Below are 559,212 nucleotides of genomic sequence, written 5' to 3'. Positions count from 1 at the left end.
GCCTCCTGGATAAATCCCAGCCCACCTTCCCTGCTCACTCACGCTCTGCATCCTCCCCTGATGCCCCAGCCTGGCAGATGAGAGGGAACATCTGTCTTCATTGCCTTTTGGGGCAATCATTGGTGGCTGCAACGTTGGGGCTGTGAGGCAGAGGGTTGCTACGCCATTTCACAAACTCCTCTGGCATTTGTTTCTCTTTCAAAAAGGCTTTTCTTTCCCTTCTTTCTCTGCTCAGTGAGGAAGCAGGTCCTCCTCTGAATCAAAACAAAATAGATACGAAATGCTGTATAGCAAAACACTGTTTGGCCTACAGCTTTAGCTCCTAGGTCTTGCTTTTCAGCAAGCCTGAAGGACAAGCACAATGGAGGTGGAGACTGAGGGATGGAAGAACTGCCAGGACTCATCCTGAGGCTGGGGTCAGAATTGGAGCAGTTGTGGTGGATCCACATGGATGTTAGAAAGAGAGACCACCTACTCCTGGCAGCCCAGCCCTCCCCAGGAGACCATCTGGGACTGGGAAGGGCCAGCTGACCCATGCCTTTCTCCAGGGAGCTCTTCTACGTGCAGGGCCAGCACCCAGGCCCCAAGGGCTCCTGTCGTGGTTTAGCCCTGGTCAACAACCCAGCCCCACGCGGCCGCTTGCTCACTCACCCCGGTGGGACGGGGGAGAGAACCAGGTGAGTAAAAATGAGAAAACTTGTGGGTTGAGATAGAGACAGGTTTAATAGTTCAAGCAAAAGCTGTGCGCACAGAAGCAAAGCACAACAAGGAATTCATACACCCCTTCCCATGGGCAGGCGGGTGCTCAGCCACCTCGAGGAAATCAGGGCTCCATCATGCATAACGGTGACTGGGGAAGACAAACACCATCCCTCCGAATGTCCCCCTCTTCCTTCTTCTTCCCCCAGCTTTATATACTGAGCGTGATGTCATATGGTGTGGGACATCCCTGGGGTCAGTCGGGGTCACTGTTCCGGCCGTGCCCCCTCCCAGCTGCTTGTGCACCCGGCAGAGCACGGGGAGCTGAAAAGACCCTTGACTAGTGCGAGCACTACTTAGCAACAACTAAAACATCTCCGCATTATCAACACTGGTTTTAGCACAAATCCAAAACACAGCCCCATATGAGCTACTATGAAGAAATTTAACTCTATCCCAGCTGAAACCAGGACAGCTCCCAAGGTCGCAAGGGACTGTGCTCCGCTGCAGGCAGCTGGTGGCACTGGCAGGTCCACCCTAGCGCTAGGCAGAGCTAGGTATCGTTACAGGAGCAGAGTCCAGGTCCCAGTGGGGGCTGGGGCCTTCCCGCTCTGGTGCCTGGTGCTGTGTAGAACCGGGGAGTCTCCAGGAGCCAGCGGTCTGCACAAAACCCTCATGTCCCCAGAGCCTGACTCTCAGCCCAGCCCTCATGGGCATCCCCAGGCTTCGGGGATGGATCCATGACACAGGAGCACCTTGCACAGCAGAGGACACCGGATTGTGCACTCCATGGAGGGTGTGCAGCTCCAGCCCACGCTGCTGGCAGGAGCCGCTCGCCTGGGGATGTGCAGGGCTGTCCGGCTCCCTCCCAGCTGGTCGGGAAGTGACGCTGATGACCCGCCGCTGTTCCCGTCTCCTTGGTGACTGCACATGCCAGCATCCCCAGACAAAAGCTCTCCTGGCACATAATGGGAACAGAAGGGAGCACTGGGCAGCAGCATTCAGCCCTTGGGGGATGCTTTCTGAGCCCTCACCCGAGGGTTCCAGGCTCTGCTCTTTCCGAGTCAGGCAGGACTGACAGACACACTCGCAGACAATCCCCATTTAAGATGAGTGTTTCAGGTGTATGTCCACACATGTTGCATGCATTTCCATGGAGATCCTTCTGCGGCGTAGCAGTTCTCGCAAGGCTGCACATGGCCGTGTCTCCCTGCACCGTGGGCTCCTAGCTGTCTTCCTTGCTTTTTTTTTATTTTATTTTTTCCCTCTGCATGTAAATGTAAGATTTAGGGCACTTGGAGGCTGTCAAGAGCAATCCTGGACTCTTCCATCCCAGTACCGACTGCCCAGCCCACTTGTCCATTGCTCTCGGCTGCCTGCTGAAAGTGCGTTGTGCTTTGCATGGCGTTTGTGTGGTTTGCATTTGCTGCATATGCCTGCTACGTGCCTTGCGTATTAATTCACGTGAGCCTCTGACTCATGTCATGTGAGACACATGGCTACATATGTGACAAGGATGTGGCTTGGGGCTTGTCTCACAGCGTTACATAGGCTGAGATCACAGCTCGCCTTCCTGGCGTGTACTGCAAAACAAGAAACCCACGTACCTCTCCAGTGAGGCTGATGGGAGAGGGGATGCGACATAGCAGGGTCTGTTCCTCCTGTGGGGAAACTGAGGCATTCGGGGGGTGTCACTGATTCGTCTGCAGTCACGCCCAGGAGCCTGTAGTGGAAGGAAAACTGGTGCGCCTTTCCTTTTTCTTGCAAAACAGAGAAAACCTCTGGAGGGGAGAGCAGGGCTATGTGGGGCTCTCCCAGACCTGCGTTATCACATCTCCAGTGTTGCTTTTGAGGTTCTACCATCAGCCCAGTTACACGGCTGAGAGGATCCCCAGCACGGCACCCAGTCGCACTGCCCCGGTGCCGCGGGGGACCCTGCATGCACGGGGTGGGGGGGCAAACCCGAGCTCATTGAGCTGCATCCCCCAGGGGGTTAAGGACATGCACTGGGACAGGTGGGACCAAGCCGTGCTCCCACCAGGCTCTCCTGCACCCCCTTCTGCTGCTCCACGCCAGGGCAGAGGCCGGGGACGCTGGTGCCCAGCTGCGGCAGGCGCCGGGCGGCGGGAGGGCGGGAGGCAGAGGGAAGCAGAGCGGAAGGAGCCGAGCGCGACGTCGAGGCGAACTGTGCCTGGAGCTGAACGCTGGCCAGGCTTCCCATCCCCGCACGTCCCCATGGAAACCTCGGCCCCGCTGCCCCGCCTCGCACCCACTCCACGTTGTAGGTCACCGATGGCCGCGCTGGCCCAAGCAGCCTCCCATGGGGCTTGCCATTACCCAGGGCCGGGGCTACAAAAGCTGCAAAGGGGCGAGGGGTTGAGCACTTCCCACCCCCCCAGCCTTCATGCACCCCACACCACAGGGCTAGGGGTGCCCGAGCATCCCCTCCCCTGGCAGCAGGGTGGGGTGCCCCGCCACGGGGTGCTGCAGCAGCACGATCGTACCACCCCACAAGCCGTCTTTCCCCTCCTGCGCTCCCTTCCCAGCACGAGTCCCCTGAATGCTCCATTTGAAGCTAATTCCGGCTGAAATCTGGTTTGCTTTCCAACGTTGCTGCTTTAAATTGGAGAGATTGACCTTGTAGCAGGAGGTGACATGCAGATGCACATCAGCAGCCCGTCAGAGCGGTCGGCGGGGGCTGGGGGGGCTGCAGAGCTGCCTCGGGGACAGGCCAACTATTTTATGAGTAATTTAATATCTGGAACACAGACTTTTCATTCCCAGAGATCTGCTGGGGAAAGAAAGAGCCTTTCTGCAGCCCTGCAAAGGCTGTTCCTCATAAGGAGGCAGAGCAGAAAAAAAAGGGCTGGGACTTAACCCCTTGGTGGCCGGCCCAGCGCAGAGCCTCGGCAGCTCCCAGTCCTTGCAGAGGGGCCAGGAAAAGCAGGAATTCCCTGTGCACCTCAAGGTGGGAGACAAGCCAGTCTGTGTTGCTCCAGGCAAAAGAAACAATTGCTCCTTCCCATTCAAATTCAAATCTAAGCTTGAATGTGGATGGGGAAAACAAACTTATCAGAAGCCCTGAGGTTAAATTTGGGATAGGAGGTGTTGCCTGCACTCCCTTCCCTGTGTCAGGCTGGTTCCTGCTGTACCAAACTCCAGAGTCCCACTGAGGTTGCAACCAGTCCCATCCTCCAGTGGAGCGAGTGCACCCAGGGGATCTGTGCTGGGATCTCCTGCCCTGCTGACGATGAAGCAACGGTGTGTGCCTCAGGGTCCACCTACGCTGAGCTGGCCCTGCTGTGTCCCATCGGTGCCCGCAGCCCTCACAGCAAGCACAGGACAGGGTACTGCCCCAGTCACACCTCTACCCAGGGCATACCAGCATGGTGGCACAGCACTGAACCCATGCAGGGTTTCCCATATGCCTCCTGCTTGGTATTAGTTTTGGGGAAGGGGAGGGAAGGAACAACACTGAAAAAATGCAATGTCTCACTACACAGCCCTGCCCAAGGGCAGAAGGTGGAGAGCAGCCGCCAGCTTGGCACCGGCCACTGTGCCTTGGCACTGGGAGGCTGAAGGGAAGGAAACGCTCACAGGCTGTTCAAGAGGGAGCTGCTGGCAGGGGAAAAGCATCTCTGGGTCTGGGAGCAACGTCATGAGCTCACTGAAGGAAGGGCTGTTAGGCAGGGCTTGCATAGGAGGCTGCACTACGTGGCCTCCAGAAGACCCTGCCGGGCAGCGCGGCTGCGGCTGTGTGGTGTTGCCAGCAAGGACTGAGGTCGGCCAAGGATGGTTTAGGAGGGGCTCTTCCTTGGGTAACAGGTACTGGGGACTGACCAGGCTCAGCGCAAATGGATCAGCTCCTTTGCAAGTGCCACAGTGTTTGCTAGTGACATTAGACTTGAGCATGGGACCGACGTCCCTGGCTCAAACTTATGGCAAACAGCACGACTGTGTTTTGACCTTTCCCGGTCAGCTTCACTTTCCATGAATATTGATAGGCACTTAGCACGCTCCACTGCATCAGATGCTGCCAGAGTCCTGCTTACACATGGACTGGAGCTTTGGCAAAGGGAAACCCCCCAAAATCCCAGCTAGACAATGCAGAGGAAACCACCACTTGATATTCTTGCTGATCCCTGTTGTTGTGTGCCTTGAAATAGGAAGATTTTATTTTAAAGGCCTGACAGCTCTCTATCAGTGCCTGCATTTCAGTAAATTTGCTCCAACTGAGCTTTGGATCAGACCAGTGCCTGGTTGCAGGGACTCCCCAGAAAGTGACCTTAACATTTGCTGGTTTTTTGGTGTCACTGTACACCTTCATCTGGCACGTGACGGGGCAAGGTGAACGGGTGACACAGCTGCGCTCCAGGTGAGCTCACCGAGTCCACGCGGCCTCCAGCATTGACAAACCGAAGCACCCCACACCTCGAAACACTACCTGCCTCAACACCTACCAGAGCATCTGCTGAGCATCTGGAGGCCTCCGTGCAGGCACATCCCAGACCTTGGTGGAGGCCTGACTCCACAGAGAAGGGTCACAGCACCATCTGGTGAAGCTCTAGGGCTTAACCCTCGCTCAGGCACGAGGAGGTACTGCTGCTTCAGTTTCACCTGTGGTGCCATTAATAAAAAAAGAATCAAAAGGGACAGAAGAGGATCAGAACACGCGTGTCAGGGCAGATCTGCAGAGAACACGCAGAGAGCAGGGTGGGTGCGCACGGGTGCATGGTGTAAGGGTGCGCAGACCGGTGTGAGTGGGCACAAAGAGCACAGACAGACAGTGTGCACGGAGCACTGGGACAGCTCTGCCAGGTCCCAGCTGAGAACAAAACCCCCAAATCTATTCAATGGGTGCAGACGTGGTGTGGTTAAAGTTTGGTGGGTGACAGGCGCTCATGGATAAGACGTAAAGAATTAATTAAAGATGCAAATTGGTCCTTTCCCTAAGAGACAGTGAATGTGGAGCTTCCCCTGTCCAGCGTCCTCATCACCAGGCTGTACCAGACCCTGCAACAGGTTTGTCTCCAACTCTCCTGTTAATGGTTGTGTTGTTCCAAGACTGCTTTGTTTTGCATGGAATAATTGATTATCTACCGCAGTGGTGGCTGGGGGAGGTTTGAGAGCAGGGCTGTATCAGTCCTGCCTTTCCTAGGTAACACCAGGCAGGCAACACGTGCCTGGCAGCGCAGCACCTAGCTACCCAGATAGGTTTTGACTTTTCTTGCCGTGGCTCTGAGCGCCGCTGAGGAGCTTGCGGAGAGACTGCTGCCACAGGGCAGCGATCCAGGCCCCTGCTGTGCATGGTGCCGTGGGAGGGGGCATCTCTGCTTTGGCTCTGGCCTCAGTGAGTGCCATAATAACTCAAGAGGAGGAGGTCCTCTCCAGCTGTCCTGCGGTGGAGACCTGGGGCTTTAGGGCTTCCTGCAGGGTCAGAAACACGCTGCCTGCACTGAGCAGCCCTGGAAGAGCTGAAGCATGATGGTGCATGGACCACCACCACCTACCCCAGCCGCTCATGGCCCCTTTGGCCCCCTTTTCTCAGCCATTTTGGATACCTGAAGTGTGTGCTGCTCCATGGCCTGTGCAGTGGCAGCTTCAAGGGAGCAGACAGCTGCCATGCCATGGAGCTAATGCCTGAGGTGGCATTGATGGGTGCTGGCTGAGACCCATGGGAGGAAGCAATACCCTGTGCACCTCTCTTTTCTGGCTGCAAAAACACAGTGAGCTGCGCTCCAGAGACAGCTGGTGCCTGCACTGCCTTCTGACTCCCTCCAGGTACAGCCAAGACCCTGGAAACCCTTTGACTTGTGCTGGTGTTAGGTCAGATATTAATTTTAAAAGTAAAAGCAGCTCCACTTCAGATGGGTCCTGACAAAGACCTTTTCAAAAGTCCATAATTATTATATAAATTACTCGGAAAGGCAGAAAAACATCACCTTGCTGCCCACCCACCAGCATCCCAGATCCCTTCCTGCAAAGCTTCCTCCTGCTCCCTGCCTGTCCTACTGTGTGCGGCTATCCCATGCCAGAGGAACGACTTTGCATTTGTCTCCAATAAGTGTCAGCAGGTTCCTGCCAGCTCGGTTCTCCAGCCTGTCAAGGCTGTTTGAATGTCAGCCCTGTCCTCCTGTGTATCAAGTGCTCCTTGGTTTGGTGTCTCCTGCAGACCTGCTGAGGGTTCAGACTTAGCTGGTGTACACTGCCCTGTTTTGGGGTCATATACCTACTCTTTTCCTCCACCTGCCCGGCTGACCCAATTTTATTTGATATGCTGCATCTCCAGCTGCAAATTAGCATGTACGTTGCAGCTGCATTTTAAAAGCAGCCTAGTGTTCCCGCACAGGGAGAGCTTTGGGACGCAACACCGAACATCTCTGAACATCTCTGCCCCGACCTTCAGATAGGCAGAGCTGGGGACACAGGGTGGCTGCACCCCTGGGGGCAGAAGCCACAGGTTTTGCTGGGAGCAGGACCGAGTGGTAAGGTGGCAAGGACAAAGCATTGAGGCAGGGCTGCAACAGGCGGCACTAGTCCTGCCCGGCGATGAAGCCTCAGATTTCTGCCCGGTCCCTGCAAGCTTTGCCCTCCCGGCCTGTGGGACAAGGATGCTCCTGCTGGCGAGGCGAGGGCTGATCCAGTCTCCAGTGCCATCTGCCGGCAAATCGTCCCGGGCAGACGCTGGAGCCTTCAGCCTGGCCGCACCAGTGCCAGGCAAGGCTGGAAGGCACCTTGCGCTGGGGCAAGGAGACCTGTTCAGCCCAGAGCTGTAGGGCCCTCGACCCACAATCAGGCCCCAGGAGCTCAGTAACGATGCTTCCTAAAAGCCAGCCCGTATCCCACTCACTCCCTCAACACCCTTCATCACCACCCACTTCAGCCAGCCCCTTTCAAATCCCAGAGGCCCACAAAAACTCTCCTACATCCTGAGCACCGTGTACACCCCCATGGCTTCACACCCCACCTCCTACGGCTAAGCTGGGGGCTGTAGAGAAACCCCCAGTCAGGTACAATGCTGGATTGTCACCTGCCCCTAGGACAGGGACAGCCTTGGGGTCCTCAGCTCTAATTCATCTGGGGGGCCTTAGGTCCTCGGATTTTCAGGGGGGTTTGGCTGTGCTGTAGCACTTGCATGTGTTGGTCCTCTGCTGGGGCTTGGGGCTGCTCTGGACCTTGCCCAGCTGCGCTGGCAATAACCATGTGCGCCACACCTCTGCCACGACTGCATCAGGCTCTGGCTTCCCCATGTACATCTGGCTCATCTTGTGACAAGCTTTGATAAGCTTCTTTGGATATTATTGTCACCACCACCCCCAAAAAAAAGTCTAAGAAAGGTTGGTGTCCCCAGATCCTACCAGCCTCAGGGCTCTCTAGTACAGCCCAGCACCACCTCCAGCATCTGCCCATCTACCACCAGTACCTAGTGGCCCCAATTTTCCCACTACAACATGTGTCCTGCTCCTTGCTAAAGACCAGGCTTCCTCTCCATGTTTTCCTAACCCTGGGCTGGGACATTGTCTGGGTGGCTCTGGAAGGAGACACTCAGCATGGGCTGCAGCAGGAACTGCATGGATTGCCTGGCCCTGCTCAGCAGTAGTGGATACTAACGAGCCCCGGCTGCACCCGGGGGTGTGGGAAGCAATGCCCTGCATATCTGAGCATTATTCAGCAGGGGGAAAGAGGCAAATCTTAGGTAGGAAGGAACCACCAGCACAAGGAGCTGTCATTTAATGTGCAAGGCCAGCAGCAATGGGTTTACAGCACCAAATCTGGAGCACAGAGTCATTTCCAGGGGAGTCCTCAGCCCTGCAGGGGCCAGCCAGGAGCAGGGGAAGTGCTGCAGAGAGACGCTGTCGGCGGGTTAAGCATCTGGGAAGATCAGGAAGCCAGAGAAGACGCTGTCAGACCCTTCAATCCCCACCACAGAGTTCTTGTCTGTTGGCTCCAGCCAGACGGTCTCGTCTGCTGCCAGCTTGAGGACCACACCACCCGTGGTGACCTGGTAGCTGTTCTGCACGTAGTCGCAGAATGTCACCACCTTCTCACCCCTGCTGCCACCCCGGCCCTTTTTCATACTGAGACACAGGTTGCTCCTGGAGGTGATGTGGTAGGTGAAGTAGTAGATGCCTGGGATCCGGCAGATGAAGCGGCCATACCGGTTCTCATAGTGGCCCTTCTCGTTGGTGATGATGCGGTCAAAGCGGATGGGCTGATCCCGGCGTGGGTAGATGCTGATGGTCCTGGCAGCGGAGAAGGCGGACTTGAGGGTGGCCTTGTAGTCACCAGAGTCCCCCTGAGGGCCGGGGGGTCCCATGAGACCTGGTAATCCCTTTGAACCAGGGGGACCCCTGGGGCCAATCTTCCCAGGGTGCCCTGGCACTCCTGGGTCTCCCTTCTCCCCCATGTCTCCTTCATACTCCACCTGGCCAGGGGGTCCTAGAAAGTAGGAGGAAGAGTTGTTGCGGTCACAGCCAAGCCCCATGGGACTGCAGAGGTGGCATTGGGAAGGAAACTGCAGTACCTGTGCTGGGGTGCAGGTCAGCAGAGACCCCTGCCCATCTGGCAGGCAATGACACCCCTTGTCCTTGCACACCTTCCCTCCTCAGGTTCCTCAAGGTGCTCCAGTCTGCCCAGCCCCTTCTGTCCCTGAGCATCACCCTCACCTGATAACAGCCCAAAGGTACTGGTGGAAAATGGATTGCCTTCCCAGGACCATGTACCTGGCACTGCCCAATCTGGCACCTGGGCCGAGGCAACCCCCAGTATCAATACAGCCTGGGGGCTGAAGGGATTGAGAGCAGCCCTGCAGAGAAGGACCTGGGGGTACTGGTAGATGAAAAGCTGGGCACGAGGTGACAATGTGTGCGCGCAGCCCGGGAAGCCAAGAGTCCCCTGGGATGCATCTAAAGATGTGCACGGTTTGACGGTTGGACTCAAGGACTTTACAGGTCTTTTCCAACCTTAAGGACGCTAAGTGTGGCCAGCACGTCGAGGGAGGGGATTCTGCCCCTCTATTCCGCTCTGGTGAGACCCCCCTGAAGTGCTGCGTCCTGCTCTGTAGCCCTCGGCACAGGACAGGCATGGACCTGTTGGAGCGGGTCCAGAGGAGGCCACAAAAATGATCCGAGGGCTGGAGCACCTCTCCTCTGAGGACAGGCTCAGAGACCTGGGGTTGTTCAGCCTGGAAAAGAGAAGGCTGCGGGGACACCTTACTGTGGCCTTTCATACTTAACACAGGCTTATACGAAAGATGGGGACAGACTTTTGAGCAAGGCCTGCTGTGACAGGACAAGGGGTGATGGTTTTAAACTAAAGGAGGGTAGATTTACATTAGAGATAAGGAAGAAATTTTTTACAATGAAGGTGGTGAAGCTCTGGCCCAAGTTGCCCAGAGAGTCTGTGGATGCCCCATCCCTGCAAACGTTCAAGGTCAGGTTGGATGAGGCTCTGAGCAACCTGATATAGTTGCAGACATCCCTGCTCATGGCGGGGGGTTGGACTAGACAACCTTTAAAGATCTTTTCCAACCCAAACTATTCTATGATTCTACAATCCTATGATTTTCCTGCTCTCGGTATCTAGAAGATGAAGTTTTCCCCACCTGCAGCCTCCTTCTTACCTTGCTCGCCCTTTAGGCCATTCTCCCCGTCTCTGCCATTTCTGCCAGGCTGCCCTGGTAACCCTGGGATGCCTGGGATGGTGCCATAGGTCTTGCAGAGTGTGGCACTTGCAAGCTGCCCTCCAGCCAGGCAGATCAGCGTTGCCCACATGGTCTGCATCTGCTGGAGCACAGAAGGATGATGAGGGGCTTGAGTTGGCCAGTGGGAGGGATCGAGAGGCACTCTGTGCTGCTCATTAGGATGATGACTGGGTAATATCATCAGGGAGGGAAAACATCCTTCTGCAGAGCCATATCTGCTCACCTGATGGCTTTGGAGGGACCAGCCCCTTTGGGCATGGGAGGGCTTGTCAGTCTCTTCCCACTCTTAAATTACCAGTTTAAAAGTGCCCAGAGCTTCATCCACATGAGTATCTTGGGACAGGTTAGCCTGTCCCAGAGGTCTGATGTCCAGCCAGGCCATGCTGCAGCCACAGGCATGTGCTGCAGGTCCCCACTTCTCCCTCAGAGGAGAAATTCTCCATCCCATATTAGGACCACAACTGTAGGGTAAAGTCCTTCCCCAGGCCAGAGCAGTTTCATTATCTGCAAGGTGGTAGTTCTTGCTTTCCATCAGCATATCTGACGGACAGCTTTAGTCCTTGCAGATGGCAAAGAAATCCCCAAACCTGCCCTCTTAAGTCCTGTGGGTTCCCACTGTGTCCTGCCACATGCCTGTTTTATCCCAGGAGCAATTCTGTAATCTAACCAGCCTTACTGGGGCAGTCATCTGCGCTTCTAGTCCCCAGGGGTTCAGTCTTCCTTCTGCCCTCCCTGCATCCCACAGCCCAGCTCCTGGTGCAGGTCCATGTGGGGTAAGCTCTGGGCATTTGGGGCTGTATGTGGCCATCACATCACCCCAGCCACACTCTCTGGCCTCAGGTGGACTTTCCCAGCACTGAAATTCCAGTGCCAGTAGGAAAAGAGGTTGATGAGTTGGATCCTCCAGCCGCAGCAGCTCCAATTCAGATGTGGCAGGTACAGGGACCAATCCACAGGCTCCCAGCTCAGGCCAGGCAGATGGCAAAATCATCTCAGGGCAGGAGAGCACCCCCAGGGCACCTTTCATACTGATGCTTTGTCCCTGATCACCCCTCTGGGCCTTTGCCATCTCTCCTTTCCATCTTCCCCCTCCCTGAGATGGGGCAGGAGGGGTTGGAGTCCCACCAGGTATCTCCACCATCCCCCAGCCCTGCAGCCCCCTTTCTCTTCTGGTACAGCTAAGTGGCAGTGATGCAGGGGGCGAGAGTCACCCTGGTGCTGCCAGGTTACCTACGTGCTCCTGTCTGAAGGGAGAGCTGGGGCTCAGCCTTGCCAATGGCTTGGTCTTACCTTGAACGCCTCGTTGCACAGACCGGGAGATGGAGCAGGACACACCAGCGCCCTGCTTGGAAATGACCATGGCAGGAAGCAGAAGTTTACTGCAAGGGATATTGTGAAAGGATCTGGGCCACATCCCTTTTTTATCTTTAGCTCCTGTCCTTTCTTCAGCAGCACTTTCATATCCGCCACGAATGCTGCCTGTCAGCTCAGCAGCACATGCGGTCCCCAAACATCACTCTGGGGCCTCTCAGGAATACAGCTCTGGCCCTGGGGAGCACAGAGATGTCAGCTGTGCCCTGAAGGATCCCTGGGTCCTGCTCAGGTGTGCTTCCTATGGGGAACACTGCCGTGAGCTCCAGACAAATTTGGGGTAACCCCCAGGACTACAGAAATGTGCAGGCACTTAGCTAGTATCCCTCATACTTGCCATACATACCCAGCTCTTCTGGGAGGTACTGGCAGGCCCAGAGGATGCTACAGCATCCATCACCTTGAATCTGTCCCCCAGACTCTCCTAAATATTGTGGATAGGAAATGATTTCACCCTGTGCTAAAAGGATTTCCAGTCCTGCTTTTTCACGCTTTGCAGAGGTGAAACACAGGACATACAGGGGAGATGACCTCTTTTTCCACTGTACAATGTGTGTCACCAGGAGGAACCTCCACCGGGTTTTTAGTAGGCTCTGTAGCCTCCACAGCCATAAGCTGCTCTGATCTGGCTCTGGGAAGCCAGTGCTTCCCTTGCCCTGTCCGTGGTAAAGCTGGGACCCTGGGGAGGTCCTACACACCAGAGGCATGGCTATGGGGTCTGATGCACCTGTGGCCCTCTGCAAATGAATTGCATCCACTTGGAGGTGAAGGGGAGTATCAGGGCCCCTGTTTGGAGGAGCCTTGTTACCCCCCTATGTGGGGGCTGTGTGCATGGGCATGGGAACCGTCCCCTTCCTGCAGTCAGCGCAGCTGGGTGTCCTACCCCCCTGAGAAAAGACAGGGTTGTGAATGGTGTGTGATGCTTACTGATGCTGAGCATGGCCGAGCCACCGAGGGCTCGAGGATGTTCTGACACCACACAGACATCCAGATATCGTGCACACACACACCACACCCACCCGGACACAGGCAGGCTCTGTCTGCAGAAAGGCAAGTCATGGAGAAAAAAACCACACTAGGCCAGGCACACTGGGGAAGGCTTTATTGACAGTTTTGACAGCCAGGTGATGGCAAAGGTGCTGTTGCAAGCCTGCTCCAGGACACCTGGCTGTCCCTGGTGCAACCCAGGTGGGAAGGGGAGAGAGGCGGAGAGACTGCAGGCCCTGGCAGCAGAAGGTAATGTGGGGTTATCAGGGTGGATGCACATGGCAGTGCCAGCAGCATCCTGCGGGCTTGGTATCGTCACTCTGGGTGCAGATGCCAGACGTCCCTGTTCCCCCAGTTCAGCAGCTGCTTGCACTCAGTCCCCAGGCTGGGGGTTGGGCCAATAGCTGGGGCTCACCCCCTTGCTGGGGCTTCCCACATAACAGAGAAAGCTGGAGCATCAGCAACAGCCTCACAGTGAGCAGCAGTGTTTCAAGGCAGGGCAGAGAGATCGGCATGCTGGCGTGGGCTCTGGTGGTCCTCTAGTCCGGGAAGAGGAGGAACCCAGAGAAGACGCTGTTAGAGTTGTTGATGCCCACCATGCCATTGTAGTCATTCACTGCCAGCCAGACCTGGTTCCCAGCATGCAGGTGGAGGACGATCCCACCAGAGCTGACCTGCATGGTATTGGTCTGGTGGTCACAGAAGCTAGCCATCTTATTCTCGTCCTTGTACAGGATGACGCAGAGGTTGGCTGTCTGTGAGGAGTGGAAGGTGAAGTAGTATAAGCCAGGGAGCTTGCAGGTGAACTTGCCTGTGGTGGTGTTGTAGTCATGGTTGGTGTTGGTGATGACGTGGTTGAACACTACAGGGACATTCTTCAAGGGGTGCTCTTTGGTCTGCCTCGTCACTGAAAATGCTGACTGGTGCTTCTGCTTGTAGCTGCCTGGCATACCCGGCTGTCCAGCCATGCCCATTATCCCAGGGTCTCCAGTGGGACCAATGAGACCCTTGGGGCCAGTCTTGCCTGGCAAGCCAGGGCTGCCCGGCTCCCCTTTCATGCCCTTGGGTCCTCGTGTTGCAAGAGTAGCCGGGATGCCTGTGGGACAGTGGAGAGTGAAAGAGACAGTGTCAATGGCAGGATGTGGGGAGAGGCTCCTCCAGCCCCTTTCCTCAGGCAGAAGAGGATAGTTGCCTCTCTTCAGCCTCCTCTTGTCCTGCCCTGTCCACAGAGGATGCTCTCTACAACCTGCAAACCAAGGCAGACCAGCCACGGAGGAGTCAAAGTTCCCCCTTCAACAGCCTGCATTGTTCCGCTCCATGCTCACTCACCTGGCTCGCCTTTGGATCCTTTCAGCCCATCCCGGCCATCCTTGCCTGGCACACCTGGCATGCCTGGCAGGCCTGGAGCCCCATAGCAGTTGTGAGGGTCTCCTCCAGTCACAGCAGATCCCAGATTCAGGAGTAGGAGGGCGAGGGCCAGATGGAGTTTCTCCCAGAATCTCTGGCCCATTTTGGTTCTCTGGAGCATAAAAAGGGAAAGAAAGTGCTGGGGTGAAGTGCCACAGCAGGGTGGCTTCCAGGCCATGGGGCAAAGAAGGTACTGTGCTATGAAACTGACTGCACCAGGAGCACCTGGCTGTGATGGCTGTGCCCTCAGTGTCACCCCCATACCAACTGCCAGGCAGTGGGAAGGCGGGTATGTGGAGACAGACCCATGTCTCATCACCCCCAAGGCAGCCCCTGATGGCACAAGGAGGGTTGGACTTTCATTCTAGATGGAGCCATGAGGTCTTGTAGTAGCCATGGCCATCCCCAAGCTCTCCCCGTCCAGTGTCCCTAACTCCCTGCAGATGCGTATGCTGCTGCAGATTGTTGCATGATGCTGCGTTGAGGCTGGAGCTCCCTGGACCCAGCCGATCTCAACCCTCCTCCAGCAGCAGCCTGACTTTCCTGGTTCTGCCTATCAGGATCAAGCCACCCATCAGCTGGGGATTTCTGAGGACAGTGCCTGGCACAGGGGACTCGGTCTTCCCCCAGTAAAGACAAGCGTGCATGCCCCCCCCGTAACATGTGTGCCGCCTGCAGTGCCCCTGTCTCCTTCTTGTCCTCCTCTCACATAGCCCAGCACTGCGCCATGCTGCTGGACCCCCAGTCCCCATGCAGCCCACCCCAAAGAGATAGACCCTGCAGCAACTCTTACCTCTGGTGGGGGGAGCAGGGCACAGGATCCTGCACTGCCTGCTAGCACAGCACAGCGAGGACGACTCTCTGTGGCACCCTCCTGGAGGAAGTCATGGAGTTAGAAAAGGTCCCTTGGGGACCCGGAACCCCCAGCTGGCCCCCAGCTGAGTTTCACATCCTCCTGCCTCATTGCTTCCTCTGAGCAAGCACTTCCCTGGCTGTCCAGCGAGACCTGCACTCGTGCCACCGCAGCAGCAGGGGCTGGAAGGCTAGAGGTGGGAAGAGCAAGAGGTTCGCTAAACCCTCCATCCTCCATCGGGAATATCACTCTGCCAATTGCCTGCCTTTCCCCTACCTTTAACTCATTTCTGAGTAGAAAAGCAGCAAGCAGATGGGGAGCAGACCCTCACACAGCTTTATGGAGGCAGAGCTGTCTTGCAATGATGGCCTGGTGTGAGGTCGTCACCTGCTGAAGGGAGATGCTGCACCTTTAGGCAATGGGACTGAAGGATGTTTCTCCCTGAGGGTTTCTAACCTGCGGGATGGCTGTCCTCTCTGCACCCTGCCCTGTGCTCCACCAGCGCTGCTGGGTGCTGAATGCACTGGGGCCTCACCATCCATGGCTGGGGTGTTGTTCCTCACAGGTGACCTGGCGTCCTCCTCACTGCTCCAGGAATTGAGACATTTGACTGCCCGGCATGTGTGGAGCAGTGCCTCTGAGCAGCAGTCCCGGGGTATGGCACCTGTATGGCTTCCCCGATGCCTTCTGGCTGCCCGATACGTGCCTAGCCTGCCCTGCTTCAGCCTTCGCTGGCTGGGCATGAGCCAGCAGTGCCCGGGTGGCCAAGGAGGCCACCAGCCCCCGGGCTTGTGTCAGCACTGCTGTGGCCAGCAGGAGCCGGGCAGGGATGGGGCCCCTGTGCTCGGCCCTGGGGAGGCCCCACCTCGAGTGCTGGGCTCAGGTTTGGGCCCCTCGGGACAAGAAGGGCCTGGAGGGGCTGGAGCGTGTCCAGAGAAGGGCAGGGGGCTGGGGCAGGGTCTGGAGCACAAGTGTGCTGGGGGGCGGCTGAGGGGGCTGGGGGGGTTTAGCCTGGAGAAGGGGGGGCTGAGGGGAGCCCTTCTCGCTCTCTGCAGCTGCCTGAGAGGGGCTGGAGTGAGGGGGGGGCTGGTCCCTGCTCCCAAGTCACCAGTGACAGGACGAGAGGAAACGGCCTCAAGTTGCACCAGAGGGAGGTTTAAAATGGATGTTAGTAATAATTTATTCACTGCAAGAGCAGTCAGGCCCTGGCACAGGCTGCCCAGAGAGGTGGGGGAGTCACCATCCCTGGGGGAGGTTTCAAAAACTGTGTAGATGTGGCACTTCAGGTCATGGTTTAGGAGGCCTGGGGGTTGACAGTTGGACCTGATGATCCTAGAGGTCTTTTCCAACCTTAATAATTCTATGATTCTATTATTCTACTTCCCACTAGTCTCACCTCAAGCTGAAGAGAGAAAAGCATCACCACACATCCCCACCACCCCATCAGTCACCCTGATGTCCCTGTCCTTCCTTGCTGAATGGGTGGAGGACCACAGCTGCCTTTACCCTTCCTGGGAGAATTTGGGTACCAAGAGAGGCCCACGTGGGTGAGGTGCATGATCTGCTGCCTGTATTTACCCTTGTACAGGGCAGCTAGCTTGGACTTATCAGGAAAAGGACACACATAGGCTAGTCCCAGAGATTTCCCATTCCTGTAAGTGCCAGCTCTGCTGGTATGCTCAGTTGCCTCCTGTCCTGCCATTGCAGCTGGGGTCTGTGCTTGGCCAGGGGCAAACTGGGATCACTCGTGGCCCAGGACATTGGTGGTTTGGGGAAGACGCATGAATACGAAAGAAAACCCAAGTGGCTGTCTTGGATGAAGGGTTTATTTATTCTGATGGGGAGGATGTGAGAGGCAGTAGTGGCCCAGCACCAAAAAGGCATTTGCAATTGTTAGTCTAGCAGAAGCAGCAGCATGCAGTGATTTCCCACTCAGGAATAAAGACCCACAGCTGATGAATGGCTCCAGTGACAAGTGGTCCCCTCCAGTGTGTGGTCTGAGTGCCCAGAAAAAACCAGAAAAGCCCAGTAGAAAGGGCTGCTGGGGCCAGGAATTTTCTGCCTCCAGGATGGAGTGAGCATGCTCAGCACGGAGGTAGCTACTTGCAGGGGTCTCACTGTTGCAGTGGTGACCCACAGCCTGGCCACTTTGTGACATTGGTGGAAGAACAGGACTTGTCTGGTGACTCAATTTGGAGCCGTCCTGGTTCACTGTGGTACTAAACCATCCCACACACTCACACGGAGAAAACGCATGCAGACACAGGCACCACAATGCTGTGGTGCTAAGCAGGTCTGGACTGGCAGTCCCTCAGCCCATCTCTGGGAAGAGCATGAAGCCGCTGAAGACACTGTCTGCCTCGGAGCCACTGTAAATCATGCTGGTCCTGGCAGGGATGGTGGTCACGGAGACCTGGTCACCCACAGCCAGGCTGAGCACGCTGCTGCCCGAGTTCACCTGCAGTATCTCACGGCTGTTGTGGTCGCAGAAGCTGACAATGGGCTCCCTGTTCTTGGTGATGCTCAGGCAGAGGTCCCCTCTGGAGACCACCTGGTAGACGAAGTAGTAGATCCCAGGGACACGGCAAGTAAACTCCCCTGTCTGGGGACTGTAGGAGCTCTCCTCGTTGGTGATGATGTTGTCGAACACCACCGTCCTGCCTATGGATGGTGGGGATCGCCGCGAGGCGGAGAAGGCAGGACGTGGCTGCTCCAGGATATTGCCGGGATTCCCCTTGTACCCTTTTGGCCCTGGCTGGCCTGGGAGCCCGGGGAGGCCAGGCAGCCCGTGGTATCCCTGGTTCCCTGGGATGCCAGGAACCCCCGGCTCACCTGGATCCCCTTTGGGTCCCCGGATGCCTGTCCTCTGTGCTGATTTCCCTGGGGAGAGGTGGTGAGGAGGAGCTGGTCATTCATATCTGGCATCTCTGAAGCTGCTCCCACAGCCCACGATGCTCCTACCAAGAGGCCTGAAGTTCCCAGGCCACCCCCATCACACAGCCTTGGTTCCCCCTTACCTGGCTCTCCCACATCACCCTTCTGCCCTGGCCTCCCATTGAGACCAGGGACTCCTGGGGAACCATCCTTGCCGTCTGGTGCCCGACACACGCCATCCTCCAGCAGGGCCATGCCCAGCACTGCCGCCAGGGTGCCGGTCGCCAGCCAAAGCCCAGGTTGCATCTTGCCTCCCTTCAAGCACAGGGGTGGGGGAATTGGGATGGAGGCAAGCACACAGCAATCACGCAGATGCACCTTGGACACAGACATACAAGTGCTCTCATCAGATGCATGCACAGATCTACCATGCCACCCATGTGTTGTCCAATGCAGATAGCAAGACACCACATGCAATGGTGAAAATAACTTCACAGAAGGATTTTGAGGCTGTTTCATTGCATAAGCTGAAATCATTGATGTTACTGAAAAATTCTGACGTGTGCCCATGGCAGGACTGTGGGATTGGAGAGCCCAGGACGTGGAACATGGCATGAACCCTGTGGTAAGTGTCTTGGGAGTGGGTGGTCATGCATCAGATGAATGCAGAAGATGCTTCTTCCAGTGGTGGGGGAGCAAGCACTGATGCACAGGGCAGTGGTCCCAAGGGACGGGGAGCGCAAGTGAGGAAGGGGAGAAAAGAGACACAACAGAGGAGGGATAAACAGGCAAAAGGGATCTAGGTCTCCAACACACAGAGCTAGGGGAGAGGAGGGAGGTCCTGAGCATGCAGACCTACCCCAAAACCTGGGGTACTCATCCCAGGACAAGCCTGGAGAGCCTAGTGATGTCCACAACCACACACAGCAAGGATGGATTCCTGCAGCCCCCTTCCCACCCCACCCCTGCCCCCCATCATCTTCTCCCCCTTGTCCTACTTTAAACCCCTGAGGAAGGGGGAAGTGAAGAAAGGAGGGGGACAGGGAGCAAGGACTGGAGAGCGGTGGCAAAGAAGGCATGTGTCCCCAGCTATTTGGGGTGACTTACCTCCTTGCTGGGGGTGAAGACAGACCCGTCTGAGCAGCAGCTCTGTTTGCTGGAAGCTCTTCCTTGGGAGCAGGAAGGAAGAGGAGCAGGGTTGGGAGGATGAACTTGCGTGCCCAGTGGTTTGCCTGGTTGGGGAGGAGAAGTGCCAAGTTTTGATTTCTCTGCACGAGCGAGAAACTTGTTCCCCTTTCTGCGCTCAACCCTGGCTGTGCTGGTCAGCAAAATTGCAGGACCATAGGGTTCCCAGCCTGGGGCCCAGCAGCACAGTCCCTGCAGCAGGGACCGGTGGTAACTGGGCACAAAGCAACAGAAAGTTGGCAAGTGCCCAAAGGCATGCCACAGCTCTGTCACTGCGGGAAAGGACAGGTGATATGAGCACTAGGTGGCACAGCCATTCAAGGGATGCTTGGGGGGGGCCCAGGGGTCACCCCGATGGCTTCTGGACTGGGGAATGGGCAGAGCGTGGCTGTCACTGGTACCCAACCTTGTCATTGCTGCTGCTGGGGGCTGAGCCATCCAGATGCTCATCAAGGTGCCACACCCTGACGGAACAGGGATCCAGCAAAGGGACCGTTAGTGTCTGTGTGGCTCAGCAGGGCCTCAAGCATCCTTGAAGAGACATCTCCTTCCCACTGCTCTCACTTCAGTGGTTTAGGAACCTTGTCACTGTAGTAGAGTGGGAGAAGATGGGGTCTCTGGCACCTAGGTTGCTCCTGGTCCCCTTTGAGTAGCTGTGCCTTGCACCTGCCAGATCTGGGCAACCCCAGGAGCTACGCATGGTCTGACCCAGACCTGCAAAACGAAAAAGCCAATGCCCCACACCACCAAGCCCAGGGAAGGTACCCAGGGATATGCATTCAGCTGTACCACAAAAGAGCCCAAAAATGCCACCAGTACTCAGGCCACAATACAGCAGGGAGCAGAGGGATAAGATGTGCCGCGATGAAGGTGAACATCCTTGGGACCCTGGGCACAAGCCAGGCCACCCCGCGGAGGAACACAGCAGGTGGCTAGGAGGGGCTTTCTGGTCCATATCCACCTGGAGCGTCCTTTCAGGAGTCCTGTGGCAGCTACGCTTCCCTTCACGAGAAAGCAGCACTGGGGTGCCCAAAGCAAACACAGCAGCAGCCGGAGCTCAGGGAGGAGGTTCATGGAAAGAGGACAGTGTGCAGGCCTGGGATCAGGGTGGTCCCAAGGCCAAGGGGGCTGGTAAACCCTCTGTTCTCCCCTACCCGCTGCCTCCAGTGCTCCCAGTGTTGCATTGTTTCCAAAAGAGCTGAAAAGGGAGCAACTAGTGTGAAACCACAGATGAACACCAGAGACCCTTGCCAGACACAACTTTGCTCATCTCCATTAATAATTACCTCTGGAGATCTGTCACTGAGCTGATCTTTAATTCATTGAATATATGCACTCTTAATGCAATATAATACACATTTTTAATCAAAATGTCACCCCATAATAAATCAGATGCCCAGAAGAAATAGAATTTTATTCTATCAGCAGAGTTCCTCTATCAACCAGGCCTGTAATCATGTCAAGAAAAGATGACAGGTGAGTTTGAAAAGACCTACCTTCCACAAAATGGTGCTTCTGGGCAGTAATTGTATTTCTGCCCTATTGCCCTTTCTTAATATACAGCCAAAATGAGACCACTCCGTCATTTCATCCAGGATTGATTGATGGCTGTGTCCTGGTGTTCCTGTGTCCTTTGTCCCTGACTGTCCTCTTAATCCCATCTAAATGCTCAATTACAGGGGGCTGGTTACAGGTTTTCAGCACCTCCTGGAAGCTGGTGTTGGTCCAGGAGGCACCTCCTCCAGGTCCTTGAGACTCCTGAGCAGTGCTTAGCCCCACTTGCTTGACTTTCAGTGTTGCTGCATTCAAGCCAAGCCTTCTGCTCCCATCCCTTGAGCACCTCTGAGCCCCCAGCGTGCCCTGGCAGCCCCGAGGGCCAGCCGTGCCCCGGGGGGCACCGAGCCCTGCATCGCAGCCGGGCGAGGGGGGGATTGTCCCGCTCTGCCCCGCGCTGGGGCGGCCTCACCCCGAGCGCTGTGGGCAGCGTTGGGCGCCGCAGGACATTGGGGGTATAAAGCTACTGGAGAGGGTCCCGAGGAGGCCGCGGGGCTGGGGAAGGGTTTAGAGGGGAAACCGTACGAGGAGCGGCTGGAGTCCCTGGGTTTGTTCAGCTGGAGCAGAGGAGGCCGAGGGCAGCCTCATGGCGCTCTGCAGCCCCCTCCCGAGGGCAGGAGGAGGGGCAGGGCTGGTCTCTGCTCTCTGGTGCCCAACGCCAGGTCCCGAGGGAACGGCAGGGAGATGTGCCAGGGGAGGGTTAGGCTGGGCATTAGGGAAAGGTCCTTCCCCCAGAGGGTGGTGGGGCCCTGGCACAGGCTCCCCAGGGAGGCATCACGGCACCAGCCTGGCGATATTCCAGAAGCACTTGGACAAGGCCCTCAGAGACACGGTGTGAATTTGGGGTGTCCTGTGCAGGGACAGGAGCTGGGCTCGGTGGCCCTTGGGGGTCCCTCCCAGCTCAGGGCATTCTGTGACTCCATGATTCTATGATGTCCCCCTCCTGCTCTGCAGCTGGGACACCTGCGGCTCCAGAGGACGGCTGGCTGTGGGGAGCCATGGATGAGCGTTGCACAGCTTCATCCCAGGAGCTTCTGTAGACCACATCTGCCAGCACAAAAATACCTCCATCCTGGCACACCACTTCCCTTCAGGGTGCCCTGGGAGCGGTGGCGGGGTCGGGCGCGGGGCGGCAGCGGGGTGACACGCCACGAGGTGGCAGCGCTGCCTCAGCTATGCCTGGTGTCACCTGCACATCGGGGCCCCCCTTCCTCTTCCAAAAGCAGGGCCGGGGGCGACCCCCTGGGGATCCCCGTGACCCCAGAGGCCACACGGCAGGACGTCCAGCTGCAGAGCAAGCGCAGGGGCTTCTCTGCCTCGGCACCTAGCGATCATACGGCAGGAGCCAGAATAACACAGCTCCTTCCTGCAAACACAGCCCCACTGGGGCCGCAAACACCATCCCCCCAAGCTGGGAATAGTTTGGCACCCCCTGAGACTCGGGGAGACGTGATGTTTCCTCAGTGAGGGCCAAGCCATGGTGGAAGGAGCGAGGGGTTGCAAAGCGCTGGCAGGTCATCCCTGCTGATACACGTCCAGCAGCATCCCACCAGCACCACCACCAGCAGGCTCCAGCACAGAGACTGAGCAAGGGCAATGGAGGGGCCCCCCAGGTGACATGAAATGGGGCCAAGCCCAAGGCAGAGGGAAGGTGAGTGTACGCTGGAGTAGCCAGAGGATGTAGGTGCTCTGCAGCGCCCCAGACAGCACCAAAACCAGCCACAAAGAGGACAGCCCTGGGTCTGGGGGTACCTGGCCACTCTGGTGAGCGTCCACATCATTTAGGGCACCTGTCATGGCCTCCTGGCTCTGCTGCAGACCCAGGACCAGCCTTGCTCCAGATGGATTTTATCCTGAGCAACCCTCCTCCTTTCAGGATGGGCCATGGGGCAGCTCCTTCACCTCCTTGCTGCCCTTACACTTGGTGGTGCCAGGCAAGATAGGTCAGTGACATCCCAACCTGGCACCCTTCACGGAAGAAAAGTGACCCCTGCAAAGCCTTCTCTCTGCATCCCTGGTGCCTGCAGGCACACATGAGCTGCCTGACAGCAGACAACAGGGAGAGACGCTCCCCTGCTGCCCTCCCTGCTGGGGATCCCCTGGGGTGCTGAGGATACATCAGGTAGCTAGCACCTACCTGTCACTGTACAGGAGACAGCGACAAAGGCAGGTGGTGGGACATCAGCAGTACTGGCCCGTACTTCGCTCACTTCTGCTGCCAGTCACCAGCATCCCAGCCTGCCACCCACACCCAGCAGGAGGTCGGGACAGCTCAGGGCATCCGCGCCTCTGCAGTCGCTAATGGCTTAACGATGCCCGGATAACCATGCAAACTGATTTTGCAGCTGTTGAGCCGGCCCGTCCCAAAATGCTCAGCCCGTGCTGCTGACCACCAGAAAGACTTCCTGTGCAATGCAGTGGTGTTTCCCTGAATTCTGAAGTCTCCCGTGCTTCGATCAACGAAACAAGACGCTGGGACAGTTCAGGTGCCCTGGAAGGATTTCCTGAGATGTCAGCTGAAAATCCGTTGCCACACAATGTCGAAACTGTTTTAATTGTTGTCCCAGGGGATGTGTTAAACCTATGACAGATGTTTACACAGAGCAGGTGTGAGGAGCAAAGACAGGTATGGGGTTTAAAAGCCAGGATTTCACGCTCCAGCCCTTGCTTACTGTCTCCTAGCATTGATGCACATCCCTGCGGGTTCATGGAAGAAAGGAGATAGATGAGTGCTGAGAAGCCCTGGGCAATGCTGGGAAAATGTCTCATCCCTTCTCCTCTTGTTCTCTGTTCAGAATGTCAGGACTTGTCATTGTTCAACATCTATTGGTTAATTCGGCTGATTGTTTCCCATTCTTTAATATATCCATTATTTATTTATTTGCTTGTGTAACACGCAGTTCCAGATTGATCATGTTGGCATGTAAATGAGCTGCTCTAGTGCTTGTCACTGAAATTTGTAGATTGGGAGAGTTTGCAATCAAACACAGCCGGAATCTAAATTACAACATTTCAGGCAATAATAGCAGGGAGAAGACAGGAAGGATGTGCCATAAATAAGACGGGATCAGAGCAGGGTGCCCAGAGCTATGCTGACAACACGCCAGGGGCCCCGAGTCATGCCACAGGAGTCCCTGTCAGTGCCAGAGGTGGGCCTGGCAGGGCAGGCGTTACTCTGCGGATGGTTCCCCCAGGGGAGAAGGGCAGAGGAAGCAAAAGGCTTTTGGGGAACGGTAGAATCTGGCCCATAGCCAAGGGCTACTCGCTCTGGTCTCTGAAGAGGGCTGGTTAGCCTAGCAGGGTGAAAAGTGTGCAGACACAGGACGCAATGACCACCTGGCTGCACAAGGACGCACAGGATGCAAGGAGCGTCTGACCTGCGGTGAAAGGACCTCTGGCATCTCACATCCAGTTGCTTGCTCATGGCAGGACTCTTTCCAGGACTAGCTGAAGGTGGCTGTGGCTTTGCCTACCTAAGTCTTGAAACCTCCCAAGGACAGAGATCTCCCATTGCTCTGGGGACCTGTCTCAGGGCAGCACCACACTCAGGTGAAGAAGCATTTCCTAATGTCCATCCTGAATCTCTGCAGGTCCACTGTGTGACCACTGTCCTTTTTACATCATTTGGTACTACTGAGATGTGTTTGGCTCCATCTTCCTTACAATTTCTCCCAAGTAGCTGCTGCTGTGATTAGATCCCACCTCACTCTCCTCTTCACCTGACTAATCACAACCCAGCAGGGCAGCCTCCCCACTGCTGATTGTAAGGATTAATAATTTCCCTTGACCTTGGCCATAATCCCCCAATGTAGCAGTTTATCTTACCTGTGGTTTGCTCACATTCAGCCTGCTGCCTAGCGCTCGCCTCCCCAACCCTTTCCCTCCCCCAGCAGTGAGTCCTCAGCCTCTTCACCCCATGTGCAGAAGGCAGTGCTTCTTGTAAGTCTAGAGGAGAGGGTCCACAGTACCTCCTAAACATCCTCAAGGGTTTAAAAAATGGCTTGAAAACTACAAGGCAGCTGAAAATAAAAAAAGACAAATCCTGGTCCTTCCTTCATTCACTGCTTGGCTTTTTGCTATAGACTCAGGAGACGAGACTGTCAGAGACACCCTGGACGACATGAGATTCCCTTCTAAATCCAAAGTGATGGCCATGCTGGGGGGGGGGGCCCCACAAGGTCTTCCCCTCTGGGCTTTGTGTTCTGACGCCTCAGTACTGGCTATGCAAGGTTTGCACTCTTTGGTGCCATCAGGCCATGGCAAGACCATCACGAATCCCTCCACCAGAGAGGCACGTGCTCATCCCAGTGGATTGGGGACCGCTGTGCACTCACTTGTAGAAATGTTGTGCTCTTCACTGGGCTGAGAGGACCAGCACAGACCCTTCCTGCACCCTGTGCACGGCTAGCTCTGGACAGCTGCCAGAGCATCGCATGCCCTTCCCAGGCTAATCTCCATGCCATGGTCTGGATTCCCTGACATAATGCCTTGAAAATGGAGTGGAAGTTTCCTGCAGGCAAGTGTTAGTGTTAACTGGGTCAGTGGCAGCTGGAGGTCTGTGCCGGCTGGAGACTATTACAACTTACTTCTATTACAACTCACTTTCCACAGTGGCTTCTCTGGGAATTCAGCTTCCCTCTAACTGACCTTGGTTGCTGGATCGATCTGAAGTTGCAAACTCACTTCTCACGTCTGCTCAATTTGTAGGGCAGCTGATTGCTGCTTTGGAGGCTTTGATTGCCTTTGCTTCTGGCTGGCGGGGACCCCGGTGGGTGCCTCGCAGGCATCATTAGCCAACCTCCAGCTTAGTGGGTTTGCCAAGGAATATTCCGGACAAGATGCAGCAATGCCATGCAGAGCCAGGCCTGATGTTTTCAAGGCAGAGAGGTATTAAGCTTGTGGTAGGATGGAGGTCACGATGCCTCCTTGTCCCTCTGGCCCGTGCCTGAGCTCTTCAGCAGCAGAAGTAAGGTTTTGCTTTCGGTAGCTCTCTGGGCTCTGGTTCCCCAGGCAGGCAGCGGGCAGCAGCACTGGTTTCCTCAGCACTTGTGCGGTCCGCACGCCTACGGTCTCTGCTCAGGCACTTCCATTAGCTCTGCAGCTCTACAGCTACCACCTGTAGGCAGATCCCAACCTCTCTACTTCTGCTGTGCTCCCTGTGACTTCACCCTCCTCTTCTCAACCATCTCCACTGCTTTCCAATGAGGACACAACGCCTTCCCAGCTTGGGTGGACATGTTTCCACTTGCAGTGGCACTAACTGCTCAGGATCCCCTCCCACAGGTGCTGCCTGAAGTCCTCTCCCTCCTCTTCACAGCCAGAGGTCAAACCCATGTCCTTGCTGCCAACTCAAAAGCAAATCGATCACTATATAGGAGGCAACTGCAGTCCTCGGCAAGTCTTTGTGTGGGGGGCACTCACACGGCAGCCCCAGCACTGACTCCCTGGCCTGGAAGTTATTCTTCACTTGAACTCTTAATTTCAGAGCTGCACTGAGGGACAGGAAGAGTCCCAGCTTCTAATTAATTATTGAGTTCCCTGTAATTGATGCAATTTACTGCCAATATATCTGTTTTATTGCACTCTGGAGAAGGTCATCCGGTAACACTATTTTCTCAAACATCCTTGTGAGTCACCATAAGCCATGTCCTGAAACTCATCTCCAAACTCCAAATCTGGGGGGAAGTTGGCACTGGGAGGCAGAAGACGACTGTGGCCCTGTGCCCTGTGCCCATCACCAGAGAAGGTCACCCAGGAGGCCCCTGGGGAACCACATGCATGGAAGGTGGCTGCCTCTGGACGGTGGGTCCTGGCCCTCTGCATCTGGGTCTGGTGAGCACAGAAGTCCTAGGATGAGGGTGAGCACAAGTGGAGACACGCAGGACCCTACAGCTGGACTCCATGCGGCATTTCACGTTACACAGACTGGGCATTTTTATTTCCTGTTCAGATTCATCCTGTAATGGGACGTATTTGTTTACATTAGTCTGCATGAGGCGGTTTCAGGAGCCTCAGGATGGGCAGATCAGGCAGTGGGATTTCTAGGGAGCTCTAATCCCTCCAGTAACCTGCAAGCTTTTCAAATTAATTTATTTGGGGAAGCCAAATGGAGCCTTTCATTTGCCACAAGGGTACAAGAATATTAGCAGGTCGTGTCTCCCGTTCTCAGTCCTGAGCTGGACGGATTTACCTAATCCCCTAAAAGCCCGTATTGGTGGGACCATGCATCTGTGTCTCTTCTCAGGTGTCACCTATTGTGCTCTGGTGTAGCATCCCCTGGGTAGGGCCGTATCCTTCCACTCGGAGCCATGCTGACATGCCTTGCTGGGGCTTAAGGGGGGATTTTACTGAGACCTTTAAATTGTCTCACTCACTAATTAATGATGAGGTTTCAATTTTGGAACATGCACTTAGATAAACTGCAAAACTGAATTTCATTAATCTCAATTAATGATTTAAATACTCAGAAGCCTCTGCTAAGGCCCTGTGATTGATGGCAGCTAGCTGGCTGTATCACCTTGCTTTGGTCCCTTGGCATCTTTCACTGTCCAGTGGGGACGTGGGCACTGACCCTCCTTGCTTTTCCTTTGCCTGTTACCTTCAGATCCAGGCTGGTCTCCTTTCTGGAAGGTTTTAGCTAGGTGCTTGATCAGAAAGTAAATGAATGACAATTCATACCTTGTGTTAGACAAGACGTTGTCCCTGAATTTAAACTCTGTGTGTCTCTGTGCGTGCAGCCACAGCAGCGGTGCATGTCAATAGCTAGGGCTGGTGGAAAACAGGCTTTGCAGACCACTGAAGGGAAGATCTGGGCAAAATGGTCAAGAAATTGCACTTCAGGCCCCTGCAAAGCATGGTCCACACCCTTGCAGGGCTTTGACAGCCCATGGGGCGCAACGCGTGTTGCATGTTATGCTATTGAATGTGGCACCAAGAGCATTTCCCAGTGCTGAGATGCTGAGGAAAGACCTTCCACTAGATGCACACGCACAGCTGTGAAATTGCTCATGGAAACATGTATTAAGGGAGTGAAAGGACCCTCCTGCACTGCCAGAAACCTGCTGCTGAGCCTGAATTTGAAGATGGCACCTGCCTGCACCCTGCTCGCATGCTGCATGCTGGAAGGGCTGTCCCCACGGTGGTCCCTGCCACACTCTTGGCTCCCAGAGGGGTGAAGACAGAGGTATCTGTTACGCTTTCAGATGAGAGTATGTGATAAAAGTTCCTCTGCACACCCACAAAGGGGCACAAAGAAAACACGGCAGGAGAGGGAGTCCAAACAGTACCCTGCGCTACTCCCAGGCGCATCACAGGAGAGCCATCAGCCCATTAAAGGCCAGTCTCCACAAACCCAGAGGAGCACAGGGACACAGTGCCAGGTAGGAACCCACATTACAGACTCCCAAGGAACAACCACCTTGTCCGGGGCCCCTTCCAGGGCTGTCCCAGCAGAGTCATCAGCCCCAGTGTCGAGGTGTGAAACCCATCACCGTAAGTCACTGGGAGCAGTTTTTGTACCAAGGGTGTTGCTGCCTAGGGGTGTGAGACCCATCGTGGTACTATGCGGGGGAAGAGCATCTTTTGATTTATTATGGGCAAACTGAGTGCCTGGGGCCAGCTGCTGGAGGGGTCCACATTGCACATATGTGTGTGTATGTATAAATGGAGAATATATTTGTGCTCAGTAGTGGACCTTCATCCTGCTCAGCCAGAGTGGGAGCGGGATGAGGGTGTTGGTGCTGTTGATGTTTGTGTGGGTGCTCTGAGTGTCCGTCTGTGACCTGTGTGGCTGGCAGGTATATAGGTACATAGGTATACAGGTATATATGAAGTACCTGTATGCTTTGCATGTGCGTGCCTGCTGGGGACACACATCTTCAGCCTCACTGGTAGTTGGACCTGGGACAGGGAGCTGCAGCAGCCTCGCCTCCCTCAGCTGTTGGATCCAGCGTGTTTCCCACTAACTATAAATACTAAAAACAACAAAGACATTGGGAATCAGCATAGGAACCACCTGCACTTTTGTCTGCTGTAGTTACAGGGATCCCGCTGCAGACCCTGAGGGCTGTGTCCACTGGATATATAGACAGGGAGAGAAAAACCCCTTTTGGAGAGAAGACCAAGAAACTCAGCCCGTGATGTTGTTCTTCCAGGAGATGAGCATCCTCCTGCTCCTCTGGGATCTCACTAGCTCAGTGCGTGGCACGCAAAGCCTCTTTCAGCATCCCAGTTACTTTGTGGTTTGGATCTGGACGTGAGAGACAGTTGTCTGCAGCCCTGCGGTGATATCCGCTTGACTTTTCCTTGAGACCTGGCTCCTCAACAGCAAAATCATTGTTCCCTCTCTGGCCATACCCTTCTCTCAGAGGAGCATCAGGAAGGGATACTCCCTTTTTTTCAGGTTGTCTCATAAAGATGTGTTTTTTAAGGCCCCACTTCCTCAAGTCATGAGGTTAAGCATAAAACTCAGTTTCCACCTAAAACAAGTATATTTTTGCCCATCTGGTGAAGGAAGAGCCCAAAAACATTACCAAAAGGCTGCTGTCAGTTAAGACATCAAAAGCTGAGCATGACAATCCAAAATGAAGAATGGTTTTAAGCCAGGCCTGATTTGGAGGTCTGGAATAGTTCTGGGGCAGAGCAGGGGGTTCACCATGCACCAGCTTCCCTAGGGTGAATTGCTGGGAGACTTAGGGACATAGACCGTAGATGTGACCTGGGGCGTCAGCATTTCCCCTGTGCCTCTGAGGTCCAGATGTGTGCTGAGCAGCAGCTATGACCTTCTGTATGCCCTACGTGCCTGGGGATGGGGAGCCTTCCCTCATGCTGTGCCTGAGGTCTCAGCGCTGCAGGGCTGACAGCCTGGCCCTTGGGCAGCACTGTATCTTCTCACCCTTTATTAAATATCACACTTTGCTTTGGATGCTGCTTAATTTCTAATTAAACCTGTTTGCCAGTGGTCGTCCCCGAGCCCCCAGGGCTGTACTGCTGAGGGATCCTGTGTTTCTGGCATCTCTGAGGCAGCATTCCTCCTGTGCCTTTCTGTCTGCCTCAGCAGTACTCTCAGCAGAGCTGATTCTGCTACTTTCTCATCCAACTCTGCAGAGTCATTGCAGGGGAGGAACAGATGGGAACCCCCAGCAGGACATCCACCCCAAGGGAGAGCTAGCAGGACTGCAAGCTGGAGACAAGCACGCTGGGACATCCATCTTAACCAGACAGCTCCCTCTTCACGAGTGCTAGTGAAAAATCTGTACCAGTGCACTTCACCAAGCCCTCTGATGGCCCAGCCCTGATGTCTGGACAACCCCAGAGCCCCGCAGGGAGGCTGTGGTCTGCAACTAGTCCTGAATGGTCCTTCATGGGATGAGCCCTGTCAGTGCAAACTCTCATGCCAGTGTCCTAAAACCAGACTCTGGACGGAGGAGGTGTTGCCATCTGGCTGTGCCTAGGGAGTGTTATTTGGATCAGATTGAGATCAGATAAATAATCTGCATGCAAAGTGCTTTGCTGATGCACAGCTGGCTCACATGACAGATACAGGAACCAGGGAGCCAGGGAAGGTTTATTATACCTGGGATTATAGAAGTGTGTGACAATTTACTGTAAGCCGGCCAGAAGTAAGGTATGCTCTGCATGTTGATGAGCCCCCTGCATGAGTGAGCAGCAGCCGCAGCTGAGGAAGGGCACTGCTGGGACTTGCTTTCCTTGTAGACCCCTGGACTTGAAAGCATCAGCAGGCCAGCCTGCGGCCTGGGCTGAGCAGCCAGCGAAGAGCGCGGGATGTCGCTGGAGGATGGGGACGGTGGCTGCACACACCTCCCAGCCTAGATCGGCTGTGCTGGGCATGCCATTTGGAGACGTGGTTGCCATGGCTGTGTCCCCTGTCAGCGCCTGGTGTATGAACACCGAGGCAACTGGCTGCAGGTGCTTTTCTGGCCCTCCCAAACCTCCTCAGCAAGCTGCTGCCTGCTCTCCTCCCTGCCGCCTTTCTCTCTGCAGTAACCCACCTGGCACAGATGCAGATGCATCCTCTGCAATGACAACAGAGAGGGAGGAGAGCCAGCTCCAGCTGGGTGGAGTAGCTGGAAATAGCCTTTTGTGAACCATTTTTAGCAGTTCATTCGGAGTTGTGTTTTGCCAGCAAAACTTCCGCACACTGTTTATCTCTCCTAGCGGAAGGCTGTTATTATCGCAAGCTGAAGCAGCATGGACGCGGTTCCTCAGCAGCACAAAGCCGGTCATGCAGAGGAGAGGCGCGGGCAAGCACAGAGAGCAGCCGCAGAGTGCCATTATTAATTCACGCTCACATTCATTGTAACACCTTGAATCATGGCAAATTTGACTGGTGTTAACCACTCAGTGCAAGCAAGGGGCTTTCCAGGGGAAGACGCTTGTGTGACAGAGCACACTGGCTTTGCAAGTGCAGCTCCAGGCCTGCTCAGCAAAGCAAGAGTGGAGTAGTACTGGTTTGACTGGGTCCTTGGCGGAGATGGTGGCTTTGCTTGTCATCAGCAGCCTTCATGTCCCACCATTCCCAGTTAGTGGGCACAGAGGTGGAGTCACTGCAAACCTGTAGCCAGGGATGGCTAGTGGACATGGGGCTTCACTGAACACCTCAGATCATCTCTTCCAGCCTTTGAGCCTCCCCCAGGTCTCAGTTCAGGGATTGCACCAGCGGCATAGTTTCCTTTTTGGCAAGGAAGGGGTAATTTAGCACACCAATGCACTTCACCCCAGCCCCTCATCCTGCGGAGGCTGCACGGAGATGGGTGCTCCCTAGGTACGGCGATCCCTAGTTTGCCAGGCAGCGCACTCAGGCCGGCGGTTTGTGGGGAAAGATGGCTGAGCCCTGGTCCTGCGCCGCCCCCAGCGCCTTGACTAAGGGATTAAAAGACACCGGCAACTTGAAAAGCAGGGGAAGAGGGAAGACAGTGTTTTTCAAGCCGTTAGTAAACTTTTAAGCTAAACTCCCTGCTCTGGGTCTGGTGGGAGGACTGGGCCGGACAGCCAGGAGGACGAGCTGCCTGCAGAGCGTGGGGATGTGCGTTGCACACGCACACGGCGGGCGCAGCGGGCTCCGTCACACGCAGCACACGTGCGGGGGCCGTGCGGGCACAGGCACACACGGAAGGGACCAAACACACCACCCCCACGCGCGAAGGGGCCGCACACTCCGCGAACACAAGTGCTGTCACCCACCCCGGCGCACGGGCCCCCTTCGGTGCAGGGCACAGCGGGAAGGGCCACGCGTGTGCAGGGAAGCAGGAACCGGGGCTGGGTCTGCGCTGTGCGGGGCACACGGAGGCACACACCTGCGGGATGAATGCCGACACAGCAAGGGCAGTCGCACGCTCCCGTGCGTACCTCCACCACGCGCTTTTCTGCGGGTCTATTTCACTGAGGCTTATAAATCAGAGTATTTTTTTTTTAAATGTTACGCCAGGGAAAAATGCACCCGTGACTGTGGGTGTGTTTGGCGCAGGTATTTCTGCAGCTGACCCACGGCTTGTCTTCCTGCCTTATTTCTGGCTGCTCTGCCAACTGGACAGGCTGAGGAGAATAAGTCTTGGTGGCTGCTGACAAGCCTTGGAAAGAGAATTTAATGGCAGTCCCAGGAGCCGGGCTTCGTGGTGCTGGGAGCGTTTCTCGCCTGATGCTGGGGAGGGATTATGGACCGTAGCAGCAGGGTGTTTATGCCCACCCTCTCCAGGCCAGCCGTGGAGGACATATCCCATGCCCACTTTGGTCTTTTTGCCTGGAGTATGACCCCAACAGCACTGGGGATGGCCTGACCTGGTGTCCCATGTCAGCAGCAACAGCAGCATTGCAAATGGAAAGGGAGCAGTTTCTGGTAGGAGATTTTCCAGCCTGGTTGTGCTCAGCGAGAGGACCAGGACTGGCGGTGTGACCAGAGCTGTCATGGGATGGGCCGGATGCCCCAGCCTGGGGAGGGATGCAGCTTAGGGAGAGGGGAAGAGAAGAAGGAGGGAGTGTGAAGCATCCTGGACTCCCTGAGGAGTTAAACCCGCAGCCCCAAGGACACAGCAGGCTGGGAGCACGCATGAGCCGCATTAAGGGGGTTTCAAAGGCGGGGGCGAGTGTCCCTCAGAAAGGCTCAGATGCCAGGCTGCAGCAGAGCCAGGTGCAAGGAGCTGCTCTGGACCCGGCGCAGGCAGGAGGGGGCAGTAAATCCTTCCGAAAGGACTGGCTGAGCAGAATATTTGCATTGTTTTTCTGGCTTTTTCTGATGTACTAATGAAATGCTTTGAGGTATAGCAGGAGCGAATGCGCTTCCTCAGCACGGCTACTCTGCGCACTGTCTGGTCAAGGAAGCCTGCTCTGCGTGCTTAGTTATTAAGATACGTTATTTACAGGGAGACAGAGAGAAAGCAAGACGTGCAATCAGTAATGATGCTGTAATGCTGCATTTGCTAAGGTGGGCTCATTTCAGAAACATGCATTTTAACAAGGGCAGAGACAAGGTCAAACATCAAAGGCTGAGGAGGGTAGGTCACACTTATCAGACAGGGGCTGCACCCAGGAAAACAGTGCCCTTGAAAGAGGATTGCAGGTCGCAGCAGGCAAAGGTGCCGTTGGCTGTGCCTAACAGGGCAAATGCAGTACTTATGTGAGTGAGAGGTGCCACTGGGGGAGACGACCTCCCTGTCCACGTGTCCAAGCCCTTGCAAAGACATGACGTGGCTGCTGGCTTTCACAGCATCAAGGAGAGGATGTTTATGGTGTGGGAGAGCCAAAGGGGTGCCTATGCCTGGGTGATGTATGCAGATGTGCTGGTAAAGGTCAGGCACGACTCTCTTTGTCAAGGGAAAGCAAAGACAAACCCTCCACGGGGGCAGATGCTTTGCATTGCCTGAAGTGTCACTCACACGCATGGTCCACAGAGGTATGATCTGAGACCCACTGCCCCAGCACAGTCCCACCATCACCATCACTTTGCCCCACAGCACAGCCGGAGCATTTCTGTGTCAGGCAACGCAGACGTTCATCGACAAACGCTGTAGCACAAGGCGGTCAGGAAGAGGCACGAGGGCCAGGAACCTGAATGTGCCCAGGGGAGCTAAACACACAATGCAAATACGGATATAGCTAACTTTAGATACCTTTGCTCGTAGAAACCACTGTGCGCTAGTCACCCACTGCACAGGTGGATGTGCCCTCCTTCTCCTGACCCCACCACTCCTGCTCCAAGACCTGCCACCAAAATGGCTCTGCCTCCTGCTCCGGGTCAAAGCACAGAGTGGACAGGATGGGTGAGGGGGGGTCGAAGAGGCAGGAGCAAGGGCAGGGAATGGGGCCAGGGGACAGCAGCACCTGATGTCCATGGCAGGATAGATGCAGGGATGCAGCGCATGCAGGGAAGGTCCTTCCTAATCCTTTATCTTCCCTGTGTATGTGGAGGCCACGTGCTGTGCAGGGTGGAAGCGAGACCATCTATGTGGCCGTTTGAACATGGAGCCAGCACTGAGCATTGGGATGGCCACACGGGGGGGGATGTGGGTGATGCTGACGAGCAACCGTGAAGCTCTGGCTTGGCTTGAGCATTGGCTTGAGGCACCTGAGGCTGCAGGTTCCTGTTTGTATAGAGGCGCTTCACGGTGGTGGAGTCCCTCCTCTGACACCAAGGATGTCCTGCAGCCCTTTCCTCACGCAGCATCCACGTGTAGGTCGCTCCTCTCTCAGACCTCAGTTTCTCACTGCACGAACTCTGCAGAGGTCCAAGGCCTTGCTGTACAGCAAGGTGGCAGAGCTCCGCTGCTGAACAAGTGCTGGCTTTCATGGCGAGCTAATTCCAGAGTCACTAATTTAATGATGATTAATGACAGGTACACCACCCTTTCCTTCCTCCTTTTATCGATTGGGAAAAAAAAAAGCCGGAGCAGAGCCGGAGATTAATTAATTCTCTCAAGTGGAGGGGAAAATAATCAGACTGAAATCAGATCGAATTTAGGACTCACGGGCGACCAAGAGGATGTGCCGAGTGACATGTAAATGAGAGGTGCCCCAGCCCATGTCAGGTCAGGAGGGACACCGCTGCAGAGCAGATTCCCCAGGAAGGTCTGGCAAAAGCGTTTGCAAATTTAGCAGTCAGGGTTGCAAGGGACTTGGCACCCAGGCTGGACTTACCTGCCTGGGGCACACAGCCAGGCAGGCACAGGACCGGAGCGGGGACCATAGGATTGGTTACATTGGAAAAGACCTTTAAGTTCCTCAGGTCCAACCATTAACCTAGCGCTGCCAATTACACCACTAGAACATGTTGGTGATTTGGTGCAAAGCCTAGCACTATCTCAACCAGGGTGCTCAGGGCTTGCCCTCTGCCCTGCCTCCACCTTGGCTCCAAAGATGTGTTTCTCTTTGCTAAAGAGCGCACTGCAGCAACACCAGAACTGGTTAAGAGCTGCCACAGATAGTTGCATCCTGCAAATCCATATGGCTGTAGGTTGTTTTGTTTGTGTTTTTCGTGTTTGCTTCACCTGGGAATCCCAGTATAGGGCTAATCAAGGCTGTGGGGGTTAATCTGCCAGGTACCTATTTCACCTTGAGAAAATATCTCCTCTCGTCTTTTCCTGCAAAACAGTTCACCAGCAGGGCAGGACTGAGTCTTACAGCTCGCTGAGGCTCAGGGCTCCAGCAATCTCCCAAGTATTTAAGCGTGACTAACTGGCTTGTGCCTACCATACCAGGGATTTAAAACCTGTATCCTATTCAAGTACTGGTCAGGCCCACAACAGCTTAATTTCTAATAGCATGCACACTCAGCCATCAGCAAGTGAGATATTCCAGAGTGCCTTTCCCTTTGCAGTCCAGTGCAGTGCCACCTCCTATTAGGAATGGGACCATGAACCCTAAATCTGTGACCTCAGTGAGCAGTCAGTGATACTGTGTCGAAATCTTGTGACATGATGCTTCAAAATAGAATCTTAAAGAAACAGAACTGTCTTAAATAAATGCATTTTTCATCATGAAGGAGGTTATCGACTGGGTCCATTCTGGGATGTGAGCAATCAATGTGTTCATAAAGAATCAGAGAAAGTCTTCTGGTGACACAGACACCTCCAGTTTGGTCAAGGCTGCGTGGGTCAGCTCAGGTCAGCCTGAGCCAGCAATGCGCCTCTCAGTGATGGGCTCCATCGGAAAAAGCACACCTGGCATGCCAAGGAATGTCGTCATTCCCCCTGCTGAGCACTCAAGAAGCCACAACGAAGCCCTGTGCCCAGTTTTGGCCACCCTACTGCATGTGAGATGCCAAGTCCAATGGAGGCCACCAAGATGGTCAGGAGCTGGAGCACAGGACATACAAAAAGAGGCAAAGAAACTACATCTCTTCAGCCTCAGTAGGGGAGAGGTGGGTGAGATCTAGCTGCAACTTTCACTGCCTTAAGCAGAGATTTTAAAGGAGGCAAAGCCAGCGGTGAAAGAGCAGGAGAACACAAGGACAGCATCCATCTCAATGGGACATAATAAAAAACATCTTCCTTTTGAGTGGTGCAGCCCCAGGATGGGTGCTCAGGGAGCTTGTCATCTGCCCTTGGAGGCCTTCAAAACTCAGCTGGACAAGACCCTGGCAATATGATCTGACTTTGATGCTATCTGTCTGGGAGGCAATAACACTGACCGCCCATCTCCAGTGACTCTTGGAGTTAGCTGTTGGCAGACATAGGTGAGGTTTTACAGAGAACTTCTGGACAACTCCAGCTCTGTGAGGGAGCACAAAGGCGAACACAGTCTTGGGAACTGCTGGAGAGAGAGGCAAGAGCAAACCAGCCACCTGATTACTGCTTCTGCACGATCAGCAGAGACTCATCTACACACTCACTGCGTTAAAGGCCCTGGAGAAAATGGGGTGGGACTTCACTGGCAATCTATGGGGAGACCCTGGGGGCAGGATGGGGAGGGGACACCAGGCCGGTGGGAGACAGGCATGAAGATGAGGAGAGAGGCACAGCATTTTGTAGGTTGATACAGCTGAAAATAGGCCCGAGCCAGAGCCCTTATGTCACATCATCTGGCCTACCGCCCTCAGAGAATCGTGTAATATTTAACAAATCATTTTCCCCTGCATTTCACAGAAAGAGCAGAGAAAGCTCAGCCTCTGAGTCAGATGCTGCTCTCCAGTCGCCAGACTGGCTCTGGAGGATGCTCACAGCTGAGCCACCCAAGGCTCAGGACAGAGGGTTGTCACAGCATCCCTGAGGCGCTCACTGCTAGCACGCTGGCTGCCGACACAGGAGCAGGAATGAGCTTGGAATTACAGTACTTTCTGAGAAGCCTGACCAAAGTTGTGCTGCCTGCTAGGTGACTGCAGCTGTGGTGGTGCAGAGGGTCTCTCAAGGCGATGCAGACTGGTATTTCCCAAGCTGGAATCGGGGCAGGACATGCAGAGGAGGCAGCAGAGTGGAGGGTTGGAATAAGCTGGGCAGATGGAGAGAAGGAAGGGAGGATTATCCTATCCCTGGTCCTTGCCTGACATCCAAGCCTCCTGTCAAGGTCAGTGGAGCTGTGGTGCTGAGGGGCAGAAGTACCAGCCCTCCCGGCTGCCTCCAGCAGCCCTGCCCTGATCGAAGGTAACGCTCATCTTGGCAAGGCTAGCAGCGGAACGAGTCCCTGGGGCTGCTTGAAACCCACCTCTGAGAGCTCGTCTAAACCCAGCCATGACCTGTGAAGCTCTGTGAACTGGCCAGTTCCTCCCCAGCCAGATTGCGCTCCTTCCTCTGCCCACAGCATCTGCGCCTGTGCTGCAGGGCTGCCTCCCAGCCAAGGCCCAGGACAGGAACAGCGATGAGTTGTCCCCCGCACCCGCAGAGCCCGGTGGGGTGCAGGCAGGGCTCAGCACCGCCTTCCAGGCTCCCATCAGGCAGCCCAGATGCTCGCCTCCGAGGGCCTGGTTCCCTGGGGCTGGGCATGAGAGCCTTGGCCCTGCGCAGAAGGAGGATGAGTTTATCATTTATTATTGATTGTCAAGAGTGGGGAGTGCTCTGCACAGCATGGAAGACGCAGGGAGGCACACTGTCTCTCCCAGGGCTTCTGTAGCAGTGCTGCTTTGTGATAAAAGTTTAATAAATTGAAAGACACAGTTTCCATTCCATTGGTAATTAACTTCTGCTGCTGTGTTCCCTCCTAATTGTCTCTATTACTCCACATAAAACTGAGATCAATAGAAACCAAAGTCTGGAGGCTGGAAAAGTCACAATTAATTAATTATCTCTCTCTTGCGTGCATCCTCCATCTGCTGGTAATCAAACAAGACCAGATAGTCCTCGCACAGGTCCTGGGCCCTCCAAGGCTGCTGGCCTCCCATTGCGATTTTGCAGTGGGCTGAGCGGTGTGTCTCAGGGTGGAGAAGGCAAGGGAACAGCCCTGACTGCATGACTGCATCCCTCCCAGGCATTTTGCCTCTCCAGGATGGTCCAGGCTGGATTCCACAGTGGACTGCTTCTTCCAGGGCAGTGGCTGCATGTCCGTCCCTCAGGCGCTGCAGTTTGTGCTGGAACACAAGCCCGAAGAAACAGCTGGAAGACAACAGTGTTGGCACATCTTCTGCCAAGGCCCGGCACTGCCTCTGGGCTGTGACTGTGAACAAAGCTGAGACAGGGAGACAGAGCCAGAAAGCCTCTCTGCACATAGCTTCTGAGATCGTCCATCAGTCTTTACGGTGCTCCATGACACATGGACTAAAACCACCTTGCTGCCAGACCCTGGAGTGAGCTGATATCTGGATTCTCTTTGAAGTCTGGTGTATCTCTCCTACTCCTAATCCTGCTGCATGCAGAAAGTGCTCCCTCTGCGTGCAGGCGGCCCCACGACTGGCACCCGATCAGCTCTCCCAGCCAAAGCTGTGTCTTCTCCGAAATGCCCTGCTATGAGCAAGGCCAGCAGCAAGTCAGAGCTGCAACCTGCGCAGCACTGACCTGGTGGCCAGACTTCTCCTGTGTCCCATGTCTGTTGAAGCTCTCACAGAAAGTAGCCTTGGAGACAGCCTGTCATTGAGAGTGGACAGTTGGTAAAGATTTGTACTAACATATGCCAGTTTTCAGAGAAAAAGAATACCTTCCCCATAAAGAAGTGAACACAACAAACTCCTACAAAAGATCCAAGCCTTGGACAGCATCCCTTGGCATATGGCCAGTCACAAAGAGATGCTGGGTCTTTGTGACTCTTCCCGGATGCCAGGCGATGGGTCCTGCTACCCCACTGACATGCACCCCTTGAAGCCTGGGGTATTTCTTCCCCTCACACATTGTCAGATGCTGTCACGGTTGCAGACATCCAAGCGAACCTGAGCATCTTTCTCCATGCTTTGAATTGCCTGTGGTTCAGGATGTACAGGCAAGCTCTGCGGGAGGGTGATGCATGGTTCCTTACTCTAACATCCCATCTATATTCTCCCTGCAGAAGTGCTAGCTGCAGTTTTGATATAATTTGCTAGGGTGTGGGTGTTGCTAAATTGAGAATTTAAAAAGAAGTGCTCAGGTGTGCTGTGCTGAATTTCAACACATCCCTCCCCTTCCACCGTGTGCAAAGGACCTGCCTCAGCCCTCTCAGGACTGCTCCACCAGAGGCCTTGCAGGAAGGGGCTGGCACAAAGCTGCTTTATATCAGCTCCACAATGCCCTGCCTGGCCCTTCCCCGCACAGCAGCTCCATGCCTGGACCATGCCCTGGGTGAGGAGGAATGTTCAGGGGTTGCCTGGCTTCCAGCAGTCTCCATGGGCACAATCTGTGGTCCTGTCCTGTGCTCGGTGCAGACCTTTTTAGACAAAATGAGTCTTTTAGTCACCCTAATCATGTCTTATTCCCTTGGCAAGGCTCCCCCAGCAGTATCAAGGCGATCCTTATTTTGGTGTCTAATGAAGCCACGGGCTGCAGACAGAAGCTGGCTGGAGTTTCAGCATGCCCAGCAAATTCCTGCAGTTTTCAAGCTTCTTCTATGGCAACTTTCCTATTCTTTAGGCCTTAAACACTTGCAACATCTTGGGCTGCAGAAACTATCCCTAAGGACACTGGCTGCAGCTCCACCCTACGCCATCTCTGGCTGTGTCTTGTCCCATCTTGTTGTCCACCTATTCATCCCTGATTGTTTCATCCAGGTCCCCCAAAGTCATCCTTTTCCCTCAGAGTTTCCTACATCAAAAACTACCCTGTCACAAGAAAAAAATGTACCTGGACCAGGGGATCAAGGGGACACTGGACCGAGTCAAACCCAGCTCCCCACAGTGACAGTAATCACAAATGTTGGCTCCAGAAGCACATTCCCTGCACAGTCACAAGATTTGTAAAACATTAAGGCAAAGACAGGATGTTTTTGCAATGCTAAACAGGTATCAGGGAAAAGAACTGACAGCAGGCAATCTCTCCAGGGAAAATTCCCACTAATCCTAGGAGAAAGTGGACAAAACCTATAGTACAGCAGGAAAATAACCAGCATCTTTGCCTTTCTGGCTGGGGGAGCTTCCTTTCTGACCTCGGTTATGGTGACAGATGTGCCAGGCCTGGCTGTTCTTATCCTGTACGTTATTCCAGCTGTTTCAGTGCTCCTGCAGGGAAAAGAAGCAAGAGGCTGAGTTATGGGGGAAAAAAAATTATTAAGGAGAAAAATGGTTTCTGGCCCTGCAGGTGGTCAGCAGGACCTGACAAAGAGATGCTCTCAGGCAGTGATGGGCCATCCTTTTCAGCCTCTCTGGGGGATGCTGTTATTCTGGTTGCGTGAGTACTCGTGATGCAGACCTGCATTTCCAACACCAGGCTCACTCCTGCCTTGACCCTTTGCTACGGTATTAATCCCCAGCCTCTTTGTCCCCTCTTCCCTGATTGGGAAACCATTCCCCTTTGTGTGTTTGTGAATCTCTTAATTTTCCGTGTCAGCGTGGTCACAGGCAGTGTATGCAGATTGTATGTGCTAACAGAATTGTCACTGATATCGGATAATCCCTTTCCATATTTAAAAGATCGTGATCTTTCTCGACCCTGGTTGCGTCAGGCCAAGGTCCCTGTGCTCCTGCACTCCCCAGATCGCCCCAGCACTGCTGGCAACTGCCGTAGCTGTAGATAATAATGTAAGTGAGATCTTAACACTGCCTTGTATGTCCCTGTCTCTTCTGCAAATGCTCTGTCTGGTGCATTGTGCACCCGCATTAGCCACAGACTATTGGGAATCAAATTAGATTAGAGGAAAAAAGAGATATCAACTACCCTTGATCTCTGAGGTTTGAGACCAATTGTTTGTGACTAAGATCTTCACTAAGCCTGATTTGAGAGGCACATATAATTTGCCTGGAGTGAAACAAATTAATGGAAAAGCCTCTCAAATGAGGTAAATCCATTTTGGGGTCTTGGTCATGCTTGTTAGTCTGTAACTGCCTCTGCTATCTTCCAATATGATAAACCATACTCTTAGGGCAGTACGAGACTACTTTGCAAAAACCTAAAAATCCAGCTAGTGTTTAAATTTTTTTAAAACTTCTGCATTGCCGTCAGCTGTATATTAAGCTGGGGATAACGCTCTTTTAAACGCTGTGCAACAGCACTGCTAGATTTTAAAAGGATATAAGGCTTAAACTGCAAAGAGAACCACTTTCTTAGAAACAAAAAGAAAGTAACGTCCAATTGCAGAAAACAGAAATGTGCCCAGACCCTGGCAAATTCAGTGTCAATCCATAATGAATCAGATCAAATCCTTTTTTAAGAGCAACTTGCTAGTAACTTAAAAGCTAAGAATGCAACTTTTCCCGCACTTCAGGAGGCTGGATCATGAGGAGGTTCATCAGATCATCTCTCATGGGAGACAATGTACTGGAGGAGGACAGGAGGAGCACATAGCTCCACAGGAAAATGAAATTAAATCTTTGCAGTGGCATTGTGCACATCTACCACCAAGGAGGTTCCCACAGCTCAAGGGAACAGACCTGAGAAATTGTCCCAAAGAGAGGTGTCAGAGAAGGTGTCAGAGCAAAGCGAGTGCCTGAAGAGTCGCAAATGGGCAGGACTAGGCAGGACTCAGACAAGGCTTCCAGAAGAATCAGATCAGCTCAGACTCCACTGTGTAACATCAAATAGGTGTGGAAGGTGACAGAGATGACACCAATCCATACAAAAATCTCTGTGGCCATCTGGACAGCATATGGCCAGCGGGTCTGAATGCCACACCAAGAAACTGGGGCAAACTACAGTGAGGAACAGGCTTAATAGACAGCTGGATAAACATACTTCATCAAGAAAGTAGCCTGAGACTTTCTGTAACAGGGAATCAAGTCTCTCAGACCTTGGAGATATCTTTGAAGAGGCCACAAAGGGCATAGAGAAGGACGATATCATCAACATCATGTACTTGGATCTCAGAAGGCTGTGCCTAAGGTCCCTCAGCAAAGGCTCTTATAGATGCTAAGGTGCCATGGTTCAGTCCTGTGGACTGATAACCAGCTTAAAGGAGAGAAAACAAAAGCCAGGAACAGATGTCCAGTTATTGTGGTGGAAGAGTTCATCGTCAGAGGCCCAGGGATTCAGACAGAGTCCGAGGCTTGTTAGCATGGTTGTAACACCCAGAAAAGATGGCGAAAGCTGAGGCGGCAATGCAAACCTATTCAAAATGTTCAGATCCAAAACCGAATGTGAAAAACAGCAAAAAGAGTCAAAATAATGACTGGCATTCCAAGCCCACGCTAAAAGACACAAAGTAATTCAGATAGAAAAGAAACCTAAGCTGTACATGGTAATGGGTTTTAAATTAACAACAGTCACACAGAAAGGATCTTGCAGCTACATGGAGTTCCCTGACAGTACCTTGAAACTATGCCCAGCAGCAAAGAGAAAGGCAAATGTATTAAGCAAAGTATTGATAAAAACACAGAAACTTTGGTACAGCTCCCATGACTTGAACAGCATGGGCAATCCTGGCATTTGCACTCAAAAACCACCTCACAACTAGAAACAGGGTCAAAGGAGAGAGCTGGGAGAGACAGAACAGCTGTACAAAGAGAGGCTGGACACATTAGGGCTGTTCAGCCCGAGAAGGTGAGAGTGAGAGGGATGTGATGGGGATCTGTGCAGTCCTGCCAGCTGTGGGATGCTGAGCAGCTGGGATTTGGAAACGGGAAGGGATGTGTTTCTGGAGGACAGCCCTGTCAGAGGTGGATGGCTGGCTCCAGGTGCCCTTGTCCCGTGGATTGCCGTGCTGCTGTGGGCTACCTGCAGCATGCGCCACCAGCCCTCCTGCCACGCAGAGCCCCGTTGGCTCCATGGCAGTCCCAGGCTTGCTCTCCACTGCTGCCTTGCACAAGATGGTTTGGGTGGGCAGCAGTGGGCTCTCAGATGCCCCACCACGAGTGGGAAAGGGACCAGGACAAAGAGATGCCATAAGCAGGAACAGTCCAGGACAAAACCATCCAGTGAGTTTGCTTGGAATTTTTTTCCCTGAACTCATTTGCTGCTGATAATGAAAATTAGAGAGGGGTTTGTAAATCACTCTCTGATTTCTTCTGCATTTGATTTGATGGAGCATTCCACATCCACACAGCCAGCTTCCACTGCCTCTGAGTATCTTTGGTGGTGCTCTAGCATCAACCTTGGCTGGCAAATATTTTTGCAGGAGCCCACTTGAGAGTGGTCTGATACAAGCTGAGTCGCTGCTGGCACAGGACAACTACTCGAAGGCTGGAAATAGGTCCCTCTAGGGCCTCCTTCAGCATTTGCATCCTGATCTCCCCTTGGCCGGTGCCCGCCCCACTGACACACAAGCACAAATCCTCCAGGGCAGGAGGATGCAGCAGGAGAAGGCATGTCCTCTCCCTGCTGTGCCACCAGACCCTGGGCTGCTCAGGGCAAGGGGCTCCCACACTCAGGCAGCTCCAATTGTTTCAGTATGGTTTGAACAAACCTGCCCCCACCCTGCACCCGTCCCTGGCTCTGTGCAGCCACGTGGGCAGCAGCCCCAGCTAGGAAATGGAAGTCACACATTTAAGACACAGTTGCTGGTGTTATTTTCTTCCCTAACTTGAAAGCTTGCATCTTTTGTGCTTATCGTATCCATCACACCTGCCAGCTGCCCCCCATGACAAGCCAGTCCCCCCCTCTCCTGAATACAACACAGGTGATAGGGATGCTACTGTGGATGGCTGTGCCCGTTAGCCCTGGTTTGCATCATTTGGCACCCTATCGCATCCCCACTGACTTTGCCAGGTACTGGCATCACCTGACCCTCACCTCAACTGAGACTGCACCTTTCCAAGGAAGACAGTGCAGAAATTCACCATTGCAGCCGTTTGCAGGCCTGTTATACCACACCTGTGTCTTCCTTTGCTGGTCCTTTAGCTCTTCTCTCCTGGCAGTTGCACTAATCCCCTCCTGCCCGTCTGCTGCCAGACTCTGATTTCCTCCCTGTTCTGTTCCCTCTTCCCCTGTGGACGCTCCCCTCCTTTTGTCTCGCACCTGAATCACAAACCCCTAATTACTCCCACTGTGCTCCCTGCCTCTGATCTCTCTGTAAAATGCCCTACCGATGTCTTCTTCTCTTTCTTCCTAACATTTTCTCCTTCCCTTCTTACACCTTTCTTCCCCACTGCTCCTGACAAATATTCCCTTCAGACTTTGGAGGTTTCGAAAACTTTGCTTGGCCTTGGGTCTCCTGTCATCATCAGCTCCTGGCTCTGCATACCTCTTTGGGGCCCTCCTCCCTGCCTGTCCCCCGTCAGTGATGGGACTGGTGCTTATTAAAAATGCAGAGTTAGAGCCCTGTCAAGAGCCACTATGTAAAGTCCGGGCCAAACTGTAGGCAGCTGATCTGCTGGCAAATGAACAGGGGATTTTGGAAACAGCAAAGCCCTTTGTTTTCTTTCAATGCCATAAACTGATTCCAGCCGTGGCCTCCTGCATGGTTCTCCCCTCTCCACCACCCAGCCAGCATCTCCTACAGTGCTCGTGGTACTGGTGCGTGGAGTCCTGTAAAGTGGCTACTGACCTGCATGGGGATGCCACAGCATCTCGTGACGACCCTAGCCCATGGGGCTTAGTGCTAGCTTAAAACAGTGATTAATTTCCATAGCTGAAACCCCTCCACATTTCACCTCATTTTGCAAAAAAATGCTGATAAAGCCACAAACCCCACAAGGAAAAGGGTTATCTTGACAGTCAGTCCTATTCACTTTCTTCCTAAGTAAAACCCTCACCGGCCTCTGGCAGGGCAGAGCTGTCCCCTGGCACAACCATTTTCAGCCCAGAAGATGCTGGGGACGTGTCTGTGGGAAGCGGGGGCCTGGTCCCACTGTGCCGCTGGCACGCGATGACATTTCCCCTCGGTGCTGGGCAAGGCCAGAGAGCTACAACTGCACCCAGCCCAGCCCTCCTGCGTTGACAGGGAAGATGAAACCTCTGCATAAAATCCAGGGTTGTTTGTTCACAAATACCATAACAGCCTCCTATTTTGCAAAGGAGCTGAGCAGGGGGTGGGGGTGGGAGTACTTGAAAAGCAAATGAACTTATGTTTTATGCTTTTTAAGATGTCTAACAGAGTACAAAAGTTCATCTTTAATAGGAGGGCAACACAGAGTGCTTAGAGCTGTGGTTTGACACAGATACAGAGCTCAAATGCCTTTGAAGTGTCTTCTGATTCCTCATTCTGCCTGAAGTAACTTTAGATTTATGCAGCAGATGGGAAATAGTCCCTCGTTACGTGGCTCTCTACTCCAGTGCTGACTCCAAGATAAGGCAGCCTCATTGCATCTGCACGCCTTAGAAGAGCTCTTAGACAGTGCTTTAGTCTTTGGGGGCCTGAGTCTGTAGTTTGCATATTTTTTTACTGTTTTTCTCTAAAATTAGTCTTGATAAGTCCAACATGTTGTGAGCATCTTCAAAGGAGAACAAGGGGGAGAAAAGTTTGTCTGTGGAGTAGAGGTGATTCATTTCCATTCGTTTGAAAACAGCTTTGTGTGTTTGGGGGGAAGAGCTCACAGAGAAGCGACAGGGAATGGCCTCGCTGTGACCCCAGCCTCAAACACGGAAGCTTTGAAGAAGTCACTAAAAAAGCTTTCCTGTGACTCTCACAACTGCAAACCACACCCTCAGCCGCACCGAGGTCCCGCCGAGGGGCTGCAAGCGGGGGATGCTCCCAGAGGGGGCTGCAGAGAGAGGCCAGCGTGTGCCGCACATGTCGGCACTGGGCATGGCTCAGGCAACCAGAGATGATGCTTTCAGCTTCGATTAGCCACGTGCCTGGCTGCCAGCAGGCAGAGCTGCCCTGCCTGCACGCAGGGGCTGCTCGCGCGGTACTGTGCACTCAGCAGTGCCCAAATCCATCTTTCTCCTCCCCAGGGGCAGGTGGGGAGAAGCCTGCAAGCATCTACCCTGTGGGCTTGTTTTCTCCACCTGGACTCTGACACAGGGGCTTCAACCCTCCCAGCCCTGCATCTCTTCCTTGCAAGGTGAGATGAAGCCCCTCGCTCCCCACTGCACATTGCACATGCCTGTCTCACCTATTTGAACCCAGGCCCTACAATATTTTCATGCACTGAAGCACTCCTTGCCTCATCCAGCATAGCCAGGACACGTTGATGAGTGGTGGGGGCATGTCCTGGCAACTGGTCCCAGCAAAGCACGAGCCAGCCTGACTGAGGGTGCCCCTCCATAAGGTGCCCACTGCTCCCAGGAACTGTTTGGGCCACTCCTGTGCTTCCCCAGGGCTTGGATCAGATCGTGGCTGATGGTGCTGTATGGGGCAGAGCGATGCTGCCATGCCAGTTGTCACCAGGAAACCTCAAATATCACACCACAAATTAACTGAAGTAATTGAGGTTGTGCAAACACAATTTATCCTAGCAGGACTCGCAGCTGTGACAGAATTGGCTTTGTTTTCAGCTTTGAAGTTTTCCCCACTGACCAGATGCTGAGGGTTGTGTTGTTTACCCTCCTGCAGAAAGGCATTGTTTTACAGACAGATCGGCATTTCTCTTTCTTGCAAGTTTCCCTGGAACACTGGATGCAGGAGCATTGCTCTCTGCAGATCCTGCCCAACACTTCTGAGCCTCCTAGCCCCTCGCCCCTGCAGGCACCCATCCAGGCACGTGAGTCCTGTTCCTTGAGACTGAGCTGCAGGAGGTGCTCGCAGCCTCCCGAGGTCCCGAGGCTCAGTTATGCTGCAGAAGGCAACTGCTGATGTTTGGGAGGAGGCTGCCTGGCACTGCTCCTCTGCGGACATGCTGACCCCTCTCCCGAGCTGCCCTGCAAAAACTCCGGTGTATATGGCATGACGTTGTGCTCAGCTGTGTGCCCTGGGTTGCAGGATGGTCACTTTGCCTTTTCATTGCTGTCCTGTTCCTGCCAGACTGTTCCTGCCTTCTGATTTTGAGCCTCGTGCTGAAGAGCTGCTCAGACCAGGTACCCCACGGGCACCCCTGAAATTGCTTGTGTGAGTGGGGAGAGGATGGGGGGCTCACGTAGTTGAGACTATCCTTCTCTCAATCCATCTTCTGCAGTGTTTATGCCTCACACTTTGTCTCTGATGCTCAGAGCAAGCTGATAGCCACAGTATTAATAACTTGTTTGTACAATAATTGCCGCTTAAGATAAATGATTCATAAAGTCCTACCATAGCCTTGGAAATGGTGTAATCAGGGAAAGCAGCTGGAGGACAGCAGTGGGATACTAATGAGAGACAGCCACGGGGAAGTAAACGTATGAAGACTGGGGAGGAGGGGGATTAATCCAACCCCTGATGCTGGAGAGCATCCCACTTCCAGTGCTCACCCACAGCACAGGGGCAGAGCCCGAGCTGTCCAGCCATGCAGGGCATCAGTCCTGAAATAAGAGGTCTGCAGGAGTCACTATAAAACACGAGGGGCAGGAAGGATACAAGTGCTAGAGCCAGGAGAAAACGTGAGCAGCTCTGAGGTCTCAGGAATAAGGAAGTAGACAGAGGGGACAGGGCTGGGCAGCCAGACCCTGGTAGCAGGAGGCAAGCTGGCGGGTGGGACTTGCAGCATCTGGCATGGAGGATCACCGACCTCCCAGCTCAGCTGAGACCCTGAAGCAGGTAAGGAGGTGGCATGCTGTTGAACGGGCGCTCACAGACCGTCTGCTTCAGCAGCTCTGCATGGCTGTCGCCAGCTTTACAGCTCCAGGTTCAACCCTCTGCATTGACAGAATACCGCAGATGGGGTGGAAGTGCAAAAAGTAATAATAGCCGCGGCTTTCCGGTGACCAGAAAAAAATCTTTGGGAGAGGGAAATTGTCATTCCACATACCAGCACACATACTCCTAGCATGTCTACTAACAGCGTAAGCCATGGTGGATGCCAGGTGAGGAGTGCTCTGCTCCGGCCATGGGAGCAGCGTGAGGACAGGTTACAGGAACAGCCTTCTGGGGTTGTGTTCATCTGGCAGGAGGCAAGACCAGCAAGAGGCTGGGCTTCTGACCTGCCTCTGCTTCACCACCCGCCTCTGAGTGCCCAGGGAAAATGGGCACTCCCGGAGGGTCTTCAAGCACTTTCTTCTGAACACCACCTGAATGAGACCAGCCTCAGGGCAGCACCTGAGAGCAGATGCTGGAAAGAGCTCTGCAGGGCATTGGCATGTGCTGAACATCCCCCATCAGCTCCGACACAAAGAGCACCGTGGAGAGGCAAAGGGCTTCCTCTGCCCAGTGCTTTTCATGTACCTGTTTACTAATAGAGCAGAGGCTGCAGGGAAGAGCAAACCGAGATGTGGAAGTGTTCAGCCTCTCACTGAAATCAAAAGAGCTGAAGCTGGTCACCCTCTGTCTCCCATAAGAACATTAGCAGAAATACTTCCTTTTCTTTACTTTTCACAACAATTTAACAAGGGATGAAGCAGATAAACACTGTCCTCTGCCAGCGCTCCTCTTTCAGCTGCTGGATGTTGATGGAAAGGCAATGCAAAGTTAGTGTCACAGTGCTGTTTTAAGGCAGATTGCTGTCAGATAGCAGAAGTTAACACTTGAGATTACCTGGAAAGAGCAGCTGCAAGGTGAGGCAGAGAATGAAAATGTCAAGGGGTGGGGGGCCACTGCCATCATCTCTGACTCAGGGTCTCTGGGATGCCTATGGAAGAATCCCTGGAGGGTGTGAGTAGGTTGCTGCACCCAAACACTACCAAAAAACCCCTCCAGGCTGGCCCAGTGGCTGGATAAGTGAGGGTGCAAATCAAACACATGTAGGAAGCAGATTGACTGCAACTAATAAGCTCATTGGGACATCCAGATCAGTGACACAGGGTAGCAAACCTGTCCTTCTGCAGCAGAGGTCCTTTCCCAGCTTGTGCTTCTGAAGTGGTGCTCCAAGGGCATGATTTTGAGTTGTATCCCAGCAGGAGACATGCACGTCCCTACAGTACCATCCTCTCATTGCACTGCATCCAGGAAGCTTTCAGACCCCCAAATCTCGGTGCTATGGCCCTTTGCAGAGCGGCTGATATCACCTCCATCCTGAAAAAAGACGTCCTTGAAAGCAGCTGCAGAGACACTCTGGCAGAGCAAGCAGTGTGCTAAACACTGTGTGTTTAGCAGGAGGGCAGTCCTGGGCTGCTGCAGTCTACCAGCCTGGGCTGAGATGCACGCAGAGGGGAGAAGCCAAGGTACCTCTTGATTGCAAAAAAGATCTTGCAAACCTGACCAGGAGCCCGTATGCACTGCAATAATTGAAGTAACTTAAACCCTTTCAGACTGATTCCCATTTTTGAGGGCTCATGCTGTTAGACAAGCATGTGCATGTGAGGTCCAAGGCAGGGGGGAGGCGTGAAAGAAGCATGGGGCGGTGCTCTTGAACTGCCCTGGGACCTGAGCTGGGAGAGACTGAGGTAAAGGCTTTTGGTTTTGGGGTGCTCTGGTCCATGCCCAGCTGAATGTGCTGGCCTCCAAGAACATGACCGCTCACTGCAGGCTGTACACCCCTGCCAACAGCAGCCCTCCATGCCACCAGATGCAGTATTAGGAGAGGATGAGAGGTGGCAGCAGCCCTCACCACTGCCAGCATCCCTGTGGAAAGGCCAGGCAGTGAGATCCCAGAACCTCCCAGCCCTCTCCAGTGTAGGGTGAAGGTGGGAGCCTGCTGGGAGGCAACACACTGCTGGGGGATGCCCGATGCAGGGAGGCACCGGGTCAGCTTCATGTCCCTTTGCCTAATGTATGGTCTCCTTTTGAAGGGTGCTGAACTAAAGGCGCATCCATCACCCTAAGGCAGCTCTGGGCTGCAAGTCCAGGACCTGGCTGAGCCTCTGGGGATCTGGAAAACCAGGTGCCCAGAGAGCCACTAGCATTTGGCCCAAGAAAAAGGGACATCACACCTAGCGCTGGCTCTGCTGATCCCTGGGAACCTTAGGAAAAATGAAGAAAATGGCAGACTAGAGGGAAATTAATAGAGCAGAAAATTTGAAATGATGTGGAAATAATTCCTCCAGCTTAAGGAGAGCTTCTTGTATGCTTAATTTCAGAACACAACTGTTTTCATGTTGCTAAATTACAGTATCAAAGCAAGGGGCCCTGACTGGAGCTTATGGGACATGGGGACATTTCCATGCACATGGCGAGCTCTCCCATCTGGAGCAAGGGAAGGGCTGGGGTGACCTTAGTTTGCCACAGGGTCGGGGCATGGGGTGGTGGTGGCTGTCTTGGAAAATCCAGTGTGCTTCCTGTTGCCTTCATAAAGATTTGCCCCATTACTCTTTCATCCCTAATTTGGGCCTGCCATAAGCAGCTGCAGCGGGGGACAACGATAAGGGGATGGGGTGGCCTGGGAGGTGTCTGCTGGCCCCTTACCCCCCCACTGCCAGACTCTGCTCTCCCCCTTCACAGAGGTTTTTGTCCCCTCTGCTCTGCCAAGCAAAGAGGCTGAGGAACAGCCAGGCTTGGGAGCCAGATGAGCTCGGAGGGATGGAGGGAGCAGTCATGATGGGACAGGAGGGGAGGGACACTCCTGTTTCATGGAAATCTCCTGAATCTGTCTGCTGTGATGGGCCTGGCCCCAGCTGCAGGGATGCTGCTGATGCCCTGACGTTCCTTGGCTGGCACCCAGGAGAGGCGAGGGCTGAGATGGACCCACAAATACATCCCAACACTTGCAGCAATATAAATGCAAACACTGGATCCTGTGAGGCTGAGCCAAAGGAGTGAGCCCTGTGACCCAACTCTGCCCTGTTCCAGGACCTGTAGGGCTGGGGTGAAACTCCCTCCCCGGGCACATTACCCATTCAGGGAGCTGAGGCCTCTTGGGCAGAGGCCACAGAGAGCAGAGTCTGCAGTGGCTCTGGGGAAAAATGTGCATGAAAATCATAGAATCATAGAACGGTTTGGGTTGGAAGGGCCCTTTAGAGGTCATCTAGACCAACCCCCTGCAGTGAGCAGGGACATCTTCAACTAGATCGGGTTGCTCAGAGCCCCGTCCAGCCTGGCCTGGAATGTTTCTAGGGATGGGGCATCCTGCACCCCACCCCAGCCCTGGGACCCCCGTGCCCAGGGCTCAGTGACAGCCCATGGGCATGCTCTGCCGGCAGGTGTCAGGGCAAGACGGCGTAGGGAAGATGATGTCTCAGATGCTGGAAAGCTGTTGGGAAGTCCCCAAGGAGCCCTGGCGAGAGACAAATCAGCTTCTTTCCTGACAAAAGAAGTTTTCAAGGTGTCCTTTAGGCTCCACAGTGCATAGCGAGATTGATCTGTGCTCAGCCCCCCAGAGAAAATCACCGGTCTTTATTTTCTCTTTCCTCACACGTAAATGGGCAGGAGCTGCCCACACCTCCCTGCCAGCCCAGCCGGGAGCAGGCGGCCGCAGGCAGGCGGAGGGGGCAGCCAGGGGCGGCCGGGGGCCGGCGCAGCCCGGAGGAGGGCAGCGATGCCCCGTCCAGCCCTGCCCCGACGCCAGGGCTTGGCTTCACCTTCTCTCCCCGGCAAACATGGCTGGCTACAGAGCGCTGGCATGCAGGGTGTGAGGGGCATGGAGAGGGAGAGGCACAGCCCTGCGACGTGGGCAGAGGAGCAGGGGCGTCCCATCTGGAGACACAGCCCCAAACTACCCCGGGGAGAGCACTGGGAAGAGGGAAAGCAGCCTTTTGTTGTTAAAGCACTGCAGACCTGGCTTTTGCATGCTCTAGTGCAGCCTCTGCCATGCATGCATTACCTGTGTCCCTGATGCACGCTCCCGGTTAGGAAATCAGGGCAGCAGCTCCTCTGCTCCACGGCGCTGGGCATCCTGGCAGCACATACACACAGAAAGCTTTCACATATCACAGGGACGCTGCAAAATGCTGGAAGGACCTCTTTCTGCTGACCTAGACTGCCCCTGGCATCCTTGCTAATCAAGTTGAGTGGAGGTTTCAGCCTTCCTGGGAAATACCCAGGCTTCCCAAGGCTGCATCCACAGCCCAGTTCATCCCTGCCTGCCCCAGTTTCCTCCTTGCTCACTGCTGAGCACCAGCAGTGCCACGTATTCCCCAGCACAAGCAGCTTAACACAAGCTGGGGAAATTTCACTTTTACTACAGCAGATGGAGTCTGAAGCCCGACGTCTGGGAGAAGAGAAGCGTGCCCACCAGCCTCTGCAGCCACAGCCTGCACAGGGCTCGCCAGCCACCCCGCCAGCCCGTGCCAGGGCATCCCCCAGGATCAACATCTCTGCTCTGATAGCCTCGACACGGGCATCCGGAGATCCCCCCCCAACCGTACTCATGCGCACATCAGCTATTTACCCTTTGGTACACAACCAGCATGGGATGGTGTTTCCCCTTTTGTTAGGACATTCCCAGTTCCAAAAAGCCTGGATTTCCCACCTGGACTAGACCCTCTGAGCCACCTCCTGTGCTTGGGTGGCCACAGCTGACATTGCCTCAATGGTGTGTCTGCTGTCTTTCCCTTCCCTTGTAGCATCCAGTGGTGGTTCGCTGGCAGGGTCACTCACTCTGACCCCGAGGGCTCATCTTTCCTGCAGCTTTGAATATCAGACAGATGCATAGAGGAAAAAAATCATATTTAACCCTCTGTGCACGTAAATGGCCTCAAACTGAAGTGCCAGAGCTGGAGAAATGGCCCAGGATTTAGGAACACCTGGAGGTGTTATCAGCCATGCCATGGTAGACACAGGCTCCGGTCACCCCTCAGGCTGGGTGTAGGACAGCGGGTGAGGGACCAGGAGGAGCTGCAGCATAAGCAGACACCTTCCAGGGCAGGACCACTAACCAGTGCAGGAAGGGCCTGGATTTGCACTGCTATGCTTGGCCCACAGGAGTGCCAACTACTTTCAGCTGGAGCTGGGAGAACACTGAGACAGACCTTGCCACAAGAGCCAATAATGATAAATTTAGTTTGGAAAAAAAAAAAATCTGTTAACCGTAAGGGACTGGCAGGGTGGGGTGGCTAACTGCTTGCTATGGCTGGGATGGTCTTCTCGCCGTGAAACTCCCACCAGTGACTCCAGTCCAGTGGATGTTTTAGCGGGAAACCCATCAAGGCTTCACCAGTGGCTTGGGCAGCCAGGCAGCGAGGAGTGGAGGGGCAGAAGGTGGCAGAGCAAAGGGAGAAGAGGCAGGGTGATGAGCCTGCTGACACCGTTCCCCCAGGATCTGATGAGCACAGACCACTCACACTGCCAGAGCAGCACCCAGTGGCTTTGGTGTGATGGCTGGGACAGGAGAAGCCTGGAGAGCTGCAGGGGAGACCACGTGTGTCGGAGAAACCCCTGGCCACTCGCTGTGTTGTGCCAGCAATGGCGTGTAAAGCGCTGTCTGTGCAAGAGGAATCGCGTGTCAAGTGCTCCCCAAGGCCCCAGGGTCGCTGCTCACCACTGCCTGCCTCCACCCCTGCCCTCCCCGCGCAGGGGGCAAAGGCAGAGCAGCGGAAAGCGTCTGGATGCGGCATCCCAGCAGGCAGCCCGCATGCCGGGCAGGGAGGCAGCAAAGGCTGCTGCGGGGAAGAGCTGCATCCACTGGCACAGCCCAGAATCTCACGAAGCATTGATGTGCTCCCAAAAACAGCCGCCCTAGGACAGGGGACGAAGTAGGATCCAGGGTTATGAACTAGGTCAGCTCTTCAGCGGCTGAAGTGCTGAAGTCACTGCATTTAGGCTGCTTTATGGCATCTCAGCTCTTAGCCTGTTGCTACTCCATTTATTTCAGCAGACTCGCTTATAGCTGTCGTGTGTCGGAGGTCGTTCCTGCTCCATCACATTGCCTCCTCTTGGAGTGTGGGCAGAAGAGCATGGAAACCCCTGTGCCCTTGCCTAAGGGGTAGCACGGGGGAGGCACAGAGGACCGGTGTATGCGATCCACCCACGTTAATGGTGCCACTATCATTTCTCAAGCTGCGCCCAGAAGTCACACCATGTGTGGGCAGACAGGAAAATTACCTCTGGAGCTAATTGCTCCATCTCCTGAATTGTCGTTGAGTCTGGGTGAGAACAGAGCTGGAGGTGCATGGCTGTGATTGAAATCCACGCGTAAGAAAGGACAGAGCTTTTCCCAGAGCAAAACAACACCAGAGGGTCTGGACTGGATTGTTCTAGCAGGGAAAGAGCAAAAACACACCCCTGGAGGGTCCAGACTGCCAGGGCTGTCATGAACGAGGCTCAGCCAAAGATTTAGGCTGGAAGATCTCTCTGCAAGTCCAAAGTCCTGTACCCTGCTCCAAGGACAGCTGACTTCAAAGTCAGATCAGGTTGCCTTTGGCCAACTGAGAGCTGAAAGTCTTCACAGATGGAGATTTTTTTGCCCCCCACCAGTACTTGCTGGCACATTTTACACATGCATATGATTAACAGCACAGATGCAATTCAGGGATGCAAAAGGCAGAAGGAAAGTTTTCAGCTGCAAAATGACACAGCCCTTTCCAGATACTCGAGCGTTTAATTCTGTGCAAAGTTCTGGTGCCTTTGATGCCTCCTGTATCCTCTCATGTGGGAAAGAGACAACCAAGTTCCCGCCAAGTATAAGCCATGTATTCATGTGTGTGGATGGAGCCAAAAAGGAATGGCTGTTCTTGCACAAAGAAAGCTGAGGCAAGTTGGGATGCAAAGTTTTAAAGCCAATGGTACATACAGGCTTCAAGGTTACCTTACAAAAACACAGGGACAGAGAGAGACAGATGCACTACAATCTTTGTGGTGTCCCCTTCTCCCTGCCCCACAGAGCAGCTCTGAGGAAGCCAGTTAGTGCTCATGTTGTCCCAGATAACTGAAGAATTTGAACAGTAGGAATGTCCTTGCTAGGTACAATTAGCTGCCTGAAATAACCCAGCTGAATTCTCAGGAGCCAGGCTTATTCTGCAGGCCTGGTCATTAGGAAAATCATCAAGATCTTGCTGAAGAGAGAGCATTTATCAGCCTGTTTGGGAGCCGACCCTGTGTCTCCAGAGCAGAAGCAGAAGCTGCGACCTTCGTGCGGGAGGTACCAGATTGCACACCTTGGTCCGCAGCCTCTGCACTAGGCGGGGTCCAAACACCCCTTCCCCTAGCAGTGCTGCTGCATGTCTGGCCATACCCAGCCCCATCACACCGTGAAAACAATTCTGTCTTTGGCGAAGGAAGCACCGTGGCGAATGCCAGTTTAGGAAGAGGGAGAAAGCCAGATGCTGTCGGCAGCAGCAGCGAGAGCAGGCTGCAGGCAGCGGGGCTTGCTCCGGAGCAGCAGGAGGTGGGGGGGGACAGCAGCAGGCAGGGACAGGGACAGGAGGGAGGGAGTGGATGGTCAGTAGGCAGGCAGTAGCAGCAGGCAGGAGCAGTGGCAGGCAGTGGGAGGTTAATCAGCCGTCTGCTTCCGTGACTGAGCTCGGCGTTTGCAGTAAAGAGCTACGGAGAGGAGAAAGCATCTCGCTCATGAAAGAAACATCAGTGCTAATCGAATCAGGGTCCAGCCCAGCAGCACGCAACAGGCCACAGCGGCTCATTCATATTTCATGCTTTACTCCACTTCAGCAAGATAAAGCCCAGTGCAAAAGGTGGGGGAGCCCTGCCCAGTGTGGGTAGGACCCCAGCACCATGGCAGGAGGCCAGGTGAGAGGGAGCCCAGATAGTGTCTCCTGCATATGGGCTGGGGCCAGGGTGTGGGAGGGTGGCTGGGACCTACCAGTGAGTTAGTGATGTCCCGGGTCTTAGGAGTCAAGTCAGCTCTCACCAGCTTTCAGTTTCTGGCCTCTGCAGGTCCGCAAAGCAAATGGGTAGCATGCAGCTTTGCTCCATCTCTGCCGTGGCTGGTAGAGGCTTTTCGAAGCCCCTGGTTGTGGGGCAGTTGCTCCTCAGTGCTGCTAGTGGTGGGTGGGAGCCCCGTGAAGCCCAAACTGGTCATGGTCAGCAAGATGAGAAGAAGACAGGACCTGGCAGACAGACACTAGGGTCTGATTGACCCCCAAAAACATCTCTTTAGCGGCTTTGCCCTTGCCTGCAAAAGACTCCAAAGACCCTACTGCTGTGGGATGGGGGTGTGGGGTGCAGGTCCCATCAGCAGGCTGCAAAGAGCTACTGCTGGTGTAGGAAAAGCAGGTTGCAGGCAGGCTTCTCAGCCTACGGCAGGAGCTGAACCAAGGTCTCTGCTGCCACAGTGAGGGGCTGTGAGCAGCTGTGTGGGGTACTTTGCTGCAAAGCTCCCAGCAGAGATGGTGGAGGGAGGTGAGCAGGGAAGGGAAGGCTGATGGATACCATGATCACTGCTCATAAGAAAGAAGAGATAAAAACAGGATTAAACAGGCAAGCTGGGGGATAGACAAATGGGCGGGCAGCCAACTCCACTCAGAGCTCTGACAAGAGGGACAATGGGCTAAGAGCGGAAACTCCCATTTTAGCTCCAGAGACGTTACTGGTGCCCATCCCCAGCGTGCCCAGATCCACACACCAGCTGGCAGCAGCTGGTGAGCCTGTCACTGGGGAGAGCTTGCTGCCTTTTGCTTCCCTGGGTCAGGTTTGCATCCCCCAGTACCACTCTCTGCTTTGGCCTTTCCCGTGGCTCACAGACCCGGCATGGAGAAGTAACTGGTTTCAGTGGAGGTATGACTGGCATTGGCTCAGAGCAACCTACAGGTGTCTGCAGGACAGTCCATCCACCCCGCCACACTTCCCTGTCTGCCTTGTTTCCACACCTCCTCTGAGCCCATTGGCTTTGTCAGGAATACAAAAAATAGCAACAGTTCAGAGATTCACATACAGTTTGGTGTCGGCTGATGGGTCCGTCCCTCCACAAAGCACAGCTTGGCCACAAACCGCTTGTCCTGACCCCCCAGGCTGCACTCCTGGAGGGCACGGGCTGCCTGCTGTGGCCAGACCAGTGGTGCAGGCTTCAGGAGCAGAGTGCAGGCTGATGCCGGTGAAAAATCTGGTGGCCCCTGCACCCACCCTGCAGGCAGCAGACACTGCTGGCTCCCTGGGACTGTCTGAACTCCACCCTGCTTTCAGCCAGAAGCCATCTCCTGGACTCGCAAAACTTTCCATCTAAAACTTGTGAGACACTGCAGAGGTGTGGAGGCATTCCCAGGCAGCTCCCCCAGGCCTGCGGTGCTAGGACTGTCAGTGGCAGGGGAGACACCTCCTTCCCAAAGCAGCCCTGTCCTGCCCCAGGAAGATGTGGATGCAGGGATATGGCTAATCCAGGCTCAGGGCTAACCAAGCCGTGCAGAAACAGAGCAACACCACCATGGAGGAGGAGTAAGGGAGGGACTAGTAGCAGCAGCTGCTGAGGCTGGGTCTGGTCAGGGATTGCCATGAGGCTGTGGCACCTCTCACCCTCCTCCCAGGGCTACAGAGGATGCCAAAATGTTCTGGGCTAATGACCAAAAGGGTGAGACACTGACTGCACCCTACAGGCTCCAGGTCTCCTGCAGGGATGTGGTGTAAGGCAGCAGTGTCCTGGCAGCAGGTCCCGCGGTGGGACCTGTGCACAAAGAGGAGTCTGGACCTGGGGACAACATGTCACCTACAGCAGCAAGGGACCCACCTGAGGGCAAACCCAACTTTCTGGAGGTGACCCAGGGCAGGATGTACCTATCTTGGCCCCCACAGGCTACACGTTTGCATCCCTGCTTCTGCCCACAAGGGGAGATACTGAAACCACAAGGTAAGGAAAGGTTTGGGGCAAACAAGCAAAAATGAAAGCAATTTCCTGCACGGAACTTTCAGGTGGAGCCTTGCCTGCTTCCCCTTACCATCAGGTCTATAAACTCATGACATGTGTGCCTTCTACACTCTAGCTCCCAGCACCTACCCAAAACCACAGCCTCAGTGAGAGACAGCCACCTGGCAGAAGCAAGAGCTGTGGGCAATCATCACAAATGCCTCCCATGGGCACTGAACATCCTTAAAAAACTGGGGAATCTCACCCCAGCTGTAATGCTGGCTTTTGAAAACAGGTCCCAGATGCCAATCCCGTGTACCTCAAGCAGCGTGTGTTGTTGAGTCCCTTTCATCAACTACTTTTAAATTCCCCACCTTGCAGCGCACTGGGATTTTAGAGAGGCTTGAAAAGAAAATGTGAATATAGACATGGTAGTAAGCTTGGAAAATCGAGCCAGAACAAGAGGACCCAGGACACTGGAGAGATGCAGCTGGCACAGGCCCACTTGTCTTCCCAGGGGTGTTCCACCAGGCTGGTGGAGACTGGGGGTGGATCAGGTGTGGCTCATCCTGAGCCGCTTCATTTCATCGCTTGCTCATCACGCCCAGCCCTTCTCCTACAGTATAGGCTGAGAGAGTGAAGTCTTTGCCAGTCTGCGCTGGGACCCTGAGATGTAGCAGGACCAGCAGCCTCGGGATGCTCAATGAGAGCAGGGTGGGCAAGGATGGCTCTGCCCTGAGGGCAGGACTGAGTCCGCGTTGCAAAGGAGTAGTGTTGGGGGCTTAGCTGCTGAAATGAGGCTGTGTAAAAGCTGAGGATTTTGTCGGTAGTGGGAGCAGTTCTGGGAGAGGATCAAGTTGAAGGCATTGTTTTGCGAGGGCAGAGAGTTGGCCGTTGCGGCTGTCAGCACCGATGCTGGAGGGCTTATCAAAGCACAGGGATCTCCCCGCAGCCCACCACGAGCATTGCTCAGCCCAGCCACGTCTATCTGTCCACCCCATCGTCCCAGAGGTGGACATCTCTGACAGGCACTCTGCAGAGAGAAAACAAAAACCCAGGCTCCCCCCAGCTCAGTGCCCCTCCTGGCTCCCTGGGATGCATGTGCATGGAATTTCAAAGAGGCTGTGTCTCTGCTTTTCCCAGGAAGGAGCTGTGTTGCCACCCTCTTGCAGACAGCACATCGTCTCCATCACAGCTGTCCTCCTTGGGCACTGTCTTGCTCAAAGGACATAGGCAGGGAGGTGAAACCCAGTGTAACCTGCGGTTATGAACACCACGAGAGCCACTCACCATGGAGGATGCTTCACAACCGTGCCCATTCTATCAGGAGAGCAGGGGACAAGGGTAAAATATGGAAAGCCAGAGCGCATGAGCTACAAGTAGTCTCGGGGGCACTCTCCTTCAGGACGGTGTCTCAAGGCTCATTGCAAGCTTGAAGCAAAGCTTTGCCTACAGGGAGCTGTCATAGGTCCCTCTTTCATGCCTTCTGGACATATGCAGGCAGGAGCTGAGGCTGCCACTGTCTTGTCTGCGGGGGCACTGCTGCCTCACATGCCCTTACTCTGGCTGTCGTCTTTTTCCATAAAGCCCGTGGAAGCGCGGTCTCCTCTGTGCTTGCTGTCCTCTGTCACGTTTGGCTAAAACCCTCCACGGCTCCAGGAGGGGGAGAGAGATGTGGGACAGGTACAGGTGTGACGGGGGGTGGGTTACTGCTTACAACTGCATCACCAAGTCCTTACTGTTAAGAGATGAAAGGTCTGGAAATGTCTAAGAAAGCTGTATCATAACATTTTAGTGCTTTATGTACAGCATTTATTGATGAGATCTGAGATATTTCACTGCCTAAAAAATCCACAGGATCCAGCAGGACTGGTGGGAGGGACCCCTGGGTTGGCTTGTCCAGCACCACGTTCACAGTGGGGCTGTCACCCCTCACAGATCAGGTTGTCCCATAGCACCATGTTCCCCTCAGACTCCTCCAGGGATGTGGCACGTCCTTGCTGTGCATGGCTGGGGTTCTGCCAGCCTCTCCTGATCACAGGACCCTCTGCTGACTACCCCGCCACCAGCACCAGCCACCAGGGCTCTCTGAACCCTGAGAATCCCAGGCCACTTCAAACACAGGTGTCTGGTGGCACCTGCACAGACACAGTGTGGGCAAAGGACCTGAAGGCTGGAGAGGTCAGATCCAAGCTCCTGGCTCAGCTGTGGGAGCAGAACGACAGGACAAGGGAAAACGAGGCAGGGAACAGCACTGCGGAGACTAATGCTTCTCTTCACGCTGGATGTCTCTTGTCCCAGCAAATCATGAGAGAATCTATGCTGGGAACCACAAGGCATGCCTGTGTCTATTCTCTTAAGTATCATAGGGTTGATAAAGAAGTGAACTGAAATCAAAGTGCCTGGAAAAGTGAGGATGCAGGGAGGAAGGTGATAAGAGCAAGGGATGGTTTGGGGTTTGTTTTTGCATTGTGCCCATGGCCAGAGAAGGGGCAACACAGCAGCAAGTCCCATTTTCTTTCCACCTCTCCGAGCAGAGAACCCAAAGGTGCAAATATTTTGCTCTAGATTTTATTTTTTTGTAAAGCTTATACTCAATAAGCCATTCCCTGTCATTATGAAAAGCCCTTTTCCACACCAGGCATGGCTTCCCAGGCCTCTTATCTTAGCTCTCGCCCCACTCAGACCTACCTTGTCTCCCCTGTGCTCTCAGCTCATCCCAGTTCCTCCTCCTGCCTCAGCTCTTCCCAAGTCTCTCAGCCACATCCTAGTTCACCCAAATCTGTCCTAGCTCACGCACCTTTTCCCACCACCCATCCCTCCATTCTTGCTTGAAAAGCCCCATCTCTTGCACAGGATGCTCCTGTGTGACACTAATCCATTGTGGCAAGCCTCAGCGATGGAAGACCATCGATGGAACTGGCAGGACTCATCTCTCCTTTGGAGCATCTGGAGCCAAGGAGGCTGTTGCTCTGCTCCCAAGACCCTTCAGAGCCCAGAGGTTTCGAGTTCCCTAGGTTCACTCCTCCCCACACCCCAGCAGAGAGTCACATCAAAGAGCACGGACTTTTGTTTAGGCCCTGTTTGAAGTTGGATGCTAATTTTTGATATGCATGCAGTGGTGTTTGGCTCATGCTCATTCACAGAATAAATGCTCATTGCATTGCTCTTAAATGATTGGAGACCTCAATTTTTAATCTTTTATTCATAATCTTCTTCCAGCTCAGACACAGAAAAAAACATGTAAATTCGAAACCTGCAAGAATTTAAAATTTCATAAAAGCTGCTGACCCTTTGCTGGCAGCTCTGAATATGACAGAATTAAAGGAATTGTAATGAGGAACCTCATCTTTTGACACCAGGTTTTGAGGAGGCCAGCACCAGGGTTTCATCCCTCTCTGCTGTGGGTCCATGTGGGATGGGGTCTGTCCTGCGGGCATGGAGGTGTAAGCCTGCTGCTCCCGCCTCTCCATCACCCCTGCATCTCTATCACCCCCTACATCTCTATCACCTCCTGCCTCTCCATCACCCCCTGCATCTCTATCACCTCCTGCCTCTCCATCACCCCCTGCCTCTCCATCACCCCTACATCTCTATCACCTCCTGCCTCTCCATCACCCCCTGCATCTCTATCACCTCCTGCCTCTCCATCACCCCCTGCATCTCTATCACCCCCTGCATCTCTATCACCCCCTGCCTCTCCATCACCCCCTGCATCTCTATCACCTCCCACCTCTCCATCACCCCCTGCATCTCTATCACCTCCTCACAACAGAGGGGAAGATGGGAAGGCGGGGAGGAAACGAAACATATGACAAGTAATAGAAATCTATATGAGTGAAGGACTCTGGGGTCAGGAAGATATCAGTGAGTGCCTGGGAATAATTTCACCTTCTTTCAGCACCAGCAAAATGAAAACCTCTAACGTGCCGTGGAGTCTGGATCAACAGGTTTCAACAACTTTACCCTTCTCACAAGTTTCCTATGTCAGATGTAACCTCTTAATCTTCTAACTCAGTAAAAAATTCTTGCTTTTTTGGTTTTTTTGGCTTCCAAGAATAGGCAGCTCGGTGTGTAGAGGACGTGTTGCCAGCTTTGCGCACAGACGTCTTTCTGGCACCTGCAGGTGGTCTGCAATTCCCTTCCGGAAGGACCAGCATAAGCAGGAGATGCAGCAAATGTGCACTGGGATTTCCCAAGATAAAACTGCCAGGAGTTTTCATCCAGGAAATTTGAAAGGCTCTGTGGCTTGTCTGGATATTGTGGATATTTGACTGCCCACTCAGAAAAGCACATGTATTTGTGCCTGGGCTGTTACATGAGGGATCCATAAATGGCCAAGAGTGCAGAAAGCCAAGGATTCTGCTTACGTGCTGCACAGCAAGAACACTGTGCCTATCCCAGGCTACATGGGTGGTGGTAGGGTGGGTCACAGGTCCCCAAGGAGCTGGGATGTGTGTGCCTGGGGCTCCCCTGGTGCTTCCCTCTGACTGAGATGCTTTAGGCTGCATCCCATGGACCGGTGGGACCGCCTTGGGCGCAGGGGTGGGATACATGTCATGTAACTGGACGCTAAGTCAGGCTGATCAGCCCAGGTTCCCTTTCATACCCAATGGAGAGAGGAATGAACCTTCACAAGGCAGGTGATGAAGGGCCATTCATTTCCTCACTCAGTGCAGCAGGTGACTACTTGGAGGGACCTCGTGATCTGAGAGACCTGCGTCTCTGCTCTGAAGCCTGTCCCATGTTCCCATCCCCTGTGGCAGAAATCAGGGTTGCTGCGGTCCTGACTCATCCCTCCCCAAGCCCAGCTCACTTTAGGTGGGCAGACCATGCCCTGACTGCAGGGCAGGCGCTTCTGTCAGCCTCTGTTAATCCTGGGACAAACTGTGCTGCTATCTCACTCCTTGATGGTGGTTTCCCAGACGTGACCTGTGGGATACTGCAAAATCCATGCAGAACTTAACCCATAACCTTTCCAAGGGTTAAAACAGTAGCTGTGGATGATATTTCTGTCTTACATCAGATTACCCTGAGTAATTTGCTAGGACATGATGCTAAACGACTGTGCTAAAAGCACAGAGAGAAGGTGGTTTGGGAATACAGCCTTCCTTGGCAGACTAAGCCAGTATGTGATCAGACAGGAATCGTATCAGTAAATACAAAGCAGAGTTCACCATCTGTTAACACCATCCGTGGAGTGCATCTGACCCCTGCAAACCTACGAAAAGTTGGCACATACTGAGAGTGGGTGCAGAGCTAAGACGGGTGGCTTCGTGCAAGGCTCTGCAGGTGCACTGCAATTCCACACTGCCACCTCCAGGCACACAAAGCTCACAGAGCCTCAGTTGCTAATGACAGCCAAATTTGGCCTGGATGGCTGTAAATTAAATGCTTCAAGGATGACTTATTGGTGGCTTGGGGTAATATTGAGTGTGACTAGAAAAGGAAGGCTGTTTTACTGAGGGAAGACTAGCTCCCAATGGTGCAAGTTAGAATAAAAGATCTTGGAGGACTTTTAAGAAGGTGTGAAAATCCTGATGGCTATTTTGATACATGAAGGGACTTATTTAATGTCATACATAAGCCAGAATTTCCAATTGCTTCTCCTTTTCCTCCTGGAAGAGCTTGATTCTTGACCAGATCCTTTCCCTGGACTGGATCCCCAAGCCCTCCCCACAAGGTTATTAGTCCTGAGCTCGTTCCCACAATCCCTGGCCGCCAGCCTTGGCCAGACTGGACAGTCACTGCTGTGGTGGGGCTCAGCTGTAGCAACATGGAGGTCTGGAAACATGGCTCTGTGTCCTGGAAAGGAGCCCCCGAGGACTGGTCCTTGCCAGGACTGCACTTTCATGGCAATTTCTTCCAGAAGTGGATGAAATGACATGTTGAAAATGACACAAGCCTGTCTCATCCTCCTGGGGGTTGTGAGTGGGGTGATGGCCTGGGCACGGTCCTCACAGTCTTTCACAAGGTGATGCTGCAGTGGCTGTGGAGCAGCTCTGAATACGGGCCCCTACCTGTGCAGAGCGATGCACACCAGCCTGCCTGAGCGTGTCTGCCCCTGCCTGAGCGTGTCTGCCCCTGCCCGTACCTGGGGGAAGGAGTCAGGCGCCAGCATCATCCATCCTTCCATGGACCAAGTGTTTGTTTTGGGCCTAAGAAATATAAGAAAACATGTTTTGCCTAATGTGGATGCTGGCTTTATTCCTAACTGAAATAGATTAGTGAAATGTGGGTCCTCAGTGAGCACTGACGTGTCCCGGCATTCCCAGGCCGTCCCACTGTGCCCAGGGCCAGCGGTGTACCGTGAGCGAGGTGTGACAGGCTTGCTGTGTCTGTCTGCACAATGGGGCCAGGGTCTGAGCAGAACCTGCACAGCTGTATGCGCTCACATGCATGCAGAAGCAGCAGGATGAGGTGACCTTCAGAGATCCCTTCCAACCATATTTCTTGAAGTCTCTGGGAAACTATAAAGGTGGAATATGATGCCTAAGGATATATTTGGGAGTTGGTGGAGAGAGTTCAGTCCAGGACAGGTCAGGAGCAACAGGAGAAGCATCCTGCAGTCGTGATGTGAGTGGTAGGGATGGGAACGGCAAATGGGGGACGTAAAGCAGGGTGCAGAGCACAGGGCTTGAGCTCAGCCCTCAGTGCTGGGGAGGTTGCAGCTTTCCCAGCCTCTGGGCTAGTTCTGGGCACTGGAGAAAACAGTGAAAGGGGAGACAGGGAAGAAGGACCCTCTGGACGGGGCTGGAAGGATAACTTGATAGCACATGGACAGCTGGTGCAAGCAGGGCTGGGTTCCTGGGAGGACAGGGCTGCACAGCACTGTGGGGGAGCCAGGCTGGCTTCTCCCCACAGCAGGGATGCAGAGCCCTCCATCCCTGAAGGACTGCAACGGCTGGGGGCATTGTGTGCAGGCGGTGACATGGATAGAGCCAACCCACCCTGTGCTGTGGTGCCCTTTCGGTTTTATATGGCAAGAAATTCTTTCCTGCAAATGCTGGTGTTGTCTTTGTCCCTGCAGCTCATATGCTGGCAAATCATTCACTGCAGGTCAGCTGGAACCACAGCTACAAGGAGGGTTTTGCACGCCCACCTATGAGATACTTCAGCTCAAAATTCAGGGGAAGAGGATTGAGCTTTTACTGGGGGGGGGGGGGGGGGTTGCCTTTTTTTAACAATTCCTAAATTTCTAGAAGCGGGTAAGCCTGGATCAGGGAAAACCTGCAAGAGACCCCTGAGGGTCAGAGGAGCCTCTGCACACAAGATCTCCCATACTTGCATAATCTCCTGCCCTATAAGCAAGGACTTGGTGTCTTTTGGGTAGGCTTTTCCTAGCCCATAGCGCACACACACACACCCATAGGGAGCATATGAACCATCAGCATCTTGGCCCTTCCCTGCACCCATAGGCCCATCCCACAGGCAATCCTGCTACCCAGAGAATCATCCTTCATGTGTGGGAGGCTTTCTGGAGGGGAGGAGGGAGGTGGCTAGCTGGCTAGCCCGTGCTGGCCCCATGCCTGTGAAGCAGCCATGGAGGCCCCCACACTCTCTGCAAGTGAACAGTTTGCAACACAGAGACAACAACAGGCAAGGAGATGGCCCGTGGGATGAAAGAGTTTTATTGTCCAGGAGGAGGTGCACGCTCTGAACATAAAAAGCAAACCTTGCCCCACCATCCTCGCAGCCGGGAGCAGCCCAATGACCCCACACTGCAGGATCTGACCCGTGAACCTCCTGGAAAGGGGCCATCTGGCAGCTCCCAACTTCAGATCCTGCAGCCCATGTTACTAGGGTTGCCCAGCAAACCCCAAGGACACAGGTCTGTGGCACCGGCCTGACCTCTGCTCTCCCCAGTTTGTCCGCGATGGACTCACCCTCTGGGGAGTCCCAAATGTTGGGAAGAGAGGACATGGCCAGCACCCTCCATCCTGTGCTGCAGGGCTTGGACTGACCTCCGTCATGATGCTGACTGCAGGGTGGGTGTGTGGCAGGCCTGAGTGCAGGACGCAGGGTGCAATAAAAATTAAACAACACATTGCATCTGTCCCCCATTACAAAGAGCTTCCATAGGAAGAAGTAAAGTGCCCGCCACAGTCAGAGAATCCATCAGGATGTAAGTGCCCTGGATGAAAAGCCAAGCCAGCCCCAGACAGGCCAGTTTAGCCAGGATTATTGCAGCTGAGAAATGGCTTTAACCCTCCCCCCACCCCACCTTGTGCCCAAACTGCACTGGGAGGAACAGACCTCAGGCCAGATCCTACCAGTACCTGCATTCAAGTGATTCTGGGTATACCATGCCAGTGCTAAGGACAGGCTGATGTGGGCCAGGCTGGTCCCTGGCAGTCAGTGTGGCTCCCCTCCAGCACATCATCTCCAGCAGCCCCCTCCCCAGACACTCCCCCAGCAGAATTTTTTGCAGTGAGTTCAGCCCCATGACTGAGACTTCTGTGCTTTGAGACCATTTTTGTGTAGTTAACATCATACTTCAGTAAAACAGTTCCCAAACCCATAGAAAATTGTATTTACACCCAAAAGAAACCTTCGCAGCCCACAGGCTGCCCCCCCTCCCTGGCACATCTGCATCTCTGCAGCCAGCTCAGCCTCTCAGACCAGCTCCGCAAGTCTTTGGAGGACACTGCTCCGCACCAGGCAAGCTCACCGAAACAGATGCTCCTGTGGGGGAGAGGAGAGCTGTGGAGGAAAGGCCAATCCCCCTAGTCACTGGGCTCACCAGGTGGGTGGTGCTGAAGACCCTCTTTGCCCAGAACCCCTGTCCCCAGCCATAGGACTGTGTAACTGCAGCTGGAAATATTGCTCAGGACCCCTTCTCTGCAGATGACACAGCAGCCCTGGGCATAAGCAGGTAGCATAGTAATGGGACAGCTCTTGGGTTTCTCTAGGGCAATATAAGAACAAAGAAGAGTTTGGCAAAAGTCTCTCTGTCCCTCCATCATGTGAGATGGAAGCAAACTCCCACTCTCCTCTGCTCTGGTACAGCTTTAGGGGAGGCCAGGATGGTTGTTCTGCTGGGGAGAAACCTGAGCTTGTGTCCCTAGAAAAAGTGCCTGGCCTGCCCTAGGATGCTTGTTCTGGATCTGGAGAGGAGCAGTGCTGGTGGCTTCAAGAGACAGAGAGTCTCTGGCAGCATCCTGGGGCTTCTTGAGGCTCCAGACAGCAGACCCTGGCCACCTCACCTCCATGCTGGGGGACTCTCTTCTGCATGCAGAGCCAGCCGTTTCTGGCACTGCCAGCTTGTACTCTGTCCCCTGCCTTTCTGAGCTTGGTGGGGGTGGACCATGAAGTCACCCGCATGCGAGGTCCAGGCTGGAGTACACTGGAACCGGGAGGTAGTGGGGTGCAGGGTTGTCTCTGCCATGTGGCAGCCTGTGGGGCCCTCCATAGTTCAGAGATCCAACGGACTCCACAGCTGTCAGGTCCAAAGAAGCCGTGTGCTGTGGCAAGCCCAGTCCCACTGCTCCTGGTATTGCTGTTGCACCTGGTACGCCTCCATCTGCAGGTGCATCTGGGGCCATCCCACCGTGTGAAGGGGTTACCACCTGTCCTGCATAGTTGTGTGGGGACCCCAAGTCCCACAGGGACACAGTAGAAGATGGAGAGAGCGTGACTTGTCCCTAGCCCTCTTGGAAGGCTGCTCCCCCCTTCAGCTGGGGGAAGGAGGCAGCAGGACCATCGAGGTATCTGGAAAGCCACGTTTCCACTGATGCTGAAAACAAAGAGATACTGGCAGGGCTCCAGGTCCTGGTCTGGTGCCTGTCTTCCTGCTCACCACCCTGCTGCCCCTTTGCCAGGGTAAGTGTTAAGGAATGCCCAACGCGGGTCTGCAAAGCTGGTGATCAGAGATGCCTCCTGGGGCCATGTGTGTTCAGCAGCTGGGACCGCATGGTCTGGATGCTGTTCAAGATCTTCTTCTGGTGGCCCATCATGGTGATGCCCAGACTCCGAACATCCCTGGAGAACAAGGACACTGTCAGATACGTCATGGGCTGGACCTGTGCTGGGCCCCAGAGAGATGCTGCTCCTCCCCGTGTGCGGGCCCCATGGACCAGCCCAGGATCCCATGCCTGGCTCTTCTCTGCTTGCCCATCAGCACAAGGATGCTGCTGCTGAGGGTACATGGGTGCCCTCCTAGGGACAGAGAGGCTGCCATTCACTTGGGCAGCTGTGATAGCCCCGGGGAGGAGCAGGAGCAGGAGGGAGATCACTCCTGACAGGCTAGTAGGTGACAAGATCGATGCCCTGAAATTGGATTCAGTTTTACTGAGATCATCTCAGACAAGACAGTCAGAAAGATGGATGGATGATGAGCCAGCCCCATTCAAAAGCTTCCCCAATGTACATGAGAAACAAGGATCAGTATCAGCTCAATCCAACAGCAAAGGTCCCAAGTACAGCCCAGACCAATGCACATGACAGCCCTCTGCCTGCATGTCTCTATCTTCCCTTTTACTGGCTCTTCTCTACCTGCTCCACCTGGACCAAGGTGTGCACCATCACATCCTTCCTGAGTCATGGGAAATAGTCTGGCAGCCCCATGCCTTTTGACAGGGAACAAGTCTCCTCAGAGGCTGGAGAAGTTTTTGCCAGCTCTGGAACTATTGCTAACACCAAGGGATGGGGAATGTAAGTCCAGGGTAGGATCAGGTATAGTTGCAGTCCTTTTTTGGTACCACTTGGAGCATCACCCACCTTGGAGAACCCCTAGAGAGGTGGCAGAGCAAGCTCCCTACAGCAGGAGGAGGATGGGTGGTGGGACACATCTTCCTCAGCCCTCCTTAACCCAGCTTTGGTGATTTGGCCAACCTTCCACTCACACTGAGGCCCCAGATGGAGCCTCCCTGCCTCGCTGCACTGAGCAGGGAGCCAGTCCAGTGCACTGGGCTCTCAAGAAGCTCTGAGGTTCCCCCCAGTGCCGTTTGTTTCCCAGTGATCCCAGGGGAGCTGCACAATATAGCCCAGCCACACTCTGGTCCAGACATGGGAAACAAAAGTGAGAGGAGACAGCAACCTCATATCTGACCCTGCTTTGAGCAGGAGGTGGGACTAGATGACCTCCTCAAGTGCCTTACAACCCAAATTATCTATGACCCTATGATGACATTGGAGAGCCACAGCAGAGCACCAGAGGTGACTCAGTACTCACACCCTCTCAGTATGACTCCCACACCTCCTCGCAAAGGTCAGCACAGCCTTGGCCATCATCCCAGGTCGCAACATGAAACTGGTATGGGCCAAACACTGTTTCTTCAGGGGTGTGTTTCTGGCTCAGGGGCCAATTAGGTCGAGCAAGCCAGGGCAGGATGGCCACTGCATGGGACTAGTGGGATGGTGCAGGGCAACCTCACCAGTGCTTTTTTTACTCTGGTACTCACTCGATGTTCATGCGCATCACCATGCCCAGGGAGGAGTAACCTGCCATGGCAAAGTTGTCCCGGTAGTGCCCGAGCCGGATGGAGTCCAGCCAGTCCTCCACTGTCAGGCAGCTGGCCAGGTCGAGGAGTCCCCTATCGAAGGGTGTTTGGGTGAACCTGGGAGCACGACAGAAGGGGTTAGACCAGGAGGCGTTGGTCCTAGGTGACCAGGCTTTGAGGTCCGCCTCAAAGAGCCTGTGACCCTGCAGGTGAGGGCAGGATAGGGAAAGCCCTCACAGGCTGGTAAAGGCAGGCACGCTGCTGCATGGGCGCTGCTGCACACACTTGACCAGACCCTGGCGTGGGCCTGCTACGGTGGGAACAAGGCAGTGAAGTGCAGGATGCTTCCCACTGCCCACCACAACCTGTGCCCATGGGCCCTAGTGTGTCCATGGTCACAGGGGAAGACACTGCTGCTAGGGCTGGACAGAAATAGCCGTTATTTGCCACAACCCACATGCTCTGCCCAGCATCAGCTGCCAGCCCCTGCTCATCGCGGCGGCTCAGGAAGCCCTTACCTGGTCACGGTGGCTGTACACTTCAAGTTGTCAGGGTTGCGGATCAGCTTGTCCAGGATGCCGACAATCTGGGAGAAGCGTGGCCTCTCGCTGCGGTCTTTCTGCCAGCAATTGAGCATGAGCTGGTGCAGGGCTGTGGGGCAGCCCATGGGGGCAGGCAGGCGGTAGCCTTCTTCCACTGAGTTAATGACCTGGAAGGAAGCCACACGCCGAAGTGGAGCTGCACACACACACCCCCATCCCCCCAACTCCCAGCCCCCCAGACAGCAGCACACGGGGAAGATCCCTGGTGCATGAGCTGCTGGGAACATCAGATGGGGAAGCAGGGCAGGTGTTCACAAGATTCATGCTAAATGACAAGCGCAGTGCCAGCGAGCTGTGCGTAGTCTCTGTGGAGAGATGGAAGCAGGCCGGATACCATACACATACAAGAAATCACTGCTGTGACAGCAGGTTTAAGTGGTCCAACAGGCGTAAAATCTTGCAGCTTCCCTCCAGCAGGCAAGCTACGAGAGCTGCGCTCACGTTCAGTTGTTCTAACACCAGGGCTTGCCACCGCTCAGCAAAGCTGGAGGAAACCCTGCCTGAAGGAACTGTGCGGAGGAGGTGGTGTAAGCCACTGCATCCATACCCTGTTCTCACCAAAGACACTTTCTGAAATAATAAAAACACTAGGGAGAGTGGGGACTCTCAGGACTCCCAGAGCAGGGAGAAGGCAGATAGGTTTACAGTCCCAGTAGGTAAAAAAAAGGAGTCCTGTGGTTCTGCAGAATCAAAATATTAATTTTACAGCCCCCTTTTCAAAATTTTGTTCCTAGGTTGTAGTCAAGAATATAACATACATTTTCCTACAATTTTAAGCTATTCTTGAGATAAGAGTGGCTCCACATAACTCTAACAAGCCCAAAGCCTACTGCCAGGTGGTGCAAGCCTAGGGCTCTCAGCAGCCTTGTGTGCAGTGGAAGGGACAGACCCCCAGCGCTGGGTGCAGGAGGGACTGGCAGGCTAATGCAGTGGGGCTGCAGTGATCCTAGGGAAGCCCTGACCCCTTCCAGGGAATGGGAAAGTGGCACAACATGTGCTGATGCTCTCCAGCCAGCAAAAAGGCTTTTGCGGAGCAGCAGGCAGGGATGGGGACACCCACAGTTCACACAGCTAGGCACAGCCAGGAGCCGCGTGCTGCAAAGGGAAAGGCTGCTCAGTGCAATGATGGGCGAAACGCTGATGTCCCCACCGAGGAGACAAGCACGTGGTGCTCAGCCCTGCAGGGATGTGAGGAGAGGCAAGGGCTGCTCTTTGGGGCCCTTTTCCCCAGCCCCTCTGCTAGGCTGGCTTGGGCAAGGGCAGGAGAAGAGGCAGGCTTGCCACCGTGCTGCCTCGTGTCCACTCACATCCCGGTTGGTCATGTTCCAGTACGGGCGCTCGCCGTAAGCCAGCACCTCCCACATGACAATGCCGTAGCTCCACACATCACTGGCTGAGGAGAACTTGCGGTATGCGATGGCCTCCGGAGCCGTCCAGCGAATAGGGATCTTCCCCCCCTGAAAAAGTGAGCAACAGGGGAGGCTCAGAGCATGCAGGGCTCAGGCATCCCTACATCTCTGCAGCTGGGACAGCAGATTAGACAAGAGATATACTGGGATGGCATCTTCTGGAAAGGACTGAGGAGGCAATCTGCACAAGGTAAGCCTAGAGGTGTACCTGAAGGATGACTTCAAGGTATTTCCAGTAGAGCAAGGAGAAAGCTGTGCTGTTGTACAAGGTCTTCTTCATGCACAATGGCCCTCAGCGTTCAAGAGAGAGGAAATCAAAGTGATGAAGTGGAGCCAAGAGCTACCAGAGCACAGAAGCATGGAGCTGACCCTCCTGGGCAGCAGGCAGAGCCTGACTTGAGCAGACAAGGAGAGTGATGGCATGTGCTCCCTGTCCATTACTGCTTTGGCAGGTGAGCACTGAAGAGGAGGACTTCTTGAACTAAAGGACCATGCTGACAAAAATCAGCAACATACGGGCAAACAACACATTTAAACTGGAAATGTGGTTGCCTGCCATCTGAAGAGGAAAGTGGTGGTGTAGGGAACATCAGGTGGGTTCCCCATAGCTGTTGGGGCAGACGTGATGTGCCTAGGAACACCTTTCAGGTATCCCTGTCTAGTGAGAGTTGTCTCCACCCAGCTGAGTCCTGCCTGCTCTGGTGCACTCCTTGATGGGGACCAAAGATGAATGATGCATCCTTGGGGAGAGTCCCTCTGGGGAAGTAATCTCCTGAGCAGGTCAAGGACAACAGAGGAGGAACACAGGATACCATCTTATCACAAGTTTCTGAATGAGAAAGAGTCCTCATTTTCAGGATGCACTGACTGAGACCTCACCAGAGATCTCGTGCTCCTGATCCCGTCACTGCATCCTTGTGCTTCATCTCTATCCAGACTATGCACCCAGTCTTCCTCCAGAGTAACCAGCTCCAGTGGGTTTCGCTGTGCCAGGATGCCTCACTCTGCTGGTGCCATTCCCACTGGCTGCTCCATCCTCCAGTGACCTCCCTGCTTGTATTCATACTGGGGACATGAGACAGTGTCTCTAGAAACTGAGCATGACTGGAAAGGGTCAGCAGGTAGGTCAATACATGAGCTCTGGTCACTCAGGTCACCTCCTTGACCCGGCGTGGTGACAGACATACTGCCTCTGGAAACTTGTTCACGAAGATTAAAAGCACTGGGGAAACCTCAGAGACTGCCTTGGTGGGAGGGTGGCCAGGCTATGTGTGTGTCTGGACAAGGAGATGGGCTACTCTGATACCAGGAAGCCCTAGCTGATCTTGGGCCCCTCCTTACCCTTCCTCTGAGAGTCCCAATGCCAAGATGCAGAAGATGCTGTACTTGAACCAAGCAGCAGGAACCTTCCCCAGAATAAAAGGATCTGGAATGTCAGGTTATTTCTTGAGATACCAAAGGGAGCAGCTGAATGCAAAGACACACACAGGACTCATTCTGGCTCACTTCTCCACTTGGCTGAAGTCAAGCCAAGAGCATGAAGGCCGTGTTCTCCAGGGTGGGCCACTGTGCACTCATCCCTCAGAGCTGCAGCTGCTTTGGGCCATGCTCTGCATTGCCATCAGCTACCCCAAAGTAACCTGAATCTTTTCCTGCTTCTCTAGTCTCCGTCCTTCTGAAAAATGTTGCTCAGACTCTTCAGCTGCAGCTCCAAACTGGCCTCCATCAGGAACTGTCTATCCACCACATTTTCTCAGCCAGAGGTGTGCCTGGGGAGCACACCAACTCCTTTCACGGCCAGAGAAGAGCAAAAAGAGCACATTCCCTCCATGTATTTCATTTTACCTCTGATGGCCTCCAGTGGAGGAGCACATCAAGCTCCAGAGCTGCCAGGTTGGCCAGAAAAATCTAAAAATGGCTTCACAGACAAAAGTGTCCTACATTAAATCAAAATCATGTAGGTTGCAAAGCCAATTCCCACCCTTTCCACACCTCTGAATGAGGCAGAGCCACATGGGAAAACTCGTGCATGGCCACGCTACTGAAGAGTGTACCATAACACCCACCTACTGACCGAGAACTGAAGGAGTGGATGGAGCTACACGGTCTAGGGAAGGAATCCAGTGGGGACATGGGAGTGTCCCTGTGCAGTGGGCCATGCGTGCCCGCAGAAGCGGTTGGCTGGGGAGGATTGATCACCTCCCTGCTCTCCCACCCCACTTCTCTGTTTACGGCACACCAGTTCTGGGATGTCCCTGTGTGAAGGACAATGTATTAAGGCTCAGGAGCTCTTTGGGTTCATGCTCTTGGTCCGGATATCAGCAGTGGGGTGGCTGTCTCCATTCCTTCTCTGCCTGTCTTGACTCGAGAGTGTTTAACTTTTCCATCTGTCAGTGGCCTGGGTTAATCACTGTCAGTAAGGATCAACAGGACTCCGGCGCTAGAAGCCACGCACCGTGGTAGTGTACGCAGCATCAGGGTCATCCTCCAGGATGCGGGAGAGGCCAAAGTCAGACACTTTGCAGACCAGGTTGCTGTTCACCAGGATGTTGCGGGCAGCCAGGTCCCGGTGCACGTAGCCCAGGTCAGACAGATACTTCATGCCCGCGCCAATGCCACGCAACATGCCCACCAGCTGGATGATGGTGAACTGCCCATCGTGTTTCTGGAGAGGAAATAACCCAGAGTTCATTCGTGGTTTTCACCAGCATCCTATTGATACTGCCCTCATTAAAGTGACCCCTTAGTACCTCTCATCTTTGGCTTAGCACCTCCCCTAACCCTGCCTTTCTCTTGGTCCCCCAGCCCACCTCCTGCCAACCCAGCGCCTCTGGCACACCACTCAGGCAGGTGCCCCTGCCTTTGCAGTGCTGCTCCCGGGAGCTGGTCTCTGCTGGAGAGGGGAGGGCCCAGAGCACACTGGGTGCTCATACTGGGTGCACACGGTCTCAGCGGCCGTGAGGCTGAGGGGCAGGAACAGGCCTCTGCTCCTGTCGCTCAGCCCAGGGGGATGTGCAACGAATAAAAATACAAAAGAGGTCCTTACTCTGAGGAAGGTGTCTAGCGAGCCATTCTCCATGTACTCAGTAACAATCATTACCAATTTGCCTGCAGAGACAAGGGAGGTCAAGTTAGCAGAGAAGTCACCTTCCTCCAGGAAGCCCAGTGCCAGGCTTTTACTGGGAGAAACATGAATCCAGGCCAATGGATCTCCTGCAGCCCTGCAGTGTGGTGTCACCCCTGCACCATGCAGGACAGGCACAACAGTAGGGTATCAATAACCCCAACACTCACCCCTCCCTCCAGGTGCTATTGACATGGCTAGGTCATCTTCATTATCCCACTGAGATTTGCATTCCATTAGCATAACACTTTGCATCAGAATGTGCCTTTTTTGAAGGAAGGCTTCAAATTATGATTCAATACAGACGGCCTTTAAAATAAACGCTAATGGGCAGGACGTCTCCTAATCCAATAACCCTGACCTGGGCCGCACTGTGGAGCGAGGAGAGCTGCTGCATGGAAAGTTTGTCCTGTAAGACAAGGCGGGGGATGGGATGGGATGGGATGGGATGGGATGGAGTGGACCCCAGATAAATGGACATCTGACAAGTGAACAATCAGTGCAGCCAAAGATGGAGTGCACCCAAAGTGATCCCTGACCCCCATCTCCCAGGGTGTCCATGGGGAGGTACATCCCAGCTCTGCCCCACCAGAGGGGCCTGACCCCACCAGCCACATACTCCTGGTCACCACCCCCTCCAGGTGGATGACGTTGGGGTGGTCGAACTGCGCCATGATGCTGGCTTCGCTCAGGAAGTCCCTTCTCTGCTTCTCAGTGTAGCCTGCTTTCAGTGCCTTGATGGCCACAGGAATCTCCCTCTTCCCTGGCAGCTTCAGGCGGCCGTAGCACACCTCTCCGGACTCCCCTGAAAGGCAAGTGGAGGTGAGGGCATGGGGAGCTCCTCGGCTTCTTGCATCAACCCACCAGCACCATGGATCACCCGGTCTGCTGGCATGCTCGCAGCGTGCTCCATCCCCTCAGGACTCCGGGGCTCTTTGTGCATCGCTGCCTCTGCTAACAGAAAGGATTGCCCATCGCCGGCTTCCAGTGCCACCTCCGGGAACTGGGCAGAAGTATCAGAACCCACCTCTCTCTGATGCCTTTTACTGAGGGCAATGGGCCAAGAATGATTACAGTGGCACTTGCTTTACTGCTTTCAATTAACAAATTTGGGAGTGTCTTAGAGCAGCAGGGATGTCTCTCAGTAAGGCTTCCTCATACTGCTCTGTTTGGCCCTGCACTGTCCCTCAGCACACAGGGTGAGCCTCCATAAGCCGTTGGGATGCTGCTGGTGAAGCTCCAGCTCTGGCTCTGCCCTGTGCTTCCCTGCAACCCCTGTTCCTAAGCAAAACCCCTTTTGTTCTGAAAATTTACCATTTTGCTTGCAATTTCATTTGCTCTCACCCCAGATGCTTGCTCCAAGGTTTGAAAGCAGGGTGGCCACATTGGAGCACATGAGACAGGCTGAGCCATCTGCTGTGTTAGCCTGAGCCATCAGTGCCACACCAGCTGAACAGCAACCCTCTGCGCTAGGCTGCCTCCAAAGAGTTTATTTCATGCCTGGGGACTCACCAGACCCAATGACCTTCTCTATCTTGATCCGGGATGCCTCAATTTCACGGGTGAACTCGTGCACGGCTTGGCAGGGGTCCTCATACGTGTGGGGGTCCACATAGAACTTTGACTCAGGGAACTTCACTGCCAGGTTTCAAAGGGGAGAGAGGAGATAAGCTCTTTCAGGCAGCCCTGCCAAGAAGTAGGGGGCCCAGCAGCCAGGCAGAGGATGGACCAGGGCAGGACCTCTCAGGCTGACATGCTGAGGAGCCACAGATGTTGCAGCCCCAAGGAAACCCAAGGCACTCTTTGGCATAACAGTGACCTCAGAGCAGTCTAGGACCCGGCTGCCCAGGTCTCCTCCATGTGACTGTCCCCCTGCACTGCTCCCCCACCCCTCGCCTGTGATGAATTTTCTGCTCTTCTGGCCTGCTTCTGTCTGGGATGAATGTGTTGCAGTCCCATCTCACACTGTGCAGCCCTTCAACCCCCAACACCAGGACGCCCCTGGGATCAGAGACCCCACTCGGACACATCCCCAGAAGCAGGCAGTGGTCAAAACCCTTCCCCCTGGAAACCACTGCAGTGCCAAGGGTAACAGTCCACGTCCCTGCCCATCCACAGGGCTGAGGTCCTTCAAATCGCAGGGGCAGCCACAGGGAGGGTCCTACCTTGCCCGTTCTGATAATGCATCTTCTCCTCGTCAGAGTCCTGGAAAGCCTTGCTGTACCCGCAGTGCCTGCCACGGGGACACAAGGGTCAGAAGCCCAGCAGGAGCTGGAGCTAATGCCTGGGCCTCCACCAGCTGCATCCCTGCATCTTGCTAGACTGACACTATGGCCTGGAGCAAGGTACTTTTCAGGTGCTCTCCAAGGCTTGGCAGTGCTAAAAGCTGCAGCCCTTTGTCTCCTCTGGGCAGCGGCAAGTGTGATCCACATGCCTGGATCGGCCATGCTGAGATGCAGCAGCACGTAATCCCTTTTAGACCTTTCTGATGGAGAAGAGCTCTCTCCACTCCTGACCTGCCTCCTAACCCCTCCAGTCAGCCCTCGTACTGGTGGTGGTGCTGGTACTGGTATCGCTATTGATATTCAGCCTGCTGGCATGCGGGAAAGGTCTGGAGATTGGGTCTGCCTCAGGGTGGGTGGAGGTATGGTGACTTCCAAACGAACTCTCTTGGTTGCATATTAACCCCTGTTCTATGGATGCTCTGGACAAACAGAGGATAAAAGCTGCACCCAAGTTCTCCCATCCCTCCTGCTCGATGACAAGCTGCACTGACCTCCAGAAAACACTTACCTCTTCTTGCAGATTAGGGCCACCAGCAATGCTACAAGGCCAGTGATGAGTGTCAGGCAGATCCAGACAATTGTCATCGTGTCGTACCGGAGAGAGACTGGAAGAAGTAGGGTACGAAGGAGGGAGGCTGGGGTGAGGAGCACTCCGCTGTGCTCAGAAACTCACCTACCCCACTGGGGTCATGTTCTTCAAAGAAAAAGCACTGATCCCCACCCAGCCCTACCTCTGGGGCTCTCCCAGTGTACAGGGACACATGGGGAAACCAAGACAGATCTGGGAAAGCCACAGGGATACAGCAAACCAGTGCGGAGGAGTCTGTAGCCTCAGAACCTCACCAGATCTTCCCAGCCCATCATTCCCAGCTACATCATTTCTCCCTTTTCTTTCTAATGTATAAACACACCTCAGGAGGGCAACCTCAAGCAACCACAGGACATGTGCCTCCAGCCTGTTCCCTGCATGGCAGAAGCACAATTGCCATGGAAAGGGACATCACCATCCCCATGCTCCCTGTCCCACGCTTCCCATAACCCACAACTGCACATGCTCACCTGGCTTCCCCGTTTCCACCTCCACAGTCTGACTGAACCTTCCGCAGCCAGCGGAGGTGCGAGCCCGAACCTGGAAAATGTAGCGGGTTGCAGGCTTGAGCCCAGAGATGGTGGCAGTGGTGCCCTTGGATTTCAGAGTCGAATAGCTCTGCATTTCCTTGTCCTGGGGAAAAGCAACACCAAAAACCTTGCTGCATCAGCACAGCAGCCACAAAGTCTTCAAAATGTTGTCTTTTGTGCAAGTCTGGCTGATAGCAGCAATTGCACCAGCAGGATTTAAACTGAGTCGTGCCCCTGTCTAAATCTACCATGCTGGAATGGGTTTTTGGCAGCAAGCTTAGCATTACCTTCTCGTAGTACTTGATCTCATATTCCAGGATGATGCCGTTGGGCTGGTCTGGCTCTTGCCACAGCAAAGTGACGCTGTTCTGGCCCGTGCTCTCCTGGTGGATCACCACTACCTGGGATGGGGCTGGGGATACAGACAGCAGGGTGTTAGGCACCTGCTGGTGGGGGTCCTGCATGGGTGAGGGCAGCAGGACGCAGCAGCAGGGAAGGGTGGAAGTAGACACCCAAATAGGAGCCCTGGTTTAAACCATGTTTCTGTTTTAATTAAAGTCACGTGGAGAAGAGTGATGTGAAGGGGCTGCAAACAGGCTTTTGTTTGCTTCAGTTGCCTCAATCTCTTTCCCATGGAGTGAGCAGGCTCTGAGGAGAGGAAAGAGGAGGGCATTGTCCCAGCACAGGCAGGAGGGACACTGGTGCTTGACTGTGATCTGGAGCCAGAAAGGAGACAGGGCTGGAGGTCATGGAGACCTTGACCCCTCCTGCCCCACCTGGGGAAGGGGCAGAGGGGCAGGGGAAGAGGGAAAAGGGAGATGATAGATGTCCAGAGGGGTGATCAGGGACTGAGCATCAGTCTAAAGGTGCTCTGAGGGTGGTCTCCCTCCCTGAGATACTTGTCATCTGCCTGGGCCTGGACTGGGGGCCTGCAAATCAGTTCTTGTACCTGCCGTGTCTGCACTGGAGCTGCCACAGCTGGAGGAGCCAACTCACTGGCCTCTTTTCCCTCTGGGAAGATTTCCCCTGGAAGGACCCCAGAGAGTGCTGTAGGGTGATGCAATGGCCAGGCGCAGCCACTGAGTCCAACTCATGGGAATGGGCCAGGCACCCCTTATGACCCTAACTGCAGAATTAAAATGGGATGTGGTGGCTCTGGGGAAGTTGGAGCTGCTGTCTGCCATGGCTGCAGTGCAGGGGTGTCACTGGAGCAGCACAGAGACCAGAAGAGGCCACAGGGGCTCCAGCAGCAGTGGGGCACCCAGGGACTGAAAGGCATCAGTTATCTTCAAGCTGGCTCCTCTGAGAAGCAGAAATCCCCCTTGGGACACAGAACCCCAGGGAGCTGGGACAGGGTAGGATGGTGGGAATCAGCTAAACCCCACGGGCATGTGCAATGCCTTGTCTCCAAACAGCCGCAGGGTCTCTGCTGCACCCACTCCTGCCCTGCTCAGCCACCCCAAGAGTGACCAGCACCCAGCATGGGTAAGACACCCCGTGCAGTGTGGCAGGGGTTCCTCAGCCCTCCTGGTGGGCAGGGATGCTCTGTGGTGTACAGCAGCTGGAGCACCGCACAAGTACTGCAGCTAAACTTCAATCACTACCAAATTCCCAACCCCACGGGATTCGCAGCACCTGCTTGGCATCCACTTTCCAGCAGAGGGAAGTTGAAATGGGAATATTCAGCACTTCCTGAGAGCATCCCTCTCTGAGGCACCAGGCTGATGCTGCTCGTGAGCACTTGGAGGGATCTTGCAGAAGCAAGCCGGCAGGACTGAGCCGTCCCCACATGGGCTCAGCGGAGGGCTGAAGAAGTGCTACGGGCAGACGTTAGTACTAAAAGGGCCTTGTTCTTGTGCCAGCCATGAGCTAACCCAGCGAGGCTGCCCAGATTTCTCCTGCTGGCAGCACCACCATGAGAGCAGAAGGGGCTTAGCATCACGGGGAGTTCCCGTGGGCTCATTTCCAACTGGGAGGATTAACAAGAAGGGTCAGTCCCTGCCCTGTCCCATCCACCTGCAACATGCCCCATGGAAGGGGCTTAGCCGAGGCTCTGCTGTGGAGAGACGCTCAGGTGACCCTGGAGCAAGGTCCTGGTCCACCTGGGCTAGAGCATTGCTCAGAAGTATTTCCCAGGGAAAGAACAGTTCACAGCAAGGGATTTGCAAAGAGGAGACATGCATGAGAGACTTTTCCAGCAAATGTTGCTGTCACCTGCCAGGGCCTTGCATTGGTGTGACCTAAGAGCAGAGCATGAGCTGCTGTTTGGCCCTTTGGGAGGGGACAGAAGGCTGGAGGAACAGCCTGAAAGGTGCATACTCCACTTAGTGTTTCTGTCAATAAACAAGTGTTCTCTGTGCACTCTGTCCTCTGCAGAAAAGGAGCCTCCAGCAGCAGCTGCAGGCTAAAGTGGAGGGAAAGGACGAAAAAGGATATCATGAGCCAGAGAAGGGTAAGAGTTCCCTTGGGCAGCAGCTTGCCTCCAGTCTACCCCGGCTCCCTGAACCCACCTCAAGCAGCAGAGAGGATAGGGGTCACATCTCCTGGGGGTCCCATGCCCATCACCAAACAAGCCCCTGGCTGCTAGGGCAGGTTCTGGCTCCTGCAGGTAGTGGCTGGAGCAATGTTGGAGCACCATCAGCATCACGCACACAGGCAAAGCCTGGAGGGGGGTGTCTGCTCCTCCTACCTGCCTGGTTTGTCGTGATGTTGGCCACTGCAGCTCTCCTGGACTCCAGGCTGAGGTCAGACACACCATTGACGGCCTCCACCCAAAAGGAGTAGTTTGTGTGGGCCAGGAGGTTGGTTACTGTCAGCGCTCCCTGCACCAGGCTCATCTGCTGGGGCATGAAGCGGATCCCGCTGCCGCACGCCTCGCACTGGCCAGCATCCCCCACGCAGCGCCTGCAGACCACGTTGTACACGATGTCAGCACGTCCCCCCTTGTCCAGGGGCGGGCCCCACTCCAGTGTCACCGAAGTGCCATTGACACTGGAGATCAGGTTCACAGGAGCAGAGGGGGGCCCTGGAAAAGAATCAGAGGTTCAGGTAGAGCCACAGTGACTGAAGCATGTTGGGACTGGGAGAGCATGGGACCGACAGGAGGGTGCACCTTGGGCACCATGTGCATGTACAAGTGATGCTACAGGGAATACAGAGCCGCCCAGAGGGGTAAATGCTCCAAACAGAAGACAGCAAAGACACAGACAGGCCTTGAGGTGAAATGCCACAAAGGTAAGGTGCTCGGGACCAGGATGCCAAGTGACAGGCAGGGAAGAGCTGATGTTTTTTTTCTTGGGGAAGCAGGAAGAAATGGGGATGTGGGAAGATTTTGGGGGAAGAGCCAAGGTGTCAATAGGCCGGTGGATGGAGAGCAGGACCTGCTCATCTAAAGGGAAGGGTAAACTCATGTTTTCTGAGAAGATTAACAATCTTGAGTGGATATGCCCTAGGGAAACACAGGTCCTATATTGCTGGACTATCTTTCACCCTGGCTCCAGCTAGCAGCCTTTCTGCCCTCCTTGACCAACTGCAGAGAGGAGGAGTCCTCCTGAGATGTTCTTGTCTCCTTTTAATAGCACTGGACCCCTCAAAGCAGCCTGTTGCAGAGAGCTGAGTGGAAACCGTATAACAAGCCTGGTGCCACCATCCACCAACAGCGAGGGAGAGTGCAGCGGCACTTGCACTGCCCCATGGCCTCCCACGGGTCTGAGCACCCTGGGCGCTTCTGCAGAGGAAAGCAGCCAGCAAGTGGCTGGCACACTGGCTGGTGGGTGAGCAGATGAGCTTGCTAGCAGAGCCACAGTCTCGCCGTGTTCCATTGCAGGAGAGAGCCCTGGGAAGGGAGCAGACTCTGGCCAGGGATGTTTGGAGAGCAGCAGGATGAGGATGAGACAGAAGGCAGTGAGGGAGTGCGGCCAAGGGGGTCTCAGCTCATGTGCCAAAGAGATACCCGGGGTTGAAAACCTGCTACAGTGCCTCGGGCAGCATGCACAGAGGCAGGGGTGCACGATGGGCTCAGCCCTGCTGCATCGCAAGCGGGCACCTGGGCAGCTGGGGTACTCACGTGTGCAGGCAGCTGAGGGGGGGTCCTGCACTGCCCTGTAGAAGCTGCTGTCGCAGCGGCACACGTGGGCTGCCCGGCTCTCCGAATGGCTGTGCAAGGGGCACTTTGCACACAGCTGGTCCCCAGGGGCTGACTTGTAAAATCCCAGCTGGCAGGCTGCAGAGGAGGGAACAGGCATAGGTCAGAGGGATGCGCCTGGACAAGGAGCACCCCACGGCTTGGCGAACACTACCCATGCAAAGCTGGACCCCATTCTTATTGCCATCCCAGTGCATGGGAAACCAGCCCTTCTCCACAACATCCGGGTGAGTCCCACCCTCCAGCTGCCCAGCCCAAAATTGGGTTCTGTGAAAACTGCTTTTTTCTCTCCCCCCAGGCTGTACTTACTGCCATCCTGCTACCTGATCCCCACTGTTTCATAAGCAGACTTGCATGCATCTGCTTTTCACGAGCTGCCTGCGAAGCCTGAGGTGCTCTCCTGCTGCCCAGAGCTCTCCCCACAGCAGCCACCCCTCCGGGCCACCACCTGGCCTCGGGGCAGGGAGTGCTGTGAAGATCAAAACAGGCAGCACTGGAAATCACCTTGTAAACTGTTCTAAGAACCGTCATTTATGGGGCAAATCTACAGCACAGTCCTCACTTGACAGCGGTTGCCACACTACTCACGCTGGGTGTGCCCATGTGCCCGAGAGCATCCACGTGAGCGGTTTCAAGAATTAAAAGCTGCACACCTGGGACATAGTGCATATCCCTCTGCAAGCCCCTGGTGTGCTGCTATACAAAGGGACAAATTTTCTTGCACAAAATAAGGGCAAACACTGCCTCTTTTTTCACGTTGCAGTAAACGGGCAGTGTATGCTGCCTGCTCTCTGCAAGGCCAAAGGAGCCAGCCTGAGTTTTTTCTGACGACAGAACCTGCCTTCAGTTGCTCTGCCTTGTCCTGGTGCTGGGGGCTGTGCGGCAGGAGCACACACTCATCCCACGCCACAGGTGTCATCGGTCTGCTCCCTCCTATCCCCCCTTCTCCCAGCAGCCCCTCGGGTGAATTGTCACACAGACAAACAACTCGTCTCTCGTTAGGAAAATCGATTAGCTCAAGAGTGACATGTGGCATGTCAGGTGTCTGTCTGGGGGTGGAAGGATCTGTCCTCTCTTGCAGATTTTGATTCCAAGTAAGGAAAACAGGCTCTGTCTGGGTCCTTGTATTCATCAAGCACTGCTAGGACCAGTGCCAGTGATGCAAGCATTAATCCTGGCTTTGACTCATTTCTGATTCTCCCTTCTGAGGTAGCAATACCTTCATTTTCCCATCTTTACCCCCAGTGGCCACCTCTGCATACTGCCTCAATTTTGGCTTCCAAGCCTGTAGATGGGTTCTGTTTGGGATCCAGCACCCCCAGCGGTCTGGGTCCCTCTGTGCTGGCTGGTTTTTCTGCTTCTAGGTGCTGATTTGTTTTCTAATTAATAACACTCCTTTTCTTGCCACAGATCTCCCTGGACTAATTGCTACCAACATATTTCACATATCACACACTGCACAGTAATACAATGGCCTCTTTATAACTGAGCTACTTCCAGCAATGGCAGCTGAAGGCGGTGCTCCAGCCACACACATCCCTGCTGGCTTGCTGGTCCCTCTTCAGACTCTGTCACCAGCTTCTGTGGCAGTTTTGCACTGAATGTTACTTTAAAGAAAGGGGAGAAATACCACCAGCAGGATGTGCACGTGCTGCACGTGCCAGCGATGTTGGTGTCACAGCTTGGTATAGCACGCTGGAAAAATCAAAGCCCAGAAGCTCCAGAGTTTGTTCCCAAATCCCTGCTCCTCCAGTCCCTGAATAGCAACAGAGCAAGGAGCAGAAATGCCCAAACCTGGGCATGCCAGGGAAGGCATATGTGATTCACAAGGAAATTGCAGCAGCTCGGGACTGGCTTTGCTCCCCTGCGCTCTCAACACCTTTCACTTCCTCAAGGACGTCCGAAGAGGAGAAAAAACAGTGGAGGCAGAGCTGGGAGAGGAGGTTTGCTGTCCGCAGCCAACCACACCAAGGACAGCCCAGGACATTTGCCAAGCTCTGGGGCCGACTGGTCCTCATGATGCCACACACCAAGAGAGCCAGGGACTCTCTGCCTTTACTGAATGCCCTCTGCCTGATGCTGCAACACCCGCTGGTCTGCAACTCCTTGCCTGTGGGTGTAAGAGTGAGATGGGTGGTGTTACATCCTGTCCTCAGGTGGGGACAAATCGTTGGGGTAGCCAACTGGGGAAAAAAACAAACCAAAACTCTAAGAAAGAAAAGTTCCCAGTTCCTCTGTGTGGGAAAGGATGAAGTCACAGCATGAGCACAGCCTACCAGATGGGAACCGAGCAGGGAGGCAGCCCCACAGTCCGTGCTAGCCAGTGTGCACGCCAGGATTCGGTGCCTTCACCTTGTTGCGTGAACACCTCTTTGTATCTGCAAACCACCAGCATCTCTACCCATGCAGAACCATCAAACAGGGACTCTTGATTCCAGAAGCACTGGAGTGGTTCCCCCCACCTATACTTAATCAAGGACAGAGAAATCAGTGCTGTATCAGGTATGGCGAGACAGGCCAGCAGGAAGGATGGGAACTTGTAGCACAGCAGATTTACACCTAGCAATTGTACTCACTTAGCATTTAATGCTGTAAAAAAACCCATTAATTACCTGTAGTAATGATTCACAATTATTTTAGGTGCACTCAGGGGGAAAATTATCCTAAATGACAAATTACAGGTGAATTTGTGCACCAGGGCTGAGCCATTGAGAGCCGCCTCCTGGCACCTGGACAGCGCGAGCACGTGAGGAGGGCTGGAGAGCAACTGGGCCTGGGCCAGGCGCTGCTCTGGATGGGGTCATGCACCTCCGTGTGCCTCAGTGCTTGCTTTAGATGGAAGCAGGACACACGTGCAAAGCCTTTTGCAGACAACAGAGACAGGGCAGCAGCTTGGAACCTGCGTAACATGAAATCCCTACAGTACAGGATGACAGGCATGTCCTGCTCTGGATTGAGCTCTCTCATGCCAGGCCAGTGACATGTGGAAGGCCAGGATCTCCCAGATTAGCCCTGGTAAGAGAAAGCCATCAAAGAAGTGGCCAGTGAGAAAAATTCAGTCAAACACACCAAGTCTAAAAATTTACAGGGATCCACAGCCATGGCTGAAGCACATGCTGAAGCCAACAAAACCTGAAGCCACCCACCAGGGCAGTGCAGAACCATTGTCCTGCTGTCTTCACTGCAACCAGCTACTGCCACCTGCCAGAAATGCCCTCCCAGGAGCCCTGTAGAAGGCGGGGATCTCTTTTTCTTCTTTTTTTTAGCTATTTTATGCAATTGATACCCTTGATCTGTGTCTGAAGTTTTTGGGTCCTGCCTCTTTGTGGACCACCAGAAGTCCTGCTACTGGTGTCCTCCTTCTGTACCCAGTGCCATTCCTCCTGCAAAACGCAGCCAAGGCTGCCTGTCCTTGCAGTTTCATCTCACAGTGTGATTTTGCAGCGCACACGGGCCAGCAGCAGGCCTTTGCCTGCAGCCCAGCTTAAGACTTGCATATCTACACTGGGCTTGCAGCCTAGACACCTGCTGGTCCCAGCATCACAAATGGAGCCCACAAGAACCAACACTAAACCTGTGCTTGGTGGAGCACCTCTCCAGCCCTCTGTCTCATAGGTGGGTCCCCAGTCATCACCCCAGCCTTTTGGGGTCAATACCTCAGGGCTTCCCCTGACCCCCCCCACCCTGCACAGCACACCTTGCCTGTTTTTCCCAGTCCACCAGCCCTACTCTCTCATGCTCGCCTCATCAAGGGGCCCCGGAGCAGCAGGCTTGTCTCAGGAACAGTAAGCATGTGGAGGGCTCTGCCAGCCATCTGTAGTTCGGTCCATTTGTTTCCATCCCTCTCCGTTCTCTGGGGACAGGACAACATCTGCTAATAAGCTGGCAGAGCTCGGGAGATGATAGATGAACCTGTCGAGGATACGCTAGCTGGGAACAAGCCGCTTTTCTCATCCTGAAGCCGCTGTCTGGGACTAGTGCTCTGCAGGTGGCCCTGGCGGGACCACCGAGGGCTATGTCAGTGGGGTGCAAATGCAAACATTGACCCCATGTCACTCCCTCTCAGCTCCATTTTCAGCCCAGGAGGTTTCAGCAGGGCGAGGGCACGGCTGAGAGGGTGCCAATGGGCAGCTCCACGGCCCCAGTGCCACCAACTGCCCCTTTCTCTGACGCTGCAACAAAGCTGGGCATCAGCAAGCACCAGAAGATCAGCCATGTACCTCCCTTTGGCAGTACTGGGAAGAGACAGAGATGGAAATAAGGGTGTCAGAGCCACTGTGACAGCCAGAGACAGGCACCAGTCCCAGACAGGCACCTACAGGCTGTAGGAGCAGCTAGCACAGAAAATCCCATCTCCTTTCAGTTTCAGCATGATGCCTCCAATCTCAGCTCCCACATGACACAGACACTGAAAGAGAATCATGTTATATCACAGTCATGTCTAAAAAGAGGCTTTGCCCCAAACCTTGTGCTTTTGCAAGGCTGTGCTCCCCTTTCCCTGCAATCCCAGGGCAGCCCAGGCTCTGTCTCCAGCTTGGTTGGTGGTCTGGAGGGTGCTTTGGGGGCTGGCTCTCTCAGACGAATTCTTTGTCCCTAGATCATGCACCACCACCCAGCCCTGCCGATGCTCTCTGCATCTTTTGCATGCTGCTTGCCCCTGCACTGTCTCACACCTCCGATCACTGCCTCACCTCTAGCCCTTCACACCACCTTACAGCCCTTCACACAGCCCATTTCCCACCTCACAACCCACCCCAAGTACCACCTTACAACCCGTCACACCACTGCACACCTGAACTTGTCTCATATCACCCATGCTCTACCCCACATCACCTCCCCACTGCTTGGCTCTTCTTCCCACAATTCAACCCGTCTCACACTCCTTTGCACACCCAAGTGTTGCAGAGAGGGGAACGGGGGGACTTTTCATCCAGTAATATTTTGAAAAACTAGCAAAACTCTACGCATCAGGCTGTGAGCGAACAGCACGTGCAGCAAATGCACGGCTTCTTGCTCGACACCCAGATTTTATGGCCACCAGGACAAGTTGTACAAGGAGGGTCCTGCTCTTCCAAGTGGAGTGGCTGCATCCCAGACTGGACACCTGCATGGTGCTGCCATAGAAAAGTCAGCAGTTCTTGCCTCTTGCCTTGAATTCAGTACTGTTGAGAGCACCCCTGACTCTGCCCTGCCCGTCTCCCCCACCCCCTTTTTTCTTTTTTTTTTTAAAAAAAGCAGTAACATCCAAATCCCAGTTTGCTGTGAGTGCTGCTGTGCTGCCTGGTGCAGACCTCCTTCTGCAGGAGCGGAGCTGAGGTGACGTTGTGCAGACTTATGTAGGTGAGACAGCCTGGCCCGCTCTCAGAGAGAGGGCTTTTTTATAAAGCTTGTCTGGGGAAACACTACAGCTTGCAGGAGTTGGGTGGAAACAGGCAGCCTAATGCTAGAATTAGAAAAAAGCTGTTTCTAAAACTCAGTTTTGTCGGAGTGCTTTAGACAGAACTGTCCAAGGCTTCTGAAAAAACCCACAGTTTTCACCAGACAAAAACAAACGCAGAAAGTGCCGTGTTTGGGGAGGAGCGGGGCCGAACGGGAGCTGGAGGTACCCCTGCGTCCCTGCCGCAAGGCTTCTGGGAGCAAAGACACACAAATGAAGAAAGGACATACAAAACACCAAGAACTTAAACGCAGCCCCTGCAGGAACCAGTATGGCACTTCAGAGGGTATGTGAGCCCTCTTACCACATGCATATGGCCAGGGATATATACAGGCACTGAGCTTCAAAACAAGCACTCCAGCAGGAGCAAGTGAAGAGCATCAACGGGGCCCGCACAGCCCTCGCCCCCACACAGCTGAGCACCACCAGCTTTTGGATCCCTTCCTCCTTTATCAGGAATTGCCAGCAGCAGCATCTTTTCTTCAGGAAGGGGAAGAAGTCATCACACAAGAGGCGGTGACATGGGTGGGATCTGGATCTCGTGCCAGGGACAGAACAAATTTTTGCTACAGTCCTGCTGCCCTGTGGGATGAGGAGCATCTTCCCCGTGCAAGGCGATCACACCAAGCCCCCGAATACACTGGTAGCGAATTTAAGGTCCCTGGTCTCCCGTTGCATTACACCATCTCCCATGTAAGTACTGGCACAAAATGTCAGGTCTTTCCTGCAGGCTGCTTGTTTCTAAACTCCCCAGAAACAGCTTCCCAGGCACCTGCACATTGGTAATCCAGAGCAACAACCTGTGTCCGTGACCTGAACCTCGCCAAAGTTATGGAAGAGTTCAAACAAGAAAAACCCAACCACGCTCCAAAACTGGTGAAGATCTTTGAGTACTGCCAGATCCATCCATCACAGTCCAGCTGCTCTTCCACACTTCTTACAGGGACTACAGAGATCTACCGTCAACACCCTGAACTCCAGCCTAGCATCATTCTCACCCTTCATCTGTGACAGCAGCTGAAAATAGAAAACTCGGAGGAAAAGTGGCAAACAATAAAATATTAAGCCAGGGGCAAAACCCATATTCTTCTGTTGGTGGGGGAAAGGGCAGCTCTGCAGGCGTATCTGTCCTTTTAGTTTGTTCCTAACCAGAAATAAAATGGTTTTAGGTGCTGGGTGGGGGGGACGGGACATGACTGCTTTGTTTTATTTTCCTAGTAAATGCAATTGGCCACTTGTTGAGGTTTAGAGGAGGGGGTGAAGGGCCTGGAGATACACGCCCTGCACCTGCCTTCTCCCGCATGCTCACTGAGCTGAATTAGCCATGCACACACAGCCCAGCATACCTGGGACCCAAACAGACTAATTAGCCGCCAGGTCTGGGACTATAGGCTGAAAGCCCTGGTATGAGGCAAATGTGAATCCAAGGATCCCATCCCAGGGCTGGATAACTCTCCAGGGGAAAAAGATTTTCCCTAACATTTGGCCCAAACTTGCAAGCAATTTTTGTCTCTGACACATCGTCTTTGCAGTCCCCATCTAAAGTCTGATTCCTGGATCCTGAACAGTCCTAGCTTATGTGGTTTGGAAAACAAACTGTTGGTTCGGGGTTTTTTTTTAGGCTGTGGGGCTTTGCATGAGATAAAAAGAAGGCAATATAGTCTTACCAGCTGGTGTTGCCTGTATTTTTGTAAAATACAGGCTGACTGGCTTGCAAACCAACAATGGATATCTTGTGAGTCACTAGGTTTCTTTGATTTTCTTTCCTGGCATCACTGAAAGGACATTTGCATAACTCCCATAGCGCATCTTTGAAACTATCCCTGCTCCTGCCCTTGAAAGGTTTATTTCGGTACACTCATGGCAGAAGCCCTCTGTGGTGGGCACCCAGGGCATTGGTGCCATTGCTCTGGGTACGACAGCCTGGTACCCTGCCAGAAGGCACGGGACACTCTGAGCAGGCGTCACTGAGGTGCAACACAGCCCCCAGACCTACGGCTTAGAGCTGGCATGTGTGCACTGGGACGTGCATAGAAAGTCTCCTTGAAATTCACACCAATTTGCAAAGAAATGCAAAACATATTCCAACGTGTTTCTTTGGAGTTGCAGTGACAGGGTATTTTGACATACGTTTATCTCTCGCCTTGATATATGGTACATATGCTTCCAGGCAGGGCCTAAAGGAGGTGGAGCCTGGCCTGGTAAAGGGTGCACTGAAATCCCAGGTTTGCTGATTAAGAGAGGCATGTGTGATCCCCAGGCACATTTCTGGGGCCCCGTAAGCTCAGAGACAGGAAAAAGGGATTATGCTTGGACTCAGCCCAGCAAGACCAGTGTCCTGTTTCCAACCGAGCAGCCTGTATCAGCTGTTTCACTTGGAGACACAAGGAGCTCATGGTTGCTCATGCTGCTCTTACGCAGGTGTGAAAAAAACTTCACCATTAGCAGAAAAAAGGGAGAGAAGCCTGAGGCTTCTCAGAGCATCTCTGATTTAGGCAGGGATAAGGAATTTGGGTAGAGAAGGGAAGGGAGCAAGGCTCTGGCGGGCTCCCTTAACCCACTAGTGTACCTCTCCTTCTCCCTGCATGCTTCTCCATCCCTTCTGCACTCAAGGAAGGGCGCACAGGCTGTGGTCTCCCAGGGGCAAGCAGCATCCCCACCTACAGTGCATGGGCAAAGGGGTCCATCCTCTCGTGCCCAAGCCTGAGGAGAGAGGTCATATGCGTTCACCTTTCCGCCCTTTCCAATATCAGCACCTGGACTACACCGGTTCACAGAGCTTTGCTCCTGTGGCTGCAGGTCATCACCCAGCCCAGCACAGCTGGAGTCTGTCTCTGACCTGGCTTCCCCTGCCAATGGCTTCACCTGTGCCATTTTGTCCCCTGGTGTTTCTAGGGTCCCTGCGTGGCTAGGGTTGTACCCACCAGCATGGTACATGGGTGATGGGGTGCATCTGGATGGGATTTCCCTCCTCTCACACCGTATAGCTCTGCTTCCCCCTTGTCCCACCAGCTGGAAAGTCAGTCTCCACTGACTTTCTCCATAAATGTCCATGGATGCAAAACTGTATTCACAAGCACATAATTACCAAGCTGGGTATTTTCTCGTCTTAATTAGCAATGCCATGGTGCTTTAATTGCTTGTTTAAAATCGCCCATGAGGAAGGTTTAAGGCACATTAAATTTGCTGATTTGGTTCATCGGCATGAATCCCACCAACTGGAAAAAATTAACCAGCTTCCAGATTGCTAACCAGGCTCTCCAGATCCGTCTCCACCAGCCATGTGCCACAGGAGGCACAAGAGAGCCCAGCAGCAGAGGGGTTTGTCCATGAGGGGCCAGCAGTCCTCCTCCTATTCCCACCTCTCCTTCAGTTCGGGAGCTGGAGGAGAAAGGGTCCCAGCAGTGACAGGCCCCCTCTCTTCTTATTGTCCAGAGGACACAGGCCACTTCTTTGGCTTAAGCAGAGTGCGTATAGTCTACCCCAGGGCCAGCTCCTTGTTCAGCCACCCACATCACCCCCGTTTGGTAGCTGTTCTCAGTCAGCCCTGGCAGGCTGCGAACACCAGTCCTCGTGTGCAAATGGGCTGATGGAGCAGCAATTACTTAATTGTTGCTCCCGCATCACTGTTTTCAAGCCAAAGGCAACAGCCAAGCTGAAGCCTCTGAGCACCACAGAGTGAAAGCAGTCAGAGCAACCAGGACACCCAGAGGCTAAGATTTGACAAAACATTTGACAAAACATTTGACAAAAATGCCCAAACAGTGAGTTCCACTCCTGAAACCCACAGATATACCACAAAGATGCTCTTTTGGAACTGCATTTCTGTCAAAGGTTCATCCACCCATTCTGACAGCAGGGAAGGGGGCCTGTCCCTTCTGTTTTACCCTTTTTCATTTGTTTGTTAAAGAAAAATCTTCCTGGGAGATTCTGTGCTCCTGGAGATCTCCGTGGCTGGCAGCTGGCTGGCTGGCTGGGTTTGTGTCAGTTCCTGGAGAGCAGCACCATGATCCATAGCTGTGGCACTGCTACTGAAGGTACAAACTGACCCTCTGTGCATGTGCGACTCATGATCAGATAAACAGATTTTAGCCGAACTTTCCAGCTTTGCTCACTGATAGCTGGTGACAGGCACGGCACAAGGAATAATTCAGATCCACCCCAAAAGGCTGACCCCAGTGCAAGGGCCACAGCCCAAAAGCACTGAGGGCTCAAGAGCCCAGCAGCCATCCCAAAGAGGGGCTGGCCAGGGCTAGTAGGAGGGGTGTGGGTGAAGAGCCACTGTCCTCACCTGCCAGAGCCTCCCCGTCCACCTCTCCATCCACCCACAGGCTGTCACGTGCGTGTCACGGCTCTCAGCGTCACGGCTCCTTGAGGAGGTAGCTGGTGGGTTTCTTCCCTTCCCACCCAGCAGACCCAGGGTTAAAGTGCTCCCTTTTCTCATGTCTGTAATCACACTGACCTTACTGAAATGGGTCTCTATTTGTCCTGTACGGCAGCTGTCATAATAAGGTGAATTATGCTGATTGTCGTCTTATTTGATAAAGTGCTGGGACAGATCCTTTTTACTTGTGCTATTGCTTATTCTGCTATTTAGGCAGAGCGGTTGCTATTTGCTGTGTGTAAGAGTATTAATGTATCTTGCTGTGGACTGATACTTTTCAAGGAGGGAGGAGCAACACATCCAAGGGCGGCTGTGGATGACAAGGGTGAGGGAAGCAAAGAGCTTCAGAGCCTTGAAAACAAAGGGGAAAAGCAAGTGGAGCAGCAGGGCTGGGCTGCCCTGAGAGAGATCCCGGGGGGGTTCATCCATGGGGTGGCTGTGGCAGAAGATGCCACGGGACGGGAAGCTGGAAGTTTTAGGAGAAGGCAGACCCCAGGACACCATTAGGAGCTGTGGCAATTCATGCTCAAACTTGGCTTCTACCTGGTAAGGCCCTGCAGCACCCATGCCCAGCCACAGCTGGAAAACGGGGTCCTGGCCTCTCAAGATTAATCAGGCAGCTGCATGAGGCACAGAGACAGGGGACAAGGGTCTTGTGTGATGTAGGACCGTGACACCTCCGATACCAGAATAGCTGGCATCCTTAGTGTTGTCCTGACCCCGGTGCCCCTGGGCTGAGATCTGCCCCTGATCACATGGAAACTGCCCCTCACATCCTTATGGCAAATGCCAGGACATCACAACCAGAGGAAACGTGCAGATTCTGCTGGGGTAAGTGCAAGGAGTCAGAGATTCCAGCCACCACCCTACTGCCCAAATAAAGAGGCATCCAAGGTGATGGCTGACAGTAAAGGGCATGAGAGGCAGTGAAGTTCCCCAGTTTCCTACGCGTCCTCCACCACGTCCCACCTCACCCCGTCCTTCCCAGCTCTGTGGCACAGCCTGCCTTCTCCTCTGCGGGGCTGGGAACAGCTCTGGCCATGATCTGGTTTCCTGAGCTGTCTTCCATCACTCTGGCAGGTCCTTAGAAAAATGAACGTTAAAGAGAAGGGGGAGAAACCTCCACTGTTCAAACATCTTTAGCTTTGACAAATAAGGTGTCCAGCTGTGAAAGGCGGAAGGAAATTAATTTGGAATCACATTTTAAACATTGCCATAGAGGCAAAGTATCGTGTATCTAATTCCCCCCCCCCCCAAGCAAAAAATGAATTTCCCTGATATTTATAGAAAGATTATTAGGGCCACAAGGAGTGATTTATATCATCTCATCCCTGTGACAGAGAATGAAAAATTGCTGGGGCGACAGCCACTGGAATCCTGCTTTTGTCCGCCTGACAATTAAAACGGCTAATTTCCAACACCGACAGATCCACCGGCGTTATAAATCATTCCAGAAAGGCACTTTTCACCGTGAAAAATGAACTCTGCCCCAATCAAGCACAAGAAGCTTGGATCAGAGATCTGCATGTTTGCTTTCGTGTGTAAATATACGTACTCCTGCTCCACACCCGCCCACAAAAGGAGATGCTAGGAAGGAGTTGCTACCCCTGCTCACTTGATGCTGGGCTACCAGGCTCCCCGTGCTAGGGGCTGGGTAAACGGGAGAGGGAAGGCAGGAGGGTGAGACGACACTGAGGTCAGAGAAAGTCCAGTGACAGTTCTGCCCTGTTTCTGACTCCACAAGCCCTGGCGATCTTCACCAGAGCGCATTACTAGTTGAGCAGCATGGGTCTGAGTCCGTCTGCATGCAGCAGGGCCAGCTTCTGCCTGTGTCCACCCCATCTGGGGGGGCAGGCTGGACCACGCTTCCTCCCGCGCCGTGCCTGTGGGTAGGGGCAATCCCAGACAAGGACAAGAGGGCAGAGAAGGAGCTCTCCCACAGTTTTGCTCTCAGGAGGCAAATGTGTCCAAGGAAACACAGGAAAATGAAGCAGGCTGAGCACAACGCTGACACCAGGGCTTCCCTCAGCCCCAGGCTTCGAGGTGGTGATCTCCTGGGGCAGAGCCTGCCGTGCGGGACCATGGGGGGGACACAGGGAAGGGGTGTTTGGACCTTCTGAACCAAACCTCCAACTTGCAGCTCCTTGCAGTCATGGGGCTGGGACCCAGCCACCAGGCAGCCGATGCCAGTGCCCCCTCCCACGTTAGCACGTGCCTGGCCCCGTGCACACTTAGCATCCATTCTTTAACATGGGAGAAGACGACCCTTTCTGAATTATCAGATCTATCCCAGGATGACTTTCAAATCAGTGGTCGCAGGCTGGAGGAGTTTCAGATAGCAGCATTTATTCTGCCCGTCCTTCCCACTCTGTGTAGCTGGGGACCCGCCGGGGCCGGGGCCGGTCCCAGCGGCACCTGGATCCGTTCCAGTCCAGCATTGGATGTCCTAACCTTGCATCAAGTCTCCCTAAGACAAATGCTCCACTTGATGTTTCCACAAAACTCAAACAAAAGCCCCGCACTCTTATTTGTGCTGTTCCCCTAAACACATCCCATAAAGAATCCAAGCGCAAACAAACCTGTGTGGAGGGCTCTCATGGGGAGCCCCGAGCGCCGCGCTCTGTACACACATCCCCGTGCCTGGTGCACAGCTGCTGCTGGTCACCCCACTTCCTTATCGCAGTTTGTACAGTCGGCAGCCTGATATCTGCCCAGCAGCACGGGGGGCCCTCTCTCCGCAGCCCCGGATGGCCGGGCTCTGCGGCACCCCCGGGGAGGGATGGTGGATGGACGCGATAACTTCCTTTCACAAAAGCTCGGTGTTTGTCTTTTTGCATTCCTTGCTTTCAAACCCCCTGCCAACAGGAAGCAAGCGGTGGGGCGTTTTGGAGAGACCACGTTGTGCTTTGCTGGAGTGCACCAGCAGAGATCTCAGCACTAACCAGAGCTGCTGGGGGCACCAGGCTGGCACCTCTGGACCATGCACTACGTGGTAGGGAAAGATGGAGCCAGGGCGGACTCGTCCCAGCCCCAGCCCCTGTTGCAAAGCCAGTCCCCATCCCAAAGCCATGCCCTGTGCGCCAGGACCTGTCACAGTCAGGCTCAGGGGAGCTCCCAAGAACCTTACCGGTGGCACCAGCGATATATTTCCATGACCATGACATGGCGAGAAAAGGCTTGGGCAGCCTTTGGCCTCCACAAAGGCTGGCTGTCCAAGTATTTGTGAGCAGGATTCTGTCCTTAGCCCTTCCCCAAAGAGGCAAGAGCCCCGTGCAGCCATCCCTCCCCTTGCAGGCACCGCTAGCAAGAAGCAGGGACTCACCCATGCAGGAATCCCGCTGCTCTTCGTAGCCAGCACTGCACACGCACTTCCCAATGGGCACCAACCATTCTCCCTCGGCACTGCAGTACATTTTGGGGGTGTCCCTCTCCTCTGAATGGCCCACACACTCTCCCCGCACTTCCACCAAGGAGGACGAGTCTGCCCCAGTCACAGCCTCAGAGAAGGACGCCAAGTTCCTCACCATTGCCGGGCACTTCTTGTAGTACACCCGCACCGAAACGATGGCGATGCAAGCGCCTATGTCCTGGAAGGCCAAGTAGAAGCCCCTTTTGCTCAGTGGCCCCACACCCCGGACCTCTGTGTTCAGCTTCAGGCGCCTCACCCCCAGGTCCACGTTGGTGAAGCTCTCATCAGCTGCGATGGTGTCAATCTTCAGAAACTGGCTCTCCCGGGTGCTGGTGCCCAGGTCCCGGTCGGACTCCAGGTAGTAAAGGTTGAAAGTCTCCTTGCAGGTGCCCAGCACGCCTGGCATGCTGTTACAGTCCCGCAGGGTGAATTTAATCTCTGCATAGACCCGCCGCGCACCATCCCGTTGAACCCAGTTGGTCCGTAGCCAGTTGTTCTGGTTGGGGGTCATGACATTACAGACCTGATAGGTGTGGATGGGGCTGAAAAATTCATCCATTTCATTGATTGAATCCCACTGCGGGACAGAGAGAGAACAGGTCATTCCAGATGGCCCCAAACACCAGGAGAGCATGGGGCATGCAGGAGCCTGTGCCGTCACCCACCCCTGGATGAACTCCCTCTGCTCCTGCAGCTGCACCTGGATGAGAGATCACTGCTGCCACAGGCCAAAGGAAAATGAGGATAAGCAGACTTTACCCAGCACTAATTTGGGCAGTAACTCTCACAGTCCACCTGATGCAGAGCTGGGTGAAGTGCACCCCTCTTCTCAGATGGGAGTGCTTGCATGAGTCTGATCTGATGGCAGAAACCGATGGCAGTGTGTGTTTGGGAGGGCTCCAAACCCTCCAGACCATGTCTGCAAGTCCCTTTTCTTGGTGCTCAACCTGCCATTCGCAGCAGTAGCAGGAAGGCATCTGTGTGATAGAATGAATGTCCTGAGCTGGAAGGGACCCACAAGGATCACCGAGTCCCAGTCCCGTCCCTGCACAGGACACCCCAAATTCACACCATGTCTCTGAGGGCCTTGTCCAAGTGCTTCTTGAAAATCATCAGGATATTCATGATATCATGATATGATGATCACCTGGGTCTCTTCTGGCTCATGCAATCTCCATGCACAAACTAAACAGGCCACTTTACAGCTGGGGAATGAGTTTCAGGGTGAAAGGGAAGCGTGCAGCAAGAAACAGGCCCACTCCTTCCCAGGCAAGGTGAGGTCGGTGTGGTTCCTTGGTGTGAGCTCACAGTGCTCAGCCCAGCTGAGAGGCTGGACTGGGAGCTGGCTCTGGGAAGCCAAGGACTTACAGCTTGACAGCTCTGGGGTTAAAATTCAGTGTAGCAGTGCCAGCAGGGCGAGCCTGGGGAGAAGATGCTGGGCAAAAGCAGGTTGCATCAAGCAGGATTGCAATGGAGGGGTGGTCTGGGTGAATTCAGAGGGGCAGGACATTTGTATCACCCAAGGGAGGGATGCTAAGGGGTTTTGACTGATGAGAAGTGAGAAGTAATGAAATTTTGGATGCCAATGAGCTTCATAGCTGAGGGACAAGTTGAACTTAGTTGTTGGGGGCTAGAAGACATTTCTGGGCATTCGCTCTTGCCTCACATGTCTCCCTGCCCAGCCTCTCCAAATCCTCCAACCCCTCACTAGGACCCACAGACCTTCCCTTCTCTGGGGGTTTCCCACCACTTCTTCAGCTTCTCCAAACTGTGCCTGGTCCCAGTCACATCCCCCATGGGTGGGTCTGGACCCTTGACTTTTTCTTAGGGAGGAGGATGAGGAGGAGGACTTCAAAAGTTCTGACTTCTCCTTGGACTTAGCAACAGACTTTGAAGATACCTGAGTCCCACCACCATGCCCAAGTCTGGCTGTGAGTGTCAGCCCCAGACACAGCCCTGCAGAAGTTGGGGAAGGTACTGGAACCCTTGCAGCACTTGCTGCTCTGCCTACCAAACCACGCCTCCCCCCAGCCTCAGCAACCCCCTACCTGCACCTTCCTCGGGTTGCCAGCTCTGCCTGCACCGCCAGAGGCAGCTGACAGGGAGCAGCCCCCCACCTTGGCATTGCAGGTGCCCTGCCTGCCTGTGCGCTGCCTGGGGGGGCTGGGGGAGCCAGGCAACGCTCCAGCAGCGGTGCACAGAGCAGGAAAACAAATCTTTTAAGCAGCATTGCAAGTACATTAAAATAAACCTCCGGGCTTGCTCTGGCAGGGCAAAAGTGGGGTTTTCTTATGCGGGTGGTGACCCGTGTTTCATTATAGATGCAAAACCAACAGCAGCCCAGAAAGAAGGAGCCTGACGCTCAGCTCAGGGAGGGTGAGCCTGAAGGCTTCGCCCCAGTGACTGGGCGCTGATGAGGATGCAGACCTGCTGGGAGAGGCACCTGACAACCTCGCTTCGTGGCTGCCAGCACTGCAGGGACGGGACATGGCTAGGGGAGGGCTTCTCACCTCCAGATTCTGAGTTATAGGAAAGAGGTTATCGGTGATACCTGTAGGACATCCTGCTCCCTTCTCCCCTCTCAGATGGGAAAGTCCTTCCTCATTTAACCTCCTCTACCTGCAGCTCCTGGGGAGGAGGTGTTGCGGTGCCTTCTGCTAGTGCTAGGGTGATCAGAGCAGTCATTCCAGAGATGTATATCTTCAAAACTCCCCCGCGTCTTGCATTTAGGAGAAAACTCTCCTTCTCACTCCTAAAGAGCTTAAAGCAACCTGGAAAAGGCAGCAGCTCCATGCGCAAACTTCAACGAAAGCTCATTCAGAGGGGAATATGACAGCAAAGGGTGTGAAAGTCAAGCCACTACCAGGAGAGAAAAATATTACTGGTCTTTTAAAAAAATTGTCTTCTGAATTCCAGAAATGCCCGGGTTCACCCTAGGCCCGAGGATCACTGAAGGCCTGCTCTGAACCTCACCACTCAGGTAGGCAACATGGAAGGAGGTCAGGCTACCTGTGTGCTTTGCTGGAGGGGTGAGCAGCAGCATCCCTCAGCTTCCCCAGCCACAGAGGTGAGCCCACAGAAAGTGCCTCGACACCCAGGACGCGCTCCTGGTGCTTGGCCACGGGGCACAGGGGTGCCTTGAAGTGTGTGCAGCAGCAGGCGTGGCACAGCTCCCTGCACACCCCTGCACCGGGGCCAGCGGGAACCAGCCATCTCCCTGCTCCTGTATCAACGCGTGCACACGCTGCGGTGCTGCGGTGGGTGGGGAAGTTGTTGTCGAAATTAATCGAGCACAAATTAACACAACATCTGTTTCCTGTCTTTTCTCTGCTGAGTTCCCCGGGGGGGAAGTGAAGCAGCGCTGTGCGTGGGAGGAGACACGTGGGGCGAGGGCAGAGCTGAGGGTGGCAGGGATGCTCCCCCAGTACACAGCCAATTCCCCTCTGCAATGCCTGTGGGGCTCAGGCTCTCCAGGAGTGTCTGGCAAGGGAAATATGAGGTTATTGGATGCACCAAAATTCCTTGGCCTCCAGCTAGAGTGGTTCCTTTGGGTCTTCAGACATTCACTTTTCTCCCAAACCTGGCAGAGGAGATGGTGCTCAGGACCATGGTTTCCCCACACCCCTGTGGCACTGCCAGAGCGTGGCAGCATCCTCACTGCTGGCAGAGAGCGGGGAGCTAAATGCCCACCTCCAAGCACCGGCAATGGTTGGCATCAACCACCAGGGAACGTGGAAGGTTTGTGTTTGCAGCACCGTTCTTTCAAACTTGGTGCTGCACTGTCAGCTCTTTCCCAGGGTCGTACGCAGCGCCTTGGGATGCCAGTGTGAGACTGCCCCAAAACACCATGCCTGTACTGCTGGCCTCCGGGGCAAGTGCTCTGCCATCGGTGGGAATGCATGGAGGGAAGGCAGGCCACCTGAACTGAGGGCTCGGATGCTACAGGTGCATCTTCCCAGCGTGCCGCAAGGCAACACAGTCCCACGAGCTCTGCCGGGACCTGCTGGGCATTTGGGATGGAAGGACCACTTTGAGGAATCGCCAGGACTTGAAGGGTTTTTCTGTTTCACCCTAGTTATGGCCAGGGAGAGAAGTCTCTAATGGTGGCCACCATCGGTTCAAGAGCACAGGTACTGTGTATGCACCCAGGCTCCTGGCATCGCCTGATCTCAGCTGAGGGTTTGAAGTGGCTTTTATTAAACAAAGCTCAGCCCGGCCCCCATCATTGCGATAAGATCCCCTAGCGAGACGGAAATGAGGACATCATAATTAACGTGGTGAGCGGACGCGTTGGCAGGAGGGGAGCATGATTGCATCTGTATTCAGGGGCTTGTCTAATAGTTTAAATTAAAGTCAACACCAGTTATAAAAAAATTTGCCAGATTATGAAAGGCGAAAGATGCAAACATCAGATATCTGGGCGGCTGAGCAAGGTCTTAGAAGTCTCCCAGGGCCTGTGTGGTGCAGCAGAGTGGGGAGAAGGAGGAGGAGGAGGAGAAGTGGAGGGGGTGAACACACAAGGAGAGACCACATCCTCCCGGAGCAGCAGCTCAGCCTCCCACCATCCTTGTGGTGCCCACAGAGGGATCCAAGGGTCAAAGTCTCTCCAGCCCTGGGGTGGCTTCCAGGAGAGATGCCAGGTCTGCCTGACATAGCAAAGCTTTTGCTGCCACTGAGACATCCAGCGCTCTCCTTCCTCCTGAGAGCAAGCACTGAGCTACAGCACCTCCCCAGGCACTGCCAGGTCCCTCTGTCACTGGGGGCAGGGAAAGGACATTATTGCAGCTATAAATCATTAGATGGGAGGTGTTAATGGAGATAATCCCCATGAAATCAGTCACTGCTGTGGCTAAGGAGGGATTTGTCAGGCAGTTAACTACCCTGAGCATCACTGCAGGTGATTAACTCCTGGTAGTGGCCAGCATCTGGGGAATTAGCAATAACCCAACATTTACTGAACAAGCACTGGGCAATGAGCTTTCATCTCAATTACTAGTCTAAATCTTTATTTTCCAATATTCCATTCCTACCCATCTTTTTTTTTTCTCAAGGAAGATGAGTTTCCCTGCAGCTGCCCTTGATGGTGTTTCTGGTTCCAGACAGAGGCTCCACATTGGAAGAGAAATCGCAAGAAATGGCACAAAGACATCAAAGCGATGGAGGGCAGAAGACATGGCCTGGGCAGATGGGAGAGCCCCAATATCTTTTGGTGCTCCAAGGAGAAATATATAACCCCGAAGGGGGTTGAAATGGCAAGCACACAGCACAGCTCGGACTGGGGACAGCGTTTTTGGTTTTTGCAGGGCGGACTTGGGGCAAAGGGGGACCCTGCCCTGTAACAGAGCTGGCGTGTCAGACGGGGTTCATCCAAGCCATGAACTGGTTGTTGGCTGCAGGACCAGAGCCAGGCAAAGAGGCCCCTGCTGCGCAGCCTTTGCTCTGCAAATGGTTCAGTCTTGAGGCGTTTGCAGCAGCACTGTAAACCCTGATGCACAAACCCCGCTGAGAGGCTGTCCTACGGGCACAAATGTGTCCCTGTGCTGTCAGCTGGTTGTTTAAGTAAATCTGGTGCCTTTCTGCCAGTTTTCTCTCTAAGCTGCTACAAAATGAGGAGAGAGCACTCTTGGCTAATTGTGCCCAGGGGCCGCAGGATATGTCCCTTTGCCAGGAGCTGAGGGGCAGAGATGGGTAGGTGCAAAGCACCTCTGAAGGTCTTTCCTGGTGCTCCCACCAGCAAAGCCAACATGGAGCTTGCCAGGCATTGGGGCAGCTGCCTGGGTGGTCAGCTCTGGGCTGACCCCAGCCCATGCAGCAAGGAGGATGCGGTGGGGCCAGACCATGGAGGTGCTGGTAGGGGGCAGACAGGGAGGTCATGGGCAGCATGAGGGTCCTTTCTCCAGGACTCAAGGTGCTCCCATTATAATTAGCTTTTGCAAGGCATCATTCAAGCTCCTTAGATACCCTGTGTCTGAACAAAATCATTTCCTGTTTGACTTTGTAAATCAAAGTAGACGATACAATAATTATTAATAATATGTTGACTTATCTCATCAGCGTTTTAATTAGTCAGTAGAAAAGCAATTTGCAAAGGGGCCGATCAGGCTCCCTCTGATCCAGCAGGTCACATGCCAAGCAAGGAGAGGGGAGAGAAGGGCACTGGGGCACTGGGGCATTTTGCTGGGGAGAACTGGGAAACAGGAGGCGCAGAAGGGGAAGGGGCAGCCTCGTTGACTGCACTGATAAGAGTTTAATTTTCAATGCAAAGGGAATTGTTCTGGGGATGGAGCAAGCTGCAAAGCCCCTGGGAGCCCTTTGAAGTTATAATTGAGAGGAGCCGCAGCCCTGTGGGACAGGGCTGCTCCTGCGACCCTCCCGCTTCCTGCACGTGTCTCCGGGGTGGAGGTGAGGGAGGGAACGCAATTGAATCCCTGAGTGGCAATTACAGCCAATTACCCTTCAGTTAATTGTCTGGCAAGAGGAAATGTCAAAACAGGCCATAAATGCCTCCCTGATGGCTTGACACTCCCCAGGGCCTATGGTGCTGCTGACCCCCACTGTGCCCATTCCTCCCAGTCCCCTACTCCTCTGCTCTTGCTGGCCACAGCAAACCCGGAGAGGAAAAAAGAAAAACCTTCCTGTGAGGCAAGTCCACATTGCCCACAGGTGTGATGAAAACATCAGAACTTTGCAAGTAGTACCCCTCCAGTTTTGCACTGCAAATGCTTTGGACTGTTGCCCTGGCTGTGCAGGCAACTCTGGGATCTCCCAGTGCAGACGAGGAAACCTCTGCAACTGCCACCTTTCCTCTGGCATCCTCGGGACAGGACCTGCAGGTGCTGGAAAAGCAAGCCATAGGGAACTAGGGATTGATCTAGCAGGCATAAGTCCCCTTAAGCTCCTCAGGCTGGGGCTCTGTGCTCTGTGTGACGCCAAGACCCAGCCAGAGCTACCCACCTCCCCGCTGTCACCCATGCGGTGGCCCTAGCATCACACAGGGCAGGCGAACAGAGATGTTGGCAAAGCAAAAAGAAGCGTGGCTTCAGCTGGGGATCCAGGGTCAGCAACACTGTCCCTTGGCAGGAGGGTGCTGTGACAGATGTGTCTGTATGTGGAAGGAGCAGAGACACTGCGGGGAAATCCTGCACCCTCCAGCACCCAGAGCACGCTCCAGCCACGGCTCAGTAGGACAGCCAGCAGGCAGCCGGGGAGGATAGCATGGGGGCAGGAGGCACTGCCACTTTTTTTTTCCAGCAGGAGTATCTAAATTAAGGAAATGGCAACAAAAATAAGGCCTCAAATAAAATCTGGCTTCACAGTACACCACCTCCATACTACATCAGCAACGGGGGTCTGTCCAGCCCAGGGCTGCCAGAGTCACAGCACACCACAGTGGGCAGGGACAGTGCCAAGGACACCAGCAGTACCCCTGAGATGGTGACCAGCAAACTCAGTCCCTTTCCCAGAGCAGAGATCATGCTGGGCTTGGAGTCACGTAGACCGAAGATACCAAGCCTGGAAGTCACCCGGCATCTCTCCCACCTGTATCTGAACCCTGCTGTAGGGTTCAGGTTCAGGGTTCAGGAGGCATCTGCTCAGTGCCAAATCATTCGCGCTGAGAGCAGGTATCACAGAGCAGCTCCTCTGAGACACCAGCACCCTATCCCACCTCTTTTCCGGTGATGGCAACTGGATCCAAGTGCAAATTTACTACTCAAAAAGCACCTGGAGCTGAAGGACCAGCAGGAGATAAAGGAAAAAGATGCTCTTTCAGGATGATGCGATGCAATGGCCCATGGAGGAAGAACCACAGTCCAGACAGATATTCAGAGGAGCCATTAAAACATCCAGCTGGAAAAAGATATGCAAAGTTGTTTGTGCAAGAATGTCACATCGAAACCCAAGAACTATCCCTGAAGGTGTTCCAGACAGTTTTCACACAGCTGTATGGTCGTTCTCTTGGTAACAAGGACAAGAGTTGGGCAAAAGCACAGGGTAAGCGAAGACTGATGTTACCCCGTGACTTACCTAGGACTTGTGCGGGGACACAGCAGCAGGCCCAAGAGGTGGCTTTGGCATTAGGTGTTATACAAGTCTTTTTGTTTTTCTTTTTTGGCATCCAGTATTAAGTATTCTTAATAAACATCCCTAATAAGATGGACACTTCAGACATGTATTAGGGTTCTGGAGTTGCTGGGATGCTGGTGAAGGGCTGCTGGGCATCTGCCATAGTGCAAGACAGCAGCACAGTCGTGACTGTCCTTCAAGCCAGCGCCAGCACCTATGTATGTGCATAACACATTACACCTAACAATCCTAATGGGTTGGGACGCAAAATTCATCCTCTGGATTTGCAGATGTGCAATACAGAATGCTGCACCTTAACTAGTCATGGAAGTCCCTGATGTGGTGAGACAGAGGCACCTGTAGGCTCAATCCTTTGTCCGCTTTGGGAGTGCAAAGTCCTGCCCAGTCACGCCCATGTGTCCCCAGGACAGCCAGCCCAGGTGGATCCATCTTCATCAAAGTTACCTAGGCGATGCGATGGATCCCACCTGCATGACTGACAGCTAGCAATGTGACCACATCCCCAGGAGAGCTGGACTCATGGTGGGCGATCCAGAAGAAGGAGGGTCTTGGTCAGCAGTGGAGAGTCTGACTATGGAGGGGAATTGCTTAGGATGTGGCGAAGGGCAGAGCAGTGGAAGTGAACAAAGGAAAACAACCTCACTCCCAGAAACATCCTCCCTCGCAGGGGAGCAGAGGAAGCCCTGGACCCGGATCCCCTGAACGTGCACTGGGTCCCCCAGGATGCCAGGATTTGGCAGCAAGGCGGGGATGAGGGGGCAGCAGCAGGGTGACAGGACAGGGATCCACATGACCAAGGGCAGCCTGTGCGTGACCATGAAGAGGACAACATCTCCTTCATCCAGGCAATGGCAGAAGGGGGTCTGGTGGCTGGAAGGCGAGGCCAGGCACATCCACGTAGCGATGGGCATTTAACAACGACCTGCTAACAACTTCGCCACAGGACCTGGAGGATTTACCACCACTGGCAATTTTGTAGTCAAGTATTCTTTTTTTCTAAAAGCTGGGCTTTTCTGAGATACGAGTGAATTGACAGGTCTGAAGGCCTGTATTTATGCAGGAGATCACATCACATTAGCTCTGTGGTCCCCTATGACCTTGTACCTCTGAATTTATTACATTTCCAGGATAGTCATCATTGCAACAGCTAACTGCTGAAATTAGAGCTGAGTTAATTATTTAATATATTTACTTATATGATAATGTCTGATATAAATCCGATCATTGTTGTTATTATTATGAATTCACAGTTCTGATCAGCCCTGCTCACTTCAGTGCGGGAACTGAAAGTCTCAAGCAACAGATCAATGAAAATTATTAGAGGCCTGGGAAGATTTCTGTAGGAGGTGGAATTGAAAAGATTAGGACCATTTAGTTCAGAGAAGGGATGAAAAAGAATGGACATGAAAAATCAACACAGCAGTGAAAGCCAAGTATGCACCCCAATTTCACACTTTTTGTGCGTGCAGAAAGTCCCACTGTGCCTTGCAGTTGGTCCTGTGTGTACAGGATAGTTTCTGTTCACTAAATGAATGAGATAATCCTTAGAGCCAGGTCACTGCTGCCATCTAAAACTCACAATTTCCAGAAAGCTGCTGCAGCAGGAAAACCTGGGCATGGAAATGCAAGTGAATGGAGCGTGCGGAGAGGATCCAGGCAGTAGAGACGGCAGGCTCACATGGGGTCACCACCCCTACATCCCTCTCAGCCACGCTGCACGGCTGTGTGTTCCCATCCCCATTCCCCGTAAGAGACCATCCACAGGGGATGCTCCCCTGCTCCTCTTACCCAGTTCCCACAACAAACTCCTCTGATCACAGGTGGATGAGAGCTTCCCAGTCATTTTGGGCTGTTCCTCCTGATGCTGCCCCAGTGCAGTGAGGAATGAGATGCTTCTCAAAGTTAGTGCCCATGAGGTGACCCAGCTCTTGCGTTCCCTCAAAGCTCAGGACCTGGTGACAACCTGGTCCCTACCCGGGGACACGGAGAGTTAAATGGCATTTCCAAACTGGCCACATCCCACTGCTACTCTTTCAGGCTGGCATTTTCCCAACAGACATGGTCTCTTTGCCCCATCAGCACTGACCACGGCACCAGCCTGGGGCTGAGATGTCCATCCACCCTGCCCATGGGGATCCGTGGTGACCCATCCCACTGCAGTCCCCCATGTGCCAACAGCCGCTTCATACTCACCCCGTGCGAGGGATAAGTCATCCAGCCCCAGTCCCCCGAGATTGTTGACGTGTCTAGCAAGTTCACTGGAAAACACAGGAGCAAAACACTGCATTAGAAAGCTTTCTCCCTGTCCCCGAGGGGTGAGGAACCGAGCCACCACAAGCAACCCTTCCTTGCACCCCACTCACTTGATTGTCCATGGGGCTGCTGCCAGGGACCTGCGTGGCTGCAGCTGAGGCCAATATGGAGCAAGGGGATGGCAACAAATGGTGCTCTCCAGAGCTGTTGGTTTGGGGTAGAGTTGGGGTGGGGCTGTATCAGTCCTGGATATAGGACTGTGAGCATGTCCTTTTGGAGGAAAGGGGGCTGCAAACAGCAGGTCGGAGGAGATGCAAAGCAAGGGGGACCTGGGGAAACAAACTCCAAGCATCAGGTTGCCCACCAGTCCCACCCTAGGCCAATGCAACCAGAGCATCTTTCCTTGCTTGGACACTTCTCCTACAGAGGCTCTGCCGAGCCCTTTAGGCTCGCGTCCCTCCCAGCATCACCGGTTTGAAATCTGCACTCCAGCAGCCACTGTAATTACGCACCGCAGTGCCCGGCTCCAGCACAAAGTGACCCCCCATAGTCCTGGCTGACACCCCACTGGAGAGGCCAGACTGTAGGGGACAGGATGAGGAGGCCCATCAAAGCCAACCCTTCAAAAGCCCTGCTGCCACCAGGAGCCCGGCTTAATGAGGAGACACGGGCAAATCTGCAAGGAACAGGGAGTAGCTTCTCTAGGGGGAGAGGCGAGGGCGCCTTGGAACGTGCTCAGGAGCCTCCCTGAGCTGCATTGCTGCATTGCTGCATGCACAGGGTGAGCTGCCCCTGAGCGTCATCAGCTGCTCGTCACCCCCACACCCAGGTCCTGCAGCATCAGGCAGAGGAGAGCCTTGCTGCTGCCTGCTAACCCCCTGACTTCCTCAGCACCTGGGGAAGGACCCCAAGCCCCAGCTCCAGGGCACAGATCCAGAGGGATGGAGGCTTTGGAGAGGGTGCCAGCAAGGTGCCCTGACCCTTGGGAGTGAGTGTGGCAGGCACCCACACCAGCACACCCACATCGCATTGCCTCTCATCGGCACCAGGCTGTCTGAGGGACCTCCAGCGCCTCCAGCTTTCCCCGGCGCTCCTTGCCCTGTAGCCACCCAGTAAGGTCAAGCCCACGCTGGACGCTGTGTACATTCTGGCTGCTTTTCCTCACCCTCGAGCAGCATCAGACTGGACCTTGAGGCAACTTGGCGCAGCATCCCTGTTGCAGCACCAGGTCCCAGCTGACCCCTGGAACGATGGAGGTCTCAGCACAAGGCACCGGCTTGTTGCGGCAGATACGGGGCTTGTCGGGACAGTGGCTCCAGCCCCAGCAGAGGCTGGGCTCAGCGTGATGCTGGTCCCAGCAGCCGGAGGGATGGGTGCCACTTTCATTTACTGTTACCAGGCAGGGAAGGATCGGGGGTGGCGAGAGGAGCAGAGACGTGAGCTGGCTGTGAAACGCCCGGACGTCATGCTCCTGACAAAGCAGATTAGGAGCTTTTGAGGCAATTATTAATGTTAGCAGAACAATTTGAAAGAATTTCCAGGGTTTCTTGTGTGACTTCATTGGCCCAACAGCAGGCCCAGCCCCTTCACTCTCCGCACGGCGCTGCTCCCACTGCTAAAGAGGCCCCTTGCCCTCAGCACGGAGTAATTACCTCGGAGATCTCAAATCCATTTTTATTTGTTATTGTTAATCTGAAGATTTTCTGCCTATTTTCCCTGGGTAATTCGCCCAGCAGGAGCCCAGGCTCAGGAGTTTCCCTTCTTACAGTGCGGGAGCACGGTCCCGGTGACTCTCAGCAGGCAGGCTGCAGGGAGGGGACCGCTTTCACAGACCCTCTCTCCCCCCTTCTGTGATCTCTGCACCCTCTTTCCCACGCTGAGGTGCCCAGCAATGGACGTGGCTGCCTCTCACTGCTCTCCAGGCACCACGAGGAGCCCGCATGGACTGGGGTCCGGCTGGAGTATCGCGCCATGGGGAAGGATGCTGAGATCGGAGCAGGCGGTCCCACGGTGGGACACTCCCCGGTCTTGTCTGCACAGTGCTGCAGGGGACCTGAGGCCAGCCTGCTACACCCCATCCCGCCAGGTGAACAACGTGGTTGTCACCCAGCCTCATGTAGATGAAGGAGCCATCTCCTTGCTGGTGCTTCGGTGCACAAATAACTAGACAAGCTTGCATTCTCTGCAACACGCCCGCGGAGCAGATTGCTCGTGCCTCTTTGCAGGAAGAGGGCTAAGTTATTTCTTTTATTCCTTAACAAGCATTTCAGCGAAGTGCATAGGAGTCCTACGCGTTAAGCCCACTGCAGTGAGCATTGCACAAATATAAAGGCATTGTGTGTCCAAGAGCTCTTGCGTTAACTCGTGGTATAGCACACACGTCTATGCATCTGAGCATCCATCTAGCAGCACTATTACATGCTGTGCTCAGATATGGGGAGGCCAATACTCGTGTGAAACCCAGTCGTCCATTGCAGGGAAAGGACACAGACCAACGCCGAGGGGAACCCACCACACCGCGTGTGAAAAGTGCCCCATCCAGCCCCTTGCAGGTGAACGCCCAGCTGCATCGCTTCTCCAGGGACGATGCTCAGAAAGATCCCACCCTTGATGTGAGCGAAACAGCCACAAAGGACCCCTTTCAGCCGAAACTTTTCTCAGGAAACCTGTCGGTTTGGGGGACCTCTCTCCTACAGCTGGGCAATTCTGTTTGATGTTATGGACTGTCTGCACATATCAGTCTCAAACTGCGAGCTCCATTTTGTTTTCCTGAGCACCATTTTGTATTTTCCCTATTCTGTGTCTTGGCCTTGACTCGGCGTATTGAGCCAAAACACCAGGAGGTGTCAGGGGAAATTCTTGCACTGGTGGAAAAGCTGTCAAGCCTGATTGCCCGTTCAAACGGAAGCACCTAGGAGGGAGCAGGTCGCTTCCCCAGTGCCAACTGGGGTCTTGAGCCAGAGTCTCACGCAAGGCAGACCTACTTGCTCCTTCGTAAAGTTGCACCATGTAAAGTTGCATGAATAGTGCACGTTGCAATCTCATATACGCAGATTATTCAGGAGTTGAACACTAGATGTATGTGTATGTATATGTATAGTTTATACATCTTGATTTTTATATCTATATCTATATCTGTACTCGTACACTAAACACTGCTTGAGATAAGTGAGGAAGCTGAGGTAGGGACTAACATTTAAGGGATGTACATTTTGCCTGGGTATCTCTTGTGTTGCATAAAGACTGAGCACTCAGAAACCCTTCCCAATACTTGTGCTGGTGACCGTGGCTCCTTCAGGGATCTATTACACCCCTACAAACAGAGGCACAGGTGCCTTGGGGTCCCACATCCAAGCATCCTGGGCTCGGGAATGGTGCTATGGGAGCCACGGCTGCCCAGCCCAGGGGAGCCTGTGGACCCTCAGCTCACACAGGGGTGCATGGTAGGGTGGCGGGACAATCATGGGGGTGACAAGGTGGGGGATGCGCTGAGACCCAGCCTCTAGAAGAGCAGTGGGGGACCAAAGAGGGCTGTGAGCTCCCTCACTAATTGTTAACCCACTGCGGTCCTCACTCTAATTACTCTGCTGTCTCCCTCCCAGGCAGGGGCTTTGTAGCGCAGGCGTGGGGAGGAAGGGTCAGTGGGAGCAGTTCTGTTCCCTTGGGCTTCAGTTCCTCTCCATCACAACTTCAAAGGCCTCCCAAGATTCACAGCAAGGCTCCCCCTCCATGCAACAACGCCTTTTGCATTGATAATTAAACTCTTATCATCCCGATTAGGCACTCCTGCTCTCCAAAGACTGGCAGGTGCAGCCCCACAGCCCCATGCTGGTCTGAACACCCCATGCCAGCCCCACAGCCTCAGCCCCATTTGGTGGGGGAACAACATGAAGACGTTTATCAGCAGAGGGAAGAGAGCATCGGGCTATGGGAAAGGGGCAGAGAGAGGCTTCCTGAGAGGAAGGGGACAAGAGCCAGCAGCATTAATTTCCCATAATCTCAGGCAGGACTTTGAAGGGGCAGGTGGGGCCAGGGTGGGTCAGCTATTTGTGTCCCACCATTTAGTACAGGGGCATGCTGAATAGCCAGCCGTGACCTTTCCAACTTGGGAGGCAAAGCTGAGCAAGAGACATGTGTCTTACTGGCCTCAGAGGATCACAGGGGGACAGGACGGGATGCTTCGCTTTCAGCTCCCCCCTCCCCAGGACAATATTTATCTTTAAAGAAAGAAAAATAGTAATTTATTCACCAACTGTTGGGGCTTTGAGGTAAAAGCAGCAAGCCTGGGGTGGAGGTCAGCTCTTCCCATCTGGGAGCTGTGAGCAGGGGATGTGCCCCATGGTCCCGGGTCGGCACCGCGGCGGTGGGGTGCCGCACACCAGTGCTCTGCTGCACAATCCGCCAGAGCCAGGCAGGCTTTGTTGAGCAGCTGCCCGTCCCCAAGGCTGCGCGTACTAAGGACACAGTGGGGATGGTGCTTGCATCGGCACCCGCTGGCCTCGGCTGCCCAGAGAGGGAATTTAGGAAAGCATTGCGGGTAGGTATAAAAGATGTCACCAAATCCAGCAGGAACATGGGATTTCTACATTTCTGGATATGCCAGAATTAGATTGAAAAAAAAAAGAAACGTTTTCAAACAATTGCCGTGAAAAAGCAGTGCTGCTTTTTGGACATGCCCTAATTCCCGTTTCAGGATATCTTCTCAGACCTCCGTATTGTGGCTGTGAACTTTCTGTATTTAATTTTATAACGTTTTGTAATGCATCGGGAGCAGTAATGTCCATAAGGACTGCCCAGAGGGTCACCCCTTTTCAGTATGCCAGGAGCTGAAGACACTTTGATGTAGGAAGAAAGCTTGTTTGTTCAATCAGTGCTAACAAAAAGCCGCAGTTCAGGTTTTAAAAATAAAATTATCAACCTGATCCTTCCAGACCCCACATGAGATCATGTAAGATAATGTGCAGCTCAAGAGCATAACCTGTGGTAGGACTGAGGTGTCATGAAATAATGTAAAAATGAAACAAAACAAAACAAAACACCCAGAATAAAGTATTTCCAAGGCTAAAAACCCTGAAATTACAGGGCAGCATTTTTTTTTCCCCAGGAAAAAGAAAAAACACATCAAAAGCCACATAACAAAAAATAAAATAGTTCCCTCTCAGAAATCTAGGTGAGAAAATACAGATGTAATATGTTCGTGTTTCTTACTCAGTTTGCGAATGCTGATGTTTGTGTGTGGTGGGACAGCCGGGGCAAATTGGGCTCACTGGCTTAGGTGGCCCAAATTGAAGCGCGCACGCTACCCACCGCCAGGCGGGGGGCTATAGTCCCGGTGTGCATCCCAGCATCGTGGCACACGCGGGTTTCGGTGCAAACAGTGCATGGGCAGCTGGACATAAGTAACTGACTGGAAATGTTAAAACACACGGCTGTGCCAGGTCTCGAGGACGGGGTGTAGGGGGACAGACCTGAAGCTCAGAGCGAGGGGTGAGCACGCGTTTCCGTGTCCCTGGCCCAGGAGTTTGTGCCGGTGGGGAAGAAGCTATTTTGGGCTCGGGGCAGCTGAGCTCGTTGTAATTCAGGGCAGAAGCCAGAGGAGGAGGTGGGAAGGCTCTGGGGATGGGGGGTGGTGAGAAAGGTCAGGGAGGCAAGAAATTCCATGGAAACATCTGATGCGAGCAGGGGAAGGAGCAGGACCATGGCAAGGCTGGGGAGGGAGCAGGCACTGGGGACCACAGAGGGCAGCTGGAGGGTCCCTGCAGCCCCGGAGGAGGGCTCTGCAGAGCTGGTGTCCCCAGGTCTGTGTGTGGCCATCTGGGAGTCATGAGCATCCTTTCCATCACATTGTCCCCAGACTAAGGGACAGCAAGACAACACGGACCTGTCCATTAGCAGAGAAGAGCCCGCGCCTTGCTCAGCCACCCCTCGGCATCTCATTTGGCTAAAGCCCTGTGAGAGCTAATCCATCCAACACTGTCAAAGGACAGCTTCTTGCATCCCTGACCAGTGTCTCCAAACCCAGAAGCTCAAAGGACAGGTAATGCAATATTGTGACAGTCTTTAAAAATTATACAGGAGAGTTTTCCAACACAAAATACACCTCTGCTGCTCGCGGTAAGCAGAACCTGTGTGGTACAGACTCAGGGAAATGGGAGCCCTCTCCAGAGGGGCTTGTGCCACTGCCCTCACAGCAGTCCTGACTCCCTCTTCCCTTTTCTCACCTTTTGTTAGGTAGAGCAAAATAGACACAAATGTGTTTTCAGCTTTAGCCACTGAACTTTCTGACCTCTGCTGTAGTTTTGGGGAGTCAAAGCTCATGCCGGGCAAGACGCTAATGCCATCCTGGTTGTTATCCCAGAGCATCTCGGTGCTTCCACTCCCCGCCTGTACGCCGCATGCCCACTCAGTTATCTCCTACCTGTTTGGGATTTTGCAGATTTCTCACCCAAACTTGGGAGTCCCTGGTGTCGCTCCCAGCCACTTCCCGTGCCACCCACAGCGACTCAGGTAGGCCTGGCACCGGAGACCTGTGCTCGTAGCAGGGCCCATGAGCCCATCAGCAGGACAAACCCTGTGGCACCAAGAAAAAGACACCCTGCCCTTCCCGCTGACTCCTGCATCCCAGCAGTCCTGGCAAAGATTTGAGTTTTATCGTCTCTGGAAGATTCACTAGAGAAATGTGGATTTTTGCAAATGTGCTCACTTATCTGGATTATCTGAACGGGCTTTGAATGGCAGTTTTTCAGGCTGTCAGATGCTTCTTCCCTAATTTCTCTGAGGATGTCTTTTGCTCTCACACCAGTTGGCCATCCTAAATCATGCTTCGCTGTTTGTACACCAGTGACATTTTTAAAGCAAGTTAATTTCTTTTAAAGGCAATTACTTTGCTCTCTTAAAAATAGCTTTCTAAAACGGAACATTTTCACAGACAAAAATACCAATACTAAAAACGTTTGAGGGGACAGGCTGAATATCTCATGCCACCAGTAATGAAATATCATGAGATTCCTTAAAAATTGTACAGGAGGTACATAACACAAAAGGAATTTCATCCAAGGAAGGATCCGGTGACTCGTGGGCACCCTTGGTGCTGGGATGGAGCCGGTCTCTCCGGCTGCAGCCAGTGCTGTTGCCGCTCGCTTACATGGTTAAGGCATTTTAAATATGAGAAAGTGGAGACAGTGCAGAAGATACCACAGGTGCAACCACGATACCAGGGCCGGAGGAAGAAAAAAATATGAGAAAGGGGAACCTGCAGAGCCCAATCTGCTCGTGCCCACGAGGGGTGCGAGGCACCCGGTTGCGCTCAGTGTACTTTCACAGCAGAAAAATACGGGCTCTTTAATCTAGCAAGAAAAGCCTAACAAGAACAAATGGCTGGAAGGTGAAGCCAGGCAAATTTATATTAGGGAAAAGAGGGGTCCAATTGTTTAAGGCTGAGGTTGATGAGCCATTGGAACGAATTATTAAAGGCAGGGATGGATCTGCCTTTGCCGGTGCGTTCAGGGAAACATTGAACACCTTTCTGGACAGTATCCCTGAGCCAAACGCAGTTCATTAGGCTTCATTTGTGTGGCAGGACCTGATCCATAAAGCAGTTACATCCTTTATGTAGTTATTTATGACCCAAAGTACCGCACATCTACGCGGGCAGGACATGGGGGGGGGGTGTTTCTTGATGAAGGGAAAACAACTGCAAGATCCCACCGGTCACTTTTGAACTACCAGGGCCGAAGGGGTTAATCGTTTCTCTGTGACAGAAGAATAATTTTGAGTGTTGGTCATGCAAACACACTGGGGTTGGGAGAATGAACTATCAAAAACTGTCAGGGTATGAATAGAGTTATCATATGAATGGATTTGCCCCCGGAGATAAAGGCAGGACTGAAGGCTGCCAGCGAGGCGGCGCGCAGGGACATACCAAGCACAGGACCTGACCGAAACAAAGAGCGGAGGTGTCAGGGTGTCTTGGCGAAACCGGCGCTCCCCGAAGTCCTGCCCGCCGGGACCGTGTGCATCCAGCGGGATGCACGGGACAAGCCGCTCTCCCTCCCTCCCTGGCTGACCATCTCTTGGGGCTGGGGTTCATTGCTTTGGGGTTTGGGTGGGTTTTGGGTTTGTTTTTTTTTTCTTTTGAGTAAAATATTTTTCTAATTGTTTCTCAGCAATTGAAAAAATAGGGAATTCCTTCGTCTCTGTAGTAATTCACTGGTTTTCACTTGTATTTAAATTTAGATTCATCAGAACTGCCCATTTATTTTCACTGTAAATAAACCCCTCACAATTTCAGGAAACAAGAAATCAAAGAGCAAGATAAAAAGCTCATAGAGTAGGTGCGTTTTCTGTGTCCTGGTGTTATTTTTCTGCAAATCTGGGGGGTTGATTTTTCCAGAAGTTTTACAAGCTATTAGTACAAGAAGGGTGGAAATGGAGATGAGACCAGAAACATAACCCCATGACCCTACCTAAAATCATGCAAGTATTTGCTTTATTTTGGGAGCAATAAAAAAATCACACACACCCAAAATTTTTTTTTTTTTCAAAACCAGCCCAAATCAACTCCCTGTTTTAAACTAATACGTCTCCACACCCCCCATCACCAAAAGTCTGTACACCTAAAAATCTCGTTTCCTATTCTTACAGCGGCACACGGCATCCTCGCAGCCTTTGTACAACAGAAAAAGCTATTTCCTCTCCCTTTCAGGGCTTTGCTTCTCCTGCAGCCCCGACTTTGGCATTGCTGCGGAAGGGGTAGAAAAGTAGCGCTGAATAAATGCACAGATGAGTTTTTACTTCTTTTTCTGTTTGAGCAGAGGGGCAATTAATGAGATTACATCGAGAGATTAGCGGGGGAGATTGCCACAAACCCTTCCTCGGCCCCCGTTTCGGCAGCACAGCAAGCGGCTGGGTTTTCCTGAGGACCCCGGTGCTCGCCCTCGCCCCATCCCTGTTCCGGGGAGGAACAAAATGTCTCCATCACCAACCCTGTGGTGCGGAGAAAAGGGGAGCATCCCTGTGTCATCAGCTCTGCATCCTCCCCAGCACGCTCCCCGTACATCACCCTATCCCCGTCACCTGCTGTTTGCCTCGGCCATCCCTCTGTGCCCTGAAATGCTGGGGGAGATACCCCCGGGTCCCCCTTCCCTGCTGCACCCTCTCCCCACCAAGGTACCACCCAAGCTCACCCGCGGGCCATGGGCTCCGTGCTGTGATGGGGAGGAAGGTCGCCCACCTCATGGACAGAGGGCAGAGCTGAGCCAAAGGCATCACCTGGGAGGGAGCAGACCCCAGCAGCAGCATTTGAAGTACCATTTTCTGGCAGAAAATACAATTTTATCACCCTCTGCCCAAGCCCCAAATGTGGTAATTTCTGTTCATCTGATTTTCTTTCAATACAACAAAGATATTTCATATTTTATTATTTAATTTCAATTCATGGTGTCGTATAAAATATCCGCTTTAATATTTTTTCTTATGCAACTCGGGTGTAATAGTGTAAATATTTTAGTATATCACACTATCTTAAAGTTATTGAAAATAGCTTTCCTACCTCCCTACTCTAAAGCAATTTAAGAGTTTCAGACAAATTTTTTTAGTGCTCCAAATCAAAATCTTCTACTTCCTGAGAATTTTCACCCATCTAGAAAAATTAAAATCTGAGTTTTGGCTTTCTATGCATTTTGCAATGGCTGCCGGGCTGAAATGTGGGGACTTCCCATAGAAAAGCGGTTCCCTTTTCCTCCCATTTCGAGGGCACCCATTGCACACAAGACTGAAAGGAATAAAAAATATATGCTCAAAACTTCTTGGAACAAATCTTTCAGGAAAGAGAAAGGCACTGGGAGCTCTTTGAAGGGGAAGAAAATGAGACTGAAGCCGTTTCTCCCAGTTAATACACATCTTTATATACCAATTGCCTCCCAATACGCACACACAGAGCGCAGCACACGCCAGCCTTAAATTTGCTTTGCGGCTGTAATTTTCTACCCTGCAGCTCTTAAACAAGTGTTGGGTTTTCAGGGCAGCATGGGCAAAGATGCACAGCGAGAAGCAGGCTGTGGCTGTGGCAGCAGGCAGAGGTCACAGTCAGCAGCAGTGGGCACCGTTTTGCACCACGGCTACACCCTCACACCGTGCCCGCACATGCCACATGCTGTAGAAATGGTGTAGCAAAGGGCAGCACAACCGGAGTGCAGGAGACGCCAGAGCCGTGCTGCACTTTGCGGCATCTCTCCACGTTTCTAGTCCCATACTCATGCCGGGGCGCTCGGCGACCGGCACCGCAGCTGCCCCGGCATGGATGCTGACACCAGCCCGTCCCAGCACCCTGAGCTGCCGGGTGCTGGCAGAGCCTGCAGCCACGTCCCCGGCTCCACTGCCCGTATCGCAGGGCCTGGCTGGTGCTGAGCTGCCCCATGCCACCGCAGAGCAGTAGCCATGGAGGCACAAGCATCCTTGGGGGCAGTGGATGGAGCACCACCAGCTTTCTGCGAGGCCCCTCACTTTGTCCTGATGCCACCCAGTGCCATCTGCCTGATCCAACTCTGATCCATCCCTCTTGGTCTTCCCCAGAGCCTGGCTTATCCCCAGCTGCGCACATCCCCCTGACCAAGGCTGTTATTAAGACGAGCTTTCGTTTCCAAAGAGCGTTGCGGGAAACCCAGGTCTTTCCCAGCCAGGGTCAAGCAGACAGCAGTCCGGGGCCTGCCTGTCTGTAGAGATGCCATAAACCCCACCCCAGCAGCCAGTGATCTCCTCCGCAGAGGAAAGCAAAGAGGCCCCAGCCCATGCCCAGGGTTGGCCAAGTTCAGGCAGGGCTGCAGCGCCGAGAGCCCTGGGCAGCGCAGGCAGCATCCTACAATGCACTCTGCCCAGGGCCTGGGGCATGGGGCAGCTGCTGCTGGGCCATGCTGCTGGCGAGCAAAGGCTGGGCGTGTCGCGGTGCTGGGCTCCCATCCTGCACCCACACAGCCCATCCTCAGCAGGGAAAGCCCAATGAATCCCCCTGCAAGGGCAGGAAAGCCGGTGGGAAAAGGAGCAGGAGGAGTGCCAGGAAGCGGCAGAAAAGACAGTTAGGACCAGCAAACAGCTAGAAATGGGTAATACAGGTAAGGAAGACAGGCTGGGTGGGAGGGGAGGTGCGGGTGGGTATTGGAAGATGGCACTAGGCGCAAGGACCCGGCTCGGCAGCGTGCCACAAAGTGCATGAGGCTTCACCGTGCCACCCTATGGGCCTTGGCATGCTGGAAGGGTGGCAGGGATGCAGGGTGGGAGAAGGGAGGGCTGCCACTGCCACCACCGGGTAGGGACATCGGCACCAGGGCTCACTGCAGAGGGCTGCACCGTGCTGGCCGCGGCTCTCAGGCGTAGCAGAAGGGAGGAAAGATGCTGCTGCCTGTGCCAAGGACACGCTCGGGAGTGGGAACAGCAGATCTCTGGGTGATGAAGATCAGCAGACCTGGGAAGCAGCCGTGCCACCGCTGCCAGTGCAGACGGAGGCAGACGAGCGAGTGGGTGGCAGGCAGCGGGAGCACTGCTGCCAAAGCCGAGAGGGACCCGAGATGCCGGAGCAGGGCTGAATTGCCGCCGAGGGCCGGGGATGAGTGCAGCCGGCAGCAGGGTAGGGTGGCCAGGCGGAGGGAGCAGGCCTAACGTGGCTGACACCGAGATGTCAGGAGAGGGTCCCCAGCTGCATCCCTGCTTTCCACTTCAGAAGTTTCCAGCCCTTTCCCTCGCGACAAGTTTCCCACGAGTGCCTGGCCAGCTCCCCACATCCTCTCCATGCCTTCCCGTGCCCGCCCGCTCCCTCCATCACAGCCCATGCCACCTGGCCAGCCAGCGCGGCCCCGCGCTGCCGCGAGCTCTGGTGATGGGGATCACCATGCCTGAGCTGGTGCCTGCATCCCTGTCCCCTCTGCAGCCATCCTGTACGCTGTAACAGAGCCCTTGCAGGGGAGGCCAGGCAGAGCTGGCAGGTATTGCTGCAGAAATCAAGTCCTCCTGCCCAGCTCTGAAGTTTAGCCTCTGGTGCAAAAGCTCCAGGATCAGCAAACTCAGGCAGGCAGGAACCCGGAGCCGCGCTCCCCTGGGAGGAGGGAGAAGCTAAGCCTGGCAGACCAAGCAAGCCCATGCAGATGGATCCAAACAGCCACAGCAATGCTGCAGGTCCCCCCAACGCTGCCCTGCCACGCTAGGGCCACCCCGGTTCCTACCTTCACTGGTGGTGGCAGAGAGGCAGGCAGCCAAAGCGATGACGATGGAGAGCGAGGATGTCAGATCTCCCTGTGCCCATGCCATGGTCCGGCAGGGCCACCAGGCGTGGGACAGGACCGCCTCGGTCGTCCCAGCACCTCTGCGAGCGAGTGCTGAGCTACGGCACACGCCGGCTAATGCAAAGGCACTTTGCGCACATTGCTCGCATCCACACAGGCGAGCGGCTCGGCAGGGAGGGAGCAGCCTGCCTGTCACCGCTCACAAGCCAATGGGGTGGGTGGGCTCTGCAGCGAGCCCCCCTTCCCGCACCACACGCACACGCCGTACCCAGCCCAAGCATCCGGACAGCGGGCTCCCGCTCCCCCCTGCCCTCCGTCCCCCCGCCCTCCCTCCTGATGCTTGAGCAGGCCCCGCCGCTTCTTGTGCTCCCCGTCCGTGTTCGCTGCTCCCCTCCGGCTGCTGTGAGAGCCAAACTTGCAGCCCAAGCTGTGGTCGAGCGGGGAGCTCTGTGCTCAGCCAGGGTCAGGTGTGAAGGCGACAGGGTTGCCCTTCAGTCCTGGTGTGCGCAGAGAGGAAAACCCCTTGCACATGCTCCCCTTGCATGTCTGGGGAAGACAGGCAGAACCCGCCCCCCCCCCCCCCCCCCCCCAACAATTTTCATGACAAATCGTCCTGGGATAGAGACTTTCCACTTGCCCTTGAGCTGGGCAGCCGGAGCAGGGAACAACACGGCCAGGTCTTTCAACACCCAGCCTGTTTACAGCCACGTTGGCCACCTGAGACAGGGCCAAACCCTTCGAAAGCAGTGTTTGGGAGGGTGCAGCAGCCGTCCCAGGGTGGGCAAGGCCAGGCGCTGTGCAAGGGGGCCCTGCGACAGGGGTCTGGGCTGCCTTGGGAGCACCGAGCTTCCTCCCCACAGCCCTGCCGAGGAAGCCTCTGCATCCCTCCCACTTGGAGCAGTCAAAATTGTCAAGCTGGGTGAGTATCTTGCTCAGCATTAAACACTTGGCATCTGTCAACAGACCCCCTACAGCGGCTGCGACTCTTTCCCTATCTAAATGCTGAACGATCACTAACACCTGCCCGTGGTAACCACAGAGGCTGACTCCTACCTATGCCACGTGCAGTGGGGTTATTCGCTCTTCCACGCACTCATGGTTAGAGGACCAATGTGTGACTGCCGCGCTCCCCTGCCCCCAGCAACTCAACCCAGGAGAAGGCACAGGAGGGAGGACGGGCATCTCTCTCTTGACTGTCAGGATATCCCTTGGATAAAGCTCACCCCAGACTTGCTCAGTGGGCTTGGGGCAGTGGCGGGGAATGTTGCGCGCCCTCCAGCACACCCTGGATCCCAGTGTGTTCCCTGGAGATGCTGGACCGCATGCTGTGGCACCCCATGGCACTGCCAGCAGCTTCCTACGTGCTGGGACAAGAGGGCCCCTCTGCCTGTCTCGCGCACATAGAGGCAACAATTCCCCATTCAGAGCGGATGAGGATTGTTCCTGCAGTGACGCGTCTGCACCACTCATCACCAGGACCTGGGAACAGCCCAGGGTGTCAGGTCCCTCCAGGTTTTTTGCTCTGCCTGCCTGGGAAGCCGTCCATCCGCAGACAGTGCTGGAGAGATCCTGTCATCGGCAGTACTGTGGGATGGGCTTGCAGAGCGGCTCAGGCAGGGATACGGCCATGGCTTGGGGAGGATGCCAGCAGTTCCCAAGGCAGCTGGCAGAGGTTGAGCAGTGCTACCAGGCCGGGGGTGCAGCTGAGCAGCAGCCTTTGCAATGAGCCTTGGAAGGAAGAGGTCAGGGCTGATGATTTCCTGAGCAGCACTGAGCCACCAGGAAGCCCCAGAGCAGCACCGATGCTGTGATGGTTGCACCCCTGCAGCTGGTGGGAGAGCTGATTTTCTGCCAGCTATCACATTGCTACTCCGACCCAGCAATCTCCTTGTGCTGAAAGGTCTTGCCACAGCTCAGTGCTGGAACCCTCAACTCTTTGTCACCCAGTGCCCAAGCAGAGCCAGACATGCCAGAGGGACACCATCCACACTGCCACCATCTCAGTGCCAAGCTCTGGAAATGAACCTCTGGGGAAGCAAAAGCCAGCTGTGGACTTGCAGTACTGAATGATGCGCCCTCCCAGAGTGATGCTCTAACACAGGGAGTTAACCTTGCAGACCTCCAACACCAGCCAGGCACCCACGTGCGCTCTCCAGTCCCCTGGTGCCATCCCAGCTCCACTTGACACAGGAATGCGGGTCCTCTAGGTCTTGCAGAGATGCCCAGGGCTACCAGATATGGCACCTCCCTACAGCTTTTAGCTTTGCCGTGGCCCAAGATCCTAGAGAAGCTGTGGTGGTTGGGCACTGTTACAGAGAGCTTTGAAGTAGCCACAACACTGTGACTCCAGAGTATTGTGCCCCAAATCCCTCCCAGGGAGTGGGAGGGCTCTCCGATACACTGTCAGCTTTGGGGAGAGAGGATGACGTGTACTGGAGTGCCTGCCTGCAGTGGTGGGTGCAGCAGGGTGCTGGGCCTTGGTGGAGGACTGTGCTGCTCAGTGTGAAATGCGTACTGTAACACCGTGCCCGCACACGGAGCACAGAAGGGGTGTGGGGGTAGGGACAGACATCCTGGTTGCACTGGACAGTTGGTTTTCAGGTCAGGATGTGCCTTGTATGCCTAAGTAGTGCACGTGCCTGGGGGCTGGGCACCGTCAGGAGTTTGAGAGCTGGTACAGGATGCAAACACATGTGTCAAGAGCCTGGGACGCTCCTGTCTGGAAATGCAGACCCTTCCCAAACCAGGATCCACATGCAGCCGTGGACACAGTCACAAGGCATCCCAGGAACCCCAAACGGCCCAGGAGCCAGACACCTGGAAGGCATCACACCAGGATCTCCAGCTCTTCTCCCAACCTGCATCCCTCCCCAGGCTCCCAGTCACCTCTCCACAGCCTGAGCTGGATGGGCCATGACACCCACCCGCTGGCTGCCTTCCCCATCTCACTGCGTGCTGCTGCCGTTGCTCCTCGGCGAGTCTCTTGCCATTGCCACGTTCCTCAGACGTGGTCCCGCACCTGGCTGTCACGGAGATGGGGAGGATATTTATAGATGCTGCGGAGAGAGGAAAGCGCAGCTCAGACAGGGAGGATCAGTGAGGGAGGGGAGCCAAGCCTGGCTATACCCCGTCTTAGCATGGCCCAGGTTATTGTGCATTTACCAGGGAGACCACAGCCTCCTTGCTAATTAAACAGCTCAGACCTGAGTGGCTGTTGCCCTTTTCACCCAGCTTTGCACCCAGGGATTGCAAGAGCAAATCTGTGTCTGGGCTAAAGGAGGGCAGCTTTGCCTGCCTCCAGTGTCCCTGCTCCTCCTGGGTCAGGAAAGCATCGGGCAGGCACCTCCGCTCTCCTGTAGCACTTGCAGGGCCAGGCACCTCTGGGCCAGGGTTGGTGCAGGCAGCGTGGTGGCAGAGTCATTAAGGGAATGGCACCAACTCCAGGACCAGTGCCGCTGTATGTTGGACAACCAGCAGAACCAGGACCCCCCGTCCCACCTCTGCAGAGAAGGGGTTGCTCAGGGCAGGGAGCAGAGCCATGCTGCTGGTCTCAGTAACCCTCTGATGCCTGTCCATCTGTCTGTCCCCTAGAGTACATCCCTCTCCCAGAAGGAGGAGTGCTGGGACATGATGGGGCATGGGTGCCCTCTCCCAAGACCAGAGTGCATCCCTGTCCCGCTCACAAGGTGTCTGCAGGAGGAGGAGGAGGATGAGCTGAGCGGGTCCCCAAGCACAGCAATGCTGTCCAGATATCTGGGAGCCTCCTGGCAAAGGTGTGTGGCCCTGTGGGTGCGGGTACAGTAGTCCTGGGTGGCTTTCCCCACACAAACGGCCATGCACAACACCCCCTACCTCTCCTCCTCAGGCAACAAAACCTGAATGTTTTAAAACTGGGACTGGCTAAACAAGTCAGAGTTGTACTTTCCCCCCCTGCCGTGACCCCTTTGCCCTGGCCTCCCCAGCAAAGCCCCGGGGGCAGCGGGACAGGAGGGCGGTGCTGAAGCCATGCAGGTGGTATATCCCCGCTCTGCACTTTCACGTGGCTGTGGCATCCATCAGGACAACTTGCATTTGGTGCTCCTGCCGGCGCTGTTAGCAGTAACTCCCAGTGAACTTCAGCATACCCCACACAACGGTGCATGTGGGAAGACCTTTAAACTAGCATCTACTCTATAAACATGCTGACGTGTTACCTACATCCATCTAACAATTCATCTGGAGCAACACCCGTGCTACATCAGCGTCGCTGTAAGTCCTCGTGCTGTACCAGGGCTGGGTCAGATTGCTTGGCTGCAAGGTCGAGCAGCACAGGGACTGTGTCTCACCTCCTCCCTGACTGATGGGGCAGCCTGCACCAGGCTCTTTTCCCTCCCCAGTGCCCTGGGGTTTTCCCTTTCCTAATGTGTTGTCCTCTTTTTCGGCAAGGTGCCTGCCCTGAGGAGCAGGCGGAGCGGTGCCTTCCCTGCTTGCCCCAACACGCCCCGCGGCTCACCAATATCCCCATCGTTACTTGGCTGTTGAGCCAGCATCTTTGCCGAGGTGCCGCAGCCGAGCGTCCCACCCGGCCCCTCCCCGCAGCTGGGCAGGAGGTGCCGCTTCCCTCCCCGTTACCGCAAGCGGCTGCCCGGTTTCTTCCATTAACACCAGCAGCGAGGATCAGCCCTTGGCATCAGTCGTGACGGGGTATGACTGTGGGAGGCCCTTGGCCAGCTGAGCAATCAGCACCCGATTAATTCAGGTCAAGGCTGGGGAGGCCTGGCATGCCTTTCTTCCTTGTCATTATCGGAAATGCTGTGTATTAATATCCTTTATATTAAAAAAAATAACCTTATCATAATTTTTCCTCATTGAAGGAGATGGTTTGGAATTGGAATTGAGACAAACACAAGCCAGGAGCACCGGCTACAGAAGGGGAGAGTTTAAGAAAGGCCTTTTGGTAATATCCATCGTTCCCTTATCAGTGAGGATATTAAACGTATTGAAATGCTAAGCAGCTCTTTAATGGCTGTCTCTGATTTTCATTAAACAAGCAGGGGATGAGCAGGAGAGAAGGGGATGCAGCACTGTTCTCGCTCTAAGAAATTCTGATTGCTGGATATTAGCGGCATTAATGTTCTTTTATCCAAGAGCACCAGGGTTGTGCTTGCCTTCTTGCCTATTTTCTGTCTTGCTGAAGTGGAACTAAGTCCCTGCTCCCTAAGGTGGGTGCACGGTTGCTACAAAGCTGTTAGGGACCAGGGTTGTATAGAGATGCAAAGCAGGGGCCACTCAGGGAACATTTTTTTTTTGGTACCAGCATCTCCAAGCCGCGCCATGGCCATGCTGCCCAATGAGATATAAGCTCATGCCTTGACAGGGCAGCCTGGTCCTGAGAAGAAGAGGGGATGGGCAGTCAGAAGTTTAGCCCAAGTGAAATCACTGCAATACACCCACAAATATACCTCGGTGCTCTTAATATCTCTCCTTTGCCTTCCAGTTTCTAATCTTGGCATGCACATGGCTCCGTTCTGCACAGTCAGAGGCCAAAGGCTTTGCTGTTATAATCGTATGCCTCCAGGAACTGGGGCTTGAAAGCATATGAAAATAACACAAGCCTACCCATGGTATTGTGAGAGTCAGCAACCATAGAGGAAAGCAGCAGACCCGCCAGCTGAAGTCCTCTCTCCCCACCCAGTGCACATGCATTTGGAAAAGAACGGGACGTGGGGACGGTCCTGGTGCCCTCATGGGAAAGGCTGGTACAAACAAACAGAAATTAGCTGGAGCTAATAAAACAGGGGCTGCCACTAGCCCAGGCAGCGCTGCGTGTATTTAATCCCAGTCTCCTGAGCACAGCAGCTCTGATATTGCCGGAGGGAATGGCTTTGTGGGCTAAGCAGGTGGTTTGAAACGCTTAGACTTCAGGAAAAGACAGAGTCCCTGCAGAACAGCTGAGCCTGCAACCCAGTCCACTACCCCTCCACTGCATGGGACCCTGGCATCATCTTGCTCTGGGGCATCCCTTGCATTTCTTGAACCCAGCTTCTGCTTTCCTTCCGATTTATTCCACACTTCTTTTCTTCGCTCCCTTCTGTCCGTGATCTTTCCTTTCTTGTGCATGGCTTGGTCTCTCCTGTCTCCAGGGCTTTATCCCGCATGGACAGATGAACTGCTTTGTGTCTGCCAGATGGCAGTGGCACCTCAGTCCCAATCCCCTGCCACCCACTGCCGCCTCCTCTGTTTGCACAGCCGGTCACCACTTTGCTCCCTGACACCAGCTTCATCTTTACCCTGCCAGCACCATCAGGGTTCTCCAGTAGCAATGAGTCGAGTGCTGTCCAAGGCACCCAAAAAAACCCTGTTAGTTGTGCCACGGGATACAAATCCTCCACATGCTCAAAGGGGGCACTTCCAAGGTTGTTTCTTCTGGGGGTTCCAAAAGTCAAGCCTGTCTCTGGACACTGTCAATGAGATGGAAAGCAAAGCAGAACAACCCACACCAGCCACCTCCTGGTGCTGCAGCATCCCTTGGAAGCAAGTTACAGCAAGTCTTAACACCCTCTGGCAACCCCAGCCTCTGCCATCCCATGCAAAAGATCTCTGCTTGGCCCCAAACCCCGGCGCTGTTGGCATAGCCACAAGATGGGCAGAAAAGCCCTACAGCCCCATCTCAGGCATCCTTTGCGCTGCCGACAAAATGCACTGATAGTTGCCTGAACCGCCGGCTTTATTTCAAGAGCTTTGTTTCTGCTAGAAGTGGAAATCTCAAAGAGACTTAATTATAGAGCTGGGCAGACACAGGCATAATCCTTTTGAAAGCTTACAATGAGACGCTCTCCAAAATTAATTTTGACGCTGCAAAAATAACCAAACAAAGCTCCATTTAAAATGGGGTGAATGATCAGGGAACAATAGTGGAACAAATGGGAACACCCGCAGCCACTTCAGAGCTCAGCCAGGGTTGCCCCTTTGCAGAGAGGGGCACTGGTTGGGCTCAAGATGCCGGCATATCGGCTCCCTGCCAGCAGGACGTGCATCCTGCTTCCTCGGCTACGCTTTCACAGACCTGGGCTCTGCCTTTTTCATTTACCATCTTAGGAAATTTGGGAACAGGCCACCAGCATCTAAAGGTGGGTCTGGCAATGGCAAAGGGTGGTCCCAAGCCAAGATCTCCTCCAGTTTGGATTGCACATCCCAGGATCCTCAGCTGCAGTTTCAGGTTTAATATTTACTCTCTCTGACGATGAAGTCCAGCTGTATCAGGGACCTTGCCACCAGCTGGGACTACTGATTAACCAGTGTAGGTCTCTGTGTATGCAGTTTGGAGCCTGCCTCCTGCCCAGGAGCTCTGTTCCTTCGTGTGGGATGTTGGATATAGAACCATTTAGGAAGAACTGGAGCTACCCACCCAGCCCTGGCTATTATACAGTTATAAATAAATTGGTTACCTTGGGTAACCTTGTAGAATTGCAGCCTAATTTCTTCAAACATCTGCCTCTTCACCTTATTTCACTGAGATTTAACTCCCTGTGGGGTGTGAGGGGTCAGTGAAAAGCCCTTAATTAGTTCAAGGGTCGGCAGAAGATGAACAAACAAATTGAAATTTTGTAAAGAGTGTGTTTTTAATTGATATTGTTTCAGGAACTAATTAACAGATTCACTTGGAAATTGTCAGGAATATAATCTATGTTTCAAGGGTAGGTGGCGAAGGGTCAGGGCGGACACGTTATGTGTTTCACATGGAAAGAAGGACTCAGATCTGGGAATCAGATGTAGACAAAACCCAGCCTTCGGCCAGGAGCTGAGGCATCACTGCAGGAAGGGCCACAGGTGACCACGCTGCCGCTGCAGCCAGAGGCAGCGGAGAAGCCACATCTCTCTTCCAGAGCCTCGTGCGCTCAGGGTCATCAGGAGGCTGTTTGCTGCTCCCAAAGGTCAGCGCAAGCAAGGAGCCTTTTCACGCAGTCACTGTGCTTTAGAGAAGCCACGGCTGGTAGCATACGGCATCACCGGGTGGCTCTGGCTGCCAACCCGCAGCCTCTTTACAGCTCAGCCAGCCACAGTGTTGCTATATGAACTCACAGCTCCTGGTTTAGATATCTGCTTTGCCTCTGGATAGTCTTCAAGGGCTTGACCAAAATGTGTTATGCTGCTGCCTGCTCATCTGAAGACAGTGGCATCAGCAGGCAGGAGCAAAAGGTCACGTTGCCAGATTCTGGCATCACTTTTCCTCATGCCACGTTTTCAAACATCATGAGATTTACCTAGCCCCCAGCACGGGTGATGTTTACTTGCCCTCTGGTTTGGGGAATTTGGGCTAAATTGAAGCAGCTTCAGAAGGGAGCGTCATCAAACCCTACATTCTACAGGGCCTGAGACAAGCACCCAGGAATTGGCAGGACAGCAGCCCAATGGTCATCTTCCCCTTGCTCCAGCTGACAGCAAGCTCTCTCTAATTTTTAAATACATATAGTCTTTCCCATTTTGTCTTTGGGAACAGTCTCTCCATGAGGCAAAGTGAAAAGAGCCCCATGCTCCAGCTTCCCTATGGGTTGTTCTCTCCAGTACCCCAGGGCATTGCAGCAAAGCCCCTCACCCCTTGCTGGCAGTCCCTGCACGGGCCTTGGTGTGTTGTCTGAGGTCCCCTGGGGCACCAGGCACTGGCAAGGGACCATTCAAGGCCTTGGTCTGCCTGCAAGTCAAGACACTGTCTCCTGCTTGGGCATCTCAGCCCACCAAGGCACCATCCCTAGGACCATATCTTCTTTCCAAACTATCTTTAGGAATATTGCTAGTTGTCCTTCATAACAGTGTGGCCGGGGTCTTGAGGTGCCCTGAGAGAGTATTTAGGCAATAGGCCCCCTTTGAAGGCAGCTCTGCTGCCGGTTGCACTTGTTCTGACCGTGCCGTCATGCCCTGAGTGTCTCTCATCCCAGTCTAGCCACTGAAAGCTTTGCGGTAGACTCCACGCCCCTTTTTCCTCCCACCTGGCCACACAGGAGGACACCCGCCAGCACCTTCCACTCCTTTGGTCCTCCAGTGGCAGCACTCGGGTCTCGGCTCACTTGACTGGGTGAGGGTGCTAGCAGAAACAGGTTCTTATCTGGTCAGTGGCCCACTCAGGTGGTGTCCACAAGTAGCAGAGAGAAGTCTCTTCACCACTGCCCTTTTGGTAAAGATACTTTCTGGCTTGCTCTTAAATATATGTATTCAAAGTAAAGCAAGTTGCCTTGGCCTGAAGATTTAGATTCGATTTGCCTTCTGCTGCAGCACTGTCCTTCACTCCTTTGAAGAAATCATCTGGGCTAATAGCATGGTCACCTTCTTCTTTATCCTTCCCGTGCATCTGCTGGTGCTTGCAGGCTCCTGCATTTGCTGCCTCTCCCCAATAGGCAGGGCGCTCTGCTCTCACCGCTTATCACAGCACATGCAGCATCCAGGTGCTGTGCTGGCTTCATTCCTGCTTTCAGATCTGCTCTCATCTCTGCCGCGGGTCACTCTGGTGGTGTCAAGTGTTTTCAACCGTGTCTATGAAGGCTACGTGCTACTCACCCTTCAAAGTTGTCACTCTGGAAAGGGTGACTTCTGCTGCCTGGCAAATTCTAATTGCAGCCCCTGGAGTTAGCTCTGCAGCCAGACCTCTCTCGCTGCCTCTGTCTCTCTCTCAGTTGCCTGTTCTCCGCTGCAGATCAGTCACTACCTCTTCTGAGATTTCACTTTCTTTCAAACCTCTCTGATTAAACCATGTCTTTTATATGTTCCATTTTTTTCCACAGTGTTCCCACATGCCTTGGATTCCTGTGCCACACTTCCGTAATTAGCTTCCTTGGCCTGAGTCAGCTGAAAGCTACCAGAGAAATCAAATGCTTCAAAACTAGCCAGTGTCAAAAATAAGGCCGCTGCCTTGATGCCTTTCTTTTTACTGCAACCTATTGCTTACAGTGGCAGTGAGAAAAGCTGCTTGAAGTTCCTTCACCATGATCCAGCATCTTCCCATGGACCAGTCTGTGCCCACGCAGCTGTAGGAGCAGGGCAGGAGGAGGAACGCTCCTGTTACACAGCAGTGCAAGCAACCAACAGACTCACCTGTGGGGTGGGACAGAAGCACCACACTCCCTCTTCCCAAGAGGATTAAACCCCCACTTTTTGCCTCTCCAGATTGTGCCCCAGCCTTTGGCAAGAGACGTTTCTCCCAGGGTGTATGGGTGGGCACCCCTTGGTCAGTGCTTCCACACACAGATGTGGGTGCTCAGTACGGAGCCTCCTGCAGCAGAACAACCTCCCACAGGGCTTGGAAAGACAGATTTTGTCCTAGTGAGATCCCTGAGAGGTCAGGCATGGAGACCAAGTTCAAAAGATGGCTCTGGAGTTGGGATCACAATTGAGAGGTGTGCCCCAACCTTAAAGAGGGTGGAAATTTTGACCCCCCAGCTTTTCCCAAGTTCCAGAAGCCTCCAGTCTCTCTCAGCGTTATATCAGGTGGGAGGGTGGATTGCATGACCAAGCTGGTATTGTGGTGCCCAAAACCCCACTAAGACATTGCCTACATGGCTGAAGTGCTTTGAAGTGAAGCGTAACAGGGTCTAACCAGCCAAGTAAAAATCATATCTCCCTGCTTATTTGGGATGTTCAGTCTTTAATGACCAAAGATCCTTATACGATGATCCAGTCTGGGGATTTCCAGACCATTTTTCTCCTCTACTGTATTGGATTTGCTTGGCAAATTTTTTTTTATCAAGGGGCTACACGGGTGGCTTCTGTGAGAGCTGCTAGAAGCTTCCCCTGTGTCCAACAGAATCAACGCCAGCCGGCTCCAAGACGGACCCACTGCTGGCCAAGGCCGAGCCCATCAGCAATGGTGGTAGCGCCCACCTCTGGGATAACATGTTTAAGAAGCGGGGAATAAACTGCACAACAGCAACTGCAGCCGGAGAGAGGAGTGAGAACATGTGAGAGGAACAACCAGGGTCAGCGAAGGAGGGGAGGAGGCGCGCCGGGTTCCAGAGCACAGATTCCCCTGTAGCCCGTGGTGAAGACCATGGTGAGGCAGGCTGTGCCCCTGCAGCCCATGCAGGTTAGTGGTGGAGCAGGTATCCCCCGGCAGCCCATGGAGGACCCCACACCAGAGCAGGTGGATCCCCGAAGGAGGCTGTGACCCCACGGGAAGCCCACACTGGAGCAGGTTTGCTGGCAGGACTTGTGACCCCGTGGGGGACCCATGCTGGAGCAGCCTGTTCCTGAAGGGCTGCACCCCCTGGGAGGGACCCACGCTGGAGCCGTTGGTGAAGAGCTGCAGCCCGCGGAAAGGACTCACGTTGGAGGAGTTCGTGGAGGACTGTTTCCCATGGGAGGGACCCCACACTGGAGCAGGGGAAGAGTGTGAGGAGCCCTCCTCCTGGGAAGGAAAGAAAGGCAGAGACAACGTGTGATGAACTGACCAGAACACCCATCGCCCTGCGCCGCTGGCGGGGAGGAGGTAGAGAAATCAGCAGTGAAGTTAAGCCCAGGAAGAAGGGCAGGGTGCGGGGGAAGGTGTTTTAAGATTTAGGTTTTAGTTCTTATTATCCCACTCCAATTTGATTGGTAATAAATTAAATTAATTTTCCCCAACTTGAGTCTGTTTTGCCTGTGACGGTAATTGCTGAGTGATTTCCCTGTCCTTCTCGACTCACGAGCCTTTCGTTGTACTTTCTCTCCCCTGCCCAGCTGAGGAGGGCGAGTGGTAGAATGGCTTTGGTGGGCACCTAGCGCCCAACCAGGGCCGACACACCGCATCTACCCAGAAGAAAATGCTGCTGCTCCAGAATATTAAAAATAGTGATTGAAGATCTAAGTGCACCAAAGAGGAGGGAACAGGACAGAGACGACACGACTGCCTTTGCACAGCAGATGGAGACCTGGGTCCTGTTCCCTCCTTTGCTTGCAGTTTTACACCCCAAGTCTTGTCTTGCCTAAAAGCCCACCCAGGCAGGTGTCCTGCCCAGGCTAGCATCTCTCAAGTTCTTCCACATGCACAGGCCCCTGTCGACCCTTTCAGCAAGGCCTGACCCATGGCATTGGAAATTCATTTTATATGCTCCCAAAGACTTTACAAGTACTTTACATGCAGCAGAAGAGAGGAGCTGAGGACAGCCCACATCCAGGGGCGGCAGATGTCCTAAAGCCTGGGCTCCAGCCTGGCACAGGGTCTCCCATGCAGGGGACAGCCTCCTGAATGGCCGACAGGAGACAGGTCCTAAATGTACAGCAGGAACATTTCTCCTGTCTAGGTCATTTAGTGAATGTGAATTTCCCATCATCAGGGAAAAGGCTCAGAAATCAAACGGTGAAGTCAAGGACTGGGCCAGGAACGATCTGCATGGGCCTGATGGATCCACTCTTCGTATCTCCTTCCCTCCAGCAGAGCTGATGCCAGTATCCCCCCCGTTCTCATCCTGGGTCAGCATGAAGGTGCTTCAGCGGCTGTTACTGTGCATGGCAACAACAAGAGAAAGCAAACAACTTTAGACTGAAGTCAGAACTGCAATCTGGGATCCGTATGAATATCCCTGTAGCTCTGGGATTATCTCCAGCCTGTCCCACTATGGCACAACTCTGTTGACCTTCCTACAAAGGCATTCCCTGCTCCAACACGAGGAGGGGAGCAAGGACAGGGGCTGCTAGGGCTTTTGGGAGACATCCCACCAGCTTTTCTGAGCTCTCAGGAAAGCAGAGTAGCACCCCCACAGCTCAAAGCACAGCGTTTCCAAAAAGCCGAGGTCCCTGGTGAGCAGAGGTGATGTTGGGAGGAGAAAACAGCACACCAGGCAGGGTCCACTGAGTCGTGCCATGGGTGCTGATCTCAGCTCACAGCATCCCCACGCACCCAGCAAGGCAGGGGGTCAGGGACACAAGCTGGATGCAGACAAGCATTTCAAGCACCACAGTGAGATGCCGTGGCCCCCCCGTGACCCCTTCCCCCGAAACAGACTGTCAGACCTCCACTGGAGAGACTTGTCAAAGGCAGCGGGCTCTGGCAGCAGGTTGGGGCGGCGAAGTCTCCCAGGGGTGGCCTGACAGACAGATGCCGGGGTGGATGTGGGGGGCAGACCTCCTGGGGTGTGTGCCAGTACTGTGCTGGGGCTGTGAGCCTGCCCTTGCCGGCCCCATGGCCAGGCAGTGCCTGCCTGGCACTGTCAGCATCTCAACAAGCTGGAGCATGGGCTGGGGGCAATGCCAGCAGCCCCATCCAGACATGTCTGTACTCACTACAAGGCGAGCTCCATTTGGTCCCGCAGAGGGAATGGGGTGCCCTGTGCAGGGGTGCTGGGCACCTGGGAGGCTCCCAACCCCTTCCGTGGTGTGATGCCAGCTGCACCTGCTTGCCCACTTGCTGTCCTTCACCGCCTCACACGCAGATGCTCAAGGTCCAGCTCATTATCAACCCACCATCGTCTTTGCCCCAGAGCATTGCTGGTTGCCCACCCTGGGGCAGCCCAGGAGCTGGGAGGTCTCCATGGGATGCTTCCTTAAAGATAAAGGTCTGCAGCCCAGGTGAGGGTGTTATGCCTCGTGCTCTTTGCTTCTCCACCCAGCACAGGAGAAGATAATTACAAGTGATAATTTATTCATTATTGGTTAACCCGTTTAGTCTGTCTAAGCCTGCTTCTAATTAGAAAACACGGACCAGGCTGCCTCTCCTAGGTGGTCTCTTTCCCTACAGAGTCTTTTCCATTAGCAATACCCACTGCTAAGCAGAAAGGGAGCCGGCAGGACCACGGCCCTCCCACAGCCCAGCGATGCAGTGCTGATGAGCTGGGGAGGGAGGGGGGGTCTGGCTGACGAAGCCATCAGCAGGGCTGAAGCACTGTCTGCTGTGCCAGAGGGGTGCACGGGAGGTACCGAATTTCATCACAGTGGGATGCGCAGCTGCGTTCGGGTTTGCAAATAGGAGATGCTGAGACAGGCCCGTCGTGCTCGGCGGCTGGTACAAGCATGCCAGGATGATCTGGGTGCTGCGACCAGAGCAGAGCCCAGCATCCCATCTGAAACAGCACCTATCTCCCCCTCCAGGAACAAGGAGCCGCCCTGGAGTGGTGATGCTTGGGAGCAATGCTAGACCCCCTTATCCTCATGCCTCACCCACCCAGACGCAGGATGGCGTTGCAGGGACAAGGAAAGACAGCTTGGTGCAGCTGAGCGGCGAGGGGCAGGGGATGAGGGCAAGCTGACTGAGAGCCTGCCCATGTGCAGGCAGCCCGCAGCCTCGCGTGAGGCCACTGCAGTGCAGCCTGGCCCAGAGCAAGCTGCACACAGCTGCTCCACGACTGCCAGGCCTCCCGCTGGGCACCAATCTTCATCTCTTTGAAATACACATTAAAATACATGAGCCACACTCTCTGGCCAGGGCTCCCAGCACTGGATAATTGCTTCTTAAGTGCTTTCTAAATGCAAACTGCATGTCATTCTTACCACCACTGCCACCTCCCCTGCACCCAGCCTTTGATCTTCTACATGTCATGACAATATTGCAATTACCCCGTCAGTGTCCGGACGTGGAGGCGCTCCCAGCTGGAAAGCACGGGGATGTGCTGGACTGCAGAGTCCTGCCCTCCCAGTCGGTACGTATGAGAGGCCAGCAAGAGCCCTCTGAGCCATGTCCTGGCCCAGCCCCAGCCTGGTGGTGGACCCAGAAAAGCACTTGGGATTCACCAGAGGAGCGCCGGTGCAGGTCTCCTTAGTTAAAGAGATGCTGTGCAGCAGGCTGTGGCTGGCAAGCAAATGGACTGCATCCCCTCTCATCACCTGCTGCATGAAACTTTGTGGGGATGCGTGCTCTCCTCCCCCCTGGCAGGGCATCTGCAAAGTCCATAGTCTTTAAAACTCAACCCCAGCTCTCTGCTCATGTATCCTTTTTTCCAGTAGGCCCAGAGACTTAAATGATGCTGAAGCCCAAAAATCACTCACTTCACCCCAAAATGAATTTCTTTTTGGCTTTTTGATTTGTGGGAAATGCCTGAGGGGAGAAACAAAAAAATAAAAAGAAGAAAAAAAGAAGCCAGTATTACTCTGGATTGTTCCAGGTGTTAATTTAAAAGCACTGTTTTCAGACCCGGCAGTAAAGCTGAACTCTGATCCACCTGCCCCATCCTGGGGAGTCGCAGCTTTGAAGGCAGCAGCACCCAGTGAGGCTTCCCCGCAGCTCAGCCTGAACTCTGCGAGCATCAGTCCTCGGTGCTGATGGGCTGCTGGTGGCAACATGCCCCTGCGATCGTCCGCAGCCGCCCAGCCCTGCTGCCTGTGCCCCAGCTGGGCCATGGGGCAGGGAAGAGGCTTTGCAGTGAGGTGAGACAACAAGGCGGTGTTGTTTAGTGGAGCGTGGCTAGGAAAACCGTAAGGGATACCCTGGGGATGCAGCGAGGAGGAGCAGCCCTCAGGTCCTTTCCGCCCCCACCTGCTCCGTCTGGCCCAAAGGGGTATGGCGAGGCCAGGGCACAGGTGGTCCCCAGCAGGGGACACGAATTGGGATGGAAATGCTCCGCAAAGCACCTCCCTGTGGCGGCGGAGCCTTTTGGAGTGTCACGCCAGCAGCCCCAGGAAAAAAAAAAACTCAAAACGATCCTAACGAAGCTCTGCGGGAGCAACGCACATCACGCACCGCGGCACCCTCCGCAGCGTCACCACCCGCTGCTACTGCCGCTGCGCGTGTCCAGGGGTACGGGGCTGTGGGTCGGCTCCTCCAGCAGCCCGAGACCGGCTTCCAGTGTCCCAGTGGCGCAGCACCCAAGGGAGAGGGTGCAGAGACCGGTAGCTCCCCTCTCCGAAGACAGGGCAGAGCTTCCTGAGACCGGGGAGAGGTGACAGAAGGGACATGTAAAAAGCTGTTACTAGCATTGCTTTCCTTCCCCATTAACCTCGGGGTGGGTAGCTCCCTTCTGGCCACTCCTCTATCCTACAGGGATCCTCTGGACAGCGATGCCCATATCATGCCCTCCTCTGAGCCTCTGGGCAGTGCAGCTCCCCTACAGCCAACTGCCCATCACCCACCACCTTTAATTTGGAGTACCCAGCAATGTCTTAGGCAGTGTTTTCCAGTTTCCAGAGACCCTTGCCCAGTCACACATGCACTGAGTGGTCAGGACTCAGCAGTGAACTGCCTTTGAACTCACCCCAACTTGCATTCACTGCTTTGCGGTGCAACACGGTGAAGTGGGAACGTGCAGCTGGGGTGGCGGCACTCCAGTCCCCGTGGCTGTGTCTACCGTGACTTGGGCATGCAGTCATTTTGGGAGGCATTTGATGTCCCACACTGTCTGAGAGCTGTTGCCAGAGGGAATCCAGGCATTTCATACCTGGCTGACTCATCTGCGATGTGTTAGAGCCTTTGCGTCCACGAGCAGCCACAGCCGCACCCTGCTTGGCACGACACCAGAGGGAAACACCACACTAGTGCGCTGCTGGGGATCACTGCCATTTCAGGGAGCAAACAAAGCAGATCAGAGATTCTTCCTTGCTCGATGCTGGCAGGAAGGTGCAGGGAGATGGAGGCAGATGCAGGCGGCACCAGCAGAAATGAGCTGGTACTTTGCCCTCTGCTTCCTGCTGCCCTGGATCCCACGGACAGGTCACGTGAACTCTGCCAGAAAGCACTTTCTTGCATCCATTTGCAAGAAGGGCCCTTCAGTTCCCCAGGCACCTCTTGCTTTATCGAGGATGACTGGTGGATGCATCTTCCCTGTCCCATTCATTATCATCTCCATCTCACTGTGTTCTCTCTCATTCATCCCCTCTTAAACTAAATAGCTCCTTTCTTCTCTCTTCTCATGTGGAAATCATTCCCCACCCATCATCATTTTCATGATTTCACTTTCTGCCGTATCCTCTGTGATAAGACACTGGGACGTAGCAGTTCCCCATGCATTTCTGGGCACGTGGAACATCTTCCTTCACGCTGGCGTGTCTTGTCTTAATGCATGTGGAAAAACTCATTTCCTCCCTTTTCATGGCAATACCATCCCCTGGTGAGAGCTCATTGCTGCGGTTCCCAGGCCCCGTGTCGATGCCGGGGCATTGGAAACACATTGTGAGAGTCTTGTTTCCAGTTTCAGACGATCCTCTTCTTAGCTGTTGCATTGTCCTCTTTAATTTCCTTCTTTTCACCCTCTCATGCCAGAATAAGAAGATGCGCCACGTGTCTCTCCATGGTTCCCCGTTAATTTGCTCCTGGATATGAAGGCTCAGAGCAGCAGCTCTGAGGCATTTCCTCACGCATGGTGTGGTCGAATCTCAGCCAGCATCATGCTAGCAGCACTTCCTTCACGCCAGGCTCACGCCACGTAGGTCACCCTCTCCATCACACTCAACAGAGCAGTGTTGGGCCCCGTCTCCCTGCAGGGCAGCATCTCTCCCATCCCCGGCCACGGCCAGCCTGACCGCTCGCAGACTCAGCTGCTTGCAGAGCTGAACAAACACTCAGGCTGGCACATTCCAGATAAGGCTATTTTTTATTCTGCAAAACAATGTCACACTCCTTATCTGACACAAATCCGCAGTGTTGCTCCAGTAGTTCTCCAAAGCAGTAATTTAACCCTGGACATGTTGGTGTGAACTTGTGTAATTATATCCGGAGCTGCCTCCAGCTCTGTGAGGCCTGTAGGTGTTACAGGTGCTCTGTCTCAGCAAGGTTAGTGGGATTAGATACATCATCCTCCCATGAGATGGTAGCTCAGTCCTGGAATATAAATCAGCCTCTTCTCTAGGCTGTTATGTCACCTTTTTCACATGACCCCCCCAGAGCATGGTGCAATGCTTTACACCTCGGTTCCCCTGTGGCCAACCAAAGCGTTACCATGTGCAGCTGGTCGTGGGGGTCTTCCAGTCTGTGGCCAAATGATTGCTGAGTGTGGGCTCCAGCTCAGGGCCACGTGTCACACCAAGCCTGACCAGCACCACCAGCAGAGCCTGGAAATGGTGGGGCTCAGAGTGACTCTCCCCACCCACCCCCTTACCACTCAGCAAGATTGAAGAATGAAAGCACAGGATTATAAATATCTAAATACCTGAAGGGTGGGTGTCAGGGGGATGGGGCCGGGCTCTTTCCAGTGGTGCCCAACGCCAGGCCAAGGGGCCACGGGCACAAGCTGGAACACGGGCAGTTCCCCCTGAACATGAGGACAAACCCCTTCCCTGTGCGGGTGCCAGAGCAGGGGCACAGGCTGCCCAGAGAGGCTGTGGGGTCCCTTCCCTGGAGACATTCACCCCCCGCCTGGACGCGGCCCTGTGCCCCTGCTCTGGGGGTGCCTGCTCAAGCTGGGGTGGGACGGGGTGAGCTCCAGAGGGCCCTTCCAGCCCCCACCACTCTGGGATTCTGTGATTCCGCGATTAACCTTTCCCCGCAGAGCGAGGCCAGGTAACAAGAGGGCCACCACGAGCTGACCAAAGCAGAAAGTGACAGCCTTGAGGGAAGTCCAGGGAGATGCTGCTCTGCCCGAACACTCGCTGGGCTCAGGGCAGACCTTACAGCGGGGACCTCATGGCACTTCACAGGTGATTAGTGAGCCTCGTGCGCACCCCGCTTCTCCACACGGTGGAAACAACCTAGACAGCTGCGCTGTTTGTGCCTACCAGTTCCTCCGTGTCTAAGCCTACGAGCCTCACGGGCAAGTGCCCGAGCTGTGCGCAGTGGAGAAGGTGAACAGATTCACACCATGGTTCTTGGGGTGAGTGTAAGGGGCAGCGAGATCTGCAGTAGCGTTGCCCCGCTTGGCCACCCTGCTCGGGGCCGTGGGCAGGGGAGCAGCATGGGGCCGCGCTGGCTCACCCGCATACCCACGGCCGCCCAGGCACTGGCTCCCGGCAGGAGCAGAGCAAGATGTGCCTGGGCTGGGGAAAAGGAAGGGATGACCACGGTCCCGTGTGCAACACTTGCAGACTGATCCCAGGAACCTTCTCAAATCCTGACACATCCCATGGCCACCATCTGGTGGCAGACCTTGCTGCTGGAGAGAAAACCCGCTCATCCCCCAGGCTATGGCAGAGAAATGGGACTTTCCCAGGGTTGAGGACAAAAGGATGATGAGGATCCTGAACATCAGCATTGTGCATAGGGCTGGGGCAAATTTCAGGTCTGATCTCTGCATGTCTAATGGAAAGAGATGCCTCTCCACACAGGCTGTTCCACAGCAGCAGGAACAAACTCAAATGCACGCCGAGGGAGGCACACAGATGCCAACATAATTAGCCACAAAATAGACTTTTCAGTATCACACAATGACAAAGAAAAATAAAAAAGGCCTGCATGCTGATAATTCCTCAGCGAGCCTCGGTGACAAGGAACTGGGACAGACCTGAGCTTCCACTGAGCCAGAGGAAAATGTATTTTTAAAAAGCAGATTATCTGGTTAAACAGAGGGCAGGGGGCTGAGCCGAGAGATAATGGGGGTGTCTGTGACAGCTTTATTAGGAAGTGCCTAATGTCGGAGCGATTTCACGGTGGATCTCAGAGCGGCAGGCTGACTCCGGGAGCTGTGGTCTCCGCCACGGAGCCTCAGCAGCACTGTCAGACTGTCAGATGGGCTTAGACGGCAACTGACCCCGGCTTTTTGCTGCAGGAGACAATGGAAGCAGCAGGAATGCTTTGCAGGGAGTAGCCAGCCCACACGAGCTCCTGGGGTATCTCCTGAGGCGCGGGATGGGCAAGTGCTATATTCATTAGCTGTCCTTAGTAGTAGGATCAGCTTTGCTAGCCTGTGAAGAGGGGCACGCTTGGAAACCTGGGGCAGTGCCATTGTCTCTACCCTCAGTACTGGCAGCCCTGGCCCCAGCAGCTCCTGGGCTCAGCAGGCACAGGGTATAGCCATTCCTTGCCTCACAGCTGCCTTCCAGGATGCTCTCACCTGCCTGCAATCCAGGTCTTTTTTTCAGGGTTTCCTCACTGCTTCTGTGCAATTCCTTGCCGTGTCATCTTCTTACATGGTGCAAAGACCCCTGCAAAGCTGGCAGGACATCCGTGCAGCCCATTCATGCCAAGGATGTTCCCCATCCCATCCCCAGGAATTCTGTATCCAGGTCATGCAGACAGGTACCACCTCCAGCTCTCGGGGTACTGCTGCCCGCTCTGGCAGCATGGCATGCCCCACACGTGCACCTCCTGACTCTGACCCCTGCAGTGCTGGGCTCCCAGAGGTTTGGGGGAGCACAGCTCCGGGCTGCACAGGCAGCGCTTTGCTGGGACACGTGTGTGTGCATGGGGCACGTACTTTCCTCCTCCAGGCTCTTCTGGCAGATCAGGGGCCCAGCCTGGTGTCAACGTAGGGTGGAGCACTAGCAGGATGCTCACCACTAAAAATCCTGAACAGGGAGCATCCCACTCCCAGGGATGAGCTAGCAATGCAGGGTACCACAGAGCATGGATGAAACAAGGTCTTGCCAGTGTGACTCCTGGCCTAGGTCTCTGGGAGCAGCTGTAACTGGGAACAGGGGGCACTCAAACCAGTCTCTAATCCCAGATTTTACATGAGCTGAACAGGTCCTGATCAGCTTGCCTGGGGTTTACCGTGGGATTGACAGCCGCTCCCACGCTGCCCAGATGTCCCGGCCAGCCAGAGCAGCCCCGAGTGGCTCCTGTCATCTGGGCCAGGGCTTCACTGTGAGAGGAGGGCAAGCTCTGATGCTGGAACTGGAGCATAAATGCACCCAGCCATGGCTCTGTCCATGGACATCAGACGGAAGATGTAAATCTGGATCTCCGGGAACAAAAGGCTGCAGCGCCTCTGCCCCCAAAGCTGCCAGCTCAGCATGAGAGGACTCCCCAAGGCGCAGGGGAGGCAGTGATGAAGCTGTCTCCGACAAGAGAAACTAAAGATGTAAGAGGGAGCATGAAATCACGGGTGACAACCATAACGGGGCAGCTCCAGACTTGAGAGGGGGAGCAGGAGCTGTGCTGCATCCACCCAGGAGGCTCTGCCGCCTTTGTAGCGAGCGGTGCGTGCAGTGGTGGGGCAGGACCAACGCATGGGACGGAGGCACTCCCTGCATTGGCCCTGTTGCCTGGTGGTGCTCTGTCCCCGGTCCTTCTCCGGCACCAGGGGACATGTTGCTCCAGTCCTGGCCATGCTGCAGTTTGCAGGCTCCAGCCTCTAGAGTTGGCCATCTGCTGCTGCGGCCCCAAGTGAAATGCACTGAACCACGGAGGGGATCACAGCACCCAGGGTGCTGGACTGTGGCAGGGGCCGTTGTGGACAGGCAAGCTCAAAACCTCCTGCCGTTTTTCTCTGTTGCAAGAGCTCATCTTCCCTGGGCTGCTGGCCTGGGCAGCAAGCTTGGACAGAAAACGCTTGCTAATTTCCCTGTGAAAGCGTTTTCTGTGCCGTTATCAGTTTAACCTGGATTGCCTGAGCCATTACACCGTTTTGTTGAAACCCGGGAGCTGGGAGCTGCCGAGTGTGCTGCCTGCGCTGGCAGGGATGCTGCAGCCCCCGCTACCTCCTCCCACCTCCCAGCTCCACATTTCCCCTTTGTGCACCTCTGCATAAGGGCACCAGAATTTAGCCACCCTCTCTTTCAACTTTTCCCCTCTTTCCTTTCCCCCCTCTGTAACAAATCAGTGAAAAGAGGAAAGAGAAGAGGCTCCAATGACAGATGGAGCTGGCGCTATCATCTCTCTTAACTGTCACCGAGAAAATCACACGGCAGCCACTGAAATTCAAATTAGAGTTTTGCTGAAGCTGCTAAAACTCATCAAAAGATATCTTTGAAGTCCACTGGCAGGCTGGTCATTTCTTTTAAATTAGTCCCTGTTGAAAATGAAATTGCAGGGAGTTGGTGTATTAGCATATTGGAGTGCGAGAGACAGCATAATACTTCCTTTCCAGGGAGCAGAGACAGTTTGCTCCTGCACAAAGCCTGCACTCAAACCGGGCTCTTATTGCATTAGGATAAATGAATGAGTCATTTCAAAGCTCCCCATTAAGGGGGACGGGCTGGCACTCGGAGAGAAGATGGCAAAGACAGGTCAGTGCTGTCCCCGCGTTCGTGCCCTTGGCGCCAACCTCCCAGCTGCAGCATCACAAGCCCATGCAAATGAGGAGCTGCCTCGTTAGCAGAGCCAGCTTGGGGACAGGGGAGAGGGGCCCTCTCCAGCCCCAATCCAGGGACCGGTGGTTCCCTGAGTTGATGTGATGTGCCGCTCATCACGTCACAGCCTGCTGGGGAGGATGCAGAGCCAGGATCACTCCCATGAGAGCAGGTCCGGTACCCTGAATGCTTGCTTTTTACCGTGCTGTGCTTTCTTCCAACACCTTCTGGACAGACTAGAGTTAGCATCCCGCTGCCCCAGAGGTAGCTGAGTCCCATGGAGGGGCCCTGGAGACCCCCAGACTATCCCTGGGAAGCTGCAGCAGAGCCAGCAGGAGCCCAGGACAGACCACCTCTGTTTCATCGGCTGGCACCAGTTTGGAAAAGAGGGCCATTCCCAGTAGTGGTTCCTCCTAACATGAACCCCATGTGCCTTGCATCTCCAAGCTGGGTGCCTTCAGGGATGAACGCAGAGATTCGCAGCCCCCAAGGTCCTCATGAGTGTAGTGGGACTACAGGAAGTGCACCAGGACACTGGAAACTCGTGGCCCTGAGAACAGCTGTAGCATCTCCTATTAATGAATATTTCTCAACAGGGACAAATATCTCAGATTTCCAATTTCTTAATATCTAGCTCCTGTCCAGCCCAACCCAGACATTTGTCCATAAAAAAAGGCCCTTAGGATGAGTACCAACCCTCTTCTCTCATCACACCCTCCTCCCCTCTCCCGAGAGGCTGAGCAAAGCATTGCTGCCTACCCAGGAGGCACCAGCCACCGCTGGCTTTCTGCCCAGCCCTGCTAGCCCAGGGCATCCTGGGCTGCCCTGAATCTCTAAGCAGAGGCTTCCCTGTCAGCCTGAAACCTTGAGATGTCAGCTGCTTTTGGATAGAGCTGTTTCTTTCATTACCAAGCTGATGTGATGGGATTTTGAGTGGCACTAGCTACACTCCTGCGTCTTTACATGTAATGTCTTCAAGCCAAGAGCTATCAGCTGCAGATTTCACACAGCTCTGAGAGGGTTGGGAGCGGGTCAGGAACAGGAAGCGTGGCCAATTCCCCCCTGACCTGCAGGAGAAGACGGAGCAGAACTTGCCCCAGAGGATGTAACCTGTGACGTTTTCCTGGGCTAACGCAAATTGCACCAACACAGACAGAGCCATGAGCTCCTGCCATCGCAAGCACACGCAGCATTTTGAGCAGCGGCTTTCGCGGCAGGTTTTGTTAGAAAGATCGCTGCCGTCCAGGGCTGAACGACTCCTCCAAATTGTTAGCTATTTATTGTGGATTTGCCCTGGATTTCTGCCAAAGGAGCACAAGGAGGCACAGACAACCACACCACAGACAACACACAAACAACTACACCATCCGGGTTCATAGTGAGAAGGTTTTTCTCCGCTCTCTTGGTTAATGCTTGGTGTTTGGCTGCATTTCCCAGCCTTGGTTGGGTCCAGCACCAAAGTGTCTGGGTAAGGCAGGGACTTTCTGGGGTCATGCAGGTTGTGGTGTTTATAGCCCACCACCCCAGTTTCCCAGGGGAGAGTAGCAAGCAAGGAAGCTGGTGCCAGGGTAATGAGCATGTGTTTCTGCTGTGCAACTCAAAATCCACCGGGCAGGAGGAGGGCTTGAAGCAGCAACTGCAGTTTGACAAGGGTCATGAGCCTCTGACTTGGAAGGAGAAGCAGTGTCCAGGGATCACTGGGCACATCTCACCACTGTTGCTTTTGGCAAGCTGGTGGCCAGCTGGTCTGCAGCTGGTGGTATCCCATCCTGATCACCTTGGGCAAGGCGCTGCCTGAGCTGGAGGTTCAAACCTCCACACCTGGTTTTTGGTGTCTCTCCTTGTCGCCTTGCATTCCCCCCAAACCTCTGTCACTTTGGCTGCTAGCAGCCTAGACAGGAAAGCAGTAGAACGGCCAGACAACCATGCCAGAAACAAATTTCTTGCAGCTCTGGGCTGTTAATCACCCTGTCTCTAAGATGATGCCAGAGGATGGGATGCTGTAGGCTGCGATTGCTTTGCTTTTCCTGCGGCAGCTCACTGTCCTTCTGCAGGCACCAGCAGTGCCAGCAGGTGCGTGCCCTGGGCCGACAGCAGCAGCATCTTGTCCCATGGGGACAGACATCTCCATCACTCACCCCACTCACCAAAACCACTGGGCATCAATAACAATAACTGCCATGCGCCCTATTGCTGCCATTGCAACGCTCAGCTCCCGAGACACCGGCTGCAACGGGGGAGGAGGAGGCAGTGCAGGGGCCTCTGTTCCCCTATCAAACACACGGAGGATTGCTCCTTTCATCTGCTCTGTGCAATGAGAGGAGCAGGTGGTGCCTCCTCCCATCCACCCCTGCCCCACCGCCTCCTGCCTTGGCAGACGCAGCCTGGTCCGGCCATCCAGCCAGGGTGTTAATTGGAGAGTGGAGAGGACGGCAGGGAAGGGGAGAGCCCGGGCTCGGCAAAGCACAGCCACCGTCATTAACTTTTCATTGCATCTGCCACTTCCTCTTAGGGAAAAAGGCTTTAAATGTCACCATTTTCTGCTTTAATGACCCAAGAGGCAGCCATGTGCTGAGCAGTCCGTGCATTGCAGTCGCAAGCCTGGGGAGGTTTCCAGATCAGGCCTTGCACGTGGGGTTTGCAAGAACAGCAGGCTGCCACCAGCCAGGGTGTCAGCTTGCCAGATACCCCCTTTCACTGAGCCCAGAGACCCTCACGTATCGTGGGAGTCCCTTTTCCAGAGATTTCCTCAGTGATGTGTCAACCTTGTGAGAAAGACGGGAACATTTCCCTGTGGGATCACAGGACATCAAGAAGTGGGCTGTAGGAAGGAGCAGGGACTGTGCTTCCCAGGCATGGACTTGGTGTCAGTCCAGGGACCAGTGCGATGGCCACAACATCCCACTCATCAGGAAGTGATCTTGAGACTTCTCCATTTAAACGTGCTTGGTTTTACCAGAAAAGATCCCATTGATAAGCTCAAAAATGCAGGAAATTGATCTAAAAACCTCAGTGGGAGACTGCATGAATGGGAAGGGGATTTTACTTAATGCCATTGCCAAGATATCCTCCTCCACTCACACCCAGCACCCACATGAGTGTCCCAGTCGTCTGCCCAGGATCACGTGCTCATGGCAGAGGGGACACGGGGTGTCAGCCAATGACCCTGTCTCCAGCACTAGTGATAACAAACTGGCTCTAAGTCCCTTTGGGAGGCAACGGTGGTTACAGGGTGACGTCTCCCCGCAGGATCTTGCTTACTTCAGCTGTTGCAGATCATGGGCCAGGTTGCTGCCCATTTCTTCCTTTGTGTTTCTTTGTCTGCTTCTTTGTGCCCCCGTTCTGCATGACTGTGGACACAGCCTTCCTTTTGGAGGTCTTTCAGCTAACCTCCTCTGCTGCGGGCTGTTCCCCAGGGCAGGGTAGAAAGGCTGGTTTTGCAGAACAGGTATGGAGGGAGAAGACCAGGCCATGAGCTCTTTACAGCTGGGGGTCTAGTCTGTGCCCTGTGGGGGAGGAAGAACTAGTCCAAATTTTTGCAGGCTTGTGAGGATTTACCATCTGCTGCTCCAGGGGAACCTTCAAACCAACACGCACGACTTAGAAAGAGCATCCCTTCAACATCTTGCTCAAAGAAAGGATTTGCCAGCGAGGCAAACATAGTTTTGTAGTGTTCATTAAAACCTTTATCATCCATTTGGGTTTGGCACCAGCCTTGGTGTCTGGTGGTGGATAACCCAGGGTCCACTGGGGCAGCTTGAGAGGCTGAAACTGGGTGGCTGCACCATGAATGCAGAAATGTAACTAGAAAACAAAGGTCTCTTTGATGCTACCCAAGAACAGAGACACATTCTCTGGAAGGATTAATGGCAAGAGTAGCTCGGTCTGTGCTGGGCAGAGGGAATCACGTGCTCGCCTCTCTCTGCTGGGGGCCTGACATTTTGTCTGCATAGGGACAGGTGGGTCTGGCTTGATGGATGGCCTTGCAGTAAGCTCCCAGGGCTATGTGCCTCTTTGGGCTGGACCCCTGTAATGAAGTCTAACAGCACCACTCAGATCTGCTCTCCTGCTCAGTGTCATGTTAACGAGGGGGGCAGACAAAAAAGAAAACTACATAGATCTTATTTGCCCATTCAAGAGATAAATAAACAACCCACTAACATGAGTGAGCAGAGTTCGGAAAGGCTGGTGCAGAGCCTGACGCCATATAGGCAGGCTGGTGCGGCACATCGCAACTCCTCTCGCAGGCACTGGGTCATCGTTTTCCTCCCAGAAGCAGAAATAAGCTCTGCAGACAGCACGGGCCCAGCAAACATGCCCCAGTCCCCACAAGCACATGAAGGACTGTGAAGGAGTTTTGCTTCTTCAACCAGGAAAGTAGGAATCATCATTTACTTGTCAAAGCACAGACCAGCTCTGAACGAAGAGGTCCTGAGCTTCTCCAATCTGATGGCATCCAAAGGGTCTGGAGACTCCTGAATCTTATTTTTTCTAAAGAGGTATTGTTGCCCAAGACAGCCATTTCATACTAATGTCTTTGAGATTAGCAAATCAGCATTTTCGGGGGGGAGGGGGGTGTGTGTCAAAAAATATCACGGTCCAGCCTCAGTCATCCTCCTGCATCCTTGGTCCCACTGAAGACGTTGGAGCTTATTGAAATCAGCAGGCACAAAGCACGAGCTGGAAGGATCCACACCTCTGCCGCGTGCCCATGGTGAGCTCACCAGAGGTGCTCACCAAGCATCTCCTCATTTCCTGAACCCCTGGACACAATACCATCTTGCCTCCTCCTTCCCCCTCCTGCACCGCTGAGGGTTACCTCAGCCATCCTCGTGGCCTGGCTTTCTGGGGCAGGAGCTGCTGAGCCCTAGCCCTGTCCCTGCTGCACCTGCCGGGGATGGAGACCTTGGTGGCCCCTGATGCAGCCAACATGCGAGCAGACTGCTAATGCCGCAGGCTGTTCACAAGAATACATCCCTCAAGCGGTGACAGGGCCAATCAATACAGTGGCTGCACTTTAGCAATCCCTGGCAGGGAGCAACAGCCCTCCCAGTGCTATCTGCCAGGCAGGCAGGCAGCCACTCGCCTGCAGGATGGATTAGGGGACAGACAGACAACGGGTGGCTCTTCCCCCGCCACTGCCACCCGCACATACAAATTGCAGCTGTGCTGCACGCCCACAGCAGGGCAGCCTGGAAATAGATAGGGACAAGGCACAGGGACCAGGTCACACGTCCCATTCAGGCAGCCCTACGCCCACACGGGTGCGGCTTGGGGATGTGCTGGAGGACAGCACTGGTTTTCACAGAGCCCGCCTGACCCTGAGGCGCCACGGGGCACCGTGTACTCCCTGGACACTGCACAGCACAGTGGGACAACCCACAGCTGCAGCTCTGCTGGGCCAGCAGAGCAGCCCTGGCACATGGCAGAGGGTTCACGGCATGATGAAACAACAGCATCCATCCATGAAAGATGTGTGCAGTCCCATGTCAGCAGGAGGCAGACGAACACCAGGAAGCAGGCTTCATGGTGAGGAGCAAGAAAAGATTTTACCTCCTTTAAATTGGCTTAACCTGTCTTGCTGCAGAGCCCAAACCTGCAAACCCCTTATAACAAACCAAAGCTACAGAGATGCAGCCAGCTGGGCCAGGCATTGCTCCCAGAAAGTCCCGTGTCCGTCCCATTGCGCAATGGATTTGGGTAACTCCAGCGCTCTGGCTGCACCCTGGTTCCTCAAAATGCCCTTTGGGATGGTGCCATCTTTCCACAGCACTCGCTGTTTGTCTGCACGGACCACGTGAATCTCTCCTGCCCCTGGCTGCGCCAGTGCTTGGTACCCAGCTCGTCTCCACCCAAAACCCCTGCATGAGCTGTGCTGTCCAGGGACATGGGTCCTCCCTAGGGTGTGTGACCAGGGCCAGCAGCAGGGTCCCGAGGGGCCACACATGGCCAAGGGGAGCCCAAGCAGCCCAGAAATCCTACTGCTGCCCTGCTCCTGGGGGCCCTGTGGGTCCTCAAAGGGACCAGGGAAGAAAGGAGAGAGGCCCCGCTGCCACCACAGGTCCCGCTGGAGCAAAGGATCAAGGGCTTAACAGAGAGCCCACAGGGCTGGCAGCGTACTCCAACAACTGCTCCTGAAGTGGAGACAAGCCAGGGAAGGCAGCCAAGCCTGTCCCAGGAGAGCCGGTCCCTGCTCAGGAGCAGAAGCGCATCAGAGCCTCTTTGTTGCCTGCTGATGGCAGGGAGCATGACAGCCCCAAGGAGGTGCCACTGCCAGAGCAGAGCTTGCACGGTGGGGCTACATCGGCACAGTGGTGCACGGCCAAGATGACCAGTATGGTCAGGACAGCGGTGGGAGCTGGCAAGGGTGCTGTTTTCACTGGTGCAGCGCTCCCAGGACAAACGTTGCATCACTGAGACAGAGCATCGGGAGGGTGCAGTCTCCAACCAGGTGAAAGCCTCTTCCTCGGTGGGAGAAATGGGGACAAGATGGGATAGAGGGTGAACCAAAGCAACGGGACCAGCATTGGAGACTGGGAGAAGTTTAAATGTTGAACCGCATGTCTGGTCCAAGTCAAATCCCAAACCACACTAATATGTGACAAAAAATACCCTCCTGCCGTTGCTGCTGCTGGGTGCAGGCAGGGAGCAGCAGCAACAGCACAAAGAGGTGCCCAAGGCAGACCCTGCCAAGGTGCAGCCTTCAACCTGATAGAGGCTGCAAATAATGCCTGAGAGCTCGTCTGTTGCTCTTAGCAATGACAAAATTATTATTATTTAGCAAAGACTCCCAGGTTTTCCATGTGCTGCAGGATGGCACAGGCCACCCCAGCGTTCATATAAGGGATCTGTTGCTGCAGACCTGCTTCAGTGGAGAGGTATCATGTTAGATGGGACACCTAAACTGCACTTACATGGAAAAGTCTGAAACAGGCTCCTCCCCAGCATCCCTGAGCAGTCAGAAGGAAAATGTGTTGATTCTGGTGCAATTTCAGAAAACAGTTTAAATGCAACAGAGGTCCCTCGCGCAACCCAAGGCAGAAGAGATGGTTTTGAACACCAGGTTCCCAGGACACCACCTGCTAGAGAAGTAGAGGCATCTTCCAGATCCAGATCGGCGCTTGGCTCCAGGGAAAAGAGCCCTGGGAGCCCTGTCCCATGCTGCTGAACCTCAGCCCCTCTGGGCTGTCTGCGAAAGCTGGGAACAGGGAGAGCAACATGTATTAAGCAGATTAACGTTGTGCCAGAGTAGCAAGGCCACTGAAGCAGCTGCTGTGCTGCAGCTGGAGCAGGGAGCCTGCCCTGAATAAGGTGGCCCTTGCAGGTATCATTTGACTCTTACTAGCTGGGTACCATGTCTCCCCCCATCATTTCAAAGAGACAAAGAGAGGAGACTGTCTCTTCCTCCTGAAAGATAAATACCTCCAGATTGTAGCCACTCGACAGGTCCACTGAAATTCATCAGTTCTGACTTGAAATGAAAGCTGTAATAAATCTCCCTGTTGAATAGGAGATCAAAGGCAGATCATTAGAGCTCTTAGATTACCCAGTGAGAGTGCACTTCCAGCAGCTGCTGTGCTGCTGGTTCCCCTGGTCCAGAACGACCCCTGCAACAGTGTCCTTTCTCTAAAGAAAAGGACGATTTCCCTTGGAAGAGGTCTGGGCTGTGCCCCCTCCTCTGCCCAGATCTTCCCTGCCTGCTCTCGGGCAGCTCGGCATGGCTCGTGGCCATGTCCTTGGCAGCCACGCTGGCACAAGCTGCTGTGCGGCACCAAGGGGGACATTGCTCCACCACAGAAGACAGAGCAGAAGAGCTCCGTGTTGGCCCAGTCCTCAGGGAAAGCTCTTCCTCACATTACAAACTTCCTGCATCTTCTTCCCGGGGAAGGAAAATCCTCCCTAAGCTCTGGGAACTATCCCAGCTCAGTTGCCACCCTTTAAAGACAGCCCTCAAGCTGCAAGGTAGAGCCTGCTTCAGTGGGACCAAGTGTCTGTATCACCCCTGGCTCTGGAGAGATGTGCAAGGACATTGTGCTGATTTTCCACTCCTCTCCATGGTGAGTCTCAGTGAAGGGTTTGCTAACCTGTGCCCACCAGGGATCAGGAGCAGCCCCTATCCAAACCCATTTGTTGGCAGCAGCCTATGATATGGCCACGGCCTTCACGGGTTGCACAGGGAAAGTTATCTCCCTTTCCGAAATCTGTGTGGGCTAACCCCTTCTCCCTGCTTGGCCCATGAGATCCCAAACTCAGCCAGTCCCCTGGGCTTCCTCCTCCCCTCATTTCAGCCTCAGTAGCCATCGTCTCAGTGACACATCCGAGCTGGCATCTGCTTGTGGGTGCAGGGGAAGGTTGCGTAGCAAGAGCAGCAGGTAAAGGAGGCTTCAGATTGCAGGTGGTGACATCCTACAGCCATACAGCTGCTTGTCCACCCCTCCCAGCTCCTTGGTCCTCCCAGGGAAGATCTTCTCCCAGCCTAATGCTGATCTGGTGAGGCGGTAGCGCCTGAGCCAGCTGGACGGATGTTGGAGAGCAGATACACCAGGGTCAACCCTGATTCTCTAAACAGTTTTACTTCTCTAACAGCGTAAGGCAATTTGGTCTTTCCCAATGCCCTGGCCTGTGGACCCAGAGATTTTCAGCAGAACAAGCTGGCAAACATCATCCAACGTCCCTTGCCCAGCACAGCAGGACCCACAGCTTTGCTCTGGGTCTGGGTGCAGCAGAGCCGGGACTGGGCTTGTGGGCTGCCCTGGAGAGCTGAGGGCAGCTGGGAGAGCAGTCCACGCAGAAGCCACACAGAGGAGAGAGGTTTATCTCCATGCAAAACGTGTTGCACTCAACAGAGTGAATTTCATTCCTGGAGTGATTTTTTTTTTTCCACTGAGCCCAGGTTTGCTGAGCTTAGCTCTGAAATGAGGGACCATAAAAAGTCCATTAGCTTCAGAGGAGTTATCGTGAGCACACAGTCCGACCTGTGATCCCTCATTTTACAAAGGGGTAAATGTGGATAGGTGAGAGGTGAAAGGTGCAGTGGCTGTGGAAGTGAGAGACCCTCTGCCATTTTACACACGGGAGGACTTGGCTGTGATGTAAAAATTGGTACTGTTGGTGGAAGAAGGGTCATGTGGGACTTCTTTCACTGTCTGAAATGTATGGTCCTGGCAATAGAGCTTCTCATGTTATAGCTGCCCTTCTGTACTGCAGGATGGGGTATGGGGTGTCTTACACTGAAGGGCGTCCAGAGACACAGGGTACGTGTGCCGGGGTGTCCCCTGATGTGGGGAGCCCTGCAGCTGGGTGCCCTGTGATATACCCACCATCACAAGGTGCCCTCAGATACAGGGTACCCCACAGCGTGGTATGTCCTGAGGATGCAGGTGTTGGACCAGGACACCCAGCACCCTGAGAAGAGGCACTTTGGCTTGATTTTTGCTAGGGACCAGCCTGGCTGGTGAAGTCAAAAGGGAAAAGTCTACAGCTGGGAAGAAAGCAACAAAAAGGTCGCAGCGCTGGGGCTCCGATAATGAAGAAACAAGCCTGCGATCTGTAGCTGAGCTCACAGTTTTGGAAGCCCATCTCCTGGCTTTTGAAGTGCAAACTGGCACAGCCCCCCCTCCACTGACCAGCTCACTGCTGAGAAAAGCCCCCAGCCCTTTGTGTCACCTCCATCACAGGAGGTTTCTCGGACCCCTGAGCAAAGCCCCCGCGGACACTAGTGCAGATGAAGCTGCTGAGCAAGATCAAACATAAACCATTCCCCAGGCTCCCCCCCGCCTCCCCCAGCTGCCCAGATAATCCCCGACTGAAAGGGAACCTGAACCCTGAGTGGTTTTGTGCAACGGGGACGGAGCTGAGCCCCCAAACCCTCTTTGTGCTGGGGTAAGGGTCACGGTGCCCTACATCCCCACGCCGTCCCATCCCGCCGGCACCAGCCGGGAAGATGAGCTCCGGAGCTGTTACCACTCGGAGCTTCAATCTGGCATAAACCAAACTTTTTGTTTAAAGTAGTAGGTTGTGGGGTTTTTTTTTTAGAAAAAAAAAAAGCAGCATATGTCTTTGATCTTGAATAAAGCTTTTATCACAGAGCTTTCAGTCCCGGTGAGCAAAGGGGATTATCTTTCTCTCGCACAAAAGTTCACCTCCCGGTGCAGGTCACGGGAGGAAGATTTCGCTGGAGTGGGAGGCGCTTCCTCCGGGGCATTCACCCCAGGTCCAGCAGGCAGCCGCTCCCAGGGAAATCTTTTGATGAGCTAACCTACTGCCTCGAACCCTTTCAGATGCAAAGGGAAGAGAAAAAAACAAACCCTCCGAAAGAAAGAAGCGGGTGTAAACTCCCTGACAATTGCTGCCAGCCTCATTTAGCAGGAGAGACCTCAGCCCAGCATCCCCCCTGCTACCCCAGCAAACAGCCAGGACTCAAAGAAGTCACCTGAGGCTGTGTCCTGACCCAAACCCCAGCCTGTATGCAGCCAGAGCTTGGCCTGCATTTAGTCTTGCACAGGGTACGGTCTGGACCTGGCCGCTGGCTGTTCCCTTGAAGCTGCTCCCCATACAGGGCAGGCTGGAGCCAGGAGGGTCATCTCTTTCTCCATCAGTAGGTTAATGCAAAAGGTGCTTGCTGTCCACACCACGGGTAGTTGTTCTCATCACCGATGCGCCGGGCAGCCTCCTGCCTTCACCTCCCCTGCCCCTACATCAGGCAGGCAGTGCCATACAACGGGGTTTATCACCAGAGCCTGGAAGCTGCCGCCCGCTCCCAGGGTCCAGCAAGAGGTGGGGCAGGAGGCAGCACCTCCAGTGCTCCGCAGCCTGCCCCAGGAGGACACGGGGGCACGGAGGGCTCCGGAGGTGCAGCGCCCGCCTCCGCTCTCCTGCAACAGCCGTGGCCGCAGCCGGGAGGGAGGAAGGGTGCAGGGGGGTAGTGCCAAGCTCCCTGATCCCGGGACATTAATTGAAGTGACAAATACGCCTTGACATCAATTATGTTGCTTTCCTGTTCATCCAAGAAGTAATTAAGTGAAGCAATTAGGTAAACTTACCAAGTGAGGTTTGCAGCACCCTAAGCAAACAGCTAATTGGGCTGTGAAGGGAGTGGGGATGAAAGGGGACGGGGATGGCACACCCAAAGGGGTCCTGGGGGTCCCCAGCGGCTGAGGCTGCCACAGCCATCAGTTCAAGGGGCAGATCCTATGACAGGAACGTCTGAAGTGAAACATCCCTCCTCTCCCTCGTACCTCTGGAACAGCCTGCGTGTGGGGCAGGTCGCGATCCCGCCCTCGCTGTCCCTCCCGCTTGGCTCAGGATGCGGGCAGGAGGAAAAGGCACAGCCACAGGGGTCTCCTAAGAGCAGAGGTAAGAAATAAAGCAATCGATGGGGAACCCCACCGTGTACAAGAGATTCAGACAAACAGGTTTCAAAGTGTTTGCTGATAATAGCAGGTGAGGCAGAGGATGGAGACGGCTGCTCGGTGATGCTTGATTCCCTGCAGGGACAGCAAAGACACGACTGCGTCTCACTCCCAGCCTCCTACACCAGAGGAGCAAGAGAAAGGTTTGGGACGGTCTGCTGGGCCAGAGGGTCATAGGGCAGTGTCCAACAGGGAGGTGGGACAGCGGCATGGAGAGGCGTGCTGTGCTGGGAGTCCCCCCGGCCCAGAAATGCTCCTGCAAGCCCCCTGATCCCAGGACCTATCACATTAGAAGAGACTTAAAACTCTGCAAAAGCCGCCTGGAGAAGAATGACAGAGGGTCAGAGCAGCCAAGCCACGCGCCAGCCTCCTGTCGTGTGTGGAGATGGATGGGGGGACAAGCCACGCGCCAGCCTCCTGTCGTGTGTGGAGATGGATGCCGTCCCCCAAGGGCCAGCGCCGCCGCCTCGAGCAACAGGTGCTTCCATGACTGCGTTACGGTCACTTTTCAAAGACTTTTGAAGATTTTCTTCTTCACAGTGCATTTAGCCCATTTTCCTATCTTTCAAGCCAATGAAATACTGAATTTTCAGATTTAATTTCCAGATTTAATTTCCAGATTTCAGCACAATCCATGGCATGAGCCGCTTTTAAAGTTTGCTAAGGTACCGAATCAAAATGCAACACTATAAATCATTAATGCACCCCTGTGTCGCAATGAAGCTGGAATATTTTAATCACTGAATAATGAAGTCAATACTCACAAATCTCAGCTGTCATTAAAAGATCCGCATGCCTCTGTGTGCCCAGCAGGAGAGGAAATCTTGTAAGTGGACTGGATTTACCCACTGGAGGTGCAGCCAGGAGTACCGCAGCAGCGGTGGGACATGAAGGGCTAGTTTTTGCAGTTATTTTGTGCTCGGCAGTGAGTCAGCATCCTTTGTGGTACTTCTCTGTAAGCAGTGTGATGGCTAAAAGAAATAAAGTCAGGCTAACCCGCTGCACGGCTCCTGGGCAGGAATAACGGTGACCTGAGCGCATGACAGCTTGGACGAGCAAGGGCTTTTCAAAGTGAACGCTACCAGGTTGCTTGCCTTGGTACCACGAGAGCTTTCTGCAGCCTCTCTGAGGGTAGACTGGAGCTAGCGCAGAGCGGGAACGTCCCGCATACGAGGGCAGACACCATCCTAGAGCTGGAGAGACCCTGGGGACAGCAGCGTGGAGAAAACCAGAAAGGTCAGATCTGGAAGACGGTGAACAGAAGGGAGAAGGGCAAAGTTAAAACAACTCTGCAAATGCTGGGACGTGCCTGCAGGCAGCAAGAGCCGCTGTGTCCCCGGCACAGATGGAGCAGGTGGCGCGGAGCCGCGGCAGCAGCGCCGGGGGGAGGGTGGTCAGCCCTGCCCCCCTGAAAGGGGGACAAGCATCAAGCATTACCGAATAAGATCAGCTTCTGCAAGGAAAGGAAACCCCTGGAAGGACAGCATCAGGCTGGCAAACAGCCACGGCCAGCACGGAGGCTGGACACAGAGAGAGGTGCTGATGTCTCTGCCTGACCCCCTTGGGCGTTCACCATGATGCTCACTTGTGTGGTCCCACTGCTCTTTGGACCTACCTTGTGGTGTCTTTCACTTTGACAACAAGGCCAAGGCCCCAGAACCCCCACACCGGCAGGACGGAGCCGCCATCCAGGCAGATGTCCAGGTACGCATGGGAACTGCAAGGTCACACCAGCATCACTGGGACGAGAGAGCCGTGTAGTCCAGGGACCCAACATTTTGGCACCTCCAGAGGTGGGTCCAAACCACATTCACAGCAATATACAGCTGGTGGGACCTATGGGAAGTAGAAAACGTCAGCAACTTCCCCTTCATTTCTTCACACAGGTAGGAAGAGCTGTAACAGTGCTGTCATGGGGCTGTGGGCACCAAGCTGCCAAATGGTCACCTGAACCACAGGAAACCTCCCTGGCTCTGGAAAAAGCAGATCAAAGTACCCGCACCAATCTTTCTGGATCCACAGCGTAACTGGGAGTCAGATATTCTTCCCCCAGGAGCCAAGTGAGACAAATTGTCCACCTCAAGTTGTGAGGCAAGTTGTCCGGCTCCATCCTGTCTTGGCACTAGGATTGCACTGAAGCCCACACCAAAGGTCTCTCGGGTTTCATCCATTTTTTTTCTCTAGCAGGAAAATGGATACAGCACTCCTGAGTTTGAAGTTTGAAGCCTGATGCTGCTCTGTGCTGCAGTAGGGAAGCCCAGCCAAAGCCACAGACTCAATCCTTGGCAGAAAAATTGGCAAGATCTGCAAAAAAAAAAAAATGCCATCGCAGAATCGCAGAGTAGTTGAGGTTAGGCAGGATCCATGGAGATCATCTAGTTCAACCCGCCCCCCCAGCTCAAATCTGTTCTGTGCCTTTTTCCTCCCAACATCACAAAGCACTTGGAGATGCCATGTCAGTGCAGATGGTTCACGCTGCAGGGTTTAACAGCACGCAGGGGCACAGGAAGATGCTCAGCCAGCATCCTTCTATGGATGACCATCAACAGTGCCCATCAGACACGACTTCTATTTCGCTGTCTCTGAAGTTGTGATTTCACAGGTGGCATATCCTGGAGTAGATATGACCAGAGCTGGTCCCCTGGACATCAGGGGCCTGGAGCAAGTCCTGCCAACCGGCCCCTAAATTCCTTTCAACCTGGACAACGCTCACAGGCTTTGCAGCACTGCTCCAGGGTTTGGCCGATACACACACACATCCACGGCAACGTGGATGACCAAAGCATTTACTTAAAAGCTGAGGGGGCTGCAGTGCTCCGAAGGGATTCCTTTCCCCTTCGGGCTGCTGCAGAAGTGTTTGTGTGGGTGGCAGAGGATTTTCACCTTTGGAGCAGGAGACCAGACCCTCTGCAAAGAGGACCCTGAGCGAGCTGCACCAGCGTGGCAAATCCCGTTTCCTCATCGATTTTCTTGAAGGATGCTCTGGAGGAAGCTGGGTGTAGGTATTCATGTGAGCAAGGGATATTAGAGACTCGTGCAGTGAGATTATAACTGAGAACTGAAGGTCGTTCTCTCCTAAACTCCTCTTTTCAGGCATTAACAACTTTAAAAAAAAAGGAATTCTTTGTGCTGGAGATGGCTCAGGCTTCATCACAGACAAAAGGGTTTTTCTGGGAAAACTGAGACAAAATCTCCATGGATGTGTTCTGCATTATCTGAGCTTAAAAAAAAAAAAAAATAGCGGGGGTAAAGAACTCCCTGGTAATACTGTTTGTCATAATCCTCTTGTTCCATCATCCTGCCCAGCAACAGCCACTGCTCCTCCTCCGAGACGAGGTGCCGATGCAGCCTCGTGCGAGCACCCCGTTCCCCCCGCGCCGATCCTCGCTGGAGCCATCGAGAGCAGAGCGGGTGGGTGGACCAGGGCACCTGTGCCTGCAGCGGGGGGCCCTTCTAGACCATCCCGTGGGCAGGCAGCTGGAGGACTCTGACCCCCCCGCTACCCCCCGCTGCCTCCAGGGGAGTTTCCAGGCTGGTTCCCCCACGCCCAGCACCAACGGGGCTCCGGCGATGCCAGACGAGGCAGGAGGTGCTCGGTCCCAGCAGACAATTCTTTTGGCCCCACTTGCACAGGGCCGGGAGGGGAAACCTGGTTGAGGTCTGCCCCCCACGCAGCCCTGCGTACAGAGCGTGGAGGAAGACCCGCAAAGAGATCCCCGAAGGCAGGGAGGGACACGGCATGGCGGGCAACCCACCGATGAGCAGACACCTGCCCCACACAAACGAGCCCAGAGGATGGGGATGGCTCCCTGCAGTGCAGGGAGGGAGACCCCCCTGGCCCTCATCACAGGGACCTCAAGCCAAACAGCTTCTGCAGGTTAAACTGCCAGGCTCCAGCCCCAAGGGCTTGTTTGGGGTCTCCAGAGCACCAGCAGTGCGGTTTTCCCCCAGCACGCCACCCGCCAGCCCCGCAGCATGGTGCGGTGGGCTCAGGGAGGGCGAAGGACCGAGCCAGCAGACGTGCTCGGGGGGATCAGGGAGCTCTGGAGATGCCAATATCTGAGCCTTAAGGGCCCAGCCAGCATCCCCAAGGGTCAGGCAGGTCCTACAGCCCCTGCTGGAGCCCACCAGCAGCTAAGGGCTCTGTACATCCCCCTAACCTGCAGCCACTGATCCCAGATGCCTTCAGACTCTTTCGGCTTTCCATCATGGGAGACAGCCTGACTGCTTTCACGTTTAAACCAACACCAATTAGTCCCCGCTCAAATTACAGGTCTGAGTAATCTCCCCCCAGCCCAGGGAAGGGGGTTGCTCCTGACAGGAGACCTCTCCCTGTGAGTACCTGCCACGAGCACAGCCAGGAACGGGCTTGTGACACAGAAAAAGGGAATTGTGTTCGATCACTTTGGCAAGGTGAGCTCCCAGCTCCCCAGAAGGGAACGGGGAGCTCGGGGTCGCTGCCGGGGCTCCGGAGCTTTGGCAGGGGGAAGCAGGCAGGCTGCAGAGGCAGGGATGTGGCCATCGGCAGCCGCCAGGCGGTCCCAGGGCTGCATCCAAGGGCACGCAGCTGCACGGGGACGTGGCTGGCACACGGACGAGTGCAGGGACCCTGGTCACCCTGTTGCTCCCAGAGCCACCCCAGATGCTCAAAATAATCTCTCAGGCGTTTGCAATTCTCCGCCAAGTGCTGAATCATCCTTCTGCAATGTTTGCATTAGGTATGCAAGAGCGGTAGAGGCTTTTACAGTGAGGAACGGGAAGCGGGGGGCAGGTACCAACCACAAGCAACAAGAAGTATCGGCCATAAGACCCTCTCCGTGCTACCTGCTCTGCTGGCCCTCCTAAGACTCAGTGGAGGAGGGCAGAGCCTGCCAAAGCTTGGCAGTCACCTGTGCGTATCCCAGACGGACACAGGCAGGGGAGTCTGGACACACAGCAGGGCTCGTGGTTTGGTTTTTTCAGCGTGGAAGTAAGCCACTGAGAACCCCCAGAGTCCTACCTGTCCTCGTCCTCCACTAGAGCTGCAGGCAGACCCAAACCCAACCATGCAAAGCTCCTGGGATCCCATCACCCACCCCAGGGCCCCACCAGCTGCCTCAGCTCCAGGTCAGCTGTACCAGCAATAACCCGAGCTGGCACGTCACATGAACAGCAATGCCTCACCTCAGAAAAAGGAAAGCCCTCTCCTACCACTGGGAAATGGATGAATAGAAGTTTATTTATTTAGACTTTCAATAAAACTTTGACAGTATCCTGCGCTGGGGGATTTAAAATCTTGCAACCTACCCTGGTTACGCACAAGGACACCAGAACTTTTGTGTGTTTAATAGATCTACTGAGATGTGGCAGATAGCAGAGGATTATCTGGGTTAGTCGATGAGAGAGGCTGTAGGGAGCTGCAGAGGGAATTCACTGCTAACAGAGACCAGTTTCGCTGCAAGGGAAATGTAGTGTTGATAAATGGAAGTTCACACACGCCATAGGGATCATCTGACCTACTCCAGCATATCGCCAAATTCACTGTCATCTGTAACCACGCTGGAAAAAGCCCTGCGTGTCACCGGACAGCTCAGTAACAGCAGCTATTAAATGCTCAGAGGCAAAAGACACAACTTAAGGCTTGAAGTGCAATGGGCTAAACAAATACAATATTATTATGGCATTAAGTATCACCTGACAGGGTGGCCCTGCTCTAAACGCTGTCTCAGTTGTAGCCTCCGGGCTGTAACAAGTGAAAGCAACACAAGTTGGATAAAGGGAACCACCCATGTTTGTAATTGCCAAGTGGTCCTTGCAGCCCTCCCACCCGCCTTCCACCCAGCACAGAGCCTTCCCTGCAACTCCTGCCGAAGGCCAGAACAGGAGTTATTTACCAGCAGCTGGAGACTTTTCAGCAGTGCATCCACATGTAGTCTCTACAGACAGCAACGCCCTGCATGTGGCTCAGCTCACAGCAAGTGTACGTCGAGATGCACCATCTCCATGGCATGAGCTTCGGGGAAGACGACAAAGCCCAGGGGAAGGTGGGTGGAGGGCTGGGGTGGGGTGGACCCGCAGGGAAACCTTGTCCAGGCGAGGGACAGCAGAGTGGAGGGATGCGGGTGGATGGCAATGACTGGAGCTCAACCCTTCCCTACTGAAGTGCTGGCCCAGAAAGCCAACACCATGGAGTAGGTGGCATATGGCCTTGGCCTCCTTGGGCAGAGAAAGTCAGATTTGCATGCCAGGGAAAGCCATCATCATGCCCATTAGCAGGTTCAGCACAGCTGGAGGGGCACGGATTATCTCCACAGGCAGTCTGAAACCTGAGGCAGGGCTCTGCTCACCTTAGCACAGCCAAGAGCAGGAGAGCAAACTCCATCTCCAGCAGGAAGCCTCTAGTGGCTAGACGACCTGTGGGCTGAGAAAATTTTGCACGGCACCAACCTCGATCTAATCTATCTGGACAGACCCATTTGTTGGCAGCTAGCTTGTGCTCCAAGCGAAGATGTGCACAACAGACCCCTCCTGGCCAGCTCTCCCCATCTGCAAGCGGCTCTGGGGCAGTGGGAGAAGTTCTGGGAGGCAGAGAACGCAAGCAGACAGCCTGCCCAGACCAGGCTTCCCATATGCTGCAGGGCTCTAAGTATCCCTGATGAAGGAAATATCAGCCAGAAAACTTGACCTTGAGCTCCCCAGGAACAAGACAGGGATCGACTGCTCCCGTTAGAAGTGAAAAGGTCGCTGTCTGGCCTGCCCTCAATGCTGGGCATCTCAAGGGTGTCCAAGCGGGGAAGGGAAATAAGACAAATCCACGCATTTGTGCTCTCCACAGATGGACTCTTGCTAGCGTTGATGACCTTCAGCATTTTGCCTTTGCAAAACGTACGGAGACGGGAGCAAACAGAGTCCGCTGGCGTAGGGGGATGAAGGCTGCCACCAGGTCATTCCTCCGCCACGCCGGGCAATTAGAGCTCCTGCACTCTCGTGCAATAAGGCAGATTTTCCAGCCCTTGACTTGTGCCGGTAGTTGTTGCCTGCACAGCCTTCAGTTTGTCACTTACTTGTCATACGCTGCTGTGTGAGCAGCTGTACGGGAATGACATCTAGTCACAGCAATGCTCAGAGCAGGGGGCAGCAGTAAACACCTCCCAACTCCTGCCAAAGTAGCTACGAAAGCCCCCAAACATCGCTCGCGGCTCCGCGCGCCTCGTTACGGCCAGCAGACCGCAGGATGCTCAGACAGCCTGACCGCAGCCCCCTCCTCTCCCCGCCCAGCCAGCATCGCCTCTTCCAGGTACGCAGCCTGACATTTCGCGACGCTAAGACGCGCACCGCTCGACCGCGCCTGCAGGCCAGGCAATTTGGATCCCCGCTGCTCCTTATTGCTCCTCCAGCCTCTGTCTCGCCTGCGTGTTTTGCTGGCAAGGGCCTTCTGCTTCCTTGCAGGTCACAGAAACAGGTGCTACGGTCTGACCCATGGGTGCTTCCCAGCCCCGCTCCCGGCTGTAGGCGAGCGCTATATATAGCAAGTTAACAGCAGGTGCCACATGGCAACCACGTGTCTCGTATTAAATGGACTAAGAGCTTCACTTTATCAGGTTTGCTTAAATGTGATTAGAAACCTGGGCAGATTTCCTGCCTTGAGCGATCACAAATGGTGCAGGGAAGGCAAAGCGAGAGCTTCTGCTTGCGCTCTTATCGTATGTGAAAGGCCGGCTGGAGACACGATAAAAGGAATTACTGTTTTAATGCAGGAAATTAGGAACCGTGGTGACTTACTGCAACGAGGCGCCATACGGCTGACTGTTCTGGGGGATCAGACGCATTAACCGATGCCGGAGAGGCAGCCAAGCCCCCTCCATCGGGCAGCCTGCTCCTCCCCATTACAAAAGGTTATTGAGCCCATCTCCCAGGGAAGCACCTCGGCTCTCACCGTCTGCAGCACGCCACCGATATTCGGGAGAGGCAATTCCCTCTGGCTGCTGAAGCATCTCGTCTCTGCCCTGCGAAACGCTGCTCGTCCAGCCTTCGCTGAGCACGTTGAAAACGTCGTTTCCTTTTTCCAGTGCTTGAACGTGCTGGGGCCGTGCCCGCAGCCTGCCAGACCGATAACAAAATCTGCCAAGGCATCAGCATCAGCCGGGGCGCTGGGGCTGCCGGGGTCTGCCCGACTCGCACAGAGGGTTTTCAGACTGCTAGTACCTGCTCTCCTCCTCCTCTCCTCCTGGAGAGGCTTCAAACAATGCCTGAGCCCTCACCACATCCACCCCTCGCTCCTGGGCAAGGCAGCATCATCTTTGCACTTAACCACACATGGGCTGAATTTAAAAAGAAAACAAAAAACAAAACGGGAAAAAACAAACAAAACAAACAAACCCCCCAAAACAAACCACACACACAAAAAAACACCCAAAACCAAAAAAACCCAACCAACCATTCCCCAAAACCAAAGCCCACATCACAGAATTTGCATATACTATGTTAAATTAACACCTTGGGGCTGCAAAATTACACTTTGCATTGGGAAGTGCCGAGCGAGGGCTCCTCACAGCTCTTGCTGTAACCAGCGGCACCCCGTCTTTTTCCAAAGGATCCTTCAGTGAACAGGCCAGGCTTAGCCCTGCACCCTAAATGCACCAATTAATGATTTATAGATCAGTTAATGCGTGGAGATACATAGTCCTCCGTGGGACGTTACTCCCCAGGCCTGCCTTACAGGCACTCTGCCCTTTTTCCAAAAGCCTCTGGCACCTGCAACAGGACCCCGTGAAGGGGAGGGCGGTCCCGTGCCCCAGCCCGATCTGCAATAGCCCCTCCGCTCCCTTGCGGAGGATGGCGCCGAGGGGAAGAGGGGCACAGGACCCCACACAACCCAGTGCGTATCCCGCACCGGGGAACAGACCTGCAAAAATCACGTTTTCAGAATTAAGGATTTTTCCCCTTCAAATCAATTGCTTTACACGACAATGTGCGGCTACATCTTTCATTTTCAATGTTTTATTTTTACAGAGGGAAAAAAGAATATGCAGCGTAACAAGAAATCACTAGTGATCAGCTCCTTCAGCGCTGTGCACGCCAGACCAGGATATGCCCGGGAAATGCATCTTCCTTCCGGGTAGGACATAGGTGCTGCTAACACGGCAATTCCCTCTGACGTGCACATTTCACCCACCAAGAAGGAACAGGAACGGGGGGATCTGAGTTATTACCTCCTCATAATGGTACGGGAGATGCTTGACAGGCTGTGTACAGATGCAGAGCTCTCACTGGGTGTATACCGCTGGCAGGACTCTGCTGAGGATACCTCTATGCAGGCTCTTGCAGGGCACGAAGGCAGGAGAGATGGCCCTAAACAGGAGACGTGAGCCTGAACGGCACCTGATGTGTGATCTACACCATCCCCCTTCAGCTGTGACAACACTTGGTCAACAGGGACCAAATGGATCAGAGCCGAAATGCATCATTTGCATGCTCTTCCCTAGCTAAGCTCCCTCTGCCTTATGAGAGGGTTATAAATAGGCAACTTCTCCCCAGATCCTGCTAAACCTTTACTCTGTCTCACGAGTTCTTCAGGAACAGAGGGAGATCAGCTTCATCTAGGGCTCCTGCAGATATTGGCTCCCAAATGAAGGCTAGGACATCTGCAAAGCACCGCCTGGACAATTCATCCCCTACCCCAGAGTGCTCACACAGCCTGAGCAGGATTTCCACAGCTCCCAGCCCCCCCAAAGCCAGAAAAGGGGGAACAGGTTCCATCTCCACCAGCCCGTGGGACCAAATCCACCGCTTACTTCCCAACACATCTGCTCTGAGACCATCAAGATGTACTTGCTTGTTCTGTCACTATCCCTGCGCTCAGCCTAAGCACCATGCACCGCTCCTCTGTGTCCAGGCAGGCGCGGGATGGTCTCCAGCAGTTCCCCCTCTGCCCTCCTCCTGGCCGCGAGGGATCCCAGGCTTTTTTGCTGCTCCACCTCAGTAACGGATGTACTTTACTCTCTCCACAGGTGGCCACAGCCCAGTTTCAGGCTCTTCTTTAAGCGGCGATATCCAGGGTTTGGAGGTGTCCTGTCCAGGGCTTGGAATTGTCCTTCAGCTTGGCAGCGGCTCAAGGGCTCTCCACGCTTGCCAGCCCAGAAGCAAAACCTGGGAAGGCTAAGAGGAGCTTCGGCAAAGCTGCAGAGGCACCTGGCCATTAGCTCTGATCCTCAAGATCTTGAGCACCATCTCCTGGTCATTCCTGGATTCAGTGCCAACTTAACCTCATGCTTCCTCCATTCACCGTCACCACAAAGCCTGGGGGGACAAACTGCATGCAACCGAGGAAGGGGAAGCTGGGAGCGCTTCAGTACGTGCGACACCTCAACAGGATCACACACTTGCTGCCACACACACACAAGAAAAGCCACGCAGAACATTAGCTCCACGAAGCCCCTCTCCTGGGGGCACCCATTGCTGTTCCCTTCTTCTCTCCAGGTTGTGTCAGGAGTGGCACGTCCTGTGCAACCACTTCTGCCTGGTGGCTGCGAGCAGCCAGCACAAGATGCTGCTGGAAACCTCCCATCTGTTCCATCTCCTGCACTCCCGTGGCTCTGGGCAGCATGATAAAGCAGGCACCGCTCACCGCAGGGTCTCAGGCTGCGAGATGCGTCGGGGATCACCGCTCCGCATGTAAATATCGCAGCGGCAGAGTTCAACCCTTTGGCATGAGGGAAAGGAAGATAAATGCTACCAGTCCCCTCGGAGCCACAGGAACCCTGCATCTATCTAACTGCACTTCATAATGGATTCAGCAAACCATTAATTATCAGATTATATTTTAGGAAACCACAGATAAAAAAGCTTTATGAAATTTAGCCTTAAAGGGGCCAGTGTGCTGCAATGAAGCTGTTGTGTCGTGCTGGTACCGGAGAAGCAAACTTTACGTCAGGTATCTGAAGGCAGCGTACAAAGCAGTGCCCCGTGTGCCACGGGGAACGGCTTCGTGCAGTCACAGCAGCAACTGCACGCTCAGACAGAAATACCTTCGTTCGTGCCAATCCACCGATACCAGTACCAAGGGGCCCTGGCATGCAGGCACAGCTCCTTCTCCTTTCTCAGAGGCAGCAGCTTCAGCATGTCCTCGGTGAATTGAGGGGTGGGAGATCTCACGGCTCTTTGCTCATCAAGAGGATGGGGATGCCCAGAACTGCCTGTGACTCTTCTTCGTAGTGGACAGCCACAGCAAAACCATGGATGGGAACAGACCTGTGCTACACAAGGTATTACCTAAACAGCTCCAAAGCCATTTAGCACAACTCCCAAGAAGCCTCTGCTCAAGCAGAGAGGCTCAAATGTCAGCTCTGCGCTGGAGGACTTTTCTAGCTGGCACACCAGGCAGCACAATGGCACAGGGGAGAGCAAGAGAAGAAACAAAGCAGCCCTTACTCACCCTGCAGAGTAGCAGATATCTGCAAGCACATCAGTAATTCAGCCATAAAAATCTCCACCCCAGATTCTCAGGACAGCTTTTCCTTTGGTTTCACACACCCATACCACCCCAGCTCTGCCCTGCACTAGTCTCCAACCCCTCCCACTGTTCACAGCAGAGGATGAACACACGTGAACACACCCAATTCCCATCTTTTCCTCTGCTTCTTTATTTCTCTTGAGCCAGCAGGGATGCGTGGTCCAGCTCACCCGAGCTGGCAGCTGCCGACTGCAGGGAAACTTCCCAGGCCCTTGTGAACACCTACAAACCTCTCCTGTCCTTGGCCACGCCGTGCTTGCTGCATGCCATTTCTTTTGCAGCATGACATACCTGGGTTGCTTTCCCAACAAAAGCCTGAATCTCCCTGCTAGAGCAGCACGATGAGGTACAGCTCCTGAGTCAGTCCAGCGGATACCAGGTGCCACGTGTGGGCTGCTGCTCCCTCTCACTCGGTTTCTTCACAAATCAGAGTGACTTTGTCGTCAAACAAGTCCTCCATGGTCACTGCCACCAGCTCGGAGCCAGCTTGGCTCACCTGGGATTCGGGCAATGTAACAAAGACTTGGGAGCCAGCGAGTTGGGCCTCATCAAAAGATATGATGTGCTCTGCTCCTCCTTGCTCTGATGTCTGAATCACCTGCGTGGAAGATGACCTGAGAGTCAGACACTTACAGCACCACCCTCCCTACAATCACTTTGCTACCCACATCTTTCCCAGCCTCAGCTCTGGTAATAACGTTTAGCTTCATGCCAGAGGTCTGCAGTTACCATGAGCACCAGTGATGTAAAAGAGAAGACAGGAGAGTAATTTAAATATTTCTTTCCACAAAATTGCTGTAATTTATCTCCACAAGCAGTCGTAGACAATAAACACTCTGTGATTATCCACTGGAGGAATGCCAGCCCATGGAATCCTGCACACTGGGCTCCCTCATCCAAGGAGCTGCTCTCCGCTGATGGCTGAGATACTGAAGAGAAAGAGTCTGGGTTCAAGCCTAGCATTTGGCCTCCAACAAAACAGCTATAATCTCATGGGGTATGTCATCTGGGTTTTAATAGCCTCTGAGGAACCAGGCACCTGTGCACCCACTGTCAGTCCCTCTTCCTTGGCTCCTGAAAACCAGGACTGAGCTGCTTCCCCTCCAGCAAGCCCACCTTGCACTAGCACAGAAACCCCAGAGCACTGTGGGCTGGGGGCTTGCATCCTGGACCCCTCTAAGAAGGGGGAATCAGGGAGCAGAAGGGGTGACAGGAGCCACAGGGTGGATTTGGGAAGAATAAGAGGGTTGGAGCAGAAGGATGGATGAACAACCACGGGGCTGCATCACAGAGCAGTGTTTACCTGCACAATCTGGGCCGTGGTGGCTTGGGAGAAGACCACCTTGGGATGCTCAGCACTGTAGTGACCCTCCAGCTCACCCTGGGAAGGGAAGAGCTCCCCACAGAGCTCACAGGTGAAGGTGTTCTCTGTCTGCTTGAAGTGTTCGGTGGTGACATGGTTCTGCAGGGCCCCTGGGAAGCGGAAGGATGCTGAGCAGTACAGGCAGCGAAATGGCTGAGAGCCTGAGGGGAGAAGTACTGCCCTGAGCCTGGGCTGCGGCGGCCAGGGCCAGCCCAAGGGCACAGGGAGCTGCAAACGGCCAGGACGTGCAGGGCTGAAACCCACCAGGGACTCAGGGCACAGCACGTGCCAGTGTCCCTTCTCCCGGCTACACCACTGTCTGTCAGTTTGCGTCTGTTCACGATTGTTTCGGCTCTAGCTCCCTGCAGCACCAGCGTTCAGAAACCAGGTTGGTGTATGACTGTAGCTGCATCTGCCCCTTCTCACAAACATCCCTTCTCCCTGATCCCTTGCACCATCCGGCACTGCTCCTTGCTGGCCTGCCTCGCACCTCCCGATTCAGCTACTGCAAACCCATTATCCACCCCAGGGGCTCTCTCCCCTCAGAGATACGTCCAGGTCTCCTTCCTCACTCTTCAGGCTGCTGTTGGCTGCCCGCTCCAACATCTCCCGATCCATCTCCGCTCCTGCTATGCCATGCACAGCCCTGGGGACCCGCCTTTCGTAGTAGTCTGGTCTGCCAGTTCACTCTGCCCTCACAGCCTTGCTTCGGCCTGCACACTTGCCAAAGGGCCCTGATGTGGTCTCCCCAAGCCCAGGTCCCTCTCTGATTTTTCTGGTGCTAAACTCCCTTTTTCTTCAGTCTCCCACTAATTCTATCCTCCACAAACCCCAACGTTCGGGGTTCAGTTCCTCATTTCTCTGTGCTCACATCTCCTCACCTTCACTTAGCACTCTTCTCTGCTGTAACAAGCAAATCCAGATCCCTCCTTGGCTCCAGTAGCTTAACAAACATGTCCCAGCCTGAACAAAACCAGTGTCTTTCCAGTTCATCCGTATTTTCCGTTTCCTCACACTCTGCTTCCTCACCACATCCATCTTCACTCTCCCACCTACAGCTTAGACATCGCTCACAGAGGAGCGGTCATTGCTCGCAAGGTTAACGTCAACAGCAGCAAATGTAACAGACCTGAGTGCCTGCACTTCACGTGGACCTGCAGGAGCGCCGGCGTGGGGAAGAGCTCCTTGCACGTCTCGCACTCGTGGAACTTCACATCTGCAAACCAAGCCAAGAACAGAAAAGTGAGCGCCCAAGGTCTTCTACAAGAGACCTTCTGGACCAGAGCTCTGTTAATATTTCAGCAACACCACACACATACAGACATGAGGAGCTTCTGGGAGATAAGGCAGGAAAAGGAGAGGCCAAGAGCCAGTGAGCTGCAAGACGCTGAGTGGAGACTTGCCAGAAGAGACTGCTACAGGATACAAAGAATCTACCACGATTTGCAGGTAAACGGGGTGCACAACCCCATCCTATCAGTTATTAGTACGCCTCTCCCAGCAGCCACCCCACGTTTTTGTTTGCTAACAAATGGGCTGTTACCTGTGTGCTCTGCCTTGACGTGCTTTCGGTGAGCAGCAGTGCTGGAGAAGGTTTTGTCACAGGAGCTGCACTGCAGGGAGGAGAACTTGGAGGAGCGGTGATTCTGAGCTGCAAAGACATCAGGGTGGTGGGTCCGGTTGTGATACCATAACCCTGACAACTGCTGCAATGATAAGGACCAAACAGTGGTTAAAGGGCAACCTCCAGCGCACGAGACTGAACTTTGCTGCAGCAGCTCACCTGGTAAGCTTTGTCACAGATGTCACAGCTGAAGGGCTTTCCTCCGACGTGGGTCACCATGTGGCGCTCCAGGAGCGACGGGGCGCTGAAGACTTTAGAGCAGGTAGGGCAGGGGTGGTAGTCCCGGGAGTGGGCTTCATGGACATGCTTGCGGTGCTCCTGCAGGGTGGCAAAGCTCATCCGGCACTTCTTGCAGTCATAGGGATCTTCGATGTCTGCGGCCCAGAAATGCAACAAGAACCACAGGGGACAAAGAAATCAAGGAAAAAAAGAAAACAAGTAAGAGGAGAATTCACAGAGGGAGGAAAGAAAAGGAAAATAAGCTTGTTGCTTCCTAGAAAAAACTAGCACTGGAGTTTTGGCTTTGAGTACCAACGTTGCTGCTCCTGCTCACCTACAGCTTCTGACGGAAGGTTCCCAGCAGCTTGCTGTTTGCTGGAAGCCAGCCCTGCCATTTTCTTTGGGATAACCCTACCCACAGCATCAAATCACTGAAGAGTCTTGCTTTTCTTGGGAGGTAAAAACCCCACCATGAGACCCAGGCAGCTTGCGGGCACCAGTAACACCTGTGCAAGCCTCTGCTGGCACGGATGGGTCTGCCATGACCCCGCAGAAGCTGTGTCTTGCAGGCTCGACTGCCCAAGTCGGGGAGGCAGCTGGCCACACTCACTGTGAAAGGTCCGGAGGTGGATGGAGAGCCCATTGGCCTGGCGAAAGCCCTTCCCACACTCCCGGCAGACGTACGGCTTGTCCCCCGTGTGAGTCCGGACATGGCGCGACAGCTCGATGGACTGGGCAAACACGGCATCGCAGTACTGGCAGGCGTACATCTTCCCTGCAGTGACAGCCAGGGTGAGAGCCTGCACCTGACAGGACAGGAGCTCTCTCTGGACTATGCCTTGTTTCAAAGGGAGATGTGAGAGACTGTAGAGTGGACAGGCTTTCCTGGGGTAGCCAGAGCACCTCAGCACAGGGTCAAAAAAGGTCCTAGAGGTGCTGGAGAAAACCACACCTGCACAAGGAGTATTAAAGTACTAAAGACCTGGAGGTACTACACACTTCTGGAGGGTCTACACGCTGGCGCGTCGTGTTCAAAATTAAGTGCCTGTCTGTGACATGCTCATGCCCTGGTAGTGGAAGGGGCTGGGTGCAGGAGCAGAAGCAGCACTGGCATAAAAATCAATGTGAAATTCAGCCAGAGGGAGATACAGGAGAAAGCAGGTTAACCAGAGGGAGGAGGACACACCGCAGGAGTCCAGATGTGAGGGGACAGAGCTACTCCCCCCCGTAATGGACAGCAAACTGCTAACTGGGCAGCTAATAGGAGAACCTGGAAAAGGGGATGGGGGGAAGGCTGAGTGGGGAACTGCAAGCAAAACCATGTCGGTGAAGGAGATCTGGGAACCGCCTGCTGCCCAGGGCTCCCCCAAAGGATGGGGAAGAGGCCAGGAGGCAGATGGAGGAACAGGGCAGGAAGGGGTGGATGGAGCAAGCCAAGGCCACAGCCAGGCTCCCGCAGGGAAGGCTCACCCTCGGCGTGCTTCTTCTTGGTGTGGTAGGCGAGGGCCGAGGCCTGCATGAAGGTCATCAGGCAGTGCTTGCACATGAAGGGCCGGTCCCCCGTGTGCAGCCGCAGGTGGTTCTTCAGCGTGGAGTTGGCCGCAAACTTGGCCCCGCACTCCTCGCAGGAGAAGGGCTTCTCATCGAAATGCTCCGTCAGCTTGTGGTACTGCATCCCTGGGGAGGCAGGCAGGCCACTGAGGTGGCATTGGTGGTACCCCGTACCAGCCCTGCCCAACCCTGCTGCAGAGGCACCGCTCCACCCAGCCCAGAGGTCCACCAGCCCACCTGCGACACTGGGGGTCCACCAGGATATCGTGAGCTGCCACAGGGAAGGCAAAGAGACTCAACTCCTCTTATTTGTCCTGCTAAACCAGCCGCAGAACTGGAACAGCTTGATTATTTTTGGAAGCTTTTAAATTTGCCAGTAGCCCCACTTTTCCTTGATGAGCCATGTGGAAAACCAATTAGGGAAGAACTAATCAGAAAGCGGTTGTGCTCAGTGGGGCAGGAGAAATGAGCTGAGCCACATTTCCCACACACAACGTTCACAGAGCTCCAGGGAGGAGGAGGAGAACATTTGAGACTAATGCTTTATTATATTGTCCAGACTTCTGTCCAAACACCCCTGCTCCCACTAACCCTACCTGAGGCATGAGCAAACTCTCGGCCACAGATGTCGCATGCCACGGGGAGCCTCTTCTTCTTCTTCTTGGCCATCCCCACCATGCCATGGACCTCCAGCTGATGCTTCTCCAGCTCCTTCTTCGTTGATTTGACCTCGCTGCACTCCTTACACTGGATTTGCTTTCCTCTGGCCACCCGACAACGTTTCATGTGCACTTTCAGGCGGCAGTAAAAGTGGAAGGTCTTGTCGCAGGCTTTGCAGACAAAACTCTTCTTGGTAGCAGTTTTTTCTTGGGGTTCCTTCGGCTCCTTGGCACTGACACCTCCCACCTTGTCCTCATCTTTGTCCAGAGCTTCAACTTGGGATTCACTGTTCACCTTCCACTTCCTGATCCCAGGCTTCTCCCCACTTCCCTCAGTCAAGAGACCTGTGGAAATAGCAATTCCTGCTTCGGTGGTGACCAGCAGGACTGGGCACCAGCCCCTCGGTCTCCCATCTCCTGAACAGGCAGTTGTCCCTGCACAGCAAGGACAGACAAACATCGGACACGCTGGCCCATCCCAACGGTGGCACATGGCTCTGCCGAAAAGCGGCTGTGGCCATGCATGGTACAATGCATTAAAGAGTGGTCCCTGAGTTTCCCCACCCACACATACCAGGGTCTGGATAGGATGGTGAGAGCCAGGGCCAGATTTTCCAAAGAGCTTCCTCCTCAAACAATAACAACTGTTGCTTCCAAGCATCTGCCTCCTGCTCAGACAGGTGAAGTTTGGGCCGTACTTAAATGTTTGAAGATCTGAGCCTCAGGTATGATACTAAGCCTGCCACTGAGAGTGGATATCCAGCCATGAATTACAAGAAATCTCAGGAACGCTTCCCAAACACAAGCTCTTTGAAAGGGAACAGATAATCTTGCTATGATACTTTTGAGTCTTCTGGTTAGGGCCCTGAGGTATTTTAAAGTGCTCATTACATTCACTTCTTACAAAGTCTAATGCTCTTCTGAGTCCCTGTAACACCGTCATCTCAAAAAGCACAAGCTGGAAGATTCACCTAGGATCTCAGTCTACAGAAGAGACCCACAGGGAACGAACGTATGGAAGAAATCAGAATACAAACAGATATATTTGGCTTCTTTGCTATAATGAGAACCATGCAACTGAGTGGCCATGGAAACCAGTGCAGACTTCTCCTTTTGCCAATGCACAGGAAATTCAGCCTGTGCTCACAAAACTTCATTTCTGCCTTCCTCACTATGGGAAGAGCTCAGCAAAGCATCTTCCCTGCACAGCACTACTGCCCCGGATTTCCAGCCACCTAGAAAGCAGATGACATATTCCAAGAGAACTGGAAATCTTGAGATGTCAGGTGCCGATCCACCGACCTGTGAACACATCAAGGGAGAAAAACGGACTGGAAGACTGGTTTCCAGTTTGTCCTGCTCTGTCAGGATGGCACCACACACCTTTCACCTCTTAAGGTCTCTTCCCACGTCCCCACAACCAACACTGTCAGAATTTCTGACCCAAGTGAAGAAGTATCCAGAAACATTGAACGTCAGAAAGAGTCATCTTGCTGGGCAGGGTGAATGTGGATGAAGATGTAAGCGCTAAGGAAACCAGGACTGGAAATGACTAGAAGAAGGGCCATGGCAGCAGGGGTATAAGCTGAGTCAGATGAAGTCAAGAGGAGTTTTGCCATGGACCCCAGTGCACCGAGAGCTGGCTCATGGTCCTCCTGCTCTTATGCCTGTGAAGATGCTGTTCAGGATTACAAACCTTTATCCTAGACAACAGCACAAGACTGCAGTGGTAGGGGGAGCTCTCAACTTCAGTCCACCTTCAGGAGGAAATGCATAAAGGGGCTCCAGGAACAACTGTCCATCCTCAGGGGGATGCTACTACCTCCAGAGAACAGTTTTGAAACAAAGCTGAAGCAGCTCACATGAAATCAATGGCTAGGTACCCACACCCTGCAGTCCTGTGTCAGCGAAATACATACATCCTGGATGGCAGGAGAAACCTTGCCTCATGATGGAATACACCCTCAAAAGGCTTTCAAAGTCTGGCTACCATGAGACAGGAGAACAGGAGACATGCTAAACTGCACTATGCAAAGCTGATGTGACGGTAAGATCAGGTGTCAGGTTGTTGAACTTGCAGGTTTCTTTAACTTCCAGGCTGCTGCCTGAAGAGGAGAGGGGACACGTGGCACTGCTACAGCAGGACAGCAATTCCTTTTTGCTTGGCAGCCAGGGCGTCTCCCAGAACCTCTCCTATGGGTGAAGACAACGTTTTATACCTCATTAGAGCAGTGTCAAGTAACAGGTGTTACCCAGACACCTTCCACCCTAGGAGATGCAGGAAGCTTAGAGGTGAACCCGAGTGCTCTCGTGAGAAACGAGCAGACTGGAGAAGTGATTGCACATCAAGTCTGAGGGGCAGGAGCTTAGCATGCCTTAGCCATGCCCCTGGCTGAGCCTCCTGGGAGCTGACAGAGCCTGAGGGTAAACATACACCAGAAAGGCCCAGACATGAATGCCTGACTGCGGGGTCCTCTGGGACTCTGGTCTTCGCACCACTTTCCAGTCTCTGGTGGCAAAGACATTCAGCACTGGAAGAAAAGCCCTGCTGGTAGTTACGGTGTATTTCATACAGAGTTCTCTTTCTCTTTTGTAAGTGGTCTGCAGAGTCTGTAATCCTGGTGGCTGCTCTGCCCTCCCTGCAATTCATGACAGATATTAGACTCTGGGAGCAGAAGATCTCTTGGTCTATGACCACCCCACCTCTCACTTCTTCAGCTTAAGCTGGAAGAGAATTCCACCTACCCCTTCGCATCTCGAAGGTCACTCCAATAGCTGCTAACACACATGGTGGTTTCTAATGCAGAATCTTCACAGGGGACAATGGCATTTTGCCTGCATACCCTACAGTTTAACAATTCCAGGGGCTGACTCAGGCCTAAGTTAGATGTTATCTGTCTTTTTTAAACACAAGACTATGCAGAGGAAAAGCCTTTTTGCTGGAGCTCTTGACATATTTCTGAGATCTGAAAGTGAGGCATATCTTGACAAACATGATCTCCCAAGAAGTGACTGTACAGAGACCTGGAAAGCAGCTGGCTAAAGCTGAGGTTATGGAGCTGGCTGGAAGAGCCAAACCTCGTCCTTGCAAGCACTAGCTGCCAACAGTGAAAGTGCTCTGACTACAGAAGGGACCCAAGGAGAAGCCAACAGATTTCGCATTGTATCTCCAGCAAAGAAACCAACCCATTACTTTGATGATGCTGAGCGTGGTTGGGGATGGACGCAGTTTCCTCCACAGGGATGCCTGGTGCTTTCCAAGTGTTTCAGCTCACCTAAATTAAGTATCAGAATATTTTTTTCCCCAGTAGAGATGTAGAAACTGTTGCTTTCAAGTGGAAATGCAAACTGTACGCATCTCCATGCAGCACATATGTTGTTCAGAAATGTAAGATCTCCTCTGTTTCAAGAGGAAGCTCACATCCCTCAAACATGAGGCCGGCAGTTATCACTCACATCTCATGCCAAGAGCCACATGGTTATTGATCCATAAAGCCACCTGCAACATACAGGGCTGGTAAGCAGTGATATCAGAGCTGAGGAGACTGGCCTGGAAATTAAGATATGGAAGTGCAGTGTAAAGATCTGTAGAATGCCGCAAAGGAGCTGGTAACTGGCAATCCTCCTCTGAACATTTCATACAGAATATATGTTTTTGCCAAGTGAATACCGTTTTTCCAGGGCTCTTGTTTTTGATGTTGCTTCTTGCTTCATTTTGTCTCGAGCTTGGCTTGAAGCCTTGCAAAGACACTTAGTAACAGCAGTCTGCTCTCTGATATTGGTGCCAGAGAAGCAGGCATCTGCCAGAGCAATCTAGCTGGCTCCCCAGGTCCCTCGCTGGTAAGCGCTGTGAGGTGTCCAGGAGCTAAGGTGGGCTGCACGTTCACAGGCACAGGAAATTTTTGTTGGCTCACTTCTTCCAGAGCCACCAGGGCACCAGCCCTGGCACACCCCACGGTCAGAGAGGGTCAAGGGGAGTGGGGCGAGTGCATGCAGCGTCAGGAGACAGAGAAGGAATGGCAGACAAGAAGGAATCACCTTTTCTCTGGAAACCCTCATCAGAGCCATGACCAGGTGAAAAAGCCAACTGGACTGGTGGCAGATCTTGCCTGAGTTAGAAGAGAGGACCTAGATCTGAGCTGGGCATGAATAGCAGACCTACAATCGAGGACACTAAGGCCACTGAGTCAGGAAGCAGGAACAGAGCGTGTGCGATCATCCTCTGAGCCCTACGGCTACAGCAGTAATCCAGGTCCTCGGCGGCTTCTACACACACACCGCTCCCAGTCACCCAGTCCCATCTGCCGCCCCAACAACACTCCCTCGCTGCACGAGAACAAACCCAGGGTACAGAGTGACAAGGGGCAATGCCATCCTCTGCCCCTTCCCAGCACGCGGGGAACACTGGCTTCGCCTCCCACTGTCAAACACGAAACGATGGCAAGTGCCAATGCCATGAGCTTGTGTTCATTCATAAAGACCAATCATGGCCCTCACCCAATTTTTAGACAAAGCAATTAAACCTTCTACCCCTAAAAAAAAGACAAGACGTTGATAACAAGCTGCTTACTCTAACCCCCTAGCAATATGCTCGTATTTCCACACTGCACCTAAGCTAAGCAGCTCTGGCACCACCAGTAAATAGGGATGGATTGAGCTGAACCAGCACCTGTGCTTGGATAAAAATCACACTGTGTACATCCCAGTGGACTCTGCAGCCCAAAGAATCTGGATGCACTGGGAAACACGATGCTATAAAAAAAGTACGTGAGCAAACAGAATAAGTCAGTCACATTTGCATCCTTTTCAAGAGAATGCAAACCTGCAGTTAGCTTCCTGGCCCTCTGTTATCTTTTTCATTAAAGCACCAAATTCTGTTAAGCATTATTCCTTCAAATGACGGATGCAGAGATACAATTCGGCTCAGCTGGGAAGCATCCCGCAGCTCAGGGCAGGGTCTCACACATGGTTATTGCTATGCATTTGTTTCTGGAATTCACCAAATTGCTATCTGCATATGTTTTGTTCATACCTTTGCCAAGCTACTATCGTATGTAACATCCCGCTACTGCTGCGGAACCTTCCCAGGGGATCATTTGCTCTGTAAAGCATATACATAGCAAGACCAAATTAAGGCACTACAAGAAAATTAACTCAGAGAGTAGTCTGGGACTACAAACTGCACCATGATGGTCATCTTCGCGCAAGACGTGCGCTCCGATGCGACCTTCCTGCAGTCAGCTTGTGAAGTATCCACACATACACGTATAAAGTCAAGGGACTGTAACACAAGTCCAAATTCATACAGATCCAACAGTACAGGAAGAGTCAAAGAAATCCCATAGCTTAAGGATAACAATTCTGAAAAATAAGCTAATCTAGATACAAATTGCATAACTAAGCTGCTTAAATGCATCCAGAGCAAGGGCTGGGGTGGAGAAACGCAAACACAGTTAAGGAGTACCAGCATGGGGTCAGTTACAGTCTCTACAACCCTCGTAACAGACAAAACTTTCATACGGTGCATTTTACCAGCAGGAGAAACGCACGCTCCAGCGCCTGGATCCAGAGGTCACCCCTGCGAATCCTCCTGCAAGTACAACCCCGACATCTGGCCGGGGGTAGTTCTGTGAAATGACCTCAGGCCACCCGGACACCGAGGTCCACTACCAGGCCGCCAAAGACTCCCACAGCTGTGTGTAAAATATCACAGAAGGATGAAAGCCTGTGCTTTTCTTACCCACGTGCCCCAGCTCCTGCATCACTGGCTGCAGGCCCGGGAAGGACTCATGGACATTGCACAGCAGCTGACAGATCTTGATGGCTGCGACAGACTTCTCCTGGGCTGTGCTCAGAGCTGCTTTCAAGGAGGCCTCTGAACTTTCCTTCTGAGCAGAAATACTCAGTAGCTGGAGAGGTAAGAAGAAAACATCACATCACAGAAGTTTTGGGCTGTGAAAGGTCAGGACGGTCTCGGAGTGAGGGCACATTCTCTTTGCTTCACCTCTACTGCTGGGAACCTGCTTTGAGAAACCAGAAAAAAAAAAAAAAATCCCTTTCCCATGTCTTTGCCCCTCCACTGATGTATGTGCATGAGCTGAGAGAATTTCAGGATTAAAAAAAAAGTTACAACAAATTAAATTCAATTCTCAGACTTTGTTTTGGTATGAGCTCTCTTAAAACTACCTTTCCACTGAAAGAGCAGTTCCTCAATGCCTTACAGCATTACAAGCTTACCTAACTCATAAACCTGGGTTTCCTACAGAACTGTCTCTGGGCTTTTCTCTCCCTTCCAAACCCAAACCTGCTTCAGCCAGCCACTGCAAGGAGAACCAAGGCGAGGACCTCTGCGTGCCCACACATACCCCACCCTTTGAGATGTCCAACAGCAGCTAACCAGAGCAGGAATAAGCAACCACAGCCTGCTTAGTGGAAAAGGCCAGCTTGTTACTAACACAGTCGATTTTCCTTGTCAAAGGGAAAACAGGCAAGGCACCCTGGGACACTAGACAGTTCTGGCACCCTTAATGCATTTTCTGGGAGCCTTTCATTCTCATGTGTCCTGGAACAGCCAATTCAAATGTAAAACCACTCCCTGGCAGCTCTGCTTTCTCTATGCCTTCAGCACCCTTGCAGAGCTGAAACAGTTTTGCTGTGTTTGAATACCAACATTTTCACTGAGAATCTCACCGGTAATTTCTTTTACCTAAAAACTGCTGCAGAATTTATATAAAACACCCACCAAACTCTCACTTCAGAGAGGAGCACCTCCACCTTTGGATGGCTTCCCCAACCTAAGTAACATGCCTTGATTTCAGTGCACGTAGGACCTGCCCACCCTGTGAGCCCTGAACCATACCGTCTCCGAGAGCATCCAGCATCCCCTCATACCTCTTTTACTGCTTCTGTGAGTCCTGCCTCCCCCGGAGCCAAGCCCTCCTGGCCCGCTCTCTGCTGGATGGCCTCCGAGATCAGCTTGCTGTGCCGCAGGATGATCTCAATGGCTGTGCTCTTGCTGGTGGCCACTGAAGATGAAAATAAAAAATAAAGGTATTTAAAACACAAACCCTAAGGAGAACCCGAAGGCCTTAACTTCGCTTAGCTTTGTCCAGCCCACTCCTGAAGCTGAGCTGTTAACAGCAGGAGTGACTTCTTTAGGGCATAGGACAGCGAACAACTGCAGGCAAGGTGTGGTTATACTAATTGCAGCACTGACATCCAGCACAAAACCCTAGCAAACCTCACTTCTCACTGCTTGTCCAACTTTGGGTGAGAAAATCAGGTTGTCCAAAGCACACTGCTGAAAGAGACACTGACAACCGCAAAAGGCAGGCATGATTCTCCCAAGACACAGGATTTCTTCTCTCCCCCAACTACAGACATCCCATTCTGCCTCTTGCAGGGAAACAGGCATTTCTAAGCAAAATTTGCCTCATCTAAGGACAGCCACATAAAAAGCAGCGGGATGCATCATGTGCCAGAAGTGCTGGTTTCTCCAGGCTGAGCACAGAGGGGATGGATAAGAGGAGTTTGGATAGAGGCAGCCACACCACAGGCATCTGACTGCAGGCAGGTGAACCCCAGCTTTGTACCCACAAGGCCAACACACAGAGCTGGCCTCTGTACAGCCAACCTCTCCTGCCCCACAAGGCCACCAACCCGAGCGCTCGCATGAGATTTTGGCAACGATTTTGTGGGGAAAAGCAGAGTTCAGGTTTTGAAGTAGAAGAACTCAAAGCCAGAGGCCAAGGCTCTGGGGAGGACACGGTGATGGCTGCACACAGACCTCCAATGAAACCTGTGCTTTCAGTCCAAAGGGCCTCCACCTGGTTATAAGCACAGGATGATGACCAGCTCTCAAAAGGTTTGCTCGTTACAAAACCTGAAGGCACAGAGCCACAAGCAAAGCAGCCACACTAGCGGACAGATGTGCTTTTCTAACCAATCCACTGTTTAACCAACAACATGGGTGTTGAGACTCCTTGGGAGAAAAGAGGTTCTTCCCCGGGGAGAGGGCGAAGAGTTAGAAAGCAGCTCCTGCCAGCAGCGGGAGAAGCTCAGGGAGAGCATGGGGAACACCAAGGCCGTTACCTGCTTGGAAGAAAAACTCTGCTCCAGGCTGTTTCCGGATCTCCTCCATGAGCAGGTTTAGCGGTGCAGGCTCCTGCACAGCCAGCAGCAGCTGCCAAACAGCAGAGACCGACAGAGACTGCTCCTCCAGCGCCGCTGACACAAGGGAGGCGAAACCGCCAGCCTCACGCTTCACAACCTGCTCCATCGCCTTGGAAAGACCCACAGTGAGGCACTAAGAAGGGACCCTGTCACATCTGCCCTGCATCATGCTTAGCCATGACCATTGCTCGCCCCAGACCCAGCCTTCCCCTACTTCTACCCTGCTGAAGACCTGGCTCATGGTGCAACCCAAGCAGTGACTGCTTTGAAGCCCAGACCTTCACCTAAACATGAGCCATTTCCTCGACTCACTCCGAAGTTCAGCATCTCCCAGTGCCCAAATCAGCCACTCTAACTTGCCAGCCTTCAGCTTCATACACGTCACCTGCTTCACTCCCACTATGGGATGCTAAGGAATCATTAAACCGAATACTGCTGGAGGACGGCCCCAAACCAAGCCAGGACAGGTAGTAAATCAAGTCCTCAGGGCTTGACAGGGATCCCAGATGGGGATTAAAGCTCAGCATCTGCTTGCACGTGTCCGTCTCAGCAGGAGCCAGGCTTACCTCTCTCTCAGCAGGAGCCAGGCTCTGTGCAGCAGAGATGCCCTGCAGCAGTGTCTGGGTGTCTGTGAGGAGCTCCACTAAGTCTTCTCGGTATCGTCTCAACAGTTTGGCTCCATAATCCTCTGGGCTCCATTTGGCTGAATGCAAGTGAATGAAAATAAGAACAGCTCAGCTTGCAGCACCTTCCCAAAGGGCTTCAGAGCTAGGGGGGACTGAAAAGGCCAAGGCAGCCAGTTCTCACTGGGTCACTAACACTCAGGACACTTGGATTCACCTTCAAGCAGAGGATGTACATGACAAATCAAAACTTCTCCAAATCAAAGACAACACAGAACACCCTCTGCTCATCTGTGCCTACAGAAACAGATCTCTGGCACCCAGATGCCTCCTAAGCCCCAGTCCTGGTCTAAGCCCAGACGAAGAAAGTCTCAGTTTTCAGCCACATTCAGCAGGTAAACATGGGGCCTTGTCTGTGAAGACACCACCTTGAGACGTTCAGCAGCCTCTTCTGGAATCAAGGAGGCCCCATTCCTGACTCCTAACTGTAGTTTCATTGAAAGAGGTCTGTAAGTGAGAGTCTTTGATCCACTCCACCACGAAGGAGCTCTGCAACACGCTGTCTCAGCAGCATATAACTGCCAAACACACTAACATCTTACAAACACCCAGATGGTCCAAGGAAATCAAGAACTGAGCAGGCTGAGTTGTCTTTGGTGAAAAGGTTAAGGGAACACAAACCAGACTTGCGATTGCAATGCAGTAGTAACCCCCTCTTCTCTCCCTTAGAGCAAAAACCAAATGCAACTTTAACCTCATTCCTTCCTCCTCCCGTATCTAATTCTGAGCTGGGTCTGCTGAGGTGTGCCCTGATGAATCTGAGAAACGATGACCCCGGAGTAACACCGCAACCCTTTAGAGACACCCCAGTATCAGGACACAATGGACTTAAGAAAGAGCATCAGTGTTTATTCAGGATAATGAAGAGTCTTGGACAAAATATACTGTGTACTGAAAGCAATATATGACTGTACTTGCTGCCAGATGAGTTGACAAATAAAACTGGAAATTGCCAAATAGATGAATCCAAAAAAGACTTTTTTCACTGTTGGTGTTATTAAATTGGAGAAGATCAAGAGTTATACTTCTGTAGGAGAAACCAAAACAAAAACTACGGTTCATCCAAGACATCTGTCCGTGTTTTTTGTTTGTATGCTTAGGTCTTTTAACCATTTTCATTCAGTACCAAACAGAACAATCTAGCACAGCACTACCTGGGAGAAAAGCAGCTAAATACACACAGCTTGGTGAAAAGGAAATACACCTCTGGGACCCAGAAGACACCCAGCGTGGGTGAGAAGAGAAAGCTCTCCAGGATGACGGAGGCAGAAACGGCAGGCTGTGGGATTAATCGGTTGAAGATTTCTGAGCTAATATGAAAAACTCCCTGGGCAAAGACTTCTTGGAGACACGCGTCTACTCCCCAGCAACGCTAAGGGAACGTCATCAAGCTCCGCGGGGTTTAGGTATAACTTGGATGTGCTTCACATGGATCAGGGGATGGCTTACAAATAAAAGTATTTTCCCCTTTCTCCCATTGGAATATTTCTGATTTTATTATACATGTGAGCTACGAATGTCCCCCTCAGTTCTGCTGCCAGGTGAGCTCCATAACCAGAGCGTGCCCTGCACCACTGCACAAGACATTCTCCAGTCTGTTAGCAGGGCAGCGCGGGACATCAAAGGCTGCCGTCAGTGGCTCAAATCATTCCCTCCCTCTTCATTTCCACTATAAGAAATATTTGTGCTTCTGTTTGTTCAAGCTGCAATTTGAGGAGATTCAGCTCTATGTAATTAAGGAATGCTCCTCCTTGGAATGGGTATTACCACTGGATAATTAACCATGTTGGGAGTCTGGTGTTTCAAGAAAGCAATCATGCTTAACAAATGACAAAGCAAGCTGCCTGTCGGGAATGTTTGCTACAGAGGAAATTATCAGCATTATGAGCGCAGTTTTGCTTTCTATTAAACATTCATTTACATTTCACTGCATGTTAATTTAGTTTTTAATTTTTAAGTGACTTCAGATCCGGTGAAATTTGCCTCTCTATCCAAATCAGAGGGGTGTGCCTAAACCCCTCAAACTCGGAAGGCTGTCCCACCAGTTGGAAGATGAGGGCTCACAAGTCCCTGAACCACGATAGGCAGGCAATAAAGAATAAAACCCACAAAAACAGAAGGAAGGAGGGGACTAGCTGTCCAAAGTAAGGATGTCTAATGGGACACTAAGTGTGAGACTCCCATCAGTGCACTATGCTCCACAGAGGAGACCGCAAGTCCATGACCGTGACGTGCAGAAACACCACCTGGATTTAGGAGAGGAGCTAAATCAACTAAACCAACCGAATTTTCCTACAATCTCTCAATAACAAGGAATTCACAAAGACAGTAGCCAGGGAAGACATTGCCTGTATTTAATGACCATACATCTATGACTTTGGGGAAGTTCTAGGTATTTGCTTTCAAAGCCAGCAAGTACCACGAGTCAAGTCACCTATAGACCAGCTGTTAAAGACATCTTCACCTATGAAACATTTATTATGTGAAAATCGTTGTATTTATTATGGAGACACATGCTGCTGCTTTTAAGTGACTCAAAACTAAGCAGTAATTTGGCGCTGCAGGGAACAGTTCTCCTGTTTTCCAGATATGACATCATAGTTTCTACCCTATCAGTGTCAAACTCAAGGAAGGAGCCCAACAGGCTTCTGCCTAACACTGCTCATTTCATTGAAAAGAAGGGGCCTTCTTGCTGGAGCGTCCTCCCACCCTAGTGCTCCCAGGCCATTTTTGTTTGTATGAAGTGGCCATCCCATTCCTCTACATGAAAGTAAGATTGTAAGAGCACGCTGAAGTCCAGACAAGCACCCAAAATTCCTGGCAAATCACAGAATCACAGAATGGCAGGGGCTGGAAGGGCCCTCTGGAGCTCACCCCGTCCCACCCCCCGCTGGAGCAGGCACCCCCAGAGCAGGGGCACAGGGCCGCGTCCAGGCGGGGGGTGAATGTCTCCAGGGAAGGGACCCCACAGCCTCTCTGGGCAGCCTGTGCCCCTGCTCTGGCACCCGCACAGGGAAGGGGTTTGTCCTCATGTTCAGGGGGAACTGCCCGTGTTCCAGCTTGTGCCCGTGGCCCCTTGGCCTGGCGTTGGGCACCGCTGAAAAGAGCCCGGCCCCATCCCCCTGACACCCACCCTTCAGATATTTATAGGTATTGATGAGACCCCCCTCAGCCTTCTCTTCTCCAGGCTGAACAAGCCCAGGTCTCTCAGCCTTTCCTCACAAGGGAGATGCTCCAGGCCCCTGAGCATCTCCGTAGCTCTCTGCTGGACTTGCTCAAGCAGTTCCCTGTCCTTCCTGAACTGGGGGGCCCAGAACTGGACGCAGCACCCCAGACGTGGCCTCACTAGGGCAGAGCAGAGGGGGAGGAGAACCTCCCTCGCCCTGCTGCCCACGCTCCTTTCCATGCCCCCCAGGGCACCGCTGGCCCCCTTGGCCCCAAGGGCCCGGTGCTGGCTCAGGGTCCCCTCGCTGCCCCCCAGCACCCCCAGGGCCTCTCAGCAGAGCCGCTCTCCAGCAGGTCCCCCCCAGCCTGTGCTGGTGCGGGGGGCTGTTCCTCCCCAGGGGCAGGACCCTGCACTTGCGGAACTCCCTGGACTGAGCCCCCAGGCTCTGAAGTTTAGTGTACCCATACCTTTGCCATCAGAGACATTCGCTGTTGTCATCAAGTTGTCTAGCAGAAGGTGGAGACCAGGGAATGATGCTTTCACAGCCCCCAGAAGTTTGACCAAACTTTCTGCTTTCAGGGTTTTCTCTTCATCCACCTTCCTGAGCAGATTGTCCATGGCTTCTCTCTGAGAGCTGCTTTCACAGCAATCCAAAACCACCTGCAACACAGAAACAGCCAAGAACCTGTTTGTAAGAGCCTCCTACAGACTCCTGGATAGGAAGAGAGATCAGAGAAACAGTAAGAGTATCACAGTGCACAGTACTGCAATAAATCCATATTCACTGCTTCCACTAATTAGATTAACTGGGAGATGTTACAGGATGCTAGTTACAGGAGCAGCTAAACACGTCCCAGGTATATCTGATGTGTCACCTTGAAAACTACCCTGGTGGGTTCTTCCACCAAGTCTAGCTCTTGGAAGTGGCTGACAAGCGAAAAAAAACCATTTTTTTCAAAGGAAACAACAAGAACAACAACAAAAGAGACTTACAGACAGGATTCAAGAGAATATTTCATTTAGTATTTTTAGCAAATACATTTTAAATTGCCAGTCTCTTTCTCCTTGTCTCCCCCATTTTTCTGCTTGTCATTGAAAGACAGGGATGGAGAGGGGAAAAAAATACTCTTGTTATTTAAATAAGCATCCTATTAATTGAATGATTATTTCTATGACGAGGCCACATGAGACATCCCTTATGTGAGATGCAATCACTGTAGCTTGGAAAAGCTCTAGTATGCCCGTATAATACCTACAAGGCTCCTACAAGGGAAAGCCAGATGACAAATAGAGGTTGGCCTTCTCTCTGCAAACACTGCATTCCTAAGCATTTGAAATGTAGGACTGGCAGAAATTCCGTAGGGCACCAGCCCAGTCCCCGCTGTCATAAGCACTCCACTACACGGTCCCATTAATAAAATTATTAAGCTCTGTCCTAAAACTAGTTACGATTTTGCTCCCTTTCCCCCGGTTGGAGAGCTCTTCTACAGTCTCATTCCCCTGTTGATTCTTCTAATTTTCTGCTTAAATTTATTCATGGCCAGTGTATACCCATTTGTGCATGTGCCAACGTTATCTTTTAGCTTAAAAATCTCTTCTAAACTCTCTGAGGTGTTTACCCTACCCTTTCTCTCCAATTTCTTTATAAGAGCACGATCATATTCCCTCTCAGTCTTCATTTCTCTGTCTAAATAAGCAGCTCCTCTTGTAAAACAGCTTCCCCGCTCCCCTGATCCTACGACTGCAGATCTCTCTCTGCTTCAACACAAATTCATCTTTTTTGAACAAGACTGGAACTGCACAGAGAAATTTCAGACGATGTCTTAACTCTTAGTTCTCGTTGCTGCATCTAAATGCATGCCCTTCGCTTTATACTACCACGTCATTCGATTCTCACTACTTAGTTCTCCAGCGTGTAGTTCTTTTCCCTCTTGCAGATCCTCCTCTGTGCAGACAAAAGATCCCAGTTTTGCTCATCAGCAAGTTTTGCTAAGCATGCTTTGATATTTTTGTGTCAATAATATTAGTGTTAATATTAAGTAAGTGCCAAGAATCCCACTGGTAACCTTGCTCCAACCCACCAGTGCTGCCTTCAGCACAATCTGTAGTCATCTCCCGATAAGATACATCCTTTTTTAATATCACTGCTTCCTCTAGTTTAACAGTTTCCTCACATGAAATTCAAATGCTTTGCTCAAGTCTAGATCGAGGCAGAAAAACCCATTTTTATCTCATCATATAAAGATTCCAGGTCAGGCAGAAACAATTTACTTGAACACCCTTTGCTGCATTTTAATCCCATTTTTTTTTGCTTACAGACAGTGCTTCAGCAACGTGCACCCTCCAGCCTGTCCCAACACACATTCCTGTGCACTCAGAGACGGCTTCCTGCATCACTGCTTCCCTCTCCCGCATGTCTGTCCTGGTCAGCAATTGTAGGGACACTCTCAACCTGAAAAATACAGCAATAAACCTTGCTGTCACTCTCACAGCCACATGTGTCAGCTCCTCCAGTCTGCCGGGGGATGCCCTTTGAGTTGTGGGTTCACTTCAGCTGCAGGAAATTCCTGTTTCCGCGTCTCTCCTGGGCTTGTCCCTAGGCTCAGCCATGAGTTTGAGGGTCATCTCTTCTCATTATTCTTTTCCTTTACTTGATCAGACAAACGTTTGCTGCTTGCCTCAATATAGGCTGTGATGCCCAGCAGCCTGACGTACCACAGGACTCTCTTCATACCTCTGAAGTACCTTGCTTTGCCTGTCGGACATTTCAGCCATTCCTTGCAGGTCTTAATACTCTTCCTCAAGTTATTCATTCACTCAGGTCTGTAACCTGTCATACGAATTCTCTCTCATTCAGGATGCAAACTTCAGACAGTTTTCCTACCTTTAACATAAAAGAAACTAATCCAACAGCTCCTCCCACGCTCTTAGGAGCAGCTGATCTCATTAACTAGTTTCTCTCATTTCTAAAAATCTGTCCTTTTATAGCCAAAACTCTGTTAATGAACCTGTTGACATATCCTCCCATCTAATTCATGCTGAGCTGACTCTGGATCACTCAGTCTGAAGTCCTCTTTTAAGAGAACACAGAAAGGGGTACAAGAGCAGCATCCTTTGGGGGAGCTCAAGCTGTAACCTACCGCTGCTCCCAGGCAAGCGTCGACAGGTGCAGAAGTGATGTCCCTGCAGTGGGAGATGCAGCACTGGCATTTTGAGACTCATTTTGACAACACTGGGTGAGACAGTCGGAAAACATCCCCCCGTTCCGCTTGCAGTGGGACTTCTCCATCCCCCAGCCCGTCCAGATAAGACCGCTCCTGCAACGGCCAGTAACCCTGCCTGTGTGGCTGCTGCTACCTGTCCTAGCTCTGAAGCAGCTTCGTTTGAGCATCAAGCTGTGTAGGCCCTGAAGCTGAAGGGAAGGGAAAGCACATAGCTCACAATAACCAAGACTCTTCTACAAGACAGCCTGGACAGAAGGAAAGGACAGACGTTTCTACCAGCTACTCTGATGCTCCAGAGTACTGTGGACCGGTCGCTCTGAGCTCCACAACGACCTAAGCCACGGGACACCACACGTGAGAGGTTACCTGCCCTCCTTTGTATCCACCAAGTTTATTTCTTTTAAGTGATAATCTGCATCCAAGCCATCGCCCAGAACCTCCACCCTATCGCCCCACATTACACTGATAAACCTCAAAGAAATAGAAACACTAGGTAAAAAGTTCCTCTGAAACACAGGGATTTACAAAGAGGCTTCACAACACATCGCATACGGGTTTTCGAGCAAAGAAAACCAGACTTGCTCCACGCATAGCTCGGACCAGGCACAGAAAGAATCCAGTTACCTAGAAAAAAGGCTGTTACACATAAAACTCGTGCTTGTGTAGCTAATGAGGCAGTGACTGTGAGAAGAAAAAGGAAAGCCTCATCTTTATGAGCCCTCTGAGAACTAGATCCTACCTCTGCCAACCCAGAGCTCTTGTGCGATGCTGGATGAATCAGGTGAGATGAAACCTTCAGAGGTGGCTGCTAATTCCACGTTCATTTTCCCAGTACTGCGCCTGAGATACCAGAAATCTCAACTGCACATATGCCACAGGGCCACTATTTTAATCAATTTAACTTCTGAAATAATGAAGCACTTCTCCACTTGTCTGGAGGCAAAAAAAAAGTTAACAAATAAACCAAGCCTGAAAAACAACAAAAAAAGGGAAGCCTCCCCCAAGGTCCATCTACACTTGGCAATTTCCACCTTATTTTCCTGTGCCACAGCAGGGAAGGAGCAACGCACCCAGCCTCACCGGAGTGCTCCCCAAATACATTTGTTATTTTCTGGGAACCTGGGGGCTAAAACAAAAGCACAAAGGAACCCCATAGAGAAGAGAAGGATTTTGTATTCAGAGCAGGGTTTGGAGGCTCTGCAGCAAATGGAGCATAGAGTGACTGAAGAGGATAACAAGAAATACCAAATAACACTACCCCTTCACCAAACAAGGCAGGAGTCCCATAGTATATGATGATGCAATTAAAGGCTGGATCCTGTGCCCGAGGGGCAGGATTATGACAGCAGAATGGTTTTGGTTTGTGGTTGATTTGTTTGGGTTTTTTTCAACAGGAAGGAAGATAAAAATGGCTGCACTTCATGAAGACAAAAAGAAGAATGCAGGGAAAAAGTGCAGCCTTCAAAAGAAAGGCCGCACTGCAACATGAACAGGCATATATGAAAAATCCTGATCTCCCCACTGCTGATGCAGCTCTCCCGGCTAGGAGTTCAGCTCCAGGCTCCCCTGTGCGGGTCCTTGCTGACAGCCACAACACCCGCAGCAGATGCCGAGTCCCTCGCTGCGTTCGCTTCTCGCTCTCTCCGCTCACATCCCCGTTCCAGGCTCAGCCACGTCACATTCGGAGGGGAGAATTCATCAGCCGCCAGTCCCACCCTAGCCCGTGAGGACAAGGTGTCTGTTGGCAGCACCTCCCCAGGCCCTCCTGCACCGAGCTGCGCCCGTACCGAGGGGTGCTCTGCTTGGTCAGGGGCTGCGTGCAAGTGGGGAAGACACGACTGAGGGACTTTTGAGACGGGCAGAGGTTCTCAGCCCACCTGTCATGGCTCTGGTCAGGCTCACTCAGAAAGCAGACATCATTCATGCCACTGAGCACAACAGTGCTTCCACTAGCTATAATCCTGCGTCAGGGGAACTAACTGATGTGACAAACTAGGACAGGAGGTCTGCAAGCTGTGTACTGAGCGCCGCATGCTGGGGCACACCCTGCGAGTTTCAGCTGCACAGGCAGGGCATAGCCAGCTCCCCCCAAAACACAAAGGAAAGCAGGTTATACAAAATATTTTGTCCTTTTTGGCTTCTGTAAATCAGCATAAATAATGCAATTGCTTACAGGAAAGCAACATTCCTCCCCATCAACTGCTGCATTCAACACATCAAAAACAAAAAACCCAAACAGTGGATGTGATACTCTTGCAGGCAACTGCATATACAAGAGTTAAAGCTGGGAAAATTAGCTGAAAGGTAAACTGATGACCACATACAGAAGGACATAACTGGCAAGCAGGCAGCACAGTGGTTCTGCTGAAACTCCACTACAGAGCCTTCTCCAGGCTCACAGAAAGGCATTTTCAGGGCCTAGGAGGAGTACCAGGCACCTCCTCTGCCCCAGGCTCTGCTTGCAGGGGCAGTCTAACACTGCACCAGGCAGTGTCCATCCCAGACTTGAGGTTGCCTTTGCTGCTGAGCTTTCAGTGTTCCCACAGTTCAGCACAGAAGGACCTGAAACAACACCCACGTGCAGTCTGTGCTGCGCAAAAGGGAGGTGAAATTGCCAGGCGAGGCCAGCACATCACTTGGCAAACCACGCAGTAAGACGTTGCCTTGCAGACACACACACACCCCGCCTCACCCACAGAATTCTCCTTATTTCAGATTTTTTTACCCGCTTCTCCGAGGCAGTCAGGAATCCCTCTTCTGCTGCCTCCAGGAACTCTACAATGGGGCTCAGCTGTGTCACGCTCTGGATCAGCTCCTCCCTGTGTCCCAGCAAGCGAGCGGTCAGCGTCTCTCCCTCGTCTGTGCTCTCTGGGGGGAAAAGGATTCAGAAACACAAGAGAAGAAACAAGTCAGTCTGAAGGAACTGACAGGCTCCTGAAGCGAGTAAGACTCTGTGAAAGATCTAAGTGAATAGCAAAGCTCATCCCAAGCACAGGCAGCAGAGGAAAACCACTTTACTATTCTCTTTAAACTCTATGAAAGGAAAACGTCTCATTTATCTAACAGAGCACAAAGCCATAAAGCAAGCTGGAGGTTAACGCCAGGTTTGCAAGGCCAGTGCTTTGTGACAGACTCAAGTACGAAAGGAGCTTTCAATCCGGAGGCTCAGCTGTGCTCTGACCCATGCTGGCTGCACAGCCATCGATCCAGCCCCCCAGGCAGCGATGGGGAGAGCCCTGCACTGCCCACACCCCACTGCTGTGGGATGGAAAAGCTCCAAGATCTTGGCCAGCACACGACAAATCTCCTGCATCTGCGTAAGGATGTGGGGTTTCTGGAGACCTGCTTTGCCTGTAAGGTTGCCCACTCACTTTGCCAGAGGCAGCACCCACTTCTGTACCTGTTTGCTGCAGGGCTTCTCTGCTGCCGCCTTCCCTCTCACGCAAAGCTGCTCTCAGCTTGGGATTCGCCTCTTGCAACAGCTTCAGTAAAGACAGGAGGGTCTGAGCATCTAGGGTCTGAGCATCCTTCACTTTGCTCAGCAGCTTCTTGAACACCGACTGTTCCCCTGCCTCTGCCAGACAGGCAGCCAGAGCCTACAGCAGGACAGGCAAACACAGAGGTTTTAATAATGGAGTCAACTGCCCTGTATAAATCAACACAAAAAGCAGAATCCTGGGAGTTTTTGTTCAGGGGACAAAAAATTAAACAAAACAAAAAAAAACCACCCCACATAGACACACACCACCGAACTCAAGCTCCAACCTGCGGCCACCAGCGCCGGGAAGGAGGGCAGCAAGCCCTGCCTGACAGCTCTTATCTTTACAGCGAGTCCCACAAACCAGAGCTGGTTCCAGCACCAAACATCTCTTAATTTCTTCCCATTTCTTCCCCCAACAGTCAAATGCCAATAAGTCTAAGAGACCTGACAACACATGGTTTGAACACCGTTACTTTGGAAGCCCAAGGCTAGGCCAGGGGAGACTAGATTTCACTGCAGAACAGGGAGAGGTCACTTGCGCAGAAAGCAGAGAGTATTTCAAGTGGGACTTTCAGGGATCTCCATCCTCGAGTCGCAATGGAGTTGCGCCTCCTAGAGAAGGCTTTGGAGAGGAGTCATGCAAACTCTGAGTGCCATGGGCTCTCAGCACACCTCACAATCACATCCAGGGCTCCAAAATCCACTCCAGCATCCCGAAACAGCAACCAGAGGCAGACATGCCTCCACAGTTATGGAAATAAAAGCAAAAGAAATAAGCTGTAACTCTTGCTCCCATTTCCCCGGAGCCCTTTAATGCTGTAAATATTGCCCCTAAAGACACACACGCTCCCCAGCTCTCCAGGAGAGATGCCAGCCTTTCAGAGCAGGCATCCTTTATTAGAGACTCCAGGGATGCTATAAAAGTACCTTTGAAGTGGAGAGCTTAGCCCAGCTCCAGAGAGAGCGGCCATTTTCTGCCGTCATTGTCATTTTCATTTCTATGATAAAAAGACTGAATGCAACTGCTTGGGGCCACACCAGGGGGATGGGGGACCCGCTTTTCCTAGCGGGTGTAAATGCTCATATATTAGGGCAGTGTGACAGTGCAGTGACCTATTGCAAAGAGTATCCACAGAGGGGAAGCTGCAGGAGTCCCAGCTCTTACCCGCTAACGGCATTTTTCCTGCCGAACAGAGAGACGTGGACATGAAGGGCTCTGTTATAAAGGAAGAAAGGAAATGCCACAGACGTGCTGAAGAACAAGCTTAAAGGTATTTTTTTTAATGCAAACATTAATTTGTAATGAGACTTGATAACCAGATCATATTTGTTCTCAAGGTTTGCATGCCTGGCCCCTTCCAGATCAAAATGATCCTGTAAAACACAACATATCTTGGCTCTCACTGACATAAAGGTACTCAGCACCCTGCGAAATACATGTTTTTACTAATATGGATGAAAAGTAACTTGCATTATTGCAATATTTTTTAAAATTAAATTAAAATCAGCACAGCATTGCTACCCAGAGCTCCAGATAACATCCCTTCCTCAGTGCATGGTTTTGGTTAATGGAAATGAGTTTTTAGAAACTGAAAGACTCTGCTATTTTTAGTCTCTTTCTGGTAGACCTTTCCTTGGACACTTTGCTCAGTGGGAACAACAGCCTTTTAGCACTGTTTTGAAAGAGCACACAGCACATTTTAGACTTACTTTGAAGCACTAACAATTCCCAAAGATCCTGGAAAAAACAGAGAAATACTGATGTTAGCCAGAATCCCAACTTCCACTTAGTCATAATGTGCCCACACGTTACAGCCTGATCCATTAGGCTTTCAGTGCCTGGGACACCTGCAAAACCCTTCATGGCCAAATTGGTGCTAATTAGCGCCCATCCAGCTTCCAGACTGGAGGAAGAGATGAGCTCCCTGAGCAGGGAATCGTGCTCACCAAGATCTGGCTTAAGCTTAAACTGTGCCACCAAATCGGTTCGATGTCCTCTGTGAGGTTGGGTCCCAGTTGAGGGTCTCAGTTCTGGTGGCCACAACACTACTAACTCAGCAGCTCTGTACCGCTATGGTCAAACACCGCAGAACAGCCCTCCCAGTTCATCCCAAACCTCCCCATGTCCATGGCAGCCCCACGGCAAGCTCTGAACAGGAATCTCTGCAGGTAACACCGCAGGAGGTAGGTCTCCTATCTCCATATCACCTCCACAACTTCCATATTTTTCCAGATTTCTTTCCTAACACAATCCACTCCTACACTGCTGTGTTCCTTTGTCCCACCACAGGACCTCCTGCTCTGCCCCATTGCTCTTCATTATCTTCTGCTCCTTCCACTGTCCCCTGCTGCTTTGGCAAGGGAGATGCAGGAGGCTGTTCACGCCTACTTAGCGAGAGCTGAGTTAGCGCTGTGTCCTCCCAGGCAGGCACTAATCTCCCTCCTCACACCAATCCATAACGCTCCCAGGAAGGCAGTGCCTCTGGGACCTCCCCCTCCCCCTCCCACACCATCGTGAGATTAAGCTCTTCTGCACGGGGACAGGGATGCTCGAAGAGCAGCTGGCGGCTGGCCCTGCAAGGAGCAACCCGGAGCCTGGGCTGGTTGAACTCAGCTGGTGGGCCATCCTGGGGGTGTCCTGGGACACGAGGGGGCCTCAGCCAGAAGGTCGGTAATGTTCATCCCACCCGAGAGTGCAATGGGCAATAACGGAGACTGAAGAGGGATGTGGGAGAGAGGGAGGGCAGATCAGTGCGGCCACTAGCCCAGCTGGCCACTAGCCTCTTCCCTGCCGGTGGGCAAGCAGGGTTACGGCTTTTCGTGCCTTATCCACGCGCCTGCTCCCACCATGAGAGCACGTCACAGCAAAAAGCCACTTTAGTGACTGAGTGGTCTCCCTCAATCACCAGCTTTAGAGCAGATGCAAGCACCCACAGGGTGGTGGGGGAGAGGGGTCTGCAAGAGGCAGCTGGGGTTTAGGGTGACGGAAGAAGCTAGCTCCCTTCAGACCCCTCACAAGCCGAGGCACATCCAGTTACAAGACTCTCTGCCAATCATGGTAAATCCTGCACCTGCACCTCAATGCCACCTCCATCCCCCCGCAGAGCTGCAAAGTCCCTGACCGCAGGGGGCTGGGTGCCGCAGGGGAACTGCCAGAGACGGAATCATCAGTCCCCTGTGAATGCAAGCTGCTTTGGGGTTGTTTCACAGGTTAATTTTTGATGTGCATAACGTGAAGAAAATATGAAAAAAGCCATTGGAAACCTGTACAGCCACTGCTCACAGGGCTGGTGGCATGGACAGCACGGGGACTGGCTCCACACATCTGGGCCACAGAGAAGCTCGTAGGCTATGACTGTGCCATGAAGTCTACCAGCTGTCACTGTGCATACAATAATCAGAGGAAAACTAGATTCCCATTTCTGGTTCAGATATCCAAAGTGGTTTGTTTTTTTTCAAGCCTGCATTTGTACGTGACTGAGGGAGAGCCCAGTACCAGGAAAGCTCCGCGGAGAACGCTGACCCCTGCTTGCTCCACACAACAGGAGCAAAAGCTCAGCCCAAACTTCCACACAAGTACAGCAGAACAGGGGGAAAAGCAGTTCTCCAGCTCTGCCACCACAAAATAAAACCCTCACAACCTATCACCCCTAATCAGGATGCAGAGATAATGGGAAACTTCTTTCTTCTGCTGCATCCAGCAATCCCTGCAGCTGCAAAGGATGACAATAATTGGACAGGCCCATAAGCAATGGAAATGATCCACAAGCACAACGACATTTATTCTACGTGGGAGAATCAACGCTCCCCCACTTCATCTGAACCCAGTAGTAGAGGGAACAAATGAGCTGTGTAATAATTTGAATTGAGTTTCTATAAGACATCACAGGAAGATAAGACTTGACACCAGTAAAGCTTTTCTACACTTCCCCAAATTACTGCAATTTCAGTCTTGTTCTCATTTCCAAGCAGGTTTCATCCAGGCCAGAACTAAATTAGATAGGAATAGTTTATGTGAGATACACAGGGAGACTCTAAAACAAAAACAACCCCCAAAATCACAACTCCCTACACAGAAAAGCAACGCACCCTCATTTTTCAGCCCAGGGAGCAGAACACAACAACGAACTTAGAGAGAAGCAACAATTCTCACAAAAGTAAGCCCCGCACCACAACACTTCTTGGGGAAAAACCCCATGGCCTAACAAATCTCCACTGGAGGTAGCAGGAAATAAGGCAGCAACACCAGAGGGGAGAAGGCAGCGACACCACAGGGAACAAGGCACCCATGTAGGGATGAGCTCAGGAGCAAAGGAACAGAAATACGGAAGTTACACCCAAGGCAAAATGCCACTGAAACCAGAGGAGCCTGAACACCAGGACAGGCTCAGTGCCAACAGACAGGCTTGCAAAACCCTCGCGAACACTTGCAAGTCCCCACGCTGCCCAAGCTTTGCTGTCCAAAACACGTCGCTGCTTGCCTAGAGATAAGCCACCCACAAAAGGCTCCTGAGCAGAAGGATGTGCCCGAGGGATGGGAGATCTCCCCTGTGGCAGGGTAAGCACACCCAGCAAGACTGCTTAGTGCAAAGAAACAGCATCTCCTTGGCTTCCAGGCCAACTTTTACTTGCCCCAAGGCATCTAAGAGACTCCAAGCAACTGGCTGGCAAAATAATGCAAAAAAAAGGGGAGGGGAAAAAACCAAAAAGGAGAGTCAGAAAAAAAAATTCATTGACAACTACCACTGGCACAATCTCAGCCCTAATTATGCATCCCGAGCTGGGCTCTTTGCAGGTGAACTTGCACTTTAAGCACGACCTACACACCACTGCATTTCCCCCAGAGAAAACACCGGGCCCTTGTGGGGAGAAGCTACTCACTCTGTTGGAAACAGAACCCAGGCTCGGTGCTGGTGCCCACAGGTCCTGCTTGTCCCAGCGGGGGGCTCAGAGAGGGACAGATCTGGCTGAGCCCTTGCTTACAACAGGCTGCAGCCTGTCCCCCCCCGGGGCTGACACTTTTCATGCTTGTCACAGCTGAGAAGTGATTTTTCAGGAAGGCTTAAAGAAAATCCATTTCTCATTTATTCAGCATTTATTTATAGCTGCAGAAAAATTGTCCAGCTGCTGTTTTGCGGTCAGACACCCAAACTGTCTCTGAGCTCCACCACCTCTCACTTGACTCCTACTGCAACAGCTCATTTGGGAGCACAAAGGGCCGAGCACAGGTCTGCGAACCTCACCCGCTGGGTCTTGGAGGTGCTGAAGAAACATAAAACAGTTACTGCACAGGAATAGAAAACAGGGGTGTTATGCAGAGCAGAAGCAAGGCAGCACACCTGCCTAGGCATTTTGCAAGTGCTGTTCTGCCCTGTGACCGTGGAGGCAGCACAAGCAGGCAAGGGAAGGCACGCCAGCACAGGTGATGCCTGCTGGCATGGGTGCACCGAGCTGCCAAATCGCTTCTGGCGGTGCCCACCCACATCACACAGCACCCTCACCAGCTCTGCTCCAAATGCCAAGGTGCAGAATAGGCAAAACCTTAAACCTGACATATCTTTCTGACCAGGGTGACAAACAAACGTACAAAAATGTAATCCTCTCGGGGCGTCCAGGCATGCTGAGAGCAATGCACACACAGGTGCTTGTCAGCCTGGCCAGGCTCGGGCTCACTGCTACGAATACGAATTAGGACCCACACCTCCTTCCTAAAGCCCCAGAGACGTCAAGTTCAACACCATCAGGAGGGTCAGCAGCTAAGGGAACGCAGGCTTCCTTCCATGAACATTTAAAGGTCCGTCAGAAAAGAAACCTGCACTCCCCAACTCAAGGGAATTCTCCTCCCTGCTGTCATATGGGTTGTTTTCTTTTTCTAATAAATATGTCCCCTTGGGTTTCTAAAGGCAGGACACTGCCACAGCCAAAGCGTCCTGTGTCCTATGGTCATACTGGTACTGGAGGGACCAAGTGACTTGAATCCAGACGGCTTCCCAGCCAGCAAGCACAGAGGAACCGAGAGCGTATCACAGCCCCTGACCTAGGGAATAGCATTTCTCAGCTTCAGACATTCTCATTTTTCCACATACAGAAAAGGAAGGGCAGTTCATGCAGCCTGGTATGAAAAACACTCTATAAGAAACAGCCGGGGTAAGGAGAGCAGGTACAGTCCCACGCACACTCCATAGTGGCCACAGCGTATTTTGCAGACCCTGAGATCGCACAGCAGCGTGCGGACAGCTCAACTGCCCTCCCGGACCCGCCACAAGCATTTCCAAGCTCCGTGCCCTCCTGCACCACTGCTACACCAATACAGACATAACCTGCTGTTTGGCGGCTTTGAGCCGGTACGACAGCTGGTGCCTGGCTACCATTGCTCAGAGCCCAGAGTATCCTTCAGCATTAACCAAGAACCAGACTCAAATATCCCCTCCAACAGTAATGAGCATCATTCATCAGCGACGACTGCTTTTAAAGCAGCACATCGCCAGGAGAAAGCACCGCAGGGCGGCACCTGTAACCGCCCCGTAACACTCCCCACGAGCAGCCTGCCGTATGCAGGGCAGAGCAGATGCTCTGCAGCAAGCCCTCGCCGAGGGCTCGGGAACTCTATTTTGGGCTCTCCTGTGTCAGCTGTTCACAAGTCGATACAGTTCCCGAAGCAAATGCCACGAACAGGAGGAGTGAAATCAGCACTGCAGCTCTCCTACAACACAACAAATACGCGCACGAGCAGCTCGCTCTTACAGACGCTTCTCTCCGGGGTGTGGCTCAGGTGAGCATGTGTTGCCCCTCAAACAACCAGGCGCCAGAGCCCCTGTTTCCCATGAAACAATTTCCTGAGCAGGGCACAAACCATTCTAGCCCTCAGCAGGGTGAAAAAAAAACTTGTATCATTTACCCAAGTAAACACACCTACCTCCTTTTGAGAGACATCAATTTCTCTGCACTCTTCTAGTCTTTTCAGCACAGCTCGGGCATCAGAAAGGGCCTCAGAGAAAACACTTTCATATCGAAGAAAGAAATCCAGTTTACAGCTTTTGCTCTCTGCTGCTGGGTGAGAGAAACAACATAAGTTATTTGCTAATTGAAGGGATTCACATAAAGCATGATGTGATTGAAAGGCATTGGTTTGTAACCAGCACATTCTCTATAATAGGGAAACTGTGACTCACAAATCCCTTCTAAAGATATCATGGAGCCTGGAGGGAAAACCAACAGTTTATTTAACACCAGTTATAAATGGAACATTTATTTTAAACCCAGTACAGCCTCTGTTTTCCTCCCATGCTGAACAGGAGTTTAAAAGATAAGGTAGCATTCGCAGGCAACTCTGTTCACTTACTGTTATACAGATTGCCTTACCGACCTCATGTCCTGTGCTAACGCAGATCCCCCTGTATGTCACATGCAATCACATGCATGGGTAAGAAAAGCTTTGCTCACTACGGCTCCAGTAAAGCTGTGAGAGCGAAGCAACTGCAAAGGCCAAAGGAGAGTATTGCACAGTGCCAAAGGAAGAAAGTCCCTGCACAAAGGGGACACATGTTGGTGCTGATCCCAACCCAGGGCAAACTAAAAAGAAGAAACACAAGCAAAGATCCCCCATAAGATGAAAACTTGAGTCAATGCAGTTGCAAAGAAGAGGCAATGCTGTGCCCAGACCTGTAAAGTCTCACCTAAACCCCTCCCTCCTTTCTCCTGTGAAGGCTCAGCAAGCTCCTCTTCTGCACTGCCACCCTGCTCGGCACGGACAGGCTGGTCAGGACGGGAGCCTGAATCCTCCTGGAGAGATCTGGAGTCGCTTGGTGTTGCATCCTGGTGCACGCAGTTGTGATTCAAGGTAAGTTCCTGGCCAGGAGGAGAAACATCTGCTTCCATTTCTGCTACTACAGGGCCAGGAGAAGAGGAAACTCTCTGAGGGAGGAGGATATCTGGTTTTCCTTCAGTAGGTTTTTCAGTCTGGGGCAGGTTATTAGCTTCAGCGTGGTTTCCAGATGAGTCTGCTGCCTGGCCAGAGACTTCTCTCACTACCTGGTCCTGAGTCGAACAGCTGATGAGGTCCCTGAGGAGGTTTTTGCAACTAACAGCCACATCAAACATCTGCAGGCTATCTGCCATGGAGATTACTTTGGTGAAATTGTGCTTCCCCAGAGGGAGTTTGCCACTGTACATCATCTCCAGCAAGAGCGCAAACTCCTCAGGGGTTACCACAGAAGCATCGATGGAGATGGTGTCTGTGCTGTCCAATAACGATTTAAAAAGCAGGCTGGCAGCAGCCAAAACCACCTTGTGTGCTCTAAAATGCACGTTCCCAATGAAGATGGTGCAATCGCAGAACTGCTGCTCTTTGAAGAGAGTGTACAGCTGCTGCAGCAGCTGCCTGCTGTAGCTGGGAAGCTCCATCACACCAGTGTCTCCTGACCTCCTCTCACCGTTGTCTGCGCGCCGCTTTCACAAAGCCCAGCTGGTGAAAAACACAAAGGATCCTGTTAGCACTTTGCTCAGAGAGTAGCAAGACAGAGTAAGCAAAATTTACTTTTCAGTTTACGCCTTCTGGTAGCTTTCTGTGCCACAGTTCAGTGGTTACAGCAAGACGGAGCCCCCTTCTGAACTCGTACTCCCCAAATTCCGCAACTTACCCCACTAGAGATGAAGAGTAGATAATGTTCAAATATAAATACTTCAGAAAGAGCTTGGAAATGAGTCCTGAGTCCCCGGGGTTATAAAACGGGAGAAGAAACTCCCTGATGTGCCCCTGATAGAGCTCAAGCAGGCATGAATGCTCCTCAGATCATGCACTAACGCTGAATTCAGCAGCTGGTTTCTGAAAGGGCAGGTGAGGAAGCAGTGCAGGAAGATCTGTTCAGATCACCTACCAAACACAGTGTCTGAGGTGTTGGTGTTGATCTGCAAAGCCCTAAGTGCTTTGGGACCAGTTAGCTTTCTCCCCACATCACTGTAAGATCAGCAGGAGCACACAAGCGCAGCAGATGGAGGTCTGCTTGTGGTCCAGGGCCTTCAGCACCTCCCTTCTCAGCACATCGTGGTCATAATTCATCAACTCACAGTCTTTTCCCCCAAGCTGTAATTTCTTGCAGAAGTCCACAGCCCTCATTCCATTTACCAGAGCCTCCCTTTTACTTTTTCCCTGGCCCCGTTGCAGGAGGGAGAAGAGATGGGACATCTACCAACAGAGTTTTTATCTAAGCTAGACAAAATAAAGATATTACTGCCTTGTCTAAGCACTAGGATGCCTAGCACTGGTGCTGGCAATGACGCTGAAACAAAACAGCATGAGCACTAGAGGAAGAGCACCTGGATGGACACGATTTACATGACCTTCAACTCCTTAACACCTTTGCACCCAGCTTCCTACTCTCTTGTACAGAACAGGAGTAATACTGTCTATCATCAGGGCATGAGCTCTAACGCATACACCACCTTGATGCGCTGCCTCGTGCCAAAGCGGGCTCAGAGCAACTCCCAGCTTGCACCAAATTGCAAGTTGCAAGCAGACACAGTGTTCAGGCTGAGCTGGCGTCCTGCTCCCGCAAGGCACCAACCCCTCTGGAGATCGGACTTGGCGGGAAGCAGGACCTCCTGCCCCAGAGACGTCCCTTCATACCAAAGCTAGGGACGGCTGAGCAACTGGTGGATGGGTACCACCCAGGCATGAGATACTCCCCCATGCTTTAAAGATGAAGCACTATGTAACTTGCTTTTCAGTTATCAGGATAAGATCACGGATGATTTTGACATCACCTCAAAGCAGAGGTGTCATGCTCTCCATCTCCTTTGAGGTGAGCACAGGGTAGGTGAGTCCTTCTCTGGAAGACAGGGAAACCTAAGTAGTTGCTGATACCCCACCCTCCTGCTTCCCAGGAGCCAGAGCTTCTTGGGGCTCATCGCTACCAAAGGCTGGCTGCTCTGCAGCTCATCTCTGCTACTGTGCAAGTACCGAATCCACCCCCTCACCCGTGCAAAGGGCCGGCCACCTGCACTTCCAGCCTGTCTAACACGCAGGCTCTGCCATCCTCCCACGCTGCTGTAAAGCACCAGTAACCAAGCTGCCATCAGCGGAGTTGCTGCTGGTCGTGGGAGAATAAAGAGACCCGTTTCTTTTGCCAGGCTCAATGTAACAGCAGTTTTCAGTCCGCCCACTCCTTCCCTGGAGCTGAAGGACTTCCAGTATCTGAGATGAAATTGGGTCTGATGGTTAAATAATAATAGCTGTGGCTTTTCCTACAAAAGGACAAGCAGGAAACATCGATGTCCTGAAAGAGGCATCTGCTCACTTTGCCATGAATAGCCTTCTGCATAAAACCTATCGCTTCCGCCGTGGCGAGCTGGAAGAAGCAGCAGCACCGTCTGCTCCCTCTATTCCTGGCAAGAATATAGAAGATATATTTGCCCATGACAGCTCAAAATAGTGCAGCTCTAGGCAGCACCTCCCTTTCTTCATTACAGCAGCCCAGAACACTGGAAAATATGTCCTGAGCAATTAGATCAGACATATTTGTTTAAATATATTTTATTTCTTTAATTATGGGACCCAAAGACCTAGAACTGCCAAAGAGAACAGACATTTTTTAACAAGGGGTGATGGCCAAGACCATCCTCAAGGCAACTGCCCCCTACTCAAACACGCTTCAGGCTTTCATTCAAAGCTTATGGCCAGAAGGGACCACCACCAGCAATCTGATTTCTCATCTGTCACTGCCTCCTAGATTTCTGGGCTCAGTAACCTGGGTTTGGCTAAAGCTTATCTTCCAGCAAGGTGCCCAGTCATGATAAGAACTGCTTTTTAGGGGGAAAACCCTCCACTACTATAGTTATTCTAACTGTTAAATTACGTGACTTGTTTCTTACCCAAATTTGTCTGGCTTCATTTCCCAGCCATTTTCTAGATGGCTTTTGGGAGATTTGGCTGGGGGACTGGGCTGAACTGGGAATCTCTCTGCAAACAGGTAATTAATACTTCAGCAGCGACAAGTGCTTACAGAGCACAAGCCATCTGCCTGTGCCAGCAGCACTGGTAAGAAAAAGCTTTCTGTTACTTTTTCAGCTTAAAGCTGCTTCTCTGCATCTTCTTTGGAGCCAGGCTCACTGGGGTTTTTTATGAATTTCAAACCTACGGTAAATGAGCTGCTTCTGGGGTGTCTGACATCAGACCACAAGAGCAGTGCCCGACTCCAGAACATCAGCTCACTTGAGTCAGAAGCAGGGACAGAGGTGGCAGAGATATTTGCTCATCTTAGCTGCCCTCCAGGTGGGGTTTGCAAAAGAACAATGAATCTCTTGAGGAACATCAAGAGACATCTTAAACCTCGTCCTGCCAGCTTCCCAGGGAGAACACCAAGGTGCCTCAGGAGTTTTCATTCCACTGACTTCCAGCGAGACTGCAAAGTCAATCAATTGGAGTCACATTTTCAAATGTGCCTAATATTCTTAAGGCTCTACTTGACCACATGTTGATAAATGCCCTCCTGTTTATCCTTAAACAGCAGGTTTCATCTGGGACTGCTCTCAGGACACCCACTTCAGCAAAGATGCCCCCTCTTCTGAACCTCCCAAGTACAGGAGGTCCAGAACGGGTGTGCACCAAACATTACCCTCCACCCTCCAGTTCCAGCTCTTTCTTCCTTTTCCCAGGTATTTCTGTTCTCACATACCTCCACAGTTCAAGGGGATCACGTCTTTTTCTTTAAGCTACATTGGAACAGGAAAAGGATATGTTGAGAGCAACAATGCCTCTTCACAGAGGAGGAAGGAGGAACACCCATCTACATTACTGAAAAGGAGCTTCCAAATTAAATTACTTCTCTTTATTATTCATATAATTACTTCAATCCAGATTCAACAGATTCAAAAGCCATCCACATCGCTAGGTTCATCAAAAGATAATTGAAATTTGGGACTGAGCACTTCAGCAATTAGATGCTACACAGACAGGTGCTCCAAAGACGCACCGGTGAGACCATTCCTCCCTCACAGTTACGAGGCTGCTGCAGTACCTCACATCGTCAGAAAGTCCATCACAACACACAGAAATAATTTTATACGCCAGCCAGCCTCAGCAAAAGGATTCTGCCATAATTAAGGGGTTTTACAGCTGCTGACATTAATAAAGTAATGCCAAAAGCTACCTCCTGCATTGATTAGTAGCATCTCAGTCGCCAGCCTGAAGATGCATTCCATGCCTGAAATTCTTCCTTGGGACACACATGGAGCAGGCTTTTTTTTTTTTTTTAAGATTACAACAACAACAACAAACCCTATTGCTGCACTGTCAAGAAATAAAGCAATCTATCACACTGCTTTTTGAAGGCACAAACCCACAGCCTTGTGTTCCCTCTGCTGCCAGCACAGTGCAGTGCAACGCAATGCACAGGCATAGCAGAGCGTACCAAGACCAACCTGAACACTCGGTGCAAAAGTGCAAAAGTAGAAGAAACCAAATCTGACACAAGCTCTAAAAAGCTGAAACAAAGCAGGCAGAAAAAACATAAAGTGGACAGAAAGACATAAGCAAAATGGAAGAATGCAACTTCTCTGTCCTAAGTCAATGCCACTTGTGTTAATGCTGATCGGAGGGTCTCACAGGAGCAGCCCAACGAGCCTCCCGTTCCCCGCACTCTTGGCTTTCTGCTCACAGGAGCTCCAATCCGAAGCAGTCATTGAAGCAAGCCTTGTCTCAGCCCAGGAAGGCTCCCTGGCCCTGTGCGAGGAGCTCACCCCATCACTACCCCTTGTGCACTTACTCGAAGGCTCGTTTCAAAAGATTCATGTCAATCATGAGATTTCTGATACATGAGATTCACAAGACTCATGTAAATACAGCAGGACAGAAAGCGGAGAGGCACTCTCTCGCTTTCCCTGGCCCTGCAGTCCCTCAGGTACGACAGCAGCCTCCAAGCAATGGGCACGTTCTGCTTTTAGCTCTGAGAAGTTAAGGACAGTGTCAGCCTTGAATCAGGTTCCGAATACTTTTTGTGTGTGTTTACCAGTTTCCTGTTCGATTGTTACTAAGATGATGACCTTACAAAGAGGGTTATTAGAAAGCCAGAAAATCATGTACTGCAATTCAATTTTCTTAGCTCTCCCACGAAAAGTAATTCAGTCTTTGAAGTGTTGAAGGGTCATTACCTGTCTCTGGGGCGCTCCAGAGGGCCAGTGCAGGCAGCTCTCCCAGAGGATAATGTAAAATCCAGTACGAGGAGCCAGGGCACACCAATTTGTTTTTCAATCTATTTTATTTCAGTTCAGAGCATCAGTGCAGACAGATAACAGAGGAAAATAAGCAACACTTTGACTAAATTCAACACTCTGCAGTCTCTAAAGGCAGCGGAATATACCGCTCAAAAACACACAACACTTTGGCTATCTGTCTGCACTGATGCTCTGAGTGAAAATATAACAGATTGAAAAACGAATGGGTATGCTCCAGCTCTTAACAGCAAGTTTTCCATTACTCTTCAAAGCAAGGGCTGTTACCTGTCCCTCCTGGAATAGGGCTGCCCCAACAGGAGAATGAAATCACACAGCGGAAAACCAGCAGAAACCCAAAGCAACAGCAGAAGTTTGCGCCAGTCACTGCTCAGCCATGCCTCACTGTGCCCAAGAACACCGAAAGTGCTAATTGTATTTTGCAGGTTCTCATAACATCCTCAGAAAACAAAGGCTGGCAACTGAACTCCTGCTTGTCAGGTGGGTTTACATCAGAGGAGATGTTGTATCGCGTGTTGTAATTTATTAGTGGCTTTTTTATTAAAAAAAAAAAAAACGAACCACAGTACTTTGACCAGCTTTTGCGATCCACTTTGCTGTCAGCAAAAGTGCAGAAGACATTTGTCCCTGTACCCAAGAGCAGACAGGGCACAATGCACCCATAAGGCGCCTTGATCCAAAGGCCTCTTTAACCATATAGGAAAACAAACAAAAAAAAAAGCTTTAAAATTACACTTCTCAAGCATGGTCAGCCCAAAACAGGGACCAGTTCCCTCAGACTTGTTAGCAAAGAGCATGGAGTTACTTTGAGGTGAACCTATCAAGACAGCAAGCCAGGAGGCGCCTGGACTTCCAACACGGTCACCTCCGGCTTCAGGCCATCAGAGAGGCACCTCCACAGCCCAAGACCCCATTAAGGCAAAAGGACCGACAACACCTCTGCAAAGGTGAGTGCAGCTGCTTTAAAACACAGACAGAGAAGGATGCAGCAATGTAAAAGCCTAACAGCATCCACCAACTCGCTTCCTCCACCACCTGGAAGATTGCTATAATTGCTGAGCTGCATCTCGGCGACAACAGGCAATTTTCAGCACCTTCAAGTAGTATGTCGTGGCAGTTAACTCAAAATATACTTGAGAGATGAAACAAAAGCAAAGGAGCAGGGCACGGAGGCTGGGGTGGTCAGCTGGGAGAGGACCCCCATTCTGGTCCATACCCCAACGGGCTGTTCCTGCATCACCCTGTCCTTGGAGCAGGGCTTGAAACCCAAATTCCTCCTCAAATGCAAGACACTTGGTATCTCTTAACCAAAAACCTGCAGAATCGTAGAATCACAGAATGGGTTGGGTTGGAAGGGACCTTTAGAGGCCATCCAGTCCAACCCCCTGCCCTGAGCAGGGACATCTTCAACTAGATTGGGTTGCTCAGAGCCCCGTCCAGCCTGACCATGGATGTTTCCAGGGATGGGGCATTGACCACCTCTCTGGGCAACCTGGGCCAGAGCTTCACCACCCTCATTGCAAAAAAATATTTTCCTTATATCCAGTCTAAATCTGCCCTCCTTTAGTTTAAAACCATCACCCCTTGTCCTGTCACAACAGGCCTTGCTAACGAGGTCACCCCCATCTTTCCTGTAGTCCCCTGTTAAGCACTGGAAGGCCACAATAATGTCTCCCCGCAGCCTTCTCTTCTCCAGAAGAAGAACATGCTGCCTTATGCTGTATCTTGGCCAATAAAACCAGTGTGCCAGCCTTCCTTTCCACCACAGAAGAAATTACCCGAGAGTCACCTACAGGCCTGTCCCTCTCTGGGGAGGAGGTGAGCTTTATTGACCAGGACCCACCACAGCACATACCCGTAGCGCATCTGACCTGACCTGGGAACAGGCTGCTACAGAAAGGGGCAGCCCTGCTCCTCCCTTCCCCTGCTCCTCTGCAGCAGCTCTGCCCAGCTGGTGATCACACAAGAAACTGCTGATTTCTTTGCTCAATGCAAAAAAACAAGCAAACAAAAAAATCCCCAAACACACCTATTTATTTGTCTCTAGATAGGTCAGTCTTCTAACTGATCACTTCAAGGAACAGACATGATTAGTGGCCCAAAGCGAAGGAGAGAAATCTGTAGCAAAAGGCATGGAGGAGCACGGTAATTCCCTTCCCTGTGTACCTTTAAAATACTTTCTGGGAGGTTCACAGATGCTGCCCAAGCAGGGGACACAGCTCAAAGAGCCCCTAAAGCGCATCTAATGAGAAACCTCTTTGAGGGGTTAGCGGTACCCAGCTGACAGGCTGTGGCTCAAGGTAGAACCAAAATTCTGGCGGAATCATCTTCGCTTTTAAGCGCGGGTTACAAAGGGAAAGACCCCCGCCGTCCTTCCCACCGCAGCGAGGCGGTCGGCCAGCTCCCTTCAGCAGAGGGACACGAGCAGCGCTTCACAGGAGAGGCACCGCAGCCCTTCAACCCTGGGCCACCCGCGGAGCGCCCGTCAAGCACACCTTGACCTGCCACAGCCCTCCCGTGGGGGACCCACCCCCGCCGGGCGGCAGGCAACGGCGGCCACAAGCTCCCTTCAGCCTCCCCGCCGCCTGCAAAGGCTCCGCGGCCGCCGCTCTCGCCCGGCGAGGGCGGCCGAGGCGACCGGCCCCTTCCCGGCGCGGCAGAGCGCGGGCCCAGCCGGGCGCCCGCGGGCTTGGCCCGGAGGTGGGAGCGAGGCCGGGCCCAGCGGGGGAGGCCGGAGGGGGGCACAGCGCAGCGGGGAAGGGGGGGTGCTGCCCGCCGAGCCCCCGGGGCAGCGGAGGGGCCGGGCGGGGCGGGAAGGCCCGGCCACCCCCGCAGCACGGCGCAGCCCCCGGCCCCAGCCCGGCCGGCCGGCGCCAGTGTCGCCATGGTTACCTTTATTGGGAGCGGCGCGGCGGACACGGCGCGCGGCAGCAGCGGCCGCCGTCGCGGGAACAATAAAGCTTCAACAACAGCCGCGGCCGCCCCTCCTCCCCTCCTCCCCTCCCGGCGGCGCTGTGCCGCGCGCCGCCATCTTGAAGCGGCAGACGGGCCGGCTCCCGCCGCACGTGACGGGGGGGAGGCGGTGGCGGTGGGTGCTGCGCATGCGCAGCTCGCTCTGACGCCCTCCCCGACGCAGAGCCCCGCTGAGGGAGCGGGCGGTCGTGGCGGCTGCAGGTCCCGGCGGGGCTCACCCGTGCCCGGCCGCCTCCGGCGCCGCCGGAGCCCCCTCGGCTCATAAAGCACCATTTTCCTGCGGTAGCGCCGGGGCCTGAGCTTGTTTCCCGAGGTTCTGTTCCTATAGCTGGGGTGTTGGTCTGGTGGGTGGCTCTGCTGAGAGGCCCTGGGGGTGCTGGGGGGCAGCGAGGTGACCCTGAGCCAGCACCGGGCCCTTGGGGCCAAGGGGGCCAGCGGTGTCCTGGGGGGCATGAAAAGGAGCGTGGCCAGCAGGGCGAGGGAGGTTCTCCTCCCCCTCTGCTCTGCCCCAGTGAGGCCACGTCTGGGGTGCTGCGTCCAGATCTGGGCCCCCCAGTTCAAGAAGGGCAGGGAGCTGCTTGAGCAAGTCCAGCGGAGAGCTACAGAGATGCTCAGGGGCCTGGAGCATCTCCCTTGTGAGGAAAGGCTGAGAGACCTGGGCTTGTTCAGCCTGGAGAAGAGAAGGCTGAGGGGGGATCTCATCAATACCTATAAATATCTGAAGGGTGGGTGTCAGGAGGATGGGACTGGCCTCTTTTCAGCGGTGCCCAACGCCAGGCCAAGGGGCCACGGGCACAAGCTGGAACACGGGAAGCTCCACCTGAACATGAGGACAAACCCCTTCCCTGTGCGGGTGCCAGAGCAGGGGCACAGGCTGCCCAGAGAGGCTGTGGGGTCCCTTCCCTGGGGACATTCACCCCCCGCCTGGACACGGCCCTGTGCCCCTGCTCTGGGGGTGCCTGCTCCCGCAGGGGTGGGACGGGGTGAGCTCCAGAGGTCCCTTCCAGCCCCTGCCATTCTGGGATCCTGAGGAGGGCAGTGGTGGTGGTGGGCAGCTGGCTGTGAGCAGCCTGCCAGGCTGAGGGGGGGAACCCAGGCAGGACCAACATCCTCTGCTGGATCATCTGCCCTGGGTGAAGGGAAGGGAAGGCTTGGGCCATGTTGGGCCTCCTGGAGACACGTGTTTGTGTGTACTTTGGAGGTGCTGGCTGCAGGAGGGGAGTGGCGCAGAAGGACAGTCCTGGCAGTGGGTCCCAGTCTTCCTTCTGCTCCATCAGCCGCTCACCCGCTCACTAGCCCTTGGCACCAGAGCACAATGCTGGCATGGGTGCCTGCTCCCTCCTGGCAGCCATCTCAGTGCTGTGGTGGTCCCTCACACCTCTCCTGGCAGCTCCAAGGGCGGTCTCACCAGCCAGCCTGCAGCCCAGCTCATGGAGGCCCTGAACCACAGGCTGGGAAGGCCACCTGGGCCACCAGACCTGGAAGGTGATCTGGGGGCGCGACAGGCAATCCCAGCAGAGACAGCCAGGGTGTCCGGCTGGGCCCAGGAAATGCAAGGGGCAAAGGAGCCACCAGATGCTGAGGCCACCGTGCTTTTCAAGGTCCTGCATGCGTATGCCATGGGCTGGGAACTCACTGAGTCTGCGCACTGGCGACCTGCTCTTGGGGCAGGAGTTACGAGACCCCAACTTGTATTTCTGTACAGACGCATGCTGGCATAGCAGGGGCGATCCTTGTTCCTCCCCGAGACCTCGGTGTGTTTATGTTCCCTGTCTTTCTGTCAGTAATCTGACCCAGCCCGTAGCTCAGAGAGGGCCTCTGGGTTCGTTTTATTTCAGTGGGCTCTGAGAGCTTCCAGATGGCCCCAGTAAGTGGGATTGCCCCGGCCATCAAACAGCTAGGCCACCAAGTGTCCCTGCTGGCCTCACTAAATCACGATCGTACCTTGGCCAGCGAAGACGTGATCCCTCTTGCATGTGTTAGTATCCGGTGGGTGTCTTCTGCTTTCTTAGCTGAGCAGTCACACAGTGCCAAAGCGCACACCTAAGAGCCGCTGTTCCCTCTGCCCACAGGGGAAAGTTTTGCCTGGCTCGTGTCATTGTGGAAGCAGAAAGATGTTAGCTGCATTTTGCGTGGAAAAAGAAGAAAAAGTCCCTGGACGGTGGAGGGAGCAGCAGGTTCAGGCATTGCCATTTGTATTCCCAGGCCTGGAAGGGGGCTATCTGCTGCCATCTATTGATGGATTGAGGGGGAGGCCTAATGAGCAGGCTCATTTGCATAAACGAGTGCTAATTTCGGGATAAGTGCATGGAGCTGGGAAGAGTAATATCCTTAACTGTGTAGCTGTGTGAGAGCTGGTAGAGGGCAACAGCAGGGCCTGGGATTGTGGGTCCTGGCAACCATCAAGCCCTCTCTGCGGGGATGCAGAAGAAAGACTGGGGCTGGCATGTGGTCAGGGAGATCAGCTTGCAAACAAATGGGTATTAATTAGAAACCCACAACGTCACGATGAGACCTGCTCTGCCCTGGGGCCTCTGCATTCTGCCAGGGAAATGCCGTTTGGCTGGGATCCTCAGCCGTGCGTGACACAGCCAGCTATTCTGGCCGTTAGAATAGAAGTGGCATCGCAGCAGCAGGTTTCGAGGTCACTTTTGGTGAATGGAAGAAAAGCAGGACAGGCCGTTTTCTTGCGGAGGTGGGGAGAGCAGTTCCCGGGGGACCTGCTCAGGCAATGGTCCTTTGCTGGTCTCCTGCAACTAGTCGTCTCTGTTACAGCTGTTAATTCCCTCTCTGCCAGTTTTCTCATAAGTGCTCCTATTTATGTGCTGAAGAGTTCCCTGTGAAAAAGCACTGGACCCAGATCTGGTTATTTTTATCCCCGCCAGTGATGATCAAAGCCAGTTGATGCTGAAGCCCCGAGAAGTCGCTAGTGTCTGTTGCTCTGTGGCTGCTGACAGCAGATGACCGGAAGATGATGACCAGGCTGCGTCAGATGAAAAACCTGCTCCCCGTCTGCCGCAGGGAGAGGCTGGCACTTGCCAAGGAGCGTCGGTGAGACGAAGGGCAGCAAGCGCTGCCTGCTGCACTGGAGAGACCATGCTCATCCTGTCGGACCTGCACTTGCTGGCAGGGTCGCCTCATGCTGTCCGAGGCAGTGATGAACCACAGCAGAGCAGGAGCTGTGCATCGCAGTAGGTGCCTTCTCCAGAGCAGCAAAACCTTTCATGCAAAGTCTAGGAAGGCAGAGAAGAATCCTAATGTCTCTGGTACCTTGAGAATTGGTCTTTGGGGAAGAAACTTGCAGCTCTGGCACTAAAAGGGGTCTAGTGGGGCATGAGGTTTTGGCTCCACATCTGTGAGCCTGCCTGTGCAGCATCTGCTTTGGCCTTATGTTGTGGTGCTTCCAGTGAGCACCTGGAGCAGGCACCTGTGATTAGAGAGAGGAGAAAGCTGAAAGCCCATCACTGCCAGATCAAGGCAGCGCACCAAAAGGTGACAGAGGGGTGGCTCTTTGCTGAAACTGGAGCTGTTTCCAGGGTGATTCCTGGAGCCAAATTCACTGTGCTTGGCAGTGTCTGTGATTCAAGGTGGACTGATGGGATGATGGCAGCCAGTGAGAGAGCAGTGATGATCTCCTGCCTTGGAGATGATGGACAGTGGTGTATGGAGGCAACAGGACAGCAGCAAGATGAGAAGTGATGGAAGAGAACAACCAACATTGACCTCAAAGAAGCCAGGCAGGCTTTCCTTCAGGGGCTGAAGTTAAGGTGGTCAGAGGGGACAGTCCCACGGTACTCTGCTACAGGGACAAAAACAGATTCAGAGGTTCCTTTCCCCGTCTGCCTGTTTCTGTCCCCTCTGTTGCTTAATGGGTTTTGGGGCCACACAGTGTAAATCAAACCAATGCCATGATCCAGGCTAAGAGCAGCCTTCCCAAATCAGGAAAAGGGTGAGGAAACAGGACAAGAACAGTGTCCCAATACACATTTGTCAATTCCCATACAGTAACACCCTGTTCCTTGGAAATGTCTTCATTCTCGTACAGCAAGTACTGGTGAGTGGAGGTGTCCCATCTGAGTGTTTTCTTTCCCCTACATATAGGACCGTAGGACAAACCCCCACCAGGTGACCCTCCAGGGAACCCGCAGGGGAAGAGCTGAGTGAGGTGAGCTGTTTTTGAGTTCACCATTCTACCAGGGATCACTTGTGTGTCACACAAAGGAGCCCAGATGAGCATGTACAGTGTCTCCAGCTCCCACTGTCTCACTGGGAGCAGGCAGAGGTCCCACAGATCCAAACCGGCCTTAACTCTTGTTCCCTGAAGCAGCCCCTCTAGCTGAGACGCAGCCCGCAGAAGGAGCAAGGACTGCTCTGCCTTCCTGTGTGACGACTGTCTCCGCACAGCTCACAGCAGGGAGTCAGATGGGGTGAAACACGACCTCCTCCCTGAAGCTGGGACACTGAGACTCAGTCCTTTCCTGTCCAGAGGAGGCCACATCTGGAGGGATGGGTCCAGGAGGTCTGGCGAGATCACTCCAGTGGTCAAACCGAACCACACTGTTTTCACAAGCTTTTGATGTGTGGATCTTCTCCAGGCAACACAGACCACGATCTGCTTTGGGTGCACTTGGAGCATCTCTTGGTGACAGCTGGGCTGTCACGTGGCGCAGATCTGCCCACGCAGGGGAACAGAAGTAAGACGGATGCAGCCATTGCGGCTTAGCACAGGCAGGGACAGCACTGAGCCAGGCTCAAGGCCGTACAACCACATCTTTCCCCTCCTCGTTAATAATCTCTCCTCTGCACCGCAGCCTGGGTGGCAGCAAGCTCCATCCCTGGCTTGCGGCGTCTCCTTTGAGCACTTGAGGGCACTGTTGGAGTTTGGAAAGAGGCAGATTACTGGGGTGAAAGATTTGTTTCGTGTCATACCATGCAGGGGCACATCAAGTTTGCAAGGACTCTGGCCTCCACTGGAAACGTTGCTGTTCTCGGGGGTCTCCAACTCTGGCATGAACGCCCCGTCTCAGGCAAAACCTTTTGCAGAAATTATCGAGTGATGGGAGGCTTCTTTTAACCTCCTTTTTCTGTAAGCATTTCTCCCTTCCATCTTTTTAACCCCAAAGCTTCTCTCTTGAGGGTCTGGTTTCCGGGAAAGGGGTGGGCTGCACAGTCACTTCTGGAGGGGAAGCAGTGAGTTGGATCACATGGAAATACATTCCACCTGCACAGATACTATGAATTTCCAAAGTGAGAGTCCAAAGACTTGCAGCCTGTCCATGTGCAAACACAAATCTCATCTCTCCTGGTGTTGGCCTCCAAGGGAGCCAGCAGCGCAGGCTGTGCTCCGGGGTCAATGCTACAACGGCTCAGAAGGACTGCAAACAGCACTCTGCTGGGAAGCTGTGCCAGAATAATTATTTACATGTGCTGGCATAAAGTAATTACTAATGGAGCGGAACACCGTGCACAACCCCTCCAAGCTGTCCCAGAGGAAACACTGGGAGTTACCAAGCAAAGTGTACTCTCCGTGTACCAAACTCCAGATTTCCTCCCACCCCAGTCCTTCCCTCTCCTCCCAGGGGAGCAGCTGTTTCGTGGCAGAAAAGTGTCTGTCCCCCCTGTTGCCCCATCCTCTTGCCTTTGCCAGCACATTCCAGGGTTGTACGCAGAGGCTGTAAATTCCCCCATTATTCCAGCTGAACTGCCCCTGAAACTGAGTCTGCTGAGGTCTTTTAGGGAAGGGGACATTCGCGTATTCACATTAAGAAACAGGGGCTGTAAATGGGTTTGGAGTATTTCACTGCTGTGTTTCTCCAGCCAAGCTGAATTTTCACTTAAGAGGTGGATTGCTGGCACCCAGACTGACTTCCTAATGCCCTCTTGTAGTTTCGGGTTCACCACCTTCCTTGGCTTCTGACTTCATTGCTTTTTCTTGCAATGATTCCCAAGGGGAACCATCTCCTTGGCATTTGGCATTCCTGCTCCTTTCTGCGTAGTATGTGGGGAAAGATATCTTGTGTCCAGGTTCCCACAGGAAGCGGGGCTGTGCTCTGTTGCTGAGTGTGGTGTCCCCATGTCTGAGCAGAACCTGTTGAGACCATCAGGCTTTCCAAAGTGCATCTTCAGTGCATCTTCACCTTCTCCATCAGATTCTGACTTCAGTGGCCTCAAAGTCCAGTTCCTGGGCTCTGTGGTTGCCGTTGCAGCGATTGCATATCTGTGATCCATTACTAAATGTGACCAGGTTTCTTCCAGCCTTTTCACAGACAGGTTGGAGTTTCAGGGGGCTGCAGAGATTCCTTTCAGGATGGGGCACAGCACTTGTCTTCAGCTGTGTATCAATATCTAGCCCTGGCACTACTCCAGGCATGCCTTCATCCTCGACTCAGCGTGCCTAGGCATCTGTCCATGATGTCAGCTCTTCAGTCCCCTGGTATTAGCGCCTGGCCTCTTTTAAGCAAAATCCCACCCTCAATGTGGCCCAGAACTCACCCCTCATCTGCTGGTAGGAGCTGCGGGTATCTGTCATGTTGGTTTTCCGTGATCTCACCAACCTTGCTGTGCGAATATTGTCCTGTCTCGGTACCCACTTCTGTTGGCATCTTTGTTAACATCCCTTGAGCCTCTCCTTCCAGCCGTGCCGGTGCTGTAACAAGCTAAGACTGCAGATCGATCTGCATGTGCGGTGCAAGGTAAGCCTAGCTCAACTTACATGAACTCTTTTTTTTCTCAGAGCTGATCTCCAAAGCTCCCCAGCAGGGGCTTCCTCATGGTGACTGGGGATTGCTCGGTGTATGCACTGCAGTGAGCTGGTGGGTTCATCCCCTTCCAGAGGCCACAGTCAGCAGCTTCTTTTCTGTCTGAGCACAACCTCCTTCCTGTCCGTAGATGCTCTGTTAGCAAAGCAGCAAGCTTCTGGCTTGGTGGGGTCCCTGCTCCTACACCTGCAAGCTGCAGACTGCACTGGGCACTGAGCACACAGCAGTTCCTCCACTGCTGCTCAGAGCCGCGTATTTTTCTGTCCACTCTATTCCCTTGTGTCCATTGTACATTGCTGTCAGCCAACGTGTCTCAAATGCTGGCGGCTGCCACTCGTTATCAATCGTTTCTCATAACTGTTAGTCTTGTGACATTTCTTCCGTGTTAGGTCTGCCTCTCTCAGCATCTCCCCTACATGTTCCGCTTTGCTACCTCTGCAGGCCCATGCTGATGCAGGGCTCCCTGCCCCAGAATCCAGTATATTTCTTCTACCATATCTTGGCTTTAGGTAAAAAACAGTATCTCTGTACTCTGATTTTTCTGGTGACAGCACCCACCAACATCTCTCTCAGCTGTTGTAGTGCTTCAAACACCATTCCTGGGCTGAAGGGTCTGTTCTTCCAGAAATTGTATCCCCATTTAGATAATAAAGGGTTTTCCTTTCATTTTCCTGTCTTTACTCCTGGCGGCCCGCTCTGCACACAGCCTGTTTTTCCTTCCACGCATGTGCACAGCTTTGTCTGCGATCCAGCATCCCCGGTGGTCTGGGTCCCTCCGTGTTGTCCGTTTGCTCCGTTTCTAGGTGCTGATTTTTCTTCCTATTAATCTCACTCCCTCCCTTGCTGCAACTCTCCCTAGACTGACCGCTGCCAACATGTTTCGTGTATCACGTGCTGCGTAGCAACACAAGGAAAGGAAGGGGACTCCATGCCTGTAACCCAGTTCTCTGTAAGAGCTATTTCCAGAGATGGCAGGTGCTGGCGGGGCTCCAGCCATGCGCTCGCCTGCTGACTTAGCCACTCTCCCTCTGAACTGCCACCTGTGGCACATGTCCCTCTGCATGTCCCAACCCATTTCGGGCACAGACCATGTTCCTGCTGGGGCAGAGGCTCCTGCCAGTCCCCTTTTTGGCCCTCAGCAGATGCTGGCTGCTGCACGCCAGTGCCTGCTGCTGGCTGGGAGTGGAAACTGTGCTCGGCTTTCCCACCACCATGCTCTGCTTTCTCTGCTGGAGGAGCAGGGGATGGAGACTTCTGCAGTCCCCTGATGGTGCCAAGGTAGTGCCATGGTTTGGATCACGAGCTCCTTCCCAGGCAGCAGGGTTGAGCTGCAGAACAGAGAAGGGCTTGATCTCCATCACTCAGCCATGCAGGTAGATCCGTGCCCTGCGCACCTGCCTGGGAAGCATCCTGCTCCCAGGCCTCCAGCACCGAGGAGTAACACCCCAGTCACTGCAAAAGGGTCCTGTCCCATGGGATCAGTGAAGGCCAAGCAGGAGAGGCCCTGATAACTGGCATCTAGCAAGGGGGGACCTATCTTTAGCTGATGCAGGCAGAGCAACCAGAAGCCCATATGCCATCCCTCGGACATCCCAGTCCAAATGCCAGGCAGGACCTTTTGGGAAGCAGTGTTACAGAGGAGGCTTTTTTTGATCAGGGAAAATCAGTTTATGGAGTTGCTGGTAATCACCTCTCCATCCTGACGCCACAGTTCCTGCCATCTGCTGACACATTTGTTTGTGCTAAAGTTCTAGCCATAGAGATGACTTGGGGGTTAAATATATCCCCCATTGCTTTCTACAGCAGTCCACAGTCAGCTGGATAGGAACAGTGGAGGGGATGGCAAGGCATGAGAGGAAGGAGAGAAATCATTAAAATCATCTTTGTCACTCAAGAAAGTTGCTGTGTTACTCTGGCTGTGGTGGGAGGGGACCGGCGGACTGCCAGCCAGTCTGCTAGGAAGAGACAGCCATCCTGATCAGAGTTGGGCAAGTACTGTGTTTGCTGGCTGATTTGTGGCCTGGAAAATCGCAATCCAGAAAACACAGTTCACATTGACCCAAAATGGTTATTTCTTTGCAATTTTCCTTATTGGCTCAAACTTTGGTCATGTCCGTGAAAGCTGAGGCACCGACCTCCAGACTCTTCTCCCTGTGGGCAGGACAGGCTCCCGGGCAGAGGAAGGCTGACCTGAATCCTGGGCATGGGAGGATGGGGCAGTCTCCTGTGTCCAGGGGCTGCCCCACACTCCCTCTGCCACCACAGAGGAGCCCCCAGCCCTTTCTGAGGTGGGAAAGCAGTTTACCACTGACCAACGTTATTTAGCAACTTCAACCTGACTGGGCCAGCACTGGCACCGAATTGCCTCAAAAATTCATTATGTTTTCACTTGGGAGGAAAATTCAGTCTCCGTGTGAGCTGCCCCTGCCCAGCAGCCTCCCTGCACAGCCCAGACCTCCTCCTCCATCTGCCCCAGCCCATCCTGCTCCCCTGGGGAACAGCAAAAATGACTGACACTATTAATGCACGTGGACCCAGCTGGGGCTGCAGCAACCCTGCCCGACAGCCCGGTTCCCGTATAAATCACTGGGTCACGGAAGTCGTGGCATTTATAAATATTGATCCTGTCTTTGGGGAAGCTCACCATTTCAGAGAGGGAGGTTTTTCAAAATAGCGTTAAAGAGAGATGCTGGAGTTATTTTTGGCTCTGTCAACAGCACGGATCTGTGTGGCTGCCCTGTGCGTGGGGCTGAGCGCACCAGCCTGGCCCTGCTCCCTGCTCCTGCTCCTCTCTCCTGGGCCTCCGTGCCTCGGGGATATTTATTTTGGGGTGTCTCTGGGCAGGACAGACCTAGAAAAGTTCTGTCTGCAACAGAGCTCTTTGCAAGGGAAGTGTTTCAGCCCTCTCCCCACACACTGGGGACAGGTTGTGCAAAGCCACCCCTCCAGAGCTGGCCCAGGGCAGCAGTAACACTGCACTGGCTGTGTGGTATATTCTGTTCTGATGTGTGGTACCCAGCAAGAGTCACCCTCTGGGAAAAACACCACCGGCACCTCCTCTGTGCCTCCAGGCACCCGCACCATCTGGAAATGGAGAGCAGACTCAGAAGTAGGGTGGCAAAACATTTCCAGGGCCTCGCAAAGCTCCAGAAAGTTTGTTGGTGGGTTATATGACTGAGATAGCATTTCTAATCGGGCCTGTGAATTGACCTCGGGAATTCTTCCGCTCCAGCTGCAAAGGATGAAGAATGGCATGTTCTGGTGGGCTGGGACGCTGCTCTTGCATGTGGAGGGTCACTGGGTGGACACATCTGGGTGGAAACCAGAGACCCCAATCTAGCCTGATCTCCTGGGATGGGGAACCTCCAGAGAAAGAAAGTAGTTCCATCATGAAAAATGGTTTCAAATTCAATTCAACCACACCACCCAGACTCCCCATCCCTGAAGGTGAGTGCTCCAATTTGGAGGTAGAGGCACGTCCTACCATGGTCCTGCCAGGGTGCTGGGCCCTGAGGGTCATGTAATCCCTCAGGAGGCAGTGCTGGACATCTCTGTAGCAACACTTGCTTGAATGTTTGTGTGGATAAGATTTCCCTGGCTGGGACATAGAGCAGATAGGACAGAGGTAACCATAGTGTTTAGCAGAAGCAACTGAACCCATGTTTTTCGATCTGGGTCGCTTGGGCAGGGAGCTGTGAACCAGGAGTCTTCCTCTCTGTAGAAGTTCAGAGACCTTTTGCTGTTTGTTCTGACCTGGTGTCTGTGGACGTTTCTTCCTGAGGCTGACCTCCTACGGGGGAGGACAGGCGTGGGACAACAGAGCAGATGGGGGGTAAGTGTTTGGTCATCCTCCCAGGAGAGCCCCCAGCCTGGCCCCAGGGACAGCACAGAGCTTCTGCATCCTAGTGGGATCTCGGGGGGATTTTGAGCAATAAATTGCAAAGGAGCATAGGCAGGCAGGTGCCGGGGCAGGCAGAGGAGGCTCTGGGGACAGCAAGCATCCCACACATCCCCACCACTTAACTCAAAGCAGCTAGGTATGAGCCAGCCTGCCCTCCCTTCCCAACTCAGTGCTGCTCCAGTGGTGCTGTAGCACGTGCTGGGAGCAAAGCTGGGCTGAGGAGACCCCATTCCTGGGGCAGATCCTCTTTTTGCATCCAAAGGGAAGAGCTGATTCTTGCATCTCTCAGCCAGCACAGGGACCTGTCAGAGGGACACCTGCCTGGAGGATTGTGCGTCTTTGGCGGTGAGAGATCTCTGGTGAGATGGGCTTTGAAGCATAGAGTGCACTGAAAATCCTAAGGCAAGATGAGCCACTCTCACAGGCAGCCAGAGCAACCCATGGCCTGGCACACACTCGTTCTGGTCTCTCCTCTCCTCATGAGCTCTGCGTCTCGTAGCCCTTTTACCACCTGGGCAAGGCTCTGCATCCCTCCCCAAGGAGGGAGGAAAATGGCTCCGTGCAGTTGCTCCCATTCTGGAGGGGAAAGCAGAAAGGCCAGTCTGCAGCACTGGGCAGCGGTAGCCAGGTGGTCCACGTGTGATGCCCATGCCCGGCTAGGAGCAGAGCACACATCGGTCAGGTCCTTGGGTGGCTGCAGGGCTAGAGCCCTGGGCTGAGCCATGCGGCTGCAGATGGGTACAGTCAGGCAGCTCTTGGCCCAGGCAGCCTCCGGGAGGCTAACACTGGAGGCTGGAGTCGGCCTCCTGGGCCCTCCTCCAGCGAGCAGGTAGCAAGTGCGGATGGCTGTGTGCAAGGGCTCTGTTCTGCACATGCTGCAGCCAAACCATGAACCCATTTGTCATTTCTCAGCCACTTTGCTGACTCAGTAAAGCTGCTGCTCTCCTGCCGCAGGGCTGAGAGCCTCACTGCCGCAGGGAGGGAGCCCCATGGGCTGGGGGCACTTAAGGGTTAGCAAAACGGAGTAACTTGGGGCAATGGAAATTCAGCCTTGGGGTGAGTCAGGCGTGTGAGTCAGCAGGTCCCAAAGCACAAGCCGAAGCGTCCAGCCTTGTGCAGGGAGAGGTCAGCGTCCTGCTCGTTCTGCACAGGATCTGCGAGGGGACAGCCGAGCGCAGGCCTGCATCTGCCCAAGGGAGATGCAGAGGTCTCAGAGCAGCGGAGCAGGGCAGAAGGGTACCTCCTCGCCTACCACCCTCTGCTCCCTGGGATCTGTGGCCATGGCAATGGGATTCTGCATGAGTCATGAACCTGGTCAGCAGGACACCTCCTTCCCTGGGAGGAGAGAGCCCCCAAATGCCTGCTTGCCTGCCATGGTTTGGCGTGCAGGAGAAAGCAGCACTTGAGCGGGTGAGTCCCTTCACTGCAGTCCCTGTGCCGTGGTCCCTGCTTTCTGGAGTGGTTCCTCTCTGCTGCTTGCCCACCTGGTTTTCTGCCCCATCCTGCCCCACGGCTTCCTGCACGCACTGTGCTGCTTGCAGCGGACTGGAGCCTGATGGACAGCTGTGTCCCGCCACCAGGATCCTCACTGGAAAGCTGCCACTGTGGACACCAGGCTCAGGAGCCAAGTGCAAGCTCTACCTGGTCGTTCCAAGGGTGGGGACAAACAAGGGTGGGGCCGGGAAGGAGCAGGAGTTGTGGGATGAACATAAAGTTGGGGAGATGCTTAGGCTGATGCTAACTTACCCCATTCCACTGTGCGTGAGGTATATGCTTTTGCAGAAGGTGAAGCGTGGCAGGGAGTTAGATTTTACTCATTCACTCATCAGTAAGCAGTTCAGGAGACCAGAAGTTTTACCAATAAACGTCCATCTTCTCTGTCCCAAAGCCCTTCTGACAGACCAAAGCCTGATGGACCACCACAACCACACAAACTGCGTGCTGTACCAGAGTCCTGTCCTTCAACCCTGAATCTGGAAAAACAACTTCCTTTGACGCAGCTTAACCTTTGCAGTGAGCCTTGAGAAGAAACTCTTAAGTACGGCTGTGCTTCTGCAGAGCAAGACTTGGGATCTCCAGGCAGCTCTGGAAGCAGGGCGAGACACATCGACCGTTCTCCTGCGACTGCTCCAGGACCACATGCAGCCCAGTGTTAAATAAATACATGTTTATGGTAAGCCACCAGGGATATCGGCCTGTGAAATTTCTGACCTCAATTTGAGGTTGTCTTCACAATTTTGCTGTTCCTCAGCCTGAGGTTAAACCACAAGAGCCTTCTCTTTTTGCAGAGCTGAGACAGCAATCCTGAGATTGTCTTTAGCTCTAGGTCACTTATGTTTTAAACTACCAATACAGGTTGCTAGAGCAAGAGCAATATGCTCTAAAGCAACTATAAATCCAAAAGGACTATAGCCAACATCACACACAAGGCATTTGATATTTTTAGGATATGTTTCCAAGCAGCTGAGTGTTCACTCACCTCAGTGATCTTCACATCACCTCAGAGATCCTCCAGATCTTCTCCAGAACTGAATAGTGGAGAGATACAAACCTGGAGGCTTTAACTTTACTGTAAGAAGGGCAATTCAATTAAAAATTAAAACAGGCAAGGGGCTGGAGCAGTTGTCTTGTGAGGAGGCACTGAAAAGGTTGGGATTCATCATTCTGGAGAGGAGAGTGATGTGACTGAAGTTTACAAAATCCCCAAGGTGGTGAATCAGGTGAGCATGAAATCAAATCCCAAGGACAGGAACTAGGGCAGTCAGTGGGACTGGTGGGATATCCTTCTGAAACAGAGAAAAGGAGAGATTTCTTCATGCAGTGAGTAAAGCCTCAGGAATTTACTGCCACAAGAGGCTGTGGAGGGAGATGCTGTTGGCATGGTCAGAAAGGGATTAGACCAGCTGATGGACAGCAAGTCCATGAGGGGTTATCAGAGGGAGCAGGCAGTTACGTGCCTTCTGCGGTGCCAAGCCCAGTGACTATGGATGCTAAAGTATGAGGCGCTTAGGCTGCAGAAGGCTCACCTGAAGCAGCATCTCCTATTGCCCCTGCTAGATGCACACTAGGCAGGCCGTAGCTCTGAGCCAGTAAGGCACCTCTTGTATTCATGTTCCCTCTCCTGTTCCAATTTTCTCCTGCAGGACTTTTGCATCAGTTTGCACTCAGCTAATGGAGCATCTCAGCAATGGGACTGAGGGACGTGTCCATGAGGATAACTCTTGCCATGGGGAGGGCAAGCTGTTATTGATAGGCAGGAAACAGACAGGGAAGTATGTGCTGTGTCCTTGTCCAGGCGTTGAGACCATCCACATCCAGCTACATGTAACACCCTCAGCAGCTAGATCTTACCCGCCCGGCCCTGCGTGCCCCTGGCTCATGCTGGAGCCAGCAGTCTTGCTGTGCCTCTGTGCACTGGACATGCAGCCCAGGGGTGGGCCACAAGCACCTCCTCAAAAAGAAAACGCAGGCAGTGGATAGAGCTGTCCTGGTCCAGGGGCAAGAAGACACATCCTGCCCCAGCATGGGTCCAACAGGAACTTGCCAGTGTCACGCAAATCCTGTACGCCCGTCAGCAGAGGCTGTGTGCCACATACCGTACAGCGACCCATGCAAGCCATTCAGCTGTAGTTCTTTCTCCTCAGGGTCTTTGCAGAAGTAGATAACCCATCTGCTTTTTCCAACATATTTCCCCTAAATTACTGAGAATCCTTTACAAATCAAACCCACCTGAACAAGAGGCACAGTGTGATGGTTCACAATAATGAACCATCTTCCCTGGCAGCTAATACAGAGCTTACTGCAATTGCCCCATTACAACAAAGTGCTTATGAAGGATATGTAGGAAGCAACTAGGGATAGGTAAAATGGGTTGGGCTGCGTTAAGAAGGTGGCTCTGTCTCCATCTCTCACTTCCCAACATATTCCCAGTTTCACAGAGAAGTAATTTAGAAGACCTTAATCCTTCCCAGGGCCCAGAAACTGGTGCAAAAGGATGCAGCTGTGTTTCTTCACATGTGTGTCAGGATCCAGGACTCCTCCCAGCCTTGGTAACATGCTTGGATAAACCTTGTCTGTGGCAATGAGCTGAGCGATACAGTTTAAGCTGAATAGTTTGACCGAAGCATTGACTCTGGCTTCAAGCATGAGGCACATTTCGAAACGCAACTGTCAAGGATGAAAGCTGCAACTGTCCAGCGAGACAAAGGAGAGGGTGAATTTCACTCTCTTCCGAATCCTTCCCAGGGTGATCTCAGTTCCTGCCAGTGACTTCCTCATTCAGGAGCCTCGGTCAAGTAACTTGGACAAACAATATTTAGCCTCAAACTATTTTCAGAGTATTTTTTTTTGCTTATTTATTGTTCATTTGCCCTGATGCCTGGCTGGGCTTCTTGGCCACATGCGACGGCTTCTGTTGATGGATTGGGTGGACCCGAAGCTTTACAAACAGAAAGAAGATGGGTGCCGAACAGCAACTGACAGACAGATGTGTGTTTGTGCTGTCCTCCAGCGGGTGCCAGCATCCACAGTTGCTATTTGCATCAGCCTTCCTCCTGGGCAGTCGACCAGAGGGGTGGCCAGCTTGGCTGCCACGTGGGGAGCCTGCGGTTTAAGTCACGTCAACGTCAGATGCAATCTTCCTGACACGAGGCTTGTCTGAGCCCTTTCACATCAGAGAAAGGACATTTAAGGTGCAAAGACCTACCCACACAAAGCTTCATCTGCCCAACCAGAACACAGGTTACCCTGGCAGTGCTGTGACCTTAGACTCATGAGATGTGGAGGAGGGCCTCCTACCCACAGGGCAAAGCTGGGTTATTTGTATGCTATAATTGTTGTAATATAATCCAGCAGTGCTCTGGGAGCCCCTGTGACATGGCCCAGGAGCGACAGTCTCCCTAATTCAGAAACTGTGTGTTGTTGGGTTACCACAGAAGATGCCTGGGGAAGTGGCGAGTCAGCTAACTCCTCCTGGGCAAAAACAGGCCATAAAGGACTCTTCTGCTGCTCCAGCTGCAGCCCAGCATACTTTTCATCACCACAGCCATGAAAGATATTATATGACGCTGATCCTTCCTAGAGGTAGGAGGGCGATCTCCCAAAATGAGTCTGAGCGTATCTGCTAACCCTCCATACAACTGGGAAGAGGGAGTTGCTAAGCAAAGTGTGTTTGGGAGGGAAGCAGACCTGAGCTGCCCGTTGGCACCTGCATCTACAGGATCCGACACCCCCTCTGCTGACCCTTCAGCAGATGTTGTCAGGAGAAGTTCAGGCATGTGTTTTCCTCATTTCATGTTATCTTTTAGCAAGTCTATTTCCAATTTTGTCCTGAAAAACTTAACCTTTTGCTTTCTTAGAATAAAATCCATTTCTGCTGTTGTTCTAGATCCGCCTCATCAGGGAATTACAGAAACTTCCAAATGGGGCAACAAAATGAGTTTGGGAGTAATGAGACCTGGGAAATGCCTCCCAGCAACGTGCAAGGGGTAGCCTGGGTAAACAAGGTTTATTGCATGCCAAGGAAAAGGGGGAGACCCCCCTTCCAAGGGTCGCCAGCCGGGATCCTCACCAAAAGTGACAATCTGCACGTTCATGCAATTCTGCATGAGATACTGCCCTTGTCAGGTTGGGCTGAGCAGTGCTACTGCCATTTCGTGACAGAGAAGCTGTGAGCTGTGCTGAACGCGGGAAGGAGCAACGGAACTGCCACAGACCCAGCCGCAACGCTCCTGTTTCAGAAAGTTTTCCTCTAGGCAACATCCCAAGAGCTTTCTCGTTATGAAAATATATTTTCAAACTACATTTTTGAAATACCAGTCAGATGCAGAAAGGTATTCATTCACATTTGCCAGGCACAGAACAAGCTCCCAGGAGCATTGCTCTGATAGAAGAAAAGAAAGAATCAACATGGGTGAATGTACCAGAAAAGGGAGGTTCAAAGAGCAGAAGTCTTGCAGTCTCAGGTAGGACTTCACGCGGAGCAAGCACAGCGCTGTGTTCCTCTGCCTTTGCAAACAAGGCAGGTGGGAGCCAAGCCTGGCCCTACCACCATGTCAGCATATGATGAAGATGGAGTATATCTCTCATGCCGCCATGGGTCATTTCAGGTTTTCTTAGCTGAAAATTCACATTTCTAATTTCATCAAGACCAATGTTTGCGTTTCAGTTCACATATTCACAGAAGAGTGGCTGGCCTGTGTTTCAGGCCTGAAGGGATGGAGAGTTTACTACATCTCTGGACTCCTTGTTCTGATGGTCAGTTATTCCCACTGTTTGAAATAGTTACCTTATCTTTAGCTCGACAACCACCAGCTTTGCTTTCCAATCCCTGGATCTTTTTCTGTCTTTGTCTGCCCTCTTAAAGAGCCCTTTGCACTCCAAGTATTCCCCCACATCAGTTCTCACAGACCATGATTAAATAACCTCTTAAAAACTAGATAAACTAAACAGATCATGTTCCATTAGTCTCTCACTGAGAATGATTTCTAGCCCTGGGATAATCTTCTAGTTCTTTCCTGAGTCCTTTCCAAGTTTTCAGTGTCACTCTCAAGCATAGGCCCTAGACCTGAATGTGCCATTTTGGTGATGATGTCACTAAAATCACAAGCAGGAGCAATGCCACCTCCACGATATTCCCTGCTTGCGTATATCAAGATCATATCCAGCCTTGCAGCAGCAGTGGGAGTTTCTGTTCTCTGGGTTTCAGCTGAAGCCTAAACCATCTCTAGAGTCACTGCTCCCCCTGGTCCATCATCGCAGAAGTGGCCAGCACATCTGATATCGAGCGACCATTAAATATTGACTGAAGTGTCCCTGTTTTTCTGTATTCTAGTGCCTATGAACCCCTCATCCTTCCAGCTTAATTTCTTCCTGTGCCACCAAGTATCCATGTTTTTCTTTAGATAAGATTTTATCCCATCCCAGGCAACCATTCTGTGCTGTCATTAATCCCATAAACAAGCTTTTCCCATGAAGTTCTTGGGCTTGCAGCATACCAGTTGCTTCCAACAGGGAAAGAGAATCTTTGCCATCACTTTGCACAGTACAGATCATTCCAGCTGATTTATATAGCATTAAGTCAGGTATTTCTAAAATGAGCATTTTTCAGGAAGCATAACAGGCAGTCCCAAGTTTGCATTCTGGGAAGGGTGTCATGGGGTTGACAGAGACAGTGCATCCCACTCTAAAATGGTATCTGAAATACCGAAAGGACATGCCATTTGGAGGGACCCACCTTTCTTCTCCAGCTGCAGAGAATCCCAGACAGGTCCTTGACTAGGCAGCAAAGTGAGGCGAAGCCAAATGACAATGAGAGTTAAAGTCCCATTTTTCAAATACCCAAGAAAAGTCAATGAAATGAAGCATCCAAATCCCCCAAAATCCTTGCTCCAGCACTCATGCATGTGCCTCATGGACCTCCTCACCCGCCCCCAGGACGGATGGGAGCCAGGGCAGCAGCATCCCCGTACATCCCCCACTCTGCAACACAACGGTGTCTCTGGTGAGCGCTGCCCTTCTTTCCCCACAGCAGATGCTGGGTTTGCGCACCCTCCTCTGGATGCACTCACTGCACGTCACAAGGAGATACTTCCCATCTAGCTGTCAAGGCTCTCCGTTAACAAAGTATTTAAGAGGTTATGGTGCCCCTTAATCATAGAATCATAGAATCATAGAATCGTTAAGGTTAGAAAAGACCCTCAAGATCATTGAGTCCAACCGCTAACCTATCACTGCCAAGTCCACCACTAAACCATATCCTCAAGCACCACATCTACCCTTCTTTTAAATACCTCCAGGGATGAAGACTCAACCACCTCCCTGGGCAGCCTGTTCCAATGTTTGACAGCCCTTTCGGTGAAGAAGTTTTTCCTAATATCCAACCTAAACCTCCCCTGATGCAGCTTGAGGACATTTCCTCTCGTCCTATAGCTTGTTACTAGGGAGAGGAGACCGACCCCTGCCTCGCTACAACCTCCTCTCAGGCAGCTGCAGAGAGCGAGAAGGGCTCCCCTCAGCCTCCTCTTCTCCAGGCTAAACCCCCCCAGCCCCCTCAGCCACCCCCCAGCACACTTGTGCTCCAGACCCTGCCCCAGCCCCGCTGCCCTTCTCTGGACACGCTCCAGCCCCTCCAGGCCCTCCTTGTCCCGAGGGGCCCAAACCTGAGCCCAGCACTCAAGGTGGGGCCTCACCGGGGCCGAGCACAGGGGCCCCATCCCTGCCCGGCCCCTGCTGGCCACACCAGTGCTGACACAAGCCCGGGGGCTGGTGGCCTCCTTGGCCACCCGGGCACTGCTGGCTCATGCCCAGCCGGCTGTCAGCCAGCACCCCCAGGGCCTTCTCCGCCGGGCACTTCCCAGCCCCTCTGCCCCAGGCCTGGGGCGCTGCCTGGGGTTGGTGTGACCCCAGGGCAGGACCCGGCACTGGGCCTTGTTGAATCGCTTATGCTTGGCCTTCGCCGAATGATCCAGCCCGTCCAGGTCCCTCTGCAGCCCCTTCCTGCCCTCCAGCAGATTGACACTCCCACCCAGCTTGATGTCTGCAAACTCACTGAGGGTGCGCTCAATCCCCTCATCCAGATCATCAATGAAGATATTGAACAGGACCAGCCCCAACACTGAGCCCTGGGGAACACCACTCGTGGCCGGCCGCCAACTGGACGTGACTCCATTCACCACCGCTCTCTGGGCTCGGCCGTCCAGCCAGTGTTTAACCCAGCGCAGAGTGCACTTGTCCAAGCCATGAGCAGCCAGCTTCTCCAGGAGAATGCTGTGGGAGACAGTGTCAAAGGCCTTACTAAAGTCCAAGTGGACAACATCCACAGCCTTCCCCTCATCCACTAAGCGGGTCACCTTATCACAGAGGGAGACCAGGTTAGTGAGTCAGGACCTCCCTTTCATAAACCCATGCTGGCTGAGCCCAATCCCCTGGGTGTCCCACATGTGCTGCGTAATGGCATTCAAAATTATCTGCTCCGTGACCTTTCCCGGCACTGAGGTCAGGCTGACAGGCCTGTAGTTCCCTGGATCCTCCTTCTGACCCTTCTTGTAGAGAGGCATCACATTTGCTAGTTTCCAGTTATCTGGGACCTCCCTGGTTGACCAGGACTGCTGAAAAATGATGGAGAGTGTCTTGGCGAGCTCCTCTGCCAGCTCCCTCAGTATCCTCAGGTGGATCCCATCCAGCCCCATGGACTTGTGAGCATCGAGGCGAAGGAGCAGGTCGGTGACTGCCACCTCTTCAACAACCAGGACTTCATTCTGCATGCTATCTCCATCTCCCAGCACAGGGGCCTGACAGCCCTGAGGATGACCAGTCTGACTATTAAAGACTGAGGCAAAGAAGTACCTCAGTACTTCTGAGTACTACCTCAGTACCTAAGTACCTCAGCCTTCTCCTCATCTTTCATGGAAAGTTTACCTTCCGCATCCAATAAAGGAGGGAGGTTCTCCCTGGCCCTCCTTTTGTCACTTTTTGTCACTTAGAAATATCTTTGATGTTAAAAGGTGGACTTCAGTTAAGTACTTTGCAATGGGAGGAGCATGGAAAAGTCAGCTTGATCGTACCTGTTTGGGCTGTGTCGCTGAAGGGCCGGTGTCAAACCCAAAGGCAAAGGCAACCCGGGAGGTTTCAGCAGGGGAGATGGATGGGCTCCAGAGCCACCAGTGTGAGCCCAGAGCCACTCACTGTCTGCCCACACATCCCCCTTGGCAGGTGGCAGGGAGAGGGGTGGGCTGAGGCTGTGCAGACCGTTTTGTAGGTCATCAGCTTGCTTCGTCTCAGCTTTGAACAATGTAGGGTATGCTGTGCCCTGTGTTGCTGCGCTGTGTCCTCTGAGGGACAGCCTGGGCAGGCCGGGAGGGCAGACGCTAGAGGATTTCTGATGGAATAGTTTAAAAAGGGGATTCAAAGGAGGGGGAGAGTGAAGTCAACTGAGAAGAAGCAATATTGCTCCCAGACATTAAGGGTAACGGGATGGGGAACTAGCACGGGCTTGGAGGTCCCCACTCCAGAGCAGACCCAGACCCCCACCCCAGGGGTGAGAGGAGGACCCCAGCAGGGGTCCCACGTGGGTATCAGCCAAGCAGGTGGCAGTCTGCATGCCTCCGGACAGCCTGGACCATGGCAAGAGTTCTGAGGAGCTGAGAATACCTTTGTTTTCAGAGGAACAGCCTTCCTCAGACGGTTCCCTCTGGGGATGAGATGAATCCCTGGATCTCCCCTGTCCCCATTTCAGCAGAGCTGTACTTTGCCCGAGCACCAGGAAGATGCACTCAGCCCCTGCTGCTTGTTTGGCTGCACCAAAATATTGTGCATCTCCCGCTGCCGTCCCTCCGCAGGAAACCAGCGACCGCCAAGAAAAGGCAGTAACTGACTCTGGAGCAGCTGCGTCTCAGATGGCAGAAGCTGGTGAGAGGCTTTTCTAGCTTTTCAGGATGGCTTTTGTATCTGTGTTTCCTCCACTCCTTTGCTAAGCTCCAGTTTCTGAACCAGGGCCTGGTCCTCAGGGCCCATGCCACCCTGCAGCCCCCACGCCAGCACGCATAAGCCCTGCGAGAAGGAGGACCTGGCAAGAGGACTGGGAAATATTGTCACTTCTGCTGAGGTCACTCTGCAGCCCATGTTTTACCCAGAGACCTCAAATGAAGAAAGTGGAAAATAACACTGGAGCAAGTTCAGATGTTATTCTCCAGCCTGTCGTTACCCTGAGTCAGATGGAGACAAGCGAAGAGCCTCTACCCGGGATAGATTGTAATCGGAGCGATGGAAAAGACCATTAGGTCATCTGGGCCATCTGCCCCTGCCAATACACGCCTGTTCCCTGCTTCGTGTTATCTAGTGCTTAGCTTGGAGTGAGTCAAGTGATGCAGCTTCCAGTTTCCCACGGGAGACTTTTCCTAATAAAACTAATAGCTGAGATGGAAACGTTTCCTGATATTCTGCCTAAATATGCTGTTGCTCACATACATCCCATTACTCCTGCTGATCCTCCCATGGGGCCCTCTGAAAGCATGTCTCTCCTTGGTGTTCGTACCCATCACATTCCTGCTGACAGTTACTGTCATATTTTCCCTGGGTTGCCATCTAGACAAGCTACATTTCACAGCACAGTGGTAATGACTCCAGACCCAGGGCTGCAAATAGCTTGCTTTGTCCTTGGAGCCTTTGGACTCCTCCTAAGAAGTCAGATTCCCCAGACATTCTGCAAAGGGGAATATTCTGGAGAGGTTTTAATGTAAAATCAAGCATGGGGTTTAGAGAGATGGGTCCTTGAGTAAAAAGCTTGGTTCCATATTTCTGAAGTTTCTCATGATGATTCTTTATCTTTTGTTCTGATCTAGTTTTCCTTCTTTAAATTTTGATCTCTGATTTCTCCAGGGATCTCCATCCCTTTTCCACATCTAATTAGAGCTTGAAGTCCCAGAAAGACACGTGAAGCCAATTAGGGGAATGATTCAGGCTCCAGGTGACTTAAAGGTTTGCAGTTTGTAAAGAGGCTTGAGCATTTGCTAGCAAGGTGAACGACAGATGGAGAGAAAGCGAGATAGGTGGATATATAGATTGATGCCTTTAGGAGTAAGAGATGTAGCCATGACTTGGAAACTTTCTGAAGAGTTCAGCACATACAGCCTGGCTTCTTTCTCTCACTGGGGATAAGAGGCTTATTAAAATAAGTGATTTTCGGGGTTCTGCAACTGCCCTGGTAGAGCAGCTCTCCAGTGTTGGATGCTGCAAGGGTGGGGAATCCCCTTGGTCCCCAGCAAGAGCCGTATGGGATGTGATCCTTGCTGAACCTGGCTGTTGCTCAGCCCTTACAGCTGAGCCAAGCACCCACCACCCCTCGGGGGGGCCTTCCTCCACGGCATGGCTGGGAGGACATTGGTGAGGTGTATAGAGAGGAAGGACCCGCTCCCTGAGTGAGTTGGGGGGACACATGGGGTGTGCAAAATTGCAGGTTTTTACTCATAACTGAGATCTGGCTTTCAAAGCACTTTGTACCATTAGCTTTTAGTCCCTGAGCTCCAGCTTGCAAAAATCCTGCCATGCCATCTCAGTGCCACCAGCTTGGGGATGCTGCAGTCCCCGAGGGAAGAGTGTCTTGCACAGAGCAGAATGAGCTGCAATCCAAGATGGAGCCCCTGCGTAGGTCAGATAAACAGAGCCGTGCCTGCAACAGGAAATTAATTTAAATTTAGAAGAAATAATTTTTTCCCTTGGTCGAATGAGTTGGGAGATCCTCCTTCTGTTCTTCATTAAGCAACAAAGGGTGAAACCAACAGCAAATTGTGTGCAAACCACCCAACTGCGGCCCTGAACTCCTGAAACATCTTTATTCACTTAATCTGGGATTCAGGAAATTCTCGTCCAAGCCGGTTTTATTGGGTGGTTTGAATTGAGCTCTCAGCCTCCCAATCAGTAACAGATGAACAATTTTGCATAACATTTTTCTCCTGGATTTTTGGCTCTGCTCCGTCCTTCCTAGCGGCTGAGCTGATGAAGCAGGCCTGTTGTTCATCCCTTCGGAGAAGCCAGCCTTGCTCCAGTTCTGGGAACAGCCACAGGCTGCCCTGGGTCCTGATCAAGGCCAAGTCCCACCTTTCTCGGTTTATCTCCATCGGCGGCTCTTCTCCCCATCTCCCTCTTGACTCCTTCCTCCAGCTGCTTCCTGGGCTGGCATCGAGTGCTGCACCCATAAAGATCAGCCAAAGCCAGGTCACAGGTGCTGAAGGGCAGACAGTAGATGCCGATAAACAGCCACGCAGCCTGACTGAGTTGTGTGGACATCTGATGAAACACAAGGGGAGACAGGTCCCAGCTGTGGCTGGAGCTGCGTGGGGAGAAGGGATGTTTTTATGGGCTGACCTGCCCTTCAGCACCTCTCCAGGCAGGTGGCTGCTGGGCTTGTGTTCTTTGTTCACTTGTGAGTATGGCTTTTGTGGCTGGGAGCAGAGCACAGGTGGATTTCTGTGCCATAGGATACCTCTAGAGTCGGTGTCTGTGTTGGCCCATCAGCCAGTGCATGTGAGGGTGCACCTGGCTGTGGGACGCGCTGTGCCTGCGGACCTGCCATGCACACCCGTGTGGACACGTGCCAGAAGCAGCGTGCGTGTGAGTGTGAGCCTGTGTGTGCTTGCAGGCGCGCTCATCGCCATGGCCGAGGTGGTGCCGGTCCGCAGGGGCCCTCCGCCCTACTGGGAACGGTGGCATCTGGACCACTGGGAGAAAGCAAAAGGAGAAGGGTGAGACCCTGGAAAAAAGAGGGGTGTAAAACGCTTGGAGAAATCCCAGCCCTCTGGCAAGGGGCGCTCATGTCTGCACCCCCGTGTCTGTGCACATGTGCGTTACTTGTCAGCATCTGTCTGCCTCCACCCTCGCTGCCTTGGCTGCCCGGAGCTGCCAGGACTCAGCTGAAGGCCAGTCAGGAAATGAAATAGGTGCTACGCACCCCCCTTGTCCCCACCCCGTGGGTGGGCTCCCTCACCTGCCCATCGCCCTCCGCACCCTGCCGACCCTCTGGCAGCAGATTTCGCCGGATGATGTTGCCGCCTTGATGTTTCAGTGCTGCCAGTTCCCAGAATAACCCGGTCCCGGGGCTGGGGAAAAACACTTGCTCAGCCGATGTGTTTGCTCAGACACTTCAGCCCAGGCTTTTATTATTATAATGCCTCTGAGATCTGGGGCTTAGAGCCGGATTTGCTGCCATGTGCCTGACAAAGAGGAGTGACCTCAGCGACACCGGAGAGCAGAGAGCATGTAAAACCTTTCTGGGCTCTGCGTAGGAGTGCCGCTTCCCTTCTTGGCTGCTCTCAGCTCCATCTGCTCTCTCCACACGCGGGTCTCCCTGTTAGTCCCTCTTGGGTGGAGAGAGGACCAGGCAGGAGACGACTGTTCACACAAATGGGCTTAACATTATTTGCAGAGCTCCCAGATCAGCATGCCCTGAATTTTAAGCATGAGGGTGATTTCCCTCACTCTGGTGGGTCTGCAGTTTCTCCTCTCCATCCTTTGGGGGGGCAAGAGAAAGAGCAACCAAGGCATCAGCCCATCTGCATGAACCGCTCACGCCATGCACTGGATCTCCAAGGGTGAAGGAGCTCCCTGCCCCATCTGTCAGCTTGCCTACAGGGACCTGACCCTGATGCTGTCCTTTTCTACCCAGGTTTCTCCTGTGCAGTTTGGTGGTCACCACCTTGCACTGCAGAGTTGGAGCTGAGTCAAATCAACATGTCAAAGATCATATTAGACATTCCTTCACTCACCCCATGAAATATTGGCCATCTTTTCTGCCACATGGAGCAAAGTAAGTTGCAAACCCAATGGGAAAGGCAGGAAAAACAGTCATTAATAACTGTACTTAATTACAACCTAATTTATTGAAAAATGTGTTTGAAAGCAGCTGGCAACAAGTTGAACTATGTGGAAAGTTTGAAGAATACCAGACCAGACATTAATTAGTCAACAGCCTCCAGAAAAGGTCAGGCTCTGGAAATATTTAAAGGTCCCATAATAAAATGAATTTTAATTCCAATGCTGAATGAAAATTTCATTACAAATCCCCAGAAAATAGTCTGCTTCCCCACAGACATGCGGGTTTGAGGGTGACGTGCTCTCCACACACCACAAACTCCTTATGGGATTTCCCAAACCATGCCTTCTCGTTACCTCCTTTTGTTGGAAACTCCACAGAAGCAACTTCGTTTTCATCAAGGGCTAAGCATCATTAGCATGAGACCTCTAACACTAACCTCCCTAAATTACCGACTGGCCTCTGTAATGCAGCATGACCTCTCTAGGAGTTAGTGCCACCAGTAAAATCTGATCTCAACCCCACACTTGTGCACAGAGAGAGACAATCTCTTGGGAAGGCCTGAAGAGATGCTGTGGCCATGAACGGTATGAACAGGGATGTTTTTTGGAAGTGACTGCACATCGTTTGCTACCAGCAGACCAACAGCATCACTGTTATGCTGTTTGTTTAACTGAACTCTGTCTGAAACACCAGGACGCGGATAGACATGGCCCGTGGTTTGAGGCCCTGCAGTTCTGGTGGAAGCGAGGACCTTACCCTTGGCCATATCAGTGATCACGTCCTGGGGGTATGAGTCATTCAGCAAACACAAAAATCCCAAGAAGGAAATGTGCTGATAAACAAAAGCATCTACCAGTAAAGGGTACACTCACCCAAGAGGCATTTGACAGAAAGCCACTATCAGGAGACATTTTCTGTCCCTCTGAGTTTGAAATATTTCCTTGCATCTTCCTAGCTTGTCCTTATCTTGGCCTTCTTCAAGGCCACTCCTTTGCAGGTTCCTGCAGGAAAACCTATGCACAGGAAGGTGTGAGACCCCTGGAAGTGTCATGATATTTATAGTGAGAAGGGGCACATCTGCCAGTCAGTGGAAAACGTCCTTGTGGGAGGAGAACCAGCCCCTGCCACAGACTGTGTCACCGTCACCTTCCCATATAAAGGTACCAGGTACTGTCCAGGTTGTGTGGCATTGCCCCGAAAACATTATTTCAAGATTTGCATGGGAAGAAGAGCATTCCTTGTCCTATGGCATGGAAGCCACGTGCTCAGCCTTCACACCTGGCTGCCCATCGCTTACCCGTTCTGGCTGTTTATTCCTCTCTGCTGCAGTGCGCTGAATGATACGCATCTGGGAAGCGGGACTGCGACAGGCTGGGAGCTCGGTGGCGGATTGTTCGGCATAACCCAGGATTGCTGAACGTGCAATATGTGGATTTTTGACTGAGACCAAGCTGGTATCTCTGAGCTCTGCCCGCTTCCCTGCTGGCTCATCTGCCCGCCCAGCTCTGAGGCAAACACAAGCCCCAGCCCTCGCGCGCTCCTCAGCCACATCCAGAGCAGCTGGCAGGAAGCAGTGGCTTCCAGGTTTGAAGGAAGTTGTGAATAGTTTGGTTTCAGAAATAGCAAACTGTTTGGACTGCAGGTGTTTCCAGAACGAAACATCTCAGTAGCTTTCCTTCTGTGAAAGATTTCATGAAGTCCTTGTGTCAGTCCAATTCAGAATAAGGTATTTTCCTGAGATCTCAAATTGGTTCCAGGGAGAGCACTCCTGCCATGAGATGGCTAAGTACTGCCAGTACCGAAAAGTTGGCAAAGCCTTGGAGGCACATTTGGAGGTCTGACCACCAAAATGTTGCTCTGTTCTCTTTTTCCCCTCCTGGCACTTCTTCCACAATGCAAATGGAGGAGGGAGGCAGGTGCAGTCTAACAGCCCATCACTAATAAGGAGGCAGGAAGCAGCAAAACAAAATTCCCAACTCTTTCCCACAAGTGGCAAAGTTTTCAGTAGAAATTGTGGGGTATCCTTTATAATCCCAACCTTGGACTGTTCTGCTGGAGCTGGGAGAGAAGCTTCTCTCCTCTACTTGCCATTCAAAGGTGCCTGGTCCATCTTGGCAGGATCAGCACAAGGTTGCCAGAGAGGCCAGGCTGCCTCTGCAAATCCAGTCCCAAGGGTTGCAAGGAGCAAACAGAGAGAATGTTTTTGTCCATAACTCACTTTTGGAAGAAGTTTCCTTTCTTTCTGCTCCACATCATCTTAGCCCTCCCCTGTCATCCAGAAGATGGCATAGAAGCTCCTTCTGAGGAGACACCAGGACCAGCTAGGTGGTCAGTGTGCTTGGAAATCCTGCTTCCAGATCAGCTGTCACCTTGTGCCAGATGCATTGGGATTTGCTCACTGATCCATTCTGGGGGCACAAAATGTGTCAGCAAAAGGGAGGTGGAAATGTAAGAGAGAGAAAACATCTGCTGTCAGCCAAGGGTGGGATCTGGGATGGGGGAAAGAGGTGCAGGAAGTGCACAGGGCAAATTCCACAGTAGGAAGAATGGGTTCAAGTCTCTGGTGATCCCAGGCATCAAATGGTGGCACACGTTTTCTCCTGAGATAAGTGCTTGGATCAGACAAAACCAGCGGACTGGCCTCTGGCTGAGTCCTCAAACCAGTCCTAAGATCTAAGGGGCTTCAGCAGAGCAGAACGTAGCATAGTCATGGAGAAACAGGAGTGAAACCTGGCATTTTCTTGAAAGCGAAGGTGACTTAGGAGGAAACATAAAGGGTCTTGCCAGAATTGCTGTGGGCTGTGATCCCTGGGCTCCATCACATTTATGGATAGGCTACATATCACGTGCACCTGAGGAAAAGCCATAGGACTCCGTGCCATAGCTGGAGGCTATAGCGGCATAAAAACCTGCATTCCCCAAGCCAGAGGAGGCCCTCCTTCCTCCCAGCCACCAAAGCTGGAAAAATCAGTGGTGGTTTTATTTTCACAGGAGACTGTGGTACTGGAGCTCACTGGAGCAGAAGAGGGAGAGGACCCCCAAGTCTGATCCTCTCTTGCAGGAGGACGTGCCGTTAGCAGTGACTTTGCAATCCCAGGAACGATATTGCATACCACAAAGCCACCAAGGCACCCCATAGGATGTCCACCCTACAGGGACATGCTGCTTTTCAGGGTACAGGGCATGCAGGGCTCCAGGGCTGAAAGGCGTGGCTGCTGTAACAGCCCACATGGGAAGGTCCAACAAGGAGAGACTCCCTTTAATGAGTTCTTCTTGGAGAGGCCAGGAGACAATGGAGACCAGAAACTGCTTGGAAATGACTTCTCTGTCTTCTCCTGGCCTGACTAGGGGATGGAGGCAGGAATACGGGCTCATGGACAGAGGGACAAAGCATCCTGCCCCTGAATCGTCAGCTATTTTTGTGAGTCTGCCCCTGCCACATGGGCTGAGCCCTGGTAGCCAACAAGCTGCTGCCAGCCACTGTGTTTATGAAGGAACAGTGGAGTATTTTATGACTTGTGTTTGGGTGAGCAGTCCCCAGCAGCCAGCCTGCCCAGCTACGTGAGTCACCACCCTGCCCGAGGGTCCTGCTGGATGCAGGGTAACAAATGGCAAAGATGCCCTGCAGTAGCAGAGCTCGAGAGCTTTTCTTTTTTAAGCTGGCTGGTTGAAGGCTTACTCCGGAGTCCAAAAATGAGAATTGGTGGGAAACACTGCAGGCAGCCAGCAAGGAGCTCTGCAAGACCCCAAACAGCCCAGTCTGCAGAAAGGCATCACTAACCCCAGCTGATATCAGGCAGAAAACTGCCTGGGCCCCACCTTCAGTAGTGGAAAGCAAATCTTCTCTCTGGGAAAGGAGGTAATCTCTGGGCTATGTCAAGGAGCCTAGCCTTGACATCAGCTAGGACAGTCCCAGCACTGCTCTGTCCTGTGGGCTGCTGCCCAGAAAAGCCAGTGTGCCAAGTCTCCACCTCCTTTGCCCAGGGACTTACACATCTGTGGGGCTGCCAAACATCTCCTTCACCTTGACCCTGAAGCCCTCGTTCCCCGCTGGGCAGCAACCGCTATCAGAGCCGGCAGTCTAGCAGAGCTGGGTGAGGAGTAAGTCAAGGGCTTGGAAGATTTTCCTGTGCGTGGTGATTCATGGCTCGCGTTTGTCAGTAGATGGGAGTGTTTGGAGAAGAGCCAAGTCATCATGAAAACATTTACAAATCCCAGACGTTTTGTGGATTTCACCACAAATTATCTTCTGTCCAACACAGCCAACCCACACGTTCATCGACATTTTTGAGCTGTGGTTTATTAATCCTCCATTTCCAGCAATGGTGTGAAGATGGCAATCGTCAGAAAGAGGGGACATTCCATTAGAGTTGTACCAGCTGGGCAGGAGAAGGGTGAGCGGCTGGGAGCCAAATGACTCCTCTCTTCACCATGGCTGCACCACCTTGCCAGCTGTCAAAGAAACATGGATGCAAGCCTTCCCTGGGGGAGAAGACAGAAGAGACTGTGCCAGCTGTTCCTGGGAAGACAAAGGCTTTTACTGAGGGCAATGCCAGCTTTACACAGGCAGAATAAAATTACTATTCTGGTATCCACCACCTTGTGCCTTTTGTCCTGTCTCAGAGTATGAGGAGCTTGTTTGGAAAGGAGAAGTAATGCCACGATTGTCCATCACCACCAGCAGACGCCAGACTGAGCAGCATGCAAAATTTTTTGTGTCCCCCTTGGCTGAGCATGTGCCAGCCACAACCCTCACAAGGCTGCCCAGTGGCAGGGTGTAGGAAAAGGCGAAAAGCTCTCAAAAGTCACGCCTTATTGACACAACCTTCCCTGATCAGAGCAGAGGACAGGAGAAGTCTGGGCTTCCTTCAAAAGACCTGTCTGTGAGCATCTATGGAGATATGCTGTAGAAAAATTAAGTCTGAATGGGGATGTATAGGGGTCAAAGCTCAGGAAGAAATGTCAAAAGGGGATAAAAGAATATTGGGCATTGATGGCACCAAGTTCAGCAGGTGTTTCATATTACAGCACATCTGTGAGTGCTGGACACGCACATTCAGGACAGACCAACTGGGAGAACAAATAGCTGCACAAAACAAAGAAGCATCTAATTAAGGACAGACTATGCCCAAAAAATGGAGCCTAAAGGAGTCTTAGAAAAAATGAGTTGAAAGTGTGTAAATCAGCAGTGTTGCCCATTGACTCACGGGGGTGGACCAGCATGAAAAGAAAGATGAATTCCCAAGTGGTACCAAAAGCTATGTCAGGTATATCCAAAGGCAGTGCATGGTCACCAGCCTGAGAGCCCAGGAGATGTGAGGACTGGCTAGCTGGCAGCTCTTCTCTTCTGTGTCATTGCAAGGAGCTCTGCACAGACCACCTGGAGATGTCTCAGTGCCTGAACACTGGACTCTTTTCCTGGTGCTGTGAGTGTGTGTGTATGAGACAATGAGTGCGTGAAAAGGTTTTTTTTTTTTAATAAAATAACCTTTTCCTTCTAAACCCTCTCTCACAGATTTGGGGAAATATATGGGGAGATCTGGGGAAACATTTGCATGTAGCAGGGGAAAGTCCCAGCTTCCTATTCCAAGAAGAGGTCAGAAACCCATCCTTTCTCATGGCATGTTGGGCTGATCCCTCAGAGAAGCTACAGGCCCCGGTTAACCTGATGTTTTGGGATGTAACTGCATAGATACTTTTCTCCCCGTGCTTTACAGTGCAGGCTTCCCCTCCATCATGAGGTGGAAAGGAAACTTGGCATGCTGGAGATTTCCTTCAGGGCCCCTCTGTTTACAGTGGCTCCCTGGGGCAGGACAGAGCTCGGCTTTCCCGCTCACTGAGCACAGGAAACAGATCCATGGAGGTCATGGAAAGCTGCTTCTACCTGTCTAGCAGAATGAGGGCCTGGGGAGGACCCTCTTTATTCATCAGGCAATGAAGGCAAGAAGTTGGAGCCCTGAGGAGGACTGGCCCTGGAAAGGTTCACCTGGGAGGGACGATCCCATTCAGGCTGATGCTGGGATGCTCCTGGTGTTCAGGGAATGCTCATCTCCACTCTTACCATCCGTGGGTCTCCTGGTTCGTTATTTGTGATTCAGATCTTCCCTTTTGTGATATCCAATGCATATAGCAGCAGGTAGGCTAACGCTGCTGGAGGCTTGCCACCGTGCACCCTTGTGGAGTGGCGTGCGGCTGCCTCCAGCCTTCAGTTTTGGAGCTGAAGTGATATTCGTGACATTGAATTTATCTTTTATTTTAAACAGCTCCTACACCTCACTGGTGTGGGTAGATAGTGAAGTGTGGTAGGGAGAAATGAACTGCCCCCCTCCATGAAAACCCATCGTGACTGGGCAAGATGATCCCCTAGCTCCTAAAGCCAGATGGGACCACACATGGTGGCAGGTGCAAAGCCTGGCCCTTTTCTGGACGTACACAGGTTGGTATTAACTTGCTTTGGCTATCCGCACCCTCCGGACACCCGTCCCCCACTGTCTATGTCGATGCCAGGTTTTACACACGTGGAGTGGAAGTGCTGGCCGGACGCAGCGAGTCGGGGCCAGTGTGCCTCTTCACGCCGTGAATGAGCAGCACATCACACTGCACCTTTTGGTGCCAACCACTTTGAGGAATGGCCATGCAAATCAGTGGCCAAGGTGTCCCAGGTGTTAAACAGCCATTTACCAGGACCAGATCTCAGGGCTCCCACGCCGCAGCTGAGAGCCAAGACCTCTGGACTGCAGCCAGGCTCTCCCCTGCCTGCTCTCTGCCTGTCCTCTGCAAGGACCTTTGTAAGGTCACGTTGATTCCACTAATAAGGCTATGCAAATCACTGGGTTTAAGACCAGAAAAGTAATACGTTACCTAATTCAGCCTCCTAGGTATCTCAAGCCTTTGATATTCACCTTGATTTTTCTGTATTAGGGCTAATAATTTGTCTAAAGCACCTCTTCCAGATATCGGTGTTACTTGATTGCACCAGCACTGCTTCATTAAACAAAAACCTTGCTTCGCTGTTCAGTTGGGGTTTTATGGTGCTGACAGCAAGGCCATTAATAATGTACCCATTTTTCTGATCTGTTTTTTAATACATAATCATTTTCCAGGACTTTCACAACTGTTTTGAGACCTGGCTTCCCATGGGGCAGTGTGGGAAGCTACAGGCAGAAGCAAGTCCCAAAACTGGAAGGAGGAGATGGGACAACCTCATCGAGCCCATCCGAGGCAGGGGAGTGCCAGATCATGGGGGACAGGGCGAGGTGCAAGGTAGCCTGAACCCTCAGGAAAGGGACAGTGTGTCTGCAAGAGAAATTTAAATGATCGTGTTCCCTTAGCAGGAGGCCCAGGATGTTCTTCCTGGATGAAGGACAGAGACTGGATGTTTCTCTGGAGCAGCGCAATCATAGTAAAACGACATAAGAGGTGTTGGCCAAGGAATAAAAACTACTGATCCGGGCTTTAAACTGGCTCTTTGGGGTTAGCGGGAAGGCAGCTTGCTTGCACTGACGGTGGGTTTTCTTCAGCCTTCCTCCAACTGGCCGCTCTTGCAGATGGCGCGGGGCGGGGGGCGGGGGCCATGACACCGCATCTCTGCCTCTCGGCACCCCACCCCGGCACCTGGATGAGCCAAGCCTCCACCTTCCAGTGAGTGAACTCAAAGCAACTTAAAGCTCTGTTATTTCTTTTCTCCCGTTCTCAGAGTCCTTTTGAATATCCCTTCTCTCTGCTCCAGCTCTGCAGGCTCCAGGGATTTGGCTCTGGCAAATAAGCTCAGGCAAGCAGGAGCTGACTGTTACGTGACCCTTCTTGTAATTTGCTGGAAATCTCCTCCATAGGATAAACAGACCAATGTTAACCTTTATATAGTAAATAAAACTCCAGTGAATGTGGCCACTTAGCATGTCTAAAAGCTACATTTTAACTTCTAATATTAACACATTTTTAAGGAAATCTTTCTTTGGCAAAAGCCAAAAAAATATTTGTTTCCTGTTTCAGTAAATAGTCGGCATGGCAGAGCAACTCCATCTGATACCGCCTCCCTGCTCCACGCAGCTGATCCCCCTTTATCCCTGTTTACTGCAGGGATACTATTAAATACCTTCAGCCGCTCCTGCTTGCAGATTTCCAGAGAGACCGTATCCTGTTTATAGCACCTCTGCTCTGGGTGCCTGCATGGGGGAGCTCCACGCAGAAGAGAGAGAAAGAAGAAGGGTCAAGGGAGAGACGCCAAGATGTAGAAGGAAAGGAGGGAGGTGGAGAGATGTCTGCTGCCACCTCTGAGCACCTCACGCTGAGAGCAGCGGCAGCACAGCTAAGTGTCTCCCCCAATGGTCCCGACAGCATCCCCTCCCCAGCAGAAGTGCCTGCTGGTCACGTGGGAGAGCCTGGATCAGGCCTTACAACCTCCAGAGCAACTGGGCTATTGTTGGGGGCTGCATTAGTGATGGAGGGACGTGCCCTAGGCTGTGAGCACTGCAATGCTTTCCATTCACAGTGTCATTTCTGCACTACTCACCAGCTTCCTTGGGCATCAGAAACTCCTGCAGCCTCTGTGAAGCCACTGATAAAACACCTGCTTGAGAGCTTGGAGCCCAGGGCCTTCAGTGCATTACGCAGACAAGCAGGGAAGGCTTTGGACCCTGATTTGTTTTGCTCTTCCCAGCTGTTATGTACAGATGGAGCAAGGCTCTTCCATTTCTTTCTGAAAGCACCGCACCCTCCAGCAGCCTGCACGCAGTGCTGCTGCCAGAGATAGATGGTGGCCATGAGACGTGTGAGCTGTGCTGGGGTACCTGCTTATACACAGTTGTGCAAAATTTGCACACATCTGGGAAAGGTATCCCCTGATACCTACCTGGGACTTCAGTGTTTTACCCCTTCATTAGACCCACATGATGATTTCTTGCTTCCCCTTCAAAGTGTTCAGTTGCTTCTCTGGAAACGTGGACAATAACCTAGAATGGATCTGGGGGTTTTTAAGCCACATGTGCTTTCTGCAAGAGAGTTCATGAGAGCAATAAAAGGCAGAACGATGATTAGGGGAGACAGGAAAGGGTTTGCACATCTTGCTGGGAGCAATCTTGGTTTTGGTTTCTTGGCCAATCTGCCTGAACTGTGACGTTTCACGTCACATCTGACTCGCATTCAGAAGGAATGCGAATGCGCCCAGCACCTCCCTGGTCTCGTAATGGGCTGAGCCTCTTTGGGCAGCGCCTGGGGCTTGTGGGACACCAGACCTGGGGAAGCTGGCTGGCCCTCGTGCTTCAGTGGCAGGGTGACCGCAGGGTCTGAACCAAACCCAGCTGAAGTCAATATGCCACTAACTCAGAGTTTCACAGGACCAGATTCAAGAAGGGGGTTTGCTGCAATGCTCTGCGCTGCACAGCCTGCGCTTTAGGTGTCTGCATCAAGATGAGGATTTGCAGGACTGGGTTCCCTCTGTGATGGACAGGGAAGCTGGGGAGGGGACCCAGGCAGCTTCCCCACATCCAGCACTTCGAGCATTGGGCTAGGAGACCACTGATGAGCAGGAGAGAGGCTCCGAGGCACAGGCAGACAGCAGGCACGGGAGGCCCTGGCTGAAGTCTAGAGGCTTTGGCTCCCAGCTGCAGCACGGGAGCCCTGAGATCTGGTCCTCTCTGCCTAGGTGATTTATGTACACTGCATTTGACAGTCGCTGGATGAAAAGCAGAAATGATGCAGGGTCTCTGAGCTGAGTAGTTTACATCCTGCAGGGTCTGTGTCACACACTGTAGCCTGCATTTTGGCACTGGCGGGTGAGGGAGCTTTTGTGGAACACTTCCAACTTTGGGTCTCCTGGGGAACAGGAAGAGCAAAGAAGATAATATGAAGACTAACAGCCTCGCCAGTGCTTCCCCAGTGGGTACCTCCCTAAATGAGTTACCCTCCATCCATCACAAACCCCGTTTCAGGGCTGGGATTACCCCGCGCCTCCCAGCCAAGCCTGTGTATCATCACGCCCTGTCCGACCCACCAGCGTGGCAGCCTCGGTGTGACCACCCGCTCCATCCCAGCTCAGGGCTTGCTGTGAAGAGCACAAGGACAGGGAAGCACCAGCCGCCCCAGGACAGGAGCCCAGCCATGGGACTGGTCCTAAAACCTTTGCAGTTCAGCCTTGCCATGCCGTTGACCTGAGCAAGGCTTGGAGAGCCATCCTGTCATGAAGTTTGGCAGACCTGGAGCCACGAGCCCAGCTGGCAGCCACCTGCCCCGGGCTGTGTTCTCCACCACCCCGCCCCAGACAAGCGGGTTTTGTTCGGCGTGTGTGCAGGATGTGGCTCGGTGACCCCTCTTGGCGAGAGGCAGCACTCTGTGCCCACTGCTTCCCCGGCAGCAGCCGGGTGCGGGAGGCAGAAAGCCCTCTTTGTGCTGGAGAAGGTGTCAGGTACTCGGCACGCAGGCAGCTGAATTGGGGCTTTTCATCAGGAGAGAGGCTTGCTGGTTGAGGAATGCTGGCTCCCGGCTGGAGCTGGCAGGGACCTGCCTGCGCCAGGCTTGGCGGTCCCGTGATAGAGCCCGCAGCCCGCCCTCCTTGTCCAGGAGCTATTTGGGGGCTGAGGGCAGCAGGAGCAGTGTCCTCTCTGTGGGGACACGGGAATGAAGTCGCTATTTATAAATAAGCGGGTGTGCAGAGAGCCCTCAAGGGCGAGAAATTGCCCTGCTGCTTTGGGAGGCGCGTCCTGATCAGGGCATCTCGGGCAGGACGCTGTGCTCAGACCCCGCAGCCCATGCTGCGCGGGAGGTGGGGACACGTCGGCGATGCAGCATGCCTGCAAACCCTCGACACAAGCCCTGGAGCACCTGGGCAGCTTGAGGGGACAGCCCAGCAAGGCGTGTTTTAGAGGAATAGTGTCTCACCACAACACACACGGGATATTTTCGCAAGGGATGCTTTTAAGACACACATTTCAGCCCAGGCATGCATATAATTGTGCTTGCAAGTTTACTCTGGTTTGAAAAGTTAGTGAATCTGCAGTATTTGGGGGAATATCTGGTGCTTGAAGCCTCATTTTTATGTCTTTAGTTTGGAGTCAAGGAATCCAGAATCCATCTGAGAAAACGGCTTCAAATTCATAATTAAGTTTCTGTGTCCTTGAAAACTGATCGTAATGAGTGTTATCAAAATTGACATTCCTCCCACAAATAACTGCAACCACAGTACGAACGATTTGGGTTCCAGTTCAGGCAGTGGTGACTGATCTGAGCCAGACAGCAACACACAGAGTTACGACTACTGCCTGGGCTGTTTATTTGGGGCTTTTTTTAACAGATATCTTGCCATTTCTGCCCTTACTCCAAAGTCGCACAGAGGTTTTACTTCAAGAAGCTGCCAGTGGTGAGCTATTAACTTCCAGTGATCACAACGCAATTAGCCAGAGTCACTGGGGGAAGTGCTGTCTCCAAAACTGCTGGAGGCTGCTCAATGTTAGAAAGTGGGAACTTACTTCAAAATAAATAAATGAGGAGAGTTCATTTAAAGGGCCCTAAAGGCAAATGCATTTAAGGGCATAGCTTTGATATGGAAGTCGTGTATGTGCCTATCAATGAGGCTTTGAAGGTTGTATATCCTAAGAGGAAAAGCAGAAAGGCCCATGTGGGAAAGAAAATCAACAGCATTTGCTGAAATGGCAGGGTTTCATTGCGTATTTGAGCTGAACAGAGTACTTCAGTAAAAGGAAATCCAGCCTTAGCACAGGCAATAGAAGCAAGCGTAAAGCATGCCAGGGATTACCTAACAAGGGAATTAGGATGGGATTTCATCAGAGTGAATAGCAAAAAAAGTTCTAAAATAAAAAAGGTATAAAAATAAGTGATAAAAAGAGATAAAAATACATAACATCTGACGTTTCAGAGTAGGTGGAAGCCTGGGAGAGAAACAGAGGGTGATGGCAAAAAGTAGCAATGGGGAGCTGAGTGGTTTCTTCAGATCATTCAGGACCACCGAGGGTGCTGGGGAGAAAGCCACCCTTCTAGCTTTTTAGCTTCCTAGAGCTAAGATCTGCTCATTTCAGGTTATAAAAATGAGCAACGATGGTGGTGTCAGAAGAAGATGGTGGAATACATTGACACACTGAAGAGCAGTAAGTCACTGAGCCCTGATGATGCATCTAAGACTTGTGTAGGAACATAAGAATGAAATGACAGAGCTGCTAACACAAATATGCACACAAAGATCTGTGCTCAGCAGCAAACAATAAAAAAAAAAGAACCCAACAGGGAAATGATGGGACACAGCAGGGATGGGAATGGAGGGGAATCTGCAATATATTATAAAGCCATCACATGAGCCAGCGGGGTGTCCTCCTCTGGAGCAGTGCCCTCCCCGTGCTCATGTCATGCCTCATGGGATATGGGGGAGCAGAAGGGCTGGGGGGAGCAGCGGTGGAATCCTGCAGGGGGACCAGGAAGGAGGATGGTTTGATGGGGTGAGCAGGCGAGGAGGAGATACTGGGAGGAGGATACCCACATGACTTGGTATCCTCCATCTCACCCTCTTTTGTTATCCAAAAATGGGGTGGCAGAGAAAGAACTGCAGTGGATGAAAAGGAGACATCTTGCTGTGGGGCTCACTGATGTGCTGTGGTGCAGCAGTCCTTATTTTAGCAGCAATTCGTACAAGATGTACCAGCTAAGAAGGACTTACTTGGACACCCACAGCTTCTCCAGAGGGCTGCCAAGTGCAAGGGAAGGTCATAAACCATCTGACTCCCTTGGGCTGCTGGCAAGGAGGAAGACACCCTCCCACATGTGAACTGCAAGGCTTTGGAGCATCTCTTAAAACAGCACCAAGGGCCAGGTGATGCAGGAGAAGGGGTGCAGGCAGCAGGAGAGTGGGGCCCATGGGGCAGGGTGCTGCAGAAACACTCCCCTCCCAGGGGGCAGAGACGGATGGGAAGGCAACAGGAGAGAGGAGAGGAATTGTCTTTGTTCATAAGTGGTTTTCCTTATGTCCTAGCTGGCTGAAGACCTTTTATAGTCTCATCCAGACCTAGAAGAGCTCATCGTGGTAGTTATCCAGCATCATTGTCCACCTCTCTTGGCCATTTTGTGTCCCCATAGAGAGTGCAGGACTGGACAAAAAAAGGACAGCAGCATGGTTTCCACCTCCCTTGCATGGCGATCTGCCTTTGTCAAGGCAGGAGATGTCCCACCTCACTCTCTGCTTTGGCCTTGGAGGCAGTGCCTGCCCACGGACCAGCCAGCACAGCTTCCCTGGGAGTCAAGGCTCAGCAAAGGAGAGGATCTCCAGGAGATGATGATTCATGGTTGATCACTTTAGCCAGAGCTGGATTGAATCAACTCCTCTCTCCCATGGCTTTGCCAGGTCTCATGGCCCAGGGAGGGGAGGAGAGAGGAGAATAATGAGATTTCCTATCCAGAATCATGGGGGATTTATAGCTGTTGTGATAACCTCGGACGTTAGTAAGGCTCGCACAAGAAACCATGCTGATTTCCAAGTTCCTGATTTACTAAACAACAAAACGAAAAGTCAGCATAAATCACCTCTGCTCACACAAGTGACAGCTGCGGGGTCCCTGGGAGCCTGCCACATGGATGTATGCGGGCTGGTGCCTGGACACCTTGACCCCGGGGTCTCTGAGCTCTGACCAAGCCTGGGCGCTGTACGGCAGTCCTGACAGAGCCACCTCACCCTGCGACGAGATGCAGCGGCAGCTACTTGGAGGGCAGTTACAAAGGCCAAAGAGCCAAACTGATGGGACCGGGGCAATGGTTGCCTACTGGGGCTTCACAGGTCCAGGCAGGACACTGAGGAAACTCTTCTTACCCATGCCTTGGGATAGGACCCCAGAGCGGTGCAGGATGGGGTTTTCCAGGACTCAGCTAGACAAAGCCATGACAACCCCGATCTAGTGCTGGAGATAGTCCTGCTGCTGGTGGAACGTTGGTCTGGAGACCCCCGAGCCCCCTTCCACCAGCCCCGCTGGGATCCTGTGTTTCCAGCAGTACATTCCCCCCAGGCATCCTTGTCCTTATCCAGGACATTTCTGCTTTCTCTTGCACACAGCCCCTTTAGACATCTTTCAGATGCATCTTTTCCAAGAAAATACCCCCCCCTTCCCAAACCAGATGGAAGAGCTCACACCCTTCAGAAGTGACTGTGTTTTCCGGTGCTACTACTGAGTATGAAACAGGAGTTTAAGCAAAATAAAAAAGATTAAAACCTGAAACCTTACGTGGCAACAGGGTATGCTGCAGCATGTCCTGTGGCAGCAGGGGGGCAATGATGCGTGATGCACCAAACCAGTGTCAGTGTCATGAGAAACTGAGTGGCTGTCAGAAGCTGCACTGAATGGGGCAAGAGACTGCTTGCTGTAACTGTGCATTGCAGGATCCCCTTCCAAGCAAAGGTGAGCGGTGGGGCAGATCATCAAAATGGTGCTTGCAAAATGGCAAAGGGAAATAAATGGTGGGTACAGATCTGTAACAACCGTGTTTCCTAGCTTGGCTCACTTTGCTTGTGCCAACAAATTAGCAGATGCTGGTAGTGAAGCAGGTTAAATATCCCCAGGCTTCTGTAAGCCTGGGCATGTATCGCTCTGTGGTACCATAAAAGACAACAGAAGGACCCAAGTGGTTTGAGGAACAGCCCTGAAACTACCCATAAGTTTAGAAGCAAATTAAATTGGTGAGAAGGGAAACAGGCAAGTTGGACACATTCATATGTGGAGAGAGAAGTTACTATCCTGACAAGATAGAGACAACCTGACACACTGCCAGCACCAAATAGGATGGGGAGAGTCGCAGAGCTGAGCGTGCTTAGGACTAAGGGCAGAAAGAAATAATATTAATTTGCAAAATGAAAACACAGAGCAAACCTCTAAAGAAATACAAGCAAGTTTGTTAGGGGCAGAACCAGGTAATCTGCAGCTCAGTGAAGATGCAGAGGCTTGGGCAGAAGAGTAGACAGAAGGTGCTTGGATGCAGTACAATCCACTGACCTCCTGGAGATCCATCACTACTGCAGGGAGGGAGACTGGACATGGCTTTGGGGGAATTTGGTTGCCCGGCCTGTGATTCTGTGAACTCCCCAGCGAGGCCATGTTCCCAGCGTCACCCTCAACCCAGGAAACAACCAAAGACTCTGGACAAAAGACCTGACAAAAGACTTGGTCTGGCCTTTCCTCATCCATCTACCTGCAACCGTTCCTGGAAGAAGACCATTCCCTGGGTTTGTCTGGATCCTTTTTATATACGTGTGATGGGAGACTGACACCTGTAATATGAAAAAATACACTGCACTAAGAGATTAGCCTGACTTTCCTCACTGACCAAACTAGTCTGCAGACTCCAGTATTATATGCTGGATCTGGTCCCATAAACTGCCTTTTAACCTACTGAGACTTTAATAAAATTCAGATATTTCTTCCTTTTTCACAGGTTAGGCTGGAGGGTGCATTGCTCTCTGCTGAGCAGGGCAATGCACACAGCAGAGCGATGACTGCTTTCAGGCTAACAGAGAGGAAAGCATTGTTTCTGGGTAACTGATCGCATCCCGCGTCTCACGCAGTACATGACGCAGCGCCCAGTGCGCAGGCTCCCCAGCAGCCTGCCCGTTTCCACTGGGCGCTGTGCATACGCTGTGTTATCCAAACCACATTCCTGGCCCTTGAGACTCGGGAGCCGTTACGTTACAGACCCTGGTTTATTGGACCAGGGTTACTGGTCATTGATTCCAGAGTTAATCTTACAGAGTCCCCAGCCTTCAAGGTACTGCAGAACTTACCGTGCCAAGATTTATGGGGTAAATCAGTGCCATTCAGTGCCCTAAGGCGTAGGCACTGAGCAGTGGTCTGTGCTTGATGCCACGTGTGCAGGGAGATCTTTTCAGGACTGTCCTACCACTCCTTTCAGGCTGTGAAGCATCCTCTGCTCCTCTGGTGGGCCCCTCACCTGCACTCCATTGGCCCTGGATTCACCTTCATCCCCCCAGACTGGTACCAGTCCAGGAAGAGAGCCCACCCCTGCTGTCATCACGAGAAGAAAATCCCCCAGAGACAGAAAAATGAGCTTCTGCCATTAAATTCTGCCCAGATCATCACTGCCCAGGACACAGAAACACAGAGGTGCTGCAGAGTCCCCCCAGACATCCAGGTCACCTGGGGTCCTGGCTGTGCCTTGCCTGACCTGCCAGGAGCGGATAGGCCGCCCCAAGGTAAGACCCGTCCTCCTGCCTGGAAACTAAAGTCTGGCCAAAGCGATCAAGGTATTTTTGTCTCCCAGACAAACCCTCCTCAGTGACCACGATGGCCCCACCTCTCCTTGCAAAGCCCCGTGGCCAGAAGGGCTTTCCAAGCCTGCACCCTCCTTATCATTCTCTGCCAAACCACTGCAATTTCTGCAATACAAAGATAAACCGCATGTGGGCTGTACAGCGCGGATCACAAATACCTGCTGGCCCCACACATATTGTGCTGTGAGACCAGCACGTTGCTTCATATCAGTTGCCAGGATTTCATGTTCTTCCTCAATCTTCATTGTCACAATTTAGACATTTTGACCGGGCAGGACGCGTTCCCCATGCAGGAGTCCTTGCGCTGACCTTACAAACTAAATGCAAGCAGGGAACGAGGAAGCCAGCGCTGACAAACACAAGATGGGATGAGATCAGATAGCGCAGGGTGACATGGCATGCCATGAAACGGCGTGGCACAGGCAAGAGATGGTCAGGGATGGAGGCCAGATGATGTGCGATGCGAGTGATGTGACCTGTGTGTCCCATCCTCATCTGTGGGACCTTCTTACAGACCTGATGATACTAATGGGAACAAACCTGCATGGGGTGTTCTTCTCTCCCCCCGGTAGGGGAGAAGTGGTTTAATGGGGTTTTGTACCTCACTGCCTGTTTGCTATTATTTTTGAGTCCACATTTTTTGCGCTGAAATACCTCAAGCAGCTAAATACAAATGCTCCTCTAGGTTTCCTCTGCTTGATGCGAGGCTGCTGAGAAATCTCAGATTCTCATTAAGGCTGCCTGATTGTGGGGGGGAAATGGGTGAAAAGAGTCACACAAAACACGCAAAAGCCCTGGAGATGGAGGAGGGCCCAGGCGGGGTCCCCAGCCCCACTGAGAAACCCTTGTTTGGTAATAAAAATATTCTAAGGCATTTAATAAAACTTGACAAATGGCATGAAAGTGTTTCACAGCTCTGGTCATTTTCCCATCTGTGACGACCCGGGAACTAAACAGAGCTGAGTTTGTAAAGGACTGTGGGGGAGCAGCGCTTATTAGATTACAAAGAACATGACTTGTTGTGAGAAAACCCAAAAAGTCATGTTTTTTGTCATGAAAGTCTAGGCTGTGACAAATTCAACGCGTTAATCATGATGGATTTTTACTGGAAATCCGTAATGCAGAGTACGGTCATTAAAGAGCTGGCCTCGTGCCCCGCTCTGGCCCTCCTGCTTTGGCTGTGGTCGAGTAGCAATAAAGCTGAACACTGAGATTATCCTTGCGTGTACCAAGGAGGCAAACTGGTGCGATCATCTCCAAAACAAGGGACTGCTGAATCCTCTCTCCCACAACAGCCTCCCTTGTGCCGAGGGCTGGTGGGACCATTTTCTCTGACCAAATCCGCGTTTCACATCTCTTCCTGCCTGACCCATCTCTTGTTCCTGCAGATAAATCACCCTCTTGTCCTCCTTGGGAAGCACGGCCCGTGATCACAAATGAGCCTTTCTCTGCAGGGCACACTGATGTCAATCTGCAGCTTTTTTTTTTTTTTTCTCCACTTTTTCGATTTTTTACTCTTTCTCCTCCCTTTGGGAAGCTCTTTTTGAACAGGTCCCCTTCTCATTTGGCCCAAAGGTTCCTCCTCTGAACTCGCAACCCTTCGCAGCCCGCAGCGTTGCTTTCCCATCAGATAGCACACCTCATCCTAGGCTGCTTTCTCATTGGGTAGCTGCAAGGATGGCCTGGCTTCTTCAGGGGAAACACAGTTTTAGCTGCTGGTCCCTCCGCTGCCCAGGCAGTGCTTGAGCGGCAGCAACAGCTTCAGAGAGGATGGTCCCATGGGAGGGAGAGGCCAGGGTGATGAGCTGATGTGCTCCAGTACGGGGATGGAGAGTGCCACTGGGGAAAGTGGTGGGAAGAGAGGGTCGGCGGGGAGGAGAGTGAGGGTCTGTGAGGGCTTGGGTGAAAGATGGGATTGTGGGCAGGAGTCTGGACCTTGCTAGAGGAGGACAGAGGAAAAGGGGGAGGGAGTCACACCTAAGAGGAGGAAAAAGAGGTGCCCAGAGCTGGGAAGGGGAGGGAGGGCAGCGAGGAAGGACTGCATCAGCAGACACACGCGTCAAGGGAAGGTTGAAGAAGGCAGCTCAGCTGAGGAAAGCCCCGCCACAGCCCTGCCGGGAAACACGCAAAGCATCTTCCTGTGTTGTTTCACACCCCTGGGCCCTTCTCTGCAACAGTGTTTGTCTCCAAGCTGTGGTGGGGTTAATGCCACTGCAAGGTTCTTGGAGCTGCCCCATCTAGAAGGCGCCATTGTGGTGTGCAGGTCTCAGGGTGGTCCCCAGGGCAGGGGTAGAGAGCTGCCCTGGGCACCCCAAGGGGCACATATGCCCCAGGCTGTGTTCTGCTGGATGTAGGTAAGACCCTTCCCACTCCCTCCAGCTGGGCTCTGGGGTTTCCCAGCACATCCTCCAGCCTTCGTGTCAGCATTTTCCTTGTTTAATCTTCACGGTGGATGCTGCACAGAGAAGGGGAGCAAAGAGCAGCCCGTGCTGGTAGGATGCGACTGGTTTTAAGCTGGCACAGGAGGATGGTCAACCAAGCAAACCTGCAAACCACAGCAGCAGCTTCCTACCCATGGAGCAGTGCCCAGAGCTTCAGGACCCTTCCTGCAGACTCCTGGCATGGAGGACACATCCACAGCCCTTTTCCTGGCAGGAGCATCACAGCATCCCGCTGCCCAACACGGGGGTCCACATGCACCAAAAAAAAGGGCAATGGGAACCCTCCCTCCTTCCCCACAGCTGCCTCCGCTTTCTCTCTGAGCCTCCCCATATTGGCTTTTCTCTCCTGCTCCCTCTCACGCTTGGTGCTCCCTTCCCGCTTATTAACTCTCCAACCTGCCCGAGGAAATGTGCCCCCCACGACAGCTCTGCACAGAGGATTTATGAGCCCAGCTCTCAGGGGAACAAGCCTGGGCATAAATCACAGAATATTTAGGAAAGTGATCTACATTTATTACACTTAATACTATATTTAGCATGTCCAAGAGGACCTTATAAATCAGAGACAGTGCAGAGCGCAGCATGGGGTCCTGGGGGAACCCGTCCACTCAGTGAACGTGCGTGAAGTCTGAAATCAGCAAAAGCAAATTTATGTTTGAATTCTTTGCTAAGTTTATTCCCCTAATTAGGGCTGCATATCATGCTGATGGTTTCCTGAATTGGGCTGGGGATTCGGGGCCTGGGCTCACTGCCTCTCCCACCGGCAGCTTCTCCGCACACACACTGGCTGCAGCGGTCCATCCTCCAGGACCGCGCCGGCAAGTCTTTAAGCATCCGTCACACTGAGGGATGACAGCGCAGGGTGGCCGATCATTAGTCTTCTCATAATCCCAGGTTAATGCAGCTCAACATCAGCCTGCTGCTTCAGGCTCCTAAAAGAGACATAAAGTCATCTTGTATTTCACAGAGAGCCCTGTCTCTGACTCAGCCTGTGTCCTCTCCTGCTTCCTTGGTATTTAACGCTTCATCATCACAGGCCAGATATATGCCTCCCCGCCAACTGTGCTGGACCAACGATTCGCCTTCATCTCCTTTGCAGCCAGGGCTGCAAAACAGGCAGCTCCTGACCTGTTTTCTGGAGCTCAGCACCTCCGCCACAGGTTTGGTGTAGGGCAAGGGGAGGCTTGATAGCCTGATGATGGACTCCAAGGAAAAGGGGGGGATGAAATGAGGACTCTGGTCCATAAAGTCTTGTTGTGCTCCAAAATTGATGTCTCTGATGGCAACAGAGGTCTGTCAGGAAGTGGGGAGACTGGTCCCTTCGGAAGGAAGACAGACCTTCTCCAGCCAGTGCTGAAGCAATCATCCCACCCTGCTTCTGCCCCCGCCTGCATGAAATTCCCAAGCCAGTGGATAAAAATGGCAAAAAATAACACAGAACTTTTTTCCAGCTGAAGGGTCCCTGGAGAAGTGAGTTCTTGAGAGGGCAAAACCCTCGGCCCGTGCCAGACAGGACATGCTGGTCCCACAGCATGCACGGGTGGATGCTTTAGATGGGTGCCTACACAACTCCAGGGATGGTGGTGGCAGCTCGTGGCAGTGGCCAGGTCTCGCCTCCCACCAGCTCTCAGCCAAAGCTGGCAGAGCATCCTCCCCAGAATAACTGAGAGGCACGTGTTGCTAACGGGAGCAGGCGTCTGTCTTCCTGACACAGCATTTAAACCCAGGTGGATGGAGAAAAGCCCTGTGCATTTTTCTCCTGGTGCTGAGAGGTTTATGCAGCAGCTCTGCTGCTGACGCACTGACGGCTGGGCTCCCGGGGGGACTGATGGACCCGCACAGAGGCAGCTTGCCAGGAGGCCCAGGGCGATGCCTGAGCAGAGCAGTTTGAAGCTGGGACTTGATGAGCGGAGAGTATGGTGTGAAGGAGTGGAGCCGTGACCCCGAGGCAGCTGGTCCTTGCCGGCTGGGTGCTGCCTCCCATTGCACTTCACAGGGGATGCTTGTTCCAGCGTGGGGGCTTGAGGGGTGCCCAGCACCACCCTGAGATGGCTGAGCACTCAGGAACAGCCACCCAGACACATTCATGATCCCTCTGGTGACTTGGTATCAGAGGAGACTTCAATACCACCAGGGGAAGGTGTTGCACATCTAAGGGCTGGGCATGGAGACTGCGAATGACCCTCAGCAAGCATCCCCACTGCCAGTGGGTCAGCCCCGGCTCCCAAAGCAGGTGCTTCCAACCTCAGGCACATTAGAGACGCTGTGGCAGCGCCAGCCAATGCACAGGCTCGTGCAGCACTGGGGTCAGCAGAAACATTTCCTCACCTTGCTGAGGTCCTCACACCTCAGCCAGGCGCGCTCACATCAGCAGCCAAAGTCTCGCTCCTTCCCGGAAAGCCCTGCTGCCCGTGGCCAGCCCTGCAGCTCCTGCCCACCCGCCTGCCCAGGAGCTGTGGGACCCCACGGCTGGGTGCGTGTGTGTTGGTTCGTCTGTCTCCTCTCGCAATTTTCCAGGAAAGCCGCCATGATTTACGAGCCGCGGACAGTGCTAGCTGAGTGCTCAGGAGGGCTTGATTACAGTTTCCCAGAGGAAGCTGTCTGTTTGGAGATGGCAAGGTGACAGGGTTTATACAGAACAGCACAATGTGTCTAAGCAAAGCTGTCAGCCGGAGACGGATGAAGTGACAGAGAAAGCCCATTACTTCATTCACACCTCAACAGGCAAACAATAAAACACTTACACACAGCAGCAGCCGCAGGGGGGGAGGGGATCCCCCAGCCCCTGCAAAAATGCAGCAAGCTGCTGCGGAGTCATTTTCTGCTCTTTGGGCTCAGCAGAATGGGGCAAAGGAAGAGACAAAGGGGAGACACAGAATGGAGGGAAGATGCGTCACCTCTTGGAGACAAGCATTTGTCCCCAGGGTGACGTACCACCTTTGCATTGGACCACAGAAAACCCCCGGGGTGTGTGTCCACCTCGGCAGCATCATCGAAAGGCCAGGCCTGACCAAGGGACCCATCCTGGATACCGCACAAGGCATCAAACCCGGGATGCGAGGTCTGCGGGGTAGATGGTGCTCGTGCTCTGGGGGAGCTGGCACGGCACGGAGACTGCGGGCGTGAAAGGACCGGTGCGCTGGGCAGGCATAGCCCAGCCTCTTGGCTCAGCTGGCCAGTTTAGCCTAGGCGACCTGGGAGCAATATGCGGACTTGCACAGAGGCCTCCACCAGCTCTCCATGAAGTCAGAGCTCTTGCGCTCAGCATGCAGCCTCCACAGTGACCCGCTGCCACCAGCCAACCCGCCTGCTCAGGGGAGCTGGTTGGGGCACGGTCAGCAGTTGTCAATGAAGAGCAAATGGTGCAAAAAGACTTGGCAAAATGTGTGTTTTTCTTTCATCAAATCACCTCACACAGACCTGCAGGTCACCAGTCCCAGCATGTGGAGGAAGCTTTTACCCTGCTCGCTCAGGACAGCTACTGCAACAATGAGGGGGGCAGAAACAGCACCCCAGCCTCTGCTCTGCACCTCCTGACGCAGCCGTGGGCAGGAGAAGGTGGAAACGTCTGCTGCAATTTGTGTAATAACCTGTCTGGTTTGTAAGAGCACTTGGAAGAACCCCCGTGTCCCTGAGTAACCAGGGCTGCCCCTGCCCGGAGGATGTCCCACATGGAAACGCCACATGGTGACACCCCAACACATTGCATGCTGGATGGGGAAAAGATGTAATGCTGCTACCTTGGGATGCAACAACATCGCCTCATTATGTTGGTTTTCTGAGACATATACAGGGCTCTGCTTGTTGCTGGATGGCACCAGGGTCTGGTGAGAAGTCGGGCGTTGCTGGGTCGATCACACAAAGCCCGGGATAGGCAGAGACCTCGTGCATGGTGGAATAACAAGATGATAAAATCAGCTCATGCTGGGACATACTCACTGTATGTCCTTGGCTGACACTCAAGTATCTGAAAATAATGACTCAGGATGTGATTCCTGTTAGGAAGCCTATTCTGCTTTCGCTAGCTGCCTCCCAGCCGAGTGGGACCCCAGGAGAAGTTACATCCATCTCTCCCAGGGTTCAGTGGGAGCTGAGCTCTGCGAATGCTCCTGCCTTGAACTCCTTGCCAGGCTAAGCTCTCCTCAAAAGCAGAAAATTAATTGCCTGGCTGGCTTATGGGCTTTTCACAGGAAAGTGAAACCTCTGATGTTCTCACTTGCAGTGTTGGGGATGGAAAGCACCAGCATCAAGGCTTATTTATCGGTATTAGATGCCAACAACAAGCTCACATGCTAGAATTTTCTAGGAAACTTTGTAATGACCAGTCAAGGAGCTTTAAAGTTCAGCCTGCAAAATATGCCATTTGAAGCATAGGCTAGCTATTTTAATGACACAGAGACCCTGGCATTGTCTTGTGGTTGGAAAAGCTATCCTTGCACCAGTTCAACAATCCCCCCTCCCTGTGTGGGAGAAGCTAGCCCAGGAGAAAGAGGTTTTCTTACCTTCCTTTTCTGGAAGAGATTGCTAACCCAATTTTTGTATGCTAGGCAAGAGTGCTGAACATGCTATGGTGGGTGCTGATGATTTGACTCCTATGGATTTTGCTTTTTCCCTGTGTTTTTCTGCCGCTCTGTTACAGCATTACTGGCTGTATATTGCACGCTTGAGCACGAAGCTGCCCACTCTCCTCTGCCACGAGCTGGAGCCACATGAGTTGTTTCTCCTCTTCCACCATCTCCCTGCGGTGAGGAAATACCCAGGAAAGGATGCTTCATCTCCTCCTCTGCACCAGCACTTTGTGGCTTCCTCCTCTTCAGTTTTCTCTGCACTGTTCATTAGCAGGACTGTCCTGGTTTGGATTCAGTGGGCAACGTGACAACCGCAGGTGCCCTTCTCCTGCCCCATGCCTGCATGGCTGAGAGTTGCTTCTTTGCAACCTATTCTGCAGGTCTTTCCAGGGAGGAGAACTGTTCTGGGGGACAAGTCAAATTGCACCTCCCTGGTGCTGCCTGAAGGAGGGGGAGATCGTTGGTGGCAGAGGTAGAGGCAGGCTGGAGAACGCCACGACTGGGGCTGTGATCTGGGAGAAGCTGGGGAAAAAAAGACTTCTGGGAAGAGCAGGGAGCAGAGACACAGCCCATCCTCAGAGATAAAAGAAAGAGAAATGTTTCCTGGGGACCTCAGGGACGCTGCAGAAATCAGTGCAAATGAGAAAGTCAGGTCTGCAAGCCCAGCAGGCAGAGAGAGTGTTGTGTACAGGCTGTGACCCCGCCGACCCACCACACGTAGATTAAATGCGGTACTTTCACATAATTTCTCAGGGAAAGCTGCTTAGCTTCTTAACAGTAATCAGAAGAGGTTTGAAAAAATTCAGGTTCGATTCTTGGTTTTTCAGCTTGCATCAGATTTACTGGCAGAGTCTGCAGCAAGCTTCAGTGCGCAGTAACAGCAAGTGCATCGCTCCGGAATGGCACAGTGTCTTTGTTAATAAACCAAGGTTACTCATCACGCTGAGTCTGGGTGCAGTGTTGAGCCAACAGAAAGCACATTCTCTCCATGCTCTTTCCACTCTCTCTGATGGAGTTTCTTTGGAGAGTTTCACATTAAAAAAAAAAAATGAGAATTTAAAAAAATCATAATTTTTGGAAAAAATCCCAATCAAACTTGGCAGCAGAAAAACAATATTTCATAAAAATGGGATATTTTCAAAGAAGGCTTTTTATTTCCAAGGAAAACAGTGCTTGTTCAGAATAATTGTGTGGGATTACTTCTGACCGCATTAGATCAGGACAGCCCTGCCTGGTGATAGGGGCCAGCACAACCACCCAGCACAGCGCTGCTCCCGCTCCCCGTCACAGAGGGGGCCCGATGTGCGCCTGCACAGGTGCTTTATTAATGAAAAATGTGTTGGAAAATGAAAAATGATCCCTCCTTGTCCCTCCCTCTCCCTGCCAGAAGGCAGCACCTCGCACATACCTTGACATCCGCAATACTGGGGGCATTGTAGTAGATACTCTTCTTGCCCAGTTTCAGTAGGAAATATGGACTTTCCCAATTTACTGCTTATTAAAACCCTGCTTATAGGTATCTTTGCCTGTGCTTTTGGGAAGCCTGGCACCCCTGACAGATGAGCTCAACGGCTGGCCCTTGGATGAGTCGCCAGAGTGTGACTGCTGTGGACAGCTTCGTGTTTTGCAACCCGGCAGCCTGAGCTGCCAAGCAGGATTGTGCAACCTGTGTACAAAACAGCGTCTGTCTGGAGTCCGAGCAGCCTCCTGGCAAGGGGAGCAAACAGCACACTGCTTCTGGGCAAGGGTGAATCACCTACCTTGCTGGGACCGGCCAAACACAAGATGCCTTTGCCTCACACGGATGCTTTAGAGTTCAGGGTGAGAAGGTGATAGCTTTTAACCAGTTATTTCTCTAAAGCAGTGTCATAATTCTTAAAAAGTAATATGGTACAAGCAGAAACTCACAGAGTGGCCACTTTTTGCCGCCTCAGAAACCCTTTACAGAAAAGTCCTTTGGCTGCAGACAGCATTGCTTTGTGGATATGCAAGAAAATTCTCCCGCTGCTACCCTTGGAGGGCTCCTCTACCTGCAAACATTGAAGGAAAACATATGTGGACATGCCCTGGCCAGCAAGGTGATTTTTTCCCACCTTCCCAGCAGGTGTAGCCAGGCCAGCAGTGCTTTGTAGAGTAGCTGTGTGTGACCCAGTGGAAGGGGGTCCCTGAACGAAGCAATGCTGTAGTTTTACAGGAAAAGTGACAGCATTAGAGGAAGATTTCACATCTCTGCCTTTAGCTCACATGCTGGTGGGAGCTAATCCTTTGCCGGCCACTGTGACTTTATTTGCCCCAAAGCGTCATGTTTCTACTGTCTCTCAGTGCAGCATCTTTAGACTGTGGGCACAATGGGTGGCAGTTTGCCTCGTTTCATACTTGTGGCTGGATCTTGGCTCCCCTGCTGGAGAAATATTTCTGGAGAGCTTTCAGAGCTGAAGGGCAAAGTTGCAGCCAGGGTCAGGGCAGAGGTGTGAATCACCCCACACGATCTGAGCCTATACCCCAGGAAAGAGCAACGAAGCTGAGACATGTCCTCTCCTCTGGGGCTGGCATCCCACTGTATCGTCTCCTCTCTCACCTCTTGGTGACACTGTGAGGGAGCTTCTGTTTATCTTGGACCTGAGTATCTGAATATCCGGGGTGCCGTAGGAGAGGTAATATCCCTCTGGCCTCATCTGGCCCTTTGACTGCCCCCGCAAGCCCAGGCTGGGCGCGGGATGTGCAAGCACCATGCACGGCAGTAGAAAATAGTGTTACAAAACTCCCAGCACTGCATTTTGGTGTTGTTCCAGCAGGACATTCAGATAATGGGAAACTGCAGAAATAAATCCGAGTCTTGGCTCTCTGCAGCCTGGGATCTGCCCAGCTGAATCTGAGATGAGCTGGCCTTAGAACACCCACAGTCCAAGGGGATAAGAGGCAGGGGCTATCTGCTGCCTTTCACTGCTCTGCCCCACTTGCCTTCCCAAAAATAATCCCAGATTCTTGAAGATAAAGCCTTCGAAGCTCCCTTGATCTTTTTGGTTTTTACCCTTCTAAATTAACTGTTTTCAGAGATTTCAGCTGTTTCTTTGGCTCTGAAAGTGGTGAAAGAAAGGAAGCAAATGCCAGGCAGCACTTCCAGCCACTGTGAAATACCAGTCTGGGTGCATGCTGTAATTCAGCCCCTTCAAACCCAGCTCTTCCAGCCTCAGTATCCTGCATACACACACTCACCTGCAGCTCCTCTGCCTTGGCCTGACACTCCTCCAGCTGGAGCTGAACGTGGGACGAAGCTTTCTCCTGCAGACCTTCCACCTTGCAGTGATTCACCAGGCAGAACCCAGTGGGAGGTCTCAGCTCTAGGACCAGACTCAGGCACCTGCACGTCCTGTGCATGAAACATGGGGCTTGGCTCAGGTTGGGCAGCACGCTGTGCTGGGACGTGGTAGGAAATGCCGGAGGCAGGATGGTGCTGGAGCTATCTCTCATCTGGTCTCAGCAATGCGCGCCAGACCATGAGGAGGTTGACCAGAGTTGGAGAGAACTTTCTGTGCCTGGCACAGGGACCGGTGCTTTCCCTTTTGATCAGGCAGCACTGCGGTCCTTTGGAGCACCTCTCCAGCACATAGGTTCTCACTTAGGGGTCAGAAGAGCTGCTTGACGTCCCTGAGCAAGGTCTGACATCCTCGTTTTTGCTCCTCTCCAACAAGGAAGCTCCTCAGGGAGCTGTGTAAGCTGTACATGAGGCCCTTCCCAGGAGCTTCCTCCGGTGCCAGTAGAAAACTGGTCTTCTGGTTACAGGCCATCTGCTCTGACCAGTAGTCTCCATGTGCACACTGAGCAGTGCCACCACTGCTCAGTGATGGGGTACGATGGTTTCTGCAGCCTTTGGCCAAGCTGACCTCAGGTGAGACAGAGTCTTGGGGCAACTGCAGGTGTTGAAGCGCTGGGTATCCAAGCAGGGCAGGTGGGGACACCCCAAACACACATCCGCCTCCCCAGGCTTCTGTTGAATCCAACCTTCATGAACACCCAACCACGAAAGGTGCCTGAGGGCAAAGAGCACCCAGGTGTGCTGGCAGTGCCCAGACAAGCGGGGTCTCTTGGGAGGCAAGCAGCCAGTGCTTGAACAGTGTCACTCCACATCCAGAAGAGGCAGCTGGGAGGTAGCGATATATCTGAAAACCTGCTTGTTTAGTTATTTTTAGCTAACTTAGGCCAAAGAGTTTAAATGAAGCTGCAGCCCAGAAATAAGTGCTGTACTTCCCATAAAGATGAAACAGAAAGATGTTTTTAATCAGAAACTACAGAATAAAGATATTTCATGACTAACCTAAGGCTAACAAGCCCATCCATCAAGGCTGGGAGCTAATAACGTTACTGGTGTGGAAATCTCAGAGTGGGACTTGGGGCAGGTCCCAAATGAGTCATCTACCATGAGACAAGATGTTGTCATGTGCTGGGCATCCAAATTGGCACAGAGCAAAGGTGGCCAAGTGCTGCTGGTGTTGATAGGGTCAGATACAGGGAGAACAGGTGTGGGCAGAGAGTGGCAGAAGCTGGAGGGTCCACAGGGCACCAGGAGGACCAGAAGTTTGGCTGAATCTTTCAGGCCAAATTCGGCAGCTCAGGGGAATGTGCTTTTAAATTTGAATGAAGTTGCATCTTACAGGAGGGTGTTGGGGAACAAGGGGTTTCCTTGTGGGGTCATTACGTGACCTTTTCCCAGTTCACAATCTTCAGTGGTGATGGTCACTAGAAAAGCCATGTTGCTGGAGATGATCCTTGGCTACAGCTGCATTTCAGACACCTTCTATGAAACATCTCTGGAAACAAAGAGAACAAAAAAGATTTGGGGAAAGTGTTGGGTGTTTACCTGGGCAAACCACTGCAGAGGCACCCCATCTCCATGCAGAGCAGGCCTGGAAACAGAGCCATTTGAAGCCAGTGCAAAACTCTCCTAACTTGTCCCTGAGCTATGGGGGACAAGTGTAGGATGTTTCTGGGACCAGAAAGTGCAGGTTTTTAGGACAGCTGTGGTGCAGCGTGATGCTGGGTTAGAAGCACCAGGGAATAGAGCCGAACAAGGCACAAATGGCTGCTTTTTGTGGCAGCAGGGCTGGGGACTCCCCAAGGAGCCAACATTCTGCCTGTGAGAATGGGATGAAGGAAGAAGCAAATAAATCCTTTTTTCTCTGGCCAGGTGGTTTCCTTTTGACAAACGATGACTACGGGTCAGGCAGGTCTGGTTTTACAGCCCCCTTGTGCCAGCCTGACATGTCCATAACTCTGCTCTGGCAGATTACAGAAACGATTGCTCATGCTGCAAGGAAAGCCAGAGGCTAATTACAGCGAGGCGTGTAACACGATCCTGGCGTATGGAAGATCTCACCGTGTTAGCTTTCCACGGTCTGCCCAGGGGTGCGTCTCAGTGCCCTCTCTTACATGCACACACTTCCCTTTGGACACCCCAGGCAGCTTTCAGCAAGAAGAGCCGTGGTACTCGCCCGGCATCCCTTGGGCAGCCATTCTGCATCCCGCATCCCTCAGTGCTCACACGTACTTGACAGCGAGACCCTGGGGGATCTGGAAATCGCTGACAACAGACAGGAAAAACTGTCAGGGTGATGGGGGCAAAAGAACTGTGGTGGGAGATGAGCAAGAAGGAGCTGCTTGGACACTTACTCAGTATTGAAGCATCTCTCAGTGGCACCACAATCCTCTCTGATGCATCACAGTGAGGGCCAGAGCAGAGCTCCCCACTCAAAGGTGATCTCTGAAGTGGGGCATGAGGAACTGGTAAAGGATAAAAGGATGAAAAGCAGCTGGGACGTTGCAGATCCCGGCCTGTTAGATGTTAAATGATGGGTGTGCCCATAAATAATGGGCATCCAGACCTGCCACAGCCAGGCTGCTCCAGCCCAACTATCTCCCTCCTCCTCCTCCCTCCTCCTCACCTGCTGTGACCCCAGCCAGCTCTGCTGATCCCTCGGCTGCAGCTGGTACCCTATCCACCTGGAGATCAAGATGACCCATGCAGGGGGGGAGATCCTCCATGTTGGGTATCCCAGATTGTTTCTTGAGATCTGGGAGCTCCCCATGCCAGCAATAAGATCTGAGCTCCAGGTGAGAGGTACAGAGAGACCCATGCCAAAAGAGGGAGGAGACTCCCCACAAAATGCTCTGGAGCCGTGCTCCACAGCAAACCCTGAGCTGAGCTGGGGCAGTTCCCCGGGGAACAGGGCATTCAGCATCTGCAGGGTGTTTCTGGTCCCTCTGTCCAAGGAGAGGCCATCAGAGATGGTCTTCAGAGCCCTGCCCCTAACACGCACTCAGCCAGGCTCTGGCTCTGAAGCAGACTGGCAGGCAGAGAAAAGAGGCTTCTGTGAGAGCAGGGAGAAGACCAGCACCTCCTCACCACCTTGCTGCAGGGGAGCTGGGGGAAGTGGGGCCAGCTCAGAGGCCACAGCATCCCTGGTTGGCGGAGATGGATCCATTCTCCGCCACCACTCAGGAATGTGGCTCGAGGTGGAGCAGCAGGTGCTGGAAGGAGGGTTGCAACCAGTCTCGCCCTCCAAGAAAAATACCAGCCCCGCTCGCTGAGGGGAAGGAGCAGGAGCGGCCTCTGCACAGCCAGATTTATGGGCCCCAGCAGGCTGGAAAAAATCCAGTGAACATTTCAGCAAATCCAGCCTCCGTCAGAAGTTACAGAGTGATAGGTGTAAACCCCCGCCAGACCTGCAGCTGCTGCCCCTCCCGAGCCAGCCCCGGGCAGCCAGTGAAGTCACCCTCGCACCTTGGCCCGTGGGGATGGCGGCTGGGCCAGTGCAGGCAATCATGGGTGCCCCACGGGCACCGCTCCGGCTGTGTTTCTGCAACAGGACAAGCATGGGCAGGAGCTGGGGGCATGCAAGGTACCCCCAGCACCTGGAGGGGCGCTGGGGGCCAACATCACAACTGACTGGATGGGTGTTTTATAGGGATGCATGACCTCAGCCATGAGAAGCATGGGGCTCATTTACCAAAAAAGGAGGAGGAGGGTCCAGGTTGACCCCAGTATCCCCTTCCAGGTGCCAGTTGGGCGACCCTCTCTGGTAGGGTCTTCCAGGGATCACTCCCTGTTTGCAACCGTCTCCTGCCCACAAGGACCATTATCCTGAGCCCTGCGGATGCATGGACAGCTTGCCCCTTCAGGCAGGAGATTGCTGCTCCTTCCAAAGGATTCACAAGCGCATATGGTCACCAAGCCTTGAGCAGATGAGCAAGAGGAGGAAAAACCAAGGTAGGATCCCTTTAAAGTCATTAATATCGCCATTAATGCTGCCTAGTGCTAGGTCTCAGCCCTCACCACCCCACTTGTCCTCATCTGCAGACAGCAGCTCTTTCGGACAAGGCTGTCCTTGAGTTTGGGAAGCACCTGCTGCGCTGAGGGTGATAAAAACATCAGCTTTCTGTGGCTGGGAGGGGCCACCACTTCCCATCCACCCTTTCCCCAGCCCCATTCATCCCCCTCCCACCTCATCCCCAGAGCAACTCCTGCCCCCCCAACATCTCCCTTTTTGGACATGGCGTTTTGCACAGCAAAACCAGCCTTGATCCTGAGATAATAACTCTGTCCCAACATCTGATTGGGAAGCAATGGAAGGGAGACACTCTCTGCCCTTGCACAGACCCAAAACTGGTATCTTTCCACCCACTCTGCTGCAGAGGAAGTGTCTGAAATCCCCCAGAGCCTCAGCAGTATCCAATGAAGGAATAAGCAAGGACCCTTCTGCTAGATGTTTGCTGTCTGAGGCAGATAACAGTCCAGCTGCCTCCCCACCTCCACAGAAACCCGAGCGCCTGTCTGGGGACACAGCTCGGTAGCGAGGAGCCCTCAGTGCGCCCATGCCTGCCATGGGGACAACTTACGGGCCGGTTGTGGAGCCTGGGGCAGTTGCCTGCTGCAGCAAGGGCTCACCAGGAGAGGGACTAAGGCAGGAGGGAGGGTGGCATGGGTCAGCCATGGTGGGGGCATCTTGGTGGGGGGAAGCCAGCCCCACATCCTGCCACCCTGGGCAGCAGAGTGCCAAGGGCAAGGGCAAGGATGCAGAAAAGTGAGCAGGCACAGAAGGCAAAGCATCCCCTTCCCTCTGTGTTGCCATGCCCTAGAAGGACTTGTTTTCTCTTGCTCATCTCCTCAGGACACCACAGTTTTGCCTGTTCTTCCCACAGCCCTCTTCTCCATCCAAAAGGACACAATTTGGGGGTTACTGATAGCCCTTTATCTCCTGAGAGGAGCCAGCGTCTCCCTCCAGCATCCCTGAAGCTGGACAAGCCAAGAAGCTGGGGCTCTGCTACCTTTGGGTCAGGGAACAAGGGCAGAAGCACATGGGCTATGTGCTCAGCATGTAAGGACTATGCCTTACATGCTGAGCTCTTTTATGAGAGTGTGAAGAAGAGGACTCCCTGGCGGTTTCTCTGCATCCCCATGCTTCTCAAGGCCAAACCCCCTGTGCAATACCCCAGGTTGGTACCCAGTCCTGCTCCCTTGCAGAACCCTGCCAGAACCAATGCTCAGTCCTACTGCATCCCATCCTTCCACCTTCGTACCTGGAGCTGTGCAGGACCTGGTGTCACCCCTGGTTCCTGCAGGAGCCATGCAGAGGTGTCTGAGCCTGAGGGCACCATGTCCACGGAGACATTCTGGGCTCCCAGGTGTCCCCCTCCAAGGTGAGGATGCCCCATCCTGCAGCCATTCAAAGCTCCCAGCCACAGTTTCATTGCCGTGCTGTTAGTACGGCAGCTCTCTGACCTGGAGCCCAGGGTGAGACTCAGCACGCCAGTTCAGGGGCTTTTGCAGGTTTTATAGTGCCCTGTATCTTAGCTCCAAAACAGACTGCGCTCAGCTAGGCCAGCCCCTTTGGAAAGGGCTCCTGCTTCAGTTTCCAAGTGCATCCATCCATTTTAGCCAAGTTTCCTAATGAAACAGAGGTCATGGGATAGCACTCTGTGCCTCTGTATATCTCCCTTAGCCCTCTGAAAGCTTGCCCAGCTTCATCTCCAAGCAGTTCTCAGCAATATGATGTTCCTGGCAGATTTTTGGGAGGAGGCTGCAGGATCTAGGACTTCACAGATGCCTGTAGGCTGCATGGGGAAGTTCAGACTTACTAGCCAGCAGAGGATCTCCGTGGAGGCTGTTTCTCCAGGCACAAATAGCCAGGAAACCAGCCACAGCATTTTGCTTTTCCAAAATGGCTTATTCTTCATATAGGTTCCTCCACCCACCCGTGCTCAAGCCCTCCTTGAGCTTCCTGCTGTGGCAGTAGCAGAGATTCAGGAGCCACCAGGAATGGAGATGCTTGTGAAGAACAGCTTCTGTGAAGCATGGCACAGAAGTGCCCTTCCCGCTGTGCAAGACCTGCTCCTGAGACTCATCGAACCCAGAAGCCAGCCCAGCCATGGGTTTTGGAGCCACTTCCACCTTGACTATTCACCCTGGGTGTCTCTTTCCATCCATCTCTCTGCAGCATCCTCCTGTCTGGCTCCACCACCGTCTGTCCCTCTCCTTGGAAAGAAGCACTGGATCAGGAGGTGTGAGCACTCATCTTTGCCCCACGGTCTGAAACTTCTCCTCTGTCCTAGAGCTTTCTTGTGCAACCACCTCCAAGCATGCCCTCCCTTGTGTGAGATGTGACAGAGAGATGTGACACTCACAGGCAGGCCCTGGCATTAACAGAGGTCACCGTGCTGGATTAGCGTCACCAGCTTTCAGACACCACCGTAACACCCAATTCAGCCTCAGGAGAGCCACCCACACAACGGGCTGCCTGGATGAGGTGGAATTGTGCAGGTGGCAGCTAGGAATAGAGACAAGAGGGTCACTCCATCCCAGGGAGGAGGGCAGTTTCCTAGTTGGGTATCGCAGAGAAGATCAATGCTTACCTAGGAAGGCAGACTGCTGTCTGGAGGCATGTGTGCCATAGGCAATTAGCCTGGGGTCGAGCATGAACAAATACTACAATTGTCAAAAAGATATGGTTTTGTACATCCTGAAACTCCTTACAAACACAAGTTGAACATATGTAGTATTTTTCTCCAGGAAAAATATTCCAGAGCAACTAAGCAAGAGGGGAGCATCGTAAAGCTGATGGGAGACTGCGCCCATCTCAATGTCTCCCTGCAGACATCTCCCCTGAGATCAGGAATCCTGGGGGTTTTCCTAAGGGGAACATGAATACCATCGTGCTGTCCCATGCCCAAGGGTCAGTGTTTAGTGGGACTGAGGTGGTGACAGGAGCACTGTGGGGACTTGCTCGTGAAGGGTGGCTGTCAGGCCAAGGTTGCACATTTCAAGATCTAAGCATCACTTAAATGAGTGAAGAAGCCAGATAAAACAGCAAAGCCTTGTTCATTTTTTTTTTAATCTAATTTAAAAGCTCATTACCTTGTGTAAAAAGGGGTTTTGAAGTCTTTGATTTCTCCCCCTGGGCAAACTGTAATCCCTCAGCTAAGTCCTGAGCCCTTTAATTAAGACCTCAGTCATTTAAATTGTTAATGAAGATCCATTGGGGGACCATCATTCTCATTCCTGATTTCATCTTGTGCTCGTTAGAGGCTCCTGATTAAAATTAATCATCTCAGAAGATATTTATAACTCTCTAACTATCCCTAGACCTCATTAGTTCATAGCCACCTGTTTGGAAAGAGATGGGGGGACCTAAAAGGCACCAGCCTGGATCCGGAGCTGGGGTAACACCATGTTGAGTGACAGATGACAATGTCGGCCTCAGTGAGAAGAGCAGCCCCACACAGTACATGAAGGGACACGAGACTGCAAGAGATGCCAGGGGGGTAAGACATGAAGCCAGACTGTTCCCAGCAGGGCAAAAGAAAAGACAGCCAGGCAGCCACCAGACAGATGCATCTAAGAGGAGAGAGACCCCGTCCCACACCAGCATCCTGGAGGGTTGGTGATGTTGAGCCATAGGAAGAGACCACCCCATGACTCCTTCTCTGTATCACTGGCACATGTGGGTCCCACCTGTCTCAACAGCCCACCAGGGACATGGCCAATGCACTCCCCAGGCTCTGGGTCATACAGCCTGGCTGCCCTGCTCCCTCCACAGCCTGCCCAACACTGAACTCCTCTCCTAAACCTCAGTGAAGCTCAACCAGCCTCATGGACCTCACCCCTGGATGGGCCATGGGGTCCTCTTCCCAGCAAAACTCCATAGGGTAAGAGGGAGGAAACCCCAAAGCTTCCAACCCTTCTTCTTCCAACCCATACCTCAGTTTGCCTTACTGTGGGCTTTGCTCACACTATGTCTTCCTTTGTACCCCTGAAAGCTAAGCAGAACGTCTGCCTTTCACACTTCTCCTCCTCCTTTACTGTCACCCACATGCTGCCCTTAATTTTTCCTCTCCCTCGTCCATTCTGTTTCCCGTGGCTCCCTCTTTGCCTATTCCTCACCATCCCTCCAGTCCTGAAGTTTGCCATGACTCTGCTGACCTGCCGCACCAGTGGTTTCTCCCCATGTCCAGCCTATATCTCGGTCAGGGACCCTGGGGCTGGAGACCAAGTGCAGGGATCAGAACCATCACGAGAGGTTTCTCTGGAGTCGTTTGTCCCCCTGACCCAAAAGGAACCCTTTCCTTTGGGATACCCAGTGGTTTTGCTTAGCCTCATATTCTCCTGCTTTGGGTCAGCCTTTAAATAAAAATGCCCTAAGAAAATAGGAAAAGAGTTTTGTTTCAAGGCTGTCTAATGAAATACCCCGGCACTTCTGAAATGAGACATTTTTACCTTGGAAACATCTAGCAGAACTACGCTGACACTTTCACACACATCCAAACGACTGAAACATGAACTTACAGCTCCTTTTGGTCCTGCTGAAACCCCATTTTTGGTGAATTACTACGCGTAAAAGGTTCCAGCTGGCTGTTCCCACTGCAGCCTGAGGCTTCGCTGCCCTGCAGCCCAGCTGAGTTTTGGGACAAGTTGTCCCGGGCCCCTTCCACCTTGCATGTCACCACCAATGCTGAGTGCAATAGCGGTATGCAGCTCATAGCCCTGTTGATGATGTGTGAGGCAGAGGAGAGCCCTCCTTCCTCGCATGGTGGCTGAGCCCAGCCACATTTGTAGCAATCACTGCATCATGAAGCAGGAAAAAAATCCCTGGGTTGCTGTGGACGACGGAGAGGGTGAATAAGAAGGATGATAAATGCACTTTGAATCTCTTTGCCTCTAGACAGACACATTTAAAAGTGACCTGCAAGGGACCTTCCCCTTTTGGTCCCAAATAATAGAAGCTCTGAATGGGATTTAACACTGGGTTTATTCCCCTTCTTCTTTTTTTTGTTCCTATTAGAAATTCAGGTCCTTGTGCGGGCTCCTGAATGAGTGAGTGCAATGAGGATGCAACAGGAGGGAAGAGTGAACACAAGGGAATGAAAAATGCTTTTTAAACACTTTCCAAAGTGCCCAGCTTTTATCCAGCTAGAGTGGGAGAGGACGCTGTTTAACGCAGTTTGCTTTGTGCATGACAGATTTATTTAACTCCAACAATTGTGTCACGGTTCGGAGAAAGGAAGCCATTGTTGAAGTTACAGCTCTCCGTGGCAAGCAATCTCCATGCCCTTGCTGGAGTGAGGCCACTTTGCATGGAAGAATGAACTGCTTATATGGGGTGAGGTGACCCCAGAGCCCGCTGCCCACCAGGAGGGATGATCTGGGATGGTCCATCTTACAGCAGCTTCAAGCCTCAGCTCTGCCCCTGGTAGCCAGGAGGGCATTGCAACTGCATGAGGCCAGCCCAAAAAGCCAGGGGTCTCTTGGGCAATGGAAAGACCCAGGGCCTGGGACAGAAATCCCTAGCTGCTATCAACTTCCCCTGAAATTCCCAAAGGGACAAGTTTATTTTTGAAGTCATCCAGACAGTGTTTGAGCAAATGATGTGTGATGAACCTGTTATTTTGATATCAGAACAAAGGGTGACCTCCCGTCCACCTGGGTTGACCAGAGCTAACCACACTATCTCAACAGGTCTGCAGTGTGGGAAGGGTCTTGGCAAGCTTCATGGGGACAAAGCTGTTACTGGAGTCCAGCTGCCTGGACCCTGGTCCCAGGACTATTTGGGAACAGGGCTATTGCCCTGGGTCCAGGACTCCAGGACAGGGTCCCTGCACATACAGGAATTTTCTGCCTCCTCCAGGTCCATGGAAAGGCATCAGTTTCCAAGGATCACCTTGGTAAATATGCTGGGGAGTCCCTCAGCCTTGCCCTTTGAGCTTCTTTGCTCCACAATAGACAAGGGCGGATGGTTTGGAGAGATACAGAAAAGGGTTGTCAAGGGCCGTACCCTCCAGCTCCTGTCTGCTGCTAGCAACAGGGCTGCTTGTGTCACAGGCAAAGGAGCAATCCTCTGCTAATGGGCACAACACCATGGCAGGTCTCGACCAGCCCTGGCAGAGGACAGAAATCTCACTTAGGTCAAAAAAATTAACATATTTCCACTTTTTGATGCACACACACAAAACAAAAAGCCAGCAAGGCAAGATGATGCTCTCCTTCGACTCTTCCCACACAGGGCAAGATGTGCTGTGGACAAGCCCCAGCCACCCACCGTTGGCCATCCCATCCAGACGCCTGGGCTGCAGCAGTGCACGAGTGTGGAGCAGGGTGGATCCGGCCCCACGCAGCCCAGGGACCCCCACGCAGCCCAGGTGTCCTGGTTGGGACCCCGTGACACCCATGCAGCGTGGGAGCGGACACAGCAAGTCGCTGCCTCCCTCTTGTGGGCAAATTTGGGGAAGGACAAGGGGAGCACCCGAGGAGCCCTGGCAAGGCTGGCACCCACAAAAACACACCCTCCCTCCCCCATTTGCCACAACAAATGGTGAACCCCCGCCAGGCCTGCTGCACTCTCCAGCATCCGGGAAAACAAATGCATCGAGCCCCAGAAGATTCATGTAGCCACACAGACCCTCGTGGTGGGCTCATACAGCCAAACAGTACCCCCCCTTCCCCCCCCCATGCTCGCACAATCAGATCTTGCTCTTCTGTGGGTGCAGATCCTGGACTGAGCCAAATGAGGGAAGCAAAGGATGCACAATGGTGCACGGACCAGTCTTGGGCCATCTGCAACAGGCTGTCTGGCCCTTGGGTTGGAGAAGATCAGGCAGAGCAAGATGGTCAGTGTTGGCCGGGGCACAGGAGATGAAACCAGTCTGTCCACTGCAATAACCAACCCACAGAGCACTTGGGACCAGACAGCAGTGAAAAGCAGAGCAGCATCTCCTCAGGACCTGCTGGCTCTGGGATCTGTGGTTCCCTGTCTGGAAACCCAGGTTGCTCCAAGCCTGGGGAGCTTCCAAGCCTTTGAGAGGGCATCTGGGTCCCAACATGGGACTGAAAAGGAAAAGGGAATGGAGGGCCAAGGGAGCTATTAAAATCCCCTTCATGGGCACAGTGGGTGGCAGGATATTCCCAGCTGCGCCAAGAGACACTGCAATAGCCCCAAGGGATGCTTTAGGAGGCCTGAAGATGAAAAGAAAAAGGCTGAAAAGAAATAGCATGGGGAACTGAGCAAGAATATGCAAACTCAGCTAAGACCTGCAAGGAAATTATAAAGGCCAGGGAAAAACAGAGAAAAATAACACTGCCAAGAGGGCTACTGGGAATAGGAAGGAATTTTGCAAATTGCAGCAAAGGGAAAGCAAATACAGTGTGAGTCAGCCCATTAATAAATGAGAGGGGAACGCAAATTAATGAGAATTCAGAAGCAACTGAGGTACTGACCTGCTTTCAGATTTTCTATTTCGTTCCCAGCACAAAAGGGTTTTGGGAGGTGTTAACCCTTTCCTCTGTACCCTGCAGGACTGGCCGTGATATCGGGCCGTTCAGAAAGGTTGGGATTTCCAAAGGAGCCTATGGCACTACAGTGGCCCCCTTCAGACTCCTTCATGCACTTGTGCAAAGCTTCATCGCAGCTGAATCATGAGTGTCTGTGAACGTCTGTCTCAGCGGCCGTGCGATGCTCCCTGTTGGGCACTCCTCCCCAACAAACCCTCATTCACATGTGACCGGGCTCATATGAGAGCCTGGGGAAGATCTTCTCTCCTACATGCCCCACACCTCTTCTTCATTCTCCCACTCTGCTTATTTTGTCTATAAATCCTATTTGCATTGAAACAGTTTTCACAAGCTTTTTCCCAGCCAACTAGAGCCATGAGTTCGCACGGGGGACCAGCTCCTCTTTCCATTCCGTGTTTTAACCATCTGGAAATGTGGGTCTCAGCCACTATAAACCAGTATAGCTCCCTCATGGTCATGAGAGGGTTCTGTGTTATATCAGCACCCTTTGGCCAAAAGCAGAGGGGGGGTCAAAGCATTTGTTGTTGATAGCACAGGCCAGTGGGATGTCTGCTCCATTTGTCGCTGTCTCTTTGGGAGGTCCCAACACAGCCTCTCTCCTGAGCGGTGGCAGCTTGTTTTATGGATCAGTTCCTATTTGATGATGCATTCATTGATCTTTGCCACCATCAACCTGTGAATTCCTCATTTCCAAACTAATCTGCATCACTCCGGTGTCCACCAGCACCTGCTTCAGTCTGAACCTTCCTCTTCTGCTCTCAGCAGCATTATTCACAGGACAAGGTCCTACTCGGCCAAAGCCGCCTCTGTGTCATGCTGATTTCTGTCCTTCACTTCATAGCAGCCCAAAGACCCTTCACAGCAATCATCCTAACAGGAAACAATGGCTTTCATGCCCTGTTTTTGCAAGGAGAAACTTATTTCCTTCAAAGGGTCCTATTACTATAAGATTAGACAGGAACAAGGGGATGGTAGGTCCCAGATTGGAGGGGAGCTGGATGGGCTTGTTAGAGGCAGAAGAATTAGGGAAGCCTATAGTTAAAGTTGTTATGGCCTCTGACAAACTTTCACTGTCCTGGCTGCAGTTTCCCAGGCTGGATGCCTGTTTACACCAAATAGCTTAAAAGCATTTCAGTTAAACCAGCCCTGCTGTCAGTCAGGGAATGAAAACCTGGCTTTGAAAACCATTTGAGAGCACTGCAAATGATGCAAGAGTCAGAGAGACTGCCAGGGAGGTGTGCCTGGACTTCCATGGTTTTTATTTTTTTTCTTCTTCCTTGACTAAGTCCTTAAATAAATGTCCATTTGTCTCCCAAAATACCTGGAACTTTCAAATGCGTTTTATAGCTCCCTCTCAGATCCTTTCCAAACTGGGATATGGGCAGGCACACTGAGTCCCACCTTCTCTGAGGGCACCTCTTGTCAGGTCCATCTCTACAATCTCTTGACCTGCTGTTGGGGTTGGCTGCCGCTGGCTGAAGCCCTGCTCCAGAGTTTGAGCTTTGAGTAATGACCAAATGTGAAGAAACATGATCCAGGTCTGGATCTAAGGGGGCAGAGAGGTATAAGATGGGGGCATTGGACCCAGCCCTCCTCCACTCTGCACTCAGCTCCAGTCCAAAGTACTCAGGAGGGTGTTATACAAACCCCTCCCCAAGGTTTGGCTGTCCTGGATGTCCTACCTCAGCTCCCCATCAAATCAGCATGGACTATCTTCTCATGCTGTGGACACAACGGCTCCCAGGAGTACTGTTGTCCTTGTTGAGCCCTTCACCTCCTTTCCTTCCTCACTGAGTTTCCACCCAGGCTTCATGCAGATGTGTCTGTGGTGGTGCCGGCAGAGCGATGGATGCAAATATCTGGTCTGGGGGTGTTAAGAGGTCTCCTTGGGGTCAAACTGTCTGAATTTGGGGGTCTTGATGCAGAGGCTGGCTTTTTAGGTCAAGTTTTATCTCAGAAGATGAGCACAGTGAATGTGAGCACCCTCCTGCCTGTGTGTGTGTGTGTGTGTACATATATATCTGTGCATGTCTGTGTGTGTAATGTGTTCCTTAAGAGAGGTTTCAACCTCTCTTCCCTCTAAGCACAGTCCAGCAGCAGAACACGTCGTTCAGAGAGCCTGTGCAGACTCCATCCTTGAAGGGTTTCAAGACCAGATTGGATAATACCCTGACTAAGATGACCTAATCTCATAAGTGATATTGCTTTGAGCAAGACATTGAACCACAGACCTCCTGAGGTCCTTTCCAACTTGAACCATCCTGTGATCCTGTGGTTGTGTGCAGACAGGAATTGCATATAGCATACAGGATTGCATAGAGCAATCTGCCTAACAAATGAGGTGCTTTCCACAAACTTTGCCTTGATTTTACCCTTAGAGCATGACAGCACCAGCAACAATGGCACTCCAGTGTACTCACTGTGTATTTGTGCAAGGTCAAGGGTCTGTGTGCAGCCATGCAGCCCAGTCGCCATGAGTGTCAGATGGAGCTTGTCTGGGCTGTGTGCTTGTATCCTGTATTTTTAACCTGACCTCCTCTTGACCTGAATGTCTGCAGCTACAACTGGAGCCTTAGAGCCAAAAGCCTCCCAGAAGCAGTGGTGGGGTTCCAGTAAGACGCTCCTAATTGTTTCCAAAATGCTATTATAACGTGCACTGTCAGTTCAGAGCCAGTCAGCATGCCTGCCCTGGTGTCAGGCCAAGAGGCAGAGCATGAGGTGCAGACCGTGAATGTAGAGCCTCAGAGGAGCCAGATCTGCTTGGTCCCATTTGGTTCCTTTGGGGTCTGCATAGCACCAGGGAAGCTGTCCCTCCAGCCCCTCTTCCTGTGCGTTTCACAATGTACCCAAATTAAAATTCCCCTGCACTCCCCAAGGATGCATTTGGCCCTCACTCCTGTAGACCCCTTTAGAAAGGTGCCCCAGAGGTGGCTTTTTAAGGAACAAGACCCAGAAACAGAGTTAAGCTACAGAGCAGACAATAGCTTTTCCTTCGCCCACATCACCTCCCACCCCAACCATAGCCAAGCTAGGCACAGAGCACAGTTGGACTTCAAAATAGCATGGAATTGGCTTAAGCCTCTTGCAATCTTGTTTAAATATTACATTTGTTAATTTGGTTTATAGGCCTTCTGCTTTCAGGGTGCTTAAGCTGCTTTCAAAACAGTCTGTCAATTTTTTTCCTCTGCAACTGGGAGAATTAGAAAAGGAGTTTTATTTGAAATGAAAGCTGAGAGGCGTAGGTATTCACAGGACTCCAGCATCTCGGGTTATTAGGGAAACAACTACTGGCTGAAATCATGCGTATTGGCAGCACCACAGCACGCACCAACACCCATGTGTGCTCATGTTCAGGGGTTTCTGGGAGTTCCCAGCTGTATTCTGGCACCTACAGGATTGCCAGTCACAGATGTGAAACAATTCAATAGTCTTTAAAACATCATGCTCCAGAAATCATGAGATTGGCTTAAAAATCATGGTTCTTTAACAGATGCTTTTATTTGTCTCCAGCAGCCAGAGCTTTAAGGAAAATGCTAATTTTAGAGAGACTTGCAATAATATCACCCAGGTTGGCAGTGTTACACCTGATAGAGCTAGGAGTGCAGCCACAGCTTCATTCTTGGGTTTTAACGCTTTTCAGAGCTTTCAGAAAATTTCACTTTTTGGATGAAAACTTCCTGGTTTTTTCATATTTCCATCTGCGTCGTTGATGTTTCTCCTTAATGATAATGCAAAATAGCCCTGGATTAAATTAATTTTCTCCCATTTTCTCCATATTCTTCTCATTTTCTCCCACCAAACAGTGTGATGCTGTTGTCCAACCCAGCTCCACACCCAACCAGCCACCCATGGTGGACAGGAGTCCCCAGCTGAAGGATATCTCAGTGTGGCCAAAGAGATACTCAGCAAAGGCGAGATGTGTCCTGCTCGTCTCTCCTCTGAAACCACACTGGTATGAACAGCACAAGCAGGGAATAAACATAAAACTGCAGCTGAACACCCAGCCCTGCACGAAAATACGCAGGAGGCAGGATGTAACTGAGACCTGGCTCTGCCTCCTCCGTTCCTGCACTGTCACAGGTGGGTCTCACAGCAAGGTCTGGTGTTAAGGCAGCGTTTCCTATTATAAAACACTGTTTTCAGTTACTTACGTTTCACCAGACTTTAACCGCTGGGCTATTTTCCATCTCAGCCAGCTACAGAGCTGCCTGCCTTTATAGTCACTGGAGAGAAATAGGGGCTTCTAGGGGAAAAATCACATCATCCTGAGGCAAGCACTGCAGGTAGGACAAAGTTTCTTGGCATTAACTGTAGAAGGTGCCCACACAACTGTCTCTCCAATAGATATCTGGTGTCTACAGATGATCCAATTAATCCCACCCTCACGTACTCTTTTGGGCTGGGTTGTCTGCAGGGGAAACCTAAGCCAGAAGGGTTGGGCCAAGGAGAAACAGTGTTTGGTCTTTGCTTAAAGAATTTGTCTGTGTGTATGTGAGTGCCTGTGTCCCAGTGTTGCCACAACTTCTGCCAAGTTGTGAGCATCATAAAGATTTCAGTACACACGTAACTAGAGAAGACCCAAGGAGCTGATCTTTCTGATCCTCTTCTACAGTTCATGGTGATTGCAGCTTAGCTAGTGAAGGGCATCTTAGAGCATTTTTGAGCACAGGCACATCCAAGGGTAATAGACACCATACTCAAGAAGAACTCTTCCCAGATTTATGCAAGATCCTCCACTTGCTCCACATAGTCCAGCAATGGAGCAGTAGGTGGGAGAAGGAGCTGATAGAAATGGACCAGAATAAAAAAAGCAATATAAGGTGAGATTCAAGTTAATATAGTTGACACAGCATGGTGATAAAGGCCTATGCTGTCAACACTGGGGTTTGGGACGGGCAGAAAAGTAGCGAAGGATCAGAGGCAGAGGCGACTACAAAAAGGTGAGGTGTCCAGCAGCAAGGCCTGCAGGTGTTCCTGGCTGGTGATGGCAGCTAGAATGAAGCTCAGCTGAAGATGGGCATCCAGTCGGGCATCCAGTAGAAGTCCTAGTGAAATCCTAGTCCTGCTAGATCAGGTCTTAAATCTTAAAGAACCAACACTCAGCACCAGCAAGGCCCACAGTTTCCCTGCAGGTGAAATGCCACAGCGTCAAAGGAAACCCCTGACTGAAGCCAACTGGAGGACACAGGCTCAGACACCTGAGGTAGGTGTTTGTGAGCATGGTTGTGCTGGACAGGAGAGCTCAGCATATTCCTAGACAGAGTCCAAAGCCACCCCAAACTCTACAGCTGTCCTAATGTCTCTGATCTTTCTCGAGATTTGGATGGCAGAGCTGGCACTGAGATCTGTCAGGTGGAGAAGAAGGGAAATAATGGCCAGGACCAGAAAAGATTACTTGGTAAAATGCCTGAATCCACGACAAGTCCCTCCCTGTGCTCCTCCCACCCATCAGGTGCAGGAAAGGGAACAGTGAGGGACAGACCAGGTCGCACTAGCACTGAACGGAGGGGAGACACCAGCAGACATAACCACCACCTGGAGGGGACCATGAAGAAATGGCGCCTGTCAGTTCCAGCCCCAGCTTTCACCAAAGACATCGCTGTTTCAGCCAGGCAGGGTTGCTTAGGTACAAACCCCACCATAAGCTAAAAACAAAAGCAGATGTCTGCGATAAGCACATCCCGCCGCCCACGGGTAAGGTGCTGGCAACGTTAAACTCCCAGTAGCCTGGTGTGAAGATTGGCCAGCGATGGACAAGGGGTGGCAAGGCTTCCTGAGGTCGGGGGTGCAGAGGGCTGGGGCTTGGGCTTGGGAAGGTACCTGCAGAGAGCTCTGTACTTCAGACCAGCGCGGCTAGATGGCACTGTGTACTCTTCCAGGAGTGGCACGTCCAAGCAGAGCTTTCGTGCCCAAGAATTTAATATCCCAAGTGTTTTCGGTCGCTGTTGAACCTCTCCTCTGAGAGGCGGCTTATCTGAGGGATGGCGTGGGCTGTTGGGAGTTTTGTCACAGCCAGGGCACAGGCGACCTTCTCAGGGGGGGAAAAGTCTGGCAGAGTTTTCTGTTTCGGAATAGTCTTAGCAAAGATGAGTGTGCATTTGAAGCAAGAAAAAAAAAAAAACCATCTCCAGCCACCTGCAGACAGCAGAGACAGGACTTCAGGAGTCAGGCTAAGAGTGGGCTCATATTATTGCATCTATGGAGAGCCCTATGTTCATCTCCTGTTACCCATGCCCCCCACCCTGGGAGGAAGATGAATGAGGGACCCCCAAGGGTCCCTTCACAGTGGAGCTCTGGGACAGGGTAGCCCCACGCTGTTATGCCAGTGCTGGTGTGGGAGACGGGGACCTGGATTTGGGGCTGCCAAACCCTGAGAGACCCAACTCAGCTTCCTCTGTCCATCAGCAAAGCTGGACACACACCAGCTCTGCCTGGTGGAGAGCCTGCAAGGAGCCCACCAGGATGTTCTGCAACCCTGGGAGACATCTGGTCACCTAGGCAATGAGCAGAGATCAGAAAAATCAGAAAAGATGAGGGAGTGGATGAAAAGGGTAAGGCAGCAGACAGGAAGGCCATGAAGCCCTGCCACTGCTTTTCAGTGACTCAAGATTTATTTGGGGCCAATCTGGGATGAAAACCCAGAAGCAGCCTTTGCAAAAGGCAAAGCAGTCTGGCCCCTTGCTTCCCTTTTCCCCCAGCTGGTGGGCTCAAGCTGGGAGGCTGGAAGACACCACCACGCCGTGGTCCACCAGCTGGGAGCCCGCCATCCCTCACCCAGCGGGCTGCACGGGAGTCGGAGGAGGTTAACGTCTCGGGAGCCGGGCTCCCATGTTCTCCTCTTGCTACCAGCTGGTCAGGCGGGCTGCCAAGGGTATGCTGGCAGGAAACCGGGCAGTTTTCCATCAGGATTTCATCCACAGCGATGGATCTCTGGGGAATATTTCCATCCTGATGAATCAGCAGTCTCTGGTGGGAGTCGGGCTGCCCACTGGAGGGGTTAATGTCCAGTGATCAGGAAAGGTGCAAGTCCCCACTTCAGGCAGGTGTCTAATCCACCCCCCCAAATCCATCCCCCACCAGAGGCCTCTTCCTAATCTGTTACAGTCCGTGTTTGCCCTGGGGCCGCGGATCTGATATCTCTTCCGAGCGCAGTGTTGGTATTAACTATTATAATTCTGGATATTCTTGTTAGCCATGCAAATGTCCAGCCTGGGCTGGAATCTCACTTAACTTTTCAGCTTCAGCAACATCCTGTGGCAAATTGCTCCGTGCGGAGACACTCCTGTTTATCAGACCCGGGCACCACCTGTTCATCTCGCTGCGTTCCTGCGTTACCCTGCAGGCAGAGCAGAGCCCTCCACCGCCCTCCCTTGCCCCGCTCTGTACTCGACACTGCAAAATTTTGGCTGTGGCCCTTTTTTGCAAAACTCTGTGTTTTTTGGTGGGCTGGAGAAAGCGCAGTGCGATACGGATTGCCTTCCCAACTTGCCCCGGCTGTTTGCTCTGCTGCTTGCAATGCATCTGCTCACAGCAGAGTGGGAAGTGTAGGAAGTGCTTGCATGATGAAGACCCATCCCAAGTGAATAAGGACGGCACGCTGAGCCCCCTTTGGTCAGTGTAGCCCTGGGGTCAAAGGCACCCGTGCAATAGGATGGCAAAAGGTAAACAGTTACCAAAATTTGCCAGAACAGGGGTAAGAAGTGGCTTTCTGCTCCTACACTGTGTGAGGCTCCTATTTATCACGTGGGAAGCAGGTGTAGAGCTCAAATGGAGACCAAATGGCAGTGGGACAGAAAAATGTTAACAAGACAAAAATCAGCAAGTGCTGCGCTGAGCTCTGTAGTGTGATTAATAAAACAAACACATGAAAAAAACCCTCTGTTTCAACACATGGCCAGAAATGCAGAGTGTCGTGCTATCGGGGCTATTCTGCCCTCTGAATACCCGCCTCTCTGTTTGGGTTCACGCTAAAATACTCTAATGTGCTTTCAATTTTTTTTTTTTATTTTTATTTTATTTTTACAAATGCTCAAACTTTCCTGCCACAAATTATTCTTGGCTGTGTTACAAGTAGAACGGCCATGTATAGCCATTTCTTTTAAAAAAAATAATAGAAAGAAAAACGGTTTATGAGATATTTTGGTTGCATGGGTTTTTTCTACCCTAACATGTGGTGAAAGTTCAGGAGTTCTCACCTTTTTCCACCCAAAAGCCCCTCCTGAGCTGAAGCTCAACTTCCAGCAGCTTTGACACGCTCTCACCTTTACAGACCGTGCACTTGGAGAGCACATTACTACAAATAAACCTGGGTCCATATCCCTCTGTGGCCTCTTCTTTCACCCAAAAAAAGCTGTCTAGGACTATTGTAAGGGCAGGCTGGCACTGACAGCCCCAGCCATGAAAAATCATAACTCAAGGCTCTGCAAAATTATGACTTTGACATAAAAACCATGATTATACCAGTAATAAACAATTAAATCTTATTTGTCTTTTGCTCCCAGGTGCTCTCAGGTTGTGGGTTTGAACCATGAAGGCTAGAAACTTCTTGGGCCACAGGCTATGAAAGCAAATTTCCATGCAAGCACACAACACCACTAAGCTGAGAATTGAAGGAAAGCAATGAGCATCATCAAGACTCATAAAGAGCCTTGCTGCAAGAATTGGCACCTCCGGCAGCCCAGCACAAATATCCCCACATCATGGGAGTTCATGGGCAGTTTTAGGATAATTAACCCCCAAGCACATTAAGTCCAAGCAAAACTAATTACGTTCACAGAACAAAAAAGATTGTTTTACAGGCGATGTTGTTCTTTGGCCTGTCTCTTCTGGAAAATGGCAGCAGTTAAATGAAATCAATTTTATTAACTGACAGTGCTGTGAGAGGATTTACGGAAAAGGACTGTTTGATGGTCTTTTAATTACAGACCTGATGTCCATTACCAGAGCTGACAAGTTGCACATGCTGGACAAGAGGGAAGATCATCTCTGAGCTGGAGACCTTTCACAGCCTAGTAGAGATTCAGGTCTGGAAGGGGTTTATTTTGTGCACTTCTTCCTCTAGGGAGTCCTAAATCAAGCTTTTAGCAATATCTATAGGACTCAGTTAAGGGCACAAGCCTGGTGGTATCTCACCTAGAGAGGTGGTTTTCATCCTGTTAGAAGTCATTGTGCTGGGCTGCCCTGGAGAGAAGCGAGAGGCAGACCTCAATCCACACTGCCTGTTTGCAGTCCAGCCTTCCCAGCATCTCTCAGGACTGCCCTGGCACCCGTCATCCCCCACCACACTGAAAGGGAACGCGCAATGGGTAGCCCACAGCAGCCCGTGGTCTTGGGGTGAGGTGCCCCAGAAGCCCTGCCGCCTAGTCCTGCAGGGACAGATTGCCTCGCCAGCCCCGGAGATGGGGAGGTCTCGCCTTGCTGGAGATTGTTTGTGTAAGTCGTGATGGATCGTGCCCCGATGTCGAGAGTCGAGGTGCAGCGGGAGACTGAGAAACGTAACGTTGAAAATGTTTTAAAGCAAAGGGAACATCAAAAGATCTCCAGGAAACAGCAAACACCCAGAGTTCAGCAATCTCTGAAACAGATCCCCTCCTCCCATCTCCATGTCTGGATAAGAGAGACTCCCAAGACAAAGGGCAATCAAGATCAGAGAAGATGGTAAGCTATAAATCAGCCACCTCTCTCTTTTCACTTCCCTCCCTCTGCCCTCCAGGCTCAGGAAACCCCTGGAACCGCAAGACACAAATTCAAACAGCCAGATGACTCCTCCCGTATCCTCCTCGAGGCACTTGCCCCAGCGCAGCCCCCAAGCCTTTCTCCAAATGCCGCCCAGCTCATGGAGATGCTGGGTGGGGAGCGCGAGCCATTCTCTCCAGGGCTGAAGATTTTATCTGAAGTGCCAGATTTAGTCTCTTCCAGAAAAGTCAAATCAGCCATAAAATCCTCAGACTTATTGTCTACCACTGGAACATTTTTCTGTAAATCTGAGAGGTCGAATACAGGGCTAGGAGGCTTCGGCCCCAGCGGAGCTCAGCCCTGTGCACCTACCGAGCAGGCATCAGACCTGGGCACTAGGCACATGTCTTGCAGGGACATTTACACCATGGTCATCAGGAGCTGCTCCCTGGTGTGGGACGGCTGCCTGTCCTCCTGACGGCCAGGCAGGCAGGGGTGAGCCAGCCTTGGGTTTTAATGCTGAGATGCATTTCCCAGGTGGGTGGCTTTGGGGTAGGCGTTCCCAATGGCAGACATGCCAAGCTGGTTTTGATGCCAAGCTGGGCTCCTTCCCCTCCATAGCCAGAGCCTCCTCTGCCTCTGAGCATCCCAGTGCAGTGTGGGGTGCAGTATGGAGATGGCTGAGGAGAAGACATGTCAGGAATAAGATAGAAGCGTGGGGCAGGATTTGCCCTTCAGAAGCGCCCACAGTGAAGTAGCAACACAGGGCGTGCAGCATGTCTCCGGTGTAAGGGGATACAGTCCTCGGTGGGTGCTGGCTCCGGTTCAGGGGGATGTTTTATGAGCACGCATGCATTAGTGCAGTTGCCAGGTTACTGGGCAGACAAACTATGTTCGGCCTTTCTGGGCAAGATCTCATGCCCACGGGGCTGTGGGTCAGGAGGAGAGGTGCCGACAACCCCGGTCTGTGTATCAAGATTTAAGGGGCTTTAGTATGGTCTCAAGGCAGGAACAGGAGCCCAAAGGCAAAAAGAGAAGGAAAAGGAAAGAGGGGGTGCCTGTGGGGAACACTGAGTGGCACCCCCTGTTAGTACCATGCCTGGGGTACTCCTGACCCCAGTTGAGCAGACTGACCCTCCCCAGCTTCATCACCTATCCAGCAAAGACAAACTAAACTACCATGAGGAAAGGATGCATCTCCTTTTTGACACTTGCATGCTGCTTGCACCAGCTGTCCTGTTCACCAGCCTCTCCTCCTTGCTTGTCTTCATCCAGAGGAAAGCAGAAGCTTTGTCATGCTCCATCTCCCCACTTCCACGTGGCACAGGCGGCTCTTGACTTAGACCCTCTTGGCTTTCTGACTCAGAAAGCTCGTATCACCTGCTTGGGTAGGAGCTGGACTTTGTAACCATCTTTACCCGACTAGGCTGGACTAGGCTGCCAGGTCCTACTGGGGAGCTCTATCTCCTAAATTCTATTAATTCCCTCCTTTGATCACCTGCAGCTAATTGCAGGAGAAGGAATAGCCAGGCTGTTAGGGTGTGTGAGTGGAAACCTTGGTGAGGGAATAGCTGCAGATTATACCTAACAAACAGTCCTTGGAGCTTGCCTGGAGCACACTCTCATGGGGAACTTTGTAAAGCAACATGAACCCGTGTGCTCCCAACAGGCCATATTTTGCGTTTGGGGGTTCTCCTTCTGATGCTGGGTCTGCACTCGTAATGTAAATGGCTCGCAAGATGGGCCTAGAGGGTTTTTGGGGCAAGCCAGGTCATTCTAATCGTGCAGCTGTCCCAGTGAGTCGTATGCGGCTGTCCATGTCTCTGCACCGGGTCACGGTGGGTGGGAGGGATTGCTGTTTCTTCCTGTACACAACCCGCCACCATGTCTATAGCAATCCTCAGGCACTGCTCCAAGATCCCCTGCTATGTGGAGAGGTGGATTAGAGACCAGTGGGAGCAGCACTGACCACAGTGAGACCCAGTGCCCAGGGACAGCCAAGCTCCACACGCCTCCCAGTGCCCCTCCCGAGGCTTGAGTGACCAGGGGAATTTGGGGCAAAGTCCAAGCAGGCAGTTGATTGCCTAAAAGGCAAGCAAGGAGCTTGCATCTAGGACAGCTTCCCAGAGAACACTATCTAACCTGCACCGTCCCGCCAAGACATTAACTTAAGACTTCTGGCAAGTCTTTTTTCCAGTGTTTAACACTTGCTTGGTGTCCCTCAATCTGTGAAGCTCTCTGAGCTTCAGAGATCCCCAAAGGCTGACAGTGACCCAAAAGGGGGTGCCTACATTTACCATCTGCAGATCCAGCCTGAAACACTCAGCCTCCAGCTCAGCACGGTGGCAGGGCTACATGATGGGCACTCCAAACCTGGCATGGCTGAGAGGTGGGAAACTCAGACCCAGCTTCCACCATCCTCTCCCAGTCCATCTCCCAAGGTTGCCCCAGCTCTGAGGACATTTGAGGTGCAGGTTGGGAAGAAGGAGGGATCTCCTCATCCCACAGAACCTGGCCTGTGACACTGCCAGGAATGTAGTTCACATCATCCAGCAGAAAAACATGACAGCCTTGTGGTTACAGCCTTCATCTCTAAAAAAGGAGCCGGGATCTGCTGCCTGGCCTGTCTCTTGCAAAACAAGAGAACCCCTAAAGCTTTGCTGTAAACAACCAAAGCTTCATTGCATGGGAAAAGCCAGGAGACACCAAGGGTATCTCCACCACTAGAGACAGCTCCTTAGGAACGGGGTGGGCATGCGTTGGGCCCCGCACACAGCGGCTGGGTAACACTGATGCTGGATTGATGCTGGCAACAGGCACCTACATAAACTCGGCTTGGGAAAGATCACAGCAGGTGAAAGGCTAAAGGCATGACCAAAGGCTCAGCATGAGGCAAAGGGTTTGCATGAGTCCCTTGGCCTGGGACAGTCTGGGAGCTTCTCCTGATGTTGGGAAGGTTTGGAGTGGTGTGCATCCCCTTCCACCCCTTGGGAAAGGCCCAGCAGTGGCAGGTCAATACAGGAGATGGAGCCCTGGCTGCAGCTTAGGGGTGACTGCTGTACCCCCATGGTGAGGACCAGCTCTAGACCCTACTGGGAACATGTCAAGGCAAGTGGAACAAGTGGGTGAGATGGGCTTTTCTCTATGTCCTCCATGGTGTGAGCATACCTGTGAGAATGGGAAAGGAGTGAAGGGCATTGCTGTGGCTCTTCCCTGCCTACCTCAGCTCTGCAGACAGATTGACCAGGGAGCACGGAGGGAGATGGACAAGAGGGAGGTGTTGGGAGAAAGGTGGGGGATGAGTTGGTTTTGAAAGGGACATGGTGGGAGCAATGGCCTGCTGAGCTGGAGTAGGAGCATCAGGATTTAAGGCAGGAAGGGCAGCAGGAGGGCTTCACCCCTGCAGGGAGGGTGGAGTGGGGCGAAACTCACGCTGGGGTGTGCTAGTGGAGAGAGGTTTGGGGTAGGGATGGAAAAGCTGTGGGCAGAAGACATTACATGTGATGGAGTGATTTTGGGGGGATACATAGGGCACAAGTCTGTCCAGGGTCAAGAGGCAGCTGTAGGGTGCCTCATGTGCAGGGGGGAGCAGAGAGGTTTTGGAAGAAGGTGCCTCCCACAGGGGGGAAGGAGAGGGGATTCCAGGGGCTGTGCAGCACTGTGGGTACACGGGGGCAGCTGGAGCAGGGGAGCAAAGCTCCCAGCCGGGCACGCGTGGGGCTGGTGGAGCCCCTGCACGCCTGGCTCCTTGGTGGAGGGGGGGCTGGCTCAGAGGTGTTTCCCGGGCATCAAGCCACCAGGGTCTCCCCCGGGGGCTGTAACTCCAGCTCAGCCCCCGTCCCGCTGTCAGGCCCTATGCCCAGAGCTTGTTATTGCAGGTGCGGGGCTGCCCCCTCCACCCCCCCACTGCTGGCCTGTCCCTGTCCCCTTCACTGCACCCTTTCCCCTCCCCATGCCAGCAACCCCTGCAAGAAGCAGTTTGGGGTGCCTCAGCAGTGCCTGCACCCTGTCCTGCCAGGTCCCCCACTCCTGTCCCTCTGCAAGCCCTCTCCCCACCCCAGCTGGTTTCTGTCCCCCCATCCAGGGCTCGCACCTGCCACCCTGAGTCCATTGTGCAAAGCTGCCAGCATGGGCAGGTCTCCACCCACAGAGCCACCAGCAAAAGCTCAGGTGGCTTCAGCCACTGGGATCACCGCCAGCACCCTGATGTCCTCCTGCGGTCATCCATGAGGTGGGAAGAATTACCCTTTCCTTCTCCACAGCATTCACTCCCACTTGCATTCCCCTCTGCTTTCCACCATGTCCCCAGGCTCTGCAGCCTTCTCCAGTGGCCACCCAGAACCCTCCACACCTCCCCTCGCGCCGTAGGGACCCTCTGCTGCACTTGCGTGCTGCCCAGTGCACCCCTGCCAGGTCCCAGTCACTCCAAGGTGCAGCCAAAGTGGCTCCAAACCTGGGCACCCTCTGGCCATGTTTCACATCGCAGCATCCCCCTGGGTCCATGGAGACCCTGGCGGGGGGCTGTTGAAATTCAGGGGCTCTTGGGCCTCCAGAACACCTCCATCGGCGGCGTGGGGCACTGCAGCTGCACGTGGCGCAGGCAGGGAGCTTGTGATTTTATTCCCTTTGGAACAGAGCCAGGCATTGAGCTGAACACCCCCTCCTGTTAAAAACATCTCTTTGACATCTTTAATGACCTCAGCCTGGGGAGGCAGCAGCTCTGGAGAACAGAGTGCCACCGGTGGGTGCTCAGCATCTCAGCCGAGCAGCGCCTGGTCCTCCCCAGGCTCCCTCATCCCCCTTCCAGCTCTTCTCTGCTGGGCTTTGCTTGTGAAGATAACCAGGGACCGCTTTCGTGCATCAGTGCCACATCTTATCACACGCCAAGTGTCTGCAAAGCCCTCTACCCTGTGTCCTGCTTTTCCCAGGACTGGAGCTCGGTTCCTCCCCTTCACCTTTCTCCTTGGCCTTCTGCACAGCTCCCTCCTCTCGGCTTTGCGGGGGACATGGGAGTGCAGGCGTGGAGGCAATTACAGGCAAAGCCTGGTAAAGCCCTGCGTTCCCATGCCCTGGCCTTGGCCTTGCCTAAACACCTTGAAGCATTCCAGCACTGAGCTCAAAAGGACAAATAGTCCCACGGTGAGTTAAAGGCTTGTGAGCCTGAGTCTCTTCTGCACTACACTGGCAGCTCCTGAGAGTCCCTGCAGGTATTTTAAGTGCAGGGCTCCAAATATTTTGAATACAGGAATAGTGTGAGCAGTTTCAAAATAAATAATGAAAATTAGAAAAAGCCACGCCACCTAGAAAATACAAAAGCAGGACCCCTGCCCATGCATGGAGGCTCCCACCACAGCTTTGAAATAAGGTGACGCTCTGGACATGTCAGGCAGGAGCAGAATGACTCAAAGAGGTTTATGAAGTAGGAAGTTCATAAAGCCCCTAGCAGGGCTTGGTGTCCAGATCCCCCTCAGCTCAGTGGTGAGGAATGGGGTGAAAGCTGGTGAACAAACACATGATGTGGGAGAGGTGGAAGGTGCTGAACGGGCTGCAGAAAGCTGGGGAAGGCAGAGATGTTTGTGTTTGAATTAGTGCCACGATGTGCAAATGCTGGAGGCTGGGGATGCAGAAAGCCAGGAAAGAAAATAGTCATGGTGACCAGGGCCCGTCTTCCCCAGCCACCCCGCCTGGACATCTACACAGTACTGGGGCACCCAGAGGCTTGCCCTGTGCCTCACACCTGGGGGGTCAGCTTCATGGGCAGAGGTCCCCTCCATTGCCCTCCAGCACCCCCTACAAGCTCACAGAGACATTGGGGTGATTTTGGCTGCTGGTGTCACCATCCTGCTCCTTGCAGGGTCCTGTACCAGTTCTGATGTATCTGCAAGCTGCCTATCGCCAGCCAGGAGGTGTCCTGCCATACTCGAGAGAGCTCCATCTCCTCCCAGCCTGCTAGGGGCTCTGGGAGTGGTAGCTCCAGCTTGTGGCACCCACTCCAGCTGGCGGTGACAGCTTGTCCCACTGCACTTACACCTCTTTGGATCACTGTGCTCACCCCAAAGGCAGTGGGTATTGAAGGCTCCCTTCTCCTGTCCCAGCCTCAGTCACCTCCAGAGCACCTGGAGCTTACTTGTAGGTGTCCATCTGTGATGGAGGGGGTCTGTTGTGCTTCTTTGCCCTCATGGTCCTTAAAAAAGGGACAGACAAGAGCAGTGAAGCTCTTCTAAAGGAGGAGAGATTGGTCCTCCCTTGGGGGCAATGGGACACTGTGCTTGGGGAATGAGGCAGAATTGAACGGTGGAGAAAGACATAATCGGGACCACAATATTTCAAGGAAAGGAGACTATGGCCTAGCAAAGGCTGTGAAAATGCTGAGAAAAGGAGGGAACAGACTGACAGCCTGGCCTCAGGGGTGACAACAGAGCCAGACTTCTTAGGGGGACAGAGAGGGATTGCCACAAAGTCACTGAGTACTAAGGGAAGGACAGAGAGGGCAAGGAGAGATGGTTTTACAGACATCATTTAACTTAATGGTCTGCATTTTCTTTCTTTACCTCTTCCAATTTCTGTCCTAAAAATACCTTGTGCTGGAGTTGGAAGACCTGGAGAAGGCCTGGCTTGACAGAAGGCGTCTGGTCAGCATATGGTCCCATCTTTGCAAAGTACTGCTGGCCTTGTGCTCTCTGGAGCTGTTGAAATAACACTCCTGGAACCCCATCAGGCTTATTTCTCCAACCCCTCTTTCACTTTTTACCATCTGATTCATGCCTGGGCAGAGATGTAGGAGAAAGAGCATTTGAGTGTCATCTGAACCTCTTGGTCAAGGCCCAAAATGGAGCACTGACCTTTTGTATGTGAGCTCTGCTGAAAAGCCCTGTGAGCATTTCACAGTGCTCCTGAGGTGCTTCCCATGTCCTGCTCCAGCAGAACTGCTGCATAGCACAGCTCACCATTAACCAGCTCATGGCCAGAGGCAGAAGGTGCCTCAATTTTTTTGGCCAGAAGCAGTGCAATAGCTGCTTAGTATTGTCACGGTGCAATGTCCCAGCACCTGTGCTTGGTGAAGCTGCACTGTGTTCCTGCAGCCAGAGAGCGTGGGGATGGAACCATTCAACTTCACATCTGGGTTTTCATCTTCAGGTGCCCGTCCCTCCTGTCTTCTGGCCAGGGCTACAGTGGCTCAGGACATGGCTTCAGTTACTCATGATGGTTCAGGAGTTTCTCTCTTCTCTCCACCAACAGGTTGCCCTGAGCTCCTTGGTCTTCCTGCAGTGCTGTGGTTCCATCTTCTTCAAAACTGTCCAATATGAACTCAGACCCCCTTCCCCATGAGAGGTTGGCCTCTTTTGCCCACTCCAAAGCTGATGCCTCTGCTTGCTGGCCCCACAGGACCTTGATCCCAGCCTGCTTGGCATGACCTGCTTGCCACAACTGGAGACCTTCCCACGGTTGAGGCCCTGATCCATTTTCCCACCACTTGGGCTGCTTGGAGAAGATGGGCAGATCCTGGTGCCCCCAGCAGAGAACCTGGGTTTTGGTGTAGGTCGTCACTCCATGTAGCCATTATCCCCTTTGCCGCCATATGCAGCTTCATTCACACCAAAGGAGTTTGTCCTTGGAGGATCAGGGACTTTTTGCATCTCGATTTTTTCTCCCCATCCCACGCAATGTCCTGAGCTCCTGTTTTTCTGCCAGACCAAAGCAGACTTTTCCTTCCAGCCTCCCATTGAGCTGTGATTTGGGAAAGGCCTGGCAGGGGAAAGAAGGAAGGAGTTATCCTGCAGAGATACCTTATGCCCTACTCAGACCTCTCATGTCAACTCCTATGCCAGCCACCTCTCTGTGCGTGTTTGGCTGCAGTCTTTCTGCTGTGACTTTTTTGCTCCAGCTGGCACAACCAGACAGCTTCATGCTGGGCTTTCAACATGGGCTGTGCTATCATGGCCTTCATTTGCAGGTAGGTAGCAATCTTCCTCTGGGGTTCATGGTGGAGTTTATTCAGCAGCAGGACTATTTTCTGACATGTTAAAAAATGGCTTCATCTGGAAGCCATCCAAACCAACACCTTGTCATGCAAGGAGCTGTATGAATACAAACACCTCCATGGGGTACATCTACATTTGGGCAGATGAGTCACCACTGGAGGCAGTAGACTATGGATACCAAAGAGTTGGATAAGATCTTTAGAGCAGGGGTGCTGCTTGTGGACACCCCCTCAACAGACTGGCTGATTTAAAAACACTGTTTTGTGGGGAAAAAAAAAAAAAGGGGATTCACTCTGTGGCTCTTTGCCTCTCGCCTTCCTGCCTGGTTTCCCAGTCGTCGTATTTTTTCCAGTCCCTTGTCTGTATGACCTGTTCCATAACAAACTCTAGTCTCGCACCGATAACGTTCAGCTCAAGGCTTTTGGGGCCACAGAGACTGGTCCCAGCAAACCTCCCCTTCACCTCAGTCTTCCTTCCAGCCCTTGGCTGTCCAAGCATCCCTTGCCCTAGTTTGCATTGGGATTTACAGCCCAACTGTTCCCTTCAGCTGACAGCACCTGCGCAGTGAGATGGGACATGTCACTGGCCTCTTATGTGCTGTGTTTTGCATCGACAGAAAAGTTTTGTCCCCAGTCTGCAAACACAGTGAAAAAAATTGCCCATAAGGCATAAGCAACTCAGCTGGTCGGAATAATGTAATTGCAGATGGTGACAGATTTTGAAAGACAAACATCTCCTAGTTGCTTCCGTAAGGATGTCTTCAGCCAAGTCTTGCAGTAACCTCAGTGTCCAACGAGCAGAGACCCCAGCCTCTGCGTGTCTTAGCAAACTCAGATCTTGGGTTTGCAAAACAAGCCCAGTGACTCATCCCAAGAGCTTGCAGAGGGCTCACACATGTGCTATATCAGAAAGAAGCCTCCCAGGTTTGCAAGGAAACATTATCCCATGAGAGGTACTTATATAGAGTGCTTCTGACATGAAGTAGACTCCACCAGGGTGTAATGTGGGGGTTGTGTGGAAGCACAGAATCTCATAGGTCAAGTAAGGCAGTGGCTTTGAGAAGCAAGACAGGTTGCAAGGCTTTGTAGAGGAGACAGTTACCAGAAGCAGGGCTGAATCAGCCCCAGCATTGTCCAGCTCAGGGCAAATGGGCACTTCACCATGGGAGCCTTCTGCTGCTAGCAGCTGTGTGGGAGCAAGGAGAGCTGTGCACAGGCAGCAGGCCCCGTCTCCATGGCACTGAGACATGTCAATATTGGTTTCACCATGATTTGGACCCAGACCCAGAAATCACCAAGGTGCCCATGATGGAGCCAGGCAGAGGTCTGGCAGGCAGCCCTCAGCAAGCTGGGCGGCTGGAAGGGTTCAGGCACGTCTCCTCTGGCCCTCTGCCTGCTTCCCATCAGAAATGCAGAAAACCGAACCCTCTCTTCCAAAACTTCAATTCTGAGGAGTCAGCAAAGGTGTTGGCAGGTTTTGTGACTTGCCTGCAAGTGAATGCTGGTTGATTCTCGCCCTCCTCCAGGAGGTCCAGGCTGACCTTGGGCTCTGCTTTCCCCGTAAGCATGTTAAATCACAGGTACTGGCCCAGTGCCTTATGCCCAGATGAGGGCTGGAGCTTTGCAGCAGAAAGTCTAGGGTTAAAAGCTGTTTCATGCTAATATTGTCCATAAACTCATGTGAGAGATGAAAGCAAGTGCCTCCAGTGACAGGAAGCTGCCTTTATCACCCCGTGCTGATAGTGCAGCAGGAGGCAGCCACTGCCCCTTTGCCAGCCTGGGAAAAGAGGGAATTTCATAGCTCATTGTTTGTGGGAGGCTGTGCTTAGGGGCTGTGCCCTGTGCTGCAGGTCTGAGAGACCACTGACCCAGCGTACAGAGGGTGACAGAGATGGGCTGGAGCCACCTGGGGCTCCACAGCTTCAATAGCATCCTCCATGCAGGTGGTAAGGCCACCACTCTCTTGCTACTGCCACATCTGGGGAGCGGAGGAGGGTGTCTGTGTCATTTAAGCCAGCAGGCAAAGCTGTGCCCACCAGCTCTCTGTGGCTTGTCCACCCTCCTGTCCCACCCACACAGCAAAGCACCGTATGCTTTACCAGGGGAGGAGACCAGCTCTAGCCTTGTGCAAAGGGTGCTCTAGGACAACTGTGCAAAAGGGGCTGGGCATGACATTCAAACCCCCGTGGCCGGGGAAAGCTCGTGTCTGTGCTGACGACACTGTCCCATGGACCTCAGCATCTTCTGCAGGTGCCTGGGCTGTCCTGGTGGAGGAGCACTCTTGACGGTGCTGCTTTCGCCATGGAAGAGCCCTTTCATGCTCTCCATGGGGCAGAACAAGGGAAGGGGCAGAGCATCCCATGTCCCATGTGCATTCCCCTGATGATGGCAGCTGCTCCCCTCATGGGGTGTACCCCAGCACCCTAGCACAAGGTCCTCATGCCAGTGAGTGGCCAGCCCAGTGCCTTGCTTGGCCAGTCACCCCCAAAGTGTTTGGGAGCCTCCAAGCTCATCTTGGAGTGCTGGTGCCCATCCCCAAACTCAGCCGGTTGCAGAGGAGTTTTCATCTGCTTGGGATTTGATATCCAGACTTCCCTGCAGCCACCATGCCCAGAAAGCCCAGCATCTGCTCTCCTCCCCAGCTCTCCCCACACAGGTTCCCACGGTGCATCCAGCCCGGGGCTATCTCCCTGCTTCCAGCGCCATCGCCTGCCACCGCAGCCCGTCCCACCCAGCTCCTCGGCACATCCTGGATGATTAAACCTGGCTGGTGTTGCTGTCTTCCTCCCACACCCATCCCCGGGCATACGCCTTCTGGGGCCAGTGAGGGCAGCCCAGCTCCCAGGGCTCTTGGAAAGGGTCTGTCGTGGGAGATAAGGCGGCCGCGTGCCACTGCGGTGGCAGGGAGGAGCCCTGCCAGACAGAGCTTTATCCCAAACCAAACAGCCTGGCCAGCTCCAGCAGTTATAAACAGATGCTGAGGCAAGGCTCTGGCTCTGGGAGGGTCTGTGAAGGGGAGAGGTTTTGGTATCTGGCTTCCTGGAGAGCCACAGCCCCAGGGAATCTGCTGAGTCTCCAACAGCAACACCCCAAATAGCACCGGGAGGAAGCAGCTGCCCCGGGGAGGCTGCAGGGACAGCACAGGGAGGACAAAGCAGCCAGCTGGATGGTGGGCTCGATGCTCAAACTGACTCAGGGCTCACTGGGCCAGGGTGGACATCACATGCGTCACATGCCCCAGGCGGGGCAAGGGCAAGAAGTGAGACCCCAGCCACATGTCTGCCCCAGCCTTCGGCCTGCTGGTGCTACCCACTTTCCAGCCATTTCCAACACACGTGCAAACCTGGGGTGCAACTGCAGAGCAAGCAGCATCGCAAGGCTCCACACGGGAGACCAGAGGCACGCCAAGAGATGTCCGTGACTCTCCACCACATGAGGGCTGTGCAGAAAAGCCATCCTTTTGCCTTTATTTTGTCCCCTTGCCTTTATTACCTGACAGCACAAGAATTCAAAAAACTCAGGAAATTAAAGTGAGGTCTGCATCACAAAAAGCCTGTGTTGCTCATGAGCCCTTCCTGAGGCTCTCCACTCTGCTGCTCCAGGCACCAGCCTCTGCCACCAGGTTGCTGATGTGGAGGATAATTGAGCAACATTTAATTAAAAGTGAGCCAGGTAGGGGACTTGCAAGGGATTTATGCTGTGGGCTTACACCTCTCCCTCCTTCTTTCTGATACTGGGAAAAAGAGCAGCAGGAATTTGCACTTAATGAAGAGAGTGTTTTTCTCAGTTTTCCCCCTAGAAATATTGGGAAGGTGGAAATGGGGCCACCTGGGTGAGTCAAGCTGACTCAAGGCTTTAAAGAGGAATAAGGGGATGCTGCATGTTGTGTCTTCACAGCTCTGTGACAAGTAGGAAGACTCTGTCCTTCAAGGCTCCCTTTAGTCAAAATATTAATTAGGCCACTGCAGTTCCCAGAAACCTCAGATAAAGCAGTCTGGAAAAGCCCAGTTCCACTACAAGTACCTTAGGTTTCATCCCCTTTGGCTCAGCAGTGTCAGTGCTTCCCTTGTCATCATCTAGTCTCCCAGCCTAAACAAGGACCAGAACGCGAACGCAAGCATCCAGTCAGAGGTGGGGGAACAGAACAAGGGAATGGAGCAGAACAGCAGCTCTCAGACCATCGGCTCCTGTGATAACAGCAGGGCAGGATGGCAGCCAAGGCTGTTTTGTTCCCTTTGCAGGTTGTGTCCCGCTAGCCTTTCACCTAGCTCCCCAGGCCAGGTTCTCCCTCGGCCCTTCCCTGCCAGTGTCACCAAGCGGTACCCAGGAGCCACCAGGCTGGTCCCTCCTGAGGTCTTTCAGTGCAGGGGGCTGTGAGTTTTCCATCTGCATCCATGCCCATATCATTGTCTTTTATCCTGTTGGCAGATGATGTTACAGATTTAACTGTTTTCACTTTGCCATGTTACAGCTCTTTCTGCTTCCCAGGTTTTTTCCTCCACATCATTCCAGCGGGCCCATGCACTACCAGCCTTCTCTTGACTCCTAAAATATGAATTTGCATGCATCATCTGGAGGGGACAAACACTTCTTGGGAGAGCGGCGGTTTGGAAATTGAGCAGGCAAACGTGACCAGGAAATACATGACCAAGGCACACATCCTTGAGGGCAGCCACAAGCCACCATGGGCTTGACTGATGATAAAGGCAGGTTACAATGGTACAGAGGGAGACTCACCTTAGAGAGAGCCCCCAATATCACTGAAAAAAGATCCTATGCGTACCTGCAGAGTGGCTCTGCCACAGGTTTGGGGCTTATGGCCTGGGGCAATGGGAGGGCTGAGGGTCTGTGGGGGTGTACATGATGGGAAGCCCAGCCTCAGGTCACCATCTTTTGCATTTGCGCTAGATTTGAAGGTTTTGTGCAGCATCTTCAGTGCAGCATCACCTTTCCCATTAAGTGGCCCTGCTAAAGCTTTGACATCTCCCTCGCTGCAGAAGACACCTGTTTTGGAGAAGTTGGGTTATATGATTCCCTGTCGCTTTGTGCTCGGCGATTCCCAGTGCTCAGAGATGCCCTTCTTGGCACCTTCCTCGACACAGCAGTGGCCAGGGTGTGTTAGCAGCCAGGTCCTACTAGCTGTGACTCTCTGCCCTCATGAGCGACGTGCTCCCTGCAGCAGAGCACTGGCTGCAACCAGAGCGCTTTGGGAAAACGCCCAGTGCCAGCACATGGACTCAGCGGGTCCCTGCTGAAGCAACTCACATCTCCTCAAACAATTGGTCCAGGTTCTCTGTGGGTTCAGGAAAGCGTTGCTTTTCTGGTTCAGTTCATTTCACAAGTTCGTCTGGGACAAAGGTAGGCTTGGGGTCCTGGTTCAGTAGCCACGCAGGATGGGGGTACCCATTTATGTCTCCCTCTGCCAAGCCTTCCCGGGGGGGCTCAGATACCAGGGCTGGCACCATCCCAGGAGCTCTGTGGTGGGACATAGCTGCTGATCCATCCCTCCACACCTCTCTGCGAGCAGGCTGCACACTCGGCTGCAGCAGCCGACAAGAAGTCGAGCCCTAAAGTTTTAACAAGAGTGCTGGGCTCCATAAGGGGAGCTTTACACTCAGCGCTGGTCAGCCAGCTCTCGCAGCTTTGCATTGGCTTCACACGCTTGCTGGGTAATCAGGCCCTGCTCTCCACAGTTAACAAAAGTGATAAATTATCAGCCAGGCTGCACACACCCGCCCTACCACAGCCCCACGCTGCAGCCTCCCGGCGTTAACCCCAATTAACTCCCCCCGCAGACAGACCACCCCACGGACCTGCCACAAGTGCTCCTGGAGGTAATGGGGCAGTATTTGCCAGCTCCCCCCCACCCCAAACAAGTATCTTTTACCATTACGTGCAAGTGAGGACTGAGAGCTCCCTGCAGCAGGATTTATGGGAGGGCTTTCCAGCTGCAAGGCACTGCGTGACCCCAGCACAAGCACCACAGAACTTCCCCGGACCCAGAGAGTTGCGAGAGGTTCCCAGGGATCCCGGTCCCAGCCCAGCCTGCCCTAACCTTGGCACCAGCTTTGCTCCCACTGTCCTCAGCTAATCTTGCACAAGGTAGCAAGTGCCTTGTGGTGCTCCAGCATCCCCGAGCCCCGCAACACCCTCTTTTCTCTTGCAAAAGCATCCACACCTGAGGTTCGCTTTGGAGGGCCCCCCCAGATCCCCGCTGTCACAGTGGGGAGCTGCAGGGTGCCATGGGTGGGAGCACTGGTGGAGGTCCCTTTGCTCCCACAGGGCCCCGGGGATCCGGAGGAGCCCAAGCCTGATCAGCGGGTGTCAGTTTGTGTCCTTGGGGCTCTGGTGGGGAAGGGATCAGCTGCAGTAATTGAGGCGGGAGGAATGAGAGGTATGCTACGAAAAGGCGGGTGGGGGGCGCTGGGGGCCGCGCTGGGATCAGCCCATCCCGGAGCCCACAGTGATTTCCCAAATGCACCCTCCTTCCAAGCTGACCCTGAGCCTCGCAGACCCCAGGAAAAGCCTCCCAAGAACAACCAACCCTTTGAGAAACCTAAACCACTTTCTCCAACACCTCTGAACTCTGTCAGGAACATCCTTCGTCAGAAAGCTGCAAGTGCCAAGCGGTTTCCCCTCGAGGGCAAATCTCCCTCGTGCTGTCAGGAGCAAAGCCGCCCGGGTTCACATTGCTGCTTAAGGTGAATACGTGGTGTGTTTTACCAACTAATTGTGAAATTGCAGGCTGCTCCAGAGGCAAAGGAGAAGCATTTTATTGTGAGCAGAAGAATTAATCATACCTGAGGCAGTACAGATGTCAGCAAAAAACAATGCAGAAAGGATTTCTCAGGAAGATTGCTTGACATGAATAGGAAGGGTTTTTTCAGGTCTTTTTAGATATGAATGAAAGATTCTCGATGGCTGTTGTGACCCCTGGTTTTACCCTTGCTTTCTAGATCTAAAAGAGGGATGTGTGTGCCAAAACTGCAAAACCATAAAGGGAAGCAATGTTTTATTCAACAAATGGAAACTCCCCAGATTGAGGCGTCTGCTGTAGCACTAATTCATGACGTGTCCTGTATAGTTTATGGCAGAGATTAAACAACACAAAGGATAAAACATTTCAAAAATGGCATTTAACTAGGAAAACAAGAACAGACTAGACTCCAGCCCTTCACTTGTGCAATGCTGAGCTGTTGAGATCTCAGCCCCAGCATTCAGGTCCTGCTCAAGGAAATTCTTCTGGCTGCTGTTTGCATATGTGCAACACAGCGTTTCGTCACACCTTTTTGTTTGTTATGGAGCAAATCCCCTAGGTAACATGGCCACCTCCTTTTCCTCCCTTCCTTTGTGCATTTTTCTCTGCCTGGGACTCCTTACCCTGATCCCAAGGGACATGCTTTGCCATGGCTGATTCCCATTTGGAGGCTATATATGTGTGTACTGAGGAATGCAAGAAGAGAGGAACTTGGTCTTCAGGTTCACTGCAGCCTTTCCCTATATTTTACAAGGATATCGGTTATGGTCAGCCAAGCTCTGCTGGGCACAGACTTATATCCTGACTGACTGAGCTCAGCCCCATCAGCCAGGGCCACTCTGTACGGCAGAGGAGGCAGTGGCAGGGCTGAGTTGTAGCACTGGGGAAGCAGCATCTTCCTCCAGCCAGGGAGGGAAAGAAGAAATGGTGATAAGTGCAAGAATCAAGGTTAAAAAACAAAGAAGAAAATCTGAAGTGTCTTGTGTGAAACCAAGCTATGTGCATGGAACGTGAGGAGAAAAAGGGAGAGGATGCAGGCAATACTGAGTGGGGCGTATTTGGTGGCAGATTCCCAAAATTTGCTATCAAACCTCTCCTCCCAGTTCCATTTAGGCTCAGGTGTCCATGAACCTGGAGCTGAGAACAACAGGAGTCCCTATGGTCCTCATGCCTTCCTCAGCCATACCTTCCTCACCCAAGCCCCTGCATATGTGTCCAACCTCGAGGCCTGCCTGTGGCCTTAGCACCATGTGACCCTGCACGTAGACTTGACCTCAGCAAATAAAAGGCAATAACAAAGTGAGGAGGGTGGGAAGCATAACCAAAAGCAATGGCAGGACATGGTAGGGACACAAGACTTCTCCAGAGAGGTGCCCTGACCAGCAGGTGAGGAGGGTGAACGTTGCATGGTGACCATGTAGCATTTCCTCCTCCAAGTTTTCTTATTGAGCATTGCTTTTGCTTTTTAGGAGGCTCTGCCCATGCTCTGTGGGGTTGGGATAGCGGTGCCAGTCAGTCCAAACTACAGAGGAGGCATGAACATGAGAGGTCTGGTCCTTCCCTCTTTACTATCCTTATTTGTCACATCTGGATGACGTGGGGCATGACACAAGTTCACGGTGATGTCGTTTACCTGCACGTGCTCCCATACCAGCACCGATGACATCAGTATTGGGGTTTGCACAGGGGACCCACTACTAGGAAATGACTTCTCTTTAAACACGAGGAAAGCTCAGTTCAGCCTTTGTAGCTTCTAGTCCAACGAGCCTGTAATATTCACAGGAATGAGACTCAGATTTCTAATTATTGGCTGAGTAATTTGTAGCTTCATATATTTTAAGGCCAGAAGGGACCATCATCTAGTCTGGCCTCCTTAAATGGAAAGCTCCATAACCAACAACCAATTCCCTGAGCTTTGTTACAGAAATGAGCTCAGGAGTCCTGCCGTCTCGTCTCCGGCTCTAACCACTAGACCCCGCCATGACAAACACAGCTGCTCAGATCTGCCTCCAGCTCCAAAGGGAAGTTTAAGAGTTCCTCCTGAATAGGTAATAAATTAAATACCAATGTCCACGGTGATGGGGAAGGGTGACTGGCTGCGCACGCTGGCTCGGCCTGCCCAGTGGGGATCTTGGGTCCTGAGCGCCTTGCCCAGGAACAAGCACCAGCAAGGACGTGCAGCCAGCCAGCAGGATGGGATGGAGGGAGTTACTCTGCAGTGATGTGGTTTCCCCTGTGAGTAAGTTATTTTGGGGAAGGGAGAGGGAACCACTAACACTTGCCTGGTCACACCCTGGCCGGTGCATCTCCCCCCACTCTGCTCCTGCTAGCCCTGGGCACACAGCCGGGATCATCTCAAGTACTGGTAACCAGAGACCGGGTGGGGTTGCACGGTGGCTCTGGCAGGCTTTGTCCCCGCCCAGGCTCTTTAGATCGAATGGCACTGGGAACAATATGGTGGCTGCTCTCCTTTCTGCCGTGTGTCAGAGGCAGGTGTGGAAAAACCACCCAGCACCTCTCAGCATGGGCTGCACTAACCACCTCCCTCCGCAGGGTGGGGAAGGCGGCCTCTGACTGCTGCCACCGAACCCCAGGAGGGCAGCCCGGCCCCTTGGGGATCCATAGGAAACCACCTGGCTCCAGCATGGCACGGTGCAGAGGGCAGGAAGATCTCCCCAAACTAAGATATTGCCTGAACAAGGGCCGGGACCTGTCAGAGATGAGCCTTGCCCTGTTGCACCTCACCTGGCTCCATGCTGGGACCCCCTAGGCAGCAGGTGCTCAAAGACCACATTGGACATGAGAACAAGAGGAGCCCTGGGATGGGAGAAGAGTTGGTGCAGGTTCTCAGGGGCAAGGGCGGGCAGGATTTGGAGATCACCCACCTGAACAACATGCAGCGGGAGGGCAGCCCCATACCCACATCGCTAAGGTGCTCCAGAAGCCACCAGCCAAGGGCAGAAGCTCATGCTCACATTGGGGAGGGAAAGCTTGAGGGACAGGACACTAGCCTTCTTATTAGACTGGTGGTCACACCTTCTTCCAGGTGTCCTCTCTGATGACTACAGCAATCTGCTTTTTCAGAGGCACCAGTGGCTCAGGGGAGCACCTCAGGGCCTTCTCTGTTTCCCATTCAGGCCCTCCCTTTGCAGGATGAAATAAGTGTCACTGTAGTGACTTATGGCCACCAGTAGCAACCATAGATATGAGCAGATGGATGGGATGGGGTGAGATGGGGCACACACAGCTTCATGAAAACTGAAGGCCACCCACTGCATGACCAGTTTATGGAGGAAGAAGCAGGAAGGAGGGGCTCCAAGTCCTTGGTTGAGACACTAACCACAGCCTGTGTCTGCAACATGACCACTGGAAAGAGGCAGGGAAGAAACAAGCCAGCAAAACCAGAAGTTTGGACATGTTCCCCGGAGGCAGCCATAAATATTATCAGCAGAAGAGCACTCATCCCATCAATCAGCAAGGCTTTGCCAAGCACCATGGGCACTTCCCACACATAAGCTTGGACTGCGCTGGCTGTGACACCCCTATGAGTCACTGCCCTGGGGTCTACCTGGTGGGATGAGTTGGCTGCTGGTCACACTGCAGCACAAGCTGCTTGCTTGCGTTGTCAGGGCTACCACCCATCCTTCCCCGCTGCCATGGCGTTTGTGGTGATAACAGAGGCAGCTCAAGACTTCTTCCTGCAGGCAAGAGGCAATTTGGTGGTGGTGGAGGAACAGGCTCTGGGACGAAGGATTGGTGGGTTAGAGGTGTGGCAGAGAAAGCATGGTTTTGGGGAACTCTGCTTACCCACGCCTTTAATTGGACCAGCCATCACTCCGTGCACCCTTGGATGTGCCCATCACCATTCTGGGTGCCAGGCACGGAGACATGGCGTGCCAGATGCGTTGCCATGAAGGTGCAGTGAGAGACCCACTCCTCATCCCATACCTTTTGCTGCTCAGGATGACTCAGCTCCTTCCACAGCAGCCCGAACATGCAGACTCCTGTGGTGTGCAGAGTCCTGCAAAACCCAGCCCAGGACCCAGTAAGGGTCCCAGTAAGGACTCAGTAAGAAGCATCCCCATGGACAGGGTTTCAGTATGGAGATGAGAGATACAGGCAGACAGGGCTTTCTCCCATTCTGGCCCCTCTTGGAGGCTGACAGAGCGCATTACAAGGGCTGGAGGGTCTGTAGCAGCCTGGGCACCCCTTATCCCCTCACCCATGCAGCAACAGGCAGTGGCAGGGGCCTGGCATCCATGCAAGGTGTAAAGTCCTGCCATTCTCTGCAGCACTGCACGAAAGTCTGGGGGCGGGGGCGGTTAGTGGTCTGGGGGTGGGGGGGGCCGTTAGTGTATGCGGGGGAGCAGGACAGCAGATGTAAGCCTCCCTCTGCATGCTCTCCAATACCTGAGCAACCCATCCTACCTCCATTGTTTGTGGTTCACAAAGCCCTGCTTGGACCAGGTGTCCCAGGGGAATATGCAGTGCAAGATGAGGGCTGCAATGGAGATGGATAGACAGAGGTATGGAAAAAGCCCAGCTTTCTGCAGGCCCTGCTGAATGGACTGCGACTCCTATCCCAGGGCAGCCTTTGCTAGTGTGAAGTGTGGTCCTAACTTGGTCCTGTCATGCACTGTCTCATCAGCCTTTACGCTCAGTTGCTGCTTTTCTGTAGCAGGGAACATCAACAAGATGTGTAAACAAGGCTGGCAAACAAGGCTGGACTTTGAGAGCATCTTGTCACAGCATCACTTTGCATCAGCATCCTCACTGAGCCTAGCTCTCCTCACATGAGTCTTTGGGTAAACTCAGCCAGATGACCTCTCTCTGTATGAGGAGAAGAAGTATGTTAATCCAAGACCCTTGTCCACGGTGTTGAGCCCAGGAACACAAAACAAGCTGGAGAAAATGGTGGAGAGAGGAGCCCAGAGAGCTTTGCAACCTGCCTAGCATGAACCATGGCTGGACCTTCTCTGGTGAGGTATGATGAACATTACCCAAAGTGCATGCTTCTCCCCTATGACTATGCAGAGACCTCAGTCCCAACCAGGGTTTGCAGCCCAGCATGAGCAGGACGAGCAGTGTGGTGAGGACAGTTGGTCTCGCCTGTCCTGGGAGCCCAGGATGGTGGGGAAGGAGCAGCCTCCTCCACCCTGAGCTCACACAAAGGGTAGGCAGTTGCCTAATTGCCTACCCATGGGAAAGAGGAGTCTTGCACTCTGGGGCTGGGCAGTCTCAGGCGGCCGAGTGACTTATTGCAGGCTCCTGGGGTGATAAATTGTGGCTAATTGTGGGCAGGTGACAAAGGCAGACTAAGGGAAAGGGAGTGGGGACATTCACTACCCCGGCAGCTGCTGCCCAGCCCTACCCCCTCCTTTCACTGCTCCTTTCAGGCCATTTGAATTGTGCAAATGAAGCTCTTCCCAAAACCTGCCGAACCTCCCTCTCAGGGCTCCTCTCCCACTCCTGCCCCCTCCCTTCCCACTCCCTCCCTTGCTGCTTGCTCTCACTCCTTTCCCTAGGGTGGGAGGTCCTGGAGGGGGGCAGCCCTGGCAGCCATGAGCTCATGCCATGGGACAGCCCTTATGATGCTACGGCATGGCACTCTGGAGGATGTTTCTCCATCCTGCAGAGACCCACGTGCCTTCTCCAGGTCCTGCTCCCAGCCCTGACGGAGGGGGCTCACCTGGGCAGAAAGAGCGGTACCATGTTCTGGCTATCTTCAACACCACACCAAAGGAAGCACCAGGTGATGCAACCCTGAGGTGGCTCCAATTTGGACCTCGATGAAAGGAGAAGGCCGCTTTGACCCACACCTTTGATCTCAGGTCACAGTGGGGCTAAGTTGAAAACAGAGCCTGTGAGGGAAGGATCCAAGGGTTCAGTTTGAGGAGATGGGCTTTGTCCAGCAAGTGCTGAAAGGCCAGGAGGCAGCAGGTGCCCACCAGTCCATGTTGGCCCTACAGGGATGACCTGGGCTGCCTGTCCTTATCCCATACTTCTGGTAGGTCTTTCCTCCTTGCTCCATGCACGTGCCCTGGTAAGTTAGGACAACAGGCACTAACGGGGGAAACACCAGCAGCAAAGAGTTTTCACTGCATTGCCAAGCCCTGGTTTTCCAGAGATCTCTGTGGGAAGAGTCAGATCAGGGCTTACCACCACCTGGAGGAAAGCATCCCACAGGTGGGACAGGGAGAGGCTGGATAATACACAGGCCAGCATCAAGCAAGATCCCTGTCCCAGCTGAGCCCACTGTAAGAGCCCAGTGATCCTGCAAGGTCTGCAGTCCCGGACACATCTGTGACTGGTTCTTGGAACAGGTTGTATGGGTCAACCAGGGCAGGCACGCCATACCCAACCTGCTCCAGGATGTTTTTGTGAGGGGTGTCCTCAATTTCTCTGTGCTGTGTTTGAAGACAATATTCTGCATTTCTCCACTTCTCACCTCCCCTTGGACAGCCTCACTCACACCCGCCTGCTTCTTCACAGCTTGTCAGAAGATGATACCCACACTGGAAAGGCAGTTTAAAATCAAGTCTTAGCAGGCAGCTGAAAATTAGCAAGTGATATGCTATGCAAAAGAGCTAGAATTAACTCTTTCCTTCACTCTACAGGGGCTGCTCCCCTCCATACACCCACCATCCACCCTAAGCCACTGACCATTTGAACTCAGTCAGAAGTCTGATAGCAATTAGTTAGAGAGAGGCAGCTGGCAAACATCAGCTACTTGTAACTGTGCATTAACTGGATTTATCACATGCTTGGAAATTATGAGTATTTGTCTGTAAATTCACCATTTCCATTTCTCTCAGCCACGAATCCCCAAAAGTTAAAAGCCTGTATCTAAGTATGTCCCTCAGCTCCCTTTATACATGGCAGTGACCTCTTTTAAGTATCTGTCTTGGGATGAGCTGGATCACTCTTTGGAGGGCTATATTCCTTACCACTGACTTACAGAAGTCTGTGGTGAAGACCTCGGGTCACCAAACTGTCCCACGAAAAGCACATGCTCACTGGATGATGGAGCTTTTCCTCAAGGCTTTCCCAAGAAGATTTCAGCATTTAGCAGGTGCTTGCCTGGAGCTGGATATCAACACATTTCTGGGAGATCAGAGGTGCATCCAGGTTTAACCCAGCACATTGACCCCTGGGGTACACCACTAGTTACTGGCTTCCAACTAGACTTTGTTCCACTGATCACCAGCCATGGGCCTGGCCGTTCAGCCAGTTTTCAGTCCACCTGTCTGCTCACCCAGCCCATACATACACAGCTTGCCTATGAGGATCTAATGGGAGACAGTCAAAGGCCTCACTGAAGTCCAGGCAGACAATGTCCACTGCTCTCCCCTCATCTGTCAGGCCAGTCTTTTCATTGTAGAAGTTTATAATGTTGATCAAGGATGGCTTGACCAAGGGGAAGCCATGCTGACCACTCCTGATGATTTTCTTTCTATCATGTACCTGACCTGTGTCCTTTGTAACCTCAGCCTTTTCCATGTCCTTTGTAACCAGGTCCCCCGTCTTGTAGAGCAACGAACCCACATTACATGGTCTTCCTTCTGTTGCTTATGTACTTATAGAAGACCATCTTCTTGTCTTTGACATCCCCAGACAGACTCAATTCCATTTGGGCTTTAGCTTTCCTATCTTCAACCCTGGACGCTCAGACAATACTTCTGTATTCCTTGCAGTTATCCATCTTTACTTCTGCCCTCTGCATGCTTCTTTTTATGTTTGAGTTTGGCTAGGAGCTCTTTCTTTATCCATGCAGACCTCCTGGCATTTTTGCCTGACTTAGTGTTTGTTGAGATGGAAGTCTTCTGAGCTTGCAAAAGAAATTCAAAGAAACTTCATCAGTTATACTTACTAGTCCTGTGTCACTATATATTCAGTACACTTTCCTTCCAAGGCTGGATGTGATTGAATCAAGCAAACACAAGATTTAAGCCTACCCAAGCTAACATGATAGCAGGTAAGAATACATCCCCACAACACAATACATGGCAACAGGAGCTGAGCTGTCTTCACATGCAGCTCAATCCCTTCCAGCAGAAAGCTTCCCACATAAAGGTGTCTCTGTGCACCACTCAAACGCTGCAGGGGCAACTGCAGTAGAAGGTAAGACATTTGTGTGATCAAAAGTTATTGCTGCTGGGCTCTGTGGCAACCAGCCTATTTCAGGAGTGAAAGAAAAATGAACTCAAATGAAATGGATGAGCTTATAGGTGAGCTCTGCCCAAGTCTGCACAGTTGACTTGGGGTATCTCCAATAGTCTTGGAACTGTTAGGCTCATGACTGATGCATGACCTCAGCAGCACATCTGCAAGGTTCTCAAGGACATTGTGGTCCCGGAATAATTTGCTGAGTCTGTCAGGGAGCCCCCTGACTTTGTGTCCGTATGATCATGCAGCAATGTTGCCTGTGGGCATGCTTGTCTGCCCAGACATCTCAGAGCTCACCGGGAATAATATGAGTGTTATTCCAAGGCAGAAACCCAATGTATGCTCATACAGTTTCAACCTGCTGAAGCCTCATTAAAATTTATTACCAGTTCAGATTTTATCAGGTACCAATCTTCTGAGAAGCGTCTGATCTCCCTGCTTGCTAAAACTCATTTTGAATTTTGAAGGACTTACTCACCACCTCCACACCCAGGTAAGGACCTTGTCCGAGTGGGACTGATGAAGCAGGTCAGCAATAGCTGTCTGAGGAGCATGCCATGTACATCCTAATGATGGAGACTGACCAGCAGTCCTCAGAAGCAGTCAGAGGTCCAACCAACACAGAAACTCAATTAAATGTGTCCAGGAAATGGCTTTACCCACATCTCGTCCAGACCCTCTGCTCAGAGAAATGGGTTCATTAAGGAAAGGCCCATCTGAAGCTGTTTGGCAGCCCAGGCAAGTTGGTATTAACTCATTGCCTTACATCACTTGTGTTTAGTTTCAGCCCAAGCAGGTGCCTCCACACTCCCATTCCAGTAAAGCCACAGCAGCTTTGCCACCCATCCCACACAGCTGCAGTCCCCGCTTGGGCCAGCAAAGTCCCGCTCTGAGAGACCACAGTGTCCCCGTGGCACTGCCCTGTCCCTAGGCTGGCGTGGGAGGAGGGTCTTGCTGGCCCAAGGCACTGATGCTCCAAGTGCACTCTGGGCAAATTAGATCTTTATAGGACACCTGCCCTCGTCCTGGGAAGCCAAACCAGGCGGTCTGAGCTCAGAGGGTGCACAACAAGTGCAGGGCTGTCGAGGCGGATGCTGTCAGCCTTGTCCCACGCTAGCTTGCAGAGGTCCCGTATACACCCCGCAACCAACGAGCAGAAAGTGCTGCTGACAGAGACGTGAGTGAGGAGGCTCCAAGCAATGTTTAATGCCAGAGCTCACCCTCATGTCCGCCCTGATTCCCACTGTCCCTGCCAGGATCCTCCTGGGGCTGGCATTACCTGCAGTGCTCTCCCCCGGCTAGAGCTGACCCCTGGGGCTGCGGTTTGAGTTATCATGCTGCACTTCTGCACTGCCAGCTGCCGCTGACCCGCTGGCAGGAGCTGATCTGGTCTGGAAGGACAGGGTGCGGAAGACCATGGTTCGACTGGAGAGCATGTGTCAGCCTTTTCCCCAAGCCCTGTATGGGGGTTGTCCCACCACTGCATTTCTCGCCTCACTGTGTAGACCTGATACCTCTGCTTCCCTTGGTCCGCCCTCCCTAGGACACCTGCAAGACCAGGAGCTGGGAGCTAATAGTCAGAAAGCCATGTTGGCCACTGGCAGAGTCTGCACTGATGTGTTCAGATGACAAACTCAATTTTGGGCTGTTTTGCAGTAGGAGGAGAAGAAAAGGAGAAAGGGAACGGAAAAGGGAAAGGGAAAGGGAAAATGAAGGAGAAAGAGGAAAGGAGAGGTCTCAGCATCGCTGTCCTCAGTACCAAGCCCTGAGCATCCTGTAACTGCTGCCTGGGCCAGGGAAGACTTGCATTACAACATGTCATGGACTTAATTAAACCTCTGCAATTTCCGGGGCAGCAGGGCAGCTCTTCCCTGGGGGCACGTCTGCCTCCCTTGCTCCACAGATCTGCTCTCTGAGGCAGGCCCCACGGTTGCCACACTTAACCACCATCCTGTTACGGAAATTCTAGTGGTTTCCCGTGGTCTGGTCCCTGCACCCTGCAGAAAGTACGGACAGATGGAGCCCAATCCCCCAGCACAGCTCTACCTGCAGGGTGGTGGGTAACCACCCCGGCCTCTCATGCACAGAGCACATTTTCACCTCCAGGGATGGAAAGTGCCATGCACCAGGAAAAGAGACACATCAGATCCCTTCCCTCTTCCAAATCTTTCCTTGCTGCCTCTGGTCTCCGGTGACTGCCTGTAGAGCTGTAGATGGCCAGACATCCTCCCTCCCATTGCCACAGTGCTCCAGTCCTCAAACCTGTGAGCTGCCCCCTCCTTCAATAGCTCATTTCCCTATTTAACTACCTGCATTGCTACCCTGAGTTTGTGGGGATTCAGCAAAAGTCCTTCCAGGGGGCTTGGGAACAACGGATATTGCCCCCCTTGGCTGGATGTGCTCTCCACAGCCCCACGCTGGGGTCACAGCGGCTGCTGCAAGCAGCCCGCCAGCACCAGGACTGCAAGAGCATCCGAACCCCGGCTCTCATGTGGGCTCGCCAGCACCCGGCACCACTTGGTGGATGTTTGTCTGTCTGCCTCTCTCCTTTGAAAGGAGTTTCCATAGGAACAGGCAGGACAGCAGCCCGCTGCAGTGTGGTTCTGGTGCATTACCCAGCGTGAAAGCACACAGCTGCACGGCATTGTCCGGCAGCTGTTCCCACATCCCCTCAGCACTCTCTCAGCAGTGCCATCGGAGCACTGCGAGGCCTCTCGGCCACAGGGATGGCAGGACAGCGGCTCTGTCACCCAGGCACTGGGACCTAGCCAGGGCTGGGGATGTGCTTCCTTGTGGGGTCTGTTCCCTCTCTTTCACCTGCAGCATCAGAATGTTTCCCAGTGGTGCAATAGGTGACATGGTAGAAACCTGCCCCATGTGCTGTGCTTCCACCCTGCTGCCCTGTTCAGGTCCCAGGCAGGACAGGCACGAACTCTTCACCCCAGCTAGTCCCCCGCCGTGCACCTCAAAGGCATCCCAGACGCTCTGGGTGAGGGTGCAAGGAGTGTGGCCATGCTCACCATCCCCTCCTGCTTGCAGAGATGGGGAGATGGGTCACCAGGACCCATCTGCGTGTGTGGCATCAGCCCAGCGTTGCAGCCATTCAGCATGGGGTTGGCAGCGCACAGTAGCACAAGTGGCTGTGCGGGGGGCCGGGAGCGGGCGGGATCTGGCCGGAGGATGAGGCGCAGTGCATCTCCCAGACTGACGCTGCCAGCAGAGCTGCTGTTGAGGTCCAGCCAAAACCTAAGGCCGCCTTCCCCAGCTGGGAGCCGTGCAGCTCCCCTTCCTCCCTCCCGCCGTGTCCCCGAACACCCGGCTGCAGCTGCCTCTCCCGACACTGAAGGGCGCTCTCTGAAGCCCCGGCTGGAGCAGTGCCACTGGGAGGATGACGAAAGGGCTCGGAAGCCCCCAGCCAGCTCTCACAGTGTCTGTGTGTGTGCCCGCACGTACCCCGGCCGATGCGGGGCTGCACCTGTGGGAATGCCTTGGCGGAGGGGGTTTCCACAGCCCGGCTTTAGGGTGGAGTGTCGTCCTTCCAGGAGGTTTTTTCAGCTGGGAGTAAACTGCCATTTCCTTCCCAATCTCCCTTTTCCTGGGAAGCCAGATGTTCCCCTGCATCTCACGAAGGGATAGGAGAAGCAGGTCTCTCATCACTTCTTCCCCACCTATTTCCTATTCATCCTATTTCCCCATTTCCTATTTTGTCCTGTTTGCCCATTTTCTCTGTCATGTCCCATCCCTGTGATGATGATGGGGGGAAGACTGTGAGGGTGAGGGATGAGGTTTGTTGACAGACGACAGAGTGTGGTGGCCCAACCTGGGAAGAGGCAAGTGATGAAGAGCATGGGGGAAGGACAGGGAGCAGGTGAAGAGGAGGATGGAGCAGAAGGCAGCTGCATTTTACAATTCACTGCCCCACTAACCCCATAACAAGAGATACCCTGGCCTGGACAGGACAGACGGCTGGAGGTTAGCAAGCACCTTCTCCTTCCCCAGCCAGGGGACAGCATGGGGGAGGCAGCTGGAGAGCCCCGGCTGTCCAAAAACCCCAGCCGCCCCATGCCACCCCAGCTCCATCAATCCTGGGAGCAGTCCGCATGTGGCTGTGCCTGTCACGTTTGTGATGGGGCAGGGTCTGTAAGCCTCCAGCCCACTCGGTTCAGTTTACTGTTGGCATGGGTTAGGGGCACAAAGCATGGAGCAGGGTGAGGTCTGAGCCTGGCTTTCCCCAGGCTCTGCAGGATCAAGGTCCTGCCATTTTGGACAGGCTGGGTTTCAGCATCACCCAAGCTGTGGTACAAGGGGGTGGGAGGTGGTGGTAGATCACAGAGGCTGCACTATGCATGGTCCTGGAGATCCCATCTCTGTGGTGTTTGTGGGGTGAGGTCTTGTCCCCATCCAATCCCCCTCCACTGGTCTTAAACTCCCCACAGCATGCAGATCTCCCATGCCAGAGTGATCTCCTTTCCTGGTTCAGCGAGGCAGATGTCCTGGATGTCCCCAGGAGTCATCCCCAGCCCCTGTAGGTCTAGAAGGAGAGGAGAGAAGATCCGTTTTAGGAAGGAGATTCATTCAGAGCTGTTGTGCCACAAAGAAGGGTCTAAACAGGACATATTCTTCCCCCTGACACCCCAGAGGTAAATGTAAAAGGGCATCAGGTAGCACTGGGATCACTGCTGTGACTTGGACTGAATTTGGAGCTTGACTTCATCTCAGCTCAAGAGATGTTTGAGCAAATACTTCTGGACATCTATGAAGGGGAAAGATAACTTTTATTATTATTAGTCTAAAAATGTGGCTGTGGCTCATCCTGTGCATGTCCACGGCAAGCTTTGGGACCAGAGCAGAGCCTCCCACTGGTGCTGGTCACACCAACCTTGTAGGCTGCAGCCTTTCATGAACATCTCTCCATGAGGCCTTTCTTTTTGTCCTTGTTTTCAAACCCAAAGCATTTGCTCCAGGGAGCAGCTGGGAACAGCCACGTGGGCAGGCTCACGTTAACAACCAAAAAGGGACCTTGCGTGACATCCCCTTGCACGGGTACCAGGGAAGCTTCTCTTCTACTCTCACACTCACTGGGTCAGAATCTGACAGAAGAGCTAATGCTGGTGCCCCTACGCAGGAAAATAGCCGAAGAACTGAACAAGAGGGAAGCTTTGCACCTTGTTTCTTGAACAGCATCTGTAGAAAAACAGGTCAGAAATCATCCACCAAAGGGAGGTTTTCAAGACATAATCAGATTTTCATCTGAATGCATCCTTTATCATTAAAACATCTGCTTTTAGAGGAGTTTTTCAGTGTTTCATCAGAAAAAAGAAAAAGCATTGAATTTGAAAAAGCCACTGCAACATCTCCCAGCAAAGGGAAAGCTGGGTAGACCCTGCCCTCCAGCTGAAGAGTGCAAACCCAAAACACCTGAAGGGCAAACATCCTCTTGTAGCTGGAAGGAGTCTTCCCTCCCCAATAGTCACATTGTCTTTTTTTTTTTTTGCCAAATAGCTCAAACATCTCGTAAAAACAAATGTCCTGAACGTGCTCACGTGCCACTGGCCTTTGAACTGTTGTGGACCTGGCAGCACTGATGGAGGTGCAACTAGGGGAGCTCTGATAATTGTTCCTATACACGAGGCCACTCTGCCAGAACTTTTTAAGACATAGTAGCACGGAAATGGGTGATGCCAGGGGCATCCAGGGAGAGCCGCTTGCTCAGCATCCCAGCCCAACCACCACACAAGGCGTCTTGCTTCACCCCAGCGCAGGGTTCCCACATCCTCTGCCCCTCAACTCAGCAAAAGCTGTCTGGCATGTAACTCGTTAACGCAGTGCAAAGCTCAGCCCCAAACCCTGGCGGGGTGCCAGGGCGTAAAAGCAAGACCCTGCAACATGCACCAGAAGGACAATCCTGGCTGACAGCACCTGGGGCTTGGCTGGGACCCAGAGATGCTGCTCCAGCCGACATCCCCAGCAGCCGCCCCAGCAAGGCCAGGTTGGGCGCCGCGAGATGCAGTTTGCATGGAGTTATTGTTCCATGGGAAACTGGCTGTCTTCCTGCTCTTCATCTGTCAGCAGGATTTTCAGAGAATATGCTCCCAAATATGAAGTGAATGTGGCAGGCTGGGCTGGAGCCCTTTGCTAGAAAACCTGGACGTCAGAGTGTGTCCAGTTTAATCCCAGAGTCTGTGAGAATCAGTGTAAAGTAGCATATCAAGTGAACTTTTCACTCTGTGGCAGGAGGGATTACCACATCCCCTTTGTTTGTTGTGCACTGCGTAACCGAAAACACTTTAACCCTTTCTTGCAGCCCTTCGGCACTAAGTACCCATGAAAATTCCTAGGAAAACTGCAGCTGTTTCGCTCTGTGCTGGGTGGGGGGAGATGGGTACATTTGTTTTCCACGAGCTGTCGCTCCTGGGCTCCCTCTCCATTAGGGAAATGGGTCCTGCTTTAAAATGCATCACCACCGAACTCCTTGTGAAGATTTTGCACCAGGCAGTGCAGGCAGCCCCAGCTGCTCCTGACTTGTGCATAACCCTGGCCTTGCAAAACCTTCGAGGAGGCTCCACCAGTTACACGTACAAGTGAGTTTTGCAGCTACAAAGCAGCAGTTTCAGCCCTTTCAGCACCCACACAGCTTGCCAGTCCATCATCTTTTACAGCCCAGCATTAGTGCAGTTCCAGGGAGAAAAAAATACACAAGAAAATCCTGCCAAAATATTAAAGTGAGATCATTTCTATTAGAAAATGTTCCCTGTGGGGAGACAAATTTTGGTGTGAAGCAAATCAGAAAAGCTATTTTGCTTCAAAATGAATGAAAACATAAATTCTGGTCTCCGAAAAGTTTCTTTATTTCTGATAAATGACCAGTTTCAGTCCCGCCTCCTTCTTTCTTGGTTCTTTTCCATTTAAAATGTCTCAAAATTTCAGCAGCGCTGGGGAAGTCACCGAGTGACAAGGTGTCACAGTTTTAATGTTCCTTTTTCTACTCGATAACTTCCTTGCAGTTGGAGAAAATGAAGGGGAAATAAAATGGGGAGAAGGCAGAAAAGAAAAACTCCGGGACATGAGTCATCTCATTGCCCTCAGCAGCAAACTGAGATGAAAGAGGGAAAACTTCCCATTTCCAGTTTCAGAAGAAAGGCTTTGAAACTGAAAAGCTGAGTTTGAAACACAATTGGACTTTCCACCTCATCCTGCAATTTCCCACTGACAACTGGAGAATTTAATTTTTTTTCCCTGGGAAAAAAGCATTAAAAGAAATCTTCCTTGGTGGGGGACTTTCTCTTTTAGGAAGCTGGTGGCATCTCCTTTGCAGCGGCTTCTCCGCAATCGTGAGCTCACTGTGCTAGCCCCACGATGCACCAGTCTGCTCCCCAGGAGGCAGTTTTGACTTTCTCCGTCCTGTGCTGTGACCATCACCTCCAGTCACCCCTCACGCTCGATGATGTCATGCCCTCTTGGCCACAAGAAGTCTTCCCTCAGGCTCCATCCTCTGGAGATGCCCACAGGAAAGCAGCTGGGCAACCCCCACTCACCCACTGAAAAAAATGCCTTCAAGGACAGCTCATGTGTAAGTTTTTGGGGTGCATTTTTAGTTATTTCATCCTGACGTTCATGGCCACACTACAAATGGGCAGTGAAGTGCTTTTGGGCCAGGCATCTGGTCCAGCCCAGCACCCGAGCTCTCTAGATAGACGATGTGTATCTCTGAAGAGCAGTTCAAAACACCTACGTGGGGATCCTGCTTCTCCATGTGGCTTATCTGGAGCTTAACAGCCTCTAATGTTGCCTTCAGACTCCCCCACTCTGCTAGGACGTGTCTAGGACCAGTAGGTACCAGAGGCCATCCAGAAGGTGCCTCCACCAGACAGGTGCCTGCAGCCAAGCAGATGCCTGCCCTCATGTCTTCTCTACCACAACCTGGGTGCAGAGTACGTCGTCTCCAGCATGTGAAGAAACACATCGCTAAGTGGTTCCTACAGTCACCTGCTTCTCAGCTTTACTGAGCCCACATTGGCATCCAAGAGTCCTCTGCACAGCTGAATCCCCTGCCTAACCCAGGGTCCAGGGTAGGTGGGTCCTTCTTCTGAAGGACTCGATATGGGTCATTCTCCCGAATAGAGGAGGGGCAAAAGGGAATTGAGATACCAGTTCTGACTGCAACAGAGGATGGGAGCAGGCAAGGCAGCCCAAGGAAGACATGCATCTGTGGCCTCCAAGAGGTTTAATTAAGGCTGAACTTACCCTGGCATTAGCATGCCACTAAATTCCCATATCTATGGAGTTTCTAACTCTGCTTAACGTCACCATCTGCTGTGCTGTCCTCTGCCCCAGCCCAAGCACTGCTGACCGGGCTCTGGAGGTTGACTTTCTCTCAGTGGGGAATGCATACCTCTTCCCATGTGCCTTTGTCTAGAGTGGTGGTGGAGGATTTACTGGTGCCCTTTAGTAGGCATCAGCCTCACACAGGCTCTTGCTCTGCAGGTTTCATAGGCCTGGGGTTGCCACAGGAGTGGAGCAACCATGTGGGAAGACGGGGAAAGGAAAGCATCCATCACTGTGAGCTTCCCTTGGTGGCTGAGAGATCAGCAAATGCCTCTGCTGTCCATCCTCATACCTCATGGAGGAGATAAGCAAGCCCACCCCGAAAGGGATGTGAGCACACAGCAATAAAGCCAAGGCAGGCTGTCTGAGTATAGCAATTTTCCTGTCACTGAGACATTAATGGTCAGAGAATTTCTTGTAAAAAAGACACCAGTCTGGACCCAGGGTGTGGATAAAGTGCAGGACAACCTGGCCTCAGCTGTGCTGCAGGGTCCCTGAATCCCTCAGCAGATTGTTGCTGTGGTTAATCCCCCGGGTGATAACATCGCTTCCTTATTTCTAGTCAGATTTTGATAAGCTTCAATTTCAAGCTGCAAGGTCCTGTTATACCCTGATTCTTTTTTTCCTTTTTCTTTTTTTTTTTTAAATAGGATTAAACAATCATCCCCCAGCAGGAATCTCTTCCCCTCAGAGGTGTGACATGAATTCCAGAGATGTAGTTCAACAGCTCTTGCTGTTAGAGGTCCTGCTGCTCCTTGGTGGCCTCCTTTTGGGAGGTGGCACCCCCAGTGCGCCCATTGGCAGAGCATAGCAAAGCAGCAGCCGTCTCCTCTCCAGTTGTCTGCTTGGACCCCTGGGGCTACTGAACCCATCTGGGGCTCCTCATCCACCCACACTTGGTGCTGCCGCAAAGACAAGGCACAGCCAGGCCAGTGTACGTGATCCATCTGTGGCTTTGCCATCCCTCCTTCCCTCATCAACACTCAGCTGGTCCATTTGCATTTGGAAAGGATTCATGAGACACTCTTTTCATCTACCTTCACAGATGTCCTCTACTGTTTTAACAGTTGCTTTTTCAGACATGTTGAGCAAAGCTGTGGTTGGTGGAGAACTTGACCATTTTCAGGAGGGTCCCAATAATCTTCAGCGATGCTTTACTGTGTCTTCAGGCACAGGGGTGAGATCTTGTATGGATCTGTTCTGAGTTAGCAGGCACGTGAGCTCAGCTGAGTTCTGGAGGACTTGGTCCTCCCTGCCCCTGTGATTTGATGTTTTAACAAAATCCTATTACTTTTGCCTTCTCCACACATTTCTGCTTCTCCTTATCCTAAGGGTGACTGTGCTCAGGACTCTCTAGGTCTTCACGTCTTCCTGGTGGGATGAAGAAGCACTGGATACCAGGCAATGAATGGGACCCACAGGCCACTAACTACATCCATCCTCACTTCCCTATTAACTGGGACCTCGGCAGTCACAACCAGGCACTGCAGCTGGTGACTCAGCTTCATGGGGATAGCATCACTCCTAGAAATCAAGTGACCCCAAGTGTTGCTAGAGATGCTAAAGCTGGGCTATAGCGATGCTGTCTGCTCCCCATGGGTACTAAAAGGAGGGCCAGACAGCAACGGTGCTGGCAGATTTGTCAGAAGAGGCAGGCGGTGTCATCTCAGCCATTTCCACTGAAGACTTCTTTGCCTTGAGTTGATACAAAGCCCAGATGTCTTAATGGGTCCTTGTAGTTGGTACCTGCTCAGGCTGTGATGAAATTCCATCTAAGAAAGGGTTTTCTGAGCATCATATGTTGACTCTAGAGTACCACTCCCATGGTGTAGTTCTCAGTGGGGACCAGCATGCCTAACACTCTCAACAAGGAGCCATGGAAGAATGGCCTAAGAAAAATGACCTGAGCCCACAGGCTACAACATGAGCAGGCTGACCTTGCAGAGACGAGCCAGTATTTGGTGCGAAGCATGTGAGGAGCATGATGAGACTGTGACGGGTAGGCTGTGAGCACACATGTGAGTTTACGTGTGTGAGACACACTTGCATGGGGAGGGATGCAGACATGTCCGAGCCCAGTGGGGTTTACATGGTAAAGAACATATGCATGAGAGCACACATCAATGGGTTGCACATAAAGTGTGTTAGGCCACGGGCAAAGATGTGCAAGAAGTGCGTGGTCCCATAGTTGGGTGAGCGCTGCATGGGGCTCTGTGTATGCCTTAGGGTTGTGATCATGCGAGTTCATCATGCAGGGCGTGAACACACACAAGTGAGCTGACTATGGGAGCACACTTGTGGGGGGCAGCAGGGGAGAGGAAGAGGATGCCGCACACAGATAGTGCTCGGAGACATTGTGGATTACTGCTGCTAATACCTCTGGTAAGAACAGAAGTCTGCTGGCTGGGAGCAGGAGCTGAAAGCTGAGCCCCTTGTTATGTTTCCCTGTTCCCGCCTGCACTAATCCCTTTGAGCCCCAGGAAAAAACTGCAGAGAAATCAAACGGGCTGTTCATGCCGCCCCAGCGTCCCCGGGATTAATTAATTTGGGATTTGTGGGGAGTCACAAGGTCACACTCCCCCCACTGGCAGAGCTGGCTCTGCAAGGCAGTGGCAGGGCTGGGCTCTGAGTCTCCCTGTCCAGGGGAAATGCCCCACCATGCTATGGTCTGGAGAAGGTCCCTTAGACATCCACCCTGGGAAGGTGCTGGGCACTGGGCAGGGGGCTGATCTGGGTTCCCAGAGCATGGAAAAGCACCAGGGTTGGGGGGACTGACAAGCAAGAAATGTGCCCGCATCCCTCAGAGATCAGCTAGAGGCATCCACTTGGATGGGATCCTCCCTGGTTCTGCCCAGGCGCTTGTTGTCTCATCGTTCATATGCAGGGCCTCCTGTTTGGGCCAGCACAGAAGCAGAAACACACCAAAGAAGGACTCCAAAGAGATGGCTTCAGCCCGGGTGTTACTCTCACCATCCTATGAGACAAGAGGATGGGGCAAGACGGGTTGATGACCAGGTCCGGGGTGAGGAAGGCTGTTTGCCCCACTTATCCATTCCAAGCAGGGATATCTGATTGCCTTTTGAAGACAGTCTCAGATGCCAGATCCCCAGTTCCCACCATTAGTAGTTACTTAAATGATTCAGAAATTTGTTTTCAGGGAGCAATTGAGCTTACTATGTGGGTTTTCTGAGTGTTTGCCTAGGAAAGCTCATTCTCAAGAGAGCACGTTGGCGCAAATGGATTCCAAACTGTAATTGAATATTTGTGGTCATTTATTTGTGTGGTATCTGCCCAGCATTTGCAAGTAGCCTCCATTCCCACCCAGAAATATTTTCGGATCCAGGACCAGTATTTGTCCCAGCTGTATTGAGGATTATGTCTAGATCTGGATGCTTTGCAGCCTCTTGGTACCAGGAAGGCACACAGGTATGAGCACTGGGCTCATGGCCATGAAGGGACCATGAAGGAAGGAAAAAGGTGATTTCTAGCACTTGCAAAGAGACATGGGAAGCCTGGGGCCTGCCTTTGATCCCAGGGTTGGAGTGATCATTAACTCAGCCCTTCAGCTACTAACACCCAAATGAGCAACACAAAAGAGTTTAATGAATAGGAACCAAAACTGGTCCAGCAGCTAGGCCTGGTCCTCATCCCACAGTGAACAGCTACTTGCTACAGTAGCACTGAATTTGCTCCAGCAAATTCCTTCTGAAGTTTTCAAGCCCTTAAAGCAAATCACAGAATCACAGAATGTTATGGGTTGGAAGGGACCTCTGGAGCCCATCCCGTCCCACCCCCTGCTGGAGCAGGCACCCCCAGAGCAGGGGCACAGGGCCGCGTCCAGGCGGGGGGTGAATGTCTCCAGGGAAGGGACCCCACAGCCTCTCTGGGCAGCCTGTGCCCCTGCTCTGGCACCCGCACAGGGAAGGGGTTTGTCCTCATGTTCAGGGGGAACTTCCCGTGCTCCAGCTTGTGCCCGTGGCCCCTTGGCCTGGCGTTGGGCACCGCTGAAAAGAGCCCAGTCCCATCCCCCTGACACCCACCCCTCAGATATTTATAGGTATTGATGAGACCCCCCCTCAGCCTTCTCTTCTCCAGGCTGAACAGACCCAGGTCTCTCAGCCTTTCCTCACAAGGGAGATGCTCCAGGCCCCTGATCACCTTGGCAGCTCTGCGCTGGCCTTGCTCCAGCAGTTCCATGTCCTTCTTGAACTGGGGGCCCCAAAACTGGACACAGCACTCCAGATGGGCTGCCCCAGTCACTGACTAGCGCTGCCAGGCTGAAGAGCTCTGCACAAACCTGAACCTTAGCTCTACAAGCCAAGACATCCAGCCTTGCAATCACCCATCCTCCTGGCTCACAGGTCTGTGCTTCCTTCTGTCCCACCTCTTCTCCAAGCCTCCATGAAGCAGCTCAAAATCATTATCAGCCAAGCATGGGCAGCCTGAGTATGGCTGCATGGACAGGATGGCGGCTCCTTGCCCAGCTCCAAGGAGATTTGAGTCAGGGATGGCTCCGGTGGCAGGGGAAAGCCCTCATCAAACAATGACACAGTCCCTGATCAATGAGATCCCTGTCCCTGGCCTTCAGTCTCCATCCAGCCTGGCAGCACCCCAGCCATGATGACTATCACCATCCAACCATTCCTTGGGGTTAATCCAAAGTGAAACAGTGCTGTACAGTGGGATTGAAGAATTAGCCAAGACTTGGCACAGTCAGCATCTCTTCTGTTTAGGGTCAATACAGTTTGATTAACCTGTGGGGCAGAGGCATATCAGCTTCCCCCTAGCTGTCTGTCACCCACTTTGATGCAATGTGTCCTCCTAAAATCAAAACCAAAACATCTTGCTTTCCAGCAGTCACAGAGGTTTGTCTTCTTTCTAGTCTGGCTTAGCTGCAGCCAAAGCTGAGAATATCAAGACCAACGAACTGGTGTCTCCTACACTTGGGTGGAGCAGGTGATGTATAAAGCCCTTGCTTTCTGCTTGGCATGGGCAGCTCTGACGGGGAACAGTCTGCCCAAAGGCGGAGGAAACTGCCCCAAGTGCAGACGGACAGGCAGCAGCTCTGAATCCCAGAGCTCGGTGAGCCACAAATTCAGTCCTCAGCTTAGTTTCAGCCTCCTTACAAGATGTACATAATACACCCCAGGTCTGGGTCTCCCCGTCTGGGACCACCTCGCATAATCAATTATTTGTGCAAGTCACTCATGTGAAATGGACATGGGGCTCAGACACAGGGGCTCAGATGCAGGGGCGTGCTTGTAAGTAATTCCATCCTAGTGACGAGTTTGGGGGTGATGGAGGAACATAGAGCTCTGAGGTAACAAAATATTCAGTTCTCCAAAGCAGTAGGCTCCCCATGCTGGTCCAGACTTGGACCAGCTTGGCCTCATGCTGCTAGTCCACATCCCTGATCATAGTCAGCACCTTCCTCTGGGCCTTTTCTAGTTCTCCATCCTTTCTGAGACTAATCAACACTGTACACCGCAACAGTGGATTTTCTGCAGGCCATACATCCCATTTATTTTACCCATTTATTGCACAGTGTTATTGACCTGGCCATTCAAACCCAAATCCATCCCTCCTGAGGCTGCCAGACCAGATGCTAAGGGTATGTTATATGAAGGGTGTTGTGCAGTATCTAAACGCAAGGGTTGAAACCTGGTAGAGTTATAAGCTGTGACACCACAAGGTAGGTTCCCCACTGCTCCGGACGCGACGGAAACCTGGGCTTGCAGGGTCTGCACATTGAACGTGGCAAAATGCCCCTAGGAAGGACAACTAGGGGTCATGCTTACAAGACAGGGTCTTTTCCCTCAGAAAGCAGCAGCACTGAAAGGGCCTTAGGCAGTTGTAGAAACAACATGAGCTGAGCATAAGCTCCCAGGACAAAAGGAGGCTTAGCTGGCAAACAGTCTTACGGGCTTTAGCAAAGGGGCAGTGAATAGAGGGGAAGCGGCCTGTCTCTGTGCATGGCAGAAGCAAGCCCATCACTATGATATGGGCATGGCTCTGTTGTCTGCACTTCAGAGCAGTTGTAGCAATGTGGAGGAAATGCTGGAGAGGGGCACAGGCACAATTCAAGGTCTAGAAAAGCTGCTTCTGAGCGAAAGACAGCAGTGGCTTTGGGTTGTCAGAGGGATGCTCGAGGTGCAACTCGACCTGTGCGCCTGCAAGGAGGCTCTTGAGAGCAGATGGGTTGCAGTTCTGTGGAGACCAGATGGTGAAATGCAGCAGACACACATGCTTTGCAGCAGGGGAAGCAATAAAATACAGGAACAAGTGTCTTGGGGACTTGGTTGCTCATGCTTCTCTGAACTCAAGGCTGGTCATCTCACTTTCAAAGCCCTGCTCCAGGTTTGGCCATGGATCTGGGCTGGACATACACTTCTTCAGCAAGGTCCTGGCAGAATAGGAGACCGGATCAGACCTGTCCCTCTGTGCCATGCTCTCTGCCTTGCACGGCTCAGGGGAACAGAAAGCTCGTGAGGGTGTGCAAGGCAAACACTCATTTTTTCGGACAGAGCCTTAGAAGAAGAACAGGGCCAGGATTAACACAGCTGCTGCCCCCAGGCCAACTTCTCTACAAGCTTGTCTGCCGGAGCAGAGCAGGGTGAAGCACTCAAACCTGCCCACCTTTGTCTGGCAACTGATCCAGAGGCTCGTCCCTCCCGAGATACGTGGGCCGCATGGCCCAGACTGCTCTTGTGTCTTCTCCAGCGCCTGCTTTTCAGCCGAGCGTGTCTCTGACAGCTGGTTTTGGGTGTCTGGAAGCCCTCCTGGTATGGCAGGGGCTGGGGCTGGTATTCGGACCCTGCAGCCATCTCACCGATACTGTTATCAACCCAGTGTGGCCTCGGGTTTCGCAGGGGCCCATGCTGTCCATCACGGTTTGCGAGGAAATAAATCACTAGGGTAGCAGCACTGCTGGTGCACAAGGGGCATCTTTTCTCACTCCCATGGGACCCCCCCAGCCCTGCAGGGGCTGAGCCACTGCATCATCATGCTTGAGCCCTTCCAGAGGCTCTGGGAAGACCACACCAGCCTGCTCCCATCATCTGCCCATGCGCATCCCCTGCCTCAGCCCCATCAGCGTGCAGGACTGCTCGAGAAGGGCAGGGTTGCCTCTGCATCCAGCTATTGGCTCAGGCACGAGCAAGAGAAAGAGATGCCAAGAAAAGCCCAAGGAACATCAGAATAAACAACTGCTGGGGTGGGGGGACACAAAGAAAAATCAAGCTCATTTATCCCATCCCAGCCCTTTGCAGCCAGTAAGACATGATAGGGGTCAGCACAAATCGCAGAAATTGAACTACGTGTCCCGGCTGTGTTTCGGATACCTCCCAGCCACTGACAGAGAGTGGATGTTGGATGAGTCTGTCCCCCATGGCTTTATCCACTTGTTTTTTGGAGCCTTTAATGCACTTGGTGAGTGCCACTGTTTAGTTACACACCACAGAAAAAAATACTTCCTTTAGCCAGATTTAAACCTGCTAGCATCTCCCCTTTGCAAAGCCTGCTTCTCTACCCATTCCTACCTTATGAAATTATGTTCTTGCTCAGGCTGTGACAAAATATGAGCTTTTAGTGATGGAGCTTGTCAGGAGCTTTTGGAAAATGAAGGACACTTTTTCAAGAGACTCTCCCTCATTTACAGATGCATTTCTTCCTTCAGCTAGCAGCACTGGAGACGCCCCACCTCTGCAGCAAGAAGTCATCTTAATTGTCTCACAGGCTAACATGCACATGTCTATTAATTTGGTCTTTTATTATAATATTGATAATTCACTTAGTGCAGCAGTCAGATTCACTGACCTCTAGTTTCCCAGGTCATACTTTCAAAGATTGGTATCATATTTACCAGCTTCCCATCTTCTGGGACAGAAATTTAGACAGCAGGGCCCGCAGAACATCCAACTTGGCTCCAACCCTGGTGAGTGCGGCATGCCCTGGTGACTGTTTGTGTCCAGTGTATCAGTTCATTTTGCAGCTTTTCAGCCTGATTTCTCAGCACCAGGTGACTTCTCAGCTCTTTTTCCTGAGAAGCAATGCTGCAAACTCCGGAGACAGGCAGGGGTTTCCCACACAGCTGCGCTCACCTTTTCCAGTGGTGGGCACAGGGCACCTCCCTGCCCAGCCTGCAGTAATTGTGCATCGCTTCTGGGATGCCTAATACCCACTTCCTTGAGGAGAGAGCCCCAGACCCTCCTCGGATCTGCTCTCGGACCAGGTGCCTGCCTAGTCTCAGGGAGCAGGATGAACCCCAGCAAAGGAAAAGGCTATTTTCCAGGTGCAGATTTCAGCATTACCCCTGCTAGTGGCTGCAGAGGCAGCGTGTGCTTTGTATTCATAGGCCTTGCTTACCCCATCCCACCATGCAGCCCCCTGCTTTACACATCTCTGCTGGCGGTGATGTTTTGGGGTGGTAAGGCAAGAGCACACCCGTGCATTTGCCTGGCCCTGCAGACAAGTCTGGGTGTGCAAGGTGTATAGGTAACCCACCATATATAGATTTTTGTACCTCTCACTGATCCAGGCAGGGAATTATCCAGGTAAAGCCCCTGCTCACAGCTCTCCATGGCTACTACCAGAGCAGAAGTGAGTTTCTCCCATGCCAGGACCAGCGCTAGCCTGCAGAAAGCCCTTCCTTTTCCCTATCAGCAGGGGTTTAGCACTGGCCCACCAGCTCCCTGGGAGTAGGGCAGGTGAAGCCAAATACTTTTGCTAATCCCAGCTCCGAAGAGCTGCTCTCAGGTTACAGACGATGTGAATAGGATCTATGTTCCAGGGTGATCAGACTTCCTGGAATTTCTGCAGGACCAGTTATCTGTTCCTGTAACCATCTGCAGCTGAATGTGCTGGTATGGCCCAAGTCCAAAATGCCCCCATCTCTTCAGAGCCCGATCTAATGTCTTTGGGTGAAGCACGGCTGGCAGCAGAAAAACTACCCTGCAGCTTTACACGTGGGTCATCCTTATTGAACAGCCCAGAGCACCTCGGAAACCTGATCTCCACAGCCTTCAACGGCCCAGACGAGAAGAGACAAAGAGCGCCTTGGCCACCGGACGTGCTGAATGTGACTCCCTAACTTAGAACCAACCACAACCTGACACTGCCCATGCAGATTCATTTAGGGTCGACTCAGCTCCCCAGCATCACCGAGAGCTTGCAGCACTCCTGAAATGTCCCCGTGCCATCCCTGTACTTGGAGGAGTGTCTCAGATGGACTCCTCATGTTGCAGCCCGCTCCTCTCCTAGTAGGTCTGATGCCTCTTTTTGGATGTCATGAGGTCCCCAGGGCTGGGCCCATGGTGCAATATTGTCCCTTGCTCAGGGCAAAGTGAACTGCAGTGAGCAAGCAGCTCAGGGCATGTGAACCCAGCCAGTGAACTGCTCTCCATACGCCTTGCAGAATATGCTGCAGTCTGGCACTGCAGTGCAGACCACAGCATTTCCTCCCCGCCACTACCGGTGTTGGCTTTCTGGAAAGAGCATATGCCTTAAGGCCTGCAGGCACCCCTGGAGGACCCGGGGGCTCCGCAGCCTGGCACGTGTGCCCTGTCCACAGGCTCTCCTGCTGCCGCCGATCAGGCAGCTTTCAAGCCTCTGAGTCCCTCCCTGTTCCATGGCCATCCATGTTACGGCAGCAGAGCTGAGCAGAGGCATAGCCTCTCACCCACCTGTGCTCACTGGAGATCAGGGGATGCAGTTCTGCTAGTTGAACCGCACTGCTGCATCCACACGAGAAATGCTTCACGCAGCACACGTATCCAGGCTTGGGCCTGATCAGAACCCGAAGGCAGCGGTGTGGGGATGAGCAGCTGTGGTTCACGGAACGACCTCGCCCCTACCTGCAGTCGCTGACACCGGCACGGCAGGTAGCACAGCACTGCTGATCCCGACCTGGGAAGGTGCTGCATGTCCTTTCTGCCACCAGCCACTTCCATGAGGAACCTGGTGCTGTTCCGCTTACTTCAGTCCCTGCCCAGCTCATAGCTGGCCCTTCATGGTCTTGTAGAGTTCTCTGCTTGCCCATAAATTTGCCTCCTCCCTTTCCAGCCTGGGAGACTGCAGTCAGAAAGAGCTGCCAGGGAACCATGGAGCAAACGTCCTGTTTACCCCATTTCCTACCATCCCACAGCCCTGATGCTGCCCTTCTCTAGCCTTTGCATGCATGCATGCATGCACCATCACATGCACGGTGACATGCATCCCTAGGGACGCCTCTGGGTATCCATGGATCAGCTTAGTAGTGCCTGACAGCACATCGAGCTGACCAGCCTGTCCTCTCATGGCAAATACTGCCCAGGACTTCGCACATTAATAGAAAGCAATTAACCAGGTGAAAAATAACAGAAAAGTCCATGGAGCAAACATCACTTTGATCTGGTAAGGGTTCCTTGCCAGGCTCTGCAGGGGACAAAACACTGTTGCGTAGGAGAAGCTGTGTCTGGCAATCGCAGCCTCAGCAGCATGAGCTTTATAAATCTGACAGCAGAGCATGCTTAGCCAGATCACACCATCCTGCGAGGGCTCTGTCTGCTGCTCCTGGAACAAAACCCCACGGAAGGAGCTGGAAACAGCTCATCCAGAGCATCCCAAGCAGAAAAGACGGGATCCAGCTCCACTACCAGCAAGGCCAAATCCTGGTGCCGCTCTAGACCTCAGCCAGGGAAAGATGTACAGAGATGTGGCATCCGAGCAGGGTTTCTAGGAGAGCTCCATCCTCGCCGCTGCAATCCGGCTCCTGGGGAGCGGGCTGTGTCCTGAGGAATGTGGCTCTTGAACTGAACTCCAAAGGCTTTTGCAAGCCTTTCAATCCCAAACACAGAGGCTGAAAAGGGGCGAGTGCCCCCGCAGAGGGGAGAGCGGTGGCGTGGGATTAAAGCCAGCACTAACGCCCTGCTCTCAGCAGCGGCGTCTGAGCAGCACCAGGAGAGGTCAGGATTAGGGGAAATCCTTTCAGACCAAAGGGGAGTTAAGCAGCTCTCTCCTTGCACTCACAGAGGGGGCACCCCCGAATCTCTCCCCTGCAAAAGGCCGTGCTGGGGGCAGGAGGCAAGGGGCAGCCTTTGTCCCTTTGAGTCAAAGCAGAGGGCAATTAGGTGATGGACTTAGAGCCCAGGGAGCACCACTCTCCACATCCACAGGGATCTCTGCCTCTTTCTCTGCTTTCTTTCATCCTCCACCCCAGCTCCTAAATCCATCTGCACTAGGCCTTTAATTGAATTAGCCCGGCACCTTTCACTGGGAACAAGTTAAGATTATTTCAATATAGTGTGATTGCTTTTTACAGCCCCAGACAGGTTTGACAGCAACCACAGGGCTGAGTGTAACACGGGGTGATTTATTCTGGGTGCCTCTTACACCTGAAGAACTGTAGGTACCCTTAAGAACAACCCAGCCTCTGGAGCCCTGCAACAGCCTGAAATCACAGTTTTCATGAAAAAAAAACCACCACCCAGATTTCTGGACTTTGTGAGAAGACAGATCTTGGAAAATAGGAATCCCTAAGGGACAACCCGGAGGCTGTGTTCTCTGCAGCTCTGAGGACCTGATGGCTGGTGTTTGCAACACTGAACTACAGGTCGATTGGACACAATTCTGGAGACCACGGCAACCCCTCAAGCTGCAGAGGCACAGCTCAGCCGGCCAGCACAGTGGCTAAGGCAGCCTCTTGAGAGTTGGGAAGGCTCTGCTGTTGTCCCCGTAAGCTCCTCCATCCTTTTCCACTCCTGTGGTGATTTCTCCACCCCTGTAGAGATGCAGGCACTACCCGCTGCCAGGTCTTTCCTGCTCACCCAGCTCCTTTTCCTCACACTTTAACGCATGCACATAAAATGCTATGGAAGTGCCTCTGTTAACACACCATATTTTTCAGTGAAATCCGTTTCCAGCAGGATAGATCTCTCTGGATAGGTCCTTCCAGTCCCCAGGTGCTTTGGGGAGGAATTTCTCTTGCATACATGCGTACAGCACGAGGGAGGGAGGCCAAGGGCATATCGGTGCCTGCCACATCTCCACGCATATGTCTGCATGCTGCCCGCCATGCGGGATGGCTAAGCTCCCAACTCTTACACCCCCCACCCCGGAGGGACTGTCCTGGGCAAATAGAGATGGATTTCAAACCAGCCAGACCCACACACTGCAACAACATGCAAGACTTCTGTCTTTCTACTGGCTCGTGATTGCAGGGTATGTTACAGAGGCGTTGAGACAGGTGTGTTAGCGATCCCTAGAGACAGCTGGTGAGGAGGTGGGTTGTGAATGAGGCTGTCTGGATGGGTTTGCATGCAGATCTGGGCTGCTCCAGGCCCATCCACTCAAAGACAAGCCTGAGGAGACACTCTCTAAATCACAAACGCCCCTACCCTGACCGATGTGCTGCCCACAGGCGATTTATGCAGCAGCTTTACCAAAGAGAAAATGGTATCAAACAGCCTTACACTGCCTCCTCCTCCCTGTTTCCCATGTTGCTTGCCTGGCAGCATTTAACAATGAATGCACCACAACCCGAGACGGACATCGGGTGCTCAGCCCGTGCAAGTGAGCGGCCTTGTTCTGCTCAGATCCCGACCTCTGCTCTAATTTGGTCAAAGACAGGAGATGTCCCACTGTCTGGGAATGGCCACAGACCTGCTCTGTGTCCATCTCCATTCCCAGATCAGCTCTGAGCGGCCAGGAGTTCGGCAGGGGCAGAAGCAGCAGTCGGGTCTTTGCCTAGAGATTTCACCCCCAGTGCTGCTTGCACCCATCCCATGAGCGGTTACATGGAAACACCAAGGTCATTTTTAATAAAAGGATAGCAAGGAGCAGGTAGACAGAATTATGCAATTAAGCACCCCTTTCACAGGCTGAAAACATCCCTTTATCCCAGCCCAAAGCTGTTTTTTATGAAAAACCTTTCATCTCTGCTCAGGATCAGCGATGTGGTCCTGCACCCTGTGCCCTCATCCCTGCATCTCCGGGGAGGGGGCAGTGCCGGAAGGTGGGTGGCTCTAATAGGATTTGGGAGCATCTGCAAGTCTTATCATGCAGATGCTGTAATGGGGAACGACACATGCATCATTTGCACTTAAGGATGGAGAAGAACCCCCACCCCAGTCCTTCCTTTCTTCTTAGCAGAGCTACATGAGAGCCGAAAGCAAGCAGACCTTGGAGGAAATGGAGAAGACATGGCAGATTTCAAGGGGTTTCACTCTCATCCTTCTGAAAGGCTGTCTCCATATTTCCTCCAAGGCTGAGATGCGCAGTCCAACATCTGTCCTGCCACCCAGGAGAGAGCTGTGGCATCTCCCCCTCCCCCTCCCAGCACCTTGGCCAGTGTAGTGGTGGGTTTGGCTGGAGACTGAAGGCAAATAGCAGAAATGCTGAAGTGCAGGACAGGCAGTCTGACAGGCTTTCCCACATGACAAACCAACATTTGCAGGGGTGGAGGTGTGGCTGATGCACCTGAAAAGCCAATCATGACTTGAACAGCGGGGGGGGGGAATGTCCAGATATGACTTAAGCTGAAAGGCAGTGAAACCGGCCAGATTTATTATTACTATGTTTGTCACAGGAAGGTTATAAGATCTATAGGATCTCCATCTTATGTAGAGATGAGGTGTAGTTCTGCGCCGTCTCCCTGCGTGTGTTCATGGCTGCTGGGGAATCTCACCCGTGCAAAGCAGAGCACTGCCTAGGTACAACCTTCTCTCTGTGTTGAAGAGATTAGGAAAAATTGTCTCCTGATGCTCCCACAGTACTTTTTCCAATCCCTACTGTGCAAAAAAAAAATAAATCCAGGCCTCATTTTGCTAGGTGCTGGAAAGGCACTTCCAGTCAGTGTAGGATAAAAAGTATTATTACCTAGAAACTTGTCCAGAATCCCTCAGGGAACAAATGACAAACTCAGGAGCTGAATTAAGCTGTAGGGCGCTCCTGTCTAATGCCTTAACTCCAGCCCATTTTCTTTCTCCTGCTATCTTTCATTTAATGCACACCTTGGAGTTGCACTGAGTAATTACAGATGTTCTGCACAAAACTGCAGGTTGCACCTCTAGCTGCATGGCTTGTGATTTGCAAGGTAGAACGTGTACAAGCAAAGCTACCTTGGAAGAAGCAATCTCCAAATAATTTTCCATGATGAATTATGGAATTGAACAAAAATGTAGGTCAGAAGGGCCCTCTGGAGGGCTCTTCTCCTACCCCTTGCTCCACACAGGGCTCAATCTGAATTTAGATCTGATTGCTCAGGGCTTTGTCTAGTTGAGTGCTGAAAATCCTTCAAGGATGGGGCGGGTTTTTTGCCAAAGCCTCTCAAGGCCCCTGTTCCAGGGCTTGGCCACTTTCAGGATGAAGACATTTTTCCTTATGCCCCATAACAATTTCGCATGGTGCAACATGTTCCCATTGCCACTGTCCTTTCTCTGTGCATCTGAGTTGGCTTTAGGTCACCTTTAGGTCGTGGCACAGGCAATTAGATTCCCATTAGGCTCCTCTTCTCCATGCCCAGCAATCTGGGTTCCTTCTACCCCTGCTCAGACATCTGATCCTCCAGTCCCTGAACACCTCTGTGGCCCTCAGCCAGGCCCACTCCAGCTTGCAGAGACCTTTATTTTTCAGATGAGCCCAAACCTGGGCGCAGGGTCCCAATTCGTCCTTCCCGGTGTCCTGTTACATGAGGACAATCCATCCAAGTACCAGGATCTGCATTTGCCCCATCCCTCACAAATTTCCTGCCACCTCTTGAGCGTAGCGAGATTCCTCTGAACAGCAGCTTTGGCCTTCAACATGTCATCCACTTCCCTCAATTTGGTGTCACCCTCAGATTTGCGGAGGTTGCATTCCTTTCTCTCATTTAGATCACAGCAACCCAGGGTATCTTCATTTTATCCTCCTAAACAGAAAAAAAACTAGATGTTTCCAAAGAAAAAAGGCCTGTGACTGTGGGCAGGCACAGTGTTGGTCAGCGTATTGTTCGGCTACGCCTTTGGAGAGCAGGGATGGGATGGTTTCAGAGAGCAATGGGGCCAGCCTGCCCTCCAGCAGCACAAACCATGGGATGAAAGTTCTTCACCAAGTGGGAAGCCCCTAAAAGGCTGTTGCAAAGAAAACAAAACCTCCCCCAGGGCTACAACGTGGGGCACAAATTGCAGCGAGGGATACTGGAGGGTGAGATGCTGGGGGAACATTTAGCAGGACAGTAGGAGCAGAAGGGCAGGAGCTTGCTGGCTGATCTTTCAGATCATGGTGACCTTCTCAGCAGGAGACCTGGACCATGTGGCTCTTTCCAGGTTGCAGCTTGGCTTCACCCTGAGGAGCTGATGTTGTGCAGGGAGTCCAAGAAACTGCTGGCTTGCAGCTCCTTTGGTGTCTAAAGGAAAAAAAAAACCAACAGCTTGAGACGGACAGCACAGCCTTCTCTATCCACTCATCCTCTACTGGGGGACAAAAGAGGTCCTCAAGAGCAACAGGACCTGGGAGCCAGAAACATGCTCAGCCAGGAGAAGCCCTACAAGGTGCAAAGAAGCCCAGAGGGAAAGCCTATGCCGCTGCTCTCGGAGTGCTCCTACCGCTCCCTGCCCAGATGCCGGCACCTCCGCACGGCGGCAGCAGCAGCCGCCAGCCCCCAGCCCCTGCCGCAGGGCTGGCGCAGGTGAAGGCAGGCCCCTGGGCTGTCAGCGGTGCGAGCAGGGCGCAGGCAGCAGCAAGCCGGTGGCAGGGACCAACAGCCGGCAGCCCACAGCTGAGAGCTGTCAGGCAGCTGCCCGCTGGGGTGGGCTGGCCAGCCTCTCTGGCAGGAAGATCAAGGGCTGAAGGGTGGGAGGAGGACAATAGTCCATTTTGGGGCTGAGCAGGAAGGGTTTTCTGGAGGACAGAGGCTCAGCAGCAAAGGACAGAGCCTGCTGGAGAAGGAGGGTTTGCAGGGAGGAAGAGCCTGCATGGTGCAACGAGGGATGCCTTGCAATGCCTGGGGAATCCAGGGTCTTCCCCACTGGCCTAGGCAACCACAGGACACTTCTGACTTCCCACAGATGCTTGAAACAGGGCAAGACAAGGCACTGAAACCCTTTTGTGACATGCCAGGATGTCATGCGGGGGGGACCCCAAAGAGCCTGGGGCTGGCCAGGGCTAAGGCTCCACAAATAACCTCAGAAACCAAGGAGGCAGCCAAAACGTGTCGTGTAATCGCAGATAAACACATAATCTACTCAGGTTTCACTGGAGGGAAACCACAAACCACGAGCAGACAGGAGAGGAGAGAAACAACAAGCCAAAGGGAGAAAGGAAAATCTGCCAGGAGAGATGAAAGCAAGTCAGTAAATCACAGGGGCTGCTGCTCTTCTCCTGGCCCTCCCCTTGTCTTCCCTGCCTGGGAAATGTCATCTTTGCAAATTTTGCAAGGAGGAGCTCAGAAACTGGCGGTATGAAGCTCAGGCAGGAGCCCCACCAAGAGTCTGCACTTCTGTGAGACATCTGTGCCGAGGTGCGTGGAGAAGCACATGGAGATTTACCACTGGGTCCAAGCACCCAGGGCAACAGGGATGGTGGCCAAGCTCCGCATGCCAGCAACAGGCTCTGCAGCTCCTTCCAGCTCCAAGAAACCAAAGATACTCTTTGCAGTATACTTTGCAGATACTTTGGAAATAGCCATACTGGTGGAGAGGTTTGGTTCCTGCTGGAAAGCCCAGTTCCCACAAAACGGAACAAGGGAGGATGCCGTGAGACGGGCTGAGTGGAGACAGCCACTTCCATCCAGCAAAGGTTTTTCAGAGAGCATTGGACTGAGGACGTGCAGATGGTCTGGAGTAAGAAAACTGCAGGCATTTCCTCCTTTCCTGCCAGCGCCTCCTGACCAGCCCCACGCTGGTCTGCCGGAGCAGATTCGCAGATGAGTGCTGGCACAGGAATGCAGTGGGAGTAGAGGCTCCTTTGAACATCCCAGCCACAGCACGGCCGGTGGGAACGCGTAGCCAGAGAGGCTGAGCTGGGAGATAGCCACTGCTACGAGATCTTCCGTGAAATCGGTTCCTGGGAACGTTCTGCCAACCAGCCACGGCTTTCCCGGCAGGGGTAAACACCCACCAAAACAGAAGATTTTGCTTTTCTTTTGGAGAAGTGGAAGTAAGAGCAATCAAAATAATATCTTTGGCCTTTGCACTCCTGCCCCAGCCCTCCCAGGCCTGGGTGAGCTTCAGTAGGTCCTTGTAGGGTGGATGGTGGGCATTGCTCGCTGGAGGAGACTCCTTTCCAAAAAAAGAGGAGCACCTGGCACAAAAGACCCCACCGGTGCTGTTGCCATCCCCTTGCCTTTGGGTTCCCTTAGCTCTCTCCGTGGAGCAGAGGTCTCCAGGCTGCCCACACCTTGCATTACTCTGACAGCAAACCTGAGTGAGACCTGTCACAGTTCACCCAATACTTGGCAATGTTATCAAAACACAGACGAGCCGGAGGGTTAGAATTAGACTTTTAGGGACCAACCTGAGACCAAAAGGCAAAGTTCCTGGCACCTGAGGACTAGGTAGCTGCCCAGGTGTCCCCCATCCAGCTGCAGCCGGTACACCAGAGCAGGGGGCTCAGCACTGACGATGAAGCATCCTCCCAGCCTGGAAAACCAGGCAGGGTCTGGGCCCGCCATGGGATGCACAGTCCTGTCCTTCTACGTGCTGGTATGGACTGTCCCTCCATTCACATGCTACGTCCCAGGTGATCCAGATGAAGCCAGGGCATTCCCCGTCTCAGGGCAATGGGTGGCCTGCATGGGGGTAAGTGATGCTCTTCTGGGATCCAGCACCGGGACTGCAGAAGGGCTGCCCAGACCCAGTTCCTCTGCCATGGTAACAGGTATACAAAAAACCAGCATACACAAAATATTCCCCAGTCATCAGCCAAACATCCCTCCTCCTAAACGCATGACCTCTCTGCATTTCCAGCTTTCTGTAGAGACCACACATAATGCCCGTGGATAAATCTCCCCTCTCTGGTTTCCGTTTCCATGAGGCCAAACTGCTGGCTCACACCTTCCTCTGCTCTTCACGGGGCATCATGGCCTGAGCGAGAAAAAACACCTGCTGCTTGGCTTCCTTCCCAAGACACCCACAAGGGACCACAGCCCCAGCCCCCCTCAGGTTCCCCTGCAGCCCAGGCAATGCTTAAGAAGCTCCACCAGTCCAGGCTGAAGGATACTGCAAGCAGCAGCCTGAGGAGGATGCCTGTGAGAGCAGAGGCACTTTTTGCCTGCCCATGGAGGAGACAGGAAAAGTGCAGCTTTCCCCAACACGTCCATAGGTGAGGACTCCTTGCCCTTTTCCTGAAGGTGTTCTTGACCTCCAGCCCAGGTGTAGCCCTCCATGGGACAGGAGATCAGACCACACAGCCAGGACCACCCCAGGTGCGTTTGAACCCTGTGGGAAATAGATGCCAGTTGGTAAGGAAAGAGGACGTGGAAGGATATCAGACGTGGGGTGGTGGGTTAGGTGAACCTGGGCAGATAACTGTGGGTAGGGGGAGAGTTGTGTGGGTGAAGAGCTCAAAGGAGGAGACAGAGTGAGCATGGGAGTCCCCGGTTGGTAAAGGACCAGAGGTGGCTGGTGGGTTCCCTGTGCAAACATGCCGAGAGCTGGTGGCAGAGGGGGGTGGAAGGGTGTCCCACCGGGGTCTGTGGCTGGATGCAGGGCTGCCACATCCCCATTTCACAGGAGGGCAGGTGGCCCCAGCGACACAAGCAGTGGTGCAGGATGACACTGGAATATCACCTGAACAGAGGCCAAAGGTCAGGGAGAGCCCAGCTTCCTTTCTTCATCACTGGCCATAGCTGAGCTGCTCAGAAATAGATGCAACACACCTTCAAATAACCAGGCTGAGCATCTCTGCAGCCTAAATCCTGCCCAGAGGGGCTGCAGAGACCGTGAGTCAGCTCTGTATTAATAGCAGGGCAGCAGGCAGGCAGGTGTCAGGGACTGACAGGGCCACGATAGACACCACACTCCACTGGCCTGAGAAGTTATTATTCCTCCAAGGAGGGAATATTTCCTGTGCTCCAGCCGTCACCCACCTCCCTCCTTCCTGAGGGGCTTGAAGGGTCTCACTGTCCCCACCAGCTCCTATCTGCTGCACCAGATGGATGTGGCTTCCCACAGGGAGGGAAGGAGCCAACACCGCTGGCAGCATCCCAGGCAGCCAGAGCAGCCTGGGGAGGGGTGTGGGGCTTGGTCCCAAAACGAGCCCTGGCACGGGGGAGCTCCCTGAACACACATCCCCCAGCCTGCCCCATCCATCCCGTGGTGGAGGGCTGCAGGGCGCATCCCTCCGAGGCTCCCGGCACGCTGTCCGGGCTGGGAAAGCCTCAATTCGCACATGCCACCCAGAGCAGACTCCCAGCTCACTTCCACCTGTTTCCGATAAGCTCACTAATCCGTCCCCATAATGATTCTTTATTAATGGATGCTGCTGTCTTCATTACATGCCTTAATTAGTGTTTTGTGAGCAAATTCAAGGGGATAAGAAGAGCGTCACATTTTCCAATGGGGGGGCTTGCGCACAGCTACCAAAATAACTTTGTCTGTGAAGCTGGAGTTCCTGTTTCACCCTGCCCATGAGCCGTCGTCGCAAGAGCTGTTTCTGCCTAATCCGGCAGGCAGGCTGGGTGAGCTGAGCTGCTGCCCACTGCCCAGCCTCCCCTCCCTTCCTCCCTGGCTGGACTCGCTGAGCTCCCACAAGCCAAGATGAATTTCAGTCATGCACAGACTTGAAGAGAGATTTGTCGCCGGGAATCAAAAAATCCTGTAAAAGTCCAGGCCACTGCTGCCCTGCTACCGGACCGCTCTCCCCCGCCCTGCTGCCTGTCTGGGCATGGGGATGGAGGGCAATTTCTGTTGCTGTGGTCCCTACTGACTGATGCTGCTCCAGCTGGTCACTCGGGCTTAAAGTATGACGATATTCCCTAAGACAACCCGAGTGTCCTTGGGGAAATGGCAAAATCCCATCAGTCTGCTTTCACCCGGCCCAGGGGCAGGAGTGACCTGGGGTGTCTCCGGTACAAGAGGACCCACAGAGCAGGACCGGCCATCTCCAGCCTTCCTGAGCAGAGGGAGACTGGCAGGAGCCAGTCCCATGCAGGCAGCACCACCGGGATGGGACCTGGCACAGCCAGCCCTCAGCTCCACCCGAAAGGGAAAAAAGCCAAAGCAATTTGTTAATGTGACCAGCACAGCCCCTGCCACAGGCAGGAGGTGTCCTCCCCTGGCACAGGCTGTTCTGTACCCAGCACCCTTCTGAATCCAGCACAGTCACTGGCACCCATGGGTGCTTTGGGACCAGCCCCTGCCCCTCATACAGGTGAGACCACAAGCAGCAACACAGCAGAGGTGCCCTGGTCATCCTGACCCTTCCCTGGGGCTGGCCACCATCCTGCCATCACAGGACAGCGGGTCTGGAGACCCATGACTTCACATGACCTGGACCCAGGTCTGCAAACCCTCTTTATCTCAATCCCACCGGTGCTCCAGTGCCAGGTCTTGGTGCCAGAAATTTCCTAAAATCTAATTTAATCTTAAAAAAAAAAAAAGTGTCACTTGCCATCATGCCCAAGCTGTTTGCAGTAACAGCCCGAGGCTCCTCCTGCTTTGTGCCTGATCCAGGGGTCTTTATGCCAGAATAAGGGAGAGGATCCTGGCCCCAGGGAAAGCTCTCCCACATGAAGCAAGCAGGGATGCCGGGTCCTGGCATTACATGGAGGCTCAGCACAGCCAGCATGAACACGGATCATCTCCCCAGGTGCTGCAGTCCTTCCCCCTGCATTAACCCCTTGACATCCCCACCAACACATTTCAGTTCCCATTAGGGCTTTTCCCACTTTCGCCGAGAGTGAAATGAACCAAAACTTGCCCCTTCGTCATGGCTCTGAGGAGAATTTAATTCCAAGGTTCAAAGCTTCCCCATCCCTTCCCAGATAAAAGGGTGATCAGCAAAAGGGGATGAGCTGGTTAATAAAAGCTGAAGAAGAAAGCAGGACAGAAGGGCTGCGCCTATAGAGCACAACCCAGCAGGAGAGAAGTAGCTTTTCTCTGGACAAGCCTTTCCCCAGTTAATAATTACAAGCCAGGCCCGCCAGTTCCAACCCGCTGCTCCTCAAGAAAAGGCAATTAATTTAAGACTAATAGGATTTTAAAATCAAAACAATCCCAAGCGGGTTTGTATGGCGGGCTGTGAATGCGCCGGAGAGCCAGCCAGCAGCAGGCGGGATGGAGGCTGGATTTGGCAGAGCGGCTGGAGGAATTAAGGGCAAGGAGATGAAATCTCGTCTCCTGCAGCCACTGGGCTGGTGGTGGCAGCTCCTCATTCACCAGGCATCTCGGTGGGGGGCTCTGCTCAATGGGAGGACAGCGAGGAAGCATTTCATTGAGCTCACACCAGTGGCAGCAGCTGGACACAAAGAGGAGCCGCTAGCCCATGCCGAGCCCAGACCACCTCTGACACTGCGGCCAAGCGACTCCAAAGCCCATCCCAGCCAGAGACAGCCCTGCATTGGCCCAGGGACCATGACCATCCCCTGGCTTCTCAGAGCAGGTCTTCCCAAAGGTGTAAGCATGCCCTAGCCACCCTCCTTCTGTCATGGCATGGAGACCTGGGATTCTGGGAAGGTCAAGGTGGGTCTGGGTCTCTCCAGGCACCTGCAGCTCAGCCCGCAATGGCACCAATGCTCTCAGCTCCTGCAGGCACCTCATGGCTGGGTTTCCACCTCCCATCCCAGATGGGCTGGTACAAAATTTCTTCCCAGTCCCTGGAGGACTCTCCAGCAGCACCCAGCCAGACTGAGCTCAGAAAAAGGGAGCAAAGCCATCCCATGTCCTAAGAGAGGGCTGGGAGGGCAGGGGACTCATCTGTCATGGGAGTTGCATGGCGACAGTGGGGAAGGGACAGGAACAGGGGCCCTGCCCTCATCCCCGTCTTAGCAGCCAAAGCCCTGCCACATCACCAGCATCTGCTGGGAGATGCTGGAGTAGGAATACATGCGGAGCCACCCAGCACCAGCAGTGTGAGTAGAAACAAGACAGCAGGGACAAAAATAAAGTGCTCTGCTATGGGCTGCACTGACAGGCATCTGCAGCCTTGCTGACCAGAGCTGTGACCAGAGCCCACAGTTCCTCCCTCTTTGCACTGCAACCCTGCAAGGTCTGTGATTTACCATTGCTGCAAGGAGAGGCTCCTCTGAGACTGATTCAAAAAGCCTCTCCTGGAGTATTTTAGCATGAAGGCATCTCTTCATTTCACTCCAGAGCAGTTGGAGAAGAGGGCTTGGACTTACAAGGGGCTTTAGATGTCACAACACACCCAGATACCTTCATGAATCTGGGTTTTGGCAGCTGGTGTCACTGGAACGATTCCCTGCTGTGTCTGCAGCACAGGGGGCACAGGGATCGTCCTGTGCATCTTCGGTGCCATCAGCCATCATGGGAGCATCCGTCTCTCGCAGTGCCTGTTCAAGGCAGGAGAAGGGAGGTGACATTTAGGAGCACATGGCTCTTCCACAGGTGCATGAAGAACATTTTATGAAGGTCCCCAGGCAAGTCAAAGGGATTGGTGTTAGGCCCTCTCAAGACCCCAGGGAGCTCAGCCTGGTGGTGTCTGTGCAGTGCCCTGCACCAACCTCAGTCCCCCCGGGCTATGGAGAACTACTCGCATTGAACCACAGCGACCCTGTCCCCTGCAAGGCCTCCAAGGAAGCACTGTCCAGACTGGGGGCTGAGGTCACATCTCACACACCATATCCATTTCCAGGACAAGACAGATGGAAAAGATGGCCCTTGGCCAGGTACGGGAAACATTCAAGAGGATGATGAAGAAGAGCTTCCTTTACCAAGCTTTGCACAGCCAGAGGCACAAACCCTGTTCCTAACCTAGGTCACACAGTGCGTTCCTCCTGACCTTTGAGAGATTAATTTTACCAAATTGCCCACTTTCTCTAGCAAAACAAACCCCAAACACCAGCCTGGGGGTCACCTCCAGCCTCAGCTAGGAGAGTTGTGAAGCACTCAATGCTGAGTCTCAAATTGGGGTAAACACTGAGTCACCTACATGCAATGGGTGAAGTTTCTCCAGGCAAACAGGAGGAACTTATGGACCTGGCCACAGTCTGGGGCAAAGCTCCCATGAAATGTCTTTGTCACTAGCCACAGGAAAGACATGACCTACAGTGCTGCCCTCAAGGGCCAAGGGTCTGCATGAACCGGGGGGGCTGGCCCCACACAGAAATCCCACATGAATGAGATTAAATGACAGGGAGATTCATCCAGTTGCTACCATCAAATGAGTTCCAGCTGGGCAAACTTATCGGGGAGATATAGGGATGGAGAAGAGCGAGACCCCAAACACACAGGACTGTAACTACAGAGGGAGGAAGATGAAGGTGGGCTGCTGTTTTGCCCTGGCACAAAAAGTTACCTGTCCTTGCAAAGCTGCTAAAGAAAGCTGTCCAGAAAGTAGGACAGCAGATTAAGAGGTGCAGTGGAGGGAGAAATGAAGGGGCATGCCTGGGGCCTGAGGAAACAGTCATTGCCAAGGCTCTCCAAAATCTTGCTGCACCCTTTCATGTGAAAGCACCAGTGGGAGGAGGAAAACCCAGTGGCTAGCAAGATGGCCAAGAAGTCCAAGAAAAATGGCCACATAAACAAGAAGGAAAAGAAAGTCTGTCTTTGCTGCAGGCCTTGGTGAGGAGGAAGCAGAGCACCATTCTACTAATCCAACATCAGTAGCCAGACAAGGGACATTTGGTTTGGTTGAATGGTGATGGGACAACAATCAGCTACTTCTCCTCCACAAGAGGAGTGAAGTTTTGTCCACCTGGACATCACGGCGATCCCATACGAGTCTGGGACTGGACATGAAGGAAGCCTGGGGAAAGCACAGATACAACATTTATTGGAGCAGGAGGAGGACCTCACACCCCTAGTGCAGAGACAGGCCAAAGCGTTATGAGAAAGCACCAGCCAGCAGCGAACAGCTGCTCCATGGAGCGGGAGTTCTTTCTAGATATGGCTAATGCCACTGTAGGGAAATCTGAAAGCTAGCAAGAAAGGCAGAAAGAAACCACACAGTTGTTGTAAGAGCAAAAGCAGCAAGAGGCTCGTGGCTGGTGGAAGAGAAGCCTGTCGGGACGTGACGCAGAGCTCTGCCACTGACATGGGGTCAGCCCAGCTGAGAAGAAGCCCCTTCTCCTGGGTCAATAACGTCGATGGGGTTTGGGATGATCAGAGGACCAGTGACAAATGCTGGCCATCAGCCACTCAAATAAACAGTAGGCAGCCAGTTGGCTAGTGGCCACTCAAATAACCAGCCCCAAGCTAAAAAAATACAGTAAGCTAGTAAATTTAGTAACCTAAAGAGAAACATTCCTCTACCAACCAGCATGCAAATAAGCCAGAAGGGGATATAGAGCTGACACAGTCCCCTGTTCGGCTTTTGATATTTGATGGCCCTTATCCAACTGGCTGCCAGTTGGTTATTTGCGTTGGAACAGGAAACAAATTTTTCTCCTATTTATACTGCTTACCTCAGGAATAAACTAATTACTGTTATAAAATCCCATTCCCACAGTGTCCAGCACACATCTGTAACCCCTGGAAGGGACAAATCCACACAACTTGCCAGCTGGACTGTCCCATCAAAATGGCCAAATCCCAACTTGCTTTTCGCTGGCTCTCCCCATTGGATGATGAAGCAAAGCCTTCACTGCAAACACCCTGCTGCATCAGCTGTTTACCTTGCTCATAAACAGATCACTACTACAAAACACTCTTCCAAAACCACCCAGCACATGGCAAGACAGCCTGGGGACGGGGAAGAGGAGCAGGGAGAAATCTGCTGGTGTTTCGGTTCCTGCAGCCAAGGACAGGGCCAGCTGGTTGCTTCAAGTGTCCAGGCTGTGGGGCGGCTGGGATGGAGACGGTCTGGCCATGCTGAGGCCCAGACATGCCACTAGATGGAATTTGACAGTGAGATAGCCCCGCATCCCTCTTTGGTTGCAGAGATGGTCCCCAGTGGAGATGGTCTCTGGCTGCACTGGGAGAAGGGCATTTCTGAGGTCCAGCACTGGCAAAGGACTCCAAGCCCCACCAGAGTGGAAACCATCCCCTCCTCATGCACATGTGCCAGTGTCACGCCATGTGCTCTTGGCAGAGAGGCCCTGTGGTGTCCGACACCTTTCCTAGAGTGGAAATCTGATCCAGCACCTTCCCACCAGCTCAAACTCAAGAGGAAGCTCCAACGTCCACCACAGCCCCATGTGCGTGAAGGGACCCAACAGCCATGGCCATGCCCAGAAGCCCTAGTCAGGATGGACCAAGCAATGCCCAGCAGTGCAGCAAGAGAGCAGGCTTCCAAGGACACTGCAGTCTGGCCAACTCTTAGCACGCATTTTGCAGGGTTTGCTGTTTCCTTCAAGACACAGATGCTGGAGTCAGGGCATTAGCGAAGAAAGGCTGCATTCTTCCTCTTTGTCCCCATCCGTAAGGACTTTCTGGCAGCATGCACTTGCAGGTGCCATCTAAGGAGCATGCAGAGTGTATACTTTGCTTTCATCTCATTTTTAAAGCCAGACTTGTGACTTGCCAGGCCTATGAACGCCTTGCAAGGGCATGTTAGAGCCACTTTCCCCACTGCAAACTCCCTGCTCCCTTTAGCTCCCTCCCCACATGGACTCTGCTCCGCCTGGCAGAGGAAAGATGCGCTGTGGTTCCCCCCTTCCAGACCCCCGCTCACCTGAGCCAGCAGACCCCCTGATCTTTGTGGGGTGCCATGCCCTGGCATCCCCTCTGCAGGGCCCTGCTGGGCTCCATGTGGCTCCCTGGATTCGGAGGCAGGGACGACGTGATGGGTCACACACAGTCCCCTGGCTGAGCTGCCTGCGGGTTCAGGCAGATGTGGCCACGTGCACCAGACACAGGTTGAAGAGTCACTCCTCAGGGCTGGGAACTGGTGTAATGAAGTGCAAGTGGCAGGGAGGCAAGCTCACAAGGGATCCTTAACTGCATCTTACTTGGGAGGCACCTCATCTGGCATTCTTCATGCAAGCTCGTGAAACCAGGCTACAGGAGCGGACTAGCACAGATGAGGAAGAAGGCGGACTGGGGGACAAGGAACACAGCACTAGCTAGAAACTGCATCCACAGGCTTGTCTGCTGGGATGTGGGTGGAACAACAAAGATAGTCCTCCTGCAGGCTCACCTGGTTCCTGAGAGCGCTGGTGATTTCCTCACCTTTGGCATTTAAGTACTTTAGCATCCTTTGCTTGCGTGTGAGTTTGTCCCCAAGGAGAAGTGCGCATGCATCTTCAAATACGGCAACATGATGGGGGTAAGCGTTACCCAGAATGTGCGTGGTTGCAAATGACACAATGGCATATTTTTTTGTGAGGGTGCAGTAGTCCCCTCACATATTTAGCCACAGGTGTTATGGAGATGTTTTGTTCCTATGTTATGGAGATGCTAGGAGGAGCCACATCGGGACAGATCACACCATCATGCCAAGGAGCATTTTCACATCAGAACAAACACTTTCTGAAAACATAAAACTTCTCATTCCACTTCCAGGTGTGGGGGTGTGGGCTGTTTTCCCTATCCCCTGGAGTGTTTGTCTGTCTGTCTTCTGTCTGCACATCCCACTCCCAAGTACATCTACCCTCCTGCTCCCATCGCCCCAAGCATCAGCAGAGGGAGACTCAGAGAAACTCATCCAGTTTGGATGAAATACCAGTTATGACCCATACCAGTGAGCATGGTGTGGATAAACCCCCATCCCTCTCTGTCTCTGTCATAACAGTCCACAGTCAGCCCAGGAAGGTGGCCTGGCAGTGGTCCTTGTGGACGTCAGATTCAGGAGAAGGCTTGGGCAATGTATTTCTGAAGATTCATTCCTGCATGTTGAGGCTTCACCTCAGGGGGTTCAGGACCCATGGAGGGATCTGGAGAGCAGCTTTAAGTGTTAGGGGCCCAGGTGAGAAAAGAAGGTGCTACACAGGTACAGCTCATCACCCAGCCCTTGCTGGAGGTCCCATAAAAGTTGTTGCCTGCTAGAGCCCAGCCTCTACCCAAGGAGAGGCTCTAAGAGAGCAGGGTCCTGGAGGGGCTTCAAGCTAGTCGCCCACATTTCTGATCTGCATTTGGATTGGCCAGCTCCCAGGGAGAAACCAGTATCTTTAACATCACTGGGTCTTGTGACAAGGGCTAGATGTGTCCCTAGCACCAGCCCAAGCCACCCCTGCACGGGACAACTCAGGGAAAGAGCATGTGTGCTGGAGCAGGATCGTTAACCCAGGAGAATAGCCATAGGACATACAGCAGCCTTGCTGGCTGCCATCACTGGGCCACAATGCCTGTTCAGTCACCAGGCGTCTGGATGGATGTATTGACATGAGCTATAAAGAGACCCAGACAGAGAAATCCAGCCCAAAGCGCTTGCTAAGGTGGCAGGCAGGCCCTGGCAGAAAGCAAGGCTGACATGAGCTGAAGGGACTGTTCTGGCCTTCCTTGGAGCTGTTGGCATTGCAAGAAGCTGGGAAAGGAGAGCAGAGCTCAGGGCTTCAGAGCAGGACCACCCCTTGCAGATGGGAGAGAGAGCACGCAGGGCAATGACAGCAGGAGAGGCGGGGTATGGGAGTAAGAGCAACCTGTGCTGGGCAAGAGAGGCAGGAGAGCAGGGACACACAGGATGGAGCCGGCTGAAGATGGTCTGCAGGAAAAGATGGAGGTTTGTCATCACAGGTGTAAGCAGAGGGGGTGGGATAGGTGCATGCCTGGCCCAGCAGGTGGGTAGGTGAACATGAAGTCAGGGTGGGTGATGGATCGATGCGCTTCCTGGCTCCATTTCCCAGTGATGTGCTTTCCTATCATGAGCAGGGCTGAATGAGAAAGGCCCTTCCCATGACCCAGGGCATGGCTGAAGGGTCTCTGTCATGCATGGCAGCCGTGCACCAGGTCAGGAGGTTCCTTGAGCTCTGACAGCAGCTTGGAAATTCTGTGCTGCAAGATTTGAGCTATTTCTGATCTGGCAAGCCCAACCCAGCTGAATGCCAACTCCCCCTCCGCCCGACACCTTCCCTGGGACCTGAGCAGAAACAGCCCCAAGGCCTGTAGTCCACCCAAGATGGAGAAAGAACCTCCGAGGTTGGGGGGGAAGCCAGTGGTGCCCCTGGGGGTGTTTCCACTGTGCTCCCTGTGCAGCACCACAGCCAGCTTCTTCACGTAACACCTCTCAACAGTGTCACTGTCCTGAGAGGGCCCTGAGCAACCCGCAGGATAACTCATGAGAGTCAGATGGACTCAGACTCAGAGCTCAAGGCCCTCTACAGTAGATGGTGTCTCAGACAATCCTAAACAAAGAGATAGAAAGCTGTAAGACTGGGAAGGGAGTTTGCATTTAGAAGACATCCCTTGTCAGAAGAGCCACGGAAGAAGTGTGCAAGAGCCTCTCCTCTCTCCTCTAGGAGGGACACCGTGCTGAAGAGAAAGCAAAGCCTACAGATGTGCCAAAAGCCCTTTTTGGAAGGGTGTTCCTGTGGGGGCTGGCAGAGGTAGAGGACCCAAGTGGCTCACAGCAAGAGGGACATGCAAAGGGGAACTGGTGTGACCAAGCCAGGAAGTATTCGGAGGAACAGCTTGGTCCTGAGGACATCGGATGGCTCTCTGGAGTCACCCCTGAACAAAGCAGAGCAGTTGGTGGAAACAGGCGTGTCTCTCCTCTGCTTTGGCCATGGCAACATACGTGGAGAATGGGCCTGGGGAGTCCACACAAGACCATCCAGCCTCTAGTGATCACCTTGGATCTGCCATAGCTCACCAAAGACCTCAGACCTCCTGCTCTCTGTAGATCACCTCTCTGTCCCTACTCTCATGTCCCACAGCCATCATCACCGTGATCTTGGAGATGGTGGGGTGTGTGATGTGATCCCTTCCCACCCATGATCTCAACCTTGTGTCACACCTTCCCCATCCGCATGCTCGTGCAAGGCTGCTGCCGCCCAATCGTGTGACATTTGCTTCGGGCTCAGCCTGCCCCAGCAGCAGCACCATCGCCAGCCCCCAGTTTCCAGCTCCCGCCATTTGCTGTATCGGCCAAGTGTCCGACGTCTCCTCACACATATCTGGAGGCAAGTCACCACCATGTGGAGCAGGCAGAGCCCAGGACAGAGAGGCACTCAGAGCGGATTAGATTTGAGATTGGGTTAATTGCGCCTTTCCATCATTTGTTTGACTTGGGATAGGTCCAAAACATATGAATGAAATCCCCCCATGCATGCTACGCTGCTGACAAGCGGATATTGCATCTGGTTTGAATATGGCAAGTGGCTGCAGAGGCAGAGACAGTGTGGAGCTGCTTGAAATACAACACACGCCTCCTCACGCTCCCGGCCCCCCTGCACCATGTGCCCTGCAGTTACGTTATGCTGCAAGACCCCACCCTGCATCCCCAGACTTCTGCCACCACCTCCTCACGCCATCCTGTCACCCTGGCCCAGGCCACTGCCGCTGCCAGGCGGGCCATGCCCCTAGCCAAAATGCAAGAGCAGGAGATGGAGGAGGAGGAGGACAACCCCTTGGACCAGCACGCAGTGATGTCCGTAGGGTAGGCTGTGACAGCCAGGCTGTGGATGACACAGATGAAATGGCGATGTTCCCTGGCACTGGGAGAAGGTGGGAGGGGAGATGCAAAGGGAAAAGAAAGCAGCGTGGTTGCCAAAGGCTTATTTCTCTAACCCTCCCCGGAGCCCCCCATCAGCCCGTGAGCAGCAGTGTGTGATCACTGTGGGGGCTGCAGCGTGTGGGACATGAAAGGACTGGCGGCCGAGCTGTCCCTAGGGTGCTGAGGCTGGCTCAGGAGGAGGTGGAGCTGATGCCAGCAGAATTTCAGTGGAGGAAAGTAACCTTTGGTCTAACATCACTGGCTGCAGGTGCCAGGTGCCGGGAGCAGCCTCTGAGGTTGCACCAGCAACACTGGAGAGCACAGGATGCCCTTATTCCCTCCGTATTCACACCCTGGTCTGCAGCTAGCACAGGTCAGGGACTCTGGAGGAGTGCCAGCGGAGCAAGAGAGATCCACCAGGGCTTTGCAATGTTGCATGATGACATTGGAGCCTGAAAGAGCTGCTTGCATAGACCCCCTTGTATCATGGTGATGGTGCCACGCACAGGTGCCCCTAGTGCAGGGTAGAATGCTTGGTGAAGGTGCACCCTGGCAGAGGGAAGCACATGTTAAAGAAGATACAGGCTGGGAAACCACTTTTCCCAGGGTGAACATACCCAGGAAATAAAAAATGGGTCTTATGTTAAGTGGAGGCACAACACTGGGGTTTGGCAAAACAGCTTTTGCTCATGGATGACCCAAAAGTTCATTAATAAACTGAAAGCAAGCCCAAACTCCACCTCCCTCCCTGCAATGCTTCCATTCCTTGTTTTTCAGGAGGAAGATGGGAAAAAATTGGCCTACGTTATGGTGTTGCCCTTACATTCTCATTTTAGTCTATCTCGCAGGGAAGTGTGCCTCCAAGCTGTGGTGCTCACTTCGTTGGTTGCTGCAGCAGCACCGCGCCCCAAGGACCGGGGTGGAAGCAGGGTCCCACCATGGAGATGATGGACGTGCACTGGTTTCCCTCCTGGGCATTGATGCTGGCACATGCCCCCAGGCCATCCCTGCCCCAAAGCTTATCTGCCTCCTCTCATCTCCTCTTACCTTGAGCACCTGGAGAAGTGGGAGATGGGGAAGCCAGGAGCTTTCCACCCTGGTGGCATGTTATCCATGGCCACTGCCTGGAGGGCAAAGGGATTCCCCTGCTGCCACCAGCACCCTGCTGTAGGTTCGCTCCAGCTCCCACCGTGGCATGGAGGAATGCCGATGTCCACACTGGGAGAGCCACGTAGGACCAGCCCTTCCTGCTCCCTGCAGGACAGCTGAGCCCTGATTTGCACAGGTGTTGAGCACCCTGCGTCCCCAGCGGCCCTCAGGGCTGTCACGATCACTCAGCGCCTCCCAGGATCTGGCCTTTTTTGCCCTGTTCTTTTATGAAGACGTTATTTTACAGCTTGTTAATTTGTACTTTTTCGAGCTTTTAACAGGGAGCAGGGGCCAAGTCCCCAGGCAGCCCATTGGCCGTGAGAAATCCCATTTGGTATCATATAAATTATTGCAGATATTACTAATATTGCGTCTATTGTGTAAATACTGACTAAATGTTTGAAAAACACAAATAAATACGAGCTGAGCTGATGGCTGGAGCAGCTGCCTATGAGCCATTCTGGGCCCCCAGGGGAAAGAATCCACATTTTAAACTAATGTGTAAATATGTAACCTGCCTCCATCCCCTGCCAGATCAGCGTGAGCAGTCCTTGGAAGCAGCCCAGTCCCTCAGCTGCACGGCTATGATTTAAGAACAGCTATAAATACATCTCATCCGCCGGGCAACTGCACAAACAAGGGCTCACCTGGCAGTAAGGGGTCACTGAAGAGTCTCCCACCTGAGACCACTGTGCACAGAGGGGCACGTGTTGGTGGGAGATGCTCAGGGCTGCCTGGTCCTTAAAGCCTCCCTCAGGTCCTGGATCTCATCAGCCCAGCCTAGCAGACATCAGACTTGCACGTTGCAGCCAGGTATGAGCTGACGGACTGTCAGCTGATGGGTTGCCAGGATGGATGGTGCTGCCTCCAAGCCAAGCGAGCTTCCCTTGTCAGGGCAAATGCCCCCCCATCATGTGCCAGCTCTTTCCTCCATTCCGCATTGTTGCAAAAAAGTCACAGACTCCTCTAGTATCCCCGTCCCTCAGCGCCATCCAAAGGCCCAGAGCAGCACGCCCCTTGCCAAAGGGCAGAAGGACCAGCCAAGGACCGTGTCCCTGCATCCCACTGCCTCCTGGCCTCAGATGCTACAACTTTCCAGCCCCTCCTTGCAAGTCCCCAGTTCCCCCCGTCACCCAGGACTGGCTTTGAATGGGGTGAGGAACCCCCTTAATCTCCTCTCCACCCAAACCAGGGATGCTGCAAATTGTCCCCTTGGTACAGCAGATGCTGTGGTGAACCGCAGGCTGCGGACAAGGGACAGGAGTCAGCCTGCATCCCTGGGCTTTGCCCTTGTTAGATGTGGAATGATGCTGCGTTTTTTTCCCTCAGCCTTTTTTTTGTGGCCTTCCCAATCTTTTCAATCAATTTTAACCCATGGCCACTACTCAGCTGGATACAAACACCTCTGGGTTTGCCCAGAGCCGCAGCGCTCCTGCAGAGGATGAGAGAAGCTGGGTTGGCTACAAGCATTGGCACAGGGTGGGTTTTCTCCTCAGATGACGGACGACAGCATGGCAAAGGTGGTGCCAGGCTGTGTAATGGGTCCCATCACCCAGGACTGCAGAGGGAGGTGCTGGCAGCTGCGGGGCCCCAGCACCCCGCCAGCAGACGGGTAGTGCAGGCAGGGAGGGAGAGGAGAAACCAGGCCAGGAAGATGTGAGTCAGGGCAATAAGGTCATTGCAGTGGGAGCCGCGCAAGACACTTCTGGGCGGATGCCTGTCCCCTGGGGCAAACAATGGGGTTTAATGTCATTTCTCTTGAGAAAGGTGAAAGTCATGGTATGGGTTCTGATTTCCAAAGCTGCAGGTATTTTTCAGGCATGGGGTGCCAGCTCTGATCTTAGCTGCACATGACAAACTCCACGGGACCAAACGCTGCAGGGAGACTTTCCCCAACTTCTTCTGCCTCCTAACCCCTCTCTGGGACAGCCAGAGATATGTTTCCCCACCAATTTTCTTAGCTACTCCCACATCCCGGGATTCAGCCCAGTGCAGCATTGAGAGCTTGGACCCTCCCAGGGATCACCGCGGCCACAAGCTCCTCCAAAAGCCAGTCTGGCTCCTCCAAGCCCATGCGGTTGCTGTAGGTGCCCAGGCTTGGCTCAAAAGGAGCAAATCCCTCTCCCAAAACTACCCTTTCGGATCTTGCATGTCACGTCTCTGAGCCCTTATATGGGTTGTTGGTCGAATGCATCAAATAGAGCCAGGCAGGGTGAGGGACCAGGGGAAGGACGGTGCAGGATCGGGTTGTGCATCAGGGCTCAGCTCTTCCCCTGTAACTACAGATTAAAATAATAAACTCAGAGAGATCCAGCATTTGGCAGGGCCTACGAAGAACCGATGTTTGACTGGCCCTCAGCTCACAGGCACACCCAAATAAATAGCATTGTTTATAAGGACTGAAAATTGAAAATTAAAAATTAAGGGCTGTGATTTTCAAAGCTCCCCGAGGAGCCCTGACATTGAACTCCCATAAAAATTAATGGCATGAAATCCCATACCTACATTTCTCTGGAGTGATAAAAAGAGCTATTCATTGTGCAATCAATTGCAGAAATGCATAATAATTTATACTAAAGAAATCCTAAGTAATTTCACTGCTACGGAGGGTTTCAGTTAGCAATAAATCTAGTAAATAAAGTACCTACCATTTGAGTAGGAGAAATGACTGTAAGATTCAGCAAATTAGTTAACACAATGCAAAGTAATTTCACTTCTTATTGTCTGCTGGGAATTGCAAGCCACCAATTTAAATTCATTTACTCTAGTTTGAATTTTAAGTCATTTTTGCCTTCAGATGAAAGCGAAACTTCTATGGCTGATCGAAAAACATTTGAGGAAAATGGGGGGGTTTGCCTGGTTTTTGACAAATTCATGAGCTGTCAATCAAACTGCATTGACCACTGCTTCTTGTAACAGCCTTAGTTTTGTCCAGAGGAAAAACATAACCAGGAGCGATTTTGATGCAGAGACTTTGGCCTTCCCTAGGCATCTCTGCTGAGTTTCTGCATATCTGCATGCACCTGCAGGTACCGGGATCCCCCACCACCCCTCACCTGCAGAAATTGTTCGATTTGTTATCAGGCACCCTTGTCACCCTTCTGCGTGGTCTGCTGAGGACGGGATAGACGGTGCACAGGACTAGAAATGCCACACAAAGCACCTTCACTGGAGATGTGCCATGGAGTCAGCTGATCCCCTTCAAACAGATGCACACAAACACACACACCCAAGTCCCACATCCATCTGGACCACCTGTGTCCATACTGCAGGTGCACGACAGGATGTCACCAACGCCACACACGCCCCACTGACACTCACAAGCAGCAGGGAGGGACACCCCTCCTCGTCCCATCCTCAGAGGTCACCCATGCTGAGTGAGCATGTGAAATGCACCCAGGGCATCAAATGCCATGGTTGGACCCCTACATCCCTCTCTGAACACTATGGTCCTCTCTCCAGTGTGTGTCTATAGCCGGGCTCTGCTTGGCAGATGGACCCTGCAGCCAAGCAAACAGCTACCTCACTTCCAGATGAACAGAAGATCAGCAGCATCATTCACGCCCAGGTATAATCCTTTTTGGGGGAATTTGATCCACAAAATCGTAGCTTTCAAAGCTGACTCAAGGATTACCCATTGGTCCCATAACAATTTAGTAGGAATCATGTCCCATCCTCCTTTAGGTTCCTCTGAAACCGTGCTCTACCTTCAGGTCTTTACATAGATGTACATCAAAGGTCAAACTAGCTGTACCATCAGCAGTCACTGCAGATAGGAGTCCCCAGGAGAAGGTCTGTAAGGAAAGAGAAGCAGGAGGCTGCAGGTCACACCACCAGGCACACACACAGCCTGGTTACCCCAAATTAGTGATCTCTTCTTAAAGAGATGCCACAGTAAATTGAAAGATGAAGTGGAAAACTCTTGAAATTCTTCCTCTCGTTTGAGTCATTTTTGGGTCTTGCCCACAGGTCACATCCCAGCATGCCGTATGCCCACCCCATGCACTGAGCAGACCCAACGCAGGGTTTCCAGGATTTGCAGACCTGGAAAATGCCATCCAACCTCCAGAGTCATACCAATGACGAGTGGGAAGAGTGAAGAGCAAAGTCCACCCATCCCACACCACAGCCGTTGGCCTCACCATCAACTAACAGGACAGAGACTCTTGCGCCCACATTGCCTTCCTGTGGCTGGGCATGAGCTGGCTGTAAGCGCCACGGGCAGGCGAGGCCCACACGCTCTGAGACAGCAATGGCTTGCTCTGGCCACCCGGTCACTGGGCCACTGAGTCTGCCCCACAGGTCCACCCTCGTGGCCAGTGGCCACGTCCTGTTATACGTGGCTGTGTCCCCCTCTAGTGGCGTGTCCCAGCCAGCACGCTCCTGGCTACTGTGGTGAGCCCTACGTGCTCACCCCTGGCGTGGTCACCATGAATTCACAGCTCCGTGATTCCTAGGTGGTCCTGTGCTGGGTGGCAGCATGGTCAGACCTGTGATGCTCAAAGAAGACCTCCAAGGAAAAATGCTGCTGCTGCCCCGTACAGGGCGCCAGCCTCCATCAGCCATGGCAGGGCAACGTTTTCCTGTAGGGAAGGGCTGGTCCATCACGATGACCAGGGCATTCCCAGTCCCCCAAACATCTCTAGAGGCTGGACTAGGAAGGGCTGGAGGATGGCTTGGCCAAGCAGGACAACGTTACAGCCAGTCACAGGTACCAGAGTTTGTAATGGCTCCCCTGACTCATATGAAGGGGGTTTTTTTGAGGCCTGGGAGGATTAAGTGGAATTCATTTCTGGCAGCTGCTGCCTGCAGATGAAGAGATGAGTTACGGTCATCCAGGCTGCGAAGATAGCAAGATGCCTCCTCACCACAACTAGGATGTAGCACTCTGCATCACTGTTAACTTGGACTTCCTCAGCAGTTCTGGTTTCATGTTCTTCCTGTCCACAGTATCACCACAGGGCAGGATCAGAACTTGTTTCCTTGCTGCATTTATGGCTGAAGATTGTGTTTAGTCCTGAAAAACACAGCAGGTCGGGCTCCCTGTTAGCTCTGTGCACGCCATGGGACGTAGCTGTTCTTGCTTTCCTAAACATTTAGTGTTTATTTTGCTGGCTGATTCTCTTAAGCAACTGTAATTGTTTCACAGCTTCGTGTTTCCATATGTACTGGTAGAGTAAGCAGTTTGCCCTGATCCACTCAAGAGACTAGAACTGTAGTGAATCAACACACCGGTTCCTTTGGTGGGAGCACAGACCCACTCTTGGATTTGAAATGGTGCATGTGACTGTAAGAGCTCTAAGAGACGATGGGACACCCTGGGAATCTGCTGAGCACACTGGGATTGGGCCAGATCCTTAAAAGTGCGTCTCAACAAAGTGTGTTTCAACTTCTTTCTAAAGTGGGGTCTCCAAACTAGGCACTCTTGGACACTTAACATCAGTGCCTGCTGAAAAGGTGCTGTGAGTGCTGCAAGCTCTGCTAGCGGTTCACTTGAGGCTCTTGCCATCATCTCCTTCACCTCTGGAGAGGAACTGCTTGGAAATCAGTGCTCTGAATATTTCCCAATTTCCTTGAAAACTAGAAAATTCCCTAAGCGACATAAACCAGTAATCTGAAAAATGAAGAAATTACCAAAAAATAATGCACTTTGAGAAGGAAAAAATAAAAATGAAAACTTTTCAGTATTTTTTCTAAGTTCAACAGCCCTGGGTCCATGCACACTGGCCACTCTGTACTGCTTGTCTCAGCTTGGTAGAAAGCCAGAGAGATGGTTAAACATCTTCCCTTTGGCTTGCCCTTGATGCCAGACGTGCACCAAGGTATTTCCTGAATCATGCAACATTTTTGGGATGTATGAAGTCTGTCACTTTGTACAGTGTTTCTAGGATGGAAGATGACCCATATATCAACGTCAACATTTACAACTGGGAGTCCTTTGAGACCCTTGAGTCACCCACGACTGCACTTATGAATTCTGGCACCCATGACAGCAGCTCTGTGGGCCTGGGTAGCCTGACTTGCTGCTGTAACTTCCCCTTTGGAGACACACAGGTAAAATGCCTCAAATCAGCAAACAGGTCACAAATTTCATTTTTAAGTCCTCCTCACATGGGCTGCCAGGGATGAATTCATCTCACCCACTCACCGCAAAGAGAGTCCAGTCTTGAGAACTTACATGGGGGTGTTGCGCTGGTGGTTGGACTTGACGACCCTAGAGGTCCTTTCCAACATTAATGATTCTATGATTCTCTACAGCTTTGCCAAGCATGGCCACAGGCTCTGCAAGAACGACCCACTGGGGAGAGATGGGGTGAACACCCACTGGAGAGGCCAGCATTTCTCCATAGATTAAGAAGGAACCCTGGCTGATTTTCTTATAGTTGATACCCATTTTTCAGGTGGTTACACTTAAGGAAGATGTGTTGAAACCTTAGTGGTGGGCAGCCGTACCTGAGCTCCCCACAGTGTGCTGGGTATCTGGCCTTTGTGGGATGGTGCATCCTGCAAATCACAACACAGGACCTGTCTAAGGACCTCAAAGGGGTCCAGCAGGCTAGCAATGCCCTCCAGGCTCTCAGGTCTTTCAGAGACCACTGTAGTGTGTTCACATCTCAGCGTGGCGTCCCCACCCGAAACCTCAGCATCCCCAAGGCCTTCCTTCCCTTCATAGGTTCTGCTATTTATCCCTCCCCAGGGGAGGAATAGGAGCCCATGGGCGAAGGAACCCACTGGGGTCCAAGTCAGGACACTGAAGAAACCCTGGGGAGGAGGAACATTGCCGACCTCTCAGCTTCAATCTCCAGGTTGGTTCTGCCTAGAGGGTCTTGACCTAGGACATTTCCCTTGATGCTGAGCATCTGCCTCAGAAAATATTTGTGTTAGGAAGCCCCTGTACCCATAACATCCCTCTTCCCTGAGGTATTGCTTACCCAGACACCCAGGGGTGATGGGAAGCCCTGTATCTTCCATCTCTACTGCAGGGTTTCTGTGCTGTGCCTTCCTGCTCCTGTCGCCTCTTCCTCATCGGCTGTGACTCAAGAGCACCTCTGTTAGTACAGTCCTGGCAAGTAGCCCCAGAGCACTGTTCTGTGCCTGCCTCGCTAACATCATCCTGGTAGGGCTCCTGCATCTCAGCACTCAGTGGTCCATCCTGTGGCTGGACGCTTGTGACACTGACAGCCCACAGCTCTCTCCATGTGTCCAGGCCACAAAGGCCAAGTGCTACCCATTCGATGGGAGAGGACATTGGCTCTAGCAGCTCTAGAAACAGTGCTCAGCTCCTCCTCATCCCCCACCGGCCAACCCTTCACTGGCCTTTGCCCAGAAACCCCCCAGGAGTTACTCTGGAGGTGCAGCTCCCCTCGTCAGGGAGACAAGATGTTGCTCCGCTCCCCGTCACCACCTGGTTACTCAGTACAAGAAACGCAGGTACATGGACAACACAGTCTATTGTTTTTAATCTCCTCTCCACTTGCTATTTAACCTTTTCCAAGGAGCTCTGGCTCCTCCCACCTGCCCATGGCTTGTCCCCCAAACATGTGGAGTCTCCCCTCCCTTTCCCTCAGCCATTTCATTCTTTCCTACTAACCCATGTGAGACTATGAACATGTGCCTTTCTGATCCCGTCTCCTCCCCAGATTTCCTGTGTCTGACACCATCTGCATTTCCCCCATTTGCCTGGCTCTATGGTATTTCAACCTATCTCTTTGTTCTGCTCAGGAGAAATCCCAGTGCTGCAGGCTCGTCTGGCCAGGCTCCCGAGGCTGCAGCCCCGCACTGTGCCCAGGAGCTTTCCCACGAACGGGCGACGGCGATGGATGCAGAACTGCCGGTGCGGGACTGGTTTCGCATCCTCTGGCCCATGCAACATTCTCCTGACTTCAAGCTGAATTCACAGATATGGATATAGATACAGATGCATATTCATAGGTCAAACATATGAGAGAACCCACAGCCACCGCTCACCTCAGCAGTCCCATTCTTGTTGATTTCTGTTAAGAGGTTTTCTGGAGCATACCTGCCCCATGACTCAGGAACCCCTCTAAATTCAACATGCGAAACAATCCATGTCTAACTGATTGACTGTCTCCCATGTATCTCTTGGATCTGCACTTTTGAACCTCTGATCTGCAAATCCCTACTTATGCGGGGTCCACAGAAAGTAACTCATCAACCTGGAGTCTGTTATCAGTACAGTTCAGTTGCTTTAGAAGGGGATGCATTGCCACAGGAAAATTTTTCAGACTCTGCAAACCGAAGCAGGTTGAAAACCACTGACCAGAGGTTTTGGGATTCTGGGGAATGTCTAAGACGATTCAGAGGCTCTGCACTCCTACAGATGAAATGTTAATAAGAAACTATTGACTTTAGTTGGGATGAACACTGCTATATTGACGTGAGAAGGAAGTACCGACTGAGAAAAAAAAAAATGAAGTCAATATTTGCCAGGTGGGATAATAAATCCTGATTTATGATCAATGCAAAACGCAGTGGTTGCGTTGCTATATACAGTCCAATGGGTAAACTGAGCAACTGCGTTTCCTTTATTTCAATTAGCTGCAAGTAATTTGCTGAGATATTCAGGGTAATGTGTAACCGAGATGTTCTGAGGGCTGTTCCCAGCCTACAGCTAAATAACCTGACACCTCTAAGTGATGTGGAACATTTTTAGCCTTTGCTGGAGGCAAAACCGAAAGTTAGACAGTGCAACCCTAATTCTTCCCCAGATTGCTGGGGTGGTTTCTGCTGGGTCCCTGCCCCACAGCCGTGCAGTCCGGGTGGGAGTCAGGGGTAAGGAGGCTGCCGAGCACCCCGGGGGAGGTCGGGTGCAAGGGGGGTCCTGTGCTATAGCTCCTCACAGCCTTCACAACCAACCCAGGCAATGGGCAGCTCATGTCAGCATGGAAAATTTGCCCCATTGTCTCTGACCACAAAGTGACTTTTAGCAGACTTTTAGGGAGATCAGCCGCTGCCTTCCTCCATGTGTTTGGTGGCTTTTTTGTCCAGTCGTCTGTACACCTCTGCAGAGCCATAAAACTGCCTTTCTTCCCTGCCACAGACGTTTCAAGCTTCACTGATTAAGTTTGCATTGTATGTAGCTAGCTATTAAAGCCAAGCATTTACGGTCCTTCCAGTTTTGCAGGATAATTTCAGAAGCAACAGCCCCCAAAGAAGTCCTTTGCTGTAGTTGAATAACCTGATTTGTACAAATATTTTAGCAAAAATCTGGACTATTCTGATTTCTGTGTGGCTTCTCTCCCTGCCTAAGAATAATTGTGCCAAATCCTCCAAGACACAGGATAAACACAGTGATTTCACTTTATTATAACAAAGTATAGATTTTTCAGTGCTGCGTCACCAGGTCTCTCACTCGCCTTTGTCCCCAAAAGGTTTTGTTTTCATCATTTTACCACCATATTTACGTAAAAATGCGCTGGACAGCTGAGGGGATTTTACAGTCTCTTACATTTCCTGTTCTGTTGTTTAATTAGTCATTTCTGAAAAGGACATTACTTAAAATAAGAAGTTTCCCACTACAAGAGAAAATTAAATTGAAGAGCCCCAGACAGACCAGCACTGCTGTGTGACCTTCATTCCTGATGTGTTTCAGGAGGAAGAAGGATTTGGGTACGGTATCAGATTCAATTACCAACTGCATTTTGGCAAAGCAGCAAACTCAAAGTTGGTCTGAGTGCAGAACCTGTGCCTTGGTTACCTCCCAAAGTCCAGCCCCGCGTCCTCCTCCCAACCAGGTGACCTTTACCAGCCACTAGCGTGAAGAAGTTGTAAAGCCAAAGCCAACATTTTTCTCCATGTGCACCTGAGAGGCCCTATTAAGCAAAGGACGAGCTCTCCAGAAGATGCTGCTCGTATCTCAGGTTCCTGTTCCCTCCACTTTGTGGGTGCAGATTGTACATTGAGCTGATAGAAGAGATGGTCCGGCACAAACATTGGGACGTGCTGGAGATGGGTGTGGAGGGGGAATGCTGTCCGCATTTAAAACATCCCCTGCACAGGGAAGGGGAAGACAGGTTGATGTCCCCCACACATAGCCATGCCCTGCTGTAAGGCTGGTGTGTCGTCATTTGTCTGACAGCCAAAGACAGAAAAAACTCTGTTCCCTACTGATACTCCATATGGTCTTCAAAGGGCTTTGCCAAGGCAGCTCCACAGCCTCTTTGGCAAAGAAAAGAGGGGGGATTTATGCATGGAGAAGGCAGATGCCTTGGGCAAGATGCAGCAGAGGACTTTGGTCCTGGACTTCTCCATCGGCACAGACAAGCTCACTTGTCTCTGTCCACCCTTGCCCCAGGAGGAAGCTTGGAGGGTCTTTCCAGGCTCTAGTACGCAGCTTTTCTTGCTGCCTGAGATTTAGAGGATTTTTGCCAGCAACATTTTATTCACCATCAGACCCAACATCCCAGTCAGCACCTCTCTTTTATTTGATTTTCTTCTGTTCCTTCCCACCTCTGGGTTTGTATCCCCAAAAGGCTATGGCTGCATGACTAAGCAAAACAGGCCAGGGAATGGTGGCACAGAGGATTAGATGGTATGGACCTGCTAGCAACCATACAGCTAAGTCTAAAACAAAGCTGTCTCATCTATCCCATTCCCTGGGACAAGACCTCCCTTGAACTTTGCCTAGCCACTGCCTGGCAGGGTGCAAGCTAGCTGGGCCAAAACCACACCAGCAAGAGCACTAACAGGTTGGGCGGTGGCAGGAGAGAGTTGGAGCAAGACAAATCCCCACAGCCTCCTTTGAAAATAGCCATACATGGGAAGAGACCTGCAGGCATCACTTAAGGTGAGCACCTCGACATCGATAACACCACCTGGTGTGGGAGCAGGCCTGATCTGCAATGTGCTGGAAGTGAAGACAACGCCACCACAGGTCACGAACGGTCAGAGTTCATCCCTGCCCAGCCCTTTCCTGGCCATCACCAGCCTGGAAGACCCTTTGCAATCCTGGTGGCCACCTTCGCTCCTCCCACCCTGCTCACCTGAGCGTGGTTCCCCCTCCAGCTCCTGCAACGGGGGATGAAGTCTCGGTGCTCCTGAATGCCTGGAGGTATAATAAGCGCTGAAGAGGAGTCGATCATGGTGTTATATATCCGACCAGCCTGCAACTCCTTTTCTGCCTGGGCAGGGTGAGTAGGGCAAAGGTTGCGGTAGCTGGCTGTCACTGCGTCACTGGCTCGCTGCACGTGCACCGCCGTTTATGACCGCTTGTCCAGCACCTGGATCGAGATTTGTTTCAGCAGTGCTACAACCTGTTTGGTTTGGACGGCACCCAGGTGAGTGGTGAAGTCAGTTGTGATATTTTAAACCCCAAAGCCTGGAATCATGACACAATCTCCTTTGAAGATAGCACAAGCCAGGGGACAATTGATTCACAGCCCTGTGAAAAAGGATATATTTGGCTGGTGGAAAACTTGGCTCGTTCTGCACCGGTATGGTTTGAAAGCATTCCCCTTATTCAGAGATGCTTTTAAGTTCCTGCATGGACAGCACCCACAAATTTGCCATAGACACCCATTTTTCCCAGAGAAATTTTCATGGTGTGTTCAGAGGCAACATCCAAAAGCAAAGACCTTAAATCCCAAGCCACTCCACTTTTTCTTCAAAGCCATATTTGACAATAAACTCAGAGGAGTGAATTTTTCCAGCCTTGGCACCAGATTTCAGGTGATGGCATGGCAGATTTGTTAGGACTGAACCTCTGCGCCTGTGGTTTCTGAAGACTCTCATGAATAAATGCACCTCCTGAAGCACGCGTGTTGAAGTGCTCTGCAATCCACACAAACTGGAAAAGGACCGTCTTGATTTTCTAGTGACCATCATGTTGTATTTAGTTGACCAGGTGAGCACGGGTTACAGCAACCACTCACCTTCTGTTTATAATGCACTGGACACAGTTCTTTTGTTAGAGCGATTTTCATCTTTGCAAAGCTGCTTCTGTTTGTGAACTGCACTCCTATACAGCACCTTCTCTGAGCAGTCATCAGCGCCGCTCTGAAATGTTTGGATAGTTTGAAATAAATTTCATCAGAAAAACCACAGGTTTCTATAAAGGAGTACAATTGTCCTGTGTTTTCTGGTATGGAGGCTCTCAGAACAGCTTCTCCTTTCTCCAGGACAGGATTAATACATGCACTGTTGCTAAGTGTCTGATATTTATGTTCCATTAAGTTGAAAACAGAATTTATTTCTATTCAGCGTCAACCCCTGCAGCCTCAGATTCACTCAAGAGTTTTGCCTCCCTCTTTCTCACAGCTCTTCTCCCATCGCACAGCTGAGACCACCATCCAGACTGCAGGCTACCCCACTTTCAATCCCACCTGGTAAGCCCCAGGGCATCAGAAAGTCAGAAAGAACCTGTAAAATATCTCCCACAACCTCTATGACTAATAGCACTGGTCAGATCCAGGAGTTGAGCAAGAGTGCTACCTGCCTGCACTTACTCTTCAGTGTAGTTGTGTTTACATCACTTAAATCCAGAGTCTGGGCACACCTTTCCACGGAGCTCTGCAAGCTTTGTGCTTTCACATTGGTCTCAGAGCTGGAAACCCCCGTACTGCTACCACTGCTGGGACCTTTTCCTCGCCTGTGATATGGCGATGGTAATTTCTCTGCAGCCTTTGAATAGAGAAGCACCTGGGAAGGCCTATGAAACACTCCTCAGGTGCATTTTTTGCCTCTTCCCATCCACTGAAATATTTACACATCAAAGGGAGCCTTCTTATCTAATGGGGTTTTGATGTTCATTAAAGCAACACATGGGCAGCAATAAAAAGCGATGCCCTCCAGCGCTGGGGTCGTCAGCAGGCGCTGAGCTCCAGGCCACACTGGACGGGACGAGGGCTCTTCGCCCACGGCTGCTGTCCTGAGAGGGTGGCAAAGGCAGGGCTGCGCTCTGCAGGATGCTCTGCACTGATGCACAAGGCCAGCAGACTTGGTACCTCCTTAAATGCTCTCCTGGATCTGGGCCTTCCTCTCCTCCAGATCAGTGCTTTGAAGTGTTTACAGCAGCCTGGCACCTTCTGAATAAGAGGCCAGATTGCAGGAAGCGCCTAGTCTGCAGGTAACGACGGAGCAGCGTTTCATGGGCATCTCTGAGAGGCCAAGGGTCCCCCCTCTCCTGGTGAGCACCCATTTCCATATCCTGTCTGTTCACACTCATCATCTCCTCCACCGCAGAGGCTGTAACATAAACACCCCTCCTGCCATGCCACGCTGTTATCATCTCTGAAAACAGCTCACGTTGCACTTCCCTTCAGGGTGACTCTCTCCAGATGTGCCTGCATCTGCCTTTCCTCCAGCACGGGGCTCCCACCCACCACCCCGTGGACAGCCTAGTCCCAGCGCACCCCGTGGACGTGAGCCCGCGCTGTGACTGCTGCAAATGGCCTGGCATTCGTGCCCTCTGCAGATACCTCCCTTCCTGCTGGGTAAGGCCTGATGTGCTGGAGACAGAGGCTTGAACTTGCTGCAGAAGCAGGTGAACATGCTCTACATCTCCCTGCCCAGGCCAGGAGAGGCATCAAGGCAGGCACATTGCAGGCAGAAGGTTGGAAGTAAAAGGGAGGAGGGAGCGGACCCAGGGGACAGCATGTCCAGGGGTGCTGGGGCCAAGTGGCTGGCAACCTCCACTGCTTCTAGGGGGATGAGGAGCAGAGTGACCAGGGTATCTGCCTTGCCAAACACCTCCTTGACCCACCTAACCTGTCCTTAGCACAGGGCCAGCAAAACAGGTCTGGGACCAGGCGCTGGGCAGAGGAGCATCTCACAGCACACAGGGCCCATACAAACAGCCCTGGGAAATCACACTATGGCAGCTCAGGGAGGTCCTCAAGCTCATGTCAGGCACTCGCCCCCCCATCCTGCCGTCACAGCTACCCCAGCAAGAGGCGCAGGGTACCCTGAGCCTGCCAGCAGCACTGCCAGCCCTGGCCGTGATGCTCCTCAGGCTGCAGGTGCCCACAGCAGCCAGGGTGCCCCTGCGAGCCACGCAGAAATACGGGACCATGGCCACCCCTCTGGCTTCTGTTGAACTCCCTGGTGTTTCTCCTTGAGGTGGGGAATAACACATCTGAGGCCCAAAAAGATGATATTCCCATGGACCCACGTGGCTTTGGCCAGCCAGCCATGGCCCTCTTACCTCTCATTCCCCTTAGCCTTTCAATTAGCTCTTGCCTTCCTGACGACTTCACTCAACACCCGGAGCGATTAGAAGCCAGAGGAAGGCCACGGCTTTGTCTCAAATGATGAGCCAGATTAATCAGCTCCAGTTGCACTGAATTACCCAGTCGGGGCTCACAGCAACAACCTCCGATTCACCGGCAAAGCAGCCAGCATCCTGCTTTCAACCGGGATAATCAGCAAGGACGTGAAAGCCAGATGAATGACTAGGTGAGGGTGGGCTGCCGCCTGTCAGGAGCTGGAATATAAGTCAAAGCACTTTGAAATTAAATCCTCGCTTTGACAGGGAACTAATGCAGAGATTTTAAAGTAGGTGTAATACACTTAGACAGGCATGCGTGCAGCCCGGTGCAAGTTGCCATGCCTTGAATAAGTGTGTCCCGGCTACACTGAGCGCAGGAAAATAGAGTTGAAAAGACAAAGGGAATTTTGAATAGCTCCAAACCAGCTTGGCAAGATTTTAGAGATGGTAGCAAGAGGTTTTAGTAACGGACCTATCTAACAACGTTGTCAGGAGATTTGGTGCACGGTTTTTGGCTGCCTGGCATCTTGGATTTCACACCAAGCAGCCATCTCATGTCGCTCCTGGCTTTAAATTAAGTCATTTGTGCCCGCGTGGACTGCAGGGGATAGATGGAGGCATGATGGACGGGGGAGGAGATGGGGATCCCCAGCGCACCTCTTGGCCTCCAGGGTGGGCAACCATGCTGCCAGTAGCTCCTGGGATTCCCAAGAGTTGACCTTTCTAGACAACTTCAGGGGTGGATTCAAGCCTCGATACTTGGTCAAGCAACACCTTCCACGCGCACAGCCCGGAGCCCATCACCGGGGCACCGCGGCCAGCCGCTGTCCACGGGGGCAGCCCTGCCGAGACACCAAGAGGGTTTGCTACCTTGTGGCTCCTGCCGCCGGCTCCGGCTGCTATTCCCTCCCGATAGAAATCCCCCAGACCCCTCTCCTTGTTTGTGAATTTTCAAATGCCAAAATTTGGCATTTTCGGTGAACCCTCAGAACCTGGGGTCTGGGAAATCCCTCTCGATCGAGCGGGTGGTGGTTAATGGGGATGCACTCTCGGCAATGCCTCGGCTGCTCCCAGCAATACAGAAACCCGAGGCAGCGCCAGGCCCCATCCCGAGGGCTCTGCTTTTCCACAGCCACGCGGAAATTACCCTAAAAGCATCAAAATGCGAGAGAAAAACCCCTCCTCCCCTCTTCGAGATGCCCCCCCCCGCGCCTCTCCCTGCACCTCCAGGGAAAAGCGAACCCCCCCGCGCCCCGGTCCCACCGCACCCACCAACCCACCCAGGGGATTGCGGGGGTCGCTGCGGGGGGGGGGGGGGTGCAGGGTGGCAGGCGGCGTCGGCAGAGCCCCCGGTGCCCTCCCCGCCGCCGTCCCGCCTCCGGGGGTGTCCCCGGCGGCGGGTCCCGCCCAGGCGGCGGCGGAGCTGGGGCGGCCCCCGGGGCTGCCCCCGCCCCCGGCCCGCCCCCGGCCCGCCGCTCCATCCCGGGATGGGCCGGCCGAGCTGACAGTCGGGCTCGGCGGCCGCCGCGGGCGCATCCACCGGGCAGCGCCCGCCGCCGCCGCCGCTCCTGCCCGGCGCCCACCTGCGGCGGCGGCTGCCCCGGGCCGGGCGGGGGGCGCTGCCGCCGCCGGCTCCGCTCCCCCACCCCTGCCTGCCCTCCAGGATGAGCCCGGAGTATTTCCTGCGCTCCTTGCTGCTCATCATCCTCGCCACCTTCTCGGCCAACGCCAGCAACTGGCTGTGAGTAGCCGCGGGGCGAGGCGGGGGGGGGCTCCGCCGCTTGTCGGTACCCCCGGGGGGCGGCGGAGCAGGTGCCGCCGGGGTCGGGCAGCATCGGGTCGCGACCCCCCGCAACGATGCTGCTCGGTACCCGGTGGGGCATCGGGCTTCCGTCCCCATCGTGCCAGGTACCCGCTGTCCCGCCAAAGCGGCGGTGGCGGGGGTCGGGGGTCGCAGCCTGCGTCTGCGGGCAGGTGGGCTGCAGGGGATGCTGACCCTCCCCAGCCGCTCGGGAGGGTTGTCGAGGCTGGTTGGAGAGGGGCTGGTTATCGAGCCCCCATCCCCTTTTTGTTGCTAAGTTATGAGTCCGGACCATGCTGGGGGAGGATGGAGGTCGGGGCGTCGGGTCAGAGCAGGGCCCGGGGGTTGGCAAGGTGCCGCACAAGGGCCAGCAGTCCAGGGGAGGGTTTGGCAGGGCTGAGGCGGCCGAGCATGCCGGCCCTGGGGATTTGCAGCAGGCAGGGCTGCCTCTGCCGTGGACCCCCATTCCTGGTGGGAGGACGGGTGGTGGGGGGCTGTTGCATGCTACGGAGGAGCCTGGTGACATTGGGAGCCCGCTGAACAAACACTGAAATAATGTGTAAGGTAAACAGGGGCGGAAATCGTTCTGGAAAATTCCTGCGTGTTTGCCAAGGAGGTGGGACTGTCTTCTGGGGAGACCCCCCCCGGGTCAGAGGGGATGCAGCACGACAGCACCTTCCCACCTAACTTTGAGTGAAGACATCAGTTACTCCTAATTAGTCTTGTCTGGGGGAAGATGGCATTTTCCCTGCTCCCAGAGTCGCCGGCTGCCATGAGCTAATTAGTTCCCAGTGCATGCACCCAGCGGACCTGCTCTCAGGCTGGGAATATGAGCCACCTCCATCTCCCCTCCCCGGGGCTCCATCGGCACGGGCAGGTACACCGCGGCCAGGTGGGGAGTCCCGGGGGCTGTCAGCATGAAAGGTCCCGAGTGGCTTGTGCCTCTCCCGACACCTGCACCCGGGTGGGCACAGTCCCACAAGCACACTGCCTGTGCGAGGAGTCCTCTCCACATCCGATACAGCTCCTGTCTCCCCTGCCTTTACCTTTGGCTCACTGGAGGCTGTGGGACACGAGGGGGTTTTCGAGGGTGTTCCCTACACCCAGGGAAAGCACCAGGTCAGCAGCATTCTCCAGGTGTCCTGCCTGTGGGAGAAGGTGCTCGCCCATCGGTAGCTGCCGGGGATGCGTTAGCACTTAGTCCTCCTCCCCTCCTCCTTTGCCAGATGGAGCAACTTGCGCGCCACACGTCTCCGGCAAGTGGTGGGTGGATCATAGCAGCTATCAAGGTGGTCTTTTAAGCTGTCATGCTTCTGGTGAAGGTATATTGGGAAGTGTGGGAGTGTTTTCCCTGCAGGGAGAAAGTCCTGCTGAGGAAGCCCTGCGGGATGACGGCAGGTCCCTGGAGAGGAGCAGCTTCGGCTGCCCCAGGACAGGCGTGGGGAGATTCACGAGTAAGGTCGGCAGCCACCCAGCACGGATGCGCCGAGGTGGGACCCTGCAGTCCCCGGCGCAGCTGGGAGCGTATTTGGGAAGCCGAGGCGGAGGGGCGGCTCGCCGCAATAGCCGGGGAGGGCTGTGTGCAGCCGTCCGTGCTGGCGAAGCGAGGGGTGGGCGCGGGGGGCTCGGCCGCGGCAGAGCGGAGGGCTCATTCCTGCCAACAGGGGAGGAAAAGCAGATACATTTCAGTGCATTTGAAAGGAAGGGGGTCAACTTTTTTGATGTTGCAAATGTATCGTGATAAAAGGATCGTCCCCCGCTCAGTGCTTTTTATTCTTTGCCTTTAGGATTAAGACAATTCCCATTGTTTATCTTCTCACATCAGAAACAAAGGCTGCCGGAGGCAATAAACAGAGTTAGAAGGATCCCAGGAGTTATCAGATATTCGAGGAATGAGTGTGCCTCGTACGTCTTCGCGAAGCCTCACGCGCGTGGGCTCCGGTGTGCTCTGCTTTATCACAGAGCTGCCCGGGCGCTGCCAGCCCGCGCCCAGCGCACCGGGGCCGGATCCAGCCTCGCTGGGCGCATATTTCTGCACATAGGTGTGTGCGCTGGGTGGCAGCGCGTGGTGAAGTTTGCTTTTCCAGAAACCTGCTGGATTAGTGATTAAGTTCAGTTGTGACTTCCCGCCCTCTCCCCAACCTTAAAGCTTCTTTCGACCTGTCCGGACTCGCATTCCCCCAGTGCTTCGGAGAGATGCCGCTTGCAACATTTGAGCTGAATGGTTTTCTGTAAGCCTGGCTTGGAGGGGAAGGGCTCGTTTTGGCCATGCAGATGGTGTCCTCTGAGCCACCCCATCCCATAGAGACAGGAGTCGGCGCAGGTATCTCTCGGAGGGATCGCTCTGCTGCAGCAACCATTGAGCTGGAAGGGACGTTGCCAAATCTTTTGATTAAACAGATCAGCCTACTTTCTCTCTGGTTAGGAAGCAACCCTCAGGTGTGTTTTCTCAGTGTCCTGAGTTCTGGGAGTCGCTGCTTGGCTTGTTGCCTATCCTAATCCTCTGTTCTCCAAATCTGAGGAGATGCTCTGTTCCCCCTTCTTGTGAAAGCCTCAGGCTTGCTCTTCCTCCTGCCTTTGGAGGCTCAGAGAGTTATAAAGCTTTTCCTCCTGCCTCTTCAGGCACAGAATTGTAAAATTAAATGAATGGCTGTAGTTAGTGCCTTTTAGAACTAGCTGGCTGTGCACAGGAAGGTCCCTCTGGCTTCTGCTTTATCCCTGGAAGAGTCCAGGGATGTGCTCTACGCAGGGGAAACAGGCGAATTACGTTCCAAAGCAACTCACATTTCACAGACTCGATTCAGCTCTCAAATCTGCACGTGCAGTAATACGGCTGAATTTGGAAGCATGTTCTCCCAGTGGTCTAAAACCGTCCCGATGCCGGGGGTGTTTTGTAGAGGGTTTCAGCCAGATGAGCACCTCTCTGAAGCCAGCATGGGGGCACAGGGCTCCGCTTCCAGTGGGAGGTAAGGGGCGAGCAGTCATCAGTTATTTGTTTAGTTATATATTTGGGAGGGAGGGAAGTCCACCTGAAGAGGTGAACTAGAAAATGTGCACAGTGGGGTGTGGATGTAAGCATCCGCTAACAGCACATGGCACTGGGGCTGCTGTGATCTGTAGCTGTTTGGGTGGTTTGAATGATGAGAGTCAAGTCCCGTGCCTGGAAAGCATCAGATACAACAGGATAGGGGTCCATTATGGGTGAGACTCCTGGTTATCAAGGTATCTGGGAATCATTACAGCCTCTCTCCATTTTCTTGCAGCTAAAACTGGCTCTGGAGGAGGCTCTCCATATGGACGCGGAATAGCCTGAGATGCGGTTATGCTGCTGCAGGGCAGGGTGTGCCACCAGCAGCTCTGTCTACCCCCTATTTACAGGGGTTTAAGACTTCCGTCTGGGCTTGAGACTTGGCTTAAAGGGCCAGGAGCACAGATGGGCTTTTAAACCCTTTAAAAAAACCTGAATCTGAGCACTCTGGGAAATTTTGAAGACCTTGCAAGTGTCCGAACAAGCTTGGCTAAGCAGCTGCTCTCTAATAGTAACCACTTTTGAGTGCCGGAGAGGGAGGGACAAAAGGAGTTTGGGTTTCTCTGGCCCTCTTTCATCTGAGCATCACAAGGTGCTTTGCAGACACAGGGGCCGATTCTCCGAGCTCGCCCCTGCCAGCTTTGCAGTGGGGATGTTGCAAGAGCAGACTGAAAGCTCATCTTGTGCTGGTTTGGGTTGCTGTACAACGTAGAGGGTTTGTGAAGAAGTATGCCTGGGTCCTAAACTTGCATCCCTGTTTTTAAACCAGATTTGATGTTTTTAAGGTGAGTCTCCCCAGATTTGGTAGCAGGGAGGGGTAACTTCACTTTGAGCCTGGCTTGGCTGAATTTTGTACAAGATTCTTTGCATTGTCGTTGCGACCCTCCCATTTTCCACCTGGCGGGGAACCGGTCCAGCGTTTTCCCAGCGGATGCCGTGCTGCCGTGGCGCTGATTCAGCAGGTGCAGCTAGCTCGGGGGCAGAGCTCTCCTGCCGAGCCCCGTTCCCCTCCCTGCGCTCTTGTTTTCTGGCGCAAGGACAGTGTTAAGCAGGTTGCCTGGTCACTTCTGCTGCGGTGGGCAGGATGGTGGGTTGCACCGATGGGGTTCGATGGAGAATTTCCTTGCTTTGAGGGCTGCTGTGGGCTGGACGAGCAGCGCTCCGCTCCTGGGGTGCCCAGGGCTCCTTTGCATTGCTTGGGGGATCCTGCAGGGTCTGCGAGGTTGGTGCATGCAACCAGTGACACCCATTCCCCAAGGGCGGGGGGGGAGAGTGAGACCAGCAGCTTCCTTTGGAAGTATTTATTTTATTTATTTATAAGTCTTGCCACTTTTGACAAAAATCAGCTCATTTTAGCTCAGCAGTGAAAACAGACTGGCTTTAAGGGTTGCATCCTGCAGAGCCAAGAGACCTCTGCCAATCTTGGCACTGGAATTCCAACCTGTTTGGCTTGTCCCTGAGCTCTGGTCCAGTCTGGCAGGAAGTCTTCAGGGCTGCAATTGCCAGGGTGTAGGAGGGATTCGTGCTCTCTGTCTCCTCGGCAGTGATGGGCATTTCTGTCTTTTCCTAAGGAAGCCTCAAATAAAACTACACCCCAATCTTTAGCAGCAGAGCCTTATCCTAGGGCGAATGGACATGAGTGAGATAAAACCACCTGCACCCCAGGTTGTGCAGAGTTGGATCAGCTCCAGGTACGAGCAACAGCACGAAGCGTATTTCTTTTTTGCAATGATTTGCTGTAACTCCACGAGTAAGAACTGGACTTTGGCATTGAAACAAAATATCTTTATGTTACTCTGCTGAGAGCTACTGTCCTCTCAATTTATTTATCCCTGTGGATGGAGAGAAATGCACTAGAGCCATTTATTTGGGCTTTCTCAAAATTATGAAATTGCTGAGCAATCCTGGAGGTTAACAGTTTCCAGGAGGTTCTTCCATGTTTCCTTACAAGTGCAACGATGCTGGTTCTTACAGTACTCGGTGATTTTTTTTCTTAAAGCTCGAAAGCCTTGTGAATCTATAAAAATCTCAGCCAGCCAAGGGTGCTCGAATGGCAGACTCTGCTCTGGATACAAAGTGCAGGTAACCTTTGTTTGGCTCCAGCCCCAGGGTGTCCGCCCCCCATGCCTGTGGGTGACCCCCAACAGCATCCTCCAGGCTCTCTAGGAGCTGCTCGAATGCAGCTGGGAGGGTGGCGTGCAGGATCGGGCTGGCTCAGCGGAACTGGAGCCAGTATTGTGCTTTCATGAAGTTACTTGGGGGAAAAAATTAATTTAGTATCTTGGCCGATGGAGAGCAGCCTTGGGTCTGTTGCAAGTTGGGCGAGATCAAACTAATCCTGCAGAAGGCGGCTTCTCTCGCCACGTATTTGCAAATTCTGATCGAAACTAAAAACTCATCAGATTTTCTCCAACCAGGTCTAGCCTGAAGCGCTGCGCAAGGGGAATTCCCACAGAGTTCATGCTGGTGGCCTGCACTTGCCTCCTCTTGCAACAAGGCATTGCTGCTGTTCTCAAGCCCAGGAGTAGCTTCTACTGACTTATAAAAGAAGATGCAGTGAAGGATATTTCCTACACATCCAAAGCAGGTTTCCAAAGTGGATACTAATGTTCGGGTCTTCCCAGCTTCCACCCTGGTCTTTCCCATCACAAAGTGGAAATGCTGCCTCTGGATGCTCAAACAGCCAAGAAGCAGCGCTGGCTTGGGACCATCAGCTGGCTCATCACACTGTCCCCAGAGACTTGTGCAGGGGGAGGCAGGCCACCATCAGTGGCTGGGGCATGGGTAGATGGGTGTTTGCTAGGTGTTGCTGGGGGGGGGGGCAGGGGCAGGATTTGAGCTGTAGGCTCACCTTTGAGCTCAGGCAGTGGAACGGCACTCTCAAGTCTGTAGGCAGGTAATGGTGAGCACAGCAATGCCTCCTCCTGCGAGACTGTTTTGGCAGCTGTTAATTGGAGGTGGGGATTAGGGTGTGAAAAGCACAGTTTCAGCCAAGAGATGAAACGTGCAGTAACTGTGACAGAAAGGACTGAGCCAGAGAGCTGCTTTTCTTCCAGGGAAGAAACCAGACAGGCTCTCAGATTATGACTTTGTAAATCAGGGTTTACACTCAGAAGGGATGGAAAGGCAGGATATCTAATCCCAGGAGGGGGATGCCTCATCTCCAGGAGGGACATACCCTGCTGCAGAGCCATCAGCTGGATAAGGGCAACCTTGCAGGTTGCGGGTCTCCAGCAGGTCCTGACAGGAGCATGCCCAAGTTGGCAGACGATGCCAAGGATGAGGGTGGTACCTACGAGCCTGTCCCTGCTGACGCAGGGACAGTGATATGAAGCCCAGTGTGGGACACACAAGAAAGCACAGGGGCTCTCAGGCCCACCTAAAGCATCCTTTGACCTGTCAACCCTGGGACATGTCTCCGTGCTTCCTCTCTGCTTGGAAGGGGAAAGCAACAAGGAAAAGATGATCCCCTTCTCCATAGCCGCAGGACGGCTCCTTGCGGTGCCTGGTCGGTACCTCTCTGCAAGCATCTGTCTATCTTCATGCACTTTTGGTTTTTCCATCCTAAACAAGCCTTTTTCTTTTTCCTCAGAAGAAACCTGTCTGCACAAGGCAGTCTCAGTCCTAAGTACAACCCTGAGTCACTGACCTTACGTCCAGCCACAAGCGGCACAGAGATGCACTGCTGATCCAGGCTGACTTTGTTCCTCCGTGAACAGGGAGGCTGTTTGCAGAGGCTGTCCCTCAGAGAGCAGCAGGGCTGAAGTAGCTTTGCAATTTAACAAGCCCTTTGTGGCCTTGGCCAGGCAGGTATCCCAGGCAGGTTGAGTGTTTCCTGAACAGGGTGAAGCTTCCAGGCTCATCTGACTTCTCAGCATCTTTAAGTGATGTATCGGTGATGCCACTGACTGTTGTCTTTAGGAAAATGAGTTTCAAGTATGAGAACTCTTTTTATATTGTCTCATTTGTTTAAATAAAAGAAACACGGAGATTTTTGCTTTCTCCAAGACATCTGCTACATCTTCCCTGACCCACCTCTATCAAGAATTTGTCAAAGACTAAAATTTCTACACCTTCCCACAGCAGGGAATCCCCTCCCCTCTCCTTCTGGCTCTATCTGCCAGCTGCTGTGGCTCTTCCAATGTCTTCTTGTCATTCCACCAATTATTCTTCCTCCTGAAATTAGTGTCGTCATTTTTATTTAAGTAGGGCTTCCCCCTCGCCCCGCCTTTTCAAAGCTCCCTGGATTTGAGGTTTCCTTATTTGCCATCTTGCAGGGTGGATCAACTGCAGCTGCTTAAATTATGGGGCTTCAATTTTGATCTATTACTGTGGATGGAAAAAAAAGAAAGGGTTTTCCGTCAGTTCTGACTTTTATTAAAAGGGAGCTTGTTCTGCGAGTGGCTCATCTGGATTTAAAGGCAGGAGAAAAGAAACATAAATGCCACAATGAAGAAGACAAGACTGGAACAAATGGCTCGGGCAGCAGCTCACCCCTTGAAACGTTCTTTGCCCCATCTTGGAAAAGGAAGAAAATACACCATTATTTGGGTTTTTTTCCACTAGCAGGGCTGTTTTGAGGCTGCATGTGAGTTAAGTCATAATCTAGAGCTCTGCACAGCAATCAGGATGTGATCTCAGGAGGATCTGCACCGAGACCTCGCAGAGCGCAGGAGCTGTTGGGTTTCCTCCTGTTGTGCCTGTCTTGCTGGGTGTGCAGGTAGACAAAGGCTTTGTGGTTTCTACCACCTCAGTCCAGGAAAACAAAGTTTGGAGCAAGGTCCTCATTAAGGACCAGACGAAGTGCTAGAGACCGGTTTCCATGGTGACTGTGGAATGCTGCGGATGGGCTTGGTGTCTTGCCTGGGCTCCACAGCCCTGAGAAACACACTGTGAGTCACGGGGCGGAAGCACCTTTCAGTGCTGGTGAGGGCAGAGCATGTTCCCCAGCTCTTATCTCACCCTCCAGCTGCCCCAGAGAGGGGAAGAGAGGCGAGATGTTCCTTCCAGGTGCCCCTGAATGTGGTGCGGAGAGATGCCATGTGAAAGCCACAAAGCTGAGGTCCTTCCTTACATCCTTGGCTCAACTTCTGGATCCTTCCTGCACCAGGGACCAGGATGGGAGCCTCCCCCCCACCAAAAAAAGCACCTCGTTTGGAAAGTAGCGGTGGTACCTGTGGGATGTAGGAGACCAGTAGCAAGCCAGGAGTTTGATGGGGCCATGGTATTTGAGGCACAGCTGCCTCCATCCCCAAGGAGAGGCAGACATGCACGGACTGAGGAGGGATGATGGCATACAGAGGATCTGTCATGGGGGAGAGAGGCCAGAGCACCGTTCTGGATAGCTTCATCTTATTCGCCTGCCTTGCAAAACAAATTACCAGACTTGTTATTGGGGAACTGTACCTATCTTTGAAGCATCCTTGGCCTTTGTTTTATCATCCCAAGCAGTATTAAATGCCTGTTGGGGAGGCATCTTATCAGGCACATCTACTTGGAAAGGCTTGAAAGGCTCTTGTCACACTTTTCTTCATGTGTACTTTGAATGTTTGGCTCCCCATCGCCTGGAGAAACCCACTGAGCTGGGAAGTATATTAGAAAAGGAGAAAATGTCCCCATCCTGAGCAGAGCTGATATTAATGTGGCTGTTACACCTGCGGCATGGCTCTCTCCTGCCAAGGTGCCTGCAGTTGGACTGGACACTGACTCATCAGCAGGACCAGCCATGCTGCTTTGCCAGAGCTGGTTCCCTGGTATGATAAGTGCTGCTTAAGTTGCAGGAGGGGGGAAAAGCCAAATCAGCACAAAGGGTTAGTGCTGGAGGCAGAATGTGGTTTTCTTGGCTTCCAGGCTCAAAGCTGATCAACCGACCCACAGTGTCTTGGGATGAATCTTACCACTCTGCTGTGTGTCAGCTTCCCCATGCTGAAACTGAAATGATGGCTGGACCTGGGAGTGGACAGAGCTGTCACAGTCGCTCTGGGCTTGCTCAGCATCAAACAGCCTCAAAGCTCCCAAGGGTGGTTTCCTGTCTTCATCCTGGGTCAGTGCAGTGAGATGTGCGAATAGCAATGGTTGCACCCTGTGTCAGGGACGGGAACGGGGATGCTTACTGCACGGTGTGGGGCCAGCAGAAAGGTGACAGCCCTGGGTTTGGCCACGGTGGGGTTTCCAAGCCAGCCATGTGCATCAGGGGGCCACACAGCTGGTCCTCTGCAAACAGGGCTGTGCCCTTGGAGGAGCAGAAAGCCTGGGGCGAAGATGCTTAGCTGGTATAAAGGCTAGAAAAGAACTTGGCTCTGAAACCACGGCAGCCTGCCACTTCCCGCTGTCCAAGAGGCATTGCATCAAGTGATCTCCACGCACAAGGAAAGCTGAATGCTTTTGACGGCTCGCCATGCAGACTCCCCACGGACACTGCAAGCCAAGCCAGCTTTCTCACCGTCTCCCATGGCCCCCCAGTTGTAAGCGTGAAACCAAGCTGGTGAATAATTCTGCTGATGCGCAGAAGAGAAAATCCTGTCTCTCCTCCTGGGGCAAACTGGCAGGGCTAATGGGAGGAAGAGGCTGTGACAACTGGATTTTGTGGCTGAAGTCAGCAGATCTGGCTCCTGGGACACATGGGAACAGAGAGGGAGCAGGAGCCACTTTTGCACAGTCACTTCTCGGAGGCGAGCAGGGCTTCAAAGGAAAAATTCTTAGCAGGATGTCGCAACTTGGGAGGAGGAGGAAAAAAAACAAGCAAACAAAAAAACCCACAAACTCTGCAGGGCTGGGAAATGCAGAGTCAAGGAATGAGGCTTCCAAAAAGCCTTCGCTTGGTACTCACATCTCTTGGTGCAGACAAGGTAGCAACGTGAGCTGAATCTGGTGATTCCTGAGGATGTTAAAGCTCAGTGTGGTCAGCGGGTGCAAGCGTGAGTTTTGCCTGTCCAATACAGGGATCTCCCTTCTCCACAGCAGGATGGGGCTCCACCGGTGGCAGTGTCACTTCAAGTGGGTGCCAGCAGCCACGGGAAGGAGGAGGGCTCAGCTAGGTGCATGCTGACACAGGCACAGACAGAGGATCGGGGATTATCCAACAGCCTGACCAAGCTGTACGGGTCTATCTTAAAACCCCTCTAGGATCCAGACACTGGGGCAGGAGGATGGACCTGGGAAATGCGCAAGCACGCACTCATGCAGGGCATGGTGGGTCAGGTTACTGGGATGTGCAGGATGGACTGTGCTCAGTGGGGAGATGACAAGAGCTTGCAGGGTGCTTGCCCTGAAAGGATGATTCCTCTTCCTCCTAATGCTGTCACTTGAGAGCAGCTCTAACTCCTTCTGCTGAGGATGGGGTGATGGAAAGCAGAGCGCATGGTCACCTCCACACAGGGCCAGTCTTTTCCAGGTTAGTAAAGACCTTGTGGCCATGTTCAGGAGTTGGGCCGGTGGAAGAGGTGCCCAGCACGTGCAGGCTCCTGACTCTGTCCTCCCCACTCCAAGCCCTGCTTGAATCCCAAGTGATGGGAAACCTGGCAGCTCCCAGAGGCCATCCTTGCCTGCTGAAGGCGGGGGGAGCTAAAAGCAGGATCCAGGAGGGAAGTGGTTTGGAGGGTGATGTTTGTCAGTGATGAGCACACAGCCACGCTGCGGGAGCAGTGTGGCAGCTGGAGCTGGCAGCCGAGCGCCTGTCCTGCTTGTTTTGGCTGACTTCAGAGACCTCTGGCTTCTCCTAGTAGCACTTGGATGTGCCGGTACTCAGGAGACCTGACCGGGCACATTCAGACAAGGCCGAAAATATCTTCCTTGCAGGCAACAGAGGCAAAGGGGAGCCAGCAGCTGGGCTCCCCAAGAGACAGGGGACCGGGCTGCAGAGGGATGGTTGTTTCGCTTGGGCTCGCTCTCTGCCAGCCAAAAGCACATCCTGTGGAGCCACCGCAGCGGCACATTTAAGGCGACCCCAGATGGGCACAGCTATGTGTCTCAGCTATGGAGGGGATGAGAAGCGAGGTCTCCTTGCTTTCTGCAGTGCAGGGTGTCCCAGCTGAACATGGGTTCATGCTCCCCCAACCCTTGCCTCCTAACCAGTTGTGCTGGCTGTCGTGGCAGGTACCTGGCAAAGCTGTCTTCTGTGGGGAGCATCTCCGAGGAGGAGACCTGTGAAAAGCTGAAGGGCTTGATCCAGCGCCAGGTGCAGATGTGCAAGAGGAACCTGGAGGTGATGGACTCGGTGCGGCGCGGAGCTCAGCTGGCCATCGAGGAGTGCCAATACCAGTTCCGCAACCGCCGCTGGAACTGCTCCACGCTGGACACCCTGCCCGTCTTTGGCAAGGTGGTAACACAAGGTGAGCTGGGAGGATGCATGCCTGGGGTGCTGCTGCATGGGGGAATGGCTACAGCAGCAGTCCGGTGGGTTGCAGGCAGGTTTTGCTTGCTTGCCCCTGAGCCAGTGCCTGGGGCAAGTAGGGAACGACCCAATGTTGTATCTTGGCGCTGACGAGTCTTCCCTGGGCATGTCAGCAGGGCTCTTCTGACTGTAATAGGGGCAGCATATCCAGACCCTTGCAGTTCCTTGCAGCTGCTGGGTGCTTCCTCTCCCAAACTGTTTTCACACCCAGCAGGTGCCCATCACATGAAGGCACCAGCCCAGGGCATCCAGCGAGCCTGGACCTTTTACAAGGACACGCTAAGTTCAAGCAGGGCCCTAAAGTCACCCTGCGGTCTAATCTCTGCCCCGCCAAGCCCAGGAGCTTCGCTCTGCAAAGCCACGGCTGCAGCAGGATGATGGATTTATTCGGTCTCTTCTCCGGGCAGCCCTGAAGCGGTGACAGCTGCCAGACTGGCGCGCCGCTCTCGAGCAGGGCTGTCTGCGGGTGAGACCTTGGGAGGACAGCCCTCTGCTGCCCGATGTGAGTAAAACACACGGCAGCTGGACCCTCTGAGCACAGCATCATCGCCTGCCACCACCCAGCTGCCAGTCTTCAGGCGGGATTTATGGCCAGGGCAGCCCCCAGCCCCTCCGATCCCAGCTGCACACAGGCATCCCGGAGGCAAGGGCTGTGATCAAACCAAGCAAGGACCCAAAGCATCAGGGTGAGGAGATGAAGGGGAAAACCCCTCTGCAACCTCCTGGAGACCACCGAAGCGGCCCTTGCCTCCTCTCAGGTGCCACGGCCATCTATGATGCACCATCTCACTTCCCATCCCATGACCCATAGACCAAAGCCTCCTCCCTGGCTCCTTGTTTGACTTTCCTCCCCTCAACACAGGGGTGAAGATCTCTTCTTGTGAAGGTTCAGGGACTGGAAATACCAGAAATACCAGAAACTAAAAGTCGTCTCTTTTTAGGCAGCCACAGCACAAACCGACCAACACGATCCTACTATTAACCTCGATTAACTTGGAGGCGGTTCAGTCCCCGCGCTGGCTGGGTCCTCCCCAGCCACTGCCGCCCAGGCCAGATTACAGCTGGGCCACCAAAGTCTGGGCTGCGACCACCAAAGTCTGGGCTGCGACCACCAAAGTAGCTGCCCTCTGTCCGACCAGCGAGCTGGGGCAATGTCTGACTGCAGGCTATACCCCCCTCGACCCCTGGCATGGGACTACCCCAAACGCCAACCCTCCTTGCTCTGAAACGGAGGGGCTGTGTCCGCAGCCAGCCTTGGAGAACGGTGCGGATATGGGTGTTGCAAGAGCTGATCCCTGGCCACACCGCCCTGTGTGTTAGTGCCCAGGGATGCCCCGACTTCCCAAACAAGCTCTTCCTAAGTGTGGCACCACATAGGCAGGCGCAAGAGCTGGGAAGGGGCTGTGCACTGGGGGCCAGTGTGGCTTTGCAAAGTGCTTTGGGAGCAGAGTGGGGTTTTGCAGGGCAGACTGGGAGGTGCTGGGAGCTACAGGACTTTGTGTGAGAGGATAGCAAGGATCTGCAGCTGCAGGGGATGTTCCTGGATGTGGAAAGCAGCCAAGTATCTTGGATGCAGGAGGGATTTCATGGCAGAGGTGCCCTGCAAGCACCAGGCAAGACAGTCTCTCTGTATAAGCTCTGGAGAGCTCTCCCCACATTGCCAGTACAGCCTTTGCAGCTCCCTCATTGCCAGGTTCTAATTTGACCATCACATTCCTGTTTTTAACCTTGTGAGGCAGTTCCCAGCTCCTTCACTATTGTAAGACAGGGCTCTCACTGCTGTAAACGATCTCCCAGCATCTGCTGAGACTTGTCCAGGCTTGGCACTAAGCAAAAGGCATGCCTGGGAGCGGGGAGGATGAGGATGGGTGTCCTGAGTGGGGTACCCCATCTTGGGAGGAAGAGACAGAGCAAAGCTCTTGGCTTGACAGCTCTGCCTAGCGTGTTTTGCCGAGAGCTAGTTTTCAGATCAGCTTTTAAAGGGGGTTTATGTGCAACACCAGCATTAGGAGGGAAGAGGAGCAGAGACACACATACCAGCCCACCAAGGGCCTTTGGCCACCTGTCTGCACGCTCTCCAGAAAGCCCCCTCACACGTCTCAGACTTACGGCCATGTTTCCCACCATCGTTTGTGTTGTTGCAGGGACGCGGGAGGCAGCGTTCGTCTATGCCATCTCTTCGGCAGGGGTGGCCTTTGCAGTGACCCGAGCCTGCAGCAGCGGCGAGCTGGACAAGTGTGGCTGTGACCGCACGGTGCAGGGGGGCAGCCCACAGGGTGAGCATGCAAGGGCCGGGGGAATGGGACACTCGAGTGGGGATACAGAAGGGCCAAGCATGGAAATGCCCACTCTCTGGAGCCATCCAGAAAGGAGGTGAAAGGGGGGCGGTGGGGGGAAAGCATACTGTTAGTCTACATGAGTCACTCAAAAAGGCCTCTGGGAGCATCGCCCATGGGATGCAGAAAGCATCTTGTCCGTGTCCCGTCAATGTCCACACTCCCCAGCTTCCCCAGTCCCCCAGGCAGCCCAGCCTAGTGGGCAGCAAGACAGAAGAGGGGGGCAGGTCAGCTGTATTTTAGCAAGAGGAGGGCTGGAGAGGACGAGCAAGGCCAGCTGGCTGTATCTGTCTCATCTGTGCTCTCTGCCTTAGGCTTCCAGTGGTCAGGCTGCTCCGATAACATCGCCTACGGCGTGGCCTTCTCGCAGTCCTTCGTCGATGTCCGCGAAAGGAGCAAAGGGGCTTCTTCCAACAGAGCATTAATGAACCTCCACAACAATGAGGCAGGGAGGAAGGTAATGGTGAGGGGGAGAGCTGGGCAGCCGGTGCGGCTCTGCAGCATCCCAGCTGGGGTCTGCAGCCACTGCTGGGGCCTGGTTGGCTTCATTTAACCCCATCAGCTCATGTGCATCAGCATCGCTCTCTGCACAACCCTTCCAGACCCTGTACGTTGCACTCTTCTCGCTGTGTCCATCCTGAGCTGACTGTCCCATCTCGTTTCTTGTGTCTGTTCCTCCAGGCGATCCTGAACAACATGCGGGTGGAGTGCAAGTGTCATGGTGTGTCAGGCTCCTGTGAGTTCAAGACGTGCTGGAAAGCCATGCCCCCCTTCCGCAAAGTGGGCAACGTTCTGAAGGAGAAATTTGATGGTGCCACAGAGGTCGAGCAGAGTGAGATTGGATCCACCAAAGTGCTGGTGCCCAAAAACTCCCAGTTCAAGCCGCACACGGACGAGGACCTCGTCTATCTGGACTCCAGTCCTGACTTCTGTGACCACGACCTCAAGAACGGTGTGCTGGGTACCAGCGGCCGGCAGTGCAACAAGACCTCCAAGGCTATTGATGGCTGCGAGCTGATGTGCTGCGGCCGGGGCTTTCATACGGACGAAGTGGAGGTTGTGGAAAGGTGCAGCTGCAAATTCCACTGGTGCTGCTCCGTCAAGTGCAAACCCTGCCATCGGGTGGTGGAAATCCATACGTGCCGGTGATGCACGGAGGGGAGTGCCCATCTGTCCCCCTCTCTAACTGACCCTGCTTCTCCCCTGCCCTATGGCCAGGACTGAGGAAGTAACCCAGATGCTGCAGGGAGAGCGCAGCGCTTTACAGAGACAGAGCCCCAGAGGAAAACAGATTTTAAAGAAAAAAAATATTTAAAGTTTAAAAAAATCGATCATTGTTGGCTTTTTTTATTTTGTTTTGTTTGCTTGCGTTATTTATTGCTGAAGCCAGAGCCCCTTGGTGTCCTGCGCCAGCAGGGACATGTCTGCTCTCAGCGGCTGGCTGGGGACCTGCGTGATGCCTGCTCTCGTCGGATGAGCTCCTGCTGACTCCAGAGCATTGCAAACGGGAGGTGTTTAAGCCGAGGCTAACGTTAGGCACTCGGTATCTTCTATCGCAGTTATTTTTATTTGTTTAAGGCATGCGCTGAGCATCCCGGAGCACTGCTTTCCTTGGCTGAGCCTCGGGAGGGGATGGAGCGCAGCCAGCATGCATTGCAGAGGATGGGCAGATGGTGACGGGGTGGCACATTCCCCAGGCGTTAAGCTCGATGCAGGGAGAGCCCAGCCAGGGTGATCAGTATATGAGGGGGATGTGGGACACTCCTGCATCCCCTTGCTGTGGGATGCTCGATGGCCTCCTGGGCATTGGATAGATTTTGGAACAGCTGCAGTGGCCACTCTGATTTACAGAAGGTCCTCAGCAGCTGCCCAGGGCTGTCAGAGGACACAGTGTTCCCACTATGCTCCCCTTCCCCCTCACTTCTCCAGCATCTTGTTCAGCTGGAGACTGTAAAGAGGGTCCAGAGAGGCCATGGTACCTGCAATCCAATAACTCTTAATGGAGCTGGGAGCTGATGGGAGGAAATCCCAAGGGATTTCTTTTCCTCTGTCCCATAATTGCCCCCACCTTGCTCACCAGCATCCCATAACCAGGTCTCCTCTTCTTCCACATGCTTGTTTCCCACACTCAGTGAGGGCTCTGGGGACAGTCCCCGTCCCGTTGGCTGCTGAGAAAGGCAAAAGCATGAAGTGGAGCAATTGCTGGGGGTGGGGGAAAGATGCTGCCGGGGGGAAACGCACTGCTCATGCCCTGCCGCTACCCGCAGGGAGGAGGGCTGAGCCGGGGGGATGCTGCCATGTGTGCCCCGACCACTGGGATTTAGTGCAGCAGGGCCCCAGCTGCCCTGTCTCGCTCCCTGCAGCCTGGCCTGGAGCAATGCCATGAGGGTAAGGCGCTGTCCTACCCGCTCGGCTTCCCTTCTGCCTGGGATCAGGTTAGTGCAGAGTCCTTGCTGCCGGGCTGCAGGACGAAATATTTGGAGAACTAATAAGCAGAGGGGCACTGCGAGGGGAGGTGGAAAGCGAACCGGTTCCTCTCTCCCTCACCCACTTGTCTGTGAGTCGAGAGGCAAAAAGGGAGCAGAGAAAAACCTCAAAACAGCACCTCGAGCCAACAGGAACACTGGCCCGCGGTGCGGCAAGGAGTCGGCCTGGGGTGGCGTTGCTGAGTCCTCCTGCATGGTCCAGGGAAGTCCGGAGCGGAAACCATCACCCTCTGGGCTTGGGGGATCTTTGCAAACCTGCAGCCTTGTTTTTCTTCATTGTTTCATCTGGAGGGGGGAAAGGTTGGGGGACGTGCAGACATACGTTAAATCCCGTCTGTGCTGTGGCAGTGATGGGCTGGGGGAGAGTCTGTGGTAGCTGGAAGGCCTCCAGACACCATCCGGCTGGAAGGCTGCTGACAACTGACTCGAAGCAGTGCAGGACAAGGGAGGTTTGCATCGAGGCATTCCCCCCAATACCCGCCAGCTGCCTCCATCCCACTTGCCCAGCCCCAGCTCCAAAAACCCTTCAGCACAGGGCACCAGGCAGCGGGGGGACTGACACTGACTGAATTGGGTTGACCCAATTCAATGCAAACCAGAGATCTCCTCACCAGAGCAGCGCAGAGCAGGGATTGCCTCTCTCAGCGGCTCGGTTGGCATTAAATCCTCAGGGGAGGAACTAAGCTTCACCCCCCTCCGCCAGCTCCATCTCTTCAGCCCCCAAGGCTGCAAGTCCTCAAGTACCTTGGAGACTGTTCCTCCTCTTCCCAGCTCATGCAGAGGAGGCCACAGACCTCAGGCCACTGGCCAAGTTTTCTGCTCGTTGTCCATCTAGGATGAAGGCCAAAGCTGAACAAGACAATCCAGATCAGTGTGGAGATAATCTCTGCGCAAGGGATTTTTTCAAGCTGTGATGAAAGCTGAGCCCTGTAAATGTCACCCAGAGATACCCCGGCTCCACAGCGCTCTGGCTTGTCTCACAACTGTAAATTTCAGCACCAGAGCAGGGGGGAAAAGACTTTTTTTTGTATTTACTTTGTCAATTAAATAATGAGTTTGTGCTGAATGAGCCGCAGGCTTTTCTTCTCCTAGCAATGAGGTTCTACTGGGCTGTGTAAAACCAGCATGTGCTGCAAATCCCTAACAGTTGTTGGTCTCCTCCTGAGAGTCCTTAGCTAGGAGAAGAGGTGCCCAGGTGGTGCCTCTTGACAGTGTAAAGGGGACACTAAGGCTGTCCTTGTCCCTCCGCCTGTCTCTCCTCGGGAGATGCTGGCATTTGGACCACAGGCTGCATCCCTGCTTTCCCATCAGTGGAAGGAGAGCCTGCTTGCTAATCTTCTGCCTTAACCACTTGACACACCACTGGCTTAAGACACCACTTGTCTTAGATTTCAGTAAGTCTGCGACTTCCTCCGGTTGAGAGGGTGCTGATATTCATCTGCTTAAAACAGTGCTCTCCTCCCCTGCACGCAGCCAAGGGGCCACAGCTGCTACATGTGCTGCTGGAAACATCTTTCCAGTGGTCTCAAGGTGTGTTTGAGCTGGGAGGGAGCAAGAACTGCCCTTAGATGCAGAGTCAGGGACCTGCCACCTCTTGCCTCCATCCCTGTGCTGCAGGGTGCTGGATTTGGAGGGGATGTGGTGCCAGGTGCCCGGCACGCTCCAAGCTGCCTCCAGCCTCTGCATTTCACTTGTCCCTTGTCCTTCCACAAGCCAGGGGCACTCAGCTGCATCCTTTTCATGCTGTTCCCTATGGTCTGGAGCTACTCACTTCAGCACGGGCTGCTGCTGGGCCCGGCTGCACAATGCTCTGCCTTGTCACCTTTCTTCAGTTGTAGCTCTCCGGTTTTGGGCTCTCCAAGCTGACCCTTCCACAGGGTTCATAGTAAAACCAATGGCTTCTCTCACTTTGGCCTCCATGGGTGGCAGGGGTTGAGGGCTATTTTTTTAAGTTTATTGTTGCAGAAATGGGATGCTAGGATGGGACAAAATGAGCCCCAAACCTCCCAAAAACCCTTCCTTCAAACAGCTCCTCTCTTGCCCTGGTGGATCCCACCCCACAATCTCCCAGCTCCACCCCTTCCCCTCCCCACCCCAGCTTCAGCCCCAGGCAAGGGACTGTCTCCATTCCCCCCACGGTACCTCCCAGCATGGTGGTGAAACTAAGATGTGCCTCACCCACATGCTGAAGCAAGGTGCAGGGAGATGCCAGCTTTGCTGTGACCGTGGACGGAGCAAGACATTCATGTCCCCCTCCTCCAGTGCCCCCCACCTGCTCAGCCTGTCCCCTACATCCCCCACACATGCGAGAACACCCTGCTAAGCCCCTCCCCAGCACCGCACCCCTCCACAAGCTCGCCCCTGTGCTAGCCCCACAGGCTTGGCACTTGGCCTTCCTCCTTGGCCCCCTCGACGCCCTCTCCCTGGTGAGCTCATCTCTCCTCCAAGGACTCGCAGGCCGACATCTCCACCCAGCCTCTCCCACTCATAAACCTTCCTGGATGTCCCACTGCCAACTCAAGATCATCATGGCAAAAACAGGACAACCCCCTCCAAGTCCTCCCCACCCTGCTCCAGTGATGGGTAACTCCATGGTTTTTTCCCATTCCCCAAACTCCCAAGTTCACCACCACCTTCTGCTCTTTCTTTCTTCCTCACCTTTCTCCTGGAAAACCCACCACATGTGTCACATACCCCAACCTCAGCTACTCCATGCTCTGGGCTTTAACATTTGCCAACTCTCCACCCTGCGGTCTGAGCATGACACAGCCAAGTTCACGGGCAGATCTGATATTTCTCTCCAGCTGTTTTGGCCACATCACCCTCATGCCCTTTATTGGCCATGAACACTTTCATCACTCCCAACTATATCATCCTCCCTCCCTGAGCATGCTCAGCCTCACCCGCCGCTCTCCTCGCAAAGCAATTACATCACCATGGATGACATTAATAGTGCTCATGCAGAGCACGAAGTAACACTCACATCCTTTCCCTCCCTTACACCGTCAGCGAACGTAATAGCAAATCCTACCGCATATTCCCCCAGTGGTGACTTAGTAATTTTCCTATATCATCTGCTCTCCCTTTATCCACATCAATTTACCAGCTGGCTGTAGGGAAGCCAGGTGATGGAGACAGCAGGAAACAAGAGCCTGGGACCACAGAGAAAAGATGATTTAAGGATGGGATGGGATGGGATGGGATGGGATGGGATGGGATGGGATGGGATGGGATGGGATGGGATGGGATGGGATGGTCCCTCTGCATGGGCACATGGCAGAAAAGGAGGAGTCCTCCTTATAGCTGCCGCATCGTGGGAATTGGAAATGATGGGTCTCACCTCTGTCCAGCATAAGAGCACCCATGCTGGGGTGACCACTGCTCCCACCTACACGTGCTGAATCATAGAATCATGGAATCATTAAGATTGGAAAAGACCTCTAGGACCATCATGTCCAACGATCAACCCAGCGCTTCCAGGTCTCCAAAACCATGTCCCCAAGTGCCACATCTACACGTTTTTTGGACCCCTCCAGGGACGGTGACTCCCCCACCTCGCTGGGCTGCCTGTTCCAATGCCTGGCTGCTCTGGCAGTGAAGAAACTTTTCCTAATCTCCAATCTAAACCTCCCCTGATGCAGCTTGAGGCCATTTTCTCTCGTTGTATCACTGGTGACTTGGGAGAAGAGACCAACACCCACCTCACTACAACCTCCTTTCAGGTAGTTGTAGAGAGAGCTATACTGAAGCTGTCAGTGGTGTCTTAGCCGCCCAGGCACTGCCTCCATCAGCCCCGAAGCCGCGGCAGAAGTCCATGCTGAAGGATGCCCGGTGGAGCAGAGCCTTTGACAGCAGCGTGATCCCGTGACAGCAGGAGGGCGTCCAGCCAGCACTCCTCAGAGAGGCCTCCCAACCCTGACTGCCAAAATCCTGCTTTAAGTACAAGAAAATAAATTGTGCAACCTGCCTTAGCCTGGATCGTAACACCCCGAACAGGCAGAGGGGGAAGAAGGGGCAGAAGCTGGGATGAGGATCAGGCCCTGCATCACAGCGTTTAGGCTGGACCATGCTAACATCTGGTGCTTAAGCAGCGCCTGTGCCAAGCGCTCCCCTCCCCATCTCTCACAGATATGCCTGGGATGCTTCCGCAGCCGCAGTGCCCCTCCTCAGGGGTCCCAGAGATGCGGCCACACACAAGCCTGTGCCCATGCTCAGACCTCAAGAGCCACAAGCTCCCCTAAGCTTGCCTCCTGACCTGGCAAGACAATCTCCCCCATCCCAACTCTGACCATTAAGGTTTCCTCGAGCACACGAGCAAGGCATGCCAGCTGGGTGACTGCAAAGCGTCTCCATACCACTGCAGATCCCCAACCCGCCCTGGGCAGTGCCTCAGTGCCAGACGCTTGGTTCAAAGCAGCTGAATCACACATCAGGGGTCCTCTCCTTCCAGACCTCCAAAAGCACAAATTGCAAGCCTTAATTAGCATCAGCAGTGCAAAATAAAAAGCCACCCAAAACCCCTGAGTGGCTGTTGAGCCCACTTGCTCCTCCAGCTCTGACCTGGGACGGTTGTTACACTATCGCAGCTTTGCTCCTGTAACTGCGGCCACACAAAGCAAAGGCTAGACAGGACAGAAACATCCACGTGAGCTCCTCCGCATGCACACCACAAGTGAGAGCTATTATATAGCAAGGCATAGTAAGAAGGGGTTGGAAAATGCAATGTTCTGTTTCTTCAGGTGTCCCAGCCTCCCTGAGCTGGGTGGTAGCCAAACTCTGTCCATGGGAAGGTCTCACCACTGCCTCCAGCCCTTTCCAAAAGAAGGCTGTCAAGCAGGGTTGCAGAGCAGGCAACCACCAGTTAGATAAACCCCCTTCACAAGTGACTACTGGTGCACAGAACAGGAACCGAAGGAGTGATGGCTGGTCACCTCTCTCACCTGCCTTGTCGTCCCCCGGTACCCAGAAGATGCGCTCTTTGCCTCAACAGGACCACTGCTCACCAAGCAGGGGCTCAGCAAAACTGTGTCTTCTTCCCCACACCATAACCCAGGAAGCCATCAGCTTCTCCAGTTCCCATCTTTTGGCCTGCAAGATTCTTTCAGTTACACATATGTACGATTTCCTTGCTGGTCCAGAAACAAGAGATGCATGATCTGTTCCCACCACGTGTCAAGGAACTGTCAGAAAAATTGCTAAGGCCAGGAAAGGATGTGGGACACCAGAAGTGCTACTGCATCTCCTCTCTTATGTACAGTTTCCACCAAAGAAACCCAAGAGACTCAGCACCTGACAACGCATGCAATTTACAGCCTCAAAACCTCAACTGTTCTGAAGGAAAGTTGGCATGTGAGAGTTTATTAGTGAATGACTCTTGAACCCAATAATTCAAAATTTAAAAGGGAGTTTTCAGGCTGCTTCTGAAGATGACAGTTCAGGCGCTCTGTTGTACTGCAAAAAGCTGCTTGCTGAGCTGCTGTCCAGGAAGAAAGTTGTGCAGAAAATTCAGTGTGGCAGGATTATAGATACCTTCAGACTTGAACCTTGACTATAAAACAAGATGTCCAAGAAAGACGACGGAAATATAAAACATATTCAGAGAAGTGCCAGGGGTCAAGGCACTGTGGTTTATATGCAGTTCAGTTGGAAGAGTGAAAAAAATCTGGAATTCTGGAAAAAAAGGAACATCAATACTCATGCTGCCTCGCAGAATTACCAGGGGTAACAGCCCTTGTACAGGTAGGCTATCTGAGGCCAACCACAGGGTGACCATCAGCTTGCAGCCACTTCCAAGGACACCGTGAAGATGTTCTGGAGTTTCTACCTCCAGCAGGATATTTAACTTATTTTGCATGGTATCAACACTCTCCAGGCTCATGGGGGCTGTAGGAAACATCTCAGAAGGCTTCATGATGCAGCTTTCTATGCTAGAGCAAAGTTCTCTCTCTGGAAAGTCGGAGGCAGGTGAACTCAAGCACTTCATCTTTTGCTTCATTAGCAATGAGCGACGCTTCCTTCCACCTGGTTTGCTCTGTTTTAGAGCAAAAGGCAGGCTTGTTCCAAGTCCATCAGCAGACCTCACTAGATCTGCACCAATAAAGATAATTGGGTATGAGCACAGAAGAGGAGGTCTTGCAGCTCCAGGCTGCCTCTCTGCATTCGTGGAAGCTGGTGTGACGGTGCCACATCTTTGCTGTTTCATCAAAGCCAAGTGAAGAACGACACCAGGCCTGGATGGAAAGCAGGATGAGCAAGTAACCAATGGGGTGAAAGAAGGAAGAAAACATACAACCCATGGCACAGCAGGAAGATGCATACTCTCCAGGGGACTGGGACCACAGAGGAGAGAGTGGGGCAGACAGGACTCCAGGATGCTATTAAGAAAAATGAACTTTGAGATGAACATGGGGAACGGCAGAACAGCCAAAGTGAAACTGCAGCAGTGGAAGCCCTGCAGATAGCTCATTTGGGACTTGGCCTGGTGTGAGTGCTCTGCTTTCTGTGGCCAGCTGGAAAATCTGCAGCCGTTTCATTTCCACCAAGAAACCCAGAACATCTGTGAGGGCCTCAGAACTGAATTAGATGCAAAATAAATCAGTCCTTTGTGTCTTTTTTTCTCAATAAAGTCACTTTGCCATCTCAGTTTTCCATGTGCTGCAACTAGGAAAAGTCAGGCTGATAAAGAAGCACGCTGGCAGGATGGTACACCTCAGAGTCCTTGCTCTGGGCTGTCTGCAGATTCAGGAAGTCAATGCATCAATTACACTCCGCTCTTGGGTTTTTTCCTTTTGCCTTCTCTTGGTTAGAGAAGGCTGGTGTATATTGTTGTACCTACAAACTGCACGGAGGTTTGAACACAATCCTGGTCTCCTCGGTGAGCATCAACAGCACAGAAGCCCTGATAAGAGAGGACAGTCATGCAAAGGGAGGGGACTTTCCAATAGCACGGTCGTGAGAGAACTGCCAACATAAAGGCTTTAGCAGGTGAAGGTGCTGGAGGCATCCAGAGGAGCAGAGGTGAGGACAAAGATGTGGCTGAGGAGGCAAACAGCGATTTTGGAGCTAGGGAGCCTGTCCAGGCAGGAGGCTCAGGGCAGAAGCAGTGGTGGAGGTGCTGCGACTTCCCCAAGCCCTGAGTTTCACAGCCAGCATGAGCTGAAAATCTCCCACAACTGGGCAAACAGCCCAGGAGGAGCTGAGCTCTGGGCTAGTGAGGATGGTGCCTGGAGAGCAGATGAAGTTGAGGTTGTAGTGGGGGTTGAACTAGATGATCTTTGAAGGTCCCTTCCGACCCAAATGATGCTGTGAGTCTGTAAAAGCCAGTTAAGAGTGAGGGCAGTGGGACAAATTTACCTGAAATCTTCCTTCATGGCTCTGCAAGTTTTAAGAGGAGCTTTTTGGAGGTGCCCAAGCTCTCTTAGCAGAGCAGTTTCCCAGCTGCAAACTCTGCATCTTCCCCCAGTGCCAAGACCCAACTGCCCGTGTGCTTCCTCACGAAGATCCCCCAACGCTATGGAGGCAAGAGCAGGAGGAGATGCTTGGTTGGACAGGAGGAGAGAAGTTCCCTTGCTGCTGTAGAAAGCGCCCAGCCTATTGGAGGTTTAGGGGGAGCCCAATTCTGCCATGGGGCTGCGCACCCGCAGCCCAGCAAGCCGAGGGATGAAGGGAAGGATCCAGCACTCGGTCAGGGATAGCACTGGGTGTCTCGCAGGCCAACAGAGCACAACAGCCATTTCCAGGGACATTCTCGGGCACGGCAACAGACTCTGCCCATCTGTTTCCAGCCAAACTCAGCTTGGGAGGGTCTGTTCTGCACCCTGAGACAGCAGAGGCCCTCAGCTTAATTCTGAAAGTACAATGAAAATCCCCTCTAATAAACAAATTCGCAATAGTCTTAATAATGCCAACCCCTTTTTTTTTCCTTTGTAGCAACCAATGGAGAAGCCACCTCAAGCTGTTTTTTCCCCATCCTATTTCTGTCTCCATCTCCCATTTCCTTCCATCCAATATTACCTTCCAAATTCCAGCTCTGATCCTTGGATAATTTGAACATATTGCATTGCTTTACAAACTGTGTTATTTTATCCCTTTCACCTGCCACTTTTGTTTTAGATAAACACTCATAACTCCCAACATATCACTTTAACTCTTTGACCATCACTGGAAATTGAACCTGCTGAGACTTTCACAGGGGAAATTCTTTCCTCTCCTTTTCTTCTCTGTTTTGTGTGTTAAGCCAAGCAAAATCTCACCTGCCTTAGCACTGTCTTCATATCATTTTCCTTAAGCTCTGCCTAATAATTTCACCACCTTCTGGGGTTATTGTATCTGTCCAGGCTTGGCCTGTGGTGTAAAGCCATCTTAATCACAGCTCCTTGTTGAAGGCTACTTATTTCCTGTCCCAACCATCACCTCTCAGGATTTGAAGACCCCCGAGCTGTGCACAGGATACCAGATTTAGATACAGGCATGCGCCCAGCAAAGCAGGGCGCTGACACATCTCACACCCATTTTCCATCCCAATGCAGTGAGCACGGACAGCACCATGAGCAGGAGCTGAGCAAAATGCTCCCAAATGAGGAACATTTTCCTGGTGCTCCTTCCATATCACTACCAGCACTCAAAAGTCCAGCCCTGCCTTGTCCTTGCTGTTGCACCAGAGCTCAGAGTTGCTCCAGCATCACCTCTTGTACATCAGCAGCATCCTGGCGAGCCAGAAACAAGCCATGGTGCAGCTGGGGAACAACAAAAACATGGGGCAAAGGGAAAAAGTTGCAAGCTAGAAATGCCTTTTTCCCCTATAAAAAAAAAATCAGGAGCAATTCGCTCATCATTCTCACATCCATCACCCAGGGATCCCCATTCAGCTCCTTGGGCTTAGCTGTGCCTGCCCTCCTCAGGACCCAGATCCACCTCCTGTATTCATGGGATCAGCGAAATCACCATCCTTCAAAATATCTGATCCCCTCAGTCTTCCCAACCTTAACCGCCTTAAAATCTGTTGTCCTTCTGTGGACTTCTTACTTCGGGACACTGGACCAAAGGGGGGTGTGGTTGGAGTTTGCAGGGAAGCCAGCCGCCTTGCAGGGAGTGCCTGCACCGAGAGCCGACAGCAGCCGTTCAGGTGTGCTAAAAGGAGACCAGCACCGAACACCTCCCCCTTCACCCGGCAACAGCGCGACCCACACTGGGTCCTGCTGAAAATCCCTCCTTGGCCAAGTGCTCCTCACCGCTGGGCCACCACGGGCAGCAGCCTGCTCCTCTGCCTCCCATGCGCCTCACCACCACCGTGCCCTCAGTTTGGGTGTCATCCCAGTCCGGACGGGCGACGGGAGCATATCACGCATGGGGCAGGTGAGGCGGTAACAGAGAGAAGCTACTTGGAGCACAACTTTCTTGCTCCCACATGAAAGCATCTGCGCTTACTGTCATCTTCCTCCAGGGCTACCTTCACCATCCTTCTGACATCATTCGGGGGGAAAAGGGCCAAAACACGAGGGTCCTTGGGGGGCCGTACTAATGCAGACTGACCTCCTGGCCTCAGTGCTCCACCATGGAGCCAACATCCCCTTCCCACCAGCACCACTCAAAACCAGCACTCAGGAGCCACTGGTGGGACCAGATGGACTAAAGCTCTGACACGAGGGATAGCTGGGACACCTCACAGTTCAGGAGGAAACCCACAGCCCTCCAAAAACTGCTGCTGGCTCCCTTGCCATGATCCTCAAAAGGCTTCTGGGAGGAGCCTGGGTTAACAGGGCCGCTCCGCAGAGATCCACCCGCTCAGCCCGGGGTCACAGCCGATCTGTGTCGCAACGTCTGAGTCATCTGTTTCCTCCCAGTCACCGAAAATGGCCTCAAAGTTTGCACAGATGGTGCTTAATCCCGGTTTGGACAATGGACGTTTGGGCTTTTAAACGACGATTACTAAATGAAAGCAGGGAGAGGGAGGAGAGGCAGCGAGGGGTGGGAGAGGGCGCGGGCAGGACGGGGGCCGGCGGCGCAGCGAGCCGGGCAGCGCGCAGCATCCAGCGGGCATGCCGGCACTGGACAGGCACCCTGGTTTAGCCCACAGAGGCTCAAAGCAACAGCCAATGCTAAATCTCACAGGGATGAGGACCAGGGGACCATGTCCACGCCAGGGACCTTAGCGTGCCTGGGGCTTTCTGTCCTTAACCCGGCCCAGAGCCCTCTCCCTGCACATCACCCTGGGGGTGCCGTGGGTCAACAGCATGGTCATGGCTCCATGAAAGGCAGTGGTACAGTTGGTGGCCTCTTCCCAAGGCCAGGAGAGCATCTGGAAGGTCCTCCTCCCACCCACCTCTGGGAGAGGACATCCCATCCCACCATAGATGGACAGCTGGTGCTGTGGTGAATTTGGCCTCCATGAAGGGGAGTGATGGTGAATGATGCCATGTCCAGCCTCCAAAGGGAAACACCCAGCACCCAGGGCATTGGTGCTGGCATGGCTGGAAGTCCCAGAAATGCTCTGTACAACACACAGGGTGGCGCCTTCAGGGTCTCCCCTCTCCTGCCTGTGTTCAGCTGGACTCACATTGAGGTGGCGGAACCAGACCCCTTTTTACCACCATCCAGCCCCAAAGCTATGGCAGGACCAGGTACAGTGAAGGTTTAGGGATGGAGGGGGTCAGCCCACGCTTGAGCAAGGGGGAAGCCCTTCTGTGGGGCAAAACCTTCCTTTCGCACCGCTCGTCCTTCCCAGCCACTGGTCCCACCAGTTGGAGCACTGGGAGATTTACAAACAAGTATGAGAGCAACGCTGGGCCAAGACAGGGCAGAGGGAGCCAGCAGGGCTGAGCACGGGGATTCAGGCCAGGGGAAGTCTCTTCCTCTTCCCTGCCAATTCCCCCTCTCCAGCCCAGGAAAGACGATGTGGGGCAAGACTGCTCCTTCTTCACCAAAAGCAGAGCATCGCATCTCAGGCTGGGGGCTCCCAAGGAACTGGGTCACAGCCAAAAAACCTCTGCTCCATGCAGGTTACGTGGGCCTGAAACAGCCGGGAGAGGGGAGGTATCGAGGTCTTGAGATCCCCGAGCAAAGTAGCACGGGGCCAGCTTTCCTCCCCGGCTGCACTCGCTGTCCCCGTCATGTGTCCACGTCCGTTTGACAGAGCCCCGCACTTCAGAAGCAATTAGCAGCCGAGTTGAACTAATTCCCCGCGTGGTGGGTCCAACACAAACAGTGCACGCTGGCCCGCGCCCCACACCTCCGCGTGCATTCACCTCTGTTTCGGAGGGCCAGGGCGTCTCTGCCAAGAGCAACACAAATAACCCGCTGCTTCTCCAGGTTAAGAGGCAGCCCTGGAGGGCTGGAGCTTGGTGGCCGGGGCCGTGCACACTGCCGCCAGCTCCGCAGCCGGCAGAAAAGCAGCCTCTGTTAACAGCTCAGGTCAGGACGGAGGCAGGCAACAAGGGTTCGTGTATGCCGTACTTGTCCCGGGGGACTGGGGAGGGGGAGAGGCGCGAGGTCTGGGGGCAGGCAGCGAGGGAGTCCCAAGCCAGGGAGCTGGGGGTTTTGGGGCAGAGGGGAGAAGGTACTTACAAACAGCACCTGCGGGGTGTTTGTCAGCCCCGCAGAGGCTCCGGCAGCTGAAATAACAACTTCGGGAAGGGGGGGGAAATGTTGCTGGGCCCTGTCGCCCCAGCGCCGGTCCCTGCTGCTCGGCTCGGGTGCTGCTGGGACACAGGCCAACGGGCCACCACAGGCATCGCTCAACCCCTTCTGGAGCCAGGGATGTTCCTGGGCTTGGTGACAGCCCCTGGCAGGGTTTTGGGACTCACCCAAGGGCTCCTGCTCCTGTTTAAATGTCACAATGCTGCAGCGCAAGCAGGGCTGACAGGCTTTCCTGAGATGCATTGTGATTTTGGTTGCAACAGGTTTACAGAGTTAAAATCGGACCCCATCTCACCAAGGAAAGAATGCAGGACACATCTTGTGACAACGAAGGGATCCAGGCTGCTCTCCAGGAGACAAACCCACTGACGGCTGAAGACGGGAGGGTAGATGGCAACAAATCCTCCCCTTGGCATGCCAGCCCACATTGGGCCAGCTCTGCTTGGAGCCCTTTGGCACAGGGCAGCACGCTGCCGCTGCCAGGCCAGGATGCCACCCACGCAGCCCCGAGCAGGTCAGGGCTGCCCACCTTGTGCAAGCATGCCGAGACAGCCCCAGGGCAGCAGCCGAGCACCCATCGGAGCCAGCACATGAGGAGACGTGTCGGGAATGGTGCAGGACAGCAGCCAACGGGGTTACGGCAGCGCTGAGCACCATGTCTCGCCTGGGATCAGCATGTACTGGGGATCCCAGGTGGCATCAGAGGGGCTGTGACGCTGGTGTGCCAGCTCCTCCTCAGTGCTCACTGCTCCTGTAGCTAGGGCCGTATTTCTGCCACCCATCACCCGTGCCAGGACATGGCCGGGATCATGCTGGGAGCACCCACTAGAGGAGAGGAGAGCTGTGTCACCAACCATCAGCCCAAATCCACATCTCCCATGTGAGGCCAGGGTCAAACCCCTTCAAGTACACTCGGACAGGCAGGGACTTGGCTGCCCATCCTGCTCATTCTCCCCCAACCAGCTCTGTGACCCAGCAGAGGGGTAACCACATCCCCCCTGCAGAAGTCAGGCTCACACAGCCTGTCTAGACAGAGGGACCGACATCTCCAAGAGTCACAGTGCACAGATGAGCCTTTGGCCCACAGATGCTTGGTCCTCTGCTGTGAGCAGCTGTCTGTCCAGCCCCTGTTGCAACGCACAGCCGGAGATCCACCCCAGCAGAGTAATGCCTGGCTCAGGACACGTTCCCACACGCGCTGCAAAATCACAGCCGCTGCCCCAAGCAGGCGATGGAGAGGTCCTGGGGTCAAGCTATTAAGCCTCCTATCTGTTTAAACCCTTAAGCTGTCCTGTGATCTTGGCCAGGCATCCCCATGCTGGAGCCCATGGTGGGGAGGGAGAGGGGTGTTTAGCGAACGATACCTCACGCAAGCGCCCCAAGGAGCCAAGGACTGGGGGCTGCCAGGACTGGGGGGAGTGGCAGGAGGCGGAGGGCTTGGGGGGCTGCCAGCAGGCTGGGAAGGCCCCACAGCACAAAGCAGCCCCTTTTTCACCTCTGCCCAGCCCTTGGGCTCCTTTCCACCATGCCTGCGTGGGCCCAGCAGCTTCCAGCCCCTGAATGCATCGCAAAGCCACAGGAGAGGAAAACGCAAGGGGGCCAGGGCAGAGGCTGGTGGGTGGATGGGGCGGGTGGACGCACGCTTTGGCCTCACTGGGAGAGCCAGCCAGCTGTACCTCGCAGGACCGGGCTGTTCATGGGCGCTTACCCCAGGCCGCAGGGCTCAGCCCACTGTTCAGTGTCTTCTCCGGGTATTCCACTGCTCCGGTGTACCCAGTGGCTGGGATTCAGCTGCTGCCACATCCCCAGGGTCTCATCCTCAGCAGAGTGGACAGGAGGAGGAAAGAAGCCATAAAATATGAGGCATGCCCTGAGGCGGGCTATATGGATGCCACGCCAGTGCCACCTCATTTCAGGAATGTCATGGAGGCAGGAGAACTCCCAGGACATCTACCCATGAGATGTCCACCTTACCCACACAAGGTCTGCAGGGACACAGGAAGAGCCAGAGCCACGGAGGAACAAACCTCCAAAAGCCATGAATGAACAGCCTGCCCTGCAAGCTCCAGGCCAGCTGGGACTGACCCAGCGCTCTCCACCACCAGCAGTGCCGCCGAGCAGACTTCTACCCTCGCATCACCAAACTGCAGATAGGATGCACAAAGTGTATCGCCACCCACTGATGTCCCTTGAAACCAAGGGCCTGCTGCAACCACTGCCCAGGCTCGGGAAAGCTTGGATAAACCAATGCTTTTGTTTTGTCTTGTCGCCCCAGCTGCCAGCACCTCCCCGGGACAGAGGGGACCTTCCCAGCCATCCAGCCGAGACACAGCCAGGCCTCAGCCTGGTGTTGGCCATGGTGTGGGTCTCTGGTCCCTCAAGCTCTAACAGCACCTGCAGTGACCAAAACGATCCTGTTTGTCGCTGCAGCGACATCATGACAGATACAAGTGCTCGCTCTGCCCATGTCTGTGCCTCCCAACCAGCCTTCAGGAGGGAAGCAGGCAAGGAGCCAGAGCTGGCAAGCTAAGCCAGCAGGTTCAGGGGCTTTTTGGATGGGACAGTTTCAAAAGACTGACAGACCCAGCTGCATACCAGAGCCGTGGTTCTCTGAGCTGCTCCCAGAAATGAAAATACAGTGACACAGACCTTCCTAAACCAGCACACCTCGGTCCTGAGACATTCCCATGGGTCATCAGAGTCCGCAGAAGCTCCTCCGGAGTGGTTTGTTTTCACGCTCCCCCCTTTCTCATCCTCGTTCCCCAAGACTCCAGGACCCAGCGTTGGTCTTTGGATACAGACATCACCCATGGAAAGCTGCAGCATTGCTTGGATACCCAGGGAGGAGCCTTGGTCCCCCCGGCTTTCTTGGGGCACCTTGGGGGTAAGCCACTGAGAGAGAAGGGGATCTGGCAATGAACACACAGCATGTGGGGCCTCCCCTACAACCCCAGCCCTGACAGGACCCGCAGGGTGCACTCTGCTCCCTCCAGCCTGACATTTGCTAACTCCACCCAAGACAGTAATAAAATGCATCTGGCGCAGAAGGGGAATAATTCGGCTGTAGCTCTCGGGCTTCGTTATCTGCGCGCGATTAGATCTCCCTCCCTGAAGGCAGGGGGCAGGCAAGGAAGGGACTGGAAACCTGGCTTCGCTCACGATGCCTGCGCAGAGCAAGCCTGGAGCAAGTCCCAGGCTCTGGGGTTGGGCTGTGACCCCTGCTGGGCAAGGCAAGGCGAGAGCCAGGCTCACCTGCACCTCCAGAAAGCTTCCCTGAGCACTGCTGCATTGGCAGTGCACCTCCACGAGCACACGTGCAAGCCCTTCTGCAGATAGAGAGCTGGGAAAGGGTGCTGAACATCACCTCCAGTCACAGCACTGGCACTGCTGGGGGACTCAAAGTGATTTCAGACACTGCTGTCACCTTGGAGCGCCCTAGGGCAGAGATGGACAGTGCTCCATCCCCAATCCTACCGCTCTGAGGCAGCACCCCGAGGCTCTGCACTTCAGGAAGCACGGCCGAAACCCAAGCTAACCCCCCCAGCACCCAGCCCCACCTGGCAGGGATGTCCACCACCAGATCCCTTGCTCCCTTTTGCAGGCTGATCCCGCACAGGACACGAGCATCAGGCTGAGTGAGCTACACATTCATTTTGCAGTGTGCTGTGCTAATTTTTAAACACCGCGAGAGTAAATTGAACCTTTTGCAGAGCTGAAGCGTACCACATAAACTCAGTTATCTTTAGCAACCAAACCTGCAATCTCTCCAGAGAATGAAATCAGGTCTGTTAGACCAGGACTATTGTTCTCAAACCCAAATTGCCATCAGTCACAGGAGGGGAGAGGGGACAGAGATCCGAGACGGTTTATTGTCTGGGTGGTTTGTTAAAAACAGTTTGACAGATTAACCCATGCTGGAGCCAGGCTAGAGCCAAGCCAGAATGAAACTAGAAGGGAGCAGAGTAAAGGGCAGACACTTAAAATGAGCAAGGTCGAGGCAGGAATCAAAATCCACGTGCTCTTCCTCTGCAGAGGCGAAGCCTGCAGCACGCAGTGCGGCAGTAACCCTGCCACAGGGGTCCGAGGAAGGACCAGGTCAAAAAGTACATGCCACAGCACCATGGTAAGGCTTTCCTGCATTCACAGCCAAGTTCATCATCGAAGGGAGGCGCAGGTACTGCATGCGCTCCACGCACGCCACGCTAGCGCTGTGGACACATCACACACCCTTCCCCATTCCTCCCAGGGTTGTGAGTGCATCCAAACACCCACCTCCGTCAGAGCAGGCAGCCCCAGGGCCAGTTATCCCCCATCCTGTCTCCAGACACCCCTCAGGAGTGGGATAGGCTTGATCAGGGCATGGGGTTAAAACTCACATTTCCAAAAGCCCCCTCGAGCAACACAGCCCCATCTTCAAAAGCGATACTGCTTTCGAAGCACGGCAGCTGAGCTCTGGCCAGACACCATGGCCAGATTTTCAAAGATATTTCAGCCTCTCAAGATACAGATTAAAGTCCTGGAGGGGGTTTCAGAGGCAGCTCTCTGGGCACCTCAGCACTTGCATCCATCAAGCTCCTGAATTACTCAGACATCTTGAAAGAGACTCCTTTGGTAGCCATGTCCCCAGCTTCTCTGGGCTGCTCTTCCACATCACGAGACACGCCAGCCCCGCAGCTTCATGCTTCCTCGCTCTCAGGAGGCAAAAGATGCTCCCACTGTTTCGCTGAACCCTTGAAAGTGAAGTCCCAGCTCACAAACCTGAGCAGCACCTTCCCTTCACACGAGAACATGAAATGGCCCAGATGCCAAAGCTGGGGAGAGGCATCAGCCTGGTGGCAGCATCTGCCCTGGGACAGGTTTGTCCCATCCACCTTAACAATGTCTTTCACCAAAGAGACCAAACCGCCCCAGGCTCACCAGGGCTGAGACACTGGGGAACAGAAACCAACACTGAAGGACATCTACAAAGAGGGATGGGGCATCTGGGCAGTGTCGCAGCTGGTACAGGCTTCTACAAACCCCAGATGAGGGTACCTGAGAGGGGCTCAGTGCTTTCTGCCCATTCCCCTGTCCCCATGCAGAAACTACCCCACAGGGACACAGCTCTGGGGCAAACAGTGCTCAGGACGAGCTTGCTCCAGAGCCAGGGAGATGCAGGGAAATCCAGGCTGCTCAGCACAGCCCGTCAGTGGAAACAAACTCTCCCACTAAACCCCCTCACTTCTCTCCTCTTCCTCCTGATCCTCTCTAAACCAAGGCCGGGTTCATCCGGAGCAAGCCAAAACCAACAGAGCCCGGGCTGCTCTCTGCAGTCCGGCAGCAGTCGGAGCCCAGCTGGACGCTGCCAATTCAGCCGCGCTCTGTTGATGGCGGAGCCCCTGCGCAGCTGTAAACAGCTCAGCAGTTTGTACACTCTCCAGTATTGATGTTATACAAAGGAGCTGGAAATGTAAATGATTGCACTAGACCTACAGCCGGTGGCTGCTGGTGCAGACGGCCCCCGGCAAAAGAAGGAAAAAAACACTCTCTCCAGCCCACTCCTTGGCACTGGGAGCGGGGCCTGACGCTGGCCGGGAGCGGAGGAGCAAAGCTTTTACGTGTTTGCCATCTAGTGGGCTTGGGAAAGCCTGCACAGAGGTGCTGCCCTGCAGCGCAAAGCCTCGCCAGGCTGCAGGACTGGAACAAAACCTCTGCGAGTTGGCCAAGACGGGCCTGTTTGGTCACCGTCAGCCCACTGATGCTCTGCATCGGAGTCAAGGCCGGGGGGGTGGACCCGGACCTTGCAAAGCATCCTGCTGATGAGACACCCCCTCCTCTGGAGATAACATGTCCTGGGACAAGGCAACATCCATCGGGGCAAGGGGTCTGTACCTTCATGGTAAGAGCCTGAAAATCCACCCCAGGACAGCTAAGGTGGCCACATCTCAGGAAAGCGAGGATGCCACCTGCATTACATCTGCTTCGCCTGTTCGCAGAAGAGGCCAAATACTTTTTTTAGGAATAATATTTTCATTTTTGAAATCAGTGGTTTCAAGGGAAAGGGGCTTAACGTTTCCACCGTGCTCCCAGCCAACTTGGCTGCTAGCTCAATTAAAAATCATTTGGGCTGTATGGACCCACACAGGCCTGCTGCCCCACAGGCCACCGGATCGTCTTTAGGATCGTAAAGAAAAGGGGACATAAAAAGAAAGAAAAACATATGATAGTATGTAACGGCACTAACAAGTAAACTGTTTTAATTTTCACCCAAATAATAATTCCTAAGGAGGAAAAATAAAGTTTGTTCAGCTGTAGTTAAGGTTGAGCAAACACAACACTAATCATTTTTGCTTTGCCTCTTGGGAAAGGCTCTACAGGAGTGTCACGTTCAAAAAAGAAAAAAAAAATCCAAACCAAAAACACAACAGTACCAACTCTCAGCCCCTGGAAAGGCTCTGAAGAGCTGGTGCCGCTTCACCCCCACCGAGAGAGGGGTTGGAAAGTCTCGCTGTAACCCGGAGCAAGCAGCCAGCTCTCCCCACGCCAGCCTGGGAGGCTGCAGCAAGGCCAGCCCAGCTTCGGCAGCGCGTTTTTACCCTCCAAAAGGCTTCAACGATACGTGACCCCGCGGGAATCAGCTGCACAACTGCTGACAGATCCTATGGCACGCCGAGATGTCTGCAAGAAGGCTTGAGCACATGGGATCTGCTGCCTGGCTGCGGCTCCTGACAGTACTTGCCGGCTTCTCTCCATGCTGCTCCATAAAGAGGTCCCCCTCTGGGGAAGGGGACCCTAAGAAGAGGCAGCTCAAAAGGACAGAGGGCAAAATAGGGGCAGGGGAGAGAAGAAAGCTGCAGAGGGAGGGACAGGTGGAAAGGAAGCAGTGCAGAAGACATGAGACAGGTGGAAGGGGTCAGAGGTACAACAGAGAGCAGTGTCAGAGGATACTGGGAAGACACGTGGGGAACCAAGACATGGGTAGACAACTGCCAGTGGGAAAGGAAAGGCAGAGGGAAGTCAGCAGGAGCCTTTTCCTCCTCTCCTCCAACCTCCCAGGGACAGCTTGTTGCAGCACAGGGCTCACTTGGGATTAACCGGAGCAGTGACACCCACTTTGGAAACACCGGGTTGGTCTTAAACTGCTCCTCTCAGGCCAACAAAGATTTGCCAACTAGTCCACAAGGAGCAGGCAATAAGCATCTACAGAAAAGGGGCACTTTGCCCACCCCTGCAACCCCATAACTGACATGGATAAAACACCCCCAGGGTTTATCCCTGCAGGATCCACTCACATCAGAGGCCAGGCTTGCACTGCCTCCCTCAGACCCCGATGCCCGTGTCTCGTCCAGCTTCACCCACAGCTCTGGTAACGGTGCCGGAGCCACCTCACACGCTCAGGAACGCGAGCGAGCAGGAAAACCGAAAACCTCCATCGCAGACGCTGGATTTGATCCCAGGGAAAGCTGCCGTGAACAGAGGAAGGGGACAGCACCCCGGCTGGCAGGACACCACGGGGAGGTTAGCTGCACGGGCCATAATGACCCGTGTACCCAGCAGCAGTGAGAAATTCCAGATTATTTCTTGCAGCTGACTCCGTCCCCCACTGCACATAGGTGACAAATTACCATCTCTGTTATTTGAGCACATACCAAATCAGGGTGATCAGTATTTGTCAAATAAGGGAAGAAAAATATATTGCGTAAAACATTTCAAGGTTTATTTTAACAGGGCTTTAAATATCAGTCAGTGCCAGGTTCATAAGCACCACTTGGGATGGTTGGCCCTGGCTTGCCATAAGAAACTTATTTTTATTCTTTTTTTTTTTCTTCCCTCCTTCCTTTTTCTTTTAATTCAAAGGAAATAAAAAAGCCTGCTGCCTCGAGGGGCAGCAATAAAGATGCCCATCCCATCAGAGGACAAACACTGTCCTAAGCAACACCAGCTCTGCTGCATAGCAATGACTTATACACAGCTTGTGCTTGCCCTTGTCCACGTGAGCCCAATACAGGCAGCAAAGGCTAAATCCCTGCCTGTACACGGAAGGCGACACTTTTCAACCCCCAAGCAACAACAGGGCTGGCCTTGCCGCACCCTGCAGCAGCATGGGGAGCTCCCAAGAGAGGCCAGTTTGCACCACAGGTGCTCTCCATGCCAGGCGGAGGAGAGACCTGCATCAGCCTTCGAGGCTGCTGGTCTCCCACAGGTGTCAGGCACACACACAGCATTCGTGGAGCTTGGCTACCAAAAGCAGAGCCAGTGCAGGAGCCCAGATTTATCTGCCTGAGATAAACACGCAGCTGGCCATCCTCATAAAGGGTTGCTGGGCTCATTTCTTTGCCCCCAAATCCAAAAAACACCCTAAGTACTTCCCAGCCCTGTAAAAACCGTGCCTTTAGCGATACCTGCCTGGTTTACCCCTTGATGTGGAACAGGAGCAGAGAAATGCAGCGCCATGGAAAAGGTTTATTCTTGTGCTTCAGAGACAGATATTTGGTGCTACACGCTCTGGTGAGTTAGACTGAATGAAGGCAATGCAATACCCGACAAGCTTCAGAGCTACCCATAGGCAGATCCTGACAGCAAGCAAGGGGTGCAGTGCCACACCAGTTATGCCCACGATATCTCTAATTTACTCTACAGGAGCCACCGAGTGTCCCGTTGCTGTTACACAGTGATGCACCATGCCTGGAGAGCTGAGCAGACCCCATCCTCCACCAGGATCTGACCCAGGGCCAGGACAAATTCATAGTTGAATCAATACTCACAGCTCACCTTTTGCTGGCACAGGAGACTCCAACTCCTAAGCAGGGCTGAACGCCTCCAGGGATTGGCCATAACCACCTCCCGGGTTGCCAAATATCCCCAGCTGCCAGTGGCGACCTCAGCAGCCACCTGCACATCCCAGCATTGCCACCATTCGGGACGAAGCCAGGGTTGTTGCGCTTCAGGGTGGGCCAGCCAACACCTCTTAATAACAAACTTCGGATAAAAACAGAGAGCACTGAGCTCGCAACCATACCGCAGCCCCCCCTCCTGTCCACCAGCCCCTCTGCCTATTCCTGCTTCTGCTTTTCAGAAAGCAGAGTGGCTTTTCCTCCCAACTCCATTGCTTGGACATGGCCAGGTCTCCCCATCAGCACAGCAGCGCACCGGAGACCCGGCCCTCACGTCTCCTTGCAGGAAATGAGCAACAGCCTCTTGGCTGGCAGGGCAAGTTTCTGGCCTCAGCAGTTTCTAAAAGCGGCGCCCGAGTCAGACATCCCCCAGGAGAAAGGAAGAAGCCAGAGCATGTTTACAGGGCAAGCCTTTCACATGCTGTTAGCTCCTACATATATTCAAGCATCCTCGCTACACCCAGTGCAGCCCTGCACCTCCACTGCAGAAGTACAGCCCACACGGGGCACGAAGGAAAGAGCTGTCTGTGCTGGCAGGCCACAGATGAGGAGACTGAAACACACCTGCAGGGCCAAAGTAGTCACTTACCTCGCTTGGAAGACATCAGTTCTCACGCTGCGCATGAAGGTGCTCACTGTGAGCTCCAAACTGCCATTCGATGTTCTCGTTTCGCCCGTGTTACCCCCACTCTGTGCCCTTGGTGGCATTTAAAAGGAACTGCTCCTCGCCCTACATTACCCCTGGATATAAGGAAGGTACGCAGCCCAGAACTGGGACAGGCAGGTGAAAGACAGCAAACAACTCAGAAAGCATCAAGGAGTAGGAGCCCACCCTGCTGAAAGACCTGGGACGCATGCTGCTCTGTGCTGGCACCTCAAGTTCCCCTTGGGTATCAAATTGTGAAAGGGAGATTCGGGAAACAAATGACCAAAAGCAGGGCTAGCCACACAGCAGAAGTGTGGGACTCTTTGAAGGCTACCTTACGGGAAGGTGAAGAGAAATGCCTTCAAACCAGCAAAGCATCATGAAGGAAGGGGCAAGATACCCAACTGCTTCACTGCTGCCACAGCTCTTGGCGAGGGAACGTCCCCACCTGCCTGGTGCTCCCAAAGCCTTCAGGAAGGGTCAAGAGCTGCGAGTTTCTCCTGGGTACGCTCCCTCTAGCTGTAACCATGTCGTTGGGAGCACAGGGAGGTGACATATGCGAGGAATAGCACCCTAGACTCTAGACCCCATGCTAAATTCAAGGAAGACATATGCAGCACTCTGCTTACTACCCCTCCACCTTTCCAGGGCTGTATGTCAGATAAAGTAACCCTTCCCCTCCATGTGAATGTGAAAAATCCTCACCCCTCCCCCTGCAATCACAGGTAGGCTTCGGTGAGCATCATCACCCCAAAATAAGAGAGGTTGGTGTCCTCTCACATGTTGAGTGTTGGCAGGTCATCAATGTACCAGACTTGTGCAGAAACCACTTTTATTCAGGAAAGAGCTGGACTTTTCAGCAGCAATATTTGCTGAGATGGTAGCACAGTACCTGTGGATGTCCTACGTTTTTATACAGCTCACCAGCTGTAACTGCTGCCAGGGAAATACCAGCCCGTCAGACAACAGGCAGACATCTCTGGGGTCAGCCCGCCAGGAATAAACTGCACAAACCTGCACAGTGTTGGTCCAACTCCACCCAGGGTCTCCCGTGACTGTACAGTGAAGTGTACAGATGGCCTTGTACTGTGGGGTTTAGGCTTTTTGCTTGCACACTTACAAATATATCTTTCACACGGGCACCGCTCTAGCTAGAGAGCTGCAGCAAGCAGAGGCCAAGGGGAGCGAGCAGATGCACACATGCTCCCCATATGTGCAGGCAGGAACACCAGGCTGCACTACACAGCCCTCAGCAGGGTCCTGATTTCTTCTAAACCAAGGAAAAGCTGGAAATTCAAAACTAACAGAAGTATTTTCACACACGCATAAAGTCTATGTCAGGAACTTAGTAAATATCTAGCTCAATTTTAGGTTTATGTAGTTTATCCCAGCCCAAATACTGGTGGCTAAGGGATTAAAGGGGATAGTAAACCTGTGCTTCAGCGCTCAGGCCGGTTTCTTACCAGCGAGCCCACCAAGAAGCAGCTGTAAGGCCTTTAGCCTGTGTTTTCCTGTCCCAGTACTCCACCACCTCACCCCGACACACCCGGTCACCTCCCATACAGATACCAAGCTGTGTGACCCCCGTCAGGCTGCACCAGCAGCACGCAGGAGGCAGGCACTGCCGCAGGCCACCCAGGAGGCCCAGAGGGCAGCTGGACTCTGTCCCACCCTGGCGGCTCCTGCTCTGAGCACCGCTGGGCTCCAGCAGCTCCCCGGGTGTGGTGCAGAGAGCGCTCAGTCCAATTCGCTGCGGAGCCTCTTACGAGTGGCTGGCGTCAATAACGCAGGCTGATTTTTCATCTCGGTCCTTCTGTCTGAAGCCACCAGAGGGCAGCTTGAAACGTAACCATTTACACGCTTGGCCACGTTAAATATTCCATTTCTGAGCACTGAAACCTGCTTACCCAGCTACTGGCCCACAGGAACTAAGGACACCCCTCCACGCTCCCTCTGCCCTTTCGGCGAGCGATGGCACAAGTGCTAGTGGCTCAGGGAAGCCCCTCTTCCCTGCTGCACAGCAGGCCTGGAGGCCTGCCAGCACACAGCGCAGGGGGTCTGTGTTGGTCTTGTTCTTTGCAGAGATGCTTCCTTTGACAATTCAGGCCCAAGAAGAAAAAGACTTTACTGATTTCCAGGGAGCAGTAGGGGTGATCAGACAAATACACTGCCTTTGTCACTCTCAGCCTCCGACAAAGCTGAGAAGCAGGCAGAGGGCAGCAGCACGAGGCTACGTCTAAGATACAGAATCTATAACCAAGGGAGTCTTCAAAACCAGACAGAAGCCCTGCTGCAGCATTGGGAGTTTCATTCCCCTGCCCCTCATCCAGGCTCCTCTGTCCAAACTGAAGCCTATTTCTTTTTGATCCAGGCTTTTTATCCTGGTCCAAAGCCCATGAGAAATTATATTTTTATCTCACCTCACTACAGTGAGCAGGAGTCCGTCGGTCGATACCAGCTTACAGGGGAAGAAGAGGGAGGAGATCCTGAACTTGCCAGTGTGTTTATGACAGGGCAGCAGGATCTCCAGTTAAGATAACCTTGCTGTTGAGCTCAAGCCTGTTCCCTGCTACCAGTTTCTTGCGCAATCCTGGACGAGTCATTCAGGGCAGGAGTTCACAGGAGAGCTCCAGCCAACCAACGACTCCCTGCTCATGGTTTCTTTTTTCCCAGGCTGGGTTTCAGGAACTGATTCAGCTCATGAAAAGGACAGATCACCACAGGACCAAGGTAACAAAACCAGCAGAAATACACTGCCAGAAGCAGGAGCCTGATCCTTTCATCAGCTACAACTATTTTATTCTTAGTTTAACCACGTCAGGATTCTTCTTTACAGTCGTTGAAGCATTACTTTCCTCTTTCATGCTTGACGTTCTCTGTTTGTTTTCCTACTCGCTAGCAGGAAGGTCTCTGGGCACCCAAATGGTGACTTGCAGCCCTCAGACAGCAGACCAGGGGTTGAGGAGGAACAACAGCGAGGAATGTTTCTCAGAGGAAGCGGAGCATGGGCAGCCAGGGAAAGCAAAGCAGTGCACCTCCCCAGCACAGGACCCCAGAAGCACCCCTTATAAAATAGCTGCACAGTGAGAGAGCGAGTGGATCACGTAAGTTAAGGCAACAGGAAGGCTGGGTCAGGGGCAGCGCTGACACAAAAGCTCTCACAAATCCCACTCAAAGTCTGTTTTTAAAAGGAGGCAGCTGCCACCAGCTGCAAAATGAGACCTGGTGGTGGCCAAATAACAGAGGACGTTGCTGCCTCTTGGGAACACGCCAAAATCATCAGTCTGTTTTTAGCTGTGTCTACAGCAGCGAACGGCAGAGATGGTAGGAGCAGATTTGCCAAGTGAAACCATACCCAACAGCAACACTGCGTGCTCTTCAGGGGGCCCTTCAAACTAACCCTAGCTGGGTCCCAAAGACCCAAACTCCATTAGCTGCTAGAGGACAGCAGATGTTTAAATTTTACCTAGTGCACATCCAACTAGCACACTCAAACACTCTGGGATGTGAAGTAGAGAACGTCAAGTACAGACAACTTGGAGATCTGCACATCCATCTGACCTAACACACTGAAGTAGCTGCACCTTGTCAAATCTCCCTTCTGCGAGCCCCTTAAGAAACGGCAGGTAGACGTAACCCAAGCAGAGAGAGGAAACAGTGAAGAGGACCATCCCAGGTCAGATGAGCCAACACTCTGCTTGGAAAGCCTTTCAGGCAACGGGCAGCGTCTGCCCGGTGCTGTACTGCAGTCTGTGCAATGCCATGATACAAACTGCTAAGGAGCCCAAGTGACTGTGCCACTGAGGATGCAGTTGCTCCAAAAACCTCGCTCTCAGAGCTCTTATCAGATGTGCTCATCTTTCCTTATGTGATACCTTACCTGTGTTTTAATAAGGGCCACACCTAGGTAAGTATAATGCACAGCGCTGACAGCAAGAACCAGCACATTACTGGGGAGGAGAGGAATAAAGAATATGAGCAGATGAACATCCTCCTGGCAAAGCTGCAGAGCTCAGCCTGTCTCACTGATAAAAGCCATCTCCCAAACGCTGCTGCTGTTGAGCAGCACCATTTCTTCCAAGGCATAACACAGCTTCCCATGGCCCCACAGGGAAAGAGACAAGGGAGAGCACGAAAAAGCTCATGCCTCCAACGTGTTCCTTATGGCACAGCATTGGGAAGCTTGGAGAGAAAAATAAAGCCATCAATTTAACATAATCTTAGCACCAGTCTGAGTTACAGCAGCCGTGCAGAGAACATGCCCGCACCAGGAGCTACAGAAACAGCAGGGTCAGTTAGATCAGCTTACACACTGTGGGAAAGTTCCACATGTTAATAGCAAGGGATGGACTGAGCAGAAGGACATGTTTGAAGTTACCTCCTGCTCAGGAAAGCAACTGCCACCCTGGAGCACTCTTCCCACCAGTAATCAACCCCAGAGTCCAACCTCATGTTTTGCATTTCTCATGCAAGTACTTCCCCCACAAGAGAGGCAGGACTTCCCTCCACATTAAGTACTTGCCTATTTAGCTGATAGTCTTCAATTTCCATATTTCAGCTCTGTTGACAACAGCACAGTGGGAAAACAAACTGATTCATGCTATTTGTCACCACAGCATACGTGCGTTTACCTGATACAGCTGAACTGGTCAGACTGTGTGCACACTCCCACCTCCTTCCTAAGCCTCTACACCACATCTGCTCTCCTACATCCTCCCTTGCAGTCATTTTCACATCAGCTTGACCACAGAAAACAGGCAGTAGAGGCCACTAGTTCAGCAGGAAAGTATCCTGCAAGATGTTACATTTCTGTGCAACCAGAGAACGTGATCATCTCCCTGTACAGCTTAACGGAACCAGTGTGAAGGATGGGGTGGGAACACACAGGCAGGGCAGGGAGAGGGGATGAGCACTGCTTCAGAGACAACAAGCAGCTGCTGAAGATAGACAGAGCCACCGTCTGGAGTAGCCAACAGAAGCAAGGGCTCTGCTCACTACCTGCTTTTAAGCAAAACTAATTTAGTGTTAGGAACTAGAGCTTCAGATGAGAGCCAGCCAGAAAACAGAAGTCACTGACCTAGGCCTTGTGCAGGACAAGTGGCTGTTTAATAGAAGTTACATGAATAATCAAAAGATTTCATTAAGAAATTGTTGTGCATCCCAGCTATTTAAACAAAAAGCTGCTCTTCAGTGTCCATGCAGCCTTCAGTCCTCAGAGGTATTTTAATACAGTTCTCAGATGCCTTCTCATCAGAGACTTCTGGTCCTTCACAAGAGACACCTTTAATGCCTGTAGCAGTTGGTTAAGGTGCCAGCCTCATGCTATTTGTGCTGGTGAGCTACTACATGTACCTCCAGAATCCTCACAGGTGAGAAGGAAGACAGCGCTGAGCTGCGGGTGCATCTTCAGGCAGGTGAGTCCTTTATTGTATAAGCAGCGACATGAGGCACTCCCAGCCCACAGCAGTGTGGCAAGCTGCTATGTGCTATCAAGGGAAGGGCCACGTGAAATTCCCACCTGCCTCAAAGACCCTTGTTTTCAAACCTGCTGAAAATGGCACTCCCAGAAGGGGAAGAAAGCAGTGGTTTTGCCTGCTTTTTGCCCATTTTGCATGCCTTCACACAGGAAGGGAGACAGTCACCAAGGTGCTCTTATGCTCATACAACCTGGCAACGCAGAGCACATCTCACACACCCAGCCTAAGAGACACCTCACTCCTGAGCTCCAGGGAAAAAGGGCACGGTGTTAAACAGCCCACAAGCTAAGCTGTCTGAGCTTGTTTAACCACCTCCAGCATCTCGCCCTCTCTCTGGACTGGGACAGCTATGCGCTAGCAGAGTCATGGAGCTATCAGCCAGACTTTTGCAAAGCTAATGCAGCACTGAGAGGAAGGAAGCAGCACCGCTCCTCGAAAAGGATGTTTTTCCATGATCCAATGCTTCCAGGACTCCCTTCAGAGCCAAGTTTAACCTTGTGGCATCGATTTAGCAGAGCACACTCTATTGCTCAGCCAAATGGACCTGCATGAAAGGACTGGCACAGGTCACTGCCAGAAACGTATGCAGAGGGACCAGAGAGCTATAGAAAACCCCCACATAAGGATGCATCCAAGGCAGAAAAAGCTTGACAGGGTAACCTTGCTACTTAAAGCAGAAGTCCTAAAGAGTTCTCCCTCCACTTGAGGGGCAGCTTCCTGCCTGATTTCATGCAGGTAATCCCTCGGTCACCAGTCTTGCTGCTGGCTTTAGACATATGAATTAGGTTTAGCTACTAGAAGGTGCAGAAGCCCATTTCAGTCGGCTGTAAGCACATGGAGCAGTCACCAACGCTCAGCTGTCACCAAGCGTTACAAGTACAAGCAGTACCTTCAGCTGGGAGCCTGAGACCTACAGCCAAGCCTTGCCACAGAAGACAGTGATTAAAAACTGAACTGCAAAGTTGGACAGCAGCTCTAATCACTACGAAAAGTGAAAAGCACACAGTTCACACTAAGTTTTTGGATTACAGCACCCAAAAGTCAGCTTCTTAAAATAAAAGTGACCTTTAATGAGGCTCTTTGGAATGTGTTTTAATAATTAATACAAATTATGCATCAACAGTGTAAGACTTCACCATTTCTTTGGAGAATTAACAAAAAGGTGTCATAAATCCTGTGCAGTTTTGGGAAGGAGATAGGTATGATGTCATCTGTCTCTTCAGGGTTTTTGCTATCAAACAGGGGACAACAGGAAACTTCAAGGCTAGCTTCTTGACAGAAGAGGTGCAAGAGCCCAACAACCCCCAAAAGCCAACTTTTAATATTTGGGAACATGCACAACAACGAGTATTCCTCTCTTCAGAGCTGGGTATGACAGCAAAGACGTTGCATCAAAGATCAGAGCAATCTCGACAGAACTGAGGCCAGTAGCAGAGATGAGGGAAGACACAAATAGACAGGATTAAGCATTAAGGAAAGCCCAAACTAACTTGCAAGGAAGAGAGTGGGGCTCACAAAGGATAAAAGCCATATGTACAAGTCCTTCACACTCAAGAGAAAGGCAAGGGAAATAACTACCCTCAGGCAGGCTTGTGAAGATCCTTTATGTTTAATACATCTGAAAAGAATGCAAATACAAAGACATGAAAAAAGCATTGGTTCAACACTAATGAGTCTACAAGAAATCGGAATTTTGGAAGATGGAGAAGATTCCCTAGGTCTTAAAAAACTTTGAATTTGCAAGCCAAAATATATTTTTGGTAAAATCCCTACGATACTGCAGTCAGTCTACGTGAAGACCCTGTGCACAATCCTCAGTGGACTGGAGCCCATCTTACCGGTTCAAGGTTACTCCGGAGCAAAAATGCAGAAAAAGGGGATTCCCTTAACTGGTCCCTATATGGTGCCACACTAAACAAGAGAAAACCCTCTCTGCAGTTCCTTCCTCCTGACACAGGTCTATCTTTCCACCCCTCCCTGAAGAATGCCAAGCCATCCAGTAAGAGATGCACCACCAGGGCCAGCTCCAAAACTCACACACAAGGTCCTTTCAGAGTGTCCAAACAGCAGCGTATATTCTGGTCATTTTAAGCATTTCTCTAATCATTAAGGTTTGGCAGAAGATGGATTTGTTAAAAGCCAACTTAATCCATTGGGCATGCTTAAAAAGGTGCAGTTATTTCTTCATCATGTGACAAAAGCTTATGATGTCAAGATTAAGGGAGAGACTGGCAAGCTAGTTTCAAGTCCAATGGTGCATCCAGAGAAAAGGATTCTCCTACTCCTAAGGCTTCATAAGTTAGAGGATGGGGTAGAAATTTATGACCTGCACAGTGGAAAGCCAGGGGAAGAGATACAAGGCAACTTCAGAGGAGATGCAGATATATCTTCTACACTCCTCCTTCGAGGAGCACCAGCTTGGGACATTTTACTTTCCTCTATTTGTCTTTAGTACTAAAGTCTGCTCACACCCAGGCTGCTGGCTGGCTGCAGAACAGCCCTAGAAGTTCTTGAAACTAGAAACAAATTCTGCCACATTGGCGTAAGGGACAAGGCTTCAGTAAAACAGCCTAGCATTAGTCTGTTACAGAAGAAGTCATCACAAGCATGCCTGGATTTTAAACAAAAAAAAAAATTAGAAACAGTAAACAAAATAAAAACCTAGTACTGATCAGTGTTTTCTGGTAATACATAATTACTCAAAATTAACTAGTTTAACTGAATTGAGGGGGCACTGGGGAACACTAACATTCTCATCTCACACAGGGATCGTGTGGGGGAGATGGGAGTGCAGGGCATTTGTCATTATTGCGAAAACAAATTTTAAAATTTGTATCTTTAGTTTGATTTAAACATTGCTTTTAGTATGACATCAAACACCAGCTTTGCAGAAGGGGCTCTGGAGGACGTTCATAGCAGCACACACCTGCGAGTCTTCTTCGGCTCCGGAGGCTCCAGGGCAGCCAATATCGCTTCGTCAAATACATTCTTTAGGCCTTTCTGAAAAGGGGCAAAGAGAGAAAGGGGCAGTCTCATTTTTGAGTTTTCACACAAACAAAACCACAGAAAGCCAAGTGGCAGACAAAGCCCTCTAATGACAAATCGAGGTTTGCCATCTACAACTCCCAGAGTCTCCTTGGCCCAGCCAGACTCTGTCGAAGCTGCGTTGCTGCGGTCAGCAGTTTCTTAGCACAGCATCTGATTTTCCGAACAGGAACGTGAATCCTTTGAGAGCAGACCAGTATACTTCACAAGAAGCAAAACACACGTACCAAAGTCATTTCCTTAAGGCAATTTTTATGATTAGTTGGCTACTAACACATTTCACATGCTAATGACAAAGCAGAAAGTGCTGCATTCAGATGGAAGAGCTCGATCTGGAGCACACCAGGTACTGCAGCGCAGGCACCCGTGTGTCAGGGGAGAGAAGAGACAAGGCAAGCATGCAACGATAAATCGGTCCGGTACACGCTGTGGTCGGGCTTCCAGCCCCAAACACCCGACGGTTAGAAGCAGCCAGGTAGAGCCCAGAAGCTGTGCATGGTATCAGAAGTCAAGATAGGAGGAGTACGAAGCAGGTACTGTACATTGCGTTAAGTGTTAAGCTGAAGCCAGGAAGTGCAAATCGGAATAAAGCTTCATCAGTCATTTATACAAACAACCGCAATTTTTAATTTCAAAATTTAAAGACAAGCTACAATTGATGTTTTCTCCTTAAAACAATAAAAGTCAGAAGCATGAGAGTAAGAAGCAGCTTTACATCTTACAGTAACAGGCTTTAAGGATCTATTATTGAAATGAAGAGGTCTACCATGTTAGTGAAAGCAAGAATTTTAACAGTTCATAAAGCGGTAGCAAGTACATTGGTATTTCCTTCCCCCCAAGGACTGACAAATACTCCACTACAGCACAGACAGCCAAAGCAACAGCAACAGAAAAACATCTCACTGCACAAAGGAGAACCAGAAAACCCTTCACATTACAGTGTAACTTGCAGATCACCATTTCATGTACTTTTGTCATGCAAATACAGTTAACAAGAGTCACAAGTAGAAATTGAAAAAGAAACACGCATTGTTTCTTCCAGCTGGATTCAGGAAGATCAAACATCATGTCTTAGTCTTTTGATCTTTCTTTAAATAATGATGTAACCAGATCCTTTCCCCAACAGCCTGAATTATAAAGCTACCCACATCTGGCAACCCAAGCAGCAGAGAGTTAAGCGAGTCCAGTTCATGTTCCACAATCACAAAGTTTTACTAAAGATCTTAAGTATTGTTTTCAGTCCAAGAACTAATACAGAGGTTGCTCTAAGATGGTAAGCAGACACAACAGCTTTCAATCAAGGTGGTTTTATTCATTTTTTTAACCAGGTTTCTACAGTAGTGGGACAGAGGAAGCAGCAGCAAGAGGGGAAGGAGAAAGTTTAGAATATACAGCACTTCCTTTTGGGCTGAGTTTCCGGAGGCTCGAGGGCAGCTAGGATAGCCTCATCAAACACATTCTTCAGACCTCTCTACAAGACAGAGGGGAGGAGAAAAAACAGCAGCCAGGTTAGAGGATTAGAGAAAAACAAGCAGATACAAAGAGCATTCAGGATAGACCAGGCTGAATTCACAGAGGCAGTAAGCAGATTTACTTTGCAAAAAACAAAGTAGATCGCAGGAGAAAATCTCATTTAGGTGACCCAGAAGTCAATGTCGGAGGCAGACAGACCATGTGATGGACCAAGTTAGACAAAATGAACACCCAGAAGGGCAGAGGCACAAACACAGCGGCAACTGGCAAGAACACGGGGGTGGGAGGGTCATTTCCACTTAGCTGCTGAGTATACACTTAAGGAGTTTACAGGGGAATAAACACCTTGGAGAGCAGCTTGTCTCACCACAGGGATCCAAAAGGTCAGGTAAACCTTTTTTAGTGACCTGCTGTGGAAAAGCAAGTGTCTCAGATACACAGCCTTACTGCTCCCAATCACCCCAGCAGCAGCTAGTCCACAGCAAAGGCTCCAGACAACTCCTCTGCTTTGTGAATTCAGCCCCTGAATAACTGAAGTTCTCCAGATGGCCGGGAAAACATGATCTCGGATCAGAGCAGTACCTCCCTGGTAAGCCATCATCATCTTCTTACCAGACTGATAGCCAATGTCTGAAGCGATGCGATACCTTACCAGTGCTGCTATTTTGACATCGAGAGCCAGCACGGCAATGGTGCATTTCAGTTATTCAGTTCAGTTACCAAAGCAAGTATAACCAACTCGAGTCACAGGAAGACAGAAATGGCATTAGGATTGGAATAACTGAGGTCCAACACCAGACAAGCAGTCACAGAGCTGCAAGGAGTCCGCAGGGATTACACCAGATCACAAAGCATGCGTTGCGTTTGCTATAAGCACAACAGGAACACAGCAGCGTGTTACCACTCCCACATCACTCTGCCAAGTTACACCTAACAGCAGAAGTGAAACCTGGCTCCATTTATGCTAACTGGACTCGCCTAAATCTACTGTCATGAGCGCAACCTTTGTAAGTTCAGAAGAACTGCTTTGTCCCAGCTAAAGACAAACAGAAAAGCTTAAATTACTTCCTGTAAACAATCGTAGCCTTTGCGAAATTAGATTTTTTTTTTTAAATCATTCAAATGTAACTGGTTTGTCCCTCACAGGTTAGACTGGATGTATCCCTTTTAGGAGGTCTTTAATCTTGTTTTACTGAAACACATACATGGGAGATCTCTAAGGCAATCCCATCTGGAAGCATTTAAGTCCATCGTGTTACATGCAAGATTATACTTGAAAGAACAGAAGTTAAGGAAATCACCATGTACAATCACTCTGTACATCCTCCCCAGCAACTTTTTTTTAAATGAGTTGCAACCCAGACTGACAAGAAAGCTAGAGACTTCAAATAAGTAATGCCTATGTGAAGCCTGAGTACTAATTAGATTGTTTTTCTCTGCAAGAATAAGGCCGTAGTACAAACTCAATTATGTACTGTTAGATAGATTAAGAACCCCGGCAGGGCAAGAGTCAAGAAAATGTGCTTCCTTAATTCTCCTACTGGGAGACTCCTCTTGTTTTCCTATTGCACAGGAGAAATTAATTAGTTCAGGAGAACAGAATGTGGGATTTGTTTTAAAGGACCTAGCAAAAAATTGGGATAAGGGAAGAGTAGGAAAGAGACAAGACAGAGACTAATTTGTTGTGAAAATGGGAGTGGGTCCCATATAAATATATAAATAAAATAAAAGCCTGGATGATACAAGAGAAACCACGTGAAGGAAGGTATGTTCAATACCACTGGCACGCAGGCCTCCATAGTCCCGTTAAAGTAACATGGCTCCTGTGCTGCCCTGGGAAAAGGCTGAATTCAGGGTCCCTCTACCCCCTCCGCTCACAGGGGGTTTAGGACACATTATAAACCTGATGGCATCAAAACTGTCAACCCAGCATCATGGGGAAAAAAGGAACTGAATTCAAAAGTTCTCCCTTGTGTTAGGTACTGGAACACTGAGCTTCAGAAAGTCTGCTCAGAGATTTAACTCAAGTGTAAACAGAAGCCAAAATAATTTTAAGTACAATCTGTCAGTCACCCTCTCCTAACAGCAAAGTGTTATCCCATTTTTACAGCAGTCTTGGGTACTGTTTTGTAGAGAAAGGTTGAAGGCAGATATTGGAAGTCACAAAAAGGAATTGCACAACCTGAGGAAAGGGGGGACAGAACTGACTCCTCAGTGCTGCAGTCACCCAGGCTCAGGGAGGGGAGGATATTCTGTCTTTACAGAAAAGACTCAAACTCAGCCTCTTATGGCTTGCCTAGGACTTTCAGAACATCGACTCTTCCACACAGACAAGCAAATTCTTCCTCCCAGGAAAAAAAACATGCTCTGGCTCCATGACTACTTGCTACTGTGGTGTCAGTCATCTGCAAATTAGTTGGGAAGGAAAAAACCACCCTAGACTGCTGAGGTGAACTGTGCAGATGGAAGCCAAGGTAAAGAGAGATCGAACTACCCAGCTGAGTCTAGCTTCAGTTCAAACCAGCTACTACCACATTGCCTCGCAGGTAGGAAAACAACCCTCCTGGCTAGGAAAGCCAGCTGACTTCCGTGTTTAGCAAGCTGCCAGCTAGATCACTGCCGGGAACTTCAAGCAACCCTTCACAGATAATCCACATTTCTGTTTGGCAGCTATTACTGTCAGGCGGAGAAAAAGGTGTTTTGTGAGGGAAGTCAACAACAAATAGAGAAAGAAGAACAGAGCAGATGTATATCAACTAGTCTTCCAGGTGAGAAGGCTTCTGAACCCTCAGTACCAGGTTACTCTTGCTTCCTAAAACCATCAATGGGTATACAAGCACTAGTGCTCTGGAAGAAATTCAGGCTGAGCTTCCAAGTGCAAAAAGCTGTTCCCTGCAACAGATACAGTTTAGTCTATCTGGAATTAAAAAGAATGGATAAACACAGAAATTTTTAATCATATCAGCTCTTACTCTGGTAATTCCAAGTGAGCAATACAGTATTTAACCAATTAGCAGGTTCTACAGCCTAGTTAGCAGAAGCATTCAGGATGTGTCAGACACCATCTAAAATGGTATTTCAGGACTGAATGGATCTAAGAGAACTACAGATCAAGCCCAAATAACCCTCAGCTTGCATGTGGGCTGTAAGGAAACACAGCCAAGGCCACCTTTTGATCAGGCGTTCCCAGGATGAACTGCAGTGTGCCTTGCCACAACACCTCCAGTGCCGGCACCCTGCACAATTCCATCAAAAGCCTCTTCCTTCTCAGCAAACACTCAGGCAAAGCTTTGTCACCAAAAAAAGGTCTCAGGATCCCAAATGGAAGAGTCAAAATGCAATCTGGGCAGAAGGTGCAAGGTAAGCAGAACTTCAGGCTTCGTGAAGTTCAGCAATAAAGCTGTGTGCTCAAGACACTAGAGATGAAAGCACAACAGAACTGAAAAGAGCGAGTGACTTCATACTGTGCACCCCTCGTTCCCTGCACATCAGGTAGGGACAAATTCTTTACAGAGTAGCATTAAGGAAATTGTTAGAGTCATAGTCATTTCTGCAAGAGTAGGCATGCAAGATTAAGTTCCCAGGGCATCTGAAGTCAAGGCAACGTGCCAGGCAGCCAGCCAATGGCTCCCATCCATCCCACTCTAATACTCCTAACTTAAAGGGAAAGGATAATCATGATTCCTGGCCTCAAATCAGCTGTTTTAGTTGGCTTCAGACTCATGTTCACAAGTTAGTTCACACAACATCACCACATTTATGTCTTAAGAACTATTTCATTGTATTTTGCGTTTCAACAGAACTTCCATCTTAAGGCGGACAGAGGAAACGTAGCTCACCACCAACTGCACAGGAAGAGAAAGAAGCTCTTACAAGTATGAAGGCTTCTAGTCTTACAAGTACTACAACTGACTTTTCTGAGAGTTTTTTTCTTTGCCTGCTCTCTTCAGCAGCAAGCTGTGTTCTGTGTCCTAACCCACTTGTTGTCCATAACACACCTTTCTAAGGTTTCAGTAGCTACTTTTCTCCAACACAAAAGCAAACAGCAAGCACATCCTCTTCCATCACCCCTCTAAACTATGCCTAATCTTCACAGGCTGATGTTCTTTCTGCCGATGCCACCTCCTCGTGCCTTAGAACAACAGGACATGGAGAAAGCTACTGTGTCACCAGCAGAAACAGAGCTCATACCCTTTCACATCCATATTGAGCTGATTTTCCCCTTAACTGGAAGAAAGCATGGAATACAAGCAAACAAAAATGGTCAAAGACCAACCCTCACCTGCGTAAGTGCAGAGCATTCCACGTATTTGACAGCCTTCAGGTCCCGGGCCAGCTTTTCAGCCGTCTCTGGAGTTATGGGCTTCTGCTTGTTCTTGGCAAGTTTCTCAATTGTTGAGGGATCATCTCTTAGATCAATTTGGGTCCCAACAAGCAGGAAAGGAGTCTTTGGACAGTGGTGAGTAATTTCAGGTACCCACTAAAGACAGAGAAGACAGTGTTTGTTATTTACCACTTAAGATAACTCCTCAGATGACTCTCAAATTACTGCAGCAGCTCCCTTTTCAAGCAGAGTTCAACCAACCTTTTCTTTCACATTTTCAAATGAAGAAGGAGACACCACTGAAAAACAGACCAGAAATACATCTGTCTGTGGGTAGCTGAGGGGTCGTAATCTATCATAGTCTTCCTGACCTAGAAGAGGAGAAAGTTAACACAGTGTTAGACCCAGACAATGAAATACTACCCTTTACAGGTGGTTAGAATGCATATTCCAGCACAACAGCATTACTGTGATTAATCCTAACTCTTAAGCAAATACACATGCCCTAAACCCAAACATTCGAAGATCCTAGTTTTCTAATACAGAATTCACTCAGTTGCTATGTAACAATGACCTGCTTAAAGTCACAGAGCTGGCAAGTCTGACAGGAGTACGCTCCAATAAGTTTTTAGATCAAACACCCTCAGACTGCATAACAGTCTCCTCAATTGTAATGGTAGGTTGCAGAACACGGACCTGGTTATAGATGAGGTCTTCTGCACCGAGTCCATTCATTGAAAGTATCATGTCATCAAATTTCATTACCTTGCAAAAACCCTGCAGTTCGGAGAGGGGAAAAAAAGCAGCAGTTTTGTTCACTAGAACATTCTGACTTATGCTTGCGAACACTCAGTGAAGCATCCTCCGAGCAGTCTGAGGAAAATGCTGTTACAGGTGAGTGTGTTCAGGCCATCCAGCAGCATTTGCTAAAAACGCACCAAAGCCCCCATGCAGGCTGTGCTTCAGATCCCTTTGGGTCCATACGAGCACAGACAGTCTCTGCAGGGCACCGACTACTAGCACCGACCCTCTGGCTCGACCCTGCCCAAGCTCATTCTTAAAACTTCCTCTGCTCAATTCAAGTGCACTCTGTTTTTAGAAAACAAACCCAGCACTAAAGCAGCTGCTGTGCTTGTTGGCAATCAAATCAAACACTTGTTCAAAATGCCCCAGACTTCAATCGATGCTCTCTCGCCTATCATACAGGACAGAGACCTCTGAGATCTCAAAGGAGATGACTCAACACCTGGGACATCTCAGGAGAGGAAGATCTACAGTTTGAAGAAGGACTTCTAAACAGCTTGTTACAGCTACCATGCTTGGCCGGACACAGGGGAGCTAAGCACTGGCCAAAAGATGTTGGAGTTAACAGACTACTCCAAAAAGCTTTGTCTTCATAGCACAAATGTCTTCAAAACAAAGCCCTTTTTTCCTTTTTTTTAATTTGACTGCTAGTAATAGGGGTTTTATCCATTCTTAAGTTCTGTAACTTGTGCTGGCTACTAGGTGGCAAAAAGCAGGTGACCTTTAAAGAAGAAAAGCCTCCCACTTCAGAAGCCCAGCTCCGAAAGGAAAGCCTTTATATTCACAAGTGCACAGTCACCTACGTGCACTAAAGCCACTCAGTAAATTTTCAGGACTACCAGAGGGGTTACTGCCCCCATGCTGACAGACAGTACGTGGATACGCGTATCTACACACACGCCAGTTTCCAGAGGCCTGAACCCAGAGGAGCTCAGCAGAGAAGGACCCAACACAGCTTGAACCCACAGAGGTACCAGAACAGTGCAGCTGAGAGCCATCCGAGTACTGGGCCCTACAGCAGCCCACACAGGCGTGTCAGGAAGGAGCCTCTCATCTCCACTTAACTCTTCTCCGTGAACTAAGGAGTTTGCAATAACTAACACAAATCACATTTGGGAGAAGAATGTGAAGAACTAATTGAAGCTACAATGTTAAATTGGAAGCATATGATTAATGAAACAATCTTACAAGACACTAATGATGCATCTGAAAGAATACAGCTGGCAACAGCCAGATTAAGTTCTGGCAAGACAATTTTAGGTAACAGCTTATCAACTAAGCTCTCTTGAAGAATAGTTTGCAATGCCAGATGCTGCCATACCACTTTGGGATTATTACACGTTGGGGACTAGCAGCTGAACCAGTTTCTACTCTTTCTTGCTAAATTTCCACATGTGCAAAGCAACACTGTTTAATCACTGTACACTTCTCCAGCCAGAAACTGAGATACAGTCTAATAACCATAAATTAAAAATAAATCTGCAGGCTTCTTTAACAGCAGCGCACAGCAAGAGGGCTTCTGAAACTCCACACAACATCCTGACTTCTTCCATGTTAAGAACACAGACAAACCACATGCACATCTAAGATGTTCTAATATTAGTCATTCTGTCTTGACATTTGGTCAAAAAAAAATAGCCTACTTACTAAACAAAACCCACATGTAATCCATGTTTTATTCAACACAATTTTCTCCTATAACTTTGATTAAAAACAAATGCCTTATCCTTCAGGTTCCCCTAGATTAGAGGTGAAAGCCTGAAATTTGTCATCTGGTATCACAAAACAAAACAGCTCTAAAAGGAGTAGAAGGTTTTCTTGGTTTGGTGGGGTTTTTTTCAGGTTGGGTTTTGTTAGTTTGGGTGTTTTTATTGGGGGTGGGAGGGGTTAAACTCAATTTAGCAACTTCCCAAGGTCAGAAGAATCAAGAAAGGTTTTTCCCTTTCATTAAAAAAAAAAAGAACCAACTGTGTGTCTTCATGTTCAACATCACCCCAACTAAATCTTGGGCAGTTACAATGACACAAGCACTTGATTTCTCACCTGCAGTATCAAAGAGGCCTAGGGTGTAAGGCTCTCCTCCAATCATCACTGTTACAGCATAGTTATCAAAAACCTGGTAAGAAAAGAGAAACACGTTTAAGAGTATGTGAATAAGCCATCTTTTAAGCTATCGTCCCACTCACCTTGCCAGACCACCTCAGATTTGTACAAGGGTCATCTGCACAGGGTGACAGAAGCCAGCAGGCTTGCAATGCTGTTACCATTAAGGCTGTTAACAGGACAATTCAATTTGGAACAGGGATGCAAGAGCTGTTTCCACAAGGAATCTAAAGCGCAGACACACTAGGTACACCGCTGCCCAGAACTGGGTAAAAGCCACCGAGTAAAACACCTGCAACAGCTCTTGCCTGTAATTGCAGAGGTTTCCCACATTGCCACAAAAATTTCAACCTTCACACTTGGTCTGACACAGTGAACATGTCCCCACAGAGACGAAACTGATAAATATCAGCCCTGCCCTTCAGGGCACAGGGCTACGGGGCTCCTCACGGGACCCAACTCCTCTGAAGTTCATCCTTCTGAACACCTAGGGAATACAGAGTCCATCTTTTCAATAGCAGTTTTTCCTCCATCTTTGGAGGAAGCAATAGAGTTGGTCAAAATCAGTCTGTGTGAAATTCACTCTCCATCTAAATGGAGAACCTATCTCCAAAAGACCAAGTTACATCATCTCTGTACAGCATCTGGCACAATAGTCCTGTCATCAAGGGCAGACCTAGCACACAGGGTAGCTAACACTGCCAAAAATGTATCACCCAGTAACTTGTTTACAACACAGCTGAGCATGAAGACCTACCCAAAGCCACCTTCAACACCCACACCCTCAGCATGAAGGATTATACTGAGGCCAGCATCCTTAATTTCAATAACCATTTTTTGTCTTCAGAACCGCAACAGACAGTATTTCAGGAAGTACCTTTAGCAAAAAATCCTTCTCACTGTAAAAAAAACCCCAACCGATCCCTGCATACTGTGCTGCAAGGTTACTAAGGAACAGTTGAGATCTCTGAATAAGGACAGGGAAGCTCTGCCTCAACACAAAACTGAACTCTGAGCAGCTCTTGCAGCTGAAGTAAACCCTGACATTAAAGAGGCAAGGAGGGGGGGACATGCAGAAATAAGTAGTCACATGCATCTATTAACAGGGCTTTAGTAAGAGCTTAGGTCCTTGAAAAAATCCCACTAAAAATTGAGGTAAGACCAGCAAGACAGCACTTCAGAGCTGAGCTTCCCAGAGTTCAGATCTGTCTCCTTTCCACCTGACTGCCCTGGTTAAAGCAATACCTGACACCACACTGATTTTTTTCAGCTTGTCACAACTCACAGCATCTGAGAAAGCAGCCACGGCCACAGCATGCTGCATATCCCCAGGCACATCCGCTAGAATGCGCCTCTCATACTATTTTGGATTAGCATTCAAGATTTTGAAGTACTGCACAAGATTCCAACACTTCTCTGTCACCCACAGCCCAAACCTTCACACATTGCGCCGAGTCTGCCTCCCCAGAAAGCGTCCAGATACAAAAAAGATCTTTGGGCTGGAGAAGGGTGGAAGGCATTTCACATGGCGTATCAATATGCAGTGACTACAACTTCAAGACTCCAAAGGGCAGGTTCAGAACAAGAAACTGGAGCGCTCCGCGTTGAAGGTCAGAGCATTTGCTCTTTGAGACATCAGAAGGTGGTCAGCAGCTTAATCCCCCAAAGACATCCCCTCATTTTTGCCCAGCGAACAGCAATAATACTTGTAGCTGCCCTTTAGGTGGATTAGCATGCATTTTCCCCTCACATTTCTGTTTAAGCTCCCTATCTGCAAAATGGGAGGATATTTCCCGCCCCAGTACACCCACTGTCAAAAAGGTCTGGGGTTCAGCCCTAAGGTGGCCAGGGGTACAAGGCTAGCCTTCAGGCAACTAGAGTCTCATTGCGTAATCCACAATTGTGCCAAAGAGGCTGAAAAACAGAGCAGCCAGCCCAACGAGAAGCTTCAATTCCCACCAGGGCCAGACAGCCCATTGCAGGCAGGTCGCATGAGCTTTTGTGTTACAGGACTCACACCTGATCTGCCACTACCCAAGTGTCACCAGCACCTTTCCACAGACATGCCCCTCACTGCCTCCTTTGGGAATGGCAGTGACATCAAACACACGCAGGTGACAAACCACGTGCAGCACCAGTATGAAACCCAACTCCCACTGGGAAATATCCTCAAAAGAAAAAAAGGAAGAGCTGCAAGACACAGGACCAAGTGAAAGAAACTAATCCACCTGTCCGAGCTGGTGCATTCTCCACCGATGCTTTGGCCCCACTGCTGCAGAGCGCTGTGCTGATCACAGAGCATGAGTACAGCCATGGAGGGCAACAGCACAAGCCGTCTGCACTAGCCACTCCAGTGCCCACACACACCGAGGAGCTCAGTTTGAAGGCAGACTGTCATTGATTGCCTAAAGCACCCCACCTTCCACTCACTGCTGTGTGCCCTGGTCCACCGAGTCCTGCCCGCTTTGCCCCAGGGCCCTTATTCAGCCACAAACATTCTGGGGATGTTACGGCTTGTCAACTCTCAGACCACTTGCTTTCATTTTAAGAACAATGCTACCTGTTGTATTTCTTTACTTGTTCATTACTAGAAGAATTAGCCAGAATATCAGAGGTTACACACCAGTTTCCAGAGTTTTAAATACACCACGAGGTGTATTAGGATACACCCACAGATTGCTGTTCTGTGATATCCCCAGAACAGCAAGTTCATCAAGCCATGGAGTTAAGAGGTAAATACTACTCTGGAAACATGGTAGAGTTTCAAAAGGCACCACAAATGAACCTCAGCACACCCTGAGCACACTTGACCAGCAAGGAACTTTGTTTCTTTGAGTAGCTTTTCCAATTTGCTTGTTAGCAGGGATTTATAGACAGTACTACCACCTGCAGGACAGCAGGCAAACCCACAAGGTTTTAAAAACACACATTTAAGATTATAACATTTTTCAATATAATTAAGGGTCACCTCACTAAGGCTAAGTATAGAAACGCTCACTGCTTCAACTCACTGACCACTTTCATTTTTGTCTTGACCATAAAGAATAGTTTGAACTGGACAAGCAGACTTCTACAGGTTCAGCGTGGGATGTGGCCGTCCTAGACGCATCACACCAGGACACCTGGCACCACTCTCAAACTTGAGAATGGCAAAATGCAGCTTCAAGCACAATTTCTTCTCTATCCGTCCATAATGAGAGGATCTCCATGAGAGAGGCTGTGCTTGGGTCTCCGTGCCTGCAGCACAACCCTCAAGTTCGTAACAGCAGTCACAGAATCCCAGACTGGCAGGGGTTGGAAGGGACCTCTGGAGATCACCTCATCCAACAGCCAGAGCAGGGGCACAGGACTGCATCCAGGCGGGGGGTGAATGACTCCAGGGAAGGGACCCCACAGCCTCTCTGGGCAGCCTGTGCCCCTGCTCTGGCACCCGCACAGGGAAGGGGTTTGTCCTCATGTTCAGGTGGAACTTCCCATGTTCCAGCTTGTGCCCGTGGCCCCTTGGCCTGTCACCGGGCACCACTGAAAAGAGTCCAGCCCCATCCTCTTGACACCCGCCCTTCAGGTATTTATAAGCATTGATGAGATCCCCCCTCAGCCTTCTCTTCTCCAGTCCCCTGAGCATCTCTGTAGCTCACCACTGGACCTGCTCAAGCAGTTCCCTGTCCTTCCTGAACTGGGGAGCCCAGAACTGGACGCAGCACCCCAGGTGTGGCCTCACTAGGGCAGAGCAGAGGGGGAGGAGAACCTCCCTCGCCCTGCTGGCCACACTCCTTTCCATGCCCCCCAGGACACCGCTGGCCCCCTTGGCCCCAAGGGCCCGGTGCTGGCTCAGGGTCACCTCGCTGCCCCCCAGCACCCCCAGGGCCTCTCAGCAGAGCCGCTCTCCAGCAGGGCCCCCCCAGCCTGTGCTGGTGCGGGGGGTTGTTTCTCCCCAGGGGCAGGACCTTGCACTTGCTCTTGCTGAATCCCATGAGGTTCCCCTGGGCCCAGCTCTCCAGCCTGTCCAGGTCTCTGACACTCGGACCTGGACACTGCATCCAACCTGAATACTCCTGGGTTTGGGAGTCCTTTCATCTTTAGTTCCGGATCTACAACTAAACACAAACATCTGTGTTCTATGGAAGTCTGTCCTATTCCTAACAAACTTCAAATGCTGAGGATCTCTGGGGAGTGTACAAAACCGACACCTCAAAAAGAGGCGGTGAAGTTCACAGCAACTTCTCCACAGCGAGGTTATTTTTATAAAGTAGCTGTTCTGAAAGAGCTATCAGGCAGGAGCTAGCCGGCATCTCAGAGGAGCTACCTGTTCTTTTAAGTTTCTTCATAATAACAGAAGAGTTCATTGACTGTTTCACCAAAAGGCATTCAACCTCTTTGCGATGCATTTCCAGATCTAAATTTGTTTGAAGTATCTGGACAAACTCCTTGATTTGCATACCTGGAGAAGGTGGCCTGTTCAGGCCCATCAAAAAGAAAAGTAATAAAAAGAACATCCAGATGTCAGCCTCTGGCAACAGCCTCACTAAAAAAACTCAACCACCTTGGTGTCAGCACGCTGATCTCACATATGCAATATTAACAAGAAAAGCACTTTTCTAATAGGAAGAAAACGCACGTGTTCCTTGCTTGATCTTTAGATAAGCCAAGGGATTCAATATCTCAGGAAACTGAGCTTGTAAGACTCAAAAAAGGTTACTTAGAAATAGTCACGGACCACACACAAAGTTGGAAAGTGTTTGGAAGCACAAATGAGTGAGGCTGGGCAGTCTAGATCCAAACATGACTTCAGCTAAGCCTGTGAGAAATAAGTAGCCACACTCCCTAGTTGACTGCAGGACCTCTGGATCTTTCAGAGTTGCAAAGCAAAAATGAGCATCACAAAATGTTAATTATAGTCCCCGACTATTCTAGCGACATAAAATACTACTTTCCCAAAAGATGTGGCAAGAACCGAGAGAGCAAGCTTGTGAGAGCAAGGTGTTCCTGCTGCTCGCTCTCCACTTAGCAGTCCCAACAACTGCCAATAATCTTGTTCACAGAACCCAGGTGCTGGCCATCAAACAGAACCGACCAGATACAGAAGAGCATCCCAGCACTACCAAGTAATGCAGAAGCCAGGTAGCAGCAGCGTACCAAACACTGGTCATCACTTTCCCACGGCACATTAGTGGGCCTCCAACGGGAAAGCAGGCTATAAGAACAAGTATTAACGCATGCATGCCACAAAGGTTAGTTAGGAAGGAAACTCACACTGCCCTACCCCACCATGCCCAAAGAACAACCGGAGTCATTCTCTCACTTACCGTTGGTACATATTCCGATGGGAATTTATTTGTTGTGTAAGAAATTAAGAGACAGGTTTTACCAACAGCACCATCACCCACGACTACACACTTGATCGTCTGCATAGCTGAAGTCTACTAGAATATCAACTCCAGTGAGAACCTAGAAGAAAAAAAAAGACACACACATTTAGATGTTTCTAATTCTCACTAGGTAACAGTACATGTCATCGATGAGCTCTGACCGGAGCCCAAACCACTAACAGCACATGTGGGGTCTGAAAATGAGACATTCCTAGGTGAGTTGGTAGATCTGTTCTCTCTGCCACACACAGATAGGAAGCTGCTTATTCTCATAAATGCAAATACCTCCTGCCTGCAGCTAGACCCCTCCCACTGCATACAACTGCCAAACACCTCCTAAGACTGCTTGGCACGGTCACTGTTCTGCGCTGGGAAGAAGGACTAGGTAAATTCAGCATGTTTTTTTCCTAGTAACCTACAAGTGAGAAAAAACAACATCATAAGGTCTTTCCAGATCATTTTTAATGCACGGAAGCATCCAGCCTTAGATGCACCGAAAGCCAAAAGCGTAAGCTTGGGACTTGATAGCTGCTAAGTAATGTACAGGCCTCCCAAGGTATCTTCCCTCCAGAGAAGATTTTAGCAGAGAAAGCTCAGCAGGAAACACAGCAGTAAAAGCTTTGAAACTAGTTTCTGGTATAAAAATAAGCAGATACAGACAGAAGTAAACTTAATTAATTCCTCCTCCCCCTGCCTTTTTTTGGTTTTCTTTGAAAGCCTAAGAACAGTTCTACAATCTTTTGGTTAACGTTGCTACTTAACAAGTACGTTATCCCCACTTTGAAGTAGCTAACAGCCCTGAGAAGCTCAGCGGGGCATCCCGCTCCCAAGGAATCCTGTCACTCTCCAGCCATTACAAAAACATGACTTTAGCACATGAACTAAAGCAATATTTGCTATCAACACCTCCTCCAAACATTATTTAGCTACCTCTAGTGCCAGGCACAGCTACCCTTCATTAATATATTACTTCAATTAGAAAAGCACCAGGCCTGTAGCCATTCATTCCCATACAGGTGTGAAATCCTGACCCCAGCACGCATAGCGGCAAAGCTCCCGCTGACTTTCAACATTTCCATATTATTGGAAGTACTTTTATTTACAGCAGCAAAGCCTTGCAAACTGAGCCTCGGGGGGGGGGTGGGGGGGGTGCGGAAGAGACATCCATTGCAGCAAATTTAACCTCAGAATGGTGGCAATGCTTTTGCCTAGCAAGGGTGTTGCCACAGCTCTCAGTTCTGGGTAACTGCATGAAAAAAGCTGATTTGATCCGCACTGAACTATGCATTTGGGTACATTCTGGGGATTTCACTTCTCAGATTGATCTGGAAGAAACACAGTGCAATTCCAGGTTTTGGAGCACTCCAGTCAGAGCTAGCAACGTGATTTGATACCGCATGTCACATTGCCACGCTTGCAAGGGAAGGTGATTGCTAGTGACTCAAAACAAACTTTATAACCACTGGCTTTTCTTCAGATGCTGCAGGGATGTTCAAAGATTGAGACAGCACCATCTACCTCCATAACAAACATCCTCAGAAGTTCCTAAAAAGAGTACTTGTAGGGGAATACTAATCACCACCGTTCTCACAAGCCACGGAGAGATCCACAAGCAGTCAATTTTTTGGAAATAGCAGCAAAGACTCTTTCTCAGAGCAGGACATTGGCCAGTATCTGGTACACCACACACTCACAGTACTGCTATCGATACATCTTGCAACAGATACAGAGATGAAGGATTTGCGGAGGCATCAGGTGTTACCACCAGTCTTCTACTCGTACCGTATTTCAACATTACAATAACAGAAGATGATGATTTATGCAGCAGACCTCAGTTTCACACAGGATGAACAGCAGCATGCACAAAGCAATATCAACAGGTCCTTCATTAATACTACACAAAGCTCTGAAATCTGGCCCTGAAGCAAACACACATTTACTCAGAAGACCAAAGCAATTGTTTCCATTTCAAAAGACATTTTCTGTGTTCAGGTTAGCTCAACTGTTTATATCTAAGTAATATTAGTCAATATTGCCTCCGCTGCTAAGGTGCTCACATAGCTGTGCCTTGCCACGCTGGTGGTGCTGATCACAAAGTCATCGGAAAGAAAGCAGGCAATGGAACAGCACACCTCAGTCCCCAATTAAGAAAGGCTTCACATTCAAAATAAAGGTGGAAAAGGGGTGTCAGGTGTTTGATTGGTTTTAAACAGAAAACGCATCAAAACAGGTTCAAGCACACTCCAACTAAAGCCAGCCTAAGTTACCAGCATGCCTCGCTATTTTGCCAGCCTTATCAATGCAGTAAAGCACCATCCTCTGCCTTCTGCTTTGGGATTTACCCAAACACAGCCACTCAGCTGTGTCGCTGCACAGCACAGGCAGCAGCCTTCGTGAATTCCTCTCAGAGTTCATATATGAAGTTCAAAACAATGCTCCACACTGCATTTCCCACCCACTTCTTGTATACTTCTTCAGTTTCAACTGGAAGTCATTACAGTGCCACCCAAACTCAGGAAATCTCTGCTCCGGCTGTCCTTGCTGACCCCAAGTGCTATCACAAGAGGAGAAGCACATCCACCTCCGGCTTAACAGCCCTGGGCAGCCACCCCATTAGAGAAACCTCATCTCGCTTTCCTCCCTGCCCTCCCCCGGCAGACACCTCCTCCTCCATTCTGTATTCCTCCCCTCCCTTCCTGTTCTACCTCCTCTTCTACCCTTTTGCCCCAATTATTTGTATTTCCTTGTTTACTCATAATTTGGAGGTTACACATCCACTTCAACACAGCCTTTCCAAACCCTGAAAGCACACCAGAGGAAAAACCCAGACTCTGAAGCACTTCCTATGCTCATTGCAGTGTGCCAACCCATGATTAACTATAAATCTTAAAATTCTGTATATGCACCCATGCAAGAACAGCTCACATATGCCTTTGTTAACAAAAAAAAAGTGTGTTTAATGTTATTCTTTAAAACTCATTACTCCAGACAGCATCAACAAAATGAACCCACAGGATCAGGAAAGCACATGAGATCATGAGTGTACTACAAACCTCCACTTCTTTCCCGTCCTCAGACACAGCCAAGTCCCCACGCTGGCTCCAGGAGAGCTGCTGCTGTGCCCTGGTAAGGGTGCAGGTCAAAGACTCCAGCTAAGACGAAGCACACGCTGCACACACATGCCTTGCACACAGGTTGCATTATTCCCATACAGTCAATTCTGACTCTTGCGGTGAACAATCGACTTTATCTACATAATTACTCCCATACAGTAGAGAATGCCAGCAGTTCAAATTACGGGTATTTCCCAAAAAAAGCACTGCTTACTCTCACCCTGTACCTCAGATTCACAGGGTTGGTATGGTCCACATCACAGATTCAAACACGTACCACCCTGCAGTGGGTGTGGGAGTGGGGCAAAGGCTCTGAACCCAAACCACCCACCACCTTTTCTTACCAGGAGACCCCATCCTTTAAGCTTTCTGGCAGCGGGAACAGAGTGCGAATAACCCAAGGCCTCGCTCTGGAGTGTACAGCAGAACCTGAACTGCCCAACAGGGGACCTGGAAAGGCCTGAGGGGCATTGTTGGGCTTTGGGGTTTTTTTTTCCTTCTAAAGGAAAAATGAACAAAACTTATGTAAAACGTTGAACTGGCCCACTAGAAGTTCTCTATGTACCAAGCAACTACCACTTCCCTCACACAGTTGTTTAATTGCCCCCTCACCCATCAGACACTTCAGGGTTACATCTTTAAAGGACAAAAATGCATTTGAACACATCTTCAGGTAAAGGGATCCCCTCAGCCTTTTTTTTTATGGATATATAACTTTATCTTTAAATACTGAGATAAGATAGCCTAAGTTTTAAAACAGATTTAGAGTCTTAAGCATAGGCCTCCAAAGTCTTACAGTGGGAGAGTGGAGCTGTTGAATAAGTTATTTTACTTGGATTAGTAGGCTTTCTAGATTAGCTGGATGAGCTGCTTTATGTTTTCCACTTCTAAGAGGTCCACAGAGCAGTAGTGCGAACAAGCTCATTGTTAGGGAGCTTAGGTGCTCCTAGTAGTCCTTAGTAGCCCTGGGACCTACTCTTCCATAGGAAAAGTTTTAAAGACGCATACATCATGGACTTGTGGTTTAACAGTAACGTAGTGCAATCTGAGATACGACTAGAGGGTAACTCACCCCCAGAGCACACCACCAGGGGAGGGAGAAACAAAGGAGGTACAAGGGGTTTGGGTTTGTCCCCCCTCCAAAGTAGCCTCATAAAAGGGAACGTACATCTCCAACACCCAGCAGGACCAAAAAACTCTCCAAGGAGTTTTAAGTAGCTGAGGGAATTGAAACAGACTGGAAAACGCTGAAGTCATCCCAGTTTGAGTGCTGTGAGCGGCTTTTGAGCCATCTGGCCAAGGCCAGAGAGGAGAGCTGATAAAGACTGGGAATGTAATGCAAGTCAATATGACTTTGTTCTGTTCAGGAAGATCTAAAGGCTTCTTAAAAAAAAACAAACTACAACGCTGCATTGATTTAATTTCTCAGGCCTCTCTGTACTGTAATCAAAAACTCAAGTGCTTCAGTAAAGTACACATTAACTGATCAGACTTCTAGTAATGTTTGGATTTTTAACTTGTTCTGCATGTGACCACACCAGTAGGATTTCAAGAACTCAACAGTATCCTGGAAAACCGGGACCTAGCATCCTGGAAACTGCAGATTACAAAGCCTTGTAAACTTTGTCAAGTTCAGTCTGGAATAGAACCGTCTGATGAACAGGCCCATTTTACAGAATTTTGCTTTAAAGCTCGGTTACATTTTATGAAAAGCAGCTGATCTGCCTTCATGATTAATCCCAAAAAGTGGTTACAGAGAGATGTAAGCGTTGAAACAAACGACTAACTGAAGTCTCCAGTGGGAAGCTGCGGGTAATCATTCCCAGTGCAATGGAGCATTTGAAATTCCACACTTTCTCCAGACAAGCCTGTGCACACACACCAGAAGACACCAACAGATCACAAAAGCCTGAAAAAATCCATGGCACCTATGGCAGGTTCCCATTTACTAAGCACAAGGTGCAAGAAATGCCGTCCCAAACGCACCCTGACACTGAGGGCCTCATTTTCCCATTTTAATGGCAAGGACATGAAACGTGGTATTACTATAGGAGCGCCTTAGTTTTAAAAACTGCCTGTAATGCAGAGTATTTGCAATACCTTCTAGCAGCAATGAGCTACTGACTGTGAAGAATTAAGTGAAATTTTATGGCTCTTTGTACCCAATCTGTGTTCCCTCCTAAACCAAGAGGTAAGAATCTGCTTGATCTTGCCTTCACTCTCCATACAAGCAGTTCGATGCAGAAACCGCAGCCTCCAAGCCTGCTAAGATTCCTCTTATTTTTAAACTACTGAAGTCTGCTTTCAGGTTAAAATGTGTACATTCTCCTAGCCAAAGGAAACCGAGCTGTCAAATCTGTCTACACATCCTGCACTAGTTTCCTGTCAAGCCCCAGCAGCACCATGACTTCCTCTTTCAGGCGGGACTGAAACTGCTGCCATTTCATCACAGGTACCAGCTAAACACAGCTTGCTGCAAGCAACCGTCAGCTGATGACCAAGAACCATTTCATGATGCTCTTTAGTATACACCACTAACTCAGGAGTCAACGCTTAACCAGTCCGGCACGGCTTCCAGATCCTGCCTGAGAGCCTGCTCCACACTGCAAGAAAACAGAGTCACTTCTGAAAACTAAGAATAAACCATGTTCTTCCCCCCAAACAATGTAATTTTAGAGTAAACAGGTTATTCATCTAACTTCTGTGGGGTCAAAGCATTTGAAGACTCCCAATGAAAGGAACAATATTCACAGGATTTTACTTGTGGTATCTGTTAACCACTTTCACTCTTCCACGCTACTTTCATTCCTTGTAAAAGCCCACATTTCTAAGTATTTGTTTGTATTTGGTAGGTTGTAGATGAATAGAACTAATAATAGATTAATCACATCCATTCCAAGGCACCTCTGCCCTACCACTGCAAGGTCCTTGCCCTCTGCAACCTCCTCTATCCCTACAGCAAACTAACACTTTTAAAAGTAAAAGAGAAGTCTCCCAGATCAGAGGCACCAAAGAGATAATGCGCGACCACAACCCAAGCAATCAGGTTTTCCCCACCAGACACACCTACGAGCACTACAGGCAGAAGGTACTAACTGCACATCTGTATTACAAACCTGGCACAACAAACACTTCATTGCAAAGATCGCTCTGTACAATGCACCAGTCCTCTGCAAAGATCGCAAACTGCTAACGGAGAGACCGCACGAGTTCAGCTGTCAACCGTAGAGTTAAAAGACCTTGAACCTCTAAGTACACTGATATTGTCACAAATCTGTGATGCAAAACACCAGCAGAAGCTGCTCTCCGATTAAGTCTCTCTGGAGTTCAGCTCTAACTGGCACAGAAGGCAAAAGTGGTTTCAAGAGCAGCATTACCATGGCCAGTATTCTCCTCTGCAGGTGTACAGCAGCCATTACAGAAGTTATTTGATCTTCCAGCCCAAAGCCCACCTTTCAGCCTGCTAGGATTCATCTTCTTCGTGGAGATCTCACCCCAGAACTAAACACATCTACCACTTCCACGTGGTAAATGAAATTTAAAAGAACACATCCTCTAAACTACCTGGTACCCAAGATCACCGGCCCATCTTCCCCATAGCTCAGGCCGCTGCAAGCACACAAGCTATATACATTTGTTCCCAAGTGTTCCAAACTGAGCTTAAAGCCTGGGTACTTAATTTCTTAAACAGAGCTTAGAAAGGCTGTCAGACTACAAACCAGCACAGGAGTTGCACTCCTTTAGAACACTGCAAATCATGAAGTCCAGGGCAAAACCTGTAAAACGCAGAAGGGACAGACTGAAGAAACAATCTTGTATCACATCAGTTGAGGATCTTGAAAAATATACCCTTCTTTTTAAGCATTTATTTTTAAAACTGCCACTAAGAAGTCAGACAATCCTTTAAATCCTATCTCAGAATTTGCCCTCCACAAGGGAGAACTATCTCCAAAAAACGGAGTTACTATTTGGTTTATATGGAAGGTGTCTAATTATAAGACACAGGGCCAAAAAACCTCGGCTGCATTACAAGTTGGCATCAAAACAAACAGAAAAATTCAGGTAAAGATCCAGATCTGCAGCCAGCAGGTCTCAAATCTGAAGATGAAGAGACTGGCAGCAGCAAAGCACGCTGGCGGGCTCCATCTCGCACGTCTGCATCCACTGTCTCAACCTGATGCTGGATGCAGGAATGGGAAACATTCAGGCAGGCCCACGAAAACAAACTGTATGAAGAGACACAGGAACGCCGTCACCAGCACCATGACAGACCTAACTGAGCTCTCAGGCTGGTATTGTTATTGAAACCCACCAAATTTGTTATCATTACGGGAATCCTGTCTGAGATAAAGCATGTGTCTGGGATCTTGGAGCATCCCTAAGTCTGCCATATGACAGAGCTTGCATATCCCAACACCTCTGTGGTTTTGAAGCACCCATTTCTGGACAAGTTGCTACAAATTACAAAGGAAGAAGCAATATCTCATCTCAAAATGCAAATGTCTGAGATCAACTGATATTTTTGACACTTAAAGCAACTTTCTTTTTCTAATTATGTCAGAATTGAGAGCTACTTTGCACATCTTTGTAAAGGCTCCTCACAACAAACCGGTAAAGTGAAGACATGCACAAGACAGGAAGTGAAGGCAGTGGGGTGGGGAAATTTTAAAAGCCTGAACCTAAACTACCAACACGTTTCAAGTTCTGTAACCTCAAAAAAGAAGGGGAAAGCCATGTCATCCCATTTTACTCTTAAGTTCAAAACAAGACTGACTGCAGGCTGCCCATGCAGCCCAGAGAGAAAGTATGACTCAGTGGGCTCTTTGCTGCTACAGCAGCTACACCACGGCATCTGCCCACCTGCCTGGGCACTGGTGTTGGCCGGCTGGGCCACCTCGCAGCTCAGAACACCTGCCTTAACTTTATCACAAACTCAATGGAAAAAGGCAGAAGCATCAGCTTCCCTGTCGTCGCTCTGGTTAAGGTTACACTGTCAAAGCCAGCTGTCAGCACTGGGAAAACCTGTCCCAGATTAAACACTGGAAGTATACGGGCTTACATTGACGCCTTTCCTGTCAAAAGCATTTTGATCTTACATTAGAACTCTTCACTTTCATACTCTGCAGAAGCTATTTTACCCTACCGTGTAACAAAATCCTGTCCATTATTTTCATACCACATTAAAAAACCCTCTCCTTATTAGCTTAGTTTCATACTGTTAATTTTTAGAAATACGAGCTGCACCTACACTCCCATTCGTACACGCTAACGAATCATGGTGTGCGCTAGCCTTAATGTTTCTCTCCCCACACCCATGGCCAGCTACATTTAACAGTAGTAACACAGACACGGGCAGAAGTTCCTCTATTTTGAGGCACATTTTTGCATAATGGGAAGCACCCAGCATGCACATCGGTTGCAACAGATCGCTCCTCATTCCTGTTATGCTCAGGGAATGGGACAGTTGCGGGTGGACCACGCGCACAGACTGAAGGGTGTCCTGAGGAAGCTTGTGTTCAGGGGGATGGCTTGGGCCAAGCAGCAACATATTGTCTGAGGACTAAAGAGATGAAGCTTTGTTAAAAAAACACCCCCAAAGAGACTCTTCCCAACCGCGCTACCTTGCTATTAAAACTAAAAGTAGCGTGGAAGCTCGCTAACACCAGGACTGAAGAGGGAGAGGTTGCCCTGCACTCACTCACCCAACCGGAGAAAGGAACCGGAGGACCTGGAACCACGTTCCTTCGCACGGCATAGGATAAGCCACCCGCAGCACCGTGACTACGGGCCTGTTGGGCAGCTGGCAGCTTCTCAGTGGTAGGTAAATGCAGAAGATGCTCAAGAATAAGTAACAGCCCCCGCTCCAGGACATGGAAGAGGATCCTTCTGAGAGGAACTAAGCCTTTAGCTCAGCAACACTTCCCAGCCATTAAAAAACAAGTCACTAAGCTCGAGCTAGCTGCCCAAATGCATCCAGGTGGACCACAAGCAGCGGATGTCTGCCATCAAACCCAAGCCCAGCACACAGCCCTCCCACAACAAGTCCTTTTGCACTCAGCTGTTTGCCGACCCACAGCTGGCCCAGCGCAAACAACTGCGCCAGTCGAAGTGGCAGATGCCTCCTGTCCTCGCATCCAAAGCTGCAGGAGCATTTTTGTCATTTTTTTCCCCCCAAAACAGTACACTCATCATTGGCCAAAAACACAGCACAGCATCTTTCAACTTGGGAAGAGCTGAGCAATTCAAAACAGCTTGTTACAAACCAAGACAATTCTGGCAGCCTCAGCTATTGCTGCGTGTCTGGCACCGCAAGTGACAGCAATCCCCTCCCGCTGTCCCCAGGCCTCTGCCCAGTGGGACTGGAGAGCCCCACGCTCCACAGATTAAGGTCTGCTCTAACACTGTGTTAACTGGGTAAAAACCTTCACCCGGCCATAGTTTGGTCTACGCTTAGACAACACGCAATGTGACCACAGGCAAAGAAGCCTCAGTACAGATGGGGGCGGTATCTGCACACCACCTCCAGACAGAAAGGCTCAAAGGAAGCCCCTGCGTTACTTCATTTAAAAAGGTTTTGTTCTGTTTTTTCACGAGACAAGATAACAGCACATGGAACAGCTCACACGCCAGGAATTACACCGTAACATTCAGAAGTAACGGGGTGAATTAGCAGCACAGAGCTTAAAATAGAACCACAGACATTAAAAGCTTTTGCAAAACTCTTTGTTTTCTCTTTGTAAAATGTTATTTGTTTAGAAGAAAAGTCAATACATCTCAAGAAAAGGGCAGCTGCTTTACTGCTGAGAAAACAGGCCAAACAGTATTTTGCAGTTTTAAAACTCTTTAGAATAGAAGTCACTATCTGAAACTCAAAGGGAAGATTACAAAGACCAAATACATGATGGCAATGCTGAAACCCCACTTCTCACATTCACTATTTTTCAGTTTACTGCACTGCCAGGACTGCATAAACAAACCCAGTCCTTCCAACACCGATCTAAAGGATCCACCACCAGAAGCTGGGAATGTCTTGCCTTAATGCCATTTTTGTCGCTTACCTCAGGCATTCACCTGCACACCATCATGAAGACACAGCAGGGGCAGCGAGAGGCAGCTAACCGCTACAGATGGATGGCTGTACATGCTCAGGGAGGGATGACTTTGTGCCAGGCTTTAGCCCTGAGAGATGCTCTGGTGAAAGGGGCTTACCTGCCATTTCGAGGAGTAATCCTTTCCGATGGATACCCTTAGCTAGCATGGTGTAAGCTATTTTCAACAGGACTTGAAAGAAGCCACCTAGTTAAACGATGATATGCTGCAGAAGTGTAAAGATACTTTAAATTTCTTCAAAGCTTTAGTATAAATGCTTATCTATAGTCACTGCACTGGTTTGTCATATATTAAATACTAAAAATAAAGGGGGGGTTCATCTGCATTCAGCACAATGGGATGAAAGGAGCCAAGGCATAAGTTTACAACAGGGTAAGTGGTTAAAGAGAGCTTCCTGTTACCAGGAGTACCAGAAACCAATTTCACTTCCACTTAATTTGGCAGCACCTTCATCTTCTACAGAAGAAAAAAAAAAAAGTGTTGTTCTTTCCTCAGGAACAGAGCCTCAAGAGCAAGGATAACTACACCCCCCTACAATTCCTCCTTGCAGGCTGTTGCTCTAGAAGCTCTGATCACTGAAATTCATAATGATCGAGCCTAATGACATAGTGAAAGCTCAGCTGACCACAAAAGGCAGGAGAGGGAAGAGGGAGCTAAAATACACAAGCCCACGGATGACTTTTTAAAAGCTGCGAGTGCTCACATTAGCATAAAACAGATTACACACACCTCAACTGCAACGATGCACATTCATTTACTGTACAAGTTCTCAGGAGCCAGAAGCAGAATTGGAACCCAGCTAGATCAATATGCTGTATTGACTTTGAAGCTTGTAGGGTAACAGAGGGCTGTTGAAAAGATTTTAATTAAGATGTCCAGCTGTCTATGCTCATAAGGCTTGGAAATTTATTTTAGTACTGCAGCTGCATTGTAACCAGAGGGAACTTCTACATCAGGATTAGCAGTCAGCTTCATACTGTATCGGCCTTTCACATGGTTTGCAGGAAAGTAAGAAAGGCAGTTACACACTCACCAGGGAAATCCCTCGGAGTTTCAGACAGGCTCCATTTCTGTTTACTATTGTTCTTTTAGTAGGAGATCTACGGTGTCTATTTTAGATTCACCAGACATTCTAAAACTTCCAGAACTTTTCTGTTTAACAGTGAAAACAGAACAAACTTCCCAAAAGCGGCCATCAGTTTCCGGCAAACAAATACCCCCAAACCAGGGCACATAATGAACCAAGAGCATCAGTTGCAGGCCATGAATAACCAAGTTCAAAGTATGCAAATCTAACGATTACAATTTCTGCCTAGAACACGTTACCAAACTGCAAACATGTTTTATCTTGCATCACAGTAGGTTTATTCCCTGCCAAGACCTAAAAATCCTTTTCCTCATCGTTACTGAAGCACAGAACAAGCGAACAGTTTAAACACAACCATTTCTGCAGTTAGCAATGCACTGATCAAGTCTTACGTGCGCCCCTAAGACCTGTTTCAAATGCACATTTGCCTGTACTGCCCTCCCCATAATCCTACACGAAGGAGGAGGAACAGTTTACGGAGCAGAACAACGGATTCTCCACATATAGCTCGCTGACTACAAAGACTTTCTATCTAAAGTTGGTTTTGCATAAAACCCTTTTGCTAACTGGTAGAGAGAAGCTTTAAGTGCTTTACTGAGTTATTCCAATTAACAGTACAAGGAGCTTGATCCAGGTTTTAAACACCCTTCCAGAAAAACAAACAAAACAAACAAAAAAAAGGACATTTGGGGCCCTGTGATTTAGCACTTTGAATAACGACAGCCAGCACCTCCTTTCCTAGGAGGGAAGGAGCACAGATGAACACAAGACAAAGACAAACACAGATGGCCGGACCAAACTACTTCCGACTACACAGTTGTCATCTAACATGGCCTCCTCGCCAAGGCCTCGTCTTCCCCACGCTTTTGTCAGCAGCGGGTAGCAAAGCTGCCCTGGCTCCAGCGGCTGCAGCACCCACACGGACAGGGCAAGAGGAATTCTGACCATTTTGCAATTCTTCATTAAGCAAAGGTTTCACAATGCCAGTTGTTACATTCACAGCCGCCTGGCTGTACGAGTGTCTCCTGCTGTCGCCACCAAGCTCCAAGTTCTACCCGCTTATAGGAAAAAACACTAAGTCCAGATCACTGAAGCAAACCTTTAAAACACAGCCAGGTGACACGCTACTGTAGTATATACATCTGGAGGGCTGGCTCCTACCCCAGCCAAAACCAGCGACACCACGGCGCCGTGTGACAGCGGCTTCGGGAAGGACCTCGGGCAAGGCAGCCACCTCGCACCTCGGGATGCGAAAGGCACGGCGCGCCGCCCGACTCCTCCTCGTGTAGGACCTGACTCTTCGCAGCGCGCACAGCTTAAAGCGAAGCCTTGCACAGCGCCCGCAGCCCCGCGCCGAGCCCCGCACGCACAGACTGCCCCTCGGGCTCTCCCCCGCACCCCGAGCGCGGCCCGGCCCCGCCGAGGAGCAGGAAGCGGCGGCCGCCAGGGCAGCGCAGGGCAGGGCAGGCCGGCGGAGCGGGGCCCGGGCCCCCGCGGCGGCCGATGCTCTCGGCCCGGGAGCGGCAGCGCTTCCTGCCGCCGCTCCCGAGCGCCGAGGGTCCGGCCCCCGCCCGCCGCGCCAGGAAGCGGGGGAGGGGAGGGAGGAGGCGGCGGCCCGGACCCGCCGCCCCCGGACCCGTCGCCCCCGCCCCGCAGCGGCCGCGACCCACCGCAGAGGGCCCGGGTGGGGGGAGTGGGGGGGACACGGGACACAGGGGACACGCACGGGGCTCCGCAGGGGCCCGCACCCCCCGCCGGCGCTGCCCGGGGAGGCCCCGCACACACGCCGCGGGCCCCGGCAGGGCGGCTCCCGCACGGCGGTGGCTCTCGCACGGCGGCGCCGGGCCGGGCGATGGGGAGGAGGGCGCGGGGGTTGGCGGCGGGGGTCGCGGCGGCCCCGCACCCGCCCCGGCGCTGCCGCTCACCTCAGAGTCTCCGCCGGGCGTTGGCAGCTCGCTGCGGGGTCTCCTCGGCTCAGGCACAGGGGCACGCTGCCGATGACGTCATCACGCAGCCGAGCGGGGCGGGGACAAGGGGTGCGGCCGGCGGGGGAGGGGCGGGTTGCGGCCGGCAGGGGGCGCTGCTCGCACGGCACGCCCCGCCCCGCCGCGGGCGCGCGCGCTGCTGCCTGCGGGGCGGTGCTGCCGGGGGGGGGGGGGAGGTGTGCACCCCGGGGCTGCGCGACCCCCACCCCGCACCTGCACCCCTCTGCGTGCTCCTTCGGGGGCTGCGGGACCTGCACGCCACCCCGCACCGCCGCGCGTGCACGCTGGGGCCGCGGGACCCCGCACCCGCACCGCCGTGCGTTATCCCCCGGGGGCTGCGCGACCCCCACCCCGCACCTGCACCCCTCTGCGTGCTCCTTCGGGGGCTGCGGGACCTGCACGCCACCCCGCACCGCCGCGCGTGCACGCCGGGGCCGCGGGACCCCGCACCCGCACCGCCGTGCGTTATCCCCCGGGGGCTGCGGGACCCCCACCCCGCACCTGCACCGCCTCGCGTGCATCCGGGGGGCTGCGGGACCCCCAGCCCGCACCTGCACCCCTGTGCGTGGTCCTCAGAGGCTGCAGGACTCTTCACCCCTGCACCGCCGTACGTGCTCCCCCGGGGGCAGCGGGACCTGCACGCCACCCCGCACCTGCACCGCCGTGCGTGCACCCCGGGGGCTGCGGGACCCCCACCCCGGCACCTGCACCGCCGCGGGTGGTCCTCGGGGGCTGCGGGACCCCCACCCCACCCCTGCACTGCCGTGCGTGTTCCCCCGGGGGCTGCGGGACCCCCACCCCGCACCTGCACCGCCGCGGGTGGTCCTCCGGGGCTGCGGGACCCGCACCCCAGCCCTGCACTGCCGTGCGTGCTCCCCCGGGGGCTGCGGGATCCCACACCGCACCTGCACCCCTGTGCGTCGTCCTCAGAGGCTGCAGGACCCGCACCCCACACCGCACCTGCACTGCCGTGGGTGCTCCCTGTGGCTGTAGAAGCGCATAGTGGGCACAAAGTCTCCCCTGCAGGGTGCACGTGCACCCCTGCATCACCATTTCCAAATTCCCTCATTTTTTTCCTCCTTTTATTTTCTTTTTTTTTTACCTGGAGCTGAAGCTGAAACAAAAAGGGCCAAAGAGCCACAACTCCTCCTGCTGGGAGACGACCCCGTGGTGCAGTGGGCACTTGCACAGATTATAACCAAATCCCTCTAAACCCCACAAATGAAATAAAAACTACCCTTCAGGAACAAGAGCACAAGAAGAAAATCTCCGGGAGCTGCCATTTTGAAAAGCAGGAGCCAAAATCTGGCCCGAAACAGAAAACTTTAGAGTTAATTCAATTTTTAAAAGCCAGGAAGACCTGATGGTCTTGTAGCGTGCCTCAAGAAGGCAACGTAGAAGCAGCAGAAAGGCTGTGGTTAAAAATCCCTGTTGTGGGCAGCTGAAAACCATCTGAAAAGGGTGAAAAAAAAATGCTCTATAGCTTTTTTAATTTTGCCCGAGGTATTTTTTTGCCCTGTTTTGGTGCCTTCTGCAATTTTAGCACAACTGAGAGGTGTTGTCCCCCACTCAGTCACCATTCATGACATGGAGCCGTTAATAAATCCACCCCTCAGGGCCAGAAGAAGAGGATAAGGCTCACGGCAGCCGTACGAGTCAGCAAACATCAACTCTGGGGACCTTCCAGGAGAGGATCAGACTCCTAACAGCATCTTTCCGCCGGCTCTTTTAAACAAGCCCTGGTTTATCTGCATGTCCAAAGATGGAGCAAAATCCACTCTGCCCGGCGTTACCGGTGTCAGCAGCTCACCTCTGTCGTCTCCTGTAAACATCATCCATCCCTGGGGGTTTTGGAGCGAGCCGTTGCCTTCGGACCAGGCTCACTGCTGCCCTGAGCGCTCACAAAAGGGAGAGGGATAATTTCAAAATGAATTTTCAAGACAAAACTGAATGGAAATGAAGCCTTGCAGGAGACAGCTGATTTTTACCTTTTATATCTGGGAAACGCATTACGTACTGCAGCAGGACCCACAGCCTCTGGGTCTGCCTCGCTCACGCCTTGCCTACATGGTTGTTCCTCCAAGCAAAGCAGAGGGCACGCACTCGCCTAAATAAAGGCTTGAAAAACGTGTAGGAGTGAGATGTGGCCCATGCCTCATCTGCGGACAACCTCCGCCCTCCAGCACTGCATCCTGCTGACTCTTCTCAGCTCATTTTTGGATTAAATCCCCACCCCATCGAGCCAAAAACCCATAAAGGCAACAGCTCGGTAGAGGCTGAGCTGAGCAGGTGAGATCGTGAGCCTTGAGGGACTCAGGAAATCCTCCACCGAGCCCCGACTCCTCAGCTCTCCAGAAACTCATCCTCATCGCAAGCGTTGCAGCAGACTCCAACCTCGCCCATTTTCCAGCAGATGGGTTGCTCGGCTCTGCAGCAGCACCTTCCAGTAGTTCTGACGTTGCCTCAGCTCTTTGGGTTTAATTAGATCAAAAACCAGCCAGGATGGCAACACTGGGCAAGCCTTTCCAGGGTAACCAGCCAGCATCTGGGGGGAATGGTTCCCTCTTTCCAGCATCGCCTCCCTGCTCCGCAGCAGGACCACTTGGCAGCTGCAGCCCCTCTTCCAAACAGCACTGACCATGAGCCCACTTTCTCCACATCTTGCCTCTTGATACCTTCTCTGTGTTTCCACAGAAAGCTACATCCATAGCGATTTTGCTTTTTTTGGGCAAATCCAAGAGAAAGACTTGCCAGTGCCCAGAGGAATTGCGGGACACGGGAGTTACGGGGTGCAGAGGGTCCGGGATGTTTGCTGGAACTGTAGGGAAGCACGTGTAAAATCCCACCAAAGGCTAGCGTGTGAAATCACAAGCTACGGAGGTCTACAGATGTCACCCGATCCCCTCGCGCATGTCATTGTAAAGGTTTTAATGATGGGAAACAGATAAAACTGGGGCAGGAATCCCCTCTTCCCAGAGGAGCATAAATCAACACATGTGAAGATCTCTGCTTGCTGTAATTAGCGCCATGGCAAAGCCCATGCAGTAATTAACTTACTTCCTTCCAAGTTAAGATTTAATAACATGCAGTAAAATAAGACCTGGGGCAATGAAACAAGCAGGGAAAAACCCATCAAATTAGACACTTGTGACTTGATAAGGAATTAATTATACCCTGATCTAATAATAATAATAATAATACATTGCTTTTCATGTTCTCTTGCACTCCGAGTGAGGGGGGTGAGCTGGGAAACGGTGCTTGAACCGTCCTGCATTGACTCCGAGGACCAGGTTCTGGCCAAACAGAGGCTTAACTATGCTGGGGTGGGGCTGAGCTACCGCATCTGGCAGAGCTGGGAGAAGAAAATGTAGGACAAAAAGTGTTCTGGGCTGCCAGGGAGCTGTCTCAGACCTCCCATCCCTCTGGGATCCCAGCAGGGAACAGCTCTGCCCACAGGGAAACGGTGGTGCCAGCAGCCCCAAGAGCCTCTCAGGGCAACTCCCAGGGTGTGCCAGGGGGAATAAACAGCAGTGATGGCCAGACCCAGTGATGGTGCTGGTCCCCAGGGGTCTCTTGGGGATACAAAGAGGTCCTCCCTCCTTTGGTGGAGTCACTGCAGCACTAACCCGAAGCAGGAGGTTCAGACATTGAGATGGAGACGCATGAGTTGAGGGTGAGAACATGGTGCTGCAGCATCCTCCTCCACAGGACTCCAGTGGGGCACCCAAACCCCTCCCAGGTGCAGGTAAGGGCCAGGAGGAGCAGGATGTTCTGGGGACACGGTGTAAGACAAACAAATCAATGCTAGAATGGGAACAAGGAGTTTTAGAGGAGTTAAAGGGATTATTTTGAGAGCGAATGCATGAACCAACCCAAGCCTGACACACAGACTTAGCCCCAAATTGAGTCAGGCATCACCCAGCAGAGCTGAAGGCAGCGGTGTCAGTGGTTAAGGAGAGATGGGGCAACACCCAGGAAGGTCAGTTGACTGACCAGCTGGAACAAGCGAGCTCTGGGGAAGGCGAACAACCACTGCACCCAAGGCCATGCCATGGGGAACAGAGGGCACCACCCTTCCATCACCTCCTCAGAAGTGAGGAGATCCCAGTTGCAAATGTGGGTGGAGGTGGTGCTTCTTGGTGGAGCCAAAGTGCCGTTGCAGTTGGGCTCCACCAAGAAGCACCAGCTCCACCCTTGGTGGGTCCAGACCCTGGGGCCACAATTCCCCTTCCACAGATGGTCCCCAACCTTCACATGCCCCAGAAGAGGAGAGGCTAAGGCCAGTGTGCAGGTGCAACACCTTGAGCAGCACATGCAGTCACTACCTAGTCGTCCTGGGGAGGCCAACAAGTCATGGGAGGATCCAAAAAGATCTGCTCTGCGCTGGGGCGGCCTCACCCCGAGCGCTGCAGGCAGCGTTGGGCGCCGCAGGACATTGGGGGTATAAAGCTACTGGAGAGTGTCCTGAGGAGGCCACGGGGCTGGGGAAGGGTTTAGAGGGGAAACCGTACGAGGAGCGGCTGAAGTCCCTGGGTGTGTTCAGCTGGAGCAGAGGGGGCCGAGGGCAGCCTCATGGCGCTCTGCAGCTCCCTCCCAAGGGCAGGAGGAGGGGCAGGAGCTGGTCTCTTCTCTCTGGTGCCCAACGCCAGGCCCCGAGGGAACGGCAGGGAGATGTGCCAGGGGAGGGTGAGGCTGGGCATTAGGAGAAGGTCCTTCCCCCAGAGGGTGGTGTAGCCCTGGCACAGGCTCCCCAGGGAGGCATCACGGCACCAGCCTGGCGATGTTCCAGAAGCACTTGGCCAAGGCCCTCAGAGACACGGTGTGAATTTGGGGTGTCCTGTGCAGGGACAGGAGCTGGACTCGATGGCCCTTGTGGGTCCCTCCCAGCTCAGGACATTCTGTGGGTCTATGATTCTGCTTGCCCTTTGGAAACCAAATGCTGCTGGAAAACGTTGTCCAAGAACTACTGTTGTCAAAGCCTGTTACCTGAGCACGTGTCTCCCGATATCGCAAGGTTTTCTTGATGCCTCCATCCCTGCACCCATGTGATTCAGTGGGAAGATCACCTGCCTTTTCTTGCTTTTTTTGGTTTTTCTTTTGAAGAAAAGCAATGAAGTGTTGAAACATCCAGGCTGGGGCACAAGCGAGTGTCCCATGGAGATGTCCTAATCTCAAGCGGCAAGCCCAAAGAAAGCATCTCTCATTACAGAGGTGGATGATGGCTGCTGGGGCTTGATGTGGGTTCCCTTGGGTGCTGCTGAGACTTTCCAAAGACCAGAGGGGATGGGACCGTCTGTTTTCCATCCTTGCTAGAGATGGAGGGACTTTGCAGAGAGGGGAAGCGTGCCCAAGGTATGGAGCTTGTCCAGCTCAGGACATTCTATGATTCTATGATTCATTCTATGATGTTACACACCAGGATCCAACCTGGACATGCCCTTCTCCATCAGTACATTCCCATCTTGGCTTCTCACAGAGCAGGCAAGCTCCTAGAGGAGCCCTGTGTGGCTGGGCAGAAGGAGGACATCTCCTCAGCAGCTCTGATCTTTGCCTCTCCCCAGTTCTTGGTGGAAAAAGAGAGGATGGGGATGTCCTACCAGCCCTACATGCCACCAAGTCTCCCTGGTAAAAGCCAAAGGGATGCCTGCCATGCAGGCAGGACACAGGGCCTGTCTCGGAGGTACATTTGAGATCAAGATTGATTTATTTTCTTTTCTTCAATACTCTGGCACAGAGGCATTCAGAATGCCTGCAGGTACCTGTCTCACCCTGGCAGCTCAACCAGTTGAAGCCACAGGGAACACACGAGGGCTGTGAAACACCCACCTTTTGCAGAGCACCTGAAGTCCTCATGGCACTTTTGAGGATGCTCTTCCCAGAGGAGAGAGCTCCAGGTCACCCTGTGTGACAGGCTCAGGGGTTTGAACCAGCTGGGACAGAGACCAACAGACCTTTCTGTGCGGGCTTCAACCACTCTTCCCAGGCCACAGAGCTTCCTAAATACGGGCATTTTAACGAGGGGCAAAATCCAGCCCTGAAATCATTACCTGCTGCAGGGCGTCAGAGTGAGGTACACCAGAGCCAGACAAGTAGGACATATTCTATAGCTTTATCACATCTGCCCCATGCGTTTTTGCTTTTTGCCCCAAGCCCTTTTGGAACTGACTCCTCCTGATACTATCTGCCTCTCTCTAAAGCTTGGCATAAATCAAAGAAATAAATTACTCAATTCTAGAAAATCCAGTAAGACTGAATGCAGAATTAGTCTCATTAAAGCACAGAGCAAGTACTGGCAGCATCAGCATTTTTGTTTCTTGGTCTCTTTCCTTGCTCCGCCTTTGGCAGCATGCAGGCAGCGTGTGTCCTCACACAGGGACGCTGCGCAGGGGGTCCCGTTTGGTCACTTGTGTCACTTGGTGAGGCCCTGGAAGTTGGGCTCTGTACACGGGGGCAGCGCTGCCTGCCGGCTCAGCAGCTTATCCAGGATGTTTATTTCAGCATCTCGTCTCTCAATGTCCTCAAACGGAGTCCAGGACATATCATGCTGGAGCTTATAGGCACCGAGAAATTCATGGGGACTGGTCCCCCATTCCTGGAAGAGAAAGGAGAGATTCACATCACTGCTCAGTTTCCCGTGGAGCTGGGCTGCACTGGCCCTCAGCCCAACCTCTGCCCGTGCTGGATAGCCCTACCACCTTTGAAGCAGTCCCAGCTATGTGAACATCCCATTTTCTAACCAACTACTCTAAGACCAGGTCAAGCTACAGTGCTGCTGACCCAGGGAGGCTTGGGGATACCAGATCTCCCTGACCTGCACAGAGCTCGTCTACGTGCTCCGTGCTTTACTCTGAAGCCTTCACCCAGCACATAAGAAAGCAGGTGGCCTGGAAGGAGAATACCTCCAAGACACCCTCACCAAGCTGCGGACAAACTCACTCCCTGGACTGAAGCCCCTGAGAAGACTGTACTGCCAGACCGCCACACTGGACAGGGAGGGCCCAGGGCATGTTGCATGTCTTTGCTTCAGAGAAAGAACTGCAGGGACCAAAAGGCAGAATTCAGGACCATGCACCAAAGGTCTTCTTGCCCATCATCCACCAAGGGCTAAGAGAACTTCATAATATGGCTCTTACTCCAGCAGAGTAACTCAGACCACGGACAAACACCAACTGAGCAGGAGGCAACAAATGCCTCCATCAAGTTGGTGCTTTTTTCTGAGGTCCAGGAGTGCCCAAGCAGCAGAAATGTGGGTTTTTTCCCCTCCCTGTTTCCTCAGGGGCTGTTACCACCCACCTTGGGAGACAGGATGGAGAAGTATCGCTGGCCACTCTCCCGCCTGTACATATAGTAAATGTTTCCTGGCTTCTTCACGAGGTTGCAGGCCACATGGTGCAGATCAGCATCTCTGTTAGCTTCATCCAAGACCTAAAAAACAAAACCAAATTTAAAATTTCCACAGAGGAAATAAAATGACAGCCCACTATTGCCTCTCAGCCAGAGCCCAAGATACATCACTTGACTCACTGCTCACGAGGCCTCATCCTCTCCAGTGCCTGTCTGGCTTCATGCGGCACATCTTTATTTGCCCCATAAAGGAGATGCTTTCCAAAGAGATGAAGTTTTCCCCAAGTTTCCCCTGTCAGCTGGACAGAGCTCCTACACCCCTCCACAGAGGTGGAGATACCTCCATGCACCAAGGACCTCTTCACCACAGCCCCTGGTTCACATCTGTGCCTGACCCCACCACGTGCTGGTCTTGTTCATTGTCTCCATAAACAGCTGCTGGACCCTGGGGGCTTCCCTGCTGCAGTCCCGAAGTGAAGGGACAGCAAACAAAGGGGAATTCATCTTCCCAGCTCCACCAGCTGACTGCTCCATAGCTCCGGCTCCACCGGTTAATGATTGCATGACATAGTGGCCTTGATGGCAGCAGGCCTGTCGCAGTGACTGGCAGATCCTTTCTCACTCAGGCTCTGAGATTTCACCCCCAAGGGTGAAGTCTGAATTGAAGAGGATAGCTGAGCCCTGCTGGGCTTGCTGCCGGAGCCACCTGCTCCAGGAAATGAGCTGGGACAAGCTGCAAAGCCAAGCCCGTCGTCAGGTAACAGCTCATCTTCTCCCAGAGGCTCAGATCCAGCCATGGCCACGTCGTCACCCCACTGTGCCGAGTCCTCCCAGGAGCACAGCACACACGCTACAGAGACAGGAGGTGCCTGTCCCAAAGCCAGAGTCACATTCCTGACACCCAAGCTGCTTTTGATGAGCCACCCTTGCTCTTCTGCCTTAACAGAAGTCCTCCTTATGCACAGAGGACTCAGGGAAAGCACCAAAAACATCCTCCCGTGTCCCCAGCTGATACCGGACAATAAACCCTCGTTATTTTCCCCCTGAATCTTCTCTACTTGGCCCCTGGCCATGATTCACATCCAGGCCACAGCTCTTCCCCAGCATCCAGCAGTTAAGACAGACGCTAACCTCCCTCCCCTTGCAAGCACAAGGCAATGAGCCTTCTGCCCAGCTTGTGTCCTCACCTTCCGAGCCTGCTCCTGCAAGTACCGGATTTGCTCGGCGATGACGGTCAATTTATTGCAGGCGTTTGCTCGGATGAAGTCGTCTGCCTGTGAGGTAGAACGAAGCTTGTTCAGGACGGGGAAGAGCCACGACCCTTCAGACCTCGCTGTGCTGGGTGTGTGCTGGATAAGCAGCAGTCGTGGCCTCGCGTGAGGCTTTAGCGGGGCCGCGGGTGGTGCAGGAGCCGCCCCGTATGTGGCTGAGGGGCGGCCACGGCACCTCCGGGCAGTGGGGCAATGGCTGTGAAGCAGGGACCAGGCACTGGGGCACACCTGGACACACTGGGCGGCAGTGAAAGGAAGCAGTAAGACATACTGGGAGGCAATCCCACTGAGAGGTAGTGGGATGCACTGGGAAGAGGCAAGTGGACTTACAGGGAGGGATTTAGTTAGACTGGGTAGACTGAGGAGCTATGGAGGACACACTGGACTCAGGCATAGTACTGGAAGGCAGTAGAATGTACTAGGAGGCACTGGGGGGATAGCACAGCATACCGGGAGGCACTGCAGTGGGCTGAGAGATGCTGGGATGAACTGGGAAGCACTAGGAGGGGCAGCAGAACATATCAGGGGGAAGTGAGATGGACTGGGAGTCACTGAAGGGGGAATAGAACAGATCGGAAGGCGCTGGGATGGACCGGGAGAGTGGGCATTAGGACACACCTGGACACACTGAGGTGGATTAAAGTCAGTGGAACGTACTGGGAAGCAGGACGGTATACCGGGATGTTGTGGGACACAGCGGGGCGCACGGCGCTGCAACGGGAGATACTGGAAGTGCGAATAGTGCGGCCCACCGGGGGACACGGGAAGGTATGGAGGGGCGCTGGGGCATACTGGGGGGCACCGCAGGGCACACCGGAGAGCATCGGGACGTGCTGGGAGGCACCAGGGCCGCCGCTGCTGAGGAGCCCCCGGAGAGGGCCGGGAGGGAGCGGGACACCGGGTACGAGCTGGACACCGGGTACGAGCTGGACACCGGGTACGAGCTGGACACCGGGCCCGGCCCTGCCCCCGCGGTCCCGCCGCCGGGGCCCGGCCCTCACCTGCTGCACCTGCTGGGCCAGGGCCACCAGGTCCCCGGGGTCGCCAACGCGGGCGGCGCGGCCCGCACCGCCCTCCACCAGGGCCAGCCCCGGGCCCAGGCCCGCGCCGCCGCGCTCCGCGCCGCCCTCCGCCGCCATCACCGGCCCCGCCACGCCACGCCCCTTCCGCGCGGCGAGGCGGAGCTTCCGCTGCGGGGCGGGGCTCCAGGGGGCCCGCGGCTGCGGGCGCTGATTGGTCTGCGGGCGGGGCGAGGCGGGAGGGGCGGGGCGCGGCTGGCCCCGGTGCCCGGTTCGGGGGCGGGGCGTCGGCCGGCGCGGGGAGGGGCGGGGTGCGCGCGGGCGCGGCCCCGAGGCTCGGCCATGGCGCTGCCCGCGCTGCTGCTGCCGCTGCTGGTGCTACTGGTGCGGGCGGCCGCGCCACCGGAGCCGGGATCGGGAGCGGGGCCGGTACCGGCCGACCCCCCGCTGCCGGCCCAGCCTCCGGACGCTCTGTTCGCCGCCGGCGCCGAGGCTTACACTCGGGGCGACTGGCCCGCCGTGGTGCTGCAGATGGAGCGGGCACTGCGGGCCCGGGCGGCCGTGCGCTCCCGGTTGGTGCGGTGCCGCCTGCGCTGCGCCAACGCCACGGCCGGACCGGCGGAGGGGGCCGAGTCTCCCCAGCCCGAACCGGTGCTCCGTGATCTGCTTTTCTTCCGGGGGCTGCTGCGCCGCGCCGCCTGCCTGCGGAGCTGTGGGCCCCCTGCGCCCTCCCGGTACCGGCTGGGCGAGGAGCTGGACCGCGAGTTCAGCAAGCGCAGCCCCTACAACTACCTCCAGGTCGCCTATTTCAAGGTACGGGACCGGCGGCGGGACCGGAAGGTGTGGGGGGGTCGGTCCGGGAGCGGCGGGACCGGCAGCGACCCCGGGAAGGGAGGGGGGTGTCGTGCTGCGGGGGTATCCGGGATGGGGGCGATGCCCGGAAGGATCCCGGCCCGGGGGGGGGGGATGGGGATGGGGGATGGGACCCAGAGAACTGGGCGGGGGCGGTCCCGGAGCGGGGGGGGTGTACCGGGACTCGGGAGGGGTCCGGCTGCCCGCCCCGGTGGGGTGGGGGCCGTCGGACGGCGGCCCTGGGCCCTGCCCGTCCCTCTCCAGCCCCCCCACCCCGCAGTGCCACGTCGGAGCTCGCCGGAGCCGCCCCCCGTCACCGCCCTCTGCCCCAGCTGCGGGACCCCCGGCCGCCCTGGTGCCCCGGGGACGGGGTCCCCTCCGCACCCCATCGGGGGGTCCGCCCCGTGGGGTGGGTGCTGTCTCACCCCCCCGCTCCGTCCCGCCCAGATGAACCGGCCGGCACAGGCGGCAGCGGCCGCACACACCTTCTTCGCGGCCAACCCCGGGCACCAGGAGATGAGGCAGAACCTGGAGTACTACCAAGCCATGGCGGGCATCCGCGAGGAGGACTTCACTGACCTGGAGGCCAAACCCCACATGGTGAGACACCCCCCCACCCGCCCCCCACCTTGGGCAACCCCTCCCAAAACACCCTTCCGCCGCCGGGCCTGGGGAGGCCACACCACGGCTGTTGGCTCAGCAAGCTCTTGAGATGCCCCCTTGGTGCTGTGAGGTCCATCCCGTGGGGACAAGGCACCCCGGGTGTTCTGTCACTGGGAGCGGGGCGTTGAGCCCCCGCTGTCATTCCCCATCCCTCCGCAGAGCGAGTTTCGGCTGGGTGTCCGGTTTTACACAGAGGAGCAGCCGGCTGCTGCCATCCTGCACCTGGAGAAGGCGCTGGAGGAGTATTTTGTGGCGGACGCCGAGTGCCGTGCGCTCTGCGAGGGACCCTACGACTACGAGGGCTACAACTACCTGGAGTACAACGCAGACCTTTTCCAGGCCATCACAGGTGGGAGCTGTGTGTGCTGCACCCCATCTCAAGAGCTGGGGACAATCCTGGGGGGTGGTGGTCCCCAAAGAGGTCCCCAAACACCTTGGGGGTTGTGGGTCCCCATAGAGGGCAAACCCCATCCTAGGTTTCACTAGGAGGAGCGTGGCCAGTAAGTGGCAGGAGTTGTTTGCCCACGCTCAGCACTGGGGGTGATGCCCAGGAACCCCCCAAATTCCAGAGGGATGTGGAGAAACTAGCAGAGGGTCACCAGGACACAAGGGTGGGAGGGTGAGGATGGTCACTCCTTCCCCAGAGAACAGCACAGCCTCTGTAAGCAGCCACTATCCTTGGGGGTTTCCACCACTGAAAAGCTGTCAACAGCCTTGTTTGCGAGCAGGAGGTTGGAGTGGAGACCCCCAAGGTCGTGTCCACCACCCCTTGGGCCACCACGTGCAGTGACACAGGGTTTTTTTCCACCAGATCACTACATGCAGGTGCTAAGCTGCAAGCAGGGCTGCGTTACAGAGCTGGCCTCCCAGCCCGGCCGAGAGAAGCCCCTGGAGGATTTCCTGCCCTCGCACTTCAACTACCTGCAGTTTGCCTACTACAACAGTAAGCAGCTCGTTTGCCCGTCCTCTGTTGGCCATCGGTGGTGGACGTCGTGCTCTACATGGGCTGTTCTTCATGGGCAGAAATCATAGACTCACAGAATGGTTTGGGTTGGGAAGGGACCTTCAAAGATCATCTAGTCTAACCCAAGATGCAGGGACATCTTGCAGCAGATCAGGTTGCTCAAAGCCCTGTCCAACCTGACCTTGACCTTTTCCAGTGATGGGGCATCTCTATCTTCTCTGGGCACCTGTCCCAATGTCTCACCACCCTCACCATAAAAAATTTCCTCCATATGACCAACCTAAACCTACCCTCTTTCAGTTTAAAACCATTGCCCCTTGTCTCGTCACTACAAGCCTTGGTAAAAAGTTGTCTCCATCTTTCTTGTAAGCCCCCTTTCTATATGGAAAGGCGACAGTAAGGTCTCCCCGCAGCCTTCTCTTTTCCAGGCTGAACAACCCCAGGTCTCTGAGCCTGTCCTCAGAGGAGAGGTGTTCCAGCCCTCAGATTATTTTTGATCTGGACACACTCCAACAGGTCCATGTCTGTCCTGTGATGAGGGCTGCAGAGCAGGACGCAGTGCTCCAGGTGGAATCTCATGAGAGTGGAATAGAGGAGGAGCATCACCTCCCTCACCCTGCCGGCCACGCTTCTTGTGGTGCAGCCCAGGATATGCTCGCCTTTCTGGGCTGTGAGCGCACATTGCCCGCTCACGTCCAATTTTTCACCCGCCAGTACCCCCAAGTCCTTGTCCACAGGGCTAGTCTAAACCCATCCATTCCCCAGTCTTTACTGATACTGATGCAGGACCTTCCGCTTGGCCTTGTGGATGTTCATGATGTTTACGCAGCCCCACTCCTCCAGCCTGAAGTGGTGCCACAGGAGAGCTGGGCCTTGCAGCGCCTGGTTGCAAGAACCCTCCACGTCACTTGAGATGCTCAGTTCCCAGGCAGCTTTGCTTCCCAAGTGAAATAACAGCCTAGAGAAGCATTCGGTTTTTTCTCCTGCCAGCTATCCACCTCTCGCTCCAAACCACAGAGGCACCCTCCCCCTCCAAAACAGTTAGTTATAACCCAGGCAAATATACCAATTTTATTTTATTTTGTATTCACCTTCTTAGAAAAATTAAACTGTTTCTGTGCAGATTTCTCTAAAAGGAGGAAAAAAAAACAAACTTCCAGAAGATTGAAAGGCTGCAATCCTTTCCGTGAAAGTGGGTCAGGGTGCTTAAGTGGCTGAAAATTGCAGGTTAGCCTGGAAATGGTTGGGTCTTGCTGCCCAGAATAGGCTTCAAGATGTTCTCCAAGTGAGAAAAGTACCCAAGCAGTGGCCCTGATTTCTGGTGAGATGGTTTCTGGAGGCAGGGGAGCACCTCAGACTCTTAATTTTGCCTTTGTGGCAGCAGTTGTCCTTGCTCCAGGTTATCTGCCCTACTTGGGAGACCCTTTGGAGAACAAGGACTTTTCCTTTTGTTTCTCCTCCATATCCATGTTTGCTCTGTCTCTGATGCTCTTGGATGTGCCATAAGAGCCCCATTTCTCTTTGCAGATGGTAATTATGAAAAAGCCATTGAATGCGCCAAAACCTATTTGCTTTTCTTCCCAAATGACGAGGTGATGAACCAGAATTTGGCCTATTACACCGCTGTCCTGGGGGAAAACCTGGCAGGACCCATCCAACCCCGAGAGGTGAGTGACTGGCTGGGATGAGCCATTCAAAGGACATCATCTCCACTCCTTGGGGACCTTTGCAGAGGTTTTGGGTCTGCTCTGGATGGATCTGCTCTGGTCCAGCCACGCTTCAGTGGCAAGGTGGAGAGGAATGGATGGATGCAAGGCTCAATGAGCTGGAAAATAGCTGAGTGAAGAACATTATTGACAAAATATCTTTGGCCAAGTGAAGGCTTGATAGCTTGCACAAATGGACCAGCACTTGTGGGAGAGGTCTCTAAGAGGCAGGCAGGAGGATCTGAGCCCACCTCTGCTACAGACTTTCACAACTGAAGTGCAATTGCTTAAAAAGGAGAGTATTTGGCTTCAAAATAGCTGGATCCGATGCTCGGGTGCTGCCTGGGAGGTGGTAGGCAGGGATGGAGGTCTGCCCATGTCAGGTGGAGCAGGGAAGGGAATCTGCTTCTAAAGAGCTTTCTGCAGAAGGGATGTGCCTGTGCCTCTGTCTCCCCCGTCCTCTCCCCAGGGCTCATCCACACAGGACAGGGAAGTTCATGCAGAATGGGGAAAGCCACTTGCTTCCCGGCTGCCAGAGGGACCGGGAAACCAGGGCTGCGGGTCTGGAGCAAGGACCGCAGGAATGATGTAAACCCAGCACCCTCCTGCCCTTGCTCAGGGTATCTCCAGAGCCCTCGTGCTGTGCCCTCACCCTGTCCCTCTGCCCCCTTGCCGCAGGAGATCCAGGCGTACCACCAGCGAAGCCTGATGGAGAAGGAGCTGCTCTTCTTCAGCTATGACGTCTTCGGCATCCCCTTTGTGGACCCGGTGAGCGGTGCTGGACCAAGCTGGTCACAGTGGCCAGAAGGGAAGGGGGCAAGGGGCCTGCATCCCAGCCAGGTCCTCATCCAGCTCCTGGTGTTGTTCTTCTGGCTGCAGGACACTTGGACTCCCGAAGAGGTGATACCAAAAAGGCTGCGAGAGAAACAAAAGTGAGCGCTCTCCCAAGCTGATGGTCAAGCCTACTCAATGGGGGGACCAGTGGGATGTACTCCTCTTCCTCCATGGGGTTTGGGCCAAAGGCTATGGCCATGGAGCTGCTGCCAGGGAGGTGTTTTGGTGTTGGGGCTGGAAGAGGCTGCTGGAGGGCAGAACTTTGCTCCCCAACAGCCCTTGGGGTAATGGGGATGGGTTGGTCGTGCCAAGCAGCTCAGGGTGAGGGATAGGTTGAGGTAACCCTCTCCAGCCTTGGGCTTTGTCACTGGCCCCTGGAGACAACTTGTCCTGCCCTTGTCCTGGTGCCCCTCGTTCCTGACACGGGGACAGTCGGGTAGTGGAGCTGATGGCTGCCATGTGCTCAGGGTGGAGCGGGAAACAGCGGCACGGATCTCGGAGGAGATCGGCAACCTCATGAAGGAGATCGAGACGCTGGTGGAGGAGAAGGCCAAGGAGTCTTCCGATATGAGCAAGTTCATCCGAGAAGGTGCGGAGGACTGGGAGGGGAGGTGGGATGGGGACCTCCACGTCACCCGCTGCCAGCTCACAGTCCCTCCACATGGGTGGTGGCAGGAGCACAGCGTGCCCCAGCGCTGTACCCCAGGGTTGGTGGCACCCACCCCGTGTCCTCCTGATCCCGTTTGTGCCACAGGCGGCCCCTTGGTGTACGAAGGAGCCAGTGTCACCATGAACTCCAAGACCCTGAACGGCTCCCAGCGTGTCGTGGTGGATGGGGTCCTTTCTGCTGAGGAGTGCCGGGAGCTGCAGAGACTCACCAACGTGAGCACAGGGGCAGGAGGAGTGGGCAGCGGTGGGGCAGGGGGTGCTGGAGGGTGCTATCCTGCGGCTCAGAAGTCAGACCAGTAACACCGACTGGGTTTTGCAGGCAGCTGCCTCGGCCGGGGATGGCTATCGTGGGAAGACATCTCCTCACACCCCCAGTGAGACCTTCTACGGCGTGACTGTCCTCAAGGCCCTCAAGGTTAGGGTGGCCGCAGGGTGGGTGTAGAAACAGGCTGTGGAGACAAGGGAGGAGGGGGTTCGAAGGCAGGCAGCTGCCCGTGCTTGCCCAGCCTGCCTGGGGCTGAGCCTGTGTCCTGCCCGTCCCCGCAGCTGGGCCAGGAGGGCAAGGTGCCCCTGCAGAGCGCCTACCTCTACTACAACGTGACAGAGAAGGTGCGGCACATGATGGAGTCCTACTTCCGCCTGGAGGTCCCGCTCCACTTCTCCTACTCCCACCTGGTGTGCCGCACAGCCATCGATGGTGAGCATGGCCTCAGAGGAGGACAACCCAAGGAGAAGCAAGTCTTCTTCGGCCTCTTGTTCTTTCTGGGTCCCCTCCAACAACTGGCATGGTCTGATCTTGGACCTTTCCTTGGAGGCCTCCTTGCTGCTCCCTTACCTGCACCTTTTCCCAAAAGGAAGGTGTGAGGAGCTTGTCCCTAAGCCCAGTTTGGGAAGATGAGCAGCTCTGTTGGTTGCCTCCAGTGGGGAGGGAGCTTCACACCATACAGGGCAGTTGGAGGCATTTGGGGTCGGGTGCTGGGAGAGGCAGTGTCTGGAGGGCCATGGAGATGCCATGGGACAAGTCAGCAGAGACTTGCACCACCCAAATGGCCTCTCACAGTCCCTGCTCCAGCGAATGGAAGGGTTTTAGGCTACAGGTGACTTTCTTGTCACCTCCAAGCACGTGGTGCCTGGGGAGAGACCCTGGCCCTGCAGGGACAAAGGGGTCCTCACGTGCCAGGTCTTGTTCTACCCTAGAGAAGCAAGAAGGCCGGAGTGACAACAGCCACGAGGTGCATGTGGACAATTGCATCCTCAATGCGGAGGCCCTCGTGTGCGTGAAGGAACCTCCAGCCTACACCTTCCGGGATTACAGGTACTGGTGGTGTCTGTCAGCCAGATCCTCCCCCCCGAGGGCTCCATGGCTTTGTGGCACCTGGGTCAGGAGGAGCAGGGTGGGAGAGCAGCCCGACCTGAGCTCTCCTGCCTCTGGCTCTCGCCATGGTGATAGGGGAGCTCCCAGTTGCTGGAGCTGTGGCCTGGGGTGATGGTCGCCACCTCTGCTTGTCCCCTGCTTCCTTTAGTGCCATCCTCTACCTCAATGGGGACTTCGAAGGAGGAGCTTTCTACTTCACTGAGCTGGATGCCAAGACGGAGACCGTAAGTAGCTCAGCTCCTTGAGGACCCGTGTGCAGCACCAAACCCAACTCTTTCCTGCTGGCCCCATCCCCTGCGCCACCACAAGGGATGAACTTGGGGTGGGGGGACCAAGTCCCTCCCTCACCCACCGAGTGCATCCTGACCGGGGTCTCCCACCCATGTAGGCGGAGGTTCAGCCCCAGTGCGGCCGTGCTGTGGGCTTCTCGTCTGGCTCGGAGAACCCCCACGGGGTGAAAGCCGTGACCAAGGGCCAACGCTGCGCCATCGCCCTCTGGTTCACCCTGGACCCTCGGCACAGCGAGCGGGTAAGCTCCCTCCCCAGCAGCGGGTGGTTTTGGGGGGACAATGGCCATGCTTATCCCCATGGGTCTGCCCCACAGGAGCGTGTGCAGGCAGATGACCTGGTGAAGATGCTTTTCAGTGCGGAAGAGGGGGATTTGCTGCAGGAGATGGAGCCAGAACAGGAAGCGCCGGCTGCTGTTGTTGTGGGAAAGGACGAGCTGTGACGTCCCGTGGGGGACCAGGACATCCCCGCCGGGACCAGCAACACCAGGGCTGCGGCTTCAAGCTGCTCAGCCGTGAGGCTGCCAGATGGGACCCCCCCTCTGCCCCCAACCGACGTGGGATGGGGACCTGGGGGACGCCGTGCACCACCCCTGCGGCATCCAGCATCCCCCAGTGGACCTGACCTGGGGTATCACAGAGACTCGGAGGGGGGGGGTGACATGAGGGACAAGGGAGGGATGCTCTTTTAGGGGTGAGGACCCGGTGCCACAGTAGCAGACATGCCTTTCCACTCGGCTGAACCTGCAGCTATTTAAGTGCCTTCTGCAGAAAATGGGTGAATAAAGGTGTTTTTTTTAATAAAGCTGTGGCTTGCTGAGTGGGGGGCTGGTGGCTGCCACCCCCCACCCCCCACCCCTTGACTGTTGTCAGGTGTTGGGACACATCCCTCTCTCCTTGCAAACATTTACCTAAGGGTTTTGCAGCTCTGCAACCCCAGGAAAGCATTTTCTGGGGACAAGGGTTATTTTTGAGGGGCAAGCAGGTCCCATGGGTGCTGCAACCCCCTCCATAAGCCCCACAGCATCCCCTGGACCCCACTCCTGCAGCGTGGGAAGGGACCCACGATTTCAGGGAGGAGGGAGCCGTCCTTGAACAAGAAGGACATTGAGCACTGCAGCACCCCCGAACAGGGCATCAAATTGTTCCCGTGGGTGTCCAGCCCCAGCCATTACCATAACCATTCGGGGAATGTGAGTAAATAAATCCTGCCCCACGCCACTGGAGCCTCGCACCCCCATAATATTTGGAGAGGGCGTAGGGCAGGTCCCGTTCAGCACTGGGATAGGAGAGGGGGGTTCCAGGGATGGTTGCTCCAGGATGACTGGATGGTCCTGCTGGTGGTTGCCCACCATCCTGATGTCTGACCTCAGCCGGCCGAGCCGTGAGCAGACTGCTGATGAGGCTGGGGTGGTTAACGATTGCCAGGTCCTGGGGCTGCCGCTTGCTTGGTGTCACCAGGGTGGTGGCACGTATCCCCCCCACAGCCCATGTCCCCCTCCTGCAGGGGGGATGCTGCTGTCAATGCTGGCTCTTGTTGATGCTGCGGTGGCACGTCCGGGTTCCCCCCGCAGAGTGGCAAGGGTCAGGCCTGGCGGCGTGGGGGCATGACCCCCTTCTCCTCTCCCGTGCCGGATTCCTGGAGCCACCCCCGGGGCCTCTGCAGCTGGAGGGGGGGTCCTGGCCCCTGGCAGGAGTGTGAAGGGTCATGGATGGGGTGGGGGCTCACCTCTCCTAGTCCCCCCTTTCTTGCCTCCCTTGCGTGCCCTCATTTTCCCATCTGCCTCGAGACCCAAATCTCCCCCCTAGGACCCGAATACCCCCCATGCGCCAAATCTCCCCTGCAAGACCCAATTCTTCTCCCCAGGCCCTAAATCTTCAACCCACCCCGACCCAAATCTTCCTCCCCCAGGACCCAAATCTCCCCTTCAGACCCCAAATCTTCCCCCACCCAAGCCCCAAATCACACCGCCCCGGCCCCAAATCTCTCATTCGGGACACATACCATCCCCACCACCCCCCCGATCCAACCCCCGCCCCAGCCCTCCCTCCGCCCCGGGTCCCCCGGGGGCGTGGCCGGGGGCGTGGCCGGGAGGGGCGCGGCCGCGGCGGGGAGCGCGGCGCGGGCAGGCGGGAGGCGGCGGCGATGGGCGGCGGGGCGCGGGAGCTGGCCGGGTACCTGGCGGCGCTGGGCGGGTGGGTGGCGGCGCTGGCGGCGGCCGTGCTGCCGCAGTGGAGGCAGAGCTCGTACGCCGGGGACGCCATCATCACGGCCGTGGGGCTTCACGAGGGGCTGTGGATGAGCTGCGCCGCGCAGAGCACCGGGCAGGTCCAGTGCCGGCTCCACGACTCTCTCCTCTCTCTCGACGGTGGGTACGGGGGGGGGCGCCGGGGCCCTGTGGGGATGAGCCCCGCTTCCTTCCGTGGGATAGAGCCCTCCTCCTCCGTGGGTCTGAGTTCCCCTGTGCGTCTGAGCTGCCCTTGTCTGAGCCCGCCTGTGGGTCTGAACCCCTCTTATAGGTCTGACCCTCCCCGCGTATGGGTCTGAGCCCCTCTGTGGGTTTGACACACAAACCCCCACCCCGTATGGGTCTGAGCCCCTCTGTGGGTTTGACACACAAACCCCCACCCCGTATGGGTCTGAGCCCCTCTGTGGGTTTGACACACAAACCCCCACCCCGTATGGGTCTGAGCCCCTCTGTGGGTTTGACACACAAACCCCCACCCCGTATGGGTCTGAGCCCCTCTGTGGGTTTGACACACAAACCCCCACCCCGTATGGGTCTGAGCCCCTCTGTGGGTTTGACACACAAACCCCCACCCCGTATGGGTCTGAGCCCCTCTGTGGGTTTGACACACAAACCCCCACCCCGTATGGGTCTGAGCCCCTCTGTGGGTTTGACATACACACACCCCCCCCCCCCGCAAGGTCTGTACCCTCTCCACATCCAAGTGCCCCTGTGGATCTGAGCTCCCCTGGCCCCACCAGTGGCTCTGAGTCCTTCTTGGACAACCCCCCCAGCCATGGGTCTGAGACCCCCTAATGTGCCTGAGACCCCCTCAAAAGGGTCTGAGCCCCCTTTACCCCTCCACTGATCTGAGCCACAATGTGGGTCCAAGCCTCCGCCCTCCATCCCGTGGGTCTGAGCCCCTCTTGGGTCCCAACACACCCCCCCAGGTCAGAGCCCCTCTTGTCCCCATGGGTTTGAGCCCGTTTGCGTGTCTGAGATCCCACCCAGCTCCTGTGGGTTTGAGCTCCAGGGTGGGCATCATGTTTGGGAACCAACAGTGTCCCATGGGGACATCACAACCCACGGGGCTGTGTATCACCCTTGGGGCATTTGGGAACTGTGGTGCTGCTGTGGGCGAGGTGTTTCCCAGCCCAGGAATTCATGGTGAGGATGAGTGTGGCAAGGAGGAAGGTCAGGGAAGGCACTGGGAGCAGTGCCTTGAGTCGAGCTGAGGTCTGCCCACCAGCCCTGCGGGGAGGGGGTGATACGGGAGCCACGCAGTGAGGACAGGGTTACGGACAGGTCCATCCCCAGCGTGGGACGAGGTGACCTTGCTTTGGGAGAGACCGGCTGTGGCTGAAAGCACATGCTGGCGAGTGGCTTTTCTTCCCCTGCCTTGCAGTTCACATCCAGACCTCCCGGGCTCTCATGGTGATTTCTCTCCTCCTGGGCTTCTTCGGCATCATTGTGAGCGTGGTGGGCATGAAATGCACCAAGGTTGGCGAAGAGGATCCTGTTACCAAGAGCCGCATCGCTGTTGCTGGAGGTGTCCTCTTTGTCCTCTCTGGTAAGGCAGCTCCAGCCTTTGCACCTCTCTGATGGAGAAGACCTCAAACATCTTTTAAAAGCTGTTTGGTGGAGGAAGGAAGGGGAGAGGTCTGGTGATGGGCTGGTGTTGCTGATGTTCAACACTTGATGTCTAGTTGAAGTTGTCCCTGCTCATTGCAGGGGGCTTGGACTGGATGACCTTTAAAGGTCCCTTCCAACCCAAACCGTTCTGTGATTCTGTGTCCAGGTCTGTGCACGTTGGCCGCCGTGTCCTTGTACGCAACCCAGGTGACCTACGAGTTCTTCAGAGAGAGCACCGTCCCCATCAACGCCAGGTACGAGCCCGGTGGGGGGATGCTCCTTGCCTAAATCCCAGCTTGTCCCTGTGCTTCCCATAGGATATTCCCTTGCCGGTTTTGGTAGCTCATGGGGTCGTAGGGAGATGTGCCACGCAGGGTGGGAGTTGTGCCACCCCACAGCTGCCATGTTGCAGAAGATCTCCCTGATGCTAAAGCTTTAGTCGGTACCACACCAGCTCTGCGCTGGGACAGAGTAAGAGCACTCACACGGAGTTTCAGCCCAAGAGAAGATTAAAGCACAGGGAAACCTCATAGCTGGATCCGGCCAATGTGAAAGATGAGGGAGAGAAGACAACCCAATATCTGCCTCGACATCACCCGTCGCCTCATCAGGCCTTCGAGCATCCTTGTGTCCGTGGTGTCCTCATCTCAGTTTGCACCTTTGCCTTGTCTGCCCCCTCTCCCTGATGCTCCCCGCTCTCTCTGTCTTGCGCAGGTACGAATTCGGCTCGGCTCTCTTCATCGGCTGGGGGGCCGCCAGCCTCACCATGCTGGGGGGCTCCCTCCTGTGCTGCTCCTGCCCCGCCAAGGAGCGGCGAGGACAGCAGTACTACCGGCAGACACAGCCGTCGACATCTCGGGAGTACGTCTGATCCCTACCCCTGCCCTCCTGCCGCCCAGCGCCTCCCTCCCCTCCCAAAAAGAGGCAAGACCCTGGCACTCCCACCTTGTGTGGTCCCTGGATGCCCCATGAGACCTTTTTCCTCCTCATCTTCCAGGTTTCAGCACTGTTTTGCAGTGCCATCCTCTAAAATAGGGGGGTTTTGGGTCACAGCTCCCATATCCATCCTTGCCAGGCTCCCCACGGGCAGGGGTTTGGCTTCCCCGGCATGGTTGGGACCGTGGGTGTCTGGACTGCGTCCGTCTGTCCCACAGAGATATTGCGGAGCGACAGCAGTGCAGGGCGATGCCGGTCCCCATGGGGGCACGGTGCGGGTCCCGCGGGGGTGTGCTGCACAGAGGCGCTTTGTGCTGTGACCCCCCCCCGCCTCTGCGTCCTGCCGCCCTGCTTTTGGGAGCGAGCGGGGAGCTGCTCCCCGCCTCCGTCAGACCCAGCCCAACCCAGCACTCGAGCATCCCTCCACCCCCACTTCTGGCAGAGGGATGCTTTCGAGGTGCAAGCGTTCCCCCACCTCATTGCTACCCAAAAGCAACTTTTTTTTTTATATTATTATTATTAATTCTTGATTCGAGCAGATGAGGAATTAGAACCCCCCCGGCTGCTGGTGCTCCAGCTGAGCTCTGCCAGCTAAAATCTGCCCTGGGCTCATTTCTCACCAGGCACAAGTATGTGGCCTTGTTAAGCAGAAGAATACATGGCGTTGGGCAAATTAAAGAGGGCAAACAGGGCGCTTTGAACACAGAGCAGTGGCTTGTTTTTATTTTTGGTCCAGCGCAGCTATTTTGGGTAGCAGATGGACAGACCCATGAATTTTGATGCCTCCCTGCTGTGCCCGAACCCCTCTCCCCCCTGACAGGATCCCCTGGAGCAGGTGGTGAAGTCTTCAAACACCGACGTGCTAATTACCTCCACCTCCTTGTACCTCGCCTCGACCGCTACTAACTGCTCTGCAAATGCCGTAGCTCCTATTTCGTCTGTAAATCCCCCCCAAAGCCCATATCTCCATCCGTCTGTCTATGTTGCATGTGCTGTGCCGGCTAATCTGCAGAAAAAAAACAGTGGAAATGATCCAAAGAGCTTGATATATATTTTTTTATTACTTTTTTAATGCTAGCTAGCTGAAGTAGCTGATTTTTTTCATTTTACTCGATTGTGTTTTATTTTGCCCTATCTTATTTCATTTTCCTTTATTTTATTTTATTTTATTTTATTTTATTTTATTTTATTTTATTTTATTTTATTTTATTTTATTTTATTTTATTTTATTTTATTTTATTTTATTTTCCTCTATTTCATGCCCATGCACTACTTTGGGCCCTGGTCTGTGCTGGAGGGGAAGTGATGCATTTTCATCCCTGGGGTGATGATTTCTCTCTCTCACACAGGACTAACAGCCCTCTTTCTCTTTTAAATTGCAGACCCCCTGTAAAAATGTCTTCTTCACCCATCAGGGGAGAGCAGTGCTTGTAGTCTGTCATCACCCATCAGGGGCTTGGTTGGCTGAACCCAGCTTACGGGGTTCCCCTCCAAAAATACACACCAAAAGCTACTGCAGTGAGGATTGAAAAGGAAACTTGTGCTTAAAAAAAAATCAATCAAAAAGGCAGTTTTATGTCAAGAGCACAGCATTGTGTGTAAGAATGTTTTTATTCTTTTAATATAAAATTGCATTAACTTTTCTATGGGATACATGGCTGCGGGAATGAGACCAGTTGGGGTTTTTAAATGCATTTTTTTGCTGATGGTTTTTACTAAAAATTGTGACTCAGTGGTATTAAAATACTTCCGATCATGGGCATCTTTCTAAAATCGTGTCTCTGTTCTCCCCTTTTCCAAATCTGGGCCGGTCCCGTGCGAGTGACTCCTTTGCTGGGTTCAGGCAACTTCTGCAGCATGGTCCAGGCAGGAGAGTCTCCCCCATGCTGGACTGGTTTTGCCCCCCTGGGCAGGTCCTGGGCAAATACCTCGAGTCTTTTGCCACGTGGCGCTCTCAAAGGAGGGGGTGTGGCCTTAAAGATTGCTTAATTTAAGGCTAAAGCTATGGCAAAGCCCACACGTGCCATGCAGCGGGCTTGCACCCAGCATCACCTGCTTGTCACCGCTTGGTGCCTTTGCAGGGCCCAGGGCCGAAATGCCACCAGCATCCTCCTCGTATTGTCCCTCTTACGGACCTGCAAAGCTGGGCCCTCCCTTATTTTCTCCCTTTTTCCGCACATTCAGAGCTGGCTTGTGCCTCATCGAGCACTTTGCTAAATTAAGCTGATTTTTGCTTCCCCAGCAGAGGGGCAGGACCTCCCCCACCCCACCCCTCACTGTGATGCTATGCCTGGTTTTCTGAGGGTGATGATGGTTTCCATCCAGGTTTTTGCATGGCCAGTGTCTCATCTCAGCATCCTTGTCCTGCCCGTGGCACCTGGTCCACAAACACACCCCATCCAATCGCCAAAAGCAGGGATTTGGGGGTCTCGGTGGCTCCCGTGACATCTCCACGCATCACTGGAGGGCTCCCTGGGGATGGACGCTGGGGCTGGAACCACACCAAAAAGGTGGGGGGTGGGGAAATAGCTGAGTGGCAATAATGTGTTTGGGGGTATAAAGGCCCCCACTGTCCTCCAGACAATCCCTTGTGTGTTTTGCACAAGGCAAACGGGGATAAAACACGGGAATGGGATGCCGGGCTCGCTGCGATACGTGGGCTCTGCCTCCGTCCACATCACAGCCAGGCTAAAACATGGTTTTTCTTTTATTTAGTAAAACCAGTATGAGGAACAATGTTTAGGTTTCTGGTCACACTTCTTGCTTGCATCCAAAACCCTCGGAAATGATACTCATTTTCAAATAGGCAGAAATGAGGGAAAAGGGAAAATGATCCCCCCAGGTGCCAAGATCACAGCAAATCTCACCAAACTGACATGGCGCTGAAATTCCACATAAATAATAGAGCAGGAAAAAAAAATTAACTTTTTTTCTTAAAAAAAAAACAACAAATAAGATTATTAAAATAATTTAAAAATCCATTTCAGCACCCCTTGTTATATTTGGCATGAAGATGTTTCTGCAGCAGCGCTGCCTTTGGCCAGGGGCTGCAGCTGGTCTGCACGCAGAGGGGCTTTTCTCACACCTCTGAGCCGTGACTGTTTTTATTTGATGGTATTTTTATTAATTTTTATTAATTTCTATTTGCTGGCCTGTCCCACCAGCATCTACAGAGTCCTCTCTACCTCTGTGAGATGGTTCCATCAAAGAAAACATCTTTATCTCTCTTTTTTTTTTTTTCCCCACCCATCCGTGGGAGGTTTATGCTGCAAAACTTGTGCTAAAACACAAAGATTTGGGTCTTTTGTCAGCACCATTTTTTAACACTCAGGTTTTACAAACCTAGTGGGACAAAAGGTCTGATTTTCACCTTCATTAACCAGGGGAATGATCTTAGTTATTCAGCTACTGATAGATCTGCCCCTCTGCCTGCCTCTTTTCAACCCCCCGGAAGGTTTCAGCTGAGAATCAACAGGGCAGATTAGTTTGATGTAGAATAAACTGACTGTTTAAAGGAGCAGAAAATAAAAATAAACCTATCTTATACATGTGGCCAGGGCATGCAGCTGTTGTTTCGTATGGCTTGGGGTCACACCAGAATTTCACATCGTAGATGTCCAATAAATTCCTGAGCTGTAAAGGTTGGAAAACGAAGCTACCCAAACCCTCCTGGATATTTTCAGTACTGAGGCCCAAGTGTTGGACTTGCCACGTGCTGAAATCCTGGGAAGACAGGATAACCCCAAATCAAGCCACGGCAATCGCACACGTCAAGCACCTGGACGCCCCCGCGGGGCTGAAGCGCGAGGATTTGCCAAGACCCTGGTGCGTTGCCAAAATCCCCACAGTTCAGCGCTGCAGAGGATTATCTAGAGGGCAAAAAAAACCCCCAAAACCCAAAACAAACCTAAAAACCCAAGTGCATCTCTTAAATATAATCCATAAAATGGAAATATGGATGTGTTTTCCATGGGTGTCAGAGACGAGGGTGTAGCGATGTCTGAGAGCCGTGGGGCACAGCCGATCCCAGGGGTGCTCAGAGGATGCCGCAACACGGCGCTTTGTGAGAAAGCGAGAGCAAAAGCAACTTTTTTTTCTTTCCAAATAATAAGGAGTCAAGGAAGAAACGCATGTTTTTTAGGGCAGCTCCAAGTGCGAGGCATAGGGGGTCCCGCTTTCCAGGGTCACAAAAACCTCCTCAGGGGCTGATGAGGCACATTATCTGAGCTATAACCACTGCAGTGGTGATGGTTATTTTCCATTTAATGGGGGGGTGACAGACACATGACTTAATTATTGGCTGCATTCCTGGCCAAAGGGTTTTAATTATCCTTCTTGTATTTTAGCTTCTTTCCCTGGCCACCTTCACCCCTCTGACTCTCTTGGACCAGTCCTGGGGACCCAACATACCTTACGCCACTCACTCCTAAGGCAGTAATTAAAAGGTCCAATTAAAAAATGTGGGATATTTGCCCGGGACACAGAGTCCCCCACCCAGGGAGTGCTCCCAGCAGGTTCCCACAGGTTTCCCCATGTGATATTCTGTTAGGGAGGCTCCATTTCCAACCTTTTAGCATTTTAACCACAGGGATGCCCATCACGCCTCGGAGCACAAAGCCCATATGACATGCCTTGGTAAAACCTTAAATAGCCCAGCACAGGCTGCGGCAGGCTTTGCATTTTCCCAACTCCATCAGGTGGGTCAGGATCAAATCCCATCGGCACTTGAAAGCCTTCAAGACCCACGTCCCCAGCCCCAGTCATCAGCGACAAAAAGCTTTTGCCATCATCCCAGCGCTGCAAGGATGAGTCTGCGGTGAAGGTAACGCTTCCCCCCAAGCCCCTTTTTATTGCTAACAGGGTTCAGAGCTGGTTTTTGCTGGGGTTAAGGATTTCTTGCTTTTCTTTTTTTTCTTGCTCATATAACTCAAATGGCTGAACAGATTTTCTTCAAAGGTTCCAAAACAGCCAGGGTCTAGTGGAAAAAATCAAGGTTATGTAGAGTTAGCTCAGGAGGGAGCCTGAGAAATTAAAAAAACATTGTAAATTGGGGTCTAAGAGGCTGCTTGTTAATAACATACACTCTCAGAGTGAAGCTGATGGAAGTGCTCAAAGAGACGGAGTGAGCGGTACCTCTGCTCCCAGTGAAGCCCCAAGAGAGGGTGTGGTGGGAGATCTTGCACACAGGGTGTGGGAACCGTGACCCTCCTTCCCACCTCCGCCTCGCAGGGAAGCCTGTGCCATGCCAGGGTGGGCAGCGTCTGCCTGAAGGTCACAAACTCTGCCACGGTGAAGAGTCATCACCCTACGATAATTAACCTGTGCAGCTCAGAGACCTATCCAGTCCCATTAGTTAACCCCTCTGCCCAAAGGGCTGCCGCAGTGGTTGTAGCTTCAGGCGCTAAAATATTCAGCATCTTGAGCTGCAAAACACACCAAAGTGGGATTCATGGCCAGGCTGCAGAGATATGATGTCCTCTGCTCCATACCTTGGGCACGCCTCCCCTCTCTGCAAAGTCCCTCCATCTCTAGCAAGGATGGAAAACAGACGGTCCCATCCCCTCTGGTCTTTGGAAAGTCTCAGCAGCACCCAAGGGAACCCACATCAAGCCCCAGCAGCCATCATCCACCTCTGTAATGAGAGATGCTTTCTTTGGGCTTGCCGCTTGAGATTAGGACATCTCCACGGGACACTCGCTTGTGCCCCAGCCTGGATGTTTCAACACTTCATTGCTTTTCTTCAAAAAAAAAACCAAAAAAAGCAAGCAAAGGCAGGTGATCTTCCCACTGAATCACATGGGTGCAGGGATGGAGGCATCAAGAAAACCTTGCGATATCGGGAGACACGTGCTCAGGTAACAGGCTTTGACAACAGTAGTTCTTGGACAACGTTTTCCAGCAGCATTTGGTTTCCAAAGGGCAAGCAGAATCATAGACCCACAGAATGTCCTGAGCTGGGAGGGACCCACAAGGGCCATCGAGTCCAACCCCTGTCCCTGCACAGGACACCCCAAATTCACACCGTGTCTCTGAGGGCCTTGGCCAAGTGCTTCTGGAACATCGCCAGGCTGGTGCCGTGATGCCTCCCTGGGGAGCCTGTGCCAGGGCTCCACCACCCTCGGGGGGAAGGACCTTTCCCTAATGCCCAGCCTCACCCTCCCCTGGCACATCTCCCTGCCATTCCCTCGGGGCCTGGCGTTGGGCACCAGAGAGCAGAGACCAGCCCTGCCCCTCCTCCTGCCCTCGGGAGGGGGCTGCAGAGCGCCATGAGGCTGCCCTCGGCCCCCTCTGCTCCAGCTGAACACACCCAGGGACTCCAGCCGCTCCTCGTACCGTTTCCCCTCTAAACCCTTCCCCAGCTCTGTGGCCCTGCTCTGGACACTCTCCAGTACCTTTATACCCCCAATGTCCTGCGGCGCCCAACGCTGCCTGCAGCGCTCGGGGTGAGGCCGCCCCAGCGCGGGGCAGAGCGGGACAATCCCCCCCTCGCCCGGCTGCGATGCAGGGCTCGGTGCCCCCCGGGGCACGGCTGGCCCTCGGGGCTGCCAGGGCACGCTGGGGGCTCGGGTTCAACTTGCCATCGGCCAGAACCCTAATTCTAATGTACTGATGGTTGGCAACTTCAGCTGGTCTGTTTGGAAGAGAGGACATCTAGAGAGCAACCTGATATGGGTATGTCTCCACTGCAAAACTCATGTACCTCTGAAGGCCCTTTCTACATGCAAACCTGGTGGCTCAACTTCAGCTGAGGGTATTAGAGCATTTTGGCAGCACTGAGGACCATGAGATGGGCTCCAAATGGCTCACAGGGATCCAGAGGACACCCTGGCCTAGGTGGCACTTTGTCCTTGGTGGATCAAGTACCTGGGAAGTGGCCAGAGCAGAGGTGGTGGACATCCCTGTGCCCTTGCAGGTAACCCCATGAGCGCAGCCTTGCAGATGACAGCATTTGGTCTTGCTCTTTTCTCAACCCTCTTCCTGCTCCTTGCCACATGCACCGACTGCTGGATGGTGAATGCTGATGACAGCTTGGAGGTGAGCAGAGCAACCTTCTTCAAGGTTAGCAGCTGGGAGCAAGGTGGGTACCTTGACATCCAGGGGGTTGCATCATGTCTCCACATGCTTGGAAAGGGGACGTGGTGGGACAAACCTGCTGCTTTCTGCAAGAGTTGGAGGACTAAAGGATTAGAGAGAGAAATGCTGGAGCAGAAGGAGGAGACAGAGAGCAAGGCATGGGTAGGGAGTCACCAGGACATGTCCAGCTGTGGTGGTGAGAGCCTGAAGATCTGCCTTGCTGGGCTGGGGTATCCCTGGGGAGCTGGGGTGGTTTTGGTGCCTTCTGCTTGAGTGTCTTTCTCCTGTTTCCAGGTAAGTCACAAATGCCGGGGGCTTTGGAGGGAGTGTGTCACCAACATGCAGGACGGGGTCAGGACCTGTGACCAGTATGACTCCATTTTGGCAGACCATCCAGGTAAGCTGGCATGGCCTGGAGGCATTTTTTTAGGTTCACAGTTTTCCTTCTTCCCTTTTTGAGTTGATGAAGGGCTGTATTGTAAAGGGCTGACCTTCATCAGGTAGCAACGCAGGCCCAGGGCTTCTCCTGGTCTCCCACCCCACCAACACAGCCTGGACAGCAACCCATGGGGCCAGCCAGATCTGCCATGGGGTCACTGAGCAGGAGAGAGGCCAGGAAGCTGTGCCACCTTGCAACAAAGGTGTTTTGGCACACAGAGCCCAGGTGCAGCTCCTACCCCACATTGCGTGGTGGGATTTGCAACCCCATTGATGTTGCATGCAGGGCTGAGGACCATTCCCACTGGCCAAGGACTTGTGTCCTCAGCTCATGGACAGTCATCTTGTGGTATGGGGACTTCTCCTGGCCTGCACAGGACGCATCAGGCCCTGCACTCTCATATAGGGTGATGACATGGGACAACACGGATTCGGACAGTAGAGAAGGGAACAAGAAGTCAGCACGGACTAATCTGGGCTGTTGTGTTGCTCTGGGGCGAAAGCTTTGTAGGGAAAAGTCACATTGCACACAGCTGGTGATGTGAACTGTGCCAGCTCCTATTTTTCACTGGTATGTTGATATTTGCTGTTCAAAACTCCAGCTACACAACTTGGAGGAAAAAACAGACAGTCTGGACAGCAGCATCTTCAGTCCAAGCCTGTGCAAGAAGGTCTGGAGTTGGTGACCACATCCCAGGTGCTGACTGGTGCACCTGAAGTTGTTTGGTTTCTTGAGCTGGTCTAATAATGGCCTTATTAAGTCCCGTTGCAAGGTTTCAGATGAGCCTGGTGAGCACCTTGTCTACAGCAGACGGCCGGCATGGGGTTGGTGGGTCCCAATGTAGGTGTCTGTCTCCTATGGACATGCCCACTGGTGAGCTGGATGACTCTAGCAGGGATACAGGCAGCAATCTGGAGCAGGGAGACCAGTTCCTCTGACTATTCCTCAGTCCCCTTTCTGTTCTTCTTCCCTCCCTGCCCAGTGAAGATTGTGGTGACGCGGACCCTGCTGATCACAGCGGACCTCCTGGCTGGCCTGGCTTTGGCTACGTTGCTCCTTGGGCTTGACTGCATCAAGTTCCTCAAGGAAGAGCCTCGTGTCAAACTGAAGATGTGCTACGGGGCCGGTGTCATCCTCAGCATCGGGAGTGCGTGACTGGGAGAGCCCAGGGAGCAGATGGGCCTTGTAGCCCATGGGAAGCCAGGGAGATGCCATGAGGGGTACCCCCTCCGAGGGGTCTTTGTGAGCATGGGGGGGTTGCATGGCTTTTTCTTAACCATCCCCGTTCCTCCTAGGCATCCTGGGTCTTGTGGGCTCCGTGTGGTATGCAGTGGACGTCTACATGGAGAGAGCCATGCTGGTGTCGCACAATATATTCCTGGGTGTCCACTACGACTTTGGGTGGTCATGCTGGCTGGGGATGGCTGGCTCAGTGGGCTGCTTCGTGGCATCCGTCCTGCTGACCTGCTGCCTCTATGCCTGCACAGGTCAGTCTGCCCCCTCCCACCTTAAGCAGCTTTTTGCCCTGCAGGGAGGTACGTGGGGTGAAGGACCAGCTCAGAGGGTCCAGCCATATCAAGGGGATCCTTGAAAGATGGGGGCAACCAATTTAGCAAAGCCTGTTGTGACAGGACAAGCGGTGATGATTTTAAACTAAAGGAGGGGAGATTTAGACTGGATATAAAGAAAAAATTTTTTACGATGAGGGTGGTGAAGTGCTGGAACAGGTTGCCCAGAGAGGTTGTGGATGCCCCCTCCCTGCAAACCTTGGACGGGGCTCTGAGCAACCTTGATGTAGTTGCAGATGTCCCTGCTCATGGCAGGGGGTTGGCCTAGACGGCCTCTAAAGGTCCTTTCCAACCCAAGCTATTCTATGATTCTATGATGCCCTTTGCAGCGGGCCTGTGCACCGCAGCTGGGGAGCCTGGGTCATGCCAGGCAGGACTGGGCTGAGCGAGGACCCCGCAAGCCCTGTAAGGGCATGGAGGGGTTGCAGAAATGCTCCCTCCACATCCGTGGGACCTTAAGGTCCTGGCAAAGGTGTGCTGATGTCTACCCAAAGCCGCGGCCGAGCTGGAGCATTATTGCTGTGACCAGCCAAAGCCTGAGCCAGGGGCCGCAGGATGTGCTGGTGGAAATCTGGCCATCCCACCATCAGGGACGCGGGGCAGGTGATGCCTCGCCACACGTCATCTCCAGCCCTTACACCTGGTCCCACGGGGTGGGAGTCGACTGCCCCGTGCTGACTGCCCGGGTACATCTCTCCTGCCGCGCCCCCATGCTGTGGCACCCCCAAGCCCCCCTGCTGCTGCCGGCCATGACACAACCCCAACTCTTTCCTGGCAGACCCCAGCAGCCGCTGGCAACCTCAGAGGCTTCCTCAGCCCCAGGGCCGAACTGCCACCGGCAAGATGTACGCCATGGACTCCCGCGTGTGATGGGCAGCTGCACCTCCTGCACCCAGCCCTGCCGTGGGCTGCTGTTCCCCTCCCCAGCATGACCCCATTAAAGCACTGTTGCCTGTCCTGGGACACCTCTGCGATTGCTTTCAGGCCCCAATTGCAGGGTCCGCGTGAGCTGTAGCATCAGTGGCTGCAAAAGAGCAAGGGTGCTGCAGAAGTCACTCACAGAAGAGGCTTTTTTCCCCCCACTTCCAGCCAGGTTTCACAAAAGTAAATCCCAGAAAAGTGTTGCTTTAAGAAAAGGTGCCCCCCCCAAGTCCCCCGGGGAAGCTGTTGGGATGCTGAGGGCAAAGGAGCTCCTCTGACATTGCTCAGTCGTTGCTTCGGAGGAATTTAGCAGAAAGCCTTTTCTGCACAGAGCAACACTGACTCCACATGGCTGGTGGCCCTGATCACTCATGCACCAGCCTGCTGGAAACCCGCCCTGCACTCAGAAATTTGGCAGCACATGGTTTGCGTTTAAAAACCAGGTAAAGCTAGTAGCCTGGAGCATTTATTGTTACCATGGGGTTATCAGCGGAGGAATTCTGCAGCCATGCATGTCAGGCAAAAGGAGGTGGGTCAGTTTGAAGCCTAATGGAGGTAAAGGTGGGTTTTTAAGCCCACACAACAAGGGAATTCTGTTTTCCAAGGGAATTATTATCTTTCTTCACTTGCAAACCATCACGAAAACAAACCAGAACCCAAAACCACCACCAACCCCACGAGTTGCTGTCTTTGCCCTTGCACCTTACTTCTCATGCGAGGGTCAGTGCACAGAAACCTTCACAGCGCAGAGACCTCCCTGCAGGGGCTTTGTGACCCCGGAGGGCAGCAGGCCAAGCCCCTGGCCTGAGCAGATGTTGCTGCAGGGCTGCAGACAGTCGCTGCAACAGAAAGGTGCAGGAGAGACTGGCAGTGGCGCTTCTGCAGCCTGGGGCACACCCACAGCCCCCCCCCAGCACGGCTGCAAGGGCCCGGCCAAGCTGTGCCCCCCCAGGGAAGACGAGGACGTCACTTCTCATCTCACACGAAGCTGAATTATTGCAGCTCCCGCTGCCAGCTGCTGCGTCCTGCGGCACGGGAGCGAGTCTGTCAGCGTAGGCACAGGTTAAAAGCAGTGCCGCAGGGACCTGAAAAATGAAGAAATCCGACTGCTAAAGCTGTGTCACAGAACTGAAGAGCCTGACTGACAGTTTGCTGTTCAACAGCATGGTCCATCCAACAGACAGCTGGCGCATCCAGAGGATGGGCGCCCTGAAGCACGCTAGAAGGTATTTAGAGAGAGCAAACCCAGGATGCTCGGGGCTGTTAACGCTGACACTTGAGTGCACCGGAGAACAATTAAAAAGAGCAAGCATACGCACGATACCGGCTAGAGCTCGCTAGCGCATAGAGGGGGAAGCTGTCAAAACTGCCCTCAGACAACCATACAGCCCTGTGCGTTACTGGTCGTCAGTAACGGCAGCGATCAGAGCTGCTGGGCTTCAGCGAGCAGCGACCGGGAGAGGAGCCGCCCCGCCGTCAGGCAGCAGGAGCCACGCTTGCTGCGAGGCGCAGCTCGGTTTCGGCGCTCCTTCGCCCCTCGCGTGACGGGGACCATGCGGTTGGTTGCCCCAGCCCCAGGGACACCAAGAGCCTGTTGCTGCCTGGGAAGGCTTCCAGGCTGGGGCCTGGGCTCTCCAGCAGGGCAGGAGGAGCCCGCGCAGAGCCCGGTGTGACAGCAAGGCCCAGCCAACCACACACGAGGCTCTGGATTTCAAACCCAGCTGCGAACCTGCACCTTCCCATTTTTTCCCCAGATTTCCCCCTTCCTGCACACCAGCAACTCTCAGTAACCCTGCTGTCAAAGCACCACACCTGTGAGCTAAGAAGTCAAGAGCAGTTGTGCTCTGCACATCTCCAAGGGCAAGTTTTGGGGTTTTTTCCCCCCTTTTTATTTTTTAAGCACCCTCACACCACTTCAGGTTTGGAGGGACACAGCAACCAGCTCCTGGAGGGGCCCTGGGCAGACACCAAGCACCTCCCCATTGCAGCAGGGCTCAATTACTTTCTAATTTTCTTTTTTTTTTTTTTCTTTAAATGTTTGCATTTTACCCCAACAGCCTGTACACTGAAAAAATAAAGCACCCTTTTTCCCCCGCCCCGAAACCTTTCATGAACACTGAACTTAAAACCTTCCAGGCAAAAAGTAGGTTTAAAACAACCAAGCACACAAGGTTAATTCTTTAAGACCTTTATTAACAGATGCTTGCAGTTTGACTTGAAAAAATCAGGTGTATATTTCATACAAATTAAAAATGAGGTTCTTAAAAATCTCAACTTGACCAGATATGAAACAATTTAAAAACCTTTAAAGGTATATTGAGAAAAAACAGGCTTTTAAAAAACGTGTTTATAGTTTCCAAAAGGAGACTTCTTTACGTAAAAATAATAAAAACCCCATGCTGCATAGATAATGCAGATAGTTCTAGTAATCTGGTCAACAGCAAAAAGCAAGCACTTAAGGTCTTCAGTTCCAATTCTTTTGTTCATTTCTTATTGCTGGAATTTCATTTTCTTTTCTTCTTCATTTCTTAAGTCTTTTCTTTGATGACTAAACTGGAAAAAAGAAGGGGGGAAAAAAAAAAGGATGATCAGGCAGGTGTCAGAGGGTTTCACACGTGCTTTGGCTGCCAAGAGGCACCAGCAGCTCACAAGTTCTCACCGAGGTAACTCTCCTTCACACAGAACCACCTCCCCGACTACGGCTCGCTCATCAGCCCACTGCACTCCCGCCATCAGCCCACTTCCCAAAGCTGCCACCCTCCGCACAGAACAAATGAAGGACTCCAGAAAGGGCAGACGTTAAATCTGAACGCAGAGGAAGCCTGTCCATGCCGCTCGCCACACCGGCCCCCTGGGGAGAGCTGCTCACATCAGGCTCTGCAGGCACATGCAGCGCCGTGGGACTGGGTCTGGGAACGGAGCTGGTGAACTCCGAGCCAACCCCCGGGACGGCAGGAGGACCACCAATGACCTCCGGAAGATGGCTGAGGAGCAGATTTCTACCCGCTCCCCACAGAGCTAGACCGCAGAAACCACAACTCTATTCTCCAATATTATCAATAGTCAGAAGGAGCAACCAAGTGTCATCCTGGGGCTCCTCCGAAGCCCAGGACATTAAGAATTCATCAGCAGCTGTTATCCATTCAGATGAACACCAGGATAAAACCAGTGCTCCATCAAGCACGCAGGAAACACTGCAGCAAGGCTCGAAGCAGCGTCCGCCCACCGGCACGACGAGCCCAGCAGCATCTGGCCCCGGACAAATGAGCTCCTCAGCTCTCAGAGCTGGGAGAGGCCCGCGGCTGCCGAGGACACCAAACTCCCACCCAGGCCCAGCTACTGCATTCCCCGCTCATCCCAGTAGTGCAAGCATTCACTGCCACTCCCATCACAGCCTAAATCCGCCTTCTCTTTCCCTTTCTGCCCTCCAGGTGGCAGGCAATGAGTGGGACACAACAGGAATGGGATAGGAACACCAGCGAGGGACGAAATGCAGAGAAAGAGAGAGGAAGAGACCAGGAAGGTGCCAGAAAGAGACCTAGCAATGGAAATATTCCCAAATTAGCAAAGCTGTCCACCAGGAGACAGCACCAAACAAGTGCTGAATCACAGCCGGTCACCTCACAAGAACAACGTTTTAACACCAACCCTTACACAACCCCCGAGCACTGAGCCATGCCAGCACCACGGGGCTTCGGCCACAGGCACCTGGGACTCTCCACAAAAAGGAGCATCTCAGCCAGTTTTTCCAGCACTTTTTTGTTGGGATAAAAAGCTGCTACTGAGACGCACCTGCAAATTCCACATCAACTCTCTAGAAGTTAATGCCTAGAGGCCTTAATGCTGTTCACTCCCCCTTTGGGACCAAGCAATACAAGCTCGGGCGCTTACAGAGCTGAGGAAGCTCCACATGCGTCTCTCCCAGCTACCCTCAAGTCACCACACCAGCACCGCTGGAATTACCATTTCTGGGTGGACAAAGGCTGCCCAAAGCCTGAACTACTGAGCACAGCCAAGATTAAGACTAACAGTATTCTAGGCAGTGACTCCATCAACAAAGGTGAAAGCCTGGTGACTGAGCCCTCCCGATTAATCAGTATTTGCACAGCAAAGGCTCACAGTTTGGTTTTGCAGGCATTCGTGAGCACGCCTGCAAGCGCGGCCAGTTCGCTTACAACATACGTGAGCAAAGAATAGTCCAAACCTTTAAGGCAAAAATTAAAGGAAAGCATGGAAAGAAAAGAGGCTGGTCATCAAATCATATCCTCAAGAGCCTCAGGACACGCACCCGGATGATGGTAGAGATGGTAAGCCGGTATTTACTCAGCCCCGCCCTGCTCGGCCTCGGGAGCGGACGTGTTCTCAGCTGGTGGTTCGGCTGTCTTCGTCTCTTTGCCATCTTGTGGTTTAGGGTTCTCTGGGCGTCTGCGTCGGTAGTTGAAGTTACGGCGGTACCGACGTTGAGGTGGCTGCTGACTTTGGGCCTCATCCCCTTGGTTCTCTTTATCTTCTTCATTCCCATCCTCTCTAGGCTGTCTTTGACGAGGAGGACCCCTGAAAGTCAAGCTAGGCTTTAACAATGCAGCATCTGACCATCACCATGTTCTGTCTCTGTTGCTAAAAGGGAAAGTTAAGAAAACTAGAGTTGATCTGCAGCATACCTGCGAAATCGTGGTCTATAACCTCGATACATGTTCTGTCTGACTGGTCTGCCTTGTTCTCCTGCACCCTGGTTGTCAGCACCCTGGAAGACATTGGGCAACAAACCATCTCAGGCACACGCAAAAGCCTGTTAATGCCACAACCAGCCAAGCCATGGGGAAGAGGGCTGCGAGGGGCCCGTCAGGTTACGTCTGAGGTGTACAACAAGGTGGGCAGAGGGCCTGGGGCACCATCAGAACCTGTGTTTCTTCCAGGTGATTGTATAGGAAGTTAACACAAATTCAAACACGCTGTTTTTTAAAAGTCGTAACATCAAAACCTTCAGCTTATTGACATCTGCTCCGGCGTTTCCTCCTGCTGCCAAATCTTACCAAAACCATCTTGAGTATCTACAAAAAGCGGTAGAAAGCTGCATCCCATCACCCCACTCCAAAGCCATCAAGCCAGTTTAGCAGCACACTTGAAGCAAACGTTACCTCCACTATCTCTCCCTGCACGGGAGGGTTGGAATATTGTGGTCGACGCCCGTAGGGCCTACGCATATAGTAAGGTGGGTACCGCCGCCTGCGGTAGGGACGGCGTTGCTGGGCTTGGCCTTCTGGGATGTTCTCTGCTCCTTCGTTCTTTTCCCCACTCTCACTATTCTGGTAGTTTTGCTGGTAGTTGCGTGGAGGACCCCTGCGACGTGGATATCGTCTGTAATGGTTACGGTCTGCTGCGTATTTACTGCCTTGCACTGGAACTCCACCAGGACCTGTAACGTTAGCTGCCTCCGCACCCTAAAGAGCGGGGATAGTGTTAGGCAGGTAAACAGCCAGCATGTATAACCCAGTACTGAGCAACGATTTACATCCACATTGTAAAGCAATGAAAAACCACTCATCTCCTTGGATGTCATTAGGCATTGACTCAAACCACAGGCACCACACCAAAGCCTGCAGACCAAGTTTTCCACGCACACTCTGACACCCCAGAGATGTGTTTACCTTTTCTCCTTCAACCACATCAAACTCCACAGTCTCTCCATCTCCTACGCTGCGGAGGTACTTCCTGGGGTTATTCTTCTTTATGGCAGTCTGACAACACAACGTTGCAGAATTACATTTACAGGCACAGAGTGAAAATACTACTTAGCATATCTGAAGACTTTTTTTTTTTTAAGATTAAAGAATTTGGTTATTTAATGTCTTAGAGGAAGACCTGTACTCCTGAAAAAGCAATAAGACACCGTGAAGCCATAAAATTTACCTGTATTACTATAGTTCTGGCCCATCTGAACTGTGTAACAGCTGACTAGAAATACCTGTCAACATGCTGCCTGTTAGCTGAAAAAGCAGGTTGAAAAGAAACAAAGGCACCCTACAATACACACTGACTGTCCTATACCTCACCAGACTTTGGCACTAAACACCCCCACAGTATTTTTACACCAATATATAAGCCTGTCCCACCACACCACACGCTCAGATTTCCAGCCTGCTACCACGACCCACACCACTGCAGCGTGCAGTGGCCTACATCCCAATGCGGCTGTCCCAAGCTATGTAAACATATCGATGGCCATAAATCAAGAGATTTCTTTCTCTGAGGCTCCCGACAGCATCGCTTCAGCCACAGTATTTACCAGTTAATCACAAATCTACTCTAGCTGTGTATTATACACCAAGGATTAAGCCCTTCCAAGGTGTCAGCACCAGACAAGCCTTTGTACCGGTATCTGCACGTTGAACGACATTACTAGAAAACACTGAATTTTCTGTGCTGTTCAGCAGTGGATTAAGTTTGACAGATGAGTTAATACTCAATACGCACCGCTCTCAGCCACGTTCTGCTTATCAAACACTTTAACTGAACAGTAATACAAGTGTAACAACTTTACAAAATATACCAGCAACAGAATTTGACTATATTTTTTTCCCCAAATGGAACAAAGTCTATGGGAAAACATGCCCACAAGTCTCAGCCTATAAAGCAGTGGGTTTAGGGAAAGAGGAAACCTTGTAACTACAATAGCTGAGCGTAACAGCTCTTCATGAGCCCCATGCTTGATAATGGGGATGGGAAAAAGCTTGCACAGCTATAACTCTTAAAACAAGCCAATTTCTTTTGGATTAGACCCCTAGAACTGTTTGATAATGAAAATTATTCCATTAAAACAAATCACTGCCAAACTGTGCTTTTAGAAACGTAAGAGAGTAGTTACACAACAAGCCCTGAAATCTGACTTGTAAGTCAAGGTCACTTACAGGTTACCCTACTGCAAACCACGTAACAAAGCCTAAAAGCTTTCCTGCAGGCTACGTATTCCTGCCCCGGTACACAGGGACCCAGCAGAGCCGCCTGGCCTTTCCCCACTGCCCATTACAGAATAACCTGTCATAAACAAACACCTCTACCCCTTAACAGCGGGTAATTCAGACAGAGCACAAGCAAGCAGCTGAGAGATGGCAAATCAAACTCAAGTCAAAAGACCTTCCAGGAGCTACTTTTCCCTCCCTCCGTTTACAACATCAGCAGCACATCCCTAACTCGAAACAAAAGAACAATCCATGGGCTCCTAAACACCAGAAGCCAGCCATGCTCCACTCAGGACTCTTTGCCAGCTGCTTTACAACGAGAAATCCTAAGGCAGAAAAGGTAAAAACATATTGCTGATCACACAGGCTTAAAAGTCAAGCACAAAGGACTAAACACTAAGGCCAACCTGCTCCATGAAATAAACCACAGGAGCGGTGTCCAGTCATACTCTGGTCTAGTTGCCAGAGGTTTACATGCTCCCCAGAGATAATATTTAAGTGTAATACCTGTTTAATTGAAAAAGTATCTATTAAAATGTTTTTAGGCTTTCTTTGAAAGCCCAGAGCTATAAATTCCAGAAGAGTTTTGCCTAAAAAGGACCCCTTTGCTGGCACTTCATCCCTATTACAGCCCAATTAATTCCTCTCCCTGCTGCAAGCTTTTCACTTAACCTTATTTCCACATGCTTAATAACAACTGTAAGAATCCGCAAGGCAACTTAACTGGACCTCAAACCGCTACCCCCGAGCCAGAGCATGCTTGCGGGCAGTGCAGTTTTCACCACTGCACAGCACCAGCTGTGCAATCCCATCTAACTCATGTCCTCCAGATGGACGTATGCAGGTATGCAAAGCCCCCAAGCATGAGCAGGCTCTACTTGCAACCCAATAGTAAGAAACAGTTGTCCCTGTTCACGTAACAGTTCTTGGAAAAGATGAGGCTCTTTCACAACTTCAGTCCTACTTACAGGGGTCATGCACAGCAACTTTCAGAGGGGTAGCATGTTTCACAGAAGTCTTACCTGATGGACAAACACATCTTCCTTGGTGTCATTCCTGCAAGACAACAGGAAATTGAAATTAACGTATGAAGTAGCTCAGTTTACAAATTCATTTGTTTGGGAGGGGACAAAACAGGGAGCTGTCAAGACAACTAGCTTTTGGCATCAGCCTTGCTCCTCAACTAGTCCGCTTCTAGCTTGCTGCTTCAAGCGAGGAGGCTGGCAGGCAGCCTACACAAGGTGCGGAACACAGGCCAAAGTCCAGTACGTCGCATGTGAAAGCATTCTTCCTCCCTCCTGCACACCCCTCTACCCTCCGCAGCTGGGGATGCCTGAAGAAAGAATGCCTGACAGCACTGCAGACAGGGGCTGTGCAGGAGATCAGCTACCACGACCTTTGAAACAAGACAAGATACCACCACTCAAGCCTTGTGTGATCTCTCAACGTCTCCCTCAGCTAAGGAGTAACACCACCACCACCTGACCACCAAAGGCAGCAGGGTTATCCAAGTTGCATTCGTGTGCACAGAGCTTGGGTTCCTCCCTCACAAGAAGTGGAAAACAGCTCAAGTCTGTACCTAGAAGAACCCAAAAGCATCCTTCAGCATGATCACGACAGTTTCCACCGCTGCCACGCTGGGTGAGGCTGGACAACCACAATCTGGTACCAACTGAAGTCAGCAAAGTTTCTGTTCTGCAATTAAGAGGCCCAGCCAAGCAGCCTCTGTGCTGGTTTGAGGGCTGTATGTGCGTTTCCACCACTCATAACAAACTTAGATTCGTACATCCAAGCTCACATCATGCCAACTGAACCTCGCTGAGGTGTCAGTTTCATTAGTCTGTGGAATGATTTGAATCAATAGCAAAGTGGCTTTTATTTCCTAGAATGAGTGGTTAAAGACATCCCAGAGCAAGCTTGTGTGAAAGCGTGCTCAGAAGTGGAGAGCTTACAGCTATGGGTAACAGAATAAAGAACTTTTATTTATTTATGAAAGATAAAGCAAGGTTCTCCTCATCACTGGCTTTGAAACAGGAGGATGACAATTAAGACACTTCCAAAAACCCCATCCAAGCTATGGTGGCTCTGTCAGGTGGCACCAGTAAAAATAAGTCACCTTGTTTCCTCATGGAGTTGATGCCTTCCAGCCTCAAAGTGGGAAAAGGTAGTCAGAGGCAAACAAGGCAGTGACAGCCTGTCCATCACAAGGCAGCTTATCTCCAAGGCCCCCCGATAGGGCATCCAGAAGCCCTGGCAAAGCCTGAGCCTAAATACTTTTCTTCACAACACAAGATCTCTCACCAGATGCTCCAGAAGCTGAAAGCTTTCAGAACAGCCCAGTAACAGGTTTACAGTAAAAAAAAAACAAACCAACTGCCTAGCACATTCCTTCACTCTCGACTGAAAAATGGTGGTAAGTAGAGCTTGTCGTCTACGCTCTGTGAGCGCCGACACTCTGCGCTCTTGCCCAAGTTTGACGCTGGACCATCACACCAGACACTTGTTTCTAAAGTCCTTTGGAAAACGCAGTTCCCATTTGAGAGGACAATGGGGTTTCAGATCAACGAGTGACTCAGTCACACAGAGCTCAAGGTGTACACATGGTCAGCCAAAAAATGTACTGGTTGATTTTGAAGCCCAGTGCCTGCCACGGGATTCCTGATGGTGTTTACCAGCAAGCACATCTGGAAGCAGCAGGCCTGAGGCCGCCTGGGTAGTGCAGTAGTAATAGCAACCGTTTTCTCAAAGAAAACCTGAAATGGGACAAGAGAAATCCCCATTCTTAAGGCCTAATGAGCCCTTAAGCTTATCTTTGCACTAAATGATTCCCTTCTCAACACCTTTAACACCCAAAATAAAATCAAAGCCATCAGACAAGCAGACAGATCACAAAAACACCACTGTCGAGACCAGCAAAGCCAGACATCAACATGCAGCTCCAATTATGGTAAGGCGACCAAGCCAGTGGCGGCACATCCATTTATTTTTTTGACAACTGTGAGAAACAATTGACAGATACTCAGAAACCAAACTAATATTTCAGAACAAAAATGCACTTTAACATTAAAAAAAGCCACAGGAAATACTTGAAGTTAATGTGCACCTACAATGCTAAATTTTGGTTCCAAAGCTAATTTTAGCTGCGAGCAGACCCAGCGGACACAAAGACAAGCAAGGGCAGGAGCTCCCGCAAAGTTTCCCTTGCAGCACACCAGAGAGATTCCAGAGTCGAGGAATCGTCCTCTGGTTCGGTTCTCAGGCTGCAGCTCTAATCTCTTGATAACATGAGATCATGCTGGGTTTCTCATTAAAAATGGCAACCTCAGGGATTAAACAGCTGCCAAATTAATGACTGGGGAAGCCGTTCGGATGTCTTAACTAGCTGCTGCTTCCTTGCTTGACTCACATCACCAAGCATTTCCACTACTGAGGGAAACAGGAAAAAAGCCTTCCCTAGAGGTAGGGTTTGTGGCCTGTGACTTTATACCCATTTACAAAAGCCAATGACGCTAAAGCTTACATCACCAACGACTGTATGACATTTGATGTCAAAACCTACAGGAAGAATGCAAACTGGGCAGACTCATGGTCAAGTTTTTAAAGCTGCAGACACAAAAACCACTAAGGAGCTTGGCAGACCCTTCGGATGGGGTCATAACGTAACAGACAGTTAAAAAAAATCCCATATTTAAAACAAGCCTTAATAAAAGGCCCAATAAAAGCAACAGTATCTATGCCTGCTTCCCTGTAGAGGGATTCTCAAGTCTTCTGTCAAATTCTGATGCTGTGGGTTTGAGGTACTAGGTGCGTAAAGGGGAACAGACCTCCAAAATATGGCCTCTGCAAAATAACCCGGAGGCCCTCCAGAGCTGACGGCTACAGGCATTTCACATTCTTCCAGAACTGGTTTGCGGAGCAAGCCCCGGACTCCTACTGAACTGATGTGCCTATTTCAAGTATTCACACACCTCTCTAAGTGTTCAAATTTTTTGTTAAAATCGAGCACTGTCATAAAAAGAATCTTCTAGACACTTGTTTCCTGAGACCTTTTTATACACTCCAGCCTCACGATACAAAGGAAACCTGGATTTTGTCCATTTTCCCGTACATTTTGGGCCTCCTCAAGAAAGTGCGCTTTTAACTGCCCAGCACTTGAAGCAATTTTTGCTTGCATGGATGCGACTGAACCTCACGCAGAAGTTTAATCAAATGTTTTGCCTGTGCTAACAACCAGCAGACTTCTGCACCCTTAAGAGCCAAAAACCACCCTCCCAAACCACCACAAACCAAAAAATCTGAAGGTAAGAAATATCGCCGTGAAAATAAATTCACTAGGAGAGCAAGGCCGAGGTTCAGGTGCTCCGGAGCCAACTGGGCAGGAGACCCGGGCGCGGAGGCAGGCTGCACCCCACGGGCCGCTTCAGCCATGTGTCCCCGCGCGGGGTGACAGAGGTGACAGCGGGGCCGGCCCCACTGCCGGCGGGACCCGCGCCCGAGCCCGCGCCCACCGCCCGCACGGCCCGGTCCGCCGCGCCGCGCCCTCACCTGTTGATGAAGCCGTAACCGTTCCTCACGTTGAACCATTTCACTGTTCCCAAAACCTTCGTTGCTGAGGGAAATGGGGGAGAGAGAGGCGGCGGCGTCAGGGCGGCACGTGGCGGGGCGGCGCACACAAAGGCCCCGCGTGGCGGACATTTTGAGCCGCCCCGCCCCCACCCGCCGACACGCGGGGCCCGGCGGCGCGCGCGGGAGGAGCGCGGAGGGGTGGGGGGGCGCCCAACGGCCGTGCGGGTGCGAGCGAGGGGCCGCGCGCGCCGGGGGGAGGCGGCGGCGGAGGCGCGCGCGCCGCCCCTCAGCGAGGGGGAAGCTCGCGCCGCCCCTCAGCGATGGCGGGGGGGGGGGGAGAGGGGTTCGCGCGCCGCCGCCGAGGCCTCCCAACCGCCGCGGATCCCCCCCCCCGCCCCTCACCGATGACCTTCTTGTCCCCGCCGGCGGGAGGCGCCGCCGAGGCCAGGCCGCTGCCCCCGTTCCCGGTCCCGCCGTTAGGCTTAGAGTCGGCGGGGGCGGCGGGGGCCGCCGCGGGGACGGGGGCGGCGGGCGGCTGGGTCTCGGCCTCGCTGCTCATGGCGGCGGCTGTTCGGTGCGGACGGTGGTGGTGACTGGCTGTTTGCGCCGCCTCCCGCGGTGTGATGGTGACTGAGGCCGGCCGTGGGGGGGCTGCTCCCTGCTCCGGGCTCGCTGAGCTCCGCTCTCCGCTCCCGATACCGATCGAACTGGCCACAATGGCGGCCCGCACCGGCTAGCCACCCCGCGCGCCCCGCCCACGCGCGACGCGATTCGCCGCTCGGCCCGCCCGTTAAAAGACCAGCGAGACCGTTGGTTCTTTCCCTCCCGGCCACCGCCCCTCGCGGAACGCCTATTGGTGGCGACACCTGCCTTTCCGCAGGAAGGCGCGTGCATTGGCCGCTCCGGCGGCGTCTGCCAGGCTCTCTTTTCTCACCGGCCTACGAGGACTCCCCGCCCCCGCCCCTGATTGGCTGCCGCCGCCGCTCCCGCCCCCAACGGGCCCGACTGGGGAAGTGCGCGCGACCATGTGGCGGTAGCGGCGCCTGGGGCCGCTCTGTCCCTGCTTCGCCGCGGCCCCCCGGGCCCTCCCGCGCCGGAGGCCTCCCCATTCCCTTCACCCCGCGGAGCGGCCGCCCCAGCCCCGGTACTACCGGGACTCGGCCCAGCGGACGCGCTGCGCGGCGTTTCCCCTCGGTTTAAGGCGATCATGCGGGCGGGCCCCCGCCCCGGCCCCGTTACGCGGGCTGGGTGCATCCCCAGCGCTGCCCCGGGGCGCGCGGCTCCCCTTAAATAATAACCAGAAGGAAGGAGCCCGGGAGCGCTAATTAACGGCGGGAAATGACGGGTCTGAGGGCACGGTGGGGCCGCTTCAAACGCGTGGTTACGTGCGTTAAAGCGCTGTAATCGCCCTCCTGAGAAGCGGCGGGGAGGGAGGGCTGCGCCGGCGGGAAACGATCGGGCCCGGTGGCGCTTGCGGTGGGGTGGAGGGGCCTGACCCCCCCACCCCAGGGAGCGCGCAGCTGGGTGTAACCCCCCCACCCCAGGGTGCAGGCAGCACACAGACGTCTTGACCCTTTGCCAGCCCTCCTGGTGAGGAAGGGAAAGGGTCTGGGCTTGGCCTGCAGAAATCTGGGACCTGGTCGAGGCACTCGTTGAGCCCCTCCGTGCTGCAGTCTGCAGGAGCCCTGCTCCCCAAGGAGCTCCCTGGATACCACCTGCCTGGTAATGACTCAAGATAAATGCCTCCTAATTGAGCCGTTGAAGAGCCAGGCTGTAGCCCCAGGTCAGAGGTCTCTTAAAAGTCTTTAATTAGCCTTTTTGGAAGCACCCCATCCTTCCTTCCCTGCAGAACTTCTCCTCCAGAGGGATGGGGAAAGACTGTGGGGCAACTCCCCTTACACTGAGCCCTTCTCCCCACCTGGACAGTTGGGAAAGCATCACTGCTTGGTTCTTTGTCTTGATGGAGCCCTTCTCTAACGACCACCTTTCACCTCCCCTTTGCTTCCATCCCGTGTCTCTTCACCATACAGCCGCTCAGAGGGATCCAAGATCTCTTCTGGATTCCCCAGAGGGAAGGTCCAGGGGAAACCCAGCATTCTTGTCCAAGTTATTTTCCTTGGGCACCTGAAAAATGTAGTTGTTGGCCACAGATTCACAGCCCTGACCTCGGCTATGTCATTCCTCCCAGATAAGAGGAAGGAAAGGTCACCAGCAACCACCAAGAAGGTCTCTGGGAGCTGACCCATCACTCCACCATCATTGCAACCAACAAGTATCCCTTGGGATCACCCCTTCCAGCATCACACGCAAATCACTGTTGATTTCCCCATCCCAGCATGAAGAACAGATGGCAGTTCCCCACATTACACCATGGCCAGGTGAGGGGCTTAGATGGGGCCAAGGTCAGCCTATTACAACAACTGACGTGGGTTTAGGGACGTAGGTCTTGTTACGCTATCTTGGTAGCTTCTCCATGAGATCTGCAAGTCAGCTAACAAGGGAAAGAGCTTTAAAACAATAATACAATCCCGCAGGGGATCTGCATCAGAATTCTGACCTTGATGAAAAAACTAGAATGATATCAAAATTGGATGATGCTCAGTAAGTTGATTGAAAAATAGATCTTAAAATATAATGGCAAATAGGGAATCCACCATGTGAGAGACCCTACAGGGAGAAAATTGGGGAGGAAACTTCAAATCTCAGTGATGAAGCCCATGAGGATGCCAGGGCCATGTACCTACAGAAGAAAATGTGGGCTACTCAACAGCTAACAATGTCTTTTGGGGGGACAATGCTGCAGGGCCCAGAGGCTAACTGTAGATGAATAGAGGCAATCAGAAACACTGTCTCCAGTTGCAGCATCCACAGCTGGAGGAAGGCGCTGGAGCTCGGAGAGAGAAGACCTGTCTACAGCAGATTCCAGGACTTGCTACATAAAACAAAACTGAAGAGGGGCTTCATCACTGGGGAATTAAACCTCAAAATGTGGTCTTTGAGAAAACTTTTAGCCAGCAGACGAGGAACAGCAACATACATAAGCTTGAAAGCTGAAACTCTGCACATTCAGCGTCAAAGAAAGGTAATGGGATATAATTAGCCATTGGAACAACTTTCAAAAAGGTTGTAATGGATTTGCTGCTGTTAATTAATTTGGGGAAGCTCTGTGACCCCTGCTATGTGGGAAGTGAGGCTAGGTGATTGCACTGACATAGATAGCTGAGAAAGTGCTGCTGAGTGAACCCAGAAATAAGCTGCTTTCCCTGGTGAAAAAGTATGGAAGCCAAAGAATTTGGCTACCTGCAGCGAGACCTGCAAGCCTCAGCACTGCAGCTGGCAGGCCGAGCTCCCTCAAGCTGCCGGGAGCCAAGCTCCTGCCTGAGCCCCCCAGGGAAAGGCCACCTGGACACGCTTCCTGAGCTGGACCAGCAGCTGAGTTTCTTTTCGGTAACCTCTCTCTCACAGCTGTCATCTGGGTCCAGTTTTCTCCTCCCTGCTAGGAATTTTCAACACCCATCTCACAGGAAAGAGCCCTCTGCAAAGTCTTTTTGGGCCTGGAGAGGAAGGGGACGGCATACTTTGTGTTTCTTTCATCACCTGATATTCTGCAGGTGCAAGGAGGTGAGATGGCTCAGGCTGGAGAGAAGTAAGCATGAGTGTCCTCAGCAGCTGCGCAATCCCAGGAACGGAGACCTGGAAATCCTGACAGCCAGAGCCTGCTTCAAGGACTTCAAACAGCCACGAGATAACAGAGCACACCAAAGCACACCTGCAGGACCTGTCCTCCAGTATGTCAGTGCTTGAGCTCTCGCACTGGGTAACGCACGAGCTAAGCACACAGGCTGCACCTACCTGGGACAGCCCCACGCAATAGACTCCTGCTGCCCAGGGAGTGATGGGATGCATCTGGATGGGATGAAGTGCCTGCATGTGACAGAACAGACTTTGTCCCAACTCCTTTATGTTTAATTGGCTGGATGAGAAAACTCATGCTGTAGCCCAGCCCCCATGAGGGGTGCTTTCTTGTTCCTCAGCAGGTAGCTGAGCTCACAACCTGATTCTGGGAGAAGAAAGCCAGTTTTTCCATCAACCTGCAGCCTCCCCTGCGCTCTTTGTAACCATGCAGGATAAGGAGCCCTCCTGCAGCATAATCATTCTCCGCTTCCAAGCCCAAAGCCATGCTCTAACACCCTTGTAGCACCCAGGTAAACGCCTTGAACACCCACGGCATATAACAGCCTGATGGCCTAGTGCCACGATGTGCCGGGGAGGATTTACAAACACTCATTTACAACATACCTCACCTCACAGCCCAGGAAACTCATGGTGATGGAAGCCTGTGCCATAGCAGTTTTCTTCAATAAGGCTGCACCTTTAGAAAGGTTCTGGAGATGCCCAAGACGCCAAGAACATCTCTGCCAGGCAGCCTTATTTACCTGCCAAGTAAAGGAGCTGGTGGAGCACAGCGCTGCCGCGCTCCTTTCACTCCTTCTTTCCCATTTTCCAAATGCCCAGCAGCAATGCCCCTCAATACGACACACCGTAAACAGTCCCTGCTGAACCAGCTAGGGATAACACACGTTGCTAAAGATGCTATGGTCCTTCTCACCTGACGACTCTGTTCCCAAGCATGCTAACTGATGTGCACTGCACACATATTTAACAAAATTCTTTATTTACATTTCAAAACATAAAAAAAATAGATGCCAATTATTAAATAATTTCAGAAGAACATCAAGAGCACAGATCTGGCCTATGGAGAAGACTGGGGTGGTGGTGGGAACTGGCTGGAGTTGGAACTGCATGGAGCCAGCACAGGCCTAACCACCGGTGAAGGAGCACTGGAACAAAGGAGAAGAAACAGGTCTGAAATGCTGGAACAGCCATTCCCAACTCATCCTGCAACAGCAGGACTGTGCAGTGACACTGGGTACCGCTACAGTGATATTTAAGTCAGTGCCACTTGCTGCATGCACTAGTCCTCCCAGGTCTCCATGCCAGGCACCTACATCTACCTCTGAACTTAAAACCAACAGTGCCTGTTTCTCCTGGCTGATTTTAAAGCATCTTGACAAGTAACAGATTTAGCTGTCTAAACTTGGGTAAGACAAATGCCGTTCTTGTCTACAGGCAGCTGAGAGGCAGCAGGGTGCAGAAAGGCAGTTCCTAAGACATGGCTGCGAAGCAAACAAGGAGGCACCAGCCTCATACCTAGAAATGAAAAGCTTCCAGTCTCAAGTTGGATGTTGGCCAGAGATCACGCACTCCAAACTGAAATGATCAACAAGTCTAGGCCTGAGGACAACCCTAAAGGAGACCCGACCCATCAGCATGGGTCTGCCCACCTGCAACAAAGCCTGTTAACAAGGGCATTCCTATTTCAAAAGCCTATAAATGCCACCAGAAGTACCAGGGAAATGAAAGAATTATTACATTCCCTGTTGTCACTTCATCAAATAGGAGGAGCTCCCAAGACTCTGAAGCACTGCAGGTCCGAAAGACTATTATGGAACCGGGGACGTGTCATCGTGAGTAATTCCAGGTGTCTTTGGAAATCATTTAACGGAAGGTCAAAAACTGTGGGTATTTGCTTTTATCAGTGCCCACCCGCCTGCTGAAATTTGAAAAATCAGCAACCAAAAGGCTAAAACAGCAGTTTTTTGACAAGCTGCAGCCTGACACATTGAAATCTAGACAGATTTGTTTAAATGCTTGTGTTTTTTACAGTGGAGTGGGCGGACAAATGGAAACACAATACTGTACGTTAGCCTGAGCTCTGTCTTGAGCCTATTGGTTTAACCAAAATGAAGCCTGAATTATAGTAAATGCTGGAAACATCTCCCTTCAGATGAGGACAGTGGTATCTTTTTTCAAGTTAAGGTAAGACTATGTAACATGGTAATTCCTTGGCCCTTCAGTGGTGGCAGTCCTATGGCTGTACTGAGCAAGGAGGCTCAAGTCCTCTCTTTCTCATCTTCTTTTCTGGATTCCGGCCTACCCCAGACATGGATGCTCTGCTTTCCGTAGCAATCGGAAAGTTCACCAATCTGCAGGTCACAGTGAAGCCCCCCACCCCCTAGACTGCCTGGGTAATACCAGCTCGATTCCTGTTGCAGTTCCCTTTCATCCACTGGTTTCTAAAGCCAAGGCTTCAAGGCAGCCTAACCCCATCCATGGCACAGCTCCCACAACCCCATCTTCCCCTTGACTGCAGCTGCAAAATCTTACCCCTCTAGCACTGTCTTTGATGCTCACATAGCTCGGAGGGAAGCCAGTTCAGGGTATTGAGCTGGCAAAAAACTAATGCTGTTGGAGAGGCATTTTCTGGTGTTTCACTGAGCTGAGTCAGCTCTCTGCAGACTCAAATGAATGTGAAAATAAGTCAAGAGAAAGGTAAGGAGCAGAGCAGCCCACAGTTCCATTGCACTGGGTGCCTGTGAAGACGGAGACTTACCACATTTCTGTTTCATTGCTTTACATTTCCCCACACTGAGAGATCACAACTGGCAGCTTGGGTTTGTTATTTGGACCCGTAGGCACATTCTGGAGACAAACAAATATATTACATTAAACCTTATAAAAGCACAACAAATCCAGTGAGTGACAGGTTCTCAAAGACTGGCTAAGAGGTGTCTGCACAACATCAGGAACATCAGGGAAACCTAGACACAGCTCTGAGTAACACAGAGCAAAACTGGAGAGCTCCTCAGGAGATACAGCAGGCATCATGTCACTTGAGGCTGCTCTGGCTTAAATCCTTAAACTTACTAATTACAGCTGCAACATGCAAAGCAAAATCATATTTGTACAGAAGGCAAATCCAAATAAGAGATAGGCACAAAGCAACCCTCATTCTGAACCTCTCGTTCTGCTGGACTCAGCTGTTCTTTCATGAGTCTCTTACTTATTTCCTTTAATTTGCCCCTTGCTGCAGTGACGCGCACCACAGCCCTTCCATCAGTGCTTTTGGTGAAGAGGATGGATTATAACGCGACCTTTTCTCAACACCTAACAGCTGTCAGCTGTTTCTGCCCCACTTTTTGGATTCACTGATGGCAGACGCCCTTGCGCACATTATCCGATATGTCTGCCACGAACTCAGCATCATCTGTCTTGAAGAACTCACTGCTGTTTGTTAGATCTACTCATGACCCTGCCGTGACACCCAGTCACAACGTTGGTAGCAACCACCACCCCTGAGTATATTTATCTTCAGCTTCTGGAAGCTCGTCAAAAGATTAGTTTAATTTTTCTTATTAAACATGCTGATCACAGATCAGCAGAACTGATGAGTTGGCATCCGCTGAATAATCCCAGGCAATAAGTGATCTGCTTTACACTCCTGTCTGAGTTGCTGACGGAACAGCTTTTCTATTTGGCTTCCTGAACAAATGCAGAGCATTGCAAATAAAGCCACAAGAACACAATCCCCGCTCAAAGACTAACCAGCAACCGTGAGAGCACAGCATTTCTAAGGTCAATCTATATGGCAGCCTTTGCCTCAACAGATTTCCTGCTATTTTATAATGGTGACAACCAGTAATACCAGTTATCAACACTGGTATTCCCTGGTATCCTGTAGACAGACAGCAGGAGAGAACACAACAACCCTTGTTAACCTTCTATGTGACTTTGCAACGTCAACACTCACAGAGAAATAGGTGATTTCAACTTACTTCGATTTTTCTCATGACCAACAGCCCATCGACAATTTTACCTAGAATAAGAAAATATATCCACTTCAGTATGTCCAGTTTTCACCTTTGCTCCCCCCAACTCATCACAGGTACGTGCATTTTTGTTCCTCCTGAAAAGTCTTGCGCAGTGTACAGCTATTGGGCACTCTGAACTGGTGAAGGAAACAATCCCTCTTAGAACATTTCCCACTTTCAGAACAGATTAAGTGCATTTTCCCAACGCAGGGATGGCATGTGTAGGTATCTAGGTTTTGAGATGTACTGCCACCAGCTGAGCTAAAATAAAGCATGAACTACCTTTCTATCAACACCACCTTTGTAATGATGCAAACCGGCTATGAACAATATCAGTGTTACTGAAGAACTGGAGGAAGCAGTAAGTAGCACATCAGCTTAAAGGCTGGCCTCGAAATCCTACAGCTCAAGTGGCAGTACGTGAAAAGTTAGATGTGGTTTCATAGCATTACTATCTAACTCTGCTGAAGGCTCAGTCCTCTCTGGTAGTGGAAAATAAAGGCATCCCTTCACTCATCTGTCTGTCCCTTCAGCACTAGCACAAGGATTTAGGTAGTAGCATGATACACTGATGAAGGAACTGATCTGGATTAAAGCTAACCTGGGAGAAAAAAGTTTCATTTCAATACTGATCCATCTCAGCACCTGGCTGCACAGATACCTCCACTAGCACAAGTGAGGGAGGAAGAACAAGTGATCCACGGCTGTTTATTTTAGCAGCTGCACCACAGGGATCGTCCCTGAGCTGGTACGCCAAGCCTCTGCTGCAGGTACTCACCGAACACGACGTGTTTTCCATCCAACCAGTCGCATTTGGAGCACGTAATGAAAAACTGACAGCCATTGGTACTGGGACCACTGTTTGCCTGGGGGTTGAGAATGGCAAAATATGAAAAGTGTACAAATTGGGACTTCCCAAAACTGAAGGCAGATGCACCTCACATAGGAAAGAGCTGTTGCTTTAGACCTAGCCTAGCTTATATTTAGCTTATTGCTACACAAACCAAAGGAAGCAAGATACACGTCTGCAGGAGGGTACCCTGTGCTGGGACATGGCACGCCACCAAGTCTGGTCGTGCCAGTGCGCGCGAGAGCCACGCTACCAACTTTTATTATACTTCTATGAAGGCACGTTCCGCACAAGACTGTGCGGAAATCTGGGCCCTAGAGCATGCCCCGAAAAAAGGCTAGAATTTTTGGTGACGAGTACTTACTGCTGCAGTATTGTCCTGGGGAAAACCGAAAGCCAGGAACCGGAGCAGAAAAAAAAAGAAGCTGATATCTGCTATTTGGAAGGTTTCCTCAGAATAAAAAAACCCCACAGGTGTCTTTTCTGATGATTAGGACGAGAAAGGTAACAATCATATTCCCACTAGGATCACACGAACAGTGTCACGCAGATGTGAAATTTAATTCACACCCAAGTGCAACACCCAGAGCATTTGCGCTCCAAGAAAAACATCTCTGCAACACTTAAGTCCATTTCAATTTTTCAAAGCTCTTTTAACAGCCAGGAGGTACTAAAGCATGTTTCTGTGCTGGCAAGTGAACTGGGCAAGTTCTGCAGCTGCAGGACTACACAGGACATGGTCACATCGGATCTTTTACTTATTGCTAGCCAGCTTCAGAAGGATCCAGCTGGGATGGACCATGGTTTGGCCCAGCAGAACAACTCCAGAGCCACGCCACTTTAACACAAAACTGGTAATACCAGCATAGGATCCCTTCCCCCATGCTACAGTACACTGTTTGCTTAGCTGTGTCATGCCACCTCTTTTTGGGCCATGTTTTGAGCCAGACGAATAACTAGTCCAAACGGTAAATGCCCAAAGCAACTGGTTTTAAGGACAGGGCAGCTGAAAGTTCTGGGGAAGAAGCAGTTGTCGATAGGGACACGCTGAAGCACTGGCTCCGCTTGATTTCTACTGCAAAAGTCAGTGTATTGTTCCTACCAGACAACATGCAATGGTTGCAGTTTTTCCTACAATGTTGAACAGGAAGCATACGTTATAAAAGATACCATGGTAACACTGTTATGGCTTTGAAACTCCCAAATCTCTGTGTTTCATCCTTGCTGAGGTCAGTGTTTGATAACAGCATCAGGGAAGAAAAGACACCACCACTTGCCACCGTATGAAAACTCTAAGAATCAAGCTATTCTGAAAGGTGGTCAAACAAAGCCTGCCCCAGCACTCCAACAGGTAAAAAAAGAAAGGATGCTACAGGATCAGGACTTTTGTGTTACTCAACACATTAACCCACGAGCAGCCTTCCAACTAGTAGTTACAAAGCAGGTCTTTTGGACCTTGCATCCAATGGTGGAGATTTCTCTTGTCTGGCAGATAATTTATACACTAAGGAAAAGGGCACAGAGAAAGTACCAAAAGCTTTTCAGTCTTATAGCATCATTATTTTATACTCACCATAGAGAGCAGCCCAGGAGCAGAGTGTTTCAGCTTGAAGTTTTCATCTGCAAAAGGACCCCTATATATACTGGCTACGCCAGTGCCGTCTCCCTGCGTGAGACAGGTGCCCAGTCAGCCACAGTATTTGTTCTGTAGCAACTGCTACAAAACAATTCAATTTAAAAATTAAATTTAAAATCCCAAGGCAAAAGGACAGGGTTAAACTCAGCCCAGAATGGATGCTGTACTGCCATTTATGTACACCAGCACCAAACACATTCAGTGTTTCATTTCTGAAGAGGAACAGCAACGGGTTTCTAACTACACAGTACATTGTTTGCCATCCATATGTTGGCAGAAACCTGTGGAGATCATAAGGACTAAGTCCAAGCCTCCCAGAGTGAGATGCAGGCTATAGGTTGCTTGGTATCAACCCACCTGGACTTGGCAGGGAAAAGGGAGGGGATGCAGAAGCACGGGCTGGTGTGACAAGGAAAGCAGAAGTGGTTGTATCGAAGAAGTTGGCTGATGGCATGCTTACTTCACCTTATTTTCTATGACTTTCCTGGAAACAGGGAAGTGATCTCTCTGTTCAGCAAGGACAGTTTCTAAAATACAGTTTCTACTTTTTGCTGTCCTTTCTACCAAGTTGAGACATTTTGTACTTACTACAAGCCTTAGCACTCAGATCTCAAGACACTTGTAAAATAAAGCAGCGTGGCCTGTAACAGCTGCAGAGTGCAAGCTTTGACTTCTAATGAGTTTATAACTTTGCAGAAGGCTGATGCACAGTTCACATACACACATAGCTTGTGGGACTGCTGAAAAGCCACCCTGCTCTTTGGTCCAGCATTGCAGAGCCACTCCTGTATGCTGCCAACAGGATTGAGCAGGGACCCTTCAGTAGAACAGCGTTAAAGATGCTGCAGTGAGGAACCCTTCAGGGAAAGCTGCAGCAGCAGTGCAGACAGGTACCTCTGGCATGGTCAGTTAAATCTACTATTCTGACAGTAATTTCCCTTTCTGTGTGGATTCTCCCTTTCTGTGTGGATTCTCCCTTTCTGTGTGGATTCTCCCTTTCTGTGTGGATTCTCCCTTTCTGTGTGGATTCTCCCTTTCTGTGAGGATTCTCCCTTTCTGTGAGGATTCTCCCTTTCTGTGCCACTTCAGCCTCACTTCTGCCTTGCTGCAACCTGTCTCCCTTCATTGCCTTTCTACTTAACGTATACTTTCTTAACAGGCAAATAAGATGCCAGTAATACACTATGTGGAGCTCCACATATTTTGCTCTGCCCTTGCTTCTCTTCCTCCTCTTCTCTGTGGTTTACTCAAACTGTCAGCTCTGAGGTGGGAACATATATCCTACCTTAGTGGTCAATGTGCAGTCAGTTCTGTCAGTGACTTTAATGCAACCAAGTTTTAGAAATTTTGTATTAAAAAAAGCTTTATCATCCCCCTCATATTCCAAAACACTTCCAGAAATGAAATAATTTTACTGGGTCATAGGACAGTGAAGAGACCCACCAGTCCTCCAGCCTTCCCCATATATTCTGGAGCACGACCACTGCTGCAGTACAAAGTCTTTTCTGCCTTGAGACAATTCACTACCAGAAAGTTAGTTTTGATTTAAACTCTCTCTTGCACTAGATGCTTGGTTCTGTAGTTAGGGTTTCTCTCCTCAAACCCAGTAGAAATTTCCAGGGTTTCTTGTTTGCAGGGGCAGATGGGAGAAGAACCACAAGGTAAAAAAAAAAAGCTCCGCAAGTTTGAAAAGCCTCTAGCTGCACTGCCATGCTTGTTTTTAGAGAAGAAATATTTGGGGAAGGAGAAGGTATGTTCACCCAAGGCTCCAGATTTGTTTTCAAGTCATATAATCTATTGCAGTAAGATGGCAGCAATGCTACGAGGAAACCTCCAGTTACTGCTAGGTACCTCAGAAGAGAGCCAATACATCCCATTTATCAGCACGGACCCTTGGAAACAGTTGCATATTATACCGTGTGGGAAAAGAACAAAAGGAATATAGAAGTACATACGTTTACAAAGTCACCTCCTTGGATCATGAAATCCTTTATTACCCTAAAGAAGTGAAACAATACTTAGTTCTCAGCAGACAAATGCCTCAAGAAGCTTAATATGTGGTAAAAAGTTCTGCCTCACAGCACAACGGAAGTTATCAGGGTCTATGAATGCTACAGTCTAAAATCTACAACAAATATTAACAACTGGTTGCTATCAGGTGATTTGGGACCCATTGCTGTTTGACCAGGGACAGCGATTTGGTGACAAATGCCAGGAAGTGCTCTTTGACCTGGCACACCAGAACAGGGGGGTCACTCCCAGTGATCCCAGCATACAGATCTGACAGCACCCCCAAATCCCCCAAAGCTACAGAAGGACGGGATTAGCTGTGACCTACAAACGCCTCCTTGGCCAATAATGCCTTGAGGGATGCCTCAAAACCACATCTAGCTCAGACTGCTATTTAAGTGCCTAAACAAAAGCAGAAGAATTACCTGTGGAAAGTGCTTCCTTTATAACCTATAGGGACACCATCTTTCCTGCAAGGAAAAAAGAAGGAAAATCATCGCAGCTCACTGGATATTCCAACACAACCCCCGCCCAGGAGTTCAGACTCCCAAAGAGCTGCCCTATAAGACGTTAGTAGCCGCCTTGATATACAGCCAGCAACCCACCTGCTGGGGCCTGGCTCTGTGAGCTGCTGCTATCAGAGGCTAAGGCAAACCTCAAGTGGGCTCTGCATGCTAAATGACAGTTCCCTACAACATCTATCCCATCATCTTAATGGGATCCCACTGCAATTTGCAGCATGAGCAGGTGGGATTTGCAGACAAGGCTTTTTAGAGCAACCTGAGCATGAACAAAGTCATGCCCAAAAGGAGAATTTTGCCATCTCTGTGACCAACTGAGCCCGTCGCAATTTCATCAGAGCAGGCTTCTGTAACTCTCCTGTTTTGTACTGGTATAGTAAGAAAAACTTCCGAGCGAGCCTTCTTCCTACTCACCCAGCCCTGTTTCCCTGAGTAGGCTACTTAAAAGGACACTATAACCCACACTTACCTGAATTCACCCGTACAAAACTGCCTGGAAAACAAACAAGAGCAGAGCGTGAGCCGCATTTGAGCTCCGAGGACACAGAGAACTGCATTCAGCGAACATGCACTGGCTGTTGTGAAAGACTTTCCTTACTGCATCAGGGATATCCCCAGTGAAATGGGAACCAGCAGTAACTCCTCCCCACCTCCACTTCAAAACAGACTTGAGCATATGGTTTAGTGGTGGACTTGGCAGCAGTAGGTTAGTGGTTGGACTCAATGATCTTAAGCGTCTTTTCCAACCTTAACGAATCTATGATTCTGCACTTTCTGCAGTTGAGGAGGTCAGATACTCAATACTGAGGTGTGAGCAACCAAACACGGAGCAAGCACTGTATTTCACAGGGAACAGGGTATATTCATTTGTCCTGTGGAAATGGGATGTTCACGTGGTATGTCCTTCAGCCAGTGGCAGAGAACCCTAATGTGACATTAAGGTATTGCCTTTTATAAAGGAATGTACCAGAAACTCTACAGAGGGAGCGGAGAGGGCATGGTATCCTTCACTTTCCAGCCAGGTGGGCTCCCCTGAGGGATCAGGATGCTGCATGGTCACACCTCGCTGGGAACCGAGAGAGGAGCAGAGCAAGTGCAGAAGTTCAGGGTGGGGGCAGGCTGCCACCAGAGGCGTTCCTGCACCATAAAGCCTTTGCAGCCCAGGTTCCAGCTGAGCCACAGGAATGCCAGCTGCTCTTTACCTGAAGTTCTCTGCCGTTTTGGGTACAACATCGGCAAACAGCTCAATCTTCATGCGGCCGACCTCCTGGAGAGACGGTGGCCAGATCAGTCTTCTGGGCTCTGCTCACACACAGCAGCCCCCCCCTGCCTCAGCACCCGGGAACTCCCACAAATTCAGCCTCCTGCTGGACCGCCCGTCCCAGCATGCCCCCTCGTGATGCAACCCCGCTCCCCTACACCCCTCCCTGCAGCACCGCTACAAGCCCTTCCAGCGCACCCTGCATCCCCCTCCCGCTGCCTCCCTGCAAGCGCGCTCAGCTGCGCCCCGCAAGACCCACAAAGAACCTGTGACCCCCCAGCGCACCTCCCCCTCCCCCCCCAGCGCTCCTTCACCCCCAGTTAACGCCTGCAAGCCCGGCCCCCCCCCGCCGTCGGCCGCCCCCTGGGTGCCCCCCTCAGCCTCTCCCCACGCCGGTACACCCCCACAGCCCGCGGTGCTCCGCCGTCGGGGCCCGGGAGCGGCGCGGCGGCTCCGGGGCACGCCCGCCTACCTGCCCGCCGATGGTGACATCGAAGAAGACCACGGGGTTGTTGGGGTTGGACGCCAGCACCGCCATTGCGGTCCCTGCTCCCGGAAGCGGAAATGGCACCGGAAGCGGAACTGGCGCAGGAGGCGGGCGGAAGTCAGGCTTTCCCTCGGCCGCTCTGCGGGCGTGTCCAGCGCGGGGGGAGCAGAGCGGCGGCAGCAGCGGCTGATAGCAGGAGCTAGGAGGCAGCAGCAGGAGGCGGCAGTAGGCAGACGGCAGGCAGCAGCGGCAGCAAGCACCAACAGCAGCTGCCCCACAGCCGGTGTTGCAGGGAGCTGGTGATTCTAGGGTGTGTTGTCTATGGGCCTATCCATCCCTGCGCTCGGTCCTGCAACAGTTACTGGCGTGTGATGCCACACAATGCTGGGAGGGTGTCACAGACAAGTTGGGGATTTAGGATGCTAGCATTATCCTGGTTGTGCAGAGGTGTCCTCTATCCCTCATGGACAGCTCTAAGCAAAGGCCTTATTTCCATGGCCAGCTGCTGCCCTTTGTTCCTTGGGTCTGGCCCCACTGGACAAGCCCCTGCCTGCTCCTTCCAAGATGGTTCTCTGCCACTGGGGCTTTCCTGGGAAGCTTTGCAGGGCTGTGCTTCAGCAGGGTTCAGGGCTTGGTTTTGAAGCATGCCTCCTCCATGGTTTGTGGAGACATGCTGCAGTGCAGAGGGTAATGGGAAATCTCCAATGTCTGGTTTGAGATTTTCATGGGCTCTGGCAAGTGGCACCTGACAGCCAGCACGGCGTCAACAAAGGCAAGTCCTGCCTGACCAACCTCCTGTCTTTCTATGATGGAGTGACTACATCAGTGGACAAGGGAAAAGCAACAGATGTCATCTCTCTGGATTTCTGTAAAGCCTTCCACATGGTCTCCCACACATCCTTCTCTCTAAATTGGGAGATACAGTTCTGATGAGTGGACTGTTTGGTGGATAAAGAAATTGGGTGGATGATTACATCCAGAGGGTAGTGTTGAAAAGCTCAATGTCCAAATGGAGACCGATGACAAACGTGTCCCACAGGGGTCAGTACCGTGACCAGTGCCATGTAATATCTTCATCAATGACAAAGTGAGACCGAGTGCACCCTCAGCAAGTTTGCAGGTGACAAAAAGCTGAGTGGTGCAGTTGACAAGCCAGAAGGACAGAATGTCATCCAGAGAAACCTGGACAAGCTGGAGAGGTGGGCCTGGGACAACCTCATGATATTCAGCAATGCCAAGCACAAGTTCCTGCACCTGGGATGGGGAAACTCCTGATCCCGCGTGCTGGCCCATCCTCCTGCCAAAGCAGCCTGCGTGCACAGTGCCTCCCGTCGCCAGCACCCTCGGTGTGACCGTGCACAGGCAGCTCAGCCTGGTCTTGCCCAAAGTGGGAACTGGGCAGCACTGGAGGGGAGGAGGGGAGATGCGGGCGTGCAGGAAGGGGAGAGGAGGGGAGGGCAGTGCCCAGCAAGGTGGAGGGAGGGCGCCTGAGCACACGGGGATGGGGATTGAGGAGGACATCTAAGGGCGCCTGCAGGGAAAGAAGGCACTCTGAGCCTGCCAGGAGGGCAAGGGAGGGCACCCGAATGCCGCGGGTGGGACTGAAGGGGATGTGTGCATGAACCAAAGGGCCAGGGGAGTCTCAGAACCTGCAGCCAGGGTCACAGAGGAGATGCAAATGGGCACTGTGGGGAATGGAGGGGCTCTCAGTGCTCTGCAGTGCAAGGTCCTGCTGCTGGGAGGTCGTCAGACAGAGCTGTCTCTGGTGCACACCACCTTCATTTTTACATCCGCACCGCTCAACAAAAGCTTGTCAGGGGACAAGTCACAAGGCCCATGGCCTCACCGGCTCAGAGGATGGACCCAGCAGATTTTACAAGCCTGACTTGCTGTTCTTTTTCTTGTCCTGCTCCAACTGTTCTCTCATTCCTTTCTCTTCTCAAGGCTCAAGGGGTGGTCCTTCCCTCTGGGGGCTCTACTTGGCTCGCTCTTTTAAGGCTTTTGCTTTGAATAGAAGCACTTTTCTAGTGCTCCTGCGCCTTTCCAGCTTATCCATGCTGACCATGGAAGCATGTTGCTTGCAATATCTTGGGTGGTGCTTTCCACGTGTGACTTAACAATTGCCAAACTTCTTTTCAACACAGCCTTTCTAAACAGGCCATGGACTAGGCCCCCGACACCTGCACCGCTTGTTGCAGCAAGGCTGTTGCTGGCTGGGCTCTGTATTCATGGCCAAGCACAGGTCCCCATGATTTTAAACCACCCCCGTTTTGGTGTGGTTTCTTGACATATCAGAGGCTTCCTGGGCTGAAGATGAAGCTTCACAATCTCATAGCCCAAAGCTAAAGGAGACGTGCCTCTTCCGGTCAGCCTTTATTTCAGTGCTGATCATGTCAATGTGCTGGCAGTTTACCAGCAAGTAGCGTTGGCTTATCACTGTCAGGATCTTCTTATCGCCACCAGTCGGAACATAGCACAAGAGGAGAACCGCAGAGTCCCCAGAAACCTGGTGCTACACCCCACACGTGTGTAGAGGTACAGTTAAACCCTCCAGAGAACCCTGCTAATGATGTGCCACATCCCCAGCCATAGCACAAGCGTAGGGCTCTTCAGCCTTTCTGAGCTCTCTTTTGCCCTGCCACTGCTGCCGAGTTGACAGCTGAAGCTTTGTTGTGGGAGTTAAGAAGATGATTCCGATATTCCATCAACATGGAGAGGGACGGATAATAGCCTTTCTGCAAAGCAGACTGCCATGTCTGTCCCTGCAGTGCCATTTCAGACATGGTGTCTTTGCTGATGCCATGTGCTGATGCTGTGTGCTCCTCTTTTCCCACCAGCTCCACCTATCTCTACTCAGAGCTCCAGGGGCCTCCCCTGGGCAAGTGTGGTCAAGTTCAAGCGCCCTGAGTTTGGCCTTTGTTCCTGTGGAATGCCTTGGGGTGCACAGAAAGGCACACCCGGGGGGGTTGTGGGTGCAGCAGAAGGAACGTGGAGCGGTCCAGGCTGCCCATGGGACTTGCAACATGCCAAAATGTACAAGAGTGGGCTGGGCTGGACCTTTAACAGATAAGCAGGGGGCTGCAGGGTGCACAAAAGGGCACACCGAGGGGTTTTTGGTGCCCTGAAAGGCACATGGAGGGGTGCGAGGAGACCCCACAGGCACACCCAGGGGTCCAGGGTGCGCCCAGAGGCATGCTCAGGGGGACCAGCCACAGCAGAAAGCAAAGCAAGGGGAAGTGGCCAGTCCCAAAATGGACACCGGTGCCCTCAAAGGGACGCTCAGGGCTCCAGGGATGCAGAGAGGGGCACACTGACGGGCCCAGTGTACCCCCACAGCTCACACCGAGAGCCCAGGAAGCACAAAAAGGCACATGGCGACGTGTCCAGCCACTCACTGTCTCTTGTGCTTCCCGGGAGCCTTGATGGCGAGAGCCTGCCATGGTGAGCCCGTCCGTCTCCCACACAGGTGAGTGCTGTGGGGAGCTGGGAGATGAGGACGGTGGGTGTGCGGGGAGGTGGGTGCCTTGGAGAGGTGGCCTTGGGCAACCCTGTACCCCTGGACACAGCACACCTGGGGCTGTTTCCCTTGGCCACGTGGCCTGTGTGCACGCAGAGAGGTTCTGAGCACACGGGGCCCCTCTGCCCCTGGCCCCGCCCTGCCCCCAGCACCTTATGATGTCACTGAGCTGTTCGTGATGTCAGCACACACGGTCACTAGACCTGAGGTGCTGGCGCAGGCCCTGCACACACAGTACCGGGTGGTGCTGCTGGTGCTGGCGGTGCTGGTGCTAGTGGCTGCTGCTGCTGCTGGCGGTGCTGGTGGTGCTGCTGGCAGTGGCGGTTGCTGGAGGTGGTGCGTTGCTGCTGGCACTGCTGGTGGTGTCAGTGCTGCTGGTGGTGCTGCTGGAGCTGGTGGAGCTGGTGGTGCTGGTGGTGCTGGTGCTGGCTCAGCCCGTAGGCAGCTGCCCAGGCTCTGCCGCTCCTTGGGGCTCGGCTCCTCAGTTCGCAGCTGGCACCCGGCAGCGCCTGCCAAGTCCTGCTGGCCACCGCTCCCCGGGGAGAGGCGAGGCAAGGCAAGGCAGAGCACTGCCCGCTCCCGCTGGGCCATGAAGAGGTGGTGGTTCCTGCGGAGGAGGTGGGCGCGGGAGGGGCCCCCCGTGTCCTCCGGGAGTGGCGGTGGTGACCAGCTCCAGACGGAGGGCCGGGATGAGCTGCGTCCAGAAGCCGTCATGGAGAGCAAAAGCTCTGGAGGGCAGGTATGTAAAAACAACAATTTAATTTAGAGTCTTCGTTATAAGATTATCTTGCACGTTAATGCCAAGTAAGATTTTTCCACAAATAACGTCTAATGCAGTTGTTGAAAACTCTTTTATACTCTGACGTCACGTTGGTGACAGTCCTCGTCTGGTTATATGCAATGCTGCCACTATCTCCTGTTTTGTGCTGGTTTCCTAAGTTCTGTCAACCTGTGGTCTTGAACAGGCAGAAGATGTCAGAGCCCAAATGCTGAAGACGGCAGGGTTGGATTCATCTCTTTCCCACCTGAGCCCTGGAAGTCATCAGACATCAGAAAATGTCGATGTGCAAATGTGTCTGAGAGCATATGAGCAATGGCTTCGAGTGCAAGAAAAGGTCAATGAGGACATTGTTGAGATGCAAGAAACCAACAAGAGCTTGTCTCAGCAGTTGAGCAAAGCTGAAAGAAAAGCTCGCAGGCTGGAGAAGGAAGTGGAGCAACTGAAGAAAGCCCTCTGGGAAAAGGCATTGGCTTTAGACATGACAGAAAGAGAATTACGTCAGGCCCAGAAGCAGGCAAAGGAGCGGCATGCTCTACACCTTGAGAAAGATCAAGAGAGAAAAGATGCCGTCAAGAAGGCAGAAGGGCTGCAGGAACAACTGGCCCAGCTCCAAAGTGAAAACCATTTACTCCGGCAGCAGCTGGGAGATGTAAACAAGAGCACCCAAATACGAATGGTGAGTGAGGCCTTTACACGCAAGGCCGACAGAGTAGGAAAAGAGGTGAGGTGGGCCCTGGCCCAAGAGTGACTCAAAGCAGACCACTTCCCAAGGCTCTCTGGTGCTTCTAAAGGTGGCAGGTATAAGCTATGTGCCTGGCAGTCCATCACTCGGGTTGCTTCTGGTTTGTCCTGGTTTGTGGGAACTGTGGAAGGTTCTTTCTCAAGGACCTGCTTATAGGCACATACGTACCTAGAACGGCTTTGGCATGCGTTGGTTTTCATGTGTGTAGCAGAAGAAGAGCCAAAAGGATGATACACAGAGTTGGCTATAGGAAGCCTCGCTCTGATCACTGGAGGAAGGGCTGCAGCCCACCCCACAGCGCTTGCACTGGCGTCAATCCCGTCACATTTGAGCATTATCTTAAGACACAAGCAATAGCCAACAAAGGCAGTCTCAGCAGGTGTAAGAACTGGTAAAATTGAAAGTAAAACTACACGTTTGGGCTTCTTAACTCTTTCTTTGTACTCCTGTGTCATTGTTTCCCTAGAGAACAGTGGGACAGCTGCACAGAGAGCTCGCTGACGCTTGCCAGAAGCAGTGGATAGCAGAAACGTCACTGAAAGCGGCTACACGCCAATGTGATTACCTGAAGCAAGAAAACTCCCACTTGCAAGAGGACTTGCACAAGGCTAAAGCCGAGGTATACAAAGTCTGTAAACATGTCAGCATGAACGATGCTCTTCCTTTCCTTCAGTGGCCACACGAGAAGAAACAAATCTGGGAGCAAATCCAGGACAGATTTCTCTGGGGACCTTTTGAGCTTCAACATGATTAACAATTGTTTTCCAGGCAAGAGGGGGTGCTTTTAGCTCCTTTCTCCTCCCGCCTCCTCCCATCTCACCTTGAAAATCTTCAGGGAGCTCGTTTCAAGGCCGAGGGGCAGAGCAGTGGGTTGCGGGCAGCACCTGGGTGGGGAAGAACGAAGCAGCTCTGCTCTTTTGAGACTTGCTTCTGTTCCGACACCATCCAAAAGTTGTGGCCGTGCTGCGGTATCAGAAGCCACACGCTCCCAAATGTCTCTAGGCTTGGTTGGTTTGTTTGCAAGGTTTTTCTTCTCTTGGTCTCTGCACAAAGATGTTGCCTAGTTCCCTGGCGGTGGTGTTTTTGGGGAAGGAAAGCAACCTTTTGTTTGCCCTTGTCTTGTTAGCCAGGCTTCACCCTTTTTCTAAGTGAGGCCTTGAACCTCTTGCCTCTTCCCCCCGCACCGTCCGCTGCAGGCATTAGCACAGGGGGGGTGCCCATGAGGGGCAACGGGGCAGAAAAGGAGCACGATGAAGCCAAATGAAACGCTGTGAATGCGATGAAATGCAAAAGAGCCCCTTCACAGGCATGGGAGCTGTACGGTGCTGTAGAAGGAGCTGAGTGCCTTTGCCATGGTGCCTCTGGACAGGAGGGGTGGATGGGAGCTGGAGCAGCCTTGTCAGCAAGGGCTTGAAAGGCAAACTTAGTTCGAAAAAAAGCCAAGCGGCTTTTCCCTGGCTTGAGATACAATCTTGGTGGATTACAGCTCTGAGCTCCGTCCCTACATTTGATTGAGTTTCACAGAGATTTTAGACCCCTCTGCTTAAGGCAGCTTGTTTTCTCTCCGCATTCAGCTGTGCGACCTCTCCGCGCGGCTGGAACTGGAGTCCCAAAATGCTCTGCACCTCGAAGCTGCAAACCAGGAGCTGCAAGGGCTGGTGGCTCTTCTGCCACATCGCTTGGCCACTCCAGGGGTGGGTCATCCCCCAACAGCGCTTCATGGAGGAGAGTGTGAGCAGCGAGCGCAAGAAGAAACGAGAGAGAAGCAACATCTCGGGGAGCTTTTGCAGGTCAGTTTAGGTACCATTTGCCTCTGTAGTGGGCGTTGCGTTCATTTGTGGTTGTGGTCGCGGCTTCTAGGTGTTTCGCCTGGGGCACCTGGCTCTCTTTGTTAGTGTTGTGGGATTGGCTTTCCTATAGGGAAGCTGGGGAGCTGCAAAAGGCTGCATCAAAGGGCTTCTGTGTGCGTCAGGGGAGCCATGTGCAGGAAAAATATGCAGCCTTTCCCTCATCCTCATTCGTACAGCCTTGCAGGCTGCTTTACACTAGCTTTCGTATGAAAACGGCAGAAGGAGCAGGTTGTTTGAGGTGGGTGGGCATTGTCTTTTTCTTCCCGTTCCCCAAAGTTGCATCTTCTGCTTTAGACTCAGGCAGCCGCTCAAGCCAAAACAGAAGAGGCCAACACCACTGACGCTTCTTGGAGAAAGCTGCTGGAGCAGAGAATGAAAGCTCAGGAATTGGACCTGGAGAGAGCACGGAGCCTGCAGGAGGCGACCGCACTGCAACTGGCATGGGCGCAGGCAGAACTAAAAAGCTCCGAAAAGCGTTATTTGTTGGGCCGCAAAATTAGAAGCTGCCTCTCAAAGAAACTAAAAAAGTAAGTCCAAAGGTTTTCTTTGTTTCCTGTGTCATACAATATGACCCCTTTCGTCGCGGCTTTTCCATCCCACATCCCTTTCTTGCACCTGCTCAGCATGGTGTGTGCACCTTCAAGACAGCATTCTTCTCCAAAGAGTACACCTTGGGCTCTGCCATTCCGGGGGCCTGTTTCCCTTTCTCTTTACTGGCCCTGAGGTAAGAAAACTGATGAGGCCTGTCTGGAGGATGGTTTTGTTAGTTTTCTTGTAAGAGTTTTCTGTAGCCACCTCCTCTTCCTGCAGGTAGGGTGCAGAGGAGGAGCTTCACTTCTGCTGCTCTTATCCTCCCACTTAGGAGAGGCACACTTGAAAAGGCAGAGGGGCCAGAACAGGAGCCCGTGAGGCAAAACTACTCCATTCAGCTGCCGTTATGACGGCGCACCTTCAGTTTGCGTTTATGCTGGGAGGAGGGGAAGAGCCCGAGTCCTTACTACCTCCTCGGAAAGGTCCTACAAAGCCCTAACACAGATTGCTTGGAAGCCTGAGAAGCAGTACATTTGGATGGCCCAGAAGTCTACGTGCATAAGTCCACCAGCGTACTGTCACACGTGGCGAACCACTTGGTGCCGATACGAGCAACAGTCGTCCTTACATGCTCCTGCCTTTTTTGCAGGGCTAATGAGACGCTGGCGGAAGCCAGTGCTGAGAGCCGTCAGGAGCAGCAGCGCAGACTCGTCAGTCGCAAGGCCAAGAGCCTGAGCCAGAGCAGGGGACAGAGCGGAAACCCATCGGGCTCAGGTAAGCAGCTCCAGATGCGATTCCAAAGCAGATGCCATTTGCGGGTTCTGCTGGGGTTTAGTAGTGGTGCGCAGCCTCTGGAGGTTCCTTCACGGGCTTTAGAAAGCCAGTTGCCTGATGGTCAAACATGCAAAATCTGGTTTCTTCCTTTGCGCGTGTCCCTTTCATCCTTCCTTTCCTCTGGCGGGCTTGCATCTTTGCAGTGTCCTCTCACACTTGATTAGAGGCCATTATGGCCTTGGGTTAGGTCTGCTGTAGCACTGACCCCGGATCTTGCTTTTTCTCTCCCAGTCACTGGTGAACATGAAACCGGATCTGCTGGGGATTCTCCCTGGACGTCTCCTGCTGTTCCGCCAAATTGAAACAAAGTCCAGGCTATCCCCTTGCAGGGCAACACCGCCCGATCGTGATGCTCTGAGAACAAGTATTAAACTGGTAGAACACACGCATGAACCTCTGTGAAAAACCTTTCCCTACGCCCGCCTCCCGTGCTTTCCCATCGCCGTCCCTCACGAGCTACCTCAGCATCGGGCTGAGCAAGGTTTTGTGGCTGGGACAGCAAAGCCCTTGGACACCTGCCCTTCCCCGGCTCCCCACGGAGGCGGGTCTCAGGGCACCTGGAGGGGCTGCAGGTGCCATCCCGGCTCTGGGGACCATGGCCAGGCCTGTGGGACTCTTCTCAGCCCAGCAGCGGTGCTGGGGGCCGGGCCGCCGGGGCAGCCAGGGCCGTTCCCTGCGCCCGCAGCCTGCACCCGGGCAGGGTGTTGGGGGAGGCCCAGTCCCGGTCGGGGCGGGATGGGGGTCTCCAGGGGATCCCCCTGGGGCTGGAGCAGCGCGGCCCTGCCTGGAGCTGCTCCCTCCTGCTGGGTTGGGGCCTTCGGGCCCGGGCAGGGTGGGGCTTCCATGGACACCAGCCGGGAAGGGGACCCGGCCTGGCCTGGGTGCGCCCGGGGCTCAGTGCGGGTGTGCAGGCCCCAGGGCACGCTGGGCGCTCTGGTCCCTCCCTTGCCACGTGGCGTGCTGGGAGCTGTGGCTTGGAGACGGACACGGCGTCTCCTGAGCCGTGCTCACCGGCGCCTCTGGGCTGCTTGGGAAGAGCTGGAGCTCAGGGGAAGGACGGACACAGCCTTGGCAAGGACTCGGCCCTCAGTGGCGCCAAATTCTCCCCAACACCCAGGCAGACGGGGCTAACGCCAGGCTGTGCAGAGACGGTCACCCGCTTCACTGAGCTGGGGTTTTTCTTCCCCTAAGAACACTGCAGGAGCAGAAAATATTCTGGGAGGAAATACAGGAGAGGCGTGCCCAAGGACTTTGCAAGCGGCAACGTCATTCACGATCCTTTTCCCAAAGAGATTGTGCTTTTATCGGAAACGTGCAAAACCCAACGAGTTTGAGTCGCAAGTAAGGAAGCAACCCAGCAGCCAGCGGGAAACAAGGCTGCCTGGGTCTGTTACGGGCTGTCATCAGCTCTAGGAGTAAAGCACGCTTCAGGGTTTCTGCAGGGAAACCAAGCGTGCTTTCCCCGAGCCTCGTCCCTCCTCGGAGCCTCGGTTGGAGGAAGCGCTTGCTGGTCAATTGTAGCACAGAGATGGCCAGGCCCAAAGACTTGTGGCGAATGCAGTTAAACCCAGTTGGTGGCGGGTCACAAGCGGTGTCCCCAGGGCTCAGTGCTGGGGCCAGTTCTCTTTAATATCTTTACCAATGACCTGGACGAGGGGATCAAGTGCAGCCTCAGTAAGTTTGCAGAAGACACTGAATTGGGCAGGAGTGTTGGTATGCTGGAGGGTAGGAAGGGGCTGCAGAGGGACCTGGACGGGCTGGATCATTCGGCGAAGGCCAAGCGTATGCGATTCAACAAGGCCCAGTGCCGGGTCCTGCCCTTGGGTCACCCCAACCCCAGGCAGCGCCCCAGGCCCGGGGCAGAGGGGCTGGGAAGTGCCCGGCGGAGAAGGCCCTGGGGGTGCTGGCTGACAGCCGGCTGGGCATGAGCCAGCAGTGCCCGGGTGGCCAAGGAGGCCACCAGCCCCCGGGCTTGTGTCAGCACTGCTGTGGCCAGCAGGAGCCGGGCAGGGATGGGGCCCCTGTGCTGGGCCCTGGGGAGGCCCCACCTCGAATGCTGGGCTCAGGTTTGGGCCCCTCGGGACAAGAAGGGCCTGGAGGGGCTGGAGCGTGTCCAGAGAAGGGCAGCGGGGCTGGGGCAGGGTCTGGAGCACAAGTGTGCTGGGGGGCAGCTGGGGGAGGTGGTGGGGTTTAGCCTGGAGAAGGGGGGGCTGAGGGGAGACCTTCTCGCTCTCTGCAGCTGCCTGAGAGGGGCTGGAGTGAGGGGGGGGTCGGTCTCTTCTCCCAAGGAACAGGTGAGAGCACAAGAGGAAATGGCCTCAGGCTGCGTCAGGGGAGGTTTAGGTTTGATATCAGGGAACATGCCTTCACTGCAAGAGTGGTCAGGCCCTGGCACAGGCTGCCCAGAGAGGTGGGGGAGTCACCATCCCTGGGGGGGTTCAAAAAAAACGTGTAGACGTGGCACCTGGGGACATGGTTTTTGAGAACTGGGGGTTGGACTTGATGATTTTAGAGGTCTTTTGCAGCCTTAATGATTCTATGATTCGATGAAAGTGCCGTTTGGCGCCTGGCAGAAAGAGCCGTTTGTGCGTCCCACTGTGTTTTATTTCATAGAACCATTGCTTTCTGTTTGTTTCAGCTGGGCTAGTTAGGGGTTATTATTGTTTAGTTTAAATTCAGACCCAAAGGACAGACCTATGATTAGCACCTCTGTGTGGCCGGAGTTCTCGGGGAGATCCGTCAGTGGAGCTGGGGGCATTTTGAAGGCCAAGACTCTGGTGGTTGAAATTCCGGGCCTGACGTGCACCTCCTCCTTTCGAAGTTGTTGGGGAGCAGCGTAGGATTTCCAGACCAGCTTGGTGCCCAGGGGTTTTGGAGGAGCATCTTCACACGAGGTTATGAGGCTTAGAGGGCCACGGCTGCCCGGACGGAGCTCTGTGACCCGTGTCCCAGGCTATGCGGCAGGAGGGAGCGTGAGCTCTTTCTCCCCCTGTGCAGCCAGGAGCACCCTGATCTGTGCCAAAATGGGCCAGCGGGAGGCAGAGAGACCCTGCAACTCTGGTCTCTGCTTGCTGGAGCCCCAGCACAACGGGCTGCTTACAGCCTTCAGGTGCTAGGGAGGCTGACGGACAGTCTGTCCCAAGTCAGAGGAGGTTCTGGGGTCGATGGGGGCTGTCAGCTACTTGGCTTGAGGAAGAGTATCGGAGCCTTAGTCCAAGTGAAAGGTGTTGCCCGTAGCCCTGCACTGCCTGGCAGAGATGTTGGGAGGGGCGCTGGGGCTGTGCAGGTGGCAGAGGGTCAGACAGACTTTGCAGAATGACTTAAGAGAGGAAATTTGTTTTCAGCTTCCCACCACGAGAAGCGCCAGACTCTCTCAGCACCCTGAAGGCCACGCAGGACGCGAAGCCTGGAGGAGAAGCTGAAAGCCAAGACTCACCCTTTTGCTTATCCCCCTCTCAACCTTCGGAGATCGGCTACTTAAATGTAGCTTCCCCTGGAGACACCACAGCCTCCCAGCTGCAGGGGCTGAGTCAGAGCATCAGCTCTGAGAACTTCTAAACGGGGAAAGATGTTTGTAAAATATTAGCCGGACTGCAAGGCTTTGGGCTCCTCTGGCTGTGAGATAACAAGGACCGACGGCAGGGGGAGAATTGCCAAATGGACGGACCTGGTGATCTCTGTCATGTATTTCAACTAAATCAGTCAACAGCTTTTTTTCAACTTGCCCAACTCTGTGTGTGTGATCCCAGATCCAGCTCTCCGCACGCGTGGAGAAGAAAGGAGGGGATCTGAGCACCCAGAGAAGGAAAGAGGGTACACCTTAATGCTTACTAACAGTGGTGGAGGGTCTACGAGGATGCTTGGGTGGGAGTAGAAGGAACCGGATCATGCAGAACAGGGGTGTCGAGGGAACAGCTGTGCTTGCAAGAGGGAAGCAGAAAGGATCAGAGTGTGAGCTATGGGGAAGAGAAGGGATCCGTACATTTTCAGGAGGGCATGGGATGACTCGGAATCACCGTTTGCATGAAGGGGAACCACGGAAGCCTGAGATCTCGCAGGAGGAGAGGGAGAGGTCCTCCAAAATAGCGGATCAGCCTGGAGGGCATCTGAGCACGCCTGGAGGGGAGCAAAGGGGACCTGAACTGGCACAGAGGGCCACGGTGGGGATAAGAGCGGTCCCCAATGGGCAGAGAGCAGCTCTCTTCTCCCAAGGGAGGGAACAGAGGGTCTTTAAGGAGAAGGAGGAGGATCTGAGCACACATCAGTTGATGTTTATTCAAAGCTGACTTGGCTCCAACCACAATTCCAAAATAACGGGGTTTTTACCCAATCTGCCATGATCGCTTGTATCCGCACTGAAATCCAACGTTAAAAATATTTCCTTGGAATTTGTCCTCTTGCTCTCTACATTCAGGCTTCTTTTCATACCCACCTCAAAACAATTTTGAGCAACCTTTCCCAAAAGCATGTGGTCCCCTGCACCTAGACGGTCTCTGCTTGGGCTACCTGGGGACAAGGACGCCTGGGAATTTGGGGGAACTTTTAGTTCCAACTTGATTTTGTTCCCCCTTCAAGTCTCCTAATCTTGTCTCTCTGGCACGGTCTTGGTGTCCTTGTTCAGCAGCCCTTGTAGGCGACCCTTTGGGTCTGCCTGTGGAGAGGGCAGCGGGTGGGTGGGGAGAGCTGCCCCAGATGCCCTCTGTGGCAGGGGCTGTGCTCACCTGCAGCCCCTCTGACACGGGCCGTGGTCACAATGGGGCACACCCCCTCACCGGGACACCTTGCCTCTCCCCACGGCACCCAGCCCGCACTTCCCTGCCAGTCAGGCAGGAGCTCAGGTGTGGGGGGCTGCTTTGGCCACTGCTCTGCTCTTGGGAGCTGCTTTGCAGCCCGCAGGGGGAGGCGGAGGCAGGCAGTGCCACAGCGCCGGCGCTGTGTGGACAGGAGGAGCGGAGGGGCTCGGCCAGGAGGAGCTGCAGCCATGGAGTGGTTCTCCTCTGCCTTCCTCCATGCGCTGTCTCCTCACCTGGCGGATTTCACAAAGGAGGGTAGGTGCTGCCAGAAGGTCCCGTGCTCGAGGCTCGGAACTCGGAGACACCTTCCTGGCGTGGACTGGAGCCCGTCCTTGTGCCAAGCCTTCTCCCCTCTTTCTTTCAAGTACAGAGCTGTGTCCCCAGCACGGGACGCCTTCTCATGGGGACACAGCTAAAACTCGGCTCTGCAGGGCAGTTCCTGCATGGGTGGTGTGAGGGGGGAGGCGGTGGTGTAGGACGACGCCTGCACCTGCTGCCTTGGCAAGGCGCTGAGCTTATTGACGTCACGCGTGCCCTGTCTCGCTCTTCTTCCCCAGAGATGGCCAGCATTTGGGATAGCGTGTCGGAGTGCTATCGCCAAAAGCTGCTGCTGAACAAGGTGGGCTGCTTTCCTTGCTGTCCTCCAGACCCTGCTGTGTCCTGGCCCCTCCCCGGCCTTTAATTCCTCCCCGCAACGGCTTAGGAAGCAGAAAACATGCCCCAGAAGGATCCTGCTGAGGACAGCTTTGCCACAGAGCAACTTCTGAGTGGACGGAGAGAAAAAGCAAAGCCCCGCTTTGGACAAAGAAGAACGTGGGCTTTCTTCTTTGGAGGCTTCCCTAGGCCTGCTGGCAGGGTGTAATGAGCGGGCAGAGAGCCGGGGGCAGTGTCCAGGGCTTGGCCCTCCTCGGGCCCTCTCAGGCTCCGGGTGGTGTGTCCTGCTTGTCCTTCACCTTGCGTGGCCTGGGAAGAGGGTGGGAGGGTAAAGCGGAGGGAGAGGGGAACAAGGTGGAGGGCAAGGCTCTTCCCCAAAGCTTTCCAACGGGGCCCCACCTTGTCCCTGGCGACCACCGGGGTGGGCAGGCCAACAGAGAAGCCTTAGTGTGCCTCGACGCTCTTCTCCCACCGGAACAATTCCAACGGCTCTTTCTTTCTCACTCTCGTTGGCAGGCTGTCAGGCTAATGGGCATGGCCACCGTCTACATCAGGGAGGAGGACTTTTGTCATGGGAACAAGGCGAGTGTCAAGGTCCAGAAACCCATGTTCCACCTGGACAAGCCAGTTCTGCTGGAGAAGAAGCTCCGCTATGAGACCAGATCACGGCCCGGTAAGAAGAGACCTCCAGGGCTGGGCTTGCGAAGCCTTGAGTCAGAGCTGGCGTTTCCCTCCCGCTCCCCCTTGACAGGAGCAGCGGTCTGCGTGGGGACAGGGTGCTGGCCCCCAAAGGCAGGCCGGGCCGCTTGCTGCTGCGTGGGGAGTCGGTGGGGTGGGAGGAGGCTCGGTGGGCTCTTGATGGGTCGCGGTGCTGAGAGCTGATGTGAGCCTGCTGAAGGCTGAGCAAGTGACTTTGTTGCCGGGCGGTTTCTTTGCAGAGGACTTAGAAGTTGCAGAGCTGATCTACGCCGAGGTCGCCTTCTACCTCTCCATCCCCAAGAAAAAGGTCTTGAAGTGCGTCAAGGCTACCACAAATGTCATCGCGTGGGCCTTGACCGAAGGCAAGGACTTTGACTTTGTCTTCAAGAACTTTGGCATCCTGGTGTGCCGGGGAAGGAGAGTGGTCATGCGGTTCTTCGAAGACCTGCTGCGAGACGTGGACAAGACCGGCATCCTGGCAAACACTGCCCTGCGAGTGAGTCTGTTGTCTTTTCAGCGCTCCCTCTACCTCTCTTGCAGCCAGGTCGAAGCCATGACCTCGGGCACATTCACTCCCCTGCCTCTCTCCTTCTTGCAGAAGTCAAGCCTGAGGCCCTTGGTCATAGCCCGCAATGAGACAGCTGTTTTCCAGATGCCTCCTGGGGGGATCTTTGTGTTCCCACAGTGAGTATGTTTGCTTCTGTCGCCCCGGGCTGACCAAGCGAGCACCTTCTCAGCCCCTCTCTGGTGCAGCCGCCCAGAGGTGCCAAAGGCCGAGTTCCTGGGGCTGCTCTCCTCGGGAAGCTGCTGTGGAGTAGCTGTGCCCAAGGGGTGCTTCTCCGTGAAGTGCATGGCCACTCCTCGTCCTTTGGGAAGCGGGGTGTCGTCAAGTGGAGCACCAGGGGAGAGGGCCTGCTTACCTTCCCAGCCGTGTGGGGCGTGGAGAGGCAGTGAGGGGGACCCTTTCCCATAAAGCTTCCTCTGGTCCTCCCCTCTCCTTTGGGTGAGAATGAAATAGAGAAGCACCCAAACAAAACAAGCCCAAGGTGTCAGCATTTTCACGCGGAGTTTGCTGACGCTCCTTTCCTAATGTCTATTGCCACCTTGTTGTATGTTGCGCTCTGCAAACCTGGGGACTTGAGAGTAGCTCAGCTCTCGAGCAGCTCTGGGAGCAGCTCCTTAGTGGGGGCTGCAGGGGACTCCATTGCCCCTTACTGAAACCACCGGCACCTTCTTATTTGCAGGCTTGTGTACAAAAGTGCCACGTCTGAAAAAGAACTGGCTGACAAGGCGGCCCAACGAGGTACCGTAACAACGCACCCATGCCATGTAGAGACGCAAGCGTGTCTTCCCCACATATGATGCCACCTCCCCGGGGCGAGAGGTTCTCCAAAGTGACCAGCACGTCCCAGCTCACCCCCTTTTCCAAATGGGGCCCCTAGGAAGGAAGCAGTGGGGCAGGAAGTGCTCAGGGAGCAGCGTGGCCCCGTGGGAAGGGAGGGCTGGGAAATAGTGGTCGTCGGGAAAGGGCCAAGACCGCCCTAGGAAGCCCGACGGCAAGGCCTGGGGGTCCAGGCCTGGCACTAGTAGCAGTCGCGTGCACAGATGGCACGTCTGTCTTGCGGGAAGCGACCCAGAGGTGCAGCTGTGAAGAGCTTCCTGGTCTTGTGCTTCCAGGGGCTCGTCCTGCTGAGCGCCTGCTCTCCCGAGGGCGTCTTTCTCCCGTCCGGACAGGGGGCCTTGGTCTGACGGGAGAGAAGAGGGGCAAGGCGGGGACTGCAGCAGGTAGCGTAAGGTGAGACTCTTCAGCCACCCCTGAGCGGCACGTGGCTCATGGCCGTCTCGTCCTGGCTTTGACTTGACTCCTGGCCTAGGCCTAGCTCCCGTGCAGAGCTGCCTTGTGCTGCCTGCACGGGGCTGCTCCCTGAGCACCAGCTGAAGAACAGGCGCCTGCTGTTCTCGTACAAGCCCCGTGTGCGGTGTGTTTGCAGCGTGCTGCCGCCAATAGAGGGGACCCGTGCAGAGAAACGCAAGGAAGCCAGAGCGACGGACCGTCCTCAAGTCTGGCTGCCTCCTCTGGACAGTCGGCTGGGAGCAGCAGAGGTACGTGCTACAGGTGGACGTAATGATGGTGTCACGTGTAGGAAAACACGGCTCTGTGGAGAGGGTGTCCTCAAAGACAGCCGCGACACTGCGGACGTGTTCATCCCGTCACTCCTCCTGCCTCTGCCTTTCGGCCTGGCCAATGACCCCATCTGTTCACACCACGCTTGGCTTCCACGTGGACCCCACCTCCCGGTTCCCCCATCTCCCGCACCGGGGTCCCCGCCGGGGGCTTGCAGTCCCTGGCGTCTCTAGTGCTGCCCTGTCCAGGGGCGGGAGAGAGGTGTGACCTGGGCTCTAACGTTCCTCTTTGTCCCACCCAGGCCAAGAGTCAGTCCGAAATACTCCAAGTGAAGTGGCCTGACTTGAGGGTGCGCTTGCCCTGGCCCAAAAGTAGCACGCAGGAGAGGGCCGAAGTACAGGCAGGACAGGAGGAAGTCATCTCCTGGGCCAAAAGGGATGGGGAGGAGATTTCTTACTGCCATCCCCGGGCAGAGAAGGGGAAGATACCGGCCCCTCCGCTGGAGACGCCACAGCCAGAGTAAGCGTGCGGCAGCTCCCGGCAAGGCTGGGGAGAGTCGAGCGGCAGAGACCGCCCGTCTGCGGGGTCAGGGGCCCGGTTTCCCCTGACACGGGCATGCCTGGGGTCAGCCCCGATGCCTGGTGTCCCTGGGCAGCCCCAGCCTGTGAGCAGGGGCCAGGGCAGGGTGTGAGAGGGAATTTGTCCCTGCTGTTGCAGCATCAGGTCACCACGAGCAAGGCAGGTCTTGGCAAAACTGGAGCGGTACAGATCCCGCCAGCAGGTGTGGAAGAGGAAGACAGAGCTCAACCGGCTGCAGGCAACAGTCCCGAAGGAGGTCCACTGGTAAATATCTCCAGGCATGGGAGGCATTTTCCTGGTGCACATTCTCCTCCCGTGCCCGGGCAGCGGCAGCTGGGAAGGACTGTCTGTACTGACAGCCGGGTGGCAGGAGAGCAGCGAGGTCCTGAGGCTGTGCCCCTGAGTTAGAGCTGCCTTCCAGCCCCAGGGAGATGTCCGCAGGCAGAACAGGGGCAGACGGGGACATGGCTTTCTTCCTCTGGGATTGGCTCTGCCTTTCCACCCCACAGACACTGTCCCTCCTCTGCCACGGCACCCACAGCCCGACACCTTGCCCGGAGGGCCCTACCTGTCCGCTGCCAGGTCTCAGCCCTGAGCTGATGGGCCTGGTCCAGTGGAGCAGGGGGTGTCTCAGAGACCACAGCAAGCCTCCAGGACCAGGCCTGGCAGGCAGGAGGTCTCTGCCCTCCTCTCTCTACTTCCAACTGATGTCAACACGCTTTGGTTCCCCCTCAGCATGGTGAAGAAGATGGAGCTGCACGGCCTCAGAGAAAAGCACGAGGCCGGTGCGACAGCATACGGGACGTGTGCGCAGTACGGCCACGTCGCACCACGCAGACCTGCAGCCCGGCGTTGAGGAGCAGAGCCTGAGGGGCCCAGCAAGCCCCAAGCTTGTCCATCGTGTCAGACTCGAGCGAATGCGTGTTGGTGCTGGAGCTCCCGCTCTTGCTGCCAGCGCTGCCTGCTCTGCAGCAGCAGAGCCCTCAGCAGAGTGGGACCTTTCCAAACATTGCATTCCTCCTGGAGATGCCAAATAAAGACGCCAGGGTCACCAAGCCCTGCCTGGAAGGACATTCATTGGCAGGCCTTTGGAAAGGACGGGCAGCTCCTGATCCCGCGTGCTGGCCCATCCTCCTGCAAAAGCAGCCTGCGTGCACAGTGCCTCCCGTCGCCAGCACCCTCGGTGTGACCGTGCACAGGCAGCTCAGCCTGGTCTTGCCCAAAGTGGGAACTGGGCAGCACTGGAGGGGAGGAGGGGAGATGCGGGCGTGCAGGAAGGGGAGAGGAGGGGAGGGCAGTGCCCAGCAAGGTGGAGGGAGGGCGCCTGAGCACACGGGGATGGGGATTGAGGAGGACATCTAAGGGCGCCTGCAGGGAAAGAAGGCACTCTGAGCCTGCCAGGAGGGCAAGGGAGGGCACCCGAATGCCGCGGGTGGGACTGAAGGGGATGTGTGCATGAACCAAAGGGCCAGGGGAGTCTCAGAACCTGCAGCCAGGGTCACAGAGGAGATGCAAATGGGCACTGTGGGGAATGGAGGGGCTCTCAGTGCTCTGCAGTGCAAGGTCCTGCTGCTGGGAGGTCGTCAGACAGAGCTGTCTCTGGTGCACACCACCTTCATTTTTACATCCGCACCGCTCAACAAAAGCTTGTCAGGGGACAAGTCACAAGGCCCATGGCCTCACCGGCTCAGAGGATGGACCCAGCAGATTTTACAAGCCTGACTTGCTGTTCTTGTCTTGTCCTGCTCCAACTGTTCTCTCATTCCTTTCTCTTCTCAAGGCTGGGGTGGTCCTTCCCTCTGGGGGCTCTACTTGGCTCGCTCTTTTAAGGCTTTTGCTTTGAATAGAAGCACTTTTCTAGTGCTCCTGCGCCTTTCCAGCTTATCCATGCTGACCATGGAAGCATGTTGCTTGCAATATCTTGGGTGGTGCTTTCCACGTGTGACTTAACAATTGCCAAACTTCTTTTCAACACAGCCTTTCTAAACAGGCCATGGACTAGGCCCCCGACACCTGCACCGCTTGTTGCAGCAAGGCTGTTGCTGGCTGGGCTCTGTATTCATGGCCAAGCACAGGTCCCCATGATTTTAAACCACCCCCGTTTTGGTGTGGTTTCTTGACATATCAGAGGCTTCCTGGGCTGAAGATGAAGCTTCACAATCTCATATCCCAAAGCTAAAGGAGACGTGCCTGTTCCGGTCAGCCTTTATTTCAGTGCTGATCATGTCAATGTGCTGGCAGTTTACCAGCAAGTAGCGTTGGCTTATCACTGTCAGGATCTTCTTATCGCCACCAGTCGGAACATAGCACAAGAGGAGAACCGCAGAGTCCCCAGAAACCTGGTGCTACACCCCACACGTGTGTAGAGGTACAGTTAAACCCTCCAGAGAACCCTGCTAATGATGTGCCACATCCCCAGCCATAGCACAAGCGTAGGGCTCCTCAGCCTTTCTGAGCTCTCTTTTGCCCTGCCACTGCTGCCGAGTTGACAGCTGAAGCTTTGTTGTGGGAGTTAAGAAGATGATTCCGATATTCCATCAACATGGAGAGGGACGGATAATAGCCTTTCTGCAAAGCAGACTGCCATGTCTGTCCCTGCAGTGCCATTTCAGACATGGTGTCTTTGCTGATGCCATGTGCTGATGCTGTGTGCTCCTCTTTTCCCACCAGCTCCACCTATCTCTACTCAGAGCTCCAGGGGCTTCCCCTGGGCAAGTGTGGTCAAGTTCAAGCACCCTGAGTTTGGCCTTTGTTCCTGTGGAATGCCTTGGGGTGCACAGAAAGGCACACCCAGGGGGGTTGTGGGTGCAGCAGAAGGAACGTGGAGCGGTCCAGGCTGCCCATGGGACTTGCAACATGCCAAAATGTACAAGAGTGGGCTGGACCTTTGACAGATAAGCAGGGGGCTGCAGGGTGCGCAAAAGGGCACACCGAGGGGGTTTTGGTGCCCTGAAAGGCACATGGAGGGGTGCGAGGAGACCCCACAGGCACACCCAGGGGTCCAGGGTGCGCCCAGAGGCATGCTCAGGGGGACCAGCCACAGCAGAAAGCAAAGCAAGGGGAAGTGGCCAGTCCCAAAATGGACACCGGTGCCCTCAAAGGGACGCTCAGGGCTCCAGGGATGCAGAGAGGGGCACACTGACGGGCCCAGTGTACCCCCACAGCTCACACCGAGAGCCCAGGAAGCACAAAAAGGCACATGGCGACGTGTCCAGCCACTCACTGTCTCTTGTGCTTCCCGGGAGCCTTGATGGCGAGAGCCTGCCATGGTGAGCCCGTCCGTCTCCCACACAGGTGAGTGCTGTGGGGAGCTGGGAGATGAGGACGGTGGGTGTGCAGAGCGTGCGGGGAGGTGGGTGCCTTGGAGAGGTGGCCTTGGGCAGCCTCTGGAGGTTCCTTCACGGGCTTTAGAAAGCCAGTTGCCTGATGGTCAAACATGCAAAATCTGGTTTCTTCCTTTGTGCGTGTCCCTTTCATTCTTTCTTTCCTCTGGCGGGCTTGCATCTTTGCAGTGTCCTCTCACACTTGATTAGAGGCCATTATGGCCTTGGGTTAGGTCTGCTGTAGCACTGACCCCGGATCTCGCTTTTTCTCTCCCAGTCACTGGTGAACATGAAACCGGATCTGCTGGGGATTCTCCCTGGATGTCTCCAGCTCTTCCGCCAAATTGAAACAAAGTCCAGGCTATCCCCTTGCAGGGCAACACCGCCCGATCGTGATGCTCTGAGAACAAGCATTAAACTGGTAGAACACACGCATGAACCTCTGTGAAAAACCTTTCCCTACGCCCGCCTCCCGTGCTTTCCCATCGCCGTCCCTCACGAGCTACCTCAGCATCGGGCTGAGCAAGGTTTTGTGGCTGGGACAGCAAAGCCCTTGGACACCTGCCCTTCCCCGGCTCCCCACCGAGGCGGGTCTCAGGGCACCTGGAGGGGCTGCAGGTGCCATCCCGGCTCTGGGGACCATGGCCAGGCCTGTGGGACTCTTCTCAGCCCAGCAGCGGTGCTGGGGGCCGGGCCGCCGGGGCAGCCAGGGCCGTTCCCTGCGCCCGCAGCCTGCACCCGGGCAGGGTGTTGGGGGAGGCCCAGTCCCGGTCGGGGCGGGATGGGGGTCTCCAGGGGATCTCCCTGGGGCTGGAGCAGCGCGGCCCTGCCTGGAGCTGCTCCCTCCTGCTGGGTTGGGGGCTTCGGGCCCGGGCAGGGTGGGGCTTCCATGGACACCAGCCGGGAAGGGGACCCGGCCTGGCCTGGGTGCGCCCGGGGCTCAGTGCGGGTGTGCAGGCCCCAGGGCACGCTGGGCGCTCTGGTCCCTCCCTTGCCACGTGGCGTGCTGGGAGCTGTGGCTTGGAGACGGACACGGCGTCTCCTGAGCCGTGCTCACCGGCGCCTCTGGGCTGCTTGGGAAGAGCTGGAGCTCAGGGGAAGGACGGACACGGCCTTGGCAAGGACTCGGCCCTCAGTGGCGCCAAATTCTCCACAACACCCAGGCAGACGGGGCTAACGCCAGGCTGTGCAGAGACGGTCACCCGCTTCACTGAGCTGGGGTTTTTCTTCCCCTAAGAACACTGCAGGAGCAGAAAATATTCTGGGAGGAAATACAGGAGAGGCGTGCCCAAGGACTTTGCAAGCGGCAACGTCATTCACGATCCTTTTCCCAAAGAGATTGTGCTTTTATCGGAAACGTGCAAAACCCAACGAGTTTGAGTCGCAAGTAAGGAAGCAACCCAGCAGCCAGCGGGAAACAAGGCTGCCTGGGTCTGTTACGGGCTGTCATCAGCTCTAGGAGTAAAGCACGCTTCAGGGTTTCTGCAGGGAAACCAAGCGTGCTTTCCCCGAGCCTCGTCCCTCCTCGGAGCCTTGGTTGGAGGAAGCACTTGCTAGTCAACTGCAACACATAGTGAAAATAAATTAAAGTATCTGCTATTAAGAGCGGGATCTCCAGCACCAACACGCATTCGCTCGAGTCTGACACGATGGACAAGCTTGGGGCTTGCTGGGCCCCTCAGGCTCTGCTCCTCAACGCCGGGCTGCAGGTCTGCGTGGTGCGACGTGGCCGTACTGCGCACACGTCCCGTATGCTGTCGCACCGGCCTCGTGCTTTTCTCTGAGGCCGTGCAGCTCCATCTTCTTCCCGACGCTGAGGGGGAACCAAAGCGTGTTGACATCAGTTGGAAGTAGAGAGAGGAGGGCAGAGACCTCCTGCCTGCCAGGCCTGGTCCTGGAGGCTTGCTGTGGTCTCTGAGACACCCCCTGCTCCACTGGACCAGGCCCAGCAGCTCAGGGCTGAGACCTGGCAGCGGACAGGTAGGGCCCTCCGGGCAAGGTGTCCGGCTGTGGGTGCTGTGGCAGAGGAGGGACAGTGTCTGTGGGGTGGAAAGGCAGAGCCAATCCCAGAGGAAGAAAGCCATGTCCCCGTCTGCCCCTGTTCTGCCTGCGGACATCTCCCTGGGGCTGGAAGGCAGCTCTAACTCAGGGGCACAGCCTCAGGACCTCGCTGCTCTCCTGCCACCCGGCTGTCAGTACAGACAGTCCTTCCCAGCTGCCGCTGCCTGGGCAAGGGAGGAAAATGTGCACCAGGAAAATGCCTCCCATGCCTGCAGATATTTACCAGAGAGGCGGCTTAGGGAACATTGCCAGAAACTTGTTGAAGTCTACAGTCCTCCGGCGCTCCTCCTCGCGGTACCTGTATGGCTCCAGGTTTGCCAAGACCTGCCTTGCTCGTGGTGACCTGATGCTGCAACAGCAGGGACAAATTCCCTCTCACACCCTGCCCTGGCCCCTGCTCACAGGCTGGGGCTGCCCAGGGACACCAGGCATCGGGGCTGACCCCAGGCATGCCCGTGTCAGGGGAAACCGGGCCCCTGACCCCGCAGACGGGCGGTCTCTGCCGCTCGACTCTCCCCAGCCTTGCCGGGAGCTGCCGCACGCTTACTCTGGCTGTGGCGTCTCCAGCGGAGGGGCCGGTATCTTCCCCTTCTCTGCCCGGGGATGGCAGTAAGAAATCTCCTCCCCATCCCTTTTGGCCCAGGAGATGACTTCCTCCTGTCCTGCCTGTACTTCGGCCCTCTCCTGCGTGCTACTTTTGGGCCAGGGCAAGCACGCGTACAAGTCAGGCCACTTCACTTGGAGTATTTCGGACTGACTCTTGGCCTGGGTGGGACAAAGAGGAACGTTAGAGCCCAGGTCACACCTCTCTCCCGCCCCTGGACAGGGCAGCACTAGAGACGCCAGGGACTGCAAGCCCCCGGCGGGGACCCCGGTGCAGGAGATGGGGGAACCGGGAGGTGGGGTCCACGTGGAAGCCAAGCGTGGTGTGAACAGATGGGGTCATTGGCCAGGCCGAAAGGCAGAGGCAGGAGGAGTGACGGGATGAACACGTCCGCAGTGTCGCGGCTGTCTTTGAGGACACCCTCTCCACAGAGCCGTGTTTTCCTACACGTGACACCATCATTACGTCCACCTGTAGCACGTACCTCTGCTGCTCCCAGCCGACTGTCCAGAGGAGGCAGCCAGACTTGAGGACGGTCCGTCGCTCTGGCTTCCTTGCGTTTCTCTGCACGGGTCCCCTCTATTGGCGGCAGCACGCTGCAAACACACCGCACACGGGGCTTGTACGAGAACAGCAGGCGCCTGTTCTTCAGCTGGTGCTCAGGGAGCAGCCCCGCGCAGGCAGCACAAGGCAGCTCTGCACGGGAGCTAGGCCTAGGCCAGGAGTCAAGTCAAAGCCAGGACGAGACGGCCATGAGCCACGTGCCGCTCAGGGGTGGCTGAAGAGTCTCACCTTACGCTACCTGCTGCAGTCCCCGCCTTGCCCCTCTTCTCTCCCGTCAGACCAAGGCCCCCTGTCCGGACGGGAGAAAGACGCCCTCGGGAGAGCAGGCGCTCAGCAGGACGAGCCCCTGGAAGCACAAGACCAGGAAGCTCTTCACAGCTGCACCTCTGGGTCGCTTCCCGCAAGACAGACGTGCCATCTGTGCACGCGACTGCTACTAGTGCCAGGCCTGGACCCCCAGGCCTTGCCGTCGGGCTTCCTAGGGCGGTCTTGGCCCTTTCCCGACGACCACTATTTCCCAGCCCTCCCTTCCCACGGGGCCACGCTGCTCCCTGAGCACTTCCTGCCCCACTGCTTCCTTCCTAGGGCCCCATTTGGAAAAGGGGGTGAGCTGGGACGTGCTGGTCACTTTGGAGAACCTCTCGCCCCGGGGAGGTGGCATCATATGTGGGGAAGACACGCTTGCGTCTCTACATGGCGTGGGTGCGTTGTTACGGTACCTCGTTGGGCCGCCTTGTCAGCCAGTTCTTTTTCAGACGTGGCACTTTTGTACACAAGCCTGCAAATAAGAAGGTGCCGGTGGTTTCAGTAAGGGGCAATGGAGTCCCCTGCAGCCCCCACTAAGGAGCTGCTCCCAGAGCTGCTCGAGAGCTGAGCTACTCTCAAGTCCCCAGGTTTGCAGAGCGCAACATACAACAAGGTGGCAATAGACATTAGGAAAGGAGCGTCAGCAAACTCCGCGTGAAAATGCTGACACCTTGGGCTTGTTTTGTTTGGGTGCTTCTCTATTTCATTCTCACCCAAAGGAGAGGGGAGGACCAGAGGAAGCTTTATGGGAAAGGGTCCCCCTCACTGCCTCTCCACGCCCCACACGGCTGGGAAGGTAAGCAGGCCCTCTCCCCTGGTGCTCCACTTGACGACACCCCGCTTCCCAAAGGACGAGGAGTGGCCATGCACTTCACGGAGAAGCACCCCTTGGGCACAGCTACTCCACAGCAGCTTCCCGAGGAGAGCAGCCCCAGGAACTCGGCCTTTGGCACCTCTGGGCGGCTGCACCAGAGAGGGGCTGAGAAGGTGCTCGCTTGGTCAGCCCGGGGCGACAGAAGCAAACATACTCACTGTGGGAACACAAAGATCCCCCCAGGAGGCATCTGGAAAACAGCTGTCTCATTGCGGGCTATGACCAAGGGCCTCAGGCTTGACTTCTGCAAGAAGGAGAGAGGCAGGGGAGTGAATGTGCCCGAGGTCATGGCTTCGACCTGGCTGCAAGAGAGGTAGAGGGAGCGCTGAAAAGACAACAGACTCACTCGCAGGGCAGTGTTTGCCAGGATGCCGGTCTTGTCCACGTCTCGCAGCAGGTCTTCGAAGAACCGCATGACCACTCTCCTTCCCCGGCACACCAGGATGCCAAAGTTCTTGAAGACAAAGTCAAAGTCCTTGCCTTCGGTCAAGGCCCACGCGATGACATTTGTGGTAGCCTTGACGCACTTCAAGACCTTTTTCTTGGGGATGGAGAGGTAGAAGGCGACCTCGGCGTAGATCAGCTCTGCAACTTCTAAGTCCTCTGCAAAGAAACCGCCCGGCAACAAAGTCACTTGCTCAGCCTTCAGCAGACTCACATCAGCTCTCAGCACTGCGACCCATCAAGAGCCCACCGAGCCTCCTCCCACCCCACCGACTCCCCACGCAGCAGCAAGCGGCCCGGCCTGCCTTTGGGGGCCAGCACCCTGTCCCCACGCAGACCGCTGCTCCTGTCAAGGGGGAGCGGGAGGGAAACGCCAGCTCTGACTCAAGGCTTCGCAAGCCCAGCCCTGGAGGTCTCTTCTTACCGGGCCGTGATCTGGTCTCATAGCGGAGCTTCTTCTCCAGCAGAACTGGCTTGTCCAGGTGGAACATGGGTTTCTGGACCTTGACACTCGCCTTGTTCCCATGACAAAAGTCCTCCTCCCTGATGTAGACGGTGGCCATGCCCATTAGCCTGACAGCCTGCCAACGAGAGTGAGAAAGAAAGAGCCGTTGGAATTGTTCCGGTGGGAGAAGAGCGTCGAGGCACACTAAGGCTTCTCTGTTGGCCTGCCCACCCCGGTGGTCGCCAGGGACAAGGTGGGGCCCCGTTGGAAAGCTTTGGGGAAGAGCCTTGCCCTCCACCTTGTTCCCCTCTCCCTCCGCTTTACCCTCCCACCCTCTTCCCAGGCCACGCAAGGTGAAGGACAAGCAGGACACACCACCCGGAGCCTGAGAGGGCCCGAGGAGGGCCAAGCCCTGGACACTGCCCCCGGCTCTCTGCCTGCTCATTACACCCTGCCAGCAGGCCTAGGGAAGCCTCCAAAGAAGAAAGCCCACGTTCTTCTTTGTCCAAAGCGGGGCTTTGCTTTTTCTCTCCGTCCACTCAGAAGTTGCTCTGTGGCAAAGCTGTCCTCAGCAGGATCCTTCTGGGGCATGTTTTCTGCTTCCTAAGCCGTTGCGGGGAGGAATTAAAGGCCGGGGAGGGGCCAGGACACAGCAGGGTCTGGAGGACAGCAAGGAAAGCAGCCCACCTTGTTCAGCAGCAGCTTTTGGCGATAGCACTCCGACACGCTATCCCAAATGCTGGCCATCTCTGGGGAAGAAGAGCGAGACAGGGCACGCGTGACGTCAATAAGCTCAGCGCCTTGCCAAGGCAGCAGGTGCAGGCGTCGTCCTACACCACCGCCTCCCCCCTCACACCACCCATGCAGGAACTGCCCTGCAGAGCCGAGTTCTAGCTGTGTCCCCATGAGAAGGCGTCCCGTGCTGGGGACACAGCTCTGTACTTGAAAGAAAGAGGGGAGAAGGCTTGGCACAAGGACGGGCTCCAGTCCACGCCAGGAAGGTGTCTCCGAGTTCCGAGCCTCGAGCACGGGACCTTCTGGCAGCACCTACCCTCCTTTGTGAAATCCGCCAGGTGAGGAGACAGCGCATGGAGGAAGGCAGAGGAGAACCACTCCATGGCTGCAGCTCCTCCTGGCCGAGCCCCTCCGCTCCTCCTGTCCACACAGCGCCGGCGCTGTGGCACTGCCTGCCTCCGCCTCCCCCTGCGGGCTGCAAAGCAGCTCCCAAGAGCAGAGCAGTGGCCAAAGCAGCCCCCCACACCTGAGCTCCTCCCTGACTGGCAGGGAAGTGCGGGCTGGGTGCCGTGGGGAGAGGCAAGGTGTCCCGGTGAGGGGGTGTGCCCCATTGTGACCACGGCCCGTGTCAGAGGGGCTGCAGGTGAGCACAGCCCCTGCCACAGAGGGCATCTGGGGCAGCTCTCCCCACCCACCCGCTGCCCTCTCCACAGGCAGACCCAAAGGGTCGCCTACAAGGGCTGCTGAACAAGGACACCAAGACCGTGCCAGAGAGACAAGATTAGGAGACTTGAAGGGGGAACAAAATCAAGTTGGAACTAAAAGTTCCCCCAAATTCCCAGGCGTCCTTGTCCCCAGGTAGCCCAAGCAGAGACCGTCTAGGTGCAGGGGACCGCATGCTTTTGGGAAAGGTTGCTCAAAATTGTTTTGAGGTGGGTATGAAAAGAAGCCTGAATGTAGAGAGCAAGAGAAGAAACTAATAGAATCACAGAACCATTAAGGCTGCAAAAGACCTCTAAAATCATCAAGTCCAACTGCCAACCCAAGGCTACCAGGACTCCTAAACCACTTCTCCAAGTGCCACCTCTATATATTTTTGAACCCCCCCAGGGATGGTGACTCCCCCACCTCTCTGGGCAGCCTGTGCCAGGGCCTGACCACTCTTGCAGTGAAGGCATGTTCCCTGATATCCAACCTAAACCTCCCCCGACGCAGCCTGAGGCCATTTCCTCTTGTGCTCTCACCTGTTCCTTGGGAGCAGAGACCGACCCCCCCCTCACTCCAGCCCCTCTCAGGCAGCTGCAGAGAGCGAGAAGGGCTCCCCTCAGCCCCCTCTTCTCCAGGCTAAACCCCCCCAGCTCCCCCAGCCGCCCCCCAGCACACTTGTGCTCCAGACCCTGCCCCAGCCCCGCTGCCCTTCTCTGGACACGCTCCAGCCCCTCCAGGCCCTTCTTGTCCCGAGGGGCCCAAACCTGAGCCCAGCATTCGAGGTGGGGCCTCCCCAGGGCCCAGCACAGGGGCCCCATCCCTGCCCGGCTCCTGCTGGCCACAGCAGTGCTGACACAAGCCCGGGGGCTGGTGGCCTCCTTGGCCACCCGGGCACTGCTGGCTCATGCCCAGCTGGCTGTCAGCCAGCACCCCCAGGGCCTTCTCCGCCGGGCACTTCCCAGCCCCTCTGCCCCGGGCCTGGGGCGCTGCCTGGGGTTGGGGTGACCCAAGGGCAGGGCCCGGCACTGGGCCTTGTTGAATCGCTTATGCTTGGCCTTCGCCGAATGATCCAGCCCGTCCAGGTCCCTCTGCAGCCCCTTCCTACCCTCCAGCATACCAACACTCCTGCCCAATTCAGTGTCTTCTGCAAACTTACTGGGGCTGCACTCGATCCCCTCATCCAGGTCATTGGTAAAGATATTAAAGAGAACTGGCCCCAGCACTGAGCCCTGGGGACACCGCTTGTGACCGGCCGCCAACTGGGTTTAACTGCATTCGCCACAAGTCTTTGGGCCTGGCCATCTCTGTGCTACAATTGACCAGCAAGCGCTTCCTCCAACCGAGGCTCCGAGGAGGGACGAGGCTCGGGGAAAGCACGCTTGGTTTCCCTGCAGAAACCCTGAAGCGTGCTTTACTCCTAGAGCTGATGACAGCCCGTAACAGACCCAGGCAGCCTTGTTTCCCGCTGGCTGCTGGGTTGCTTCCTTACTTGCGACTCAAACTCGTTGGGTTTTGCACGTTTCCGATAAAAGCACAATCTCTTTGGGAAAAGGATCGTGAATGACGTTGCCGCTTGCAAAGTCCTTGGGCACGCCTCTCCTGTATTTCCTCCCAGAATATTTTCTGCTCCTGCAGTGTTCTTAGGGGAAGAAAAACCCCAGCTCAGTGAAGCGGGTGACCGTCTCTGCACAGCCTGGCGTTAGCCCCGTCTGCCTGGGTGTTGGGGAGAATTTGGCGCCACTGAGGGCCGAGTCCTTGCCAAGGCCGTGTCCGTCCTTCCCCTGAGCTCCAGCTCTTCCCAAGCAGCCCAGAGGCGCCGGTGAGCACGGCTCAGGAGACGCCGTGTCCGTCTCCAAGCCACAGCTCCCAGCACGCCACGTGGCAAGGGAGGGACCAGAGCGCCCAGCGTGCCCTGGGGCCTGCACACCCGCACTGAGCCCCGGGCGCACCCAGGCCAGGCCGGGTCCCCTTCCCGGCTGGTGTCCATGGAAGCCCCACCCTGCCCGGGCCCGAAGCCCCCAACCCAGCAGGAGGGAGCAGCTCCAGGCAGGGCCGCGCTGCTCCAGCCCCAGGGGGATCCCCTGGAGACCCCCATCCCGCCCCGACCGGGACTGGGCCTCCCCCAACACCCTGCCCGGGTGCAGGCTGCGGGCGCAGGGAACGGCCCTGGCTGCCCCGGCGGCCCGGCCCCCAGCACCGCTGCTGGGCTGAGAAGAGTCCCACAGGCCTGGCCATGGTCCCCAGAGCCGGGATGGCACCTGCAGCCCCTCCAGGTGCCCTGAGACCCGCCTCCGTGGGGAGCCGGGGAAGGGCAGGTGTCCAAGGGCTTTGCTGTCCCAGCCACAAAACCTTGCTCAGCCCGATGCTGAGGTAGCTCGTGAGGGACGGCGATGGGAAAGCACGGGAGGCGGGCGTAGGGAAAGGTTTTTCACAGAGGTTCATGCGTGTGTTCTACCAGTTTAATACTTGTTCTCAGAGCATCACGATCGGGCGGTGTTGCCCTGCAAGGGGATAGCCTGGACTTTGTTTCAATTTGGCGGAACAGCAGGAGACGTCCAGGGAGAATCCCCAGCAGATCCGGTTTCATGTTCACCAGTGACTGGGAGAGAAAAAGCAAGATCCGGGGTCAGTGCTACAGCAGACCTAACCCAAGGCCATAATGGCCTCTAATCAAGTGTGAGAGGGCACTGCAAAGATGCAAGCCCGCCAGAGGAAAGAAAGGATGAAAGGGACACGCGCAAAGGAAGAAACCAGATTTTGCATGTTTGACCATCAGGCAACTGGCTTTCTAAAGCCCGTGAAGGAACCTCCAGAGGCTGCGCACCACTACTAAACCCCAGCAGAACCTGCAAATGGCATCTGCTTTGGAATCGCATCTGGAGCTGCTTACCTGAGCCCGATGGGTTTCCGCTCTGTCCCCTGCTCTGGCTCAGGCTCTTGGCCTTGCGACTGACGAGTCTGCGCTGCTGCTCCTGACGGCTCTCAGCACTGGCTTCCGCCAGCGTCTCATTAGCCCTGCAAAAAAGGCAGGAGCATGTAAGGACGACTGTTGCTCGTATCGGCACCAAGTGGTTCGCCACGTGTGACAGTACGCTGGTGGACTTATGCACGTAGACTTCTGGGCCATCCAAATGTACTGCTTCTCAGGCTTCCAAGCAATCTGTGTTAGGGCTTTGTAGGACCTTTCCGAGGAGGTAGTAAGGACTCGGGCTCTTCCCCTCCTCCCAGCATAAACGCAAACTGAAGGTGCGCCGTCATAACGGCAGCTGAATGGAGTAGTTTTGCCTCACGGGCTCCTGTTCTGGCCCCTCTGCCTTTTCAAGTGTGCCTCTCCTAAGTGGGAGGATAAGAGCAGCAGAAGTGAAGCTCCTCCTCTGCACCCTACCTGCAGGAAGAGGAGGTGGCTACAGAAAACTCTTACAAGAAAACTAACAAAACCATCCTCCAGACAGGCCTCATCAGTTTTCTTACCTCAGGGCCAGTAAAGAGAAAGGGAATCAGATGAACACATTTTACAATATGAATTGGAAAAAGCCAATCCTTAAATACATTTAAGAACTCAGGAAACGACACCCCTTAAGATTAAGGAAGAGGGCAAGACCTGATAGGGAACCAGTGTTATGGTTTGAAAAGGTCTGCCAAGGGCTGCAACCCCTTTGGGCCGTGACTGCCTATCACTATGGCCCTTACTGGACCTCTTCTAGTCCTACTTGGGGTGAGTTCCCTAACCCTGGCTATGACAAACAACTGCCGTCAATGTGTAATAACCACTAGAAGGGGACGAATAAGTTCCCAAACCTTGGTATATCATACTGTCTATGACTGTAAAGGCCAGGAAATAGGAAGCTGCATTCATAATCTGACCCAGTATGCTTTATGCAGAGAAGGTAACAGGACCATATGCTATGATCCAAAAGAACTCCCTTATCAATATTGGGTAGAAATGAAGACAAATTCGGAAGTAGGAAGACTAATTGGAACTAGTAAAGTTATAGCCAATTTGAGCACATCGGTGTCGATAATTTTTGATGCATGTGACATTATAGGTGATGATCTAGATACTAATTGTGGGAGTTTATTGTGGAGACGGTACTATAGTAAGCAACCGAAATACATTTGCCCAGGTGGACATCAATGTCAAATAAATCCTGATTATGTACCTAGTCAAACAGCGAGATATCAATCAGCACACCTGTGTGGAAGAAGGGGATGGTCTTGTGTATGTTGGGATACCGCAGGCTGGGGATATGATAGTCAATGTGGGAATTTACAAGCTTCAATCACAAGGATGCAAACAGACAGTAGTTGTACAACCCGTACCTGCAATCTAGTAAATTTAACCCTTATAAATTTGGAAATGTGGAAACAGAAAAAAATAACCAAAATTGGACTCAAGATATATGGACTCGGAGAAGATCCAGGTGTAGTTATTAGTATTGAAATAAAAGAAAGGACAAGAGAATCAGTGCAGCATAGACTGTTATTTAACACATTTTATCATGAAATAGAAACAGGAGTAAAATATGAAATTCCCACAGTCGCTAAAAATCTATTTGTAAATCTTGCTGAAAACATTGCTAAGTCATTGAATGTAACCAATTGTTATGTTTGTGGTGGAACAAACCAAGGTGAACGATGGCCATGGGAGGCTATGGAGAGCAATATAAGTAACCCCCAAGCCTGGAAAACAATGGGAAAGAGTAATAGGAAACAACAATGGGTGCTTCAGACGAGTATAATTGGAAGGAGTTGCTGGCAGAATCTAAAAGACAATGGAAGACCAGTAGGTAATCTAGAGTGTGAGGGAGGTTACCTATGGAATGAAACTCAGAACAATTGGGATAAGTGGGGAAACCCACTGGAGATGAATGATCAATCTAAGAATTGGACCAATGGAACAAATATACCAAAAGGTTGGCCAACTCCTGAAGGACAGTATTGGATTTGCGGCAAACTGGCTTATGCATATTTGCCAAAGAATTGGACAGTATTGGGAACTATAAGACCCAGTTTTTTCCTGTTACCCATAAGTCGGGGAGAGCGACTGGGAATCCAAGTGTATGTTGAGGCTGATGAGTTAAGAAAAAAACGTCATAAGCGGAGCTTACAAATTGGAAATTGGAAAGATAATGAATGGCCTCCGGAGAGGATTATTGCTTATTATGATCCAGCTACATGGGCAGAAGATGGATCTTGGGGCTATAGGACCCCAATATATATGCTAAATAGAATAATTAGATTACAGGCTGTGGTAGAAATGGTTGTAAATAAGACTGGAGATGCACTTGGATTAATTGCAAAACAGAACACCAAAATGAGAACTGCTCTGTATCAAAACCGCTTAGCTTTGGATTATTTGCTAGCACAAGAAGGAGGATTTTGTGGAAAATTTAACCTTAGTAACTGTTGTCTAGAAATAGATGATGAAGGAAAAGCTGTAAATGAACTTGTAAAAGAAATTAAGAAAATCGCACACGTCCCAGTTCAAACTTGGAATGGAATCAATCTAGGAGGATTAGGGGAGGACTTAATGGGCGGTAACTGGCTTGCTAAAATTGGAATAGCTGTACTGGGGATATGTGGAGGACTGTTAATAATTCCATGTTTAATACCCTGTTTTACTAGACTCATACACTCGGTTATACAAGGAATGCAGATAACTGCAATACCTGTTGATCCAGAAACAAGGGAAAAGAAAACTCATTCCTTGATGATAATAAAGACAAAAGAAGACCCAAAATTGATACCAATTCAGCAAGTATTGACTAGATTGGAAACAAAACCACGAATCAATGTCATAAAAAGAAAAGATGAGGGATTGTAAAATGTGTTCATCTGATTCGTGTCAATATGGAACAATGCTAGAGTCACACGGTGAAGTGTGACCTTCTAGCATTTGACCGTTCTGTTTGTGCTTGTGTAACCGAGGGCCGGTCAATTGACTTGTTAACTGTCTTAATGGTTGGAATGTTGATTGGCGATTTGTTAAGTTAATTGTTAAGAAAGAATTTTAGTTAGGAGTAGAAACTAACACCTGAGAATTTTAAAAAGATACAATTAATGCTTAGGCCAGTCAAGAGGGCGTTAGCAATGAATGCTGCATTGACAAGAAACCTCCTAAAAAGATACAATGCAGTAGAACTTCAAGGACTAACAGTGGAAACACCCTGCTACAAAGGAGAGTGCCAAGATAAGGGAAGACCACAAATCAGCCAGTAGTGATAACAGGGAACTTCTTGGCTCAGAAGGCGCTGAAGCATGGAAATTGGGGGAAAGGTAATTCCGGCAGGGGGAGATTGCGACCACCGACCCAATTCAGGACCAAAAAGACTTGCCCCCCCACACCCGTAAAGAGCATGCGGGCTAATCTACAAGGCAAGCGTGGCTAATTTAACTACGGCTGACCAACGGCAAGTGGGATGCTTATCACTGACCAACGAGTGTAAACTTAGGCGTGTTTTTACTAATTCTTATTAATTAAGTAACTGAATATAAACCCTGTAATTTTGTATGACGGGATGCACGTTAGGCGGAAGGATCCCCCGTGCATCCAGCGCTGCTTGCTTGTCTCTATTCAATAAATTGTAAACTTTGATTGCAATTCTGTTGAAGGCTAAATTAATTATAACACAGCATTGTGTGGCATCACACGCCAGTAACTGTTGCAGGACCGAGCGCAGGGATGGATAGGCCCATAGACAACACACCCTAGAATCACCAGCTCCCTGCAACACCGGCTGTGGGGCAGCTGCTGTTGGTGCTTGCTGCCGCTGCTGCCTGCCGTCTGCCTACTGCCGCCTCCTGCTGCTGCCTCCTAGCTCCTGCTATCAGCCGCTGCTGCCGCCGCTCTGCTCCCCCCGCGCTGGACACGCCCGCAGAGCGGCCGAGGGAAAGCCTGACTTCCGCCCGCCTCCTGCGCCAGTTCCGCTTCCGGTGCCATTTCCGCTTCCGGGAGCAGGGACCGCAATGGCGGTGCTGGCGTCCAACCCCAACAACCCCGTGGTCTTCTTCGATGTCACCATCGGCGGGCAGGTAGGCGGGCGTGCCCCGGAGCCGCCGCGCCGCTCCCGGGCCCCGACGGCGGAGCACCGCGGGCTGTGGGGGTGTACCGGCGTGGGGAGAGGCTGAGGGGGGCACCCAGGGGGCGGCCGACGGCGGGGGGGGGCCGGGCTTGCAGGCGTTAACTGGGGGTGAAGGAGCGCTGAGGGGGGAGGGGGAGGTGCGCTGGGGGGTCACAGGTTCTTTGTGGGTCTTGCGGGGCGCAGCTGAGCGCGCTTGCAGGGAGGCAGCGGGAGGGGGATGCAGGGTGCGCTGGAAGGGCTTGTAGCGGTGCTGCAGGGAGGGGTGTAGGGGAGCGGGGTTGCATCACGAGGGGGCATGCTGGGACGGGCGGTCCAGCAGGAGGCTGAATTTGTGGGAGTTCCCGGGTGCTGAGGCAGGGGGGGGCTGCTGTGTGTGAGCAGAGCCCAGAAGACTGATCTGGCCACCGTCTCTCCAGGAGGTCGGCCGCATGAAGATTGAGCTGTTTGCCGATGTTGTACCCAAAACGGCAGAGAACTTCAGGTAAAGAGCAGCTGGCATTCCTGTGGCTCAGCTGGAACCTGGGCTGCAAAGGCTTTATGGTGCAGGAACGCCTCTGGTGGCAGCCTGCCCCCACCCTGAACTTCTGCACTTGCTCTGCTCCTCTCTCGGTTCCCAGCGAGGTGTGACCATGCAGCATCCTGATCCCTCAGGGGAGCCCACCTGGCTGGAAAGTGAAGGATACCATGCCCTCTCCGCTCCCTCTGTAGAGTTTCTGGTACATTCCTTTATAAAAGGCAATACCTTAATGTCACATTAGGGTTCTCTGCCACTGGCTGAAGGACATACCACGTGAACATCCCATTTCCACAGGACAAATGAATATACCCTGTGTCCTGTGAAATACAGTGCTTGCTCCGTGTTTGGTTGCTCACACCTCAGTATTGAATATCTGACCTCCTCAACTGCAGAAAGTGCAGAATCATAGATTCGTTAAGGTTGGAAAAGACGCTTAAGATCATTGAGTCCAACCACTAACCTACTGCTGCCAAGTCCACCACTAAACCATATGCTCAAGTCTGTTTTGAAGTGGAGGTGGGGAGGAGTTACTGCTGGTTCCCATTTCACTGGGGATATCCCTGATGCAGTAAGGAAAGTCTTTCACAACAGCCAGTGCATGTTCGCTGAATGCAGTTCTCTGTGTCCTCGGAGCTCAAATGCGGCTCACGCTCTGCTCTTGTTTGTTTTCCAGGCAGTTTTGTACGGGTGAATTCAGGTAAGTGTGGGTTATAGTGTCCTTTTAAGTAGCCTACTCAGGGAAACAGGGCTGGGTGAGTAGGAAGAAGGCTCGCTCGGAAGTTTTTCTTACTATACCAGTACAAAACAGGAGAGTTACAGAAGCCTGCTCTGATGAAATTGCGACGGGCTCAGTTGGTCACAGAGATGGCAAAATTCTCCTTTTGGGCATGACTTTGTTCATGCTCAGGTTGCTCTAAAAAGCCTTGTCTGCAAATCCCACCTGCTCATGCTGCAAATTGCAGTGGGATCCCATTAAGATGATGGGATAGATGTTATAGGGAACTGTCATTTAGCATGCAGAGCCCACTTGAGGTTTGCCTTAGCCTCTGATATCCTCTTAGCCTTCTGACAGGAGGGGTGGATGGGAGCTGGAGCAGCCTTGTCAGCAAGGGCTTGAAAGGCAAACTTAGTTCGAAAAAAAGCCAAGCGGCTTTTCCCTGGCTTGAGATACAATCTTGGTGGATTACAGCTCTGAGCTCCGTCCCTACATTTGATTGAGTTTCACAGAGATTTTAGACCCCTCTGCTTAAGGCAGCTTGTTTTCTCTCCGCATTCAGCTGTGCGACCTCTCCGCGCGGCTGGAACTGGAGTCCCAAAATGCTCTGCACCTCGAAGCTGCAAACCAGGAGCTGCAAGGGCTGGTGGCTCTTCTGCCACATCGCTTGGCCACTCCAGGGGTGGGTCATCCCCCAACAGCGCTTCATGGAGGAGAGTGTGAGCAGCGAGCGCAAGAAGAAACGAGAGAGAAGCAACATCTCGGGGAGCTTTGCAGGTCACTTTAGGTACCATTTGCCTCTGTAGTGGGCGTTGCGTTCATTTGTGGTTGTGGTCGCGGCTTCTAGGTGTTTCGCCTGGGGCACCTGGCTCTCTTTGTTAGTGTTGTGGGATTGGCTTTCCTATAGGGAAGCTGGGGATCTGCAAAAGGCTGCATCAAAGGGCTTCTGTGTGCGTCAGGGGAGCCATGTGCAGGAAAAATATGCAGCCTTTCCCTCATCCTCATTCGTACAGCCTTGTAGGCTGCTTTACACTAGCTTTCGTATGAAAACGGCAGAAGGAGCAGGTTGTTTGAGGTGGGTGGGCATTGTCTTTTTCTTCCCGTTCCCCAAAGTTGCATCTTCTGCTTTAGACTCAGGCAGCCGCTCAAGCCAAAACAGAAGAGGCCAACACCACTGACGCTTCTTGGAGAAAGCTGCTGGAGCAGAGAATGAAAGCTCAGGAATTGGACCTGGAGAGAGCACGGAGCCTGCAGGAGGCGAACGCACTGCAACTGGCGTTGGTGCAGGCAGAACTAAAAAGCTCCGAAAAGCGTTATTTGTTGGGCCGCAAAATTAGAAGCTGCCTCTCAAAGAAACTAAAAAAGTAAGTCCAAAGGTTTTCTTTGTTTCCTGTGTCATACAATATGACCCCTTTCGTCGCGGCTTTTCCATCCCACATCCCTTTCTTGCACCTGCTCAGCATGGTGTGTGCACCTTCAAGACAGCGTTCTTCTCCAAAGAGTACACCTTGGGCTCTGCCATTCCGGGGGCCTGATTCCCTTTCTCTTTACTGGCCCTGAGGTAAGAAAACTGATGAGGCCTGTCTGGAGGATGGTTTTGTTAGTTTTCTTGTAAGAGTTTTCTGTAGCCACCTCCTCTTCCTGCAGGTAGGGTGCAGAGGAGGAGCTTCACTTCTGCTGCTCTTATCCTCCCACTTAGGAGAGGCACACTTGAAAAGGCAGAGGGGCCAGAACAGGAGCCCGTGAGGCAAAACTACTCCATTCAGCTGCCGTTATGACGGCGCACCTTCAGTTTGCGTTTATGCTGGGAGGAGGGGAAGAGCCCGAGTCCTTACTACCTCCTCGGAAAGGTCCTACAAAGCCCTAACACAGATTGCTTGGAAGCCTGAGAAGCAGTACATTTGGATGGCCCAGAAGTCTACGTGCATAAGTCCACCAGCGTACTGTCACACGTGGCGAACCACTTGGTGCCGATACGAGCAACAGTCGTCCTTACATGCTCCTGCCTTTTTTGCAGGGCTAATGAGACGCTGGCGGAAGCCAGTGCTGAGAGCCGTCAGGAGCAGCAGCGCAGACTCGTCAGTCGCAAGGCCAAGAGCCTGAGCCAGAGCAGGGGACAGAGCGGAAACCCATCGGGCTCAGGTAAGCAGCTCCAGATGCGATTCCAAAGCAGATGCCATTTGCGGGTTCTGCTGGGGTTTAGTAGTGGTGCGCAGCCTCTGGAGGTTCCTTCACGGGCTTTAGAAAGCCAGTTGCCTGATGGTCAAACATGCAAAATCTGGTTTCTTCCTTTGCGCGTGTCCCTTTCATCCTTCCTTTCCTCTGGCGGGCTTGCATCTTTGCAGTGTCCTCTCACACTTGATTAGAGGCCATTATGGCCTTGGGTTAGGTCTGCTGTAGCACTGACCCCGGATCTTGCTTTTTCTCTCCCAGTCACTGGTGAACATGAAACCGGATCTGCTGGGGATTCTCCCTGGACGTCTCCTGCTGTTCCGCCAAATTGAAACAAAGTCCAGGCTATCCCCTTGCAGGGCAACACCGCCCGATCGTGATGCTCTGAGAACAAGTATTAAACTGGTAGAACACACGCATGAACCTCTGTGAAAAACCTTTCCCTACGCCCGCCTCCCGTGCTTTCCCATTGCCGTCCCTCACGAGCTACCTCAGCATCGGGCTGAGCAAGGTTTTGTGGCTGGGACAGCAAAGCCCTTGGACACCTGCCCTTCCCCGGCTCCCCACGGAGGCGGGTCTCAGGGCACCTGGAGGGGCTGCAGGTGCCATCCCGGCTCTGGGGACCATGGCCAGGCCTGTGGGACTCTTCTCAGCCCAGCAGCGGTGCTGGGGGCCGGGCCGCCGGGGCAGCCAGGGCCGTTCCCTGCGCCCGCAGCCTGCACCCGGGCAGGGTGTTGGGGGAGGCCCAGTCCCGGTCGGGGCGGGATGGGGGTCTCCAGGGGATCCCCCTGGGGCTGGAGCAGCGCGGCCCTGCCTGGAGCTGCTCCCTCCTGCTGGGTTGGGGGCTTCGGGCCCGGGCAGGGTGGGGCTTCCATGGACACCAGCCGGGAAGGGGACCCGGCCTGGCCTGGGTGCGCCCGGGGCTCAGTGCGGGTGTGCAGGCCCCAGGGCACGCTGGGCGCTCTGGTCCCTCCCTTGCCACGTGGCGTGCTGGGAGCTGTGGCTTGGAGACGGACACGGCGTCTCCTGAGCCGTGCTCACCGGCGCCTCTGGGCTGCTTGGGAAGAGCTGGAGCTCAGGGGAAGGACGGACACGGCCTTGGCAAGGACTCGGCCCTCAGTGGCGCCAAATTCTCCCCAACACCCAGGCAGACGGGGCTAACGCCAGGCTGTGCAGAGACGGTCACCCGCTTCACTGAGCTGGGGTTTTTCTTCCCCTAAGAACACTGCAGGAGCAGAAAATATTCTGGGAGGAAATACAGGAGAGGCGTGCCCAAGGACTTTGCAAGCGGCAACGTCATTCACGATCCTTTTCCCAAAGAGATTGTGCTTTTATCGGAAACGTGCAAAACCCAACGAGTTTGAGTCGCAAGTAAGGAAGCAACCCAGCAGCCAGCAGGAAACAAGGCTGCCTGGGTCTGTTACGGGCTGTCATCAGCTCTAGGAGTAAAGCACGCTTCAGGGTTTCTGCAGGGAAACCAAGCGTGCTTTCCCTGAGCCTCGTCCCTCCTCGGAGCCTTGGTTGGAGGAAGCACTTGCTAGTCAACTGCAACACATAGTGAAAATAAATTAAAGTATCTGCTATTAAGAGCGGGAGCTCCAGCACCAACACGCATTCGCTCGAGTCTGACACGATGGACAAGCTTGGGGCTTGCTGGGCCCCTCAGGCTCTGCTCCTCAACGCCGGGCTGCAGGTCTGCGTGGTGCGACGTGGCCGTACTGCGCACACGTCCCGTATGCTGTCGCACCGGCCTCGTGCTTTTCTCTGAGGCCGTGCAGCTCCATCTTCTTCACCACGCTGTGGGGGAACCAAAGCGTGTTGACATCAGTTGGAAGTAGAGAGAGGAGGGCAGAGACCTCCTGCCTGCCAGGCCTGGTCCTGGAGGCTTGCTGTGGTCTCTGAGACACCCCCTGCTCCACTGGACCAGGCCCATCAGCTCAGGGCTGAGACCTGGCAGCGGACAGGTAGGGCCCTCCGGGCAAGGTGTCGGGCTGTGGGTGCCGTGGCAGAGGAGGGACAGTGTCTGTGGGGTGGAAAGGCAGAGCCAATCCCAGAGGAAGAAAGCCATGTCCCCGTCTGCCCCTGTTCTGCCTGCGGACATCTCCCTGGGGCTGGAAGGCAGCTCTAACTCAGGGGCACAGCCTCAGGACCTCGCTGCTCTCCTGCCACCCGGCTGTCAGTACAGACAGTCCTTCCCAGCTGCCGCTGCCCGGGCAAGGGAGGAAAAGGTGCACCAGGAAAATGCCTCCCATGCCTGCAGATATTTACCAGAGAGGCGGCTTAGGGAACATTGCCAGAAACTTGTTGAAGTCTACAGTCCTCCGGCGCTCCTCCTCGCGGTACCTGTATGGCTCCAGGTTTGCCAAGACCTGCCTTGCTCGTGGTGACCTGATGCTGCAACAGCAGGGACAAATTCCCTCTCACACCCTGCCCTGGCCCCTGCTCACAGGCTGGGGCTGCCCAGGGACACCAGGCATCGGGGCTGACCCCAGGCATGCCCGTGTCAGGGGAAACCGGGCCCCTGACCCCACAGACGGGCGGTCTCTGCCGCTCGACTCTCCCCAGCCTTGCCGGGAGCTGCCGCACGCTTACTCTGGCTGTGGCGTCTCCAGCGGAGGGGCCGGTATCTTCCCCTTCTCTGCCCGGGGATGGCAGTAAGAAATCTCCTCCCCATCCCTTTTGGCCCAGGAGATGACTTCCTCCTGTCCTGCCTGTACTTCGGCCCTCTCCTGCGTGCTACTTTTGGGCCAGGGCAAGCACGCGTACAAGTCAGGCCACTTCACTTGGAGTATTTCGGACTGACTCTTGGCCTGGGTGGGACAAAGAGGAACGTTAGAGCCCAGGTCACACCTCTCTCCCGCCCCTGGACAGGGCAGCACTAGAGACGCCAGGGACTGCAAGCCCCCGGCGGGGACCCCGGTGCAGGAGATGGGGGAACCGGGAGGTGGGGTCCACGTGGAAGCCAAGCGTGGTGTGAACAGATGGGGTCATTGGCCAGGCCGAAAGGCAGAGGCAGGAGGAGTGACGGGATGAACACGTCCGCAGTGTCGCGGCTGTCTTTGAGGACACCCTCTCCACAGAGCCGTGTTTTCCTACACGTGACACCATCATTACGTCCACCTGTAGCACGTACCTCTGCTGCTCCCAGCCGACTGTCCAGAGGAGGCAGCCAGACTTGAGGACGGTCCGTCGCTCTGGCTTCCTTGCGTTTCTCTGCACGGGTCCCCTCTATTGGCGGCAGCACGCTGCAAACACACCGCACACGGGGCTTGTACGAGAACAGCAGGCGCCTGTTCTTCAGCTGGTGCTCAGGGAGCAGCCCCGTGCAGGCAGCACAAGGCAGCTCTGCACGGGAGCTAGGCCTAGGCCAGGAGTCAAGTCAAAGCCAGGACGAGACGGCCATGAGCCACGTGCCGCTCAGGGGTGGCTGAAGAGTCTCACCTTACGCTACCTGCTGCAGTCCCCGCCTTGCCCCTCTTCTCTCCCGTCAGACCAAGGCCCCCTGTCCGGACGGGAGAAAGACGCCCTCGGGAGAGCAGGCGCTCAGCAGGACGAGCCCCTGGAAGCACAAGACCAGGAAGCTCTTCACAGCTGCACCTCTGGGTCGCTTCCCGCAAGACAGACGTGCCATCTGTGCACGCGACTGCTACTAGTGCCAGGCCTGGACCCCCAGGCCTTGCCGTCGGGCTTCCTAGGGCGGTCTTGGCCCTTTCCCGACGACCACTATTTCCCAGCCCTCCCTTCCCACGGGGCCACGCTGCTCCCTGAGCACTTCCTGCCCCACTGCTTCCTTCCTAGGGGCCCCATTTGGAAAAGGGGGTGAGCTGGGACGTGCTGGTCACTTTGGAGAACCTCTCGCCCCGGGGAGGTGGCATCATATGTGGGAAAGACACGCTTGCGTCTCTACATGGCATGGGTGCGTTGTTACGGTACCTCGTTGGGCCGCCTTGTCAGCCAGTTCTTTTTCAGACGTGGCACTTTTGTACACAAGCCTGCAAATAAGAAGGTGCCGGTGGTTTCAGTAAGGGGCAATGGAGTCCCCTGCAGCCCCCACTAAGGAGCTGCTCCCAGAGCTGCTCGAGAGCTGAGCTACTCTCAAGTCCCCAGGTTTGCAGAGCGCAACATACAACAAGGTGGCAATAGACATTAGGAAAGGAGCGTCAGCAAACTCCGCGTGAAAATGCTGACACCTTGGGCTTGTTTTGTTTGGGTGCTTCTCTATTTCATTCTCACCCAAAGGAGAGGGGAGGACCAGAGGAAGCTTTATGGGAAAGGGTCCCCCTCACTGCCTCTCCACGCCCCACACGGCTGGGAAGGTAAGCAGGCCCTCTCCCCTGGTGCTCCACTTGACGACACCCCGCTTCCCAAAGGACGAGGAGTGGCCATGCACTTCACGGAGAAGCACCCCTTGGGCACAGCTACTCCACAGCAGCTTCCCGAGGAGAGCAGCCCCAGGAACTCGGCCTTTGGCACCTCTGGGCGGCTGCACCAGAGAGGGGCTGAGAAGGTGCTCGCTTGGTCAGCCCGGGGCGACAGAAGCAAACATACTCACTGTGGGAACACAAAGATCCCCCCAGGAGGCATCTGGAAAACAGCTGTCTCATTGCGGGCTATGACCAAGGGCCTCAGGCTTGACTTCTGCAAGAAGGAGAGAGGCAGGGGAGTGAATGTGCCCGAGGTCATGGCTTCGACCTGGCTGCAAGAGAGGTAGAGGGAGCGCTGAAAAGACAACAGACTCACTCGCAGGGCAGTGTTTGCCAGGATGCCGGTCTTGTCCACGTCTCGCAGCAGGTCTTCGAAGAACCGCATGACCACTCTCCTTCCCCGGCACACCAGGATGCCAAAGTTCTTGAAGACAAAGTCAAAGTCCTTGCCTTCGGTCAAGGCCCACGCGATGACATTTGTGGTAGCCTTGACGCACTTCAAGACCTTTTTCTTGGGGATGGAGAGGTAGAAGGCGACCTCGGCGTAGATCAGCTCTGCAACTTCTAAGTCCTCTGCAAAGAAACCGCCCGGCAACAAAGTCACTTGCTCAGCCTTCAGCAGACTCACATCAGCTCTCAGCACCGCGACCCATCAAGAGCCCACCGAGCCTCCTCCCACCCCACCGACTCCCCACGCAGCAGCAAGCGGCCCGGCCTGCCTTTGGGGGCCAGCACCCTGTCCCCACGCAGACCGCTGCTCCTGTCAAGGGGGAGCGGGAGGGAAACGCCAGCTCTGACTCAAGGCTTCGCAAGCCCAGCCCTGGAGGTCTCTTCTTACCGGGCCGTGATCTGGTCTCATAGCGGAGCTTCTTCTCCAGCAGAACTGGCTTGTCCAGGTGGAACATGGGTTTCTGGACCTTGACACTCGCCTTGTTCCCATGACAAAAGTCCTCCTCCCTGATGTAGACGGTGGCCATGCCCATTAGCCTGACAGCCTGCCAACGAGAGTGAGAAAGAAAGAGCCGTTGGAATTGTTCCGGTGGGAGAAGAGCGTCGAGGCACACTAAGGCTTCTCTGTTGGCCTGCCCACCCCGGTGGTCGCCAGGGACAAGGTGGGGCCCCGTTGGAAAGCTTTGGGGAAGAGCCTTGCCCTCCACCTTGTTCCCCTCTCCCTCCGCTTTACCCTCCCACCCTCTTCCCAGGCCACGCAAGGTGAAGGACAAGCAGGACACACCACCCGGAGCCTGAGAGGGCCCGAGGAGGGCCAAGCCCTGGACACTGCCCCCGGCTCTCTGCCCGCTCATTACACCCTGCCAGCAGGCCTAGGGAAGCCTCCAAAGAAGAAAGCCCACGTTCTTCTTTGTCCAAAGCGGGGCTTTGCTTTTTCTCTCCGTCCACTCAGAAGTTGCTCTGTGGCAAAGCTGTCCTCAGCAGGATCCTTCTGGGGCATGTTTTCTGCTTCCTAAGCCGTTGCGGGGAGGAATTAAAGGCCGGGGAGGGGCCAGGACACAGCAGGGTCTGGAGGACAGCAAGGAAAGCAGCCCACCTTGTTCAGCAGCAGCTTTTGGCGATAGCACTCCGACACGCTATCCCAAATGCTGGCCATCTCTGGGGAAGAAGAGCGAGACAGGGCACGCGTGACGTCAATAAGCTCAGCGCCTTGCCAAGGCAGCAGGTGCAGGCGTCGTCCTACACCACCGCCTCCCCCCTCACACCACCCATGCAGGAACTGCCCTGCAGAGCCGAGTTTTAGCTGTGTCCCCATGAGAAGGCGTCCCGTGCTGGGGACACAGCTCTGTACTTGAAAGAAAGAGGGGAGAAGGCTTGGCACAAGGACGGGCTCCAGTCCACGCCAGGAAGGTGTCTCCGAGTTCCGAGCCTCGAGCACGGGACCTTCTGGCAGCACGTACCCTCCTTTGTGAAATCCGCCAGGTGAGGAGACAGCGCATGGAGGAAGGCAGAGGAGAACCACTCCATGGCTGCAGCTCCTCCTGGCCGAGCCCCTCCGCTCCTCCTGTCCACACAGCGCCGGCGCTGTGGCACTGCCTGCCTCCGCCTCCCCCTGCGGGCTGCAAAGCAGCTCCCAAGAGCAGAGCAGTGGCCAAAGCAGCCCCCCACACCTGAGCTCCTCCCTGACTGGCAGGGAAGTGCGGGCTGGGTGCCGTGGGGAGAGGCAAGGTGTCCCGGTGAGGGGGTGTGCCCCATTGTGACCACGGCCCGTGTCAGAGGGGCTGCAGGTGAGCACAGCCCCTGCCACAGAGGGCATCTGGGGCAGCTCTCCCCACCCACCCGCTGCCCTCTCCACAGGCAGACCCAAAGGGTCGCCTACAAGGGCTGCTGAACAAGGACACCAAGACCGTGCCAGAGAGACAAGATTAGGAGACTTGAAGGGGGAACAAAATCAAGTTGGAACTAAAAATTCCCCCAAATTCCCAGGCGTCCTTGTCCCCAGGTAGCCCAAGCAGAGACCGTCTAGGTGCAGGGGACCACATGCTTTTGGGAAAGGTTGCTCAAAATTGTTTTGAGGTGGGTATGAAAAGAAGCCTGAATGTAGAGAGCAAGAGGACAAATTCCAAGGAAATATTTTTAACGTTGGATTTCAGTGCGGATACAAGCGAGCATGGCAGATTGGGTAAAAACCCCGTTATTTTGGAATTGTGGTTGGAGCCAAGTCAGCTTTGAATAAACATCAACTGATGTGTGCTCAGATCCTCCTCCTTCTCCTTAAAGACCCTCTGTTCCCTCCCTTGGGAGAAGAGAGCTGCTCTCTGCCCATTGGGGACCGCTCTTATCCCCACCGTGGCCCTCTGTGCCAGTTCAGGTCCCCTTTGCTCCCCTCCAGGCGTGCTCAGATGCCCTCCAGGCTGATCCGCTATTTTGGAGGACCTCTCCCTCTCCTCCTGCGAGATCTCAGGCTTCCGTGGTTCCCCTTCATGCAAACGGTGATTCCGAGTCATCCCATGCCCTCCTGAATATGTACGGATCCCTTCTCTTCCCCATAGCTCACACTCTGATCCTTTCTGCTTCCCTCTTGCAAGCACAGCTGTTCCCTCGACACCCCTGTTCTGCATGATCCGGTTCCTTCTACTCCCACCCAAGCATCCTCGTAGACCCTCCACCACTGTTAGTAAGCATTAAGGTGTACCCTCTTTCCTTCTCTGGGTGCTCAGATCCCCTCCTTTCTTCTCCACGCGTGCGGAGAGCTGGATCTGGGATCACACACACAGAGTTGGGCAAGTTGAAAAAAAGCTGTTGACTGATTTAGTTGAAATACATGACAGAGATCACCAGGTCCGTCCATTTGGCAATTCTCCCCCTGCCGTCGGTCCTTGTTATCTCACAGCCAGAGGAGCCCAAAGCCTTGCAGTCCGGCTAATATTTTACAAACATCTTTCCCCGTTTAGAAGTTCTCAGAGCTGATGCTCTGACTCAGCCCCTGCAGCTGGGAGGCTGTGGTGTCTCCAGGGGAAGCTACATTTAAGTAGCCGATCTCCGAAGGTTGAGAGGGGGATAAGCAAAAGGGTGAGTCTTGGCTTTCAGCTTCTCCTCCAGGCTTCGCGTCCTGCGTGGCCTTCAGGGTGCTGAGAGAGTCTGGCGCTTCTCGTGGTGGGAAGCTGAAAACAAATTTCCTCTCTTAAGTCATTCTGCAAAGTCTGTCTGACCCTCTGCCACCTGCACAGCCCCAGCGCCCCTCCCAACATCTCTGCCAGGCAGTGCAGGGCTACGGGCAACACCTTTCACTTGGACTAAGGCTCCGATACTCTTCCTCAAGCCAAGTAGCTGACAGCCCCCATCGACCCCAGAACCTCCTCTGACTTGGGACAGACTGTCCGTCAGCCTCCCTAGCACCTGAAGGCTGTAAGCAGCCCGTTGTGCTGGGGCTCCAGCAAGCAGAGACCAGAGTTGCAGGGTCTCTCTGCCTCCCGCTGGCCCATTTTGGCACAGATCAGGGTGCTCCTGGCTGCACAGGGGGAGAAAGAGCTCACGCTCCCTCCTGCCGCATAGCCTGGGACACGGGTCATAGAGCTCCGGGCAGCCGTGACCCTCTAAGCCTCATAACCTCGTGTGAAGATGCTCCTCCAAAACCCCTGGGCACCAAGCTGGTCTGGAAATCCTACGCTGCTCCCCAACATATTTTGAGAAATTAACTTCTCCATCCCACCAGTTTCATAGAGTCTTTTAATACCATTTTCCCTCATAGACAATAACAAAAAAAAAAAGGGCCCTTGGAAGTGAAATCACAGGGTGGAGAAGGCAAAACACTCAGCATCTCCCTCACCACATGCAGAGAGGCATTTTGTGCCTCTTCCTTTTACCCCATGGTACCTGGTACAGGGAGATGGCAACACCTTACTCTGTAGTTGGCGTTCAGAGAAGTTAGCACTCTTCGAGTCCTGGAAGGAGGAAGAGAGACTTTCAAAGGAGGAGGTGCACGTCAGGCCCGGAATTTCAACCACCAGAGTCTTGGCCTTCAAAATGCCCCCAGCTCCACTGACGGATCTCCCCGAGAACTCCGGCCACACAGAGGTGCTAATCATAGGTCTGTCCTTTGGGTCTGAATTTAAACTAAACAATAATAACCCCTAACTAGCCCAGCTGAAACAAACAGAAAGCAATGGTTCTATGAAATAAAACACAGTGGGACGCACAAACGGCTCTTTCTGCCAGGCGCCAAACGGCACTTTCATCGAATCACAGAATCATTAAGGCTGCAAAAGACCTCTAAAATCATCAAGTCCAACTCCTAGTTCTCAAAAACCATGTCCCCAGGTGCCACGTCTACACGTTTTTTTTGAACACCGCCAGGGATGGTGACTCCCCCACCTCTCTGGGCAGCCTGTGCCAGGGCCTGACCACTCTTGCAGTGAAGGCATGTTCCCTGATATCCAACCTAAACCTCCCCCGACGCAGCCTGAGGCCATTTCCTCTTGTGCTCTCACCTGTTCCTTGGGAGCAGAGACCGACCCCCCCCTCACTCCAGCCCCTCTCAGGCAGCTGCAGAGAGCGAGAAGGGCTCCCCTCAGCCCCCTCTTCTCCAGGCTAAACCCCCCCAGCTCCCTCAGCCGCCCCCCAGCACACTTGTGCTCCAGACCCTGCCCCAGCCCCGCTGCCCTTCTCTGGACACGCTCCAGCCCCTCCAGGCCCTTCTTGTCCCGAGGGGCCCAAACCTGAGCCCAGCACTCGAGGTGGGGCCTCCCCAGGGCCGAGCACAGGGGTCCCATCCCTGCCCGGCTCCTGCTGGCCACAGCAGTGCTGACACAAGCCCGGGGGCTGGTGGCCTCCTTGGCCACCCGGGCACTGCTGGCTCGTGCCCAGCCGGCTGTCAGCCAGCACCCCCAGGGCCTTCTCCGCCGGGCACTTCCCAGCCCCTCTGCCCCGGGCCTGGGGCGCTGCCTGGGGTTGGGGTGACCCAAGGGCAGGACCCGGCACTGGGCCTTGTTGAATCGCATACGCTTGGCCTTCGCCGAATGATCCAGCCCGTCCAGGTCCCTCTGCAGCCCCTTCCTACCCTCCAGCATACCAACACTCCTGCCCAATTTAGTGTCTTCTGCAAACTTACTGAGGCTGCACTCGATCCCCTCGTCCAGGTCATTGGTAAAGATATTAAAGAGAACTGGCCCCAGCACTGAGCCCTGGGGACACCGCTTGTGACCGGCCGCCAACTGGGTTTAACTGCATTCGCCACAAGTCTTTGGGCCTGGCCATCTCTGTGCTACAATTGACCAGCAAGTGCTTCCTCCAACCAAGGCTCCGAGGAGGGACGAGGCTCGGGGAAAGCACGCTTGGTTTCCCTGCAGAAACCCTGAAGCGTGCTTTACTCCTAGAGCTGATGACAGCCCGTAACAGACCCAGGCAGCCTTGTTTCCTGCTGGCTGCTGGGTTGCTTCCTTACTTGCGACTCAAACTCGTTGGGTTTTGCACGTTTCCGATAAAAGCACAATCTCTTTGGGAAAAGGATCGTGAATGACGTTGCCGCTTGCAAAGCCCTTGGGCACGCCTCTCCTGTATTTCCTCCCAGAATATTTTCTGCTCCTGCAGTGTTCTTAGGGGAAGAAAAACCCCAGCTCAGTGAAGCAGGTGACCGTCTCTGCACAGCCTGGCGTTAGCCCCGTCTGCCTGGGTGTTGGGGAGAATTTGGCGCCACTGAGGGCCGAGTCCTTGCCAAGGCCGTGTCCGTCCTTCCCCTGAGCTCCAGCTCTTCCCAAGCAGCCCAGAGGCGCCGGTGAGCACGGCTCAGGAGACGCCGTGTCCGTCTCCAAGCCACAGCTCCCAGCACGCCACGTGGCAAGGGAGGGACCAGAGCGCCCAGCGTGCCCTGGGGCCTGCACACCCGCACTGAGCCCCGGGCGCACCCAGGCCAGGCCGGGTCCCCTTCCCGGCTGGTGTCCATGGAAGCCCCACCCTGCCCGGGCCCGAAGCCCCCAACCCAGCAGGAGGGAGCAGCTCCAGGCAGGGCCGCACTGCTCCAGCCCCAGGGAGATCCCCTGGAGACCCCCATCCCGCCCCGACCGGGACTGGGCCTCCCCCAACACCCTGCCCGGGTGCAGGCTGCGGGCGCAGGGAACGGCCCTGGCTGCCCCGGCGGCCCGGCCCCCAGCACCGCTGCTGGGCTGAGAAGAGTCCCACAGGCCTGGCCATGGTCCCCAGAGCCGGGATGGCACCTGCAGCCCCTCCAGGTGCCCTGAGACCCGCCTCGGTGGGGAGCCGGGGAAGGGCAGGTGTCCAAGGGCTTTGCTGTCCCAGCCACAAAACCTTGCTCAGCCCGATGCTGAGGTAGCTCGTGAGGGACGGCAATGGGAAAGCACGGGAGGCGGGCGTAGGGAAAGGTTTTTCACAGAGGTTCATGCGTGTGTTCTACCAGTTTAATACTTGTTCTCAGAGCATCACGATCGGGCGGTGTTGCCCTGCAAGGGGATAGCCTGGACTTTGTTTCAATTTGGCGGAAGAGCAGGAGACGTCCAGGGAGAATCCCCAGCAGATCCGGTTTCATGTTCACCAGTGACTGGGAGAGAAAAAGCAAGATCCGGGGTCAGTGCTACAGCAGACCTAACCCAAGGCCATAATGGCCTCTAATCAAGTGTGAGAGGACACTGCAAAGATGCAAGCCCGCCAGAGGAAAGGAAGGATGAAAGGGACACGCGCAAAGGAAGAAACCAGATTTTGCATGTTTGACCATCAGGCAACTGGCTTTCTAAAGCCCGTGAAGGAACCTCCAGAGGCTGCGCACCACTACTAAACCCCAGCAGAACCCGCAAATGGCATCTGCTTTGGAATCGCATCTGGAGCTGCTTACCTGAGCCCGATGGGTTTCCGCTCTGTCCCCTGCTCTGGCTCAGGCTCTTGGCCTTGCGACTGACGAGTCTGCGCTGCTGCTCCTGACGGCTCTCAGCACTGGCTTCCGCCAGCGTCTCATTAGCCCTGCAAAAAAGGCAGGAGCATGTAAGGACGACTGTTGCTCGTATCGGCACCAAGTGGTTCGCCACGTGTGACAGTACGCTGGTGGACTTATGCACGTAGACTTCTGGGCCATCCAAATGTACTGCTTCTCAGGCTTCCAAGCAATCTGTGTTAGGGCTTTGTAGGACCTTTCCGAGGAGGTAGTAAGGACTCGGGCTCTTCCCCTCCTCCCAGCATAAACGCAAACTGAAGGTGCGCCGTCATAACGGCAGCTGAATGGAGTAGTTTTGCCTCACGGGCTCCTGTTCTGGCCCCTCTGCCTTTTCAAGTGTGCCTCTCCTAAGTGGGAGGATAAGAGCAGCAGAAGTGAAGCTCCTCCTCTGCACCCTACCTGCAGGAAGAGGAGGTGGCTACAGAAAACTCTTACAAGAAAACTAACAAAACCATCCTCCAGACAGGCCTCATCAGTTTTCTTACCTCAGGGCCAGTAAAGAGAAAGGGAAACAGGCCCCCGGAATGGCAGAGCCCAAGGTGTACTCTTTGGAGAAGAACGCTGTCTTGAAGGTGCACACACCATGCTGAGCAGGTGCAAGAAAGGGATGTGGGATGGAAAAGCCGCGACGAAAGGGGTCATATTGTATGACACGGGAAACAAAGAAAACCTTTGGACTTACTTTTTTAGTTTCTTTGAGAGGCAGCTTCTAATTTTGCGGCCCGCCAAATAACGCTTTTCGGAGCTTTTTAGTTCTGCCTGCACCAACGCCAGTTGCAGTGCGGTCGCCTCCTGCAGGCTCCGTGCTCTCTCCAGGTCCAATTCCTGAGCTTTCATTCTCTGCTCCAGCAGCTTTCTCCAAGAAGCGTCAGTGGTGTTGGCCTCTTCTGTTTTGGCTTGAGCGGCTGCCTGAGTCTAAAGCAGAAGATGCAACTTTGGGGAACGGGAAGAAAAAGACAATGCCCACCCACCTCAAACAACCTGCTCCTTCTGCCGTTTTCATACGAAAGCTAGTGTAAAGCAGCCTACAAGGCTGTACGAATGAGGATGAGGGAAAGGCTGCATATTTTTCCTGCACATGGCTCCCCTGACGCACACAGAAGCCCTTTGATGCAGCCTTTTGCAGCTCCCCAGCTTCCCTATAGGAAAGCCAATCCCACAACACTAACAAAGAGAACCAGGTGCCCCAGGCAAAACACCTAAAAGCCGCGACCACAACCACAAATGAACGCAACGCCCACTACAGAGGCAAATGGTACCTAAACTGACCTGCAAAAGCTCCCCGAGATGTTGCTTCTCTCTCGTTTCTTCTTGCGCTCGCTGCTCACACTCTCCTCCATGAAGCGCTGTTGGGGGATGACCCACCCCTGGAGTGGCCAAGCGATGTGGCAGAAGAGCCACCAGCCCTTGCAGCTCCTGGTTTGCAGCTTCGAGGTGCAGAGCATTTTGGGACTCCAGTTCCAGCCGCGCGGAGAGGTCGCACAGCTGAATGCGGAGAGAAAACAAGCTGCCTTAAGCAGAGGGGTCTAAAATCTCTGTGAAACTCAATCAAATGTAGGGACGGAGCTCAGAGCTGTAATCCACCAAGATTGTATCTCAAGCCAGGGAAAAGCCGCTTGGCTTTTTTTCGAACTAAGTTTGCCTTTCAAGCCCTTGCTGACAAGGCTGCTCCAGCTCCCATCCACCCCTCCTGTCCAGAGGCACCATGGCAAAGGCACTCAGCTCCTTCTACAGCACCGTACAGCTCCCATGCCTGTGAAGGGGCTCTTTTGCATTTCATCGCATTCACAGCGTTTCATTTGGCTTCATCGTGCTCCTTTTCTGCCCCGTTACCCCTCATGGGCACCCCCCCTGTGCTAATGCCTGCGGGGGACGGTGCAGGGGGAAGAGGCAAGAGGTTCAAGGCCTCACTTAGAGGAAGGGTGAAGCCTGGCTAACAAGACAAGGGCAAACAAAAGGTTGCTTTCCTTCCCCAAAAACACCACCGCCAGGGAACTAGGCAACATCTTTGTGCAGAGACCAAGAGAAGAAAAACCTTGCAAACAAACCAACCAAGCCTAGAGACATTTGGGAGCGTGTGGCTTCTGATACCGCAGCACGGCCACAACTTTTGGATGGTGTCGGAACAGAAGCAAGTCTCAAAAGAGCAGAGCTGCTTCGTTCTTCCCCACCCAGGTGCTGCCCACAACCCACTGCTCTGCCCCTCAGCCTTGAAACGAGCTCCCTGAAGATTTTCAAGGTGAGATGGGAGGAGGCGGGAGGAGAAAGGAGCTAAAAGCACCCCCTCTAGCCTGGAAAACAATTGTTAATCATGTTGAAGCTCAAAAGGTCCCCAGAGAAATCTGTCCTGGATTTGCTCCCAGATTTGTTTCTTCTCGTGTGGCCACTGAAGGAAAGGAAGAGCATCGTTCGTGCTGACATGTTTACAGACTTTGTATACCTCGGCTTTAGCCTTGTGCAAGTCCTCTTGCAAGTGGGAGTTTTCTTGCTTCAGGTAATCACATTGGCGTGTAGCCGCTTTCAGTGACGTTTCTGCTATCCACTGCTTCTGGCAAGCGTCAGCGAGCTCTCTGTGCAGCTGTCCCACTGTTCTCTAGGGAAACAATGACACAGGAGTACAAAGAAAGAGTTAAGAAGCCCAAACGTGTAGTTTTACTTTCAATTTTACCAGTTCTTACACCTGCTGAGACGGTGCCTTTGTTGGGTATTGCTTGTGTCTTAAGATAATGCTCAAATGTGACGGGATTGACGCCAGTGCAAGCGCTGTGGGGTGGGCTGCAGCCCTTCCTCCAGTGATCAGAGCGAGGCTTCCTATAGCCAACTCTGTGTATCATCCTTTTGGCTCTTCTTCTGCTACACACATGAAAACCAACGCATGCCAAAGCCGTTCTAGGTACGTATGTGCCTATAAGCAGGTCCTTGAGAAAGAACCTTCCACAGTTCCCACAAACCAGGACAAACCAGAAGCAACCCGAGTGATGGACTGCCAGGCACATAGCTTATACCTGCCACCTTTAGAAGCACCAGAGAGCCTTGGGAAGTGGTCTGCTTTGAGTCACTCTTGGGCCAGGGCCCACCTCACCTCTTTTCCTACTCTGTCAGCCTTGCGTGTAAAGGCCTCACTCACCATTCGTATTTGGGTGCTCTTGTTTACATCTCCCAGCTGCTGCCGGAGTAAATGGTTTTCACTTTGGAGCTGGGCCAGTTGTTCCTGCAGCCCTTCTGCCTTCTTGACGGCATCTTTTCTCTCTTGATCTTTCTCAAGGTGTAGAGCATGCCGCTCCTTTGCCTGCTTCTGGGCCTGACGTAATTCTCTTTCTGTCATGTCTAAAGCCAATGCCTTTTCCCAGAGGGCTTTCTTCAGTTGCTCCACTTCCTTCTCCAGCCTGCGAGCTTTTCTTTCAGCTTTGCTCAACTGCTGAGACAAGCTCTTGTTATCTTGCAGCACCTGAGATATGCGCTCATGCTCTCTAAGCCATTGCTCACATTTTCTTATTAACATTTGCACATCGACATTTTCTGATGTCTGATGACTTCCAGGGCTCGGGTGGGAAAGGGATGAATCCAACCCTGCCGTCTTCAGCATTTGGGCTCTGACATCTTCTGCCTGTTCAAGACCACAGGTTGACAGAACTTAGGAAACCAGCACAAAACAGGAGATAGTGGCAGCATTGCATATAACCAGACGAGGACTGTCACCAACGTGACGTCAGAGTATAAAAGAGTTTTCAACAACTGCATTAGACGTTATTTGTGGAAAAATCTTACTTGGCATTAACGTGCAAGATAATCTTATAACGAAGACTCTAAATTGAATTGATGTTTTTACATACCTGCCCTCCAGAGCTTTTGCTCTCCCTGACGGCTTCTGGACGCAGCTCATCCCGGCCCTCCGTCTGGAGCTGGTCACCACCGCCACTCCCGGAGGACACGGGGGGCCCCTCCCGCGCCCTCCTCCTCCGCAGGAACCACCACCTCTTCATGGCCCAGCGGGAGCGGGCAGTGCTCTGCCTTGCCTTGCCTCGCCTCTCCCCGGGGAGCGGTGGCCAGCAGGACTTGGCAGGCGCTGCCGGGTGCCAGCTGCGAACTGAGGAGCCGAGCCCCAAGGAGCGGCAGAGCCTGGGCAGCTGCCTACGGGCTGAGCCAGCACCAGCACCACCAGCACCACCAGCTCCACCAGCTCCAGCAGCACCACCAGCAGCACTGACACCACCAGCAGTGCCAGCAGCAACGCACCACCTCCAGCAACCGCCACTGCCAGCAGCACCACCAGCACCGCCAGCAGCAGCAGCACCACCCGGTACTGTGTGTGCAGGGCCTGCGCCAGCACCTCAGGTCTAGTGACCGTGTGTGCTGACATCACGAACAGCTCAGTGACATCATAAGGTGCTGGGGGCAGGGCGGGGCCAGGGGCAGAGGGGCCCCGTGTGCTCAGAACCTCTCTGCGTGCACACAGGCCACGTGGCCAAGGGAAACAGCCCCAGGTGTGCTGTGTCCAGGGGTACAGGGTTGCCCAAGGCCACCTCTCCAAGGCACCCACCTCCCCGCACACCCACCGTCCTCATCTCCCAGCTCCCCACAGCACTCACCTGTGTGGGAGACGGACGGGCTCACCATGGCAGGCTCTCGCCATCAAGGCTCCCGGGAAGCACAAGAGACAGTGAGTGGCTGGACACGTCGCCATGTGCCTTTTTGTGCTTCCTGGGCTCTCGGTGTGAGCTGTGGGGGTACACTGGGCCCGTCAGTGTGCCCCTCTCTGCATCCCTGGAGCCCTGAGCGTCCCTTTGAGGGCACCGGTGTCCATTTTGGGACTGGCCACTTCCCCTTGCTTTGCTTTCTGCTGTGGCTGGTCCCCCTGAGCATGCCTCTGGGCGCACCCTGGACCCCTGGGTGTGCCTGTGGGGTCTCCTCGCACCCCTCCATGTGCCTTTCAGTGCACCAAAAACCCCTCGGTGTGCCCTTTTGTGCACCCTGCAGCCCTCTGCTTATCTGTCAAAGGCCCAGCCCAGCCCACTCTTGTACATTTTGGCATGTTGCAAGTCCCATGGGCAGCCTGGACCGCTCCATGTTCCTTCTGCTGCACCCACAACCCCCCCGGGTGTGCCTTTCTGTGCACCCCAAGGCATTCCACAGGAAAAAAAGCCAAACTCAGGGCGCTTGAACTTGACCACACTTGCCCAGGGGAGGCCCCTGGAGCTCTGAGTAGAGATAGGTGGAGCTGGTGGGAAAAGAGGAGCACACAGCATCAGCACATGGCATCAGCAAAGACACCATGTCTGAAATGGCACTGCAGGGACAGACATGGCAGTCTGCTTTGCAGAAAGGCTATTATCCATCCCTCTCCATGTTGATGGAATATCGGAATCATCTTCTTAACTCCCACAACAAAGCTTCAGCTGTCAACTCGGCAGCAGTGGCAGGGCAAAAGAGAGCTCAGAAAGGCTGAGGAGCCCTACGCTTGTGCTATGGCTGGGGATGTGGCACATCATTAGCAGGGTTCTCTGGAGGGTTTAACTGTACCTCTACACACGTGTGGGGTGTAGCACCAGGTTTCTGGGGACTCTGCGGTTCTCCTCTTGTGCTATGTTCCGACTGGTGGCGATAAGAAGATCCTGACAGTGATAAGCCAACGCTACTTGCTGGTAAACTGCCAGCACATTGACATGATCAGCACTGAAATAAAGGCTGACCGGAAGAGGCACGTCTCCTTTAGCTTTGGGATATGAGATTGTGAAGCTTCATCTTCAGCCCAGGAAGCCTCTGATATGTCAAGAAACCACACCAAAACGGGGGTGGTTTAAAATCACGGGGACCTGTGCTTGGCCATGAATACAGAGCCCAGCCAGCAACAGCCTTGCTGCAACAAGCGGTGCAGGTGTCGGGGGCCTAGTCCATGGCCTGTTTAGAAAGGCTGTGTTGAAAAGAAGTTTGGCAATTGTTAAGTCACACGTGGAAAGCACCACCCAAGATATTGCAAGCAACATGCTTCCATGGTCAGCATGGATAAGCTGGAAAGGCGCAGGAGCACTAGAAAAGTGCTTCTATTCAAAGCAAAAGCCTTAAAAGAGCGAGCCAAGTAGAGCCCCCAGAGGGAAGGACCACCCCTTGAGCCTTGAGAAGAGAAAGGAATGAGAGAACAGTTGGAGCAGGACAAGAAAAAGAACAGCAAGTCAGGCTTGTAAAATCTGCTGGGTCCATCCTCTGAGCCGGTGAGGCCATGGGCCTTGTGACTTGTCCCCTGACAAGCTTTTGTTGAGCGGTGCGGATGTAAAAATGAAGGTGGTGTGCACCAGAGACAGCTCTGTCTGACGACCTCCCAGCAGCAGGACCTTGCACTGCAGAGCACTGAGAGCCCCTCCATTCCCCACAGTGCCCATTTGCATCTCCTCTGTGACCCTGGCTGCAGGTTCTGAGACTCCCCTGGCCCTTTGGTTCATGCACACATCCCCTTCAGTCCCACCCGCGGCATTCGGGTGCCCTCCCTTGCCCTCCTGGCAGGCTCAGAGTGCCTTCTTTCCCTGCAGGCGCCCTTAGATGTCCTCCTCAATCCCCATCCCCGTGTGCTCAGGCGCCCTCCCTCCACCTTGCTGGGCACTGCCCTCCCCTCCTCTCCCCTTCCTGCACGCCCGCATCTCCCCTCCTCCCCTCCAGTGCTGCCCAGTTCCCACTTTGGGCAAGACCAGGCTGAGCTGCCTGTGCACGGTCACACCGAGGGTGCTGGCGACGGGAGGCACTGTGCACGCAGGCTGCTTTTGCAGGAGGATGGGCCAGCACGCGGGATCAGGAGCTGCCCGTCCTTTCCAAAGGCCTGCCAATGAATGTCCTTCCAGGCAGGGCTTGGTGACCCTGGCGTCTTTATTTGGCATCTCCAGGAGGAATGCAATGTTTGGAAAGGTCCCACTCTGCTGAGGGCTCTGCTGCTGCAGAGCAGGCAGCGCTGGCAGCAAGAGCGGGAGCTCCAGCACCAACACGCATTCGCTCGAGTCTGACACGATGGACAAGCTTGGGGCTTGCTGGGCCCCTCAGGCTCTGCTCCTCAACGCCGGGCTGCAGGTCTGCGTGGTGCGACGTGGCCGTACTGCGCACACGTCCCGTATGCTGTCGCACCGGCCTCGTGCTTTTCTCTGAGGCCGTGCAGCTCCATCTTCTTCACCATGCTGAGGGGGAACCAAAGCGTGTTGACATCAGTTGGAAGTAGAGAGAGGAGGGCAGAGACCTCCTGCCTGCCAGGCCTGGTCCTGGAGGCTTGCTGTGGTCTCTGAGACACCCCCTGCTCCACTGGACCAGGCCCATCAATCAGCTCAGGGCTGAGAGCTGGCAGCGGACAGGTAGGGCCCTCCGGGCAAGGTGTCCGGCTGTGGGTGCCGTGGCAGAGGAGGGACAGTGTCTGTGGGGTGGAAAGGCAGAGCCAATCCCAGAGGAAGAAAGCCATGTCCCCGTCTGCCCCTGTTCTGCCTGCGGACATCTCCCTGGGGCTGGAAGGCAGCTCTAACTCAGGGGCACAGCCTCAGGACCTCGCTGCTCTCCTGCCACCCGGCTGTCAGTACAGACAGTCCTTCCCAGCTGCCGCTGCCCGGGCAAGGGAGGAGAATGTGCACCAGGAAAATGCCTCCCATGCCTGGAGATATTTACCAGTGGACCTCCTTCGGGACTGTTGCCTGCAGCCGGTTGAGCTCTGTCTTCCTCTTCCACACCTGCTGGCGGGATCTGTACCGCTCCAGTTTTGCCAAGACCTGCCTTGCTCGTGGTGACCTGATGCTGCAACAGCAGGGACAAATTCCCTCTCACACCCTGCCCTGGCCCCTGCTCACAGGCTGGGGCTGCCCAGGGACACCAGGCATCGGGGCTGACCCCAGGCATGCCCGTGTCAGGGGAAACCGGGCCCCTGACCCCGCAGACGGGCGGTCTCTGCCGCTCGACTCTCCCCAGCCTTGCCGGGAGCTGCCGCACGCTTACTCTGGCTGTGGCGTCTCCAGCGGAGGGGCCGGTATCTTCCCCTTCTCTGCCCGGGGATGGCAGTAAGAAATCTCCTCCCCAACCCTTTTGGCCCAGGAGATGACTTCCTCCTGTCCTGCCTGTACTTCGGCCCTCTCCTGCGTGCTACTTTTGGGCCAGGGCAAGCGCACCCTCAAGTCAGGCCACTTCACTTGGAGTATTTCGGACTGACTCTTGGCCTGGGTGGGACAAAGAGGAACGTTAGAGCCCAGGTCACACCTCTCTCCCGCCCCTGGACAGGGCAGCACTAGAGACGCCAGGGACTGCAAGCCCCCGGCGGGGACCCCGGTGCAGGAGATGGGGGAACCGGGAGGTGGGGTCCACGTGGAAGCCAAGCGTGGTGTGAACAGATGGGGTCATTGGCCAGGCCGAAAGGCAGAGGCAGGAGGAGTGACGGGATGAACACGTCCGCAGTGTCGCGGCTGTCTTTGAGGACACCCTCTCCACAGAGCCGTGTTTTCCTACACGTGACACCATCATTACGTCCACCTGTAGCACGTACCTCTGCTGCTCCCAGCCGACTGTCCAGAGGAGGCAGCCAGACTTGAGGACGGTCCGTCGCTCTGGCTTCCTTGCGTTTCTCTGCACGGGTCCCCTCTATTGGCGGCAGCACGCTGCAAACACACCGCACACGGGGCTTGTACGAGAACAGCAGGCGCCTGTTCTTCAGCTGGTGCTCAGGGAGCAGCCCCGTGCAGGCAGCACAAGGCAGCTCTGCACGGGAGCTAGGCCTAGGCCAGGAGTCAAGTCAAAGCCAGGACGAGACGGCCATGAGCCACGTGCCGCTCAGGGGTGGCTGAAGAGTCTCACCTTACGCTACCTGCTGCAGTCCCCGCCTTGCCCCTCTTCTCTCCCGTCAGACCAAGGCCCCCTGTCCGGACGGGAGAAAGACGCCCTCGGGAGAGCAGGCGCTCAGCAGGACGAGCCCCTGGAAGCACAAGACCAGGAAGCTCTTCACAGCTGCACCTCTGGGTCGCTTCCCGCAAGACAGACGTGCCATCTGTGCACGCGACTGCTACTAGTGCCAGGCCTGGACCCCCAGGCCTTGCCGTCGGGCTTCCTAGGGCGGTCTTGGCCCTTTCCCGACGACCACTATTTCCCAGCCCTCCCTTCCCACGGGGCCACGCTGCTCCCTGAGCACTTCCTGCCCCACTGCTTCCTTCCTAGGGGCCCCATTTGGAAAAGGGGGTGAGCTGGGACGTGCTGGTCACTTTGGAGAACCTCTCGCCCCGGGGAGGTGGCATCATATGTGGGGAAGACACGCTTGCGTCTCTACATGGCATGGGTGCGTTGTTACGGTACCTCGTTGGGCCGCCTTGTCAGCCAGTTCTTTTTCAGACGTGGCACTTTTGTACACAAGCCTGCAAATAAGAAGGTGCCGGTGGTTTCAGTAAGGGGCAATGGAGTCCCCTGCAGCCCCCACTAAGGAGCTGCTCCCAGAGCTGCTCGAGAGCTGAGCTACTCTCAAGTCCCCAGGTTTGCAGAGCGCAACATACAACAAGGTGGCAATAGACATTAGGAAAGGAGCGTCAGCAAACTCCGCGTGAAAATGCTGACACCTTGGGCTTGTTTTGTTTGGGTGCTTCTCTATTTCATTCTCACCCAAAGGAGAGGGGAGGACCAGAGGAAGCTTTATGGGAAAGGGTCCCCCTCACTGCCTCTCCACGCCCCACACGGCTGGGAAGGTAAGCAGGCCCTCTCCCCTGGTGCTCCACTTGACGACACCCCGCTTCCCAAAGGACGAGGAGTGGCCATGCACTTCACGGAGAAGCACCCCTTGGGCACAGCTACTCCACAGCAGCTTCCCGAGGAGAGCAGCCCCAGGAACTCGGCCTTTGGCACCTCTGGGCGGCTGCACCAGAGAGGGGCTGAGAAGGTGCTCGCTTGGTCAGCCCGGGGTGACAGAAGCAAACATACTCACTGTGGGAACACAAAGATCCCCCCAGGAGGCATCTGGAAAACAGCTGTCTCATTGCGGGCTATGACCAAGGGCCTCAGGCTTGACTTCTGCAAGAAGGAGAGAGGCAGGGGAGTGAATGTGCCCGAGGTCATGGCTTTGACCTGGCTGCAAGAGAGGTAGAGGGAGCGCTGAAAAGACAACAGACTCACTCGCAGGGCAGTGTTTGCCAGGATGCCGGTCTTGTCCACGTCTCGCAGCAGGTCTTCGAAGAACCGCATGACCACTCTCCTTCCCCGGCACACCAGGATGCCAAAGTTCTTGAAGACAAAGTCAAAGTCCTTGCCTTCGGTCAAGGCCCACGCGATGACATTTGTGGTAGCCTTGACGCACTTCAAGACCTTTTTCTTGGGGATGGAGAGGTAGAAGGCGACCTCGGCGTAGATCAGCTCTGCAACTTCTAAGTCCTCTGCAAAGAAACCGCCCGGCAACAAAGTCACTTGCTCAGCCTTCAGCAGACTCACATCAGCTCTCAGCACCGCGACCCATCAAGAGCCCACCGAGCCTCCTCCCACCCCACCGACTCCCCACGCAGCAGCAAGCGGCCCGGCCTGCCTTTGGGGGCCAGCACCCTGTCCCCACGCAGACCGCTGCTCCTGTCAAGGGGGAGCGGGAGGGAAACGCCAGCTCTGACTCAAGGCTTTGGAAGCCCAGCCCTGGAGGTCTCTTCTTACCGGGCCGTGATCTGGTCTCATAGCGGAGCTTCTTCTCCAGCAGAACTGGCTTGTCCAGGTGGAACATGGGTTTCTGGACCTTGACACTCGCCTTGTTCCCATGACAAAAGTCCTCCTCCCTGATGTAGACGGTGGCCATGCCCATTAGCCTGACAGCCTGCCAACGAGAGTGAGAAAGAAAGAGCCGTTGGAATTGTTCCGGTGGGAGAAGAGCGTCGAGGCACACTAAGGCTTCTCTGTTGGCCTGCCCACCCCGGTGGTCGCCAGGGACAAGGTGGGGCCCCGTTGGAAAGCTTTGGGGAAGAGCCTTGCCCTCCACCTTGTTCCCCTCTCCCTCCGCTTTACCCTCCCACCCTCTTCCCAGGCCACGCAAGGTGAAGGACAAGCAGGACACACCACCCGGAGCCTGAGAGGGCCCGAGGAGGGCCAAGCCCTGGACACTGCCCCCGGCTCTCTGCCCGCTCATTACACCCTGCCAGCAGGCCTAGGGAAGCCTCCAAAGAAGAAAGCCCACGTTCTTCTTTGTCCAAAGCGGGGCTTTGCTTTTTCTCTCCGTCCACTCAGAAGTTGCTCTGTGGCAAAGCTGTCCTCAGCAGGATCCTTCTGGGGCATGTTTTCTGCTTCCTAAGCCGTTGCGGGGAGGAATTAAAGGCCGGGGAGGGGCCAGGACACAGCAGGGTCTGGAGGACAGCAAGGAAAGCAGCCCACCTTGTTCAGCAGCAGCTTTTGGCGATAGCACTCCGACACGCTATCCCAAATGCTGGCCATCTCTGGGGAAGAAGAGCGAGACAGGGCACGCGTGACGTCAATAAGCTCAGCGCCTTGCCAAGGCAGCAGGTGCAGGCGTCGTCCTACACCACCGCCTCCCCCCTCACACCACCCATGCAGGAACTGCCCTGCAGAGCCGAGTTTTAGCTGTGTCCCCATGAGAAGGCGTCCCGTGCTGGGGACACAGCTCTGTACTTGAAAGAAAGAGGGGAGAAGGCTTGGCACAAGGACGGGCTCCAGTCCACGCCAGGAAGGTGTCTCCGAGTTCCGAGCCTCGAGCACGGGACCTTCTGGCAGCACGTACCCTCCTTTGTGAAATCCGCCAGGTGAGGAGACAGCGCATGGAGGAAGGCAGAGGAGAACCACTCCATGGCTGCAGCTCCTCCTGGCCGAGCCCCTCCGCTCCTCCTGTCCACACAGCGCCGGCGCTGTGGCACTGCCTGCCTCCGCCTCCCCCTGCGGGCTGCAAAGCAGCTCCCAAGAGCAGAGCAGTGGCCAAAGCAGCCCCCCACACCTGAGCTCCTCCCTGACTGGCAGGGAAGTGCGGGCTGGGTGCCGTGGGGAGAGGCAAGGTGTCCCGGTGAGGGGGTGTGCCCCATTGTGACCACGGCCCGTGTCAGAGGGGCTGCAGGTGAGCACAGCCCCTGCCACAGAGGGCATCTGGGGCAGCTCTCCCCACCCACCCGCTGCCCTCTCCACAGGCAGACCCAAAGGGTAGCCTACAAGGGCTGCTGAACAAGGACACCAAGACCGTGCCAGAGAGACAAGATTAGGAGACTTGAAGGGGGAACAAAATCAAGTTGGAACTAAAAATTCCCCCAAATTCCCAGGCGTCCTTGTCCCCACGTAGCCCAAGCAGAGACCGTCTAGGTGCAGGGGACCACATGCTTTTGGGAAAGGTTGCTCAAAATTGTTTTGAGGTGGGTATGAAAAGAAGCCTGAATGTAGAGAGCAAGAGAAGAAACTAATAGAATCACAGAATCATTAAGGCTGCAAAAGACCTCTAAAATCATCAAGTCCAACCGCCAACCCAAGGCTACCAGGACTCCTAAACCACTTCTCCAAGTGCCACCTCTATATATTTTTGAACCCCCCCAGGGATGGTGACTCCCCCACCTCTCTGGGCAGCCTGTGCCAGGGCCTGAACACTCTTGCAGTGAAGGCATGTTCCCTGATATCCAACCTAAACCTCCCCCGACGCAGCCTGAGGCCATTTCCTCTTGTGCTCTCACCTGTTCCTTGGGAGCAGAGACCGACCCCCCCCTCACTCCAGCCCCTCTCAGGCAGTTGCAGAGAGCGAGAAGGGCTCCCCTCAGCCCCCCCTTCTCCAGGCTAAACCCCCCCAGCCCCCTCAGCCGCCCCCCAGCACACTTGTGCTCCAGACCCTGCCCCAGCCCCGCTGCCCTTCTCTGGACACGCTCCACCCCTCCAGGCCCTTCTTGTCCCGAGGGGCCCAAACCTGAGCCCAGCATTCGAGGTGGGGCCTCCCCAGGGCCCAGCACAGGGGCCCCATCCCTGCCCGGCCCCTGCTGGCCACACCAGTGCTGACACAAGCCCGGGGGCTGGTGGCCTCCTTGGCCACCCGGGCGCTGCTGGCTCATGCCCAGCCGGCTGTCAGCCAGCACCCCCAGGGCCTTCTCCGCCGGGCACTTCCCAGCCCCTCTGCCCCAGGCCTGGAGCGTTGCCTGGGGTTGGTGTGACCCAGGGGCAGGACCCGGCACTGGGCCTTGTTGAATCGCATACTGTTGCCTCCGGCCCAATGATCCAGCCTGTCCAGGTCGCTCTGCAGTACCTTCCTGCGCTCCAGCACATCAACACTCCCAAACAATTGGCATCATCTGCAAATGTACTGAGGGTGCCCTCGATCCCCTCGTCCAGATCATTAATAAAGATATTAAAGAGAACTGGCCCCAGCACTGAGCCCTGGGGACACCACTCATGATCAGCCACCAACTGGATTTAGCTCCCTTCACCACAAGTCTCTGGGTTTGCCCATCCAGCCAGTTTTTTACCCAGTGAAGACAACACCCGTCCAAGCCTTGAACTGCCAGCTTCTCTAGGAGGGTGCTGTGGGAGACAGTTTCAAAGGCTTTGCTGAAGTCCAAGTAGATAACATCCACAGCCTTTCCCTCATCCACAAAATCCAAGCCAATAGTTTTAACGTTGGATTTCAGTGCGGATACAAGCGAGCATGGCAGATTAGGTTAAAAAAAACAAACCTTATTTTGAAATTGTGGTTGGAGCCAAGTCAGCTTTGAATAAATGTCAACTGATGTGTGCTCAGATCCTCCTCCTTCTCCTTAAAGATCCTCTGTTCCCTCCCTTGGGAGAAGAGAGCTGCTCTCTGCCCATTGGGGACCGCTCTTATCCCCACCGTGGCCCTCTGTGCCAGTTCAGGTCCCCTTTGCTCCCCTCCAGGCGTGCTCAGATGCCCTCCAGGCTGATCCGCTATTTTGGAGGACCTCTCCCTCTCCTCCTGCGAGATCTCAGGCTTCCGTGGTTCCTCTTCATGCAAACGGTGATTCCGAGTCATCCCATGCCCTCCTGAATATGTACGGATCCCTTCTCTTCCCCATAGCTCACACTCTGATCCTTTCTGCTTCCCTCTTGCAAGCACAGCTGTTCCCTCGACACCCCTGTTCTGCATGATCCGGTTCCTTCTACTCCCACCCAAGCATCCTCGTAGACCCTCCACCACTGTTAGTAAGCATTAAGGTGTACCCTCTTTCCTTCTCTGGGTGCTCAGATCCCCTCCTTTCTTCTCCACGCGTGCGGAGAGCTGGATCTGGGATCACACACACAGAGTTGGGCAAGTTGAAAAAAAGCTGTTGACTGATTTAGTTGAAATACATGACAGAGATCACCAGGTCCGTCCATTTGGCAATTCTCCCCCTGCCGTCGGTCCTTGTTATCTCACAGCCAGAGGAGCCCAAAGCCTTGCAGTCCGGCTAATATTTTACAAACATCTTTCCCCGTTTAGAAGTTCTCAGAGCTGATGCTCTGACTCAGCCCCTGCAGCTGGGAGGCTGTGGTGTCTCCAGGGGAAGCTACATTTAAGTAGCCGATCTCCGAAGGTTGAGAGGGGGATAAGCAAAAGGGTGAGTCTTGGCTTTCAGCTTCTCCTCCAGGCTTCGCGTCCTGCGTGGCCTTCAGGGTGCTGAGAGAGTCTGGCGCTTCTCGTGGTGGGAAGCTGAAAACAAATTTCCTCTCTTAAGTCATTCTGCAAAGTCTGTCTGACCCTCTGCCACCTGCACAGCCCCAGCGCCCCTCCCAACATCTCTGCCAGGCAGTGCAGGGCTACGGGCAACACCTTTCACTTGGACTAAGGCTCCGATACTCTTCCTCAAGCCAAGTAGCTGACAGCCCCCATCGACCCCAGAACCTCCTCTGACTTGGGACAGACTGTCCGTCAGCCTCCCTAGCACCTGAAGGCTGTAAGCAGCCCGTTGTGCTGGGGCTCCAGCAAGCAGAGACCAGAGTTGCAGGGTCTCTCTGCCTCCCGCTGGCCCATTTTGGCACAGATCAGGGTGCTCCTGGCTGCACAGGGGGAGAAAGAGCTCACGCTCCCTCCTGCCGCATAGCCTGGGACACGGGTCATAGAGCTCCGGGCAGCCGTGGCCCTCTAAGCCTCATAACCTCGTGTGAAGATGCTCCTCCAAAACCCCTGGGCACCAAGCTGGTCTGGAAATCCTACGCTGCTCCCCAACATATTTTGAGAAATTAACTTCTCCATCCCACCAATTTCATAGAGTCTTTTAATTCCATTTTCCCTCATAGACAATAACAAAAAAAAAAAAGGGCCCTTGGAGGTGAAATCACAGGGTGGAGAAGGCAAAACACTCAGCATCTCCCTCACCACATGCAGAGAGGCATTTTGTGCCTCTTCCTTTTACCCCACGGTACCTGGTACAGGGAGATGGCAACACCTTACTCTGTAGTTGGCGTTCAGAGAAGTTAGCACTCTTCGAGTCCTGGAAGGAGGAAGAGAGACTTTCAAAGGAGGAGGTGCACGTCAGGCCCGGAATTTCAACCACCAGAGTCTTGGCCTTCAAAATGCCCCCAGCTCCACTGACGGATCTCCCCGAGAACTCCGGCCACACAGAGGTGCTAATCATAGGTCTGTCCTTTGGGTCTGAATTTAAACTAAACAATAATAACCCCTAACTAGCCCAGCTGAAACAAACAGAAAGCAATGGTTCTATGAAATAAAACACAGTGGGACGCACAAACGGCTCTTTCTGCCAGGCGCCAAACGGCACTTTCATCGAATCATAGAATCATTAAGGCTGCAAAAGACCTCTAAAATCATCAAGTCCAACCCCCAGTTCTCAAAAACCATGTCCCCAGGTGCCACGTCTACACGTTTTTTTTGAACACCGCCAGGGATGGTGACTCCCCCACCTCTCTGGGCAGCCTGTGCCAGGGCCTGACCACTCTTGCTTGCAGTGAAGGCATGTTCCCTGATATCAAACCTAAACCTCCCCTGACGCAGCCTGAGGCCATTTCCTCTTGTGCTCTCACCTGTTCCTTGGGAGCAGAGACCAGCCCCCCCCTCACTCCAGCCCCTCTCAGGCAGCTGCAGAGAGCGAGAAGGGCTCCCCTCAGCCCCCTCTTCTCCAGGCTAAACCCCACCACCTCCCCCAGCTGCCCCCCAGCACACTTGTGCTCCAGACCCTGCCCCAGCCCCGCTGCCCTTCTCTGGACACGCTCCAGCCCCTCCAGGCCCTTCTTGTCCCGAGGGGCCCAAACCTGAGCCCAGCATTCGAGGTGGGGCCTCCCCAGGGCCCAGCACAGGGGCCCCATCCCTGCCCGGCTCCTGCTGGCCACAGCAGTGCTGACACAAGCCCGGGGGCTGGTGGCCTCCTTGGCCACCCGGGCACTGCTGGCTCATGCCCAGCCGGCTGTCAGCCAGCACCCCCAGGGCCTTCTCCGCCGGGCACTTCCCAGCCCCTCTGCCCCGGGCCTGGGGCGCTGCCTGGGGTTGGGGTGACCCAAGGGCAGGACCCGGCACTGGGCCTTGTTGAATCGCATACGCTTGGCCTTCGCCGAATGATCCAGCCCGTCCAGGTCCCTCTGCAGCCCCTTCCTACCCTCCAGCATACCAACACTCCTGCCCAATTTAGTGTCTTCTGCAAACTTACTGGGGCTGCACTTGATCCCCTCATCCAGGTCATTGGTAAAGATATTAAAGAGAACTGGCCCCAGCACTGAGCCCTGGGGACACCGCTTGTGACCGGCCGCCAACTGGGTTTAACTGCATTCGCCACAAGTCTTTGGGCCTGGCCATCTCTGTGCTACAATTGACCAGCAAGCGCTTCCTCCAACCGAGGCTCCGAGGAGGGACGAGGCTCGGGGAAAGCACGCTTGGTTTCCCTGCAGAAACCCTGAAGCGTGCTTTACTCCTAGAGCTGATGACAGCCCGTAACAGACCCAGGCAGCCTTGTTTCCCGCTGGCTGCTGGGTTGCTTCCTTACTTGCGACTCAAACTCGTTGGGTTTTGCACGTTTCCGATAAAAGCACAATCTCTTTGGGAAAAGGATCGTGAATGACGTTGCCGCTTGCAAAGTCCTTGGGCACGCCTCTCCTGTATTTCCTCCCAGAATATTTTCTGCTCCTGCAGTGTTCTTAGGGGAAGAAAAACCCCAGCTCAGTGAAGCAGGTGACCGTCTCTGCACAGCCTGGCGTTAGCCCTGTGTGCCTGGGTGTTGGGGAGAATTTGGCGCCACTGAGGGCCGAGTCCTTGCCAAGGCCGTGTCCGTCCTTCCCCTGAGCTCCAGCTCTTCCCAAGCAGCCCAGAGGCGCCGGTGAGCACGGCTCAGGAGACGCCGTGTCCGTCTCCAAGCCACAGCTCCCAGCACGCCACGTGGCAAGGGAGGGACCAGAGCGCCCAGCGTGCCCTGGGGCCTGCACACCCGCACTGAGCCCCGGGCGCACCCAGGCCAGGCCGGGTCCCCTTCCCGGCTGGTGTCCATGGAAGCCCCACCCTGCCCGGGCCCGAAGCCCCCAACCCAGCAGGAGGGAGCAGCTCCAGGCAGGGCCGCACTGCTCCAGCCCCAGGGGGATCCCCTGGAGACCCCCATCCCGCCCCGACCGGGACTGGGCCTCCCCCAACACCCTGCCCGGGTGCAGGCTGCGGGCGCAGGGAACGGCCCTGGCTGCCCCGGCGGCCCGGCCCCCAGCACCGCTGCTGGGCTGAGAAGAGTCCCACAGGCCTGGCCATGGTCCCCAGAGCCGGGATGGCACCTGCAGCCCCTCCAGGTGCCCTGAGACCCGCCTCGGTGGGGAGCCGGGGAAGGGCAGGTGTCCAAGGGCTTTGCTGTCCCAGCCACAAAACCTTGCTCAGCCCGATGCTGAGGTAGCTCGTGAGGGACGGCGATGGGAAAGCACGGGAGGCGGGCGTAGGGAAAGGTTTTTCACAGAGGTTCATGCGTGTGTTCTACCAGTTTAATACTTGTTCTCAGAGCATCACGATCGGGCGGTGTTGCCCTGCAAGGGGATAGCCTGGACTTTGTTTCAATTTGGCGGAACAGCAGGAGACGTCCAGGGAGAATCCCCAGCAGATCCGGTTTCATGTTCACCAGTGACTGGGAGAGAAAAAGCAAGATCCGGGGTTAGTGCTACAGCAGACCTAACCCAAGGCCGTAATGGCCTCTAATCAAGTGTGAGAGGACACTGCAAAGATGCAAGCCCGCCAGAGGAAAGGAAGGATGAAAGGGACACGTGCAAAGGAAGAAACCAGATTTTGCATGTTTGACCATCAGGCAACTGGCTTTCTAAAGCCCGTGAAGGAACCTCCAGAGGCTGCCCAAGGCCACCTCTCCAAGGCACCCACCTCCCCGCACGCTCTGCACACCCACCGTCCTCATCTCCCAGCTCCCCACAGCACTCACCTGTGTGGGAGACGGACGGGCTCACCATGGCAGGCTCTCGCCATCAAGGCTCCCGGGAAGCACAAGAGACGGTGAGTGGCTGGACACGTCGCCATGTGCCTTTTTGTGCTTCCTGGGCTCTCGGTGAGAGCTGTGGGGGTACACTGGGCCCGTCAGTGTGCCCCTCTCTGCATCCCTGGAGCCCTGAGCGTCCCTTTGAGGGCACCGATGTCCATTTTGGGACTGGCCACTTCCCCTTGCTTTGCTTTCTGCTGTGGCTGGTCCCCCTGAGCATGCCTCTGGGCGCACCCTGGACCCCTGGGTGTGCCTGTGGGGTCTCCTCGCACCCCTCCATGTGCCTTTCAGTGCACCAAAACCCCCTCGGTGTGCCCTTTTGTGCACCCTGCAGCCCCCTGCTTATCTGTCAAAGGTCCAGCCCACTCTTGTACATTTTGGCATGTTGCAAGTCCCATGGGCAGCCTGGACTGCTCCACGTTCCTTCTGCTGCACCCACAACCCCCCTGGGTGTGCCTTTCTGTGCACCCCAAGGCATTCCACAGGAACAAAGGCCAAACTCAGGGTGCTTGAACTTGACACTTGCCCAGGGGAAGCCCCTGGAGCTCTGAGTAGAGATAGGTGGAGCTGGTGGGAAAAGAGGAGCACACAGCATCAGCACATGGCATCAGCAAAGACACCATGTCTGAAATGGCACTGCAGGGACAGACATGGCAGTCTGCTTTGCAGAAAGGCTATTATCCGTCCCTCTCCATGTTGATGGAATATCGGAATCATCTTCTTAACTCCCACAACAAAGCTTCAGCTGTCAACTCGGCAGCAGTGGCAGGGCAAAAGAGAGCTCAGAAAGGCTGAGGAGCCCTACGCTTGTGCTATGGCTGGGGATGTGGCACATCATTAGCAGGGTTCTCTGGAGGGTTTAACTGTACCTCTACACACGTGTGGGGTGTAGCACCAGGTTTCTGGGGACTCTGCGGTTCTCCTCTTGTGCTATGTTCCGACTGGTGGCGATAAGAAGATCCTGACAGTGATAAGCCAACGCTACTTGCTGGTAAACTGCCAGCACATTGACATGATCAGCACTGAAATAAAGGCTGACCGGAAGAGGCACGTCTCCTTTAGCTTTGGGCTATGAGATTGTGAAGCTTCATCTTCAGCCCAGGAAGCCTCTGATATGTCAAGAAACCACACCAAAACGGGGGTGGTTTAAAATCACGGGGACCTGTGCTTGGCCATGAATACAGAGCCCAGCCAGCAACAGCCTTGCTGCAACAAGCGGTGCAGGTGTCGGGGGCCTAGTCCATGGCCTGTTTAGAAAGGCTGTGTTGAAAAGAAGTTTGGCAATTGTTAAGTCACACGTGGAAAGCACCACCCAAGATATTGCAAGCAACATGCTTCCATGGTCAGCATGGATAAGCTGGAAAGGCGCAGGAGCACTAGAAAAGTGCTTCTATTCAAAGCAAAAGCCTTAAAAGAGCGAGCCAAGTAGAGCCCCCAGAGGGAAGGACCACCCCTTGAGCCTTGAGAAGAGAAAGGAATGAGAGAACAGTTGGAGCAGGACAAGAAAAAGAACAGCAAGTCAGGCTTGTAAAATCTGCTGGGTCCATCCTCTGAGCCGGTGAGGCCATGGGCCTTGTGACTTGTCCCCTGACAAGCGTTTGTTGAGCGGTGCGGATGTAAAAATGAAGGTGGTGTGCACCAGAGACAGCTCTGTCTGACGACCTCCCAGCAGCAGGACCTTGCACTGCAGAGCACTGAGAGCCCCTCCATTCCCCACAGTGCCCATTTGCATCTCCTCTGTGACCCTGGCTGCAGGTTCTGAGACTCCCCTGGCCCTTTGGTTCATGCACACATCCCCTTCAGTCCCACCCGCGGCATTCGGGTGCCCTCCCTTGCCCTCCTGGCAGGCTCAGAGTGCCTTCTTTCCCTGCAGGCGCCCTTAGATGTCCTCCTCAATCCCCATCCCCGTGTGCTCAGGCGCCCTCCCTCCACCTTGCTGGGCACTGCCCTCCCCTCCTCTCCCCTTCCTGCACGCCCGCATCTCCCCTCCTCCCCTCCAGTGCTGCCCAGTTCCCACTTTGGGCAAGACCAGGCTGAGCTGCCTGTGCACGGTCACACCGAGGGTGCTGGCGACGGGAGGCACTGTGCACGCAGGCTGCTTTTGCAGGAGGATGGGCCAGCACGCAGGATCAGGAGCTGCCCGTCCTTTCCAAAGGCCTGCCAATGAATGTCCTCCCAGGCAGGGCTTGGTGACCCTGGCGTCTTTATTTGGCATCTCCAGGAGGAATGCAATGTTTGGAAAGGTCCCACTCTGCTGAGGGCTCTGCTGCTGCAGAGCAGGCAGCGCTGGCAGCAAGAGCGGGAGCTCCAGCACCAACACGCATTCGCTCGAGTCTGACACGATGGACAAGCTTGGGGCTTGCTGGGCCCCTCAGGCTCTGCTCCTCAACGCCGGGCTGCAGGTCTGCGTGGTGCGACGTGGCCGTACTGCGCACACGTCCCGTATGCTGTCGCACCGGCCTCGTGCTTTTCTCTGAGGCCGTGCAGCTCCATCTTCTTCCCGACGCTGAGGGGGAACCAAAAGCGTGTTGACATCAGTTGGAAGTAGAGAGAGGAGGGCAGAGACCTCCTGCCTGCCAGGCCTGGTCCTGGAGGCTTGCTGTGGTCTCTGAGACACCCCCTGCTCCACTGGACCAGGCCCATCAGCTCAGGGCTGAGACCTGGCAGCGGACAGGTAGGGCCCTCCGGGCAAGGTGTCGGGCTGTGGGTGCCGTGGCAGAGGAGGGACAGTGTCTGTGGGGTGGAAAGGCAGAGCCAATCCCAGAGGAAGAAAGCCATGTCCCCGTCTGCCCCTGTTCTGCCTGCGGACATCTCCCTGGGGCTGGAAGGCAGCTCTAACTCAGGGGCACAGCCTCAGGACCTCGCTGCTCTCCTGCCACCCGGCTGTCAGTACAGACAGTCCTTCCCAGCTGCCGCTGCCCGGGCAAGGGAGGAAAAGGTGCACCAGGAAAATGCCTCCCATGCCTGGAGATATTTACCAGTGGACCTCCTTCGGGACTGTTGCCTGCAGCCGGTTGAGCTCTGTCTTCCTCTTCCACACCTGCTGGCGGGATCTGTACCACTCCAGTTTTGCCAAGACCTGCCTTGCTCGTGGTGACCTGATGCTGCAACAGCAGGGACAAATTCCCTCTCACACCCTGCCCTGGCCCCTGCTCACAAGCTGGGGCTGCCCAGGGACACCAGGCATCGGGGCTGACCCCAGGCATGCCCGTGTCAGGGGAAACCGGGCCCCTGACCCCGCAGACGGGCGGTCTCTGCCGCTCGACTCTCCCCAGCCTTGCCGGGAGCTGCCGCACGCTTACTCTGGCTGTGGCGTCTCCAGCGGAGGGGCCGGTATCTTCCCCTTCTCTGCCCGGGGATGGCAGTAAGAAATCTCCTCCCCATCCCTTTTGGCCCAGGAGATGACTTCCTCCTGTCCTGCCTGTACTTCGGCCCTCTCCTGCGTGCTACTTTTGGGCCAGGGCAAGCACGCGTACAAGTCAGACCACTTCACCTGGAGTATTTCGGACTGACTCTTGGCCTGGGTGGGACAAAGAGGAACGTTAGAGCCCAGGTCACACCTCTCTCCCGCCCCTGGACAGGGCAGCACTAGAGACGCCAGGGACTGCAAGCCCCCGGCGGGGACCCCGGTGCAGGAGATGGGGGAACCGGGAGGTGGGGTCCACGTGGAAGCCAAGCGTGGTGTGAACAGATGGGGTCATTGGCCAGGCCGAAAGGCAGAGGCAGGAGGAGTGACGGGATGAACACGTCCGCAGTGTCGCGGCTGTCTTTGAGGACACCCTCTCCACAGAGCCGTGTTTTCCTACACGTGACACCATCATTACGTCCACCTGTAGCACGTACCTCTGCTGCTCCCAGCCGACTGTCCAGAGGAGGCAGCCAGACTTGAGGACGGTCCGTCGCTCTGGCTTCCTTGCGTTTCTCTGCACGGGTCCCCTCTATTGGCGGCAGCACGCTGCAAACACACCGCACACGGGGCTTGTACGAGAACAGCAGGCGCCTGTTCTTCAGCTGGTGCTCAGGGAGCAGCCCCGTGCAGGCAGCACAAGGCAGCTCTGCACGGGAGCTAGGCCTAGGCCAGGAGTCAAGTCAAAGCCAGGACGAGACGGCCATGAGCCACGTGCCGCTCAGGGGTGGCTGAAGAGTCTCACCTTACGCTACCTGCTGCAGTCCCCGCCTTGCCCCTCTTCTCTCCCGTCAGACCAAGGCCCCCTGTCCGGACGGGAGAAAGACGCCCTCGGGAGAGCAGGCGCTCAGCAGGACGAGCCCCTGGAAGCACAAGACCAGGAAGCTCTTCACAGCTGCACCTCTGGGTCGCTTCCCGCAAGACAGACGTGCCATCTGTGCACGCGACTGCTACTAGTGCCAGGCCTGGACCCCCAGGCCTTGCCGTCGGGCTTCCTAGGGCGGTCTTGGCCCTTTCCCGACGACCACTATTTCCCAGCCCTCCCTTCCCACGGGGCCACGCTGCTCCCTGAGCACTTCCTGCCCCACTGCTTCCTTCCTAGGGGCCCCATTTGGAAAAGGGGGTGAGCTGGGACGTGCTGGTCACTTTGGAGAACCTCTCGCCCCGGGGAGGTGGCATCATATGTGGGGAAGACACGCTTGCGTCTCTACATGGCATGGGTGCGTTGTTACGGTACCTCGTTGGGCCGCCTTGTCAGCCAGTTCTTTTTCAGACGTGGCACTTTTGTACACAAGCCTGCAAATAAGAAGGTGCCGGTGGTTTCAGTAAGGGGCAATGGAGTCCCCTGCAGCCCCCACTAAGGAGCTGCTCCCAGAGCTGCTCGAGAGCTGAGCTACTCTCAAGTCCCCAGGTTTGCAGAGCGCAACATACAACAAGGTGGCAATAGACATTAGGAAAGGAGCGTCAGCAAACTCCGCGTGAAAATGCTGACACCTTGGGCTTGTTTTGTTTGGGTGCTTCTCTATTTCATTCTCACCCAAAGGAGAGGGGAGGACCAGAGGAAGCTTTATGGGAAAGGGTCCCCCTCACTGCCTCTCCACACCCCACACGGCTGGGAAGGTAAGCAGGCCCTCTCCCCTGGTGCTCCACTTGACGACACCCCGCTTCCCAAAGGACGAGGAGTGGCCATGCACTTCACGGAGAAGCACCCCTTGGGCACAGCTACTCCACAGCAGCTTCCCGAGGAGAGCAGCCCCAGGAACTCGGCCTTTGGCACCTCTGGGCGGCTGCACCAGAGAGGGGCTGAGAAGGTGCTCGCTTGGTCAGCCCGGGGCGACAGAAGCAAACATACTCACTGTGGGAACACAAAGATCCCCCCAGGAGGCATCTGGAAAACAGCTGTCTCATTGCGGGCTATGACCAAGGGCCTCAGGCTTGACTTCTGCAAGAAGGAGAGAGGCAGGGGAGTGAATGTGCCCGAGGTCATGGCTTCGACCTGGCTGCAAGAGAGGTAGAGGGAGCGCTGAAAAGACAACAGACTCACTCGCAGGGCAGTGTTTGCCAGGATGCCGGTCTTGTCCACGTCTCGCAGCAGGTCTTCGAAGAACCGCATGACCACTCTCCTTCCCCGGCACACCAGGATGCCAAAGTTCTTGAAGACAAAGTCAAAGTCCTTGCCTTCGGTCAAGGCCCACGCGATGACATTTGTGGTAGCCTTGACGCACTTCAAGACCTTTTTCTTGGGGATGGAGAGGTAGAAGGCGACCTCGGCGTAGATCAGCTCTGCAACTTCTAAGTCCTCTGCAAAGAAACCGCCCGGCAACAAAGTCACTTGCTCAGCCTTCAGCAGACTCACATCAGCTCTCAGCACCGCGACCCATCAAGAGCCCACCGAGCCTCCTCCCACCCCACCGACTCCCCACGCAGCAGCAAGCGGCCCGGCCTGCCTTTGGGGGCCAGCACCCTGTCCCCACGCAGACCGCTGCTCCTGTCAAGGGGGAGCGGGAGGGAAACGCCAGCTCTGACTCAAGGCTTTGGAAGCCCAGCCCTGGAGGTCTCTTCTTACCGGGCCGTGATCTGGTCTCATAGCAGAGCTTCTTCTCCAGCAGAACTGGCTTGTCCAGGTGGAACATGGGTTTCTGGACCTTGACACTCGCCTTGTTCCCATGACAAAAGTCCTCCTCCCTGATGTAGACGGTGGCCATGCCCATTAGCCTGACAGCCTGCCAACGAGAGTGAGAAAGAAAGAGCCGTTGGAATTGTTCCGGTGGGAGAAGAGCGTCGAGGCACACTAAGGCTTCTCTGTTGGCCTGCCCACCCCGGTGGTCGCCAGGGACAAGGTGGGGCCCCGTTGGAAAGCTTTGGGGAAGAGCCTTGCCCTCCACCTTGTTCCCCTCTCCCTCCGCTTTACCCTCCCACCCTCTTCCCAGGCCACGCAAGGTGAAGGACAAGCAGGACACACCACCCGGAGCCTGAGAGGGCCCGAGGAGGGCCAAGCCCTGGACACTGCCCCCGGCTCTCTGCCCGCTCATTACACCCTGCCAGCAGGCCTAGGGAAGCCTCCAAAGAAGAAAGCCCACGTTCTTCTTTGTCCAAAGCGGGGCTTTGCTTTTTCTCTCCGTCCACTCAGAAGTTGCTCTGTGGCAAAGCTGTCCTCAGCAGGATCCTTCTGGGGCATGTTTTCTGCTTCCTAAGCC

The 559,212-nt window shown here is 53.4% G+C and overlaps 21 protein-coding genes and 2 long non-coding RNA genes across 37 annotated transcripts; 9 read left to right on the top strand and 14 right to left on the bottom strand.

The window, feature by feature from the left end:
• Positions 1-8,396: 8,396 nt before the first annotated feature.
• C1QB (complement C1q B chain) lies at positions 8,397-11,771 on the bottom strand. 2 transcript variants are annotated; one of them, XM_064470215.1, is made up of 3 exons: positions 11,693-11,771; positions 10,322-10,484; positions 8,397-9,138 (listed from the first exon to the last, which is right to left on the bottom strand). In XM_064470215.1, exons 2-3 carry the CDS (start codon positions 10,479-10,481, stop codon positions 8,564-8,566), a joined length of 735 nt encoding a protein of 244 aa, XP_064326285.1. In that variant the 5' UTR covers positions 10,482-10,484; positions 11,693-11,771; the 3' UTR covers positions 8,397-8,563. The 2 variants fall into 2 exon arrangements, with proteins under 2 accessions (XP_064326285.1, XP_009505559.2); XM_009507264.2 differs by having other exon boundaries at positions 10,322-10,481.
• A 1,089-nt stretch (positions 11,772-12,860) lies between these two features.
• Positions 12,861-15,070, bottom strand: C1QC (complement C1q C chain). 2 transcript variants are annotated; one of them, XM_064470665.1, is made up of 3 exons: positions 14,961-15,070; positions 14,090-14,279; positions 12,861-13,856 (listed from the first exon to the last, which is right to left on the bottom strand). In XM_064470665.1, exons 2-3 carry the CDS (start codon positions 14,268-14,270, stop codon positions 13,300-13,302), a joined length of 738 nt encoding a protein of 245 aa, XP_064326735.1. In that variant the 5' UTR covers positions 14,271-14,279; positions 14,961-15,070; the 3' UTR covers positions 12,861-13,299. The 2 variants fall into 2 exon arrangements, with proteins under 2 accessions (XP_064326735.1, XP_009505558.2); XM_009507263.2 differs by lacking the exon at positions 14,961-15,070 and having other exon boundaries at positions 14,090-14,288.
• A 1,758-nt stretch (positions 15,071-16,828) lies between these two features.
• On the bottom strand, positions 16,829-19,086 carry C1QA (complement C1q A chain). Of its 2 annotated transcripts, none has more exons than XM_009513054.2 (3): positions 19,002-19,086; positions 18,038-18,209; positions 16,829-17,900 (listed from the first exon to the last, which is right to left on the bottom strand). In XM_009513054.2, the coding sequence occupies exons 2-3, from the start codon at positions 18,198-18,200 to the stop codon at positions 17,332-17,334; spliced, it is 732 nt and encodes a 243-aa protein (XP_009511349.2). In that variant the 5' UTR covers positions 18,201-18,209; positions 19,002-19,086; the 3' UTR covers positions 16,829-17,331. The 2 variants fall into 2 exon arrangements, with proteins under 2 accessions (XP_009511349.2, XP_064326277.1); XM_064470207.1 differs by having other exon boundaries at positions 18,038-18,272; positions 19,002-19,071.
• Positions 19,087-66,337: 47,251 nt separating this feature from the next.
• EPHA8 (EPH receptor A8) lies at positions 66,338-105,361 on the bottom strand. The gene is made up of 16 exons (XM_064470232.1): positions 105,305-105,361; positions 94,940-95,603; positions 81,719-81,874; positions 80,342-80,677; positions 77,940-78,064; positions 77,593-77,755; positions 77,042-77,138; positions 76,414-76,481; positions 75,761-75,886; positions 74,868-75,053; positions 74,171-74,232; positions 73,580-73,789; positions 71,023-71,172; positions 69,632-69,822; positions 69,075-69,230; positions 66,338-67,653 (listed from the first exon to the last, which is right to left on the bottom strand). The coding sequence occupies exons 1-16, from the start codon at positions 105,323-105,325 to the stop codon at positions 67,539-67,541; spliced, it is 2,826 nt and encodes a 941-aa protein (XP_064326302.1). The 5' UTR covers positions 105,326-105,361; the 3' UTR covers positions 66,338-67,538.
• A 16,258-nt stretch (positions 105,362-121,619) lies between these two features.
• LOC135316535 (uncharacterized) lies at positions 121,620-123,562 on the top strand. 2 transcript variants are annotated; one of them, XR_010375800.1, is made up of 4 exons: positions 121,620-121,884; positions 122,062-122,319; positions 122,490-122,572; positions 123,113-123,562. It is a non-coding gene; the product is annotated as an uncharacterized LOC135316535 (long non-coding RNA). The 2 variants fall into 2 exon arrangements; XR_010375799.1 differs by lacking the exon at positions 123,113-123,562 and having other exon boundaries at positions 121,627-121,884; positions 122,490-122,626.
• A 36,480-nt stretch (positions 123,563-160,042) lies between these two features.
• On the bottom strand, positions 160,043-202,984 carry ZBTB40 (zinc finger and BTB domain containing 40). 7 transcript variants are annotated; one of them, XR_010375785.1, is made up of 19 exons: positions 202,832-202,984; positions 194,389-195,176; positions 193,629-193,762; positions 186,632-186,827; positions 185,957-186,099; positions 180,475-180,667; positions 176,725-176,861; positions 176,078-176,267; positions 174,878-175,011; positions 173,727-173,895; positions 167,924-168,331; positions 167,247-167,453; positions 166,387-166,551; positions 165,717-165,931; positions 165,477-165,639; positions 165,063-165,149; positions 163,874-164,094; positions 162,862-163,168; positions 160,043-160,409 (listed from the first exon to the last, which is right to left on the bottom strand). XR_010375785.1 is itself a non-coding variant. In XM_064470041.1 (18 exons), the coding sequence occupies exons 2-18, from the start codon at positions 195,113-195,115 to the stop codon at positions 162,977-162,979; spliced, it is 3,681 nt and encodes a 1,226-aa protein (XP_064326111.1). In that variant the 5' UTR covers positions 195,116-195,176; positions 202,832-202,984; the 3' UTR covers positions 160,043-162,976. The 7 variants fall into 7 exon arrangements, 5 of the variants coding, with proteins under 5 accessions (XP_064326111.1, XP_064326113.1, XP_064326112.1 ...); XM_064470041.1 differs by having other exon boundaries at positions 160,043-163,168; XM_064470043.1 differs by having other exon boundaries at positions 160,043-163,168; positions 165,477-165,636.
• A 19,791-nt stretch (positions 202,985-222,775) lies between these two features.
• Positions 222,776-484,883, bottom strand: PPIH (peptidylprolyl isomerase H). 2 transcript variants are annotated; one of them, XM_064470100.1, is made up of 10 exons: positions 484,788-484,883; positions 484,257-484,321; positions 483,524-483,547; positions 482,959-483,003; positions 482,479-482,521; positions 480,461-480,553; positions 478,816-478,903; positions 478,002-478,042; positions 476,780-476,868; positions 222,776-222,788 (listed from the first exon to the last, which is right to left on the bottom strand). In XM_064470100.1, exons 1-9 carry the CDS (start codon positions 484,851-484,853, stop codon positions 476,800-476,802), a joined length of 534 nt encoding a protein of 177 aa, XP_064326170.1. In that variant the 5' UTR covers positions 484,854-484,883; the 3' UTR covers positions 222,776-222,788; positions 476,780-476,799. The 2 variants fall into 2 exon arrangements, with proteins under 2 accessions (XP_064326170.1, XP_064326169.1); XM_064470099.1 differs by lacking the exon at positions 222,776-222,788 and adding an exon at positions 474,980-475,166.
• On the top strand, positions 353,454-368,820 carry WNT4 (Wnt family member 4). The gene is made up of 5 exons (XM_064470180.1): positions 353,454-353,673; positions 364,856-365,091; positions 367,298-367,429; positions 367,804-367,946; positions 368,171-368,820. Exons 1-5 carry the CDS (start codon positions 353,597-353,599, stop codon positions 368,636-368,638), a joined length of 1,056 nt encoding a protein of 351 aa, XP_064326250.1. The 5' UTR covers positions 353,454-353,596; the 3' UTR covers positions 368,639-368,820.
• On the bottom strand, positions 398,196-427,053 carry CDC42 (cell division cycle 42). 2 transcript variants are annotated; one of them, XM_064470572.1, is made up of 6 exons: positions 426,959-427,053; positions 413,661-413,802; positions 408,295-408,367; positions 405,709-405,818; positions 405,406-405,603; positions 398,196-399,605 (listed from the first exon to the last, which is right to left on the bottom strand). In XM_064470572.1, exons 2-6 carry the CDS (start codon positions 413,763-413,765, stop codon positions 399,516-399,518), a joined length of 576 nt encoding a protein of 191 aa, XP_064326642.1. In that variant the 5' UTR covers positions 413,766-413,802; positions 426,959-427,053; the 3' UTR covers positions 398,196-399,515. The 2 variants fall into 2 exon arrangements, with proteins under 2 accessions (XP_064326642.1, XP_064326643.1); XM_064470573.1 differs by lacking the exon at positions 398,196-399,605 and adding an exon at positions 399,886-401,121.
• C20H1orf50 (chromosome 20 C1orf50 homolog) lies at positions 433,109-436,812 on the bottom strand. Its single transcript, XM_064470193.1, has 4 exons — positions 436,635-436,812; positions 435,550-435,636; positions 434,312-434,443; positions 433,109-433,610 (listed from the first exon to the last, which is right to left on the bottom strand). Exons 1-4 carry the CDS (start codon positions 436,770-436,772, stop codon positions 433,428-433,430), a joined length of 540 nt encoding a protein of 179 aa, XP_064326263.1. The 5' UTR covers positions 436,773-436,812; the 3' UTR covers positions 433,109-433,427.
• P3H1 (prolyl 3-hydroxylase 1) lies at positions 436,930-444,807 on the top strand. Its single transcript, XM_064470103.1, has 15 exons — positions 436,930-437,465; positions 437,952-438,104; positions 438,327-438,516; positions 438,979-439,110; positions 440,659-440,798; positions 441,516-441,605; positions 441,717-441,769; positions 442,139-442,260; positions 442,426-442,553; positions 442,660-442,755; positions 442,887-443,037; positions 443,538-443,655; positions 443,864-443,939; positions 444,104-444,244; positions 444,320-444,807. Exons 1-15 carry the CDS (start codon positions 436,995-436,997, stop codon positions 444,443-444,445), a joined length of 2,187 nt encoding a protein of 728 aa, XP_064326173.1. The 5' UTR covers positions 436,930-436,994; the 3' UTR covers positions 444,446-444,807.
• Positions 446,141-450,554, top strand: CLDN19 (claudin 19). Its single transcript, XM_064470289.1, has 5 exons — positions 446,141-446,371; positions 447,636-447,800; positions 448,029-448,116; positions 448,577-448,723; positions 450,181-450,554. Exons 1-5 carry the CDS (start codon positions 446,149-446,151, stop codon positions 450,230-450,232), a joined length of 675 nt encoding a protein of 224 aa, XP_064326359.1. The 5' UTR covers positions 446,141-446,148; the 3' UTR covers positions 450,233-450,554.
• Positions 455,467-458,749, top strand: LOC104039504 (claudin-16). Its single transcript, XM_064470589.1, has 6 exons — positions 455,467-455,470; positions 455,712-455,833; positions 456,167-456,269; positions 457,294-457,458; positions 457,607-457,798; positions 458,658-458,749. The coding sequence occupies exons 1-6, from the start codon at positions 455,467-455,469 to the stop codon at positions 458,747-458,749; spliced, it is 678 nt and encodes a 225-aa protein (XP_064326659.1).
• YBX1 (Y-box binding protein 1) lies at positions 460,973-471,050 on the bottom strand. 2 transcript variants are annotated; one of them, XM_064470590.1, is made up of 8 exons: positions 470,728-471,050; positions 470,305-470,368; positions 466,782-466,815; positions 464,449-464,538; positions 463,939-464,241; positions 463,462-463,544; positions 463,089-463,366; positions 460,973-461,353 (listed from the first exon to the last, which is right to left on the bottom strand). In XM_064470590.1, the coding sequence occupies exons 1-7, from the start codon at positions 470,882-470,884 to the stop codon at positions 463,120-463,122; spliced, it is 978 nt and encodes a 325-aa protein (XP_064326660.1). In that variant the 5' UTR covers positions 470,885-471,050; the 3' UTR covers positions 460,973-461,353; positions 463,089-463,119. The 2 variants fall into 2 exon arrangements, with proteins under 2 accessions (XP_064326660.1, XP_064326661.1); XM_064470591.1 differs by having other exon boundaries at positions 463,089-463,354.
• Positions 484,884-485,118: 235 nt separating the features above from the next.
• On the top strand, positions 485,119-500,565 carry LOC135316540 (coiled-coil domain-containing protein 81-like). Its single transcript, XM_064470097.1, has 5 exons — positions 485,119-486,001; positions 499,021-499,177; positions 499,443-499,699; positions 499,802-499,887; positions 500,448-500,565. Exons 2-5 carry the CDS (start codon positions 499,033-499,035, stop codon positions 500,563-500,565), a joined length of 606 nt encoding a protein of 201 aa, XP_064326167.1. The 5' UTR covers positions 485,119-486,001; positions 499,021-499,032.
• On the top strand, positions 489,013-493,446 carry LOC135316536 (putative coiled-coil domain-containing protein 144C). The gene is made up of 6 exons (XM_064470073.1): positions 489,013-489,776; positions 490,309-490,461; positions 491,417-491,632; positions 491,987-492,219; positions 492,873-492,997; positions 493,289-493,446. The coding sequence occupies exons 1-6, from the start codon at positions 489,306-489,308 to the stop codon at positions 493,357-493,359; spliced, it is 1,269 nt and encodes a 422-aa protein (XP_064326143.1). The 5' UTR covers positions 489,013-489,305; the 3' UTR covers positions 493,360-493,446.
• Positions 500,565-502,980, top strand: LOC135316629 (uncharacterized). Its single transcript, XM_064470588.1, has 6 exons — positions 500,565-500,580; positions 500,779-500,998; positions 501,195-501,306; positions 501,630-501,847; positions 502,046-502,171; positions 502,643-502,980. The coding sequence occupies exons 1-6, from the start codon at positions 500,565-500,567 to the stop codon at positions 502,761-502,763; spliced, it is 813 nt and encodes a 270-aa protein (XP_064326658.1). The 3' UTR covers positions 502,764-502,980.
• A 6,791-nt stretch (positions 502,981-509,771) lies between these two features.
• On the bottom strand, positions 509,772-518,916 carry LOC135316584 (coiled-coil domain-containing protein 81-like). Its single transcript, XM_064470288.1, has 4 exons — positions 518,679-518,916; positions 510,508-510,664; positions 509,986-510,242; positions 509,772-509,883 (listed from the first exon to the last, which is right to left on the bottom strand). Exons 2-4 carry the CDS (start codon positions 510,650-510,652, stop codon positions 509,794-509,796), a joined length of 492 nt encoding a protein of 163 aa, XP_064326358.1. The 5' UTR covers positions 510,653-510,664; positions 518,679-518,916; the 3' UTR covers positions 509,772-509,793.
• Positions 518,907-522,860, top strand: LOC135316585 (uncharacterized). 2 transcript variants are annotated; one of them, XR_010375845.1, is made up of 6 exons: positions 518,907-519,003; positions 519,470-519,534; positions 520,244-521,062; positions 521,417-521,649; positions 522,303-522,427; positions 522,719-522,860. It is a non-coding gene; the product is annotated as an uncharacterized LOC135316585 (long non-coding RNA). The 2 variants fall into 2 exon arrangements; XR_010375844.1 differs by having other exon boundaries at positions 520,244-521,072.
• A 4,123-nt stretch (positions 522,861-526,983) lies between these two features.
• Positions 526,984-528,858, bottom strand: LOC135316628 (coiled-coil domain-containing protein 81-like). Its single transcript, XM_064470586.1, has 5 exons — positions 528,792-528,858; positions 528,428-528,489; positions 527,720-527,876; positions 527,198-527,454; positions 526,984-527,095 (listed from the first exon to the last, which is right to left on the bottom strand). Exons 1-5 carry the CDS (start codon positions 528,856-528,858, stop codon positions 527,006-527,008), a joined length of 633 nt encoding a protein of 210 aa, XP_064326656.1. The 3' UTR covers positions 526,984-527,005.
• Positions 528,859-533,746: 4,888 nt separating this feature from the next.
• On the bottom strand, positions 533,747-538,542 carry LOC135316534 (putative coiled-coil domain-containing protein 144C). Its single transcript, XM_064470071.1, has 7 exons — positions 538,105-538,542; positions 537,399-537,878; positions 536,712-536,864; positions 535,541-535,756; positions 534,954-535,186; positions 534,176-534,300; positions 533,747-533,884 (listed from the first exon to the last, which is right to left on the bottom strand). Exons 1-7 carry the CDS (start codon positions 538,252-538,254, stop codon positions 533,814-533,816), a joined length of 1,428 nt encoding a protein of 475 aa, XP_064326141.1. The 5' UTR covers positions 538,255-538,542; the 3' UTR covers positions 533,747-533,813.
• A 5,636-nt stretch (positions 538,543-544,178) lies between these two features.
• LOC135316589 (coiled-coil domain-containing protein 81-like) lies at positions 544,179-546,036 on the bottom strand. The gene is made up of 5 exons (XM_064470296.1): positions 545,970-546,036; positions 545,606-545,667; positions 544,898-545,054; positions 544,376-544,632; positions 544,179-544,273 (listed from the first exon to the last, which is right to left on the bottom strand). The coding sequence occupies exons 1-5, from the start codon at positions 546,034-546,036 to the stop codon at positions 544,184-544,186; spliced, it is 633 nt and encodes a 210-aa protein (XP_064326366.1). The 3' UTR covers positions 544,179-544,183.
• Positions 546,037-557,845: 11,809 nt separating this feature from the next.
• On the bottom strand, positions 557,846-558,734 carry LOC135316558 (coiled-coil domain-containing protein 81-like). Its single transcript, XM_064470159.1, has 3 exons — positions 558,582-558,734; positions 558,060-558,316; positions 557,846-557,957 (listed from the first exon to the last, which is right to left on the bottom strand). The coding sequence occupies exons 1-3, from the start codon at positions 558,724-558,726 to the stop codon at positions 557,868-557,870; spliced, it is 492 nt and encodes a 163-aa protein (XP_064326229.1). The 5' UTR covers positions 558,727-558,734; the 3' UTR covers positions 557,846-557,867.
• Positions 558,735-559,212: the final 478 nt, after the last annotated feature.

This window comes from Phalacrocorax carbo, chromosome 20 (assembly GCF_963921805.1).
Source record: "Phalacrocorax carbo chromosome 20, bPhaCar2.1, whole genome shotgun sequence".
Classification (NCBI taxonomy): Eukaryota; Metazoa; Chordata; class Aves; order Suliformes; family Phalacrocoracidae; genus Phalacrocorax; species Phalacrocorax carbo.
The sequence above is the reverse complement of the archived record's forward strand: the minus strand, read 5'-3'. Positions and strand labels throughout refer to the sequence as shown.

Excerpts from the sequence above, each read along its gene's own strand:
- C1QA (XM_009513054.2), bottom strand. The coding sequence starts at position 18,200 with ATGCAACCTGGGCTTTGGCTGGCGACCGGCACCCTGGCGGCAGTGCTG. Across the intron at positions 17,901-18,037 it reads GGGTGATGTGGGAGAGCCAG|GGAAATCAGCACAGAGGACA; the intron begins GTAAGGGGGAAC and ends ACCTCTCCCCAG.
- ZBTB40 (XM_064470041.1), bottom strand. The coding sequence starts at position 195,115 with ATGGAGCTTCCCAGCTACAGCAGGCAGCTGCTGCAGCAGCTGTACACT. Across the intron at positions 175,012-176,077 it reads AGAGTTTTTCTTCCAAGCAG|TGGCCACCAGCAAGAGCACA; the intron begins GTAACGGCCTTG and ends TTTCATCTTCAG. Across the intron at positions 163,169-163,873 it reads CCACGGCCCAGATTGTGCAG|GTGATTCAGACATCAGAGCA; the intron begins GTAAACACTGCT and ends TCTTCCACGCAG.
- C20H1orf50 (XM_064470193.1), bottom strand. The coding sequence starts at position 436,772 with ATGGCGGCGGAGGGCGGCGCGGAGCGCGGCGGCGCGGGCCTGGGCCCG. Across the intron at positions 435,637-436,634 it reads TGGCCCAGCAGGTGCAGCAG|GCAGACGACTTCATCCGAGC; the intron begins GTGAGGGCCGGG and ends TCTACCTCACAG. Across the intron at positions 434,444-435,549 it reads TGCAGGAGCAGGCTCGGAAG|GTCTTGGATGAAGCTAACAG; the intron begins GTGAGGACACAA and ends TTTGTTTTTTAG.
- LOC104039504 (XM_064470589.1), top strand. Across the intron at positions 456,270-457,293 it reads CATTTTGGCAGACCATCCAG|TGAAGATTGTGGTGACGCGG; the intron begins GTAAGCTGGCAT and ends CTCCCTGCCCAG. Across the intron at positions 457,459-457,606 it reads TGTCATCCTCAGCATCGGGA|GCATCCTGGGTCTTGTGGGC; the intron begins GTGCGTGACTGG and ends CGTTCCTCCTAG.
- C1QC (XM_009507263.2), bottom strand. The coding sequence starts at position 14,288 with ATGCTCCAGAGAACCAAAATGGGCCAGAGATTCTGGGAGAAACTCCAT. Across the intron at positions 13,857-14,089 it reads AGGATCCAAAGGCGAGCCAG|GCATCCCGGCTACTCTTGCA; the intron begins GTGAGTGAGCAT and ends ACTGTCCCACAG.
- LOC135316628 (XM_064470586.1), bottom strand. The coding sequence starts at position 528,858 with ATGGAGTGGTTCTCCTCTGCCTTCCTCCATGCGCTGTCTCCTCACCTG. Across the intron at positions 527,877-528,427 it reads AAAAGCTGCTGCTGAACAAG|GCTGTCAGGCTAATGGGCAT; the intron begins GTGGGCTGCTTT and ends TCTCGTTGGCAG. Across the intron at positions 527,455-527,719 it reads TGAGACCAGATCACGGCCCG|AGGACTTAGAAGTTGCAGAG; the intron begins GTAAGAAGAGAC and ends GTTTCTTTGCAG.
- LOC135316534 (XM_064470071.1), bottom strand. The coding sequence starts at position 538,254 with ATGAAGAGGTGGTGGTTCCTGCGGAGGAGGAGGGCGCGGGAGGGGCCC. Across the intron at positions 536,865-537,398 it reads AGAGCACCCAAATACGAATG|AGAACAGTGGGACAGCTGCA; the intron begins GTGAGTGAGGCC and ends TTGTTTCCCTAG. Across the intron at positions 533,885-534,175 it reads CGGAAACCCATCGGGCTCAG|TCACTGGTGAACATGAAACC; the intron begins GTAAGCAGCTCC and ends TTTCTCTCCCAG.
- LOC135316629 (XM_064470588.1), top strand. Across the intron at positions 500,999-501,194 it reads ACTGCAGCAGGTAGCGTAAG|CGTGCTGCCGCCAATAGAGG; the intron begins GTGAGACTCTTC and ends GTGTGTTTGCAG. Across the intron at positions 502,172-502,642 it reads GTCCCGAAGGAGGTCCACTG|CATGGTGAAGAAGATGGAGC; the intron begins GTAAATATCTCC and ends GTTCCCCCTCAG.
- LOC135316540 (XM_064470097.1), top strand. The coding sequence starts at position 499,033 with ATGGGCATGGCCACCGTCTACATCAGGGAGGAGGACTTTTGTCATGGG. Across the intron at positions 499,700-499,801 it reads TGGCAAACACTGCCCTGCGA|AAGTCAAGCCTGAGGCCCTT; the intron begins GTGAGTCTGTTG and ends TCCTTCTTGCAG. Across the intron at positions 499,888-500,447 it reads GGGATCTTTGTGTTCCCACA|GCTTGTGTACAAAAGTGCCA; the intron begins GTGAGTATGTTT and ends TCTTATTTGCAG.
- CLDN19 (XM_064470289.1), top strand. The coding sequence starts at position 446,149 with ATGGGCGGCGGGGCGCGGGAGCTGGCCGGGTACCTGGCGGCGCTGGGC. Across the intron at positions 447,801-448,028 it reads TGTCCTCTTTGTCCTCTCTG|GTCTGTGCACGTTGGCCGCC; the intron begins GTAAGGCAGCTC and ends TTCTGTGTCCAG. Across the intron at positions 448,117-448,576 it reads ACCGTCCCCATCAACGCCAG|GTACGAATTCGGCTCGGCTC; the intron begins GTACGAGCCCGG and ends TGTCTTGCGCAG.
- LOC135316558 (XM_064470159.1), bottom strand. The coding sequence starts at position 558,726 with ATGGGCATGGCCACCGTCTACATCAGGGAGGAGGACTTTTGTCATGGG. Across the intron at positions 558,317-558,581 it reads TGAGACCAGATCACGGCCCG|AGGACTTAGAAGTTGCAGAG; the intron begins GTAAGAAGAGAC and ends GTTTCTTTGCAG. Across the intron at positions 557,958-558,059 it reads TGGCAAACACTGCCCTGCGA|AAGTCAAGCCTGAGGCCCTT; the intron begins GTGAGTCTGTTG and ends TCCTTCTTGCAG.
- PPIH (XM_064470100.1), bottom strand. The coding sequence starts at position 484,853 with ATGGCGGTGCTGGCGTCCAACCCCAACAACCCCGTGGTCTTCTTCGAT. Across the intron at positions 478,904-480,460 it reads CTCCTGGGCTGCTCTCTATG|GCAAACAGTGGTCCCAGTAC; the intron begins GTGAGTATAAAA and ends CTCAACCCCCAG. Across the intron at positions 476,869-478,001 it reads TGGTCATGAGAAAAATCGAA|AATGTGCCTACGGGTCCAAA; the intron begins GTAAGTTGAAAT and ends GTTTGTCTCCAG.
- LOC135316589 (XM_064470296.1), bottom strand. The coding sequence starts at position 546,036 with ATGGAGTGGTTCTCCTCTGCCTTCCTCCATGCGCTGTCTCCTCACCTG. Across the intron at positions 545,055-545,605 it reads AAAAGCTGCTGCTGAACAAG|GCTGTCAGGCTAATGGGCAT; the intron begins GTGGGCTGCTTT and ends TCTCGTTGGCAG. Across the intron at positions 544,633-544,897 it reads TGAGACCAGATCACGGCCCG|AGGACTTAGAAGTTGCAGAG; the intron begins GTAAGAAGAGAC and ends GTTTCTTTGCAG.
- YBX1 (XM_064470590.1), bottom strand. The coding sequence starts at position 470,884 with ATGAGCAGCGAGGCCGAGACCCAGCCGCCCGCCGCCCCCGTCCCCGCG. Across the intron at positions 470,369-470,727 it reads CGGGGACAAGAAGGTCATCG|CAACGAAGGTTTTGGGAACA; the intron begins GTGAGGGGCGGG and ends CATTTCCCTCAG. Across the intron at positions 464,539-466,781 it reads AAGATGTGTTTGTCCATCAG|ACTGCCATAAAGAAGAATAA; the intron begins GTAAGACTTCTG and ends TTGTGTTGTCAG.
- C1QB (XM_064470215.1), bottom strand. The coding sequence starts at position 10,481 with ATGCAGACCATGTGGGCAACGCTGATCTGCCTGGCTGGAGGGCAGCTT. Across the intron at positions 9,139-10,321 it reads TGGCCTAAAGGGCGAGCAAG|GACCCCCTGGCCAGGTGGAG; the intron begins GTAAGAAGGAGG and ends CCTACTTTCTAG.
- P3H1 (XM_064470103.1), top strand. The coding sequence starts at position 436,995 with ATGGCGCTGCCCGCGCTGCTGCTGCCGCTGCTGGTGCTACTGGTGCGG. Across the intron at positions 439,111-440,658 it reads GCAGTTTGCCTACTACAACA|ATGGTAATTATGAAAAAGCC; the intron begins GTAAGCAGCTCG and ends TTCTCTTTGCAG. Across the intron at positions 442,554-442,659 it reads AGCTGCAGAGACTCACCAAC|GCAGCTGCCTCGGCCGGGGA; the intron begins GTGAGCACAGGG and ends TGGGTTTTGCAG.
- LOC135316584 (XM_064470288.1), bottom strand. The coding sequence starts at position 510,652 with ATGGGCATGGCCACCGTCTACATCAGGGAGGAGGACTTTTGTCATGGG. Across the intron at positions 510,243-510,507 it reads TGAGACCAGATCACGGCCCG|AGGACTTAGAAGTTGCAGAG; the intron begins GTAAGAAGAGAC and ends GTTTCTTTGCAG. Across the intron at positions 509,884-509,985 it reads TGGCAAACACTGCCCTGCGA|AAGTCAAGCCTGAGGCCCTT; the intron begins GTGAGTCTGTTG and ends TCCTTCTTGCAG.
- WNT4 (XM_064470180.1), top strand. The coding sequence starts at position 353,597 with ATGAGCCCGGAGTATTTCCTGCGCTCCTTGCTGCTCATCATCCTCGCC. Across the intron at positions 367,430-367,803 it reads GCAGGGGGGCAGCCCACAGG|GCTTCCAGTGGTCAGGCTGC; the intron begins GTGAGCATGCAA and ends TCTCTGCCTTAG. Across the intron at positions 367,947-368,170 it reads ACAATGAGGCAGGGAGGAAG|GCGATCCTGAACAACATGCG; the intron begins GTAATGGTGAGG and ends CTGTTCCTCCAG.
- LOC135316536 (XM_064470073.1), top strand. The coding sequence starts at position 489,306 with ATGCTGAAGACGGCAGGGTTGGATTCATCTCTTTCCCACCTGAGCCCT. Across the intron at positions 489,777-490,308 it reads AGAGCACCCAAATACGAATG|AGAACAGTGGGACAGCTGCA; the intron begins GTGAGTGAGGCC and ends TTGTTTCCCTAG. Across the intron at positions 492,220-492,872 it reads CTCTCAAAGAAACTAAAAAA|GGCTAATGAGACGCTGGCGG; the intron begins GTAAGTCCAAAG and ends CCTTTTTTGCAG.
- CDC42 (XM_064470572.1), bottom strand. The coding sequence starts at position 413,765 with ATGCAGACGATCAAGTGTGTAGTCGTGGGTGATGGTGCTGTTGGTAAA. Across the intron at positions 408,368-413,660 it reads CATCGGAATATGTACCAACG|GTTTTTGATAACTATGCTGT; the intron begins GTAAGTGAGAGA and ends TTTTCTTACCAG. Across the intron at positions 405,819-408,294 it reads AGGCCTCTTTGATACTGCAG|GTCAGGAAGACTATGATAGA; the intron begins GTGAGAAATCAA and ends CTCCTCTTCTAG.
- EPHA8 (XM_064470232.1), bottom strand. The coding sequence starts at position 105,325 with ATGACTTATCCCTCGCACGGG. Across the intron at positions 80,678-81,718 it reads CCCCTCAGCTGCCTGCACAC|GGCCCCCCTCTGCTCCTGTG; the intron begins GTGAGTACCCCA and ends ATTCTTTTCCAG. Across the intron at positions 75,054-75,760 it reads AGAGAAGGTCATTGGGTCTG|GGGAGTCCGGAGAGGTGTGC; the intron begins GTGAGTCCCCAG and ends CTTGCCTTTCAG.